The 412,739-nt window shown below is 35.5% G+C and overlaps 7 protein-coding genes across 9 annotated transcripts; 4 read left to right on the top strand and 3 right to left on the bottom strand.

Moving 5' to 3' along the window:
* The first annotated feature begins 24,762 nt into the window (after nucleotides 1–24,762).
* Nucleotides 24,763–75,114, top strand: LOC111046964 (U3 small nucleolar RNA-associated protein 4 homolog). 2 transcript variants are annotated; one of them, XM_039429310.1, is made up of 18 exons: nucleotides 24,763–25,165; nucleotides 28,103–28,274; nucleotides 33,559–33,627; nucleotides 37,294–37,375; nucleotides 41,238–41,436; nucleotides 42,160–42,278; nucleotides 44,082–44,228; nucleotides 44,722–44,792; nucleotides 54,536–54,775; nucleotides 57,793–57,979; nucleotides 59,333–59,433; nucleotides 60,358–60,459; nucleotides 61,616–61,795; nucleotides 62,675–62,734; nucleotides 66,089–66,175; nucleotides 69,683–69,808; nucleotides 72,745–72,866; nucleotides 74,600–75,114. In XM_039429310.1, the coding sequence occupies exons 1-17, from the start codon at nucleotides 25,062–25,064 to the stop codon at nucleotides 72,862–72,864; spliced, it is 2,166 nt and encodes a 721-aa protein (XP_039285244.1). In that variant the 5' UTR covers nucleotides 24,763–25,061; the 3' UTR covers nucleotides 72,865–72,866; nucleotides 74,600–75,114. The 2 variants fall into 2 exon arrangements, with proteins under 2 accessions (XP_039285244.1, XP_039285245.1); XM_039429311.1 differs by having other exon boundaries at nucleotides 24,775–24,898.
* A 2,150-nt stretch (nucleotides 75,115–77,264) lies between these two features.
* LOC111046965 (flap endonuclease 1) lies at nucleotides 77,265–126,725 on the top strand. 2 transcript variants are annotated; one of them, XM_039429309.1, is made up of 8 exons: nucleotides 77,265–77,513; nucleotides 91,262–91,364; nucleotides 93,478–93,644; nucleotides 99,272–99,381; nucleotides 100,429–100,632; nucleotides 117,094–117,312; nucleotides 121,372–121,554; nucleotides 126,166–126,725. In XM_039429309.1, the coding sequence occupies exons 1-8, from the start codon at nucleotides 77,432–77,434 to the stop codon at nucleotides 126,238–126,240; spliced, it is 1,143 nt and encodes a 380-aa protein (XP_039285243.1). In that variant the 5' UTR covers nucleotides 77,265–77,431; the 3' UTR covers nucleotides 126,241–126,725. The 2 variants fall into 2 exon arrangements, with proteins under 2 accessions (XP_039285243.1, XP_039285242.1); XM_039429308.1 differs by lacking the exon at nucleotides 126,166–126,725 and adding an exon at nucleotides 123,808–124,240.
* Nucleotides 126,726–130,461: 3,736 nt separating this feature from the next.
* Nucleotides 130,462–152,632, top strand: LOC111046966 (nuclear inhibitor of protein phosphatase 1). Its single transcript, XM_039429306.1, has 7 exons — nucleotides 130,462–130,713; nucleotides 131,813–131,873; nucleotides 135,171–135,324; nucleotides 138,661–138,881; nucleotides 140,673–140,888; nucleotides 145,044–145,149; nucleotides 150,484–152,632. The coding sequence occupies exons 1-7, from the start codon at nucleotides 130,685–130,687 to the stop codon at nucleotides 150,732–150,734; spliced, it is 1,038 nt and encodes a 345-aa protein (XP_039285240.1). The 5' UTR covers nucleotides 130,462–130,684; the 3' UTR covers nucleotides 150,735–152,632.
* Nucleotides 152,373–163,268, bottom strand: LOC111046968. The gene is made up of 5 exons (XM_039429307.1): nucleotides 162,824–163,268; nucleotides 158,876–159,020; nucleotides 156,956–157,088; nucleotides 154,749–154,863; nucleotides 152,373–152,632 (listed from the first exon to the last, which is right to left on the bottom strand). Exons 1-5 carry the CDS (start codon nucleotides 162,986–162,988, stop codon nucleotides 152,516–152,518), a joined length of 675 nt encoding a protein of 224 aa, XP_039285241.1. The 5' UTR covers nucleotides 162,989–163,268; the 3' UTR covers nucleotides 152,373–152,515.
* A 3,513-nt stretch (nucleotides 163,269–166,781) lies between these two features.
* Nucleotides 166,782–335,768, bottom strand: LOC111046960 (lysosomal-trafficking regulator). Its single transcript, XM_039429615.1, has 46 exons — nucleotides 335,407–335,768; nucleotides 325,170–325,255; nucleotides 321,760–321,919; nucleotides 316,628–319,229; nucleotides 312,607–312,723; nucleotides 306,449–306,615; nucleotides 302,788–302,996; nucleotides 293,671–293,867; nucleotides 292,348–292,457; nucleotides 291,543–291,711; nucleotides 288,153–288,329; nucleotides 285,878–286,006; nucleotides 281,981–282,132; nucleotides 276,417–276,797; nucleotides 274,089–274,167; nucleotides 272,712–272,908; nucleotides 269,389–269,562; nucleotides 261,818–262,123; nucleotides 259,234–259,504; nucleotides 257,099–257,235; nucleotides 250,511–250,648; nucleotides 248,314–248,508; nucleotides 245,542–245,775; nucleotides 243,908–244,231; nucleotides 242,579–242,782; nucleotides 238,204–238,277; nucleotides 233,577–233,710; nucleotides 230,068–230,498; nucleotides 228,950–229,030; nucleotides 228,381–228,619; nucleotides 226,288–226,509; nucleotides 222,125–222,237; nucleotides 218,452–218,603; nucleotides 215,635–215,775; nucleotides 214,510–214,662; nucleotides 209,585–209,896; nucleotides 206,324–206,467; nucleotides 198,431–198,672; nucleotides 196,214–196,500; nucleotides 194,701–195,000; nucleotides 192,713–192,882; nucleotides 186,853–187,085; nucleotides 182,452–182,653; nucleotides 179,092–179,300; nucleotides 169,059–169,130; nucleotides 166,782–168,195 (listed from the first exon to the last, which is right to left on the bottom strand). The coding sequence occupies exons 1-46, from the start codon at nucleotides 335,497–335,499 to the stop codon at nucleotides 167,931–167,933; spliced, it is 11,184 nt and encodes a 3,727-aa protein (XP_039285549.1). The 5' UTR covers nucleotides 335,500–335,768; the 3' UTR covers nucleotides 166,782–167,930.
* Nucleotides 335,769–337,902: 2,134 nt separating this feature from the next.
* LOC111059334 (adenosine 3'-phospho 5'-phosphosulfate transporter 2) lies at nucleotides 337,903–374,753 on the bottom strand. The gene is made up of 7 exons (XM_039429305.1): nucleotides 374,363–374,753; nucleotides 369,183–369,307; nucleotides 366,653–366,915; nucleotides 358,939–359,129; nucleotides 352,814–352,986; nucleotides 345,639–345,795; nucleotides 337,903–338,246 (listed from the first exon to the last, which is right to left on the bottom strand). The coding sequence occupies exons 1-7, from the start codon at nucleotides 374,528–374,530 to the stop codon at nucleotides 338,208–338,210; spliced, it is 1,116 nt and encodes a 371-aa protein (XP_039285239.1). The 5' UTR covers nucleotides 374,531–374,753; the 3' UTR covers nucleotides 337,903–338,207.
* An 8,705-nt stretch (nucleotides 374,754–383,458) lies between these two features.
* Nucleotides 383,459–404,368, top strand: LOC120351533 (tetratricopeptide repeat protein 8-like). The gene is made up of 7 exons (XM_039429304.1): nucleotides 383,459–383,728; nucleotides 385,296–385,391; nucleotides 388,495–388,769; nucleotides 391,408–391,557; nucleotides 395,513–395,684; nucleotides 399,878–400,093; nucleotides 404,137–404,368. The coding sequence occupies exons 1-7, from the start codon at nucleotides 383,564–383,566 to the stop codon at nucleotides 404,251–404,253; spliced, it is 1,191 nt and encodes a 396-aa protein (XP_039285238.1). The 5' UTR covers nucleotides 383,459–383,563; the 3' UTR covers nucleotides 404,254–404,368.
* The last annotated feature ends 8,371 nt before the right edge of the window (nucleotides 404,369–412,739 follow it).

Here is a 412,739-nt window from a genome sequence, read left to right as displayed (position 1 = left end):
CCATTTATTGTTAAAGACTGTGTTCTATCTCTCAAATAGCTTTTAATTAATTCTAGAAAAATTCCCCTGAAGCCATATTTCTCGAGTTTATTGTAAAGGGAGTAATGTGGAATAGTATCAAAAGCTTTTTTGATATACAAGAAAACCGCTGAAGATTTGTAATTGGAATTCCGGTTTTGTGAAACAGTATTAGCAAATTTAATTAATGCATCTTCCGTACTCTTCTCAGCCTGAAATTCAAATTGATTTTCATTTATTAAAAATGTAGGAAAAACGCCAATCTTGAGCGTATCTTGTACGCAAAACAGGAGAAATTACAACGCTACATTTCTAGAACTGTAATAACTGGGGATGCATATTCCAACTCTAACCACTCGAACTACTAGTTCTCGGAAAAAGCTGAGAAAACGGTGGAGAACCGCCGAATTTTAAATAAATCAATCATAAATATAGTGGAGATCTTACCTCAACTAATCTCCATTGGTGAAGATGGACGAAGTTGACCCTTAAAAGTTGTCACATCCCTACAGCTGTGTGGTAACCAGCTTTCAACATTTGAACAACAAGCTGAAAAAAGCAACATTTAATTACTACTTGAACAACACTACAAATAATTAGCGCATATTCAAGTGAAAAAATAAGGGCCTGAGCACACAGAGAGCGGTCATTGATTAAAGCGGCCTTAAGGTTCAATTCTTAACAGGCGAATCTACAATTCTAGTCGCGCTGCTATAGTCGCTCAGTCACTTGCGGCTGTAGCCGTCTCAGGTTTAGGGCCAAGCCACACGTAGCGTTTTTCAGACGAGTCGGCAGGGCAAATCCAAGAGCTTTCTGCTCTGCCGACACGTCTGAAAAACGCTTCGTGTGGCTTTGCCCCTATTATATTACTGACAGTTACAGCCGCTAGCAAGTGAGCGTCACTTGGAGGAATTTGCAGAGCAGAGAAATGGAGGGAGATCAGCCAATTACTGTGATGAATAGAGCCATAGACTCAGTGCTTTTAGAGAGGAAACTACATAACCGTATCATGAGCAGTTGAACGCACACTAAAGACTACAAAACACTGCACTGGCCGCTTTGGCACGGCAACATCGCCGCCGCTCTACTATACTCCTACCTTTCTCTGCTCCGCATATCCCTGCAAGTCCAAACTTGCTATTTTGTATGGACTATGGACCTTCAAGCTACAATTCCTTAGCGACGAGTCTGACCGCACATCTTTAGTGAGGCGGCTCGAGCCGCTTGATAGTCTGGTAGTGACTGGAGCACAAAGCCAATAAATTCATAGTTTTCAACTATTTCACAAGTTCAACAATAAGGGCGGAATATCAGTGACGGAATTTCGGTCGCGTTTTTGTATCGTAATAGAACGCATAGCCCCTTACGAGGAACACCTGCGAAATTCTGCATAAAAGACAATGCATCCTGTAAACCAACGCAAAAATTGCGTTGCGTCTATTCCGCCCGTATAGTTGGGGCATAGTACCACCATATAATTTTCATAAATTCAATTCTACCTCTACGAACTCACTATGCGCGCACCCTTATTCACCTTATTTTATTCCTAAATATTGATTAATTCCTGTTTCAGTTTTCACTTGTGAACATACCTGAGCGGTATGTCCATGCCATGAGTTTTATTTGTCAGGAAGTGGCTTGGCGACTAAATAAGAGAGGCTATTAGGAGTTCATTAACTCCGCCATAGACGGTCCTAAGCCCGTTTGAGAGAGGAGGAAGGTGAATGGCTGGTTATTGAGCTCTGGTGGGAGTACTAATGTCGAATAGGTACTACCATCAAATACCAGGTAATGCTCCAGTTGACAGTGCAACCAGCAAATCCAACCCCAATTGGGGAGGGTGAAGGGGAGTGTCCGGCCCCTCATAACGGGACCCCTTCGGCTAAAGGAAGGAAAGCCCCAACAGAAAACCTTGGTCCTCCAGATTGGGGGTTGGGCGCAGGGCCAACCCCCCTGCCCTGTAAAAAGCTTACTGTTACGAAACCTACAAATGCCTCGGAACCGGACTGGAATAAAAGGAAAAATGAACGGATACCCAATGACAGAAATAGGATGACGGAAAAACAGAAGAGACAGAGATTTATTCTTTGCCACCTGGAATGTTAGAACTCTGAATAGGGCGGGAAACGCTGCCGTGCTAAGGAATATGATGGAAAAGTATGGAGTGGGAATTGCTGCTCTGCAGGAAATTAGATGGAAAGGGAATGGAATGATGGACCTGGGAAATCATACCTTGTTTTACAGTGGTCATGCGCAAAATACCTTTGGGACAGGAGTCCTTGTAGATAGAAAATAAAAGGATAGAGTAATGGATTTCAATGCTGTCAATGAGAGAATTTGTGTGATACGAATAAGAGAAAAATTTTTCAATATAACTTTGATCAGTGTACATGCACCAACCAATGAAGCCGATGAAAACGATAAAGATGCATTCTATGAGAATTAAGAAGAAATATATAGAAAAGTACCTGATCATGATGCAAAAATCATAAAAAGAATAAGTCTAGAAAAGGTTATTAGAGGGATCACCATTAACCCAAGGGGAACGATTATGAATAGGATGATCCAATGCATGGCATACGCTGATGATATAGTTTTGATAGCACGAAATAGACAAAGTTTGGAGACTGCATTTACTCAGCTCAATGAAACATCAGAACAAATAGGACTTAGAATAAATGACGGCAAAACGAAATATATGGCCAGCAGCAGAACACAACAAGCAGGTGACACAGAAATAAATATAGAGAACTTTGTTTTTGGAAAGGTAGCAGAATTTAAATACCTTGGCTCTGTAATCACTGATGACAACAACGTCCAAGTCGATATAAAAGCAAAGATAGCTGCAGGTAATAAGTGCTATTTTGCCCTAAGCCAATTCCTTAGATCCAAAGTGTTAACGAAGAAGTTGAAAATTCAAATTTATGAAACAATAATAAAACCAGTTGTGTTGTATGGCGCAGAGTCCTGGGTTCTCACAAAGAAAGATGAAGATTTCTTGAGTACTTGGGAACGGAAAGTATTGAGAAAGATTTACGGACCAGTCTGTAACAATGGGGAGTGGAGAATAAGGACAAATCAAGAGTTACATAACCTATACCAAAAAACAGAAATTGTTAACGAAATAAAATACAGGCGACTGAGTTGGTTAGGTCACGTAGAAAGGATGAGTGACTCAAGAGCAGTAAAGAAGGTCTTCAGAGAAAATCCAGGAGGAAGGAGACTACGAGGACGCCCACGAAAACGCTGGCTAGAAGATGTGGAACAAGATTTGAGGAGGCTGGGTGTCCGAGGTTGGAGAAGAAGAACTGGCGACAGAGAGGAATGGAGAGGCATCATAGAGGAGGTCAAGCCCCTAAACGGGCTGTAGCACCACGGAGTAAGTAAGTAAGTATTAGGAGTTCATTTCGAGGGGCCGAACGACGTCACTTATCAACTCTCAAAATCTAGCTGCTGCGTCACCAAGGCTATCGTATCGCCCCCAACCTTCAACCCTTAACCTAGCGCCGCAGTGCAGGATGGTTTCTCACAGCTTGGCGTTGTTGTCATTTGAGATGGGTGTCTGGCTTGGAAGTGTTTCGGCCGCATTGCCGGATGACTGTTAACGGTTGCCGGAAGATCAACAGCTGGGTTTTTTTCGTTATTTTTCGTGATAAAGAAATTCTGATTGCAGATTCGTTCTCAGCGACCCCAAGTTTAGCCTGAAGGCTCAGAATGTCAACAATGTTTTTACTTTCCTTGCCCTATTACCATAGGTAAGGAAAGTATTGCTTTCCAAAAAAAATTAAGGTACCCCAATTTCAAGTTTTCTATACGTTTCAAGGTCCCCTGAGCCCAAAAACATGATTTTTGGGTATTGGTCTGTGTGTGTGTATGTGTGTGTGTGTGTGTGTGTGTGTGTGTGTGTGTGGTGTGTGTGTGTGTGTGTGTGTGTGTGTGTATGTGTGTGTGTGTGTGTGTATGTGTGTATGTCTGTGAACACGATAACTCCATTCCTAATTAACCGATTGACTTGAAATTTTAAACTCAAGGTCCTTATACCATGGGGACCCGACAATAAGAAATTCAATAAAATTCAATTCAAGATGGCGGAAAAAATGGCGGATAATTACTAAAAAACCATGTTTTTCACGTTTTTCTCGAAAATGGCTCTAACGATTTTCTTCAAATTTATACCATGAATAGCTATTTATAAGCCCTATCAACTGACATGAGTCTCATTTCTGGAAAAATTCCAGGAGCTCCGTAATATTATTGAGAAAAATGACGGATAATCACTAAAAAAAAACATGTTTTTCACGGTTTTCTCGAAAACGGCTCTAACGATTTTCTTCAAATTTATACCATGGATAGCTATTTATAAGCCCTATCAACTGACATGAGTCTCATTTCTGGAAAAATTCCAGGAGCTCCGTAATATTATTGAGAAAAATGGCGGATAATCACTAAAAAACCATGTTTTTCACGGTTTTCTCGAAAACGGCTCTAATGATTTTCTTCAAATTTATACCATGGATAGCTATTTATAAGCCCTATCAACTGACATGAGTCTCATTTCTGGAAAAATTCCAGGAGCTCCGTAATATTATTGAGAAAAATGGCGGATAATCACTAAAAAACCATGTTTTTCACGGTTTACTCGAAAACGGCTCTAATGATTTTCTTCAAATTTATACCATGGATAGCTATTTATAAGCCCTATCAACTGACATGAGCCTCATTTCTAGGAAAATTGCAGGAGCTGCGTAATATTCTCGAGAAAAATGGCGAATAATTACTGAAAAACCATGTTTTTCACGATTTTCTCAAAATTTACTCGACTGATTTATTTAAAATTCATACTCTGTATAGTTATTTATCAGCTCCATCAACTGGCATGAGTCTCCTTTCTGGGAAACTAATGGGGGGGTTCACCCTATCCTTCAGAAATGGACTTTGTAACCTCCTTCTCGTGCATGTGGTAGGTAGGTAGAGCAGTCTATAAAAATAACACATAGTCGAGATATTTCATCTGTAGAACAGCTGTTTTGACGATTTTTAAAAAATCATCGGATTTCACAATTTACACAAAGGAAAAAGTACTCTGAAAACTATTATATACACACATATACAGTAGTCTGATCGTAGTTTCAAATAATTATGTTGCCGCCAATCGTCATTATGTTATTTCTCTAAATTATTGTCGTTTAAGAATGAGGCTCCCAGTTTAATGAGCAAGGAAAGTTGTGTGAGTGTACCACACCAGATTTTTAAATAATTAAAAAGCATCATGAAAAGTCATTAATATGGTAGTACACCACGTTTCTGGAAACTTTTTACTGGTGACTGGGGTTATTATTGACACACAAAAATCAAAATAATCGTGAGAAAGAAAACTGCTGATGAACGCGAATAAGACCGTCACTCCATTGTTCTATTGTCTCGGCTGCTTGGCTGAGCCTGGCTGGAGGGATCAAATAACCGACTGGATTGATCTTACGTCTGTCCGCTAGGCGGAACTACGCCGACCATTGCTGGGTGGAAATGTTACTGCGGCCGCTCGCATTCCCACCAACGCTGCTATTATTTGCTGTCTCAGCGCCTAGTCCGATTCAGCCAAGCAACCAGCCTGCACTGCAGAGCTAGGTTCAGGGTGAGCCGGGCTAAAAAACTCAAAAGCAGCAGTCTAGATCGAGTGCAGTCGAGTTTCTAGTTCACCTAGTGCTATCCCACTACAAAATGATTCATGTCATCGATTCGACATCATCTGCTGCCAACGTGGACAGCACAAACAAGTGAGGCGAATACAGATATCACCGACCACTAGAAACCTGGTGGTTACTTGTAGCAGTCAGTAGAACGCGCTGACACGCAGTAATAAACCGGTGGAGCCGCCAAGGCAGTAATAAGGGTCCTTATTCCGCAGCCACATGTTGGCCCAATGATGACCACCGCCAGTGTGTAAAATATTTGTGATATAATGAATAATTCTGATTTATCAAGTGATTGGAAAAACTCTTATAAATTCTGATATAAGCTACATTTTGTTAAGGCGACAAAGCTGAACAGCTGATGTAATAGGACAGAAGAACTGGCTAAATCATTGCCACTCTAGGCGGCACTGGCTAGATTGGCTTTCTTTCAAGATGGCGGATTTTGACGTCACGATTCTAGCCGAGTTTCCATTGTGCATGTATTGTTTGACGCTGGCCTTGATTGGGCACTGGCCACATTGCATTGTAGATGGCAAGACCAACGCGGGCCAGCGACTGAGGACTAGGCATAACATAGTGATGTTTGCAATTCACTCACCATAGATATTGTTATGCTCGATCAAGCCGCGGCCTTCGCCCAAGATGAAGACGCCACCCTGATGGCCGTTGTAGATCTCGTTGCGGTGGGGTTGCTGTGGGAATGGATGCGGTTGTCGATGAACTGGCCGAGCCCGTACAAGCCACCCGTCTGTCCGTGGTGGATCTCGCAGTGCACCACTGTCACTGTCGGGTTGGCGCCCGAACCCCGCTATCCCATTGTTGTGGATGTCGTTCGCCTCCAACAAACCCTGCAAACAACAAATTACCACATTAACCACACGTCACGTTTATCTATATACTATATATGCAGGACGGAATTTAGGGTTTCAGTATATTCATATATGTTGTACAGTACGCATCCCATAGCTTTGAAACGGCATATAGGCAAGGAAATAATTACGGCGTTGCAAAAACATCAGGCTTTAGAGACCCTAGATCCCTAGATGGAGGAAGCTCCCTACACACAGAGATTCTTCATGAATGAGAGAGCTGCAACGTATCACCAACAATGGAAAGAGCTTGTTGAACGAATGTCAGCTGACAGGCTGTGTTGTGCTAAAAGGACGTAACTCCGAAATGCTCCTTGTATATCTTTTCGGATGCAACAAGTTGCTTTTGAAAAGATAAAAAAGAGCATCTGTTGCTTATGAAAAGATACATTTTCAAAAATGTTGGATGTTTTTGAAAGGGTAGTATTGAAGTCTAGTGGCCCTCCACCGATAAGCAAAAAGCTACAGGACCCGGACTGTACGAGTAGTCATATGAATAGTTGATACAAACACAGAAACCAGTAACACCAAATAATAGACATTATAGACTAACAAGTCAAGGTAATTATTTACATAGGGAGTATATGTTTTCTACACAGTCAGTATATGTGGTACCTACCGTCAATTTATCATGTCATGTTTTAACCGATGATTACTATAATGTCTGGCATTCAAACAATATTATACTGGAATTTCACCAGTTAACATCTCCTCAACCGAATAAAAAGCCTGACCGGTATCAACTTGGATACACTCTCTAGTAAAGTGCTCATGTAGATCGCATATTGGATCTAATATATACAAGATATCTTTGAAAAGTAAGAGCCTGCAGCATTAATAAACAGTGAAGAGTCAAATTGCGGTATATTTTTAAAAAATGGCTTGCAGGGATCCATTCTACCCAGATATTAAATTAAAAAAGAACATAGATAAATTAGATGAAAAAATAAGAAATTCACAGATGAATGAATGGAATCACAGTTCACCAATTATCAGACGCATCATATGAAAATAGAAATGAGATAATGAATAATGCATAATAGAAATTCATAGATCATCACAATGCATACTTGAAAAAATCATGCTTCTTCTCCTACAGAAAAGGATCGTTAGAATTATAAACAATGAAAACTACCTGGCACATTGCAAACGTTTGTTTATTGAGACTGGAATACTAACACTTCCTTGTCTTTGAATCAGCTCTGATGGTTGAAAGAAGACCGGATTATTTCCAACGGAACCAACATATACATGGATACAACACAAGACGACATAATGACACCCATATACTGACAGTGAGAACTGGACTGGCGCAAGAGGGGCCCAGATTTACAACCAGATGCAGCAGGATCTACAAACATCTCCCAGAAGAAGAAATAAAAAATATCAAAAGCATAGGCACCTTCAAGGACCTCCAGAAGAGACACTTACAACAAAAGCCTTACTATAGCCTGCACGAATTCTATGATGACGGTGTGTTCTGCAGGGACGACCACGGCGCTGTCGCGCTACTAGTGGGATATCTACAAGTATCAAGTAAGTATCAAGCATCACGCCTCAACTACTGGACTGATTAACTTGACAATTTGCATATAGATTATTAATTATTCACCGTGGATGGTTATGTTAATTCTTTTAATATAAAAGAATATTAGCCTATTAGGTTATTCTCCAAGATTAAGGTAGGTCAATTTTTGAGTCTGTTAAATTTTTAATAAGCCCATTGCGGTGCACGGGTTATCTGCTAGTATTGAATTGAATTGGTGGTGGAATACTGCCCTGAATTGAGCCACTGACAAACTTGATGGCCAGAAAAGAGTATTGTAGCAACTATTAAGTTGTAAGTAACTAAGTAAGTATAGGCCTACTTGAGTAAAAGTATACTTATGTTGTGTGACTCACCTGTCTGGTTGACTTGCTTTTCTGTGAGCATCAAGATTCAAGATCCAAAAACATCTAAATGCGTCTTCTTCTGTGTCTTACAATCCATACCAAGCAACTGCAAAAACAGACCCACATTATTATTATTGTGTACAATCTTACTGTAGAGTGGTCAAATAAAAAAACAAAATATTACCTACAGCAGGTAACCCGTGCTTTGCTAGGGACTAACTGAAAACTTCACAAACACGACCTACTGAGATACCTCCAATACCTTCTGTTTCATTCATTGTATTCAATACACATAATTACAGAACAACTATTCAAATGGCAAATAAAACAGTGACCACTTTCAATAAAAATTTAAATCATAAATTCATTCAAATTATAATATGCATTATCACAAAAGCAGCTGAACGGTGGAGACGTCTCCTGGGGATGATGCGTCATTGAAAAATATCCTATCCCCTACGTGTACAAGCCGATTCTTTCCATTATTACATTATAGATTTATCATTAGGTTTACCGGTACTTACCAAGTTGTCGTTCTAACAAGCCAAACTGTTATTATTTGCTAGGTTGGGATAAAACTAGGAAAACATGAGCGTTAATGAATAAATGGTTTAAATTAAAATACATAACCAACTTTCTTGACTAGTTTATGAATCAAAATTCGGAGAAGGAAAAGTTTCGGCCTGTGCCTTTAGCTCCTTTCCAATCATTTAAATGAATAAGTTTTATGTATCATCAAATAGCCTAAATAAAATAAACTTATTGACTATTTGAAAAGTGTTTACCACCGTACGTTGGTTTATGCAAATTGGTTTTATCTCACCAAACTGTTATTTATGAAGTAAAAATTGGGCTTGAAAGTGGAATTCTAACCTCATTCTTTAAAAAGAAAAACATAGGTAGCCTCAAAATTTTAGGCCTGTTGTTTTCTCCGAATCTAATTATTGTATAACATTATGATTAGCAATTGACAATAGATAAAATGAAAACAAAGAATGAATAAACTTGTCAACGACAGCCTTGGCTATGATAGGTACCATACAAAACCTGGAATAATATTGTAAACTAACCAATAACCTATTTGCAAATGTTCATGTTTGTTTATTAGTGAATAAACCATTAACAGCTAAGTTTTATATTAAAATACAGTATCAATAAATACATTGCTAGCTTACTAGCATTTAAACCAATAAATTTGGTACTCCCCTACTGAAGAGAAGAATTTTTTAAATATTCAAGTTTCAACCAAAACATTTTTTAGTTTTGAAGATACAATATATCAAGTGATAAATATTTTTATAATGTATTTATTGATACTCTTTTCAAATATAATGGTGTTTAAATGCCTACCTAACTATCTACTGAACTTTCGACTACCGTAGATACTAGTCTAACCTACAAATTCCTGTATCTGTTTACCAAATTAACCGTTTCATTCTTTAATTATTTCCACATATAATTTTAATTAAAATGATCGGAGAGATAAGATAAAAACTGTCCTATTCCTCTTTTAAATTTAGATTCAGACTAAAAATTCCAAAAATTGGTTATTGGTGGTTAATATTTTCATAACCTCAATTCATTTTGAGTTGAGTACAATTTTCAGTCAAAAAAAAAATAACCAAAAAATCTGTAAGCCAATTGAAACCAATATTAAAAACTATCTAAATATCATTAAACACTGATATAATAGAGAATTATTTAAATAATATTTATTTATGGATTTGATCCTATGTAGAGATGTTAAGTCAGTATCAAATCAAAGATGGACGCCATTCTGTATCTCTGTATCACCCTGACGTCATTCTGTATCACTTGAACCAAAAATTTAACATTGGAGAGATAGGAAAATCAAAAACCAATACCAGGGTATCAGAAGGACATAGGAGGTAAAAATGCAACGCGTGCTTGCAACGTAACTGACCTCGATGGAGACGGATTTTGGTAACCAGCTGTACCACCAGCTGTACACACCGCAAAATAATAATGAAAAAATAATTAAGTATATCTATCATCAAATTAGAATTATGATATTCAAATAATTATTTTAAAAGTTTCAAATATATTTTCTAGTTGATTTATACCATTATTCATTGAAAAGTTGGGAATATATATAAGTACTTTTGATTGAAACATTTGGAAAAAATATCGACATTCAATGGTTCTCAAATGATTTTTTATAGATAAGGAATTTTATAACTATAGATTAATGTCTTTATTACGTTTGAAAGAATTATTCATAAAAAGATTCACTCTTCATTCTATATTATTCAAAAGGTTTTGAAACATCATTATCATGTTGGCTCACCGGCAAATTCAAAAGCTGTATGCTATCTATGAACAGAACTAAAGTAAACTTTATGCTATACCTACTAACTACGGTATATAATGATTATATTGAAAATCGAATAAAATAGCTCTTCACTCTTGACTTTAGTTAGTAATTAGAACTTGTTACTCAACAGTCAATTTGATATTATACAAAAAAGGTCCTCATGCGTACAAAGCTACTATGAAGCTAACAAAAGTTAGAGATATAAAAACTAGGGAAAATTCTACTAGAGATGCGGTCCTGCTTTTTTTGAAGCATTAAATCTCTCAGTTTGAATTTATTAATTGCAGTGACAAAATTTTCAACTACGGTATATGATGATGAGAAAAATGTTATATTCTACAACAACGTTTGCTACAAAATAAGGCTCTGATGAACCGTTCAATAGTTATGGTTAAATTACTGGAACATCATCCCATTATCTCACATAGCCCATAGGCCATCATGAAAATGAAACAGATCAGATTCTTAAAGGGAAATCTATCAGGAAAGCGAGTTGTACAGCCCACAACAGCAACTTCTTCTGAAATACTTATAGAAACAAATCTATAGAGTCCTCAGTCACCGCTATAGTAGCATAACAGCTAATACAGAAAAATCTAATAATTTAATTAATTAATTTAATTTAAACAAATTTCGTGCAGCTAGATCTTATTTTGAGCAGAATTTACAGCTATTATATTTTTGATTATTGTAAATTTTCTTGTATAATTTACTACTGATCTTCAGTTTACTTGGACTGAGATTTGAAATCAGGTTAACTCTTTATTCTTTGCTCTTTGAAAAAAAATCTTTTATACTAAAAACTATAATAAATCTGATCAAGAAAGTAAGCATTTTTATTGATTTCTTTCTCATTCCATAGTTAATAATCCCTCTTGGTAACTTGGTGAAAAATTACTTTAGAGTTGTTTGTACGTCAGCTAGTTTAATCTGTTATTTTTGACTAAGTTCTTATTTTAGACTAGATTAGGAAGAGAATCGGAGACAGGACTGTTCCCTGTGCAAGACTATAATCAAGGCTGGTTTTATTATCAATTTTGAGGATTTGGTATCTATTGTTTAAATAGTTTTTAAATAATTAAAAATACAATCCGGCCTAAAGCCACTGCTATGGCTGCGTTGTGCTGGTTGTGGGTTCGAATACCGCCAATGGCATGGTTGTTTTAGCATCTTATCACCAATGGCTGAAAAGAAACAATCAAGTGTGGTAAAAATTATAATAGTGAATGAATGAATGATTTGCATCGCGACTGGAATTCCCAAGTTTTAGACATTCCTTCACACACTTTTGACATACGAAACACATACAAACGGTGGTAGTATATTCCAGCCCATATAATAATATTATAGTATATAGTATTAAATATACGAATGGCTTTTTATTAGTGTAGAGTTCCTGACGGAAGTTCTACTGTCGACTACTGTCAATTATTACTGTTTTGGACGGGTGAGATTGTAAGAACGGCACAGTATGAGAGACTACCAGCGTCACATAGACGCCCTCTACTATGGCACTTCTAATTATGCTATCTATATCTATGGTACCACTCACCGAGCGGTGAGGTCTAAAGAACGGACGTATTTAATAATAATTATAACCTTTATTTCTGCATAACTGAGTATGTCACCAATATTTACAATTGTCATATACAATAAAGTAGCATACATATAACGTTGTATTAATACATTTATTTCTGAACTCAGCAATCATGAGTTCAACTTGTCTTGATTCGAAAAGTTCTGTAGCACTGTAAAAGCACTATTCGAGTCTTTTAATTTCCTCCTCAACAAAGGTTTGCTCTCTATTTCAGTTGTGATAGGCTATTCATTTATACATTTACGGTACAAATGAATATTTGTCACTGAAATGAATACAAAATAGTAGGCTAGTTGGATAATTACCTGAAATGCTAGTGCAGTGCAGACGAAGATCTCGCAAGTATCTTGAGGTATGATTACAAAACCGACCGAGTAGAATTTTTCTAGTGTCTTGTCCAAATAATTTGTTCCATTTCATCAATTTCCAGAGCCTGTAACAGAACATAGATAAATTGGATGACAATATAATAAATTCACAGATGAATGAATGGAATCACAGTTCACGAATTATCAGACACATCATATGAAAATGGAAATGAGATAATGAATAATGTATAATAGAAATTAATTCATAGATCATCACAATGCATACTTGAAATAATCATGTTTAGTACAAGTTAGTGTTTCTATACTCTTATTAGCTGGGCTCAACCTTTGATGCAGACGGAGAACAGGCCAATGAAATAGCACATCTAGTAAATTAATTGATGAATTGGAGGAAAATGACTGCAATACTTTGTGATAGAAGGAATGAAAAACTTAAGGGCAAAATCTATAAAACAGTCGTGTCGTGCGGCCCGCGTTGACATACGGAGCGGAGGCCTGGGCAGTTGAGAAAGCCCATGAACACAGACTGGAGGTCACTGAAATGAAGATGCTGAGGTGGAGTTGCGGCCTAACTGGAAGGGATGGAATCCCAAATGAAATATAATTAATTATTTTTAACAAGAATGAACAGTTGATATCAGATCAGATATAGGCTTAACGGTATCAGCTATCCTCTATAGAAGGTACAGAATCGGCCCTACTGTTCTCCTATCTTTCTCCACTAGAAAAATAGAAGAACAACGTTGCCAATTCTCTGTCTTTTGAAGAGGATAGCTGATACCAGTACATCTGATATTTATGTATAATTATTGGCAATATTGTTCTTCTATTTTTCTCCACTACCTTTAGGAACTAACTATAGATATTGACCAAAGTTGGTGGTAAAATTGACCAAGCCATCCTCTTCAGAAGGCAGTGGCAAGGCAGATAATTGGCAACGTTGTTCTCCTACTTTCCTCCACTGCCATTATAACGTGGACCTCACTATAACGTCTCTGTTTTCAAAATTATCAAGGGACTTTATGCCTCCTATTGTGGTCTCAATCCTGCAAATAATATTTCAATGTTATATTTTTAACGTTGTATTAATACATTTATTTCTGAACACAGCAATCATGAGTTCAACTTGTCTTGATTCGAAAAGTTCTGTAGCACTGTAAAAGCACTATTCGAGTCTTTTAATTTCCTCCTAAACAAAGGTTTGCTCTCTATTTCAGTTGTGATAGGCTATTCATTTATTCATTTACGGTACAAATGAATATTTGTCACTGAAATGAATACAAAATAGTAGGCTAGTTGGATAATTACCTGAAATGCTAGTGCAGTGCAGACGAAGATCTCGCAAGTATCTTGAGGTATGATTTCAAAACCGACCGAGTAGAATTTTTCTAGTGTCTTGTCCAAATAATTTGTTCCATTTCATCAATTTCCAGAGCCTGTAACAGAACATAGATAAATTGGATGACAATATAATAAATTCACAGATGAATGAATGGAATCACAGTTCACGAATTATCAGACACATCATATGAAAATGGAAATGAGATAATGAATAATGTATAATAGAAATTAATTCATAGATCATCACAATGCATACTTGAAATAATCATGTTTAGTACAAGTTAGAGTTTCTATACTCTTATTAGCTGGGCTCAACCTTTGATGCAGACGGAGAACAGGCCAACGAAATAGCACATCTAGTAAATTAATTGATGAATTGGAGGAAAATGACTGCAATACTTTGTGATAGAAGGAATGAAAAACTTAAGGGCAAAATCTATAAAACAGTCGTGTCGTGCGGCCCGCGTTGACATACGGAGCGGAGGCCTGGGCAGTTAAGAAAGCCCATGAACACAGACTGGAGGTCACTGAAATGAAGATGCTGAGGTGGAGTTGCGGCCTAACTGGAAGGGATGGAATCCCAAATGAAATATAATTAATTATTTTTAACAAGAATGAACAGTTGATATCAGATCAGATATAGGCTTAACGGTATCAGCTATCCTCTATAGAAGGTACAGAATCGGCCCTACTGTTCTCCTATCTTTCTCCACTAGAAAAATAGAAGAACAACGTTGCCAATTCTCTGTCTTTTGAAGAGGATAGCTGATACCAGTACATCTGATATTTATGTATAATTATTGGCAATGTTGTTCTTCTATTTTTCTCCACTACCTTTAGGAACTAACAATAGATATTGACCAAAGTTGGTGGTAAAATTGACCAAGCTATCCTCTTCAGAAGGCAGTGGCAAGGCAGATAATTGGCAACGTTGTTCTCCTACTTTCCTCCACTGCCATTATAACGTGGACCTCACTATAACGTCTCTGTTTTCAAAATTATCAAGGGACTTTATGCCTCCTATTGTGGTCTCAATCCTGCAAATAATATTTCAATATTTCAATGTTATATTTTTAAAGTTGTGTTTCCCAATTTACGAATATCTGTGGGCCAAGATTCTATATTACTCTATAGACCTCACTATAGTACTCATCTATTTCACTATCCATGACCAACTGCTAGTTGATAATTCAATTTTGATCTACTCGTATTTTTGACGACACTACAGTCCAATTTTTGAATAATAGTTATTAATGTGTGTTAAAAATGGATTTGAAAATCGAAAGCGCTCTAAACGTGGGTAATAGTTTTTAATAACTATTATTCAAAATTTAGACTGTAGTTTCATCAAAATCGAACACTATAGTGCAATTTTTCAATTAGTAGTAGAAGTATTTCGATTCGGATACTACCAGATCATCAAAATAGATATATTACATAAAGTTGGTGATAAAATACTGCCCTGAATTGAGCCACTAACAAACTTGATAGCCAGAAAAGGGTACTGTAGCAACTATTAAGTTGTACGTAAGTAGCTATTAACTTGGTAAGAAGTAAGTATACTTAATTATAACTGAGAATAAGTAACTTAAGTTGTGTGTCCCACCTGTCTGGTTGACTTCCTTTTCTGTGAGCATCAAGATTCAACATTCATGATTCAAGATCCAAATGCGTCCCCTTCTGTGTCTTCACAATCCACATTGAGTCACTGCAAAAACAGACACATATAATTAAAGTTTACAATCTTACTGTAGAGCACTCATATTTGAAGAGCAAATAATTGTCCATTAGCAGGTGTAACCCGTGAACCCTGGCAACTGAAAACTTTACAAAATCTACCTACTGAGATCTTGAACGATTTAAAAAAGGCCTATAACCATCCTCAGTAGATAAAGAATCTATAAGCAACATTTCAAGTTAATCAGTTGAGTAGTTGAGACGTGATGATGCGTCGTTTGTGTATTTCCTATCCCCAACATGTATAAGCCGATTCCTTCCTTTATTATATTATAGATTTATCATTAGAAGTAGGCTATTTATCAAGTTGATGTGTCAACAAACTAAACTGTTATTATTTGCTAGGTTGGGATAAAACTAGGAAAACATGAGCATTAATGAATAAATGGTTTAAATTATAATACATAACCAACTTTCTGGACTTTCCAAATAAGAGAGGCTATTAGGAGTTTATTTCGAGGGGCCGAACGACGTCACTTATCAACTCCTAAAATCTAGCTACTGCATCCAAGGCTATCTTATCGTTGCCGGCCCCAACCTTCAACCCTCAGGGTGAGCCGGGTATAAAGACTCAAAGACAGCACTCTATATCCAGTGCAGTCGAGTCTCTAGTTCACCTAGAGCTATCCCACTACAAAATGATTCATGTCATCGATTCGACATCATCTGCTGCCAACGTGGACAGCACAAACAAGTGAGGCGAATACAGATATCACCGACCACTAGAAACCTGGTGGTGACTTGTAGCAGTCAGTAGAACGCGCTGACACGCGGTAATAAACCGGTGGAGCCGCCAAGGCAGTAATAAGGGTCCTTATGCCGCAGCCACATGTTGGCCCAATGATGACCACCGCCAGTGTGTCGATGGGTAGTTTGCCAGCGCTGGCCTTCATTGGCCATCGCTCCAATTTTTCTCGAGCGGAGGCCAGCCCCCACCGTAGGCCAATGAAGGCCAAACCACCCATCCACACTAGTCAACCAATGCCTGTTTTGTCGTTTGTTTTGCTGATTTTTCTGTGTAAATGAGTATCTAATAAATTATCGAATAAAATATTTGTGATATAATGAATAATTTTGATTTATCAAGTGATTGGAAAAACTCTTATAAATTCTGATACAAGCTACATTTTGTCAAGGCGACAAAGTTGAACAGCTGATGTAATAGGACAGAAGAACTGGCTAAATCATTGCCACTCTGGGCGGCACTGGCTAGATTGGCTTTCTTTCAAGATGGCGGATTTTGACGTCACGATTCTAGCCGAGTTTCCATTGTGCATGTATTGTTTGACGCTGGCCTTGATTGGGCACTGGCCACATTGCAGTGTAGATGGCAAGACCAACGCGGGCCAGCGACTGAGGACTAGGCATAACATAGTGATGTTTGCAATTCACTCACCATAGATATTGTTATGCTCGATCAAGCCGCGGCCTTCGCCCAAGATGAAGACGCCACCCTGATGGCCGTTGTAGATCTCGTTGCGGTGGGGTTGCTGTGGGAATGGATGCGGTTGTCGATGAACTGGCCGAGCCCGTACAAGCCACCCGTCTGTCCGTGGTGGATCTCGCAGTGCACCACTGTCACTGTCGGGTTGGCGCCCGAACCCCGCTATCCCATTGTTGTGGATGTCGTTCGCCTCCAACAAACCCTGCAAACAACAAATTACCACATTAACCACACGTCACGTTTATCTATATACTATATATGCAGGACATATATGCAAAAACATCAGGCTTTAGAGACCCTAGATCCCTAGATGGAGGAAGCTCCCTAAAATAAAAAGCCTGACCGGTATCAACTTGAATACACTCTCTAGTAAAGTGCTCATGTAGATCGCTTATTAGATCTAATATATTCAAGATATCTTTGAAAAGTAAGAGCCTGCAGCATTAATAAACAGTGAAGAGTCAAATTGCTGTATATTTTTAAAAAATGGCTTGCAGGGATCCATTCTACCCAGATATTAAATTGCCACATCATAACACTGTGTTATTAAAAATATGCTTAATTTCTGCATGTACATAACTGAGTAAGTCACCATAACAATCATATATTTACAATTGTTATATACAATAAAGTAGCATAGATATGATGTTGAATTAATACTTTTATTTCTGAACACAGCAATCATGAGTTCAACTTGTCTTGATTCGAAAAGTTCTGTAGCACTGTAAAAGCACTATTCGAGTCTTTTAATTTCCTCCTAAACAAAGGTTTGCTCTCTATTTCAGTTGTGATATTCATTTATTCATTTACGGTACAAATGAATATTTGTCACTGAAATGAATACAAAATAGTAGGCTATTCGGATAGTTACCTAAAATGCTAGTGCAGTGCAGACGAAGATCCCGCAAGTTTCTTGAGGTATGATTTCAAAACCGACCGAGTAGAATTTTTCTAGTGTCTTGTCCAAATAATTTGTTCCATTTCATCAATTTTCAGAGCCTGTAATAGAACATAGATAAATTAGATGAAAAAATAAGAAATTCACAGATGAATGAATGGAATCACAGTTCACCAATTATCAGACGCATCATATGAAAATAGAAATGAGATAATGAATAATGCATAATAGAAATTCATAGATCATCACAATGCATACTTGAAAAAATCATGCTTCTTCACCTACAGAAAAGGATCGTTAGAATTATAAACAATGAGAACTACCTGGCACATTGCAAAACTTTATTTTTTGAGACTGGAATACTAACACTCCCGTGTCTTTGAATCAGCTCTGATGGTTGAAAGAAGACCGGATTATTTCCAGCGGAACCAACATATACATGGATACAACACAAGACGACATAATGACACCCATATACTGACAGTGAGAACTGGACTGGCGCAAGAGGGGCCCAGATTTACAACCAGATGCAGCAGGATTTACAACCATCTCCCAGAAGAAGAAATAAAAAATATCAAAAGCATAGGCACCTTCAAGGACCTCCAGAAGAGACACTTACAACAAAAGCCTTACTATAGCCTGCACGAATTCTATGATGACGGTGTGTTCCGCAGGGACGACCACGGCGCTGTCGCGCTACTAGTGGGATATCTACAAGTATCAAGCATTACGCCTCAACTACTGGACTGATTAACTTGACAATTTGCATATAGATTATTAATTATTCACCGTGGATGGTTATATTAATTCTTTTAATATAAAAGAATATTAGCCTATTAGCTTATTCTCCAAGATTAAGGTAGGTCAAGTTTTAAGTCTGTTAAATTTTTAATTAGCCCATTGCGGTGCACGGGTTATCTGCTAGTATTGAATTGAATTGGTGGTGGAATACTGCCCTGAATTGAGCCACTGACAAACTTGATAGCCAGAAAAGAGTATTGTAGCAACTATTAAGTTGTAAGTAACTAAGTAAGTATAGGCCTACTTGAGTAAAAGTATACTAATGTTGTGTGACTCACCTGTCTGGTTGACTTGCTTTTCTGTGAGCATCAAGATTCAAGATCCAAAAACATCTAAATGCGTCTTCTTCTGTGTCTTACAATCCATACCAAGCAACTGCAAAAACAGACCCACGATATTATTATTGTGTACAATCTTACTGTAGAGTGGTCAAATAAAAAAACAAAATATTACCAACAGCAGGTAACCCGTGCTTTGCTAGGGACTAACTGAAAACTTCACAAACTCGACCTATTGGAGATACCTCCAATACCTTCTGTTTCATTCATTGTATTCAATACACATAATTACAGAACAACTATTCGAATGGCAAATAAAACAGTGACCACTTTCAATAAAAATTTAAATAATCAATCATAAATTCATTCAAATTATAATATGCATTATCACAAAAGCAGCTGAACGGTGGAGACGTCTCCTGGGGATGATGCGTCATTGAAAAATATCCTATCCCCTACGTGTACAAGCCGATTCTTTCCATTATTACATTATAGATTTATCATTAGGTTTACCGGTACTTACCAAGTTGTCGTTCTAACAAGCTAAACTGTTATTATTTGCTAGGTTGGGATAAAACTAGGAAAATATGCTAAATATAAATAGGCTAACCTCCAAATTCCTGTATCTGTTTACCAAATTAACAGTTTCATTCTTTAATTATTTCCACATATAATTTAAATCAAAATGATCGGAGAGATGAGATAAAAACTGTCCTATTCCTCTTTTAAATTTAGATTCAGACTAAAAATTCCAAAAATTGGTTATCGATGGTTAATATTTTCATAACCTCAATTCATTTTGAGTTGAGTACAATTTTCAGTCAAAAAAAAAAATAACCAAAAAATCTGTAGGTCAATTGAAACCAATATTAAAAACTATCTAAATATCATTAAACACTGATATAATAGAGAATTATTCAAATAATATTTATTTATGGATTTCATCCTCTGTAGAGATGATAATATCTGTATCAAATCAAAGATGGACGCCGTTCTGTATCTCTGTATCACCCTGACGTCATTCTGTATCACTTGAACCAAAAATTTAACATTGGAGAGATAGGAAAATCAAAAACCAATACCAGGGTTTCAGAAGAACACAGGAGGTAAAAATGCAACGCGTGCTTGCAACGTAACTGACCTCGATGGAGACGGATTTTGGTAACCAGCTGTACCACTACACACCGCAAAATAATAATGAAAAAATAATTATGTATTAACAATTGATACGTTCAAATAAAATATTTAAATTATTTCTCTGATGTATCAAATTATCCTGTTTATTGGAAGCACTATTAACGCAATTCATAGTTGAAAAAAATAATGAACATCAAACAGCTGATTAGCTTGAACAGCAGGTAGCCAGCCGTACCACTACACAACGCAAAAAAATAATAGAAAATAATTAAGTATATCTATCATCAAATTAGAATTATGATATTCAAATAATTATTTTAAAAGTTTCAAATATATTTTCTAGTTGATTTATACCATTATTCATTGAAAAGTTGGGAATATATATAAGTACTTTTGATTGAAACATTTGGAAAAAATATCGACATTCAATGGTTCTCAAATGATTTTTTATAGATAAGGAATTTTATAACTATAGATTAATGTCTTTATTACGTTTGAAAGAATTATTCATAAAAAGATTCACTCTTCATTCTATATTATTCAAAAGGTTTTGAAACATCATTATCATGTTGGCTCACCGGCAAATTCAAACTAGGTTATCAACCGGCAAATTCAAAAGCTGTATGCTATCTATGAACAGAACTAAAGTAAACTTTATGCTATACCTACTAACTACGGTATATAATGATTATATTGAAAATCGAATAAAATAGCTCTTTACTCTTGACTTTAGTTAGTAATTAGAACTTGTTACTCAACAGTCAATTTGATATTATACAAAAAAGGTCCTCATGCGTACAAAGCTACTATGAAGCTAACAAAAGTTAGAGATATAAAAACTAGGGAAAATTCTACTAGAGATGCGGTCCTGCTTTTTTTGAAGCATTAAATCTCTCAGTTTGAATTTATTAATTGCAGTGACAAAATTTTCAACTACGGTATATGATGATGAGAAAAATGTTATATTCTACAACAACGTTTGCTACAAAATAAGGCTCTGATGAACCGTTCAATAGTTATGGTTAAATTACTGGAACATCATCCCATTATCTCACATAGCCCATAGGCCATCATGAAAATGAAACAGATCAGATTCTTAAAGGAAAATCTATCAGGAAAGCGAGTTGTACAGCCCACAACAGCAACTTCTTCTGAATTACTTGAAGAAACAAATCTATAGAGTCCTCAGTCACCGCTATAGTAGCATAACAGCTAATACAGAAAAATCTAATAATTTAATCAGTTATTAAACAAATTTCGTGCAACTAGATCTTATTTTGAGCAGAATTTACAGCTATTATATTTTTGATTATTGTAAATTTTCTTGTATAATTTACTACTGATCTTCAGTTTACTTGGACTGAGATTTTGAAATCAGGTTAACTCTTTATTCTTTGCTCTTTGAAAAAAAATCTTTTATACTAAAAACTATAATAAATCTGATTAAGAAAGTAAGCATTTTTATTGATTTCTTTCTCATTCCATAGTTAATAATCCCTCTTGGTAACTTAGTGAAAAATTACTTTAGAGTTGTTTGTACGTCAGCTAGTTTAATCTGTTATTTTTGACTAAGTTCTTATTTTAGACTATATAATTGTCAAGTATTCTATCAAGTAAACTTGTCAATTGTTCAATGAATCTTTTCTTATCTTCTGCCATTTACACAAACAGACCCATACTTGTGGGTCAAGTGGAAGAGGGGGGCTCTTATTGCCTCAACTTCGCCCACATCATTTGTAATGTTATAAAATGAAAATAAAAGACATTTATCTATCACTTGTTGAGTCAACCTCTTTCCATAGTTCGAATATCAACCGAATCTGGCACATTCGCATTTTTCATAAAATCCATGGTTTATCTAATTTTTTTGTGAAAAATCAAAATCGCTCTAACTTCGTGACCTTATGCTCTTTGATGAGAGGAACATGAATCTGGAATCCGATTTGCAAAATTCCTCACCGTTTGAAAATTTGCAAATTTTACGTTTGAAGCTGCATAACTCACCCTGTATAGTAGCTGGGGGTGCCAAATTTGGCTCAGACATTTCTCAGATAAAGCTTCATCTATGGTGCAAATTTCAGCCAAACCTGAGATACTTTTTTCTTTACTGTTTTAAAACGCACGATGAAACATAAACAATCTATACCATAGGGTTATCTTCTTATGATATATTTTTTCTATGATAATAATCACCATACTAATTACTTGAATAATTCTAACGATTTAAAAGCCGTTTTCACAGTACCAGTTTGAACCAAATGTCGGCTTAATATGAATTAAATCCATGTTAAGTTTAATTGATATTAAAACACACCAGCTGATCCAATTCGGTTTAAGCTTTCACCGAGAAAACTGCACTTGGTGGGCAAGTAAATAATCGAAATAATATCATTTGAATCTTTCAAATTGAGAAATTTATTAAATAGTTGGATATCAATCATATTTCATAACACAAATTAAGGTACTTATCAGGTAACCGTTTATATTTTCAAAAGGCATAGTCTCTCTGTAACAGTAGACTATATTAATTCAAAACAATCAACTTGGAATTGAAACAATGTTGAAATTATTGGCCCGCTCGCCGAAGCGGCTCAGTTTGCCCCAACTGAAACAGATAATATAATTGATGAACAAAATATTTAATCTCAATTATTTCTTTGGAAAACATCAACTTTCTATCAAAATTTGGAAGAGAAATGGTACAGGCTCTGCCTAGTTCTTCCTCCATCATCATAATTATATTATGATTATAGTGTTTAGAAAAATAAATGAATAATCAAATTTTATTACCTATTGTTTAATCATTGGAATGTGTATTTCCTTGACGAATAAAACATAATTGATTTATCAAAATATAATCTTGTATGATTATAAACCTATTGTTCTCATTTGGCATTGACCTTTCCTAGTATTCATATATTTATTAATCTTCCCTAAGCTATCTAGCTACCAGTAACTTTAATGATCGTTTTGCATTCAATTTCTGATCAATCTTGAATGTACAACAATCATTTAAAACTTTATGTATGATTGGGTTGGATTCAGAAATAACACTCTTAATTGTTTCATTAATTTATCACCAAAGTCCACTGCTCTTTTCATCAAGCTCTCATGGGGCGAGCACATTGAGACAGTTTGCGCCAGGTTGAGCAGAGTGGTTTTCCTGCTGAGGGGTCTCAAACACAGTGTGCCACCTCATTATCTTAAAATGTGTTATTTTGGCTTTTTTCAGAGCGTGATTTTATATGGCCTCCCCCTCTGGGGTGGTGCCACAGATGTCGCCCGAGTCCTTCGTCTCCAGAAGAGGGCCCTGAGGATTATTTGTGGGGCTGGTAGATTAGCCCACTGTCGCCCACTCTTTATCAAAGAGAGGATCCTCACCGTCTTCTCCCTCTATGTTCTCCATACCCTTTGCAGAACACATGCAAACGTGGGGTTGCTCGTGACCCGTCAGAGCTTCCACCCATATGAGACTAGGGGTAGACTCAGGCTGGATTTACCCTACCAGAGGCTGAGCAGAACTTGGACTGGTCTGGCTCATATGTCTATCAGCCTCTATAATAGGCTGCCTCTGTTGGCCAGGGATCTGCCTGCGGTGCGGTTTCGAGGGGCTCTGAGGAGCCTGCTGACGGATCACCCTCTGTACTCACTCCGTGAGTTCTGTATGTTGGAGAGCAGTGTGGTGAGTGCCTATTTTCGTATTTGATTTCTGCCTCTGTGCAGTTGTTTTCTTTTTTACATATTTGACGTGTCCCAGTGGGTTTCACTTTAGTGATCCCTTTTATGGACTTATTTAAATAAATACTAAATACTAAATCCAGATCATACAGAGGTCTAAGATTCAAGTCGACGGTTTGGCATTTCTCTTAATGTTTATATGTTGGGCATTTACGGCGAAACGCGGTAATATATTTTCATGAAATTTGACAGGTATGTTCCTTTTTTAATTGCACGTCGATGTATATACACGGTTTTTGGAAATTTTGCATTCCAAGGATAATATAAAATGAAAAAGGAGCCTCCTTCATACACCAATATAAGAGTAAAAATCAGACTATAGAATAATTATTCATCATAAATCAGCTGACAATTGATTACACAGATGTGTGGAGAAGCCAGTTTATTGCTGTATTTCCATAAGGTTTATAATTTAAATCAGGTACTTGTGGATGAGAATATTGCGTGAGGTCTACTATTCAGTGAACTACTAGTTTAACTGATTTAACCAGGCTTGACTTGATACGCCATTTCCCATCCAAGTAGTATGAAAACCGATAATCTGTTCTACTTTGTCGTCATTGTATGCATAGTCATAGTATGCCGTTGTCCCATTTTTGGTAATTTAAAGTTGGTCACTCCATCATAGCTCTCTATAATATTTCTGCTCACTGATCAAAACAGTCTCCGTCCTTTTCTATTTTTGTAGCACGTGCTCTGCTCTCGTGTAGCCATAAATAGAAAATAGCCATCATTTCTAGGTTATATTTAATTTGGCGTTGACAAGTTGTTATCGTAACAATTTTCATAAGTATGTTATTTGTATAAACATATATACTAATTTGTCATTCCGAATTGCTTTTATAATTTGTAACCAGATCAGATTAGAATTATCAATATTCAGTTTGGTGATACATGAACAGTTAACCATTTTTTAAATTCAGTTTATTGTAAACATTAAAATTTGATCAACTATGGAAAAACGAAAGGTTCATAGACTTAAATGTTATAATTTAGATCCTGATCCTATATTAAGCTTATCCTACAGTAAGTTGAAATCTACAGTTGCAGCATTGCGGTAAGTATTTACACCTATGTCTATTATAGATGGAAAGTTAGTAAAAATTAATGATCAGGCTATAGAAATAATAGTAAATAATGTAAAATTAAATCTTTTGTTTAAATGATTATAAATTCACCACATTATAAGATATCTGTAGTGAGGTCCACGTTATCTTATATTAGCAGTGTTTGATTAGCAATTGTATTGCTACGTACCCTTGTCTATTCAACACCTAATACCTTCTGCTTCATCCACTACATAAATTTGTGGGATTGATGGCGTCATAGAGTTTGATTTTCACACAAAGTGGATAGCGCCATATCTTTCTCGCTTTGCTCTGTTGACAGAATGTTTTTTCAACAATGTTGAAATGTATAATTACCTAATTAACAATTTTAATTATAAAAATTTATTATAAAATCAGTGAAAAATATAATTTATTGATTGATATAATATAAATGATTATTTTCAACGAGAATGAGCAGTTAATATTGCATCAATAAACCGGCATCAGTAGAAGGCATCGACAAGATAGAGGATCGGCAACGTTGTTCTTCTATCTTTCTCTATTGCCATTATAACGTGAACCTCATTTATAGGTACCTACCGATTTGATTTTTATCTTATTATGAGTTAAATTGTTGATTATTAAGTTGTGATTGCTAGGTGCTAGCTTCAATCTCTACTACAACATTAATTTTGAATTCCTGAATAAATCTTGTAAAGTAGTCGAATAATAGTAGGCTAACATGAGTTGCAAGCAGCGTCACAAAGTTTTCTTCACCTGATTTATCTCAAAAAACAATGAGTTCTTGGAACACATTGACTGGGCGCATTTCAACTGAGTTTGACAGCCGTGGAACATTTGCACAGAAAAATGTTCACCAATCATGATATGCGATAGTGCGGTAAGTCCAAGTTAACCGTGACAACTTCGATTTTTCTTTCCTGAAATTGGCAAGACAAAGCGCCACCCGAGACACTGAAGAGGAGACCTAGACATCTGAATGGCCAGAAGGAGTGGTACACTGATGATCTGGCCAGACTTGGGGGAATCATGTTCGCTCACCCTTAGAAACACATGTGAAGATGGTGACGCTGACAGCTCTGCTAGGTATAGATATTTTAAATAATTCTTCGAGAAAAGGATCAAGCTGGCGAAGAGGTTGGAAACCGAGCGACTGATTGAGGATGCACCTAACCAATGCAAGCGCAAGGCTGCCTGGGATGTGATCAATACTCGTATTGACATAGAGAAACAATAGCGTAAGTAGATAATTATAATGGTATAGGGCGTTTATGTCGCAACTTTTACCGTTATCTCAAGCCGATTACTGTCGATTTTTACTGTTATGACCGGGTAAGAGTGTATGAACGGCACAATATGAGAGACTACCAGCGTCATAAAGCTTCACAGGAAAGAACTACGTGGACTATCAGCTTGAGATAACAGTAAAAGTTGCGGCATAAACGCCCTATACCATGGGATATCTATTTATGCTATTGTTTCTCTATGTCAATACTAATAGATGTCACGTAACAGAATTGACTGCAAGCCCAGATGGCAATGGCTTCTTTGTGAGTTCGGTTCAGAATATAGGCCCAGAGGATGCCCTGCCGGATGCTGTCATTGATCCAACTGTTTTGTTGGAGGGAAGAACCCAGTCGGCACAGGAGCATCTTTCCTTCTTTCGTACCACCAAACCAGGTTATTTAAGAGAATCACACGCTCCGTCAAACTCTCTAAAAACCCAAATGTGTTTGGCATGTCTTTGAGCATGCTTCGAGAGGTTGTGGATGCCATTGCATCCTCTCCCCACCTCTGTCAACGAGTGCTTGCCTCAGCTAGAGCCTAGAGGGTTGAGGGTTGAGTGTAAGAGAGGGCCGGCTGCGCCCTAACTCCGCCCTCCTAGGTAAAAATAAAGGCAGCTATTCTATTCTATTCTATTCTATTCTATTCTAGAGGCTTTCTTTGAAGAGAATAGCCTGTTGTCCAACATGAGGTTTGGCTTTCGAGCTGGGAGATCGACAGTGGGTGCAGTAGCTCAGCGGATTATTGCAGCCTTGGCTGTCATGTCTTCTATTGCTAGCTCCAGTTGTGTCACTCGGCAGGGCCGCTGATGTCCTGAGGTGAGAACCATAACTGCCAGCGCCATCTTTCCCACTGCAAGCCCATCTTTGCTCACCTTGGTGTGCTGACGGTCATTAGCTATTAATAACATCCTCCTGTGCTTGGATTATGTCAAGAGGATACAGCATACTATGTGACATTTACTACCACAACACCAGGCACCGTCAGCTGTTCGATGTCCCTAGGAGACGCCTCCACCGATCACAGGCCAGCTATAGGATTTATGCCCTGAAATTCTTCAACAAGCTGCCTCCTGGTGTGAAGCAATTGGATGAGGCGCCCTTCAAGAGTATATAATGTGAATGAATTTATGAGCGATGATTTAAATTTTTATTAAAAGTGTTCGTTGCTTCGATCTGCCATCTGAATAGGCTAGTTGTGTGTGTAATCATGTGTAATGACGTCATCGATCTCACAAGTGTGGGTAATGAATGAAGCATCGAACATTACAAATGTTATAAACAACCGTTATGTGAAACTAACATAATTATAATGTACCGTACCATAATACATTACATGTACAAACAATTAAATATATTAAAATACATATATAAAGACAATTATATTAAAGCTATTAACCTTCTCGAGTTCATGTAAATGCACTTCTTCTATCCTAGTAAGGCTCAACTCACACTTACGCGACTCAGGTCGAGAAGAGACACGACTCTAGTCGAGAGCATGTTTTTTCAAATGGTGACAGTCGCGGAGACTAGAATCGACTGGTCTGAGTGTCACCATTTGGAAGCACATGCTCTCGACTAGAGTCGAGTCTCTTCTCGACCAAATGTCAATTATTAATATGTCTGACTTTTAACTTTCAGAAACAATAGGATAGAACTGTGGAATATAGCTGCAGTTCCTTTTCTTCAAGGATCTTTATTTTTCGATAGCAGTCTTAAACTAAGAGTTATATCGTGGTGCGGCGAAAGGTTGATGAGTGCTGATTTGCAGGGCTTTGTCAGAGAATTCGACGTCGTTTCCCTCAGTGAAAAGGCAAGTCTCAATAATAATTAGACTATCACATTTATCATGTAGAAAAACTCAATTCCTGATCACAGAATTTACTTCGGCATTCAGACGGAGTCTAGTCTAAATAGCATTGAATTCACTTTGTTCTTTAAGAAATACCATATTTTATATTATTACTAGCTTACCCGGCGAACTTCATACCACCAAAAAGTCAATGTATCTCATGTCACACATGTCTCATCATGAAATTTATCTGACAATCAATATTTTCATTTACATCTGAAAACGGACTTGTTACTTGTATTTGTCCTCCTGACAGTCTGATGTCTGGGGAGTCGTCATTATTATTTTTTTAAACTTCCTATGTGCTTAGTCATGCAGCATTTATTATTCCGAAAACATATTATTCTCAATCGATAAATTGGTAGTAATATCTATCAGTAAAGTGTTGAATTAAAAAAATAGGTTAAATCAGTGTTTCAAAGTTGAATTTAATGTTTTCATAGTTGTTGATTGTCAATAGATTGTCCAGGAAATATGCGTTGTACGATGAATTACACAGAATTTCATATTCTTTCCATCTTCAATTTTAGGATGAATATAAGCTAAGCTAAATATAAAAAAAGTAAATTAGTCTATCATTATTCAGTAATTAATGAATGCAATATGAAGAACTCTCTTTCATGAGGTGAATAATTTTTTCTGAGATCTTCCAGTTTCTCAATGATAAGGGAATGATAATATTGATACACAATTTATCACAGGGTGACGTGTTTATTACAGCTGGAAACTTAAGATGCTAAATCATATTATCACAATATGATCTGGAATCATGATAATCTTTCCGTTCTTCGGTAGCCGCTCGGCCGAAAATTTCGAAAACATAGGTCTATAAAATGGATTAATAAGTAATTATTATTAGCCCCCCCTATTGAAATTTCTGGTCAGAAACCATCCCCAATATTCACACAACATATTCCCAAAGTTTCAAGCCGTTCTGTTGAGTAGTTTTCGAGTCTATAGGGAACAAACACACATTCATTTTTATATATAGATTACCGTAGTTTTGCAGAACTTAGATAATTTTGTGCAATATTTTTTTTAAATTATAGGAAAAACTAAGTCCCACTCTCAGTGTTAGGGAACAAAATTATATTTCAACTAGCCGTCAGGCTCGCTTCGCTCGCCATATCCGTCTAGCCAGGGGGCTCCGCCACCCTGGACCCCCGACTGGATTGTCCAAAAATGAGATCAGCGGGCTCGCTTCGCTCGCCTGCATGTAGACCTCAGCGGAACCTCTGTACCGAATTTGAACGTATTATGTCAATTTGATCTCGAAAAACACCTGATACTATATCGGCGTATCTTTGGCGAACAAAATTCTTCCACCTCAGCTAAACCTGTTTACTGAATTTTTTTAAATATATATTTCCATCAATTGAAAAAGGTGAGGAAACGCAGAAAAGCTGAGAAAACGCTAATTTTGGGCGTATCTTTGGCGTTATTTCAAATTCCTTCTAACACAACATTATCGGACCCCAGCTGAGCTTCTGTAGTAAATTTGAACATTTTCTGTTCATTTGTTCTCGATAATGCTGAGAAAGCGCAAAAAACGCTGGAAAACGCAGATTTTGGGCGTATCTTTGGCGTTATTTCAAATTCCTTCTAACACAACATTATTGCACCCCAGCTGAGCTTCTGTAGTAAATTTGAACATGTTCTGTTTATTTGTTCTCGAAGAAGCTGAGAAAACGCTAAAAAACGCAGATTTTGTGCGTATCTTTGGAAATTTCTCCAGATCCGTTCTTATTGCGCCTCTAAAGGGCCAACTGAACACACCTACCAAATTTGAAATGTTATGTCATATTTTTATCATATGTTAGGACGATCCAGTCGGGGGTCCAGACTAAACGTCTGGCTATACGGATATGGCGTGCGAAGCGAGCCTGACGGCTAGTAATATAATATTCCCAGGAATAGCTCTGATTGAAGTAGCAGTACCCAATAAATTTTTCCGCGATAAATCAGGATCCAGGTACTGGATAAATTGGTATTTAGGAGGTCCTGGATAAATGCATTTCAATCTTCAACTTGGTGCCAACCTAACAAAGTCATCTCAACTTGACAACCTGACAAAATTTTTACTTTCCTTGCCCTATTACCATAGGTAAGGAAAGTATTGCTTTCCGAAAAAAATTAAGGTACCCCAATTCTTAAATTTCTATACGTTTCAAGGTCCCCTGAGTCCGAAAAAGTGGTTTTTTGGTATTGGTCTGTGTGAGTGTGTGTGTATGAGTGTATGTGCGTCTGTGTACACGATATCTCATCTCCCAGTTAACGGAATGACTTGAAATTTGGAACTTAAGGTCCTTACACTATAAGGATCCGACACGAACAATTTCGATCAAATGCAATCCAAGATGGCGGCTAAAATGGCAAAAATGTCAAAAACAGGGCTTTTCTCGAAAACGGCTCCAACGATTTTGATCAAATTTAAACCTGGAATAGTCATTGATAAGCTCTATCAACTGCAACAAGTCCCATATCTGTAAAAATTTCAGGAGCTTTGCCCCATCTATGCAAAGTTTGATTTTAGATTCTCAATTATCAGCCTTCATATACAATTTAAACAAAAAATTTCAAGTGGAAAAATTGAGCATGAAAATCTCTGCAATTAATGTCCAGTAACATTTCCACCTAGAATTGAAAATAAGCTTGAAATCCGAGAAAATGTGATTATTAAATTGCAAACTGTTGGCAACTGTTGGTTCTATTAAATCATTCACTACGAAGAGATAGCAGGTATAGTGTGTTTCCAGCGTTATTAACCTATCACCAGCTGTCTCATATCTTTGAATAGTAGACTTGAGATGCGCGAGTACACTAGCGTCAGGTGATCAATTTTCTTAATGGCAAGGAAAGTTGTGTGAGTGTGCCACACCAGATTTTTAATTTACTTACCAGAACAACTGTATCGAAGAGGTACTCTCTCTAGATTATAGTTCTATATTAACATATGGTATGGACATTTCAATTATAATTATTTTAAGATATTGGAATAAGAAGAATATACATGCTAAAAGACGAACTTTAAACCCTTAAAAACCACCCTTAGAGTTAAAATATCGCTAAAAGATTTCTTATTGCGCCTCTAAAGGGCCAACTGAACACACCTACCAAATTTGAAATGTTATGTCATATTTTTATCATATGTTAGGACGATCCAGTCGGGGGTCCAGACTAAACGTCTGGCTATACGGATATGGCGTGCGAAGCGAGCCTGACGGCTAGTAATATAATATTCCCAGGAATAGCTCTGATTGAAGTAGCAGTACCCAATAAATTTTTCCGCGATAAATCAGGATCCAGGTACTGGATAAATTGGTATTTAGGAGGTCCTGGATAAATGCATTTCAATCTTCAACTTGGTGCCAACCTAACAAAGTCATCTCAACTTGACAACCTGACAAAATTTTTACTTTCCTTGCCCTATTACCATAGGTAAGGAAAGTATTGCTTTCCGAAAAAAATTAAGGTACCCCAATTCTTAAATTTCTATACGTTTCAAGGTCCCCTGAGTCCGAAAAAGTGGTTTTTTGGTATTGGTCTGTGTGAGTGTGTGTGTATGAGTGTATGTGCGTCTGTGTACACGATATCTCATCTCCCAGTTAACGGAATGACTTGAAATTTGGAACTTAAGGTCCTTACACTATAAGGATCCGACACGAACAATTTCGATCAAATGCAATCCAAGATGGCGGCTAAAATGGCAAAAATGTCAAAAACAGGGCTTTTCTCGAAAACGGCTCCAACGATTTTGATCAAATTTAAACCTGGAATAGTCATTGATAAGCTCTATCAACTGCAACAAGTCCCATATCTGTAAAAATTTCAGGAGCTTTGCCCCATCTATGCAAAGTTTGATTTTAGATTCTCAATTATCAGCCTTCATATACAATTTAAACAAAAAATTTCAAGTGGAAAAATTGAGCATGAAAATCTCTGCAATTAATGTCCAGTAACATTTCCACCTAGAATTGAAAATAAGCTTGAAATCCGAGAAAATGTGATTATTAAATTGCAAACTGTTGGCAACTGTTGGTTCTATTAAATCATTCACTACGAAGAGATAGCAGGTATAGTGTGTTTCCAGCGTTATTAACCTATCACCAGCTGTCTCATATCTTTGAATAGTAGACTTGAGATGCGCGAGTACACTAGCGTCAGGTGATCAATTTTCTTAATGGCAAGGAAAGTTGTGTGAGTGTGCCACACCAGATTTTTAATTTACTTACCAGAACAACTGTATCGAAGAGGTACTCTCTCTCTAGATTATAGTTCTATATTAACATATGGTATGGACATTTCAATTATAATTATTTTAAGATATTGGAATAAGAAGAATATACATGCTAAAAGACGAACTTTAAACCCTTAAAAACCACCCTTAGAGTTAAAATATCGCTAAAAGATTTCTTAGTGCGCCTCTAAAGAGCCAACTGATCATACCTACCAAATTTGAACGTTTTTGGTCTGGTAGATTTTTAGTTCTGTGAGTGAGTGAGTTAGTCAGTCAGTCAGTGAGTGAGTGCCATTTCGCTTTTATATATATATATATATATATATATATATATATATATATATATATATATTATATATATATATAGATTATGTAGTTATAATAATCACTGCAGTTAATATAGTTAATTATCGTTATACTTTTATTATTATATCTTGGTAACTTATATTCATGTAAAATTTAAAAACAATCAATTTGATTATGTGGGTTGTTCTGAATGAAATCCTGTTGAAATTTGATCCAAATGAATTTCCCTATTTATTTATCTAGAAAAGTATCGGCACTGCACTCTACCCTCATAATTGGGGGTTCATATAATGTTTAAATTATAATTCCAATACTCTATTTGGATAGTTCTATTTCCAAAAATATTGAGTCTCAATTAAACTGACGACAATAGGTACCATGAGAATTGAGACTCGATGTTTTTAGAAATGAAATTAATAAATAATTGAACTGCCGCCAATACCATGAGACCACATGTCTCCCACGCGCTGTGCCATCTCATCCCACCATCGATCCCCTTCCTTGGGCGACATGTGGCTTACCATAGCCACAGATGCAAGACGATAATCGACAAGTTATAACAGCTAGTTAAACAAAATTTGTATTTTTTGCCAACTATCATCTACCTCGTATGAGAGGCTTTTGTTCTGTAAAGAATGGCTATAAATCTTATTTAATACAATGAAAATTATATTATCATAAAATTTTTGCAATAATTTTCAGGCCAGCTACCCTGTTTCATCTGGAGCTTGCCATTGTATTGCAATCTCACCAGACAACACTCAATTGGCGGTAAGCAGAATATATCTCCACAACTGCACATTTTGTATCCCTGAAAATTGAATAATACTGTGATTTTACTTATTATAATTCGAAATTATGTTTCTTGTGTATTGGCGGGGCGTGACGAAGAGAGATATTGGAGAGAGATAATAAAAAGGCAATACTAGAGTAACTTGAAATTATCAATTGAAGGGGTAATACAAGGGGTCCATGTGACATATTGTTAGCTTCGAGAAAATTGGGCCTAAAGTTTACTTACATTAATTTTTCTTTAGGTATCTTTTGCTTGGTGACATGGCTTAATCAAGGTTAAATTTAATTTGATGGATACGAGCAACCGTTGTCCTGTAAACAAGGGATCCAAGTCACTTGGACCCCTTGTTTAATCGAATAAACAGCTGTTTGAAAATGGAGTTTAAAAATTTTACACCGAATGTCAGCACTGATTAGACTTACGCTTCAAGGTCTATAAAATACAGGTCTTGACACTATTGTTGTGAGCAGCCATTTTATGGGGTCCTAGTTCACCAATTTTCAAATTTATCAGCTGTTATCATTATGGATTGAACAACATGATGTGTTATTTTGTAATATTGTTCAAGGGATATTGCTTGGCTTTGAATTGTAAAATAAATTGTTCCGACATTGTAATAATAAATTAGATTCCAACTAGGAACTGAATTGTTGATTTTTAGATTCAATTGATCGGGAACTTAAAACTCTTAAAACACATATTTCTGTCTTGTCCCAATGCCTTTTGAATCATAATCATTGATTTACAAGAATAAGAACAGTTTTTAATAATAAATAATTGAATAATTAAAGCATTTATTTTTGAAATTTCATAATTAAAAAAATGAAAACCTGAATTCACATATTATCTGAACTACAATATTGTTTTTAAAATGCATAATTTTTTTACGAGCAAATTGAATTGGATTGGATTTTCATTAAAGACTCCATAAAATGGCTGCTCACAACAATAGTATCATGACCTGTATTTGTTCAATATTCTAATGTTGCATTCAATCTTCATTGTAATTAATAAGTTTTCATAATATGTGAAATTTGTTGCATAATTGGCTGTTGTACTGTAATTTATTGTAGATTCGTGTATGAACCAGAATGTATTGTAACTTACTTGAATAAAAAATATTATCTATCTATTATCTATTTTATAGACCTTGTTACGCTTATACCTCTTGTATACTAGATTTTTGCCACTTTCAGCTATCGATTACTGTAACTCAAAAAAATGAAAAATGTCACTTGGACCCCTTGTATTCTGACCCCCTCAATTAGGATATGAGTATCGTCAATCCGATATGCCATTACATAATCGAGAATTCTGAAATAATTTTCAACGTGATGGTATTGAAACTCTAGAAAATTAAATATGAGTATATAGTCCAGTCAAATGGTCGTTTTTCAGGAAACAGCCCCGAAATAATTTTTCTCGACGGTTCTAAATCCGTCGATCCCAATCGCAAGTTTCTATCATGTATCTTACTCGTTTTAGAGACTCTTGAATAACAGTAGAATCGCAGAAAAAATTATCATTTTTTCAATCAGCTGTAACTTTTGAACGGTACTAAAATCAGGAAAACGATTCATGGGAGCGGGAAGAGGAGAAAATTCTCTACAACATTGACTACTTTTTCGATTTTTTATCGGAAGTGTTTCACAAGATACGCAACTTTGAATATACGAGACTGTGGAAATGATTAACGTATCAAAATTTTTTCGCATATTCAAAGTTGCGTATCTTGTGAAACACTTCCGATAAAAAATCGAAAAAGTAGTCAAGGTTGTAGAGAATTTTCTCTTCTTTCCGCTTCCATGAATCGTTTTCCTGATTTCCGTACCGTTCAAAAGTTACAGCTAATTGAAAAAATGATAATATTCATTTTTTCTGCGATTTTACTGTTATTCAAGAGTCTCTAAAACGAGTAATACATGATAGAGACTTGCGATTGGTTTCAAATGAAAGAGAATTACATGTTCTGTAAGCTACGTTGCCTTAAACCCATCTTGCATGACTGTTTATTATCGAAAAACTGTCGAGACTGTGAAAATGAGGGGAATATCGCAAATTTCTTAATTTTTTGAATCAAACGTATCTTACCTCACGATTATATTTTTACAAAATTCATGTACCTCACATGAAAGAGGAGATTCTGTTCTTTAAATAAAGACCAAGTACTATTTTTTATCATTCCGGGTTACCGAGATACACAGTTTTGAATATAGAAATTGACCATTTTTCTGTGTATTTAAATAGGGGCTGAAATACACTAAAAGTGGATTTTTTTATTTTTTCATCAAATTTTAATTATGATACATGATTTTGAACCGCCTTGACGAGCTGAGAAGAATGAGCTGTAGTACGAGAAGATCTGATCATTCTGTCAAAAGTTATAAGTGTTTAAAGTTTTGATCCTTGACATATCCTTATGACGTACCCCCCACTAGGAAATACTGAAATTAAATGTTTCTAACGGGTGATTCTCATAGAAAATAGCCCGCGTGAGATGATTTCAGCCGAAATATGTATTTTTTTGTTAGGAAGGCCTTGAAAAGGTATTATAATGAAAAATTTGTATTTTGGCTGTAGGACATGATTTTCTATTTTTGGGTATATCCCCCCTCCCCCCACTACTAAATTTGAAAATTCCTAAGGAATCCTGTTCATAATGAATTGTTCTTTCACGTGATGTGTGGTTTTTTATCTATACTAGAAAAATATCCATGTTGTATAGGGTAGAAGTGGTAGGTTTGCATAATTTTGAAACCCCTTTAAAAATACCCATTTTTTGAAAATTCGTAGCTCTGGAACCAAAAATGGTAGAATCCTGCGCAACCACTCAATTTATTGGAAATCTTATTCTCTTCAATTTTGTCGAGAATGATTTTTCTTGAGAAACTCAAGGTTCACGAGATAAAATGGGAAAATTGAAAAAAGTCCGAAATTTTGGGGGTGAAGTTGCCCTCTGGCGTGTCAGCAAATTTCAGATTAGAATTCAGCGCCCCAAAATACATATAGAACCGTCGAGTAAAATTCTTTCGGGGCTGTTTCCTGAAAAACGACCATTTGACTGGAGTAATACCACGATTACTAGAGAGGTGAATGGTTCTCGAGAATCACGTATTTTATTGTTGATAAAAAGACTTGCAAAGCTGGCCATTGACGAGCGAGGCCAGTACCAGTACAAGCCAGTGCGCACCCACAGTGCGAATCCAGTGATTCTCACAAACAGAGCTGGCCATTGACGAGCGAGGCCAGTACCAGTACAAGCCAGTGCGCACCCACAGTGCGAATCCAGTGATTCTCACAAACAGCTGATTCTCAGCTAATCGTTGGACATTCTGGGTTGCATGTTGCCTTATTGGGACAATCGTTAGTGGCTAGTTTCAAGTTGCTTAATTCGACATTGAAAAGTTTAGTAAGAATTTATTTTTTGAGCTTCAATTACTTCATACGATCAACTGACCCTGATCATGGAATAAATTGAGTTGTGCGTGAATTTACATTGTATTCTAATTACCTTGAGGCCCGGTTTCTAGGATACTTATTGAATCTGTAGGTTTAATGATCCATTATATTTGGTAATTTTTCTAGAAACCGAGTCTGAATGTATTGGTGAAATAATCGGTATGACTATTTTTATTTTGCAGGCTGGGACGGAAGGCGGCTTCATTAATATTTTCCAAGTTGGAAATGGTTTGTTTCAAGTTGACAAACTTCTCCAATGGCGCAGTGAGTACAATATTGCACTTAACATAAAATGATAGATTCAATTATTTTGCTATCGGACCATACAGTCTTCAGCAACGTCAATAAAATATTAATAACACTTAACACTCAATTTATTGTAAAGAATGTGTGAAAACTCCCCCAAAGAATAGAAGGGGTTTGCACGCAGAAGATCAAATAGCGATTTGCCGAACAAAGAGACTTGATATTTTCTATTGACTCTGGCAACCTATTGTAGACCTTTGTTCCCAAGACGTGATGGGACTTCTGTACTTTAGTTAATCTTGTACGTTGGGTATCAAGCTGTTGCCTTTGGCGGGTGTTGTATGAATGAACCATACCTCTTGTGTTCATTTTACTCTTATGTTTATGTATATATTGGGCAACAACATGAATATATTGGTATGTAAAATGACCTCTAAAATGACCTCTTACGGGTTGCCTCAGGGAACTGTACTTTCACCAATCCTTTTTATTATTTATGTGAATGATTTACTGAGCCTGAAACTAAAAAACTCAACAACTATATCATTCGCAGATGACACTGCAGCTGTTTTCTATGGAAAATCGTGGATCGAGGCTCATGAAATTGCAGAACAGAATTGTTTTCTCATTAAAAAATGGTTAGACAAAAACACTTTGAGCTTGAACATTGATAAAACCAATTACATCACCTTTGCACTCAATACAACTGGTAAACCCGACGAAAATATGAATCTGAGTCTACATTCAAACTGCAACATGAACTTCAATAACTGCACTTGTCCCATAATAAAAAGAGTAACAAGCACAAAATATCTAGGCGTCATAATAGATGAATATTTGAAGTGGGACATCCATATCAAATTTTTATGCAAAAGAATCAGATATCTTTCTTATAAATTCTACGAAGCAAAAAAATTCTAAACTCAAGTCATCTTAAAATGGTATACTTTGCATTGGTACAGTCCATAATTCAGTATAGGGGGGCTGTTATAATTCCCACTTGGAAGAGCTTTTCATAATTCAAAAATCAATCATTAAAACAATCTTAAAAGCCTAGACTTTTCCCAACCAACCTGACTTTTGAAGAGTTTAACGTGTTGACAGTTAGACAGTTGTATGTAATGAATGTAGTGAAGTATATATTTAAATATAAAAATAATTTCATTTTCACTAATAATACTATCAATAATCAATACAATTTAAGACCCACCACAAATAAGTACCTAATCTATCATACTAAAATTGAAAATATTAGAAGACAACTCATATATTTAAGCACTAAAATTATAAATAAAATTCCTGAACAAATTATTAGCTGTGCCAAGATAACAAAAAAAGTCAAAACAGATATCAATGCTTGGATCAAAATTAACTACTTCTTCTACCTTTGAGAACTATATTAAGTTAACAGAGAACTTTTCTGATTAGTGCGCTCACTTCCCCTACTTGTGCTCTATCACATCCCTTTCCCAATCCTTTCCAAAAATTCCAAGGATCAAAAGCCTTCCTATGACATGGATAGCCATAGTTGGAAGAACTTTTGATCCTCTACCCTTCTTCACCACATAACATGTATAATTTGCCTTCTAATATTATAATGTGTTCTCATATTTATGTTATTTATTTTATACTGTAATGTTTTTTATTGATGTAATTAATTTTTATTTCATATTGATGTATCTTATGTATGTGTGTGTGCGTGTGCGCGTGTGTGTGTGTGTGTGTGAATAAATAAATTGAATTGGTTGTAAACTGTTAATATACAAAGAGAAACAAATAACGGTTCACAATGTTGCCTGAAAATGGCCGCCACTATTATCCTCACAGCTTTTTTCTGGTGAAGAACAACACCAGAAACATGACCACTTCCACCTCAGTGTATCCTACACATATGCAATTTTATTTATGGTTCTAGTAGAGGGACTCTACCGCGGATGCAGCAAGAAGATTTGAGTTGATAGTTAGCAATGAAATGGTTAATGGATTCATTACACAGATATTTGTTCTATTACTATTATTGTCGACCGGTTTCGGTTATTACACCGAATTCTGCTGTTCTTGTATTTAGTTTTAGTTTATCAGAGATTGACAATGGTGTAATAACCGAAACCGGTCTTTCTAATTATCAATAAATCAGTGGTTTTTTGACAATTTCTTAGTCTTTTTCATTCAATATGAATAATTAACTCATAATTTCCCCAACACATTAAAATAACTGTTAAATATTGAATGAAAAAGACTAAGAAATTGTCAAAAAACCACTGATTTATTGATAATTAGAAAGACCGGTTTCGGTTATTACACCGAATTCTGCTGTTCTTGTATTTAGTTTTAGTTTATCAGAGATTGACAATGGTGTAATAACCGAAACCGGTCTTTCTAATTATCAATAAATCAGTGGTTTTCTGACAATTTCTTAGTCTTTTTCATTCAATATGAATAATTACCACAATATCAACTTCTCAACTACACAAAAAAAAACTTAAAATTCACAGGTATTTATTCATCATCATACAAGATTGATGATTAAATATTTATTCATGAACTAAATATCAACAAAAGTAGAAGTATTTTATCTTAAAAACTTGAAATGATATTGTTTGATGACTTTGGAGGGTTATTTGAGGATGAACGCTATGACGCAATTATAGAGTATGGTATGATGATGTGTTGAATTTTCAGTCGTCATTGAAATAGAACAATGCTTGTGAACTCTTGTAAAACATCTTCATGACACAGAAAAACTTCAAAAAACAAAAACAAACAAGACTGTGGAACAATTTTAGGTTAGGAACACTAGTTGTTGTCTCAGCTCGACTAGTTTTTCGGCCGGATAGAGCCGGAAAATCCCATTCAATTCGGATAGAAAAATTGACCGGCCGGAGACGGCCGTATGAACCTGTTGCAATGGAATAGATGCTTATCTATTCCTTTCTTTGTTGGGGTATCGTTTGGACGAGTTCGGTAGTTTTCGGCCGATGCTAGTTCGAACGAAATCGGCTCCAGTGGACGGCCCACCTTAGTCATATTCAACGTCAATGCATTATGACCAAACCAATAATTGTTGAGTTGATGCATAGCTGTTTCAGCCCTAATCATAACATCGCTATCATCCTTACCAGTAACCAGAACCGTTGTATCGTCGCCATATTAAATGATCTGAATCATTTCAGTAAAACGACAAATAATAAATATTTGACTAACAGATCTTTGATCAACTTTCATTATAGATATAGAATAAGAGATAGTCTATTGATAGATCATAGACTAAACAATTGATTAAATAAGTAAATTCGTATGGCTTTTGTTGGTGGGGAGTCCCTTTCGGGACGGGTCCCACCGCCTGAATATATAATTTAAGCCGTCAATGGGCCTTACGACTGTCATACTTCAGCCGGGACCGACAGTTTAACGTGCCCATCCGATAACACGGGAGTGAACAATTGATAGAAGACCTTTGACCAAATATTTGATGAGATTGCTATTAACGATCAAATATAGATGACCAGATTAGAATCGTGCCTGACTGTGTAAATGAAATTGTGTAATAGGGCTCAAATAGCTGTGGCTGATGTCATTTCAAGCCAAATGTGCTAGTAACTGATTCTTAGCGGTTTATGCTGTGGATAATTCTGATTTCTAACTGAGTTTGCGTAAACTTGTGTGGCATTTTGATAGTTATGGCCTTTAACATTTTTATGATTGCAAATCGAAAGGTTATTCCACTGTCTTCAAAACGGTTTAATTTTTTCAAGTATCCAGGCAAATTACTCTCAAAATCATTATATTTCAATTTCATTACTAATTTATTATGTTTTGAAAATTATTATCATTATTATTTAAAAAGTAACTGTTCAATGATACTTTTTTTAATTTTCAGATAGGACGCTTTGTCTTAGTTGGAACAAGAATGGAGAGTTTCTAGCTGCAGGCTCAGTAAACGAAATTGTTATCTGGAAAATGGAAACCGGTACCATACTGCACACTCTGAAATTGCCAAGAAGATTAAAGTCTGTTCCAGTGATAGTTTGGTGTTTGGTTTTCACCGAAGATGATGATGTAGCCTCTGGAGACTCAAGGTAGATTAATTTGCTAGCAGCTTCCAAGTAGCCAATATGACAGTAAGGCTCAACTCACACTCACGCGACTCAAGTCGAGAAGAGGCTGCGACTCTAGTCTCTTCTCGACGCAGCATGTGTTTTCAAATGGCGACACTCCGCGACCTCACGACTGTGAGACTTGAGTCGAGCATCGACTCGACATGTTGGTCGAGCCTCGACTTGAGTTGCATAGTACCATGCATTTTTATAATAAAAGTGAGGATATGTTTGATGAAAGTCATTTTTAAATAAGACAATAATCCTATTATATTAAGCGAGCAATTTCTGTATTTATCAGGGTGTCCCACCAAGGTTGTAACAGCCGTTAACCGTAGATTCTACTCGACATTTCTGACAAAAACTGTTCAGTAAACTTTTTTCCTATCGACCTTAGTTTTCGAGATATATAGATTTTTCGACATTTTCAGAATATGCCTACTTCTGGTCATTAAATACTCAATAACTCGGAAACTACTGGTCGATTTTTAATTTCAAGGGTAATAATGTATTTTTCTTTGCCGGTAGTGCCATTTTGTAAGTTAAAATATTTATTTTATCAATCTGTATTATTTTATGGCAAATAAATGAATTTGAATTTCTATTTACAAGTATAATGTTAGTGTAGTATTTTGGTCCCAAATCCATCCTAAACAAATTTCTACTTTTGTTTTTATACAATATGTAAACTGTTTTTATTTCTAGTGGAAAATTGAGTATTTGGAATATTCATAATGGAACATGTGTACAAAGCTTCACTGATCATCATGCCGATATTTTGGCACTCGCTCTCAGTGAAGATAAACAAGGAATCTACACAACAGGTACTTGGACATTTTTCTATTCATTGGTTCATCTCATGCCTTTTAAAATAAAAACCAATTATTTTATAGATTTTGAGAAAAAAAATATTTTTCTCAAATCGAATTACATTTTTTTGTAAACTCAATGTTATAATATGTGATAGCTTAGTGACAATTTTATCAATAAAATTATGTTTTATTATATTCTTTGCCATAATTATACAGGGTGATACAGAATAACGGGAACTTTTAATAACACCATAAAGCATTAGTGGGAAGGGCAAAAATGATTTCATTCAAACTAATGTAAAGTTCAAGACTTACCATTTCAGAATTATTAATAACATCTATCACTTTTTTGACAATTACTTCTTTAAGATGGCTTCCTCCTGAACGAATACACTTTTCAAATCTGTGTTGACGATTCCTCATTGATCGCTGCAACATCTGCGTTTCCTGGTCCCATGATCTGTCCACCTGCGATTTCCTGTTTGTGGAGCTATCTCAAATCAAACGTTTTCACAACTTGACCAATAACTGTGGTTGAATCATAACAGACAATTAACAATATCCCAGCTGAAATGTTGCAGCAATCGTTGAAATGGTAAGTCTTGAACTTTACATTAGTTTGAATAAAATCATTTTTACCCTTCCCACTAATGTTTTATGGTGTTTTTAAAAGTTCCCGTTATTCTGTGTAACCCTATATATACCGGATGTTTCAAAAAGAATGACCCAATTTTAAACAGTTATATTTCTTTCAAAAAAATGGTGCACACAAACCGATTTTACATCAAATTACTCACCAAAGTATCAAGTTTATGATGATTTATTTGTGTTCTATGTGCCCTCCTTTTGATGGCACAAGGATGTACGACGCTATTTCTTCAACACCAACTTGCCTCAACGTTGGATAGGGCGCAGGCGCACAGGACCGCAAGACTTGGCTATGCATTCCTGGTCTCCACGGTCCCCTCACATAACACCGTATGATTTTCTTCCTATGGGATACGTTAAAGATCGTGTTTATGTTCCGCTCTTAGCACTTGATATTGAGGAGCTAAGAACCAGGGTAAATGATGCAGTAGCTACAGTCCGAGAAGACATCTTGCAAACAGTCTGGGATGAATTTGGCTACCGTCTAGATGTCGTCCGAGACTCAAAAGGAGGGCACATAGAACACTTATAATACATCCTCATAAACTTGATATTTCTGTGAGTAATTTGATGTAAAATTGTTTTTTGAGCACCATTTTTTAAAATAAATATAACTGTTTAAAATCGGGTCATTCTTTTTGAAACACTCGGTATATTATTATATCTGATCCCATCCTTATTATATCTGTATTTGTACAGAAACAGAAATATACAGATATGATAGGCTATGCATAAGATGATGAAAAGTGAAATGCACGTGTTTGTGGCGCATTAAGTCTGTACGTACCTTACTAATAAACTATGAACCGGTGGAAAATATTTTTATTATTTATTTACCAATAAATTGGTTTGTGTGCACAATTTTTTTAAAAATAAATCTAACTGTTTAAAATTGAGTCATTCTTTTTGAAACACTCGGTATATATATTATTTTTTATTTCAATGTTTGAAGACTTTCTACTTTGTTTTTGTGTGGTGATTGAGAATAAATCTTATCTAGGAGAGCTAAATGAAACTCATATCACATTTGCACCCATGTTTTCACAAATGGTTTGTTTTGGAATGATTTTTGATTTCGTTGATCAAAAGAATGTGGAACTGGTCATGACTTTCAAAATCAAAGTGTACTAGTAATTTTATTAACAAAAGTTTATTCTATTCCCACAGGTGTAGATACAAAAATTCAGCTTTACAAAAGAGTCTATTTCACGAGAAAGGAAAAAGTTGAGTGGATAAGATCCGGAAATTTCAAATTTCATTCCCATGATGTGAATGCTATTGCTGTTTGTGAGGATGACAAAATTTTCACTGGAGGTAAATGTTTTGACATTTTTGCTACTTTTACTACTTTGTTCTGTTCAAACTATATTTGCATTGTGATTCGGCATATTTCATAATTTCTCATGTTGAGTGGCAAAAAAGTTATTCAATAAAATGAAAAAAGTATTAAAGAAAGACGTGCGTTATTACTACAGTTTTAGAACTGTCTCCAAAGAGATATTGTAAATATATAAATAAAACTTGAGTTTTCTTATTTATTTCATACATAATAATTGTTTCAACATTTTTTTGAAGACTTGAAGGCTTTAATTGGATCAAAATATAAGTAATATTTCTCACTGACTGAGGCATGCTTTCTAATCACTCGAAATCCATTGCATTTTCAACAGTTTGTAAAGTTTAAGGCCGTGATGGATGGGAACATAATAATAGAGTAAGTTATACTATAGAAGAGAGTACCAAGTATTAATGAGAAAAAAATAATTGAAATTATGAACATTCATTAAAAAGTATAAATTATTTTCAGGGGTTGATTCTTACCTCGTCGCTTCAAAGCTGTATCCACTGATTTTCCAGCGGTATCTTCCATTGCCAGAGGTATTCATTCATTTTTTAACGTTCATCTCTTGACTTGTTTTGATTATTTTTCACCTGTTTTCAATTGCCTACCTTTATTTTATTTTACTCCAACATTTTTATAAATATAATACATTGTGTAGATGATGTACGGTACTTTCTTGAAATGCAAATCTACTATATCTTGAGAAAAAATAGAAAGCTAACTATTATCTTAATAGTGAGAACTACTTTTTTCCTAACATTTATTATCTGTTCAATAATTAGAAAAAACCAGATTATTCATTTTTCTTGAATACACGGTGGAAGTGAATGTCAGTTATAATCAGTGAAAATATTTGAGGACTGAAAATTTTGTGAATCGAAGAACTACAAGACGACCATATGACTATATCGGACTATGTGTTGAGTTATCTAAATTTGGGAGAGGAAGAGCACAAGGTTACCTTATTTTTTCTCTCCCTATCATGTCGATAATGTACTTAATTGTATAAATGAATTAAGAATAAAGAATCATGTACCATTTGTTAAGCTTTGCTCTGATAAATCAATTATTGTACAATATCGTACCTACCTACAATATAGTTTACTCCGGTTTGTGGCTTGTTATAAGTAGGTACTGAAAATGAAAAAATTGCATGGTTGCCTGTAAAGTCGGTATACGGGCGAAAGTTTTACGTGACAACGACTTTGAGTGGTAAAATAATTTTAATGTGAATATTCATTCGTATAGTAGGAAGAAGGATGAAATAATAACTCACAATGAGAGTGAGTGAGAGGCACGCGTCCCTTCCACTCGGGCATGGTTAGCCCGCGCCCACCTAAGAGCGAGAGAGACAACCATTGACTTGACATTTTGAATTAGTGGCGCAGTCGCAGGAGATTGCTTGCGGCGCCTGCGCAGGTTGACTGCTCCGTTTCACTCTCTCTCCAGGTGAATGCTTCGGGTTGCTGGGCTTGCTGCTGCGAGCGTTGCTCGCCACTGCTCCTATTCGTGCTCTTTCCAGACGACCGTGAACCGAAACGAACGCTCTCACTCGCTCTCATTGTGAGCGCATAACGTGGGAACGTAACGCAGTTTCTTGAAGTGTCTCCCGGCAAACCAATTTATAAGACGTTGTCACGTCAAAAATCTAATGAAGATTTGTTTTTCATTTTCAGTACTATACCATAGAGAAACAATGGCGTAAGTAGATATCCCATGGTATAGGGCGTTTATGTCGCAACTTTTACTGTTATCTCAAGTCGATTACTGTCGATTTTTACTGTTTTGACCGGGTAAGAGTGTGTGAACGGCACAAAATGAGAGACTACCAGCGTCATAAAGCTTCACGGGAAAGAAATACGTGGACTATAGGCGACGTAAAAGCCCTAGACCTTGGGATATCTACTTATGCTATTGGTTCTCTATGACTATACCTACTTGTAAGGGTACAAGCGGAGCTTGGCGTTGAGGAGCGTCGTGAACAATAATCATGTTAAGTAATGAGCTGAAACACACTGGAAGCGTCTACTCGCAGAGCGGAGCGTGGTGTCAAAATTTGGAACAAGCTGGTTTGTTTTTTGGAGCGTCACAGTGCGAGTGCCAGTCTGGTCTACTCTTGTACTCTTCTAGGCCCTTGACGCTTGACGCTCAGACGCTTCCAGTCTGTATCATGAACGCTCCGCTCTAGAAGGCCACGCTACGCTCCGCTCTAGAAGGCCACGCTACGCTCCGCTCCGCATTCAGTGTGTTTGTACCCTAACAAGCCAGCAAACCGGAGTAAACAGCTGTCATCGTGTTTAGTTAAAGTTATGTGGCCTATTGTGATCATAAGTAGGTACTATATTGTACAATAATATTGCAGGTCTATGAGTAGCTTTATGTGCCTAAATCATTGATTAATTCTATCAATCAATTCAATCATTCAAAATTACACAACTTACAGAAAAGTACCACAGGCTTATAAGCCGAAAACGGTTCCAATTCTAATTTATACAATAGTTCAAAAATGTAGCTAGGTTATGTGTCACTTGACATTCATTAATTACACACTCAATTCACAATTCAAAACACACAAAAATCATTTTAAATTAAATTGAATCAATCACAATTCATTACTAGAAAATTTCAAACTTTTCATTAAACGGATATTATGCCTATAATGAGGTGCACGTTATAATGGCAGTGTAGTAAGATGGGAGAAAAACGTTACCAATCCTCTGTCTTGTCAATGCCATCTTCTATTGCCTCAATTTCGCCCACATCACTTTTATTGTAAAGTGTAAATAATAGTTATTTGTATATCTAGAGTGAAAAGTACGACTTTTTCTCCCTGAGGAAAAAAGTTTGAAGCCCGAGGCGAAGCCGAGGGCAACAATTTTCCTGAGGGAGAAAAAGTATTTTTCGCTCGTGATGTACACAATATTTTTCCTCCATCTACATTTTTTTATAGAAACTGCAAATTAAATCATTCTAATAACTTACGTATTGGTGACAATGTTTCCTAACAACATAACCTAAAAACTAAAACCTAAAAACCGGTCGTCTGATAGGCACTGCTGATTGCGCTATCTATCGGCCAAAGTTGTAACAATCATATCAACTGAGCTACCAAAAATGGCTGACTCAGATGGCTGACGCGGTTCAGATTTGAATTGCAGATCAAAAATATTTGTTGGCTGGTATTTTGAATAGAATAAAATATTTTAAAAATTTTTATCGTCTACCAATATTAAGAATATAATATCATACAAACATATATTTCATGAGTTGATCAAATTTCTGGTTGTGGTATTGAATTCAGTTGACTCAATGACAGACACCTCTATTACGCTTTCTCATCTGAGCTTAGACCTTCTAACCTATTACCATGTAAGTTTTTTAAATAGAGATGCTTCCCATGTTATTTAAATGGAGACACTTTTACTCCCTAGGGAGTTTTTCTGTTTTTTACTACCTAGAGCGAAAAAGTGACACTTTAGTATTATGTTTCAGGGAGTAAAGTAAGTACTTTAGACAGTAGGTGGAGGAAAAAGTCATTTATCTATCTATCTAACCTTCTATAGACGGTAGCTGATACAGGTTTATTGATGCAATATTAACTGTTCATTCTCGTTTAAAATAATCAATTATATTTTATTAACCTTTATCCGCTCGCGCGGGCAGCAAATTGGCTGCCTTTTTAGATTTTTTTTATATTTCCTAACCTGGCAATTAGTGAGTGGTGAGAGTGCCATGTAATCCGCCCCCACTATCTTCCCTAACTTCTTCAGCCCTTATCCAGCTCAGTTGGTGACTTGCTTGAGCATAGGAGTGATTTTTAGCGTGTGGCTACCGCCCGCGCGAGCACTTGTGTTGGGATCTCCACCAAGAATTTTTCTGCAAATATCTCTTCAAATTTATCATTTTTATTCACATTACAATGCATCATTTTCATCCCAAACCAATTGGTAATCTATTTATTTTTTCAAGTTATCTCCTAAGGCTTGTAAAATTGCAATAGCCTAACTGCAAGAAAGCATAGAAGTGGATTAGATACTTCTAAGTTCTAGTGGATTGTAAACTTTTATTCATTATCAAATAGATATTTATCAAAATTTGTGAGAAGTAACTAAACTTTTTTCATTTCAACCAATCCCTGATATTACAAATGAACAACTTTTTATACGACTAGTACGGCCGGTATTACACTGATTCTATGACATAAATGAATTATCAAATGCCCTTGATGAAAAATATTACACTGTAAAAATATTACAGTCATATATTACAATATAAAAATGCACTTATACCATAATAGATTAACTATGGTCATATGTCAATAATTATATAAATGACATATAAAATGATTATATCAATCAATCATTTATTTATTTCCAAAACATACATGAAAATGTACATGAAAAAGTCAAAAACTAAAAACTAACTTAAACATAGATATTTAATAACTCATCATCATAGTCTAATACCAGCCTTAAAACTTAACAAAGGCTACATAAATATTATAGGTCATTATAAGCTATATAATTTATCAAAATCGTATTATATCTCTGTAATAACTTATATTATAGGGTAGTACTTGTAATCAGTGACATTGGAAATATCTTGTACACTTTTGGAATGAATAAACCTAAAAAAATCAAGGGCGGCCAAATTGCCGCCGCGCGAGCGGAATTGTTACTCCACAAGGCGCGAGCGGATGAAGGTTAAGCAAGAAATTATAATTTTCAATAATTTCATAATTAAGATGAAATATTTTGTTGATTAATTGTTAATTTAACAGAGCACAGCGAGAAAGAGATAGCGCTATCCGCTTTGTTGATTGATAGACAAGGATAGCAATACCATTGCTAATCAAACACTGCTATTATAACGTGGACCTAACGTCGTCCATTCTATCGCCAAGTAGCTGTTGGTCTTGCCATTGACCATTTGTGGATGCTCGGCCGGTCACTCGCCTTCGCTTGGCTGGCCTTTGCTTGACAGAAATCGGAGCGAAGGCGAGCGCTGGCAAACCAGGCATCCACACTCTCACGCTCGTCGTCATTTGTACGCATTGGGCGACAGTGTGGATGCGGCATAATAGTGAACCAACTTTGAAGAAAGCGACCATTAAGCCTGGTTTTCTCTAGTAGAGTTAGTGGTCGAGTAACTGGCTTACTAACTCTACTCTACTTACTTGGTCGAGTAACTGTTTTCACTACAATTGAGAATAGTAGGTAAAGTGTGCTGTCTAGTGAACAGAACTAACCTTGAAATGTCAATACAGTACTTTTTAATAAATTAACACTTAAACACTTATTAACACTTTCTAATAAGTTTTAATAAATAACAATACTTCTTAAACTTGATAGCTTACGGCATGACTCTACTAGTGATCAGATGAGAGAATAATCTCTTCAACCTTCATATCAGTTACTGTTTCAGTGAAAATACTGTTGACCCATATCATATCAATCGTACTCTTTCCTTGCATACTAACAAAAATGTGAATTCACCACATGAGTCACTCCTACTTCTGCCATTAATAGTATTAAATAAATTACTTTCCATCATTTTCACTAACAATTTCCCTTGTCGATTTGTAACTTTATCCTTAGCCTGTCTAGTTGATAAGATATTATGTGTTTCAAATACGGTATTATCTATTGAATTATTTAGTTCAAAATTCTACAGTTGAAGTCGCCTCCTATGTACACAGTTAATGATTGAATAACGTGTATGTTACTCGAAAAAAATGTTTCAAGAGATTCAATGCCATTTTGAACTTCATTAGGACTGAAATATACTAGTCCAATTATTAAAGTAATTTTATCAAAAGCAGTTAATTTCACAAAAACAAAAGAAATTCCTTACCAACAAGAGAAATCCTCCACTAGCTCTACCGGATGAATTGTTTCGTGTTGCTTTTCTCTGTATAATATTAAATGATTCATATCCTGTAATTTTACCAACATCATTGCTTGACCAAGTTTCGCAAAATCCCAGTACACTAAACTTATTGAAAAAGTTCAATTGTGCTTCATCCATGCTATATATATTAGAAATTCCATGACAGTTCCAAAAACTTATACAAAGATTACTATTACCTTCTGTGGTGGATCCTCCACTACCCTCGGCCCCTGCACAATCCTTATGCTACGCCATATCACTTTGTGCTCGTTTTTCGTTCGCCTTGCTTCCGCGCGCTATCCAGCTGCGTATGTCGCCGCTCTTCTTTGGGTGCTTCCCTCTTGCTCTTCTGCTTGGTGTTGCTACCGTCTGCTGGGAGGTGTTATCGTTGTCGTTGCTGTCGCTCGTCCTCTCTCGGAGCCGCCACATGTTCACCAACCGTTCGATGCTCCGCAGTCGCTTGGATTGCTGCTGCTGCTGTTGTGGCTGCGCAGCTGGACTCTCCAGTTGTTGAACAGGGCTCTCAAGTTGCGGCTCTCTATTGTCCAGTTGTTGTATTGGACTCTCCAATTGCATCAAAGCTCTCTCATCTCTGATAGATGTGGGGTATCCACAATTCAGTGTCTGAATATAAGAGACACCGTGCTGTTCTGCTTGCATGCCAGAATATCCAGTTTTATTGTGATCACTGTCATGATTTTCTAGAATGTGATTTTTTAATAGTTTTATTAGTTTTGGTTTACCTTGATGTCTATTAAAATGTAAGCCGTGTCGAGTATAGTCTGTAATGTCAAAGTTGCTCAAGTCAAGAAGTTGCGTATTGGACATTTTTACAATTTCTTCATACATCCATGAGTTGAGTTTATCCACATTCATTAACGGTTTGTCGTATCTGAATGGGATTGATGATATGACTACTTTAGTGCGTCTAGCAGTTCCACTTACTTTACTCAAATCAAGGTTCGTGGGCTGAACTGTTTTATTAACGACGTCATTTGTACCAGCTAAAATCACTACCATGTCATTCAGGTTAAAATCCTTTGCGAGAACGTCAATGTCGCGTGTCACTTCGTTAAAATTGCATCCTGGCTTGGAGATTGCGGTTGCTTCAAACCCACTTCTCTTCACCTGCTCATTCAAGTCCCATCCAATGTCTCTCCCATGACTATCAGACACAATCAGTACTCGTTTTACATTCTTTTTCAGATTTTTTACCGTTGATTTCTTCTTATAATCGTTTACCAACTTTTTATCTCGTTTTTCTTCAACTTTATTGGCTGTGTGTTGTGATTTACTTTTAAGGCCCGACAAAATATCAAAATAGTTATTAATTGAAACGGTATTACTATCTAATGGTGTCCTATTGTGTTGAGTGTCGCCTGGAGAGTAAAAGTTTCTGAAATCGGCAATATCAGCCTCTAACCTGCCATTTTTACCCCTTCTGCGTCAAGAACCGCTATTGATGTTTTCAAGCTGTCAATAGTAGAAATCAGCTCTATTCTTTCATGCTCCCAGCACTCTCGTCCCCCCGTAGTTCCCTCTCAAGTTCATCAACTCTAGATTTAAGCACAATTATCTCTGTGTCTCTGTCCCTTGAATCCTCAAAGCCCAAGAAATCACTGCCAAGAGAAGATCGGGTGGTAGACAGAAACATATTATTATCCTTATCGATATCAGAATCCGCACTCATTATATCATTCGTGATGATGATCAATTAGTTGCAAATATAGATGTTGTAGAGTGATAAGACAGGAAAAAAGCCACAGGAAAGCTGTTGAACGATAACAGTCGTGAACGAAGCACAGAGTTTAATCAGATATCACCTCAAAAAGATAAGAAAGACGCTGTCACAACTGCAACAGGTGTATCGATAGTACATAGTCTATTGCCGCACAGATATCACCTCAAAAAGATAAGAAAGACGCTGTCACCACTGCAACAGGTGTATCGATAGTACATAGTCTATTGCCGCACTTTGTTCAAATTTTAGCGTCGGTAGTTGTCATAGAATTGCAACACGTGACCAGTCTATATAAACAGCTGTAGGTACCGGCTTTTTGACTGCCACCCACCCCACTCACTGTTATCTCACTATCACTGCCGTGTCCTACTGTCTAAAGGTGCGTACAGACTTTCGCTCTGCTCCGCAACCGAACGTCACTCCAGCAGAGCGATTGATGATCGACCGGGGAGCAACAGTGGTTCGACCGGGGAACGCGAGAAGATCTAACATCTTCCGTAACGTTCATGATGGGTGCGTGGGTGGAGCGACTGTGGTTCGATGGTGGTACGAGGGCGGAACGAGGGAGGAGCGTGCTCGGTGAGGGTTGGAAGCGCGAATATGTGTACGCAGCTTTAGATAAACAGATACATTATAGTCTTAAAGTACGGTAGATCCCTTAACGAAAACAATACAACAAGCGGAAACTGGCAAAAAGAAAGATGGCTCGCATCTACGAAAGAACAGCGTCTGTGCTTCACCTTCAGCAAGTCAAACCACTCACCAGCTCACGCAGTCCGAATACAAACAAAAGGTACCTCACAACTCAACTAAACCATAGACCAATAACTCGTTGTACGAATTTGCAATTAACCACTAGAAATTACTAAAAAACACGGAGCAAGTCACTCATGCAACCAGCAGGGCAGCTCAGTGCTACCAACCCCGGTGCAGGACTCTACCAGCTCGAGACTGTTTTCATTAGCATAGTAGAGTGAGAAGCGGTGGTATTTGATATTTTATATTACATTTTATATTTGATATTGAATAAATTTTATTCAATTCGTCTTACATTGCTAGGTCTGACAAGACCTATTGCAAACACTTATAAAGTTGAACAAAACAAAAAAATAACACCTCTAAATCTAAATACAATACATAGTGAAAAATATTTGTGGAAATACAATTGATGGAAATAATCTAGGCTAATTTATTGGATGGGCAGAATTCCCAGGGAAGTGAAAATTTGAAAGGTACAAGTGGGAGGATATTAACAAGTGGTAGTAATATTATAAGGTGGTGGGTGAAGGCGAGTGGTAGAGTACTATCCCACGGTGCTATCACACTCTACTGTACTAAAAACTAGTACTCTACCATGAATGTTTTTATTGGGAGAGTTCACAAGATAGTTAGTACTTGCCTACCACTAACTCTACTAATGAAAACCAGATTTTATAGTAATACTAACTGTCAGGCTCGCCATATCCGTCTAGCCAGAGGGCTCCGCTCCCTGGGACCCCCGACTGAAACGTCCAAAAATGAGATCAGCGGGCTCGCTTCGCTCGCCTACATTTTTCATTTGAGCATGCTTCATTCCATCAGAAAGTCAAAGTACTGAGAAAACGCAGAAAAGCTGAGAAAAAGCTGATTTTGGGCGTATCGTTGATGAAATATTAAAGTCACCTCATCACGAAATTTTTAGACCCTAGCTAAACCTCTGTACCAAATTTGAACATTTTCTGTCTATTACTTGATGAAAGAACTGCTAATTTTGGGCGTATCTTTGGCGTTATTTCAAATTCCTCCTAACACAACATTATTACACCCTATAGTTGACCAAGCGAAAATGGGTCTCTCAAGGCCACTGGTGGCCACCCCTCACTCGACCAGTCTATATACATTGACTATATTTCTACACCCTGAACATCACTCTTTCCTTCTCATACCTTCCCTCTTCCTCTTTTCCGTCACTACCTGTCACAAATTCTTTTGAGCACGTCAGGTTCAAAAGTTCTATTGTGTCATTCTTTGAAGTTAGAACAATAACATCACCCGTTACCTCCTCCCATCATTCACTATATTCTTCAACATCATGAAATGAAGGGAAGAATAATGTATAACTCTTTCTTGAGTCATGACATCAAGAAATCCAATTTGAATTGATACAAAATGAATTCTCATTTGATTCCAATCACACTTCATCCAGGCTTTGGACAGAGAAGACAAACAATACTCCCCACAATAACAATACTTCACTATCACACCCTCTCTCACACACACACATTCACTTTCTCTCTTACTAGCCACCCTTATTACAAAGTGGCAACAGTGTTGGTAGAGACGGGTGGTGGTGTCAAGAGCAAGCTTTGACCTTGAGGGACCCATTTTCGTTTGGACAAATATAGCTGAGTTTCTGTATTAAATTTGAACATTTTCTGTTCATTTGTTCTCGATAAATCTGAGAAAAAGCAAAAAAACGCTGGAAAAACGCTTATTTTGGGCGTATTTTTGACGTTATTGCAAATTAGTCGCCTCTAAAGGGCCAACTGAACATACCTTCCAAATTTGAACGTTTTTGGTCCGGTAGATTTTTAGTTCTGCGAGTGAGTGAGTGAGTCAGTCAGTGAGTTCCATTTCGCCTTTATATTTATAGATAGTAATTTGTTGCAGAACAAGTGTGTGTCAGTGTGCGAGAACGCACGCTGCGTGCTGCTGCGATACCAGAAGCATTTGGAGGTGTGGCGACTGCCCGCAAGCACAGCCACCGACCTGTTCGACTCGGCGCCCACCAAACTCATCGAGATGCACTCCATCGATGGCCAAACCATTCTGTCTGCAAGTGCACCCAGTCACGCACAAATGGCCGCATACTCTACAAACACCACTGTTCGCCTGTTGAAGCTCGATCTGGTAACTGAACAACATTAAGACTGTATTATTGATACCTCAGACCCACCTCAAATTAATACAGAGTGGGGCAGAGCCGATTGACAAGTTTGGAAGAGTAAGGCTCAACTCACACTTACGCGACTCAGGTCGAGAAGAGACTCAACTCTAGTCGAGAGCATGTGTTTCCAAATGGTGACGACGCAGAGACTAGAGTCGACTGGTCTGAGTGTCACCATTTGGAAACACATGCTGTCGACTAGAGTCGAGTCTCTTCTAGACCTGAGTCGTCGCGTAAGTGTGAGTTGAGCCTTATAAGTAATGAGCCGTTCAACTTGAAAAACAAATTCTTCAATGGGTTCAATTCAGTTTGAAATGTAGTTTTTATTGATAATTTTTGAAAATTATATCAGCTGAATGGCGGCCATCAGCAGCAATACACTGATGTAGCGTCGTATTTTTGAAGTTTTAAAACGCATTTTGGCACACTGCGATTGGTAAGGCCTGGATCTCTTCTCTGATTCGCTCCTTTAGTTCTTCCAAGGTGTGTGGGCGATCTTTAAAAACTATATTTCTACACCCTGAACATCACTCTTTCCTTCTCATACCTTCCCTCTTCCTCTTTTCCGTCACTACCTGTCACAAATTCTTTTGAGCACGTCAGGTTCAAAAGTCTATTGTGTCATTCTTTGAAGTTAGAACAATAATATCACCGTTACCTCCTCCCATCATTCACTATATTCTCCAACATCATGAAATGAAGGGAAGAATATTGTTATGTATAATGTATAACTCTTTCTTGAGTCATGACATCAAGAAATCCAATTTGAATTGATACAAAATGAATTCTCATTTGATTCCAATCACACTTCATCCAGGCTTTGGACAGAGAAGACAAACAATACTCCCCACAATAACAATACTTCACTATCACACCCTCTCTCACACACACACATTCACTTTCTCTCTTACTAGCCACCCTTATTACAAAGTGGCAACAGTGTTGGTAGAGACGGGTGGTGGTGTCAAGAGCAAGCTTTGACCTTGAGGGACCCATTTTCGTTTGGACAAATATAGCTGAGTTTCTGTATTAAATTTGAACATTTTCTGTTCATTTGTTCTCGATAAATCTGAGAAAAAGCAAAAAAACGCTGGAAAAACGCTTATTTTGGGCGTATTTTTGACGTTATTGCAAATTAGTCGCCTCTAAAGGGCCAACTGAACATACCTTCCAAATTTGAACGTTTTTGGTCCGGTAGATTTTTAGTTCTGCGAGTGAGTGAGTGAGTGAGTGAGTCAGTCAGTGAGTTCCATTTCGCCTTTATATTTATAGATAGTAATTTGTTGCAGAACAAGTGTGTGTCAGTGTGCGAGAACGCACGCTGCGTGCTGCTGCGATACCAGAAGCATTTGGAGGTGTGGCGACTGCCCGCAAGCACAGCCACCGACCTGTTCGACTCGGCGCCCACCAAACTCATCGAGATGCACTCCATCGATGGCCAAACCATTCTGTCTGCAAGTGCACCCAGTCACGCACAAATGGCCGCATACTCTACAAACACCACTGTTCGCCTGTTGAAGCTCGATCTGGTAACTGAACAACATTAAGACTGTATTATTGATACCTCAGACCCACCTCAAATTAATACAGAGTGGGGCAGAGCCGATTGACAAGTTTGGAAGAGTAAGGCTCAACTCACACTTACGCGACTCAGGTCGAGAAGAGACTCAACTCTAGTCGAGAGCATGTGTTTCCAAATGGTGACGACGCAGAGACTAGAGTCGACTGGTCTGAGTGTCACCATTTGGAAACACATGCTCTCGACTAGAGTCGAGTCTCTTCTAGACCTGAGTCGCGTAAGTGTGAGTTGAGCCTTATAAGTAATGAGCCGTTCAACTTGAAAAACAAATTCTTCAATGGGTTCAATTCAGTTTGAAATTTAGTTTTTATTGATAATTTTTGAAAATTATATCAGCTGAATGGCGGCCATCAGCAATACACTGATTTAGCGTCGTATTTTTGAAGTTTTAAAACGCATTTTGGCACACTGCGATTGGTAAGGCCTGGATCTCTTCTCTGATTCGCTCCTTTAGTTCTTCCAAGGTGTGTGGGCGATCTTTAAAAACTTTATTTTTTTAGTAACCCCATATGATCGCATATGCTTGAATCGTGTGAGCGTGTCGGCCACCTCAAGTTCACCCTTAGGGCCGTTTGCACAGTGTAAGTTTGAGCTAAAGCTTAAACCAAATCTGGATTTTCTTGGTTTAAACTAAAATTCCGTTTGCTACATCAGTGTATTGCTGCTTATTGCCGCCATTCAACTGTTATAATTTTCAAAAATTACCAATAAAATATACATTTCAAACTGACTTTGAAATGAGGAGCTCCGCCCCATCTATGCAAAGTTTGATTTTAGATTCTCAATTATCAGCCTCCATATACAATTTAAACAAAAAATGTCAAGTGGAAAAGATTGAGCATAAAAATCTCTACAATTAATGTTCAGTAACATTTTCACCTAAAATTGAAAATAAGCTTGAAATTCGAGAAAATGTGATTATTAAATTGCAAACTGTTGGCAACTGTTGTTTCTATTAAATCATTCACTGCGATGAGATAGCAGACCTCGTGTGTCTCCAGCGTTATTGTCCTGTCACCAGCTGGCTCAGATCTTTGAATAGTAGACTTGAGATGGGCGAGAACACTAGCGTCAGGTGATCAATTTTCATAACGGCAAGGAAAGTTGTGTGAGTGCGCCACACCAGATGTTTTGAATCAGTAGCACATCCTTGCAATATGGAGTGTGTCCCCACATTAGGAGGCCATATTATGTGACATGTGTATGAAACAGGGCATGATATACTACTGTAAGCAGAGGCAATGCTCCTCAATTTGAGTAGCTAGTGAGTAACCCTGGACAGCTTAATGCAGACATGTGATCACTGCAAAACTCCTGCGTAGTGGTAGTTTGAATATTTAAAGTAATATTTTATTGATAAATTTGTGAATAGAGTTGTTTATATTATTTATATGATTGCAGTCGGTTGACCAACTACAAGTGAGATCGTTACAATTGAACGGACTCGAGTTGAAGAAGGCTCAGCACGTTGTTTTCTCGAAAGATGGTAAAACTCTTGTGGTTGCCGATAGCAATAACTTGATACAAGTCTTCTCCATGAGTAATTTAAGCAGCAACTACTCAATTGAATTCGGCAAAACTAAGGAATGTGAGTATCACAGTAGAAATTGGTATTCTACACTTATTTATTTTTGAAAGTATTGTATTAATAATGATGTATTGTGATTATTAATTATTAACGAAAATCAAATGTTAAGGCCCGCCGCAAAGTAGACCCACGTTAATCCACGAAAAGCAACCAACGCCGTGGGATGTTTTGTAAACCATTGCTATAGAATTATTCATAATCAATCAGCTGACAAGTGGATTATTCATTGCATGTATCACACAGATGTCTAGAGAAGCCTAGCAATGGTTTACAAAACATCCCACGGCGTGGGTTTCTTTTCGTGGATTAGCGTTGGTCTACTTTGCGGCGGGTCTAAATGCTGTAAACCACCCCGAAGACTTCTTCTACTGAAAATATTAACCACAGGTAGATGAAAATTCGATGAGAGATAAATTCATAAATTAATCATTTGTCAGCCCGGGAATCGAACCCGATACCTCCTATAGTGAGGTCCACGTTATAATAGTAGTGGAGAAAGATAGGAGAAAAACGTTGCGAACCTCTTTCTTGTCAATGCCTTCTATAGACGGTAGGAGATACAGGTTTATTAATGCAATATTAACTGTTCATTCTCGTTTAAAATAATCAATTATATTTTATTAAGCAAGAAATTATATTTTTTAATAATTTCATAATAAATTTTCATAGTTAAGATGAAATATTTTGTTTATTAATTATTAATTCTACATTGTTAAAAGACAATCTGGCAACAGAGCAAAGCGAGAAAGAGATAGCGCTATGCGCTTTGTTGAATGAAAGACAAGGATAGCAATACCGTTGTTAATCGAACACTGCCATTATAACGTGGACCTCACTATAGTAATTCACACATTTAGTAAATACCATAGAGAAACAATAGCATAAGTAGATATTCCATGGTATAGGGCGTTTATGTCGCAGCTTTTACTGTTATCTCAAGCCGATTTCTGTCGATTTTTATTGTTTTGACCGGGTAAGAGTGTATGAACGGCACAATATGAGAGACTACCTGTATAGAGACTATATGAGTCAGTCATGCTTTAATCATTTACACCAAATTAACAATCTTTGGATAGCAGCGCTCATTTTATAATATAAAATTATAATATAAATTATGCCTTATATTATAAGACATAGCAGCCAGAGGCCGCTTATGTATTGCATTATATTTCGAATGTATCAAATTGTTTTTGTATCAATATGTGCCTCAGCTTGAATAGGTCTTGAAACTTCTCTTATTTGATTGTGATTCTATTTCCTATCTCTAACGATATTCTTGTCTTGTTTTGGTTTTTACTCGTAATTTGCGTTTGACGCAAATTAATATTCCTATATTTTTATTCTATTTCTCAGTTTTGAACGACAGAATAACGTTTCTGTCAGTGAGTTTCGATGGGAGATACATAGCTGCCACTGGAACTCGAGGCCAGATTACTATATGGAAGGACGGAGAGGTAAATCGTACTATAAAATATTCATTACTCTAATGCCTTTCAGATTAAGTACTGTTTTTACTATTAGTTATATAAGTTACTACGGTATTGATAATTCTTGTGCACACTGTAAATCCTACCCGTAAGTCGTCTTGACCGTGTTCAAATGTATTGACCGGGCTTCTGTTCATACTTCATCTTACTAATATGTTATATTTCTTGGTTTTTATATCAAATATCTACTTATTGTCACTTGTTACGTCCGAAAATCATCCTCAGCAAAAAAATCACTCTTGACAGCTCATCGGGAACAATCGATTGAACCAATCAGAATAGCAAAACGTCATCAATTAATCGCGGTTCAAAAACGGAGTCTTATCATTGCTGATCACTAATTGAAACGTTTGGATTAAATGACATGTAGTAACAAATCTGAATCTTAATTTTAATATCGGATCACATTCATTGTCATAAATTTTAAAATACGTCAACCAGGGACAAGCCCCGCCCAGGGACAAGCCCCGCCCACTAAAGTCTTCGATGATTTTGATGAATACCAGTTACCAAGTTTCCAATCAACTCTATTTGGACTTGAATATACAATTGCTGATTTGAAAACAGTGAACGGAAACCGCCGATTACGAACGAATGAAGCTCAAATTCGACTCTAGGCCTATGCCTCGGCCTAAATGGGCAAAATTCGCTGAAATTTCTCTTCTACAGGTAATTCCATAGTTTCTCTGTTTCAATTTTTGTAACTGTGTATTTGTGTTGTCTGTTTCCCAATGACATTTTTCTGTAATTTATTTTGTGGAATCCAGTGTCATATTGAACTTGCATGTTTGTTATTGGTAAATCTACCCATAACTAGATGAGATCAGATAACATAGATGAGATCAGAGGCTTCTCTGCGATAATCATTAATAGACAATTGTGTATTTTCAGAACATGAAAAAACCTCCGGTATATAAGTATCCAGTCACTGCATTGGTATTTAATTCATGTGCAGAAAAGCCTCTCTTGTTTGCTGCTTATTCTGATTTCTTTGTAAGTAGCGTTATCAATTTACTCTAATTATCTATTTATATTCTATTCTATATTGATTGATGCAATAAGTACATCATCAAAATGATAGGGAGAGAAAAGATAAGGTTACACATAGTCCGAAAAATTATCAATTGTTATCTCAGCTAGTCTATTTTTATGTTCTTCAAACTAATAAAAATCTATTATGAACGTTAATTAGCGCAATTCAGGAGTTCTATCCATACCGGAATGTAAAAAAAAAAACTAATGTTGAATCTTACATTTTTTATTTATTCTTACAGAATTTGAAAATTGGATATTCGATGTGTCATTTCTTTACGAATTTCGCTGATGTTTCAATAATTAAAATATTGATTATAAACATTTTTTTGTTTTGGAAATAATATTGTAATTTTTTCAGATTTTTGCATAGCATCGTACCATTTTTTTCTTCTTAAAAGATTTATCGTGTTTTGTGAAGTGAGATGGACATATCTTGCTTGCAATTTACTGCCTCGAATTATTTTATTTCTTCAGTCCGTTCAAACTTTAGTTTTGGGCTTCATGGCCAATGTTATTTCTTGCGAAAATAGAGCGCACTGTTGCCGAATTTCTGTTAAAACAAACCACGCTCTCTTTTACGCTCTTTCTCTCACACAATTAGCTCACAGGCTTTCTGGTTTCTGCGAAATCTGGCAGCACTGTTTTGTACTCCATAATATTGCAATGCTGTAATCTAAGGTCTACACAGACTGTATACATTTTATCTGTTCAAATTATAAAAAGTTGATATTGATTGAAAATTTCATTTTTGAATGCTTAATTTCCTTCGGGAGGAAATTATTGGAGGGATAGTGAAGGACTAAAAGTAGAGGGAAGCTTGAGTTTCAATCCCATCTTCAACACTTCACTATGTTTTGACTCGTTTTAAATCGAGGAAGAATATCCGTGACTCACTCAACTACATGCATTATTTTGAACCCTACCTAGGCCAATCGACCATGTTTTCGGCGAGGGTCAAGTGTAAGAGAGGGCCGACTGCGCCCTCCTAGATCAAAAATAAAGGCAGTCATTCTATTCTATTCTTTTTTACCCCTTTCTTTGAATACTTTCATGTATCAATAAACTTATTCATACTAAAAACCAAATCTTAAAAAATGTTTTTCCTAATTTTCAGTTCATAGAGTACAGTATTGATGGATTTGGCTACACAAAATTCACTAAGAACGCACGCATGGATTTAGTGACTCAACACCTGGCCCAAGATAATTTTCCAGTTTTGAATATATCTTTTGATGATAAGGATGAAAATATCTTTACTTTACAAAAGGTGTCTGCTATTTGCGCTGTTAATAAGGTGAGCTTTCACTCTTCCGAATATTTCCAAGCAAATTTGATTTCCAGGAAACAAAAATCTTGATTCAAAAAACTATTGAAAGAGGATTGAACTATACTTAAAGTTACAAAATTGTCGAAATTGTACAATAGGAGTAAAAACACTTCACTCACATGGGCTACTATTAATAAATTGATAAAAACAATATAAAAATCTTTCAATTTAATTAAAACTAATAACCATATCAATATAAATTCTAATATGAAAATATTAAGCATTTGTAATGAAAGTGATAAAAATTGAATGTAAAAGAAGAATTTTATATCTATAAAACTGCAAAATTAAATAGGAATAATTTAATAAATATAATTCAATTTGACTTGAATAATCCCAATTTTTGATAAAATTAAAAGTAAATAAAATTAAAAAAATTAAAATTAAACTTTAACCAAAAAAATGAATAGAAAAAATTAATCATATTATTAAGCATATATGGTATGAGCATATAAGCTCATATTATATGGTATCAACTTGTTTATGTATTTATTTTCTACATTTCAACCTAAAAATTACCTAAGATAGGGTCGAAACTAGTTGTTGTACTATTTTAAAGTTTTTAAAAATAAAGGATACTTCAAGATTTTTATATTGTTTTTTATTAATAGGAGTAAAGTATAGTATCCATCAGCAAATTAATTTAAAAAAAATTGTTTTGTTTTTTTTTTATTATATATTATTTATTTATTACATTCTACAATCACAATATCAAATTAATGATTGGGAGAGAATCATTACATTAACAAGTATTTTGAAATTGACTGAACATTTTCAATTGTTTAATTAAGTTTTTTTCATATTTCAATCAATCTTTATTCTTCAATATTTCCTTATTTATTCCAGCAACTACTGACTTACCACTCCAATGACAACAAACGAGATGACGGATCTCCGAACAAGAAGGTAATCATTGCTCTTCTTTAAAATTTGATGTAAATATTGTTATAGTTATTTGTGCAACTAGTGCGCAAAGTGACAGTTTGCTGCACCGAAAGAAACGTTTCTTGAGTGCAGCAGAGGAACTTTGCGCACGTATTTCACATTAAGTTTTTCCTACAGTTACCATTGAATATGAAAAGTGGGTAATTATGGGTAAAATTGCCTGAAATCCATCAATAACTTAGTAGTGTTTGAATGGCGAGGCGGCTGTGTGGTGTGTGCTGTGGTGGCACTGTGCTGTTGCTGTCCTCGTTATAATATATAATGTAATAATTAGCGCGTTGTGCTTGGTTGCACCTCTGCTCACTATAGCAGCCACAGCAGTCACTGTTACCAACTTCATTTTGATTTTGCTGCACTGTTGCTCCATATAACCTACTAAGTATTTTGCGTTGCCATGTTGCAAATCTGGAGTGCAGAAAAATTTTTCCCGCACTAGAGCGGAAAAGTGATTCTTTGCGTTCTGTAATCAGTGCAGCAATGGCCACTTTTCAACGTAACTGTAGGAAAAATAAATTAAATGCCTCTCCATTAATAGAACACATTAGAATAGTATATACCGGGTGCGGCAGCGAAACTTCCTTTGAACGCCATTCAGTCAGCTGATGTCGTAGTAGAGCAAATTTGGTCTCGTTAGAAAGATCAAACTATAAAGTTTTCTTCCCGACGACTTTCAGCAATACCTACTATTACTTCAGGCCCCACAACTAATTAATGACATCTTAACATGTAGATTGATTCTTCCTAGATTTATAGTAGTTTCTACTAGCTTATCAATGTATGCTCTCTAACTTTTGTTACTGTATCGATTTTTTATTGGGTGAAATACTATCTAAATTCCAGAATGAAGACATTTTTATTTTATTAAATAAAAATTTTATTAAAATTAAAACACTTTATTTTATATAAACACTTGATAGACATATTCGATTCAGTGATAGAGCTATTGATAAATTCAACTCAACCAAAAATACTTAATAATAGCCTGTATCAGAATCAAAGGAGAAGTAAATCAAAGGTAAACCAAATTTGATCACAATAAATCTGTGGTACAGAGAAGAGAGAAACCCATCAGAATGTTTTTCAGTTAGGTAAAACCTTTAATCTTATAATTTTATGGACAGTTCCAACACTTGCACTTACTTTTTGATTCATTTAGTTCAATAGTTCTTCCACACATTTCATTTGCATTCTTCTTTCACACTCTAATTATACTGTTATTTCACATTTTATTTACACTGTTCTTTCACACTTTAATTAAATGTTCCTCTCACACTAAGTTTATTAACACTGTTCTTTTCCCCTTCATGTGAACTGTTGTTTTGTAGGATTGAAGTTCTTTCTTCTTATCGCTTGTATACATTTTCGTTTCAAAGTTTAATCTCTCGGAAAAGAGAATACATAAACTCTGGAGTCTTGTTATAATTCCCGCGACAATATTGGGTACACAACAACAGAATCCTATGATTTAAAACCCCAAATTTACTATTACTTTTCACAAACGAATATTAGAAGAATGATAAACAAACCATATTCATTGAAATGGAAGACTGTGGAAATAGAATTCGTAATTGGAATTTTGTTGGTTACCATATCAGATGTGATAACAAGCATCAGCGCTCTTATTTCGTTTGCCTAGCGCCAGTAGATCATCGATCTACATGTGATGACGTCATAGTTTATCATAGCTTCAGTTGTGGGGTCTGAAGTAATAGTAGGTATCGCTTTCAGTCGCCATCATGCATTGGAACGATGTGAAGCGTGCATTTGCCGTTGAGACTTATTTTTCGAGCGGATGTTCTGTGATCATAACCCAGCGCGCATTACGAAATCGCTTTAATTTAGCCCCTTTGGCTCCTGTCCCGGACCGGAAATCGATTGTTCAGACAAACTGCAAGTGGACAAGACGAAAGAACTGATGTCCCTCGGCCCATTAGGTCACATGAGAACATTGAGGCAGTGAGAGTTTCAATGTTGCGATCACCACAGCTTTCTGCCCGCAAACATTCGTCTGCTCTTTCCGATCGTTCTATGAGACGAATTCTTTATGATGATCATCATTTCCATCCATACAAAGAAGGCAACTGTGCAGGAACATTCTGAACGTGACTTCAATTGAGGGAACACTTTCCAGAAAGCCTCATCTTAATTAGGAGCGATGTGGAGTAGCCAGCCCGATCTCCCTATTTGAACCCTTGCGATTTTTTCTATGGTTTTTTTCTAAAATCTCTTGTTTATGTGAACCGTCCAAGGACCCTACAAGATTTGAAGACCCTATCAGGGGAGAAATTGCTAACATAACGCCTGCAATGCTGGCAGGAGTCATGACAAACGTCAGAAATCGGTTTACTCAGTGTATGGAGAATGGGTGACGTCACCTACCTGTTTTGATATTCAAAACTAATTGAAACAAAATCCATTTACTTTTAAAAAAGGAAGTTTCGCTGCCGCACCCTGTACATGTATCTTAATCATATTCATCAACTCAAAAGTTACCAATCGTTATATCTTGATGAAATTTTGTACAATAAATTATAGACTTATAGACTATAAAATGGTTTCTCTAGAATCTTGAAACAATCTTCGAAGTAGTGATTTTATAAGGAATTTCTAGTGAGAGACCTTTGCAATCCATTGAATATATGCTCTTTGATAAGCTCTGATGTGTTAAGTCTGACAAGGATCATCTAAATAATTTCCTTGTCCAATTAAGTGATCTACTATCTCTTTTCTTATTCGTTATATATCCAATATTTTCACCCACGTAAGACCCTAGCCCAACTGAATACCAGCTACTTTATCAATGAAAAATAGGTTCCAATGAAGTATTTCAATAGCTTTCTATCCACAACAAGAGATGCAACTACTAGTAATAAAGTCAAGTATTTCATTTTGATATGTTAATCATATTAAAAGTAAAACAAGTAAGTGATAACGCGCCGGTCTAATAAATAATCAAGAGAACCCGAGTTCGAATCTCGATCGGGGCAAAAGTTTTTGACCACAGCACAATCACATAGATACGGCCACCCTGTCTTTCGGAGGAGACGATAAGCCGTCGGTCCCGACTATCTAAAAAGTAGTCGTCATCTCTCATCATCATCCCTCTCACTCATTACCCACGCACATGCCTAAGAGCTTATGTGGGCATCACCCTCAGTATTATTATTATGATTTTTAATTGTTGATTTGATGCCTGTTGCACTTGGATTCGTATTCCTAAAATAGAACTACAAATTTGAAATCTATTAGCTTAATCGTTCATTTTCAAGTATGTTTTATTTATTAGTTCTCACAGTTGTATTTTGTTATTTGAAGCGAGCTAAACTGGATGTTTCATTGGAAATGGGCAATCAGAACGAAAACAGCCATACACCGAATCAAGGAAAATCGAAGGAAATGAAGGTATAGTTGTTTGAAAATACAAAATAATTTTAGGGCCGGTTTCCGAGCTCGGAATTTAGGCAAGTTCTAGACTTTAAACAGCTGGAGTCAGAAAATTGGCTTTCAAAAACGGGGCGTAGTTGCAGCAAAATATATCTTAATTTTTTCATTTCTATAATTGGAAACGTTTTTCCTTTACGAAATGAAACATTCCTAAATAATTCAAAATAGCTGAAACTTTACACTATTTTCTCTTTATTTTATTTTGTGTTCAATTTTCTAGTTTTTCGAAATTTAATTTAAACGTGGACTGCGACTACGCCCCGTTTCGGAAAGCCAATTTTCTGACTCCAGCTGTTCAAAGTCTAAACTTTGCCTAAATCCCGAGCTCGGAAACCGGCCCTTAGTCTATTTTCAATATTCAAGTTGAATTTGTATGAGTTTTGGATAGCTTGTATTCTTTTCTTTTACTTTCATAAAAACACATTGTACGAAAACAATCTAGCTTCTTGCTGTACAATAGTTTTTGCTTTAACTACTGCAGGAGAATGTCCCTGGTCTACACTTGAAGAAATGTCATCCAGTGCTAATGGGTCCACGTTATAATGGCAGTGTTTGATTAGCAATGGGTTATTGCTATCCTTGTCTATCATTCAACAAAGCGGATATCGCTATCTCTTTCTCGTTTTGCTCTGTTGTCAGATCGTCTTTTAACAATGTAGAATTGATAATTAATTAACACAATATTTTATCTTGATTATGAAAATTCATTATTGAAAAATATAATTTCTTGCCTAATAAAATATAATTGATTATTTTAAACGAGAATGACCAGTTAATATTACAGCTATAGTCTATAGAATGCATTGACAAGACAGAGGATCGGCAACGTTTTTCTCCTATCTTTCTTCACTGTCATTATAACGTGGACCTCTCTATAGCAGAATTGCTGTTACAGTCAAAGCGTTGAAGACGAACATCTTTGTTCAAAACGCGCCCACAAACCATATCATGTGAGTACTGTACAGAAGTTTGACAGTTTTTGTAGTATTGAACCTAAAGCTGCGTACACATATTCGCGCATCCAACCCGCACCGAGCACGCTCCTCCCTCGTACCGCCCTCGTTCCTCCATCGTACTGCAGTAGCTCCGCCTCCGCTCGGCAGTCGCACCCATCATGAACGTTACGGAAGATGTTAGATCTTCTCGCGTTCCCCGGTCGAACCACTGTTGTTCCCCGGTCGATCATCAAACGCTCTGCTGGAGTGACGTTCGGTTGCGGAGCAGAGCGAAAGTCTGTACGCACCTTTAAGTGGTGCACAAATTATGGTATCATCGTAAATATTACAAAATATTATTAAATATAAGTTCATTTTTTTGCTGCTCCGAATGTTAAATTATTTTTTATTTTTTTAGTTTGCTGACTCAGACTGTATTTATGTATTTAAAAACTATTCAACTCACCCTCATTTTTTGTGAATCAGTCTTATACAGAGTTGAAACTGTTGTTTTTCAAAAAAGGTGAACAAATTTAATTTTTTTTTAACATTTTTATTGCCCATAAAAACAAAATACAAAATAAAAAAACTTACAAAAGAAATATTCTAGATTATAATATTATGCTATTTTACAAATAAATTAAAATTACATGGCACCACCCAGCAAGGGCAAAACCTGACCGCTGAGTGAGAGTATCAGCTGTTTAGACAATATAAAATTTATTTACTAATAATCAAAGCTACAAAAATCGAAGTTAACAATAAATTACTATTAATTATAATATTTGACTGATGTCGAAGAAAAATTTTTGTATCACCCACTTATTTATCTGTTCCATCCTCTGTCTGCCCCTATTAGAAAGATATTCTGACAATGCATTTGGCATGATATTTATTATTTTTGAGCTAAGATACCCCAATTGTCTTCGCACTATTGTCAAATCTGAATAGTTGATATTATAAATGTTATGAGATGTAACTCTCAGGTTATACATAGAAACGTTATTATTCACTGTAAATTCATCCTTCCTCATCCATGCATAATAGATTACATTATGAATAAATTACATTACATATAGATTACATATTTACATTATAGCATGGTTTTGACAAAGTAAGATTATTTCATATTATTTTTTGAAATTTAAAATAAAAAGCCCTGATAAAATGCTCACAGAATCACGACTGATATTCAAATGACATGACATTGTTGTGTGCGGATCAAGGGTCAAACTCCTTCCTTCAAATTGCCGCAGTCACACAATGATGCTTTCGGTTTTTGCTAGCGTTTTCTTTGATATTGTCTTCCTTGATATGAATCTTGAATGCCACTCCTTGATTGTGAAACATGCCTTTCTTGTTAATTTATGTTGTAGGCTATTGGTTATTTGAAAAAATCAGTTTCCCGTTAGTCACCCTGTATTTTTATTTTCCCTGCCCTATTACCATAGGTAAAGAAAGTATTGCTTTCCGAAAAAAATTGAGGTACCCCAATTTCTAAATTTCTATACGTTTCAAGGTCCCCTGAGTCCAAAAAAGTGGTTTTTGGGTATTGGTCTGTGTGTGTGTGTATGAGTTTATGTGATTCTGTGTACACGATATCTCATCTCCCAATTAACGGAATGACTTGAAATTTGGAAATTAAGGTCCTTACAATATAAGGATCCGACACGAACATTTCGATCAAATGCAATTCAAGATGGCGGCTAAAATGGCGAAAATGTTGTCAAAAACAGGGTTTTTCGCAATTTTCTCGAAAACGGCTCCAACGATTTTGATCAAATTTATACCTTAAATAGTCATTGATAAGCTCAATCAACTGCCACAAGTCCCATATTTCTAAAAATTTGAGGAGCGCCGCCCCATCTATGCAAAGTTTGATTTTAGATTCCCAATTATCAGGCTTCAGATACAATTTAAACAAAAAATTTTAAGTGGAAAAGATTGAGCATGAAAATCTCTACAATAAATGTTCAGTAACATTTTCACCTAAAATTGAAAATAAGTTCGAAATTCGAGAAAAAAAGATTATTCAATTGCAAACTGTTGGCAACTGTTGATTCTATTAAATCATTCACTATGAAGAGATAGCAGACTTCGTGTGTCTCCAGCGTTATTGTCCTGTCACTAGCTGGCTCATATCTTTGAATAGTAGACTTGAGATGCGCGTGAACACTAGCGTCAGGTGATCAATTTTCTTAACGGCAAGGAAAGTTGTGTGAGTGCGCCACACCAGATTTTTTAGTTTGTACAAGGCTTTTCAACAGGTACTAAATTCAATGACATGTACTATCACAAGAAAAGCAATTTCGGATGAATACTCTCTTCTCTCAGCTTTTATCATTAAATTTTTCTCTGCGTGAACTGGACTGGATGTGTTGATGGGTCATAAATAACTAATATTACAGTTTTCCCTCATGGGAGATAGTAGTTATGTCGTTGGAAAAGTAGAACTTCCTAAGGGACTCTTCACAATCCAAGCCATATGCTAACGGCTCATAAAAATAAAATTGTCTTTATTTATTTTCAGAAACGTCTTAACGGGCCCAACTATCGTTTTGAGAATGCAAGAGAATTTATTTTGACAAAGAAGCAAATGGATCTTACCAAGAATTTGTCTAAAACAAGGGGACTGAATGTTTTCAGGAAATATGAGGTTGGTTTAAGTCCTAATTTCTATTCAATTCATTGTGTTACAGAATAATAATAAATATATGTGAAATGTTATTACAATTTATTCTCTTCAATGACTGTAATGCAATGGCCGTAGCATTTCAAAGCACCTTATTCTTGATCCTATTTCCAAGTATAAATTATTGTCAGAGATAACTTTCACTTGGTTTTCAAAAACATAGAGTTAGCAAAAAACAAGAGTTAGATTTGACAAAGGGGAATTTCAAAATGTAAGGCTAATTAATTCATAGTTGATTCTATTAAATCATTCACTATGAAGAGATAGCAGACTTCGTGTGTCTCCAGCGTTATTGTCCTGTCACTAGCTGGCTCATATCTTTGAATAGTAGACTTGAGATGCGCGTGAACACTAGCGTCAGGTGATCAATTTTCTTAACGGCAAGGAAAGTTGTGTGAGTGCGCCACACCAGATTTTTTAGTTTGTACAAGGCTTTTCAACAGGTACTAAATTCAATGACATGTACTATCACAAGAAAAGCAATTTCGGATGAATACTCTCTTCTCTCAGCTTTTATCATTAAATTTTTCTGTGCGTGAACTGGACTGGATGTGTTGATGGGTCATAAATAACTACTATTACAGTTTTCCCTCATGGGAGATAGTAGTTATGTCGTTGGAAAAGTAGAACTTCCTAAGGGACTTTTCACAATCCAAGCCATATGCTAACGGCTCATAAAAATAAAATTGTCTTTATTTATTTTCAGAAACGTCTTAACGGGCCCAACTATCGTTTTGAGAATGCAAGAGAATTTATTTTGACAAAGAAGCAAATGGATCTTACCAAGAATTTGTCTAAAACAAGGGGACTGAATGTTTTCAGGAAATATGAGGTTGGTTCAAGTCCTAATTTCTATTCAATTCATTGTGTTACAGAATAATAATAAATATTTGTAAAATGTTATTACAATTTATTCTCTTCAATGACTGTAATGCAATGGCCGTAGCATTTCAAAGCACCTTATTCTTGATCCTATTTCCAAGTATAAATTATTGTCAGAGATAACTTTCACTTGGTTTTCAAAAACATAGAGTTAGCAATAAATATTTGACAAAGGGGAATTTCAAAATGTAAGGCTAATTAATTCATAGTTCATTGTAGTAAACTCACTTTACTCTAAAAAGCTATAGTGAGGTCCACGTTATAATGGCAGTGTTTGATTAGTAATGGTATTGCTATCATTGTCTTTCATTCAACAAAGCGGATAGCGCTATCTCTTTCTCGCTTTGCTCTGCTGCCAGATCGTCTTTTAACAATGTAGGATTAATAATGAACAAAATATTTCATCTTAATTATGCAAATTCATTGTGAAATTATTAAGAAAATTATTAAATTATATAATATATATTTATTGCTTAATAAAATATAATTGATTGTTTTAAACGAGAATGACCAGTTAATAAATATTACATCAATAAACATGTATCCGCTATCTTCTATAGAAGGCATTGATAAGACAGAGGTTCGCAACGTTTTTCTCCTATCTTTCTCCACTGCCATTATAACGTGGACCTCACTAAAGAAGGTTTAGAGCATGTTACTCTTTTATACTGTACCTTCCATTTAGGGACTTACTTTTAAATTCGATGAATTGAAATAGAAGAAAATTCAAATCATGATGAATCAAGCGGAAACTTTTCAATATTTTTTTGTTCTTATCCCATTTGAGAGAAATGAGGGTTTTTAATCAACTTTCTAACGACTTTCTTGCTCATTGTCACTACTTCAGTTCCATGCTACTCCATTTTCTAACCTTACTTTATTAAAAATATAAGATCAAATTTGTCACTACTTAGCATGTAACACATTTTATAATAATTATAATGAATATACTATCTTATCTAATTCCTATTATTGTATCATCTAAAATGATGAAACATCACAGGGGTAAACGCGTCGCCACACCAAAGAATGTGAGTGTTTTTCACTTTAAAGTTTTATAAGAATACACTAGTGATAAAACATCACTTTCATCAAACATAACCTCAATTACATTAAAAATGCACGGTACGATATAACTCAAGTCGAGGCTCGACCAACATGTCTCACAGTCGTGAGGTCGCGGAGACTTGAGTCGACTGGTCTGAGTGTCGCCATTTGAAAACACATGCTGCGTCGAGAAGAGACAGCCTCGACTCAGTCTCTTATTGACTTGAGTCACATAAGGCTCAATTCACATTTACGCGACTCCGGACGAGAAGAGACTCGACTCTAGTCGAGAGCATGTGTTTCCAAATGGTGACACTAAGACCAGTCGATTAAACCATAGAAACAATAGCATAAGTAGATATCCCATGGTATAGGGCGTTCATGTCGCAACTTTTACTGTTATCTCAAGCTGATAGTCCACGTAGTTCTTTCCTGTAAAGCTTTATGACGCTGGTAATCTCTCATATTGTGCCGTTCATACACTCTTACCCCAACAAAACAGTAAACGCCCATGGTATAGGGCGTTCAATTCGCAACTTTTACTGTTATCTCAAGCTGATAGTCCACGTAGTTCTTTCCTGTAAAGCTTTATGACGCTGGTAGTCTCTCATATTGTGCCGTTCATACACTCTTACCCCAACAAAACAGTAAAAATCGACAATAATCGACAGTAATCGGATTGAGATAACAGTATAAGTTGCGACATAAACGCCCTATACCATGGGATATCTACTTACGCTATTGATCATCTATGATTCTAGTCTCCACGACGTCACCATTTGAAAACACATGCTCTCGACCAGAGTCGAGTCTCTTCTCAACTTGAGTCGCGTAAGTGTGAGTTGAGCCTAAGTGAATCTTACATTAGGACAAAAACCACTCAATCATTCCCGTTTTATTGTGAGAGAAAAAGCTCGCCAAATTTGGGAGATTTACACTTGTATTTGACATGATCCATTTGTGTATTACAGAATGTACTATACTTCGGGGGCTTTGACGAGGAGGAGATGTTGTCAGTGGAGATAGCATCGACTTCAGCTCTCAACAAGCTGCCACCTGTTCTCAAAACCAAACAGTTCGGTAGAGGCTAATGGTAAGTTCCAAGGGTATTTACTATAGACAGGTCCACGTTATAATGGCAGTGTTTGTTTAGGCCGGTTACAGAGCTTGACCGACCGTCAGTGCGTATGTACCATCCTGACCATAGGCATCCATTAATCAGTTTTACACATTCAGATCTCGACCGACCGTCTGTGCGTATGCACCATCCTGACCATACGCATCCATACTTCAGTTTTTCAGACTCACAAAATGGACCCCTTTACAGATTGTTTAATTGCAGCTTATTATTTTCGTAAACGAAAGATTAAAAGACGTAGATATCAAGGTCACCCGATGGTCGCCCAAAGAGCATTTCAAAGGGAATTACCATTATATAGATCATTGCTTGGGGATGAAGATACATTTTTCAACTACTACAGAATGCCCATAAGAAATTTTGATGAGTTATTTCGAGCTTGTATCACCATTGGGAATACTTGCAGTCACTGTAAGCTACGGATCAAATAAATGTAGATAATATTAATAATATATTATTTTTCCAATAAAAAAATTAGAAATGATTGAAGAAATGCATAGAAAAACTCCGAATTCAAATATGACACTATTAATTGAATTCATTCATTATGCTATTCAATTCAATATCAGCTGATTGTCGGGCAGAGGTGTCAGCACATTGGTTATGTTGTGATCGGGCTACTGATCAGTACAGCTCTGAAAGCTTCTATTTGTTTCAATAGCGCGTCAGTCGGCCGATGGAACGGATGCGCACGAGCTCGACCGATGGTCTTCGTACGCAGTGTAAAACGCATGGTCCTCACCGTGCGCATGCGTGCCGTCAGTCCTGCTCTGTACGGATACATGGAATACAATCAATGGAAAAGACAAACGTGACTGATGTACGCACTGACGGTCGGTCGAGCTCTGTAACCGGCAATGGTATTGCTATCCTTGTCTATCATCCAACAAAGCGAATAGCGCTATCTCTTTCTCGCATTGCTCTGTTGCCAGATCGTCTTTTAACAATGTAGAATTAATAATTAACAAAATATTTCATCTTAATTATGAAAATTCATTATAAAATTATTGAAAAATATAATTTCTTGCTTAATAAAATATAAATGATTATTTTAAACGAGAATGAACAGTTTATATTACATCAATTAACCTGTATCAGCTACCGTCTATAGAAGGCAATGACAAGACAGAGGATCGGCAACGTTGTTCTCCTATCTTCCTTCACTGCCATTATAACGTGGACTCCACTATAGAACAATGCAGCTTTCGAGAATCAGAACCTTTTTTTAATTGAATCTTAGATAAACTTTTTTGAATTATAGGTTTTTTTTAATTTATATTACTTGAAGGCTACTGTTTTTGGTTTAATGATACATTATTGTTATATTTGAAACTCAGCTAGACTGTCTGAAATAGGGTTTGTTAATTTATATTACATGAAGGCTACAATGTTTTTGGCTTGATTATAATTATTTTGAATTATTATTGAATGAAAATCCAAATTAAATTCTGCACATCACCCCGAAGACCTCTGCTACTGCAAATATTGACAACAGGGTAAACAGGTAGATGGAACTTCGATTATTTAGATTACATTTTTCTGGAAATAGCTTAAACCAACTGTGTTTTCTTCTTATTAAATTGTGGATTATTTTTTTGAATAAGATGATTTTGAGCAATTTTGGAAAATTAAGATAACTATTATGTTTATAAAATTATAACCACGTTTTTCCAACTTTTTTGTTTCAGTTGAGAAGAAGATATATATTTGCAGAAATATTCCATTCAAGTTACTTCAGGATCTACCGTTTGGACCCCACCAACATTATTTTTAGTGACCAAGTTGGACAAATAAATATTGGATTGAAATCACGACTCGCTATTGACTGAGTATTATTGTACTTGCATATATTTTTTCTAGTCAGCGAAAACCTGATTCGAAATTCAACCTGTTTTCAAGCGTTTCACTGATGAACCTTTGCAACAACCCTAATATATGAAAAACATTGCAAGATAATACAGTGGATAAAAATTGAAAATCATCATTTTTCTTCTACTATTTAACCTAAATAACTTCAAATAACCACACAAAGTCAAATTAACAAACACTTGACTTGAAAACTAGGTAGCGAGTCGAGAACTCGATCCAATAATTTATTTGTCACTATAATGTAGGTGTGATGAAGCCTCAGACATTTTAACAAAGTAGACCGCATTGTATTTTGTACAATTTATGTTTCATATATGCAAAATATATAACTATATTTGTTGTAATTATTATCAAACAAAAATCCAAATATCTTATAAATACTGTATAGACTTTGTAGAATTCTTTAGGAAATAATTCTCTCGAAATAGTTACTCAATGAGAGTTGATAACAAAGTACTGAAGTGACAGGTTGTCGGTTATTACACCTGTAATAACTAAAAGTGAAACCTTTATTATTACATAATTATATTACAACACTAGACGGCTTGTTTGAGTTATATACTTCAATCTCTATTGATGTATATAAGTATATAAATATAGAGTGTCCCAAAAAAGTGTAACAGCTGAATTTGTAGATTTGTAGATACAAATCTACATGGAATTTGTAATAAAAAAAATGTATACAAATTTTCTTATATCGACCTTAGTTTTCAAGATATAACGATTTTTCGATATTTTTAAAAACCTCAATAACTGGGAAACTATCAGTCAAAATCCAATTTTAAAGATATGTCTGGAAAGAGGAAAAAAGTTCTAACAATATTCATTTAATTTCTTCCTTTGTTTAACGTTTTTGAATTTTTCAAATTCAAAGGTTAATTTCAAACAGTTTGAACGCTCATAAAAAGTTCAAAAACTTCAAACTAAGGACAAATTGTATGAATCTTATTGTAAATTTCTTCCTCTTTCTAACCATACCCTTAAGGCCATTCCACACAGCACGTGGCGTGCGTGGCTGGACGCACGCTAGCTACTTTTCAAAACATCGCTTCCCAGCTAATCAAATGAAGCAATTCACATAGCAGCACGGCCACGCAGCAACGCTTGCTATACTAGCCACGCGTGGCTACCGTTCGCTCTCTGAGCGATCTTTTCTAACGTGTCCAGCCACGTTTCTGTCCGAGCATGCGCAGAACGTATACTATCGTATAGAACGTATACTATCATTGTCAGCCTCAAGGTCGCGCATTAAATGATGGAATTCGCCATAGGTCTTCCTTTTTTTATTGATTGGATGTACCCACTGGTCCCGTGCTGTCACCGAATACAATAAAACCAGCTCATTATCATTACTACTGCTGCTGTTGGAGTCATTAAACCAAGGTAAGCCACAAGAAAATCCAGATTCACACCACGGGACCGTCGGAGTTGACATCTTCCTGCATACTGACGGGAAACGTGGCCGGTATAGCATCGCAACAGTTGTGGCGGTGTGAATTGGCATGTGGCGTGCGTGGCTGGACGCACGCTAGCTACTTTTCAAAACATCGCTTCCCAGCTAATCAAATAAAGCAATTCACATAGCAGCCACGGCAACGCTTGCTATACTAGCCACGCGTGGCTACCGTTCGCTCTCTGAGCGATCTTTTCAAACGTGTCCGGCCACGTTTTGGTCCGAGCATGTGCAGAACGTATACTAGACATATACTATCATTGTCAGCCTCAGGGTCGCGCATTAAATGATGGAATTCGCCATAGGTCTTCCTTTTTTTATTGATTGGATGTACCTACTGGTCCCGTGCTGTCACCGAATACAATAAAACCAGCTCATTATCATTACTACTGCTGCTGTTGGAGTCATCAAACCAAGGTAAGCCATAAGAAAATCCAGATTCACACCACGGGACCGTCGGAGTTGACATCTTCCTGCATACTGACGGGAAACGTGGCGGTGTGAATTGGCATATGGCTGGCGTGGCGTGCGTCCAGCCACGCACGCCACGTGCTGTGTGGAATGGCCTTTAGAATTCGATTTTGACTGATAGTATTCTAGTTATTGACGTTTTTAAAAAATATCGAAAAATCTACATATTTTGAAAACTAAGGTCGATGTAAGAAAATTTTACTGTACATTTTTGTTGCAAATATCATGTTGAATCTAAGGTCTTCGGCTGTTACACTATTTGTGGGACATTTTATATATATCGATACATATCGATTCTCTTACCTATGATATTTCCATTCGACACTCGATATGTGGGCTATGATATGTAGCGATATGTAGCTCAGATAAAAAAAATGTAACTAATTCCAGACTGTTTTATCAATAACGTTCAAGATGTGTTTGTATAATTATTATTAATGTTTTGAAATATTCAAAATACAATACAGAACTTCAATATAATTTTCGTTATCCAATTAAATTGTTATCGATTGCGTTAACTATCGATCGATAGTCGACTTGACTAAATCACCATGTTGTCGACCCACTTTGGCGGCATCCCGAATTACCGCCAAATTGTACGGTAGTTTAGTCAGTCGTAATTTTTAAGGTTATCTGATTGAAATTTTATTTTTGCATTGATTTGAGATATTTTATTCCCTGAAACATCAATTTAAATTTTTAAACTGTCACTTCTTACCAAATTATCATGGGAATTCTTGGACTTTCAAAACTAATAGCTGATGAAGCACCCAGCGCTGTTGTAAACAACGAAATCAAAAACTATTTTGGTAAGTCATTTATAATCTCTTTAATAATCATAAAAATTGAAGGTTAGTCTCGATGTATCTATTAAAGAATAGAAAATCTTATTAAATATTGAATTGTATAAATTAAGGGTAGCCCAAATTTATTCAAGGTTCTGTTGACAGTAAGAAACTAGAGCTTTTTGGAGTTACTGTACCGAGAACTCAACATTCAATTACCCTACTCATTTAGAAATTTTCATTTCAACTTTTTACACATTATACAGTAAGCCAGAATGAAATTTACCTACTCATTTATTCTTTACTCATACGTCCACTATTCATAATTCAACTCATGCAATACATATACTTAGGATTCAAAAGTGGGCAGTTAGAGTGATGGTGGGTGAATCTATTAGAGTAAGTTGTAGAGATTATTTCAAAGAGTTAAAGATTCTTCCACTACCAGGTGTATATATTTTAGAGGCTCTTTGTTTTATGATAGGAATAAAGATAGGTTCAATACAGGAGAGTTGTTCCACTCATACAATACCAGATTGTAATGAAAAACCTCTGCATTCTAGGCTTTATTGATCAGTAATGAATTCATAACTGATTCAAAATTAGAATAAATAGTTCAACATCTGATAACAGAAACATAAGAAGAAAACACTAGTCATATGATGATTCAATATCATCACATTCTTCCCGTCTTTAGGAATTCAATGAATAGTCTTTCAAATAAGAAGGCATTTTGCGCTCTCTATAAGATCTTCGCAGGGTGCCATCAGGAGGCTCTTCTCATCACTGAGGGGGAATCCTGTATTGTTTCATCTTGATTTTCATGATAATTTTCTTGATTGTTCTCAGGCTCTGCGTGATCACTAAGGCTTGATCCTGCATTTGTATCATCTTGATTTTTATCGTTATCTTTGTAAAGGTATCAAATTTGGGTAGATAAAAAGCCCTAACAGAAATAATAATAGGTCTAAAAATAAAGTAATTGGCTAATATCGCCAAGCAGATAATAATCAAGATAAGATAGCATCAGCTTGTTCTGGCTAAATGGTACAAGAACTTAAAAGGATTTGAAGAAAGTTTACTACTCATAAATATATTATTTATAAAATATTTGAAGATTGAGGTTAGATAGATGTATTCACAGATCGGTGACCTAGAGATCGATCAAACCGAAGAACGTAGAATCTGACCAAAACCCCTTGGCAGAGCTTTATTGCAATCAGACGGTGTGCAATGTGAGAAAACACCCGTCCACGTGGCTAATTATTAGTTAGCATGGAATTAATATTAATGTATATAATATTAACTAGCATGCAAAGAGCATAAATAAAAAACCAAATAAAAATAATTTAATGTATTCAGGAAATAAGAGTTACCAGGCGCATGAATACCTAATAAAATTTGCATGCACCAATAGTAAAACGGCAGTTAATAGGCGGCAACTGTAGGCCGATTCAAAAATATTTATATATATTTATATAATTGTAGTAGATTTCGTGTAAAAATTTGTGTAATCTATGTTATCAATATGGCTCGAATGCAAAGAAATTATTAATCATATAATCTAAGCAATATTTTGGCATTCTTTGTAAGATCTATTTGAATTAATGGCGGAGGATTGAGATATTTAAATTTTATGCTAATTGAAAGTCGGAAAGAGGATCTGTAAAACTTGAGAAGGAAGAACCAGCACTCGCCAGGAGACTCGCCAGCCAGATGCCACCATAAGAGGACCCCAAATATTTTAGAGCGAAGTACCTTATTAATAATTTTGTAAAAGTAAAGTTAAAGTAAATTATTAAATTTCTTAAAAGATTTCGTGATGCTATTGTGAAGCAGAAGTCATTTTTCATTTTTATTAAATTTATAAACCCCTGGAGGAGACGATTCCGGCTACCATATTCCCGGACCGCATGGAGTTGGATCGACATCGGCGGCTTACAAGAAGATTTTCGACACGTGAGTGATTAAATTTGAATTTAGTGATGGGCGCCCTAGTGCTTCGAAATAATCTGATGATCAAAGCTAGCTCGCCGAAAGGGTTATTATAAATTGAGAATTAATAAGAGTAATACTTGCGCAAGTAAAAATTAGTATTAAAGGTATCTAATTGAAAGAAAAATATATAGATCAATATTTTAGAAATTTCTGTTAATCAAAGAAGTACGAAATCTAGGCTATCAAACGTATGCATCAATATTTAATTTTTTGCAATACAATTTGCGATAATTTATCATAGTTCTAATTCACTAGATGAATGGCTCTACCTATTCCGTCAGGTGCCGAATCTTGCACCCTGAGATAAAAATATATATTCGATACAAATAAATCTACTAAATACTAGAGATTTTAATATATAGATATTTGGATTATTAGTGGCTAATTTATCAAGCTGATCTTAGAGCACATATTTATGATTGAATTATCCAAGCCGACAAGTATTAGCAAGTACATGTCACAGCTACATGCCAAAGATTGCATATGATTTCAAGATAAAGGCACATGGTAATGATTCGTGCCATAAATCTAGAATATAAAGTTAGCCTGTGATATTTTTATTGATTTCAAATATTGTTCTATTTTTATATTATATTTTTTATCGCTCTATATATATTTTTTGCCTCGACTGATCTTTGCATTATTTGTACAATATATGTGTAAAATTTTCATGGTGTGCAATTTATTTTATATTCCTCATCTCTCTAGTATAAGTATCATTTATATATATATATATTTATTATTATTGAATTACAAGAGTTATTGGAGAAGCCCATATCTAGGCCTATCAAGATTTTTTAAGACTGAATACTATTAGAAAAACCACGCCCTAATTATATTAAATCTCATGCTTTACCGACTGATGCCAAGCAGGAGGCTAATCGTTATTTTATATAAAGAATAACGTGACACAAATACATGTCGTGCCAACGTGGGACTGATGATGAGAGCCAAGCTCATTGAATAATTACTTGAAATTAGGTCAATAACCATAGTGAAAATTATAGATAACTTATACGAGTTGTGAGGAAAACTGGCGAAGGAATATTTGTATTACTTTTTGGGGAACAAGAGCTTTAAATAGAGAGTAATTATATGTTTTAAAGAAAATTTTATACTATTAGTACTGTGAAAAATTACATGTTTATAGAGAGAGATTATATTTTATAAGCCTAAACTGCTATTACTTTCTAGTCAAAAATATATTAGGTGTTTAAGCCGGTTGGAAAATAAGTCGCAGCCTGTAAACTAGCCAAGAATAAATCAACAAAACATTGAGGGCGCTAGAGCATTGTAAAAAACTTAAGTATAAATACCTGGTTGTAAGAGTATCCAAACACTTTACACATCACTGTTCACTGTAAGTCCCGGTTGTGTCTCTTTTTTAAGCATTTTCGCTTATCATTCTTATCACTGTTTAATTAGCATTTATCACATTTGACATAATGAATCACACTCCCGCAAACTCTGAAGTTTCATATATGTACGGCGGTTGCACAGATCCCACTTTGTCGACTCCGAGCACATCAAACCCCACCACGGTAGATGCCAATACGCCACGAGAAAGGGAACCAGGAAGCGTCGGGTCGATAGTCTTCGATCCACCAGGTCTGCAACCTCTATCCTCCACTCGAATCGACGCCGCTGACACACCTTGAATCAACGGATAGTAGAGATCAACTTTGAAGGGGGCGAGGAGCAGTCTGCAGAACCCGCATCGCCGGAGGCCGAGTCACACTGGGCAAACAAAGTATATTTTCAACCACAGAACTAGATCCGCTTCAAAAGGTAATAATGGAACAAACGAGTAGCACTTTCAACTTATGTTACAAAAAACAATGGATAGTATGATGCAGGAGATTAAAAAAGAGATTGCTACAGTAAAGGAGGAAAATAAACAAACAGTGGAACAGGGTATGAAAGAGACCACAGGCGCTATAAAATCAGTAGAACAACGGTTGGATAATATTGAAACTAAAGTAGAGAGTCATAGGGAAGAGTTAAAAGCAATGATAACCCTACAAAAAGAAAGTCAGGATAAAGTTACGGCAGGATTATCGGAAAGGTTAGATACGGTTACATGTGAACTCAATGAAAGGATAGACAACTTAAATACACAAATCACTACACCTATTCAGGATATAACAATAACATTAAGGCCGATTGCCCAAGAAATCCACAAACAAATTACCGTTGCCAATCAAAACTTAACAACTACAGTTGACAAAAATATTAACAATATTAAAGAAATACAAAACAAACAGATTAATATGTCCACAAAAATGAACCAACTGCAAGGTAGCATCAATCAAAACACTGAAACCTGTAAAGCTTTAAATGGAACTCTACTAATTCAGAAATCCACTCTGACTCAACTAAATCAAGAAATAAACGCAAATAAAATTACACATGATAGTCAATGGCAGATAACACAGGAAAAAATAATAGCATTGGAAAATCATATTCAACAACAACCTCAAGGAATTCAAACAGACAACCTCAACGTACATAGTATATTACAAGGACTAGGAAAATTTGATAACACTGATCGCCATTTGCAACCTCAACCATTCATTGATCAGATAAAATTAGTACAAACTCTTGCACCTACCTCTTGGAATTTTTGGCGTCTCCGTTTGACTAATTTATTGATTGGCGAACCCCTGATGTTTTTTCGGAGTAGAGCCCATGAGTTTACATCATTGGATGAGTTTGTCGCTGTCTTCTGGAACAGTATTGGAGCAGAAGTAAACAGTTGGACGTGCTAGCGGACATCATATCATGCGATTTCAACCCTAACTTAGACGGTGCATGTACCACTTTCGTCACTGCCCTACAGTTTAAAAATTCTCAATTGAGCGAGCCCATTAATGAATCGGCATTAGCAAGCATTATTTTAAAGAAGCTACCGTATCAAGTTAGAATGGCACTCGCCACACAACCCATTACTGATTGTAAGCAGCTGATTAATCATTATATGGCATACAGTCTGCAATGGCAATATCAACCCACCGCTCAGACCAGAGATACGCATCAAATCAGCATAATTCAAAATTTAATCCGCATAACAGCCAAAAATATGAACCGGTATCATATGATCGCTACCGATCTGCCCCTCAATTTGAACGCCGCTATGAGCACAAACGAAATAGTAACTGGAACAATAAAAGTTTTCAAAATCGCCCAACAAATCATTATTCACAACAAGCAAATCGGAAGAATTATTATGATGGCCATGATCAATTTAATACAAATAATGATTACACTCAGAATAATCATAATAGAAATTATAAACCACCACCTCATCAAATTAGTACAACTTATACAATAGCGCATGCAACAGGATTAAAACAACAAAAAACACAGAACCTAACACCCAACGACCCGCCACCAGATACACAGAAAACTACAGCTAATAAATCAGGACTATATGATAACCCCAATATCCAACCACAAAAAACCGCCGCCAAAAATGCAATTAAAACCAGCCGCAGGCATCAACCTCTATTAAGTTTCTTGTTCTCCACTGAAGAGCAACCCGCCGACGATCCATCACCGCAGGTAGAGCAGCCCGCACATCAAGAGACCGCCACCGCACCCGCGCATCATTCGACACCACCAAGGCATCCCAAGGAACCCAGGATGGAGGAACAAGAGGATGACACCAGGCAGGACGGCATCCAGGACAAGAGGAGCGACCACCGTAAGGCCCGGAGACGGAGGTGCCCGAGGACACCGGACGGCCGACATCAGGACGGAGAGGACGGCATTCGGGAGAGGAGCATGCATTGTAAGGCCCGGAGGCGGAAGAAGCGACGAAGGAGGAACCGCGCGCGCCGATGGAAGCCGCATGCACGCTTCAAGGGGCCAGAGAACACCGGACCGACACCGAGGAGGACAGGAGCGGACCGACGGCGTGCATCCGCGGCACATACGCTTCAAGAGAGATATTGAGCGATGTGGCCGGAAGAATGGCTAAGGAAACGGGATAAAAACGGAGCTACTACTATGACTACTACTGATTCATGCCTGGATAAAAATAAAGTGGACTACTTGTGGAGATTAATTATGGATAAACGGTGTTTGAGAAGAGTGGAAGAAATAAAAAGTAATATAAAGAAAGTAGAAGTACCTGGATATGATATGATGAGATATAATACTATTAAAGAGATGATAAATGTTTTGTTATGGTGTTTAATGTTGGTAATGGCTGTGATATTAATAAAATACTGTGTTGTAGATATGAGGGAAAATATTGTATTGTTGGTATTGAAAGAATCTATTATTGATAATTGGAATTTAATATTATAAGAATGTTTATTGTCTTGAGCCTACTAATTATAATGAACCGAGATCAAGAATATTAAATGATAATGAAAGGAAGGATGAGTTAAGAGTACAGATGATTGGAAAGGAATGGATTAAAGGAATTATCATAAATGAAGTAAGGAATTGTTTGAAAGAATACACGAGATACAAGGGCTTTAAATTTATGATGAAAAAATTATCAATAGGACAGCCTCACAAATCAACAGCAGATAACCTAGCCAGCCTACAACATCTACAAACAGAATGCAAGAAGATGCAAGTAAACCACGGGATTTTTACATGCAATATCGTCGAATTTCAAATAAATATGATAAGAAGTCAAAGGAAAACAACACTATCAAGCCAATTACTAACCTTCCTTAATAAATTTAATATTGGTATAGGACCTCGTGGCAACAATCCAATGTTTTAATTCCTTCCAGCCGTTAGAAGCCTGCAATAAGGAAAAGAACAATTTTTAAATGTGTAATTAAATTATATACATCAGATAAAAAAGGACACAAGCGGGGATAATAAAATTAAAATTTGTTAATTACCTTTTAAGAGAAAAAATTGAGCAGTTAGGTTAGTTATGAAAGTCGATAGCAAATTCTGCTGTAACATGTAACACTATGAATTGTAGAACAGCGAACAGCTGACCAAAGCCCCAAATCAAATGAATGTAATATCTGTTGAACATATGTTTATAAAAAGAATTACTGTACCCAAAGAGTTATTTATTATTGTTATTTATTATATTTATTAATGTCGATATTTATTTATATGTTTTTATATTTATTACTTTTAATTATGCCACGTTTGTTACCTGAAAAGATTTAAAGTGAATACCAGTTACCAAAACCAAAGAGCCATTAGCAAAAGAAAGTATTGTACCTGATGTATAGAAAATTATTTATATTAAGACCTAAGAAATACTATAAGATATAAGCCCAGAAGTTTATGAATCGAAATTATTGTCTAAAAGGAATCATTTATGAGAATTATGAAATGTGTGTAGTTAAGTTGGCAGCCCTGCAAGCGGCGAATTCAAAAATTACTGTGTTGTAAATGGTGTCAGGAGGAGTACGTTTAGAAGTTTATATTTATGATATTTTTATGTGTGTTGAGGAGGAGAATTTGTTATTGTTTTTGATAAAGGTATAAAGGAGATGCAGCAAATATGACTGCGAAATGTGATAGAAGTAGGAGAGTATAATTTATAAATAAAGTATAGTGTATATCAGTGTATTTGAAGGGTGGGTTTTCATTAAAAACATTGTGATTCTCAAATATTTTGAATTCAAACCCAGGGGCGTGTGTAAAGGTATCAATTTGGGTAGATAAAAAGCCCTAACAGAAATAATAATAGGTCTAAAAATAAAGTAATTGGCTAATATCGCCAAGCAGATAATAATCAAGATAAGATAGCATCAGCTTGTTCTGGCTAAATGGTACAAGAACTTAGAAAGGATTTGAAGAAAGTTTACTACTCATAAATATATTATTTATAAAATATTTGAAGATTGAGTTAGATAGATGTATTCACAGATCGGTGACCTAGAGATCGATCAAACCGAAGAACGTAGAATCTGACCAAAACCCCTTGGCAGAGCTTTATTGCAATCAGACGGTGTGCAATGTGAGAAAACACCCGTCCACGTGGCTAATTATTAGTTAGCATGGAATTAATATTAATGTATATAATATTAACTAGCATGCAAAGAGCATAAATAAAAAACCAAATAAAAATAATTTAATGTATTCAGGAAATAAGAGTTACCAGGCGCATGAATACCTAATAAAATTTGCATGCACCAATAGTAAAACGGCAGTTAATAGGCGGCAACTGTAGGCCGATTCAAAAATATTATATATATTTATATAATTGTAGTAGATTTCGTGTAAAAATTTGTGTAATCTATGTTATCAATATGGCTCGAATGCAAAGAAATTATAATCATATAATCTAAGCAATATTTTGGCATTCTTTGTAAGATCTATTTGAATTTAATGGCGGAGGATTGAGATATTTAAATTTTATGCTAATTTGAAAGTCGGAAAGAGGATCTGTAAAACTTGAGAAGGAAGAACCAGCACTCGCCAGGAGACTCGCCAGCCAGATGCCACCATAAGAGGACCCCAAATATTTTAGAGCGAAGTACCTTATTAATAATTTTGTAAAAGTTAAAGTTAAAGTAAATTATTAAATTTCTTAAAAGACTTCGTGATGCTATTGTGAAGCAGAAGTCATTTTTCATTTTTATTAAATTTATAAACCCCTGGAGGAGACGATTCCGGCTACCATATTCCCGGACCGCATGGAGTTGGATCGACATCGGCGGCTTACAAGAAGATTTTCGACACGTGAGTGATTTAAATTTGAATTTAGTGATGGGCGCCCTAGTGCTTCGAAATAATCTGATGATCAAAGCTAGCTCGCCGAAAGGGTTATTATAAATTGAGAAATTAATAAGAGTAATACTTGCGCAAGTAAAAATTAGTATTAAAGGTATCTAATTGAAAGAAAAATATATAGATCAATATTTTAGAAATTTCTGTTTAATCAAAGAAGTACGAAATCTAGGCTATCAAACGTATGCATCAATATTTAATTTTTTGCAATACAATTTGCGATAATTTATCATAGTTCTAATTCACTAGATGAATGGCTCTACCTATTCCGTCAGGTGCCGAATCTTGCACCCTGAGATAAAAATATATATTCGATACAAATAAATCTACTAAATACTAGAGATTTTAATATATAGATATTTTGGATTATTAGTGGCTAATTTTCAAGCTGATCTTAGAGCACATATTTATGATTGAATTATCCAAGCCGACAAGTATTAGCAAGTACATGTCACAGCTACATGCCAAAGATTGCATATGATTTCAAGATAAAGGCACATGGTAATGATTCGTGCCATAAATCTAGAATATAAAGTTAGCCTGTGATATTTTTATTGATTTCAAATATTGTTCTATTTTTATATTATATTTTTTATCGCTCTATATATTTTTTGCCTCGACTGATCTTTGCATTATTTGTACAATATGTGTAAAATTTTCATGGTGTGCAATTTATTTTATATTCCTCATCTCTCTAGTATAAGTATCATTTATATATATATATATTATTATTATTGAATTACAAGAGTTATTGGAGAAGCCCATATCTAGGCCTATCAAGATTTTTTAAGACTGAATACTATTAGAAAAACCACGCCCTAATTATATTAAATCTCATGCTTTACCGACTGATGCCAAGCAGGAGGCTAATCGTTATTTTATATAAAGAATAACGTGACATCTTCTTGAATGCTCTCTTCTCCTCGAGGGGCAAGGTTTTTCAATGATACAGTTGTCTCTCTTCCATCACTAAGCCGTACCTTGGCATATTGTGGGTTCATTTGAAGAATATCCACCTCCTCGACCATGGATCGAATTTACTTCTTCGTATAGGTACTTTCATTAGGACTTTGTTTGAAGGGGCAATTAGATGATTGTCTATAGTGTCGGAACATCCTATCATGTGGCGTCTCATTAGTAGCCGTGCACAATAGGGATCGAATAGAATGTAGAGAATCGGGAGCACAGATTCCCAATCAGATACATCCAAATTTCTATGCTTCAATGTAAGAGGACACTGTGCGCCAATTGTACCATTTTCTCGTTCGATTTGGCCATTTCCTGGTGCGTTATAAGGTGATGACATGGAAGTGGCTACTCGATTATGAGGAATTCCTGCAGCTCTCTGGATTTGAAAGAGGTTCCATTGTCAGTATGTACATAAGAAGGTAAACCAAATGTGGTAAACAAGTTCACAAGGCACTGAATTACAGTTGATGAATTCATATTCGGACAAGGGTATGCAAACGGAAACCTAGAGTACTCATCAATTATTGTCAACAAATATTTGTTTTTAGTTTTTGATGGAAGAGGACCTTGAAGTCCACGCTTATCTTTCAAATGTATGTGTCGCCTTTATGAGAGTAGATTTCAATTTCTTGAAAAATTGAGGTTTTATGGCATTACATGTTTGACATGAAGAAGTCATTTTTCTGACATCCTCAACTGAATAGGGTAAATTATGAGTTCTTACCCATGAATCATTCTGGTCACTCCAGGGTGACACAAGTCACAGTGTAGGGAGTGTAATTTATCGGTTTGAGTTGCATTACACACTCTGGAAAGTGCATGTGCTACTTGGTTGTCATTTCCTGGTCTGTAAATTATTTCGTAATTGTAGCATGACATCTTCAATCGCCATCGTTGTATTTTTTCATTTTTTATTTTATTTTGATGAGTCATATCAAACATGAATGATACAGAGCGCTGGTCAGTGATAATTTTGAAGAATCTTCCAAGTAAGAAATGTCTCCACTTTTTAAGAGCACACACAATAGCAAAAGCCTCTTTTTCAATGGATGAATGTTTACGCTCACTATCATTCAGCTTCTAAGAAAAGAATGCTACTGGACGTCCACACTGTGATAGGACAGCTGAAATTGAAAAATCAGATGCATCTGTTTCAACCACAAAAGGTTCAAAGTCGTCAATTGTACTAACTACTGCCTTAGAAATCTCAGTTTTGAGTTGTTTGAAGTCAGCTATAGCTTCAGAAGTCAAAGGAAAGGTCTTTGCTGTAAGAAGCCGTTTAGCTTTATCTGAATAATTGGATATCCATTTGGAATAGTGTGCAAACATTCCAATTGTTCGCTCAAGAGCCTTTCTATTATCTGGGGGTGGAAGATTGAGCAATGGTTTCAGACGTTCAGGGTCAGGAGAATTGTCCCATTTTCATTTTATAGCCAAGCAAGCTTATTGAAGTAAGTGAATATTTGTTTTTTTTTCTGTATTGATTGTAAAATTATATTTTTGTACTGCATCTAAGAATTTTTTGAGATTCAAATCATGTTCCTTCTGATTCTTACCACATATTGTCACATCATCCAGGTATGCATACGTTTTTTCAAGTTTTTCATTATTAATAACATTATCAATGACTCGCTGAAAAGTGGGTACACCATCTGTCAGACCAAAAGCAAGCCTTCGAAATTGATACAAACGGCCACATGCCTCAAATGCAGTGAAAGGTCGATCTTTTTCTCGTAGGGGTACCTGGTGGTAAGCGCTTTTCAAGTCAATAGTGGTGAATACAGAGTTTTTTGAGACCTTAGAAACAATATCTTCAAGACTAGGGAGGGGATATGCGTCAAGATGTGTGTATCGGTTAATAGTTTGAGAATAGTCTATTACCATTCGCTTTTTGTGATTTTCGTTCTTCACTACAAATGCTTGAGCTCTCCGGGAGACTTGCTTTCTTCAATATTCCATCAGCTAGCAGTTTCTCAATTTCTTTCTCCATGAAACTAGTGTCTTCAAGAGAATGCTTTCGGGATTTAGTAATTATAGGTTTAATGTCTTTAGTTAAAAACTCAAAAAGTGGTGGAGGTTCTATCTTTGCTGGAGCCAGATAATTGATAGTCAATGGGGGTTTAGTTCCTCCAAATGAAACTCTAAGTTCAGAGTGTTGATTAAGTAAGTCATGTCCTACAATAACATTAGCACACAAATCAGGCAATACACTGAATTTTGTTTTGGGGTAATGTTGACCTGAAAATTCTAAATGAGCTACACAATAAAAGGAAATGTTCTTTCTTAGTGATGTTGAAGCCATGGACACTGCACCAGTTGTAGGGTACATTTCAAGTCCACATTTTTTAGCAAAACAGTGTGAAATAAATGTCTCAGAGCTTCCTGTATCTATCAAAGCAGAAGTAGGAATGTTGTTTACCTGAGCTTGTACTGTAGCATTTTCAAGAACAGTAGAGGCTGCAATAAGCGCCGAAGATGAAGAAGTTTTAGTAGATTTGCAGACATTTTTCCAATGACCTATTTTCTGGCATTTTTCGCATGAGTCATTTAGTGCAGGGCACTGCTGACGTGTTTTATGTCGCTGACGACCACAAAAATAACATTTTTGAAAACTTGAGCTTCCAGTTTTTACAGCTGACAAATTTGTTTCTTTACATGAATTTTCTGAAGAATTATTTGAAGTGGCATTAAGAGTTATTTCAGAAGAGTAAGAAGCTGATTGATTTCTGGCAGATTCCAAGGCACGTGCTTTTTCAATAGCTTCATCAAGAGTTAGCTTGTCAAACTCCAAAAGTCTCAGTCTTATCTGATGAGAGCTGAGGCCCCGGATAAATGAATCACGAATGTATGTTTTCCTATGAGTTTCAGAATCAACATCTGCAAACCCACAATTCTTACTCAGTTGTTGTAAAGCTTGGTTATATTGGTCAATTGTCTCATCTGAAGACTGTTTTCTAGTTGCCAATTTATGTCTAGCGAATATTTCATTTATTGGTTTTACATATGCAGATTTTAGTGCGTCAATAGCCGAAGTATATGAATTTTTGTCGGCAATTGTTTGATAAACAGAATGAGATAGAAAGCTGGTAAGCAACCGCAACTTACTTTCATCATCGATGTCTTCTTCGTCAAAAGATGCGATGAAATTCTCAAAAGTCTTTAGCCAGAAGTTCCATTCTTGTAGAGCTGTTGGAGAATTCTGATCACCATCAAACTTGTCTGGTTTCAAAAATTTGTCCATCGTAACGCGAATTTTCAGTTTTCGTTTCCAGAAAAGATTTGAAGATTATACATTTGTTGTTGAATAGAAATTGTGAAATAGAGAATAGAAATTGATTGACTCGTATTTGATAAGATGAATTGATTTGATGATTTACGATTACTGATCAATAAATTGTAATGAAAAACCTCTGCATTCTAGGCTTTATTGATCAGTAATGAATTCATAACAGATTCAAAATTAGAATAAATAGTTCAACATCTGATAACAGAAACATAAGAAGAAAACACTAGTCATATGATGATTCAATATCATCACACAGATATAGACAAAACCTCAGAGACGACATTCATCGACTGGTATGTAGGAGGGGGGTAAAGAGTGCAGGAATTCGGCTTTATAATTCATTGCCAACACGCATAAAAGCTCTTACAGGTGAAAAGTTCAGAATTAGGGAGGGAGGAGTTGTTGCAGGTTGGTCCTTATTCCAGTGAGGAATCTTTTTGCATTATAGAATGCAAAGATTGACGACTTAGATATAATTGACAAATCCTTATACCCTTTCATAGGTGGTCAGTGGGATGAAAAAAAATGAAATGAAATTCTTATAACATTAAAATCATGAAAGTTGTGAACGGTTTAGAAAAGTGAATAAAATTGTCATGAGCAAATTCAAATTAAGTTAGCTATGGTAATCAGAAAAAGCAAGGCAGCAACTAAACTTTATTTCCTCCAATAAGAATTTCAAGTGAGTTTGCAAAGAACTAGCCTACCTATTATAACAGGCATGATTTTTATTTTCAAGTGTTTTAATTTATTTATTTTCGATGTTATAACTTGGGCCTACTGTGTGATTCTGTTTTAGGACGTAAGGTGGCAATTGATGCATCAATGAGTTTGTATCAATTTTTGATAGCAGTGCGTAGTGAGGGTGCTCAGCTAACTGACGCTGAAGGCGAACCAACTAGGTAATATATTATTTACCAATTTTTTTTAATACTAGTAGTTCTGTGAACAGTAGACCTCGCGCAGTTATAACGACGTCCCAAACCATAAGCACATCCACACTGATACACTAACTATTTATTTGATCAGATCATGCTTACACAAGATTTAATTATCATATAACGCTTTCCGGAATTTAGCGCGAGAAAACCATAAGACATCTAGGCGCCCAGACGAGCTGTTATAAGTTCTTTGCATCCTATTTAATAGTGCATAAAAATTGCATTCAATGAGGCATGCAATTTATAGTCTACACAGCTGCTAATTTTTTACCAAGTTACATTGAGATATTGAATTGCATGCGTCATGGCATGCAATTTATAGTCAACTCGACAGCTGATTTATGATGAATAATTCTATAGTCTGATTTTCACTCTAATATTGACGTTTGAAGGAGGCTCCTTTTTCCTTTTATATTATCCTTGAAATGCAAAATTTCCAAAAACCTTGTATATACGTCCTCGACGCGCAATTTTAAAAGGAACATACCTGTCAAATTCCATGAAAATCTATTACCGCGTTTCGCTGTAAATGCGCAACATATAAACATTTAAACATTAAGAGAAATGCCAAACCTTCGACTTGAATCTTAGACCTCACTTCGCTCGGTCAATTAATGCAGTATATGGTTGTATATTTTTCGTTTTGGATAAATTGAAACTTCAAAACATAACTTACCGGTACGAATTATGTATTTTTTGAAGCCTGGTAGAGTCGACGTCATCACAAATGCAATAAGCTTAGACCAAGTTTGTATTCAAAGGGTTTCACATTTTTTTATTAATAACCAACCTATTTTCTTATGGTATGTATAAAAACAACAGGTAAATTTTGTTCTAAGATATTTTTATTCCAAGTGGTGTCTTTCTAACTCCGCTTGACTGCATGTTGTGTGAAATACATAGAAAAAGTGTGTTAATACATCGCAGCTCGGAATGGATCAAGAATCCATAACCTATAATTGATTATTTTAAACGAGAATGAACCGTTGATATTACATCAATAAAACCTGTATCAGCTATAGAAGGCATTGACAAGACAGAGGGTCGGCTCACTGTATGTGCAAATGGACGCGTTGACATGCATGACCAAGCGCGCAGATGAGAAACAAAATCTGCAAAGCCAAAGGAACGCTCAGTGCACAAGCGTGCACTTGCAAGCGTGCTAATATTTGTTGCATTGTAAAAACATGTCAGTGTTGTGAATAAATTTCAATTTCACTTGCTGGTGGTGGTCAGTGTGAACAGCTACATGCAAGTCACAAACTGTTTCTATGGCTCTGTCCATGGTTTATTTCTCATCTGCGCACTTTGTCATGTCCACTTGTACATATGTGCGTCCAATGTGATAATAATATTATATTTTATTTGTTCAATACAGTAGTTATGAATCACAACTATACAATTGAACATTGTCATGTACAAAAAAATCTCTTTAATATTTAACATAATAAAAATATAGATATAGCCTATATGATATCACACATAAAAATTCATTTACACTATAAAAACTTCTTTCAACAAGGAACTTATTAAGATCTTTTACGAAAGTCATGCTCTTAAAATCTATATTACTAGGCAACTTGTTTAGAAATTTGTCCCTATGTAGCTAGTTTTTTTTCTCAAAAAGAGTTAGCCTGTGAGGCTGAACGATGACGTTTTTCTCCTATGTTTTCCTCTGCCATTATAACGTAGACCTCACTGTATGTGCAAATGGACGCGTTGCCATGCATGACTAAGCGCGCAGATGAGAAACAAATGTCCATGTTAAAAAAAACCTAACTCTATCAACAAGACATAGCCATCAGCATGAACATGGAACTAGAAATAGGAATAACCTAATCACCCCATACATCAGACTGCAAAAAACATTCAAAAGCTATATGTATCAACAATACTTATTATTCAATAAATTACCGACAAGAATAAAAAATGTGATATCCACCCCTACTGGGACAGACGATTGCAAATCATTTGTATAACAAATAAAAGCCATGTTCATTACCTAAATTAGACATGTATGATCTGTGATTTCATGTGTACCCATCAGTCCCTAAAACATAGCACTGTTTTACAGCCACCTGATGGGCACTTTCTACAGAACGATAAGACTTGTTGAGAACGGCATCAAACCGGTGTATGTGTTTGATGGAAAGCCTCCCGAGCTGAAGTCGGGTGAGCTGGCCAAGCGAACTGAACGACGTGAAGAGGCACAGAAGGAGTTGGCAAAGGCCACTGAGGCAGGTCAGCAACTCTTTTATTCATTTTTTCATACAATCGAGGTAAATTCACCACAAACACCAATTCACCTATCTTTGCAATACATTTTCAAACAAAATTCCGATAAAATTTAAAGTTGACCTTGAACTTCTTACAGAACAAACATAACCTATTTTTTGGACATGTAATCAAAATTTGGGAATGGAATAGTTTTGGGCCAAGCCTGTTGTTCCTTCCCAATCATATTTATATGATTTGTTATTGTATCCACGTATAAATAAATAAATAAATACTAAAGCACTTATCAGGGAAATAAATGTATGTGTTGAGCAGAATATATATGCTTCAATACATAAATTTTAATAGATGAATTGGTGTTTCGTTTGAGTTTTAAGGGCCGGTTTCCGAGCTCGGGATTTGGCTAAGTTCTAGACTTTGAACAGCTGGAGTCAGGAAATTGGCTTTCCAAAACGGTGCGTAGTCGCTGTCATTGTCATAGTCACGTTTGAATTAGATATCAAAAAACTAGAAAATTAGACACAAAATAAAATAAAGAGAAATAGTGTAAAGTTTCAGCTATTTTTAATTATTTAGAAATGTTTAATTTCTTCAAGGGAAAATGTTTCCAATAATACCGGGTGAGCATAAATTATTGAACACATTTCATAGGTGAATAAAAAAATATCAAATAATAGTAGCGCGCCTATTTTTGTGGCAAACGTTGGTGTACCTGCTATAATTTGTGATGACCTTCATCGAAACACAGTCGGCTCAATGGTGGGGGTGACAGAGCCTCAGTTGAGCAATGGCTACCGTGCAGGAGAAAGCTATGTGCGTTCTGTGGTTTCACGAAAGCAAATCGGTTATTACTGTTCAAAGACGTTTTCGTTTAGAGTATGGCCGTGATCCTCCTTCTAACAACTCCATTAAACGTTGGTATCAACATTTAAAGACACAGGAAATGCTTTGCACATGAAGGTGCTGGCAGGCCTACTGTATCCGAGGAATTAGTCGATCGAGTAAGGGAAGCATTTCTGAGAAGCCCAAGTAAATCGACTCGTCGTGCGAGTTTAGAACTTGGCATACCGCAGTCGACAATTGTGAAAGTGCTACACAAACGCCTAAAATTGCATGCGTACAAAATTCAATTGTTGCATAACATTAAAGAAGACGATAAACCACGCCGGTACAATTTCGCTGTCGAAATTCTGAACAAAGTTGAAGAAGATAATGATTTTTAAGAAAGGTTATCTTCTCTGACGAAGCTACCTTCCATGTCAACAGTGTTGTTAACCGTCATAATTGTCGGATTTGGGGTAGCGAAAACCCTCATGTTGTTCAAGAGGTTGAACGTGATAGCCCCAAGGTTAATGTTTGGTGTGCGTTGGCTGCATATGGCGTTATCGGCCCGTTCTTTTTCGCCGAGCCTACGGTGACTAGTGCTTCGTATCTTGACATGCTACAAGAGTATGCAGTACCTACCACAAATCGAATATCGACAGCCAAATGTTTACTACCAACAAGATGGGGCACCTCCACATTGGGGTCTACATGTTCGAAATTACCTGGATGAACAATTTCCTGAACGTTGGATTGGCCGCGATGGACCGATGGACCGATTAACGAAGCTACGTAATATTGACGAACTAAAACGAAGAATTGTAGCCGTAATTCAGGACATCACTCCAGAAATAATCGACAATGTATGGCGTGAAATTGAATATCGTCTAGATATTTTACGTGCAACAAAAGGTGCTCATGTAGAAATTTGTTGAACTTTTCATGTGTTCTAAATAAAACTATTTGAAATTGGCTTTTCAATAAATCAATATTCATCTAAGTACACTCATTTGTTATTTTTTTATTCACCTATGAAATGTGTTCAATAATTTATGCTCACCCGGTATTATAGAAATGAGAAAATAAAAAATACGACTACTGTTATAAAAACTGTGACTACGCCCCGTTTTGGAAAGCTAATTTTCTGACTAGCTGTTTAAAGTCTAGAACTTAGCTAAATCCCGAGCTCGGAAACCGGCCCTTAGGACCTTTGAAATGTCTTTCAATCTTTTATATTATTTTTGAAAATTGATTACAAGCACTTGGATGTTAGTAAACACTAAATTGTATAAAATTGTTATGTCATTCGTTTTATTAACCGGAAGATGTATTATGCTATTCTATATATTTTTCTTTATTCATTTTCATTTAGAAAAGCAACTGTATTTGATTTGTTTTTGGTTATCACCTAGTGGATATAATGTTAACACGAAATTACTTCATATATTTTCTTCATGGAATCAAATATAAGAAGCTGTATTGGCTGATCGGAAGAAACTCCATCCTTTCAATCCGAAACAAAGTACTTCTGTACAAACAGATATTAAAGCCAGTATGCTATACAACTTTGGGATGTACCAAAGACAGCAACATCAATGTCATACAACGATTTCAAAACAAAGAAAAAAAATTTTCTTCATCATTGTATTATTTATTAGAATTGCTATTAGTAGGCTACTTTTTTATTTCATTTATCTTGTCTTCCTGTTGTTTTTTCATTCTTTTGCTTTCTACTGTTCTACGAATTAACAGCTAGCGCACAAGTCTGACTGTACCAAAGATTTTTTATAATTTACATTTTGTCTTTATGAATCTCGTATTTTTGCGAAATAAAAATATTCTAAATACAACAGGCATTCGCCTAAAACTGCTCTAAACCTATATTAATAAAATAATTGAAATTCCGTATTGATCAGTAACGAATCATGCAACAAATTTCACTCTCTATTCACTCTTGACTCGGTGAGACAGGCTGCTTGATTTAACAAATTCAGTTCGATTAGAAATTTCAAAGAATTCAGAATGTGTGGCTTCATTCTCACAATATTATATTAGTATAGTGAGGTTCACGTTATAATGACAGTGTTTGATTAGCAATGGTATTGCTATCCTTGTCTATCATTCAACAAAGCGGATAGCGCTATCTCTTTCTCGCTTTGCTCTGTTGCCAGATCGTCTTTTATAAATGTAGAATTAATTATAAAATTAATTAACAAAATATTTCATCTTAATTATGAAAATTCATTATGAAATTGTTGAAAAATATAATTTGTTGCTTAATAGAATATAATTGATTATTATAAACGAGAATGAACAGTTAATATTACATCAATAAACCTATATCAGATACCGTCTATAGAAGTCATTGACAAGACAGGTGATCGGCAACGTTGTTCTGCTATTTTTTCCACTGCCATTATCACGTGGACCTCACTAAAGCAATGCTTTTTTAACATGGACTATCACAAAAATGAAACACTAACTTAACATATTACTATATTTATTTATTTATTCATATGCAAATACAATTCAGGTAAAAACAACAGGCATTTGCCCAAAACTGCTTCAAACCTTAATTTGGAATACACAGTCTAAAGGTTATGCTACTTACGTAACTTAAATGATAATTCGTACACAATTTGAGTCCAAAAAATGTATCTACTACAATTTTGAATTTATTAGATTGATCAATTTCCAAATACGAATCCAAACAAAACTCTTCCTTCACAATTGCAAAAAAATGTTGAAAATTTCACTCAAATCCAACGTTTTATTGTACGTTTTCATTTTCTAAAAGCGTTTCTCATAATATTTATCTAGTGGAGAGTGGGGGAATAAGAGAGGGGTAACAAGATACATTTAAAAAAAAATATTAATGTGTTTAAAATTGTGAATTAATTCACATAGTTCCCTTGAACCTTCCTACATATTATCATATAAAAATTTCAAAGGATTCCAAAACTTTTTTGACCTGAAATTTGTTGGGCCATTAAGATACACCTCGAAAATGTCGAGGAGCATACGTGGTCTACGGTTGAATCAGCGAGTCAGAAACACCCAGGTTCTGCAGCAGGTGAGAGTCAAATATTTTCAAAAGGAAGCGCATCTCGTCAAATGGAAATGGGCAGGACACGTGGTGAGGGTGAGGATGGTACCGCAACGCTGGGCAAAGATATGCACCGAATGGATTCCGCGCGACAGAAGAAGAACGAGAGGGCGCCCAGCCATTAGATGGAGGGACGAGATGGCTCAGCGTGTAGGAGATATGTGGCCGACAACCGCCACGGATCGGAGAAGGTGGCAAACAATCGTGGACAATTTAAAAATAAAATAAAATAAATAAAATGTTTATTTCCCAAAAAAACTAAAACTACAACATCAATTACACAAAATATTAGATAAATTACAATATTATATACAATGGTTAGTTACAAAAAATTTTCTAATGTGTCCTCTACTTGTTTAGTTTTCTGTGTGGAAATTGACCTACTCCACTATGGCGTACCATGTTCTAGAGTAGGTTTTGTTAGTTTTTTTTGTGCGTATTATTAATTAGTGTTTGGTAAGTCATTAGGCGGTTAGTTGTTATTTGAAATAATGTTTTCTATGTTCTGTCTTCCTTTGCTCATCAACCAATTGTGTACTATTGTTTTGAACTTTCTAGGATGATTAATCTGTTTAAAGTTTGCAGGAAGTAGATTATATAATTTTGGTGCTAAATGATTGAAATGTCTCTGGTATAGTGCCTTCCTTGCAACACTGGTGATGAGAAGATTCCTGTATCTGGTGTTGTGGTTGTGGTTTCTGGTTTGAAATGTTGTTGGGTTCTTGTGTAATCTGCATAGTATCTCCTTGGAGTAAAGCTGTCTTGGATCCATCACGTCAAACTCATTGAATAGCTGGTCTGATGAATAGCGTGGAGGCTTCTGGTTGATGACCCTCATGATCAGCTTCTGTACCCTGAGGAGCGGTTCGATGTGCAAGAAGCTTGCACCTCCCCATACCACAATCCCATACAGCATGAGGGACTGTGCTAGAGAGAAGTAGATAACTCTTAGACATCTCTTGTCGACCAGTGTCCTCAGAATCCTGAATCTGCAGATAGTCTTCCTCAGTCTCCCGCATAATTCATTGAGATGATGATCCCAGCGCAGAAAAGAGTCCATTGTAACTCCCAGGTATTTCTGTGACTGTTTCCTGCGAACTGTGTATGAAGTGTTATTCCGTTGATTCTTGATTACTATCTCATCTTCTGTTGGCTGTCCATGTTGAGTCGCCGAAAAGGCCAGAAAGAAGGTTTTCTCATGGTTCATGGTTAATTTGTAAATATATTGTAAATTTTGTTATTTCAAGATGTTTTTTTGTAACTGCCAACCAAAAATTACCTCAATTGAGAGGCTTTTGTTCATTTCGTGAATGCCAATAAAGCTATTATTATTATTAAGATACACCAAGGAGATGTCCCTAACAGTCTCCTATGATTTTTAATGCTATTACTTAGCACTACTACTTACTATAATGCTTACTATATTACTTATTACTTGGGGTTCCTTGTTACCCAAAGTGGGGCAATAAGATATACACTTGAATGGGGTAATAAGAAACCAATTTTTATCTCTTTTCATTTTCTAGTTAGAGACATGACAATTTTTTCTTGAACAGCTACTGATTGTAAAAGTATGGCATATAAAAATCAACATCATTAATATACTGGTGTATGCTGTGTATGCTGTCATTCTCATTCTCCCCTAGCACTTTATTTTATTCAATGTCTATTAATTTTGTGCCTTTATGTTTTTGTCTGTTGATAGGAGATCAAGATATGATTGATAAGTACAATAGGAGGTTAGTGAAGGTCACCAAAAAGCACTCAGATGAATGCAAACAACTTCTGAAATTAATGGGAATCCCGTATGTTGAGGTGAGTGTCCAGCAAGCGTTTGCTATTTATTGATCTTCCATTACTAGTAGTCCTGTGAACAGTAGACCTCACGCAGTTTCCTCATCCACAAGTATCTGGTGTCACCTGTTCACCGGCTTCTCCAGACATCTGTGTAAGGTTCGCCGCAAAGTAGAACCACGCTAATCCATGCCACTCCAACCCACCACGCCGTGGGATGTTTTGTAAACCATTGCTATAGTAAACACAAATTGGACTGTTTGAGCTTTTTTTACTGCTTGAAATTTACCGATTTCACTGATAGATGGAGCCACCATCACCCACCTCACCAATTTGCGTTTACTATAGCAATGGTTTACAAAAAAATCTCACGGCGTGGATTAGTGTGGGTCTACTTTTCGGCGGGTTTAATCACCATCTCCGTAAACAAAGTCATAGTGCATTCTGGTGACGTCAGCACATGTAGGGCTCCTACACCAATAGAAATTTGTTGATTTCAGCTGATCTATATCAGCTAGTGTTTTTATTGGTGTAGGAGCCCTACCTGTGCTGACGTCACCAGAATGCACTACGGCTTTGTTTACGGAGGTAGTGGTTAAATACGTCATGCAATGAATAATCCACTTGTCAGCTGATTGATTATGAATAATTCTATAGTCTGATTAATCCTATCTTCAGAGTAGATGAGATATATAGTGATATCGGAGTATGGAGAAATTCCTTTTCCTTTCATATTATCCTTAAAATGCAAAGTTTCAGAAAACCTTATGTATACATCGACGCGCAGTTGAAAAAGAAATATTCCTGCCAAATCTCATAGAATTCTATGAACGCGTTTGGCCGTAAATGCGTTACATACATACAGACAGACAGATGAAAGAAAATCCGAGTTAAAACATAGACCTCACTGCGTTCGGTCAATAATTTTGGCAATATCTATTCGGAAACCTGTATGTTTGTTATAAGTATTCTCTAAAATCAGCTTTTTTCATGTCACTATAATCTACTCTCCATATTTTCTCTGCGATATTATTTGATAATGAATGAATTAATTGTGGCTGTGTAAAGGCTCCTTGCGAGGCGGAGGCACAGTGCGCCGCCCTGGTGAAGGCGGGCAAAGTGTATGCGGCGGCGACAGAGGACATGGATGCGCTCACGTTCGGCTCCAATGTGCTTCTGCGGCACATGACATTCAGCGAGGCTCGCAAGATGCCCATTCAAGAGTTCCACCTCGATCGGGTGCTGGCCGGCTTGGAACTCACCAAGGACCAGGTAAACATAAACAAATCGATTTCTTAAAAATTTGATTAATCGAAAAAATTGATTTTTTACTTTCCTTGCCCTATTACCATAGGTAAGGTATATTTAATAATGTATATTTATGTTGATACTTCAACCACATATTTGTATAAAACTGGAAAAAAATGAAGCATATAATAACATCTTGGAAAGTATATTCATGGGGGAAAACCCAGGACCCTCTATCCTTTGAGGATATTTCACACACTCCCGGTTTTTGCCCTCCCACCCACTAGCAGTTTGATGAAATGGCGCCAATGTATCTGTGGTTGGACAGTATCTAGTATTTTGACTTTCCTTGCCCTATTACCATAGGTAAGGAAAGTATTGCTTTCCGAAAAAAATTAAGGTACGCCAATTTCTAAATTTCTATACGTTTCAAGGTCCCCTGAGTCCAAAAAAAGTGGTTTTGGGTATTGGTCTGTATGTGTGTGTGTGTGTATATGAGCGTACAGACTTTCGCTCTGCTCCGCAACCGAACGTCACTCCAGCAGAGCGATTGATGATCGACCCGGGAGCAAAAGTGGTTCGACCGGGGAACGAGAGAAGATCTAACATCTTCCGTAACGTTCATGATGGGTGCGTGGGCGGTGCGACTGTGGTTCGATGGTGGTACGAGGGAGGAGCGTGCTCGGTGCGGGTTGGAAGCGCGAATATGTGTACGCAGCTTATGAGTGTATGTGCGTCTGTGTACACGATATCTCATCTCCCAATGAACGGTATGACTTGAAATTTGGAACTTAAGGTCCTTACAATTTAAGGATCCGTCACGAACAATTTCTATCTAATGCAATTCAAGATGGCGGATTAAATGTTGTCAAAAACCAAGGATAGTGTATAGCAGGTTGCCTCGATCGCGTTTACATACGCACATGAGATGGCATGAGCCAACGTCAAACTCCGACCTCTCGGCCGGCAAACGCCGGCCTCCCATAAGAATTACATACACAACACCGCGTCAATTCAATCCCTCACATAAAAACCGCTGTATTGATAAAAAATATGAACATGCGATTCAATTCAGAAAGAAACAAGCTTCACATCAATGTGTATTTTGAAAACATTAATTTATTTCAAAAAGTGTAGAAAGTTGATATGGCGGAAGGTGTGGCTCGTTCATCAATTGGGCTAGTCAGTCGGGTCGAGCGAGGGGTTTGTTACCACTGTCTGAAAAAATGGCTTTTGGTGGCCCTGAAAAAGGGCCAAGTTTGTTGCTGGTGGCCCTGAAAAAGGACCAAGATTGTTGCTGGTGGCCCTAAAAGGGACCAAGGCAGGCTAGATGTTTAGTAGTCGTCGACTGGCGCGATACCACGCCGCGCGAGGGTCCCGGGCAGGTCCGTCTGGTGCGAGAGCAGGCCGGCAGGGGCTCAAGTCAATGGTTCGCAGTCTCCACTCTGCTTTACCGGGCTACGGAGAGGGCTGACCGGGTGATCTACTAGCCAGAGGTCGTGCCGAATCTCCGCCGGGAGGACCTCCTCGACCACTTCCTCGTTTAGAAGGGGCCTTCGGTCAAACCCCGGCAGGCAGGGTCGTAGGCTTCCGCTGCACACACTCCGATGTCGGTTCGGCACCCAACCCGCGCATCCAGAACCGCGCGCCAGTTGTTGGGCTGGGGCGCTAAGTCTTGGGGCGCAGCTGGCGCGGCGGTGTACAGCCTCAGCCTCTCCTCCACCTGGCGAAGCCGACGTAGGGCCCTCCTCTTCTGGATTCGGCGGCCGGCTCGGTTCCTCCTAGGCATCGGCTGGGTAGTAGACAAGGAAGACACCTCAGGTTGCGGTTAGTCTCGCCGTGGTTCCCTCATTGGCCTGCTCGCTGCTCTGCTCCTGGTCTCGGTAGTGGTCTCGGCTGGTGGTCTCTTCTGGCTCTTCAGTGGAAGGCTGCTAGTGAGCAAGTGCTATCGAGGGTAGCTGAGTAGCCCCCTTTTATTCACAGTCCCCGAGTTCACCTGCGCTGCTATTGGCCGGCGGTGCTCGGACAATAGAAACGCAGGAACGGGTGGCGGCGACTGAGGCGCACCCTGGTGGCGGGTGGGTCAACCACTCATTTGGTTGATGCGTGGCGTGGGGAGCAGAGCAGAGCGGCAGGCTGAAAGGTAGCGAACGCGAGGGAGGTATCAAAGTCCTTGAATCTATCACTATATTCAATCGGTAAAACCGATTTATATTTGTGAAAAGGCTGGTAACTTATTTGTTTTGGACTTATTTTGAACAATAATGAAGCGAACATATTTAATTTTATGCTGGTCGTCCAATTATATTTAAATGATTGTTTCTGATTTGACAATCGTTTGTGAAAATTGATAGTATTGTCGCCCGGAATGCTAGTTGCAAGTATTTATATTTATGACTATTTGTTTAAGACCTGTATTAATTGTCAAATACCTAGAACCAATTTAGCGAATTCATGGAACTGTTTACCATGGTTACAAGTTATTTTTCGAACGTCGAACTGTCTGGTTACTAATAATTATTTCAGTTGTCAACTGGAATGCGTAGTGCCAACACATTGCTCTTGTATTGTGTTTTTTTCTGCTCAGTGCATTATTATTATTATTATTGACGATTATGAGCATATTTTATTGATTATTTTCATAGGAACAAATTTACAAAGGAAATATCATATATTATTCACGGTAGTATGTTATTTTTTATTTCAATGTGTCCATGGGATACTTATGAATGCAAAGAACACTTGTGTAAAGCAAGAATAGATCTTAATTATAATTTAAGTACTTCAACTAATTATAACTTCAAATAATATAACAAAATTTTATTCATGAAATGTTTCAACTACCTTATAGTAGGCTAGGCTACAGTAGTGTAATGCGCTTTATTTCTTGATAAAATAACAGCATTAAAGTCATTAAATGTCGTGATTATATATTTTTTTATAATAATTAGGAAAAATAAAATTCTTTATATTGTTTAAATGATGTTCATACATTCTTAGGGCTTATCTAGACTGTTTATTCTTGTGATAAAGCTAGGCAACCGTTGATGGGTTCGCATTGTTTCAGGAGTTGTTGATAAAAAATAACGTTAATATCCTGAAATTCCTAAAGAAGCTGTTAGTTCTTTCCACAGACCTTCATAAGGATAAAATTTCTAAATGAGAATAGAATCTGTTTAAGAGAAAGAACTAAAACGATGCAGAAAAAACTAAGAGAAAGTACAAAAACGTATTTGAAATGGTATTATCAAATCAAATCGTGTGTTCAAACAATTTGTTTTAGACTCGCCAGTAGCATTTATAGGATTTTTACTGAAAATTGGTTTTGATATTGGTTTAAAGGGGATAAAATGCTGAAAATTTTGATGTCAATCACTTCTATGTAGTGTTGATGGTTAATTTGCTATGAGGGCTCAAAGTTTAGCATTTTTACATTTGAATGCATGTTAAGCCGGGCCGAGAGGTCGCAGCATGACGTCACACCATAGCCGGCTGCGTTCTCCACGCGTCTTATGTGATCAAGGCAACCTACTATATACTATTCTTAGTCAAAAACAGGGTTTTTCGCGATTTTCTCAAAAACGGCACCAACGATTTTGATCAAATTTATACCTAATATAGTCATTGATAAGTTCTATCAACTGCCACAAGTCCCATATCGGTAAAAATTTAAGGAGTTCCGCCCCATCTATGCAGTTTGATTTTAGATTCACAATTATCAAGCTTCAGATACAATTTAAACAAAACATTCCACGTGGAAAAGATTGAGCATGAAAATCTCTACAATTAATGTTCAGTAACATTTTCACCTAAAATTGAAAATAAGCTCGAAATTCGAGAAAATTTTATTATTTCAATTGCAAACTGTTGATTCTATTAAACCATTCACTTTGAAGAAATAGCAGACTTCGTGTGTCTCCAGCGTTATTGTCCTGTCACCAGCTGGCTTGAATCTTTGAATAGTAGACTTGAGATGCGCGTGAACACTAGCGTCAGGTGATAAATTTTCATAACGGAAAGGAAAGTTGTGTGAGTGCGCCACACCAGATTTTTTTTTAAATCAATGACAATTGAGAGAAAAATATGTTTATGGCATTATTCAAATAACTATAATGGATTCAACTCTTTGTATGTACCAACGTTAGTAGACAGACTACTACTATTAGTATTATTATCATTATTATTATTTTTGAAGGGACGGATTCAAGGATCCAAAGGTTCAAAGAACCCCACACGTCAGCTTATTGTGTTCCCAAGTAGTATGTTAGTTAGGCAAACCAATACCTGTGTCCTTCACAAGAACCAGGAGTTTTCCCTATGCTAAGATTCCATTCATCACCTGATTGCTTGTCGCAATCCAGTGTGATATGCTTGGCAGTCTCTTCAGACTGATTGGTCCTCGTGACCTATTTAGTTTCACTCCTGGTCTTCTTTGAAGGTCCTTCCGCTGAGGAAGTGGTCGCCGAGTTGCCTCTAGAGCGCCTGGCTACCCTTGACTCAGCCTCTTGACCCACATTTGTCCCTGGAGTTTCACCCATCTCTGGTCTCTTGGGTTTTTTCTTTTTGCCCCTCCGAAACTTTGCAGAGTCAAAAGCTTCACCTCTCCCAAGAAGTTTAACCTGAATGGCCGCCCTTCTTTGAGCAGTAGTGAGTTTTGGCCTTTCCACCCACAAACTCGTGACCTACGTGAGTTCCACTCCTCGCCTTTTTGTTGGTCCTTCCGCTAAAGGAGGGGTCGCCAAATTGTCTCTAGGGCACCTGCTCACCCTCGACTCAGCCTCTTGACCTACATTTGTGCTGGAGTTTCATCCATCTCTGGTCTTTTGGGTTTTTCTTTTTTCCCCTCCGAAACTTTTCAGGGTCAAAAGCCTCACCTCTCCCAAGAAGTTTTGCGTGAATGGCTGTCCTTCTTTGAGCAGTGGTCTGAGAAGCTCATCCTTCCTCTCCAGTTGGGATGATGTGACTGAGCTTACATCATACATGTCGCGATCAGTAGAAGCCTTCTCAATGTTGATAGCCTCTACATAAGAGTGCAACGGAACCTCTTGTGTTCCTGAAGCACCCATTCCAGATTAAGAAACCTGCCCTGATGGGGCAGATCCGGTGGGTTTGAAGGCAAGGCAACTTCTGGAGTTGCCTTGGGGTTTGGTTTGTTCACGTGGCTCCCAAGAACAGCTAGGGAAGTGGAGTCAATCCAGACAGAGCCCCGCATGTCCAGGCACAAGGCTAAACACTACAGGAGGGCGCCTGGTATCCTGCAGGCACCGTTAGAGACACCATTTAAAAGTACCACCCATCAGCACGGTCCACATAATACATTGGGTTGGCCTAAGAAGAAGTAAGGATATGGTCAAGGAAGGCCGACAGATAAAAAAAGAAATAAAGAATGGCACAAAGCTAAGTCAATGGAAAAAGTGCCAATCTAAAAATGAAAAGTTCCAAAATGAAAGAAGAAGGGCTTTGGAAAGGGGGTCCATTTTAGACGCCTCCTACGACAAGCAGGGATACTGTGGGTGTATCCTGGTTTTCAACAAATTCTTGAGTACGATGTTCGACTCAAAGCTCCCCCAACCCACAGGGGACAGACAGAAACTTTGAGTTTGTATTACTCAGTCACATAGAAATGCATCTACTTATGTAAATAAGAGCGTACTGTCGCCGTTTATAAGCTGTGATTGCTCAGTAATCACATTAAATAAGTTCTCTCTCTCACTCTCTCTCTCTCGCATACATCTGGCAGTATTGTAATACGTAAGACTAATAGTGAGAACAGAGGTTTGAATATCATAGTAGGTAACCTGTGCTTCACAAGGGTTTTATTAAAAACTTGACCTACTGAAATCTTGAAGAATTGAAAATAGGCCTATAACCATCCTCGGTAAACTAAGAATCTATATGCAACATTTCAAGTTAATCAGTTGATTAGTTGAGACGTGATGATGCGTCGTCATTCGTGAATTTCCTACGTGTATAAGCCAATTCTTTCCTTTATCGTACTATAGATTATAACTAAAGTGCGAGATAAATTACTTTTAACACGGCTCTTACTCAAAGACGGAGAGGTCCGATGCTCCATCCTCCACTAATCACTCCCACTACCTAGCAGCATTCTCCTTCTTTTGTGTCTGAGTGAGAGAGCTTTGTAACGCGACGCGGCAACACTCCCCTCCATCTATTGCTGGCAATGTTCCAAGAAGTGAACTGGTCAGCAGGTATATTGGTTTGTGTATGTTACGGAGATGTGTTCATCACAAGAACATGAAGCAAAATGACACGGCGCATCCAATTGTGCGCAGGATGTCCGTCTGTGTCTACGCTACAAACTGTGGAGGGAGAAATGGGTTTCTCCTCTTCATGTTAAAAGTAATTTATCTCGCACTTTAACACTCTTCAAGACCTCAAGGGTACTGACTTTTATAATACATGTTTTTAGTTCAATCAAAATTGATTTATAAATACTGTAGACTGTAAGTCTAGGTCTATTATATTATATATAAAGACAAACAGAAAGGCCCGGTTGCACAAAAGCCGGTTAAATTTTAACCGTGATTAATTTAAAAACCGTCTTTTCAAAAACGCCTTCTCTAATTGGTTCTCGTGGATTTAATCACGGTTAACACTTTGGCTACCAGAGCGCTGAGCTAGTAATTCGCCTCCCTACCAGGCCTGTTTATTGAGAGCTTCTTACCGCCCCAGACTAATTTTATTGTTTTTCATGTTCAATTTGATACTTTTTTATGATAATTCATGGTAATTTTATAAAAATTTATATTTGTTCACAAATTTCAGCATGTGTCCATATTTTGTACATATGGGCCCGGCGTACAAAAATTTTGATAAATACTTTCCACAAGCCCATGTGCACCACTTATGGACACAGCTAATTTTGGAAAGTGGTGACTGTATATACATAATCATTAGAGAAATCAGTATTTTGAATAAATTTTAATTGGAGGTTATAACATAATGCAAGTACATAAAATATTAGAATACAAAAATATACTAAATAAAATAATGATTGTTCCATTTCATTTCAAGATGTATCACTTTTTTGTAACACTGTGAACTCTGAAAAAACAATATTGCTGTGCACATATATTTCTGGTTAGCACATCCAGGACAATGTGTCTTTACTCGTTTGTTGTTTTTAGCAGCTTGGCTCCGTCCAAAAGTTTTTGTAAGAGTCTCATAACACATTGAACAGCGCCCACGTTGTTCTATGCTTTCCAAACTATGAGAATTTGTTTTCTCAGCATTTTTTGATCAGTTTTATCGATAAGGCCAAATATGATTTTCTCTCTGAATGATGATATGTCCATTGTTTTTCCAGTTGCATGTTTATGTGCTATACTTCAAATTCAAATTCAAATGATCTTTATTCACAAAAAAAAGTAATACAGCAGCAGAAACATTAGATAAATAGTGAATATTCCCCACAAAGACAACAAGTCTGGGTGTGGGGAATGAGCACCGTGAACTGCATTATAACAACCTGACAGTTGAAGATTTATAATAAAAAAAAACAACAAAAACAATAGAATAAGTAAAGTAGAGTAAATCAAAAAATATCTTTAGAGGATGTGGAGAGCACTTAATGTTGTTGAACCCAATCTTCTGTAGTTAAAATATATATATATATATATATATATATATATATATATATATAATATATATATATATATACAGGGTGATTCACGAGGATATGCGGTAACTTTGAGAGCTCATTCAATATGTAAAAATAATGAAAAAAACTTATATAAACATAGGTCCGGAAATGTTTCGTTAGCGAGTTATACAGGGTTAAAGATTTCGCCTGGATTTCAGTTCCGCTGAGTAAATGAAGACTCCCTGAAATTCTGGGAAGTTAAATTTAGGGGCAAATGTCATTGTTTCTTATGGTTTTTTACCTGAAAAATTGATTAGAACAGGTCCCAGAACTGTAAGATGAGTAGTTTTTGAGTAATCCAGTGTAAAATGCAAAAACATTGAGTAAAAAAACACAATTTTTACATTTGGCCAGCAATCGCTTTGTTATTTTACCAATAAACTGATCAAATTTCAGAACAAAACTTGTAGAAAATTTAATTCTAAACAAAACGGTATGATTAAAGTATACAGAAAGTGAACAGATAATCGATTAAAGGAAGTTTTATTGAAAACTGTAATGTAAAGTTATGCAATAAAATTACAGTAAATGCTCAAAAATGTTGCCATTAACTTCAATGCATCTTTCTGCTCGTTTAAGAATTGCTCTTGTTGCTTTTCGTAGTTCTACGGGGCTCCCCTTTAACTGCACAAAGGCTTCATTAATTCGATCAAGTAACGCCTCACGGGAATTTACTTTGACCTCGTAAACATGATCTTTCATCCATCCCCATATGCAGAAGTCCAATGGCGTATGATCTGGTGACCTTGGTGGCCAGTGTATAGGACCACCACGACCGATCCATTTATTTGGGAACTGATGATTTAGATAGGTGGAAACATCATTTGAAAAATGTGGCGGTGCGCCATCATGCTGGAAGTACATCTTGCGTCGCGTTGCAAGAGGAACATCTTCCAGCAATGTCGGTAATTCTTCTTGAAGAAACTGTAAGTACGCCTGACCTGTTAAGCGCTCTAGAAAAATAAACGGTCCAATTAGCTTATCATCAATAACACCACACCATACATTAATGTTAAAACTGTATTGAAAGTTACGTTCAATTGTTGCATGAGGGTTCTCTTCTGCCCATGAATGTTGGTTTCGTAAATTGTTGATACCATCACGAGTGAACTGTGACTCATCGGTAAATAAAATGTACTTGAAGAGTTGACGATGATTGACTAACCAATTGCAGTACTCCAAGCGATGTTCATTGTCTCCTGGTTGTAAATGCTGTACTTTTTGTTTATGGTAGGGATAAAGGTTGTTCTTATTAAGTGTTCTCCAAACTTTACTTTGCGAAACCCTAAACCGCTTTGAAATACGTCTTGTACTAATACCTGGACTACGTTCAACAGCAGCAATAATGTTTTCTTCTACATTAACATCATGTTGGCGAGGGCGGTCAGACTGGATCTTTACGCTTGGAAGTGATCCTGTTTCCCGTAACGTACGAAATGTAGAAATAATGGTTCTAGCATTTGGAATTCTACGATAAGGATTAAGGGTAACGTTGTCTGTATTCTTCCACAGCGATTGTAGCATTGCCTTCACATACACCGTAAATAAACACCATATCGGCGTATTCTTCAGTTGAAAATAAGTATGGCATTACTACTCCAACAATTTAATAATTACTATGGACAAAACAATGCTAACACGGACTAAAATTCAATACGACGAACAGAACAATACACACGTGGACTAAAACTCAGTTGTTACCTCTCAAGGAATTAAAATTCTACATTTCAAATCACATCATTGTTGATCAGCTGTTATTGTAGTGCCAACTTATGAAAAACAAATTATCCGCTCAACATGTGTATTTTTTTTTATTATTTATGTTTGTTGTTTATGTTTATTTATTTATTTTAAAACTGTGTTTTAATATTATTTTATTTTGAAATTCTAGTAAAAAAATTAAGGTGTTAAATTTAAGTAAAAATCATTAACTTTTTACAGATCTTTAATAAGAAATCAACAGAGTTATTGTCGGCCAAATGAAAAACGTGTGTTGTTCTGTTTTCAATAAAACTTCCTTTAATCGATTATCTGTTCACTTTCTGTATACTTTAATCATACCGTTTTGTTTAGAATTAAATTTTCTACAAGTTTTGTTCCGAAATTTGATCAGTTTATTGGTAAAATAACAAAGCGATTGCTGGCCAAATGTAAAAATTGTGTTTTTTTACTCAATGTTTTTGCATTTTACACTGGATTACTCAAAAACTACTCATCTTACAGTTCTGGGACCTGTTCTAATCAATTTTTCAGGTAAAAAACCATAAGAAACAATGGCATTTGCCCCTAAATTTAACTTCCCAGAATTTCAGAGAGTCTTCATTTACTCAGCGGAACTGAAATCCAGGCGAAATCTTTAACCCTGTATAACTCGCTAACGAAACATTTCCGGACCTATGTTTATATAAGTTTTTTTCATTATTTTTACAAATAGAATGAGCTCTCAAAGTTACCGCATATCCTCGTGAATCACCCTGTATATACTGAAAAAAAGAAAAAAAATGTAGTACGAACTGAATAATTTTAAGAGACATACATATGTCTGAGTCCTGCATATCCAGACGAACACTCACAACCAGGGGTGATGTTCAATGGATATAGGCGGATTGGATGAGCCGCGATGCGGCGTCCCTACCAATTTCAAACAGCCACCTTTTAAGGTAGCATTTAAAGGTGCTAATGCTGACAACATTTTCCATTTGCTTCAGATGGTTTGGGATATTCCTGTACAGAATGTGACATAGATAGTGGTTGTTAGTCCTGGTGCAATTATTTAGCAGGCGTGGCTGCACAATGCCAATGTTATTTTGGTGTCTGGTATTGTAAATGTGGTTTGATAAAATGAAAATTGTATTTTTATGATGCCAGATGAAAATTACTAAAACTTTAATATAAATCTGTCTGATATCCATTACATGGAATTCCTGATAAACTAACTCCGTTGGGTAGCGACTGTTCCTGTTCAGGCAGTTTTTAATAATTGCACGCTGTGCTACTGCCAGGGGCTCCAAGGTAGCCGATGAGGCCCCTCCCCAGGCCAGGATGCCATATGAAATTATTGATTGAATGTATGAGAAGTAAACTACTCTGAGTTGGGAAAGAGGAAGAACTGCATTGATAACACAAGTGTTGAAGAGGAGCTCAAAGGCAACTTTCCGGTACCACTTGACACTTCTTCGAAGGGGTGTGTTGTATGAGGAAAGTTGGTCAGAGAGGTCAATGAAAGCCTTAGACTGATTATATTCCAATATAGTCAATGGTTTTTTGGTAACTTTTCCATACTTGTTCATTTTGTCAACCATCTCAGGAATGTGACAAGTTGAGAGGAATAGCACATCTCTCTTGTCTTTCCATTTAGCAACAATAACATCTGTACTACTCTGTAATGCTATGATTTCATCCTTCTTCAGTTTGGCATTCACTACAGATTTTGTTAAGTGTCTTCTAGTCTTCCTCAGAGTCCCAGTGAGATGTGTCTTGTGTTTTAGTAATTCATGGGCGAGTTCAACTGAAGTGTAGAAATTATCCGTATAGAGTTCACGACCACAATGGAGAAAAGGAGATACAAGATTCATAACCACCTCTTGAGTAAAATGACGACCCGTCTGTTTAGAGCTACTTTTTCCACCACAGAGAGAAATGCGATGAGTGAAACCACCTTTAGCACACATCTTGAAAAGTTTCATGCCGTATTTATGTCTTTTTCCCTTGATATACTGGCGAAAAAATATTTTTCCACAAAAAGGCACACTAGATTCGTCAATACATAGCTGTTTGTATGGTATAAATGCATCATGAAATATTTCATTCAATATGTCAATCAATGGCTGGATTTTGAACAATCGATCCCCAGTAACACATTCTTCATTATTGGAAAAATGAATCATGCTCAGTATTGCTTTAAATCTATTTCTAGACATACCAGCATTCTTTACTAATTCATTGGAATAGAGCATGCTTGTCGACCAATATTTCTTTATAGATGGTTTTTTTATCAAGCCCCATCCACAAAAGAAGACCAAAAAAGATTTTCATTTCTTTCATATCTACATCAGACCATTTTGATAGAATAGAATGCTCGGTTATGGAAGAATTCACTATACCATCAACTATTTTCTGCGTTGCATATTCATTTGTCTCTTTTACAATAATATTCAAAAGTTCATCAGGCACAAATAATGAGAAAAAATCAACTGGTTCATCACCTGAACGTTTTGACAAGAATGAAGGCTGGAAGCCGATCACTTCTGGTAAATGAGCAGAGAAGTCGTTCAAATTACCTTTCCCTCCACCTACTGTCTAAAGTACTTTACTCCCTGATACTAAAGTGTCACTTTTTCGCTCTCGGTAGTAAAAAACAGAAAAACTTCCTAGGGAGTAAAAGTAACTCCATTTAAATAACATGGGGAGCATCTCTATTTTGAAACTTACATTGTAATAGGTTAGAAGGTCTAAGCTCAGATGAGAAAGCATAATAGAGGTGTCTGTCATTGAGTCAACTGAATTCAATACCACAACCAGAAATTTGATTAACTCATGAAATATATGTTTGTATGATAATTATTATATTCTTAATATTAGTAGACGATAAAAATTTATACAATTTTTAAAATATTTTATTCTATTCAAAATACCAGCCAACAAATATTTTTGATCTGCAATTCAAATCTGAACCGCGTGATCTGGAGTCAGCCATTTTTGGTAGCTGCTCAGCTGATATAATTGTTACAACTTTTGCCGATAGATAGCGCAATCGGCAGTGCCAATCAGACGGCCGGTTTTAAAGTTTTAGATTTTAGGTTATGTTGTGAGGAAACATTGTCACCAATACGTAAGTTATTAAAATGATTTTATTTGCAGTTTCTATAAAAAAATGTAGATGGAGGAAAAATGTTGTGTACATCACGAGCGAAAAATACTTTTTCTCCCTCAGGAAAATTGTTGCCCTCGGCTTCGCCTCGGGCTTCAAACTTTTCCCTCAGGGAGAAAAAGTCGTACTTTTCACTCTAGATATACAAATAACTATTTATATCCTCCCATAAAATGTTCTGGTACTGGATTGATTGATGATGTGGTTCTTTGTCGCTGTTGTCTGTAGTTGCAGCAATGATATTTTCATGCGAGTCAGTTCTGGATGTGGATGGTATAACATCAATTTCCGTGTCACGTTCTAGTCTTTCAATACTGCTAAATTTCGTTCTCTTTCTGCTTGGCTCTTCAGTAGAATCAGAAGAATCACTCGTGTAATTATCCCAATCTGGATCATTATTTATTTATTTATTTATTTATTAGAACAGTCACAAACACGATATTTGGAAAGAGAAACAGGCAATTGCCCAAAACTTCTTCAATTCCTTGATTTTGGCACATAAATAGTCCAAAGTGAGGTTAAGTTTAAAATTTCTGTTTTCACCAAAGATTAACACTCAGTGATTATCTGTATCATCACTGAATAATTAGAACTAAATTTTAAGTTTAAAATTTCTGTTTTCACCAAAGATTAACACTCAGTGATTATCTGTATCATCACTGAATAATTCATCACTAGATGATTCTAAACATCGCCTAACCTCTTCATTACTAAGTCTATCCATTATTCATAAAACTGTGATAAAATAAAAACAAAAAAGTCAATAGAACAAATAAATTACCAAGTTAGGAATATATTATACACGATTTTATATGTGATAAACCCGGTAACTCAATGCAAACAACAATAAACAATCAAAACTTCCGTCAATTTCCAATCCCTCATCTCCTATGGAATTCGTCTCTGGGGCGACTCTTGTCATGCAACAAAGGTTTTTATTTGGCAAAAAAGGCAGTGAGAGTATTGAATAACTTGAAGAACAGAGAGTCTTGTAAAGAGAGTTTTCGAAGTCGTTCCCTTCTCTCTTTATTCTTCATACCTTGCTATATGTTAAAATGAATATAGAATCTTTTCCGCGTCTGGGAGCCAATCATTCTTACTCCACCCGACGTGGCAATGATCTATCACTGCCTCAAATTAGACTCTCCAAGACAAGAAATAGCCATATTTTTCAACAAGCCAAAATTTATAACAATCTTTCTTTAGAAATTAGAGAGCTGCCAATCTATGAATTCAAACAAATTTTAAAAAATAAATTGACAGAGAGTGCATACTATTCGGTAGATGAGTATTTTCAGTCTACAATATTATGAATGCTCATGATACAACATTTACCTTTTAATTTTTGGTAAAACTGAATAACTTATTAATATGAATTGTAGTTTGTTCCTAAGACTAAGACAAATTGTTATTGTAATATCTTCATATATTATACGATTTCTTTTATCATATGCTTAATTTTATATCATAATTTATCTTTTATTTCACAAGTGTTATATTATTGTTATTATTTTTTGACGTGCTCATACAATGTAAAGTTGTTCTGGCAATAAAGAATCTTGAATCTTGAATTCATGGCTTGTTTACCAGTAGAAAACACACACTTGAAACCAACGAGCTAGAATATAGTAAACCAGTTTACTATATTCAAGCTCCTTGCTTGGAACACTACTTGTGACATGAAAACAGGTGATTTCAAATTGAGGTTAGAATCACACCCAGTGATACCAACTGCACGAGACCAGTAGCATATTTCTATTGCCCAGGGGCCGATCTATGAAACGAGACATTGAAATAGCGTTGAGCTGTGTGCAGAATATGGACACAGACGAATGTTCCGTATCTTACAATGTGTCCAAGTTTTGCACACATGGGCTGTCATGAAACTTAGTTGTGACCATATATTGTACACATGGTAGCCAAATTTAACCGGCTTTTGTGTAACCGGGTCAAAGAGGACAAAAACCAACCAACCTAACTGTTGAGGCCATTTGAAATTGTATTCATTCGCTCATTGACTGCCAGATGGCAGGAGAGGTTCTATAATTTTATAATATCCATTACTCATCAATTTATCGTTCGAGACACTGGAAAGTTTGCCAGTCAGTGTGGATTTAGCTTTCGTACAGCTATGTACTCGCTCTCGAGGCTTTAAGATTCAGGAAATTCGTCCTGAATCTGCCTAAATATTCGTGTCGTTTAATATTATAGGAAATTCAGCCTTTACATTTATTCGTGTACATAAATATTGTATTTTTGTTCTACGTGAAATGTTATTCACGTTTCGTATCAGTGAAAAGTGAATGCCAGAACTCAAATTTTAGTTTTGTTTTTATCAATACAATAGTCAAGTCATAGTGTTATAAATATCCAGACAGTAAACTTCATTTCAGAACGGGAAAACGGCAAGGAACCAACTTTAATAGTCGCACTTTCGGTTTGCATAATTTCACCTATCTTTTCCTCTCATCTATCCTATCCAACTGTCCACCTTTTACCTCAAATAGAAGTAGGCAAGCAATTCGATTCGCGACATGTTGGATTTGGGATTTGGTGAGTACCTTTTCTGATTTTCTATGTGTTCTATGTATGTGGTTTTTTCTGAATGGATATATTATTCAGCACAAAGATTTGATTCGTTTTATACAGTCCACTTCAGAGCATTTGCAACTTGTAGTTTGAAATATTTAAATTTAAAGAACCCGTATTTGAAACTTGTAGTTTGAAATATTTAAATTTAAAGAACCAGTATTTACGTACCACTAACCAAACCAAACACTTTTCTGAAAAGCAAAGAAAAAGGAAGAGTTGGCTGTTATTATTTCTTAAGAGTTGGCTATTATTATTATTATTATTATTATTATTATTATTATTATTATTATTAAATATTATTATTATTATGTTAAATAATTTGAGTGAATTTGAATGATCTTCATAAATTCTTTCTTTTTTTATATATTTTTTCTTGTGTATTATTGTTTGTGTTAAGCAACAACTGAAATCCCATTGTTTTATTATTTTATTGCTACACAATACAATTAAATGAATTGTTATCAATGTATCAATTTTTTTTCTACCCAAGATTGACAACTATTTCTCTTTTGATATGATTTAAATTGAAAACTATTATTTTGGGATCACTGATTGATTATATCAATGTACTATTTCTATGGTTTTTTTAATATAATGTAAAGCTTGACTCCTGTCAAACCTTCTTTAGAAGGTTTTGGAGAATTTATAATTCGTCTGGTTTATAATATTTGAAATGTTCTACTGAAAGGGAATCTTCTTATCTTTTGTCATTCTTGCTTTTTTTTATTATTCTCCATTTGTTTTGTTTGTAAGATTTCAAGTGTATTTTTTCATTTTGTTTGTTATATTTTCTATAATAAACTCCCTTCTTCTAGGGGTACCAGGACGAAGGAAAAAGGAAAAATTATTATTATTATTATTATTATTATAACTAACTGAATAATAATTTCAATATGAAATTCATGTCAAAATAAATTTAACCACATTGAATTTAATCACTTAGTTGTTGCAGTTAATTGATAATAGTTAGTGTGTCGCTTACTTGTTGCAGTTCATTGATCTGTGCATACTTCTTGGCTGTGATGTCAAAATAAATTTAACCACATTGAATTTAATCACTAGTTGTTGCAAATAGTTAATTGATAATAGTTAGTGTGTCGCTTACTTGTTGCAGTTCATTGATCTGTGCATACTTCTTGGCTGTGATGTCAAAATAAATTTAACCACATTGAATTTAATCACTTAGTTGTTGCAAATAGTTAATTGATAATAGTTAGTGTGTCGCTTACTTGTTGCAGTTCATGATCTGTGCATACTTCTTGGCTGTGATGTCAAAATAAATTTAACCACATTGAATTTAATCACTTAGTTGTTGCAGTTAATTGATAATAGTTAGTGTGTCGCTTACTTGTTGCAGTTCATTGATCTGTGCATACTTCTTGGCTGTGATTACTGCGAGTCAATACGTGGGATTGGCCCGAAACGAGCCGTTGAACTGATCCGGAAGCATCACAGCATCGAAGCCATCTTGAAGAACATCGACACAAAGAAGTACACTACACCCGACGATTGGAATTACGCCGGCGCCAGGAGACTCTTTCTTGAGCCCGAAGTGGCCAATGCCGAACAAGTTGAGGTTGGATTCATTGGATTTCATTATTTATCTATTGGATAGAGCAAACAATACAATAGTCGGAAAAGGAAAAATCAGGCTATTGCCCAATTTCTTCTATTTCCTAATTTTGTCTCAAATCGTCCAAATATTATGTAGGTTATGCCCATTTCAATTTCAACACCAAATCATTAGTTTAGTTTCATAGAGAGCACATCGATTAGAAGGAATGTTATTATAAATAACTTTTTGTGTAGTAGAGAAGTTGATATTGTAGTAATTATTCATATTAAATTAAAAAAATACTAAGAAATTGCCAAAAACCACAGATTTATTGATAGTTAGAAAAACCGGTTTCGGTTGTTACACCATTGTCAATCTCTGATAAACTAAAACTAAATACAAGAGCAGCAGAATTTATATTAGTAGTACTCGCCAACTAGTATAAACTCTGCTGCTCTTGTATTTAGTTTTAGTTTATCAGAGATTGACAATGGTGTAGCAACCGGAACCGGTCTTTCTGTGGTTTTTTGACAATTTCTTAGTATTTTTATTTAATAATAATTATAAATACGTTGATTATAAGGCTCAACTCACACTTATGCGACTCAGGTCGAGAAGAGACTCGCTAGACTCACACTCACACTTACGCGACTCATGTCGAGAAGAGACTCGACTCTAGTCGAGAGCATGTGTTTCCAAATGGTGACACTCAGACCAGTCGATTCTAGTCTCACCATTTGAGAACACATGCTCTCTCGACCTCTCTTGAGTCTATTCTCGACCTGAGTCGCGTAAGTGTGAGTTGAGCCTTAATCAGCTGTTTTGTTTGGAAACTATTATAGTGAGGTCCACGTTATAATGGCAATGTTTGATTAGCAATGGTATTGCTATCCTTGTCTATCATTCAACAAAGCGGATAGCGCTATCTCTTTCTTGCTTAGCTCTGTTGCCAGATCGTCTTCCAACAATATAGAATTGATAATTAATTAACAAAATATATAATTTCTTGCTTAATAAAATCTAATTGATTATCTTAAACGAGGATGAACAATGAAGTTACTTACAGAATATGAGAAAGGTGTCATTTTGTTACAAAACACTTCAAGTTGTGATGAGAAATTAATTCAAATCAAATCAAATCGTTTATTGCACAAAAATATATACAGAATATAACTGAAAGGAAATTGACAACTTTGTGCTACACGTCGGCAAAAGAAAACTTGTACGCCGACGTGGAGTCTTAATATAACTTATTCACTTATACATTAATATTAATATATAAAATGATCCTACAATATTATAATATAGGCTAACAGTAATTAACATTCAACCAACTAAATATTCCATTCTAAGAAATAACAATAAATTAAAGATATACATAAAGCTGAATTTAAGATTCATACAACATCAATCAATATTAAACCAAATCATTAATTGAATAAAAATAATTTTCTTTCACCCAGGTATGGAAATCTTTTATTTTAGGCTTCTTTAACAACCATCCTCTTGGAACTTTATTATAGAGTTTATTTCTCAAATATGAAATACTTCTACGGGATAGGGTGCTATCAACTCTTTCAATTGTGATTAAGTTTTGAGCGACTTGTCTAGTTACTCTTTGAAAATTTTGAATATTTTTTAATTTGAGCACATGTTTCTTAATAGTCTTTAAAATGAACAATTGCCTTATAGTGAACAGATTGGAATTTTGAAACAATGTGACACTTGGGAAATCTCTCGGATACCTCATTATTGTTTTGATAACTAACTTTTGTAAAACAAATAGAGGTTTTAAAGTTGAATCAAAAGTTCCTCCCCATATAGAATTACCATACTGAACTAAGGATTGGAATAGAGCAAAATAAACAGATTTTAGTAATTTTAGACTCAAAATACTTCTAAGCATGTACATTTTTAAATTGACCACCCTTAATTTTCTACAAAGGTAGCTAATCTGAGGTGACCAGCGTAGATGCTTATCAACAAAAATACCAAGATACTTGTAATTGTTTACACTCTCAATAACCTCATTGCAAGAATCACATGGATACCTGTTACAAGCATTATTCAAACAAAGCCTGTTCATATCTAGATCTCCTCTTGTTGTTGGACTGAAGGTCATACATTTTGTTTTACCAAGATTTAGTCTCAAATAATTACATTTTAGCCACTGAGAAACCTTATAGTAACCCACTTTTGTTTGCTTGATAACATCTTCCCAGGAACCTTCTTGGAAGATAAGTGCTGTGTCATCAGCAAAACAAATTGTCTTAGACCCAACTGAGTCCAGTACACTAGGCAGGTTATTAACATAGATCAAAAATAAAACTGGTCCCAATACAGTCCCTTGAGGTAGACCCCATGTCACATCTCTAATCTCACTATTACTACCACCACAGCTAACGATTTGGCTTCTACCCCTTAGATAACTTTCAAAGAAATCTAACTCTATTCCTTGAATACCAATATTAGATAGTTTCTGGATCATTTTATCATGTGGTACTGTGTCAAAAGCCTTGGCCAGGTCCAGAAACATTACCAAGGTTTTTTTATTTGTTTTGAAACCATTGTATATTGTCTCAGTTAAGGACTCCAATGCATCCTCTGTGCTTCTACCCTGTTGGAAACCAAACTGCCTCTTATCAAGGATTTTATTAACATCTAGATATTCAACTAATCTTTTCTTTACCAATTTTTCGAAAATTTTAGAAATAGAACTTAGCAAGCTAATTGGTCTATAATTTTGAGGTATTTCTTTACTCCCCCCTTGTGTAAAGGAATAACTTTTGCATGCTTGAAATGCAAGGGAAAGTATCCAGATGAAAAACAACAATTGAAAATTTCTGAAAGAGGTTTAGAGATTGTGTCAGTTAATAGTTTTAGCACGCTGTTGGATATGTTATCCCATCCAGGTGCCTTATTATCATTCAAACTTTTGATTACTTCCTTGATTTCTGTTTCAGTAACAAAATTGAAATTAAATGCATTTTCAATATCTATTGTTTGTTCCAAATATTGATCTTCATTCTGTCCATGTATATCAATTTCCTGCGCTTGATTTATACCTACATTCACAAAATAGTCATTCAAAGCATTAAGATCTTGATTTACATGTAATTGTGAATTCTTATTTACCCCAATAATTGCTTGATTTATCACAGACCATATCTTCTTAGGGTCACCTTGAGCTTTATTTATTTCTGATTGATAATATAAATCTTTTGCTTTTCTAATTAGATCTACTATTCTATTTCTGTAAGACAGGAATTTCCTTCTCAGCTCTACATTAAATGGTTCATTTTTCAATCTTTTATATAATCTATCTCTTATAGTTATGGACTTTAGAATTCCATTGGACATCCAAGGTTTCAAATGTTTTTTAGTTAAATTAACCTTTTTAATAACTGTTGCTCTACTGATGCACGTTTTTACATTATTTACAAATTCATTTACTAATGTTTCAATACTTCTATTCGCGTCAATCTCCCAATTCATTAAAGCACTCTCCTCTAACAACTTTTCTTTATTAACATTCCTCACTTCAATAAACTTACATGGCTTACTAGATCGAGAACAAACATCTTTTTTAATTGATGCGTGAAGAGCAGTCGCATAATGATCAGTAATTGACATTTCTAATACAGCAGTTTTTAATGAGTCATTATGTTTGGATTTAGAAAAAATATGGTCTAAACAAGTATTTGAAGCAGGACGAGTTTTTCTATTGACAAAGGACTCAAACCCATGCGAACTCATAATAGACAAATAATCATGCGTTTTTTAGAGTTACATAACAAATCAATATTTACATCACCTATCACTAATGAATAATCAAAATTAAAGCATGAACCATTCATATAATTATCAAGTTGTTCTATAAATAAAGGTATACTTGTACTAGGAGATCTATAAACGGATGTTACTAAATATTTATTATTTTTAGTTTGCAGCTCATTAGCTAAGAAAGGATATTCGTTTGGACTATCAATTTTTTTCGAGGAAATACCTTCCGTAATAATTATCCGAGGTATCCGAGGATACCTTCCAATAATTATTGACAAAATATATTTTCTGTTGTAGCTGAAATGGACGGAGCCAGATGAAGAAGCCTTAGTGAAATTCTTGTGCGGCGACAAAAACTTTGCTGAAGACAGAGTTCGTAATGGGGCCAAAAAATTGCAGAAGGCTCGTGGAACAACTACGCAAGGACGTCTTGACTCCTTCTTCAAAATCTCCACCACACCCAATGCAGCAAAGAGGAAGGTAAAACGTTTTATTTATTCTACTGATGAAAAGTGAATATACTATCTCATGAAGTCTACCACCTATAATTTTGTATTGTGAAGTAAGGAAAATTATAGTACTTGAATTACTTATAAACTTATTACAATTTCACTCGTTAATATTCACTTATCAAACAATTAAATTACGACATAGCAATCTGATTTTTATAAATAAAAGCTATTAGCTTCTACTCACATTATTTGTGGAGCGCTTTCAGAGCTCTAGGCCCTTCCTCAACGCTGGTTGACACTTCCGTTGTGGAATTCATAGTTAGCAGCGTGGGTTGTATGAGTGGCGGGATTATTTGAATGTTTGCGGGCTGGGATGGTGGGAATGTTTAAATTTGGTTGAAGAGGCTATGGGATTTGAAATTTGTTTGTTCATTAAGGATGTTTTGGGGGTCTCTTTTGATATGTTTATATATTTCAAATAATTGTTCCAAGGTGTTTAGTTCAGGTCCTTTGTTTTGATGTGTAAAATATTTGAATGTTGGTTAATACCACAAATCTGGGTTTCATTAGCCTTGATAAGGATTTCCTGGATGATCCTTCCAGCCGGCTAGCTTCAGAAGGCGGGTGGTTGGGGCCAGGAGGTGAGGGTTGAACAGCCTGGGGTTCTCTCCGTGGTTGAAAAATAAGCGGACGGGCGCCCTTATTTCTCCCCTGAGAAGATGTCGTAACCGGTGATGGGGTAAGCGGCTGAAAGCGCCACTGCTTAAGGCTGTTCGGTACACTTTTTTTTTAATTTCAATTGGATAATATTTTTCAATATAATTGTTAAGATCATTTTAAGAGTGAGAAAAAGTGGTAACTGGAATTTTTAAGTGGTCTAATAAGCGAGTTATGGGTTGTTGAAGTGCTAAACTCAGTTTTATTTCCAGATCATAAACGGTTTCGAATTTTCCATTGCAGTTTTTTTTTTTAATACATTCAGTATATCATTGGCTTTGTTCTAATATGCGTTTTTCGCGATTTATGCCAAAATAAACAAGTTATCAAATTTACAAAAAATGTTAGTTTTTTCCTTACAGTTGTGTTGCGAGTGATGTTGTGGTACTTTTCCATAATGAAAACACCAAATTTGAAATTGAATTTGATTTGAATTTGAAATTGTCAACCACTTTAAAAAATGTGTGTTTTCATTGTTACTTTTTTATTTATGAACGATATGGAGAATAAAATGTTTTAGTTTGGAAAGATACATTTTTTGAATTTTCAAGAGAAGTTTTGTTAATATAGTCGAAACCGTTTATGATCTGGAAAGAAAGCTGAGTTTGCACTTCAACGATCCATAACTCGCTTATTAGACTTGAAAATTTTAGTTGCCACTTTCTCTTACTCTTATAATGATCTTAACAATTATATTGAAAAAGATTATCCAATTTGAATTATAAAAAAAGTGTACCAAACAGCCTTAACAGCCGAGGTCGTTCCCCTGCCAAGGGGTGTAGGGTATTTCTTTTATGGGTAGGGAAAGGCCGGAAAACTCCACTGCTACACAGCCGAGGTCGTTCCCCTGCCTAGGGGTATATGGTATTCTGGTATGGGGTGTGAGGTTAAAGTCCCGCTTTAACCACTTTACAGCAACTGACCACCCTTCGCGCACTAGAGTCGAGAAGGGGTTCTCGACCGTCCGCCACGAACACTACCGACTCAAAGTCCGCAAGCTATCCTTTTCGAGGAAAAGGATCAGCCCTAACTGATTTTTAAATGATTTCTAAGCTGCTCCTCTTCAGCTATTATCTTGAGAAAGGAGAAATAGTGGGGATGCTTATCATAAAAACTCCTTCGTTTTAGATCAAACTCCGAGATCGCCGGGCGTTTTGACTCTCTCTCTCTCTCTCTCTCCTTCGTCACAAACCATTAATATTGATATTGACGTCTGTTCATTTATAGGCCTATACTTTTCTATTTAACAGGAAGTTTGTCATTCTATTCGATCTATAACTTGCATGTTATAATTATTTGATTTCAGGATGTCTGATAATTTCACTTCTTCATAATATTGTGATGAAACAATATTATTTTTATCAAGTAATTTGCTTGGATGAATACATTGAATAATACCCGTACCATGGTTGAGAATTCTATCTGATAACATTTTTAAATAGGATACATCTCCATAATCTAATTTGAGTTCCTAAAAATGTCAGAACACTTCAAAATTATTTTTATTGTCTTGCTCTAGTTATTTGAATGACTTTGAAATTAGGTTTCCCTATGTTTGTTACAGAGTGAAGACAGCAAAACGCCCAACAATAAGAAGACAAAGACTGGAAGCAAAGGTTTCAAAGGAAAGCCAAAATAATTTTTGAAAATCTTTTGGGTATGGTGATACCCTCACCTTATTTTCAACTGCACCAGTTCGATGCTTCTGATACTACTACGGGTCAAGCTCAGGAGATCATAATAATACTTTGTTCTAAAAAACTATTTTTGTTTTATGTTTTAAAATAAGTATTGGTTTACCATAAATTTTCTATCTCTATCAAATGAATATTGTTCCAAAGATTTTTAGGTGCCATACCTCAATCTTCCGGAAATTCAAATCAATATTTCTTGCTTGCTGTTCCTAAATATTATTTACGCGATTTATGCCAAAATAAACAAGTTATCAAATTTACAAAAAATGTTAGTTTTTCCTTACAGTTGTGTTGCGAGTGATGTTGTGGTACTTTTCCATAATGAAAACACAAATTTGAAATTGTCAACCACTTTAAAAAATGTGTGTTTTCATTGTTACTTTTTTATTTATGAACGATATGGAGAATAAAATGTTTTAGTTTGGAAAGATACATTTTTTGAATTTTCAAAAGAAGTTTTGTTAATATAGTCGAAACCGTTTATGATCTGGAAAGAAAACTGAGTTTGCACTTCAACGATCCATAACTCGCTTATTAGACTTGAAAATTTTAGTTGCCACTTTCTCTTACTCTTATAATGATCTTAACAATTATATTGAAGAAGATTATCCAATTTGAATAATAAAAAAAGTGTACCAAACAGCCTTAACAGCCGAGGTCGTTCCCCTGCCAAGGGGTGTAGGGTATTTCTTTTATGGGTAGGGAAAGGCCGGAAAACTCCACTGCTACACAGCCGAGGTCGTTCCCCTGCCTAGGGGTATATGGTATTCTGGTATGGGGTGTGAGGTTAAAGTCCCGCTTTAACCACTTTACAGCAACTGACCACCCTTCGCGCACTAGAGTCGAGAAGGGGTTCTCGACCGTCTGCTGTACCGTCCGCCACGAACACTACCGACTCAAAGTCCGCAAGCTATCCGTTTCGAGGAAAAGGATCAGCTCTAACTAACTGATTTTTCAATGATTTTCTAAGCTGCTCCTCTTCAGCTATTATATTATATCTTAAGAAAGGAGAAATAGTGGGGATGCTTATCATAAAAACTCCTTCGTTTTAGATCAAACTCCGAGATCGTCGGGCGTTTTGACTCTCTCTCTCTCCTTCGTCATAAACCATTAATATTGATATTGACGTCTGTTCATTTATAGGCCTATACTTTTCTATTTAACAGGAAGTTTGTCATTCTATTCTATCTATAACTTGCATGTTATAATTATTTGATTTCAGGATGTCTGATAATTTCACTTCTTCATAATATTGTGATGAAACAATATTATTTTTTCTTCCACCTACTGTCAAAAGTACTTACTTTACTCCCTGAAACATGATACTAAAGTGTCACTTTTTCGCTCTCGGTACTAAAAAACAGAAAACTCCCTAGGGAGTAAAAGTGACTCCATTTAAATAACATGGGAAGCATCTCTATTTTAAACACATACATTTGGAATAGGTCAGAAGGTCTAAGCTCAGATGAGGAAGCATATAGAGTAGTCATTAAACCAACTAAATTCAATACCTCAACCAGACATTTGATCGATATATAAATTTTATTTTTGTATGCTGAAATTATTATTACAAACTTCATATCACTATACTAAAAAAAATGTATATATTTTTTTCTTTTATTCCATGTTATCCAAAATATCAGCCAACGAATATTACTTATTAACTTATCAATTTTGAAACGGGAACTTCATCATAGCTGTAGTTTTGGCTGTCATTGTTGTTACAACTTTAGCCGACAGATAGTGCTGTCGGAGGAGAACTGTGATTACAAGCCAGCTGTTTCTGTTTACTTTTTAGATTATGTTGTAACACATTGTTTGGTCACATACGTTTTTAAAAATTATTTTATTAGCAGTTTTTATAAAAATGTAGGTGGAGGAAAAATGTTGTGTATATCACGAGTGAAAAATGTTTTTTCTCCCTCAGGAAAATTGTTGCCCTCGGCTTCGCCTCGGGCTTCAAACTTTTCCCTCAGGGAGAAAAAACAGCACTTTTCACTCTAGATATACAAATAACTATTTTATCAAGTAATTTGCTTGGATGAATACATTGAATAATACCCGTACCATGGTTAAGAATTCTATCTGATAACATTTTTAAATAGGATACATCTCCATAATCTAATTTGAGTTCCTAAAAATGTCAGAACACTTCAAAATTATTTTTATTGTCTTGCTCTAGTTATTTGAATGACTTTTGAAATTAGGTTTCCCTATGTTTGTTACAGAGTGAAGACAGCAAAACGCCCAACAATAAGAAGACAAAGACTGGAAGCAAAGGTTTCAAAGGAAAGCCAAAATAATTTTTTGAAAATCTTTTGGGTATGGTGATAACTCACCATATTTTCAACTGCACCAGATCGATGCTTCTGATAATACGACGGGTCAAGCTCAGGAGATCGTGATAATACTTTGTTCTAAAAAACTATTTTTGTTTTATGTTTTAAAATAAGTATTGGTTTACCATAAATTTTCTATCTCTATCAAATGAATATTGTTCCAAAGATTTTTAGGTGCCATACCTCAATCTTCCGGAAATTCAAATCAATATTTCTTGCTTGCTTGCTCCAAATATTATTTATATGAGTGTTAGGAGAAAAACGTTTTTATTGCTAAGATTATAATATCTGTAAAGTTGTATGTAGGGATCAGTGAATTCTGTAACTATGATGAATAAATGTCAAATTTGTTATCGTGTTACAAAAAAATAACTTGATAGTACAAATAGTTGAATTATTCTAAGATATGAAAAAGTGTATTCATTGGAATTAAATCATTTGAAAAATGACTAGTTGCTGAAGTAAATGTGATTTTTTCTAGAAAAATAGTGTCACATTTTCATGATATCCTTTGTATCTTTCCTTAAAAATGCATCTATTTTTTTAAATTCAATTTCCTAAGCTGTACAAGAAGTTTTCAAGGCACATCTGTTTTTATGAATTATTTTAGCTCATTGGGATCAGGTTAGGAAGTTTAGGGTTGTTTTAGCAGCAGCATACATTTGAAGTTTAAAAGTGAATTTGACTCAAACCATCTTGTATGGGAACCCTTCAGTAATTTGGAGACTGTTGTAGATATAATAATACTGTAAATTTTAGGATAAGTTATTGGTCGAATACTCTACCTTTTGACGTACAACTGAATTTCAACCCCTCCTAAGGGATCGACTTAGGGGTTGTAACTCGAATATTTTAAATGTAAACACCCATTGTGTGGTACATCATTTTAATGGCCTTTATAAAACAAGAAAGATGGGATCAATAAAAATGTTTTACGATTCTTGTATCGAAAATGAAGGCTAATTGAAGTTTAAGTTTTTAAAGAAATGAGGGGTTGTAACTCAAATATTTCAAATGTAAACACCCATTGTGTGAAACATCATTTCAAAGGTCTTCTCAAAACAAGAAAGATGGCACCAATAGAAATGATCTATAATGCTTGTATCATAAATGGAGGCCAATTGAAGTTTTAGTTTTTAAAGAAATGATTGGTGAAATAATGAAACTTAAAACAACACTTTTTTGAATTAATAACCAAATACATAGAAAAAACTGGTAATTTATTTAGTAATCTGTTTACTACTATTGCGTCCAAATAGGTACACCAAGGCTCGGTTGCACAAAAGCCGGTTGAATTTTAATCGTGATTAATTTCACTAGAAGCAATCTGAGAAGGCTTTTTTGTAAAGATGGCTTCTCTGATTGGTTATCGTGGAATTAATCAAGATTAAAATTTAACCGACGTATGTGCAACTATGGTGAGGTCCACGTTATTGACCGAAGCGAAGCTGAGGTCTTAGTTTCGATTCGATCGGCTTTTGTCTGTTTGTTTGTACCGCAGTTACAGTCGCAGTTATTGTCCGATTTGGATGAAATTTGGTATGCAAGTTCTTTGAAACAAGGCGCAGAAACGTATGTGTAACGATTTTTGGTAAGACCTCCGGTTTTTTTGTAATATTCAAAGACCTTAAAGATGCATAGACTCATATACAGCGCTAGTGTTGTACTTGGAATTGAAATCCGCCATTGAGGGGGCAACCCCATAAGATTATTACATACCAATGCCTTTTGTGATCTATTGTATTACAAATATATATAGATATAATACTCGTGCTAAAATACCCCAATGGCGGCCTCAATGGCATTGGAAAGGCATAGGCATTGTGGGTCTATATATCTTTAAGGTCTTTGGTAATATTTAAAAAAACATAAACTAACCTCAAAAGCTACTTTGAAGATACAGTAATTCATTCTCCTACTTTTTCGCCTACCGATTTGTGAGCATTGGCATAACAAGCCATAACATTGAACCACTTTTCATGAAAAATATCATTAGCAACCTAATTTCATTGTCACCAACAAACTCATAGTATTTAGAATCATTTTCCATCTCACCATTGTCTGTGAGACGATTCATCATCTAAATTGCCTACTGCATATTCCATTTTTCCGTCAGTTGACCGATGTCTTACAATTAATTATTAGAAAAGTTGTAATAATATTACATATTAATATTATATGTTTATATTGTAAATATGGAGACGATATAAAAGTACCTCCTTGATAAGTCCGGTGTCCCTGCAAACAGTGTCTCTAGCACTTTCAATGGAGAAAATAATAGATGACGGCTAAATCTTCACAATATACTTTACTGGCCCTTCTCATTAGATTGAAAGTTGTATTCATGAGCGAGGTCTACTGTTCGCAGAACTACTAGTAATAGCAGTGGAAAAGATAGGAGAGCAAAGTTGCAGATAGATAGATATATATTACGTCTGGTTGGCCTCAACGGCGTCAGACAAGTCAAAGTGCTAGCAAAAGCGAGACACCATTAATTATTAATTAAATTTATATCTAGTATATAATTACTATTTGTCTTTGACTCTATTACAGTAATCAAAATAGTCCTTCAGACTATAAAAGCATTCCTCCTTTAGAAATAATTTCAAACTTCGTTTAAACTTTTTTATCGTTAATATTTCCCGCAACCGAATTGGTAGTACTTGGTAAATCTTTCTACCAATATAACTGGGTTTTTCTTCATACAAAGTCAATTTATGATATTCCGAGAAGGTACTCTTATGTCGTGTATTATATTCATGCGTCTTATTAATAGTCTGTAGTGAACACCTTCTAATATATACACACATTTCCAAAATATAGAGACAGGGAACACTGAGAATCTCCATTTTAATAAAATAGTCCCTACAATGTGTTTGTGGATGCAACCTCAACATAGTGCGCAATGCTTTCTTTTGACAAATGAAAATTTTCTGAAGGTAACTCTCTCTAGCTCCCCATAGGGCCACTGAATATGTAATATGTGACTCCACCAAGCAATGATAGACCGACTTCAATAGAGGCTTATTATTTAATTTACTTAAATTCCTTAAGACAAAAATTCACTCGCTATTTTACTTTCAATCTTATCCAATTGTTCCCCCCAACCCAGCCCTTCCTCCAGTTTCGCCCCTAAGAAGTCCGTTGAGCTCTTGATTACCAATTCCGACTCTCCAATGAATAATTTAGGTGTTTCATTGTGTCTTAACCTCCTACTCTGATGGGTTTGTAGACACATATAATTTGTTTTCGAGGCATTCAACATCAATTTATTATTTGCAAAATATTGGCACAGACTATTCATCTTAACATAGGACTCAATTTCCAATTTTCTCAAGTCTTGGCTTCTTGTCACCAGAGTCGTATCATCTGCAAAAACATACAGATTCTCAATGGGAACCGACCCTGCAACATCATTCACATAGATCAAGAACAACAAGGGGCCCAGAATAGAATCCTGAGGGACCCCAGAAACAATTAATTTAGGCTTTGATCGTGTGAATTTTATTTTGTTTTTAGTTTCATGTTGAATCTCTGTGACTTGATACCTGTTTGTCATATACGAATCCATCCATTTCAATGCAGAGCCCCAAAAACCATGAAGTCTGAGCAGATCCTCTGTCTTGTCGATGCCTTCTATAGACGGTACCCAATACACGTTTTTCGATGTAATATTATCTGTTCATTCTCGTTTGAAATAATCAATTATTATATTATCTTGGGCCACTCCCGTGGTTTGGATGGACACGTTAAATCGTCGATCCCGGCTACCTAAAAATCAGTCGTTAGGTAATGCCAGAGGCCCTGAAATTGATCAGTTGTGACCTAAAAACTCTTACACCAGATATTATTATAATTATATTTTATTAAGCAAGAAATTATATTTTTCAATAATTTCATAATGAATTTTCACAATTAAGATGAAATATTTTGTTAATTAGTTATTAATTCTACATTCTTAAAAGGCAACAGAGCAAAGCGAGAAAAAGATAGCGCTATCCGCTTTGTAAAATGATAGACAATGTAGCAATATCATTGCTAATCAAACACTACCATTATAACGTGGACCTCACTATAGAACAGAAAAGAACTTGTGAACGACCGACTTTGGCGTTGTCCCACTTTTACACTTTTATTCTGTTGTCACAGCTGTTGTGTTCTTTGCATCTTTCTTGATCTTGATTCTTGCTGCAGTCTGCATCTGCAGCGCTGCAATACTCTAGGTAGCAGTATATCAACAATTTATTCAGTTCATGTTTTGACTTTTGACTGAAGAAAATATAACTCACAAAACAGCTTATGAAATCAAATTTTTCAAAAAAGTTCTTTGAAAATATTTATGATAGAATCAATTCAATATTTATTCGATAGTAGAGGTTTTGTTTATTTAATAGTATTGTCATAAGGTATGGCGAATCATTACGACGTTCCAAAATGGTAAGACCTCTTGCATTATTATACTTGGCTTAAATTAAATGTTTGCACAATATTTTAATCTCCTATATTAAACTAGCAAACTTCAAGCAATAAAATAAATTACAGTTACTAGTTTATTATCTTAAAAATACCTTTATCATACAAATTGAATAGGTCTGTAGATAGGTTATAATATACGATTGATGTTTTTACAACATGTAGAACTGAATTAAAATGTTTGGAAAGGACGTCTTTAACCTCCGCTCTAGGTTTCAGTTCAAACATAAAAGTTGTTGATAGTTATTTGTAGTAGGTTTGTAGATAACTTTTGTTAGATAAACAGAACTAAAATGAACGGTTTTCATACTTAGCCTAAATTACGATTGTAACTTACTAGTCTTGGCATTTCAATTACCCTAATAAGCTAAATATTAAAGACCTCCTTGTCTTGAACATGTTGCAAGATAGTAAACCTCCTACAGATACAGTTAACAACAAGTATTTGGCTCCATAAGATAAAATATTTTACAAAGAATAATATAAGTCTAAATTGAATCCAGTCAATTAGAAGAGAAGAAAAGTTGCCTGCAATAATTGAAAGATTATTAATTCAAGTCAGATTTATAACATTAAAAATACTTTTTAAATGTCCAATGTAATACGGTGATACCGTCCTCAAAACGGAAAATGTGTATTTTTTGGTCCGTATTATTTTTTGTATAACATTAGGTCACCAGTGAACAGTGGGACATAGAGTGCTCTTAATGCGTTTATTAGTCATAACACTAGGTTCACCAGCCGGGAAAGCTGATTTGGGCAGCCGATCACCAGATTTTGTCTGCCGGCTGGTGTCTCACTCAGGTCACTAGCTTTTTGACCATTGGCGTTCCATCAGCTTGCTTTTGTACACACATACACCACTGATGGCTCTCTGGTGCTCCTGTAGCAAACCAACCTGGTGTCCCAATGTAATACGGTACGGGCTTAATAACTTTAATATTATTGTCTGAATGAGTGTTGAATTGGATACAAAGGCTTCAAATTCCATTTTATTTTTGCATGCTAAAATTATTAGTTTCTTAGCAACACATATTCAACTTGGTGTTACTTTTTATTGCAGGGCAGGCAAGCCTCCTGTTGGATTTCACTTGGATGTAATGAAAGGAGACAAATTAATCCAAGTAGGTTTATCAATTTCTCGCTTTTTAGTCTAATCAATCTCATGTTCTGTGAAATGTAGTCCATCATGATAAAGTTACATTTGTGGACTCTGATACCATTCTGATAAACCCCATTTTAGTTTTGAATATTTAACATAATCTGCTCATTGAAAGTACAAAAGTAAAGACTTAAATCAGTTATTGACATAAATGTAAAGAAAAATAAAAATCTCAATACCCTTTTTGAAATATTTTTCTTTATATTTATATTACAAGTAGCCCTATACAGAAAAGAGATAAATACACTATTGTTTCATAGTTTCTAATATGTGTTTCCTATAGCACAGATTAAATAAGTATATTTAAATTACTGTATATAAATATACTTTTCATATCTTCAATCTTCAATCTTCATTTGTAGGACCATTAACCAGCCAGATGAGCTGGGTTGGTCATCACGTCAAAAATACAATATCACACAGAAAGTTTTTGACAACACTGTCACGTCAAAAAATAAAACATAATGGCATAGATGGCTAAACACGGTGATGGCCACTAAATGTCAACTGTAGACTCCTGAAAAAATTCACTCAAGGAGTAGTATGGTCTGGCACGCAGCCAGGACTTGAGTCTCCTCTTAAACTCACAGTCGCTCAAATGACGCACTGATGGAGGTAGCATATTAAACATTTTAATAGCGATATTGGGATAACAGTTCTGAGCCTTACTTAGCCTACATCGAGGAACATTGACTTCGAGAGCATTTCGAAGTGAGTAGGCACTCTGCAACCCCCTCAAATTCACTGTCAGATTGGTATTCCTAATACCAACCAGGGAAGCAAAGATGAACTGGCTAAAAACTGTGAGAATCCCAAGTCTGGCGAAGAGTGGCCTACAGTGCTCCAGATGACCACTGGATGACAATATCCGAACTGCCTTCTTCTGCAGCATAAGAATACTCTCACAGTGTGAAGAGTGTCCCCACAGCAGTATTCCATAGATAATGTGACTATGGAACAGTGAATAATAGGCCATAATCAAATGTTCCTCAGTCAGCAAGCACCTCAGTCTTCTCAACAGGTAGATCACACGAGACAGTCTTCTGCATACAGCATCCACATGAGCACTCCATGTTAACTTTGGATCGATGTTAAATCCCAGAAGCTTCACCGGTTCATTCAATGAATGATTGAAGTGGTTTCTCAGAGTGCACATGATATTCTGTGTCTTGCCGACGTTGAGCAACAGCTTGTTCTCCTGAAACCAGCGTTCTGCACCAGCAAAGGACTCCTCCAACTCAAGGGTGGCAGCTGCAGGCGAGGATCCTCTCCCAACAAGGGTTGTGTCATCCGCAAACAGCAGCTCACTTCCGCCGACTCTCAAATCAAATATGCAGGATGAACAGGACTGGCCCCAGGACAGAGCCCTGCGGTACCCCATGCCGTACATGCAGTTCGCCAGATGATGCACCCCGAACATTCACTATCTGCCTTCTGTCAGAAAGATAGGACTTTAAAGTGTCAGCAACAATGTCCGTTATACCATACTGACTCAACTTTCTCCAAGGAGAAGCTCATGAGACACACAGTCAAAAGCACGTGATAGGTCACACAGCCTCACTGCCACAGAATCTCCACTCTCGAATGCATCAATGACTTCGTTGATCAGGGCCAGCAGGGCGGTTTGTGTGGACTTGGACTTTTTGGACAGGGCGGTTTCTGTGGACATAGCACGTCCATCAAGATAGAGTAGGACATATTATATAAAGCGCATGCGCTGGTAAACTTCATAGCTTTAAGTTGGTGTTTTAAGATAATATTTATGGTTATTGATACATTGCTTACGATCTCGTCACAAAATATAATTTAATAATACAACAAGAAAAATCAAGTAATGGTCAACTGGGCACTGCAACCCAATAGTTATCTGAATCAAGTCTGATCACCTTTATGAAGACTGAAAAACCCCGGAAGATCTTGAAAAAATCTGGAAATACTCCACTCAAGGATCAATGCATGGATGCATATAGATAGTGGTGACTAAGCAATCCGCTCACCAATGTTGCATTTATCAGTCATCTATCATTGGAAGCTCAAAAGTTTTTTCTCCAATTATGTGTTGTACTTTATTATTTCAAAAAATTGAAGATCAAAGCACCCTTTCAGTAATAATATCGAGGGACCGAGCTTCGCTCTGGAGTACAAAAGCAAGAAAGAAAAAATTATAATATATTCATAGTTTACACAGAAAGGTTCTATCTAATCACAGTGCATTGAGATTAATTCCCAGAGTAACGCAAAAATTTCTCTCACAAAGGCCCGGTTGCACAAAAGCCGGTTAAATGTCAATCTTGATTAATTTCACGTGAACCAAATCAGAGAAGACCATTTCAAAAAGACGGCTTCTCTGAATGGTTCTCCTGGAATTAATCAGGATTAAAATTTAATCGGCTTTTGTGCAACCGGCACTAAGTACCTGATTGAATGATTGCAATTTATAGTTCAACAGCTGAGTCATAATTTTGTCTTAGTCCCACTTACAAATGCACTCGCTCACTCACTTCCATCATCAACAGACGACGAAATTATCAGCTGTTTTTCCAAGGATGAATAATAATAATACTTTAATGTCCTTTGGCGAGTTTTCCCAGGGATGAGACCTAGTGCAATCGAATTTTTTTATAATTATTATAAGCCTACTATGGTATGAATTTGGTGAGAATCGTTAGAGCCGTTTTCGAGATGCGGTGACATACAAACAGAAATTGCTCGTTTAATACGATTTACTTCTCGTTGTACACATGTTTTGAACTCTCAATTCATTTTCAAGTTTGAGGCCCGCCGCAAAGTAGACCCACGCTAATCCACGAAAAGCAACCCACACCGTTGGATGTTTTGTAAACCATTGCTATAGAATTATTCATAATCATCAGCTGACAAGTGGATTATTCATTGCATGTATTACACAGATGTCTGGAGAAGCCTAGCAATGGTTTACAAAACCCCATGGCGTGGGTTGCTTTTCATGGATTAGCGTGGGTCTACTTTGCGGTGAGCCTAACACACTTGAAATGATTTGAGAGTTTGAAACATGTTTTGTAAAAAATATATTAAAAAGGTGCCTTGATCTCTAATTTTTAGTACATACATCATCCCCAAACAAGAAAGTGAGCATTTATCATCCAGTATTTCAAAGCAATGTTTCGTTTTTTCAAATTTGTTACCCCGTAAACAAATTAATTTTTTTTTCAATTTTTCCATTAGCTCATACAATAGATCCTTTTCAGACATGGCATTCACAATATTATTATGTTTTCAGAAATTGATGTTGGATGAGAAGAAATGCTATCTATTTGGTCGAAATCCTCAAATGTGTGATTTTTGCGTTGACCATCAGTCCTGTTCGAGAGTCCATGCTGCATTGGTCTATCACAAAGTCTTGAACCGCACATTCCTTGTTGATCTTGGAAGCAGTGAGTAGATGAATTATTTCAATAGATACATAAGTTAATTTGATTAATCTTTCAGCTTTCAAAATGGATAATTGCACAGAATTGAACCTTCAATGAGTCCCGCAGAACATAATTATTGGCTGTTGAGATTTAATTTGTAATTAGACTTGACTGAGACTGAATTTACATAATCACTCTACTGAGATACGTTCCGTATTTATTTTTTAAATAGGCTCCAACGTGATTTAGGGTAACCGTCCACTGAAACCGTATTCAACCGATGTGTTCGGCCGTTGGATCGGACGAATCTGCCGGCCGTTAAGTCGGTCGAATATGGTCGTCCATTGGAACCAATTACGTCAGTCTAGTTCAGTAGTTGGCTGAACTATTGAATATTGATTTAATTACTATCATAGCCACTAAATATATTGAATTAACTACTATTATAGCCACTAAATATATTGAATAGCCACCAAAATTTTTCATAAACAATGATTATATTGAGATTTCGAAAATTGAATAAACAAATATCTACTAATATTCATTACAATAATCTTACCTTCAGATCCTATTTTTCAGTAATCTTTGTCTACAGATTCCTTTGAACATCTCGACGATGATATCTTTTGTCTCGCATATCCCACAATGGAACATGCTCGTGAACCAAACTTATCAACTTTTCATTGACCATAGTTAAAACTTGATAAAATAGAACAAGTTCAAAAAACAAAAACAGACAAGACTATGAAACAATTTTGAGGTTAGGATGATGTCGTCTCAGCTCGACTTTGGCCGGATAGAGCCGGAAAATCCCATTCAATTCGGATCGAAAACTTGATCGGCCGGAGACGGCCGTATGAACCTGTTGCAATGGACGAGCATCTATAGCTTTCGTTGTTGAGGGATCGTTCGGACGAGTTCGGTAGTTTTCGGCCGATGCTAGTTCGGACGAAATCGGTTCCAGTGGACGGCCCACCTAAGAGGTTTATAATAATAGCGTTGAAACACCAGTGCGTTGAAACACAAGTTTTATTGTGGTTTGTTTATAGTTGCCAGTTTATACTATAAATATTTTGCTTTCTTTATTATAGCATTAAATTCATTAAAGAAGGTTTCCTTTAAACTTCATATTTTTTTGCTGAAGATGATGCCCACTTTACATAAGTAGAAAAAATCTAAAAGTACACAAGTTTATTTGATCCTAAAGAACCTGAGTTTATTTTAGTTTACTACCAGCATATTACATGGAAACCATAGTTTTCTATAGTAAGGTCACGTTATAAAGGCAGTGTTTGATTACCTCTGGTATTGCTATCGTTGTCTTTCATTCAACAAAGCGGATAGCGCTATCTCTCTATCGCTTTGCTCTGTTGCCAGATCGGCTTTTAACAATGTAGAATTAATAATTAATTCATAGAATATTTCATCTTAATTCATCATGAAATTATTGAAAAATATAATTTCTTGTTTAATAAAATATAATTGATTATTTTAAACGAAGATGAAAAATATTAATATTACATTAATGAACCTGTATCAGCTACCGTCTATAGAAGGCATTGATGAGACAGAGGATCGGCAACGTTTTTTCCCATGGAAGTAAGAAAACCTAGAACTGAAGTGGCAGCCTGCAGCTAGGGATGTCAATCCCGGAATCCCGAATCCCGGGATCCCGGTCCATTTTGATACCTAACAATCCCGGGATTTTTCAGCGTCAATCCCGGGATTTTCGGGATTAGAAAACCTGAAATTTTTAATATTTTTGTAAAAGCAATTCAATATAGAATTCATTTACGCGAATTTACGATGATGTATATGAGTTTACAAAAAGTATTCTATTTTATTATTAATACTATTAGTTCAAGTGATTCACTCGACAATGTGATCTCAAAGTGATAAAAGTGTGAACTCTATCCCATCCTGATGTAGGATAGAAATGCTGTTGTTCTACATAAAAAAGACTAATGAGTCATCTTGCTTTCCTCAGTCCTCACTATCATGTAGGATACAGCAAATTTAAGGTAGGACATCAATGAAAAAGTTACTCCTAATCTTGAGAACATTTATATTTAATAGAATGTTTAATTTTAATATTATTCCTGAGTATTTTTTCATTTTAATAATATCCTCTCCCTCTATAATGAGCCCTTTTTCATCTCCACACACTGTTACTGAACAAGTAATTGAGGAGGAACTATTGCAAAAATGCATGAATATGATTTTTGCCAATCCCAAGATCCCGGGATTGATATTGGATAATCCCGAAATACCGGGATTGGAAATCAATCCGGGGATTGACATCCCTACCTGCAGCAGCTTGGCAAAAGTAGACGATAGGCCCCGCCCACCAGTGGTATGATATCACTAGGGATAGGATCAACCTCATTGATCGAAACAACCGATTGTTAACAAACTTAGCCGATGTTAGAGTAGTAGCCACGCCTACCGGTCCGTTTCTGCAGCAATCTCTATTCTAGACTTCAGTTCCATGGTTTTCCTACTTCCATGTTTTTCCCCATCTTTCTCCACTGCCCATTCTCCGTGGACCTCACACTATGTGCAAATGGACTCGTTGACATGCATGACCAAGCGCGTAGATGAGAAACAAAATGTGGAAAGCGGAAGCTTGCTGGTGACGTTCAGTGTGAACAGCTACATGCGAGTCACAAACTGTCTCTGGTTTGTTTCTCATCAGCTACCGTCAAGAAGGCATTGACTAGACAGTGAGGATCGGCAACGTTGTTCTCCTATCTTTCTCCACTGCCATTATAACATGGACCTTACTGTAGGTATTATCTTTTCCTACAGTTACGTTGAAAAGTGGCCATTGCTGCACTGATTACAGAACGCAAAGAATCACTTTTCCGCTCTAGTGCGGGAAAAATTTTTCTGCACTCCAGATTTGCAACATGGCAACGCAAAATACTTAGTAGGTTATATGGAGCAACAGTGCAGCAAAATCAAAATGAAGTTGGTAACAGTGACTGGGCTGCTATAGTGAGCAGAGGTGCAACGAAGCACAACGCGCTAATTATTAGTCATATATTATAACCAAGGACAGCGACAGCACAGTGCCACCACAGCACACACCACACAGCCGCCTCGCCATTCAAACACACATACATTATTCAGGCAATTTTACCCATAATTACCCACTTTTCATATTCAATGGTAACTGTAGGAAAAACTTAATGTGAAATACGTGCGCAAAGTTCCTCTGCTGCACTCAAGAAACCATTCCGCCCTCGCCTACGGCTCGGGCGTAAACGTTTCTTTCGGTGCAGCAAACTGTCACTTTGCGCACTAGTTGCACAAATAACTATTCTTTCATCATATTGTTTTTTTATTGGTTCACAGCGCACGGTACATTCATAAGCACACTGCGCATTGAGCCCCACAAACCAACACAATTGCCTCTCGACAGCGTATTCAGTTTTGGCGCTTCAACGCGAAGCTACATAATCAGGGAGCGACCTCAGACAGCTGCCAGGCCGATAATCGAGGAAATCGAAAAGAATTCCAAAGATACGTCTGAGGGAATTCTTCTGGGATTACCGGAGACTGAAACTGAGCTGGATGTGAGTAGCAAATTATTACTATGAACATCTTTATATTTAATGCACAGTTCAACCCTGAGATCTCAGTAACCACTGAACTAATCTTCAAGTTCAATACTCCAAATCAACCTTCCGGTAGTCGCGCCCTACTCAATCACACGAGCAGTCGCGTGTTGTATTTTGTACAACATCCAATTTATTTTGTATAATTACTTTTTCCATCTTCTGGATTATTTTACGCCTATGAACATTTGGATGATTACCATTTCATAGCCCAATAAGGTCTGCTGGCTTTTTTGTAATTTTTGCTGGCTGAAGTTTTAAAATTTTCCTTTTATTGTCACTGTCGCCTGCCTCGACGATAAAAATGTATTATTACTTGTGTAAAACAATTTTTCCCTTTTCCTTTTTATTTCATTCCTTTCTAATAAATTTTCGTTATTTTCCCTTTTTTTATTAATTCTCTATCAAAATCTGATGTATATTTCTTATTTTATTTTTGCAATTTGTATTTTTTTCTTTCATCTTATACTTAAAATCTTTGAAGTGTAATATTTATTTTGTTCTAAGTTTATTTATTTTTTGTAACTAGTTTTTTCTGTAACTGGGCACCCGCCGAAAAACCTTCGGGTTTGGGGATCCTCATTATTGTTTGTATTGTGAATAAAAATTTGACTTGATTTGATTTGATCACCAATTCGTTGATTCAGTTTCGAATGTAACAGTCAAATCTCTAACAGAGTGTTATTAATAGCACTTTACACATAATTAGCAATGCATATTTACTTCTTAAGCTGCGTACAGATATACGCGCCTCCAACCCGCACCACGCACGCTCCGCCCTCGTTCCGCCATCGCTCCGCCCCCGATCTGCAGTCGCACCGATCATGAACGTTGCGGGAGATGTTAGCTCTTCTCGCGTTCCACTCTTGCTCCCCGGTCGATCATCAATCGCTCTGCTCGAGTGACGTTCGGTTGCGGAGCAGAGCGAAAGTCTGTACGCACCTTTATAACTTCGTCCTTTTCAACTATAGTGAGGTCCACGTAATAATGGCAGTGGAGAGAGATAAGAGACAGACGATGCCGATCCTCTGTCTTGTCAATGCCTTCTATAGACGGTAGCTGATATTGATGTAATATTAACTGTTCATTCTCGTTTAAAATAATCAATTATATTTTATTAAGCAAAAAATTATATTTCCAATAATTTCATAATGAATTTACATAATTAAGATGGAATATTTTATTAATTAATTCTACATTGTTAAAAGACGATCTGGCAACAGAGCAATGCGAGAAAGAGATAGCACTATCCGCTTTGTTGAATGATGGACAAGGATAGCAATTAATACGTGGACCTCACTATAATATACACAAAATTATAGCAGTGAATGTTTACTTCTTATAACTTTGTCCTTTTCAACTAATAAAACTGAACTTCATTTAGCTTTAAACTAATTTTAGAGCAAAGAACTGAAAACTGAACTTCATTGAGCTTTAGACTCATTTTAGAGCAATTAACTGAAAACTGAACTTCATTGAGCTTTAGACTCATTTTAGAGCAAAGAACTGAAAACTGAACTTCATTGAGCTTTAAAATCATTTTAGAGCAATGAACTGAAAACTGAATTTCATTGTGCTTTAAACTAATTTTAGAGCAATGAACTGAAAACTGAACTTCATTGAGCTTTAGACTCATTTTAGAGCAATTAACTGAAAACTGAATTTCATGGAGCTTTAAGTTCATTTTAGAGCAATCTATGAAAAATGCTGATTTTGATATTAATTTTCAACTTTGTGCATCTTTTTCAGAATCTAACAGAGTTCAACACGGCACACAACCGGCGCATATCAATGCTTGGCATCGACGATAACAATGAGACCAACAAAATTGGAAGACAGTCGGGAAAAAGGAAAAACCGCTACGTGACAATCAACGAGGAAGAGGAAATTATTAATCCTGAGGACACGGACCCATCGATTGGCCGATTCAGAAACCTCGTGCACACCACTGTTGTTCCCACCAAGGTCAGACACATCCCCCTGACAATGTCTGTTTTATTTTACAGGGTGATTATAAAAGGACTTAATAATGCATTAGATTTTTTGATTCAGACAGTGTGTTCAGGCGGGACTTGAATAAGATTTATGTTTGTTGAGTTTTGTCTTTTTTATTCATTTTTCTTTTTTCTTTCCTATGTATTACATAATAATTATATTAATGTTTTTATCTATAAGCTTCATATTTCCAAAGTTTCCATAATTCTCTTTTCTTTGTTTCTTTTCTTCTTGGATTCTTCAGTATTAGTTACATACTTAGTTCTTCTTCTTTTATCTGCTATACTATAAGTTTCATATTTGCAAGGTTTTCTATTTTTTTGTATTTTGTTTTTTCTAAAACTCAATAGTATATTAGTTGAGTTATTTTATTTTCATTTTAATGTATTGTTTTTTCAAATTGTATGCTCAATGTGTGTTATGAGGGCAATAATGGGATTCAGTTCCTGGTGCCCTCAAATATGTAAATTTCCAAATAATAAATAATAATAATACTGAGGGTGATGCCCACATAAGCTATTAGGCTTGTGCGTAGATAATGAGTGAGAAGAATGATGATGGGAGATGATGACTACTTTTTAGGTAGTCGGGACCGAAGGCTTTTCGTCTCCTCCGAAAGACTTACAAAAATGTTTTTAGATCACATTTTAAATAATATTGAGATCACACATATCATCAATAGCCATTCTGTAAGAATCATCAGTAAGTTGATGATGTAATATTGAATTATTCTACTTGAGCATATAAGATACCACAGAGTGATTATAAAAGGATTTTACAACTTTGAAAGCACATAAATATTTTTATTGAAATTTCTTCCTGTGGGGTTTAATTAAGGGTAAGGTTTATGTTCCGCCTCTACCAGACAATCTCAATGACCTCCGAAATCGGATCTCATTCGGATCGCTGCGGTTGCACAAGTTACGCCTGATATGCTGGTACGAGTGTGGCAAGAAATCGATTATCGGTGGGATGTATGTCGCATTACCAACGGCTGTAACATCGAATCGAAATAACACCCACACCTTAAACTTAGAGTGTTTTGTAACAAAATTACACCTTTCTCAATTCTGTAAGTAATTTCTATAAATATTTATGTGCTTTCAATGTTGTAAAGTCCTTTTATAATCACTCTGTGGTATCTTATATGCTCAAGTAGAATAATTCAATATTACATCATCAACTTACTGATGATTCTTACAGAATGGCTATTGATGATATGTGTGATCTCAATATTATTAAAAATGTTATCTAAAAACATTTTTGTAAGTCTTTCGGAGGAGACGAAAAGCCTTCGGTCCCGACTACCTAAAAAGTAGTCATCATCTCCCATCATCATCCCTCTCACTCATTACCTACGCACAAGCCTAATAGCTTATGTGGGCATCACCCTCAGTATTATTATTATTTATTATTTGGAAATTTACATATTTGAGGGCACCAGGAACTGAATCCCATTATTGCCCTCATAACACACATTGAGCATACAATTTGAAAAAACAATACATTAAAATGAAAATAAAATAACTTAACTAATATACTATTGAGTTTTAGAAAAAACAAAATACAAAAAAATGGAAAACCTTGCAAATATGAAACTTATTAGTATAGCAGATAAAAGAAGAAGAACTAAGTATGTAACTAATACTGAAGAATCCAAGAAGAAAAGAAAAAAAGAAACAAAGAAAAGAGAATTATGGAAACTTTGGAAATATGAAGCTTATAGATAAAAACACTAATATAATTATTATGTAATACATAGGAAAGAAAAAAGAAAAATGAATAAAAAAGACAAAACTCAACAAACATAAATCTTATTCAAGTACCGCCTGAACACACTGTTTGAATCAAAAAAATCTAATGCATTATTAAGCCTATTGTATAATCGAAGAGACCTAAACAGGGGAGCATTGTAACCACTGATCTGATAATATCAAAGGTGGGATGATCTCTGGAATTGAACGCAGGAACATGGAACCTGATCAATGAGAGCAGCGAAGGAGAAGAAAATCGATCCCTTAACAGACCATGCACGAAAATCAATGAGTCTCTCTCCCGTCGTAATCTCAATGATACAAAGTGAAAGTGATTATTGTACCGTTGTTGCAGATCACATTAGAGAAAGACCCAATTTGACAACTTTGTTCTATGAAATAACTTTTCAACGTTTTTCAAACATTAGATGGAACGAATAGAATTCTTTCTTAAAAGATGAGCGGTTAGATAAAATGTAAGGTATCCTGTTTGATGGCTATTAGTTTATAATCGACTTTATAATTAATTACTATAGTGAGGTCCACGTTATAATGGCCGCGGAGAAAGATGGGAGAACGACGTTGCCGATCATCTGTCTTGTCAATGCCTTCTATAGACGGTAGCTGATACAGTTTTATTGATGTCATAAATCAACTGTTCATTCTCGTTAAAAATAATCAATTATATTTTATCAAGCGAGAAATTATATTTTTCAATGATTTCGTAATCAAGATAAAATATTTTGTTAATTAATCATTATTTCTACATTTTTAAAAGACGATCTGGTAACAGAGCAAAGCGAGAAAGAGATAGCGTTATCAGCTTTGTTGAATGATAGACAAGAATAGCAATACCATTGCTAATCAAACACTGTCATTATATCGTGGACCTCTCTAAAGCACTAATGATCATTGCATTTTAAGGGTAACTAGACGATAAAAATTCAAATGTAATAATTCTCCTATGCTAAAGATATATGCCTTTCGCCATACTACTATAGACCCCTACATTTTGAGTATGGGGGGGGGGGTAAGAACCACCAGCCTTTGCGCTCAGGTTCGTTAATGACAGGGATCTTCCTATGTATCTATATATTTTTAATCTAAAAATATTTTATATTTTATTTCATTATCAGATTCTTCTCCATTATGATTTGTTCATAGGATTTTATCTTTGTCAGTGCTTTATTTATGCATTTATACAATTAGTACATTACCAAAATGATAGGGAGAGGAAAAATAAGGTAACCTTGTGCTATTCCTCTCCCAAATTTAGATATCACATAGTCCAAAGGAGGTTAAGTCTTGTAGTTCTTCAATTCACAAAATTTTCAGTCCTCAAGTATTTTTAAATTTAGATGCTTCAAAACTAAACATAGAAGAAATATTTCACATTATTATAACTAAAATAAAAAATAGAGCCTCAAATTTTGACATTCAATAACTTTTTTATGTGTGCACAGAATTTGATGATTTTTTTAGTTGTGTTCAGGACCAGGTTTATGGCCTATCAAATTTATAATTCGACTTCAGGACTCTTTCCTACGGTCCTTCAAAGTTTACATGTAATCCTTATGGGAGAAGATTCGTAAGCTTATAATAATTGCGTCTTACAACAGCCGTCGGTAGATAGTAGCATAGAGAAACAATAGCATAAATATATATCCCATGGTATAGGGCGTTTATGTCGCAAATTTTACTGTTATCTCAAGCCGATAGTCCACGTAGTTCTTTCCCGTGAAGCTCTATGACGCTAGTAGTCTCTCATTGTGCCGTTAATACACTCTTACCCGGTCAAAACAGTAAAAATCGACAGTAATCGGCTTGAGATAACAGTAAAAGTTATGACATAAACTCCCTATACCATGGAATATCTACTTACGCTATTGTTTCTCTATGATAGTAGACAAGAGTGAGTGCTGCTCCATAACCGCCCATGTATTTTATTCTAAACGCCCCGACTAAAAACAAAATGACTGTTCTGTGTGTAACCATCCAGCAGTACGGCCTCAGGTTAAAGACTTATATGCTTTTAAAGACATTACTTATTTTGGAATAATTGTGCTGTCTTCGGTTTTCAGAATTAATTGATTTTTAGTAAATTATTTATTTTGCAGTTGGAAAATTATCTATATAAATAAAATGCCGCATCACGCCTTCTCAGGTGTGCATCCAGCCGAAGTTTGTCATGAGAGGCATTAAACTATTTGGCGGTACGAAGTTTGCCGGGCCAGTTAGTATTTAATAATTATAGAACAAATAATTTATATTTGTTAGACTTTCTTGTATTCAATATAGAATCATCCCTTGAAAATTATTATTTTACACTGCATTAACAGATAATGAAAAATGCAATTATTAATAATTTCAGAGGGTGAAGATGGAAAGTGTAAGCAGTGAAGTGAAACAGATAAAGTCGCCACTCGGCAAAAGTTTGGCCCACTCTTCAGCCAACAGTCTATATTCGGACCTACCAGGTAACAACCAATCTTTATCAAAATGTATATTATCTAGAAATTTATAAACATATTCGGTATTGATCAAATAAAAGAACGGAAGAGCAAGAGCTTGAAATTCAGTGCAATGAGAGGAGAATGGACCAAGTTATAGCATAGAGAAACAATAGAGTAAGTAGATATCCCATGGTATAGGGAATTTATGTCGCAACTTTTACTGTTATCTCAAGCCGATTACTGTCGATTATTGTCAATTTTTACTATTTTGTTGGGGTGAGAGTGTATGAACGGCACAATTTGAGAGACTACCAGCGTCACACAGCTGCATAGGAAAGAACTACGTGAACTATCGGCTTGGGATAACAGTAAAAGTTGCGACATAAACGCCCTATACCATGGGATATCTACTTATGCTATCGTTTCTCTATGGTTATAGTGAGGTCCACATTATAATGAGGTCATTTCTCACAGCCGTTGCGTGAATAAAAATTTACTTGGCTACGCCAAGTCGGCGTAGCTTGAAATTCAAATTTTAAAAGATGTAGTCGACGTATCTCCTCATGTTTATGATCCATTGCAAATCGGCTACGCTACGCCGGTAGATTGATTAACATTAGGAGATACGTCGGCTACGTCTACGTCTTTCAAAATATTTCAAGCTACGCTATGGCGGTATGGAATGGCCTTTTAAATGACAGCTATGCTCTTTTGAAGGCTGTGGAAATGTAAACGTGACAACTATGCCTTCCTATCTTTTGCACTGAGTTTCAAACGAGAATCTCACTGTGGATCGTTCTTAAAGAAAGAAAGAAAGAAATATTTATTGCCAAAATCATTAAACAAACTTTACAAATGTGAAAAATATAAAAATTTCATATACAATACATTACAAAAACTTAAAATTAAAATATTTTCCATTTAAAAATCGATTATAATATTATCAAAGCACGTGCTTCCATACATAATAGAGCGGGGAAGGTGGTGGTTAGCGGAGAAGGTAGCTGAGAATAATGCATTCATTCAATTGTGTCAGAAAATAGTGGAGCGACAGTAGAAGGTTCATCATTTCCATCCACTTAGTGCCGGTTGCACAAAAGCCGGTTAAATTTTAATCGTGATTAAATGCCTCAAGAACCAATCTGAGAAGCCATTTTATCAAAAATGGCCTTCTCTGATTGGTACTCGTGAAATTAATCACGGTTAAAATATAAACGGGTTTTTTGCAACCGGGCCTTAAATGTTCATTCTACTTAGCTTGAGTTCTACCACTACCTCCGTAAACAAAGTCATAGTGCATTCTGGTGACGTCAGCACAGGTAGGGCTCCTCCACCAATAAAAACACTAGCTGATAAAGATCAGCTGAAATCAACGAATTTAGCTCGGGACACATATAACCGCAACGAGCCCGTGCCGAGGTACGGCCGAGCTACGTCCGTGACACGGTGATGGTGGTGGGAGAACACACGTACTCCGTGCGACAGCCGAGCGGCAGCAGTGTCTCAGTTCTGTAGTGCTACTGTGGTCTGATTTATGAATGTGTTAAACTATTGTTAATAATATAAAAACACTATTAAAGCTTGTTACATCCGATTTAAATTTATATTTTTCAATTTTAAACTAATTACCTGTAGACTAGACACAGAAGATGAGAATAATAGTGCTGGTATATATTTCGGTGCATATCAATACCACAATCAGTCATGTATCATAAATATACAGGGTGATTCATAATTATGGTAAAATAATTTAATACGTGATAGTAGAGGTAAAAATAAGAAAAAAGTTCATATAAACATATATCTCATAAAACAGCAAATTTTTGTGGTGTAATGTACTACATAAGAATACATTTTATTCAACTTTTATTTAAATTCAGTTTACACAGCTTACATAATTCTTTTCAGAATTAAATTCTCTACAATTTTTATTGCGAAAAATTATTTGTTTACTGGTCATTAAAGAAAGTTATTGGGCATCAAACGTAGAAGTCTGTGTTTTTCTACTTAGATTTTTTGCATATTTCAACTTTTTTCTCAAAAACTACTCACACTACAGCTTCCAGACAAGTTTTATTCAATTTTTAAGATATTTTTCCATATGAATATAGCATAAGTTTTTAAAAAACTAGTCCCCAAACAATTCAGCATCGGTGTATTTCATCAGAGGAACTGAATTCCGGGCGAAATCTTTCACTCTGTATAGCTCGCTAATGAAGCGTTTATGGATATATTTTTATATAAACTTTTTTCTTATTTTTACCTCTACTATCACGTATTAAAATATTTTACCATAAATATGAATCACCCTGTATATCAGCAATAAAATTGTTATCTTCTGCCTTATGTATCTAAACGTAATTGGTTTCAAATTTAAAATTTAAGACACAGTCACGGGTTCCTTCTTTTCTACTTTTTGTTGTTTATTTCATTATTTATTATATTATGTCTATCATACCTTTGGCTTTACTTATTATTTGGTTATACTTTTACTTTTGGTTCAACTTATTTTCCGTTCAACCAATACTGAAACCGTATCTCTTCAATTAGTTTTTCATTCTCTGTTCAACCATTTTTATCATCAATTTGATCGTACAAAACTGAAACCGTATCTCTTCAATTAGTTTTTCATTCTCCATGTTGAACGAGGCCGCACCGTCTCCGTCAAAAAGTAAACTGAACTAGACGGTGACGGCGCGGGCAACAAACACGGCGACGGTGCTGACGCGGTGCAGTAGTATGTGTCCCTACACGTTTGAAAGCATTTGTTTTCTCACTCGCCGTAGTACGTCCGTCACACGGCCGTGCCGTGGTGCGGGCTCGGTGCGGATATGTGTGTCCCGACCATTTGACGTGCACACGTCTGCGACCTGTGCTGACGTCACACGAATGCACTACGGCTTTGTTTACGGAGGTAGTGGTTCCACCCAAGGCCTATTGTATGTTAAATTCAAGCTAATGAGTTAATGCCAGTAATCTGCTGGTTATTAGAATATGAAAGCCTTCGCCCGGTTCCATTTTAAATTTTAACCATGATTAAATGCAACGAAAACCAATCAGAGAAGACTTTTGAAAAAAAGGGTTTTCTGATTGGTTCTTGAGGCATTTAATCACTGTTTGAATCTAACAGTCTCTTGTGCAATCGAGCTTGTATTTTATCATACCTAGGAAAAAATAACGTTTTCCTCCACCTACTGTCTAAAGTACTTACTTTACTCTCTGAAACCTAATACTGAAGTGTCACTTTTTCGCTCTCGGTAGTAAAAAACAGAAAAACTCCCTAGGGAGTAAAAGTGACTCCATTTAAATAACATGGGGAGCATCTCTATTTTGAAACTTACATTGTAATAGGTTAGAAGGTCTAAGCTCAGATGAGAAAGCATAATAGAGGTGTCTGTCATTGAGTCAACTGAATTCAATACCACAACCAGAAATTTGATTAAATCATGAAATATATGTTTGTATGATAATTATTATATTCTTAATATTAGTAGACGATAAAAATTTATACAATTTTAAAAATATTTTATTCTATTCAAAATACCAGCCAACAAATATTTTGATCTGCAATTCAAATCTGAACCGCGTGATCTGGAGTCAGCCATTTTTGGTAGCTGCTCAGCTGATATAATTGTTACAACTTTTGCCGATAGATATCGCAATCGGCAGTGCCAATCAGACGACCGGTTTTTAGGTTTTAGATTTAGGTTATGTTGTTAGGAATCATTGTCACCAATACGTAAGTTATTAGAATGATTTTATTTGCAGTTTCTATAAAAAAATGTAGATGGAGGAAAAATGTTGTGTACATCACGAGCGAAAAATACTTTTTCTCCCTCAGGAAAATTGCTGCCCTCGGCTTCGCCTCGGGCTTCAAACTTTTTCCCACAGGGAGAAAAGAAAAAGTCGTACTTTTCACTCTAGATTTACAAATAACTATTTCCTTCCATGTTCTATTGTTTGGTGGTTTACAATAATTGCTTGTAAGGCTCAACTCACACTACCTCGACTCAAATCGTACGACTCCAGTCGAGGATAATTCAGTCTCTTGACCTTACGACTTTTTCGCTCATTGTCACTACTTCAGTTCCATGCTACTCTATTAATTTTCTAACCATACTTTCTTGAAAATATAAGATCTAATTCGTCACTAATTTGCATGTAACAAATTTTTGTAATAATTATTATAAAATTTAGTGTCCTTTCTAATTCGTATTATTGTTGAATGAAAAAGACTAAGATATTGTCAAAAAACCACTGATTTATTGAAAATAGAAAGACCGGTTTCGGTTATTACACCATTGTCAATCTCTGATAAACTGAGTTTATTGATCTTTCTAAGTAGGTATCAATAAATCTGTGGTTTTTTGACAATTTCTTAGTCTTTTTCTAAACTAAAACTAAATACAAGAGCAGCAGAATTTATACTAGTAGGCGAGTACTGCTATTGGTCGAGGGCATGAACGCCTGCCATTGGCCTAGCTAGACAGTCTCCTCCCCCTCAACGGTGTGACAAAATGGCGGCTTAAGCAACAGAATCGCCATGATAATAAAATTTACTATTTAGTACAAAATAAGAACCAAGAAAACAATAATGTGAAAGGTAATAAAACAAATATGTAAATGGAAAAACTATTGACTTGTTGGTTGCTATTGCCACATACTTTGGTATAACCTTCAGTTTCAAGCATTGTCTATTGAAGAAAATGTTCCTTTCTGCTACTCCATACTTGAGTTTCAATTTAAAATATAACTTCACTTGTTCAGCTTGACTTGCTAGTTTCACTTTTTGTGTAGTTGATATTGTGGTGGTAGTGTGTGGTGTGATAGTGTGGTGGTTAAATCAGTGGTTTTTTGACAATATCTTAGTCTTTTTCATTCAATATGAATAATTACCACAATATCAACTTCTCAACTACACAAAAAGTCGTATTATTGTCTTATCTAAGATGATAAAACATCACTTTGATTAAAAATGCACGGTACTACACAACTCAAGTCGAGGCTCGACTCAGTCTCACAGTCGTGAGGTCGCGGAGACTAGAATCGACTGTTCTGAGTCTGAGCCACATCTCACACTTACGCGACTCAGATCGAGAAGTGACTGCGACTCAAGAGACTAGAGTCGACGCAGCATGTATTTTCAAATGGTGACAGTCGTGGAGACTACAGACTGCTACCGTGTCACCACTCAGACCAGTCGACTCTAGTCTCCGCGACTGTCACCATTTGAAAACACATGCTCTCGACTAGAGTCGAGTCTCTTCTCGACCTGAGTCGCGTAAGTGTGAGTTGAGCCAAAATGTAAATCTTGCAAGATTGTATAGAAATACAATTTGGAATTTATTTTTATTGCAGGTTCGGACATGCATCCAACGAACGGGTCTCTTCTGTTCTCATCCAAGTTGGCTTCTTCTCTAGGACTAGTTCTGCCCAATCCGGCGCCAGACATTGAAATGACGCCAACCTCAGTCGCTCCTTCGCAGGATATGATCGTTGATTCCAATGTGTCAAGTGAAAAAGAAATTGGAACCTCAGAACCCAAAAAGAAGAAATACGCCAAGGAAGCATGGCCCAGGAAAAAACCAGTGCCGGCTCTGCTTGTTTGAAGTATTTCAAAGTATCTAATCAATTTGAAATATTTAATCCCAGGGACTGTTTAAACTTGTACAGACTTTCGCTCTGCTCTCTCCATAGTCTCTCAATCGAATGTCACTCGAGCAGATCGATTAATTATCGACCGGGGAGCAAGAGTGGAACGCGAGAGTGTAACAGTTCATGATCGGAGCGATTGCGGAGCGTGTTGGAGGCGCATATATCTGTATGCACCTTTATAGAAACTAAGTACTGTGTAATATAGGGAAAAGTCCACCACACACACTAGACATGGGAATCTGTCACTTGATTCAACTGTACTAGTGAGGTCCACGTTATAATGGCAGTAGAGAAAAATAGGCGAAAGACATTGCCGATCCTCTGTCTTGTCAATGCCTTCTGTAGACGGTACCTGATACAGGTTTATTGATGTAATATTAACGGTTCGTTCTCGTTTAAAATAATCAATTATAATTTATTGAGCAAGAAATAATATTTTTCAATAATTTTCATAATTGAGATGAAATATTTTGTTAATTATTTATTAATTCTTCATTTTTAAAAGACGATCTGGCAACAGAGCAATGCGAGAAAGAGATAACACTATCCGGTTTGTTGAATGATAGACAAGGATAGCAATTAATACCATTGCTAATCAAACACTGCCATTATAACGTGGACCTCACTATATCCATTTAGTGTGTGGAGACTTTTCATTTATTTCTATTAGACAGGCCCCTTGTATAATAATTTGCCAGACCTCCGTAAAAATGTACAAGATCTAAATATTGAAACTAGTCCAAGTTTTCCCCCCACTCAAGACTTATTAAGTCTGAGAAATGAGGAATCAATATTCACTTTTTGTGTAGTTGAGAAGTTAATATTGTGGTAATTGAAGTTGATATTGTGGTAATTATTCATATTGACTGAAAAAGACTAAGAAATTGTCAAAAACCACAGATTTATTGATACTTAGAAAGACCGGTTTCGGTTATTACACCATTGTCAATCTCTGATAAAACTGAGTTTATTGATCTTTCTAAGTAGGTATCAATAAATCTGTGGTTTTTGACAATTTCTTAGTCTTTTTCATTCAATCAATATTCATGCAAAACTTACGCTGGTTGTCAAGATAACGTATAGTCTGTGCAAACCTTAGTTTGCAGCATTGCTCTTATGGAGTACAGCGCTGCCAGATTTCACAGAATCCAGAGAGCCTATAACCTAATTATTGTGTGAGAGAAAGAACAAAAAAGAGACTGTAGGCCTTTCTGATATAATCAGCATAAAAACGGCAACAGTGTGCTCCTATTGTTAAATTGAAATGACATTGACCACGTGATGCAAATTAAGGTGTGTACAGACCATACTACATTTTTTATTTTATTGAAAACTCTTTTTGCGTTAATTACTCTACTGGACTTGGAGTAACGTGGCCTACTGTAGATGAAACTTGAAAAATAAATTTTATATGTAGGATCCTAAAATAACTATTATCTTACAAGCATTTGTTATTTTCAAGTATTACAGTTTTGGCGCTTTTCTCTATTAAGAGGCTCAGGGTTTACTTCAGACCTAAAAATCTCACCTCATAGTTTTCAACTTAGAAAATAGATTATGTAACTTATGTAAAGATATTGAACAAGAATGAATGATTGCAATAAATAGTATAAACTCTTTAATAAATAATAACATGATTTTAGTGTTTATTTTTATAGAAAGAGTAAAAATGAAACAAATACATGCATATTTTCTAATTCATACAAAAATAATTCTTTACTTGAAATTGAAAATTTCATACATCATCGTCAACCTTTGTAAGATTTTTCATTCTAATGTTTTCGTTTCTCAAAAGAGCGTGAGTTTCACTCAGGACACACATGGCTTGTTTCATTTCCAATAGCTTTTTCTCCTGCAAAACACGAAAGAAGTTCAATATTTAGAAAGCACTTGAAACCTTTTGTCAAGTATGGTTTACAATCTGAGAATAGGGCAGCACGGTAGGTCCTATCGTTTTGACAGTTTATCATGACTTCAGTTATGTAATAAATCAACTTTTTAAACAAAAAGTTGATAAGTATAAAGTTTCTGATATTTCCAGTAATAATTCCTAATTACAACACTTGTTAGGTCAACCTCTATCCATAGCCCAAATATCAAGCAAATCTGGGAGATTTGCATTTTTCATGAAATCCATGAATAAAACACCTTGAATTTTTGCAAAAATGGTCAGAAATAAAAATAGCTTAAACTCTGAGGAATGATAGTACTTGACGAGAGGAACAAGATAATGTCATCAAATTGGTGAAATTCACTTCTATTCTTGAGTTATAAGCATTTGAAGATGAGTGATTTCTGTGATCTGTGAGTAGAGGAAACATTTTATGTTACAGTGAATAACTCGCCCTGTATTGTAGCGAAACATCTCATATTATAGCACGACACTTGTTAGGTCAACCTCTATTCATAGCCCGAATATCAACCAAATCTGGAGATTTGATTAATTACTGAAAACTTAATATTTAACTATTAATAGTCAATAGTTATTTGTACCTAACTATCAATAATTAAAATGCAATGGAAAATTTCCATAGGAATTTGTGTGCATATGAATGACTAGCCGTCAGGCTCGCTTCGCTCGCCATATCCGTCTAGCCAGGGGGCTCCGCCCCCTGGACCCCCGACAGGATCGTCCAAGAATGAGATCAGCAGGCTCGCTTCGCTCGCCTGCATTTTCATTTGGGCATTTTTATCATATGTTAGGACAATCCAGTCGGGGTTCAGACTAAACGGCTGGCTAAACGGATATGGCGAGCGAAGCGAGACTGACTGCTAGTAACATAATATTCCCAGGATTGAAGTAGCAGTGCCCAATCAATTTTTCCGCGATAAATGCATTTAAATCTTCAACTTGGTTCCAACCTAACAAAGTCAACTCAACTTAATGCCAACCTGACAAAATTATTAATTTAGTTGCCAGTTAACAACTGTTTCGTAGAGGTACTCTATCTAGATTATAGTTCTATAGTAACATATGATATGGAAATTTCAATTATAATTAAGAGATTGGGAGAAGAAGAATATACATGCTAAAAGACGAACTTTAAACCCTTAAAAACAACCCTTAGAGTTAAAATATTGCCAAAAGATTTCTTAGTGCGCCTCTAAAGGGCCAACTGAACATACCTACCAAATTTGAACGTTTTTGGTCCGGTAGATTTTTAGTTATGCGAGTGAGTGAGTGAGTGAGTGCCATTTCGCTTTTATATATATAGACTAGTAACTTACATCCATCTCGGACACAATAAATGATTGAAAAACGAATTATGTTTATTATACAGGGTGATTCATAATTATGGTAAAATATTTTAATACGTGATAGTAGAGGTAAAAATAAGAAAAAAAGTTCTTATAAACATATATCCATAAACGCTTCATTAGCGATCTATACAGGGTGAAAGATTTCGCCCGGAATTCAGTTCCTCTGGTGAAATACACCGATGCTGAATTGTTTGGGGACTAGTTTTTGAAAAACTTATGCTGGAATCATATGGAAAAATATCTGAAAAATTGAATAAAACTAGTCTGGAAGCTGTAGTGTGAGTAGTTTTTGAGAAAAAAGTTGAAATATGCAAAAAATCTAAGTAGAAAAACACAGACTTCTACGTTTGATGCCCAATAACTTTCTTTAATGACCAGTAAACAAATAATTTTTCGCAATAAAAATTGTAGAGAATTTAATTCTGAAAAGAATTATGTAAGCTGTGTAAACTAAATTTGAATAAAAGTTGAATAAAATGTATTCTTATGTAGTACATTACACCACAAAAATTTGCTGTTTTGTGAGCGTTTATGGATATATGTTTATAAGAACTTTTTTTCTTATTTTTACCTCTACTATCACGTATTAAAATATTTTACCCATAATTATGAATAACCCTGTATAAAGTACTTTCACGACTAGGCTATTATCTTCACCACATAATCAAATATTTTCCAACAAAAGTTTAATATATTACTGTACTCACAAAAACTCCAACAAATTTCTGCAAATTCCCTCCAGCACTTCCACTCTCGTTTTCAAGTGTTTTTTCCAAGTTACTGTTGAAATCTGAAAGTATGTCAATACTTTTCAAGAAATCCCTGGAAAATAGAAATGATTGTTAGGTTTTTCAGAAAAGCATAGATGAACAACTTTCAGAACTGATTTATTTCAACTATCAATTTAATCATGAGTTACAAATATTAAGCTTAAACTCAGTAACAATCCATAGTCAACGGCTCAGACTAAAATTACCAACGGTTGCAAAGAAATTAACTTTTCCTACAGTTACGTTGAAAAGTGGCCATTGCTGCACTGATTACAGAACGCAAAGAATCACTTTTCCGCTCTAGTGCGGGAAAAATTTTTCTGCACTCCAGATTTGCAACATGGCAACGCGAAATACTTAGTAGGTTATATGGAGCAACAGTGCAGCAAAATCAAAATGAAGTTGGTAACAGTGACTGCTGTGGCTGCTATAGTGAGCAGAGGTGCAATGAAGCACAACGCGCTAATTATTATTAATTATATATTATAACCAAGGACAACGAGGACTTTAGGATTTTAGGATTAAGGTTTTTATCAATAATAAAATTACACAGAAAAACATTTGATGCATTTCAGGCAATTTTACCCATAATTACCCACTTTTCATATTAATGGTAACTGTAGGAAAAACTTAATGTGAAATACGTGCGCAAAGTTCCTCTGCTGCACTCAAGAAACCATTCCGCCCTCGCCTACGGCTCGGGCGTAAACGTTTCTTTCGGTGCAGCAAACTGACACTTTGCGCACTAGTTGCACAAATAACTATTTCAGAAGACTTTTTTTAATAAGAAAATCATATTCTACTTTCTTGAGACTCTGTTAAAATTATAATTTTCATATAATGCAAGGAATAAGAGGCAAACTTGATGCCAAGAAAACATTTCTCAACTAATTTTTTTACAAGTTGATCTTTACAAGCAGACAGCAACGAGTCTTTTTTAAATCGAAAATCTTTGATATTATACATAGCGTGAGACTAAAATTTGTGGTTCCGTTTTTGAGAGGTGAAAGACAAAAAAGTTGCTCCACTTTGAAAAATGTCAATGCAATTGAAATTAGAAGAGACTGGTAGAAACTCAACTTAATGAAATAATTAACACGGATTTATGATTGAGCAATCTAAAAAATCTGGTGTGGCGCACTCACACAACTTTCCTTGCCGTTATGAAAATTGATCACCTGACGCTAGTGTTCACGCGCATCTCAAGTCTACTTATAAACAAAGATCTGAGCCAGCTGGTGACAGGACAATAACTCTGGAGACATACGAGGTCTGCTATCTCTTCATAGTGAATCATTTAATAGAATCAACAGTTGCCAACAGTTTGCAATTGGATAATCACATTTTCTCGAATTTCGAGTTTATTTTCAATTTTAGGTGGAAATGTTACTGAACATTAATTGTAGAAATTTTCATGCTCAATATTTTCCACTTGAATTTTTTTGTTTAAATTGAATCTGAAGCCTGATAATTGGGAATCTAAAATCAAATTTGCATAGATGGGGCGGAGCTCCTGAAATTTTTACAGATATGGGACTCGTGGCAGTTGATAGAGCTTATCAATGACTATTGTAGGTGTAAATTTGATCAAAATCGTTGGAGCCGTTTTCGAGAAAATCGCGAAAAACCCTGTTTTTGACAACATTTTAGCCGCCATCTTGAATTGCATTTGATCGAAATTGTTCGTGTCGGATCCTTATAGTGTAAGGATCTTACGTTCCAAATTTCATCTCATTCCGTTAATTGGGAGATGAGATATCGTGTACACAGACGCACATAGACTCATACACACACACACACACACACACACACACAGATACAGACCAATACCCAAAAACCACTTTTTTGACTCAGGGGACCTTGAAACGTATAGAAATTTAGAAATTGGGGTACCTTAATTTTTTCCGGAAAGCAATACTTTCCTTACCTATTGTAATAGGGCAAGGAAAGTAAAAATTGAATTGTAGTCTAATATGATTAAGAACCACTGAATTTTCTATTTTTATGACTATCTCTGCATTTTTTTCAAGTGTATTTTTGCTGAATTTTTATCTTATTATTTTTTATCTATTAATTTTTATTATTTTTATGTATTTTTATGTAATAGGGCAAGGAAAGTAAAAAAGTTTTGAGAGTATTCTTACCTTTGTGCTTCTTCAGGTACCAGGAGTGCCTTTTTATTTTTGAATGACATCAGAGCTAATTTTATCTGCTGCACTTCATCATTTAGGAACACAAGTTTTTCATTTAATGACGTCAAAATGTTTGCTTCTTTTTCTGAAATATGAGCAGACGAGAATAAACTAGAAACATGTAAATGGTATTTATTGAGCCCTATAGTGAGGTTCACGTTATAATGACAGTGGAGAAAGATAGGAGAAAAACGTAACCGATCCTCTGTCTTGTCAATGCCTTCCATAGACGGTAGCTGATACACGTTTATAGATGAAATATGAACTATTATTATTAAACGAAAATCCAAATTAAATGCTGTAATTCACCCCGAAGACTTCTGTTACTGCAAATATTGACAACAGGGTAAACAGCTAGGTGGAAATTCGATGAGCGCCGCTACTATTCAAAAATTTGTCCCCGGGCTGACAAATAATTTTTGAATAGTAGACCTCATCGAATTTCCATCTAGCTGTTTACCCTGTTGTACACAATATTTGCAGTAGCAGAAGTCTTCGGGGTGAATTGCAGCATTCAATTTGGATTTTCGTTTAACAATTAATTCATTAGCATTTGAATAATTGCAATATCTCAGTGATTTCCATCTGTAGAAACATTAACTGTTCATTCTCGTTTAAAATAATCAATTATATTTTATTTAGCGAGAAATTATATTTTTCAATAATATCATGAAGAACTTTCATAATTAAGATGAAATATTTTGAAAATGAATTATTAATTCTACATTGTTGAAAGACGATCTGGCAACAGAGCAAAGCGAGAAAGAGATAGCGCTATGCGCTTTGCTGAATGATAGATAAGGATAGAAATACCATTGCCAATCAAACACTGCCATTATAACGTGGACCTCACTATAGATAAGCTGTAAAGGTGTTTATAGACAGGGAAAGTAGAGTTGTCAAGTTGCTGAGGGCTATGAAATGTGATGTGATGAAATGTGACGTAATGAAAATCACTGGCCGCCAGTGAATTGCTGTCTCTACTTTCCCCGTGTCGGGCGGGCCTCGATGACATCAAGGGCACATTCCCTCCTCACCTAGCGCCACACAAGGCAGTTCGGTACACCTTTTTATTTTTATTTAAATTGGATAATCTTTTTCAATATAATTGTTGAGATCATTATAAGAGTGAGAAAAAGTGGCAACTGAAGTTTTCAAGTGGTCTAATAAGCGAGTTATGGGTTATTGGAGTGCTAAACTCCGTTTTCTTCCCAGATCATAAACGGTTTCAAAATTTTCCATTGCAGTTTTTTTAATTCATTCAGAATATCATTGGCTTTGTTCTAATATGCGTTTTTCCGCGATTAATGCCAAAATAAGTTATCGAATTTACAAAAAATGTTACTTTTTTATTAATGAACGATATGGGGAATAAAATGTTTCAGTTTGGAAAGATACATTTTTTTGAATTTTCAAGAGAAGTTCTAATAATATATGAAACCGTTTATGATCTGGAAAGAAAACGGAATCTGGAAAGTTAGCACTTCAACAACCCATAACTCGCTTATTTTCGGTTGCCACTTTTTCTCACTCTTATAATGATCTTAACAATTATATTTATTTATTTATTTCATTGACAATATTACAAATCATAAATATAATATGAAAAAGATTATTCAATTTAAATAATGAAAAAAGTGTACCTTAATGGCTTCATCCAAGTTTATATGTACTGATGCTGGATTGATATGGTCACACTAAACAATGTTTCAATTGATGTGTGTAAAGTGACAAAAATCGGAGTCATACGGTTCTTCATGAGTCGCTTTCAATTTGACTTATAATTTTATGGTATATCTTCAAGTTTAATGTAAAAAAATATTATTAAGAGTTAGAACCCCGTCGAACTTTATGAACACTCTGTATTATTACCTTTGAGAAGGCGACATCTTTTCAGCCTGTTTGTATTATCTTGATCCGCAATATCTTGTTCCACATTTATTAACTCGTTTCGCAAAAGGTTCAATTCAATAACCTTATTAGCTATGCTGCTGAGATGTTCTGATGATGCAGATGTCTGAAATTTTGATAATTCAGAAAACAATCATTCATAAACAACTTATTAAAATTGAAATATTCAAATCAAAATTAATGTTGATTAATGAAAGTTCACTTTTTGAAAAAATATTAAATTTATAACAAGGCAGCTCCTGAAATTATCGAGGCTGTGCAAAGGCTAAAAATAAACTTTCTACTCGTGATATTTTTCAAAGTTTTTCAATTTGTATATCATCAAGCTATCAAAATGGAAAAGTTTTCTCAGGGAAACATTTTTTTCTGGTCATTTTAGAGATATGAGCGCCTAAAGTTTGAAGTTTTGGGACAGAACATTTCAAATTCGGTAAGAGATAAATCCATGAGATTTAGAGGATAGATTCTTCATGGTATTGTTGATCTAGTAAAACAATTTTTTTTTGAAAATATCAATTTTTAAGATAGTTATTCAATTTACTAAAAATAACCAAAAATAACTTTTAGTTGAGTTATTTTTGGTAAATTGAATAACTTTTTCAAAAATTGATATTTTCAGAAAATTTTTGTTCTACTAGATCAACAATACCCATGAAAAATTTTTCCTCCAAATCTCATGGATTTATATCTTACCGTACCGAATTTGAAATGTTCTGTTCCAAAAATTCAAACTTCAGGCGCTCATATCTCAAAAAGTAATGATCGGAAAAAAATATTTTCCTGAGAAAACTTTTTCATTTTGATAGCTTGATGATATACAAATCGAAAAACTTTGAAAAATATCACGAGTAGAAAGTTTATTTTTAGCCTTTGCACAGCCTTAAGAGCCGTGGGGCCTGTTTACGACCACCCAGTTTTGGTTCAGAAAACTAAGTTATATCATAGAGAAACAATAGCATAAGTAGATATCCCATGGTATAGGGAAATTATGTCGCAACTTTTACTGTTATCCCAAGCCGATAGTTCACGTAGTTCTTTCCTATGAAGCTGTGTGACGCTGGTAGTCTCTCAAATTGTGCCGTTCATACACTCTCACCCCAACAAAACAGTAATAATTGACAATAATCGACAGTGATCGGCTTGAGATAACAGTAAAAGCTGCGACATAAATTCCCTATACCATGGGATATCTACTTACGCTATTGTTTCTCTATGGTTATATATACGGCAGATGCAGCCGACTTCCTTCTTCAGAAAACTTATGAGACCTTGAAATAGGCAGACTTGCTGGGCTCACACTCTTGTGATCAGCAGAGCCTTTGATACTCCTGATGTGATTCATGCTTGTAGAGGTGGTGAATGCTATTGCGGACCCCCTTGCTGCAGCAGTGACATCTTCCATCTTCTAGTAAATTTCGCAATCATTTTGCATTCGAACAGTTGCGCAAAAACTGGATGCACAACGATAGCAACAAATTTAATGTGTGAATTTGTGTGTGTTATGCAAGATATTTTTCATCCAACTTGGGATCCACTTTCTGAAACCTCAAGAACCGTTCCTGTGTACAAGAAGGGTGATCACAGGTGAGCTTCAGGCCAATATCCATGACTTGGAAAGGTAGTACTTGGAAATAGCGTCATCAAACCCCAACTTGAGGAGTTCTTTGAGAGTTAAAACCTTGTGATGTATGCAGTTTTGGTTTTCGTAGAGGGAGGTCACTTTTGATGCAGTGAATCGAGTGGCTGAGAAAATTGATTTAGTGATTTGAGTAGAGCGTTTGATTGTGTTGACCATCACATACTGACCTGGAAGCTTCGTTGACCGAGCGAAGTGAGGTCTAAGATTCAAGTCGACGGTTTGGCATTTCTCTTGATGTTTAAATGTTTAAACATATGTACATATGTGTATTATTACATAAGGTAAACATTCAATGTTTACATTCCAACATTCATGTTTATATGTTGCGCATTTACGGCGAAACGCAGAAATAGATTTTCATGAAATTTGACAGGTATGTTCCTTTTTAAATTGCGCGACGACGTATATACAAGGTTTTTGGAAATTTTGCATTTCAAGAATAATATAAAAGGAATAAGGAGCCTCCTTCATACGCCAATATTATAGTAAAAATCAGACTTTAGAATTATTCATCATAAATCAGCAGTCTAGTGGACTATATTACTACCCGTTCAAAAACATCGAACATCTTGAAAATGTATTTTTCCATCAACGTTGTAGACAGTTGCAGCCAGACCTGATAACAGCGCTCACACTCACATTCCGGGACGACACGCCACGGTACGATAGGACAGAAAGCTCTATGTTTTTTTAGGATTTTTTCTAGACATTTTAAATTGATAAATAATTTTTGAGAAAACAACAACAGGTCAATGTAACTTACTGAGCGCGAGGTCTTCTGTTCACAGAACTACTAAAGTGGGAGAGAAATTACTTTTAACACGGCTCTTTCTCGAAGACGGAGAGGTCCGATGCTCTATCCTCCACTAATCACTCCCACTACCTAGCAGCATTCTCCTTCTTTTGTGTCTGTGTGAGAGAGCTTTCCAACGCGACGCACTAACACTCCCCTTCCAGCTATTGCTGGCAATGTTCCAAGTCATATACTGGTCAGCAGGTATAATATTGTTTTCATCACAAGAGCATGAAGCAAAATGACACGGCGCATCCAATTGTGCGCAGGATGTCTGTCTGTGTTTACGCTACAAACTGTGGAGGGAGAAATGAGTTTCTCCTCTTCATGTTAAAAGTAATATATCGCAGACTTTAGCTATTATGGGGTCGGCCCTGATCTTGGAGTTATACCTAACTTGGAGGACACAGGTGGTGTAATTGGGTGGACCTGCTTCCTGATTTACCTCAGGGTTCAATTCTGGGGCCAGTCTTGTTTATCGTGATGATCAACAATCTTGATGACAATGGTACAACTCTCCTGTTTGCTGATGGTACATCATTGCTGTCATCTGGCATTGACCTCCAGCAGGTGTTAGAGAGGTCGGCGAAGCATCTGCAGTCTTAATTTCATGGTTCTTGGTAAATCGTTTCCAGCTAAATGAGAGCAAGACACAAAAAATTATCGGCAGTTTGTTGCGAAGTCTGCCTCATGATCAGGAACCTGTGAAGCTGCTGGTCTTTATTGACCAAGCGAAGTGAAGTATAAGATTCAAGTCGACGGTTTTGATTTTATGTTTATATTTATGTTCCGCATTTACGGCGAAACGCGGCAATAGATTTCCATAAAATTTGACAGGTATGTTTCTCTTTGAATTTCGCGTCGACGTATATATTATTTAAGGTTTTTGAAATTTTGCATTTTAAAGATAATACAAAAAGAAAAGGAGTCTCCTCCAAACGCCAATATTACCGTGAAAAATCAGACTACGTATAGAATTTACTTTAATGGACAATATAAGAAGAGACTGTGGATTATAACTGCGCGAGGTCTACTGTTCACAGAACTACTAGTACTTGATTAAAAGCTCAACTAGGCCCGTCACATCCAGCAAGAGACTATCCCGAACCTGTTTTGTTTCGCTCGAGCTGAAGGGACATGTGACGGAGGCATATCTGGTCATGGTGTATTATGTATCACTTTTCCACTGTCAAAGGGTCCTAATTGGTGCCAGTAAACTGGCGCACCGTTTTACCAGAGAGAGGATCCTCCAGGTCTTTTCCCTTCATATTATGCATATGCATGCACTCTGAAGGCTACACGCAAGCCTGGTAGCCAGGCATAGCTTCTACACAAATATGTGTGGTAAGCAAACTGGTCCCAGTTCAATAAACTGTAATGACTAGTATTGTGATAGAGTGCTGAAAAATAAAGTATAGGCCTATTCCACAATAGAAATAAATACAAAATACGGTTTAGAAAGTAATTTAAATTTTACCTTAGAACAATCATCATTCGCGGTTTCTGATGCACCTTCATTGTTGAGATTATTGACAAAAGAGTTTGAACAATCATCATTCGCGGTTTCTGATGCACCTTCATTGTTGAGATTATTGACAAAAGAGTTTATCAAATTAGCATAATCTTCTAAGCTGAATGCCATTTCAATAGTTTAAAAAGTTTGCACTTCTCTTCAACAAAATAGTAAACACAACTGTATTAACTTAGTAGATTAGTATTGTACTTTTCAAATATATTTTATACGAATTTCTTGAAGAAAATTAACTTTAAAAATAAGAATATAGAAATAATTTTGAATTATTAATGACCGTGCTTCAAAAAAGAATTGGCAATCTGACTCGATGTGCTTTCACTCACGTTCATAGCAACTGTGCATGTCTTTACTGGCTAACAGATTGTTCTGATATTTATTATAGGTTATGAAACTAACAGCTGTTTAGTGTGATACCAATACAACAAAGCCTACTACAGACTAATAGAGCAAGGCAGAACAGCCTCTTTAACAAGTACTCAATTTCTTAGAAATTGCTCGATTAAAGAAATGCCATTTTTTAATTTCGCCGATAATCAATTCAATATAATTATCAAACATAATAAAATTATTGCTCCTTGAATAGTCTTATTTAATTTCAAATCTGATATTTTTTGAAGGCTGCATTCAACCTAAAACCTCAACTTTTTTTAACCTAGACCTCCTAGTATGACCAGTTCCAATAATTATTATAGTTATTAGGATTGATCAAAATCAAAACTAAAAAATATGTATGGTATGAATAATTCATATTAGAATTATTCTAAATCCAATCGTTTTATTCTGCCACTGTTACAGAATTGATTTCAGTTCTTTTGAAATAAAAAGGGTTTAAATTCCCATTCTTATATTTATAGAACAGCTGGGTACAATTTGACCAAGTTTTCCAGCTAACTAGTTATTTTCAATAATGATTTCAAAAACAGGAATGCATGGATAATATCAAGTAGGTAGCAATGATTGATGTATAACACAGATCACAATAATAAGAGCTCAATTTATTGAAGAAAATATTGTAATTGACAAAAATAAACAGTTGCAATATCTATATTTGAACATGATTGTACCAATTATGTCATAACATTGGCAAAATTCACTCTTATTTTGAGTTGAGTTAAGATGAGTGATTTCTCTGATCTGTGAGTGGAGAGGATTATTTTATGTATCAGTGAAATACCACTCAGGAGATATGACCTTTTGAAAATAAGCAAATTTTTCTTTAACTGCTGCATAATTCACATCTTATTATAGTTGGGAGTGCCAAATTTGGCTCCAACATTTCTCAGGTAAAGCTTTATTGTAAAGTGCATATTTCCAAAATTACCTTTTTTACTGTTCCAAAACGCACAATGGTTAGTCCATGGTTTTTTCATTATTTTGTGAAAAATAAAAATCGCTCAAACTTTGTGATCTTAAGGTCTTTGATGCAAGAAACATGAATCTGGAATAGGATTTGCGAAATTCCTTCGTCCAGGAGATATGAACATTTGAAAATTATATGTTTGCAGCTTCATAACTCACCCTGTATAGTAGCTGGGGGTGCCAGATTTGGCACTGACATTTCTCAGGTCAAGCTTTATTAAAAAAAAAAAAAATTATTGGGCACTGCTACTTCAATCCTGGGAATATTATATAACTAGCCGTCAGGCTCGCTTCGCTCGCCATATCCGTCTAGCCAGAGGGCTCCGCCCCCTGGATCGTCCAAGAATGGGATCAGCAGGCTCGCTTCGCTCGCCTGCATTTTTCATTTGAGCATTTTTATCATATGTTAGGACAATCCAGTCGGGGGTCCAGACTAATCGTCTGGCTAAACGGATATGGCGAGCGAAGCGAGCCTGACGGCTAGTTATATAATATTCCCAGGATTGAAGTAGCAGTGCCCAATAAATTTTTTCGCAATAAATGCATTTAAATCTTCAACTTGGTGCCAACCTAACAAAGTCAACTCAACTTAATGCCAATCTGACAAAATTATTAATTTAGTTGCCAGTTAACAACTGTTTCGAAGAGGTGCTCTATCTAGATTATAGTTCTATAGTAACATATGATATGGAAATTTCAATTATAATTAAGAGATTGGGAGAAGAAGAATATACATGCTAAAAGACGAACTTTAAACCCTTAAAAACAACCCTTAGAGTTAAAATATTGCCAAAAGATTTCTTAGTGCGCCTCTAAAGGGCCAACTGAACATACCTACCAAATTTGAACGTTTTTGGTCCGGTAGATTTTTAGTTATGCGAGTGAGTGAGTGCCATTTCGCTTTTATATATATTATAGAAGATGCAAGTTTCAGCCAAAACTGAGATACTTTTTGTTTAAGTGTGTTTCACGATGGTTAGTCCATGGATTTCATCATTTTTTGTGAAAAATAAAAATCGCTCAAACTTTGTGATCTTATGGTGTTTGATGAGAGAAACACGAATCTGGAATCATATTTGCAAAATTGCTTACCGTTGAGGAGATATGACCATTAGATGGCAAATTGCATGTTTGCAGCTTCATAACAGCTCGTCCTGTATGAGTTGAGCTCAATGTGAATCTCAGTACCGGTACCGAATTCACCAAAACGAAAACTTGGTTTGAGCGCTAGTTTATTCTAAATAAACAAAACATCGTATAACAAAACCTATTCAAATTGAAGATGAGTGATTTCTGTTATCTGTGAGTAGAGGTCGCTAATCTGATGGAAATAAATTATGTATCATCCGAAATTATTCTTTTCCTACAGTTACGTTGAAAAGCGGCCATTGCTGCACTGATTACAGAACGCAAAGAATCACTTTTCCGCTCTGGTGCGGGAAAAATTTTTCTGCACTCCAGATTTGCAACATGGCAACGCAAAATACTTAGTAGGTTATATGGAGCAACAGTGCAGCAAAATCAAAATGAAGTTGGTAACAGTGACTGCTGTGGCTGCTATAGTGAGCAGAGGTGCAACCAAGCACAACGCGCTAATTATTATTCATTATATATTATAATCAAGGACAACGAGGACTTTAGGATTTTAGGATTAAGGTTTTTATCAATAATAAAATTACACAGAAAAACATTTGATGCATTTCAGGCAATTTTACCCATAATTACCCACTTTTCATATTCAATGGTAACTGTAGGAAAAACTTAATGTGAAATACGTGCGCAAAGTTCCTCTGCTGCACTCAAGAAACCATTCCGCCCTCGCCTACGGCTCGGGCGTAAACGTTTCTTTCGATGCAGCAAACTGTCACTTTGCGCACTAGTTGCACAAATAACTAATGTATCATCCGAAATTATTCTTTCCTCCTATTTGAATAATCTGCTCACCATCTTCAGCATTCTCCTTGGAATAAAAACAACAGAATAGAGATGCTTCGAATCTGGGACAACGTCCCCAGGAGTTTAGTACGGTAAGTGATTAAGTAACTTCTAGAGTTATTAAGAAGAGTCCATTCTAGAATAAATAAAAATGAAACAACAAGGAATCAATAAACATATAATTTATTAAAACGTATAATTTTTAACAAATATAGAATTTTACAAATAATACTTGTTTAACTTGGTATAAAAATATAGATTATTGAATTTCTACACTTCAATTTTACTGTTAAAAAGATTCACTTTATGGTACAATAAAATTCATATAATACAGAAATATAACGTTCGTTTTGATTTTAAAATAGTTAATCCATGGAATGTACTTCATAGAATGATCATAAGGAAATACAAATGAATTTAACTACTGTATCAATATTTAAATCTATTCAAATGACAAGAGTTCAAACTGAATAGTCAACTTGCATCTTTGAAAGAAGTAACACGGTAACATAGATTGCAAAATTGAATTATTCATATCGGATAATACATTGAACAGAGAATGTTTTCGTTTAGCATAAATTATCACCTTAATATTCTACAAGTGTTGGTACTTTCAAGCCTCTCTCTAGGCTCCAAAATGTAACTGAAAACCTTTCTTTGACTAATACTGTCCGCAATGGAAAATTACCTATAACGGTTATTCAGAAGTGGAACTAATAACAATATTTCTCAATATGGAGAAATATTCGAACGCTTTATGAAATATGGCAGGATTAACGATCAATACCTAATTAATTGTGGCACAGTCATCTCATTCTAATATAAAACTTAAAAGAATATTATAATTTCTAATTTAATAGAACCCTATCAATGCTGTAGAATAAAACAAATAGAAAGTTAGTGGGTTGGTAGACCCTAGTAGAAAGTTATGCACACTAAAATTGAGGTTCTAAGAAAACATAAAGAAATTATCTGTAGAGTGACTGATAGGTGGAATTTTATGCATGAAAATACAAATTAATAACATGAAAAATTCCCATCTTCTTAACTAGTTTTTGGAAACTCTATTCTGCGATAAAGCACGTTGTAAATCAATATCCAACAAAATCCTTTTTTCAAATACATCACATTAAATGGAGAACATAAAATAGTAAACTAGGAATAAAACATCAATTAATAATTAGATTCACTCATAAACAGAACAGTAATGAAGTCTTATAATTTCTTTTTTCCCTCTTTGATCAGGGTTTGTCAAAATTGTTCAAATAAAAAAATAAAACATTGTAAGCTCCTATAATATTCGTGACCTTAAGCCTCTAGTAGTAGGTATTTGACATAAAATAACTAAATCCACATTCACCAAATTAATACATAAGAATTACTATCTGATCTGATCCGGTTAACATACTACTTTCAGTCTTTCTTTCGTTCTATCTTGCAACTTATTTAAGTTTCTTATTCGCCTTTCTATCTTGTAGTTTATCACACCTCACAAAAAATCACAACATTAATAATTATTTTACGATATTAATATCACTGTATAGTAGTGGATATTTGGCACTTTCAGATATTTATATCACACCGAAATTGATGGGATTAAGAGGTAGACACTTCAATAAGCACTTATACATTTATAATGCTCCACACTCTCGTCAAATGTCGACGAGCGCGAGAGTGTGGATGGCTAATACGCCTCGCTCGCCAGTGAGCCGTTTGGAAAGTGACTTGGAAAGAGTGTGACGCTGGCATTAGACATTTAAAACGTTATAAGAAGACACTTTGATGAAATTATTATTATTGAAAGATGTTGGTTGGGTTTCCATTGATGCATCAAGTGCCGACAACATTGGCCAACCAGCATGAGACATTTGTGACGAGAATCAATGAGGTTGGTCAAGTTGAGATACTTGGGCAGCTTGGAGCCCATCGCCTTGGAGTTGCCGCTTTGCCAGACAACCACGTAGCCAGCTCCACCACCCGCCGACGCGTACAGATGCTGCGAGTCATGCGAGTATGTCAGGCTGCAACACAATGCAATTACATGGCAACTTCAACGCAATTACATGGCAACTTCAACGCAATTACATAGCAACTTCACTCACTGCAAGATGGTACACAACACTATTGCGAGGTCCACGTTATAAAGGCAGTGTTTGATTAGAAATGGTATTGCTATCCTTGTCTATCATTCAACAAAGCAGATAGCGTTATCTCTTTCTCGCTTTGCTCTGTTGCCAGATCGTCTTTTAACAATGTAGAAATAGTAATTAATTAACAAAGTATTTCATCTTAATTATGAAATTATTGTAAAATATAAGTTCTCGCTTGATAGAATATAATTGATTATTTTAAACGAGAATGAACCGTTAAATAAACCTGTATCAGCTACCGTCTATAAAAGGCATTGATTGACAAGACAGAGGGATCGGCAACGTTTTTCTCCTATATTTCTCCACTGCCATTATAAAAAGGACCTCAATAAACCTAACTGACATCTACACGCGCTTGGGTCCAGTGGAGAAACTAATTTTCAAACGATTCTAATAAAAACTTGAAGTATTTTCCTTTGAAACAACACCAAAACCAGCTCTGTACCTTGTTTCATTAGATTTACATTCATTTTCAAAGTTGTAAAGTAACTTTTAAAACACCCTTACATACCAAAACTAAAATACTTGTTTACATTACAGGAACAGTTTTCACTAAGATATTGTTTATACCATTTATTTATATTCCTTCCCAGTTAAATATCGAATACTTAATGGTAAGTAGTTGGAAAATATCTACAAAATATTGACTGAATCATCCATGTGAATTGAAAAAAGTGAGGGCCCTGATATCCATAATATGATAGGCTACTCAGAATGCATTAATGATAACTTACCTGACAATTGGTTGAGTTAAACTTGGAGAGGTGATTTCACAAACTGGAGACAGATCCCATGTGCTCCACAGTCTGAAATAGTAACAGACAATGATATTGTCAGAGAATTTACATAATACATTAGCTACATTTTTATGATAATACTAGCCATCAGGCTCGCTTCGCTCGCCATATCCGTCTAGCCAGGGGGCTCCGCCCCCTGGACCCCCTGTCATTGAAATAATGGCAGAATGTAACCGTCAATGCTTATTAACATTTGAATAGGCCATGCAAATTATGATAATAATTGTGTATATTACGTACCACGTCAACATTGATTCTGTTTCTCTTATTAACTTTATTTGGTTGTAAGTCAAGTAGATTTGTTTTCTATAGTGAGGTCCACGTTATGGCAGTGTGAGATTAACAATGGTATTGCTATCCTGGGGGTTGGCAGCCGTGGTCTGCAGAGTGAATTGTGAAAGTTTATGTGTCCAGGAAAAATCCAATTAAAAGTGTTTCAAGTGCAGTAAATCAGTATAAGTTGAACTATTCTCATATCTTGAGTTCTTTCTGAGCACAATGGAAGTATAAAAATAGTGTGGAATTCTGGTAGGACTTTGTTGTTAACGTAAATGAGTTCGATATCTTGTTTTGAGGTTAAAAGCAAGTAGTTGCACGTAATCCCGGATATCAGTCGGGGAAGGAGCTGATTGGACTTTGAACTCCCTGCCACAACATTTGAACGAAAAATTCACCGGTAGGCCGTTTATTATGTATTCTGTATTTACTTAGAAAAAATTAAACAAGTAGAGAACACATTATAAGAATCTTTTGCAACTAACTATTGTATGTAATATTGTAATTTATCTAATATTTTTGTAATTGATGTTGTAGTTTTAGTTTTTTTTGGGAAATAAACATTTATTTATTTATTTATTTATTTACCCAGCGTCTTAGTCTAGTTCAAGAATAAAAAAGTTTCTAACTTTTCTATTTTATTATTTTCATGAGCTTTTGAGTACATATGGGTACTTGAATATTATTAAAAATGTATTCTGTAATAAATTGATGCAATGTTATCAAAGTTCCTATGTTTAAATTTGCTTATCTTACCTTCCCAAACAGTTGAAATATGTTACAATACATTGCAAATTCGAATGATTGGAAAAAGGGAATGAGTCCAAGGAATTAAAACTTAAATAACTGATAAATTTATGTATTTTAGGGTAATTTTCTTATAGCAAAACATGCAGCTTAGTTAGGACAAAAAATCACTAATAGATACCCAAAATGTAAGATGTCGGATAAGAATAATATAATGTTTTTTCATTTCCTGAGAAACTGGGTGTGGTGGACTTATTTCCTTTTTTCCAATAAGTCATTCATATATCCAATAAAAGTTTTGTCCAATAAAATTTTTTTTATACAGAAAATTTTTTTTGTTTCTTTGATATTTTTTTTCCAATGAAATATAATTTGATATTGTTCGATTTTTTTCTAACCCCCCCCCCAAAAAAAAAAATGAAATTCAACACATACGAGGTTTCCCTAAAAAAAAAACAGTGACAACAAAATTACTATAGAATTATTTACAGATAGTAACTATTCAGCAGGTTGTAGGGCTTGTCACATAGGAGATTTCCAAGACCAACGACACAATGTTAGTTAAGTAAAAAAAAAAAACAAAATAATAATAATAATAAAAAAATAACAATAATAATAAAAAAATAAACAATCCACACACACACACACACTCCACATCTCATCTATACACATCAACTCCTAAACAAACTGATGACACACACAACAACAACAACCACACCAGAAGTTTTTTTTATTTATTCTTTTATTTTTTTAAACATTGAGAACTCAACTACTACTACCATCACACACACACACACACACCACACACACACACACACACACACACACACGCACGCACACACACACACACCACACACACACACCACACACACACCACACACCACACACACACACACACACACACACACACACACACACACACACTGGACCAGAACACCCATTCTCCTCCCTACTGTCCGAAGTCAACAGCTCTCTCCCGTGCATGTACAAGCATCAGGTGTTCTGCGCAATAACCAGCTGTTATCTGCGGAGCCCCACAAAATAGTTTTTGTTCGCTTATCAGCAATATTGTGCACCTCTCAAGCATCTATAGATATCACCTTTAAACGACTTTATAACTTTATGTTGTGTACGAATTTAATCTTGAATTGGATCCGATTAAATTTTACTTTGGACTATCATGCAAAACAATAATCCTAATTATATACTAATCCAATTCATACTAATTCTTCTGGACTATCATATAAAACAATAATTCTAGTTGATAAATACTCATCATTAATATTTAAAGTCGTTTCAGCCTATTTCTCATACTGTCAGATATATTGTAATAGTTATTTGTATATCTAGAGTGAAAAGTACGACTTTTTCTCCCTGTGGGAAAAAGTTTGATGCCCGAGGCGAAGCGGAGGGCAGAAATTTTCCTGAGGAGAAAAAGTATTTTTCGCTCGTGATGTACACAACATTTTCCTCCATCTACATTTTTCATAGAAACTGCAAATAAAATCATTCTAATAACTTACGTATTGGTGACAATGATTCCTAACAACATAACCTAAATCTAAAACCTAAAAACCGGTCGTCTGATTGGCACTACCGATTGCGCTATCTATCGGCAAAAGTTGTAACAATTATATCAGCTGAGCAGCTACCAAAATGGCTGACTCCAGATCACGCGGTTCAGATTTGAATTGCAGATCAAAAATATTTGTTGGCTGGTATTTTGAATAAAATAAAATATTTTTAAAATTGCATAAATTTTTATCATCTACTAATATTGAGAATATAATAATTATCATACAAACATATATTTCATGAGTTAATCAAATTTCTGGTTGTGGTATTGAATTCAGTTGACTCAATGACAGACACCTCTATTATGCTTTCTCATCTGAGCTTAGACCTTCTAACCTATTACAATGTAAGTTCCAAAATGGAGATGCTTCCCATGTTATTTAAATGGAGTCACTTTTACTCCCTAGGGAGTTTTTCTGTTTTTTACTACCGAGAGCAAAAAAGTGACACTTTAGTATTAGGTTTCAGGTAGTAATGTAGGTACTTTAGACAGTAGGTGGAGGAAAAAGTATTGTTTTCACATTAGAGCAGAAGATAAGTATTACCCCTACAATGGAAGACAAATTGGACAGAATATTGGAAAAATTAGATACACTGGAGGAGAAGGTAGGAGAAGTAATGGAACAGTACAAGAAAGAGATGGAACAAATGAAGGAGGGAATTGGCCAAATAAAACATAACTTTATTAGCTTGGTAGAAGAAAATTTGGGAAAAGAAAGAAAATTTAATATATTAATTTATGGAATCAAGGATAGCAGTTTCCAATCAATGTGTGAAGAAGTGATGGATGTTCTGCAGTTTTTGATCCCAGATGTGGACATTGGAAGTATAAGGGACATCTGGAAGACCAACAGGAAGAAGGAACAAAAGTTGTCAAACTAAATTTAATTATTGTCAAAAATAACATATTAAGAAACAAAATAAAACTCTCACAGTCAGAAAATTTGAAAATGGTGAAAATCAAAGAAGATCTATCTCTGGTCATCAGAGAAAAAAGGAAAAAGTTATTTGCACATATGACTCGTCTTAAAAAGGAAGGAAACCAAGTTAGGATGCTGAGAGATAAATTGAATGTGGACGGAAAATTTTTATCTTTGGTAGAATTGGACAAACAAGGCAAAACTCCATCTGAAGGAAAAAGAGCGAGAAGTGAAGAGGCTTCACCACCTGGAAATAATGAAGTAAACAAAGAACCAACTGGGAATCGGAATGGTAGAAACGGAAATAAAGTACAGGAGAAAGGGGGTTTAGAGAGATACTTCAAGAACAGTACTGATGAAAATCCAACATGGAAACAGGCAAAAAAGAGAATAAATAAAGAGGAGGACAAGAATGAGACACAGAACAAAGATGGAACTAATAAAGATTAGCAATATTATATGAAAACAAAAATAGGACTACAAGAGATGGAAATATTTGTAAAAGCAAGATTAATGAAGATAGGAAATATTTTATTTTGGGAACACTCAATGTAAGAACGATGTTTGGAGGAGAGAGAGAGATTGATTGAATTTGAAGAGGCGTTGGACGGGCAGGAATGGCAAGCAGCTTCTCTTTGTCTCAGAAACAGAGTAACGGCCAGCAACGGTCACAGTTATAACATAGTTATTCAAAAGTATTCTTTGAGTATCTATAGTGAGGTCCACGTTATAATGGTAGTGTACGATTTGCAATGGTGTTGCTATCCTTGTCTATCGTTCAACAAATGTGAAAGAGTTAGGGGTTAGGTTTTATTTAGGTTATATTTAATAATGTTTCATTAGGATAGGTTAGGTTTTTGCTTTAAAATTGCAATATGCTAGAAGGGGCTAGGGTCTAGGTAGAGTTATGTTTTTTGATGTTTCAAATGTAAAAGGATTGGTTAGGGGGTTAGGATTTTGCTTTGAACCACATGCTTGTGAACATGTTCATGAAATGAACCACATGTTTATGTTTTGTTCTAAAGATGACGAATAAATCTAAAGTATTAAATGTGAAAGGGTTAGAGGTTAGGTTAAATTTAGGTTATATTTAATAATGTGTTATTAGGATAGGTTAGGTTTTTGCTTTGAAATTGCAATATGCTAGAAGGGGCTAGGGTGCAGTTAGAGTTATATTTTTGATGTTTCAAATGTGAAAGGATAGGTTAGGGGGTTAGGATTTTGCTTTGAAATCTAAATTATTAAATGTGAAGGGGTTAGGGGTTAGTGGTTAGGTTTTTTTTTTATTATATTCAATAATGTTTCATAAGGTTAGGCTAGGTTTTTGCTTTGAAATTGCAATATGCTAGAAAGGGCTAGGGTCCAGGTAGAATTATGCTTTTTGATATTTTAAAGGTGGAAAGATAGGTTAGGATTTTGCTTTGAAATTGCAATATGCTGGAAGGGATTAGAGGTTTTTCAAATAGTTATGTTTATTGATTTTTTAAATGTAGAAGGGGAGGTTGAGGGTTTGGTTTTTGTTTTGAAATGACAATATGCTGACTTAGTTATAGTGTTTTTTAACATCAGTTAAATAACAACTGTTATATTTTATTAATTATATTTTCCAAAAGTACTCTTTCTTTTATTAAATAAAATGATAATATATTGATTATTATATTGGATTTAATGATAAATCATCATTGGATAATAATATCTTCATCAAATAGAATGACGATTGGCTCCAGTTACAGTGCTCGGTAACCATCATCACAAAGAACGTTACATTCAAAGAACTGACTGAATGGAACGGGAAAACCCCGTTGCTAACGCATGCGCGATACGGTGCTGTCTGAGACAGAGAGTGGTTTGTGAATGGCACATTATAGGACTTGCAGAAATTCGAAGAAGTTATGAAAGCATGGAAGAACGGAATAGCGGCCACTTATTCTGTCATTCTGCAGCCACCCGGGGACATAGAGGAACGGGATTCTTTGTTAACAAGAAGATGAAAAATAATATAACACAGTTTATAGGGATACCCGACAGAATGGCGATCCTGAGGCTAACGATAGGTAACATCAAATTATTTGTGATTCAAGTTCATGCTCCAACTTCGGACAGCGCAGAAGAGGAAGTCGATCTGTTTGTACGACATGTTGGATAATCTATTGAGCTCAAAAACAACAGGAGTAATTATATTTGGAGACTTTAATGCAAGAATAGGAAAAAGCAGGCTTGGAGAGAACAGAACAAACGGAATCTACGGAGTTGGAGTTAGAAATGAGAGGGGAGAAAAACTGTTACATTTCGCACTCTGCAATAATCTAAAGATAATGAACACGTTCTTTGAAGGTCAGTTAGCGGACAAATGGACATGGAAGTCTCCACTAGATACTGTACATGAAATAGATTTCTTTATAGTAGAAAAATCTAACAATTCGATAAAAAAGCTAGAGGTGCAAAAAAGGCTTGATTTCGATACTGACCATAGATTATTGATGGGAAAATCAATATTGCCAAAGAGGAGATACTTTATTAAGAAAAAGCAAATCAGAACAACCGATTTGAATGAGCAAGAGTTTGTCAGGAATCTGAAGAGAGAGATGAGTAACAGTGACCTCTCAGAGGACTGTTCAGTTGAGGAAATATATGAAGGAATAGTAAATTCGATTTCGGAAGCAGCAAGAAGTCTAAACAGAGTTCGTCAGCATGCTGCAAGAAGAAGTAATAAATTATCTGAAGAGACAAAGCAGCTGATCGAAGAGCGAGAAAGATTGAATAGAATTTTGAACAAATCAGAAGAAGAAAAGAGGAAACATCAAGATCTCAGAAAAGTAGCTCGGAAAAGAATAAGGAAGGAAATGAAGAATTACAAGGAGAATGTAATTAGAACAATAATGGCCACTTCAGAGTCTACAAAAAGCATCCATAAACTAATAAGCAGTGTTAAGAAGAGATGGATACCAAAGTTGGACACAGAAGATGGAACATCAACAACGGAAAGAGGAAGGATATTAGAACAAGTTACATTGTTCTATGAGAAGCTCTATGAAGAAGGAAATGGAATGGATCATCAGACAGAAAGAAGGAACACTAGAGAAGAGGAGCCAGAACTTCGAGTGCCAGATATATTGGAGCAGGAAATAAAACAAGCCATCAAGCAACTGAAAAAGAACAAGGCGCCTGGGGATAATGACATTACAAACGAAGTGATAATCTCCGGGTTGGATGTGTTAATGAGCACTATAAAATTACTTTTCAATAAAATACTGAAAGAGAAACGAGTGCCCTCAGCCTGGAAAAGAAGCAAAGTAATAATTCTATTTAAAAAAGAATCTCGCTCGGATATTAAAAATTATACGCCAATCACTCTAACCTCGGCTCTGTACAAGATATTCGCCAGCATAATCAAGAACAGAATAATCAACAAGATCTACGAAAATCACCCCTCAGAACAGGCCGGATTTAGATCAGGTTACTCTACAGCGGATCAATTACAAGCTGCGTACCAAATAATTGAGAAGAGCAATGAGTATAAGATGCCTTTGTACATAGGATTTGTAGATTTCCACAAAGCATTCGATAGCCTTAAGCACTGCGAAATTTGGAATGCACTGGAGGAGTCGGGTGTTGAAGTGGAAAACATTGAAGTATTGAAAAGCTTGTATGAGGATAATATTTAAATAATGAAATGTACATCGAGTTGGAGCGAAGAGGAAGGAGTATTAGAGTGAGGAAAGGACTCAAGCAAGGATGTCCATTGTCACCAATCATCTTCAATTGCTGCTTGGATTATGCTTTTCGCCGTTTAAGTTGGGAGAGCAAAGGCTTGCGCATAAATGGCTATCAACTAACCAACTTAAGATTTGCAGATGATGTGATGTTAGTGGCAAAAAGTGCGGAAGAGATGAGAGAAATGTTTGATGAACTTATAGAAGCCAGCAAGAAAATTGGTCTGTGAATGCTGGCAAAACAAGAGTAATGACGAACTCAGACACGGAAAGAATTGATGTTACAGGTGGTAGAATAGAATATGTGAATGATTATGAGTACTTGGGCCAACTGCTTTCTTTTGAGAACCGAACGGGAAAGGACGTGAGTTTGAGGATGAACAAGGGTTGGAAAAAATATTGGGCACTGAAGAAGATATTCAAGGGCGACTTTTCGAATGAATTGAAAGCCAAATTGCTTCTGAAATTGCTCCAGCTATATTATATGGTGCTCAGACTTGGTCCCTGACGGCTCAATCAGACAAGAGACTGGAGACAACGCAGACGAAGATGATAAGGAGTATTTTGGGACTGCGACTGCATCATAGAAGACGAAACACAGACTTACTGAAGCAGGTGAAGGTGAAATACCATCAAAAAGAAGCTCACCTGATAAAATGGAGATGGGCCGGCCATGTGGCAAGGATGACAGCAGAGCGATGGGCGAAAATATGCACGGAGTGGATACCACGAGATCGGGCCAGAGGGAGAGGACGTCCAGCGTGCCGATGGAGAGACGAGCTCACCCAAAGAGTTTATTTATTTATTTATTAGAACAGTCACAAACACGGTATTTGGAAAGAGAAACAGGCAATTGCCCAAAACTTCTTCAATTCCTTGATTTTGGCACATAATCCAAAGTGAGGTTGGGTTTAAAATTTCTGTTTTCACCAAAGATTAACACTCAGAGAATACGTATTCGAGATATGACTGATGAATTTTGAATTTCGAAGGGTTGATAAGAGCCGGAAATAACACTAAACAATCCGAAAGTTTCAATAATATTGAAATAAACTTGAAAATTTTGAGCAGAAAAATAATAATAGAGTTGGAGATATGTGGCCGACAATAGCCAGGGACAGAAAGAGATGGGAGAAAATCATCAAGAAATTGTAAATTTGTAAAAAGTTATTGAAGTTACTGTCAAGCTGCCAGCACAAAATATCATTACCTCATATGAGAGGCTATTGTTCTATTTAGAATGTCAATAAAGCTTTATTATTATTATTGCTATCCTTGTCTATCATTCAACAAAGCGGATAGCACTATCTCTCTCTCTCTCGCTTTGATCTATTGCCAGATCGTCGTTTAACAATGTAGAATTAATAAGTTATCAACAAAATATTTCATCTTAATTATGAAAATTCACTATGAGAAATATAATGTCTTGCTTAATAAAATGTAATTGATTATTTTAAACGAGAATGAACAGTTGATATTGTATCAATCAATAGACCTGTATCAGCTTCTATAGAAGGCATTGACAAGACAGAGGATCGGCAACGTTTTCTCCTATATTTCTCCACTGCCATTATAACGTGAGCCTCACTATAGATAGATAAATGACTTTTATTCACACTTTACAATAAAAGTGATGTGGGTGACAGGGTAGTGAGTGACAAGGCAGAGAATCGGCACCACTGTACGTTAGATTGAGTTGAATGACTGCCTTTATTTTCCTAGAGAGCGAAGTTAGGGCGCAGTCACCCCTCTCTTACACTTAACTCTCTAAAAATACAAATAATATGATAAAGAAAAAAATATTCCAAACAATATATACTTATCTATATATATAAAAGCGAAATGGCACTCACTCACTGACTGACTGACTGACTGACTGACTGACTCACTCACTCACTCGCATAACTAAAAATCTACCGGACCAAAAACGTTCAAATTTGGTAGGTATGTTCAGTTGGCACTTTAGAGGCGCACTAAGAAATCTTTTGGCAATATTTTAACTCTAAGGGTTGTTTTTAAGGGTTTAAAGTTCATCTTTTAGCATGTATATTCTTCTTCTCCCAATCTCTTAATTATAATTGAAATTTCCATATCATATGTTACTATAGAACTATAATTTACATAGAGTACCTCTTCGAAACAGTTGTTAACTGGCAACTAAATTAATAACTTTGTCAGGTTGGCATTAAGTTGAGTTGACTTTGTTAGGTTGGCACCAAGTTGAAGATTTAAATGCATTTATCGCGAAAAAATTGATTGGGCACTGCTACTTCAATCCTGGGAATATTATATTACTAGCAGTCAGGCTCGCTTCGCTTGCCATATCCGTTTAGCCAGACGTTTAGTCTGGATCCCCGATTGGATCGTTCTAACATATTATAAAAATGCTCAAATAATGAAAAATGCAGGCGAGCGAAGCGAGCCTGCTGATCTCATTCTTGGACGATCCAGTCGGGAGTCCAGGGGGCGGAGCCCCCTGGCTAGACGGATACGGCGAGCGAAGCGAGCCTGACGGCTAGTTTAAAATAATAACAAATTTTGAATAATTGAAAAGAGAAGAGAATAAATGAACTTGAAAAAAATGTATATAACAATATTGAATTATAGTAGTGATACTTCATCACTGTAGTGAACAAAAAAAGAACCTAATGTATACAAAAGATAGATAATAGTTAAGACTAAAGTTAAGATAATAGATAATACAAAAGAATTAGATAATAATTGATTAGGTAGACTGACCTGACAGATCCGTCTTGCATGCCGGTTGCAATAACGTTGATTGACACGCCCTCGTGGGCGTTGGAGAAGCAGACAGCCGTGATGCGGTTGGGCGTGGTCACGCTACCCAGGAACGCAGCGTTTATGCTGTGAAGTCGCAGAGTCGACTCCTGGCTGTGACCCACGGTCGCTATATCTCCCAGGGTACTGCTCACACAGGCCAGAGCGATCTGAAACAATACATCCATTTCCACGTTAAAACCAACAAACAATTAATTATTATTATTACTAGCCGTCAGGCTCGCTTCGCTCGCCATATCCGTCTAGCCAGGGGGCTCCGCCCCCTGGACCCCCGACTGGACCGTCCAAGAATGAGATCAGCAGGCTCGCTTCGCTCGCCTGCATTTTTCGTTTGAGCATTTTAATCATATGTTAGGACAATTCAGTCGGGGGTCCAGACTAAACGTCTGGCTAAACGGATATGGCGAGCGAAGCGAGCCTGACGGCTAGTAATATAATATTCCCAGGATTGAAGTAGCAGTGCCCAATCATTTTTTCCGCGATAAATGCATTTAAATCTTCAACTTGGTGCCAACCTAACAAAGTCAACTCAACTTAATGCCAACCGGACAAAATTATTAATTTAGTTGCCAGTTAACAACTGTTTCGAAGAGGTACTCTATCTAGATTATAGTTCTATAGTAACATATGATATGGAAATTTCAATTATAATTAAGAGATTGGGAGAAGAAGAATATACATGCTAAAAGACGAACTTTAAACCCTTTAAAACAACCCTTAGAGTTAAAATATTGCCAAAAGATTTCTTAGTGCGCCAACTGAACATACCTACAAAATTTGAACGTTTTTGGTCTGGTAGATTTTTAGTTATGCGAGTGAGTGAGTGAGTGAGTGAGTGCCATTTCGCTTTTATATATATAGATAAAAACACTTTATAACCACCACACAACCTAATATCCTCTGGAATACAATTATAAAACTTCAATCCTGAATAATACGGTCCTTTTTCAAGCAGAGAGAGTCTATGAATTGGGAGCTGGAACAAACATGCATTTCTACCTCGAGTTCTGTATGCATGATTAATTCGGTCGACAGTGAAAATTTCTGAATTTTTGAACACAAAAGAAACCACTTCCAAGAAATAGATAGCTGGAACAGAAAGAAGCTGGAGTCTCCTGAGTATAGGTTTACAGGAAGAAGAAAGACTCACTCCCTCAACAACCCGAAGTGCTTTTTTCTGCATTTTGAAGCATGTGTTCAAATAGTTCCTTCCTGACCCCCAAAATAAAATACTAAATCTAATCAATGATAGAAAATATCCATGATAGACCCTTAGAGCTGTCGTAATATTTGAATTTGCCTTTACAGTTCTCAGAGCAAAGAGAGCATGATACAGTCTTTTTTGGAGCTTTTCCACGTGGCTATCCCACTTCAAGTTCCCCTGCTTAAAAATCAAATCAGATTAAAAATTAATCAGAATCAGCTGTGCTTTTAGAATAATTAAGTTTCTTGTTTGGTCCTGTAAAATCATTTCTTTCATATGTGAATATTTCCTATTTTAGTGATAATAATGTAAAATTAATAGTATATTTCGCACCTAGAGCAGAAAATGAGATTTTTCCGGCTCGAAATCGGTTTTCAAGTTCGAGGCCGTAGGCCGAGGACTAGAAAAGATTGAGAGGCTTAGCCTGTTGTTCTTTTCCCAATCATTCATAATGAGTCAAGAATTTGTAAATGAATAAAAGTACACAGGTCATGCTATTTGAAACAATACATTCATTTCCAAGTTAAGGGGCCTTTACTCTTTATGAGACTTTGGCGTTTGACTCTGCCGTCCGTCTATGGATGAGCCTGCTTCTCTAAAGGGGAGTTGGCTACTAACACTGAAGTCTATAATCAAAACACGAGGCACAGAAATGACATAAGAACTGAATACCTCAATTATTCACTATCTCAAAAAAGCTGAATGTTTACAGGATTAAAATTGTACAATTTCTTGCCATTATCTATTAGAAGCCTTTCTTGCATGAGTTAAAAAAACTGTTAAATTTATCCTGCAGCAAGAATTAGAATTTATTTATACAGTGGCTGATTTTTATGAAATTGATTTTTGTATTTTGAATTGTGATAATGGTTTTGTAAATGACGTTATATTGTAGAATTATTGTTGTATTTATGCTTGAAATTTTTAAATGGTTTTGTAAATGACTTTATATTGTAGAATTGTTGTTTTTAAGCTTAACATTTTGTATATAGGATATTTATGACGTTGACCATAAATTTGTTAAAGTGTCCTATGTCAATAAAGGAATTTATATTTATCTTTTTATTACTTATTTGGTCATGTTTACTAGACTTCGAGAAAACTTGAAACTAGCATTTTTGAACGACTATGGAGAACTCGAAGTCGAGAAGTTTTCATAATCTCAAAAATCTGGTGTGGTACACTCACACAACTTTCCTTGCTCATATTTGAAACTACGATCAGACTTCTGTATATGTGTATAATATAATTGTGTTTTCAGAGAAATTTTTCTTTGTGTGAATTGTGAAATTCGATGATTTTTTTTTCGAATTTGTAAAAACAGCTGAAATTCGTAAGAGCATCATTCTGTTCTACACATGAAATATCTCGACTATGTGTTCTTTTTATGAACTGCGCTACCTACCTACCTCATGCACGAGAAGGAGGTTACTAAGTCCATTTCTCAAGGATGGGGTGGACCCCCATTGGTTTCCCAGAAAGGAGACTCATGCCAGTTTATAGAGCTGATAAATAACTATACAGGGTATGAATTTGAAAAAAATCGGTCAAGTTATTTTTGAGAAAATTGTGAAAACATGGTGTTTTAGTAATTATCCGCCATTTTTCTCAAGAATTTTACGGAGCTCCTGCAATTTTCCCAGAAATGAGACTCATGTCAGTTGATAGGGCATATAATTAGCTATCCATGATATAAATTTGAAGAAAATCGATAGAGCCGTTTTCGAGAAAACAGTGAAAAACATGGTTTTTTAGTAATTATCCGCCATTTTTTCCGCCATCTTGAATTGAATTTCTTGTTGTCGGATCCTCATGGTATAAGGACATTAAGTTCAAAATTTCAAGTCAATCGGTTAATTAGGAATGGAGTTATGGTGTTCACAGACATACACACACACACACACACACACACACACACACACCAATACCCAAAAATCATGTTTTTGGACTCAGGGGACCTTGAAACGTATAGAAAACTTGAAATTGGGGTACCTTAATTTTTTTGGAAAGCAATACTTTCCTTACCTATGGTAGTAGGGCAAGGAAAGTAAAAATAGGTTCATACAAAGTGAAAAATAGTCAATCTCAAAACTCACAGGCATGCTGATATCGGGCAGCGACTGAACGTAGGAGGTTCGATTCATGTCCCAGATGATGGCTGATCCGTCCTGTCCGCCTGATACAGCAACACTGAACTCATGAGACAGCGCCAGACTGAGAATTGCCTTCGAGTGGCCAACGAGCACCTCCGGCTGTTGAGCGAACTCTACTGTGTTCTTGCCGACAATGAATCTATACCTAAAACAAGAAAGGAAAATTCATAAATCGAATCAAATCCTATTATATTAAGCGAACAATTTCTGTATATATTTGGTTACATATTTATGTCCAACGGATCTCGAAAACGGCTCTAATGATTTTCACGAAATTTGGAACATAGTAGGTTTACGATATAGAAATTCGATTGCACTAGGTCTCATCCCTGGGAAAACTCGCTGAAGGACATGAAAAGAATAATAATTATTCATTTGTAAAACACATGATAATTTCGTATGTATAATTTCGTGCCTGTATGGGAGAGAGACAGAATTATGTTCAGCTGTTGAACTTTTGCAATCAATCAGCGGATTTCATGAGACGTATTATCTGGCAATTATTATAGATAAACCAACTTGATCAACCTTATCAGATTTGTTGACATGACCAACGACATTATTTTATTCAAGATCATTTATTATTTTATTTAAATTAGAGTAAATACGAACATTTTTAAAGCTAATCATTATTTTACAGTTTTAAGTGATTAGTGAGTGTTATTTTGTTATTAAATATGATTTGTGAAAAATCTAAATTCGAACTCTTCTGTTTTCAAATGTTTGGACTGAAAATTGGACCTGAATTCAAAAGTGTATGGAACATAACCTATTTTGTGGACTATTTATAGTGTATAAATCAAAATTCGGTGAAGAAACAGTTTTGGGATGTGCCTGTTAGTCCTTCCACAATCATTTTGAAGAATTGTGTTCTGTTTATCAATAAATAAATAACGAGCGAAGCTATGTGCCCCGATATTTAAGGTGAAATGCAAAAATTTAACAGTTCCACATAATTTATTTGAGTCGGTAATTTTTTTGAGCACATGTCGTGGTCAACGTCAGCAGTTTACGCACAAACCACATCCCCAGCTTTAAGCCTGGATTTCATTAGTAGAGTTAGTGGTAGAGTTCCCTGGGCAAGTACTAACTATCTTGTGAACTCTCCCAATGAAAACGTTCATGGTAGAGTAGAGTCATTGTAGAGTAGAGTGGTGAGATAGTACCAATACCTACTACTACTTAGTAGCCTAAGACTCAACTCACACTTACGAGACTCAAGTCGAGAAGAGACTGCGACTCTAGTCTCTTCTCGACGCAGCATGTGTTTCCAAATGGTGACACTCAGATCAGTCGACTCTAGTCTCCGCGACCTCACCATTTGAAAACACATACTGCGTCGAGAAGTGACTAGAGTCGCAGTCTCTTCTCGACCTGAGTCGCGTAAATGTGAGTTGAGCCTAATAGTAATAGTAGGTATTCATAGTACTCTACCACTTGCCTTCCCCCACCACCGCTTCTCACTCTACTCTACCACTACTATAGTCTTGAGCTAGTAGAGAAGATTCATGCCGTAGGCTATCAAGTTTAAGAAGTATTGTTGGTTATTCAAAATTGAAATTTATTTGCCAAACAATTTTACAGACATATCTTCAATCACAAAATAACAGTAATAAAGTTAACAAAAGTACAAAATTCTAGAAGTAAACAGTACAATAAAATAACAAGATTATGTGATAATATTAAGCAAAGAAATAATACATTTTTTAATAGTAAAAAAGTGTTAATAAGTGTTTAAGTGTTGCGTCACTTCATTGATATTTTAAGCTTGGTTTTCATTAGTAGAGTTAGTGGTCGTGTAACTGGAATACTAACTCTACCGAGCTAACTCTACTCTACTCTAGTGTTAAAGTGTTAATTTATTAAAAAGTTTGACATTTTAAGGTTAGTTCTGTTCACTAGACAACACACTTTACCTACTATTCTCAATTGTAGTGAAAACAGTTACTCGACCAAGTAAGTAGAGTAGAGTTAGGCTAGCTTCACACGCTTTCGGTTTCATTCGATTCGGTACGTTTTCGGTTCGGTTCGTTACCGAAAACGAATGAGGCTTTCATACAATCATGTCAGGTTTTAATTCGTACGGTTCCAATTAGGTATTTTCTTCTCAAACACAGCTGTGTCTGGATTTTCACAGTTCATGCTTGTATATTTTAAATATAACAGCTTCTGTTAAATTGTGATATGTTATTTCTTGAACAACAAAATTTTAAAATTAATAAAAATTGTGAATAGTTCTTTTTAATTTTGTTAATTTTTGATGTTCAGAGAGATGATTTTTTTGAATTGAAAATTTGTTCTTGTATTGACACATGGTATATAAACTTCATCTCTTCTCTCCATTGATGAAATCATGTAATATTCGTGGAAAAATAAAAAAATAATAATAAAAGAATAAAAATTCTCCCTGAGTTTTAATTTATATCTTTCATATTTTTTTAGCAAACTATTCATTGAGAAAGAAATGTTCCTGTAAACTAACAGAAATGAATTGTCCATATGATTTTGACTTGGAAAATTTAGAAACAGATAATCACGATATCAGTTTAAAATAAAAACAAAAAATCTGGTGTGGCGCACTCACACAACTTTCCTTGCTCATTGAACTATAAGCCTCATTATCAAACGAGAATAATTTAGGGGAATAACATAATGACGATTGACGGCAACATATTTGCAACTACGATCAGACTACTGTATATGTGTTTATACAATTGTTTTCAGAGTACTTTTTCCTTTATGTAAATTGTGAAATTCGATGATTTTTTTGAAATTCGTCAAAACAGCTGTTCTACAGATGAAATATCTTGACTATGACTGTGTTCTTTTTATAAACTGCTCTACCTACCGTACCCACGGAATATGGAAGAAGAAAAAGTAAAAACCGTGTACCTACCTATCTCATGCACGAGAAGGAGGTTACAAAGTCCATTTCTCAAGGATTGGGTGGACCCCCATTAGTACCCCAGGAATTAGACTCATGTCAGTTGATAGAGCTAATAAATAACTATACAGGGTATAGATTTGAAAAAAATCGTTAGAGCCGTTTTTGAGAAAATCGTGAAAAACATGGTTTTTTAGTAACTGTCATTTTTCTCAAGAATATTACGGAGCTCCTGCAATTTTCTCAGAAATGAGACTCATGTCAGTTGTTAGGGCTTATAAATAGCTATCCATGGTATAAATTTGAAGGAAATCGTTGGAGCCGTTTTCGAGAAAACCGTGAAAAACATGGTTTTCTAGTCATTATCCGCCATTTTTCTCAAGAATATTACGGAGCTCCTGAAATTTTCCCTGAAATGAGACTTATGCCAGTTGATAGGGCTTATAAATAGCTATCCATGGTATAAATTTGAAGGAAATCGTTGAAGCCGTTTTCGAGAAAACCGTGAAAAACATGGTATTTTAGTCATTATCCGCCATTTTTCTCAAGAATATTACGGAGCTCCTGAAATTTTCCCTGAAATGAGACTTATGCCAGTTGATAGGGCTTATAAATAGCTATACATGGTATAAATTTGAAGAAAATCGTTAGAGCCATTTTCGAGAAAAACGTGAAAAACATGGGTTTTTAGTAATTATCCGCCATTTTTTCCGCCATCTTGAATTGAATTTTATTGAATTTCTTATTGTCGGGTCCTCATGGTATAAGGACCTTAAGTTTAAAATTTCAAGTCAATCGGTTAATTAGGAATGGAGTTATCGTGTTCACAGACATACACACACACACACATACACACATACACACATACACACATACACACACACAGACCAACACCCAAAAATCATGTTTTTGGACTCAGGGGACTTTGAAACGTATAGAAAACTTGAAATTTGGGTACCTTAATTTTTTTTGGAAAGCAATACTTTCCTTACCTATGGTAGTAGGGCAAGGAAAGTAAAAGGCAAGCGTGTGTAAAAGACTTTGTTTTTTCCCGTTTCCCTAGCAACGAATTCGAATATGATGAAACCTATTCGTGTCGAGGGGGCGTTCGGTGCTATGCGGTTGCTATTCGGTACCGAATTCAAACCGAATCATCGTTTCACACTTATCGGAATTTGCCGAAAACGAAACGAACCGAAAGTGTGTGAAAGTAGCGTCTCACCAGCAACGAATTGAAACCTGATGGAATTTATTAGTGTCAAGTGGGCAAGTTCGGTTCTATGCGGTTTCTATTCGGTACCGAATTCAAACCGAATTACCGTTTCACACTTATCGGAATTTGCCGAAAACGAAACGAACCGAATGAATGTGAAACTAGCCTTAGTATGCCAGTTACACGACCACTAACTCTACTAATGAAAACCAGGCTTGAAATATGAATGAAGTGACGAAAAACTCACCTGTAGACTAGAATTCGTCCCGACGAGTAGCCGATCCAAAGCTGCGCGCAGTCAGGCACAGACACACACTGCGTGATGGCGTCCCACTGGGTGGCGGGGGGGCGGATGGCCGGCTGCGGGGCCTGCTCCTTCTTTCCCTTGAGACGCAGCACCCCCTCAGGGTGACCCCACGACATCAGCGCCGCACCGTGGATGCACATCCCACCACTCGACACCAGGCTCAACGTTTTCTCCTAAAGAATCCAAAAGAACATAACGGCAAATTAAATTATAAACCATTCCAGATTCACTTATTTATTCTGGTTAGTCAATTACCTACATCAAAAGTGTAGCGAAAATAAAAACTCAGGAAACTACAAAAATGTAGTGAAAATCAAAACTACATCAAAACTCAGTGCAAATTTTTAGTGAGAAATCATGAAGAACCCAATACATAACCTATAAACTTGAGTGTTGATAGGAAATGACATTGGGTAATACGGCAAGGCAGAACATCCAAAAGGATCGCTCTGCCGATAAAAGCCATAAGAATAAATAAATAAAAAATAAAAATCAAAAGTGTAAAAATACAAACTATAAATTCTGTGTCAGCTTTTTCACCATAATTTGGAATATGTCGCTATGTTGAGAGTACATTCAAAATCACTTCAAAATTTAAACAACTTAGTAGGCTTACTCTGAAGTAAGCCTATGTAAGTATGGTGTAGATAGAAATTTTAAAACTTTACATGAATAGGTAACTATTTCGTCAAGAAAAATTCTAAGTAGAGAAATAATTGAACACTTTAGACCAGTGGTCGCCAAACTGATGAGCCTGTGAGCTAGAATGGCATTTATAAATCTTCTAGTGAGCTACCAACGAATATTAGAATAAAGAAAGTATCTTTTATCGCCTATAAAGATACATTTCTAGTGTTGAAATCTACTTATCTCATAGCAAAAAGTACAACAAAAGTTGAAATTTACATTTCAATGAGAGCAGTGGAACTCTTTTTGGCGATCAAGTATTTTCTTGACGTTGTAGCCGCCATTCTGATGCAGTTGTCCAAAACATGTCCCTACATCGATTTTTTTATGAATTTCATACTTGAAAAAGATGATTTACACAAGTAGGTAGAGCTTTCAACCTCAATGCAACTTGAATAATAATTGGATATTTTTCTTTGGGGACTTGAGGCCAAATATTTCCAGTTGTAGAAAGTGATCTGAGAGACAAGATCATTTTAAAAATCCACAAATTCCATTTCAACTAAAGCCTGATCTCAACCAAAATGTTTTACAACACAAGCTGCAAAATCTTCTGCATCGATCTCTACAAAAGGAGAGTTGACGAACTGTACCATATTCGAAATGCTTTTAAAATCTTGAAATCGTTGATCAAACTGTTGTCTCAAGTCTGAATTGTAACGTATTCTTGGTAATTGCTGGGGTGCTGTGAAGGATTTTTCTCGTCATTGATTTTATTCAGACTGGAAAAGTGTTTATATTCAAACTGTACGACATTCTTTTTCCACATCTCAAGCTCCTTGGAAAACGATTTTACAGTTCAAATCAATCCACCGATGTCCCTATCTTTCCTTGAAACTGCAAATTTAAATCATTCAACTTCTCAGTTATATCTGTGAGAAATGCAAAATTTTGTAGCCATGTTTCTCAATGCATGGTTGACAACCCAAGCATCTCTGTGAGCTACCAAAAACCACCCCACGAGCTACCGGTAGCTCGCGATCGACTGTTTGGCGACCACTGCTTTAGACAATATTGCCAGCTACCTTTCATGCTGAAGTAGAAACATCAAGACTCTGTCAAGATCATTCAATTTGGAGGGATAATACTGTACTTCGCCCTTTGAAGAACATTGTGTACAAGCTCAACTGATAAACAGTTAGAGGTTAAGATGTGTCAACTTGACAGAAAATTAATATATTCAGGTGGGGAACAGAGGCAAAATAAAACTAAAAATTAACAAACATACATTCAAAATGAGAGTGTAGAAAACTTTGAACCATCACACTCCACAAAACAATTATTACATTTAAAAGATAAAATTTTAATTGAAATACAATAAAAATATGATCCAGTACAGTCACTACCTCCGTAAACAAAGCCGTAGTGCATTCGTGTAGCTCACGGTATTTAGATGAGAACGGTAAGGGTCATGAAATATGTGCGCAGTGGCCAGCCAGCTAGATTGCGTCATCGCCACCAACCGAGGTTTTTAACACCTATTAGAAATTTATGAAACGTATTTTTGTTAAAAACAGATGATTGGATATAAAATGACGTCAGCTACACCGGAAATTTAGCACAAACATGCGCGTGACACCTACCGTCTTCTTCTATATACCGTGGTGTAACTCAGCACAGGTAGCCTACACTAATACAGAATTTTATTATGTTGATAAGTTTATCCAGTAATAAATTGATATAATTGAGTTTACATTGAAAATGCACACAAAAACACAATGCTCTGGCAGTGAGTCTTAAAAAATGTATCAAATTAGGCACGTTCCTGACAAACAACTACCAATAAATCAATAAATTAAAACCTAACCTAACCTAACCTAACTATCAAACAACAAAAGTAACAAGTTACTTCAAGGGGGACGGTCTCAGTTCCTCACGATCTCAAATCATCAAGTGCCCATTTTCACCATTTCTTGATAAAGTAAAACAATTGGGAAGTAGGCCTACACTCTTTTTAATCTTTCTCTCGCACAATTATTTCACAGACTATTTGGATTCTATGAAATCTGGCAGCGCCGCAGTATTACATAAGAGGAATGCTGAAATAGTTATTTTCCTACAGATACCCTGAAAAGTGACAATTTGTGCACTGATTGCAGGCTGCAAAGAATCACTTTTCCACACTAGTGCGCAAAGTGAGTACTTTGCGTACTCCAGATTTGCAGCATGACAACGCAAAATAGTTAGTAGGTTATATGGAGCACCAGTGCAGGAAAATCGAAATTAAGTTGGTAACAGTGAGTGGGCTGCTATAGTGAGCAGAGGTGCAACGAAGCACAACGCGCTAATTATTACTATTATATATTATAACGAGGACAGCAACAGCACAGTGCCACCACAGCACACACCACACAGCCGCCTCGCCATTCAAACACTACTAAGTTATTGATGGATTTCAGGCAATTTTACCCATAATTACCCACTTTTCATATTCAATGGTAACTGTAGGAAAAATTTAATGTGAAATACGTGCACAAAGTTCGTTTGCTGCACTCAAGAAACCATTCCGCCCTCGCCTACGGCTCGGGCGTAAACGTTTCTTTCGTTTAAGTGACAGTTTGCTGCACCGAAAGAAACGTTTACGCCCGAGCCGTAGGCGAGGGCGAAATGGCTTCTTGAGTGCAGCAGAGGAACTTTGCGCACGTATTTCACATTTAATTTTTCCTACAGTTATCATTGAATATGAGAAGTGGTTGATTGAATGATTATGGGTAAAATGATGGCTGGAATCCATCAAATGTTTGTGTGTGTGTGTGATGCTGTTATTAATAGCAACTTAAAAGTCATTTAAAAATTAATAATCCAATTGAAGTTGAAATATCTCAGCCAAAGTTCTCATTTTTATTCATTCAAGAATCAGAAAAAATACAGATGGAACAAAAACTTCACATTCAAAATACACGCCAACAGCTTGTTGGCTGAACCGAGATGCAAGATGGCTGAACACAACAAGATGGCTGAACCGCACGACCTAGCGGGAAGAATCGTACCTAAGTTTGTTTCATCCAGCTAAAAATTACTGAAACACGATTCAGAAATTTAGACTTTTGCTCAAATTAACGAGAAAAATGCTCAAAGTAAACTGAAAAATATTTATAAAAATAACATAGACAACAGAGAATATTTATTGTAGTATTGTTATGATTTTTATTACTTTTCTTTATATGAATATCGAACGGTAATCATTTAACTTCAAATTCGAATTTTATAATGTATATTTGCTACTTTTCTCATTTCTTGGAGTTGAAATAATAATTATCAATAGAAAAGAACTATTATTTATTATTTAATGATGAGAATTCATAAATGATGATTATTTAATTATGATTTAGATGAACATTATTCTTGTTTTGGATTTCTAGATTGGGATTTTATCATAAATGTAGGGTAGCCATTGAAATGATTCTTATCTAAATCTAACCACAGTCATTTTTACCAACTTAATTTTTGTTTTCGTGCACTAATCCTCCATATAACCCACCAACTATTTTGTGTTGCCATGTTGCAAATCTGGAGTGCAGAAAAAATTTTTCCCGCACTAGAGCGGAAAAGTGAATCTTTGCGTTCTGTAATCAGTGCAGGAGTCGTCACTTTTCAAGGTAACTGTAGGAAAAATAAGGTTTGCACAGACTATACTATAGAAGACAGTGGTAACAGAAAAACGGCAACAATTTCTATCTAAATTTGGGAAAGGACCAGTTTTGGGCTTTAAGCCTGTTGTTACTTTCCCAATCATTCATAGTTGAGAATTATATTGTATCTATCAATGCCTTCCTATTAATCTTATTATCATAGAGGAAAGTTAGCATTACAAGATATCTCATGGTTTACGGCGTTCATGTTCAAAATGTCAATGTTTGCTCAAGCCGATAGTTCACTTAGTTCGTTTTGGTGAAGCTATGTAACGCTGGTAGTCTCTCATACTGTGCCGTTCATGCACTCTCACCCAGCCAAAACAGTAATAATCGACAAGAAGGGGGCATTTATATTAGTCAAGTTTACTTCAATTCAAGTTTTTTAACATTTTTGAAAACTTAAAGTCAAGTTTGATACATCATCATTTATTTTATACAAAAATCTGGTGTGGCGCACTCACACAACTTTCCTTGCCGTTATGAAAATTGATCACCTGACGCTAGTGTTCCCGCGCATCTCAAGTCTACTATTCAAAGATTTGAGCCAGCTGGTGACAGGGCAATTATAACGCTGGAGACACACATGAGGTCTGCTATCTCTTCATAGTGAATGATTTAATAGAATCAACATTAATTTGCAATTGAATAATCACATTTTCTCGAATTTAAAGCTTATTTTCAAATTTAGGTGAAAATGTTACTGAACATTAATTGTAGAGATTTTCATGCTTTAATCTACTCCACTTGATTTTTTTTGTTTCAGTTGTATCTGAAGCCTGATAATTGGGAATCTATCTGCATTGATGGGGCGGAGCTCCTGAAATTTTTACAGATATGGGACTTGTGGCAGTTGATAGAGCTTATCGATGACTATTTTAGGTATGAATTTGATCAAAATCGTTGGAGCCGTTTCCGAGAAAATCACGAAAAACCCTGTTTTTGACAACATTTTCGCCATTTTAGCCGCCATCTTGAATTGCATTTGATCAAAATTGTTCGTGTCGGATCCTTATAGTGAAAGGACCTCAAGTTCCAAATTTCAAGTCATTCCGTTAATTGGGAGACGAGATATCGTGTACACATACGCACATACACTCATACACACACACACACACACACACACACACACACACACACATACAGACCAATACCCAAAAACCAGTTTTTTGGACTCAGGTGACCTTGAAACGTATAGAAATTCAGAAATCGGGGTACCTTAATTTTTTTCGGAAAGCAATACTTTCCTTACCTATGGTAATAGGGCAAGGAAAGTAAAAATTGAAGTCAAGTGACCAATGTGGCCCCTCAGACGACATGAAATTTGAAACACCCAATAGCATGGGATATATTCTTATAATATTGAGTGATAAGTTACCTTTGAGTAGGCTAGGAGTAGGCTTAAGCAAACAAAAGTCGCTTGAAATTTGAAACACCCAATAGCATGGGATATATTCTTATAATATTGAGTGATAAGTTACCTTTGAGTAGGCTAGGAGAAGCGTGGTTTGGGGCGCCAGCCCAAAGACATCGTTGGTGAGGAGAGGCACGAGACGGGCCACTGGCGTACGATGGTGCTGATGTAACACCGCCGTGGGCGCCGCCTCTGTGGGGCTACCCACGTAGCTGCCCCACTGCAGTCCTGCTACACCTGCAAAACACATACATTAGAATCGACCTGTCACATCGCTATTGCTATCCTTGTTCATCACACTCGACAAAAAATTAATTATCACATTTAAAAGATAAAATTTTAATTTGAATGCAATAAAAATATGATCCAGTACAATCACTACCTCCGTAAGCAAAGCTACAAAGGGCACGGGTACCCGTTCTGGGTAGGCCTACATAGAATGTGGTAAATTATTGTCCGATTCACAATTTACCAAGTAAAAAGATCCGTGACCCATGGGGAGAATTTTGACAGATTCTGTACCAGAAACCAGTTCCAAGTTCCTGCCCCACAGTCAAAGCTTGGTAAATTGTTACAAATTCAAATTCAAATTGTTTTTTTATTCTGATTCAAAAATCAAATACATACAAAATTTCAAATACATCAAACATCAAAAATGGAAATAAAATACAAAAAGCACTGAAGAAATTGTATAAAATATAATTTATGTAATAAGGCTTTCTACGTGTATGATGTATTATGAAAAAAAAACAAAGCTTTTTTGAAACAGAATATTTCTAGCTTGCTGTAAGCCTATAATGCTTAACGCGTGCAAGCAGGAGTGCTTATACTATAATTAAATAAAATCAGAAAGAAGAAAAAAAATGTTTTTTGGGCAAGAAAAAATGAAAACACACACTCACACATTCACTCACCTCTCATACATTTCCAGTTTGGGTTTAATTACTTTTTGATATGATTTTCAACAACTATAATAATTATTATGTCGAAAACTAAGAAATAATAAAAAACATGTGTTCTAAACAATCAGGCAAGATATTTCTAAGCCATTTAAGAATGTAATATTTGGACATTCTCCTATTATCAATTCTCTTTGCCTCAAAAGGTAAATTATTGAAAAATTTCGGACCTAGAAATACAAACGATTTCTGGAAACAAGTGGTATATGACCTGGGAAGCCTTAGCAGATCAGAAGTGACTCTCCTAGTTTCATAATTTGTTCTCTCCCTGAAAAGTGCCTGACCACTGTTTCCAGACATTACAAAGAATAGGTATCAGTACAACTATCAGAGCTCTCATTGATCGATTGAAGTGTAGTCTGCTTGCTTCTCTGCGCATGCGTTGATAGCTTGTTTGTTTACCATAGCATAGCCATAGAATACATAACCAACAAAATGATGTTTGACAACCATTCGTTAAATGAACTTTTCTCAAAATTTAATTTGAGAGTAATGGAATAAATATTGAATGAAAAAGACTAAGAAATTGTCAAAAAACCACTGATTTATTGATAATTAGAAAGACCGGTTTCGGTTATTACACCATTGTTAATCTCTGATAAACGTTTATTATGCGTTATTTATAAACGTTTATCAGGCGGAAAGTTTATCAGAGATTGACAATGGTGTAATAACCGAAACCGGTCTTTCTAATTATCAATAAATCAGTGGTTTTTTGACAATTTCTTAGTCTTTTTTATTCAATAAGAATAATTACCACAATATCAACTTCTCAACTACACAAAAAAAAATAATAATGGAATAAAAGAAATGCACACTTTTCTAGACGGTAAGTTTGTAAAACAGCCTTTCTTCATTCACGCAGCTAGTAAACGACACATTTTAGTGTAAATCAACTTCATAAGTGCGCACCAAAAGTTTGAACCAACGTTTGAAATGGCGTCCCATTTTGCACTAGTCACGTGATGGAACAATTTACGATTGGAACTGGAACAATCTACTGTACACAGAACATACACAATGTGTTTTGAGTGCATACCGGCCTAAGAATAAAGTTGAGAAGGAGACAGAAAGAAGGCAGTTTGAAGGTAGTCACCTTGTATGGCCGGCGACGTCTGCGTTTTGGGCGCAAGCGACTGCACGCACATGGGATGCGCGAGCTTGAACAGCTGACGGGGCGTCTGCCCATAGGTGCGGACCATTGTCTGCCAGGCGGTGCGCACCAGCGGGTCGTCGACGGCCTCCACCTGGAAGCCCTGGTAGGTGGCCGGATGGAACACGTTCACCGCCTCCACGGCCGCGCGGCCCGTCTGCTTGTAGCCGAACACCAGGTCGATCCAGTGCGGCAGATTCTCGCGAACAAACTCCGACTCCAGTGCTTGTCTGAAAACGTTTCACAAAAATCAAATCGAATGAAAAATTTCATTTGCCATAAAACTTTACAAAAAAAACAATAAGCATAGTCAAACAATGGAACTGGTAATTCTATGAGAGCTAGGAGGACCGCGAAATTAAGAACTGGTTAAAGTATGATATAATTATGAGCTGTGTGAAATAACAAAAAAGAGAGCTTTTCAGCTGTACTTACGAGAGATGTTTATGGGTCAGCCGAGTGCTGAAGACTGAGGTTGTGGAGGGAGAAGCCTTCTTCTCCAACAGCAATGAGGGTGAAGCGGGGGAAGGGGAACTGCATGAACAATTCTGTCTTTCTTATCTCTCGAGTATTCTTAACAGGAACAATTTATAATACAACCTCTGTCGTAAGTTTTGACTATGTTTTATCTAAATTTGGGAGAGGAATAGCACAAGGTTACCTTATTTTTCCTCTCCCTATCATTTTGATAATGTACTTATTGTATAAATGAATAAAGTTACATTGTTGAAACAGTTTACATTTAGGGCCGGTTTCCGAGCTCGGGATTTAGCTAAGTTCTGGACTTTAAACAGCTGGAGTCAGAAAATTGGCTTTCCAAAACGGGGCGAAGTCGCAGTCCACGTTCAAATTAAATTTCGACGTATGGATGGTTAGAAATGTTTGATTGATTGATTGAGTACTTTATTTATGTAGATTACAATATACTGGCTTATACACTTATATACAATAGCTTACAATACAGCAAAATTATAGATGAATTTACATAATATAGACTAAGAAAATAATTATTGAACTGTATATGATATGAAAAAGTAAATTGTAATATAATAACTATAGATATTATATTGTTATGCATCTACATAAATTGGCGGAGCTTTGGACATATCAATGTCCATTCTTCGGAAAGAATATTAAAAATATCCTCCCCACTAACTCTCTACCAAAATGTTGTTAGATAGGGTACATGTTGAGCTAGCATTGTTCAAAGGCACCATTCACATAAAAATATCATTATTTAATTAATTCCACTAAGGCATCTACATAAATTGGCGGAGCTTTGAACCAACGTTTGAAATGGCGTCCCATTTTGCACTAGTCACGTGATGGAACAATTTACGATTGGAACTGGAACAATCTACTGTACACAGAACATACACAATGTGTTTTGAGTGCATACCGGCCTAAGAATAAAGTTGAGAAGGAGACAGAAAGATGGCAGTTTGAAGGTAGTCACCTTGTATGGCCGGCGACGTCTGCGTTTTGGGCGCAAGCGACTGCACGCACATAGGATGCGCGAGCTTGAACAGCTGACGGGGCGTCTGCCCATAGGTGCGGACCATTGTCTGCCAGGCGGTGCGCACCAGCGGGTCGTCGACGGTCTCCACCTGGAAGCCCTGGTAGGTGGCCGGATGGAACACGTTCACCGCCTCCACGGCCGCGCGGCCCGTCTGCTTGTAGCCGAACACCAGGTCGATCCAGTGCGGCAGATTCTCGCGAACAAACTCCGACTCCAGTGCTTGTCTGAAAACGTTCACAAAAATCAAATCGAATGAAAAATTTCATTTGCCATAAACTTTACAAAAAAAACAATAAGCATAGTCAAACAATGGAACTGGTAATTCTATGAGAGCTAGGAGGACCGCGAAATTAAGAACTGGTTAAAGTATGATATAATTATGAGCTGTGTGAAATAACAAAAAAGAGAGCTTTTCAGCTGTACTTACGAGAGATGTTTATGGGTCAGCCGAGTGCTGAAGACTGAGGTTGTGGAGGGAGAAGCCTTCTTCTCCAACAGCAATGAGGGTGAAGCGGGGGAAGGGGAGCTGCATGAACAATTCTGTCTTTCTTATCTCTCGAGTATTCTTAACAGGAACAATTTATAATACAACCTCTGTCGTAAGTTTTGACTATGTTTTATCTAAATTTGGGAGAGGAATAGCACAAGGCTCCCTATCATTTTGATAATGTACTTATTGTATAAATGAATAAAGTTACATTGTTGAAACAGTTTACATTTAGGGCCGGTTTCCGAGCTCGGGATTTAGCTAAGTTCTGGACTTTAAACAGCTGGAGTCAGAAAATGGCTTTCCAAAACGGGGCGAAGTCGCAGTCCACGTTCAAATTAAATTTCGACGTATGGATGGTTAGAAATGTTTGATTGATTGATTGAGTACTTTATTTATGTAGATTACAATATACTGGCTTATACACTTATATACAATAGCTTACAATACAGCAAAATTATAGATGAATTTACATAATATAGACTAAGAAAATAATTATTGAACTGTATATGATATGAAAAAGTAAATTGTAATATAATAACTATAGATATTATATTGTTATGCATCTACATAAATTGGCGGAGCTTTGGACATATCAATGTCCATTCTTCGGAAAGAATATTAAAAATATCCTCCCCACTAACTCTCTACCAAAATGTTGTTAGATAGGGTACATGTTGAGCTAGCATTGTTCAAAGGCACCATTCACATAAAAATATCATTATTTAATTAAATTCCACTAAGGCATCTACATAAATTGGCGGAGCTTTGGACATATCAATGTCCATTCTTCGGAAAGAATATTAAAAATATCCTCCCCACTAACTCTCTACCAAAATGTTGTTAGATAGGGTACATGTTGAGCTAGCATTGTTCAAAGGCACCATTCACATAAAAATATCATTATTTAATTAAATTCCACTAAGGCATCTACATAAATTGGCGGAGCTTTGGACATATCAATGTCCATTCTTCGGAAAGAATATAAAAATATCCTCCCCACTAACTCTCTACCAAAATGTTGTTAGATAGGGTAAATGTTGAGCTAGCATTGTTCAAAGGCACCATTCACATAAAAATATTATTTAATTAAATTCCGCTAAGGTATTTACGGTATTATATTAATCACATTAACTATTACACTTTTATGCATTTCCTTTATCCCAGTTTTTGGTTTTCTGGGCTTCCAATTCCAATTTTTTTTGTTTTTTATCTCATGCGCTACAGGCAGTAGTTTAGTAATCTTAATTACCTAGACTAGACTCACAGCTTTTTATTTTTCACTTTTTTTTATACTAGTTTATTTTTATTTATTATTTAATTTGATCATGTTTTTACATTGTTAATTATACTGCGATTATCTGATCACACTACTGGATACGTGATCAGTATAATTTTCAAGATACTATTTAATTTCTACTGTTAATTTAATACTATTTAATTTGTAATTTGAGGAGGAAATAAATAAATTTATTCATTATTTAGAACAGCGGGGAGGAAAAAAGAATAGAGCTCTCTGGTTTGTCTAATGACAGACAAGAACGTTACAAGTTAGGCCTTAGCTAAATCCTGAGCGCCGAAACCGGCCATTAATGCAATCAAAAATAAGGATTGAATGATAACAACATAAACATTACGATGGATTGAGTATTGGATAAACTACTAACCTATGAATAAGAATGAATCTCCTGGGATCTTGGAACGCCCATTTGGGCAGAGTGACGTTGTCAACGCGTTCGCCATTTTGACGTACGCCAAAGTCGAAGCCTTCAATGTTGGTGAGAAATTCCGGCAGGAAAAAGAACTCCGGCAGAAGCTCCTTGACGTCGGTTGTGCTTTCTCTGCTGCTCAGTCGCCATGTTGTTTCCAAACAGTGAAACGTTCGGTCCGGCAGGTCAAAGTTTTTATCCTTCAAAGCAAACGAGTCAAAAATAGAATAGAATTGGTATATTAGAAAAAAGTTAAAAATATTCAGATTAAACAATCTTACAAAACTTGACAGCTTAAATAAATAAATATGATTTTATTGCCGTTAAATTCCTAGAACAATAGACAAAGTCAAATATTGAATACAGTAAGACAAAAGATAAAATCAAATTTTACAGCAACTGTACATACAAAATTACATTACTGAGTCTTGAAAATAATACAGTACCTAAGTAAACTGTAAGTCAATTGGATTTTTAAATACATTAATAATATTCATTTGAATGCAAAAAACATATTCTTACAGCACAACTTGAGCCTTTAGAACAATATATAAATACAAATAGAAACCTCTTAACTCTAAGCAACAATTATTTCACTCTCAAAGAACTCTTCAACACTATAAAAAGGATTTATCACAAGCCAATTCAATAATCTCGTCTTAAATTTCTTTTCTGTCTCTAATATTAAATCTGTAGGTAATTTATTGCAAATTTTTATACCAAATGTATCATAACTTTGGCTGTTTTGGATAACCTATGATAGGGAATATCAATCCTATGACAATTTCTTGTGTTATAGCTATGAGTTTGATGCCTTAATTTTAAATTGGATGAGTTTTTTTTAACATGCAACGATACAGTATATATGTAAAAAATCACTATTGTCATTATTCTAAGCTGGACGAAAAGAGGCTTACAGTGTGCTAGTCTATGAGAATCAGTTAAAACCCTGACCACCTTCTTTTGCAATAATAAAATATTTTCTGCATGACTACTATTTCCCCACAGTAGTATGCCATATGTTGCAATACTCTGAAAAAAGCAAAATATATCGATCTCAAACAATTATCTGGAACATGATTTTTCAGTTGTCTGATCAGATAAATCACTCTTGAAAGTTTACTTGATATATAATTAATATGAGCTTCCCAAGTCAAATATCTGTCAATGAATATCCCCAGAAATTTTACATCGCTTATTGCATCCACACAATCTAAGCCACCTCTAAGGGTGAAGTGCATAGTCTGTGTTTTATTCTCGTTGAGCATGAAGCCGTTAGCCCTAAACCATGTCGCTGCTTGCATCAGAGTGGTCTCAGTTAGATTTTTAAGATTTTGAAGGTCAGTACATTTATTGATAAATGTTGTGTCATCAGCATACAGTATTGAACGGCAATTTAGAACAGCAGGAAGGGCTTGTTCACATGACAGCGATTTACGCTCGGTTGTCGCTCGATTGGCAAATCGCACGGTTTGCCAGCCTTGTACACATGACAGCGATCCATGAGCGGTTTGCGCTCGGTTATGATAAATAATTTATCACTACAACATCTATGTACTCAATCTTTATCACTATATTACTGCTTTTTACATTATTCATATTACTGTGTGTAGAATATTATCATGCTGGTGTTATTTGAAAAAAAATCAAATACATAATGAAATTATGTACTAGCCCTAGTTATAAAGATTCTAGCCCTATCCTATATACTAGCCTTAGTATACCTAAGGCTGTTTTTTGCTCCAACACGCATAAAAGCTCTTACAGGTGAAAAGTTCAGAATTAAGGTGAGGGAGGAGTTGTTGCAGGTTTGTCCTTATTCCAGTGAGGAATTCTTTTTGCATTATAGAATGCAAAGATTGACGACTTAGATTATAATTAACAAATCCTTATACCCCTTTCATAGGTGGTCAGTGGGATGAAAAAAATGAAATGAAATGAAAAAAAATATGAACTGCTGCTCTCTGAAAAAATGTCTGTTATCTCCTGTCAAGCAGACCTTTTCAGAACTCTATTCCTGTAATCCGAGCACTCCATGTCCCAAACGCACTTTCTTTTCGCTACTTCATCGATAAACAATTCAGTGTCAAAGGATTCTAGGCCTACTTCCATATTTCTACTATGAACTACTTGAAACTAAACTGAACTAGATACTACTATAAACTATGATCCTCTACAAACTAACTTGAACTAAACTTACTAACTAACTGAAGTGAAAGTTGTAATAGAATATATTTTAATTGAACTGAAATTGTAATAGAATGTGCACTATGTGAACTGCTCTGCTCGAAACCGCTCGGTTGACTGAAGACATGTGTACTCTCTCATGCCTGCTCTAGTATATCGAACCGCCCGGCAACCGAGCGACAACCGAGCGGTTGTAGTCTGAGACTACAACCGCCGCGATTCGCCGGCGTCTGCTCAAACCGAGCGTTGCATGTGTACGGCACCATGTGTTTCCCTATACCTGGCAACCGCTCGGTTGGTCAACCGCGCGACAACCGAGCGTAAATCGCTGTCATGTGAACAGGCTCTTAGTAGTCCTTGTATACTTGAAACGATGAGATATCCCTACAGATGTGGTTCCCTGGCAACATTATATTGATGTTGATTCAATATTCAGTTACTTCTGAATCTACCATTCACAGTGTAAGCATAAAAAGTATTTTCTATTCAATTATGGCTAATTCAATAAGTATAATATTATTAGTATTCAATTACAATAAACGAAGAAATATCAACAAAACTGAGTTTACTAGAAATTGTGTATTACCATACAAAAACAATAGCATAAGTAGATATCCCATGGTATAGGGCGTTTATGTCGCAACTGTTACTGTTATCTCAAGCCGATAGTCCACGTAGTTTTTCCTGTGAAGCTTTATGATGCTGGTAGTCTTTCATATTGTGCCGTTCATACACTCTTACCCGGTCAAAACAATAAAAATCGACAGAAATCGGCTTGAGATAACAGTAAAAGCTGCGACATAAACGCCCTATACCATGGAATACTTATGCTAATGTTTCTCTATGGTATTTACTAAATGTGTGAATTACTATAGTGAGGTCCACGTTATAAAGGCAGTGTTTGATTACCAAAGGTATTGCTATCCTTGTCTATCATTCAACAAAGCGGATAGCGCTATCTCTTTCTCGCTTTTCTCTGTTGCCAGATCAACAATGTAGAATTAAAAATTAACAAAATATTCCATCTTAATTATGAAAATTTATAATGAAATTATTCTACAAATCAATATCCTGTTACAAATCAATAACTTTTATTAATTTCATACATTCATAGGATGTGTCCTCAACTGTCGCCTGCTGCAAGCGAGTCTCTAATTTTTGTACAGGCCCGACAGTCGAGACCAGCGACATTCGAGGCCAGCGACGGTAGAGGACTCCTGAAAAAGTGGCCTCAAATGTCGCCTGCGTTAGGCGACAGTTGAGGCCACTCTAATTTTTGTACAGCCCCGACAGTCGAGACCTGCGACGGCAGAGGACTCCTGAAAAAGTGGCCTCAAATGTCGCCTGCGTTAGGCGACAGTTGAGGCCACTCTAATTTTCGTACACTCCCGACAGTCGAGGCCTACGACCGTACAGAACTGTAAAACAGTCCTCTACGGTCGTAGGCCTCGAATGTCGTCGGTCTCGACTGTCGCGCCCCCTCTTTATCACTATATTACTCTAATATTACTGCTTTTTACATTATTCATATTACTGTGTGTAGAATATTATCATGCTGGTGTTATTTGAAAAAAAATCAAATACATAATGAAATTATGTACTAGCCCTAGCTATATAGATACTAGCCCTATCCTATATACTAGCCTTAGTATACCTAAGGCTGTTTTTTGCTCCTGTGAACTGCTGCTCTCTGAAAAAATGTCTGTTATCTCCTGCCAAGCAGACCTTTTCAGAACTCTATTCCTGTAATCCGAGCACTCCATGTCCCAAACGCACTTTCTTTTCGCTACTTCATCGATAAACAATTCAGTGTCAAAGGATTCTAGGCCTACTTCCATATTTCTACTATGAACTACTTGAAACTAAACTGAACTAGATACTACTATGAACTATGATCCTCTACAAACTAACTTGAACTAAACTTACTAACTAACTGAACTGAAAGTTGTAATAGAATAAATTTTAATTGAACTGAAATTGTAATAGAATGTGCACTATGTGAACTGCTCTGCTCGAAACCGCTCGGTTGACTGAAGACATGTGTACGCTCTCATGCCTGCTCTAGTATATCGAACCGCCCGGCAACCGAGCGACAACCGAGCGGTTAGACTGAAAACTACAACCGCCGCGATTCGCCGGCGACTACTAAAACCGAGCGTTGCATGTGTACGGCACCATGTGTTTCCCTATACCTGGCAACCGCTCGGTTGGTCAACCGCGCGACAACCGAGCGTAAATCGCTGTCATGTGAACAGGCTCTTAGTAGTCCTTGTATACTTGAAACGATGAGATATCCCTACAGATGTGGTTCCCTGGCAACATTATATTGATGTTGATTCAATATTCAGTTACTTCTGAATCTACCATTCACAGTGTAAGCATAAAAAGTATTTTCTATTCAATTATGGCTAATTCAATAAGTATAATATTATTAGTATTCAATTACATAAACGAAGAAATATCAACAAAACTGAGTTTACTAGAAATTGTGTATTACCATACAAAAACAATAGCATAAGTAGATATCCCATGGTATAGGGCGTTTATGTCGCAACTGTTACTGTTATCTCAAGCCGATAGTCCACGTAGTTTTTTCCTGTGAAGCTTTATGATGCTGGTAGTCTTTCATATTGTGCCGTTCATACACTCTTACCCGGTCAAAACAATAAAAATCGACAGAAATCGGCTTGAGATAACAGTAAAAGCTGCGACATAAACGCCCTATACCATGGAATACTTATGCTAATGTTTCTCTATGGTATTTACTAAATGTGTGAATTACTATAGTGAGGTCCACGTTATAAAGGCAGTGTTTGATTACCAAAGGTATTGCTATCCTTGTCTATCATTCAACAAAGCGGATAGCGCTATCTCTTTCTCGCTTTTCTCTGTTGCCAGATCGTCTTTCAACAATGTAGAATTAAAAATTAACAAAATATTCCATCTTAATTATGAAAATTTATAATGAAATTATTGAAAAATATAATATCTTGCTTAATAAAATGAAATTGATAATTTTAAACGAGAATGAACAGTTAATATTACACCAATAAACCTGTATCAGCTACCGTCTATAGAAGGCATTGACAAGACAGAGGATCGGCAACGTTTTTCTCATATCTTTCTTAACTGCCATTATAACGTGGACCTCACTATAGTATGCAAGGTTCAGTCATGAAATATTATTCCTTAAATCGCCAAGAACGGGGTACAGAAGAAGTCCTGTATAATATGATATTCTATAATATAATTGTAAATAATTATCAACATCATCTATACTCTGTCGATTTGCCATTTATTAACCATCCATAATATTACCACCAATACTTGGGTGATTATAATAGTATATTTCGCACCTAGGGCCGAAAAACATTTTTACCCGTGGTGCGAACGCTATTTTTTGCCACACAGAAAAATAAACAATATATATATATATTTTATTCTCTTATTAAAGTGATAAGTAACTATATATATATATATATATATATATATATGAGAATAATTATTGTTTATTAAGCACTTCCAAAAGCAAAAGTGGAAGGTCATAGCTCTAGCAAATCTGAGGTAATCTGAATATCGGAAAATTGTCCAAGTATTTTTATTTTTTATTCTGATTTGTCTAAATAACCTGAAAGATTATGTTCAATTATGTAAGAGGTTGAGTTTATACTTTTTTATTCTTTTAAATTACAATAAGATGATATTATTATAAATGTTTTAATTATTATTGAATAATGAAAAGTTTTTTGATCAGCTGTTTTAGCACACTTGAAATTTGGCCAATCTGAATGTCAACGTCAACAATGCTTGTTGTCATCGACTTAGGAAGTTTAGGTTAGAAGTTCTATCCTACTCTGAAAATCGAGTTTGAATAGTTTATAATAATTTATATATCTTATCTGTATTTCGTTCATCAAAATAAAATGGCAGTATATTATTGCAGAATACTTTATTCAATTCGTGAAGCATAAACTGATTCCGTTTCATAAATTATTTGTAAAAACGTTCAGCACCATGGATATTGCCCAAGTGGTTCCAAAATTATCCACCAGGTTTTGTGATAAACGCAGTACTATGAGGTTTGAGGTTAGATTCTATTCTACTCTGAAAATTGAATTTGAATAGTTTATAATATCTTATTTGTATTTCATTCATCCAAATAAAATGATAGTATCTTATTGCAAAATACTTTATTCAATTCTAGAAGCATAAACTGATTCCGTTTCATAAACTATTTTGTAAACACGTTCACATCAAATCAGAATCAGCTGACTTCAAGGTCATTTTACAGCCCTAGGGCCGTAAAGTTTTTATTGTAAAGTGTATTATTATTTTATGATGTAGGCTACCACTTTGATTGCTTGTAAGACTTGTGAAATAAATAACTTTTTGAAATTGAATTGAATTGTTTTACCGGCCTGGTCAGAAAACAATCACTTTCGGCCTCCATATGACGCACGAAAAACAACTCATTACATCCAAGTGTGGCGAAAAAGGACTTTACAACTTTGAAAGCACATAAATATTTATTGAAATTACTCACAGAATTGAGAAAGGTGTTATTTTGTTACAAAGCACTTCAAGTTTAAGGTGTGGGTGTTATTCTGGTTGGATGTGACAGCCGTTGGTAATGCAACATACATCCCACCGATAATCGATTTCTTGTCACACTCATACCAGCATATCAGGCGTAACTTCGATCCGATTTCTGTCATTAAGATTGTCTGGTCGAGGCGGAACATGAACCTTATCCTTAATGAAACACCACAGGAAGAAATCCATCGGTGTTTCTAGACAATTGCTTTCAACTTCGCTGGATTCACCATGCAGGGCCAATTGCACGGCCACCTCGCTCACCGGATTTAACACCGATGGATTCCTTCCTGTGAGGTTTCATCAAGTATAAGGTTTATATTACTCCTCTACCAGACAATCAGAAATCGGATCACATTCAGATCGCTGCGGTTGCACAAGTTACGCCTGATATGCTGGTACGAGTGTGGCAAGAAATCGATTATCGGGGAGATGTATGTCGCATTACCACCGGTTATCAAATCGAACCAAAATAACACCTACACCTTAAACTTGAAGTGTTTTGTAACAAAATAACACCTTTCTCAATTCTGTGAGTGATTTCAATAAATATCAAATAAATCAAAATAGTTTATTGTCATTACAAAACAAAATTTGATAAACAAGGTCATATACATTTACAATTTGTCACATTCATCAATAAATTAATAAGTATGGTAACTTTTCTAAGACAGCAACAATACTACAAACAGGACAACAACAATAATATTCTATAAATCTATAGATGCGTTATTAAGTGTCAAACATTCTAGGAACTCCTTAACAATTTACACACAAAGCTCACACAACATATCTTTCATGAATCTTTTAAAACTGGTCATATTCAATGCTCTGACTTCCGTCGGAAATAAGTTGTAAATTTTCTTACCGAATTCAACATGAAAACTATTCAGAGTTAATTGTGAATTGCATTGGCTTCTATGTAACAATGTGTTCTGACGTTATTTATGTGCTTTCAAAGTTGTAAAGTCCTTTTATAATCATCCTATATTATTATCATTAACCTAACCTAACCTAACCATTATCAACTGGCAAGGCATGACTATATATTTCAGCAGATATTTTTATTACCTGATATTGAAGGAACATGCTGGTGAATGGAGGCAGTCTTACAAGGAAATGTAAAACTGACCCGGAATTGGAATAATGAGAGCCATAGTGGTATGGTCCAGAAAATGTGGAGCCGGATCCTACAGGCATCTCTTGTTTGAAGTACTGCAATCAGATAGAAATCCATTCAGACATCGTTGAAGAAAATAAATAAACGTGGAAACGTAAAATCAAATCAAAACCAACAGAAATCGAATTATTATTATTTATTAATTTTATTTTCACAAGAAAGCAACGAATGGGAGAGAAAAACTAAGAATACGCCTTAAGCTGCGTACACATATTCGCGCTTCCAACCCGCACCGAGCACGCTCCTCCCTCGTACTGCCCTCGTACCACCATCGAACCACAGTCGCTCCGCCCACGCACCCATCATGAACGTTACGGAAGATGTTAGATCTTCTCGCGTTCCCCGGTCGAACCACTCTTGTTCGCCGGTCGATCATCAATCGCTCTGCTGGAGTGACGTTCGGTTGCGGAGCAGAGCGAAAGTCTGTACGCACCTTAATACTATTTCTCTCCCAAATTTAGATATTATTGTAAAAGTACGAAATAAGGTTATGATTCCATTTCTCTGAAATTTAGTCCTTTTACAATCAAAAACAACAGAAACCAAGAATTTTGAATTTTGATGGTTGAGAAACTGGATAGAAATCAGAAATATTGCATTTGAATTGAATTGGCCTGAGGAGAAAGGGAGGGAACATGTCAAAATGTTTCATTTTTTATGGTTGAAATGAGTTGTTTACTGTGGGATACATCGATTGGAGTTGAAAGGGAACATGTCAGCATTCTCTCTATACGAGAAACAGATATCGTATTTTTGCTGTACTGGAGTGAAAGGGAACTAGCCATGACACACATGTTCCCTTTCAACGCCGAACATTCGAAAATTGTTTGTCAGTTGTGATTTTTATGCTATTCTTAGGTGACCTTTGATTCACGCGTTGCTTTGAGGTTAGATTGCTTTCGGTTGCGGTGTTTATTGTTAAAATTGAAGAGTGATAATTTATAATATCGTCATGAGTAATAGGAAGTTAACAAAAAACTCAATTTTAAGGGGTGAATTTTATATGAGTGCTTAAACTGGATTAAAATTGTTGTCTTAAAAGAGTTTGCACCCTAATGACAAAAAACAATCTTGAAATTATCAATACTTTTATCTGTATTCAGTTTTTTCTCTCCCCTGGAAAATTCTGATTATTGACATGTTCCCTTTCTCTTCAGACTGATTCAATGACTATCAATGTTGAAAAATTTTCACGTAATTCTACAAAATTTAGAGCCAGGATTGAAACTATGTACAGTAGTGAGGTCCACGTTATAATGGTAGAATTTGATTAACATAACTGTTGCTATCCTTGTCTATCATTAGACAAAGAAGATAGTGCTATCCTTTCTCCGCAACGTCGCCAGATCGTTTTTAACAATGTAGAAATATAATTAATCAACAAAATATTCAATCTTAGTTAAGAAAATCTATTACTAAGACTCAACTCACACTTACGCGACTCAGGTCGAGAAGCGACTCGACTCTAGTCGAGAGCATGTGTTTCCAAATGGTGACACTCAGACCAGTCGATTCTAGTCTCCGCGACGTCACCATTTGGAAACACATACTCTCGACTAGATTCGAGTCTCTTCTAGACCTGAGTCGCGTAAATGTGAGGCTTTAAGCCTAGTTTATACGATGTCAATTGGCGAGACAATATTGTCATAACTCATAAGGCAACTGACTGGCATGAAATTATTGCCTTCGTATACTTCAGGCCAATTGTCTTGCCAACTGTCCCGAAATTCAACTGCCTCCGGGAGTAGACTGTGGACAGTCAATTGGGCCCAGCGAGCCCCCCACCACTCGGAATCTCCGTTGTCGCGACAATTGGCGCCGTGTGAACAGTAGCGCTGTCTTGGTTTTGCCAGTTCAGCTGTTTAGTCACAACAGATGACGAGAACTTGGACATGTTTAGCTGTCAACTGACGTGCCAATAGTTGGCCGCGTATAAACATCTTCGTTTAACTGGCCTAGCCTCCGACAATCCGCAACCACGTGATGACAACTGTCCAAAAACAACTGTCTTGCCAATTGGCATCGTATAAACTAGGCTATAATCTATAAAAATGAAACCACATTTTCTTCCATGAGAAGCTTGTTTGTTTTTTGGTCAAATTCAAGTTTGGTTTTTGGTCCTTCAAAATTATTTCTTTATAATGTGAATATTTACTATTTTAGTGATAATAAGTGAACTATTTTTCCTATGTTTGGTTTTGAAACATTTAAATTCAAAAATCTACATTGTCAAAATAATTAAGGACTGAAAATTTTGTGAAGTGAACAACTACAAGACTTAACCAATTTTGGACTATGTGCAACCTTATCTAAATTTGGGAGAGGAATAGCACTAGGTTACATTATTTTTTCTCTCCCTATCATACTTATTGTATGAATCAATAAAGAATGGCATTTCTAAACAGGAATAATAGGATATGTACAGTTATAATTCATCATAAATGTAATGTATGCCCCATAATAGCATAAATGGGCGGGATAGATAGCGCAGACGGGACTTGAATAAGACTTTTGTTGAGTTTTGTCCTTTTTTCTATGTATTTGGTATGGTTCTGTTTTCTATACCTTCTGGTTTCTTGGTTTTATGTCCTGCTGTCATTGTAGGTGATTGTTGTGTCTTTGATCTGGATGGCCACAGTGGAATTATTTTTGGGAACTCTTTTGGTAATAGTATTGCTTCATAACCCATATCATTTTAGTTTATACTGATGATGTTTCCAGTTTAATTCCTCTTATTCTAACAATATACTCATGCCAATAGTTGTCCTACTAATATATTAGTTTATTTAACTATAAGTTTCATATTTGCAAATTTTCCATTATTCTCTTTTCTTTTCTTCTTGAATTCTTCAGTATTAGTTACATACGTCTTTCTTTTTCTTTATCTGCTACTATACGTTTCATATTTGCAAGGTTTTCTACTATTTTGTTTGTATCTTGTTTTCAGTTTTTTTCTAAAACTCAATAGTATATTAGTTAAGTTATTTCATTTTCATCTTAATGTATTGTTTTTCAAATTGTATGCTCAATGTGTGTTATGAGGGCAATAATGGGATTCAGTTCCTGGTGCCCTCAAATATGTAAATTTTCAAATAAATGATTTGAATATTTTGCCAGGTACTCGCGACTGGAGTCTGGCTTGAAGCACTTACATTGTAGTGCTTGATGTAATGCGCTTCGTTGGCCTTGTTCTGGACAGCCATGGGCTTCTGCAGGTTGCGATAGACGGCGGGGTCGGCCAGGTCGAGCGAGGCCGTGTGATAGGCGGCCAGCACAAACGGCAACACGGGATACTGCATGAGGTCGTTGTAGGTGCGGCCGGCCATCTTGTTCAGTGTCATCAGGTACTCCCAGTTGGTGAGGTGCCCGTCGCGCCACAGCTGCACGGCGTCCAGCAGGTTGTCGCTCGGAACGCGGTTCGGCAGCGGGCATTGCTCTAGTTGCTTCTGGAACTCGTCTCGCTCCTGAGATCAACATCAACTCAATTAAAGAATAAATAAATTTTCATCTTAAAAGAAATAATAGCAGAGTATTGGGTGTACAACAAAGAATTCTATGCAGTTTTCATAGACTTCCAAAAAGCATATGATAGCATTAAAAGAGATAAACTGTGGATACAACTGGAGAAATTTGGTATCCCAAAGAAATTAATTAATTTGTCAAAAATGAGTGTGACAGGATCAAGATGCTCTGTTAAAATGGATGGCAACTACAGTGAATCGTTCTTGGTTAATTAAGGAGTCAAACAGGGTGATGGGCTCTCACCAATTCTATTCAACTTGGCCATAGAAGAAGCGCTTCAAAATGTAGCACAGAAAGATGACGGTGTAGAGGTTGGATTGAAGTTTAATGTGTTGGCTTTTGCAGATGATGTGGCAATTATTTTCAGAAAGTATAGAGGACATGAAAACTCTCACCAAATTGCTAATAGAAGAAGCCGAGAAAATGGGCCTAGTAATAAATGACTCTAAAAATAAATTTATACATTTTACAAGAAACCAGGGCGAAAGGATGGGCAGCCTGAAAATAGATGAACATGAATTCAAACAACAAGTGCAGGAATTCAAATATCTCGGAGTAACAATCTCAAGTAAAAATCTGGATAGTGTAGAGATACAAAATAGGGTAAACTAAGCAAACAGGTGTATGTATGCCTGCAAAAAACTACTTTCTTCAAAGTCCCTATCTCACAGAACAAAGCTCAGACTATACAAGACAATTATAAGTCCAGTGTTACTCTATGGGTCTGAAACTTGGAAAATGACCAAGAAAAAATAACAAAAGCTCATAGTGTTTGAAAATAAAGTGCTGCGAAAGATATATGGGCCCACGTACAAGCAAGGAGAATGGAGGAGGAAACATAATAAGGAAACCAGAGACCTCTACAATAAACCAGACATTGTAAGTGAAATAAAATGTAGGCGATTACAATGAACTGGGCACATACTCAGAAGAGGAAAAGAGTCCAAGCTGAAAAAAGTTTCAACACCCAACCCTCTAGGAAGAAGACCCCATGGGAGACCCAGACAGAGATGGTGGCAACAGGTTAAGACTGACATGGAGAGACTTGGAGCGACAGAAAGAGATGCTGAGGAGCGATCTACGTGAGACAGTTTGTTGGTGCGGCCAAATGTCAACTTGGATATAGATGGCCCTGGGAGTAAGTAAGTAAGTAAGTAAATAAATGTTTATTTCCCGAAAAAAAACTAAGGCTCAACTCACACTTACGCGACTCAGGTCGAGAATAGACTCGACTCTAGTCGAGAGAATGTGTTTTCAAATGATGACGTCGGGGAGACTAGAATCGACTGGTCTGAGTGTCACCATTTGGAAACACATGCTCTCAACTAGAGTCGAGTCTCTTCTCGACCTGAGTCGCGTAAGTGTGAGGATCACATTATAATGGCAGTGGAGAAAGATAGGAGAATAACGATTCCTCTGTCAAGTCAATAATGCCTTCTTGACGGTTGCTTATACAGATTTATTTATGTAATATTAATGATCATTCTCTTTCAAAATAATCAAGTATATTTATTTATTTATTTATTTATTTATCACATTGTGTACAAATACTTGACATGAGGAAAGGCACAACAGGCTCAGGCCCAAAACTATTCCATTAAACAATAAATTATATTTTTCAATAGTTTCTTAATGAATTTTAATGATTAAGATGAGATATTTTGTTAATTGATTATTAATTCTACAATGTTGAAAGACGATCTGGCGACAGAGTAAAGCGAGAAAGAGATAGCGCTATTTGCTTTGTTGAATGATAGACAAGGATAGCAATACCATTGCTAATCGAACACTGACATGTAATTTGTTATATTCATTCAGAGCTCAGTTAATTTTATCGATTCATTTACAACGCTGAAGTTCAATAAAAATATACATCTAACACTCAGTTTCTAATATTTATTTATTTATTTATTTATTTATTTATTAGAACAGTCACAAACACGATATTTGGAAAGAGAAACAGGCAATTGCCCAAAACTTCTTCAATTCCTTGATTTTGGCACATAAATAGTCCAAAGTGAGGTTAAGTTTAAAATTTCTGTTTTCACCAAAGATTAACACTCAGAGAATACGTATTCGAGATATGACTGATGAATTTTGAATTTCGAAGGGTTGATAAGAGCCGGAAATAACACTAAACAATCCGAAAGTTTCAATAATATTGAAATAAACTTGAAAATTTTGAGCAGAAAATTGAAACTACTATCACTGCAACTATCAGCTGTTTAAAAAATCAGCTGTATTAATGGATTACAGATGAAAATTACTGAGATATTGCATTTATTCAAATGCTAATGAATTAATAATCCTATACTATTAAACGAGCGATTTCTGTTCAAATGTTTAGATGTTTATATGTTTGTTTTTCACCGGTTCTCGAAAACGGCTCTAACGGTTCTCACGAAATTCAGAACATAGTAGGTTTATAATATAAAAATTCGATTGCACTAGGTCTCATCCCTGGGAAAACTCGCTGAAGGACATTAAAAGGATTTATTCTTCCTTGGAAAAACAGCTGATAATTTCGTCGTCTGTTTATGATGGAAGTGAGTGAGCGAGTGCATGTGTGTGGGACTGAAAGAGAATTATGACTCAGCTGTTGAACTTTTGTTATCATTCGATCAGGTACTTAGTGCCGGTTGTTCAAAAGTCGGTTAAATTTTAATCCTGATTAATTCCAGTGGAGCCAATCAGATAAGCTATCTTTTTGAAATGGTCTGATTTGGTTCACGTGTAATTAATCACGATTAAAATTTAACATGCTCTTGTGAGAGAAATTTTTACATTCCTCTGGGAATCAATCTTAATCCAATGTGATTAGATAGAACCTTTCTGTATGAACTATAAATATATTATAATTTCTTATGATTGTATATGCTTTTGTACTCCAGAGCGGAGCTCGGTCCCCCGATATTAATTATTAAACGAAAATCTAAATTAAATGCTGTAAATTTCCACGAAGACTTCTGCTACTGCAAATATTGACAACAGGGTAAACAGCTAGATGGAAATTCGATAAGCGCTACTATTAAAAAAATCCCGTTTGGTGTAAGGGTAAGCATTCCTAACCGGCAATTGGGAGGTACCGGGTTCGATTCCATTTAGCTGTTTACCTTGTTGTCAATATTTGCAGTTGCAGACGTCTTCAAGGTGATTCACAGTAATTAATTTGGATTTTCGTTAAATAATAATTATTAATGGATTACTTTGTTCAACAGCTGTGCGTTTTATAAACAATATGAACGTTTTATGTATATCACAGACCAGTGAATACGGATAATGACCGAATTTTTGTCACATTTTTGACCGAGCGAAGTGAGGTCTAAGATTCAAGTCGACGGTTTTGCATTTCTTTTTATGTTTATATTTATGTTCCGCATTTACAGCGAAACGCAGCAATAAATTTTCATGAAATTTGACAGGTATGTTCCTTTTTGAATTTCGCGTCGACGTATACATACGGTTTTTTTTAAATTTTGCATTTAAGGATAATACAAAAGGGAAAGGAGTCTCCTTTGAACGCCAATATTACTGTAAAAATCAGACTTCAGAATTATTCATCATAAATCAGCTGTCTAGTGGACTATAATACTACCCGTTCAAAAACATCGAACATCTTGAAAATATATCCTTCCATCAACGTTAGTAGACAGTTGTCTACTAACTTTGTCTTTCCGTAAGCAGAGGCCATGATTCTAGTTTGGAGTTTGGAGTTATTGATAGAAAACATTTTTTTTAATCTGATTATTGAAATTGCAACAAATATTATTGAAAAGAAATTGATTTCTAAAATAATGAAAAGTGAGAAATGAAGTTTGTAGAAGATCAGCATTATGGTAATTTTGTTAATTTCAACACACCGATTTTTCGCCAACACGACAACACAGAATGTTCTCTGATGGGTTGATTGGATTGGCGTATCGACGTCAGCCAGACCTGATAACAGCGCTCACACTCACATTCCGGGACGACACGTCACGGTACGATAGTCAGAAAGCTCTATGTTTATTTAGGATTTTTCCTAGACATTTTAAATTGATAAATTATTTATTAATTTTTGAGAAAACATAACAACAGGTCAATATAACCTATTACTGAGCGCTAGGTCTACTGTTCAATTTTTTACAGCTATATAGGACTTGCGGCAGTTGATAGAGCTTATCAATGACTATTTCAGGTATGAATTTAATCAAAGCCGTTTTCGAGAAAATCAGGAAAAACACTGTTTTTGATATTTTCGCCATTTTAGCCGCCATCTTGAATTTAATTTGATGGAAATTGTTCGTGTCGGATCCTTATATTGTAAGGACCTTAAGTTCCAAATTTCAAGTCATTCCGTTAATTGGGAAAGGAGATATCGTGTACACAGACGCACATACACTCACACACACACACACACACACATACAGACCAATACCAAAAAACACTTTTTTGGACTCAGGGGACCTTGAAACGTATAGAAATTTAGAAATTGGGGTACCTTAATTTTTTTCGGAAAGCAATACTTTCCTTACCTATGGTAATAGGGCAAGGAAAGTAAAAATTGGTAACTTACAGTTGGTGACTGGAAAGCAAGAAGGAATGTTCTGCCATTCAAGAGGAAAATCTCTAGAGCTTGTTCTTTCAACTGGAAACGTCTGGTATGGATCTCCTTGATCTCCTCAAACTGCCACGCTTGCGCCGACATGTCCAACGCACCACAATGTAACTGCACAAAAATAAACAAATACAAAATATTATACAACTATGAATCAAGTATTATAACAGACTGAAAATGGAATAATTGTCCGAACGTAGTGAGGTCTATGTTTCAACTCGATTTGCTTTCTTCTGTCTGTATGTAACGCGATTACGGCCAAACGAGTTGATAGAATTCGATGAAATTTGGCAGGAGTATTCCTTTTTCAACTGCGCATCGATTGACCGAACGTAGTGAGGTCTATGTTTCAACTCGATTTGCTTTTGCCTGTCTGCATGTAACGCGATTACGGCCAAACGCGTTGATAGAATTCGATGAGATTTGGCGGGAATATTCTTTTTTAAACTGCGCGTCGATGTTTACACAAGGTTTTTGAAATTTTGCATTTTAAGGATAATATGAAATAAAAGGACTTTCTCCATATTCTAATATATATATATATGATTTACTTTGAAGATAGGATTAATCAGACTATAGAATTATTCATAATCAATCAGCTGACAAGTGAATGCATTTCATTACATTATACAGATGTCTGGCCGTGTCTATTTCAGAGCGCCACCCCATCTATGCAAAGTTTGATTTTAGATTTCCAATTATCAGGTCTCCGATATAATTTAAACAAAAAATTTCGAGTGGAAAAGATTGAGCATGAAAATCTCTACAATTAATGTCTTGTAAAATTTTCACCTAAAATTGAAAATAAGCTCGAAATTTGAGAAAATGTGATTATTCAATTGCAAACTGTTTGCAACTGTTGATTCTATTATTCACTATGAAGAGATAGCAGACCTCGTGTGTCTCCAGCGTATTGTCCTGTCAACAACTGGCTCAGATCTTTAAATAGTAGACTTGAGATGCGCGTAAACACTAGCGTCAGGGGATCAATATTCATAACGGCAAGGAAAGTTGTGTGAGTGCATCACACCAGATTTTTTGTTTTTGGTGTAATGTTTACATGGAATGAAAATTGGAGCTGACCTCGTTGGAAGGCGTCTTGTCGTCTTCTGCTTGTGGATGTAGATCGTAGTTTTCATCATCACTGTTGTTCTCGCTACGCTCGCCCTTGCAGCTCGGAATGAAGTAGACACACGACTCACCGATGAGCAGCTCTCCGGGCACCTACACAAATACAAGCCAACATAAATCTATATCCATAATACACGAAAGAATCAGCTTATACACGTACGGGATAGGAAATTCACGAATGAGTCATCGTCACGTCTGAACTACTCAACTGATTACCTTGAAGTTTTGCATATAGATTCTCAATTTACCGTTTACCGTTAACATTTAATCACGATAAAATGCTATACTTTAATCGAGATTAGCGCTTACCGATGCATTTTGGTTGTACAAAACTGAAATTTCAAGCGATAACGTTGGTTGAACTAACCGGCGTAAACATTTTTTAATTCTGATTAGTTGGCACCATTTTAACGGCGATTAGCAGAAATGAAGAAAATTTGGTTGCACAAAGATAAAAAACGAAAAATAACGCCGGTTAAACTAATCGACGTAAAAGATTTTCAACTGGCCATTCACGGGGAATTAAATTCAACTAACGCCGATTAGGTAGCGTAGCTACTGATAGCTGTATTCTATACCACAGAAGAGTTTGTGTGTAGAGAGGGTTCCTTTGGGTGATTTTTTTCTTCTTTTTTTTGTAATACTGTATGTATTATAAATTTTTGACAATTCCTATACTCTGATTAAGAGTCTCTGGGAAGCTTTAAAAACAAACAAACAAACAAACTGTCTTACAAATAGTTTTTGGTAGAAAAAAACTACAAAATTCAAAGTATGAGCTAAACATATGCATGAATTTCATCCGTTAATTAAATAGAGAAGTGTATTTAGCTGTTATTAGCATTCAAAATTAGATTCTGATTTTTGAGGTTAGTTTTCGATCTGTTTCGTCTGCAGATAGCACTTGACACTGGCGACAGACAGCACATTTTTATGGCGCATACCTAATGAATGATCATAGCTTCAATAACATAACCTCAATTTTGTGCCATTTGTTCAGAATAAAAACATATGTCGGTTAGATTACAGTGTTTCCGGATTGTGAAACCGTTAAAATCTTGGTTAGTTGACCGGAAAACTTAATCGGGATTAAAAACTAACCGATCTATGTGGAACAGAAATGAATCCGTAAAACTAACGCTGATTTGTTAATCAGCGTTAATGTCCATATTTAACGTGCAACTGGCCCTCAGTTCTTGAACTGACATGTTGCCTGCCACTTGAGCACTGCTCAACATTTGTGGCTTCACGCAACAGAAATAATAATAATGATAATAATGATAATAATAAGAAATAATGAGAGTGCTTTTGCAGCGATGGGGCCAAGTGATGTCTACAAGTACTTGGGCTTTTGCCAGGCTAGACAAATAGACCAGAAGAATGTCAAGCAGAAAATGAAAGATACATACCTGACCAGACTGAAGAGACTTTTGAAGACTCAGCTAAATGGCAATAATATGTTCAAGGCCATCAACACTTATGCAATACCTGTGCTGACTTACTCATTCGGTGTTGTTTGTTGGACTGCAACTGATTTGGAAGATCTTATGAGATCAACAAGAGTGCTCCTCACTAAGTTCAGAGCTCATCACCCCAAGGCCTGTATGGAGAGGCTCATATTGCCAAGAAAGAAAGGCGGGCGCGGGCTCATTGATATAAAATGGGCTTGTGAGAGACAAATCGGAAGCATGAAGACATACTTCATGGAGAAGGAGGGTGGCTTGTATGCAGTGGTGAGAAAAGCTGATAAAGGGTACACTCCACTTAATCTTTCTGAGCTGCCTACTGCGGACTTTAAAACCAACAGACAGCATGAGAGTGAGATTCTGGAGCAATGGAAGTCGAAGCAGCTTCATGGAAGACATGCATTTGCCTTATCTCAGCCTGGAGTTGATGAGGAGGCTTCCAATGCATGGCTTTGGCACAGGGACCTGTTTATTGAAACGGAAGGATTCTTGGTGGCAATACAGGATCAAGTAATCGCAACAAAAAATTATCAAAGGCATATAATGAAGCTGCCTATAAATGATGATTCATGCAGACGTTGTGGCTTGGCATCTGAGACTATTCAGCACATCATGTCTGCATGTCAATCACTGGCAGCTACTGACTATTTAAAGCGCCACAATGCAGTAGCTGGGATCTTGCATCAGGACCTTGCTCTGAAGTACCAAATCATCAATCAGAAGCTGCCCTACTACTTGTACAAGCCATCCCCAGTCTTGGAGAATGAGACACATAAGTTATATTGGGATCGGTCGGTGCTGACAGACAGAACAGTTGCTCATAATAGGCCAGATATCATCCTCATGGATAAGGTAGCCAAGGAAACAACACTAATAGATGTTGGCATACCATGCTGCCACAACTTGGACCAGTATTATAATGAAAAGGTCTCCAAGTACCTTCCCTTGGTTGCTGAGATCAAGGATGTCTGGATGCAAGAAAAGGTCACAATTGTTCCTGTCATTATCTCCACGGTTGGAGTTGTAACTAGAAAAGTGTCAGCAAATCTTTGTCAGATGGGAATATCGAAAAGTGCAAAATATGCCATGGAAAAAGCAGTTGTTCTCAGCACAGCATCCATTGTGAGATCATTTTTTAACATTTCAGTTTAGTAATGCACCAAAGTCTTGCCAAAGGCCGACTTTGACTGCAATAAACACTCACTTGTCATTTGTGATGAATGAAATGATAATAATAATAATAATTGTTTCACTTTTTGACGATTCCCGATACTCTCCAGAAAGAAAGTTGAAGCAAACGTACCTCCAAGGCAGGCGTGATGACACGCGCAGTAGCCATGTGGCGGATCTTCTGATCGGTGTGCAGCTTCTCAATCAGAAACGCAGACATTGAGCTGATGGCGCGACCCTCGCTGTCAAACAGGTACGACAGTGGCTGTGGCACTTCTAGCGACTCTGCAATGCAAACATACTCAAAACTATAGTGAGGTCCACGTTATAATGGAAGTGTTTGATTAGCAATGGTATTGCTATCCTTGTCTATCATTCAACAAAGCGATATCTCTTTCTCGCTTTGCTCTGTTGCCAGATCGTCTTTTAACAATGTAGAATTATTTTAGAAGCATGTAAGCACATACGCCTGGTTTTCACTAGTAGATTTAGACTCAGGTCGAGAAGAGACTCGACTCTAGTCGAGAGCATGTGTTTCCAAATGGTGACACTCAGACCAGTCGATTCTAGTCTCCGCGACTGTCACCATTTGGAATACATGCTCTCGACTAGAGTCGAGTCTCTTCTCGACCTGAGTCGCGTAAGTGTTAGTTGAGCCTTAGTGGTCGAGTAACTGGCATACTAACTCTACTGAGCTAACTCTACTCTACTTACTTGGTCGAGTAAATGTTTTCACTACAATTGAGAATAGAAGGTAAAGTGTGTTGTCTAGTGAACAGAACTAACCTTCAAATGTCAATACTTTTTATGAATTAACACTTGAGCACTTATTATAATTTTTTGATACCGGGTGATTACAAATGAAATAGACAACTTCAATAGCCTGTACAAAATTAAACTGGTGTATTTCAACATAGTAAGTGATATAGGTTTGTAGGGAATTTCTTAAAGTTTATGTTGGTAGAACTGTTGCTGGCTATTGTTGGCTGCTCCGTGTTACAACAGCCAGTTTAGTTTAGCAATATGGCCGCTACTCAAGTGGAGAAAGCTTATTGTGTTCTTGAATTAGCCAAAACAAACTCTGTTACTGTTGTGCAGCGTCATTTCAGAACAAAATACGGTAAACCACCACCAACAAGGCAATCAATTTATGACTGGTATGAACGTTTTGAAAGCAGTGGATATGTGTGTAAGAAGAAGAGTACTGGAAGACCTTCTGTTACAGAAGAAAAAATTGATAGTGTTCGTGATGTTTTTGTACGAAGTCCAGGAAAATCGACTAGATCAGCGAGTTTAGAATTGCAAATTCCTCAACCTACTGTGTGGAAAATTTTACGGAAACGTTTGAAAATGATACCTTATAAATTGCAGTTAGTACAAAGTTTAAATGACAATGATAAAGTTGTACGTGAAATTTTTTGTCAATAGATGCAACATTGTCTTGAAAATGACGACACATTGTTTAATCGCCTAATTTTCAGTGATGAATGCACTTTTCACATTAGTGGAAAAGTTAACAGACATAATGTACGAGTATGGGGAACAGAAAACCCAAGAGAGACTGTACAGCATATACGCGATTCTCCTAAAGTGAACGTGTTTTGCGCTTTATCTTGTGAAAAGGTTTACGGGCCTTTCTTCTTCCAAGAACCATCAGTAACCGGAAGAATTTATCTGGACATGTTAACCGAATGGTTAATGCCTCAACTCCATGAAGATAGTTGTAACTTCATTTTTGTACAAGATGGAGCTCCGCCTCACTGGTACTCAGACGTCAGAGGGTATCTGGATGAACATCTTCCTAGACGATGGATCGGCCGTGCAAATGAGGAAAACGTTGTGTTTCAGCCGTGGCCACCTCGTAGTCCGGACCTAACGCCCTGCGACTTTTTCTTGTGGGGCTATGTAAAAGACAGAGTTTTCGTACCACCGCTTCCTGTTGATATAGATGATCTTAAACAACGAATCACAAATGCTCTTGCTACAGTTAACCGTGAGATGCTTAGTCGTGTGTGGTCAGAATTTGACTACCGTGTTGATATCTGTCGTGTTGCAAATGGTGCACACATTGAACATCTGTAAATTTTCAATAAAAACTTCAAGAATTCTTCTATGTAATCATGTAAGTAATGATCTAAACTTTTAAATAATAAATTCTCTACAAGCTATTCAAACTGTCTATTTCATTTGTAATCACCCGGTACATTAATACTTTTCAATAAATAACAACTTCTTAAATTTGATAGCCTACGACACGACTCTACTCTACTAGCTCGAGACTGGTTTTATTATCATAGTAGTGGTAGAGTAGAGTGAGGAACGGTGGTGGGGGAAGGCAAGAGGTTGAGTACCATCCCACGGTGCTATCCCACTCTACTCTACTAAAAACTAGTACTCCACCATGACTCTACTCTACCATGAACGTTTTCATTGAGAGAATTCACTAGATGGTTAGTACTTGCCCAAGGAACTCTACCACTAACTCTACTAATAAAAACCAGGCTATATTGTGAACACACTCAAGACTCTTCACTACTCATCATGTTCTAGTTTGATGTAATTAGTTTCAGATCTTCAATAACAATTTCGGCTCCCAATCGCCTCCATGTGTAGAAACTTCACAATTCATACAAGGAGGATCCCTCCCACCAACAAGAGCCGTTCTAATTCACCTACAATGAGCATCTGTCTCAATCAATAGTAAAGATGCACTGTATAAATTGCAATTCTTAAATATAAATTCTTAATTGATTGATACAATAAGTACATCATAAAACTGAAGGGAGAGAGAAAATAAGGTTACCTTGTGCTATTCCTCTCCCAGATTTAGATAAGGTTACACATAGTCCGAAATAGGTTAAGTCTTGTTAACTTCACAAGTTTTTCGGTCCTTAATTATTTTAACAAAATAGATTTTTAAATTAGTATTGTCACCTGGTCATATGGGACATATATATGAATCATATATTTATCTCATATTGATCAGGATTTTAGAGTTTTAATTTAGAAAAGTTTAATGAACAGTGTTTTTGTCTTTGAACAATTTTTGTCATCGACAGAAAGATTGTTTATTTCATTTGTTGTCAAAATTAATGTAGCTTCTCTTTTGTTTTTAATAACAAACGTGCCGCTTGTGCGACAGATAAAAATATGTACTTGAGATGGCTTTCATGTTTGGCATTGACTGAGTTATATTTAATACCCAAAAATTTGTCTTTTGCTGTGTCAGTGTGGTCGTGTGTGAGCTCGTTCGTTAGGACTGTGAGTAAAGTCCGGCTGTTCTGGTGAAGGGGATAGATTTGGCTCTTGTTTTATAATACAGTTTTCCTGTCGCAGTTCGGGCAGTTTAAAGATAATTGTATTATTGAATAGGACGGGATCTGAACCCATTTCATTAGATCAGTTATTTTGATTTTTAATTAATAATTAACGCCGCGAAATACCAGTGGATGCCAAAGTGGGAAGCTATTTCAAAAAGGTAGGTGACTACTGAGTCATGGTTGAATTGAAACAATTGAATCCTCACTAGCAGCAAAGCGAGTAGCCCCTGAAATATTCATCTGATTATTATTATTTCGTAATTTCTAATTATAATTCTAATTTTGTAATAAATAATTTATTGTTTTGTTTTAAATATCAAAAACCTGTACGATCTTTTCTTGTGTTTTTTTTTCATTTTCCCACCCTTACATATTTGGTGGAGGTGGATTCGTTCCATATCGTCCTTACGGTATCTCTTGATAACCAACGTTATGAATTATACATGACTAGAAAATATACATAGCTAAAGCATTCAGAAGTTTTACCTGTCTTATACACGAATTGAGGTTTCATGAATTTCTTCTTAATCGATAGATGACACCTCTGCAGACGAATCCTCACTCTAGCCGGTCCTTCAGTGGGATCAAGCTGCCAAGATCTACACAGCAATAAATAAATTGAATTAAAAGAAAAAATTGCTTCAAACATGAGACACATTGTATTAATCAAATAAAATACTAGTACCAGTTTTACAATTACAAATTAAAAAATTATTCCAAAACAAAAACACACAAAGAAGATTAATTCAATTCAGTTAAAGCTTTCACTGAACCAACGGCCTTCGAGCTAGGGATTCAGCTAAGTTCTAGACTTTAAACAGCTGGAATCAGAAAATTGGCTTTCCAAAACGGGGCGTAGTCGCAGTTTTTATGATAATCTTTATTTTCTCATTTCTATAATTAAAAACGTTTTTCCTTGACGAAATGAAATATTCCTAAATAATTAAAAATAGCTGAAACTTTACACTATTTTCTATGATGTGTTCAATTTTCTAGTCTTTCGAAATTAAATTTAAACGTAGACTGCGACTAGGCCCCGTTTCGGAAAGCCAATTTTCTGACTCCAGCTGTTTTAAGTCTAGAATTTAGCTAAATCCCGAGCTCGGAAGCCGGCCCTAGGTGATAGAATATATAAAATTTTATGATGAGATACCTTGCGAAGCAAACACACTTTGGAATTTGTCTTTGAATTGATTATCCTATTATATTAAGCGAGCAATTTCTGTATTTATATATCTGGCTATTTTAATATCCGGCTATTTTTATATCTGGTTATTTATGTTTAACGGATCTCGAAAACGGCTCTAACGATTTTCACGAAATTTAGAACATAGTAGGTTTATGATATAAAGATTCGATTGCACTAGGTCTCATCCTTGGAAAAACTCGCTGAACGACATTAAAAGGATAATTCATCCTTGGCTGGAACAGCTGTGGATAGTAAAAAAGTGAGTGAGCGAATGAGTAGGTGAAAAATAAAAATATCGCATCCCCGAAATACATAAGATGACGTATAGCCAGCTGTGAAACACGACCATTTTAGAGAATTTGTGTTCTGTTTATCAAGAAATAAAAATAACGAGCGAAGTTTGGTTCCCTGATATTTATGATGAACTGAAGTAACTGAAACACTGGATTACCTGGATATTGGATATTCACTTCTTTATAGGGCCACTACAATAAATATTATTTAAATAATCTAAAAATATTCAAGTACACTTTTATAAAATAATAAATTTATTTTTTAAATGACTAATGCGTTGAAACATTTAGAATAATCTATAATACAACCAGGAAGATGGCGGACATGCCGAAAGATCTCGTTGTTACAGTGAGTGATTAATTCATTTATTGGAGAAAATCTGACTGCTGGTCGTTATTTCTAATAGTGCTTTAGTTCGTGATGGAAAACAAAATTGAACAAAGTCTTTCTAACAACTCTTTTTTGGTTTTTGAAAATGTTTAATGCGCCAGTAGAGGAGCCTAAAAAAATTAAGCCATACCTTATAATAAGTAAATAAATAATCGCAAGGAAGTATCCATGGCATAATAGAAGCCCTGTATTTAACGTGCGTCAAGTATTCAGTGCGTCAAGTTTTCAATTCTTCAGAGTACGGGTTAGTCTATAGTGAGGTCCACGTTATAATGACAGTGTTTTATTAGTAATGGTATTGCTATCCTTGTCTATTGTAACAATCATATCAGGCCTTGGTTTTCTACAGCTACAAGCCAGGTCAAGATAGTTTTCGACTTGCAACCTTCTGCCTCAAAATGTACAAAAGGAACCAGCTTATGGCAAAGGGGAGTAGAGGTTGAACAATGATGGTCAAAAGTCTAACGGTGAAATAACCGATGCTGACCAGTGACGTGTTTCGGATGGACACGTTAAGCCGTCGGTCCCGGCTGCCTAAAAAGCAGTCGTTAGGTCATGTCAGAGGCCCTGAAATTGATCAGTTGCGACCTGAAAACTCTCGAGGTCACTCGATATTATTATTATTATTACCAGTGACCCAGACGCCAGGCATGAGTGGAGTGCCATCAGATAGGGGGCAGCACCAACTGGGGCAGTGATCCAAGGAGGAACAATGGTTCGAGGGTGGGCGAGCACGTGGAGTTGGGAACACGAGGACACTTTTCGGTGAACCACGGCTAGAGTAACATGTCTGAGGAGTGAGCAGCGTACAGCCCGCAGCCCTAGGGGCTGAAATGGAGTCCTGTTTCCGGAAAACCACCACCACATCAACACCATCACATCAAAACCACCATTGAAGAAAAATAATTAAAATTCATAATTTGTAATGTAAAGTGAGCAGTTTAAAAGTGCGCGAAAAGGCCATGGTCCGCGGGGTATACAACATAAAAGGTTAGTGTATTTTTAAGTTGTTGTTTGTTTGCCACACTGGTTATTTTCTTGTATTATTGTTGTTTAAATAGGGTTTAGGTTTTGTGATTCTTAGTATTATTGTGCATTATTCTATTTGAATATAGAGACTCTCAATAAACATTATTATTATAGTTCATAAACGGTAAAATCATATTTCATATTTCGGTGTTCTGCTTAACAGACTTATTACTAAAATTCCAAAGGACATTTGATATATTTAATCAACATTGAAAATCTCATTTGTTTCTTTGTAAAGTGTCAATTTCATTTGCCTTTTGCTTATTTTCATTATATTTATCTAATGATTCAAAATTGCCTTGTGTTGTTATTTCACAAGTATCATTAGATCCCCTCCCTTCTTTATTGTTTTAATCATGGAGTGAAGCAATATAGTTGGGAAAGATGTGTAGTTCTACATTCATTGATTGCTGGACTGCGTCTTTATTAAAGTAATGTACATTGTTTTTTATATAGTTCAAATAAATTCATGTCTCTGCTAAAGAGTTATGCTGTGGTAGTTGTTTATTCAAATTTCGAGGGTCGTTCCCTAATAATTAACGTGGCGCCTGGGTTATAAATTTCAAATTTTATATTATCAAATTTTCATATTACTATTTAAATTTCAAATTCACCATATATTAAGCAATCAGTAAGTGTAGATCTAGACACTATCATTCAAGAAATCGGATAGCGCTATCTCTCTCTAGCTTTGCTCTGTTTCCAGATCGTCTTTTAACAATGTAGAATTAATCATTAATTAACAAAGATCGGATAGCGCTATCTCTCTCCAGCTTTGCTCTGTTTCCAGATCGTCTTTTAACAATGTAGAATTAATAATTAATTAACAAAATATTTAATCCCAATTATAAAAATTCATTATGAAATCATTGAAAAATATAATTGATTATTTTATAGGAGAATGAACAGTTAATTACATCAATAAAACTGTATCAGCTACCGTCTATAGAAGGCATTGACAAGACAGATGATCGGCAACGTTGTTCTCCCATCTTTCTCCACTGCAATTATAACGTGGACCTCACTATAGTAAAACATCAAAATGGTAATCGATGATTTTGATGAAATTTGAATTATTATTATTATACGGAGGGTGATGCCCACATAAGCTCTTAGGCTTGTGCGTGGGTAATGAATGAGATAGATGATGATTAGATTAGATATCTTTATTCATGTATGTTACAATATTTATTTGCTTAAAAAACTAATTTACACTAGTAGTTCCGTGAACAGTAGACCTCACGCAGTTTTTTCATCCACAAGTACCTGATTGAAACTATAGACCTTATGGAAATACAGCAATAGACTGGCTTCTCCACACATCTGTGTAATCACTTGTCAGCTGATTTATGATGAATAATTCTATAGTCTGATTTTTACTCTAATATTGGCGTATGAAGGGGGTTCCTTTTTCCTTTTATATTATCCTTGAAATGCAAAATTTCCAAAAACCTTGTATATACGTCAACGCGCAATTAAAAAAGGAACATACCTGTCAAATTTCATAAAAATCTATTACCGCGTTTCGCCGTAAATGCGCAACAAATAAACATTCAAACATTTAAACATTAAGAGAAATGCCAAACCGTCGACTTGAATCTTAGACCTCACTTCGCTCGGACAATTAAATGACGATAATGCTAGTTCTTCAACGAATTTTACAAAGTATAAATAATTAAACAATGAATTAATCAATAATGATGAGAGATGACGACTACTTTTCAGGTAGTCGGGACCGTCGGCTTACCTGGGATACGATTTGGGGAAGTACCAGACGGCGCGCTCGTGCGTGAGCTGACGTACGACCGTCTTCCAGACCATCTGTGTGTGGACGCGTTCGCTGAGCTCCGTTCTGATTCGGTCCATCAGCTGTTTGCGTTCGCAGTTCTGGTCGTCCGTGACCGTCTTCATCACGCTCAACGCACACTCGCTCACGCTCTTCACAATGCCTTCCATTTTCAACAGACACCTTCCAACAACACAAACATAAATACTATTTATTCAATAAATCATTCAGAATTACACAACTTTCAGAATACTACCACAATATTGTATTGCTATTGTATTGAGGAACTCAAATTCACTTTTTGTGTAGTTGAGTAGTTGATATTGTGGTAATTATTCATATTGAATGAAAAAGACTAAGAAATTGTCAAAAAAAACCACTGATTTATTGATAATTAGAAAGACCGGTTTCGGTTATTACACCATGTCAATCTCTGATAAACTAAAACTAAATACAAATCAACTAAATGAACGCCTGCCATTGGCCTAGCTAGACACTCTCCTCCCCCTCAACGGTGTGACAAAATGGCGGCTTAAGCAACAGAATCGCCATGATAATAAAATTTACTTTTAGTACAAAAATCATGCGATTTAAATTTAATTTTAGCTATCATGGCGATTCTGTTGCTTAAGCCGCCATTTTGTCACACCGTTGAGGGGGAGGAGACTGTCTAGCTAGGCCAATGGCAGGCGTTCATGCCCTCGACCAATAGCAGTACTCGCCTACTAATTTAAATTCTGCTGCTCTTGTATTTAGTTTTAGTTTATCAGAGATTGACAATGGTGTAATAACCGAAACCGGTCTTTCTAATTATCAATAAATCAGTGGTTTTTTGACAATTTCTTAGTCTTTTTCATTCAACTCAAATTCAAATTATTTATTTGCAATTTCATTCGTTTACAAAATATTACAAATGAATGTTATTAATGAATAACACGTTTATTAATGAATGTTCTCACCATAAGACAGCAATATATAAAAAACTTAATCCTTTCTATTAATAAAACTAAACATTTACCAACAATCCGTGCTCTCAATTACAACACTCGTCCATCGATTACAATGAAATTCATGGTCAGATTCTCCAGACTTTCAGTAAGTAGAAGACAGTATGAACACAACTGCAATATGCTGATTAATATGATTCCCCTAAACTTATTCACCCATAAAATAAACAAAAAACTTACAAAAGATATTGATGAATGGGTAAAAACTAGAATATTTTTCAAAATAGACTTTTAATCATAAAATTACACATAATAGATTGATTTGGTGAATACCTAAAATAAAATTTGATTTTGTGAATTTCAACAAAGTTCTTTTTTGTGTTTCAGTCAAGAAGAAAAAATAAGAAAAAATCTTTCAATGATTTGAACTGAACTCATTGCTAGCGATCAGACACGTGTCTCTGCTAGCAATTACTGCCGGTAAAATGAGTACAACTGGGATTTCAGTTATGTTATATCTAATTTATTTTTATTATTTCTAGAATAGAGTATATTCTGAATTTTTGTATGATGTACCCAATTATTATGTGAATTTGTATAAATCTTGTATATATGGCAAATAAATTAAATTGAATTGAATTGAATTACAACATGTAAAGAATTTCTGCACTGTCAGCATACACAATTCAACAAATATTCAATTATATAAATCACAAACTCATAAAATACACAATAAGACATGAAATAAGTTTAGTAACCAATCTATTATTCAGCGTATGATAAACTTATCTCCTACTCCCACTGGCGAACAAGAGTCATCTTATCCCAGTGGTTTTTTCACTTACCGTTTATTATTATTACATTTTGGTTGGATTGTGTTGTCATGTTGAACTTTGTTTGATTTATGTATATGTATTTATGAGTGTGGAATTTAAATTATAACTTTTAAATCCAATCAAGCCTTGTGTCTAGATAGGTTGGAGTTGGATCCTAGGGAGAAAAGCGGCCTGAGTCGCGTAGGTGTGAGTTAAGACCTCACAATAGAGTACGGTAAACTTTTCGTTAAACTCGTAATCGTCTACTCTCAATTCGAGCAATTTGTATTACCTATAAGCATTGGCCTCCTGCGCCTTCCACCACATCTTCTGTTCGAGCATGTCGCGTTCCCAGGCGAGTGCGACATCTTCCTCGCAGCGAGGTGCGGACACACACATATCGCAGCGCACTCCCCACGCCTGCATGCGGTCACACAGCTCCACACAGTCGCTGCGCTGTTCGTCGCTCAGTGTGTCCGCGCCCTGGCCGTTCACCAGATCCCACAAGAACAGCATCACGTTTTCTTCTGCCTAAAACACATGTGCAAAATTGCATAATCACTCAATTGACATAATTGTTGAACTATGGATTACTTAATGATTGCATGTTGGCCATCACACTATAATAGAATATGATTATTATTATTATTTTATTATTTCGTCATGTGAAACTGTATATGTGAGCATAGCTCTAACAGTGTATGACACGTCAATTAAATAATATTGAACTACGTCTAGTTTTCCCAGCCCTGAGGTGGCAAAATGGAGAGACTTGGCAACGTTTTTCTCCTATCTTTCTTCACTGCCATTATAACGTGGACCTCACTATAGTGTTGAGAGAGAGAGAGAGAGAGGAATTACCTGATTGGAATCGAGGACGAAGAGCACAATATCTTGCGCCTTGGGCTCGTTTCGGATGGCGTTGACAGCAGACATGCGCACCTTAAAGAAGAAAGGATAAGAATATTTTTATTTCCATTAAACAAACAAGTTGAAATAGGCTTCGTCATAAGGTTACAAACATTATCAACATTGATACAGTAATACAATATCAATTGAAATAATAATAAATACAATATCAATTGAAATAATAATAAATACAATAATAATATATTATACAAATGATACAATATGTTTTACTATAACATAACTTGCAATTGCACTCGAAGAATAGCATGTCAAAAACAATGTTACAAAATGTAAAACAAGTAGCTCAGCAAGATTTGGTCATTTTTCAATGGTATCTGGGTTGGATGCCATATATTCACTGAGATATATAAGTGAATATTAGTCTGACTTTGCTGGCTGTGCCAAAGATTTATTATAATTTACATTTTGTCTTATGTATTTTGTAGAAATAAATAATTTACATTTACATTAGATTATAGAAAGGCTGGTTCTTCAGTCATCTACTAATAAATAATTTTTTCCTACAGTTACGTTGAAAAGTGGCCATTGCTGCACTGATTACAGAACGCAAAGAATCACTTTTCCGCTCTAGTGCGGGAAACATCTTTTCTGCACTCCAGATTTGCAACATGGCAACGCAAAATACTTAGTAGGTTATATGGAGCAACAGTGCAGCAAAATCAAAATGAAGTTGGTAACAGTGACTGCTGTGGCTGCTATAGTGAGCAGAGGTGCAACGAAGCACAACGCGCACCTTATTAAGTAGATATTATAACCAAGGACAACGAGGACTTTAGGATTTTAGGATTAAGGTTTTTATCAATAATAAAATTACACAGAAAAACATTTGATGGATTTCAGGCAATTTTACCCATAATTACCCACTTTTCATATTCAATGGTAACTGTAGGAAAAACTTAATGTGAAATACGTGCGCAAAGTTCCTCTGCTGCACTCAAGAAACCATTCCGCCCTCGCCTACGGCTCGGGCGTAAACGTTTCTTTCGGTGCAGCAAACTGTCACTTTGCTCACTAGTTGCACAAATAACTAAAAACGATTACGAACCCACCTTGGTGTGGTGCGCGGGCGAGAGCATCCAAGCCAGCAGTTTGGCCGTCTGGTTGCGAATGGTCTCGCGCGCCGTCCACATCGTGTTGTTCCAGGCAGTTTTCGGCACCGATTTGCGGTCGACCACCGGCACAATGTATCCCATCATACAGGAGAACAGGCGCCGGATGAAGTGCAGCTCCAGAGTGCTGAGGTTGCAGTACTTGCCGTCGATGGGCACGTTGTTGGTGACAAACTCGACGCATTTGGTGATGACGGTGCGGAACCGGTCGACTAGGTCGTTGTGCGTCAGGCGGGTCTTGTCGGGTGCGCCGCTGGGGGCCAACGGAGACAGCAGACTGTTCGCGCCCGGCGAACTGCTCAAGCTTGATGTCGAGCCGCGCCGGTACCGGCCCGAGTCCACCACGTACTCTTCGAAGTTCGCTTGGAATACTGCAAACAATAAAATTCTTTCAGCATGACAACTATTACACCACATTAGTATGCCATATGTAGCAATACTTTGGAAGAAGGCAAAGTATAAGATGACCTCAGATAATTGTCTGGAACATGAGATTTGAGTTGTTTGATTAAAAAAATAATTGACCGAGCGAAGTGAGGTCTAAGATTCAAGTCGACGGTTTGGCATTTCTCTTAATGTTTAAATGTTTATATGTTGCGCATTTACGGCGAAAAGCGGTAATAGATTCTCATGAAATTAGTATAATATGCAAAGTATAAGATGACCTCAGATAATTGTCTGGAACATGAGATTTGAGTTGTTTGATTAAAAAAATAATTGACCGAGCGAAGTGAGGTCTAAGATTCAAGTCGACGGTTTGGCATTTCTCTTAATGTTCAAATGTTTATATGTTGCGCATTTACGGCGAAAAGCGGTAATAGATTCTCATGAAATTTGACAGGTATGTTCCTTTTTTAATTGCGCGTCGACGTAAATACAAGGTTTTTGGAAATTTTGCATTTCAAGGATAATATAAAAGGAAAAAGGAGCCTTCTTCATACGCCAATATTAGAGTAAAAATCAGACTATAGAATTATTCATCATAAATCAGCTGTTTAGTGGACTATAATACTACCCGTTCAAAAGCATCGAACATCTTGAAAATGTATCTTTCCATCAACAATAGTAGACAGTTGACTATAATACTACCCGTTCAAAAACATCGAACATCTTGAAAATGTATTTTTCCATCAACGTTGTAGACAGTTGCAACCAGACCTGATAGCAGCGCTCACACTCACATTCCGGGACGACACGTTACGTTACGATAGGACAGAAAGCTCTATGTTTATTTCGGATTTTTTCTAGACATTTTAAATTGATAAATTATTTATTTATTTTTGAGTAAACATAACAACAGGTCAATGTAACTTACTGAGCGCAAGGTCTACTGTTCACTGAACTACTAGTTATTCTTGACAGCTTACTTGAGATGTAATGTAAAGTCAGTTTTCGGTCAATATACCCAAAAATTTTACATATTTTGTCACATTTGAATTCTCTAGACCATCTAGAAATAAATTGTTTGAGTCTTCATTTTTGTTTAGCACAAAACCATTAGCTTTAAACCATGCTTAAAGAGCATGTAATAGAGTAGCTTGTAATAGAGTAGCTTGTAATAGAGTAGAATCAGTGAGAGCTTTGAGCTCTTGCAAGTCATTACAATTATTGGAAAACGTTGTACAAAATCGAGAGGTATTTAAGAAAAGCAGGGAAAAGCTGCAAACAATACAACATACTACTACAATTTCATCCATTAATATACTTCAAATCAAATCAAATTCCTCATTTGCCATAATACCGTACAGTTTTACAAACAAAAAACTATAGAATTACTTAGGGCCGGTTTCCGAGCTCGGGATTTAGCTAAGTTCTAGACTTTAAACAGCTGGAGTCAGAAAATTAGCTTTCCAAAACGGGGCGTATTCGCAGTTTTTATAACAGTAGTTGCAGTTTTTATTTTCTAATTTTAAAAATTGGTAACGTTTTTCCTTGACGAAATTAAACATTTCTAGATAATTCAAAATAGCTGAAGCTTTACACTATTTTCTCATTATTTTATTTTGTGTACAATTTTCTAGTTTTTTTGAAATTTAATTCAAACGTGACTATGACAATGACTGCGACTACGCCCCGTTTTGGAAAGCTAATTTTCTGACTCCAGCTGTTTAAAGTCTAGAGCTTGGCCAAATCGCGAGCTCGGAAACCGGCCCTTAGCCTAATTTAAACATAAACATGAAATATATTTTTCTCAACTAAACCTTATAGGCGTGGCCAGTAAAACCAGAGGTTTTTGTGTTGCAAAGACCATCAATCTTCAAAAAAATTAATAAACCATTCCATCGATAGGTCAATAATATTACAAACAAAAAAGAATTACTACTAAATTTAAAAAAAATAGAACAACATTAGTACTTCTTTTTTTTAGATACTTTGATTAATTTCAGCCAATCACGCTATTTCCAAGTGTCAAAATAAATCTGTCTAAAAGAAAACAGAATAGAAAGGGTACTAGTAATTTCTAGCTATAACGGGCGTTAGCCAGTTCCTACTTTTGACTCAAGGCCAAAATCTTTGACCGTTTGTTTGTTTGTTAGTGTGTACGTTCTACAATATAACTTTCTCTTTGAACAAAAGCTTCTAGGGAAAGCAAAATATAATATTTTTTTAGTATTTCATACTACTGTGGGACAATTTTTTCCAGATAAACTCAAAACACTATAATGTTATTTTTTATTAAACTTGAAACTATTATAAATTCAAATCATTAAACGTCTAAATTATACAATGCGGTATCCTAAGGCTTAACTCACACTTATGCGACTCAAGTCGAGAAGAGACTGTGACTCTAGTCTCTTCTCGACGCAGCATGTGTTTTCAAATGGCGACACTCAGACCAGTCGATTCTAGTCTCCGCGACCTCACGACTGTGAGACTGAGTCGAGCGTCGACTCGACATGTTGGTCGAGCCTCGACTTGAGTTGCGTAGTACCGTTGATTTTTTAATGAAAATGCGGTTATGTTTTATGAAAGTGATGTTTTATCATTTTAGATAAGACAATAATAAGAATTAGATAGGACAATATATTCATAATAATTATTACAAAATGTGTTACATGCGAAGTAGTGACGAATTGGATCTTATATTTTTAATAAAGTGAGGTTAGAAATGGAGTAGCATGGAACTGAAGTAGTGACAATGATCAAGAAAGTCGTAAGGTCGAGAGACTGGAATATCCTGGATTTGAGTCGAGGTAGTGTGAGTTGAGCCTTACACTTACGCGACACAGGTCGAGAAGAGACTCGACTCTGGTCGAGAGAATGTGTTTTCAAATGGTGACGTCGCGGAGACTAGAATCGACTGGTCTGAGTGTCACCAATTGGAAACACATGCTCTCGACTAAAGACGAGTCTCTTCTCGACCTGAGTCACGTAAGTGTGAGTTGAGCCTGAGAGTATTCAAAAAATCCTTTTATTAATTTATGTAGTAATTGAAAAAGATTGACTACCATTGTTGAAGAATGCAGTTGCTGAAGACCTGATTCGAGCCACCAATGGCTGTTGAAAGCTAATTTTATTCTGAATGACAGCGAGGGCTGTTTCCAGCAAAGTGCAATGGGCGGCGCGAAGCACATAAACGCATCTGAAAAATAATTTATTCCATTATTTATTTAATACATCTTGTACAAATACTCAACTTGAAAAAGACAACAGGTTCATACCCAAAACTGTCCTATTTCCAGTTCGAATCAAAATGTGTATAATTTATTTATTTGCATAAATACATACATGGAGACAAGTTAATGTCTCCCTTTTATGTCTCCTTGAAATACTACTACAACATTCTTCATTCAAAAATTAGATTAAAAATCTGGTGTGGCGCACTCACACAACTTTCCTTGCCGTTATGTAAATTGATCACCTGACGCTAGTGTTCCCGCGCATCTCAAGTCTACTATTGAAAGATTTGAGCCAGCTGGTGACAGGGAAATAACGCTGGAGACACACATGAGGTTTGCTATCTCTTCATAGTGAATGATTTAATAGAATCAACAATAATTGCAATTGAATAATCACATTTTCTCGAATTTAAAGCTTATTTTCAATTTTAGGTGAAAATGTTACTGAACATTAATTGTAGAGATTTTCATGCTCAATCTACTCCACTTGATTTTTTTTGTTTCAATTGTATCTGAAGCCTGATAATTGGGAATCTATCTGCATTGATGGAGCGGAGCTCCTGAAATTTTTACAGATATGGGACTTGTGGCAGTTGATAGAGCTTATCGATGACTATTTTAGGTATGATTTTGATCAAAATCGTTGGAGCCGTTTCCGAGAAAATCACGAAAAACCCTGTTTTTGACAACATTTTCGCCATTTTAGCCGCCATCTTGAATTGCATTTGATCGAAATTGTTCGTGTCGGATCCTTATAGTGAAAGGACCTCAAGTTCCAAATTTCAAGTCATTCCGTTAATTGGGAGATGAGATATCGTGTACACAGACGCAAATACACTCACACACACACACACACACACACACACACACACACACACACACACACACACACACATACAGACCAATACCCAAAAAAACACTTTTTTGGACTCAGGGGACCTTGAAACGTATAGAAATTTAGAAATTGGGGTGTACCTTAATTTTTTTCGGAAAGCAATACTTTCCTTACCTATGGTAATAGGGCAAGGAAAGTAAAAATAAATAAAAGCTAAGAATAAAATAAGAACTAAATAAATTAAAAACAAAAAAGCTGCTTAACAATAGAAATATGGTTTTTTTTATAGAAATCCTATCTTAAATTTATTGCTGAATCTACTTTCCAGGAGAAAAGATGAGAGGTGGAAAAATATGCACTTAAAATATCTTACATGGGCACAAACCATGTAATAAAGAACAACGAATCATGTGGGCACTCAGAAAAAAATGTCATGAGAAAAAGAAGAAAAATGTCATGAAGAAAATGAATATTGAGGGTACTTACTTGATTAACTTCAAAATCATATAGTCTAACGATATTATTATTATTATTAGCGTATGGCTTTGAATGGTGGGGAGACCCAAGGGTAGTTCCACCTCGCCGTATATAGTCCAAAGTTCCCTAATGGGAAACCGGACACTAAGGTTATAGTAAACACAATACTTTAAATTCACACTTTTCACTTCCAAATAAAGTTCATTTTGATGTTAAAAAGTCCAAATATATACAAAACCGAAACAAAACACAAAACCAAATTTGGAAAATATTGAATTTAGACAATAAATTTAGAGCCGAAAATTTATAGCAGAAATTATAGTCTAACGATGACAGTATCTTGTCACGTTTTTTATAGTAAATGTCAGTAGCTTCAGTGTATGTATCTACATCGACAAACATTTTTTCTAACAATTCAACTAGATTGAACTCAGCGAGCAGAGCTATATCCTGAAATAATATCGGGACTAGAATTTTGAGTTTGTAATGACTTGAGGATTTTTTATCAACCATTCAGCTTGTATTGATGGAAAGACAATAACCTTATACCTCTGTCTCTTCACCGTAAATCCATGCTTGAAGGTTTGAATTCGTACTGAAAAAATCTGGTGTGGCGCACTCACACAACTTCCCTTGCCGTTATGAAAATTGATCACTGACGCTAGTGTTCCCGCGCATCTCAAGTCTACTATTCAAAGATTTGAGCCAGCTGGTGACAGGGAAATAACGCTGGAGACACACATGAGGTTTGCTATCTCTTCATAGTGAATGATTTAATAGAATCAACAATAATTTGCAATTGAATAATCACATTTTCTCGAATTTAAAGCTTATTTTCAATTTTAGGTGAAAATGTTACTGAACATTAATTGTAGAGATTTTCATGCTCAATCTACCCCACTTGATTTTTTTTTGTTTCAATTGTATCTGAAGCCTGATAATTGGGAATCTATCTGCATTGATGGAGCGGAGCTCCTGAAATTTTTACAGATATGGGACTTGTGGCAGTTGATAGAGCTTATCGATGACTATTTTAGGTATGATTTTGATCAAAATCGTTGGAGCCGTTTCCGAGAAAATCACGAAAAACCCTGTTTTTGACAACATTTTCGCCATTTTAGCCTCAATCTTGAATTGCATTTGATCGAAATTGTTCGTGTCGGATCCTTATAGTGAAAGGACCTCAAGTTCCAAATTTCAAGTCATTCCGTTAATTGGGGAGATTAGATATCGTGTACACAGACGCACATACACTCATGCACACACACACACACACACACAGACCAATACCCAAAAACCAGTTTTTTGGACTCAGGGGACCTTGAAACGTATAAAAATTTAGAAATTTGGGTACCTTAATTTTTTTCGGAGAGCAATACTTTCCTTAGGGTAATAGGGCAAGGAAAGTAAAAATATACCTCTTCAATCAGGTTAAGATGCTATGTTACATAAGAGTAGGGAAATTAGTAGGCTGTAAATACCTTGATATTACTCATTACACTTTTTTAAAATTTCTACATACAATATCATTCTCAACTAAGAAGGAAACTATGAGTTTTAAAATTTTCAATTATTAATACAGTATTTTTCAGTTATCAGTGATGATTTAGTAAATAATTCTTATTTAATTTGGTTTTCAACTTTTCTAAATTCTAAATTCCTAGTTTATAAATATTTTGAACTCAAAATTGGACAAAAATCATGAACTGTTCCTTTCCCAAATTTAGATAGAAATTGTCCAAAAATAGGTTATGCTCACACTAAATCATCACTTTTCGTTCGTGCGTGTCAGGTGATAGATAATTAAATCTATATATATATAAAAGCGAAATGGCACTCACTCACTGATTGACTGACTGACTGATTGATTCACTCACTCACTCGCAGAACTAAAAATCTACCGGACCAAAAAAGTTCAAATTTGGTAGGTATGTTCAGTTGGCCCTTTAGAGGCGCACTAAGAAATCTTTTGGCGATATTTCAACTCTAAGGGTGGTTTTTAAGGGTTTAAAGTTCGTCTTTTAGCATGTATATTCTTCTTATTCCAATATCTTAAAATTATAATTGAAATGTGCATACCATATGTTAATATAGAACTATAATCTAGAGAGAGTACCTCTTCGAAACAGTTGTTCTGGTAACTAAATTAAAAATTTTGTCAGGTTGGCATTAAGTTGAGGTCTACATGCAGGCGAGCGAAGCGAGCCCGCTGATCTCATTTTTGGACGATCCAGTCGGGGGTCCAGGGGGCGGAGCCCCCTGGCTAGACGGATATGGCGAGCGAAGCGAGCCTGACGGCTAGGGCCTAAATTAAAATAAAAATCCACTGTTTCAACAGCTTCGTCATTGAATACAAAGAGGTCTTGTCGAGTGCAGGAGGTGGATTTTAGGAGGTGGTCATCTGACTGGATATCGCCACAGTACGGATCCTCAATCTGCCTCCAAGTTGTGCGATTTTCTTTCGTGCAGGCACACTCTGCTCTAAGGCGGTTCAGAGTTTTCCATTTACCATATGACAGCTCTGCTCCTGTTGGAAGTTGCTCCCTCAACACCAAGTCAGTGGCGTAAGTACTCTCATGCCATAATCTCATTCTTTCCTGTAGTGCTGAGGAGTCCAGCTCCTGTGTCTCTGTAAAGGTGCGTACAGACTGTCGCTCTGCTCCGCAACCGAACGTCACTCCAGCAGAGCGATTGATGATCGACCGGCGAGCAACAGTGGTTCGACCGGGGAACGCGAGAAGATCTAACATCTTCCGTAACGTTCATGATGGGTGCGTGGGAGGAGCGACTGTAGTTCGATGGTGGTACTAGGGCGGTACGAGGGCGGTACGAGGGAGGAGCGTGCTCGGTGCGGGTTGGAAGCGCGAATATGTGTACGCAGCTTTAGAAAGCAGCGTCGCGACTTGAGCCGGTGATTTGCAGGTGTGTGGCCAAACATTGGGTGTCTGTTCTCGTTAACCTGTCAAGTTCGCTCAGTCCTACAGCTATCTCTCTTCGGAAAGATAGAGAGCTATCTCTCTTCTAAAGAGAACTCATCACTGATAGCTGAAAAATACTGCATTAATAATTGAAAATTATAAAACTTGAAATGTTAATCAAATTAAGATACAATGTTATAATTATAATGGTAAAAATTGGTAATACCTTGATTTATCATCGCAATCATGGCGCTCCTGCTTCTCAAGACAGTTGAACAATGCTATTAAATCATTCATTACCTGCAACAGAATTTATTACTACATTAAGAACATTCTTGATATAATATGTGTTATCTAAATTTGAGACAGGAATAGCACAAGGTTACCTTATTCTTCCTCTCCCTATCATTTTTATAAAGACTTATTGTATAAATGAATGAATATAAATTTTCAGAGTACCAATATAATAATTCTTAATTATTATAATTATTCATTTATTCATCAGTACTGTGACAAATTATAAAAGCATCTGAATTTGAAAATACTTGAGGACTGAACATTTTGTAAATTGAAGAACTACAAGACTTAACCTCCTTTGGACTATGTGATATCTAAATTTGGGAGAGGAATAGCACAAGGTTACCTTATTTTTCCTCTCCCTATCATTTTGGTAATGTACTAATTGTATAAATGAATAAATAAAGCACTGACAAAGATAAAATCCTATGGACAAATCATAATGGAGAAGAATCTGATAATGAAATAAAATATAAAATATTTTTAGGTTAAAAATATATAGATACATAGGAAGATCCCTGTCATTAACGAACCTGAGTGCAAAGGCTGGTGGTTCTTATCCCCCCCCCCATACTCAAAATGTAGGGGTCTATAGTAGTATGGCGAAAGGCATATATCTTTAGCATAGGAGAATTATTACATTTGCATTTTTATCGTCTAGTTACCCTTAAAATTCAATGATCATTAGTGCTTTAGAGAGGTCCACGATATAATGACAGTGTTTGATTAGCAATGGTATTGCTATTCTTGTCTATCATTCAACAAAGTTGATAATGCTATCTCTTTCTCGCTTTGCTCTGTTGCCAGATAGTCTTTTAAAAATGTAGAAATAATGATTAATTAACAAAATATTTTATCTTGATTACGAAATCATTGAAAAATATAATTTCTTGCTTGATAAAATATAATTGATCATTTTAAATGAGAATGAACAGTTAATATTACATCAATAAACCTGTATCAGCTACCGTCTATAGAAGGCATTGACTAGACAGAGGATTGACAAGGTTGTTCTGCTATCTTTCTCTACTGCCATTATAACGTGGACCTCACTATAGCCCAAAACTGTTTCACTCTAAAATTTTATAAATGGCAAAATGTCCAAAAGATGGGTTATATTTTCATTTCCATGGATTTGAGTCAAATTTATGAAAATAAAGTTCAATTTCATTCTGCTTGAAAGCGTAAACTGCTCGAACTGAAAAGAGTTTAGTATCGAGTTTTTAAAAAACTTCTTAATAACTAATCAACAAAACACTAAGGGCCGTTTCCGAGCTCGGGATTTAGCTAAGTTGTAGACTTTAAACAGCTGGAGTCAGAAAATGGCTTTCCGAAACGGGGCGTAGTCGCAGTCTTAGACCAGTTATAGAATAGACACGGCCCATTGTATATTCATACTGAAAGTCGATGAAGCCAACATCTACTGCCATATCACCATATCGTGACGTCAGCATCGGATAGAAAACAATAATAATAATAATTTCTCTGGATGTTGGACGACACATCCAGAGGAGTTAATTCATAGATGTACATTGTAAATTTACAATGTAAACAAACTCTGCAGAGAAGTTTTCTATCCGATGCTGACGTCACGATATGGTGATATGGAAGTAGATGTTGGCTTCAGAGGCTAGACTTCCCAGCGTGTCTATTCTATAACTGGTCTAAGGTCGCAGTCAATGCTCAATATGGACGACACCTTGGCGACAATAGCAGGAAAGTTTCATGAGCTGCAGGAGCAGCAGGTGATATCAAGTCAACGATATACTTTCAGGAGTCAGCTAAGCCATTGGAATGAGTACATCTTCAAGTACCATGACTTCAGAGTTATCTAGTGATACTTCACGGCCAGGAACGAGCTTGTGCAATAGAACAAGTACTCTTTCACACAAAGCACCAAGACGTGCTCATTGTGCAGCCTGAAGAAAGAAGATGTTGCCCACTTGTTGTCCTGCGAAAATTCCATTTCTTGAATAAATTTCTCCCTTTAAATGTTCTTAGGCAGTTATATTTTGCATTTGTTGATCCAAAAATAAGTTATGGTATTAATTGTTGGGGCTCCACCTATATTTGTCACTTGAAGCCATTGATAACGGTGCAGAAATCGATAGTCCGTGTTATAAATAGAAAGGGTAGATAATTATGAACATTCTTTTCCTCTATTTCAGTGCCTTGGATGTTTGCCTCTTAGATATATGTATGTGTTAAGGTCCTGTATATGTTCTTTGTAATGTCTGGAAACGGTGGTCATACGTTGCTCAGGGATGTTCCCAGCTATCAAACTAGGAGAGTGACAGCTGATTTACTGAGACTTCCCAAATCGTATACCACTTGTTTCCAGAAATCGTTTGTATTTCTTGGGCCTAAGTTTTTTAATAACATCCCAATTGAAATCAATAGGGTTCAGAATTAACTTGTTTTTAAAAAAGAATTCTTAGATGGCTCAGAGATCTTATGCCTGACCATTTAGAATCAGCTTGTGCAATAGAACAAGTACTCTTTCACACAAAGCAACAAGACGTGCTCATTGTGCAGCCTGAAGAAAGAAGATGTTGCCCACTTGATTGGCAGGTGCCCGGTTCTCGGCGAGTACAGGCGACGCTACTTTGGCAGGACGCTTCTCTCATGGCCACAAATGAGAACTCTTCTGAATGGCGAGAGCTGGCAGTGTGTTGGTGCATATTGCTCTGATGCATGGAGATATAGACATTTTCTTTTAGCTGAATTAAATCACTAATATATTTGTTCCTTGAATGCTACTGAACTGTCTCTTGATGATCAAATATTTTTGATCTATATGAATACTTTTATATAGTGCGAACAGCTTATTTCAGAAAGGGACCTGAGTCAATTTTTATCAATTTTCAGTTTATGCTGGATTCAGTTACTATGGAGGTAGACACATAGTTTAGTGCACAAAAGAACCCGATTCAATGTCTATATCACAGAGAAATCATATGACACATACTATGTTTATTGCAGAAAGGGACCCAAGTCAGTGACTCAAGTACTTTTCTGCACTAAAGTAGCTAGTTGGTAAACCTGCATCTTGTCCGCTACAGCTGGTATTATTATTATTAAGCTTAGAGGTTAGGTATTCTGCATTTTGCAATTAATTCAACAACACTTATTATAAGTGTTAACACTGCTTATTACTATTGTAATTTCAATGTCTCTAAAGTTGATCCGAATACAATACAACTTCCTCAAGCACTAGCTTATACTAATTCAGAAATGATACCTTTGAAAAAAGAAAAAATTGAAGACCTCACGAAAGCTTTGAAGTATGTCACTCATGAACATGAGCCTTTTTATCAAAAAATAATAAATTTTTCAGAGCAGAATCAATAGAATATAAAAAAATGTGAAGTTATCTGCTCTTATATTGCTGTATTTGTGTCAAAGTTATGAATAATAAAATGAAATTGAATTTCTTATAGTGAGAGTTGATAATTTTATTGCAGAAAGGTACCCAAGTCCATGAAATACAGGGACAAAAATAATTTTTATACTTGAACTATATCATAAAATAGGATATTATGGGTACTAACAGACTTGTACAGATGTAGTTGGCATCAAAAAAAAATCATCAGGTCGAAAAAAATTGGATTGTTCTATCCAGACAGTTTTTTGCAGTTCCTGAAAAATCACTAAAAGTGACTCAGGTCCCTTTCTGAAATAAGCTGTTCATTGATGATCAAAAATATCAAAATATTTTTATGGAATATTATAAATAATAATAAAAATGTTCAACTCATCCTGATGGTCATTGACCAAGGGTTAAATGCTTTGGAACTTATAATTTGTAATGTGTGTTTCTTGATTAATAAATAAAAGTTTTTCTATTCTATTCTAGTCGCAGTCCACGTTTAAATTAAATTTCGAAAAACTAGAAAATTGAACACAAAATACGAGGAAATAGTTTAAATTGAATGAAAAAGACTAAGAAGTTGTCAAAAAACCACTGAAATCAGTGGTTATCAGTGGTTTTTTGACAACTTCTTAGTCTTTTTCATTCAATATGAATAATTACCACAATATCAACTTCTCAACTACACAAAAAGTGAAATAGTTTAAAGTTTCAGCTATTCTGAATTATTAGGAATGTTTCATTTCGTCAAGGTAGAACGTTTCCAATTATAGAAATGATAAAATAAAGATTATCATAAAAACTGCGACTACGCCCCGTTCCGGGAAGCCAATTTTCTGACCTGGGCTGTTTAAAGTCTAGAACTTAGCTATATCCCGAGCTAGGAAATCGGCCCTTAAATTATACATTACAAAATTATAAATTAATTTATTACCTGAATATAATAATTTCCAACTCCTTGAACAGTTTGGCTGACGATTGCAATGAGGAAAGAATGTATGGCATTCAAAACCTTCCCTTGATTGGAATCAGTCACGTGATTGGCTTCATTGGACGTGGAATGTGCAACGGCCAGTAATGTTTTCAATAGCACTTCCAAAATACCCGCATCTGTTAATGCTCTAAAGGCTTGAGGTACCTGCAAACAAAAACAAATAATCTTATTATACGCTATTCAGTGTATAGCATATAGCAGTGTATATTCAGTGTTTAGCATAATTCATCAATATTATTCAACTTACAAATTTATTTTATAAACTAAACTACTAGTAGTTCTGTGAACAGTAGACCTCGCGCAGTTATAAACCGCAGCCTGCTCTTATACTGTCCATCAGAGTAAATCCTGTCTGTCTGTCAAACGGTTAATGGCTGTTGGGGTTGGTGTATCAAAAATGCTAACATCAAAAGCTAATCTCCTTCAAGACATACTGGCAACAGGACAGCCCGAGTTTAAAGCAGAGAAAGTTCGAGAGACAATACAATGTTATTTTAGTTATTAATTGCATGCGTTATTGCACGCAATCAAGTTCGAGAGACAATACAATGTTATTTTAGTTATTAATTGCATGCGTTATTGCACGCAATCAATAGTTCATTATTTGTTATTGCATAAAAATTGCATTCAATGAGGCATGCAATTTATAGTCTACACAGCAGCTGATTTTTTACCAAGTTACATTGAGATATTGAATTGCATGCGTCATGGCATGCAATTTTTAATCAACTCGATAGCTGATTTATGATGAATATATTCTATAGTCTGATTTTTACTCTAATATTGGCGTATGAAGGAGGCTCCTTTTTCCTTTTATATTATCCTTGAAATGCAAAATTTCCAAAAACCTTGTATATACGTCAACGCGCAATTTGAAAAGGAACATACCTGTCAAATTACATGGGAATCTATTACCGCGTTTCGTCGTAAATGCCCAACATATAAACATTAAGAGAAATGTCAAACCGTCGACTTGAATCTTAGACCTCACTTCGCTCGGTCAGTTAATATGTGAATATTTCTTATTTTATTTATAATGTGAAATATTTCTTCTATGTAGTTTTGAAGCATCTAAATTTGAAAATCTACTTTGTGAAAATACTCGAGGATTGAACATATTGTGAATTGAAGAACTACAAGACTTAACCTATTTCGGACTATGTGTTATCTAAATTTGGGAGAGGAATAGCACAAGGTTACCTTATTTTCCCTCTCCCTATCATTTTGATAATGTACTTATTGTATGAATGAATAAAGGTTGATGCCGACCTTGTTGAAGAAGCGTTCGACAAAGGCGACCAGCTGCGCTGCAAGGCCGAGATCAGAGTCGGCTGCCGCCCGGGGCAGAAGTGCAAGCAAGGCGGGCAGCGCGGCCATCTGTAGCGGCGACACCAGCACCGGTTCAGTGTCGGCCAACAGCTGATCGGCCAGCGGCAGCCAGTGCCGGCCTGTCACCAAGGTCACGACGGCCGCGGCCAGCGGTCGTGTCACCTCGTGTGCAAACAGCTGATTGGCCAGCAGCTGGAAGCCCTTCAGTCGTAGAAAGCGGCTCAGCTCCGTGTCGGTCGCGCGTTGCAGGTAGGCCGTCACTATCTGCCAATTCAATCACAAGCACGCTCAATACTCAACACCAGTTTATTTATTTATTATCAATTTCTGATACAATACTGGTATAATATACCAGTAGTTCTGTGAACAGTAGACCTCACACAGTTTTCTCATCCACAAGTATCTGGTGTCACCTGTTCACCGGCTTCTCCAGATATCTGTGTAATTCATGCAATGAATAATCCACTTGCGAGCTGATTAATCATAAAAATTCTATAGTCTGATTATCATCGAAAAATGGATTTAATTGTCACAAGGTAAAAGCTAAAGTAAGTTTTTGCTTTCAAATGGCAATATGTTGATATTATTCGGAATGTCCAATCACAGTGCTTAGTAACCGTTATCACGAAGAACGTACATTCAAATAACTATAGTAAGGTCCACGTTGTAATGGCAGTGGAGAAAGATAGGAGAACAACGTTGCCGATCCTCTGTCTTGTCAATGCCTATAGACGACAGCTCATACAGGTTTATTGATGTGGTATTAACTGTTCATTCTCGTTTAAAATAATCAATTATATTTTATGAAGCAAGAAATTATATTTTTTAATGATTTCATGAAGAATTTTCATAATTAAGATGAAATACTTTGATAATTTATTACTAATTCAAGATTGTTAAAAACAATCTGGCAACAAAGCAAAGCGAGAAAGAGAAAGCGCGCTGTCCGCTTTGTTGAATGATAGACAAGGATAGCAATACCATTGCTAATCAAACACTGCCATTATAACGTGGACCTAACTACAGAGGTTTTCATTACAACACTTTCCATAAATTTTCATCCAGACCAATAGATTTTGTCATAAAATTTGAAATTATTGTACTTTCATGTGAAAACTTCAAGAATTCTAATTGCTAGACAGTGAAATGACATATTCCCCCTCCAAATTCCGTAAGATCTCATATAATGTGGTTGGGTAGCATGTGATCTGGTTTTTTGTGATTGATGTTCTCATTTTATACTATTTAATTGATCCTTTTCTTTATTTCTTGGTTTTACATAGACATTCTTTCTTGTTAGAAGTAGAATCTTTCTTGAACATTAATGCCATAGCCAGTACCTCTCTTAACTCAAATTAGGAATTAATGAATCAAAATCCCATTGTTTACGATTACTTCAGTGATTATTTTTGTATTCTTTTATATAAATTGTATTATAAATTTCTTTCATTTTTTTATCTTCTTGTATTTCAAATTGTATAATGTGTTGAGAATATTGTATTGTGTGAAGTAGGCAAAATGGGTTTCAGCCTGTCGTCCCCATTAATGAAAATTATTATTATTATTATATTCACCTTAATAACAGCAATTCTGATCCTGGCATTTGGATGATTGGCCATAACGAGCAGAGCTTCTATCTTGACAATCCGTTCGAGGACGATTTGGGCGTTGGAATCGGGCAAGACAAGGATGATGTCATGCAGACGCTGCAGAAGACCTTCGGTCACCAGATCGCTTGCTCTCTCACTCTCGCCCTCGACTTCGCACACAGCTCTACTTTCATCCTTGTTGTCTGGTGTGACAGGTGTCTATACAAACAACCAATATTATAAATCAACCTTCAAAATTTTCAAATCATTATTCCTGGACCGAAAATCAAGCGACGAAGCAGTGTGTGATTACATAACCTTAACTTTTGGACAATATTAACATTTTATCAAAAATTTTCGAGAGAAATAGTACAGCCTCAGCCTAGTTTTTCCTCCAATGTCATAATTGTATTATGATTATAGTGTTTTATACAATAAATGAAATAGAATAGAATAAAATTACATATAATAAATAATAAGAATAATAATAAGAATGTTGCCTATTCAAACTCACAATAAGAAACAATAAGAAAAACAAAACCACACAGCTCAGTGGAACAATAAAATAAATACTGGTATGTTTTATTGGGAATAAATTTGTGAATTGGAATAAAAAATACTACTTTCTGGGAGAATACGATACTCCACGTTTGCAAATAGGAATGAATATCACTTGAATTAATTCTGAATTCATGGATAAATGAAGAAAGAAAAATAAGAAGGGAAGAAAAGACTAGCAACCATTCACTCATCTTGCACACTTTCCAATTACAGCTAATCTTCCTAATACTAATTAAAGCCACCAAAATTACATGTAAACTACAAAATTACATTGAATAAGGATTCTAAATGGTCAGGCATAAGACCTCTGATACATCTATAAATTCTTTTTTTAAAACAAGTTGATTGTGAATCCTCTTGATTTCAATATTGGGATGTTATTACTAGTAGTTCTGTGAACAGTAGGCCTCACGCAGTATTCTCATCCACAAGTACCTGATTGAAACTATAGACCTTACAGCAATAGACTGGCTTCTCCAGACATCTGTGTAATCACTTGTCAGCTGATTCATGATGAATTTCTATAGTCTGATTTACACTCTAATATTGGCGTAAGAAAGAAGGAGGCTCCTTTTTCCTTTTATATTATCCTTGAAATGAAAAATTTCCAAAAACCTTGTATATACGTCGACGCGCATTAAAAAAAGGAACATACCTGTCAAATTTCATGAAAATCTATTACCGCGTTTCGCCGTAAATGCGCAACATATAAACATATAAGCATTTAAACATTCAAACATTTAAACATTAAGAGAAATGCCAAACCGTCGACTTGAATCTTAGACCTCACTTCGCTCGGTCAAAAAAACTTGGGGCCAAGAAATACAAACCATTTCTGGAAACAAGTGGTATACGATTTGGAAAGTCTCAGTAAATCAGCTGTCACTCTCCTAGTTTGATAACTAGAACATTTTTAAACAGGACCTTTAACACATAAATACAGAGTGAGTCATATGTATGGGAACCCTTCAATAAGTTTAAGACTGTTGTAGATATAATACTGTAACTTTCAAGATAAGTTATTGGTCAAATACTCCACCTTTTGACGTACAACTGAATTTCAACCTTTCATAATGGGGTGACTTAGGGGTTGTAACTAGAATATTTTAAATGTGTGGTACATAATTTTAAATGCCATTTTGAAACAAGGAAGATGACATCGACAAAAATGTTCTATGATACTTGTATCCCAAATGGCGGCTGATTAAAGTTTTGGTTTTTACTTGAAGATTAAAGAAATCTGAGAGCAGTAAAAACAGTATTATTCCTTCTGATAGCAGTGAGAAATAAAAAAATAACTTGATAATGGCATTATTGACCGAGCGAAGTGAGGTCTAAGATTCAAGTCGACGGTTTTGGTCTTTAAAGTTTTGGTTTTTACTTGAAGATTAAAGAAATCTGAGAGCAGTAAAAACAGTATTATTCCTTCTCATAACAGTGAGAAATAAAAAAATAACTTGATAATGGCATTATTGACCGAGCGAAGTGAGGTCTAAGATTCAAGTCGACGGTTTTGCATTTCTCTTCATGTTTATATGTTCCGCATCTACAGCGAAACGCAGCAATAGATTTTCATGAAATTTGACAGGTATGTTCTTTTTTAAATTTCGTGTCGACGTATACATACGGTTTTTTGAAATTTTGCATTTCAAGGATAATACAAAAGTCTCCATTGAACGCCAATATTACCGTAAAAATCAGACTTTCGAATTATTCATCATAAATCAGCTGTCTAGTGGACTATAATACTACCCGTTCAAAAACATCGAACATCTTGAAAATGTATCTTTCCATCAACGTTGTAGACAGTTGCAGCCAGACCTGATAACAGCGCTCACACTCACATTCCGGGACGACACGTCACGGTACGATAGGACAGAAAGCTCTATGTTTATTTAGGATTTTTTCTAGACATTTTAAATTGATGAATTATTTATTAATTTTTGAGAAAACATAACAACAGGTCAATGTAACTTACTGAGCGAGAGGTCTACTGTTCATAGAACTACTAGTATAGCCGAAACATGTCCTGACTAAATCATTTTTAAAAGGGTATTCAGATTTATATCTTTATTTATATTCAAAAGTAGTTCTAAAGGAAAAAGACAGTGAGAAACAGTATTCTCACGTCTAGAGTATCATCAGAAATCTTGCAAGTATTCACTACACAATTTTTAGTGAAAAGCATTATCTCACCTCTGGAGTATCAGAAACCTTGAAGATCTTTACATTTTCAGTTTGATCTGGCAGAGAATTCTCATCAATTTTCGGCAATTTGTGGCTGAGGATGTCTCCTTCAACTATCTCAGAAGCGGGAGAGCACGAACCATCAGCTTCCATGGATTTTGCAACAGTTGAGCGATTCTCTTTCGATGCGGTCCGGACCTTATCCTAAAAAAAAAATTGAAATTTAGAAAAGTTGTTATAAATGTATTAAATATTTAGTATGTTCAAATAACAACTAACCGCCTAATGACTTACCAAACACTAACTAATTAATAATACGCACAAAAAAAACTTACAAAACCTACTCTAGAACATGGTACGCCATAGTGGAGTAGGTCAATTTCCACACAGAAAACTAAAAAAGTAGACACATTATAAAAATTTTTTTGTAACTAACTATTGTATGTAATATTGTAATTTATCTAATATTTTGTGTAATTGATGTTGTAGTTTTAGTTTTTTTGGGAAATAAACATTTTATTTATTTATTTATTTCTACATTGTTGGAAAACGATCTGCCAACGTTGCGAAGCTAGAGAAGGATGGCGCAATGTGCTTTGTAGGACGATAGACAAGGATAGCAGCACCAATGTTAATCAAATACAGCCATTATAACGAGGACCTTATACAGATTATTTTTTGTTGGCAGGTGTTTGTTAAAAATGAAAGGCATCGTGGGTGAGTGTATTTTTGAGAATTTTCAAGTTAATAGATAGATAGATAAATGAATAGATCATTTTATTGCAACAATTTATTAGTTCTCCAGTACAAATTTATAATGGCAGTATATAAATACAGTCATTGCTTGTTTCTTGTATTACTCGTGGAAAAGAAACTAAGCTTTATTCATTTATTTATCCACGAATGATAAAAACACACTCATAGAGAGATTGGGTATGCAAGAAACAACATGCTAATAGCCCTGACCATTTCATTATTTTACTAAATTTAGCGGAGCACAAGAAAGATGTATAATTTATCTAATGTTTTTCAATTTATTAATGCATTTTCAAGTGTAATAATCATTTGTTTCATCTTTCTGATCAACCCAGATACAACATTTTTAGTATAATGTGTATTTAGACTGTAAATTTTTGTGATCTTTATAAAAAAGTTTTCATAACTTCATTTGGACTATTTTTATCTCAAAATTAGGAAGAGAAACAATTTTTGGTTCATCTTGTTGATTCTCTCCCAATCATTAATTTTAGATTATGATTGTGTAATGTAATATAAAGGTGCGCCAGAAAAACTTACTAATTTGAAAGGTCAATAAAAACAAAAGTACTTTGGATATTGTTTCAATCATTTTTATATATGTGAATACAATATCTCAATTTTTTTTCCATGCAGTCTTGAAAATTACATCAGACCAATGGCAACCCCCATTGCGCATACACTGATAAAGTAGATTTTTGAAATTTCGTTGCAGTATATCAATCGGTATGTTGGCAACGGCGTCGCGAATGTTGTTCTTGAGGTGTGCAATGGTCCGTGGTCGATCGATATAAACCAGGGATTTCAAATAACCCCATAAAAAATCGCATTGAGGAACCGCATGTGGAAATGAGCCTTGTCAAATGACCGCGTCTTCAGGCAGGTTGTCAATCAGCATATCACATGCATTTTGACGGGCAACAAAATTGCGTTCAGTCAATTCTTGAACAACAGCCAATTTATAGGGATGAAGTTGAAGGTCTTCAAAGAACATTCGTCGAACAGTGGAGTCAGAAATGCCATAGAAGCAGCGTGTTTGCGAGCCGAACGCCGGGGAAGACGCACAACTGACTGCCTCACTCTTTCGATATTTTCTGGAGTTCTGATGGCTCGTTGAAGTCCATTTCTGGGTTCAGCGACACTCCCACACTCCTGGAATGAGTTAACCCACGACAGAATCGAAATATGGCCAGGAACGAGTCTTTGGGGAGGAATTTCGAATCGAGCGCGGAAGGTGACCGACCATTAGAAAAGAAGCTCTCAACTTCGAAGGCCCGCTGCTCTCTAGACCGGAGCATGATGGCTATTTACTTGAGGGAGGATAGATTTGAAAACTTCTCCCTCCAGATGCGCCCCCTCTGCCCATCTACATGACCAATTCCACGCAAGGGAATTTTTCCAAATAAGAAAGTTTTTCTGGCGCACTCTGTAAAATGATGAAACATCTTACCGGCTGAGATAAAGGTGTTTCAAGATCGGAATAGTCTCTGAAACTGCCAGCGATACCAGAATCACAGTAATTATTGGCCTCTTGCACCCACACCTCCTCCTCCTCCTCTTCCTCTCTGTTACTGGTCTCTTCTTTGATCTGAGAAAAATTGAAACCTGTTACCTTCCGAAGGACAATAAACGAACAGATGAAAAGGAAAATATTATACACGTCTAAATAAATACAAGTCGAAAGAGCTAAAAAATTGTACAGCACCTGTCAAAAAACTGAAATTCTCAAATTATTTATATAGAGTTTCAGAAAAAATCCATGAAAAATTATTTTTCCTACAGATACCTTGAAAAGTGACCATTTCTTTTTTTTATTTATTTATTTACATCAATAGAAAAAATACAACAACATAAGAGGCTTACAGCTTTATGCCAAAACAAGCCTCATTGAAAATCAATTGTTTACACAAACTGAAACTAAATTAGTAAGAAAGAAAAAAAACGAAAAATAGCAATAAAAATAGTTTGGAAGAAAGATTATTATAAATAGGAAATAACACAAGACACAATAGAAAATAGAAAAAAGACTAAAGAAAAAAAAGGCTAATTGAAAAAAGAGAATAGGTAGCAAGGCTATTTCAAGTAGAAGAATTTGAAATTTAAATTTTTATGGTCTGGAAATTGATTAAGCATTTATAATTTAAGAGCTTGATAACATTGTTCACTAAAATTGCGCAAATTATCAGCGAATATTATCTAGAATCATATTCAAAGAATTGTAAAATCTAAGAGTTTTTTGTAAGAAGCAATTTGCATGATGTACAGTGTATATTCTATCCAAAGCAAAAAACATATTTAATCTAGGTCTATTTAACGGAACAAAGATACTAAAGAGTTCGATAATATTCGGAATGTCTAAATGATTATTCAATATTTTAAATAGAACAATTAATGATACGAAATCCCGCCTGTTCTTCAACGACATAATTTGAAAACTGACTCTCAGACACCTCATAGAATAGTTATACGGGCATGAATGTCCATACTTCTTGTAATACATGAATCTGAGGAATTTATTTTGTATGCGTTCGATACTACTAATATATATATCTCTTGATGAGGACTCCAAACAACTGCACAATACTCAAGTCTACTTCTCACCAGGGCCAGATACAGCATCTTGATTAAATCAATGTCTGTGAAGTGTCTGACATTTCTCATGATAAATCCTAGCATCTTATTTGAAATATTAAGGATGTAATTAATGTGATCTCTGAAGGTGAGAGTGGAGTCTATGTAGACACCCAAATCCTTAATCACATAAACTCTTTCAAGATGTTCATCTAATAATTTGTGGTCAGCAAAAATCTGTTGCTGTCTAGTGAAGACAATAAATTTACATTTCTTCACATTTAATGCCACAGCACTTCTGCACTGATTGCAGGCCGCAAAGAATCACTTTTCCGCACTAGTGCGCAAAGTGAGTACTTTGCGTACTCCAGATTTGCAGCATGACAACGCAAAATAGTTAGTAGGAGCACCAGTGCAGGAAAATCAAAATGAAGTTGGTAACACTCATAGTGAGGCCCACGTTATAATGGCAGTGGAGAACAGCGATGCCTTGCCATTATGTGCCTTGATTATAGTCATTTCAATGCTTACATAAGATAAACCCCTTCAAGCAGTCAGATAAATTTTCAATTGAATTGCTAATCATTATAATTCAATTATTATTATTTAATTTTAAATAAATTAGGGTTTTTATTAATAATAAAATAACACAGAAAAACATTGATCGATTTCAGGGAATTTTACCCATAATTACCCACTTTTCATATTCAATGGTAACTGTAGGAAAAATTTAATGTGAAATACGTGCGCAAAGTTCGTTTGCTGATAGAAAACGATGTTACTAATCCTCCAACAATCCAAGAGATAATGCAGGTGGCAAAACAAATGAAAAATGGTAAGGCACCAGGAGAGGATGCTATCATGGCAGAATGATCAAAGAAGGAGGACAAACTCTTTTCGAAAGTTTGCATTACCTGATAGGTCTAATATGGAGAGAGGAAGTGATGCCTGAAGAATGGAGAGGGGGTATTATTCATCCGATTTTCAAGGGAGGAGACAAAATGGAGTGCCAGAATTATAGAGGGATTACCCTATTGAATGTTGTATATAAGATTTTCTCTGCAATCATAAGAAATACACTGGAGCCATATTCAGAAAATATACTTGGTGAATACCAGTGTGGCTTTCGCAGAGATAGGGGTACAACTGACCAGATTTTTGTAATAAAACAAATAATAGAAAAATTCTATGAGCACGGAATAGATGTGCACTGCCTTTTCATTGATTTTAAGCAAGCCTTTGATAGTCTCATCAGGCCTAAGCTGTGTCAGATACTCAAGAGTTTTGGTATTCCGAGTAAGCTTGTTAACCTCATCACAATGATAATGGCTGCTACTACAGCCAAAGTGAAGATGGGAAATAGGCTGAGCAGAAGCTTTCATTTTAATGCTGGTGTAAAGCAGGGTGATGGGCTCTCAGCAGTACTGTTCGACATTGCTCTCCAGAAAGCTATTGAAAGGGTGGATCGGAGAGGTACCATATTCAACAAGATGCATCAAGTATGTGCATATGCGGATGACGTGGTAATAATGGCTAGAAGTGTGGCATGCTTGAAAGAAGTTTATAAAATCCTGGAAATTGAAGCACGAAAAGTCGGACTGGTTGTAAATGAGAACAAGAGTAAATATCTGTGTGTGTCAGCAATCAAGTCCAGAGTACCAAGAAATATCTACGTGAATAACAAAAAGTTTGCAGGTGTAGAGAACTTCAAGTATCTAGGATGCCCAATAAATGCCACAGGTAATAATGCTTTTATAAAAGAAAGGATTCAAGCAGCTAATAGGGCCTACTATGCCAATGTTAGATTATTTAAAAGTAAGTTGGTCGGCAGGAGCACCAAGATAACAATATATAGAACATTGGTGCGTCCAGTGGCAACATATGCGGCAGAAACTTGGGTGATGAATATGGCTGACGAAAATGCATTAAAAATCTTTGAAAGATCCATACTAAGAAGAATTTACGGTCCCGTTCAGATTAATGAGCAGCAATGGCGAATAAGAAAAAATGAGGAAATAGAAGCATTAATAAAAGGAGAAAATATAGTACGCTTCATTAAAGCCCAAAGAATAAGGTGGTTGGGCATGTGATGAGGATGAGTGAGGCTAGAATGCCGAAAATAGTTTTTAATAGCAAGTTGCACAGCAGAAGAAAGAAAGGTAGGCCAAGGAACAGGTGGGTGGACCAAGTGATGGATGACCTGAGAAAGATGGGGGTAAGAGGATGGAAGGAAAGAGCCATGAACAGGGAAGAATGGAGGTGTGTTGTGAAGGAGGCCAGAGCTCACCTAGGGCTGTAGCGCCGGATAAAGAAAAAAAAAAGAAAGAAAGAATTTTAAATAATTAGGGTTTTATTAATATAAAATAACACAGAAAAACATTGATCGATTTCAGGGAATTTTACCCATAATTACCCACTTTTCATATTCAATGGTAACTGTAGGAAAAATTTATGTGAAATACGTGCGCAAAGTTCGTTTGCTGATAGAAAACGATGTTACTAATCCTCCAACAATCCAAGAGATAATGCAGGTGGCAAAACAAATGAAAAATGGTAAGGCACCAGGAGAGGATGCTATCATGGCAGAATGATCAAAGAAGGAGGACAAACTCTTTTCGAAAGTTTGCATTACCTGATAGGTCTAATATGGAGAGAGGAAGTGATGCCTGAAGAATGGAGAGGGGGTATTATTCATCCGATTTTCAAGGGAGGAGACAAAATGGAGTGCCAGAATTATAGAGGGATTACCCTATTGAATGTTGTATATAAGATTTTCTCTGCAATCATAAGAAATACACTGGAGCCATATTCAGAAAATATACTTGGTGAATACCAGTGTGGCTTTCGCAGAGATAGGGGTACAACTGACCAGATTTTTGTAATAAAACAAATAATAGAAAAATTCTATGAGCACGGAATAGATGTGCACTGCCTTTTCATTGATTTTAAGCAAGCCTTTGATAGTCTCATCAGGCCTAAGCTGTGTCAGATACTCAAGAGTTTTGGTATTCCGAGTAAGCTTGTTAACCTCATCACAATGATAATGGCTGCTACTACAGCCAAAGTGAAGATGGGAAATAGGCTGAGCAGAAGCTTTCATTTTAATGCTGGTGTAAAGCAGGGTGATGGGCTCTCAGCAGTACTGTTCGACATTGCTCTCCAGAAAGCTATTGAAAGGGTGGATCGGAGAGGTACCATATTCAACAAGATGCATCAAGTATGTGCATATGCGGATGACGTGGTAATAATGGCTAGAAGTGTGGCATGCTTGAAAGAAGTTTATAAAATCCTGGAAATTGAAGCACGAAAAGTCGGACTGGTTGTAAATGAGAACAAGAGTAAATATCTGTGTGTGTCAGCAATCAAGTCCAGAGTACCAAGAAATATCTACGTGAATAACAAAAAGTTTGCAGGTGTAGAGAACTTCAAGTATCTAGGATGCCCAATAAATGCCACAGGTAATAATGCTTTTATAAAAGAAAGGATTCAAGCAGCTAATAGGGCCTACTATGCCAATGTTAGATTATTTAAAAGTAAGTTGGTCGGCAGGAGCACCAAGATAACAATATATAGAACATTGGTGCGTCCAGTGGCAACATATGCGGCAGAAACTTGGGTGATGAATATGGCTGACGAAAATGCATTAAAAATCTTTGAAAGATCCATACTAAGAAGAATTTACGGTCCCGTTCAGATTAATGAGCAGCAATGGCGAATAAGAAAAAATGAGGAAATAGAAGCATTAATAAAAGGAGAAAATATAGTACGCTTCATTAAAGCCCAAAGAATAAGGTGGTTGGGCATGTGATGAGGATGAGTGAGGCTAGAATGCCGAAAATAGTTTTTAATAGCAAGTTGCACAGCAGAAGAAAGAAAGGTAGGCCAAGGAACAGGTGGGTGGACCAAGTGATGGATGACCTGAGAAAGATGGGGGTAAGAGGATGGAAGGAAAGAGCCATGAACAGGGAAGAATGGAGGTGTGTTGTGAAGGAGGCCAGAGCTCACCTAGGGCTGTAGCGCCGGATAAAGAAAAAAAAAAGAAAGAAAGAATTTTAAATAAATTAGGGTTTTTATTAATAATAAAATAACACAGAAAAACATTTGATCGATTTCAGGGAATTTTACCCATAATTACCCACTTTTCATATTCAATGGTAACTGTAGGAAAAATTTAATGTGAAATACGTGCGCAAAGTTCGTTTGCTGCACTCAAAAAACCATCATTCCGCACTCGCCTACGGCTCGTGCGTAAACGTTTCTTTCGGTGCAGCAAACTGTCACTTTGCACACTAGTTGCACAAATAACTATTTCAAGTATAAAGCTGTATTTTGTGTTGTTACAAAGGCAAACACGTTTTTATTGGAGTAGTCTGAAAGTGAAAATACCCGCCACAACAAGCGCTATAGTGAGGTCCACGTTATAATGGCAGTGGAGAAAAATAGGAGAACAACGTTGCCGATCCTCTGTCTTGCCAATGCCTTCTATATACCGGTTTATTGATGTAATATTAACTGTTCATTCTCGTTTAAAATAATTTATTATATTTTATCAAGCAAGAAATTATATTTTTCAAAATGAATTTTCATAACCAAGATTAAATATTTTGTTAATTAATTATATTTATACATTTTTAAAAACCGATCTGACAACAGAGCAGAGTGAGAAAGAGATAGCACTATCCGCTTTGTTGAATGATAGACAAGGATAACAATACAAACACTGACATAACGTGGACCTCACTATAAATGAAGCTACGTTAAAAATACGCTATATTTCGAAGTTTTTGAAAAAAGATTGCGGAGGTAGAAAAGGAGAGCGCTATCTGCTTTGTCGAATAATAGACAAGGATAGCAATTATACCAATGCTAATCAAATACTGCTATTATAGCGTGGAGCTCACTATAGAGCTTGTTATGGTGCCATTTCTCACCATAAAACTGTCAAAATAAAAACTGGAGGTGTTCATTGCATCACAGATGCTTCAACATGAAGCTCCGCCCACAGAAAATTAAAACTATTTATCTCACACCAACCGTTGGACCAACCGGTTGCTACAACGCCAACCTGCCCACAGACGTACAACATCTAGTCCTAACACAGCAAGTTGTTCGTCTATGAGCCGCTTAAAAGAGCTGAAACTATTTTCAAATTGTTATTGTTATTTGTTATTTCATCGTATAAAACCGCATTTGATGAGCACAGCTCAAACGGTGTACGACATGTCAAATATATGGTTTGGTTAGGTTAGGTTAGGTTAGGTTAGGTTAGGTTAGGTTAGGTGAGGAAATGGAGGGAAAGTTTTTCATTTTACAAAATCTCTAGGATTTCAATGAGAATTTCTCAATCAGAAGATCTTATAACATTCTCTTAATGAATACGGGCAGCAGTATCTTTCAAATAATACAGTATATGGATATTACTATGCCCAAGAAAACTGAGTGTATTTTATTGTTTGAAAGAAAATACCTGTAGATTTGCAAGCGCTTTGTTCAATTTTTGTGGATCAACAGCAAGATTGGCAGTTTTTTTATTAGTTTCTAGAGCTGACGTGTATTTACCAGCCAAGAAAGATCTATTCTTTTTCATTTTTTCTGCTTTGTCACCTGAAACATAACAATAAATGTAATGTAAATGAACACGCAATATTAATACATTATGATAAACATTATAGAATGTGTAATATTCTATACCATTATAATTGAAAATGAACTGTATTCTGTCTTTGAATAATACAACAATTACAATATGAATAAAAATAGATATCCAAGTACCCTTTTCAAGATTGTTTACTCACAAAGTGTTTTCTATTTTTATTTATATTCAAGAGTTATATTCTATTTGCTGAAGAAAAAAATACAATTACATACAGTCATGGTTTCAGAATTATTATTTACACAATAGCAGCAATTTTATACAGACGCTACAAGTTTAAATGTATTTCAAGTATACATTTTAAATACAGAGGTGATCATAATAATAATAATAATATTGAGTGACCTGGCTGGCTGAGGTCTGGTGTCAGAGTTTTCAGGTCGCAACTGATCGATTTCAGGGCCTCAATACTGAGGTAAGAGTTGCAATAGTATATTTCGCACCTAGAGCAGAAAATGAGATTTTTCAGACCCGAAATCTGTTTTCAAGTCCGAGGCCGTAGGCCTAGAAAAGATTGAGCTGGAAAAACATTTTTGCCCATGGTGAGAACGTTATTTTTAGCCACACAGAGAAATAAACAATATAAATATGAGAATAATTGTTTATTAGGCACCGAAAGAAAAACAGGAAGGTGATAGCTCTAGCAAATCTGAGGTAATCTGAATATCAGGAAATATTGTCCAAGTATTTTTATTTTTTATTCTGATCATAACCTAAAAGATTATGTTCAATTATGTAAGAGGTTGAGTTTATACTTTTTATTCTTCCAAATGACAATAAGATGATATTATTATAAATGTTTTTGATTCTTGATTCTTGAATAATAAACACAAATAATGGAAAGTTTTTTGATCAGCTGTTAGAAGGTGTTAGAACTTTTGATCAGCTAGGTTAGAAGTTCTATCCTAGTGTTTTAGCACACTTGAAATTTGGCCAATCAATTTATTCAATAAAGCATAAACTGATTCCGTTTCATAAACTATTTTGTAAACACGTTCAAATCAAATCAGAATCAGCTGACTTCAAGGTTATTTTACAGCCCTAGGGCCGTGAAAAGTATACCGGCCTGGTCAGAAAACAATCATTTTCGGCCTCCATATGACGCACGAAAACCAGCTCATTACATCCAAGTGGGGTTTTTTGATCACGTTTCTTAGTTCCATGTTAGCGGCTGGAAAGAAACCTGTTCTGACGTCAGACGAGAGTCGTCTGCAAACAATGTCTTTCAGATCTACGTAGGGACTGGAAAACAGCTGCTTTCTGTGCAGTGTGGCGAAAAATAGAATAACTACTATCAGCGGCCATTTTGGTACACTGAATGAATTCTATTGAAATTCGAATGAATTTTTATTCTTTGAAAGAAGAAGAGGTATGAAGTTGGAATAAAAGTATTTTTGTAAATGAATTGTAATTGTCAAAACCACTGGTTTAATGGAACTATTTGAGATACTATAGTGAGGTCCACGTTATAATGGCAGTGGAGAAAGATAGCAGAACAACGTTGCCGATCCTCTGTCTTGGCAATGCCTTCTATAGACGGTAGCTGATACAGGTTTATTGATGTAATATTAACTATCAATTCTCGTTTAGAATAATCAATTATATTTTATTTTATTCCTCTTTGTATGAGAACTTGTTCAAGAACAAATAATAAAACTATTTTATTAAGCAAGCAATTATATTTTTCAATAATTTCATAATGAATTTTCAAAATTTAGATGAAATATTCAGTTAATTAATATTATCAATTTATTCTACATTGTTAAAAGACGATCTGACAACAGAGCGAAGCGAGAGAGAGACAACGCTATCCGCTTTGTTGAATGATAGGCAAGGACGTTGCAAATACATTGCTAATCAAACACTGCCATTATAACGCGGACCCCACTATAGTTTTGGTTGTTACACCATGATCAATCTCTAGTATTGTTCTAATTGGAAGCACCTACTCGAGCTCTGCGCGAGAATATTGAGTCGCGCCGATGTGACAAAGTTGGGACGCTGCAGGATGTGGGGCCGTTTGGCAGCCAGCACAAAGTAGAAGCTGCTCCAGAGGTGCGTGATGTAGGTGAGGTGGGCCGGGTGACCCAACACGAGGAGTCGCATCACCGACTCTATCTGATCGTGGCGTGGCGGCGCACTCATCAGCGACTGCACCAGGTCCACTATGTGCAAGCAGACCTCGCGGTCCTGCAGGCTGCCAGACTCTTCCAGACTCTCCTAAAATCAAATCAAACCAATGATTATAAAATTAAAATACTATATAAAATCAAATAGGCTACCATTTAATAGGATGAAAAAATTTTGTATAGCCTGGTTTTCAATAGTGGTAGAGTTTCCTGGGCAAGTAGCAGCTATCTTGTGAACTCTCCAGGCGCATGCAATTAATATCTCAATGTACCTTAGTGGACTATTAATTGCAAGCGATTAGGCATGCAATTAATATCTCAATGTACCTTAGTGGACTATTAATTGCAAGCGATTAGGCATGCAATTAATATCTCAATGTACCTTAGTGGACTATTAATTGCAAGCGATTAGGCATGCAATTAATATCTCAATGTACCTTAGTGGACTATTAATTGCAAGCGATTAGGCATGCAATTAATATCTCAATGTACCTTAGTGGACTATTAATTGCAAGCGATTAGGCATGCAATTAATATCTCAATGTACCTTAGTGGACTATTAATTGCAAGCGATTAGGCATGCCTAACTCGAAGTAGCATATTATTTTCTTCCGACTTTTCTCTGCTTTCAACTCAGTAAGCTTTTGATGATAGTAGCATAGTTGTTTACAACAAATTTTGTTATTAATAATAATAATTATTGTCGATACAACAACTCAAACAGCCATTAGTTGTTTACACACCGATATCTCGCCGACACGTCAGGACAGGACATAATTCACTCTGATGTACAGTATTAGAGGAGGCTGTGGTTTTTATCTGCGCGAGATCTACTGTTCACAGAACTACTAGTTAATAACATCTATAACTTTTTGACAATTACTTCTTTAAGATGGCTTCCTCCTGAACGAATACACTCTTGAAATCTGTGTTGACGATTCTTCATTGATCGCTGCAACATCTCATCTGGGATATTGCGGATTTGATTTTGAATTCTGTTTCAATTTTTAATAGATTCAACATTATTGATGAAATTGTGAGCGAAATCCACTCTGCACGGCATTCAATGGCAACTGTGCGTGTGTGTATTGTTTAGTAACCGTATAATCTCACGATTAGGTTGCGTTTCCTGGTCCCATGATCTTTCCACCTGCGATTTTCTGTTTGTGGAGTTATCTCAAATCAAACATTTTCACAACTTGACCAATAACTGTGGTTGAATCATAACAGACAATTCAAAAAGAAATCAACAATATCCCAGCTGATATGTTGCAGGAATCTCAACACAGATTTCAAGAGTGTATTCGTACAGGAGGAAGCCATCTTGAAGAAGTAATTGTCAAAAAGTGATAGATGTTATTAATAATTCTCAAATGGCAAATCTTCCCGTGTTATCGGATGGGCACGTTAAACTGTCGGTCCCGGCTGGAGTATGACAGTCGAAAGGCCCATTTACGGCTCAAATTATATATTGCATTTTTGCATAATTATATATTATTATTAAATTGCATTATTTGCATTATTATATTTTTCAAAATTATATATAGCATAATTATAATTATTGCATTTAAAGAACTACAATTACTCACTTTCCATGTATTTATATTTACAGAGTAGTATTATTCATTGTTAATAAGATTAAATCATTGAAAAAGAATTGTGATGTTCATGGTTATTTCTACTCGTGGCAATGGGGACCCATTTATTAATCACCACAGATTGAGATTCTCTGACAAAGTCCTAGTGTAATTGGTTTGAGACTGTTTAAAAAGTTACCAAAATGTTTATATGCCCCATCAATAAATTTTAAAAGAGAACTCTATGCATACTTAGTGAATAGGGCTTACTATAGTGTAGATGAATTTCTGAATGATGACACTTGAACTCTGCTGTTGTATTATAAATGTATTCTTACCATTGTTATATGCTTAAATTTTTAATTTTACATTGTTATTCTGTCTATTTTTATGTTTTTACTTGGCCTGCATGTTCTTTTTGGCTCAATAAAATGAATTTGAATTTGAATTATATTCAGGTGAGGTGGAACTTCCGTCAGGAACTCCCCACCAATAAAAGCCATACGAATATTATTTATTTTAAATGGCAAGTCTTGAACTTTACATTAGTTTGAATAAACTAAGTGTAAACATAACCTATTTTTGGACAAGTTCTATGTAAATTTGGGAAAGGAACAGTTCTGGGCTTTAAGCCAGTTGTTCCTTTCGCAATCATTCATAGTAGAGAATTATATTGTAAGTATCAATGTATAAATCATTTTTGCCCTTCCCACTAATGTTTTATGGCGTTTTCAAATTTTCCCGTTATTCTGGGTCACCCGGTATGTGATTTTGTACTCCAGAGCGAAGCCCCGATATAGTAGTTTAAGCAATTCCACACCGCTTACCTTGCAGAAGGTGAGCAGCGAATCAAGCGCGCCGATACGGTTCAACTGCGCCAGGTTGAACTCGCGGCGCGGGTGATCGTCTCTCAGCAGCACGAGAAGCAGCTGGAGGAGTGTGGCGAGGCAGTGCGACTGCTGCCAGCCGCTCCAGCAGGCCAACACACTGCACGACAACAGCGCACCGTCCACTAGCAGGGCGCGGCTCTGACCGGACACCTGGAACTGGCATCCAGTGACACCACCGCTGCCAGCGCCACCCTGTTGGTGCACCAGTAGCCCGGGTCGGTCGCAGACAACGTCCAGGATCGCCTGAAAATCAACAAACGACGAAAATATTCATTTTTCTAGTTCTAAGAATATTAGATTATTGTATTTAATCTAATTTTTGGAAAACAAATTAATTAAATTTTTCAAAAAAGATAAAATAAAATAACTAATTTCCTTAGAAAATACAACGCCATTGAGGTATCATAATATGATATACTATATTATAGTATAATATATCATATTCAATTCAATTCAATTTATTTGCCATATATACAAGATTTTTACAATTACAAATTCACATAATAATTGGGTACATCATACAGAAATTCAGAATATACTCTATTCTAGAAATAATAAAAATAAATTACATACAGGGTGGGGCAGAGCCGACTGACGAGTTTGAAAGGGTTATAAATAATGAACGGAGAAACTTAGAAAAAAATGGTTTGGTTTATTGAATTCAGCTCGAAAAATAGTTTTAGTGTTAGTTTTTGAAAATTATATCGGTTAAATGGCGGCCATCAGCAGCTATACACTGATGTAGCCTATTTTTGAAATTTTCAAACGCATTTTGGCATATTGCCACTGGTAAGGCCTGAATCTCCTCCCTGATTTTCTCCTTAAGCTCTTCCAAAGTGTGTGGGCGATGTTTGAAAACCTTTTCTTTGAGGTAGCCCCACAGGAAAAAGTCACAGACACTCAAATCGGGTGAGCGTACCGGCCACTTCACGTCCCCCCTCAGAGAGATAAGTCGCCCTGGGAACATTCTCTCAACAAATCCATTGAAATGCGCGCTGTGTGGGCTGTAGCCCCATCCTGCTGAAACCATATTTCCCCCAAGTCTTGTTCCTCAGCAAGTTCTTCCAATTTGGGTTGCAGAAACGTTTGCAACATTGTGACATAACGCTCGGAGGTGACAGTGACAGTGATGTTGTCATCTTCGAAGAAGTATGGCCCTATCACTCCAAATTAAGAAACGGCACACCAAACTGTCACTTTTGGTGAATTAAGTGGTCTTTCATGAAGTTGTCGAGGGTTATTTGCTGCCCAGTACCGGAAGTTTTGTTTGTTGACAGCTCCACACAGATGAAAATGAGCCTCGTCACTGCAGAAAAGAGTCGCCATTGCCGGGATGCGTTGAAGCATTTCCTTGCAACAATTTTTACGGTTCAAAAAATCGGCGGCATTTAATTTTTGCATAATCATGATTTTATATGGATGAAAAAACAAATGTTCATGAAGAATCCTCCTAACGGCTGGACATCCCCAAAGCTATTGCATGCCTGCGTGCAGAACGCCTCGGTGATTGCTCGACTGCTGCTCTCACAATTTCAATATTTTCGGGAGTTCTCACTGTTCTTGGAGCGCCATGTCTTCTTTCTTGTCGTGTACTACCAGTTTTCTCGAGTTGACGAACCCACGCTCTGATAGAGTTCACAGATGGGACGGGTTTGTGGACAGGAATGTTAAAATGTCGTCGAAACGCCCGTTGAACTGCGATAATCGAATGTTGATTTTCGTAAAAAGCGCGAACAACATAACCGCGATGCTCTCCCGTCCAATTCATGATGCACACTAAAAACTATTCTCCCGGGACTGTACAATGACGCCCACCGAGCCTGCCTACTCCCACCACAGGCTGAGCAGTGCCCCCTCCAAACTCGTCAGTCGGCTCTGCCCCACCTTGTATAACATCACTGAAATCCCAGTTGTACTCATTTTACCGGCAGTAATTGCTAGCAGAGACATGTGTCTGATATATATATATATCATAATATGATTCACTATATTATAGTGAGGTCCACGTTATAATGGCAGTGATTGATTAGCTACAGTGCAGCAGTATTGCTATAGTGCGGTCCACGTTATAATGTCAGTAGTTGATCAGCATTGGTGTTGCTATCCTTGTCTATCATTCGACAAAGCAGATAGCGCTATCCTTTTCTAGCTCCGCAACGCTACCAGATCGTTATTTAGCAATATAGAAATATAATCTGACAAGACAGAGAATCAGGAACGCTGTTCTCCTATCCTTTTCCACTGCCATTATAACGTGGACCTCACTGTATCCTTGTCTTTCATTCAACAAAGCTGATAGCGCTATCTCTTTCTCGCTTTGCTCTGTTGCCAGATCGTCTTTCAACAATGTAGAATTGATAATCAATCAATATATTATTTCATCTTAATCAAGTAAATTCATTATGAAATTATTAAAAAATATAATTTATTGCTTAAGAAAAGATAATTGATTATTTTAACGAGAATGAACAGTTAATATTACATCAATAAACCTGTCTCTTCTCTGTATAGGGCTACTTGTAATATAAATATAAATAAAAATAAAAATCTCAGTACCCTTTTTTGAACTATTTTATCACAACATGTTTCAACATTAATTTATTTATTCATTTATTTATTCATTTATACATTAATAGATACAATCATTCTCAACTATGAATGATTGGAGAAGGAACAACAGGCTTAAAGCCCAAAACTGTTCCTTTCCCAAATTTAGATAGAAATTGTCCAAAAATAGGTTATGTTTACACTACACGTTTTTTGTCCAATTTTGAGTCCAAAATATTTATAAACTAGGAATTTAGAATTTAGGAAAGTTGAAAACCAAATTGAATAATAATACTTCACTAAATCATCACTAATAACTGAAAATACTGTATTAATAATTGAAAAATTTAAAACGCGAAAAGAAACTCAAAAGTACTCCTAACATTCATGCCATTTTAAATGTACAGTATTTCTAGTCTTGAAAATGGCATCAATGTTGAAACATGTTGTGATAAAATAATTTAAAAAAGGCTACTGAGATTTTTATTTCTATTTCTATTTAAATCAATAAACCTGTATCTGCTACCGTCTATAGAAGGCATTGACAAAACAGAGGATCGGCAACGTTTTTCTCCTATCTTTCTCCACTGCCATTATAACGTGGAACTTGTACTGAAACCACTATCTGTGATTGCCCCCAACTTGAACAAGTCGAAGAAATCAAATACTTGGGACTAGTACTAGATAATAAAGTCACATGGAAAAAGCATCTTAACTATTTGAAGCAGAAACCTATGTACTGGGTTAGCCAGTGAAACGGGAAGATTTGAGATGGTCTTTACAGTTGGAGTGTGAGTGGTGGGGGTAATAATGGCCGGCTCCGGTCTATCTGCGTGTCCACTGTCCAGCCATTTAGTTGAGATGGATCGTTGGACGGGTGAACATCGCGGCTACGCGGTTAAAGCGTATTATACGAATGGTGAGAGTTTGGTGAAAACGCGACGTGATTTCCGACGCCATTTCAACATACCGCGCAACAGGCCTGTTCCTTCGGATAACGCAATTCGTTCGTGGATAAACAACCTTGAACAAACTGGATCAACGTCTAAAAAACGAGGTGGGAGTGCAAAAACCGTTCGAACCCCTCAAAACATCGCTGCTGTTCAGCATGCAGTGTTCAAAAGTCCACGCCGATCTGCCAAACAACATGCTCTACGCCTTGGAATAAGTAACACATCAGTGAGAAGGATCCTTCATAATGATTTACATTTTCACCCATTCAAAATACAGATTGTGCAATCTCTCAAACCAACTAACAATGAGAAACGATTACAATTTTGTGAGGAAATGGTCAGAAGACTAGAAGAAAATGTCAACCAAGTAAATAACTTGTGGATGAGCGATGAGGCGCATTTCCACCTCTCTGGTTTTGTTAATAAACAAAACTTCAGATACTGGTCGGAGGAAAACCCTGGCGCACTTCATCAAACGCATCTTCATGCTGAAAAGGTGACGGTTTGGTGCGCAATGTCGGCAAGAGGAATCATAGGCCCATTTTTCTTTGAGGATATCAATGGAAGCGCTGTGACTGTTAACTCTGTGCGTTATGTTGCAATGATCCAGAACTTTCTTACGCCACAACTCGCCCGTTTTCCAGTGAATGAACACACAATGTTCCAACAAGATGGGGCAACAAGCCACACTGCAAGAGTTGCCATGAATGCTGTGAATGCTTTGTTTCCAGGCCGCGTCATTTCCCAAAACGGGGATATCCCTTGGCTCCCTCGCTCTCCAGATTTGACAGCCTGCGACTTTTTTCTATGGGGTTACTTAAAAACAAGAGTTTTTCAGAACGATCCACCTAGAACTATCCCAGCCCTAAAACAACGAATTCGGGACGAAATCGAAGGAATAACAGTCAATATGCTGCAAAATGTCATGAGAAACTTCCAGGCCCGGCTGCAGCAGTGCATAGATTCCAATGGAGGAGATTTGACAAATGTTATTTTCAAAAAATATTTTTATTTATTGTACAGTAAATGCCTACCTTTTTCCTTATTATTTATAAGAAGTAATAATAAAATTAATTTTCTTAAAGAATTAGTTACTTATTAAAATCTTCCCGTTTCACTGGCTAACCCTGTACTACATAAGAGTATTCTATTTTTCAAGATCAGTGTGTAACTCCGTTCTATTAAAGTCTGAATACTATGCTTTGATAAATTCTAAACTCGAATATGGTCTGGCGTTGTGGGGAAGAGCATACACTGTAACCCTGAGGCCGATAGTTGTTTCACAGAAATCCTTCTTTCGCATTATCTCCTCCAAGGCAAAGTTAGAGCACACATCTGTGCTTCATTGTGAAAAAGAAAATATAAAAAAGAATAGAAGAAGAAGAAGAAGAAGAAGAAGAAGAACATCACCTCTCTTTAGAAAATTAGCTATACTTCGATTGAAAAATTTATATGTCTACAAAGTACTCAGGAACTTCTTTGATAGAAGCATAAATGGAAATGAGTATTTTAATTTGAAAAACAGTAATTTGAAAAATAAATACGAAGCTTGTATACCTAAACCAAACAAAAGTCACTTCATGAAGTATTTTTTTATTTAGCTCCAAAGTTCTAAAACCTGCTGCCCTTGGAGATAAGGCAATGCAAGATACGATCAAGGTTTTTGATAGATGTCAAGGGATTTTTAATGGAATGTGAAAATATAGATTCCATAATTGAATAAAAACACAAATATGTTGTCAAATTCTACACAGTTTTATTCGGTACACGACCATCGTTTCCTGACCACACCGGTCACATTTTCAAGTTGACTAAAGCTAAAAGGTTAAGGTAAACATTAGCTTTAGTCAACTTGAAAATTTCGACTGTGTGGTCACGAAACGATGGTCGTGTACCGAATAAAAAAGTGTAGAATTTGACAACATATTGCGTTTCTATTCAATTATGGAACGGTTCTACAATATTGACAATGACTCAGTCGAATTTTTAATATAGATTCCTTTTTTAGAATTCTCATGTAGCCTAATAAACTTGTATATTATCATAATATTGTACAATATACTTCAAAGCTATAATTTTGATAAATCATCGATACCGTAATGTAATATGTGTCACTTGATAGGCGACTGTCGACCTTAAGGACTCGCCACACCAAGCTCGCCAGTACCGCCGAGGTAGTACCGCTGGTGGTAGTTTTCTCGGCTGAGCACGCCACACCGAAAAACGTCCGCTAGCGGTAGTCTCCGAGTAGTGAGTCTAGTAGTGGGGGGAGGGCGTGACTACAGCACTCAGCACTGCGCTACCTCTTCGAATCGCCTGCCATGTATTCAGGTTGAGCGCGCCACACTGAGCTCGCTTTGTCCGCCGTACTACCTCTCAGCGAACTTTTGTTGAATCGCCTAGCAGGCGGTCGTAGGTGGTAGTGCGCCGTACTACCGCCGCGGTAGCGAGCTCGGTGTGGCGCAAGCAACCTGAATACATGGCTAGCGATTTTTAAAACTTCGCTACCGCCGCGGTAGCGAGCTTGGTGTGGCGTGCCCTTTAGTAACTACTATTTAGCGCTAGTTTTGTAATCAATTTTGATATTAGCATCTCAAACAGGTCTAGTCGCTACCTCCGTAAACAAAGCCATAGTGCATTCGTGTGACGTCAGCACAGGTAGGGCTCCTGCACCAATAAAAACACTGGCTGATATAGATAAGAATTTAATGAATTTTTATTGGTGTAGGATTCCTACCTGTGCTGACGTCACACGAATGCGCTACGGCTTTGTTTACGGAGGTAGTGGTCTAGTACCTCGAGATGCAAACACTCAATTGGCATTTCATTTTATATAGAAGTTGATTACAAAACAAGCGTTGGAAAGTTGTTACTGAGGCCGACAGTCGCCTATCAAGTATCTACTTTTTACTGGTTGATTGATTGATTGAAAATTTCTTTATTCATCAAAATGCACAAAATACATCTGAACAGTGTCAAAATCATCCTTTACACATACAGAAGTCAAAAATTCTGATAAAAAACAAGATTCTAAAATCTTACAGTCAAATTGACATACTCCTGCAAAGAGTATAGAGATAGTCCCACCAAATATTCCTTTAATTTTTTTTGTAGGTATTCAACCTCCTTTATTTCTTTCAACTCTCTAGGAAGTATATTGAAAAATTTTCTCCCCATAAAAAGTGTTTTTTCTTAAAGAAATCCAATCTATGCCTCTCCTCGATCCTTCCAAATCTGGTGTTGTAGCCATGTGTTTCGTTTCTTGATCCTGTTGACGAGCATTTTTTAAAGTACATGACTACGTCAAAAATATATTGCCCATAGATTGTTAAGATTCCAAACTGTGGAAAAACGAGTTTTACTGAGTCTAATCTTTTTAACTTCATTATTATTCTGAGAGCTCTTTTTTGTTGTAATAGTATCTTATCAAGGTTACTCTTGGTTGTACTTCCATAGATAGCAAGTCCGTATGCCAGATGAGAATGTATTAAGAGTGGTACAGGGATTTCATTGTCTGATACTGCAGATATCTGTCAATTGCCGCAAAGCAAAAAGGCCGGGGGATATCTTTTTTACAACCTGAGAAACATGTTTATCCCATGATAAGCTGCTATCAATATCAAGGCCTAAGAATTTTGTGCCATCCACTAATTCTAAGGTTTCGCCATTTATTTCAACATTTGGGGACCAATGATTAATTCTTTGCCTTGTAGAAAAAGGAACTACAATAGACTTGCTGGCGTTTAAAAGAAGATTCCTATTATTTAGAAATTTATTAATAGAATACAAGCCAACAGCGGATGCTGCTTCAATCTCTTCAATGGATTCACCCGAGAAGATGATGTTTGCATCATCAGCATAGAGACAAACAGCAGCTTTCCCCTGGACCACCCTAGGCAACCCTTTGATGTAGCAACAAACACATGTACGGGTCTCAACTCATCTCTTTTATCATAAACTTTTATATCATGTTAAATATGTTTTTAAATTGACATGAAAAAGTCAAACCTTGAGAATATGGAGGCCCAATTTGCATCGTGATGACGTGAGCACAAGAGTGAGCAGACGGTCTTGTTCTTGCGAGAAAAACTGAGAATAGAACTCGGCATTACTGTTGACAACTCTGAGCAGAAGGAGCAGAGCCCTCGCTTGGGTCTCCTCACTTGCTTCCAGCTCCACTACCTGCAATCATTCCATTCATTTCAATTTCAACTTATTCACAACACACCAAAAAACAGGATCCTCAACCAGTCTTTTACTGTTGGCGAGTTCCCTCATAAAATGAAGTATGCACTGGTAAGACCTATTTTCAAGAAAGATGACAAAGAGGACTTGAACAATTACAGACCCATTGCCATCCTCACAGCCTTTTCCAAACTTTTTGAGAAGGCAGCTAATGAACAAATTCTTCATTTTATGAGAGTGAATAATATAGTCTCAAAAACACAATTTGGCTTCTTAAGGGGACTTGATACAGAAGCAGCTCTAATAAAATTTTTCAATACTGTGTCGGCAAGTTTAGACGCCTCCCAGCAGGTGTGTGGAGTGCTATGCGATCTGTCAAAAGCATTCGATTGCGTAAATCATGATATTCTTGTTGAAAAGTTGAGAAAATACGGCATTCGGGGAAGGGAACTGTGGTGGTTCAATTCGTTTTTGAAAGAGAGGATGCAGGCCACCCTAATAACCATGACAATAAAATTATCAATCAAAATGGGCTGTAATCAATGCTGGTGTACCACAGGGCTCCATCCTTGGTCCCACATTATTTATTATATACATAAATGATCTGTCATCTTGCTCTACTAAGCCACTTATTCAGTATGCCGATGACACATCATCTATTATCACTAATTCAAGTTTGAGAGCTGTAGTAACCCAAACACAGGAAGAGCTACTGAATATCAAGAAATGGTTTGCTGCAAATGGTCTGTCTATGAACTCAAGTAAGACCAAGTTCATTACCTTCCAACCCCCCCATTTTGCATCCAGAAACTTTAATGAGTTGGCCGATTTGAGTGTACCCCAGCAGAGCGTTGCTGTTGATCTTCTAGGAGTAACACTAGATAGTAGATTGGACTGGTCAGTACACACTCAAAAAATATGCTCCAGGGTTAACTCGGCTATTTTCTCTCTGCGAGTGCTCAAAAACACATTGAGCTTCAAAGCCCTAATGGTGGTATATTACGGTTATCTTTTTCCTTTCCTCAAGTATGGCATAACCCTTTGGGGAAGATCAAAATTCTTCATCCAAGTATTTAGATCTCAGAAAAAAGCATTAAGAGTTATTAAGCCCCCCCAATATCCCTGTCGAGAACTATTCCTGAGTAGCAGGATACTTACACTGCCGTCACTGTATATCTTGGAGATCTGTTCATACGTTCACAAAAACCTACCAAACTTCACCCGCAATAATGAAATCCACAGTTACAATACAAGGCACTCAGCCTCCCTATCAGTGGCTGCTCATAGAACCGCCATGTTTGAAAAATCTCCGCAATATATGGGCCCAAAAATATATAATAGATTACCTCAGGATATTAGAGACATGGCGGACTTACGAAGATTCAGAGGAATGTAAAGAGGTTGTTACTTGAAAGGCCATACTATTCTGTGGATGAGTTTCTGCAGGAGTGATATATTATTGTTCCTTGTCTTTGATTCTTCCCAGGTCCTTGTACATAGGTAATCTTGACTAACTGCGTTTTTATATATACTGTATATATATATATATATATATATATATATATATATATTATATATATTTATTAATATTTCATGTGACTATTGTATAATTACAGTATTTTAATGTATCATGATATGTGTTGAGAACCTCCTTTAGGTTGCTCTTTTTGACTTATCCCCAGTCTGATTATTCAGATGTTTGGGATGAAATAAAAATAATAATAATAAAAAACAATATACAATAAATATAACACAATAATTGAAAGAATGAGAAATTTATATTGTCAATACCACTTTTATTTATTCGAAAATTAATTCATAATACAGAACCAGGTTTCATGGTAATACCTACCACATCTTCAGCTGAACTAATATGTTTGTTGTTGTTGAAGGAACAGCTGAAGATGTGGTAGGTATTACCATAGAGAAACAATAGCGTAAGTAGATATCCCATGGCATAGGGCGTTTATGTCGCAACATTTACTGTTATCTCAAGCCGATTACTGTCGATTATTGTCGAATTTTACTGTTTTGTTGGGTGAGAGTGTATGAACGGCACAATATGAGAAACTACCAGTGTCACACGGCTTCACGGGAAAGAATTACATGAACTATCGGCTTGAGATAACAATAAAAGTTGCGACATAAACGCCCTATACCATGGGATATCTACTTATGCTATTGTTTCTCTATGGTATTACCATGAAACCTGGTTCTGTATTATGAATTAATTTTCGAATAAATTAAAGTGGTATTGACAATATCAAAGTCTTATCATGGAGAAACAATAGCCTAAGTAGATATCCCATGGTATAGGGCGTTTATGTCGCAACTTTTACTGTTATCTCAAGCTGATAGTCCACGTAATTCTTTCCTGTGAAGCTTTATGACGCTGGTAGTCTCTCATATTGTGCCGTTCATACACTCTTACCCGGTCAAAACAGTAAAAATCGACAGTAATCGGCTTGAGATAACAGTAAACGTTGCGACATAAACGCCCTATACCATGGGATATCTACTTACGCTATTGTTTCTCTATGGTCTTATCCTTCCAATTATCCGAGTTAAAACATAGATATTTAATGAATATTTAAAAATGGGTCCATCATTTAGAATAATCCTGTATAATAAACGAATGAATAATAATAATAGAACGCTTATTAATATCATGAAGAGACGATACTCATAATTTATTGGTTTATCTACTAGTATATTATACATTACACCAATAATTAACACCAATAACATTTGTTACAGCTGTTATATAGCTAAGGTGAATGTGATATTTTCGAGCTCAAAATTTAAGTGTTTTTATTCTTTATTTTGTGAATTTATAGTTTGTTTCATGTTTTTAAGAAACTTTCATTATTAATCCATCCAAATTTAAAATTGTTTGTTTTATTCTAATTTATATTTTAGATTGTGATTTGGTGTAGAAATTTGAATGGACATAACCTATAATATTTGGACAATTTAAAACTAAATAAGGAAATTGAAGAAGTTTTAGGCAATAGCCTGTTTTTTCTTTTCCGATTCTTGTATTTTTTTGCTAACCTAATAAATAAATAAATAAATAATGAATGCTACATTATAATAAAGTTCTTTCTTTCTCTCTCAGTAATAAAATGAATGATATGACTACTTACCCTGGCAAAGAGAAAGAGAAAGAGCGAGACACCGCCGATGGAGTTGGAAGCGAGATGGAAGGAGTGCAGCAGGGTGGGGCGGAGCGCGGGGGCGACCACAGCCGGACTGAGGCACATGGGCAGCTGTTGGGCGGCGCGACCGTCCACAGCCACCACGCGAAACCCAACCTGACTTGCTAGCAGCGATCCTACCACTCCTACGCGCATGCGCACAAATCAATTCATTGCCAACTGTCACAACACACTACTTTTTTATTCTTTATTGATTCATACAGGGTTGTGCAGAGGAAACGCATGTTTTTCGAACAGCCAGTACTCGTCAACGTGAGTTCATATTGCTCTGGAATGAATGTTGGCAGACGACCCATACTATGCCATTTCAGTTGCTATGAGCGTTGGAACGTACAACATCGTGTGTTCGCTGTTAAGCAGTTTTTTTTTAGAAACAATGAATCTGTAGTCACAGTGCAACGATTTTTCGTCAATATTTTAGAATTGAGGGTCGAGGTGCAATGCCCGATCGAAATACTGTACTCCGATGGGTTGCGTTTAGCAGTACTAGTTCTCTGATGAAAAAGGAGCTGACCTGATGGACCATCCCAAAAAGGTGGACCTTTTTCTGAGGAAAAAGGAGACCACCTGGTCTTCCCCGTTCCCCGGAAAGTGTAGACCGAGTCAGAACGGCAGTTGTTACTAGTCCTAGACGATCGACTCGACCGCACTGACTCGGTCTACATTTTCAGAAGTACGAACTGAACGGGAAAGACCAGGTGGTTTCTTTCTCATCACAGAACTAGTACTCCTAAACGCTGCAGCCCATCGGAGTACAGTATTTCGATCGGGCATTGCACCTCGACCCTCAACTCTAAAATATTGACGAAAAAGCGTTGCACTGTGACTACAGATTCATTGTTTCTAAAAAAAAAACTGCTTAACAGCGAACACACGATGTTGTACGTTCCAACGCTCATAGCAACTGAAATGGCATAGTATGGGTCGTCTGTAAACATTCGTTCCAGGGCAATACCCTCTAACGTTGACGAGTACTGGCTGTTCGAAAAACATGCGTTTCCTCTGCACAACCCTGTACAATAAGTACATCATCAAAAATGATAGGGAGAGAAAAAATAAGATAACCTTGTGATATTCCTCTCCCAAATTTAGATAAGGTTACACATAGTCCGAAATAGGTTGAGTTTTGTAGCTGTTCACTTTTTTCAGTCTTCTATTATTTTCAAAAAGTAGATTTTTTCATTTAAATGATTCAAAACCAAACATATAAGAAATATTTCACATTATTATCACTAAAATAGGAAATATTCACATTTTAAATAAATAATTTTGGAGGACCAAAAAACAACGTATTTGAAAACATACCTGTATTATTTGGCACAACTTGTGGATATACACAAACAGATTGAGGTGTTCTTGCAGAATACACCAATAACAGACTCTCCTGTAAAGAAATAGAATTGCAAATTGTACAATCATATCTGAAAATAGAATTTTTTCACAATCATCTCTGAATATAAAGTGAGGTCCAAGTTATAATGGCAGTGGAGAAAAATAGAACAACGTTGCCGATCCTCTGTCTTGTTAATGCCTTCTATAGACGGTAGCTACAGGTCTATTGATGTAATATTAACTCTTCATTCTCGTTTAAAATATTCAATTATATTTTATGAAGCATGGAATTATATTTTTTAATAATTTCATGATGAATTTTCATAATTAAGGTCCACTTTATAATGGCAGTGTTTGGTTAGCAATGTTATTGCTATCATTCAACAAAGCAGATAGCGCTATCTCTTTCTCGCTTTGCTCTGTCGACAGATCGTCTTTTAACAATGTGGAATTAATAATTAATTAACAAAATAATTCATCTTAATCATTAAAATCCATTATGAAATTGTTGACAAATATAATTTCTTGCTCAATAAGATATAATTGATTATTTTGAACGAGAATGAACAGTTAATATTACATCAATAAACCTGTATCAGCTACCGTCTATAGAGGCATTGACAAGAGGGAGGATCGGCAACGTTATGAAAAATCTTCCTTTAATTCCAGAAATGAGTTCAGTACCAGCCTACAATAGTGCATGTCTCAAATTTGGTGCGATTTTGAGATCAATACAATTGTCATTGAATAATCTTGACATGATTATCATGTAGAGGCTAAAGGGCCTCTAAATAATATTAGAATATATTAATTCCTCGAAACACCCGTGAAACTATGCAAGGTATTAATACCCTGCCTTATCAGCTTAATACCGACATGCAGTAGTTTACATCTATTTTTTCAATTTTATTAAGCCAAAACACTTTACAACCCTTTACAATAAATAGAATAACAGAAGCTTAAAAAAAACATAGCATGTCACATAAATTATAACATTCTTCTACACTTAACATGCAAATAACTGTAATTTTACAGTTGAAAAATTATAACACCCTATCATTTAAAAACTCTTCAACACTATAATATGCCTTGTCAACCAGAAATGCATACAAATCTCTCTTATAATGAGGCCTAAGTTATTTGAATTTGACACATTTTTAGGCAGCTTGCTGAAAATTTGCAAGCCTTATACAATCAGACTCTTATATGAAAATTTTAACCTATGATGTTCAATGAATGGATTTCTACTACCACGTGTAAAATAGTTATGAACTTCTGAATTCTTTTTTAAGGTACCAATTCTATCTGCAGTGAAAAGTAGGACTTAATAGATATATAGATGGTAAAGTGGGCAGCCTAAGATCTCTAAAAGTGCTTCTGCATGGATTTCATTTTCTAAATTTGCTAAAAATCTTACTGTACGCTTTTGCAGAACAAATAATCTCTGAATGTTGTTGTACATGCGTTGTACAGGACTCTCGATTTTGAGCTGAGTGACAAGAAATACATTGGAAAGGACACCCAAATGTGGGTTATGAGGTGGATTTTCAAGGCAAGGGGTGAGCTAATCCATTTGAACTATAAACCTTGGGTAGCTGATGGGAACTATATTTGCTCGATGTGCAATCTGAAGGAGGCTGAGGATGTATTCCATTTCATTGCTCGGTGCCCTTGTTTGAAGGAATGGAGGAAGAAATGGTTTGATATTGTTGAACAATCAAGGGAAGAGGTTACCATGTACATGAACGGCAAAGATTGGAAGAAACTAGCCTCTTACTGTAGAGAAGCCTGGAATTACAGACATGTTCTCACCCAGGAATTTAATTGGTAGAGCTATCATTGGCTACTTTGTCGAGGCACTCACTACTTGATTTTTGGTATCACTTGTAATTGTTGTTTTCTGCTCTCTTCAACATTCTGTTTATTTTAGTTCAAGCCTTGTTTTTTATTTTGAGTTGGTTTCAATTTGAGGATTCAACCTTTCTCATTGTATATTCACTCACGTTACTGACTAGATCATTACACTATACATTATATTGCTTACTGTGTGACTACTTGATTCATCATTATTTCGTATATTTTCTGTATTTTACTATACACTTGGATCATATTTATGTATTTTCCACAATCGCATGTTTTCCGACTTTCCGGCTGGCGATCGTGTGATCAAGCCGTAAATGTGTGTTTAATTATTGTGTATTTATAGTTTAATGGAGAATAAAAGCATTTTTCTATTCTATTCTATTCTAATCTCTGAATGTTTTTTAAACTTGTTAAGGTGGACTATAGCATTTTCCTCACCTGCAACTCCCTCATCATGTCAGTTTGATTGTTCAAAATGGCGTCCCAGTCGATGTTGGCCGACAACGGGCCTTTGCTGAAGACACTGGCCATGCTTGGCCTAGTGTTGCCGACTTCCGTCTCAATTAGGTAGCAGTGGTCAGGCCCGTAGGCCATCAGGCAAGTCGCCTTCTCCTTGCTGAACACCGGGCAACGGAACATCAACAGGTTGCCCAACTGCCATCCACCCTGTATACTGCTGCTGCTGCTGCTGTTGTTGCTTCTACTGTTGTTGTTGTTGTGGCCAACTAGTAGACAGGTGCAGCGCGACTTGCGTATCAGCAGTCCGACAAACGACAACTCCACCGGCACTTCATGGCAGCCGTTGAATATCAATGTAACCTGTTAAATCAATAGATAAAGATAATTCTCTGCAAGTAAATGTAGTAAAATTCACTTTTAAAACTAAGAGCCAGTTGCACGTACGTCTGTTAAAAACGGACATTCACGCCGATTAACAAATCGGCGTTAGTTTCAATTCAATTCAAATATTTTTATTCAACAAATGTACAGATACATAACGTTATCTATATAAATAAAAATCGAGTCTCAAATTTTGACATTCAATAACTTTTTCATGTGTGCACCGAATTTGATGTTTTTTTTTAGTTGTGTTCGTTTTGTTCAAGACCAGGTTTATGGCCTACCAAATCTATAATCCGACTTCAGGGCTCTTTCCTACAAAGTTTACATGTAATCCTCATGGGAGAAGATTTGTGAGCTGGCCACACACATAAATAAAAATCAGCTGTTATAATCACTGCGTCATACAACAGCCGTCGGTAGATAGTAGACAAGAGTGTATGCTGCTCCATAACCGCCCATGTATTTTATTTTAAACGCTCCGACTAAAAACAAAATGATTGTGTGTAGTTATCCAGCAGTGCGACTTCAGATTAAAGACTTGTTCACATGACAGCGATTTACGCTCGGTTGTCGCTCGATTGGCAAATCGCTCGGTTAGCCAGCCTCGTACACATGACAGCAATTCATGAGCGGTTTGCGCTCGGTTATGATAAATAATTACTAGGTACAAAATCTATGTACTCAATCTTTATCACTAAATTACTCTTTAACATATATTACTGCTCTGATCGAAACCGCTCGGTTGACTGAAGACATGTGTACGCTCTCATGCCTGCTCTAGTACATCGAGCCGACCGGCAACCGAGCGACAACCGAGCGGTTGGACTGGAAACTACAACCGCCGCGATTCGCCGGCGACTACTAAAACCGAGCGATGCATGTGTACGGCACCATGTGTTTCCCTATACCTGGCAACCGCTCGGTTGGTCAACCGCGCGACAACCGAGCGTGAATCGCTGTCATGTGAACAGGCTCTTACATGCTCTAAAGAGATTGCTTTGTTTCGAATAATTGTGCTGTTTTCGGTGTTCAGAATTAATTGATTTTTAGTAAATTATTAATTTTAGTAATTACATATTTTAGTTATTAGTCACATATATTCAGTTACTTATTCAGATTTACTATTAATCGATCTGTTTTTCAATTTTCTTTCTACTGATTCACAAAATTTTAATTCTTAATAATGCCGCGGTACTAACGACGTCCAAACTGATTTGAAGGATATAGCTTGAAATGCTGTAAATTTAGAATATGCATGTGAAAATCAGCAGCAAGGAGATATACCATTCAATTCCCAGCGAGCTGCATTAAACTATAACTCGGCAATCGAGTACAGTTCACTGCCAATTGTTGCTATTGGCACAATGGATATTGTGTGTCAGTACTGTGGGGCATATAAGTATATAAATGAACACCCGGATTGTGTTGCCAAATTGATAGTGAAGTCAAATTGTATCAATTGACTCCACCACCAGAACCACTTCATTCATTGGTTTCCGGAAATAGAGCAGACTCCAAACATTTTTTTAAAAATATCTAGCAATACAACAATTGCTTTCCTTTCAAATGACAGCATTTGGGGAAACAAGAATTGTTCAGGATAGATTTGAGCCTATTTTCAACATTCAGGGACAAATTTATCACCGAACTGGTTCCCTATTGCCAATAACAGATAGTGACTACAAATTTTTGCAAATTTATTTTATGGGCGATTCAGTAAAACAAGTAAATCAGCGTTGTGCACACAACACTTCAGTAAAAAGGCCAACTGTTCAACAACTCCAAATATTTTTCCATCAACACAATGCATTGATTGCATCATTCAAGACTGCACTAGACCGCATGCCATCTGATTACCACAAAATTGTCATCAGAGCCGATAATACACCTGCCGGACAACACCCAAGACGTGTCAATGCCCCTACAATTGACGAAGTGTTCGTCAGTGCTTGTGAGTGCTTCCATTTAAACCAATAAGCAAGAAGCACCTCTCATGCAAAATGCCGCATCGCGCCTCCTCAGTCATTAACTATTTGGCGGTACGAAGTTCGCCGGGCCAGGTAGTATATAATAAAATAACAAAACACACAATAAGAAATTCTTCACATACAAATCTGTAAAAATTCTTCAAAGGACAATTCTATCAGATATTTCTTCTGCTTAGCTCTAAAAATCGTCAAATCCTCTATGGACTTTATAAATTTCAGGGCAGCATGTTAAAATATTCATCTCCCATGAAAGTTGTCTTCATTTTGAAAAATTCTAAATTATGTCTCTGTACGATTCTTCCTGATCTAGTATTATATGCGTGTGAAATACTACTTCTCTTTTCTAAATCAGTGATTTTTTAAAAGTACATTATGACGACAAAAATGTATTGCCCATAGACTGTCAATATGCCTAGCTGATAGAAAATTTGTTTCACAGAGTCCCTCCATGATAATTTTACATGGTAGTCTTTACAGATTCATTTCTGTTCCACAAAGATCGGTTAGTTTTTAATCCCGATCAAGTTTACCGGTTAACTAACCAAGATTTTAACCGTTTCACAATCCGGCAACACTCTTATTTAACCAACAGATGTTATTATTCTGAACAAATAGCACAAAATTGAGGTTATGTTATTGAAGCGGTGGCCATTCATTAGACATGCGCCATAAGAATGCTCTGTCTGTCACCAGTGTAAAGTGCTATCTGTAGACGACAACACATCGAGAACTAAACTCAAAAATCAGAATCTAATTTTAAATACTAATATCAGCTAAATACACTTCTCTATTTTATTAACGGATGAAATTCATTTATATATTTACTCATACTTTATTTTTTTAGTTTTTTTACCAAAAACTAATAATTGTAAGACAGCTATCAGTAGGTATCTAACCGGCGTTAGTTGGATTAATTCCCCGTGAACGGTTTGTTAAAAATATTTTACGTAGATTAGTTTAACCGGCGTTATTTTTCGATTTTTACCTTTGTGCAACCAAATTTTCTTTGTTTTAGCTAATCGCGGTTAAAATGGTGCCAACTAATCAGAATTAACAGTTTTTACGCCGATTAGATTAATCGGCGTTATCGCTTGAAATTTCTGATTTTTGCAACCAAAGCCCATCGGTTAGCGCTAATCACGATTAAAATATAGCACTAAATCGTGATTAAAAGTTAACCGACTGTTATGCAACTATGGGTTATATTCCAAAGTAGTTTGTGAGAAGGCGATTTGAATCAATAAAAAATGAAGATAATTCTCTACAAGTAAAAAAAATCTGGTGTGGCGCACTCACACAACTTTCCTTGCCGTTATGAAAATTGATCACCTGACGCTAGTGTACTCGCGCATATCAAGTCTACTTATAAACAAGATCTGAGCCAGCTGGTGACAGGACAACAACGTTAGAGACATACGAGGTCTGCTATCTCTTCATAGTGATTCATTTAATAGAATCAACAGTTGCCAACAGTCTGCGATTGGATAATCACATTTTCTCGAATTTCGTGCTTATTTTCAATTTTAGGTGAAAATTTTACTAAACATTAGTTGTAGAGATTCTCATACTGAATCTTTTCCACTCGATTTTTTTTTGTTTAAATTGTATCTGAAGCATGATAATTGAGAATCTAAAATTAAACTTTGCATAGATGGGGCGGAGCTCCTGAAATTTTTACAGATATAGGACTTGTTGCAGTTGATGGAGCTTATCGATGACTATTTCAGGTATAACTTTAATCGAAATCGATGGAGCCGTTTTCGAGAAAATCGCGAAAAACCCTGTTTTTGACAACATTTTCGCCATTTTAGCCGCCATCTTGAATCGCATTTGATCGAAATTGTTTGTGTCGGATCCTTATATTGAAAGGACCTTACGTTCCAAATTTCAAGTCATTCCGTTAATTAGGAGATGAGATATCGTGTACACAGACGCACATACACTCATACACACACACACACACACACACACACACCACACACACACACTTTTTTGGATTCAGGGGACCTTAAAATTGGGGTACCTTAATTTTTTTCGGAAAGAAATACTTTCCTTACCTATGGTAATAGGGCAAGGAAAGTAAAAAAGTAGTGAAATTTTCTTCCAAAGCATTTATTCTAAATTAGTTTGTGGGAAGGCAATTTGTATCAATAAATGAAGATAGTTTTCTCCAAGATAATTTTCTTGTATGAAATTCTCATCAAATTGTATTTTTTCGTTAGGGCGCATAGAAATAAAAATAAAAATCTAAGTACCCTTTTGTAAAAAAAACTTGATGACTTGATAATGGCATCATAGCCAAAACATCTTGTAAGTAAACAATTTTACAAATGGCTACTTAGGTTTTTACTTATATTTCTATGAAATTCTCGTTTAAAGCGTACAATCTATAAGTCGATTATAAGAAAAAATTTCACAACAAGCCCAAAACTCACTTTTCTTCAACTGAGCGATCACGAAAATACGCTCTCGTTGGAAATGACATTATGAAAACTTATTAGAAAAGGGGGAAAATTGGGGCACGACTTTCAGATGCGTTTCATAATGAATCGCATTAGAACAGAGGAAACTTAACATTAATTTAATCCAGTTTATGAGTCGGTAGCACAAAATAATGCTAAAGTTTAACCATAATTAAATTTCACGAGAACCGAAGAAGCTTTCTCTCCAGAAATGTCTTCCGTGATTAGTTCTCGAGGGATTTAATCATGTTTAAATTTTAACAGGCACTTAGTACCGGTTGCACAAAAGCCGGTTAAATATTTCTTCTATGTTTGATTTGAAGCATCTAGATTTAAAATCTACTTTATGAAAATAATTAAGGACTGAAAATTTTGTGGAGTGAACAACTATAATACTTAACATATTTCGAACTATGGGTAAACTTATCTAAATTTGGGAGAGGAATAGCAAAAGGTTACCTTATTTTTTCTCTCCCCTATTATATCGATGATGTACTTATCGTATAAATCGATAAAGAATAAAAAAACATTGATTGTGATTAATTCCACCAGAACCAATCAGAGAAGCCTTTTTTAAAAAAAAATCTTCCGTGATTGATTCTCGTAGAATTTAATCATGTTTGAATTTTAACAGGCTTTTCTGCAACCGGGACTAAGTCAAATATAACTACTCGCTAATATGTGATTGAAAACTGACTAGAAATCTGACCTGTAGGTTAACTTTTCGCTTCTGGAAGTTGTCTTTGACATTGATGGCCAGGTGCTGCCAAACCCCACTCGTCAAATGCAAATCGATTTTCTTCTCCACTAGAATTTCCTGCACGTTCTCATCCAAACGGTTCAGGCGAACGATTAAAATGTCTGAAAAGCATAAAATTGCATTACTCACAAAAAAATATCTGAAAAAGCATAACCTTTGTAGAAATTTTCTATAAGTTACACAATATTTGTCCCAACATTAAGTGTTTATTTAGAGTTAGAAGTGATTCAAATATCGGGGCACCGAGCATCGCTAGTTATTTATTTATTGATAAACAAAACACAATTCTCTAAAATGATCGTGTTTATATTTCACAGCTGGCTATACGTCATCTTATGAATTTTGGGGATGCGATATTTTTATTTTTCACATACTCACTCGCTCACTCACTGTTTTACTATCCACAGCTGTTTCAGCCAAGGATGAGTTATCCTTTTAATGGAGTTCAGCGAGTTTTCCCAAGGATGAGACCTAGTGCAATCGAATCTTTATATCATAAACCTACTATGTTCCAAATTTCGTGAAAATCGTTAGAGCCGTTTTCGAGATCCATTAAACATAAATAACCAGATATATGAATACAGAAATTGCTCGCTTATATAATAGGATTAAGGGTAAGTTCCCGAGCTCGGGATTTAGCTGAATTCTAGACTTTAAACAGCTGGAGTCAGAAAATTGGCTTTCCGAAACGGGGCGTAGTCGTAGTCCACTTTTAAATTCAATTTCGAAAAAACTAGAAATTTTAACACAAAATAAAACAAAGAGAAAATAGTGTACAAGCGTCTACATGTCGCTCATCACTGTCTCTGCAAGTAATTGTTTATTTATATTGTTTTATGTTATGCCCGCGGTCCTCCGAAGTAAAATACCTCTTTACAGAGAAACCCTCTTCCACAATCAATGAAAATTCGGGAGAGAAGAAGCTCTAATCTAGCCTTATTTCTTCTATCTCTATCAATTCTGATAATTATCATCAATGGTGAATATTATTCCACTGTACAATACTTGAGTTACGACTAAGGCTTAACTCACACTACCTCGACTCAAATCGTACGACTCCAGTCTCTCGACCTTACGACTTTCTTGCTCATTGTCACTACTTCAGTTCCATGCTACTCCATTCCTAACCTCACTTTATTAAAAATATAAGATCCAATTCGTTACTACTTCGCATGTAACAAATTTTGTAATAATTATTATGAATATATTGTCCTATCTAGTTCTTATTATTGTTTTATCTAAAATGATAAAACATCACTTTCATAAAACATAATCGCATTTTCATTAAAAAATCAACGGTACTACGCAACTCAAGTCGAGGCTCGACCAACATGTCGAGTCGACGCTCGACTCAGTCTCACAGTCGTGAGGTGGCGGAGACTAGAGTCAACTGGTCTGAGTGTCGCCATTTGAAAACACATGCTGCGTCGAGAAGAGACTAGAGTCACAGTCTCTTCTCGACTTGAGTCGCATAAGTGTGAGTTGAGCCTTAGGATACCTCATTGTATAATTTAGACGTTTAGTGATTTGAATTTATAATAGTTTCAAGTTTAATAAAAAATAACATTATGGTGTTTTGAGTTTATCTGGAAAAAATTGTCCCACATTAGTATGAAATACTAATAATATTATATTTTGCTCTCCCTAGAAGCTTTTGTTCAAAGAGAAAGTTATATTGTAGAACGTACACACTAACAAACAAACAAACGGTCAAAGATTTTGGCCTTGAGTCAAAAGTAGGAACTAGCTAACGCCCGTTATAGCTAGAAATTACTAGTACCCTTTCTATTCTGTTTTCTTTTAGACAGACTTATTTTGACACTTGGAAATAGCGTGATTGGCTGAAATTAATCAAAGTATCTAAAAAAAAGAAGTACTAATGTTTTCAATTTTTTTTTAAATTTAGTAATAATTCTTTTTTGTTTGTAATATTATTGACCTATCGATGGAATGGTTTATTAATTTTTCGAAGATTGATGGTCTTTGCAACACAAAAACCTCTGGTTTTACTGGCCACGCCTAAAAGGTTTAGTTGAGAAAAATATATAAGCTGTCAAGAATAACTAGTAGTTCAGTGAACAGTAGACCTTGCGCTTAGTAAGTTACATTGACCTGTTGTTATGTTTTCTCAAAAATAAATAAATAATTTATCAATTTAAAATGTCTAGAAAAAATCCGAAATAAACATAGAGCTTTCTATCCTATCGTAACGTAACGTGTCGTCCCGGAATGTGAGTGTGAGCGCTGTTATCAGGTCTGGCTGCAACTGTCTACAATGTTGATGGAAAGATACATTTTCAAGATGTTCGATGTTTTTGAACGGGTAGTATTATAGTCAACTGTCTACTAACGTTGATGGAAAGATACAGTTTCAAGATGTTCGATGTTTTTGAACGGGTAGTATTATAGTCCACTAGACAGCTGATTTATGATGAATAACTCTATAGTCTGATTTTTAATCTAATATTGGCCTACTTCAAGTTATCAATTGCATGCCTCACTGCATGCAATTAATAGTCCACTCAACAGCTGTTTTTTCACTAAGTTATATTGAGATATTGAATTGCGTCATTGCATGCAATTTATAATCCACTCGACAGCTGATTTATGATGAATAATTCTAGTCTGATTTTTACTCTAATATTGGCGTATGAAGGAGGCTCCTTTTTCCTTTTATATTATCCTTGAAATGCAAAATTTCCAAAAACCTTGTATATACGTCGACGCGCAATTTAAAAAGGAACATATCTGTCAAATTTCATGAAAATTTATTACCGCGTTTCGCCGCAAATGCGTAACATATAAACATTTAAACATTAAGAGAATTACCAAACCGGCGACTTGAATCTTAGACCTCACTTCTCTCGGTCAATTATTATAAATATAGTGTGTTATCTAATTCCTATTATTGTATCATCTAAAATCACTTTCATAAAACATAACCTCACTTTCATTAAAAATGCACAGTACTACGCAACTGTAGGTGGGCCGTCCACTGGAACCGATTTCGTCCGAACTAGCATCGGCCGAAAACTACCGAACTCGTCCGAACGATCCCCCAACAAAGAAAGCTATAGATGCTCGTCCATTCCAGGTTCATATGTCCGTGCACGGCCATCTCCGGCCGATCAAGTTTTTGATCCGAATTGAATGGGATTTTCCGACTCTATCCGGCCGAAGTCGAGCTGAGACAACACCATTTTAACCTCAAAATTTTTCACAGTCTTGTCTCTTTTTGTTTTTTGAACTTGTTATGTTTTATAGTCAATGGAAAGTTGATAAGTATGGTTCAAGAGCATGTTCCATTGTGGGATGTATGAGAGACAAAAGATATCATCGTCTTGATGTTCAAAAGGAATCTGTAGACAAATATTACTGAACAAATAGGATCTGAAGGTAAGATTATTGTAATGAATAACTAATTTAGTGGATATTTGTTTATTCAATTTTCAAAATCTCAATATAATCATTGTTTATGAAAAATTTTGGTGGCTATGATAGTAGCTAATTCAATATTCAATAGTTCAGCCAACTACTGAACTAAACTGACGTAAACGGTTCCAATGGACGACCATATTCGGCCGAATTAACGGCCGGCAGATTCGTCTGATCCAACGGCCGAACGGATCGGTTGAATACGGTTCCAGTGGACGGTTACCCGTGCTCGAGGCTCGACCAACATGTCGAGTCGACGCTCGACTCAGTTTCACAGTCGTGAGGTCGCGGGGACTAGAATCGACTGGTCTGAGTGTTACCATTAACCAGTTCGTAATGGAAGGTGTAGTTGAAGAGAGATATTATTTGTTAAAATAGAAGACTAAAGAATAAAGAATGTGACGAATTCACCTGAATGAGGATGTATCCAGAATTCCAGAGTAAGGGTTTCATAGCCAATGGAGACAAGATGGAGAAGTCCAGCTGTTAATAAAGCAGCGTTTGATCTGGAAGTTCTCGAGTAGCTACTTGCTCCAGCACCTCATTCATAAACAGAAAGCAACATTTTCAATTAAACGATTATACAATACACTAATTACAGAATTATGCAATTTACAGTCATGTTAGTCTAATAATATATACAGGGTGATTCTTGATAATGATAAAATAATTTAATACATGATAAAAGAGGTAAAAATAATAAAAAAAGTTCTCATAAACATATATCCATAAACGCTTCATTAGCGAGCTATACAGGATGAAAGATTTCGCCCAGAATTTATTCAGTTCATCTGGTGAAATACACCGATGCTGAATTGTTGGGGACTAGTTTTTGAAAAACTTATGGTGGATTCATATGGAAAAATATCTGAAAAATTGAATAAAACTAGTCTGGAAGCTGTAGTGTGTGTAGTTTTTGAGAAAAAAGTTGAAATATGCAAAAAATCCAAGTAGAAAAACACAGACTTCTACGTTTTATGCCAATAACTTTCTTTAATGACCAGTAACAAATAATTTTTCGCAATAAAAATTTTACAGAATTTAATTCTGAAAAGAATTATGTAAGCTCTGTAAATAAAAGTTAAATAAAATGTATTCTTATGTAGTACATTACACCACAAAATTTGCTGTTTTATGAGGAGAGAACTAATAATTCATAGGTTGTAGCTGATTGCAAATAAAATTATGTTTTTTATGGAAAGTTTTATTTTTATATGAAAGTAAAATATCTAAATGACATTAACCTTATACCAAAATCCACCATAAGTTTTTCAAAAACTAGTCCCCAAACAATTCAGCATCGGTGTATTTCACCAGAGGAACTGAATTCCGGGCAAAATCTTTCCCCTGTATAGCTCGCTAATGAAGCGTTTTTGGATATATGTTTATAAGAGCTTTTTTCTTATTTTTACCTCTACTAACACGTATTAAATTATTTTACCATAATTAAGAATCACCCTGTATATACAATTCTTTATTGATTCATACAATAAGTACATCATGAAAATGATAGGGAGAGAAAAAATAAGGTAACCTTGTGCTATTCCTCTCCCAATTTAGATAAGGTTACACATAGTCCGAAATAGGTCGTCTTGTAGTTGTTCATTTCACAAAAATTTTCAGTCTTAATTTTTTCACAAAGTAGATTTTTAAATTTAGATGCTTCAAAATCAAACATAGGAGAAATATTTCACATTATTATCACTAAATGGGAAATACTCACATATTAAGGAAATAATTTAGCAGGACCAAAAAAACAAACTTAATATTCTAAAAGCGTTTATAATTAAACGATAGGCTACAATTAGAGCATTATGTAATATACAGTCCTGTCAGTCTAATAATAGATTTACTCATGTAATATTAACTGTTCATTTTCGTTTAAAATAATCAATTATATTTTATCAAGCACAAAATTATATTTCTCAATAATTTCATAATGAATTTTCATAATCATGATGAAATATTTTATTAATAATCAATTCTACATTGTTAAAAGACTATCTGGCAACAGAGTAAAGAATTGAAATATTAATTACTGAATAGTTCATCTCAATTATGAAAATTCATTACTAATTATTGAAAAATATAATTTTGTGCTTGATAAAATATAATTGATTATTCTGAACGAGAATGAACAGTTAATATTACATGAGTAAAGCTGTATCAGCTACCATCTATAGAAGGCATTGATAAGACAGAGGATCGTCAACGTTTTTCTCCTATCTTTCTCCACTGCCATAATAACATGGACCTAACTATACATTTTTTAAAATTGAAATTCATCTACAAAACCAAATTATAGTGAGGTCCACGTTATGATGGCAGTGGAGAAAAATAGCAGAACAACGTTTCCGTGTCTCTTAAATTGACTGCATTTTGCCACTGAGTGTACACATATTTCTTATTTTAAACGAGAACGAACAGTTAATATTACATTAATAAAGCTGTATCAGCTACCGTCTATAGAAGACATTGACAAGACAGAGGATCGGCAACATTGTTCTGCTATCTTTCTCCACTGCCATTATAACGTGAACCTCACTATAATTTTGTTTTGCAAAGAAATTTCAATTTAAAAAAATGTAGGAAGAGTATCAACTATTAAAAAAATGTAGGAAGTGCAGGAAGAGTATCTATCAACTATCATATTATTTATGGATAATTTATTTATTTATCGACATACCTGGACTGTAATTGTTGAGATCGGCGTCGCAGATAAGAGCGGAAGAGCGGTGGTGTGTCGTTGGCTTACTGACGGAGAACCACATTGACAGCGACAGGCCAGAGGCCCACATCGACCAGCCCAGCTCCTGATTCAGCGGAAGAATCGCCGCACTCTTCGACCAGGATGATTCGATTCCTAGATGATTTGAAAAGCAAATTTCACTCATACAACATTCTATCACAATGAATTCCCAACTTCACTTATTCTATCAATATGAATTCGACCAAGATGATTCGATTCCTAGATGATTTGAGAAGCAAATTTCACTCATACAACATTCTATCACAATCAATTCCCAACTTCACTTATTCTATCAATATGAATTCGACCAAGATGATTCGATTCCTAGATGATTTGAACAGCAAAATTCAATCGTAAACAACATTCTATCACAATCAATTCCCAACTTCACTTATCCTATCAATATGAATTCGACCAAGATGATTCGATTCCTAGATGATTTGAAAAGCAAATTTCACTCATACAACATTCTATCACGATGAATTCTCAACTTCACTTATTCTATCAATATGAATTCGACCAAGATGTTTCGATTCCTAGATGATTTGAACAGCAAATTTCACTCATACAACATTCTATCACAATGAATTCCCAACTTCACTTATTCTATCAATATGAATTCGACCAAGATGATTCGATTCCTAGATGATTTGAGAAGCAAATTTCACTCATACAACATTCTATCACAATCAATCCCAACTTCACTTATTCTATCAATATGAATTCGACCAGGATGATTCGATTCCTAGATGATTTGAAAAGCAAATTTCACTCATACACATTCTATCACAATCAATTCCAACTTCACTTATTCTATCAATATGAATTCGACCAAGATGTTTCGATTCCTAGATGATTGAGAAGCAAATTTCACTCATACAACATTCTATCACAATGAATTCCCAACTTCACTTATTCTATCATATGAATTCGACCAAGATGATTCGATTCCTAGATGATTGAGAAGCAAATTTCACTCATACACATTCTATCACAATGAATTCCCAACTTCACTTATTCTATCAATATGAATTCGACCAAGATGATTCGATTCCTAGATGATTTGAAAAGCAAATTTCACTCATACAACATTCTATCACAATCAATTCCCAACTTCACTTATTCTATCAATATGAATTCGACCAAGATGATTCGATTCCTAGATGATTTGAGAAGCAAATTTCACTCATACAACATTCTATCACAATGAATTCCCAACTTCACTTATTCTATCAATATGAATTCGACCAAGATGATTCGATTCCTAGATGATTTGAACAGAAAATTTCACTCATACAACATTCTATCACAATGAATTCCCAACTTCACTTATTCTATCAATATGAATTCGACCAAGATGATTCGATTCCTAGATGATTTGAACAGCAAAATTCAATCGTAAACAACATTCTATCAATTCCCAATATACAGTTCAATGGTTGTCCAGTTTGTTGACCGAGCGAAGTGAGGTCTAAGATTCAAGTCGACGGTTTGGCATTTCTCTTAATGTTTGAATGTTTAAATGCTTATATGTTGCGCATTTACGGCGAAACGCGGTAATAGATTTTCATGAAATTTGACAAGTATGTTCCTTTTTTAATTGCGCGTCGACGTATATACAAGGTTTTTGGAAATTTTGCATTTCAAGGATAATATAAAAGGAAAAAGGAACCTCCTTCATACCCCAATATTACCGTGAAAATCAGACTATAGAATTATTCATCATAAATCAGCTGTTTAGTGGACTATAATACTACCCGTTCAAAAACATCGAACATCTTGAAAATGTATTTTCCATCAACGTTGTAGACAGTTGCGGAACATAAAAAACATAAATATAAACATATAAATATGAAGAGAAATGCAGAACCGTCGACTTGAATCTTAGACCTCACTTCGCTCGGTCAATAATGCCATTATCAATTTTTTTCACTGCTATCAGAAGGAATAATACTGTTTTTACAGCTCACAGATTTCTTTAATCTTCAAGTAAAAACCAAAACTTTAATCAGCCGTCATTTGGGATACAAGTATCATAGAACATTTTTGTCAATGTCATCTTCCTTGTTTCAAAATGGCATTTAAAATTATGTACCCACACATTTAAAATATTCTAGTTACAACCCCTAAGTCACCCCATTATGAGAGATTGAAATTCAGTTGTACGTCAAAAGGTGGAGTATTCGACCAATAACTTATCTTGAGAGTTGCAGTATTATATCTACATGTTGCGCATTTACGGCGAAACGCGGTAATAGATTTTCATGAAATTTGACAGGTATGTTCCTTTTTTAATTGCGCGTCGACGTATATACAAGGGTTTTGGAAATTTTGCATTTCAAGGATAATATAAAAGGAAAAACGAGCCTCCTCCATACGCCAATATTAGAGTAAAAATCAGACTATAGAATTATTCATCATAAATTAGCTGACAAGTGATTACACAGATGTGTGGAGAAGCCAGTCTATTGTTGTATTTCCATAAGGTCTGTAGTTTCAATCAGGTACTTGTGGATGAGAATACTGCGTGAGGTCTACTGTTCACAGAACTACTAGTATCCTGTAGGAAAAACCACCAATATTTTTGAACATTCTTCTCATTGACATTTTGCTAATATTCAGTTCAATAGGCTTCAGTGACTGTAGCACTTGCTGAAACACTCTTGCGTGGTTTTCATTTGTACAGACAGTAGTTGGGCGAACTGAAAAGCCCTTTCACTGTGTCAAAACACTACCTGTTCTTCGACATTTTTCAACAACACTATGGGCCGGGATTTAGCTAAGTCCTAGACTTTAAACAGCTGGAGTCAGAAAATTGGCTTTCCAAAACGGGGCGTAGTCGCAGCTTTTATAACAGTAGTCGTAGTTTTTATTTTCTCATTTCTATAATTGGAAACGTTTTTTCTTGACGAAATTAGACATTCCTAAATAATTCAAAATAGGGTTTTCTACAGATGTTAGCACCATGTTAACAAAAACTAACCTCCAATACGAAAGAATAATGGACGCGAAGCCGTGGCAACAATCACCAATTGAATCAGTTGGTCGAGAAGGCAACTACAGCTGATTCAGTTTCATTACTGTTTATTTTGGCTGATACTGTATTTCTCAGCGCAACTACTATCGAGCACTTAGGTCATTTTCAAGATGTCAATACGTAAATATTTGATGTTTTGTTCTTTCAATTTTCTCTGTTTAATGTGACAATATTCAATGTACTTGTAAATTTGATGAATAAATATGATTGATTGATATCTAATATATGAATTAAAATATATTTATAAAATAAATAATATATTGTATATTCAATTTGTAATTTGGTCTCACCAGATGCTGAATGCGATGTTCTCAGACTGATGGCCATTTTTTCAGCAGGGTCCGAGGTGGCAGATGGTAGCATCTCGTCTTCTCTGCAGTTGGTGGGAAAGTTCACGAAGCTCTGAGGTTGGGACCGAACGTTACTAACTATTCTGTTGAGGCATACAAGGAGAGGATCCTGGAAAGAGGAAAATTAAATTAATCAAATTATATTGTAAAATAAAGGACATGGAAGAATAAGAAAGGACATTTCGGTTACAGCAGTGACTTTCAGGTTTTGAAAATTGTTAAATAATAAAATAATATTAATTATAATAAAATAATAAAAAAAAATTCGAAGAATGAAAATAATTTATTGCAACAGGACTACATGAAAGTTTGATTAGATAGAATTACTATAGTGAGGTCCACGTTATAATGGCAGTGTTTGATTAGCAACGGTATTGCTATCCTTGTCTATCATTCAACAAAGCGGATAGCGCTATCTCTTTCTTGCTTTGCTCTGTTGCCAGATCGTCTCTCAACAATGAAGAGTTAATAACTAATTAACAATATATTTCATCCTTATTTATTATGAACATTCATTAAGAAATTATTGAAAAATATAATTTCCTGCTTAATAAAATATGATTGATTATTTTAAACGAAAATGAACAGTTAATATTACATCAATAAGCCAGCTACCGTCTTTAGAAGGCATTGACAAGACAGAGGATCGGCAACGGTCACTGCCATTATAACGTGGACCTCACTATACATAAATTTTGTTATAACAACGAATGAGTTGAGATTCAGATATAGAAAAGCTACTCACCATTGATGGATTGTCGGCAGTGAAAAGCTGTAGCAATTGTGATAGTTCTGGTGCTTCAATATTTCTCTGCGCTATATGCGAAATAACAGCCAGTACTGCTTGTTGAATTCCTGCAACAATTCATATAATATAGACTCATTCAAAAGAATTAAAATCTTTATTGTTGAAGCATTACTTTGTGAAAATACTCAAGGTCTGAAAGTTTTGTGAAGTGAACAACTACAAGACTTTTTTGTGAAGTGAACAACTACAAGACTTAACACAGTTTCCAAACTACATAAGTGCCGGTTGCACAACAGCCGGTTAAATTTTAACCGTGATTAATCCCACGAGAACCAATCAGAGAAGCCGTCCTTTCAATAAAGCCTTCTCTGATTGCTTCTCCTGAAATTAATTCCGGTTAAAATTTAACCGGCTTTTGTGCAACCGGGAAAAATTAGACAAAACTTATGAAGTGATAAACATAACCTATTTTTGTACAATTTCTATCCAAATTTGGGAAAGAAACAGTTTTGGGATTTAAGCTTATTGTTCCTTTCCCAATAATCCATATTTGAGAATGATATTTTATGTATCAATGTATAAATAAATAAATGAATAAATAAATATATTTTTCAATGATAAGAAAACAAAGATAATATTGTCAAATTTCACTAAAAATTTATTGAAAACTTTAAAACAGCTCAGTACAGCTGATGATGCGTTGGTTAACTACGTGAAACCATGGTTCTGTTTTAAAGTTTTTAATAAATTTTTAGTGAAATTTGACAATATCTTTGTTTTCTTATTATGGAGAGATTTCACAACATCACCATCAATTCTACTAATTTTATTTTTCAATGATTTAATAATAACTTTTTATAATTGAAATTGAATATTTTGTTAATTAATTATAATTCTACATTCTTAAAAGACGATTTGGCAACAGAGCAAAGTGAGAAACAGTTAGCGCTATGCGCTTTGTTGAATGATAGACAAGGATAACAATACCATTGCAAAATAAACTCTGCCATTATAACGTAAAAAAACACTACAATGATAATTAAATAATATTGTTTTGTTTAGTATGTTACAATTACAACAGCATTTTTTTTTAATGAGGGTGATGCCCACATACGCTCTTAGTCTTGTGCGTGGGTAATGAGTGAGAGGGATGATGATGAGAGATGACGGCTACTTCTTAGGTAGTCGGGACCAACGACTTATCGTCTCCTCCGAAATACGGGGTGGCCGTATCTATGTGATTGTCAAAAAGTGGTCTGTCTAAGTGGTCAAAAATTAATCCAGCTATTGATTAGGAATCTGATTATGGTCTCCACTTACCTAGATATTGAGGATTGGCTGATGTAATGAAACGCTGGAAGTGTCTCATCAGTTGCGCGATGAAGTTCTGTCCTGATAGAGTGAGACAGTTCTCATCAGAATCTTGACACAACGAACCAAGTCTTTGTATGCAATAAACAGAGTCAGATAATTTCGCTGAGAATAGTGCTGGGTCACAATTTTCCTCATCAGGAGACCTGTAAACGACAAATAATAAATAAGAAAGATAATTAAGTTTTCCTCCAGCTACTGTCTAAAGTACTTACTTTACTCCCTGAAACATAATACTAAAGCGTCACTTTTTCGCTCTCGGTAGTAAAAAACTGAAAAACTCCCTAGGGAGTAAAAGTGACTCCATTTAAATAACATAGGAAGCATCTCTAATTCAAAAACTCACATTGTAATAGGTTAGAAGGTCTAAGCTCAGATGAGAAAGCGTAATAGAGGTGTCTGTCATTGAGTCAACTGAATTCAATACCACAACAAGAAATTTGAACAACTCATGAAATATATGTTTGTATGATATTATATTCTTATTTTGTAGACGATAAAAATTTTAACAATTTTAAAAATATTTTATTCTATTCAAAATACCAGCCAACAAATATTTTTGATCTGCAATTCAAATCTGAAACGCGTGATCTGGAGTCAGCCATTTTTGGTAGCCGCTCAGCTGATATAATTGTTACAACTTTTGCCGATAGATAGCGCAATCGGCAGTGCCAATCAGCCCACCGGTTTTTAGGTTTTAGATTTTAGGTTATATTGTTAGGAAACATTGTCACCAATACGTAAGTTTTAAAAAAGATTTTATTTGCAGTTTCTATGAAAAAATGCAGATGGAGGAAAAATGTTGTGTACATCACGAGCGAAAAATACTTTTTCTCCCTCAGAAAAATTGTTGCCCTCGGCTTCGCCTCGGGCTTCAATCTTTTTCCCACAGGGAGAAAAAGTCGTACTTTTCACTCTAGATATACAAATAACTATTATTTCCAACATGATACAACATTTGATACCTTGAAATCTTGAGAAACCAACAGAATCTTGAGAAAGTCTCTACAAATTTTAGAATATAAAGCAACAAAACATTAATTTCTAATACAATGTTGAAAGACGAAGGTTTAAAAATTGAGTAGGTACAGTAAAAATAATGCTTGGGTCTATAATAATCGTCTTTCGGAGGAGACGATTTCCCGTCGGTCCCGACTACCTAAAAAGTAGTTGTCATCTCTCATCATCACCCCTCTCACTCATTACCCACGCACAAGCCTATGTGGGCATCACCATCAGTATTATTATTATAGTTTACTTACTTTGAGACATATTTATGCTCGCTTCATCATATAATTATATGGGAATATTCAAATATAAAGCCTTATCAATTGAACGAGCGTTAGCGAGTTCTTACATTTGATTTACTGGAGGCCAAAGTCATTGTTCTAACTTTCATAACTTTAGAAAGAATTGATCAATCAGCTTCAAATTTTGAACACATATTCTTTGAACCTTTCTACAGGTCAAGTTCGTTGGACAAGAAGATTTGGTTTTGAAGCATCTAAATTTTAAAATCTACTTTGTGAAAGTAATTTAGGACTGAAAATTTTGTGAATTTAACAACTACAAAACTTGACCTATTTCGGACTATGTGTAACCTTATCTGAATAGGACTGAAAATTTTGTGAATTTAACAACTACAAAACTTGACCTATTTCGGACTATGTGTAACCTTATCTGAATTTGGGAGAGGAATAGCACAAGGTTACCTTATTTTTTTCTCTCCGTATCATTTTTATGATGTACTTATTGTATAAATCAATAAAGAATAAAGGAGACTAAAAAATAACGTGGGATTAAAATTAAATCAATTTATGTAAAGGAATAAGATTAATTATTCTAGAAATGCTAGTAACCTTTTAAAATTTTCTACATAGAACACCACTAGTTTCAGCACACTCTTGTCTGAGAGAAATATTGAAAAAATCTGGTGTGGCGCACTCACACAACTTTCCTTGCCATAATGAGAATTGATCACCTGACGCTAGTGTTCACGCACATCTCAAGTCTACTTATAAACAAAGATCTGAGCCAGCTGGTGACAGGACAATAACACTGGAGACATACGAGGTCTGCTATCTCTTCATAGTGGATGATTTATTAGAATCAACAGTTGTCAACAGTTTGCAATTGAATAATCACATTTTCTCGAATTCCGAGCTTATTTTTAATTTTAGGTGAAAATGTTGCTGAACATTAATTGTAGAGATTTTCATGCTCAATCTTTTCCACTAAAAATGTTTTGTTTAAATTGTATCTGAAGCCTGATAATTGAGAATCTAAAATCAAACTTTGCATAGATGGGGCGGAGCTCCTGAAATTTTTACAGATATGGGACTTGTGGCAGTTGATAGAGCTTATCAATAACTATTCTAGGTATGAATTTATTCAAAATCGTTGGAGCCGTTTTCGAGAAAATCGCGAAAAACCCTGTTTTTGACAACATTTTCTCCATTTTAGACCATCTTTAAAATTGCATTTGATCGAAATTGTTCGTGTCGGATCCTTATATTGTAAGGACCTTAAGTTCCAAATTGCAAGTCATTCCGTTGAAGGGGAGATGAGATATCGTGTAAGCAGACGCACATACACTCATACACACACACACACACACACCACACACACACACACACACACCACACACACACACACACACAACACACACACACACAAAAACACACACACACACACATACAGACCAATACCCAAAAACCACTTTTTTGGACTCAGGGGACCTTGAAACGTATAGAAATTTAGAAATTGGGGTATCTTAATTTTTTTCGGAAAGCAATACTTTCCTTACCTATGGTAATAGGGCAAGGAAAGTAAAAAGGACAATTTGTTCTTTGTCCTTGAGTGCTGAAGCTAGTAGTATTTATGTAAAAAATGAAAAAGGTACTAGTCATAATACTATTTCTATAATAAGATAAAAATTCAGCAAAAATACACTTGTCTGAAGAAAATGCAGAGATAGTCATAACAATAGAAAATTCAGTGGTTCTTAATCATATTAGACTACAATTCAATTTTTGTCATAGTCATTCATTGGTTGAGTTCAAAGCCACTGATCGGTGAGTGAACGATGAGATTGATGAGTGAACGTGGCTCTGAACGAAGTACTGTTTTGTCGTTGAACGATGCATAGACTCACATGCAGCGCTAAATTATTTGGAATTGAAATCGGCCATTGAGGGGACAGCCGGAAAGATTATTACATACTAAAGATCTTGAAGATTTCTGTGATCTATAATATTACAAAAAAAAAAAATATTATATAATATCTTGCGCTAAAATACCTCAATGGAACCTTTAATTTAAAGTAAGAGCTAGCATTGGGAAGGTATAGGTATTGTGCGTTTATACCTCTTCAAGGTCTTTGGTCTACCTCTATCAGTCTCTAACTGATAAAAAAAAACTACGTCATATCCGGTTCGTTCACTGATCAGTTAATCGTACTTTTCCACCAATGGAAAAGAACGTAAATAGAGTAGCTGAACGTAAACAGACATGGCTGAATATGAGGTTGTTTACAAATAATGGACTCCATTATAATGTATTTGGGATCAGAGAAATGCATGATTACATAAATTCAATAACATTTAAAATATTTCACAAAGCATTAAAACTACTCCAATCACTGATGGTTTTCCATTTTAATTGATTGTTTACAAAATATGATCAACAGGGAAACATCTGTCAGTCATGACTCATGAGCACCGTTCAGCCACAGAATACACACAAAATGGAAGGTATCAATCTTACCAAGATTTGAGTGCACCAAGACCACGACACATGACTGCATCATCTTGTTAGAAATTACAACTACTGCTGTATTACAATGCTACACTTTCATTCAAGATGGCGGATTATGGCGTCAAGATACTAGCCGACTTTTCATTCTGTGGTTCATCTGTGATCACTAATCTGCGATCAGGTGTTTTACTGAACGTAAAAAAAACCCGATGGAATTGATCAGTGGCTTTGAACTCAACCATTCTCAGCTATTTTCCATGCATGAAATCAAACCGGTAAACAGCTGTTTGCAGAACAAATAAACATATGATTCTCATTACAGCATACTCTACTGTATCACAGTATACATACAGTATGGAAACTCGACAAGAACCCTGGCGCAAAAATCCGCCATCTTGTTAGGAAGTTCCGCATTGTAATAGTATTGATGGGAGGTTCGGATCACTTTACTAATCCGGATCAATTGATCTCGTTCACTGCCGCGAGCGAATCAGAAGATCAGGATTGAAACGTCCTAAGGTCACGTGACGTGTCTAGTATTTGCGCCATGCAAAAAGCATTGGTCAGATAGGCGTTTGATTGACAGTTTCCGTTCTGTATATCTATTCTGTGACTGTATTATGACAAAAAATAGTGTACGTTACTTGGACGTGAATGTCTTTTGGAGTGCTCGAATGAAATTCGACTAGAAACATCATTCTCGCCTGCAAAAGGACCCTTCTCGTCCATGTGACGTAACATGCTATTTTACATAAGTTTTGATTATTTCAGAACCTTCAAAACCATAAATTATTCAGTCAATGGTTATTAAGATATTACAATAATTTCTTATATATTTCATGGACTGTACTGCAAATTTTTCGAAATAATTCAATAACATTGTTGATATGAGCTTGAGACCGATGGATTGCACTCAAAATTCAATTTTACATAAGAGTGGGTCGGCGAGATATCGATGTGAAAACTACTAATGGCTGTTGGGGTTGGTGTATCAAAGATGCTAACATCAAAAGCTGATCTCCTTCAAGACGTACTGGCAACAGGTCAGCCCGAGTTGAAAGCAGAAAAATCTGGTGTGGCGCACTCACACAACTTTCCTTGCCGTTATAAAAATTTTATTCACCTGACGCAAGTGTACACGCGCATTCCAAGTCTACTATTCAAAGATCTGCCAGCTGGTGACAGGACAATAACGCTGGAGACACACGTTGTCTGCTATCTCTTCATAGTGAATGATTTAATAGAATCAACAGTTGCCAACAGTTTGCTTTATTGGATAAACACATTTTCTCAAATTTCGAGCTTATTTCCAATTTTAGGTGAAAATGTCACTGAACATTAATTGTAGAAATTTTTATGCTCAATCTTTTCTACTTGAAATTTTTTGTTTAAATTGTATCTGAAGCCTGATAATCGGGAATCTAAAATCACATTTTGCATTGATGTGGCGGAGCTCCTGAAATTTTTACAGATATGAGACTTGTGGCAGTTGATAGAGCTTATCAATGACTATTTTAGGTATAAATTTGATCAAAATCGTTGGAGCCGTTTTCGAGAAAATCGCGAAAAACCCTGTTTTTGACAACATTTTCACCATTCTAGCCGCCATCTTGAATTGGATTTGTTCGAAATTGTTCGTGTCGGATCCTTATAGGGGAAGGACCTTAAGTTTCAAATTTCAAGTCATTCCGTTAATTGGAAGATGAGATATCGTGTACACAGACGCACATACACTCATACACACACACACACACACACACACACACACAACACACACACACACACCACACACACACACACACACACCACACACACACACACATACAGACCAATACCCAAAAACCACTTTTTTGGACTCAGGGGACCTTGAAGCGTATAGAAATTTAGAAATTGGGTTACCTTAATTTTTTCCGGAAAGCAATACTTTCCTTACCTATGGTAATAGGGCAAGGAAAGTAAAAAGCTGATCTCCTTCAAGACGTACTGGCAACAGGTCAGCCCGAGTTGAAAGCAGAGAAAGGTCGAGAGACAATACTATGTTACATTCAGTTAAATTGCAATTATAGTCCACACGACAGCTGATTTTTTGTGGCCAGCCGAGCATTCACAAAAAGATCACATTGAAGTGTGGATGGTGAGACCAGCTGTGACAATATCATTCAACATTTTTTCGCACCATTTCAAGTAAGATTAAATATTGATTTGAGTGAAATTTTCAATATTTTTTTGCAATTGTGAAGGAAGAGTTTTGTTTGGATTCGTATTTGGAAATTGATCAATCTAATAAATTCAAAATTGTAGTAGATACATTTTTTGGACTCAAAAATGTGTACGAATTATCATTTAAGTTACGTAAGTAGCATAACCTTTAGACTGTGTATTCCAAATTAAGGTTTGAAGCAGTTATGGGCAAATGTCTGTTGTTTTTACCTGAATTGTATTTGCATATGAATAAATAAATAAATAAATGCTATAGTTTAATCGAGATTAACGCAAACCGATGCATTTTGGTCGCACAAAGCAGAAATTTCAAGCGATAACGCCGATTAAACTAGTAGTTCTGTGAACAATAGACCTCACGCAGTATTCTCATCCACAAGTACCTGATTGAAACTATCGACCTTATGGAAATACAGCAATAGACTGGCTTCTCACACATCTGTGTAATCACTTGTCAGCTGATTTATGATGAATAATTCTGATATGATGATTTTTACTCTTATATTGGCGTATGAAGGAGGCTCCTTTTTCCTTTTATATTATCCTTGAAATGCAAAATTCCCAAAAACCTTGTATATACATCGACGCGCAATTAAAAAAGGAACATACCTGTCAAATTTCATGAAAATCTATTCCCGCGTTTCGCCGTAAATGCGCAACATATAAACATTTAAACATTAAGAGAAATGCCAAACCATCGACTTGAATCTGAGACCTCACTTCGCTCGGTCAATAAATAAATAAATTTTCTGATTAATCTAAAAGGCATAATTTTTTTTAAATTCTGATTAGTTCGCACCATTTTAACAGCGATTAGCTGAAACAAAGAAAATTTTGTTGCACAAAGGTAAAAATCGAAAAATAAAGCCGGTTAAACTAATCGACGTAAAAGATTTTCAACTGGCCATTCACGGGGAATTAAATCCAACTAACGCCAATAGGTACCTACTGATAGCTGTCTTCAAATTAGTTTCTGTTAAGAAAATACTACAAAATTCAAAGTAAGAGCTAAATATATGAATAAATTTCATCCGTTAATAAAATAGAGAAGTGTATTTAGCCGATATTACCATTCAAAAGTAGATTCTTATTTTTGAGGTTAGTTTTCGATCTGTTGTCGTCTGCAGATAGCACTTGACACTGGCGACAGAGCATTTTTGTGGCGCATGCCAAACGAATGGTCACCGCTTCAATAACATAACCTCAATTTTGTGCCATTTGTTCAGAATGATAACACCTGTCGGTTAAATGACAGTGTTGCCGGATTGTGAAACTATTAAAATCTTGGTTAGTTGACCGGAAAACTTAATCGGGATTAAAAACCAACCGATCTTTGTGGAACAGAGATGAATCCAATATATGAAGAAAGCAATCAGGGTTATTGAGGGAGCCGAATCTAGGGTTTCATGTAGGCCAATTTTCAAAAAAAAACTCAAATTATTAACAATTCCAGCCCTTTATTTTTGGATATTGCATCTTTTGTTTAGAGTAATAAGCATAAACAGTTGAAGATGATCATATGTTTTGATGTTTACATGAGTTTGTGGATTTGAGTAAAATTTTCAATATTTTTTTGTAATTGTGAAGGAAGAGTTTTGTTTGGATTCGTATTTGGAAATTGATCAATCTAATAAATTCAAAATTGTGTACGAATTATCATTTAAGTTACGTAAGTAGCATAACCTTTATACTGTGTATTCCAAATAAGGTTTGAAGCAGTTTTGGGCAAATGCCTGTTGTTTTTACCTGAATTGTATTTGCATATGAATAAATAAATAAATAAATTTATGGAAGATAACATTACACACATACCCCACAAGACATAAGATGTTACCCTCCAGTACACCACTCATAGACTTTCGCTCTTGGAGGGGGAACCACATTATGCTGGGCTAAAAATGTTCAACTGTTTGACGGACGAACTTAAGAGTGTTGACAGTCTAGGTAAATTTTATACAGCGCTCAAAGATACTCTGACTGAATGCTGCCCATATTCATCAAGAGAATGCTATGAGATCTTCTCATTGAAATCCTAGAAATCAAAAATTATCCAGACGATTTTGTAAAATGAAAAATCTGGTGTGGCGCACTCACACAACTTTCCTTGCCGTTATGAAAATTGATCACCTGACGCTAGTGTTCCCGCGCATCTCAAGTCTACTATTTAAAGATTTGAGCCAGCTGGTGACAGTGCAATAACGCTGGAGACACACATGAGGTCTGCTATCTCTTCATAGTGAATGATTTAATAGAATCAACAATAATTTGCAATTGAATAATCACATTTTCTCAAATTTAAAGCTTATTTTCAATTTTAGGTGAAAATGTTACTAAACATTAATTGTAGAGATTTTCATGCTCAATCTACTCCAATTGATTTTTTTTGTCTCAATTGTATCTGAAGCCTGATAATTGGGAATCTATCTGCATTGATGGGGCGGAGCTCCTGAAATTTTTACAGATATGGGACTTGTGGCAGTTGATAGAGCTTATCGATGACTATTTTAGGTATGAATTTGATCAAAATCGTTGGAGCCGTTTCCGAGAAAATCACGAAAAACCTGTTTTTGACAACATTTTCGCCATTTTAGCCGCCATCTTGAATTGCATTTGATCGAAATTGTTCGTGTCGGATCCTTATAGTGAAAGGACCTTAAGTTCCAAATTTCAAGTCATTCCGTTAATTGGGAGATGAGATATCGTGTACACAGACGCACATACACTCATACACACACACACATACAGACCAATACCCAAAACCAGTTTTTTGGACTCAGGGGACCTTGAAACGTATAGAAATTAGAAATGGGGTACCTTAATTTTTTTCGGAAAGCAATACTTTCCTTACCTATGGTAATAGGGCATGGAAAGTAAAAACTTTCCCTCAATGGAGGGAAACCATATACTTGATATATTTGACATGTCATACACCGTTTGAGCTGTGCTCATCAAGTGCGGTTTTATACAATGAAATAACAATAATAATAATAATAATAATAATAATAATAATAATAATAATAATAATCCGTAAAACTAACGCCGATTTGTTAATCAGCGTTAATGTCCATATTTAACAGACGTACATGCAACTGGCCCATACATTGGAGTATTTGAGAAATGGGGTAACTTACCTCTACAATGCCATTCTCAGGCACATCGACATCAGCCTCATATCCCTCGTCAGCACTCAGCTCAGGTGTGGAGTTGGGACTGGACATAGCTTCATCAAAGTCGGTCACAACGAAATTCGAAGTCGGTTCCGAATTGAGCCCGTCTGATAAAGACATGCCATCTCCTAGCTACCGAGATATAATAATAATAATAATAATAATAATAATAATAATAATAATAATAATAATAATTTATTTGCCAAAAACAAAATTACATAATAAAACTTACTATAATTTAAATTATACAATACAATTCGAATAATTTAAGTTTTTTACAATAGAACAAAATAAATATTACTTGTTGGCACAGCCGGCAAGGAAAACCTGAGCGCCTGCTGCGAGTTCAAAAGCTGAAAATTAACTATTACATTCGTGGAGACAAATAAAGAATAAAAAATATAATAAGAATTTCGGTTTTAAGACAGTGTACAATTGGTGAATATTCTGTGATTTTACATAATTGTGTTTGTCATACATATATATTTGGTTATTAGAATTTATATTTTAGGTAATGAGAAGTAAATGTGCTGTTTAGTCCAGTGATTTATTTCGTTTAAAAGAGTTTTTGTGATTTTATTACTGATGAATTTGAAAGGAATTTTATTAGAAAGTAGATTATAGTAGTATGTGAACTGGTGTCTACATACAGATAGTTTTATTAGATTGGCATTAAATGAATTTGTAGTTGCTGGACGGGTAAGGTAAGGCGTTCTTCTGGACTCAAGATGTTGAAAATTTTTATTAAGGTACAAGATAGTTCTAACAACATACGTTTGTCTAAGTGTCGGTACATCAAGGTCAACAAATAATTGATAAAATAAAATTCATGAATAAGCATTGAAGATTTCATAGGCTAAGGAAGGATTTGAAAGAATCATTAAAAGTATAGTAAAAGAGCCACAATAGTTTTCATATTATATTGTTCAATACTATGATTGATAGGATAGGGCCTCTCTCTATAATAGTCTTCACTCATTCTATTTACATCTCCAACCAGTCAATCTTGTTCCCATTTATTCTATCTCTTAACCTAGCACCGCAGTGCAGGATGGTTTCTCACAGCTTGGCGTTGTTGTCATTTGAGATGGGTGTCTGGCTTGGAAGTGTTTCGACCGCATTGCAGGATGACTATTAACGGTTGCCGGAAGATCAACAGCTGGGTTTTTTTCGTTATTTTTCGTGATAGAGAAATTCTGATTGCAGATTCGTTCTCAGCGACCCCAAGTTTAGCCTGAAGGCTCAGAATGTCAACAATGTTTTTAAATAATTAAAAATCATCATGAAAAGTCATTAATATGGTAGTACACCACGTTTCTGGAAACTTTTTACTGGTGACTGGAGTTATTATTGATTATAGGTAGCACAAAAATCAAAATAGCTGTGAGAAAGAAAACTGCTGATGAACGCGAATAAGACCGCCACTCCATTGTTCTATTGTCTCGGCTGCTTGGTTGAGCCTGGCTGGAGGGATCAAATAACCGACTGGATTGATCTTTCGTCTGTCCACCAGGCGGAACTACGCCGACCATTGCTGGGTGGAAGACGTTACTGCGGCCGCTCGCATTCCCACCAACGCTGCTATTATTTGCTGTCTCAGCGCCTAGTCCGATTCAGCCAAGCATCCAGCCTGCACTGCGGAGCTAGGTTTAAGCCTGGTTTTCATTAGTAGAGTTAGTGGTAGAGTTCCCTGGGCAAGTACCAACTATCTTGTGAACTCTCCCAATGATAACGTTCACGGTAGAGTACTAGTTTTTAGTAGAGTAGAGTGGGATAGCACCGTGGGATAGTACTCTACCACTTACTTTACCCCAACACCGCTTCTCACTCTACTCTACCACTACTATGCTAATGAAAACAGTTTCGAGCTAGTAGAGTAGAGTCGGGCCGTAGGATATCAAATTGAAAAAGTATTGTTCCTTATTAAAAAGTACAGTATTAATTTATTTAAAAAAATTAATAAGTATTTAAGTGTTAATTGATTAAAAAGTATTGACTTTTTAAGGTTGGTTCTGTTCACTAGAAAACACACTTCACCTACTATTCTCAATTATTGTAGAAAAACAGTAACTCGACCATTTTATTAAAGAAGAGATAGTATGCCAGTTACTCGACCACTAACTCTACTAGTGTAAACCAGGCTCTAGTACTATAAGTAAATAATAGCATAGAGAAACAATAGCGTAAGTAGATATCCCATGGTATAGGGCGTTTATGTCGCAACTTTTACTGTTATCTCAAGTCGATTACTGTCGATTATTGTCAATTTTTACTGTTTTGTTGGGGTAAGAGTATATGAACAGCACAATATGAGAGACTACCAGCGTCATAAAGCTTCACAGGAAAGAACTAAGTGGACTATAGGCTTGAGATAACAGTAAAAGTTGCGACATAAACTCCCTATACCATGGGATATCTACTTACGCTATTGTTTCTCTATGATAATAGTAATAATATTAACATGTTGGCTGCCGGAGTTTAGAAAACATTGCCCAGAGGCTTACACTGGATTATATTTTTCAATAATTTCATAATTAAGATGAAAAAATATTTTGTTAATAAATTCTACATTGTTAAAGGACGATCTGGCAACAGAGCAAAGCGAGAAAGAGATATCGCTATCGGCTTTGTTGAATGATAGACAAGGATAACAATACCATTGCTAATCAAACACTGCCATTATAACGTGGACCTCACTAGTCCAAGTTGAACCCTGCATACTTTATGATTCTAAAATTGTCTCATTCGGTGGACAGAAACACCCTCATAACAGTCTATTATGCCTATGTCTATTCCCATCTATGCTATGGAAATATATTCTGGGGTAATTCAACAGACAGTTCTAAGGTATTTTTAATGCAAAAAAAAGATTATTAGAGTGATTTTCGGGTTGAGACAAAGAGACTCATGCAAGTCTGTTTTTCAAAATTCTCAAATTCTCACCTTGCCTGCAATCTACATTTATCAGTTATTAATTTTCATCAAGAGTAATATCAATAAATTTCAATTTTGCACAGAGAGACATAATTACTCCACACGCAATCAGCATTTGCTGTTGTATCCAGTCCATAGACATGCGACATATGAGAAGAATCCCTCTTATTCAGGATTAAGATTATATAATAAATTACCTGAGACCATTCGAAAAATCGAATCTCTAAAGCTAATCAAGAAATCTGTGAAAAGAATCTTAGTTGATAAAGCGTACTACTCGGTGGCAGAATTCAATTAACCATAAACTCTGCACTCAATGACACAAATTAAAATGATCACATTTGCTCTATTTTTAGGACTAAGAATAATGATAGACCTAATATAGGATACACTTTGTTATATAATTTTTTATATACTGTTACTGTTTATTTTACCTGTTAGAAATCTTACTTAGTTCTAAGGATGCAATTATTTGACAAATCACCTATCAAGTGGGAGTATTCCCAATATTATGATGTAATGTGATGAAATAATAAATAAATACTATAGTTTTTCCTCCATGGTCATGATTATATTATGATAAAAAAGTGTGTAGTAATGGAAACCTAACCTAACCTAACCTAACCTAACCTAAGACTGTTTGCAGTTACCTTCGGCATCTTATGCTGAGGTATGACTATCTTCTCGCTGGGCAGCAGAGTGCTGGCACGCAATAGCACATCGCAAAGATGGCGGGCACTAACATTGCCATTGTTCAGAGCAGTCAACAGCTTCTCTCTCAGCGCCGACATCACGCATTCTATAGTCATCAATGTGCCTGCAATCCAAACATTATTATAAATGAAGGAAATCGCTTTAAATAAATAAATGTTTATTTCCCAAAAAAACTAGATTCAAGATTCAAGATTCAAGATTCAAGATTTCTTTATTGCAGAAAACATTTATACAAATGCATAGCATCGTCATAGATTAAACATGGTAAATAAAAGTATTTAGGCTACATTCAAAGAAATAAAAATACAAACACAAGCATACAAACATCAAACAAAATACCCTCAAATTAGAAACTCCTCTTTTCTATATGGACATATTTCTATTAACATCTTTTTCATGGCTCTTTTAAAATTACCAACTTCTAGCTCTTTTAAATGTGCAGGAAGCTTATTATAAGCTCTTATACCGAACTCCTTAAAACAGTTCAATGTATTTGCGTAATTGCACTGGTTCACTCTAAGCGATTCAGAATTTCTAGTGTAATGATTGTGAACGTTGCTATTTACAGAAATACTTGCTAAATTAATTTTTACATACATAAGACATTCAAGAATGTAAATAGCTGGTACTGTCAAAATCTTGATTTTTTTAAATAAATCTACACAGTGAAAACGGCTATTCACATTAGCAATGACCCTTACTGCTCGTTTCTGTAACACAAATAGTTTATTTACATTCGTATCATTACCCCAGGCAACAACACCATAATACAAATGGGAATGAAGATAAGCAAAATACACTGAAATTAAAACACTCTTATCAACAATGAACTTAATGAACTTAATCAACAATGAACTAAAACTACTACATCAATTACAGAAAATATTAGATAAATTACAATCACATACAATAGTTAGTCACAATAAAAATTTCTTATAATGTGTCCTCTACATGTTTAGTGTTTTCTATGTGGAAATTGACCTACTTCACTATGGCGTACCATGTTCCAGAGCAAATACATTGAGTTAGTTGGACCAAGAGCGAGGTCAACTATATCGTAGGGGAGAGATACCGTTGATAAATATACAGAGTGATTATAAAAAGATTTTACAACTTTGAAAGTACATGAATATCAATTGAAATTACTTACAGAATTGAGAAAGGTGTCATTTTGTTACAAAACACTTCAAGTTTAAGGTGTGGGTGTTATTTTGGTTGGATGTGACAGCCGTTGGTAATGCGACATACATCCCACCGATAATCGATTTCTTGCCACACACAGCCGTGCAATTGGCCCTGCACAGCCAATCCAGCGAAATTGAAAGCGATTATCTAGAAAATATCGAACTTGTGGGGTGGTTCATTTCCACGGAAGAGTTCGGGGTTTTCTAGACAATCGCTTTCAACTTCACTGGATTGGACCAGGGCCAATCGCACAGCCACCTCGCTCACCGGATTCACCGATGGATTTCTTCCTGTGGGGTTTCATTAAGGATAAGGTTTATGTTCCGCCTCCACCAGACAATCTTAATTACCTCGGAAATCGGAATTTATGGTGTGATTCTCACTAGTGAGGTCCACGTTATAATGGCAGTGGAGAAAGATAGCAGAACAACGTTGCCGATCCTCTGTCTAGTCAATGCCTTCTATAGACGGTAGATGATACAGGTTTTATTGATGTAATATTAACTGTTCATTCTCGTTTAAAATAATCAATAATATTTTATTAAACTAGAGATTATATTTTTCATAATTTCATAATGAATTTTCATAATTAAGATTTAATATTTTGTTATTAATTCTACATGGTTGAAAGATGATCTGGCGACAGAGCAAAGCGAGAAAGAGATGTCGCTATCCGCTTTGTTGAATGATAGACAAGAATTGCAATACCATTGCTAATCAAACACTGCCATTATAACGTGGACCTCACTATAGGCCTATAGTTATTAATGTTTGCTTTTGGATTGAAAAATGAATACATGAACATAATGAACATGAAAATAAATGATAAAACAGAAACAAAACATGAAAATAATAAGCATAGATTTAAGAAGAATTATGACTGTCATTAGAAGACAGTAAGATAATCTTTTTATTTGTAAATAACAATTAAAATCTAAGTACCCTTTTTAAATTGTTTAGTCACGAAATATTTCGGCTTTATAATGCCATTATCAAGTCAAAAGTAGTCCTAAAGAAAAAAAAACAATTTGATGGCGAATCAACCTAACATAATTCTTTCCGTTTAGTTCATTAATAATTATAATAATAAATTTATTAGCCAAAAAACAGGATGTCACAATTTGACATATAGACCAGTCAATATAACAGTAAAACACTAACTTAGTCAATACAAATACTGTCAATAAAAAACAATACAAAGTCACATTTACAATAAAAACATGTATGGTATATTAATCCTATTCATACAACAGTAATATCAATAAATTCTAAATATTGAAATCTTCTACATTCATCTTCATGTCGATAAACTCTTCAACTGAGTAAAAGGGGTTTTTCAAGAGAAATATTTCTAAAATCTTTTTGAACCTCCTGTGATTAAGTTGCCTCACCTCAATAGGAAGCCTATTCATCAATTTAATTGCAACATTCGAGGGACTTTGATCAGTTTTATGCAGTCTGCTTCGTGTTACATTGAGCGTCTGATTGGATCTTGTATTATAAGAATGAATTGAATTTCTCAACTCCATTTTCTCTGGATTTGCTTTCAGGAATAGTAAGCATTGCAATATATATAATGAATATAGAGTTAGAATTCGAAGACCTTTATAAATATCTCTACAATGTTCCCGATTCCGCGCCCTGGCGATGACTCTGACAGCCCTTTTCTGCATTATGAAAATGTCTTGTGCTTGTGAAGAACAGCCCCAGACTATAAGGCCATATGAAATGTGTGGATGAAAAATACCAAAATAAGCCTGACGTAGTCCATGTTGGTCCAGCTCCCCACATAATCGTTTAAGGGCAAACACACCACTGCTAAACCTACTTTTCAGAACAGCAATGTGTTGCTTTTTAACTAGTTCAATGTGTTATTTGAAACTAGCATTCAACATTCATTAAGGAACCGAGTCCATTCATTGGTCTAAGTTATAATTATTTCAACTGAAATATTTTCAACTGATTAAGTATTTAAATTTCTAAGAATAACAATAAATATTGATCAAATATTTACAAGATGATCTAAATCAAACTGTAGTACGTGCTGTGTAACGGCAGGGTGGACTTGTTGTATCAATAACATAGTTAACCAGTTTCCTTTGTTTCCTTTATGAGTAAATATTATATTCGATATGATAGATGTCTATGTTTGATCAAATGTGGACTTTGTCACCGGTTTTTCGAGAAGGGATTTTATCATTTATTCGTGGACATAATCACAAATCATATAATAAATATTGTATTATTACATGATATTTATTCGGTTAATCGAAACAAGTAACTGATATGACTAATTTCTTATTCAATCGACGGATATTAAACATTCAAAAACTTAGGGCCGGTTTCAGAGCTCGGGATTTAGGTGAGTTCTAGACTTTGAACAGCTGGAGTCAGAAAATTGGCTCTCTGAAACGGGGCGTAGTCGCAGTTTTTAGGATAATCTTTATTTTATCATGTCTATAATTGGAAACGTTTTTCCTCGACGAAAAGAAACATTCCTAAATAATTCAAAATAGCTGAAACTTCACACTATTTTCTTTTTATTCTATGTTCTAGTTTTTCGAAATTTCATTTGAACGTGGACTGCGACTACGCCCCGTTTCGGAAAGCCCAATTTTCTGACTCCAGGTGTTTAAAGTCTAGAACTTAGATAAATCCCGAGCTCGGAAACCGGCCCTAAAGGTGCATTTTCGTTTGTGCGTAAACTTCCGCAGTCGACGACGACAAGCATTGTTGACATTCATATTGTCCAAATTTCGTCGACGACGACAAGCATTGTTGACATTCATATTGTCCAAATTTCGTGGTCGACGACGGCATTTAGGCACAAACGAAAACCCAGCTTAAGACGTGATTGGAAAAAGTTCATAAACAAATGAACAATTTAATTTCAATAATAATTGACCATAAATTGAGTGAAAAAGACTAAGAAATTGTCAAAAACCACAGATTTATTGATTCTTAGAAAGACCGGTTTCGGTTATTACACCATTGTCAATAACAGTGTCAAAAACCACAGATTTATTGATACTTAGAAAGACCGGTTTCGGTTATTACACCATTGTCAATAACAGTATCAAAAACCACAGATTTATTGAGACTTAGAAAGACCGGTTCGGTTATTACACCATTGTCAATAACAGTGGTGTTATAACCGAAACCGGTCTTTCTAAGTATCAATAAACTGTGGTTTTTGACAATTTCTTAGTCTTTTTCATTCAATATAAATAATTACAATATCAACTTCTCAACTACACAAAAAAAAATTGACCAAGCGAAGTGAGGTCTAAGATTTTTTTTATAAAATTTGATAATTTTTTTCTATTGGTCAATACTATAGCTATCTAGTCTAAAGACTAATGAGCTAATTTTTTCTATCCTAAATTACTACTTGAAAAATTGAACAGTGAATTCGCATTAGGAACTCTTACTGCTATTGTTTAATTAATATGTACACTTATTGACTGCACTATAGAAGCTAGATTCACTCAATCACTGCTCTGCTCTTTCACTGGACACTACTTGAACAAGCACTACACTAGTTCAAACGGTTTCCTTCTTTTGAGCCTCCGCACCAACCCTCCATTGTCTAGCAGCTGGATCGCCTCGACGTTGTCATGTTGGTGCAGTCGCCCCTCGTGCCTCTCCGCATGCCTCTGAATCTCGGTGGACACCAGGTCGACGTGCAGGTCTCTATGAAGATCCTGACATACCAAGGAGCATCCACAATGTTCCTTAGCACTTTGAAGAAATTTGATGGATATGTTCCTTTTTGAATTTCGCGTCGACGTATACATACGGTTTTTTGAAATTTTGCATTTTCAAGATAATACAAAAGGAAAAGGAGTCTCCTTCGAACGCCAATATTACCGTAAAAATCATACTTTAGAATTATTCATCATAAATCAGCTGTCGAGTGGATTATAAATTGCATGCAATTCAATATCTCAATGTAACTTGGTGAAAAAACAGCTGTTGTGTGGACTATTAATTGCATGCAGTGAGGCATGCAATTGATAACTTGAAGTAGCATAGTATTTTCTCCCGGCTTTTCTCTGCTTTCAACTCGGTAAGCTTTTGAAGATAGTAGCATAGCTGTTCACATCAAATTATTAGCATTGTCGAAACAACAGCCTAAACAGTCGTTTATACACCGATATCTCGCCGACAGGACAGGACAGATTTTACTCTGATGGACAGTATTAAGCCGCGTCCACACTATGTCGATCGACTCTGTCGACCCGGTCGATCGATAAAGTCGCTCGACACCTTCGACTGTGTCAACTCGACAAAATTGCCTCAGTACATGTGGACGAGTCGACCGACAACCATCATAAATTTTCATACATAATCGAGTGTTTTATATTTAATCAAGTGTTTTATTTTAAATATAAATCGAGTTTTTCTCTTCCTTTTTCTCCCTTGCAAATTTCTAATTTTCTTTTCCACCTCCACTTTTTCAATGCCAAATGACACCGCAATTTCCACCAAACCATCATGCCGTTTGTTTCTGTTTTTATAGTCAACATCACTTGTATCACTTAAGTAAGAACGACCACGGTACATTTCAATAAAATTCGACGTTTGGGTATCACTCCAATTCATTTTCAATAAAAATGTAAGCACTTGAACAACAGTATAGCACTATTCTATTTTTTAAAACGGCAGTGACAAGATCGACACGTCCACACTGTCTTTGACTGTCTTTGATCCGGACCGACCTGATTCGGGTTGCGTTCGACTCGACTCGACAGCGCTCAACAATGTCTAGCGACACGTCCAGACTTGTTCGACATTGTCGATCGGTGTCGATCCACATAGTGTGGACGCGGCTTTAGAGGAGACTGTGGTTTATAAGACGCGAGGTCTACTGTTCACAGAACTATTAGTTAGCTGATAAATAGCATACCTGAGTTAGCATCAAGAGTCGGAGCGATGATGTTGAGGATCAATAGCGATTCAAACAGTTTGATGGTATCTTGATTGGCGGAGAAAAGTTTCTCTGAGATTTCACTACACTTTGTACCTGGAAAGTAAAATTTATTATGATCAAAATCAAAAAAATCTTGTGTGGCGCACTCACACAACTTTCCTTGCCGTTATGAAAATTGATCACCTGACGCTAGTTTTTCCGCGCATCTCAAGTCTACTATTCAAAGATCTAAGCCAGCTGGTGACAAGACTATAACGCTGGAGACACACGAGGTCTGCTATCTCTTCATAGTGAATGATTTAATAGAATCAACAGTTGCCAACAGTTTGCAATTGAAATAATAACATTTTCTCGAATTTCGAGCTTATTTTTAATTTTAGGTGAAAATGTTACTGAACATTAATTGTAGAGATTCTCATGATCGATCTTTCACACTCAATTTTTTTTGTTTAAATGGTATCTGAAGCCTGATAATTGAGAATCTAAAATCAAACTTTGCATAGATGGGGCGGAGCTCCTGAAATTTTTACAGATATGGGACTTGTGGCAGTTGATAGAGCTTAACAATGACTATTTTAGGTATGAATTTGATCAAAATCGTTGGAGCCGTTTTCGAGAAAATCGCGAAAAACCCTGTTTTTGACAACATTTTCGCCATTTTAGCCGCCATCTTGAATTGGATTTGCTCGAAATTGTTCGTGTCGGATCCTTATAGGGGAAGGACCTTAAGTTCCAAATTTCAAGTCATTTGGTTTACTGGGAGATGAGATATCGTGTACACAGACGCACATACACTCATACACACACACACACACACACACACACACACACACACACACACACACATACAGACCAATACCCAAAAACCAGTTTTTTGGACTCAGGGGACCTTGAAACGTATAGAAATTTAGAAATTGGGGTACCTTAATTTTTTTCGGAAAGCAATACTTTCCTTACCTATAGTAATAGGGCAAGGAAAATAAAAATACATCTGCATAGTACAAATCCAAGTAATATGTAATGTCTACAGATATCGAAATTACTGATACATTTCAATTATTCAAATGCTAATGAATTAATAATTCTTATTAAACGAAAATCCAAATTAAATGCTGTAAATCACCCCGAAGACTTCTGCTACTGCAAATATTGACAACAGGGTAAACAGCTAGATGGAAATTCGATGAGCGCTACTATACAAAAATTATTTGTCAGCCCGCGAATCGAAGCCATTACCTCCTAATTGCCAGTCAGGAATGTTTACCCTTACACTAAACTAACAATCTCTGGATAGCAGCGCTCATTTTGGGTTCAATTCCCGGGCTGACAAATAATTTTTGAATAGTAGCGATCAACGAATTTCCATCCAGCTGTTTACCCTGTTGTCAATATTTGCAGTAGCAGAAGTCTTCGGGGTGATTTACAGCATTTAATTTGGATTCTCGTTCGATAAGAGTTAATATGTAATGAGTTTCAAGTGGCAAAATAATCAAAATTGCCCTCAATTCAATCGACGCGATAATTACAGACAAGAACTGTACGTTTGTACGCAAACCCCATGATCATCGAGAAAATTCTAGACACTAGTAGAACTATAAGTATCAGAACAAAATGGAACAGAATGGACATTGATATGTCCAAAGCTCCGCCAATTTATGTAGATGCATAAAAATATAATTATTATCTATAGTTATTATATTACAAATTGCTTTTCATATCATATACAGTTCAATAATTATTTTCTTAGTCTATATCATGTAAATTCATCTATAATTTTGCTGTATTGTTAAGCAATAATTTTGCTGTATTGTTAAGGTATATAAGTGTATAAGACAGTATATATTGTAATCTACATAAAGTACTCAATCAATCAATCAATCAATCAACAAAAAATGAACACTATTGTATATTATGATATATGATTTGTAATGATTGATTGAATCCACAAATAAATAAATAATTAAACTTTATACAATTATATACATATTTATTTGCTGCACAAGGCATATAACTCTTGAGAAAACAAGAGTTGCTTGACAAATATAAATAAAAATAGAAATCTAAGTACCCTTTTTAATTTTTTTAGTCGATTGTTTTTGGCCTCCCCGTTCACGGCTGTTATCCTCTGAAATGTACTGTATTGTGTACATTTTTTTTAGATATCTCAAAAATATTACAGAGGATAACGGCCGTGAACAGGATGCCAAAACCAATATTGTGAGTAAACAATTTTAAAAAAGGGGACTGTACTTAGATTTTTATTTATTTTCAAGATTAGCCCTGACGGAAAAAGACAATTTGATTGACAAAATATTTTTACAAGACATTTCAGTCCAATCAAAAACTATAATTTTGCTGTATTGTTAAGCAATAATTTTGCTGTATTGTTAAGGTATATAAGTGTATAAGACAGTATATATTGTAATCTACATAAAGTACTCAATCAATCAATCAATCAATCAACAAAAAATGAACACTATTGTATATTATGATATATGATTTGTAATGATTGATTGAATCCACAAATAAATAAATAATTAAACTTTATACAATTATATACATATTTATTTGCTGCACAAGGCATATAACTCTTGAGAAAACAAGAGTTGCTTCACAAATATAAATAAAAATAGAAATCTAAGTACCCTTTTTAATTTTTTTTAGTCAATTGTTTTTGGCCTCCCCGTTCACGGCTGTTATCCTCTGAAATGTACTGTATTGTGTACATTTTTTTTAGATATCTCAAAAATATTACAGAGGATAACGGCCGTGAACAGGATGCCAAAACCAATATTGTGAGTAAACAATTTTAAAAAAGGGGACTGTACTTAGATTTTTATTTATTTTCAAGATTAGCCCTGACGGGAAAAGACAATTTGATTGACAAAATATTTTTACAAGACATTTCAGTCCAATCAAAAACTATACTTTTATAACTAACTATTTGATAATAACTGGGACTTTATAATAATTGTAGAGTCAACAAGGGCGGCCTTCTCTACATAACAACAACCCGATTCCAGCCAGATTCCGAAAAGGGTGAAGTCTTATTTGAAATTCAATTTGGAGCCTAATGAAACCGGTTCCAAGTTTCAATGGTTATTGAGACATCTCAAAAAATGTGCACAATACAGTACATTTTGGAGGATAACGGGAGGCCAAAAACAAAGTTAAATGGTTGTTTAAGATATTTCAAAAAATGTGCTCAATTCAGAACATTTCACATGATAAATAATAAATAATGTCGAGTGGCCTGGCTGGCTCAGGTCTGGTGTCAGAGTTTCAGGTCGCAACATGATAAATTGGGTGGTTCGTTGGAGTCAGTGATAGCGCGCCGGTCTAATAATCAAGAGAACCCGAGTTCGAATCTCAACCGGGGCAAAAGTTTTTGACCACAGCACAATCACATAGATACGGCCATCCCGTTTTTACGGGACGAAAGCCGTCGGTCCCGTCTAACTAAAAAGTAGTCATCATCATCCCTCTCACTCATTACCCACGCACAAGCCTAAGAGCTTATGTGGGCATCACCTTCAGTATTATAATTATTATAACGGCCGTGAAAGGGGAGGCAAAAATAAAAGTTGAAAGAAAGGATAAAATATTATTTTGGCGATGCAGATGAGAAGAGGTTTAGACAAAGAAGAAGAATAAAATTGAGGTTTTTATAAAAAAATATGTTTGTTTTTAGGTCCTTCAAAATTATTTCTTTAATATGTGAATATTTCCTATTTTAGTGATAATGATGTGAAATATTTCTCCTATGTTTAGTTTTGAAGCATCTAAATTTAAAAATCCACTTTGTGAAAATAATCACAGACTGAAAATTTTGTGAAGTGAACAACTACAAGACTTTAGCTATTTCGGACTATGTGTAACCTTATCTAAATTTGGGAGAGGAATAGCACAAGGTTACCTTATTTTTCTCTACCTATCATTTTGATTACTTACTTATTGTATGAATCAATAAAGAATATGATGAAGAATGTCAACTCACCTCCAACATTCGTATGCATGCCGATTTGGTCGAGCGTCATACAAAGCAGGTCGAAGCTTTGCTGACTGATCGGATGTCTTGAGAAGTATTTGCGCATCTGCGGACTGTAGATGCAAATGTTAGTACAGGTGCGCCACAAAACCATGCACTGTTCCAGCAGACACCTGAATCTGCCCCAACTATCCGTCGTTGCAGTCTCAAGAGTATGGTTGGTCATTGAGAACCAATTCATATTCGCTGTACATGAAGAATCCGGGAAGAATTTGTCTAAAAACCGGCGAATAGCTATGCTAGCACCAGAATCGGATTTTGGAGATTTCTTGCCAGATGACTGACTATCCGATGAATCTGATTTTGGAGGAGATTCCTTATCTGATGACTGACTATTCGATTCCTTATCAGATGAATCCGATTTTGAAGACGATTCCTTATCAGTTGACTCATATTCAAGTTTCAATACATTCTGTAGCAGCAATTGTGTTGAATTGTTGACGTATTTGAGGAGTATATCAAGGTTGGACATGCTGATCTCATTGTCTCTCAGCACTTCACTTTCGAGGCCAGACACATCCCAGCTAACCACCTGAACGAGGATGGCTATTTCGATGACGGCACAGCATGGCTTGATGAAATCCGGCTCGTACAGCAGATCCTCAATGTGGTTCAGTCCCGACATGCTGAGGAACTGCTCCATGAACTTGACGGTGACAAGAAGGTTTGTGAAGGCGGAAAGGCATGTCAAAAGCAGAAACTTGCTAGATTCGCTCCTCTCACTGGTGTAGGTAGTTTTGGCACTGAGGAAGACAGGGTAAAAGATATCGAAGAGCATTTCCTTCTGTATTTCGGGTCTACACCGAGGTACAACTCTGAGAAGATGGGAGCTGACAGCATGTGATAGATGTGTATCAGTTGACAGGAGCAGATCACAGAACGTATCGAGGCAAGATTTTCTACCCGAGATACTGTCCGCCGCCGCTTCATGACTGTCGACAAGTGATATGAGTTTTTCAGGGCACACTTGGCAGCACTCGGCACCTTCACGCGAAAGAAACTGTTCGACAGGTCGTAGAGCACCCATCTGTCTGTACAGTGTCTTCTCGAGAAACATGAAAGCCACACATCTGACTTTAGCATCACAGTTGCGGAACAGCTGCAACAGTTTTGTGACGATTATGGAGGAGGGGAAGCAGCAGCAGCCACCACACGACATCATCGCTTGCAACGTGTAAACAACTAGATTGTCGACATTCAAGCACTTGCTCATCGACATGAACAGCGAGGAAACACAGCAATTGTAGCTGAATGTGGACGAGATAAGCGACTGACTGTAAACCTCGCCAAACACATGATCGTGATGGTAAGATATACTCCACAGGCTGCAGTGTTTATGACGATTTCGCTTGCACAGTCGAGAATGCACCAACTTGGACCGAGTTCGCTTCAATGCAGTCACTAGACGACTCACCGAAATCAGAATCTGTTTGACTCGCTCGACACTAGTTTCGTTGTTGCAAGGGCTGGGCCCCAGTATCACATCAATAGTCCTGTCGACCAATTTTCCTGATCGACTATCACTGAATCGTCCCAGTATCGACAAAAACTGGCCCAATTTCTCCAGTGAACTGTTATTCTGCAAAAGTAAACGATGGAAAACTATAATCAATCCGTACAGAACGCTGAAAATAATGTCTACGTCTTCACTCAAAGCTCTGGAGGTACTGGGCACCTGACTGGATTCGCATTTCGAGATAGCATCTTCCAGAAGTTTTTTCATCATGTGCACGATGCCGTTCTGCATGACAGCCAGTGTTATGTCGGAGATTGTCAAGAAGCGCGTCAACGATGTTAACAAGAGACGCACCAGTGCAGCTTTCAGTGTGGCACTCTTCTGACTGTCTCCAGCCGGAGAGCCAAACTGCAGATCGCACAATTTCTCCACGGCAAACATCAGTGTTCGAAACGAAATGCTCTGGGTGACATCCGAACAGTCGTTCTGATTCAAATTCTCAGACATGGTCAGTTGTTTCAGAATGTCAACCACCAGTATTTTGAACTCGGAAAAGTTTATCTTTTGTTGGAACACGTCGTTTATGCGATCGTCGAAGACGGCCTCCGGCGTGAGTTTGCAAGCTCTCGTGTGCGATACTTCACTCGGGCAATAGCTGGCGCTGTCCTTTCTAACATCATCCTCACTTCTGACATAGGACTGGAAGTAGTCGAAATCCATGGGATCGATGCGCATGCGCAGGTTGGACGACTTGTTTGTGGCCAGACTGGCTGCCTCCGACTCAGTGCTCATAGTGTCCAGTTTGTCCTGGGTGTCGGTGGATTCTCTCGCTAGTTTCGCCTGTCGCCGCGATGCGCTGCTGATCTTCCGGTTCTTCGGTGACGAGATCACATTTTCGGTGGAGCTTGGAACATTCGCTATGACATGCTTTCTTCTTGATGGAAGCTTCAAGCCGTCCACATAGTCGGACAGATCCGAAATGATGGAGTCTTGCACGTACGGATTCCTGGCTCTATTTTCCACTTTGCTCTCCTCAACGTTGACTGAGAAGAGTGAGATGAGCAGAGTGGCCAACTCCTTACTGCAAGATACATCCTGCAACAAATCCAACACATTTTTTAAAAACATTTTGAACACAATAAATCTGGATTATTTTTCTATTATTTGCAATAATACCATAACATTTTCCAAACAAAGATTCCCACATACATCTGTTTAAAATGATCAATTCTACTTCACCTAATAAGGCTGGAATCGCACTCAACAGTGACAGTGTACGTGCCCCGTATGAAAATATATAATCCCCATGAGTTAATTATACCGGGTGATTCAAAAATGACTTTACAACTTTGAAAATTCATATAATCTTATTAAACAAGGTAAAAAGCTGGTTTTGTTGTTGTTTTAAAGGAAAACACTCCAAGTTTTGACTTGCGTAGTCCGCTAGTGCCTGGTCGCGCCATACAAACGCTGGCTGTCTTCAAAGATGACTGCCTTCACTGGACCCGAGCATGCTAGCTGTGTGTTTTGGTTTGAAGAATCGAAGTCTGCGACAACAGTTTAGCGTAAATTTCGTACCGAGTTCACTAATGATCCTCCTAGTAGGCCTACAATTTATGAGTGACATAAATGTTTTGTGGCATAAATACCACCACACTATCTGACTGACGTCCGGGATTTTCTAAATGACCGCTTTCCAAATCAGTGGATTGGTCGTAATGCATCAATTGCATGTCCCCCTCGTTCCCCACACCTAACACAGTTGGATTTTTTCTTGTGGGGTTTCATAAAAGATATGATGTACGAACCTCCTTTGCAAGTCACTCACTCTACCTAAACTTAGAGCAAGGATTTGCGATGCTGTTGAGCAAGTTACACCTGAAATGCTGGTGCGAGTCTGGAAAGAAATCGACTATCGATGGGATGTCTGCAGGATAACCAACGGAAGTCATATAGAACACCTTTAGTTTAAGGTAAAACAAATTTAAGTGTTTTCATTTAACCTTCCGGTGGTCGCGCCCTACTCAATCACACGAGCAGTCGCGTGTTGTAATTTTTACAACATCCAATTTTTCAAGTGTTATGTACTCTGTTTACTGTCAAAACATATTATAAATTAATTGTATAATTACTATTCCCATCTCATTGGATTATTTTACGCCCATAAACATTTGGACGATTACCATTTCATAGCCCAATAAGGTACATCAAGCAAAGCTGTGTTATTGATTCGTTTACAGTCCCCGTATACAGTCTTTCCCTATCTTATGCACTGTGGCGACTAAATGGCACCTAAAGACTGAACCATTGCTCGGTTGATACTGCAACTCAGTGGAGTGATGGGAGGAAAATTTTGGAATGCATAGGTGACTCATTCACTGACACCACCCCATTCAATAGTTTTGTGCAGCAAAAAACTGACACTGTTGTACTTTTTACAACAGCGCGACTGCCGGAAGGTTAAAACAACACCAAAACCAGCTCTGTATCTTGTTTAATAAGATTTATATGAATTTTCAAAGTTGTCATTTTAGAATCACCTGGTATAATAAGACTATTCCCACTTAGCCAGGCCAAGCTACTATGGACAGTTCCATTACAAATTATGTATATGATATGGTCACTATTCCACCGTTCACTTGCATATGGCCTAAACAGTATTCAAGAAATGGTATTTGTAATGAATATTTACTTTCCTTGCCCTATTACCATAGGTAAGGAAAGTATTGCTTTCCGAAAAAAATTAAGGTACCCCAATTTCTAAATTTCTATACGTTTCAAGGTCCCCTGAGTCCAAAAAACTGGTTTTTGGGTATTGGTCTGTATGTGTGTGTGTGTGTGTGTGTGTTGTGTGTGTGTGGTGTGTGTGTGTGTGTGTGTTGTGTGTGTGTGTGTGTGTGTGTGTGTGTGTGTATGAGTGTATGTGCGTCTGTGTACACGATATCTCATCTCCCAATTAACGGAATGACTTGAAATTTGGAACTTAAGGTCCTTTCACTATAAGGATCCGACACGAACAATTTCGATCAAATGCAATTCAAGATGGCGGCTAAAATGGCGAAAATGTTGTCAAAAACAGGGTTTTTCGTGATTTTCTCGGAAACGGCTCCAACGATTTTGATCAAATTCATACCTAGAATAGTCATCGATAAGCTCTATCAACTGCCACAAGTCCCATATCTGTAAAAATTTCAGGAGCTCCGCCCCATCAATGCAGATAGATTCCCAATTATCAGGCTTCAGATACAATTGAAACAAAAAAAATCAAGTGGAGTAGATTGAGCATGAAAATCTCTACAATTAATGTTCAGTAACATTTCACCTAAAATTGAAAATAAGCTTTAAATTCGAGAAAATGTGATTATTCAATTGCAAATTATTGTTGATTCTATTAAATCATTCACTATGAAAAGATAGCAGACCTCATGTGTGTCTCCAGCGTTATTGCCCTGTCACCAGCTGGCTCAAATCTTTGAATAGACTTGAGATGCGCGGGAACACTAGCGTCAGGTGATCAATTTTCATAACGGCAAGGAAAGTTGTGTGAGTGCGCCACACCAGATTTTTAACAATTAATACCCAACTGTTGCAATCACGAAGTACCAAATCAATTTTTTAGTCTCACCTGCAAATTGAGTGATCTAAGAACAGCAAGAAATCTCCAGCCTCTACCGGTGAGCAGATACTTTTTGAGTGCTGCTAGATTGTCTTCATTTCCCAGCTGCGAGCAAGTCTCATGTACGTCAGACAACAGTTCGCAGGCCACCAGAGCAGCAACGTTCAAGCTGAACAAATGAAACATGGGTGATTTGAATCACTATTTATGCCAATACTAATATAAATTATTTAAAGATGATGAGGCAATAAATATAGATATTGTAGTTATTCTTGTAATTGAGTAATCATTACCTTGGTAAACATAATAAAAATAACCTAACCTCATTCTTTTTTAAAACTTTTTTTTGTAAAAATTTGGGAGAAGACAGTTTTGGGCTATGCCTGTTGTCTTCTCCCAATCATATTGTAATTATGATTTGTGATTGTCAATGAAATAAATAGATAAATAATTTTTACTAGTTGACAATATATTTATGTACCATAATTTGGGAAAGATAAAGTTTTGAGGTAACCCTGTTGATTCTCTCTCGATCATTGAGTTGATAATGGACATAATCTATAATATTTGGACAATTTAAAACTTAATTAGGAAATTGAAGAAGTTTTAGGCAATAGCCTGTTTTTTCGTTTCCGATTCTTGTATTTTTTGCTAACCCTTATAAATAAATAATATATTTTTGTGAATAAATAAAAAATGGTAGATTTATCATTTAATCCACTACTCATTTATTTAAAAGGAAATTTCAAAATTGAAAGAGAAAACATAGGATCAGCACTTAGTGTCTTCATTTCCTTACTTTATTAAATAAACCGTCCAAAACAAGATTTACAAAAACAAAATGTCAACCCCAAAATTATCACTTCCAAAACAATGAGCCTTGAAATAATAGGTTACTGTAATTTAATGAGCAAGTCAAGTCAAAATGTTTATTCTGTATGTAAGCAATGATAGTTCTCTACAATTGAAGATTAGTTAAAATTTGTTATTTTGTGAGAATTCGTCTTGAAATTGAAAGAATAAGACTTTGATGTTGTCAAATAAATAAATAAATATTTAATTGGTCATAAATATTACAATAATACATGGACCATTGTCAGACAACATAAAACAATGAAAGGTTCACAACAAAACTTAAAGCTAATAGTAAAAAATATACTAAATGTTAGGATGTAGGCTACAGTATTGTAACACCTAACTCCAGTCAACCTCAAAATACCACTATATTTGTTAAAAATTGATATACATTACAGAACCAGGTTTCGTTGTATCTTATTATATTAAGCGAGCAAATTCTGTATTTATAAAACTGGTTATTTTTATATCTGGTTATTTTTATATCTGGCTATTTTTATATCTGGTTATTTATGTTTAACGGATCTCGAAAACGGCTCTAACGATTTTCACAAAATTTGGAACATAGTAGATTTAGGATATAAAGATTTGATTGCACTAGGTCTTATCCTTGAGAAAACTCGCTGAACGACATTAAAAGGATAAACAGCTGTGTATAGCAAAAAAGTGAGTATGTGAAAAATCAAAATATCGCATCCCCGAAATTCATAATCTGACGTTTAGCCAGCTGTAAAATATAAACACGATCATTTTATAGAATTGTGTTCTGTATATCAATGAATAAAAATAACGAGCGAAGCTCGGTGCCCCGATATTTGATTACAGGTTTTGTTGAATTTGTATTTAACTAATGCATTAGTTCAGCTGAAGATGTGGTACGGTAGGTGTTACCATGAAACCTGGTTCTGTAATGTAAATAAATTGAAAAAAAATATAGTGGTATTCAATTTTCAATTCAATTTATTGAAAACACACAAAACAAGACAAAACAAAATTACAAAGAATTACGAAACAAATAGTTTTGTTTTAGTTTTGATATTGTATTATTCAATACTATTAAATATTGGTAGCTATCTATAATAGTAATATTACTTCTCTGTATCATAGATAAGTTATCTGTGTAAATTGAATATCAATATACTTATGCGAACTCTAACTCACGAACAGACCGACAGGTCCATGTGAGTACAGTTTCAATTATTTTGTGAAATAGTTTAACATAGATATAATTTTCTTTAAATTTAGTACATTACTTATGTTTTATAAGTCTTTTTTTTGTGAAACAATAAATCAATTCAATTCAATAAAACACAATAAAATGTTACAAATAATATAAAAAACCATGGGCTTTGTGTTTGGGTGTGTTGGAGAAGAGAAAAAAAGAGAGGAAGATACCTAACCAACTATGGTTTCCCATGCAAAGGCAGGCAAAGAAGAGAAGAGAAGTAATGAGGAAAAAAGGGAAGGGAGAAATGGGGGGAAGGAAGAAAACAGAGGAATAGGTACTCAAAATAAAGGTAAGCGAGTCCACTGAAAAATGGAAAAAACTAATGAAAAAACAATGCTGGAGCAGAAATCTCGAGTCATATATCTAAATGGCAGAAGAAATTACTGTATGTATAGTTTTTTATATCCAGTTTAATTTTTCCGCTGATCTTATTGTCCATGAGAAAGTGATTTGGAATGAGGTTTATTATTTTAGTACCTATGTAAATTAACTGCCTCCTTATACATTCAATATTAGTGTTATAGGTTACATATTTGTTAGCAGTGGCCCTTAGATTATAATAATTGAGAGTAGAGTTTATTGTGAGAGGAAAATCGGATCTATATTTTATTAAGTACTCAATTACGGTTTTTATGTATAATTGACGAATAGTCATGACCTCAAAATCACTAAAAACCATATCCGTTGGATAGAGCCTGGGTTTGCTTAATATAGTTTTAATTATCAGTTTTTGTGCTACAAATAATTCAGCAATATGACAGCTGAAACAGCCTCCCCAAACAACTATGCCATACTGCAGAATTGACTTGACTAGAACATGATACATCATTTTCAGGTGGTTCTTATTAAGAATTCTGTTAACTTGGTATAATTTAAAAGATAAATATCTAATTTTTCTACATATGTATTTAATATGAACATCCCATTTAAGGTTTTCATCAATTATGATTCCCAAATACTTAGTATTATTGACTTTTTTAATGGTGGGACAATCACAATTATTACCCAAGTTTAAATTGCACTGAGAATGGAGTCTCAAATCTTGATTCTCGTTAGGCTGTCCTACTCTATTTGCAGAAAAAGTTATGTAATTAGTTTTTTCAAAACTTGGCAGCATCATCGTCTTACTCTTTCAATTATGGAGAAATGCCACAATACCCTCATACCATACAATCAAATTATTAAAATTCATCTTCTTTCTTGATTGATAAGATGTTGTTATCGCAGCCTAACATAATTAATGAATAAATACTACATATAAGCAGATGAATACTACATAAATACTTACATAAGTAGATAAATAAATACTACTTCCATAGATTGTTATTGGACATACCTTGCCGGTAGAATTTCCTTCACATTTTGACCTTCCTTCAATAAAATCAGATATTCTGCCAAAAATCCATCTAGCCACACACCTCTCTAGAAAAAACAAACAAAACAGAAAACCTATTAAAGCGTCGCATGACATAGCGGCGATAAAATATTCTAAATGTAAACATTAGCTGTAGCTGTGAAGTTCAAAAAGCATCAATACAAGATAAAAGGAACGAGTTTATCTCTTGCATAATATTCAAGTCGACGTCGTCTATATATAGTCACTTATCAGACAGTTAGTTATATATGTTATACTAATATAATATCAGTTTTGGACTAATATAAGACTGTCGCTTCTTTCCAAATCATTCATAATAAGTTTTGGGTAACGCTAAACGGACTAGCAAATAACGGCGGTCAGACAAACTTATATGTTCTCCTGACCGAAAACTACACATCTCAAAAAAATTGGAAATATACAGTGTATATCTAGACATTTGAAACTAATGAGCTATATAATTGTTGTGTATCTGCCATATGATAAATAATAAGTTCTGAATAATATTGTGTATCAAATAAACTAGTAGTTCTGTGAACAGTAGACCTCGCGCTCAGTAAGTTACTACATTGACCTGTTGTTATGTTTTCTCAAAAATTATTAAATAATTTATCAATCTAAAATGTCTAGAAAAAATCCTAAATAAACATAGAGCTTTCTGTCCTATCGTACCGTGACGGGTCGTCCCGGAATGTGAGTGTGAGCGCTGTTATCAGGTCTGGCTGCAACTGTCTACAACGTTGATAGAAAGATACATTTTCAAGATGTTCGATGTTTTTGAACGGGTAGTATTATAGTCCACTAGACAGCTGATTTATGATGAATAACTCTATAGTCTGATTTTTACTCTAATAATGGCGTATGAAGGAGGCTCCTTTTTCCTTTTATATTATCCTTGAAATGCAAAATTTCCCAAAACCTTGTATATACGTCTATGCGCAATTAAAAAAGGAACATACCTATCAAATTTCATGAAAATCTATTACCGCGTTCCGCTGTAAATGCGGAACATATAAACATTTAAACATATAAACATAAAGAGAAATTTAATGCAAAACCCTCGACTTGAATCTTAGACCTCACTTCGCTCGGTCAATTATTGATTATTTCAAACAAGAGTGAACTGTTTCTACATCAGATATAATAATATGAATCTTTCTAATATTTTAGTGATAATAATGTAAAATTTTTCTTTTATGTTTGGTTTTGAAGCATCATTTGAACATTAAGAGAAATGCCAAACCGTCGACTTGAATCTTAGACCTCACTTCGCTCGGTTAATTATTCAGATTGATACTACTGTACTCCAAGCTTTATTTTGAATAAATACTTTTAGAAGTGGTAGAGAATAGAATTTATACTTCTTGTTTTCTTGTTTAAAGACAACGCTGATGTTTTGCAAAATATATTATTATTTTTCAATTTAGTTGACGTTCATTTTCAAGCTCCACTACAGTCAAGGTCAAATAATACCGTAATATGTTTTGACACGTCCATGATGATTCAATACATGAAGTCTGATTAGTTGGCTGAATATTATCAAGATCAATATTATTTTAAAGCGTTAAAAACAAATATAAGTTCTGAAGCACATACATAAATAATTGGGTTCCACTAAGGAGTCATGACAATAATTAATGGTGATACTAATAATTGCACTATATTAAAAAACAAGATTATATAATTAATTTCAATCATGATATACATTTAATCCTAATACCTCTTTGGTAGGCTACACATTTGTCCTTTGGCTCAATAGCCTACCATTAAGGCCGTGCAAAGGCTAAAAATTAACTTTCTACTGGTGATATTTTCAAAGTTTTTCTATTTGTATTTCATCAAGCTATCAAAATGAAAAAGTTTTCTCAGGAAAACATTTTTTTCCAATCATTACTTTTAGAGATAAGAGCGCCTAAAGTTTAAATTTTTGGGACAGAACATTTCAAATTCGGTAAGAGATAACTCCATGAAATTTAGAGGATAGATTCTTCATGGTATTGTTGAATGAATAAAACAAAAATTTTCTGAAAATATCATTTTTTGGGGAAGTTATTCAATTTACCAAAATTAACTCAACAAAAAGTTTCACTAAACCATCACTGATTACTGGAAAACACTGAATTAAATTATTGAAAATTTTAAAACTTGAAAAGAAACTCAGACTAATATCAACCTGATGTTAGAAGATAACAACAATTATGAATAAGGAGGTATTTAAATTTTTACAAGACTCCACACCTCTACAGCAAAGATTATAATCTAAGATGATTTTAAGCCTTGAATTATATAAAACTGATGTTAGAAGACAATTTATTGAGAACAAGCAAAGATTAAAATTTCTACAAGAATAGAAGAATTTCAATAATACAGATGGAATTACTGAGATATTGCAATTATTCAAATTCTAATGAATTAATTACTATTATTAAACGAAAATCCAAATTAAATGCTGTAATTCACCCCGAAGACTTCTGCTACTGCAAATATTGACAACAGGGTAAACAGCTAGATGGAAATTCGGGGTGAATTACAGGATTTAATTTGGATTTTCCTTCAATAATAATAATTTCAATAATAGATTACATACAGGTTTCGTATTTTAATAATTGAATTTAGCCATTGAATAGCAATAAATGTCATTAATTTATCAATAGTAATTAAAGTGACATTACCTTAAGGTATTAATCTTCTAAATTTGGGAGAGGAATATTAAAGGGTTGGCCTGTGTTTTTCCTCTTCCAATATAATTTAAATGTAAGTGCCGGTTGTACAAAAGCCGGTTAAATTTTAACCATGATTAATTCCACGAGAACCAATCAGAGAAGCCGTCTTTTAAAAAAACCGGGTCTCTGATTGGTTCTCGTGAAATTAATCATGGTTAAAATTTTACCGGTTTTTGTGCAACCGGACCTGAGTGATTTAGTATAGAGAAATAAATAAACATCAAAGAACTACCGGTTCTCATTTGATATAAGCTGTGGTTTTTCGTAAAGTGTGAAGTTTTTAGCTTAAAAATTTCTAGTTTCATTCAAGATTTAGACTTTTTGAATAATAATTATTAAGTTACTGTTTTAGATTTTTCGATTCTAGACTCTAATAGTATCTATTTGATTCAAAATTTGCTCGTTTATCTGAGTATTGAAGAGCGTAAATTGTATTTTGAAAAGTGAGAGTGACATAACCAACTTTTTGATTTGGACTATATAGTATAAATTGGAAATGGGACAGTTTTGGGCATGAGCCTATTGTGCCTTTCCTCATGTTAAGTATGTGTACACAATGTGATAAATAGATAAATAAATAAATAAATAAAACCCCAGCACACAGTATTCAACTTGGCTTTAAAATTATCAATAACTGAGACATCTACCAATAATGAGTCACGGTCTTTTATTAAGAGAGTTGTATGTCATCTGCTAGTTTCTCATAGAGAATGTTATCAGTTGCGGTACCTACTGATGCATTTATTGAATTCCTACTCTTAAAGTATCACGTAGTGCTACTAACTTGTCCAAGTCCAACAATAACTGAGAATATCAAAAACTGTTATCTTCCAAATTAGGTTTAACATGTGTCGATTGACTAATCATAATTTAATAATAATAATAATAATAATAATAATAATAATAATAATATCGAGGCTCAGGTCTGGTGTCAGTTTTCAGGTCGCAATTGATCAATTTCAGGGCCTCTGACATGACCTAACTATTGCTTTTTATGACTAATCATAAGCCACTGACTAATCATAGAACTGGAAGATTTAATTTTTAAAAATCGTATTAGGCCTTTATGAGAGAATGAGAGAACACAACTATTTGTAGTTCAATTGATGAGTGAATAATAATTAAACAAACAATCATCATAATAGCAACGAAGTGGAAAACATTTGGTTCTAATCAAATCTCAAAAAAAAAAATGGAAAACAAAATATAAAAATCTGGTGTGGTACACTCACAAAACTTTCCTTGCTCATATTTGAAACTACGATCAGACTTCTGTATAATATTTGTTTATAATTGTTTTCAGAGTACTTTTTCCTTTGTGTAAACTGTGAAATTCGATGATTTTTTTAGTCGTCATTTTTTTTAAAGTCGTCGAAACAGCTGTTCTACAGATGAAATAACTCGACTATGTGTTCTTTTTATGAACTGCGCTACCTACCTAACTCATGCAGGAGAAGGAGGTTACTAAGTATATTTCTCAAGGATGGGGTGGACCCCCCATTAGTTTCCCAGAAAGAAGACTCATGCCAGTTGATAGAGCTGATAAATAACTATACAGGGGATGAATTTGAAAAAAATCGGTCAAGTTATTTTTGAGAAAATCGTGAAAAACATGATTTTTTAGTAATTATCCGCCATTTTTCTCAAGAATATTACGGAGCTCCTGAAATTTTCCCAGAAATGAGACTCGTGTCAGTTGATAGGGCTTATAAATAGCTATCTATGGTATAAATTTGAAGAAAATCGTTAGAGCCATTTTCGAGAAAACCGTGAAAAACGTGGTTTTTTAGTAATTATCCGCCATTTTTCTCAAGAATTTTACGGAGCTCCTGAAATTTTCCCAGAAATGAGACTCATTTCAGTTGATAGGGCTTATAAATAGCTAACCATGGTATAAATTTGAAGAGAATCGTTAGAGCCGTTTTCGAGAAAACCGTGAAAAACATGGTTTTTTAGTAATTATCCGCCATTTTGAATTCAATTTTATTGAATTTCTTATAGTCAGATCCTCATGGTATAAGGACCTTAAGTTTATAATTTCAAGTCAATCGGTTAATTAGGAATGGAGTTATCGTGTTCACAGACATACACACACACACACACATACACACACAGACCAACACCCAAAAATCATGTTTTTGGGACTCAGGGGACCTTGAAACGTATAGAAAACTTGAAATTAGGGTACCTTAATTTTTTTTGGAAAGCAATACTTTCCTTACCTATGGTGATAGGGCAAGGAAAGTAAAAAATAAATGGAAAACAAAATATAATAATAACAGAAGGGTTGTAAATTGCCAAGAACTATTCAGCATCCCACAGTAGTAATTGACGTACGCATAATTTAGACAATTAAGAAATAAAATCATACTATCAAGGAGTTGATATTAAAGCTGCGTTTACACCAAAGTTATCAACAAAATTTTAATAACTCAGTCCTTATAGATTCTATTAGATTGAACATAACTTATCATACACTTGATGAGCATGTGCTTGTCAAGTTCCGGTCAATCTAAAAGAATCTATAAGGATCAAGTTATTAACATTTTGTTAATAACATTGGTGTAAACGCAGCTTAATATCTAGCCACCTTAATTATTATAATCATCACATGTACTTTGGCCACACAGTCCAACCCCTTAAAAAAACTTGCGCCCTTCGTGTCAGACTGATGAAGTTCTTCCTTAGGAGTGAAATGCGTTCCTCAACAAAAAGTGTGTGTTTTTTAAATATCTACTTAACACAGTTTCCAAACTACATAAGTGCCGGTTGCACAACAGCCGGTTAAATTTTAACCGTGATTAATTCCACGAGAACCAATCAGAGAAGCCGTCTTTTCAAAAACGCCCTCTCTGATTGGTTCTCGTGAAATTAATCACGGTTAAAATTTAACCAGGGTATTTTAATAGGGTGTATTTCGCCCTGCAGAATATCCTGAAGTCCAAAAATGTGTCAAAAAAAGGCAAAATAAAAATTTACACAACAGTTTTAAGACCAATAGTGACATATGGGGCCGAAGCTTGGACATTGACTACACGAGAAGGTCTGCTTCAGAGATGGGAAAGAAAGATTTAAGAAGAATTTTGGAGCAATCAAGGAAAATGAAATATGGAGGATAAGAACAAACGAGGAACTAGGAAGATTGTTCGAAGAGACCAGTATTTTATCTGTTGTGAAAAGTATGAGGCTGAGATGGGCTGGTCATGTGTGCAGAATGCCGGAAGGGAGGGTGCCAAGAATGGTGCTGGAAGGCAAACCCGGAGGAAGAAGATTACAAGGAAGACCAAGAAAGCGGTGGGTTGACGATGTGGAGGAGGATTTGCGAAGACTGGGTGTAAGAAGATGGAGAAGAACAGCAGAATGTCGAGAGGGGTGGAAGGATGTGGTTGTGAAGGCTAAGGCTCTGCATGGGCTGTAGTGCCAATAATAATAATAATAATAATAATAATAATAATAATAATAATAATAATAATAATAATAATGATAAAATTTAACCAGCTGTTGTGCAATCGGGCCTGAGGCTCAACTCACACCACTTACGAGAAGAGACTCGACTCTAGTCGAAAGCATGTGTTTCCAAATGGTGACACTCAGACCAGTCGACTCTAGTCTCCGCGACGTCGCCATTTGAAAAAACATGCTCTCGACTAGAGTCCAGTCTCTTCTCGACCTGAGTCCCGTAAGTGTGAGTTGAGCCTTAGAGTTATAACTTCTTCAACTCGAGTCTACACTTAGTTGTGAAAGAAAAATCTCCAAGGATTCTGAACCATGGAACACTACACAAAATGTTCTTAAGATTATTGTTTAACTTTGAGCAACCAAAAGTGTGTTATTATTTTCATTATCATCTAATATCGAGTTGAAAGAACTGCATCCTATCATAGTATTATTAGAGAAATGGATATGTGAAGCATAACACAGTTCAAATCAAAAATAGATTTTTATCAATGCGTGAAAGGCTTTTAGAATACAGGAGCAATCCAATTATAACTGGCACTTTGTACACCACAAATAAAATTGTCTTTTTCTGGCTCAAATCTATAAAAAAATTCTACTCGCAATAAATCATGTACGCAAATAAACGGAAAGTAGTAGATCATGGTAATTGCTCCAATTAATGGACTGTGAATATCAAAGCAGCGTCAGTTCTGGTTCACCAGTTATGAATGAAAAACACTCGTGGCGACAGCCTTCACTAGCAATTCTACTACAACTTGGTCGATGGCCTATCCGGTGCAGCTTTATCAATGAATGACAGACTCTTTGTTATGCAATGGAACAGTTGATTCAATTGAGGAGTGTAGTGTAGTTGTAGAGTACGGCAATAATTATCTAGGGCAAAACGAAATAATTGAAAGCGATGTTTCATTCTTATCAGCAGGAATCAATTAGGCTAATATGGTTTGACATAGATATTTTGGATTTCAAAGGGTAGTCCGCGCACAGTTTCATTTAGTGATTGGGAAAGAGAACCTAAGGCCGATTGGTCAAGACAAGACTAGTCACGTTTAGTCACAATACTTATGAAGACATGTCTAATTGCAATGACTAATCAGTGTGAGTTGCGTCACAAACAGCTATGTGAAGTATTGTGACTAAGCGTAGCCAGCCTTGTCTTGACTAACCAGTGTACGCCCAGCCTAAAGCTGCGTTTACATCAAAGTTATAAACAAAATGTTAATAACTTAGTCCTTATAGATTCTACTAGATTGAACGTAGCTTGAGAAACACATATGTTCATCATGTGTTTGATAAGTTATGTTCAATCTTATAGAATCTATTCTGTTAAAAATTTTGATGTAAACACAGCTTTAGCCTGTAAAACCACTTTGGATGCATTTCATGCGCCGAATCACGTTTGAAATGATTCGATTTTTTAACTAATGTCCTCTGAACGTTTACAAAGATAGAAAATCAGTTAGAAAATCCTCTTTCTTATTATGAACAGCAATTGAGATTGTATTTCCAGAATTTCCATCGTTTCAAGAGAGGATATTGAACAGTCAATATTGTAAATTCAAGATTTAGAACCCACAAATTCTACAAAGACCTATACCATCCTACGTCTCTAGAAGGTAACGGTGAGTTAGAACGTTTACAGAGATAACAAATCAGCTAGAAAATCCTGTTTCTTATTGGTCTTTTTATGGACAGCAATTGAGATTGAATTTCCATCGTTTCAATAGAGGATATTGGACAGTCAATATTGTAAATTCAATATTTAGAACCCACAAATTCTACAAAGACCTATACCATCCTACGTCTCTAGAAGGTACCCGTATATGTCGACCACATGACATGGACCAAATCAGGTCCACTTTCTGACACAGTCAATCCACATATCTGGTCATGACTAAGGAGAGAATTAAGTAAGTTGGATTGCTGGATTCATCTCATCGTCTCCTTGAAATCTTCTTTCTCTTCCAATATGCTTTCCCTTTCATTGTCACGCCTCAGCCATCATACACTCTCACTCTCTCTCTTTCAAACACATTTAGTTAATAAAATGAGGAAATCTTTCACCAAACTTGCCAAGGAATTTTATTATAAGAGCCACTTAGTATGTAGTGTAGCATTTAGAGTAGAGAAGCCTCCAGGTCTAGGTCCTCAGCAATGAGACTGTCGTGAATGAATCGCCGGAAATTGGTTGAGTGGAAATTACCGTCCAAACTTCTCATCATCATATAAAAAGTCATTATATTATATAATCATATTCTAGGCCTACAAATTTGATAATTATAATGAATGGATAATGTCGATAAGATGAATGGACCTATACTACGGGTTTTAGGTATAATTGTGGCACATTATGTGAGAGCACATAGCCAAAAGTTATGGATCAATAAGAAGAGATGAGATTAGCTAACGACGAATAAAACAGCCTGAATAATTTAAGGAAAAAACTACCGTACTGTAACTTAGCTATAATATTTCATCATAAAATTGAAGATCCTCGAAAAAATTGCCTGTTGCGAGCAAAAATGAGACGATTGTTCTTCACAGAATCAAATGCTGTGATGAATTGACTCTGCAGAATTCCTGATAACAAAGGGCAAGTCTGATGATGAACAGACAGTAAATGAGGTCACAGACAAGGGAGACATCTTAATAAAATGAAACCTGGTAGCCTATTTCCAGTCAATATCTCCATCCAGACCTGAGCTTTGATTTTACCGTACAAACTCATGAAGAATCATCCATACAAATTTAGGGATACCCATATGAAATTAAGTAAAGCAACTAGGTTGAAATAAGTACGGCACCGTTACCCGTAGAAACTTTGAACTACTTATTCCAAACTTTAGAGAATTAACTAAAGCAACAAGGTTGAAATAAGTACGGTATCGTTACCCGTAGTTGAAAAGCTGAGAATGAAAATACACATTAAATTCAGCGTCATATACGGCATGTAGGCCTGGCCTACTAAGGCTTTATAGGGCTTCTGACTGTTAATGCTAAGGTTTCTCAATGAAGAGACTAGAGCACTTGAAAATATCATTCAAGCCTTTTGGGTTTCGAGTAAAGGTTATACCTCAACATGATTTGATCATATATTCGACATGTAATTTATACTTATCATGAGATGTACGCCTCGTTATGACTTAAAGTGTGAAACATTAATAATTTTGTTGAAAAAATATGGGTCTATCTCATAATAATTTTGATTGTGAATTAATATAAAACTTATTTGTAGGATTCAGAATAAATTAATTTTTAGCACCATATTTTTTTTCAAACTTCTCCAAAATTCAATTTTAATTTATATAACTTTTGGATTACCTGCATTTAGCCTATTTGGATTTAATATGAACAATGTTGTAACTGACCTGCCTGCCAATAGTTTCTAGATAATATCTAAAGCTTATCTCTTAGTATGCAATATCATAGAAAAAAGATAGCATAAGAAGATATTCCATGGTATAAGTCTTTTATGTTATAAATTTCAAGACGATTTTTTGTTGAGTCAATGTACCTAAAATAAATACTATACACGCAGTAAAAATACTGCTAATTCAAAACGTTGATCTCCAGCCCAATCATCAAATCCATATAACGTAGTAATTTTTTGTATTTATTCTAGACAAATATGTATCAATATGGTATTTAATTCAAGGCTAATTTTTCAATAGATACGGTACCTAGTAGCTGTAATATTATCAAATTACAAAGCGTCTAAGAAATAAGAACTTAATTTACGTTGACCTGATTTTTTTGGCCTTCAAATAATGCCAAAAGAAGGCCAACAACTTTGCAGGTAGAAAAACAAACTTTTTTGTAAACAACCATTAACTCAAATACGCCCTAATACATTTAAGATGAAATTATTGGAAGAATGGGACTTTTAATAGAATTGAGTAATGCACTTTAGATTTGAAATATAAGTTTTACCTGGTTTTGCTTTAAAATATAACAAGTTGAGATGTTGCAATGGCTTGATGATAGGAAGTAGGGTTATGTAAATTTAAATTTCTTACCACATAGGATTTGCTCTCTGCATTTATAAACGAGTCCCAAAATAAGCTCAGTTTATTTGGTGAAGAAGATGGTGATGGTGAATTTTCCCCCATGAGAAATCAACTTTGATCAAGCATTAATATTGGTTTCACAGAAGACAGTTGAGAGGTTATTGTCAAACTCAATTATTTTAGTACAAACTGTTTACGCTACCAAAAGCTAATAATTTACACTAGGGACTGACAAGATTTTAAGAGAAAAACTAAATATAAACAGTTTTAAAAGGCGATATAAGATTATGATCAGTCTTGGAGTTGTATTATATAACCTACTACTAAATTCATAAAATGGAAACAAGATACGGCAGACGAGTGACATGAAATGACAAACAAGTAACTTGTTTTTGGTGGGAGGTAGGTGAGAGGCTTCGAATCATATGTTTGCATCATGCGCATATTTACTGCGCTTGGCGCTATATTTAAAACGATATATTTCTGTTATGGTACCCTTACTTCTTATTTCAAGTGCATTGTCATTCAATTCTTGTATGAAAAACTAATAATTAACATTGATTCATTAAATAATAAACTCTAAAATCCAATAGACATACGTACACAATCTATTTATTTTTTATCTCACTGTTAAAACAGTTTGTTGACTTCCCAGGAATTGAGATCCCTACCGGTGATTCTGATTTTCTTAAAACTATTTAGTTTTTAGTGTGCACTTTAATATAAAACACAGTAGAATAAGGATTTAAAATTAATCAGTGTTTCTACTTTGAGCTTCAATCAATCAAGGCTGGATTAGAGAAACTGGTAGAATAGACAGCGGCTTGTATTGCAACTTGAAAATAGGAAAAAAACTGGAGACTTTTTCAAGAATTTATCTTTAAAATATGCCTACATAAGAACTCTAGTTTTACACTAGATTATACAAGATTTTATAATAATTCTAAATATCAAAAAACTATATGAGAAAAACAGCCTTTATCTGTAGACGAATGACACACTTTTTAAACTACCGTATAAGATAAATGAATACAAGAAAATACAAAAAAATGGATGAAATTATCATTTTTCTAAAACGGTAACTTCTGGGACATCCCACTAGATTGATAAAGTTGCCAAGCAACAGGCGATATCTCTAAAATCAATTTTTCAAATCTATATAAATAATAAAAACATGGTTTTTTAGTGATTATCCATAATTTTTCTCAATAATATTACCGAGCTCCCGGAATTTTCCCAGAAATGAGACTCATGGCAGTTGATAGGGCTTATTAATAGCTATCCATGGTATAAATTTGAAGAGAGTCGTTAGAGCCGTTTTCGAGAAAACCGTGAAAACATGGTTTTTTAGTAATTATCCGCCATTTTTTCCGCTATCTTGAATTGAATTTCTTATTGTCGGATACTCATGGTATAAGGACCTTATTAAGTTTAAAATTTCAAGTCAATCGGTTAATTAGGAATGGAGTTATCGTGTTCACAGACATACACACACACAGACCAACACCCAAAAATCATGTTTTTGGACTCAGGGGCCCTTGAAACGTATAGAAAACTTGAAATTAGGGTACCTTAATTTTTTTTTGGAAAGCAATAATTTCCTTACCTATGGTAATAGGGCAAGGAAAGTAAAAATCGAGCCTCAAATTTTGACATTCAATAAATTTTTATGTGCGCACAGAGTTTGATGACTTTTTTTTAGTTTTTTTATGTTCAGGAGTAGGTTTATAGCCTATCAAATTTATGATCCGACTTTAGGGCAGTGTTGGTCCTTCTAAGTTTACATTGTTATCTTTATGGGAGAAGATTTGTGAGCTGGCCACACAGAAATAGAAATCAGCTGTTATAGTCATTGCGTCATCCAACAGCCGTCGATAGATCACTTTTTCTAATTTCTTCCTACTGATTCATAAAATTTTAATTCTAATAATAATGCCACGGTACGAAAGACATCCAAACTTGGGTCGTAGAACACGAAATGCTGTAAATTTAGAATATGCACGGGAAAATCAGCAGCAAGGAGATATACCATTCAATTTCCCAGTAAGCTGCATTCAACTATATCTAAAAATACAAACTGCTGCACAACTAACTAAGCGCATAGAAAGTCCATATTGAGACATAAATGTAAATTTTCATAAAAATATTGAGCATCAGATTAAGCTAATGCTAAGCACACCTGAGGAGGCGCGGCTTGGTGATACAAAGTGTTGATCTTATGGAGATTGCCTTATCACACCGTTCCACGCCATGCCAAAATCAGTGTGTGTGAGTTCTTACATTCAAACCAATAAGCAAGAAGCACTTGGATGCAAAATGCCGCATCACGCCTCCTCAGGTGTGCATCCAGCTAAAGTTTGTCATGAGATGCATCAACTATTTGGCGGTACGTAGTTCGCCGGGCCAGCTAGTTTCCTAATAGATTACTAGTTACGGTAGCCTACTTGTATTATTAAAGAAATAACCAATTGAATTAATATTACAAAAAGTAACAGTAGAAGGAAACAAAATATATATTTACGGAAATGCAAATTGAAAGAAAAACTAATTATTTATAATGAAATAACACAATACAATCCTTCATATTTTTCAACATCATGGACATTCCTGGCTGGATTCATGAAAAGTTTAAAGAATGCGCAATCAAGGTGCCGGAACTATTCCCTCAATTCGGCGATACAAGAATTTCTCTCCAAAATCCATCTTGAATTAATTTATATTGTGAAATGAAACTCAGTGTACTCCAGTTAACTTCCAACAAATATGTGACGTTTCCAAGGATTTCGACGAGTGATAATTATTATTTAGTTTTAAACAACTTCTTGTGCCTCACAATTTGACAGAGGAACCTGAAATTAATTACAAGGAAAATTGGAAGGCCTATCATCATAATTGTAATATTTGAGGAAGGAATATGGGGTTTCCCAACCATATTTTTGAGTGTAGTGTAAGAGGGGTATTAATTGAAGGTGAGTTTAAGTATTACCATAGAGAAACAATAGCATAAATAGATATCCCATGGTATAGGGCATTTATGTCGCAGCTTTTACTGTTATCTCAAGCCGATAATCCCCGTAGTTCTTCCCCGTGAAGCTGTGTGACGTTGGTTGTCTCTCATATTGTGCCGTTCATGCACTCTCACTCCAACAAAACAGTAAAAATCGACAATAATAGGCTTGAGGTAACAGTAAAAGTTGCGACATAAACGCTCTATACCATGGGATATCTACTTAAGCTATTGTTTCTCTATGGAAATACTTAAATACCATTAATCTTTTGTGTCTCAGTGTTTAGGCCTACACCCAAAACTGGATAGGAAACAACACACCATATTCCTTATTCTTCTAAGGGCCGTTTGCACAGTGTAAGTTTAAGCTAAAGCTTAAACCAAATCTGATTTTTTTTTGGTTTAAACTAAAATTCCGTTTGCGCAGTATCAGTTTAAACTCTGTACCGTATTGAGTTTAAACTCTGAGAAAGTTTAAACCTCCAAAACAGGAGGTTTGAACCAAATAATTTGGATTAACTAGACATCTGTAAAATTTGATGGGGAAACAGCTAATAGTAAATTATTTTTCGACGTTTGTTTTTAATGCTTCTGTAGACGATAATAATTATTTAGGTTATAGTGAATCATTATTGATAGAAGTTTTTAATGCGATTGATAGAGATGACTGCGTAGAAATTTTGGAACTGAGAAAAATTGGGCAAGAAACGAATCATTTAAATTTCTGGGATGAGAATTTTTTTAACGGTTTTGCTTGAGTAAAGCAAGTGCCAATTTAGTATTTGATTAAATAAGCCACTTGATAGAAAATAAGACAATTTTTATCAGTGATTTTTGATTAGAAAACATGTTTTTAATAACACATAGCCTGGGATATTTTTTGCATTCGAGAGATTTCTAATAAACGAGGAAGACCGTAGTAGATTTTCTTAACAAAATAAGGTTTTTATCTTACATTCTAGATTATATTTTTTGGTGCCAACTAAATATAAGTTTGTTTCTAATAGTAATATAGCATTTCATAATTTTTTGAAGAATTTCTTGATCGCTTTTCACTTTTATTACCGTACAGCTTACAGCTCTGTGGATTTTGAACCAGGAAATGATAGCTACATAGCCTCAATTTACTGATGGTTTGTAAACAAATGACAAATTTCCTGTAAAAATTACCCTTCCTGATATTATAAACGATGACATTCTATTACCAACTTAATGCTAAACTAGTTTAACATAAACTGGATTAGTAAATGCAGTGAGAAAATCGATTCAAGTTTAAACTTTCAGATTAAGTTAAACTCGATTAACTTAATCGAGTTTAGCAATAATCTATACTGTGCAAACGGCCCTAAGGGTTTCATCCCAACTTGGATCGTTTGTGAATAACTAAACTTCGACTGAATCATTGTCAATATTGTAGAACCGTTCCATAATTGAATAAAAACGCAAATATGTTGTCAAATTCTACACAGTTTTATTCGGTACACGACCATGGTTTCGTGACCACACCGGTCACATTTTCAAGTTTAGAATTTGACAACATATGAGTGTTTTTATTCAATTCGAATAACTAAACCTTATGATTCACTATTACAATAGTGATTTTAACTCACATGTTAAGTCTGGACACGTTTCAGGGCACTACAGTGAGGTCCACGTTATAATGGCAGTGGAGAAAGATAGGAGAACAACGTTGCCGAACTCTGTCTTGTCAATGCCTTCTATAGACGGTAGCTGATACCGGTTTATTGATGTAATATTAACTGTTCATTCTCGTTTAAAATTATCAATTAAAATTTATTGAGCAAGAAATGATATTTTTCAATAATTTCATAATGCATTCTGGCAACAGAGCAAAGCGAGAATGAGTTAGCGCTATCCTTGTCTATCATCCAACAAAGCGGATAGCGCTATCTCATTCTCGCTTTGCTCTGTTGCCAGAATGCATTATGAAATTATTGAAAAATATCATTTCTTGCTCAATAAATTTTAATTGATCATTTTAAACGAGAATGAACAGTTAATATTACATCAATAAACCGGTATCAGCTACCGTCTATAGAAGGCATTGACAAGACAGAGATTCGACAACGTTGTTCTCCTATCTTTCTCCACTGACATTATAACGTGGACCTCACTGTAGATTACATCTTCAGCAGGCAAGGAGTACCTTAATATATTATTTAGTAAACTACTTGAGTATTAAGGTGCGTACAGACTTTCGCTCTGCTCCGCAACCGAACGTCACTCCAGCAGAGCGATTGATGATCGACCGGGGAGCGACAGTCGTTCGACCGGGGAACGCGAGAAGATCTAACATCTTCCGTAACGTTCTGATGGGTGCGTGGGCGGCGCGACTGTGGTTCGATGGAGGAACGAGGGCGGTACGAGGGAGGAGCGTGCTCGGTGCGGGTTGGAAGAGCGTATATGTGTACGCAGCTTTAAGGTGCTCCTTGCCTGCGCTGAAGATATGGCGGAGAGCCCTGAAACGCGTCGACTAAGAAGTAAGTTAAAAGACGCGTTTCACAGCACTGGGCCCCATCTTCAGCAGTCGGGGATTACCGCTTGATATCAAGTATAGATATACTCTTTGCCTGTTGAAGATAGTGTCCAGTTTCCTGAAACGCGTCCAGCGTCAATATGTAGGTATGTTAAAAGCACTATTATAAAGCTGTGTTTACACCAAAGTTATTGACAAAATGTTTATTTTTCCGTCCTTATAGATTCTATTACGATTCTCGTAGATTGAACATAACTTATCATGTGTATGATGTGCATATGTGGGGTTGAGTGGTAGAGAGGACTTAAAAGTCCTAACTCCGCCTAATAAAGAATTTTTTCATTTCATTTCATATGTGTGTGTCAAGTTCCTTTTAACTTTTTGTGTAGTTGAGAAGTTGATATTGTGGTAATTATTCATATTGAATGAAAAAGCCTAAGAAATTGTCAAAAAACCACTGATTTATTGATAATTAGAAAGACCGGTTTCGGTTATTACACCATTGTCAATCTCTGATAAACTAAAACTAAATACAAGAGCAGCAGAATTTATACTATTAGGCGAGTACTGCTATTGGTCGAGGGCATGAACGCCTGCCATTGGCCTAGCTAGACAGTCTCCTCCCCCTCAAAGGTGTGTCAAAATGGCGGCTTAAGGAACAGAATCGCCATGATAATAAAATTTACTTTTAGTACAAAATAAGAACCAAGAAAACAAGTGTGAAAGATAATAAAACAAATATGTAAATGGAAAAACTATTGACTAATGAATGCTTACAATTTTATGATAAAACTAAATTTGTAGTGTAACGACAAATTGTAACGTCAGACTGGTAGAAGTTTCAAAAGTAGAATTAAAGAACACATTAGAGATTGGAATAAACAAAATGGGGAATCTAACTTTGCAGAACATTTGATAACAAATAATCACAAGTTCAAAGTTAAGGAGAATGTTGAGTTTCTGCATGTTAATAACAAAGGCAGATCTTTGAATATTCTAGAGGCTTTAGAAATAACAAGAGTAATTAAGGAAAATTTCCAGTATAGTTTAAATGACCAGATTCATTTCAACCAATACAACACTACAAATTTAGTTTTATCATAAAAATGTAAGCATTCATTAGTCAATAGTTTTTCCATTTACATATTTGTTTTATTATCTTTCACACTTGTCTTCTTGGTTCTTATTTTGTACTAAAAGTAAATTTTATTATCATGGCGATTCTGTTGCTTAAGCCGCCATTTTGTCACACAGTTGAGGGGGAGGAGACTGTCTAGCTAGGCCAATGGCAGGCGTTCATGCCCTCGACCAATAGCAGTACTCGCCTAATAGTATAAATTCTGCTGCTCTTGTATTTAGTTTTAGTTTATCAGAGATTGACAATGGTGTAATAACCGAAACCGGTCTTTCTAATTATCATTAAATCAGTGGTTTTTTGACAATTTCTTAGTCTTTTTCATTCAATATTCCTTTTAACTAATAAAATATACGGAAAAATATAGGACGGAAAAATAAACATTTTGTTAATAACTTTGGTGTAAACGCAGCTTGAAAGTAAAACAAGTGAATAATACAGTTTAATCTTATTTTTCCCTATAATTCACAAAAGTGATAGTGATCAAAATCAGATTAATATGATTATATAGGTTTCAATTTCAAAGTGCAACACAAGCATGAGAGGGTTCCAGTTCTTCTGGATTTCAGATCATCCAGAACCTGAAAGGTTCTGTTCATAATTATGTTTTAAATTTGAAAGGGTAGGTTCGGGAGTTTTTGCTTTTAAATGGCAATATGTTGGTATTAAGGCCGGGACACATACAATGCTGGTATATATTTCGGTGCATAACAATTCCATCATTAGTCATGTATCGGAGATATATATCAGCAATAAAATTGTTATCTTCTGCCTTCTGCATCTACACGTAATTAGTTTTGAATCTAAAATTTAAGACACTGTCACGGGTTCCTTCTTTTATACTTTTTGTTGTTTATTTTAATATTTATTATATTATGCCTATTGAATGAAAAAGACTAAGAAATTGTCAAAAAACCACTGATTTATTGATAATTAGACATTTCTAATTAGACATTTCTAATTATCAATAAATCAGTGGTTTTTTGACAATTTCTTAGTCTTTATCATTCAATATGAATAATTACCACAATATCAACTTCTCAACTACACAAAAAGTTATAATATTATGCCTATTTTACCTTAGGCTTAACTTATTTAGTTCTACTTTTACTCTTGGTTCAACTTATTTTTCCGTTCAACTATATAACTATATCATTTCTCATCACTTTGATCGTACAAAACTGGAAAATTCCGTAACTCTTCAATAAGTTTTTCACTCTGTTAAACGAGGCCGCACCGTCACCGTCAGAAAGTAAACTGAACTAGTCGGTGACGGCGCGGGCAACAAACACGGCGACGGTGCTGACGCTGTGCGGTAGTATGTGTCCCTACACGTTTGAAAGCCTTCGTTTTCTCACTCGCCGTTGTACGTCCGACACACGGCCGAACGTCGGCGCGGGCTCGGTGCGGTTATGTGTGTCCCGGTCATTATTTGGAATGTTTTGATAACTTTAGATACCTAGAGCTGCGTACACATATTCGTGCTTCCAACCCGCACCGAGCACGCTCCTCCCTCGTACCGCCCTCGTACCACCATCGAACCACAGTCGCACCGCCCACGCACCCATCATGAACGTTACGGAAGATGTTAGATCTTCTCGCGTTCCCCGGTCGAACCACTGTTGCTCGCCGGTCGATCATCAATCGCTCTGCTGGAGTGACGTTCGGTTGCGGAGCAGAGCGACAGTCTGTACGCACCTTAGTAATTTCAAAGAACACAAACTTTGACCAAACAGCTGATCAGGATGTACTGAAATACAGGATGAACTGAATGTCACCCACAAGCATGACTTCTCTCTTGCGAATCCCAATCCTCTTGAAATGCGGTGACTGTCGTCTTCCAGGAGGTGTTTCCAGACTGGGCGCACATCAGATGTTCGAAATGGGATCAGAAAACTTTAGACAAGCCAATAATTACTAATAAATGTGTGCTGCACTGAAAACATAAATTGGATGAGCTGTAATTGAACGTATATAGTGAGGTCCACGTTATAATGGCAGTGGAGAAAGATAGGAATAAAACGTTGCCGATCCTCTGTCTTGTCAATGCCTTCTATAGACGGTAGCTGATACAGGTTTATTGATGTAATATTAACTGTTCATTCTCGTTCAAAATAATCTATTATATTTTATTAAGCAAGAAATTATATTTTTCAATATGAATTTTAATAATTAAGATGAAGTATTTTGTTAATTGATAATTAATTATACATTGTTAAAAGACGATCTGGCGACAGAGCAAAGCGAAAAAGAGATAGCGCTATCCGCTTTGTTGAATGATAGACAAGGATAGCAATACCATTGCTAATTAAACACTGCCATTATAATGTGGACAGCATTATAGGACTATAGGCTTCAGTGAAATTTGGAACATAAACGCCCTATACCACGTTATATCTTCTTATGCTATCTTTTCTCTATGCTTAGACATAGGTCTGCATGCGAAAGCCGTTGTACAAATTTGAGGTTACGTTTTCATCTACAATTCTTCGTTGTTATTTATTCGCTGCTCTGTTTGAGGTCAACTTATCTTTGTATTTTATTGTATGGTCTAGTGTTCTGGGGCAATGCTACCAGAATTGAAGAGGTATTAATTATGCAGAAGAAAGCAATCAGGATAATGAGTAGAGCTGATAGAATAGCTCACTGTAATCCACTTTTTGTTGAGCTTGGAATTCTCACGGTGGTGAATCTCTATATATTCAGTTGACTTGTTCACACTCATAAGTGTAGGGAAACGCTCCAATGTAGATCGAACGTTCATGGGATCAATACTCGACATAGGCATGATATCAAAATTCCTTTTATCCGCATGAAGAGACTGAGGTGGTACAGTCATCTGATAATGGGTAGACGTTTATTTAATAAAATTGTCTCTCAAGTTTGGAGTTCAAAAAAACTCTACATACGTGGATCTGCTCAAACCCTTATTATGATGTTGAAGAGTTTTTTCAGCTGCCTAAATCCAGCATAGACCTGCAATGCTTTTATTGACTTGTACCATAGCCACCTCTAATACAAGGCCCTGGCCTAGGATATTGCAACGTCGCCTAGAATCTAATACATGATTGGTGAAAAAGTTCAGCTGGTCTTTTTTTAATATTTTTCACCAATCATGTTTAGATTCTATGCCTACACTGCGACGTTGCAATGTCCTAGGCCAGGGCCTTGTATTAGAGGTGGCTATGCTTGTACTCTATTATGTATGTGTTCTAATAGTTTGGCGTGATCTTATGCATCTATAGATGTTTCATGGATCGAGAGATATATATATATATATATATATAATATATATATATATATATATATATATATATATATCTATTCATCCATCATTATTATTAGTAATTTTTCACTGGTTCAGTTGTTGTTATTGGTGAATTATTTTCAGTTAGAGACTGTTTCGACTGATGAAAACATAGTAAAGTTATTGTGCTCTTTCAGGTCATGTCTACTCGAAGAGTGTTCGTCTGACAGACGTAACGTTAGTGGCCAGCCTAAGGAATAATGAGAAACAGAACCACACTTGACAATTGGGAAAATAAATTTTTCAATAAAAATATCTAGAACTAATTAAAAAATATCACAGATAGTATTCATACAGTTGCTAGAATGTTTTTTCTCTCTCTTGAAAGCGGCCTCATGTGACTTAGAATTTGTTGTGGCATATGTTGAAGATAGCGTATTAACTCCTTATTACTTTTGCTCAAAACATTCAGGTATATAGCGATAACTATGAGAGATCCTCCCCAAAGGTATCTGGAAAAAAGAAAAACTTTTAGAATAATTGTTCAGAAAGCAACTTCTGTACATTTTAGTGTACTGCTCGGTTGCACAAAAGCCTGATGAATTTTAACAGTGATACGAGAACCAATCAGAGAAGCAAAAAGTGTCCTCTGATTGGTTTTCATGGGATTTGATCATGATTGAAATTTAACAGTCTTTTCTGCAACTGGGACAATTAAATTAAAAATACATACAATAGAAATACGCCTCGCATAGTTTTAATAAAGAATATCGGGGCACCGAGCTTCGCTCGTTATTTTTATTTATTGATAAACAGAACACAGTTCTCTAAAATGATCGTGTTTATATTTCACAGCTGGCTATACGTCATCTTATGAATTTCGGGGATGCGATATTTTGATTTTTCACATACTCACTTTTTTACTATCCGCAGCTGTTTCAGCAAAGGATAAATTATTCTTTTAATGTCGTTCAGCGAGTTTTCTCAAGGATGAGACCTAGTGCAATCAAATCTTTATATCATAAACCTACTATGTTCCAAATTTCGTGAAAATCGTTAGAGCCGTTTTTGAGATCCGTTAAACATAAATAACCAGATATAAAAATAGCCAGATATAAAAGTAACCAGATATAAAAATAACCAGATATATAAATAATACAGAAATTGCTCGCTTAATATAATAGGATAGCGGATATAATTTACATGCTATCTGAGAGAAAAGATAGTTAGCCTACCCCGGTCATTAACTGTATAGAACATGAAAAGCCCTAGAATTTCAACTTGAAATTAAAAATAAATATATGTAGACATTTTTTGAACATTAAGGGCCTGTTACCGAGCTAGAGATTTAGCAAGTTCAAGACTTCAAACAGCTAGAGCCAGAAATTTGGCTTTCCGAAATGGGACGAAGTCGCAGTTTTTATGATAATTTTTATTTTCTCATTTCTATAATTGGAAACGTTTTTCCTTGGCGAAATAAAACATTCCTAAATAACTCAAAATATCTGAAACTTTACACTATTTTCTCTTCATTTTATTTTGTGTTCAATTTTCTAGTTATTCGAAATTTGATTTAAACGTGGACTGCGACTGCGCCCCATTACGAAAAGCCGATTTTCTGACTCCAGGTGTTTAAAGTCTAGTTTTTTACTAAATCCCGAGCTCGGAAACCGGTCCTTAGAGAATTCAGGTTGTAATTCAGTAACCTGGACGGGACTGGTTATTATCTAGTTTTCATCGAGATTTGAATTTATCAAATTAGCTTCTTTATTAAAAGTGATTGATATTAAAAACTTAACGATCATGTAAAGACTGTAATAGAATAAAAATCTTATCTACAAATCAACTTAACCTCAATGTAGATCCAAATCCAAAAATCTGGTGTGGTACACTCACACAACTTTCCTTGCTCATATTTGAAACTACGATAAGACTTTTGTATATGTGTATAAATAATTGTTTTCAGAGTACTTTTTCCTTTGTGTAAATTATGAAATTCGATGATTTTTTTTAGCCGTCATTTTTTTAAAGTCGTCAAAACAGCTGTTCTACAGATGAAATATCTCGACTATGTGTTCTACTGCTCTACCTACCTACCCCATGCACGAGAAGGAGGTTACAAAGTCCATTTCTCAAGGATGGGGGTGGACCCCCCATTAGTTTCCCAGAAAGGAGACTCATGCCAGTTAATAGAGCTGATAAATAACTATACAGAGTATGAATTTGAAAAAAATCAGTCAAGTTATTTTGAGAAAATCTTGAAAAACATGTTTTTTTTTTAGTAATTATACGCCATTTTTCTCAAGTATATTACGGAGCTCCTGCAATTTTCTCAGAAATGAGACTCATGTCAGTTGATAGGGCTTATAAATAGCTATCAATGGTATGAATTTAAAGAAAATCGTTAGAGCCGTTTTCGAGAAAACCGTGAAAAACATGGTTTTTTAGTAATTATCTGCCATTTTTTCCGCCATTTTGAATTCAATTTTATTGAATTTCTTATTGTCAGATCCTCATGGTATAAGGACCTTAAGTTTAAAATTTCAAGTCAATCGGTTGATTAGGAATGGAGTTATCGTGTTCACAGACATACACACATACACACACACACACATACACACACACACATACACACACACACACACACAGACCAACACCCAAAATCATGTTTTTGGACTCAGGGGACCTTGAAACGTATAGAAAACTTGAAATTAGGGTTCCTTAATTTTTTTTGGAAAGCAATACTTTCCTTACCTATGGTAGTAGGGCAAGGAAAGTAAAAACATACTAGAAAAATAATACAATCACCAAGCCGAATGTGTGGACGAGGGAAAGTTCGCCTTTTGCCGAACATTCGTCCACTTTGTGTAAAAGACCCACACTGACCGGGAACACAACAAGCACGAATGTTCGCTGCTTGCCGAATACCAAACATCCATTCACACTAATCGTGATTCGGCACGAAGTATGTTCGGTGTTCGCCTAATGCCGCATGTCTGAAGCCGGCTTTAAGTTATTAATATCAATCACTTTTAATATTATAGAGAAGCTCATTTAGTAAATTGAGAAATATTCTTCCATTGTACCAGTTGAGGATGGTATTCCTTGCCCTAATCTCTTCTGTAATTGAATATGGCATTGTTGGATGGGGAGGTTGTGGATCTTCCATCTTACAACCCCTTATTTTGCAGTATAAGAAAATTGTAAAAATATGTCTGAATAGACCAATTAGATATCCCACTAACCTAGAATTCAAAGTTCTAAGCCCTGAGGATTTATATAAATTGAACTTATTAAAATATGTATTTGAACGACCATTAGATTTTCCAGTCACTCCTGAACATGGATATACAACTCGTGGTCAAGCCAGAGAGAAACTGTATGAGCCGAGATGTGTAACTGCATCTGCGGCTGGTCATGCAGCCTTTCAGGGTCCTCGTTTATTTAATGTTTTACCTTTCGATATTTCTAGAGAGTCCTCCTTATCGATTTTCTGTAGAAGGTTAAGACTGTATTTATCGGCTTCATAAATTGTTTCGTTTCGTTTTGTTTCATTGAAATATGTTTAACTTTATTCTGTAAACTAGGCTATATAAACTAAGCATTGTAATCAATTTGTTTCTTTTTGTGGAAGATGTGTATTTTTGTTTAGATTGCTTAATGGCATAAGATAATACTATTTGTAAGTAGCTCTATATAGTACTTGAAGCAGCTGAATCGTTTTTCTTATATATTTTCTGTAATTCATAAGACGAACCACTCCTCGACGCAGGCCTAGCCTAATGAGGAGTGCACTTGATATTTCTTATGTTATTATGCTTTGTAAAATTGTACAATGAAGTGAATAAAAGTTATTATTATTATTAAATTCAATCTTGATTAAAACTAGATAATAACCAGTCCCGTCCAGGTTACTGAATTATAACCTGAATTCTTTAAATGTTTAACAAATTTCTACAAATATTTATTTATAATAAATTCAAGTTGAAATTCTAGGGCTTTTCATGTCCTATACAGTTATTGACCGTGGGAGGCGATAGGGTTAGTTAGGTTTATTTATAAAGGGTCGCCGGAGTTCCGCCTGCCCTGAAAACCACCACTCATCAAAAAAAAAAAAAAAAAAAAAAAAAAAAAAAATGGTCAGTTTTTACGGACGCTCCAAAGTGGAATAGTGAAAGACAAACAGGGTCTATTCCTATTTTACATCTATCATTTTTTGGCAATACTGAACCTGTATTCCTCTTAGTTTGTAGTAACATTAAAAAGGCTGACAAGTGAAAAGGTCTATTAAAAGTGTTCATTATAGGAATTATTATTAGTAAAGCCGATAGAATAGCCCACTGTAAGCCACTTTTTGTTGAGCTTGGCATTCTTACGGTAGTGAATCTGTATATATTCAGTAGCCTTGTTCACACTCATAAGTGTAGAGAAACGCTCCAATGTAGATCGAACGTTCATGGGATTAATACTCGACATAGTCATGACATCAACATTCCTTTTGTCCGTCTGGAAAGGCTAAGGCCCAGCCATCTGATAATGGGTAGACGTTTATTTAATAAATTACCCCTCAAGTTTAGAGACATGAGAACCATAGAGTTCAAAAAAACTCTACATACGTGGCTCTGCGCTAACCCCTTCTATCATGTTGACGAGTTTTTTGAGCTGCCTGAATCCAGCTTAGACCTGTAATGCTATAAAAACATTGAAACCATAAAGGCATAATAATTTGACTAGTACTCTATTATGTATGTGTTCTAATATTTTGACGTGATCTCATGCATCTATAGATATGGATCGAGAAATATATCTATCTATCTATCTATCTATCTATCTTAGTAATACCTATTCTTATATTGGGGAATTCCATCATATCCGGGGAATCAAATTTATGAGAACGTAAGTTAATATCATTTTTCTTGAATCTCCTTCTAGTATCTAACTGTATTGAAAACAAAACTAAGATACTTATAGGCTCAGATATAATATGCTCAGATCAGACAAGGTGGTCAATTTGCATTATCTATTTTATAGGTTAGTTCTAATATCATTTTTCTTGAATTTCCTTTAAATGATCATCATCCTGGCTCTATTATTTATTTATTTATTTATTAGAACAGTCACAAACACGATATTCGGAAAGAGAAACAGGCAATTGCCCAAAACTTCTTCATTCCTTGATTTTGGCAAATAAATAGTCCAAAGTGAGGTTAAGTTTGAAATTTCGGTTTTCACCAAAGATTAACACTCAGAATACGTATTCGAGATATGACTGATGAATTTTGAATTTCGAAGGGTTGATAAGAGCCGGAAATAACACTAAACAATCCGAAAGTTTCAATAATATTGAAATAAACTTGAAAATTTTGAGCAGAAAAATTATTTATTTAATATTACTGGTGTTCTGCCCTAGGGCAGGTCTAAACATGATTCCTCCTTCTCCATTCCTCTCTGTCCTGTGCAATTCTCTTCATCTTGGAGTACTTTCCCTCGTCCCTGATATCATCCACCAACTTCACTCTTTTTCGTCCCAGCACCCTCCCTCCTTGCACAGTCCCTTCCATTGTCTCCACAAGTAGTCCGCCATGCCTCAGCAAGTGTCCCAGCCAGTTCCGCTTTCGTCTCCTTATCACTGCCATAATATTCCTCTCCTCTCCTACTCTACGCAGTACCTCCTCATTCCTCACTTTATCCATCCAGCTGATCCTCTCCATCCTCCTCCACACCCACATTTCAAAGGCCTCCAATCTCTTCTCTTCCTGCTTTCTGAGAGTCCAGGTTTCCGCTCCATAGAGAGCCACGCTCCACACAAAACACTTGGCCATCTTCTTCCGCAGTTCTATTTGCATTTTGCTACTCACCAATCTACTTATATTGCTGAATGCCTCCTTTGCTCTTGCAATTCTCACTTTTACTTCTAAATCACATCGCATATTTTGGCTCTACTCAACTGAAAAATTCTATTGACCGAACTGTTGACTGCTTGACCAAATTGATAGTTGAATTTGATTAATAAAATGGAATACTATTTATTACTTATACAAATATTAATATTATATTGGAATAAAATTCATATTCATATTTTGAAAGAGTATGAATACTTTCATAAATTTAGCATTCATATACCGGCAAGTTTTAAATCAGTTTCCGCTAACGGTACCACTTTATAGTTAACCACGTTTTGAAAGATCTCTCTTCATGTGCGTGAAGCGACAAGCTGGATCAATAAAAGACCTAGTTTGTCGTCGTCCCAGTTTAACGAAATAGCCCAATTTGTCTCATTTTTACTTTCCTTGCCCTATTACCATAGGTAAGGAAAGTATTGCTTTCCGAAAAAAATTAAGGTACCCCAATTCCTAAATTTCCTATACGTTTCAAGGTCCCCTGAGTCCAAAAAACTGGTTTTTGGGTATTGGTCTGTATGTGTGTGTGTGTGTGTGTGTGTGTTGTGTGTGTGGTGTGTGTGTGGTGTGTGTGTGTGTGTGTGGTGTGTGTGTGGTGTGTGTGTGTGTGTGGTGTGTGTGTGTGTGTATGAGTGTATGTGCGTCTGTGTACACGATATCTCATCTCCCAATTAACGGAATGACTTGAAATTTGGAACTTAAGGTCCTTTCACTATAAGGATCCGACACGAACAATTTCGATCAAATGCAATTCAAGATGGCGGCTAAAATGGCGAAAATGTTGTCAAAAACAGGGTTTTTCGTGATTTTCTCGGAAACGGCTCCAACGATTTTGATCAAATTCATACCTAAATAGTCATCGATAAGCTCTATCAACTGCCACAAGTCCCATATCTGTAAAAATTTCAGGAGCTTCGCCCCATCAATGCAGATAGATTCCCAATTATCAGGCTTCAGATACAATTGAAACGAAAAAAATCAAGTGGAGTAGATTGAGCATGAAATCTCTACAATTAATGTTCAGTAACATTTTCACCTAAAATTGAAAATAAGCTTTAAATTCGAGAAAATGTGATTATTCAATTGCAAATTATTGTTGATTCTATTAAATCATTCACTATGAAGAGATAGATATCAGACCTCATGTGTGTCTCCAGCGTTATTGCCCTGTCACCAGCTGGCTCAAATCTTTGAATAGTGGACTTAAGATGCGAGGGAACACTAGCGTCAGGTGATCAATTTTCATAACGGCAAGGAAAGTTGTGTGAGTGCGCCACACCAGATTTTTTTTGGGTGGTTTAAGGGCTGGTGGTTTTCTGCGACCCCTTTATAAAAACAGGATAAGCAAGAAGAGCATCATCATCATCATCATCATCATCATCGAGATCCATGTTGACCGTAGATGACGACATTCAGTTGACGAATATTTGCTAGTATCAAAACGAGCAAGTGCTTGGCGAACCGCGCATGTATGTAGATGTCTGCTCGTTAATCGGCAAATAGCAAGACGAATAGTTCGCCGAACGCTGAAAATTCGGTGCTTGCCGGATGCCGAATGTTTGCCGAATGCTTAAAGTGCGATAATACCGTTGATATTTGAAAAAGCTTGAGTGATTTGTTAGCTACTTACTGGAATGTGAAAGGCTTAGCGAAGAAGATGAATGAAAGAAGTATGGAGACAGCCTTGCGACAAGTCGTTATAGTGACCGCACTAAGCGCGCCTGAAGTTTTGACTAGGGTCAGCACAATTTGCAATCCAAGGTATCCTGACAGTGAGAATAAACTGGCATACAAGTAAAACACCTGCGAACATTGGAAAGAATACGTTGCAATATTAATTATTCTTTACACTAGTAGTTCTGTGAACAGTAGACCTCGCGCTCAGTAAGTTACATTGACCTGTTGTTATATTTCTCAAAAATTAATAAATAATAATTAATAAATAGACTTTTTATAGTGAGATTCTCAGGTACAAGATGACAAATGGCAATACAAAGATATAAGGGAATACATCCAACAACTCTAACAATAAATATTATATACTAATTAAGGTTTGGTGCAAAATTTAAGAAGCGGTTTGACTCAGTGGTTGCGCTATTAAGCCATCGCTTAGATACGTTGAGAATCATGCGTCTGCTACTCCCAATGGAAGAGTGACCACTTGAGCCAACTCCTCTGAATATGATTCATGAGTAGGAAAATCGCTTCCTGGTGGTTCGGAAGCCTCCTAAAACTGTAGTTCCACTCATCTCTTATTAGCATCCGCCTCATTACCCACGCACAAGCTAACAGCTCATGTAGGCTTCGCCCTCAGCAAAAAATAAATAATAATAAGGATTGAGATTGTAAGATTTTTCTGATAAAGGTTAAATGTATACTAGTAGTTCTGTAAACAGTAGACCTCGCGCTCAAAGTTACATTGACCTGTTGTTATATTTCTCAAAATTATAAATAATTTATCATTTAAAATGTCTAGAAAATCCTAAATAACATAGAGCTTTCTGTCCTATCGTACCGTGACGTGTCGTCCCGAAATGTGATGTGAGCGCTGTTATCAGGTCTGGCTGCAACTGTCTACAACGTTGATGGAAAGATACAATTTTCAAGCTGTTCGATGTTTTTGAACAGGTAGTATTATAGTCAACTGTCTACTACTAACGTTAATGGAAAGATACATTTTCAAGATGTTCGATGTTTTTGAACGGGTAGTATTATAGTCCACTAGACAGCTGATTTATGATGAATAATTCTATAGTCTGATTTTTACTCTAATATTGGCGTATGAAGGAGGCTCCTTTTCCTTTTGTATTATCCTTGAAATTCAAAATTTCCAAAAACCTTGTATATACGTCGACGCGAAATTTAAAAAGGAACCAGTCAAATTTCATGAAAATCTATTACCGCGTTTCGCCGTAAATACGCAACATATAAACATTTAAACATTAAGAGAAATGCCAAACCGTCGACTTGAATCTTAGACCTCACTTCGCTCGGTCAAATATGCATAATTTTTGTGTTGAAAATATATTCGTCGTATCGCTTCTTGTTGGTGGGGAGTCCCTTACGGGAAGGTAATAATAAATATCATAGAGAAAAGCTAGCACAGGAGGATATCCCATGGTATAGGGCGTTTATGTTCCAATTTCCAATAGTAGTTGTTTTTGGTGAAGCTATGTGACGCTGGTAGTCTCTCATACTGTGCCCTTCTTGCACTCCCATCCTGCCAAAACAGTAATAATAGACAATAGTCAACCGTTATCGGCTTGAGTTAACAAAAACTCGGCTTGAAATTTGGAACATAAACTACCTATACCAAGGGATAACTACTTATGCAATTTTTTCTCTGTATTATATAATTGAATATACAGAGTGTCTGATAAGTCACTCCCTATTTTTATACAGCTATAATTTATTTATTTATGAACCAATTTGGTTAGAACTACATTTGTTAGATAGAGCACTCCTTGAGGTTTCGCTTAACACAAATTTTCATTTGTTCCAGTTTAGAAATGCACCTTCTCTTGACTGTGGGAGAACGAGCCAAAATAGCAGCTCGTTATGAGGTCTGGGGATCTGTGGTGCGAGTACAAAGGTGGTGGAGGGATGAATGAGGGATCTATGCAAAACTGGATGCAAAAACTGTTGAAAATTGCCATTCCAAATTACTAACAACAGGGACATTACTAACACAAATACATAAGAAAGTTGATAAGTATGAGGAAAGCATAAGTAATTGAAAGTAATCTAAGCATAAGTAATAAATACAGAATAAAAACTAATCTAACTTATTTAAAACTTATCTAATAAGTTATAAAGAGAATAGGCCTATAATTGAGCATAGAAACAGGTTAAGGGAAAACATGTGCCACTGTGGGAAGAAAATTGATGAAAGCAGAGAAGGAAAAAGAAAACGTTTTAACAACCACAAATATTCAAGTATAAAAGTTAAGGGATTTAAACTGTAGGTTTGATCAACTCTATAAAACAAAAAGAATCACGGACATCATATTAATTGAATCAATTCTGAAACTGAATTCAAATTCAATGATGAATAGCCTCAATAATGCGCCTTCTAACCTCACTAACAGGGCCATGCACATCAACACCTTCACAAACGCTATTGAATAGCCTCAGAACTCTATTAAGTGGAGAGCAGAAGTTATGAAGGGTCCTTGATCTTGGCACATGAAAGGTCCTAACTCTTCTGACATTGAACGTGGGTACCTGGGAACCAATCCTAGAGAGGAGAGCCAATTTTGTTTTTATTTTTTTATTGTCAATTTTTACTGTTTTGTTGGGGTGAGAGTGTATGAACGGCACAATTTGAGAGAATACCAGCGTCACACAGCTGCATAGGAAAGAACTATGTGAACTATCGGCTTGGGATAACAGTAAAAGTTGCGACATAAACGCCCTATACCATGGGATATCTACTTATGCCATCGTTTCTCTATGATACTATCTAGCTATCGAAATGAAAAAGTTCTCTCAGGAAATTTTTATCGGATCATTACTTTTTGAGATATGAGCGCATAAAGATTAAATTTTTGGGACAGATAATTTAAAATTCGGTAAGAGATAAATTCATGAAACTCTAAGGATAAATTCTTCATGGTATTGTTGACTGAATAAAGCAAACATTTTCTGAAAATATCAATTTTTGAGAAAGTTCTCCAATTTACCAAAAATAATCAACAAATTTATTTTCTTAGAAATTTCTTAGATAATAGCAATGCTTAGGCATTAGTTAGAAGCCTATAGTGAGGTCCACGTTATAATGGCAGTGGAGAAAGATAGGAGTACAACGTTGCCGATCCTCTGTCTTGTCAATACCTTCTATAGAAGGTAGCTGATACAGGTTTATTGATGTAATATTAACTGTTTATTCTTGTTTAAAATAATTGATTATATTTTATTAAGCAATAAATTATATTTTTCAATAATCTCATAATGAATTTTCCTAATTAAGATGAAATATTTTGTTAATTAATCATTCTACATTGTTAAGAGACCATCTGGCAACAGAGCAAAGCGAGAAAGAGATAGCGCTATCCGCTTTGTTGAATGATAGACAAGGACAGCATTACTATTGCTAATAAAACACCGCAATTATAACGTGGACCTCACTATAGAAAACAAATCTACTTGACTTACAACAACCAAATGAAGTTAATAAGAGAAACAGAATTAATGCTGACGAGGTACGAGGTACGTGACATACATAATAATTATATTATAATAATTTGCATGACCTATTTAAAATGTTAATAAGCATTGACAGTTACATTCTGTCATTATTACAATGACAACTGTTTGATAAAATTTAAATTTGGAACCAATATTCGAATTCATTGTGTTCATAATATTAACCAAGAACGCATAGATTACTAGAGAAGAGAAAAATTACCACACTGTAATAGTATATTTCGCACCTAGGGACGAAAATGAGTCTTTTCTGGCTCGAAATCGATTGGCTAGAAAAGATTGAGAGCCGGAAAAACATTTTTGCCCATGGTGAGAACGTTATTTTCGCCACACAGAAAAATAAACAATAGCTCATTATGAAGCACGCGTTCGCAGCACAGGAAGGAAAACATCCAGACAAAACACATTATATAGAAACATACCTAAAACACAACTGACAATGATGACAGGGATACAGGATGGGAGAGGATAATGTGTGTATATGAGAATAATTGTCTATTATAAGCACTTCCGAAAGCAAAGTGGAAGGTCATAGCTCTAGCAAATCTGAGGTAATCTGAATATCAAGAATTGTCCAAGTATTTTTATTTTTTATTCTGATTTGTCTAAATAACCAAAAAGATAATGTTAATTATGTAAGAGGTTGAGAATACTTTTTATTCTTCCAAATGACAATAAGATGATATTATTATAAATGTTTTAATTATTGAATGATAAACACAAATAATGAAAAGTTTTTGATCAGCTGTTTTAGCACACTTGAGATTTGGCCATTTGAATGTCAACGGAAGTTTAGGTTAGAAGTTCTATCCTACTCTGAAAATCGAATTATTTGAATAGTTTATAATATATATCTTATCCGTATTTTATTCATCCAAATTGAATTCTAGAAGCATAAAATGATTCCGTTTATCCACCATGTTCCGTGATAAACGCAGTACTAGGAGGTTTGAGGTTGGATTCTATTATCCTCTGAAAATTGAATTTGAATAGTTTATAATATCTCATTTGTATTTCATTCATCCAAATAAAATGATAGTATCTTATTGCAAAAACTTTATTCAATTCTAGAAGCATAAACTGATTCCGTTTCATAAACTATTTTGTAAACACGTTCACATCAAATCAGAATCAGCTGACTTCAAGGTTATTTTACAGCCCTAGGGCCGTAAAAATTTTACCGGCCTGGTCAGAAAACAATCACTTTCGGCCTCCATATGACGCACGTAAACCAGCTCATTACATCCAAGTGGGGCGAAAAAAAAGTTTCAAGAAAGAACAGAACAGTTGTCTAGTGAACAGAACTAACCTTAAAATGTCAATACTTTTTAATAAATTAACACTTTTTATAAATTTTAATAAATAACAATACTTCTCAAACTTGATAGCCTACGGTACGACTCCACTCTACCATAGATAAACAATAGCGTAAGTAGATATCCCATGGTATAGGACGTTTATGTCGCAACTTTTACTGTTATCTTAAGCCGATTATTATCGATTACTGTCAGTTTTTACTGTTTTGTTGGGGTGAGTGTATAAACGGCACAGTATGAGTGCCGTGGGGTGAGTGTATAAACGGCACAGTATGAGAGACTACCAGCGTCACGGGAAAGAACTACGTGGACTATCAGCTTGGGATAACACTAAAAGTTGCGACATAAACGCCCTATACCATGGGATATCTACTCATGCTATTGTTTATCTATGGCTCTACTAGCTCGAGACTGTTTTCATTAGCATAGTAGTGGTAGAGTAGAGTGAGAAGCGGTGGTGGGGGAAGGCAAGTGGTAGAGTACAGTCCCACGGTGCTATCCCACTCTACTCTACTAAAAACTAGTACTCTACCATGAACGTTTTCATTAGGAGAGTTCACAAGATAGTTAGTACTTGCCCAGGGAAGTCTACCACTAACTCTACTAATGAAAACCAGGCTTTTAGGTATCCTTGCCAATTAACGAAGAGGCTGTCAAGGTGGCTGATTGAAAGAAGCTATTACAGTGTCAATGATTTCCTTGGGGATAGCTTTGAGGGACTGTCATGCCACGCCATCTTAATTATAATTGAAATTTCCCATATCATATGTTACTATAGAACATAATCTAGATAGAGTACCTCTTCAAACAGTGTTAACTGGCAACTAAATTAATAATTTGTCAGGTTGGCATTAAGTTGAGTTGACTTTGTTAGGTTGGCACCAAGTTGAAGATTTAAATGCATTTATCGCGGAAAAATTGATTGAGCACTGCTTTTCAATCCTGGGAATATTATATTACTAGCCGTCAGGCTCGCTTCGCTCGCCATATCCTTTAGCCAGCCGTTTAGTCTGGACCCCGACTGGATTGTCCTAACATATGATAAAAATGCCTAAATGAAAAATGCAGGCGAGCGAAGCGAGCCTGTTGATCTCATCCTGGACAATCAGTCAGGGGGTCCAGGGGGCGGAGCCCCCTGGCTAGACGGATATGGCGAGCGAAGCGAGCCTGACGGCTAGTATTGGATATATTGGATATAAGGTGATACGTGAAGAAGGAATAAATTCCTACTTACATTTGGAACAACCAATATGCCGCGCACTAGACTGCCAGATACAGTCATAACTGTCAATAGAATAAAAAATCCAATCGAATAGGAGTATAAGACAACTTCTGACATCGGAGGCGATTGTGCCTTGAACACCTTCTCTTGGACATTTCCTATCACTGCGTCGCAGAGTAGAGCACAAGAAATCATCACCACACCTGTGCCAACAAAAATATACTTTAGGAAAAAATCAATTTACAAAGACAATACGATATTATTACTAATGCCCGGTTGCAGAGTTGTTACATAAAATCAAACATAGCTATGTGAGACAGTTTAAAATCACTGACATACGGTAAATGGTTGGTCGTTGCACAGTCGTTTGCCGAAGTCCATTTAGCTATATCTCGAATTAGCATCACACATAAGTCACACTGCAGCTCTATTCACTTTTTTCCGTACATGCTTCTATCCAACCGATGTCTTGGCATCAGGGAAAGTTTAATCATCGACATCACTGTGAACAGACCTAAAAGACCTCACATAAAATTTATAAACAATATGGCGATTTCTCACCATATTTAGCGATTTGGAGGCTATAAACAACTTCAAAAATCTGGTGTGGCGCACTCACACAACTTTCCTTGCCGTTATGAAAATTAATCACCTGACGCTAGTGTTCCCGCGCATCTTAAGTCCACTATTCAAAGATTTGAGCCAGCTGGTGACAGGGCAATAACGCTGGAGACACACATGAGGTCTGCTATCTCTTCATAGTGAATGATTTAATAGAATCAACAATAATTTGCAATTGAATAATCACATTTTCTCGAATTTAAAGCTTATTTTCAATTTTAGGTGAAAATGTTACTGAACATTAATTGTAGAGGATTTCATGCTCAATCTACTCCCTTGATTTTTTTCGTTTCAATTGTATCTGAAGCCTGATAATTGGGAATCTATCTGCATTGATGGGGCGAAGCTCCTGAAATTTTTACAGATATGGGACTTGTGGCAGTGATAGAGCTTATCGATGACTATTTAGGTATGAATTTGATCAAAATCGTTGGAGCCATTTCCGAGGAAAACCACGAAAAACCTGTTTTTGACAACATTCTCGCCATTTAGCCGCCATCTTGAATTGCATTGATCGTAATTGTTCGTGTCGGATCCTTATAGTGAAAGGACCTTAAGTTCCAAATTTCAAGTCATTCCGTTAATTGGGAGATGAGATATCGTGTACACAGACGCACATACACTCATACACACACACACTCACACACACACACACACACACACACACACATACAGACCAATACCCAAAAAACACTTTTTTGGACTCAGGGGACCTTGAAACGTATAGAAATTTAGAAATTGGTGTACCTTAATTTTTTTTGGAAAGCAATACTTTCCTTACCTATGGTAATAGGGCAAGGAAAGTAAAAATGAGACAAATTGGGCTATTTCGTCAAACTGGGACGACGACAAACTAGGTCTTTTATTGATCCAGCTTGTCGCTTCACGCACATGAAGAGAGATCTTTCAAAACGTGGTTAACTATAAAGTGGTACCGTTGGCGGAAACTGATTTAAAACTCGCCGGTATATGAATGCTAAATTTATGAAAGTATCCATACTCTTTCAAAATATGAATATGAATTTTATTCCAATATAATATTAATATTTGTTTAAGTAATAAATAGTATTCCATTTTATTAATCAAATTCAACTATCAATTTGGTCAGATATGAGACTTGTGGCCGGTGGTAGAGCTTATCGATGACTGTTTTAGGTATGAATTTGATGAAAATCGTTGGAGCCGTTTTCGAGAAAATCGCGAAAAACCCTGTTTTTGACAACATTTCTGCCATTTTAGCCGCCATCTTGTACCGTATTGCATTTGATCGAAATTGTTCGTGTCGGATCCTTATAGTGTAAGGTCCTTACGTTCCAAATTTCAAGTCATTCTGTTAACTGGGAGATGAGATATCATGTACACAGACGCACATACACACAAACACACACACACCAATACCCAAAAACCAGTTTTTTGGACTCAGGGGACCTTGAAACGTATAGAAATTTAGAAATTGGGGTACCTTAATTTTTTTCGGAAAGCAATACTTTCCTTACCTATGGTGATAGGGCAAGGAAAGTAATAATTTACTTATATACAGATGATTTTTCTTGAACATCTTTCAAAAAAGCTATTACAACCTCCAAAATGCATTTGGCGGGAGTAGATATTGGATTTAACAGCACGACTTTGGGCCCATAACTCAACTGACCGTTTTTAGCTATTGGAGACATAAATAAGCTCTTTCTGACGACTGTGCAACGAAATCATGTGTTTAATTGGGCGTTTTTAGTTTTATGGGAGCTATAGTTTACTTTGACATCTGTGCAACTGAAACTGAATTTATGGCTTCATAAATAAGTTAAATGCTTGTTTTTAACTTTATGTGACGACTCTGCAACCGGACATGAGACTTCACGATATTTCATTGATCATTTTGAAAAACTAATATGCTTTTCAAAAGTAATCTTCCACACTACAAAGATGTGTGTACCGGGTGTTTCAAAAAGAATGACCCAATTTTGAACAGTTACATTTATTTTTAAAAATGGTGTACACAAACCAATTTTACATCAAATCACTCACAGAAGTATCAAGTTTATGATGGTGTATTATAAGTGTTCTAAGTGCCCTTCTTTCGAGGCTCCGACGACATCTAGACGGTAGCCAAATTCATCCCAGACTGTTCGCAAGATGTCTGTCTTCTCGGACTGTTGCTACTGCATCAGTTATCCTGGTTTTTAGCTCCTCAATATCAAGTGCTAAGGGAGGAACATAAACACGATATTTAAGCACTTGGTATTTCACGATATTTCATTGATCATTTTGAAAAACTAATATGCCATTTTTCAAAAGTAATCTTCCACACTACAAAGATGTGTGTACCGGGTATTTCAAAAAGAATGACCCAATTATTGAGAAGCTAAAATAATTATTGAGTATTGAGAAGCTAAAAACCAGGATAACTGACACAGTAGCTACAGTCCGAGAAGACATCTTGCGAACAGTCTGGGATGAATTTGGCTACCGTCTAGATGTCGTCCGAGCCTCAAAAGGAGGGCACATAGAACACTTATAATACATCATCATAAACTTGATACTTCTGTGAGTAATTTGATGTAAAATTGGTTTGTGTACACCATTTTTTAAAACAAATATAACTGTTTAAAATTGGGTCATTCTTTTTGAAACACCCGGTATTTTGGCAAGCGTTGATAACGTATCATAATTAGGGCACGGCCACAAAAGGAGCGATCATCAATCCAATCAATTTCTATATCTATATCGCATTGCTAAGATATAGAAACCCATACAGTAAAATTCACGCTATAATGGCAGTATATTATTAACATTGAAGTTAAGGGACAGTTTCCGAGCTCGGAATCTAGATAAGCTCTAGACTTTAAACAGCTGGAGTCCGAAAATTGGCTTTCCGAAACGGGGCGTAGTCCCAGTCCACGTTTAATTGAATTTCGAAGAACTAGAGAATTGAACACAAAATAAAATAAAGAGAAAATAGTGAAAAATTTCAGCTATTTTTAATCATTCACGAATTTTTCATTTCTTCAAGGAGAAACGTTTCCAATTATAGAAAAGAGAAAATAAAGATTATCATAAAAACTGCGACTACGCCCCGTTTTGGAAAGCCAATTTTCGGACTCCAGCTGTTTAAAGTCTAGAACTTAACTAAATCCCGAGCTCGGAAACCGGCCCTAAATGTCCTTCAAACCTATCCTTGTCTATCATTCGACAAAGCAGATAGCGCTAACCTTTTATACCTCCGAAAGGTTGCCAGATCGTTTATCAACATATATATATAAAAGAGAAATGGCACTCACTCACTGACTGACTGACTGACTGACTGACTCACTCACTCATTCACTCGCATAACTAAAAATCTACCGGCCAAAACGTTCAAATTTGGTAGGTATGTTCAGTTGGCCCTTTAGAGGCGCACTAAGAAATCTTTTGGCAATATTTTAACTCTAAGGGTGAAGGTTGTTTTAAGGGTGTTTTTAAGGGTTTAAAGTTCGTCTTTTAGCATGTATATTCTTCTTCTCCAAATCTTTCAATTATAATTGAAATTTCCATATCATATGTTACTATAGAACATAATCTAGATAGAGTAACTAATTAATAATTTTGTCAGGTTGGCATTAAGTTGAGTTGACTTTGTTAGGTTGGCACCAAGTTGAAGATTTAAATGCATTTATCGCGGAAAAATTGATTGGGCACTGCTACTTCAATCCTGGGAATATTATATTACTAGCCGTCAGGCTCGCTTCGCTCGCCATATCCGTTTAGCCAGACGTTTAGTCTGGACCCCCGACTGGATTGTCCTAACATATGATAAAAATGCTCAAATGGAAAATGCAGGCAAGCGAAGCGAGCCTGCTGATCTCATTCTTGGACGATCCAGTGGGGGGTCCAGGGGGCGGAGCCCCCTGGCTAGACGGATATGGCGAGCGAAGCGAGCCTGACGGCTAGTGTAGGAATATAATTGACAGAATATTCAATCTCAAATTACGAAAATGTATTATTAAATCATGAAAATATGATTCTTGACAAATAAAATATAATTTATCACTTTGAACCATTAATATTCTATCAGATATACCGGTATCAGCTATTATATTCTATAGAAGGAAGTGGCAAGGCGGAGGATCGGCCACGCTGTTTTCCTATCTTTGTCTACTGCCATTATAACGTGGACCTCACTATAAGATATGGAAAGCCATAAGATCACAGCTTATTCTCTGTGAGACTGGGCCCTTAGGTGCGGCCAAGACCAGATTGGGCATTTTTTCAGGCGCTAACCCAATCAGCGATTCTGAGTGCGTTCCAATCATTTCATTTACATTTATTACATTCCTTAATCACAACATCAAATTAATGATTGGGAGAGAATCAACAGGATAAACCCAAAACTGTTACTCTCCCTAATTTTGATAAAAATAGTCCAAATGAGGTTATGAAAACACTTTTATAAAGATCACAAGAATTTACATTACAAATAAACATTATACTAAAATTTGTATCTCGGTTGATCAGAAAGATGAAACAAATTATTATTACACTTGAAAATGCATTAATAAATTAAAAAATATTAAAAAACTTGATAAATTTGAAGCCAGAAAAGTCACAAAAACATTCGTAGAACAGCTGTTATAAAAAATAAGAATTTCAACTGGCTTTATAACGTAAAGAGTATATGAACATTATATAGTGAGGTCCATTTTATAATAACAGTTTTTGATTAGCAATGGTATTGCTATCCTTGTCTATCATTCAACAAAGCAGATAGCGCTATCTCTTTCTCGCTTTGCTCGGTTGCCAGATCGTCTTTTAACAATGTAGAATTAATAATTAATTAACACAATATTTCATCTTAATTATGGCTTTTCATGATAGAATTATTGAAAAATATAATTTATTGCTTGATAAAATATAATTGATTATTTTAAACGAGAATGAACAGTTAATACTATACGGTTCTTGAATTCAAGGTTCCGACAATAAGACAGAATTATATGAAAAACGTTATACTCCATATCAATAAAAATAAAACTAATTTTGCTACACACATTTCACCCCATAATACACGTCCTAACAACAGATTTAACACAGAACTCATCAAGCTAACCATATGCAGGCATCAATTTCAATATTATTGTAACTACATTATAAACAAAATTCCAAATGATTTGTAGAGGAAAAAATCACACGCGATTCAATTAAAAGTATAGAATATTGGATTGACAAAATGTATTCTTTAAACTAGTGGTATAATATAATGTGTATACAAATAATTGTTACTAGAAACAGTAAGCGATGGGCATGTATACTCTTGAACCAGGCTTGTAATTGTCCCAAGTCACATTACAGGAACTTCTTTTTATTATATCAGTTCATATGTTTTTCTTTGAAAAAGTTTCACTGTCATGATGGCCTCAAGATGTCACAGTGATTGATTAGATTAAAATTTTCATCATAGTATAGTATGTATAGTATTCTCTAGTATTTTTTTTTTTTGCTGTGAGCCTGTGCGTTTTTTTGTATAATAGGTATAGCTTCATTAGCATTATTATTTTTTTTTGTAATTTCTTCGTTAGCATTATCAATGTATATTAATTTTCATATACTGACCTGAATTGATACAGAATAAATAATCTGCAACTCACTGCCAACACACAGGAATCTTATGTTGGCAGTGCCAAGTATTACAGTGATGTTATTGATGCACTTAAGTTACAATCAATGTTATTATATTGTATTGTAGAAATATGTATTTGTAATTTTTGGCAATAAATTCAAAAACAAAAAAAAAATACTACATCAATAAACCTGTATCAGCTACCGTCTATAGAAGGCATTGACAAGACAGGATCAGCAACGTAGTTCCCTCTCTTTCTCCACTACCATTATAACGTGTCACTATAGAAAAATGAACACTGTTTAAAATAGTGTTGCGTTTGCAATATGGTGGGAATGAGAGGACTATAGTGGGTTTTCAGGTCGTTTAGGTTTTTAATAATAAATTAAATTATTTATTTTATACGAATATTCAAATATGAAACAGTGCGAAACGGAAAGTATGTAATTGAGATAAAGGAAAGATTACAACTATAACCAACAATCAAGATTTGTGATGATAAAAATCAGATAATAATTAAAGGGCTACTCGCTTGCTGATCTGTGGTCGTTCAGGGTTTTTAATAATAACAAAAAATTATTTAGAATTATTGGTCTGGGAAAAAAGAATGTACAATGAACTATTATCTTACTTTACCTTGAAAATTGTCCCTTGGCCTGATCCTCAAAGGTCCGGTTGAACCACTCCCGACTTTAAATAAATATATAGAAAAAACTTCTGCCAGCTGATTGAATCAAAGCACCAGCTTTCCCTACAAGATTCAAATCCTGAAAACACAATTATGCAGGTTTAAACGGCCCGAACTGAGACAGCCTATAATTGTATTTTCAAGACAGAATCCTTCAGGTAACCAATGCCTTAACTCAACAACTATACTTCACAAACGGTTCAAAGAATATGGGCCTCGAAATCCAAAATCTATTTATGTGAAAAAAACATGCAGCCTTGATTCACAGACCAAAAGTCGACTCACTCTTGTTTGTATAGCATGGAGCTAAAAGTCATAATATTGCCTTCACGAAAAGTGATAAAACACACGTTTCATCTTTGCACATTGGAGATCTTCTCGCTTTATCAATTACATTTAATAATAATTAAATCCGCGACCAGATTTCCAATTCACAAAATAATATTTCGATAAAATTGAATGGGTTTTGATGTCATGTAAAGCTGCGTACACATATACGCACTTCCAACGCGCACCGAGCACGCTCCGCCTTCGTACCGCCCTCGTTCCGCCCTCGTACCGCCCTCGTTCCTCCATCGTACCACAGTCGCTCCGCCCGCGCACCCATCATGAACGTTACGGAAGATGTTAGATCTTCTCGCGTTCCCCGGTCGAACCACTGTTGCTCCCCGGTCGATCATCAATCGCTCTGCTGGAGTGACGTTCGGTTGCGGAGCAGAGCGAAAGTCTGTACGCACCTTATGGCAGTTCGACTAAATACTGTAATTCACATTTGGTTGAAGAATTTAAGATATTAGGCTATTAAAGATACTGATTATGCTCACCTACTACACTGAATCTAGGCGATAGCCTGCTATCAGCTAGCGTGAACAGCGTCAACCCCAAACACATCAATAAGACGGCTGAATAATCAATCACCGTATATTTCTTCTTCAGTATTATGATAGAGCCAATCATAACCGGAATCAGTTTACAGCTCTTGAACATAACTTGGGTGGGATAGTTGAGATGTTCCAGGGAAGTATTCGAGAATCCCATTGTCCCAAGAGAAAGGAAGGCCCATAGACTGTAAACCTTCAGGGAGACTCTGAAAAACGTCGAGGTTCAAAATTCATTTTATTGAGCCAAAAAAAAAACATACAGGCCAAGTCAAAACATAAAAAATAAAATAACAGAATGACAATTTACACACAGATTATTTATTTGATAAAATGACAATAGTATCAAATTATAAGGCATAAAAACAAATTATAAGGTACAAGGTACAATAGCATATTATTCTTTATTGATTCATACCATAAGTACATCATCAAAATGATAGGGAGTGAAAAAATAAGGTAACCTTGTGCTATTCCTCTCCCAAATTAAGGTTACACATAGTCCGAAATAGGTTGAGTCTTGTAGTTATTCACTATATCTCCCAAGATAAGGTTACACATAGTCCGAAATAGGTTGAGTCTTGTAGTTATTCACTTCACAAAATTTTCAGTCCTTAATTATTTTCACAAAGTAGATTTTTAAATTTGGATGCTCCAAACCCAAAAATAGAAGAAATATTTCACAATAGCTTTATACTAGCTTCATATACAATAGCTCTATTGCAAGCTTATATTATTATAAATAGTATAACTATTATATTATTGTTATAAATAATATATGTATTCATATTTTTAAGTGTTAGTGTCTCCTTTCACTCATCCTAGTATAATTTGGAAAACAAAGTGTCCTATAGTGAGTGAGGCCCACGTTTCAATGGCAGTGGAGAGTGATCGGAGAAAAGCGTTGCCGATTCTCTGCCTTGCCACTGCCTTCTATCGACGATAGCTGATACCAGTGCATCTGATGTAAAATTGACTGTTCATTCTTGTTTTAAAATAATAATTTATTTCATGATTTTGTCTCTGTTGAATAAATAAAATTACATTTCATTTGCCAAGAAAATACAGAATGATTAAATGAAGAATTTACATAATAAATTGAGTTTGATTAACTTTCTGGTAGTCGCGCCTACTCAATCACACGAGCAGTCGCGTGTTGTAATTTTAACAACATCCTATTGTTTATGTGTTATGTACTCTGTTTACTGTCAAAACATATTAATTAATTATATAATTAATATTTCCATCTCATTGGATTATTTTACGCCTATGAAAATTTGCTTGATTACCTTTTCGTAGCCCAATAAGGAACACCAAGCAAAGCCATCAATTCTGTGTTATTGGATCGTTGGCAGTCTCTTTCCCTATCATATGCACTGTCTATCATATGTACTACTTATGCACTGTCGCGACTAAATGGCACCTAAAGACTGAACCATTGCTCGGTTGTTACTGCAACTCAGTGGAGTGATGGGGAGAAAGTTTTAGAATGCATAGGTGACTCATTCACTGACACCACCCGTTTGTTGCTTGCGTAGTTTTTTGCAGCAAAAAAACTAACACTTGTACTTTTTACAACAGCGCGACTGCCGGAAGGTTAATTATATTTCTACATTGTTGAAAACGATCTGGCATCGTTGTGGAGCTGGGAAAGGATAAAACTAAATATAAAGAAAATAAAAATCTCAGTACCCTTTTTTTTGAAATATTTTATCACAAAAATATTGTGATAAAATATTTCAAAAAAAGGGTACTATTTTTGTGATAAAATATTTCAAAAAAAAGGGTACTTAGATTTTTATTTTCTTTATATTTATATTACAAGTAGCCCTATACAGAAAAGAGATAAGGATAAAACTATCTGCTATGTCGAATGATAGAAAAGGATAGCAGCACCAACGTTAGACAAATACTGTTATTATATCGTGGACCTTAATATGAGAAGTACTTTTATTTATTTCAAATAAGAAAAAATGTATTAATAATTATTGATCATTATAACCGGGTAGTTCCATTGTCAGGTTCTGATTCAAAATTAGATCGAAAGAGTTCATATAAAATTAATTTAGTCACCATTTTCTGTATTCTGAAATACATTATTCAAGACTGAATTCATTTGTGGGTGTTACCATATAGAAACAATAGCGTAAGTGAATATCCCATGGTATAGGGCGTTTATGTCGCAACTTTTATTGTTAACTCAAGCCTATTATTGTCGATTACTGTTGATTATTGTCGATCTTGACTGTTTTGTTGGAGTGAGAGTGTATGAACGGCAACATATGAGAGACTACCAGCGACACACAGCTTCACAGGAAAGAACTACGTGGACTGTTGGCTTGAGTTATCATTGAAAATTGCGACATGAACGCCCTATACCATGGGATATCTACTAATAAGTTATGCTATGGTTTCTCTATGGTGTTGCCATAGAGAAAGGATAAAAGTAAATTTGTTTGTCTCTACTGATACTTACTGCCTCTCACCCGTTTTCCCTTGGAGAGCAAGTTCTATAAATCCAAATATGGAGTAAAAGGCAAATTGTACAAGTGTGAGGTACCATCCAAAAGCATGGGATCCATGAAGTGTGAATATCAACTCCTGAAATTGAAAATACAGTAATCAGATAATAACCAACTTAGTAAGAGAAAGAATAACTAACTGAGAAGTATCACTTTATTAGTAAAGTTTAGATTATTGTTGTTAGATTATTTAGGGCCGGTTTCCGAGCTCGGGATTTAGCTAAGTTCTAGACTTTAAACAGCTGGAGTCAGAAAATTGGCTTTCCAAAACAGGGTGTAGTCGCCGTCCACGTTTAAATTGAATTTCGAAAATCTAGAAAATGTTAACAAAAAATAAAATGAAGAGAAAATAGTGTAAAGTTTCAGCTATTTTGAATTATTTAGGAATGTTTCGTTTCGTAAAGGAATCCGTTCCCAATTATAGAAATGAGAAAATAAAGATTTATTTTGTTGCAACTATTTACTGCGACTACGCCCCGTTTCAGAGAGCCAATTTTCTGACTCCAGCTGTTTAAAGTCTAGAGCTTAGCTAAATCCTGAGCTCGGAAACCGGCCCTTAGTGCCGGTTGCACAACAGCCGGTTAAATTTTAACCGTGATTAATTCCACGAGAACCAATCAGAGAAGCTGTCTTTTCAAAAACGCCTTTTCTGATTGGCTCTCGTGGAATTAATCACGGTTAAAATTTAACCGGCTGTTGTGCAGCCGGGCCTTAGTGCTATATTATGTTACATTGAAAAGCTCTAGAATCCGTATTTATAAACGTTTTAAACCTATAGACATTCTATAGAATGCCTTAGTTGCCTAGGAACCACCTTTAATAACTTCTACTTCACCGATTACTCTCACTTGTGGGATCGATAGCGTCTTAAAATTTAACTTCAATACACATAAATACACACACACACGTTCAGGTGGCAGATCCAAAGTGACCATTTTCATAAGATTCAAATCTTCACCCATAATTGATTCACACTATAATATGCCTTGTCACACACGGCAGCTTCTTGATGGTTCTCTTGAAGAGACCACCTTCACACCAGGAGGCAGCTTGTTGAAATATTTCAGGGCAGAAATCCTATAAATTGATGGAGGCGTCTCCTGGGGACATTAACTCAGCTCACGGTGCCTGGTGTTGTGATAGTATATGTATGTAAATTACGGTTTAGTGTTCACGAGTTTGTGTTTCTTGAATAGTTCCAAATTTTCTCAAATAACTCAATATTATTCGTTAAAAGTGGTAATTGAGTGTAGTATTTCTAATAATTTATTAATTCAAGCCATCACAATTAAAAATTTATAGTTTCAATGTTTATTTTGGACTAAAATTTTATAAAAATTGTACACGTGAAATTCTAACCTTATCTTGTACTTTGTCACCTATAAATTTGGAAGAAAAATAGCACAAGGACTACCTTATTATTTTATCTTTCAATGTTATTACATTAGTTTCATTTGCATTGTAAATAATAAATGTGCTCCTGGCATACAACAAGCACAGGAGGATGTATAGTGAGGTCCACTTTATAATGGCAGTGAAGAAAGATAGCAGAACAACGTTGCCGAACCTCTGTCTTGTCAATGCCTTCTATAGACGGTAGCTGATACAGGTTTATTGATGTAATATTAACTGTTTATTCTCGTTTAAAATAATCAATTATATTTTATTAAGCAAGAAATTATATTTTTCAATGATTTCATAATTAAGATGAAATATTTTGTTGATTAATTATTAATTCTACATTGTTAAAAGACTATCTGACAACAGAGCAAAGCGAGAAAGAGATAGCGCTATCAGCTTTGTTGAATGATAGACAAGGATAGCAATACCATTGCTAATCAAACACTGCCATTATAACGTGGACCTCACTATAAGATAATGGCTGATGACCGAGCAAAGATGAGCTTGCAGTGAGCAAGATGGTCACTGTTGTTATGATTATCACAGCACTCTTTTGCAGCCTCAGGACATCAGTCCTGTGATCCCACAGGAGAAATCCATAGGTGATGTAGCAACGGAAGAGAGCGTCATACATTATCACAAGATAGCTCTCAATCACCAGGCACCTGACACCTCATATTGAGGAGCAGGAAGCAAACGCGGGAGAGTCGGCAGGTGACCTGTTATATATGACTGCTCCAAGACAAAACCCAGCAGTCCAAGACAAAACCCAGCAGTCCAAGACAAAACCCAGCAGTCCAAGACAAAACCCAGCAGTCCAAGACAAAACCCAGCAGTCCAAGACAAAACCCAGCAGCTTCACTGGATCCTGAGGGTCGAGCAGTTCTCGTGTCGAGCTGCAGATGTTCCTTAGGATCTTGTCCTCATTCATCTGAATCAATCAGCCAGGAACCACAAAGTAGCAGATCAAAGATGCTCCACCAAAACCCGCTCAAGCTTAGCACCCGACGACAGTAGAGATGTATCATCCGTAAACATCAGAGAGGACCCGTGGTCGTCAAGGTAATTAATTATAACTATAGTGAGGTCCACGTTATAATGGTAGTGTTTGATTGGCGATGGTTTTGGCAGCTGAAAAAACACTTCAACATCATAATAAGGGTTTGAGCAGATCCACGTATGTAGAGTTTTTTTGAACTCCAAACTTGAGAGACAATTTTATTAAATAAACGTCTACCCATTATCAGATGACTGTACCTCAGTCTCTTCATGCGGACAAAAGGAATTTTGATATCAACCCTACGTCGAGTATTGATCTCATGAACGTTCGATCTACATTGGAGCGGCTCCCTACACTTATCAGTGTGAACAAGTCAACTGAATATATAGAGATTCACCACCGTGAGAATTCCAAGCTCAACAAAAAGTGGATTACAGTGAGCTATTCTATCAGCTCTACTCATTATCCTGATTGCTTTCTTCTGCATAATTAATACCTCTTCAATTCTGGTAGCATTGCCCCAGAACACTAGACCATACAATAAAATAGAAAGATAAGTTGACCTCAAACAGAGCAGCGAATAAATAACAACGAAGAATTGTAGATGAAAACGTAACCTCAAATTTGTACAACAGTTTTCGCATGCAGACCTATGTCTAAGCATAGAGAAAAGATAGCATAAGAAGATATAAAGTGGTATAGGGCGTTTATGTTCCAAATCTCACTGAAGCCGATAGTCCTATAGTGATGTCCACGTTATAATGGCAGTGTTTAATTAGCAATGGTATTGCTATCCTTGTCTATCATTCAACAAAGCGGATAGCACTATCTCTTTCTCGCTTTGCTCTGTTGCCAGATCATCTTTTAACAAGGTAGAATTAATAATTAATTAACAAAATATTTCATCTCAATTATGAAAATCCATTATGAAATTATTGAAAAATATCATTTCTTGATTATTTTAAACGAGAATGAACAGTTGATATTACATCAATAAACCTGTATCAGCTACCGTCTGTAGAAGGCATTGACAAGACAGAGGATCGGCTACGTTGTTCTCCTATCTTTCTCCACTGCCATTATAACGTGGACCTCACTATAGGAACAGTGTTGACCCCAGCACCGATCTCTGAGGCACACCAAAAGTCACCGGACTGAGTCTGGGAGTTTGCACCATCGAGGGAGTTCACCTGAGTCCTTCCAGAAAGGTGTGACTGACCAATAACAGGAACATAGCAAAACGATTCTAGTAAATGACTAAACAGTTCTGATTCGTTCCTATAAATTGTACTATAGACTAAGAATTTTCTTACAGACACACGGTCCTTAAAGAATTTACATTTTGTACACATTTAGTGCCGGTTGCACAAGAGCCGGTTAAATTTTATCCGTGATTAATTCCACGAGAACCAATCAGAGAAGCCGTCTTTTCAAAAACGCCTTCTCTGATTGGTTCTTGTGAAATTAATTACGGTTGAGATTTAACCGGCTGTTGTGCAACCGGGCCTGAATCTTTCAATTAACAAATGCATCATATAATGAGAGGCGGGGGCAAATTTCAAATTTTTTAAAAATCTAGGCACAGTACGGTATTTTATTTATAGTAGATAAGTTAGTCAGAATTTTCACTTCCTGCATAGATTTAATTATTCCAGCTATTCTTTTTTTTAAATGTTAGATAAATTTGAACTTATTCGCCTATCTATAGATAAAATAAAGAAGCTATAAATAAGTAGTTACATGACATTTTATAAATCTTGCAGGACTTCATAGAATCCTCTGCCAGTTAACCGGTAGGGTCCTAAAAGGCCATCTATATGTACTACAGAACACTTTTACATTAAACATACAATTGAAAGCTCAAAGTGATGATTAATAGGTTCAAAAATATTAGGATTAAATATATTTGATAGGTGTAGTTTTTTTAATTGCAATGAAGGTGCAGCACAATGCATCTAGACCAGGGGTCTCCAACCTTTTTTAAACAAGGGCCACATTGTTAATTCTTGGGAGGCTTAGAGGGCCAATAACAAGGATGTACGTGAATTTGACTTGGGACACATACGACGAGGGATTTGAGGGGTGTAAAATTATTATATTTCCATTAAAATAATATGAGGAGTTTTAAGTAGGTTTGATTAAAACACAGGAAACAAATTCATATCATTCTAATACAAAGTCCAATTTATTGAGTTTAAAAAGGTCATAAGAAAACTTGACAATGCATGAATTTAGTAAGTTCAAGGTCAAAAATGTGTATACATGTATTTTTTTTAAATCTGTTGCAATATAACGGTCGGTGGACCGGATAAAATCTATCCGCGGGCCGAATGTGGCCCGCGGGCCGTAGGTTGGAGAGCCCTGATCTAGACCTATAACATCATCCTAGCTAGAAAAAATATTTTTCAAGTATGCAATTGCAATGAAACTTTTTCAGTAATCAGAGAAGGCTGATGTTCTATTGACTAAATTACATTATATTTAGCCAATAGGTACCGTAAATTTAGGCTACTTTTAGTTAAACCTCCTCTAGGCCACGTCAATGGATAATAGGACGTACACTAACAAACACATCACAGATAAACGTCTCAGAGAATCACAAAAAAACGTGGACAATAAATAGTCACAAATTAAGAAAAAATAAGGACTTATCACTCAGCTCACCAAAATGAAGAAAGTTAATATAGCAGTCTACTTAAAAATGTAAACATGATTTTGGAACCGGTAGCTCACCTGCAAGTATCCATAGATGATGTAAAACAAAAAAACTCCAATTGAGCAAATGACAACTTGTTTATAAGAGCTATAACCACTGATATCATAAAATAATATCTTTACTTCTGTATTAGTACGTGAATCTATCAGTCTACTTTTGTCATCTACATGTATTTTAACTTCCATAGCTAAAATTATATTAAAATGTGCATTGATAATTCAAACCAATATTTATTAAAGTTCATCCCTTTAATACAAACAATTATAATTGTATATTATTTACGAGTTTATTGTAGATATACGGTATCCAAGTTTATAATAAATGAACTTGAATAAATTCTAACCTAACAAAATCTCCTATCCGCGTCAACGCAAACACCGGACTCGTCAAAACAAAACGTCAAAATTCAAGACTCTCGTCTGTCCTTTGATTATCAGCTGATTTTCATATTCAGACAGCTTCAATTTGTGTTTGTTTGAACACAACAAAGATTGCTTGAATTAAAAGTTAACGACTGAATGGATTCATCGAAGATTATATTGAGGTCCACGTTGTAATGGTAGAGTATTAATTAGCAATGGCATTGCTATCCTTGTCTATCATTCAACAGGGAGGATAGCGGTATCTATTTCTTGCTTAGCTCTGTTGCCATAATTATTGTCTTTTCACAAAGTAGAATTCATAATTAATTAACAAAGACGTTAGAAGTTAGAAAGATTTGCATCTTTAAGGTCTTTTTGGTAGAGTATTAATATATTAGCAATGGCATTGCTATCCTTGTCTATCATTCAACAGGGAGGATAGCGGTATCTCTTTCTTGCTTAGCTCTGTTGCCAGATCGTCTTTTCACAATGTAGAATTCATAATTAATTAACAAATATTTAGTTTTGATTATGAAATCATTGAAAAATATAATTTATTGCTTGATAAAATATAATTTATTATTTTAAACAAGAATGACCAGTTAATATTACATCAATAAACCGGTATCAGTTACCCTCCTTAGAAGACATTGACATGACTTTTCGAGGTTCAGTGGTGGAGAGGACTTGAAAGTCCTAACTCCGCCTAATAAATAATTTTTCAATGTTTACAAGACAGAGGATCGGTAGCATTGTTCTCCTATCTTTCTCTTCTTCCATTATAACGTGGATGTCTGTAGTGTTGTTTTGTTGCCATGGTAACAGAACAAAGAAACATTGTATTGTAACCTAAAATGCAATTGCGCAGTCCTGCCTGCTGTCCTACTGTTTGATTTATTTCATTTTTTCTTGCAATAATGGTAAGCAAATAGAATTATTAATATTACACCAGAAATCTATATTGTAAAACCAATTTCTTATATTTCAAGTCGTAATTAATACATTGAAATTATATAGTCCAGTCAAGGAAAGATTATAGAGGGAAAAGTTGGGTAGACAATTTTCAACCCTACAGTTCTGTTAAGGGTAGTAAGGAGATAAACATATCAAAAGTCCCCACCCCTACCCCCTGTACTAATGGTATGGGGGTGGTTTAAAGGTACTATTTTTTGGTTTATCGCATAAAACTCAAAAACACATATAACAAATTAAAGCTTACATAATTTTTTCCTACAATATTAATTGCATACCTTTTTTATATCTCCTCTAGTTTTCGAGATATCCTCTCTTGAAGGTGTGACATTTTTGAAAAAAAAACACGTTTGCCACCAATTTTTCTATTTTTGCTCTTATAGCTTTTTAAAAGTTGATGGAAAAAATCCATGTTGATTATGAGCTTATAGAGCATTACATTCTCACTAATTTGATGTATAATTTCACATGTTTACGAATATCTCCCTACACATTTGCGGCAGCTTTAGTGTTGAGTGTGAAATCTCCATTTTTGCAACAATAGACCAATTGACAATGCAATTTGGAGGGAATGTTTTAAACAAATTTTTGACCTTGCAGCTTTGTTGAGACTAGTTGGGAGGAGAACATATCAAAAGTCCCCATTCCTAACTCATGTGCTAAGGGGATAAGGGTGGTTTAAAAGTTGCATTTTCAGCGTTTTGCTTCCACATTCAAATCTCGAGAACAATGCATTAAACAGACATAACTAACTATTCAAAAATAAAGCTTGATAAATTCTCAACATTTTTTGTTCAGTGGAATTTTGTGATATTCCCAACAGTTACCGAGATATTCGCTCTTAAAAGTGTGTAATTGTTAAGATAACAGGTTTTTATCCAATGGTTTGCTCTTTATTCAGGGCTTATAACTCTCCAACAATGCAACATAAAAACTGATGTTTATCGTACGTTTGTAGAGAATTAAATTCTCTTTAAAATGATTTATTATTTCACTATTCCAAGTTTTCCTTTCATTGTTAAAGCAGCATCAATGTAAGGGGTGAAATTTTCATTGCTGCAACAATTGATCGTTCGACAATGACATTTGAAAGTGGGTGTATGTGACAAAAATTTTGACTTTGCAGCTTGATTTGGACTAGTAAGTAGGTAAACATAGGTGAACAAAATTACGCATCTTTATCCCCTCTGTTGGAGGTGCGGCACCGCTCAGTTGACACTTGTTGCAGCAATGAAAATTTCACCCCTTTCATTAAAGCTGCAATACACACCTTCAATACCTTCAGTGTTTTTCTTAGGGATAGATACCACAACATATCACCAGCAACAGTATCTGATATAAATAAATAATGGTGTAATAACCGAAACCGGCCTTTCTAATTATCAATAAATCAGTGGTATTTTGACAATTTCTTAGTCTTTTTCATTCAATATGATATAAATAACTCATACAGAGTGTATGCCCACAAGTGGTGATCCAACATAGGAGACATCCCAACTGCTTCATAGACAGTTGATGGAGGCTTATTTACTATACAGCTTGGCAGAAAGATGGGTCCTAATCAGTCTTTGATGTGTCACATTTAATCTACCTCAAGGTATAAGGCTACCTCCCTGCCCTGGTCTCATGATAGGTAGAAACCAGTGTGTTGAGCTTACCAAGGTGGATGGGAATAAAATAATAAAAATTAAAACTCAAAAACTGGAGGTCCAGGCTGGAGTACCTCAAGGCTCAATTCTGGGTCCCTTACTGTTTCTGTTGTATGTGAACCAATTACCAAAAGAGTTAAAAGATCACAGAGCTCTGTTGTTTGCTGATGACACATCGCTTATCTTTAACAATTATTTATTAGATAGTCTAGAAATAAATGCTTCTACTGGAGTACAGTCAATTGTCCAATTCTTGAAGCAAAGGCAATTAACAATAAATAGTAAGAAATGTCAATTCCTACAATTCAAAAGTAAATATAATTCAGTAGAGGATAGAGAAATAAATGTGTTTGTAGAGGAAAATGAATTAGACCAAGAAGAGAAAGTAGCATTCTTGGGAATTTATTGGACAGGAAATTAACATGGCATCCTTACATTGAGAGGATATGTAATAAGATATCATCTGGGGTATTTGTCCTGCGGCAGCTTGCTAGGCTGAATGATAAAAAACTACTGTTAACTGCTTACCATGGACTTATACTATCTCATATTAGGTATGCTATTTTAGTATGGGGTAATTCATCTCAACAAAATATGGACAGAGTGTTTAAGATTCAAAAGAAGGCACTCAGATGTATAGAGAAAGTGAATAGGTTAGACTCTTGTAGGCCTTTATTTAAAAAGCTTGGTCTATTAACTGTGCCATCTTTGTATGTATATGAAGTTGTAATGCATGTGAAAACGAGTGGTGTGATCCAGAATTCAGATGTTCATGAGTATAATACGCGAAACAGAGCAGATTATCATATAATGGGTCACAATAGTAGGTTATTTGAACAAAAAACCAGATTATATTGGTAGGAATTTTATAACAAGCTACCTCAAATCTTGAAAAGTAATGATGATTTGAAGATTTTCAAAAAACAAATGAAAAAATATTTAGTTGATAGAGTTTTTTATAGTGTACAAGAATTCCTTTCAAACCTAAACTAGGTTGAACTACTTAGTGTTAGAATTATTATGTAATAACATGACTTGTCTTATACTCCATGACTGGAGTCTTTAGGACGTAATCTAAAAAAAAAATGATATTTTTGTAAAGAAGCTCTGTCTGGATGCCAGCACAGTCAGGCTTAGGTGCGTTCCACAGAGTGCAAGCAAAAAGGGAGATCCTCTCTGATCGAAAGAACACAAAGTGTGCCAGTCGCCAATGTTACTACACAGTACACAGAAACGCTCTTCTAGATCCGCACTACATCTACAAGCTCCACCCCACAGAGTGAGGCTATACAAAATCACACTCTGGAGATAAATTTGTTCTAAAAATAGTACAAAACTTCCTAATTAAATTTATTTATTTTTTTTTCAAAATTGTGATTTATTGAAAGAAAACAATTAACTAAGTTATTAGACGTTTCAAGTGTAATGGTGATGATATAGAAATAAATTGATTAATTATGGGTTTGTGTTTTCATAGAGATAAATTTAGTATGGGTTCATTCGAAAAGTGTAGAATTAGGACTTCAACAATAAGACTTTAGTGATCTTGTAGCTGAATTTTGTGTGAAAATTTTTATCGTGAGAATTTTTTTTTTTCTGTTAAAAATAATTTTCTCACATTAAGATTTTGCTAACTTGCGTCCGGGAAGATTCCAATTTCATGCAGGGTTGAGGTATTCTCACGGAACTGTATTTCCGTTAGCGATGGAAAATACACGAGTATTTGGGAATATTTCAAATTTGCATTATTTTCCTTTCCCACGGAATTATGCTCGTCTCCACGTGGACCGTTGTCTCGTTGGTGGAAGGGGAACATAATTTGCGTGGAAAAAGAGCACTACCAATCAAGCCACGGCCGGAATAAGATGAAAAACTAGAGGTAGTCTCGGGCCTCGAAGGCCCTATTTGAACGTGTTACATGAGGTGAAATACAAGTAGTGTATAAATTTTCAAGATGTTTGATTCGTCCTATTTCGTGAACTTATTAAAAGTAGTTTGAATTGTGTATGTATTTTATTGTTTATCAACAACGTAGTGTAGTGAAAAGTTTCAGTCGTGATGAGATTAATAGTTCTAAAGATAGCGAGTGCCATTATAATGTCTTGCTCATGTTTTAGAAACCCAAATTAACCGAGTCCCTAATTATATCATTCATTAGTAGAAAATTGAGTAAAGTCCGCCCTACCTTCGTAAACAAACTTCCAGAGATCAGAGTTAGCAAAATCTTATACCTAGGCGGTTTTTTTGTCTTAGAATGTGAAATAAATTGTTGCAGTTTTTTTGTTGTTGTCCAAATTCAAATTAGATTGACTCAATAAAATTTAGAAATTGATTAGAATGCAAAAAGTTTGTTATTAATAAAGTCCCATGACTCGTCCTTTAGAATTTAGATATCTCTTAATTCTAACCCCATCTGGGGTCGGTTACACAAACAAACTTTGTTTTTAATAATATTAATAATGCATATTATCGTATTTTCAGGTTCAAGAATCATTAACTACTAACCTGGATCCTTTGTATAGTGCGCTGAGCCATTATAGAAGAAGAAATTTTGAAAAATGTAGAACCATTTGCTCTGAACTACTAGAGAAAAATCCTTATGACCAGGTAAATTTTGAACCAGGATTAGCCGAAATCTATTTCATGATTTTGTTGGCATGAAGGTAGTGGGCAAAGTATTTATTACAAAATAAATAAATAAAAAACATAGACATATATATAAGAAAAATTACTTTGCATATGCTCAATTACTATTTCAATACATTATTGAGGTATGGGGAGGTGCATATGACACGCATTTAAAAAAGTTATTTATCCTACAAAAACATATTATAAGAGCAGCATTAGCAAGGCCACGACTCTATCCTAGTAGGGAAATATTTCTTGAATTCAAGGTTCCGACAATAAGACAGAATTATATGAAAAACGTTATAGGCTACTCCATATCAATAAAAATAAAACTAATTTTGCTACCCACATTTCACCCCATAATACACGTCCTAACAACAGATTTAAGACAGAACTCATCAAGCTAACCATATGCAGGCATCAATTTCAATATTATTGTAACTACATTATAAACAAAATTACAAATGACTTTATAGATGAAAAAATCACACGCGATTCAATTAAAAGTATAGAATATTGGATTGACCAAAATGTATTCTTTAAACTAGTGGTATAAAGTATAATGTTGTATACAAATAATTGTTACTAAAAACAGTGAGCTATGGGAATGTATACTCTTGAACCAGGCTTGTAATTGTCCCAAGTCACATTACAGGAACTTCTTTTTATTGTATCAGTTCATTTGTTTTTCTTTGAGAAAGTTTCACTGTTTTTTTTTGTATAATAGGTATAGCTTCATTAGCATTATTAATTTTATTTTGTATTTTCTTCGTTAGCATTATCAATAAATTGTTTATTAATTCATATACTGACCTGAATTGATAGAGAATAAATAATCTGCAACTCACTGCCAACACACAAGGAATCTTACGTTGGCAGTGCCAATGCAAGTATTACAGTGATGTTATTGATGCACTTAAGTTACAATCAATGTTATTTATATTGTACGGTATTGTAAAAATATGTATTTGTAATTTTTGGCAATAAATAAATTCAATTCAATTCAATTTGGACCTAATTTTGACCTATATATCAAGAGCCAATCTTTTAATCTATTCTAATTATGTTTATAACATATTAATCATATTGTAGTGAACAAAACTGTGACCAAAAAAGGTTGAGTTGAAGATGAGGGTCCCTGCACTTCAGTTTTGCTTTGTGCCTGGAATGAACCACAACTATACCGGTATATGAATAATATTTTTGAATGGATAAAATGTGAAATAAGGAATCAGGTATCTTTTTTTTGTGTAGTTGAGAAGTTGATATTGTGGTAATTATTCATATTTGAAACACATACTGAAAATCAGTGGTTTTTTGACAATTTCTTAGTCTTTTTCATTCAATAAGAATCAGGTATCCATGTAGAGTTAAAATTGAGCTATGTCTTTCAACATAATTATTGTTTTAAGGTGAAATAAAACCGATATTGTCAGTTCCACATAATTTATTTGAGTTTAAACTTAGTTTCAATGCACTAAGGCATCATCGTCAGTGGTTATTTTAGGTTGGACTGAGGAAATTCTATATTTTTTTATTTCACCTTAATATAGAGAAATTTCACAATATCTCTGGTAATAGTGTACTTGATTTACTTATTACTGAGCCTCCCCGATAAGAACTAGCTCAAGATTCTTTATTTTTATACAATAAGTACATCATCAAAATGATAGGTGAGAGGAAAAAAAGGTAACCTTGTGCTATTCCTCTCCCAATTAGATAACACATAGTCCGAAATAGGTTGAGTCTTGTAGTTGTTCACTTCACAAAATTTTTAGTCCTCAAGTATTTTCACAAAGTAGATTTTCAAATTTAGAAGCTTCAAAACTAAACATAGAAGAAATATTCCAAATTATTATAATCAAAATAGGAAATATTCACATATAGAAATATAATTTTGAAGAATTACCGAAAAACAAACTTAATTCTAAAATGCCGCAGATATTCTGTCAGCTCTTCTTTTGTAGGCAGTTGCATTGAGTTATCAATAATAGAATTTAATAATCCAGCTGACATTTGTCATTTGTAATGATGAATTACTAAAAAAATTATCCTATGAACTTTCAATGTTATTCTGTTATATTTAAAACGACAAAGAGGTGAGTCAATTTCGTTGGCTAACAAACTCGATCAAATTTTTTAGTATGGTATGAGATGTTGTGGTATTTCTCCATAATTGAACGGATAGGACGTTGATGTTGTCAATACCACTTTAATTTATTTAAAAATAAATTCATCCTACAGAATCAGGTTTCTGGTTTCTGGAACAAGGATATTCCTTCAACAATAACAAACACATCAGTTCAGCTGAAGATGTGGTAGATGTTACCACGAAACCTGGTTCTGTATAAGATGAATTAATTTTTGAATAGTAGCGCTCATCGAATTTCCATCTAGCTGTTTACCCTTTTGTCAATATTTGCAGTAGCAGAAGTATTCGGGGTTATTTACAGCATTTAACCGCGATTTTCGTTTAATAATAATTATTTATTATTTAGCATTTGAACAAATGCAACTTCTAATTTTTTTCCATTTGTAGGCTGGCAGGACGCTATGGCTTTGTATAAGAATGAGCGTTGCTATCCAGAGATTGTCAGTTTAGTGTAAGGGTAAGCATTCCTGACCGGCAATCAGAAGGTACTGGGTTCAATTCCCGGGCTGACAAATAATTTTTGTATGTTAGTGCTCATCGAATTTCCATCTAGCTGTTTACCCTGTTGTCAATATTTGCAGTACAGTAGCAGAAGTCTTCAGGGTTAATTACAGCATTCAATTGAAATTTTCGTTTAATAATAATTATTATTTATTAATTAGCATTTGAACAAAAGATGCAACTTCCAATTGTTTCCATTTGTAGACATTCCACAATCACAATATAAAATAAATAATTGGGAGATAATCAACAGGATAAACCCAAAATTCTTCCTCTCCATAATTTTGATAAAAATAGTCCAAATGAGGTTATGAAAACACTTTTATGAAGATCACAAAAATTTACAGATTAAATTTTAGATTTAAAACGCTTGATGCTAAATTATTTTTGATGAAAACTGGCAGATTGCATTCACGCGCATATATATATGAGCCTACAGTGAGGTCCACGTTATAATGGCAGTAGAGAATTAATATAGGAGAACAACGTTGCCGATCCTCTGTCTTGTCAGTGCCTTCTTTACACGGTAGCTGGTACAGTTTTATTGATGTAATATTAACAGTTCATTCTCGTTTAAAATAATCATTCATATTTTATTCAACATTGAATAATTTCCTAATAAATTTTAGAAAACTAAAATGAAATATTTTGTTAATTAATTAATAATTAATAATTCTAAAGTGTTAAAAGATGATCTGGCAACAAAGCAAAGCGAGAAAGAGATAGCGCTATCCGATTTGTTGAATGATAGTCTCAATGCCATTGTAACGTGGACCTCACTATACACTCTCAACTCTGGATGAATATACTCACAAAATTGTCTAGTGAGACTGGAATTATTTAGAGATACGACAATATATCTTCTCCCATACCATTAAAATGCAGTTACATTGAACCGTGAATGTGCACCTGTGTGCCAGACCGAGGGGTCAAAGCGGTCGACCGATCAGCGGCATGAGCCGACCGGGCCAGTTGTCGGAGGCTAGCACCTCCCTGGAGCAGGCTCTGAAGACCCCGCGCACAGCTCGCTCCGCTCGCCCAGTCACCTCGCAGGCGGCGCGCACCATACGGCTCGGAACCGCATCCATGCTCTCTCAGCCCGATGGACCTTTCATACAGGTAGGCCGAAACCAACTCAATACCAACAAAGCCATAGTGCATTCTGGTGACGTCAGCACAGGTAGGGCTCCTACACCAATAAAAATTTGTTGATTTCAAATGATCAGCTAGTGTTTTAATTCGTGTAGGAGCCCTACCTGTGCTGACGTCACCAGAATGCACTATGGCTTTGTTTACGGAGGTAGTGACTAGGACCGGTTTCCGAGCTCGGGATTTAGCTAAAGACTTTAAACAGCTGGAGTCAGAAAATTGGCTTTCCAAAACGGGGCGTAGTCGTAGTTTTATGATAAATATTGGGGCACCGAGCTTCGCCACTACCTCCGTAAACAAAGCCATAGTGCATTCTGGTGACGTCAGCACAGGTAGGTATCCTACACAAATAAAAATTTGTTGATTTCAAATGATCAGCTAGTGTTTTAATTCGTGTAGGAGCCCTACCTGTGCTGACGTCACCATAATGCTCTATGGCTTTGTTTACGGAGGTAGTGACTAGGACCGGTTTCCGAGCTCGGGATTTAGCTAAAGACTTTAAACAGCTGGAGTCAGAAAATTGGCTTTCCAAAACGGGGCGTAGTCGTAGTTTTATGATAAATATTGGGGCACCGAGCTTCGCCACTACCTCCGTAAACAAAGCCATAGTGCATTCTGGTGACGTCAGCACAGGTAGGTATCCTACACAAATAAAAATTTGTTGATTTCAAATGATCTATATCAGCTAGTGTTTTTATTGGTGTAGGAGCCCTACCTATGCTGACGTCACCAGAATGCACTATGGCTTTGTTTACGGAGGTAGTGACTAGGACCGGTTTCCGAGCTCGGGATAGTTTAGCTAAAGACTTTAAACAGCTGGAGTCAGAAAATTGGCTTTCCGAAACGGGGCGAAGTCGCAGTCCACGTTCAAATTAAATTTTGAAAGACTAGAAAATTGAACACAAATTGTAATGAAGATAAAATAGTGTAAAGTTACAGCAGTTTTGAATTATCTAGGAATGTTTCATTTTGTCAGGGAAAAACGTTTCCAATTATAGAAATAAGAGAACAAAGATCATCATAAAAACTGCGACTACGCCCCGTTTCGGAAAGCCAAATTTCTTCCTCCAGCCAGCTGTTTAAAGTCTAGAACTTAGCCAAATCCCGAGCTCGGAAACCGGCCCTAAATGATCTAACAACGATAATCTGAACTTTACTAATAAAGTGTTTTCAAAAAAGGTGGAGAAGAAAGTGAGTGAAAAAGGAGATTGGTGATTATAGAGAAGAAGAAGAAGAAGAATAAGAATAAGAAGAAGAGGAAGAAGAAGAAGGAGAAGAAAAAAGTATAAGTTCATAATTCTTCTCCCTTTTTTTCTTCTTCTTCTTCTTCTTCTTCTTCTTCTTCTTCTTCTTCTTTTTCTTCTCTTGGTGAGACTGAGTCTCAATTAGAGTCTCACCAAGAAAGACCACTGAAGATGATGCCTTACTGCATTGAAACTTGAGTATGACTCAAATAAATTATGTGGAACTGACAATATCGTTTTCATTTCACCTTAAACTAAAATACTAATAGAATATATATCTGCTCCTTTTCCAGGTTGCTCGATTAAACCTTGCTAATTATGCTACCAAAGATAACATCTCAAAACCTTTGTTCCAATACATCTATTATCATGAGAATGATATAAGCAATGTAAGTAAATATAGCTGCTATTTCTATTCTTTTTGAGAGTTGATAATAATTCGCATACCGTAGTCATAAGTTCCCAGTTGTGTTTGAGATTAACAACAGGATCATGGCGGGAAACAGGGCATACTATTATTTATTTATTTCATTTTACAAACAAAATACTTTTCAAATAAAAAATAATAAACATTTAATAGTTATCTGTATATCTAGAGTGAAAAGTACGACTTTTCCTCCCTGTGGGAAAAAGTTTAAAGCCCGAGGCAAAGCTGAGGGCAGCAATTTTCCTGAGGGAGAAAAAGTATTTTTCGCTTGTGATGTACACAACATTTTTCGTCCATCTACATTTTTTTATAGAAACTGCAAATAAAATCATTCTAATAACTTACGTATTGGTGACAATGATTCCTAACAACATAACCTAAATCTAAAACCTAAAAACCGGTCGTCTGATTGGCACTGCCGAGCGCTATCTATCGGCAAAAGTTGTAACAATTATATCAGCTGAGCAGCTACCAAAAATGGCTGACTCCAGATAACGCGTTTCAGATTTGAATTGCAGATCAAAAATATTTGTTGGCTGGTATTTTGAATGGAATAAAATATTTTAAAAATTGTATAAATTTTTATCGTCTACTAATATTAAGAATATAATATCATACAAACATATATTTCATGAGTTGATCAAATTTCTTGTTGTGGTATTGAATTCAGTTGACTCAATGACATACACCTCTATTACGCTTTCTCATCTGAGCTTAGACCTTCTAACCTATTACAATGTAAGTTTTAAAATAGAGATGCTCCCTATGTTATTTAAATGGAGTCACTTTTACTCCCTAGGGAGTTTTTCTGTTTTTTACTACCGAGAGCGAAAAAGTGACACTTTAGTATTGGGTTTCAGGGAGTAAAGTAAGTACTTTGGACAGTAGGTGGAGGAAAAATACATTTCAAATCAAAAATAATAAACATTTAAAAACATTTGATACTATGCTAGTATCAAGTTATTCAAATCCCGAATGCTGTAAAGAGCTACAAGATTACAAGTATACAAAGCATTGGTGAAGCCTGTGGTGTTACGGATCAGAAACATGGGTGCTTACTGCTGGAGATATGCAAAGACTGAGAGTTTTTGAAAGAAAGGTGGTGAGAAGAATCTTGGGCCCTGTTTTTGAGAATGGTCTCTGGAGAGGAAGAAAAAATTTTGAAATAGAGGAGTTCTTAAACAATGAAGACATTGTGCGGTTTATAAAAGCTGGCAGAATAAGATGGATGGGGCATATGTTGATTGATTGATTGATTGAGTACTTTATTTATGTAGATTACATAATCTACATAAAGTAGAAAGTAACTACATAAAGTTGAAAGTATGTAAATACTTTTCAAATACAGCAAAATTATAGATGAATTTACATAATATAGACTAAGAAAATAATTATTGAACTGTATATGATATGAAAAGTAATCTGTAATATAATAACTATAGATAATTATATTGTTATGCATGTACATAAATTGGCGGAGCTTTGGACATATCAATGTCCATTCTTCGGAAAGAATATTAAAAATATCCTCCCATGTTGGGAGATGGAAGAGTGGTGAAATGTACAGTATATGGAAGGAGAAAATATCAATCAATCAATCAATTCATTTATTTCACAAACAAACATAATACAGAATAAAAAAGAAAGATATAAAAAAATGTGAAATAAAAGTGGACACCCCTAGGCATAAGCCCGATTGGGGTGTACTACTCCTAATAAAACAACTAAAAATACTCAGAGGAGTAGGCAGCTCCGCTCTATAAATAAACTTGGCATAATAAATTATAACTTGAAAGAAAATACATTTTTTTCTGCTACGGTAGCTCATCACATGAAAACAAGGATGAAGTAATTACATTATGAAAAATAAAAGGCATACAGAGATAAAACCAAAAAATAGAAAATTTACAATGCAAAATGCATACTCTAAGAAAGGATAAGTTAATTAGATTATATTAGGATTTAATAATAATAAATAATGGAATTTTTTATTTAAGAATATCATCTTACAATTTTCAGAAATGATTCACAGTCATCAACACTGAGCAGGTAGTTTTTCAAACATTTCAGAAATTAATGTGAAATTTCCTGGCAATTTAGATATTGTGACACTAGATTGAACAATCTAGGACCATTAAAATAATATGAATGTTTTAAAATAGAGATGCTCCCTATGTTATTTAAATGGAGTCACTTTTACTCCCTAGGGAGTTTTTCTGTTTTTTACTACCGAGAGCGAAAAAGTGACACTTTAGTATTGGGTTTCAGGGAGTAAAGTAAGTACTTTGGACAGTAGGTGGAGGAAAAATACATTTCAAATCAAAAATAATAAACATTTAAAAACATTTGATACTATGCTAGTATCAAGTTATTCAAATCCCGAATGCTGTAAAGAGCTACAAGATTACAAGTATACAAAGCATTGGTGAAGCCTGTGGTGTTACGGATCAGAAACATGGTGCTTACTGCTGGAGATATGCAAAGACTGAGAGTTTTTGAAAGAAAGGTGGTGAGAAGAATCTTGGGCCCTGTTTTTGAGAATGGTCTCTGGAGAGGAAGAAAAAATTTTGAAATAGAGGAGCTCTTAAACAATGAAGACATTGTGCGGTTTATAAAAGCTGGCAGAATAAGATGGATGGGGCATATGTTGGGAGATTGATTGATTGATTGAGTACTTTATTTATGTAGATTACAATATATACTGGCTTATACACTTATATACAATAGCTTACAATACAGCAAAATTATAGATGAATTTACATAATATAGACTAAGAAAATAATTATTGAACTGTATATGATATGAAAAGTAATTTGTAATATATAACTATAGATAATTATATTGTTATGCATCTACATAAATTGGCGGAGCTTTGGACATATCAATTTCCATTCTTCGGAAAGAATATTAAAAATATCCTCCCCACTAACTCTCTACCAAAAGGGAAAGCTATGTGAGGGAAGCCAAGGGTTGTAAAGTATCTTGTGACTAAATAATTTTAAAAAGGATACTTTATATATATTTTTATTTATATTTGATTTGATGTATGATAATGTATGAAAAAGGCGATGGATCTGGCAGTAGAGGCGACCAAGGCATGTCAATTCAAAGACTGGTGGTGGAAGGTGCAGCTGGGCAAATGCTACTTTTCGCTGGGTCTGACCAGAGACGCCGAACAACAGTTCCGGTCGGCGCTCAAACAGAATCCGACGGTGGAGGCACTTTTGCGTCTGACACGTGTCTACGTGCGACTCGATCAGCCGCTGTCTGCGTTGGACGTGTGTCGTGCGGGACTCGACACGTTTCCCGGCGAGGTCACGCTCATGACCGAGATGGCACGGTGAGAGAGAGAGATTGATTGATTATATGCCTTTATTTTTTATACATTCTTCAGAGAGAGTGAGTGAGATTGATTGATTGAGTACTTTATTTATGTAGATTACAATATATACTGGCTTTTTACACTTATATACAATAGCTTACAATACAGCAAAATTATAGATGAATTTACATAATATAGACTAAGAAAATGATTTTTGAAATGCATATGATATGAAAAAAAGCAATTGGTTATAGCTATAGATAATATTGTTATGGATCTACATAAATTGGCGGAGCTTTGGACATATCAATGTCCATTGAGAGAGATTGATTGATTGATTGAGTACTTTATTTATGTAGATTACAATATATACTGTCTTATACACTTATATACAATAGCTTACAATACAGCAAAATTATAGATGAATTTACATAATATAGACTAAGAAAATTATTATTGGACTGTATATGATATGAAAAAAGCAATTTGTGATAACTATAGATAATATTGTTATGCATCTACATAAATTGGCGGAGCTTTGGACTTATCAATGTCCATTCTTCGGAAAGAATATTCAAAATATCCTTCCCACTAACTCTCTACCAGAGAGAGAGATTGATTGATTGATTGATTGATTATATGCCTTTATTTTTTATGTATTCTTCAGAGAGAGTGAGTGAGAGAGAGAGAGGGAGAGAGAGAGAGAGTGATTCTGGCACCAGTTATCATGAACTGATTCACAGCCCCCGGGCTTAAGGCTGTGCAAAGGCTAAAAATAAACTTTCTACTGGTGATATTTTTCAAAGTTTTTCGATTTGTATATCATCAAGCTATCAAAATGAATAAGTTTTCTCAGGAAAACATTTTTTTCCGATTATTTCGAGATATGAGCGCCTAAAGTTCAAATTTTTGGGACAGAACATTTCAAATTCGGTAAGAGATAAATCAATGAGACTTGGAGTATAGAGTTGTTCTTGTAAAACAAAAATTCTCTGAAAATATCAATTTTGATAAAGTTTATTTATTTATTTATTAGAACAGTCACAAACACGATATTTGGAAAGAGAAACAGGCAATTGCCCAAAACTTCTTCAATTCCTTGATCTTGGCACATAAATAGTCCAAAGTGAGGTTAATTTAAAAATTTCTGTTTTCACCAAAGATTAACACTCAGAGAATACGTATTCGAGATATGACTGATGAATTTTGAATTTCGAAGGGTTGATAAGAGCCGGAAATAGGCTATCAATAGTTATTCTATTTACCAAAAATAACTTTTACTTGAGTTATTTTTGGTAAATTGAATAACTTTATCAAAAATTGATATTTTCATAAAATGCTTGTTTACTAGATCAACAATATCATGAAGAATTCATCCTCTAAATCTCATGGATTTATCTCTCACCAAAATTGAAATGTTCTGTCCCAAAAATTTAAAATTTAGGCGCTCATATCTCAGAAAGTACCTAATGATCGGGAAAAAACTGTTTTCCTGAGAAAACTGTTTCATTTTGATAGCTTGATGATATACAAATCGAAAAACTTTGAAAAATATCACCAGTAGAAAGTTTGTTTTTAGCCTTTGCACAGCCTTAAGTGAATGGATGGCGCCCTGGGCAAATGTTCTACTGGCGCCCCCCTTATTACTATTATGTAAAAGCAAATAATCGATGTCACTCATATCTTATAAAGTGAATAACAAGAGATAACAAGATCAAGTCTTTCAAACACAAAACTGTAGATATCTTAACATTCTGCAGCCGATTCAAAGCGGAAAATCGTCTCTCTTGAGAGAGCAAGCAGTTGGTGACTGCTCTGCTTAGAGAAATATTCTAACAGCTACTTCAAGATTTGAGAAAGTAAACTTGAATTCATGCTCTATAATTTATCCATGGATTCCTCCTGTTCTCCATACATTTTGAAGTGCAGACATTCATTTTCAAATTCGCTTCTAATGTCATTAGGGTAGGAGCTGGCATAAAGTTTGTTCGCAGCTTGTGGTATGGCCTCTTTCTGCGATCCTTTTTGAACATGAGCAGAGAGTATGGTTTTTGAATCTTATCAGTTAAATTTTCAAAAGCTTTTAATTCTCAAGATACCAGCTTATTGAATAAAAACACACATATGACGGTTCTACAATATTGACAATGACTCAGTCGAATTTTTATACCAGCTTATAACTCTCATGTTTTTTACGATTTACATTTTACAATTTTGGTAGCCTGTATTACATTTACATGTTCTGTTCTATGCATTGTTGAAAATCTTTTGTCAGATATTTTCAATGGGTATTTTGATTCTTATCTTCATTATCTTTTATTTGCGCCCTCAAAAATTTGCCCCACTTATAGCCCGGGGCCTGCTGATACAAATTTATAGTGAAGTCCACGTTATAATGGCAGTGTTTGATTAGCAATGGTATTGCTATCCTTGTCTATCATTCAACAAAGCGGATAGCACTATCTCTTTTTCGCTTTGCTCTGTTGCTAGATCGTTTTCTAACAATGCAGAATTGATAATTGATTAACAAAATATTCTATCTTAATTATGAAAATATTGAAAAATATCATCTCTTGCTTAATAAAAAATAATTGATTTTTTTAAACAAGAATGAACTTGTGCAATTGATGCAATACCATTTTGATAATCTTTTCAGAATTTTGGAAGGCTTGAACAACATACCAGCGTCTGTTAAATATTACAAGGAGATTCTGCAGAAAGATGCTACAAACATAGAAGCGATTGCTTGCATTGGAGTCAACCATTTCTATTCAGATCAACCCGAAGTGGCTCTCAGATTCTACAGGTAACGAAATTTACAACTAAAAATAGATAAATACAATCATTTCGTGAAAAAAGTATTCGATTCTGTAATATAGGTAACAAAATTTGTCTATAAAAACAAGACGAATAAAATTCCGTCAAAAAACTTACATTTCTCTGGAGTACAAAAGCATAAAATATAACTTATTACGAAAGAAGAAATTATAGAAACATTCATAACATTCATAAAGAAATGTTCTATCTAATCACAGTAAATTGAGATTAATATTCCCAGTGGAATGCAAAAATTTCCCTCACAAAGACCCAGTTGCACAAAAGCCGGTTAAATTTTAATCCTGATTAACTTCACATGAACCAAATCAGAGAAAACCATTTCAAAAAGATAGATCTACTGGAATTAATCAGGATTGAAAATAACCCGGCTTTTTGCAACCGGCACCAAGTACCTGATTGAATGATTACAAAAGTTCAACAGCTGAGTCATAACTTTGACATAGTCCCACACACATGAACTCGCTATCACTCACTTCCATCACCAACAGACAAAGAAATAATTATTATCAGCTGTTTTTTGAAGGATGAATAATAATTATCCTTTTAATGTCCTTCAGCGAGTTTTCTCAGGGATGAGAACTAGTGCAGTCGAATCTTTATATTATAAACCTACTATGTTCTGAATTCCGTGAGAATCATTGGAGCCATTTTCGAGATCCGGTGAAATACAAACATATAAACAGAAGTTGCTCGTTCAATAGTATAGGATATATTGTCGAAACCACAAAAATGGAATTGACAATATTTGTATAATCATTTTTCCACCTAATCTGTCAAAAAATCGTATAGTGATGAGGTTCACGACGTTATAATATGGCAGCTGCATTTGATTAAAATTGATGTTGCTATCCTTGTCAATCATTCGACAAAACATTATAGCGTTTTCCTTTCCTAGCTCCGCAACGTTTTTTCAACAAATCAAATCGAATAGCTTTTTATTTACAAAAACATATACAAATTTATGAAACTTATTTAAACATTTAACAGTGAATACTCTCTACAAAGATTTGAGTCGAGTCTGTGGTAGTAACAATGTAGAAGTATAATTAATTAATTATATTAGTATTATTTGAATATTTTATCTCAATATTACAGAAATGTATTATCAAATCATTGAAAAACATATTTTTTGACGAATAGATTATAATTTATTAATGAAATAACACACACATATACTGTCAAATTCTACAGTTTTATTTGGCCAGCTTGAAAATGTGACCTGTGCGGTCACAAAACCATGGTCGTGTACCAAATAAAACTGTAGAATTTGACAACATATGTGTGTTTTTATTTCATTATGGAACGGTTCTACAATATTGACAGTGACTCAGTCGAATTTTCATAATTTGCTGTTTTAAACAGTTAATATTAGGTACTTCAGATTTACCAGGATCAGCAGCTATCCTCTAATAGAAGGCAGTGGCAAGGGAGAGAATTGGAAACGGTGTTCTCCTATCATTCTCCACTGCCATTATAACGTGGACCTCACTATAGGTTATTTATTTAGTGTATGGCTTTCAAGACATCAATCAGTATTCCTTTCCATCTTCAGACAAATCATGTGGTTCACAATATACATTCTATAGGTAGGTTAGGTTAGGTTAGGTTAGGATAGGTTAGGTTAGGTTAGGTTAGGTGACACACAATTTGTCTCTAAAAACAGAAGAATACAATCTTTATGTCATAAAACTCCTTGAGTGCTGTTCAAATATTTATTTGAGTGCTATTTGCGATCGATTGTTTTGGGCTAAAGCTGCGTTTACACCAAAGTTATTAACGAAATGTTAATAACTTTATTCTTATAGATTCTATTAGTTTGTACATAACTTATCATACATGATGAAAATATGTGTTTGTCAAGTTCCATTCAATCTAATAGATTCTATAAGTATTAAGAATCTATAAGGCTTGGGAGTATGACAGCCGTAAGGCCCATTGACGGCTGAAATGATATATTGAGGCGAGGTGGAACTTCCGTCAGGAACTCCCCACCAATAAAGCCATGCGAACATTGTTATCTATTATAAGGATTAAGTTATTAACATTTTGGTGTAATCTGTTGCTCTCGTTCAGTCATATCTATACTAGTAGTTCTGTGAACAGTAGACCTCGCGCTCAGTAAGTTACATTGACCGTTGTTATGTTTTCTCAAAAATTAATAAATAATTTATCAATTTAAAATGTCTAGAAAAAATCCTAAATAAACATAGAGCTTTCTGTCCTATCGTACCGTGACGTGTCGTCCCGGAATGTGAGTGTGAGCGCTGTTATCAGGTCTGGCTGCCGTCGATACGCCAATCCAATCAACCCATCAGAGAGCATTCTGTGTTGTCGTGTTGGCGAAAAATCGGTGTGTCGAAATTAACAAAATAAACTACCATAATGCTGATTTCCTACAAACTTCATTTCTCACTTTTCATGATTTTAGAAATCAATTTCTTTTCAATAATATTTGTTTTAATTTTAATCATCAGATTAAAAAAGAAAAATGTAAAAGTAATGTTTTCTATCAATAACTCCAAACTCCAAACTAGAATCATGGCCTCATCTCAGCTTATGGAAAGACGAAGTTAGTAGACAACTGTCTACTAACGTTGATGGAAAGATACATTTTCAAGATGTTCGATGTTTTTGAACAGGTAGTATTATAGTCCACTAGACAGCTGATTTATGATGAATGATTCTATAGTCTGATATTTACTCCAATATTGGCGTATGAAGGAGGCTCCTTTTCCTTTTATATTATCCTTGAAATGCAACATTTTTAAAAACCTTGTATATACGTCGACGCGCAATCTAAAAAGGAACATACCTGTCAAATTTCATGAAAATCTATTACCGCGTATCGCCGTAAATGCGCAAATATAAACATAAAAACATAAAGAGAAATGCAAAACCGTCGACTTAAATCTTAGACCTCACATCGCTCCGTCAATGATTTGTAATTGTATTGATAAATAAATATTGACTCTGTTTCATATCCATACTTTTTCACTATTAAAATATTAAACATGAATATTTTAATTATATATATTTTGCATTTTTTCAGAGTATTGCAACATATGACATACTACTGTGGGGAAATAGTAGTCATGCAGAAAATATTTTATTATTGCAAAAGAAGGTGGTCAGGGTTTTAACTGATTCTCATAGACTAGCAAACTGTAAGCCTCTTTTCGTCCAGCTTAGAATAATGACAATAGTGAATTTTTACATATATACTGTATCGTTGCATGTTAAAAAATACTCATCCAATTTAAAATTAAGGCATCAAACTCATAGCTATAACACAAGAAATTGTCATAGGATTGATATTCCCTATCATAGGTTATCCAAAACAGCCAAAAGTTATGATACATTTGGTATAAAAATTTGCAATAAATTACCTACAGATTTAATATCAGAGACAGAAAAGAAATTTAAGACGAGATTATTGAATTGGCTTGTGATAAATCCTTTTTATAGTGCTGAAGAGTTCTTTGAGAATGAAATAATTGTTGCTTAGAGTTAAGAGGTTTCTATTTGTATTTATATATTGTTCTAAAGGCTCAAGTTGTGCTGTAGGGAATATGTTTTGTACATTCAAATGAATATTATTAATGTATTTGAAAAATCCAATTGACTTACAGTTTACTTAGGTACTGTATTATTTTAAGACTCAGTAATGTAATTTTGTATGTACAGTTGCTGTAAAATTTGATTTTATCTTTTGTCTTACTATAACCAATATTTGACTTTGCCTATTGTTCTAAGAATTCAACGGCAATAAAATCATATTTATTTATTTATTTATATAAATTTAAACTTGAATGTCTGATGATCAACAACAGGTCGAAACGATCGTCACTACCAACGTGCATTTCCACTCCATAAGTGTTTTTAAAATTCAAGTTCAAATATTGACTTGTTAATACTTTTTGCAGACGGCTACTTCAGATGGGACTATACAGTGGTGAGCTGTTCAACAACCTTGGACTGTGCTGTTTCTTCGCCCAACAGTACGACATGACACTCAGCTGCTTTGAGCGCGCTCTCAGCTTGGCTGTTGACGAAAATGCAGCTGATGTGTGGTACAATATATCCCACATAGCGATCGTGAGTAGGCCTACACAATTCTAATTCAAATACAAATTTAATTTATTCGCTGAAGTAGTAGTACCTACTTCTTAAACAATTAAAAATAACTGAAAAAATACTAGATATTGTCTCTTTATCCGGCATGAATAAATAACAGAATAGGTACCACCTTCAAAACTACTCAGATAGTGAATTGAAAATAGATTGAATATAAATAAGAATTCGAATGAACAGTTTCAAATATTGATTTAATGAACAGGTAAATATTTATTGTTATTACATAATCAATTCACAATCTTTTCAGAAACATTTAATCACATCAGCAAATAGGCCTATATGCTTGTTTTTAAAAATAGTTTGATATCCATAAAATATTATTCACATACAATATTGATACAGAATTTCTATTTCTAGATAATTTTAAATCTTTCCCAATATTATTGAATTACAAACATATTTGAACTTGTTCCAAGAATAATAATTTCAAATTTTGTCCTGCAAATATTGGATCATGTAGAAATAATAATATAATTTATTGTTTTCCTTGAATAGCTCAAGCATGTTATTTATAGTCACGTTGTGAATTTTCTTCTTCAAAGTATTAAACTATTGAGAGTAATGTTTCATATTTTAGTGATAATAATGTAAAATATTTCAATATTTTGTTTGGTTTTGAAGCATCTTAATTTGAAAATCTGTGAAAATAATTAAGGACTGAAAATTTTATAATAAAATTTGATGAAATAAACAAGTACAATACTTGACCTATTTGGGACTATGTGTAACCTTATCTAAATTTGGGAGAGGAATAGCACAAGGTTACCTTATTTTATCTCTCCCTATCATTTTGTTGATGTATTATTGTATGAATCAATTTTTCAATTTATTAAAAACACACAAAACAAGACAAAACAAAATTTCAAAGATTTACGAAACAAATAAAACACAATAAAATGTTACAAATAAAAAAAATTATATTTGTAACATTTTATTGTGTTTTATTTGTTTCGTAAATCTTGAAATTTTGTTTTGTCTTGTTTTGTGTGTTTTTAATAAATTGAAAAATTGAAAAAAATTGAAAATCAATAAAGAATATCTCAGTTTCTCATAATCTTTTTTCATAGAATAGACCAGTTATTTCCTAATATATTTTTTCTCTCAATCAGTTCAATTCTTTGTATTGTAATTCTCTTGGTTGAGGGATTTTTGGGATTTTCTCGTGTGCTCCCATATTGTTTTAAATAAATAAATACCGAGTGACCCAAAAAGAATGACCCAATTTGAAACAGTTATATTTTTATTTTTAAAAATTGGTACACACAAACCAATTTTACATCAAATTACTCACAGAAGTATCAAGTTTTTGATGATGTATTATAAGTGCTCTATGTGCCCTCCTTTTGAGGCTCGGACGACATCAAGACAGTAGCCAAATTCACCCCAGACTGTTCGAAAGATGTCTTCTCGGACTGTAGCTACTGCATCAGTCATCCTGGTTTTTAGCTCCTCAATATCAAGTGCTAAGGGAGGAACATAAACACGATATTTAAACACTTGGTATTGAGAAGCTAAAAACCAGGATAACTGACACAGTAGCTACAGTCCGAGAAGACATCTTGCGAACAGTCTGGGATGAATTTGGCTACCGTCTAGATGTCGTCCGAGCCTCAAAAGGAGGGCACATAGAACACTTATAATACATCATAATAAACTGAAAAGTTCATCATAAAAAGTGCTAAGGGAGGAACATAATCACGATCTGTAACGTATCCCACAGGGAGAAATCACACAGTGTTATGTTAGGGGACCGTGGAGGCCAGGAGTGTATGTACAGCCAAGTCTTGTGGTCCTGTGCGCACTATCCAACGTTGAGGCAATTTGATGTTGAGGAAATGGCGTGCATCCTAGTGGAGACAACTAGTGACGATTTTTCGAAACACTAGACCTTTCCAGTTGTCGGTAATGCAGTTTCGGTCGTGGTAATGCGCTCTGACCAATATTTTTTAAGAAAGATAACAGGGGTCACGCGTAACCCCAGACCATTATATTTTTTGTTGTTACCTTAGCTGCAGTAAACTTGTAGATCTGGGATTTTTTGTATTCTCCAACTAGTCCATCAACTTCCTGCACACGTGAATTAGAAGCTGTAAGTCGATCAGAAGTGAGTGCAGAAAATCCCTTGGGGTTACGCGTAACCCATGTTGTATTTAGTGTATAGTTGATTCATTTGAGGTTTGCTCGAAAATTTTGCTTATTTTCGAATATTATTGATGTAGACGATTCAAATTATAAATTTGTTCAAACTCGATGATAACATCAGTAAAGAGTGTTTAAAAGTATCATAAGAGCACATTATCGAACTACATATATATATATTGTATATTTCATATTCATAATAAGATCCTTCAGCAAGCTCTACAGATTTTAAACCTATGTTTGCCTTATTATCTTCATTCATATTATTATTATCATTTTCTATTCTAGTTATATTTTTGAAGATACTCTATCATTTCACCTATTTTACTTTAGTTTCTTCAGGTTTTCTAGCAATTATTTATTTATTAGAACAGTCACAAACACGATATTTGGAAAGAGAAACAGGCAATTGCCCAAAACTTCTTCAATTCATTGATTTTGGTACATAAATAGTCCAAAGTGAGGTTAAGTTTAAAATTTCTGATTTCACCAAAGATTAACACTCAGAGAATACATATTCGAGATATGACTGATGAATTTTGAATTTCGAAGGGTTGATAAGAGCCGGAAATAACACTAAACAATCCGAAAGTTTCAATAATATTGAAATAAACTTGGAAATTTTGAGCAGAAAAATTAAAACTACTATCACTGCAACTATCAGCTGATTATCAATGCATATAACGCACTTTTTTATTTCTTGGTTGACTCATTTTTGTCTAATTGAAACCTTTCTAATACTGATATTTATAGTTCATTGACAATTTATAAACATTTTTTTTCCACAGATTGGATACAAATCATCACAATCAAATTAAGAAAATTATGGGTATTTTTGAGCTACTGGCCCATCAGGTTTTTTGATATCATTTATATCCATCAGGTTGATGAAATTTGAAAAATCACATAAGAGACATCAAAAGTTGATACTTGGAAGGTTGATGATAAAAACCAGTTTAAAAAATCTGGTGTGGCGCACTCACACAACTTTCCTTGCCGTTATGAAAATTAATCACCTGACGCTAGTGTACACGCGCATCTCAAGTCTACTATTCAAAGATTTGAGCCAGCTGGTGACAGGACAATAACGCTGGAGACATACAAAATCTGCTATCTCTTCATAGTGAATGATCTAATAGAATCAATAGTTGCCAACAGTTTGCAATTAAATAATCACATTTTATAGAATTTTGAGCTTATTTTCAATTTTAGGTGAAAATGTTACTGAACATTAATTGAAGAGATTTCTATGCTCAATCTTTTCCACCTGACATTTTTTGTTCAAATTGTATCTGAAGCCTGATAATTGGGAATCCTATCAAACTTCGCATAGATGGGGCGAAACTCCTGAAATTTCTACAGATATGAGACTTGTGGCCGGTGGTAGAGCTTATCAATGACTTTTTGGTATGAATTTGATGAAAATCGTTGGAGCCGTTTTCGAGAAAATCGCGAAAAACCCTGTTTTCGACAACATTTGTGCCATTTTAGCCACCATCTTGTATTGCATTTGATCGAAATTATAGTGTAAGGATCCTTATAGTGTAAGGACCTTACGTTCCAAATTTCAAGTCATTCCGTTAACTGGGAGATGAGATATCGTGTACACATACACACACACACACACACACACACACACACACACACCACACACACACACACACACACACACACACACACCAATACCCAAAAACCACTTTTTTGAACTCAGGGGACCTTGAAACGTATAGAAATTTAGAAATTTGGGTACCTTAATTTTTTTCGGAAAGCAATACTTTTCTCACCTATGTGGGCAAGGAAAGTAAAAATGGATCTAGATGTTATAGATATTTTCAAGTTTGGGTTATTCGTAGCCCCATGTTGTCTTTAAGCGTTTCTTCTTTTGTGTTGTCCTTCTAGGGTTAATGTTGAAATTGGGTCATTCTTTTTGAAACGCCAGGTTTATTAACCACGATAATAGATGAAAATTGTGTTAGATAGGGTGGAGATAATAGATGAATAATGTGTTTTAACAGGGTGTAGGCGACGTGCGCCTAGCGACTCAATGCCTGCAGCTGGCGATATCTGTGGACCGAAACCATGCGCCTGCTTACAACAACCTAGGCGTGCTGCAGTACGCGGCAGGCGGCGCACCAGGCGCCAATCAGGCGCAAGGCTACTTCCAGGCGGCCGCCTCATTGGCACCCTATCTCTACGAGCCGCACTACAACCATGCCATTCTCTCTAAAACTGTGAGTTTTATCAGAATTATCTATTGCTTTGTTTTCTAACAATCATTCCCTAGCCTAATGTGATTTTTATTATATGAGTCGTACAATAAGACTATTCATGTATGAAAATCTTGTGCATATACAGAATTATCGATTGCCTTGTTTCCAAGCAAATGATTGAGAAGCCCGTCGAGCTCTCAGGAGAGCTCATCGTTAAATGCAAATTGAGTTTCAAGAGCGAGGTGATAGCAATGACAGAGATAGTTCTATAGTGAGGTCCACGTTATAATGGCAGTGGAGAAAGATAGGAGAAAAACGTTGCTGTCTTGTCAATGCCTTCTATAGTTGGTAGCTGATACAGGTTTATTGATGTAATATTAACTGTTCATTCTCTCGTTAATAATAATCAATTATATTTTTATTAAGCAAGAAATTATATTTTTCAATAATTTCATAATTATTGAATGAATAAGACTAAGAAATTGTCAACAAACCATTGATACTTAGAAAGACCGGTTTCGGTTATTACACCATTGTCAATCTGTGATAAACTCAGAAATTGTCAAAAAAACCATTGATACTTAGAAAGACCGGTTTCGGTTATCACACCATTGTCAATCTCTGATAAACTCAGATTGATTTCAGGTTTTTTGACAATTTCTTAGTTATTTTCATTCAATATGAATAATTACCACAATATCAACTTCTCAACTACGGTACACAAAAAGTGAAATTTCATAATTAAGATCAAATATTTTGTTAATGAATTATAAATTCTACATTGTTAAAAGACGATCTGGCAACAGAGCAAACGAGAAAGAGATAGCGCTATCAGTTTTGTTGAATGGTAGACAAGGATAACGATACCATTGCTAATCAAACACTGCCATTATAACGTGGACCTCACTATAGTGTTCATTCCTATGTTTAATGTTGTTCATTCTTGATTTAAGTGTTCTAGTAGAAACATTTTCATTAAATAAATCCAATCAAATCAGTTTTATTCTGACAAAACAATAATAAATCTACCGGTACTATAAATCCTGAACCAAATAAGATATAATACAATTTCACTCAAATTAATAAGAATACTGGATTTAATAAAATCATTAGTCTTGACCAGTAATCCTATCTGCTATGTAACCTAGGAGTACAGTATAGTAAGTTAGTTTATCCATAGGGAAACAATATCATAAGTAGATATATCATGGTATAGGGCGTTTATGTCGCAACTTTTACTGTTATCTCAAGCCGATAGTCCATGTAATTCTTTCCCGTGAAGCTGTGTGACACTGGTAGTCTCTCATATTGTGCCGTTCATACACTCTCACTCCAACAAAACAGTAAAAATACTAAAAATCGACTATAATCAACAGTAATCGGCTTGAGATAACAGTAAAAGTTGCGACATAAACGCCCTATACCATGGGATATCTACTTACGCTATGGTTTCTTTATGGCTTATCCTTCCGGCAGTCGCGCTGTTGTAAAAAGTACAACAGTGTCAGTTTTTTGCTGCACAAAACTATTGAATGGGGTGGTGACAGTGAATGAGTCACCTTTGCATTCCAAAATCACTCCACTGAGTTTCAATATCAACCGAGCAATGGTTCAGTATTTAGGTGCCATTTAGTCGCGACAGTGCATAAGATAGGGAAAGACTGTATACGGGGACTGTAAACGAACCAATAACACAGAATTGATGGCTTTGCTTTATGTACCTTATTGGGCTATGAAATGGTAATCATCCAAATGTTCATAGGTGTAAAATAATCCAAGAAGATGGAAAAAGTAATAATACAACAAATTAATATGTTTTGACAGTAAACAGAGTACATAACACTTGGAAAATTGGATGTTGTACAAAATACAACACGTGACTGCTCGTGTGATTGAGTAGGGCGCGACTACCGGAAGGTTGTTCTTGGTTTCTGTAGACGTTTATGAAAGTTATTACATTATTTGAAAAGTACCATATAAAATTTATTGAATAGTCAAGCTCACTATAGTTGGATATAGTTTTATAAAATCACTTCACGTGTATAGGCTACGGTACTTTATTATACCATTAATAAAAACAATATAAAGCATGAAGTACCATCTTATTAAAAACATTCTAATTCTTAATGCCGATTGCACAACAGCCGGTTAAATTTTAACCGTGATTAATTCCACGAGAACCAATCAGAGAAGCCGTCTTTTCAAAAACGCTGTAACCGGCTGTTGTGCAACCGGGCCTTAAAGTTTTAAAATGTTTTAAATAAAAGGGTACTTCATGTTTTTATTAATATAATTTTATATATTCATCCATGTGTTTATATATTGAGTCATAAATTACAGTAATAAATTTTTAATCTCAAGAGAAAACACGGTATTTTTGAATAGTTTCTGGGTTTTTCTAATGATCTCTATCAATCAACCATCCATTTGATAGTTATTTACATTTACATTTACATTTATTACATTCCTTAATCACAACATCAAATTAATGATTGGGAGAGAATCAACAGGATAAACCCAAAACTGTTCCTCTCCCTAATTTTGATAAAAATAGTTCAAATGAGGTTATAAAAACACTTTTATAAAGATCACAAAAATTTACAGTCCAAATATAAACTTACATTATACTAAAAAATTTGTATCTCGGTTGATCAGAAAGATGAAACAAATTATTATTACACTTGAAAATGCATTAATAAATTGAAAAATATTAAAAAACTTGATAAATTTGAAGCCAGAAAATCACAAAAACACAATTCACTATCAACATATGATCGTACTAAAAAAATACAAATATTATAAAGAGTTATAGAAGATAGTGAACTCTATGTCCAAAATGAGTTATCATTATGAACAGTGAGTTTTGATACCTTTAACCTTGAATATAAATAAAAATATAAATCTAAGTACCATTTAAAAAATTGAATAGACTTAAAATTTAAGCCCTAAGATTAATTTAAGACTTAAATTTATTTAATTAAAATGTATTTTTGACAACATTTCAAGTCTATTCAATTATGAAAAAGTTAAGAAGATTCTTTATTTCGCATCCAATTTACAACAACAGAACAGCGCACAAAACTAAAAAAAAGATAGCAAATAAGAATAATAAAACAATACTTAAGACAACTTTTTAACCGAATAAATATGAAATTTGCTGATAATACTAATTGTATCGATTCTCATTATAGGATGATGAAATGTAATCTAGCACAGCTACTCTGTTTTACAAAAATACACCATAATTAATGCACAAAATAAAATACTGCATGCAAAGACCTTGCTGACAAGGTCACGTTCGCATTGCAGGAGCATCACTGAACAGAACTAAAGGACAGTTCAAAACAAGCAAAACTCAACTTAATAAATAATAATGAAAATAGATCAAATATATTAAAGTTGAGAAAAGAAATACAATAAAAAATAATAAGAACTAAAAAATACAAAAAAATAATCTATCCTGAATATAATTCAAAGAACAAAAGTACTGATAAAAATCGAGGTAGTCAGGCCAAGTTAACCAATAGTTTAATATAACAATAATATAAACAGATTAAAGCAAAGGCAAATGAATTAGGCTTACATCATTTAGCCATTTGATTAAATTTAGCAAAACGATCTTCAATGAATGAATGATTTTCTAAGTGTATATTTGCTTTTAGAGATATATCAATGATTTTATAAGGTATACTCATAGACCTTAATGATTTTCATTGATGTATTTAACAAATTTAATAATTAACAATGCTTATATCTGTGGTGATAGTTTATAATCAATTCTTCTATAAGGTAAATACTTCAATTGTTTTTGTCAAAATGGATTAAAACAACAAAAAGTTCCACAACATCAAAATTCACGCTACAAACTTCTTTAAAACATTGTTTAGTCACAAAAACAATAGGGTACTTGGATTTCTATTTTAATTTTCATATTCTACAGTAGCCCTAAAGAAAAAACAGCACACTTTAGCACCCTATATATTAGTTTTTTTTAGCAGAACCTTATGCAGTAGCCTATCTGTTTGCACATTGAATTTATGCTGCCTTGCTCTGCCATGTTGCAGGCTGGAGACATGCAGACAAGCTATGTTGTCGTGCAAAAAGGCTTGAAAGCATATCCGGCGCATTCGGGATCTCAGGCACTACTCAAGGAATTGGAGAAGCATTTTTCAAATCTCTAGCTACTGTATCAAGTGCATTTAATCGTGTGCAATTCAATAGAAATATTCACACTTCTATGTTAAGATTATTGTAGAGATGAACTGCTGAAAAATGAATATAATGGTTAACACACTGTGTCAAAAACGTGCAGTCAATTTTTCATATCCCTACTAATAACTTGTCATACAAAATAGCCTATAATGAGGTTCACGTTATAATGGCAGTGTTTCTCATATATCTCTATCTTTCTCATAGGAGATCAACGTAAACATATAACAGTTCAAAAAACTTTTAAGCAAAGCTCATGCAATCATCCAATACAGTTTGTCATGATAAAGATGTTGGAAGCTATAGTGAGGTCCACGTTATTATGGCAGTGTTTGATTAGCAATGGTATTGCTATCCTTGTTTATCATACAACAAAGCGCTATCTCTTTCTCGCTTCACTCTGTTGCCAGATCGTCTTTTAACAATATAGAATCCTATACTATTAAACGAGCAATTTCTGTTTATATGTTTAGATGGCTCTAACGATTCTCAAGAAATTTGGAACAAAGTAGGTTTATGATATGAAGATTCGATTGCACTAGGTCTCAACCCTGGGATAACTCGCTGAATGACATTGAAATGATGAATACGTCCTTGAAAAACAGCTGGAAATTTTGTCGTCTGTCGATACCGTAATGGAAGAGAGTGAACGAGTGCATGTGTGGGATCATCTAGCTGATCTCACGAGAGAAAAATTCAGCAAGACAAACTTATTTTCGTTTATTTATATATTTTTTATAGAAAACTTGTTTACTTCAGAAAGTCCAAAATAGTAACTAGATGCTGTTAGTGTAGAATAGTACATTAACAAATTATTGTAGCATACATAGTAGGTATATCATTCTAAATCGAATTGTAATTGATGATGACTGTGTTTGTTTTTCGAAGTGTGAATGAATTGTTACCGGTATTTTGATGAGTGAAGTAGCTTAACCTAGATTTTGATTTGGACTGTGGTATAAATTTGAAAAGGGACAGTTTTGGGCATAAGCCTGTTGTGCCTCCTCATATAACTATAAAAATAATTATACGACTGAGAAAATGAATAAATAAATATAAACTATAAATTCAATCTCTCGTTACAAATTTTCTATGCTTTTACACTCCAGAGCAAAGCTAGGTCCCCCGATATTTAATAATTAATTAACAAAATATTCCATCTTAATCATTAAAAAATATAATCTCTTGCTAAATCAAATATGATTGATTATTCTAAACGAGAATGAACAGTTACTATTACATGAATAAACCACTATCAGCTACCGTCTATAGAAGGCATTGACAAGACAGAGGATCGGCAACGTTGTTCCCGTATCTTTCTCTACTGCTATTATAACGTGGACCTCACTATAGCATAATGTGTCGCCCATTATAATAGATGATGTACAATAGGCCTAGAATTCTTGTGCACAGAATTATGTATTGCTTTGTTTTCTAAAAATCATTCCCTAGCCTAATGTGATATTTATTATATGAGTCGTACAATAAGACTATTCATGTATGAAAATCTTGTGCATATGCAGAATTATCGATTGCCTTGTTTCCAAGCAAATGAATTGAGAAGCGCGTTAACCTCTTAGGAGAGCTCGTTTAAATGCAAATTGAGTCACAAGAGCGAGGTGATAGCAATGACAGAGCCAGTTCTATAGTGAGGTCCACGTTATAATGGCAGTGGAGAAAGATAGGAGAACAACGTTGCTGATCCTCTGTCTTGTCAATGCCTTCTATAGACGGTAGCGTATACGGGTTTATTGATGTAATATTAACTGTTCATTCTAGTTTTAAATAATCAGTTATATTTTATCAAGCAAAAAATAATATTTTTCATAATTTAGATGAAATATTTTGTCAATTAATTATTCATTCTACATTGTTAAAAGACGATCTGGCAACAGAGCAAAGCGAGAAAGAGATAGCACTATCCACTCAATTGAATGATAGACAAGGATAGCAATACCATTGCTAATCAAACACTGTCATTATAACGTGGACCTAACTACAGAGGTTTTCATTACAACACTTTCCATAAATTTTCATCCAGACCAATAGATTTTGTCATAAAATTTGAAATTATTGTACTTTCATGTGAAAACTTCAAGAATTCTAATTGCTAGACAGTGAAATGACATATTCCCCCTCCAAATTCCGTAAGATCTCATATAATGTGGTTGGGTAGCATGTGATCTAGAGTGCAATGGAAAGTGAAGTGTGTATGTTCACGACCCGTCGATTCGGCATTTGTCATCTCATTCTATCTGACTCACATGCTATTTTCGCTCATGCCGAAATTGATTTAGTGTAAATCTTCATATTCGAAGGGTGATAAAACCATTCATGTGTAGTGTTCACTGATTCCCAAATTAAAGCGGCGAACATTTACAGTAGGATTTGAAAATCGTTGCGGTAGGCTACCGTACCTTGCTATATTGATGATAATAAAAAAGTTTGCCCTAAGCAATAAAAATAAACCTATCTAAACTTGGAATATTGATTGAGTACTTTATTTATGTAGATTACAATATACTGGCTTATACACTTATATACAATAGCTTACAATACAGCTAAATTATAGATGAATTTACATAATATAGACTAAGAAAATAATTATTGAACTGTATATGATATGAAAAAGTAATTTGTAATATAATAACTATAGATATTATATTGTTATGCATCTACATAAATTGGCGGAGCTTTGGACATATCAATGTCCATTCTTCGGAAAGAATATTAAAAATATCCTCCCCACTAATTCTCTACCAAAGGAATAGAGGAATAGAAGAATAGAACAAAGTTACCTTATTTTTCCCTCCCTATCATTTTAATGATGTACTTATTGTTTGAATCAATTAATTCGTGTAGAATAAAATAAAAAAGTGTATTTAATCAAAACAGCCAAAAATTTATGAATGCTGTACGCATCTAATTATATACATATTTGTTTTTAAACAATAATTTAAATGCTTTGAAAGTTCATTTTTTAAGGATTAGGCTACCGTACCTAATTTCGCAGTCAATCATGGTCTGTCGACCGTCTGACCTATGTAGCTTAGTGCTCTAAAAAAATAAAAATTTTGTTTTTTCACCAACAAAAATTTGTTGATTTCAGCTGATCTATATCAGCTAGTGTTTCTATTGGTGTAGGAGCCCTACCAGTGCTGATGTCACACTAATGCACTACGGCTTTGTTTACGGAGGTAGTGGCTTCGCTCGTTATTTTTATTTATTGATAAACAGAACACAATTCTCCAAAATTATCGTGTTCATATATTACAGCTGGCTATACGTCAGCTTATGAATTTCGGGAATGCGATATTTTGATTTTCCACAGAATCACTCGCTCACTTTTTACTATCCACAGATGACAAAAGTCTCAGCTGTTTCAGCCAAGGATGAATTATCCTTCTAATGTCGTTCAGCGAGTTTTCCCAAGGATGAGACCTAGTGCAATCGAATTTTTATATAATAAACCTACTATTTTCTGAATTTCGTGAAAATCGTTAGAGCCGTTTTCGAGATCCGTTGGACATAAATAACCAGATAACCAGATATAAAAATATAAACAGATATACAAAAAATGCTCAGATATACAAAATATAATATGATAATAATCATCTCCAAATGAGTTGTTATAAGTAGTTCAACTAATTAAGTAGAAATAGTTATTACTAGTTTCATTATATCCTCGGATTTTTATCATAACATTCAGGGCAGATGGATCATTGAAGTAAAGCATTTATTCATTTATTCAACTTCCAACGGTACAACACCAATTTTACATAAAAATAACATAGAAAAACAGATACCAGCAAAAATAATTGATTAAATGTAGCCTATATCTCCATAATAGATGAAAGTTTTCTCATCAAAAAAACATATTCAAGTATTCATGAATCAAATGATATATTTATAAAATAGAATTATAGTACCATTTGAAATAAATAAAATAATAGATTAAGAATACAAATTATAACAACTAGTTTCAGTGTTCTCACAATCGTCAGGTTATGAAAATAAATTTCAAATGATCGTTACTAATAGTTTTGTTATTTTGAATTTATCATCTTTTGTAAATTATTTTGTATTCTTAATCTAATATTTTACTAGTAGTTCTGTGAACAGTAGACCTCGCGCAGTTATAAACTACAGCCTCCATCAGAGTGAATTATGTCCTGTTCTGACGTGTCGGCGAGATATCGGTGTGTAAACAACTGTGTTTGTATCGACATAATTATGTTGTATCGACAATAATTATTAATATTAATTATAATTATCATCATTTGAATACTAATAATTTGTTGTAAACAACTATGCTACTACAGAATCATCAAAAGCTAAGTTGAAAGCAGAGAAAAGTTGGGGGAAATTACCATGCTATTTCAAGTTATCAATTGCATGCGTCACTGCTTACAATTAATAGTCCACACAACAGCTGTCTTTTCACTAAGTTACATTGAGATATTGAATTGCATGCGTGATCGCATGCAATTTATAATCCACTCGACAGCTGATTTATGATGAACAATTCTAAAGTCTGATTTTTACTCTATAATATTGCCGTGTGAAGGAGGCTCCTTTTTCCTTTCATATTATCGTTGAGATGCAAAATTTCCAAAAACCTTGTATATAAGTCGACGCGCAATTTAAAAAGGAACATACCTGTCAAATTTCATGAAAATCTATTACCGCGTTTCGCTGTAAATGCGGAACATATAAACATTTAAACATATAAACGTAAAGAGAAATGCAAAAACCGTCGACTTAAATCTTAGACCTCACTTCGCTCGGTCAATTAAATTCAGAGGGTACAATAATTCTATTCTATAAATAAAGAAAAAAGCCCTGAATTCATACATTTTAAGACAAATAATACCATATATTTCTCTCTCAATAATAGCTGAATTTTTCTCATCGAAAAACATCTTTATTTGTCTCACATCGTTGCAATGATGTTCACCTTTTTCGTTTCGTTTCCTCGCATCGTTGAGGGTTAAGTGTAAGAGAGGGCCGACTGCGCCCCAACTTCGCCCTCCTAGGTATAAAATAAAGGCAGTCATTCATTCATTCATCACGAAAATAACAGAAAGTGAAGTTATGGAGCAGAGAGCGCATCGGATGCATCATGTTGGTCAGTCCATTTGATTGGGGTCAACCACAGATAGAGCCACAGATAGAGGGTCAACCATCATAAGTACACATAGAGCTGAATATATTGGAGGGTCACCGGTGGTCAATAAGATTGCCCTGTTCTTATCAGATCAAACAATCAGATGCGAGAAAGAACACGTCTCCATAGATTTTTGACTGAGCAAACAATCATAGAGAAAGATGGGAATAGATAGATAAAGATATAGATAGAGACAGATATATCTTTTAGCTATGATGCAACTAAGTAACAGGAGGCCTCGTGCGTTATTAGATGATTAATAGCTGATTTTCTTCGTCTTACTGTCAATGGAAAATACGTCTCTGCATGGGGAAAACTTTACTATAGTGTGAAGCCCAGTGTTTGATTAGCAATGATATTGCTATATCCTTGTCTATCATTCAACAAAGCTGATAGCGCTATCTCTTTCCCGCTTTGCTCTGTTGCCAGATCGTCTTTCAACAATGTAGAATTAATAATCTATTTACAAAATATTTCATCTTAATTATGAAAATTCATTAGGAAATTATTAAAAAATATAATCTCTTGCTTGATAAAATATAATTGATTATTTTAAACGAGAATGAACAAAGCTAATAGCGCTATCTCTTTCCCGCTTTGCTCTGTTGCCAGATCGTCTTTCAACAATGTAGAATTAATAATTATTCAACAAAATATTTCATCTTAATTATGAAAATTCATTAGGAAATTATTAAAAAATATAATCTCTTGCTTGATAAAATATATAATTAATTATCTTAAACGAGAATGAACAGTTAATATTACATCAATAAACCTGTATCAGCTACCGTCTATAGAAGGCATTGACAAGACTGAGGATCGGCAACGTTGTTCTCATATCTTTCTCCACTACCATTATAACGTGGACCTACTATAGTTCAATTTAATTTTTATCGAGATGTATCTCATTTTTGAACTTTGTGAATCTTTGAACTCTGAATCAGAAATTTTAGAGAATAATATATTTACCAATTTTCCTTTTATAATACTGTTGATTTTTCCTCATAATTCATACTAGTAATTCATACTAGTAATAAATATTGTATCAAACCAAATATAACAAAAAATATCGCAAGTGAATTTTCTCTCGGAATATTTTAAATATTGTATATATTGTGAATATTATTTTGTAAATAAACTGAGGCTAATAAATTCCTTTCAAACCAAATATAACAAAAAATATCGCAAGTGAATTTTCTCTCGGAATATTTTAAATATTGTATATATTGTGAATATTATTTTGTAAATAAACTGAGACCAATAAATTCCTTTTATATGAATCTATTCTCATGATATCCTTAAAATTGTAATATTTAGTGAAAAGTAGAAAGTAACTCAACCTTTTATTTCGAACTTATATTAATCCGAATTTGGGAAAGGGATATTAGAAGGTTCGCCTTGTTTTCCTCTTTCAATATTTATTTATTCAATGATCACAAAACGCAATTCATCAAACTGATTGTGGAATGTGCAATAGGCACAGCCCAATAAAAAACTGTTCCTTCGACCGAAAATCAATTGACGAAGCAGTGTGTGATTTCATAAACTCAACCTTTGGAAAACATAAACATTCTATCAAAATTTTTGGAGAGAAATAGTACAGGCTCAGCCTAGTTTTTTCCTCCAATGGCATTACTATATTATGATTATAGTGTTGTACAATGAATAAATGAATAAATTTTGATTGATACACTAAAATCATTTTAATAAAGATCAATTTGTACTAATGGATAAATAAATAAATGAATATCAACCCAAATAATTCTTAGAAATAGAAAGAAAAATGAAAATCTCAGTACCTACCTTTAAAACTACCTTTTTGAATAAAAAAGTGCCTTTTGTTGTGTCTTTTGAGACAAATAATTCTTATATGATTATTTTCCATTCATAATAAGTTGTTTACTCACATGAATCATCCTACATTGATTGATTCTTTATTGATTGATATAATAAGTATACATCATCGAAATGATAGGGAGAGGAAAAATAAGTTAACCTTGTGCTATTCCTCTCCCCAATTTAGATATGGTTACACATAGTCCGAAATAGGTTAAGTATTGTAGCTCTTCACTTCGCAAAATTTTCAGACCACTAATATGTTCACAAAGTAAATTTCCAAATTTAGATGCTTCAAAATAAAAAATAGAACATATATTTCACATTATTATCACTTGAATAGAGAAGATTCATATATTAAAGGAATAATTTTGAAAAAGAACCGAAAAAACAAACTTAATTCTTAAAACTTTTGTCTTTTAAACTTTCTTAAAACTTAATTCATTTGGACTGTTGTATAAATTAGAATTGGAACCGTTTTGGGCGTAAGTTAGCCTGTGGTACTTTTCTGTAAGTAATATAATTCTGAATGATTTAATAAAATAAATACATGAATAAAATAAATAATTATCATCCTAATTTGCATTTCATCCCGATTTGATTTTAATTTTCCTCAAGCCACGTGTAACCCATATAGCTGAATCACACGTGTATAACAGCATCTAGCTATTGTGTAATTAGACAATCGATATATCTCTTTTTCACACACTCACTCCTTCTCTCTGACTCTCTCTCTCTCGCTAAGGGTAGATACCCATCTTTCTCTCTCCCTCTCTTTCTCGCCAAGGGTGGATACCTATCTCTTTCTCTCTCGCTAAAGGTGAGATGGATATATGGCCCAGTAGCCACCTCCGAATGCGATTTAAATCGTGTGGGGCTTCAGTTTGTAATGGGTTACGCCGTCTATTCTGTAATATTTGTTAGCATTTCATCATATATATGACTGCACCAGTTTCGCCGAAAATCAGCTGTGGCTCATTGCAATGCTGTGCTTGCGTGTCTACTAATTCCAGCCGGCGACTTTGCCTGAATCTTCCCACTATCATATTAGATTATCTATTTAGGCCTACTAATAGTCCTACACTTGGTTACATTTGGACAAAATAGCGTGATCTACAATCCTGGCCACAATTGAAACCCACTAAGAAGTGACTTACTATATTCAGGTCCACATGATGATAGCTGAAATGGTGTTGCAATCTATCCTTGTCTATCATTTGACAAAAAAGATAAGGGTATCCTTTTCTAGCTCTGAAACGTTACCAGATAGGTTTTCAACAATGTGAAAATATAATTGATTAACAAAATATTTAATCTAAATTATTAAATCATTGGAAAATATTTTTTGCCTATGAATAAAATACTAGTAGCTCTGTGAACAGTAGACCTCGCGATCAGTAAGTTACATTGACCTGTTGTTATGTTTTCTCAAAAATTAATAAATTATTCATCGAT

The sequence above is a fragment of the Nilaparvata lugens genome, chromosome 5 (assembly GCF_014356525.2).
Source record: "Nilaparvata lugens isolate BPH chromosome 5, ASM1435652v1, whole genome shotgun sequence".
Lineage (NCBI taxonomy): Eukaryota > Metazoa > Arthropoda > Insecta > Hemiptera > Delphacidae > Nilaparvata > Nilaparvata lugens.
This window is presented reverse-complemented; position numbering and strand designations above follow the sequence as displayed.

Bases quoted from the DNA above. Each gene is read 5' to 3' on its own strand.
- LOC111046960 (XM_039429615.1), bottom strand. From the start codon at position 335,499: ATGGGGGAAAATTCACCATCACCATCTTCTTCACCAAATAAACTGAGC. The intron at 248,509-250,510 runs GTAAGATGTTTC...TTTTTTTTTTAG, and splicing joins AAACACCTTTATCTCAGCCG to GATAAGGTCCGGACCGCATC. The intron at 218,604-222,124 runs GTAAAACTTCTG...TTTGCATTGCAG, and splicing joins TCAATTCGTGTATAAGACAG to AGTCGCTAGAAGTGCCACAG.
- LOC111046968 (XM_039429307.1), bottom strand. From the start codon at position 162,988: ATGGCATTCAGCTTAGAAGATTATGCTAATTTGATAAACTCTTTTGTC. The intron at 159,021-162,823 runs GTAAAATTTAAA...TCAAAATTTCAG, and splicing joins CGAATGATGATTGTTCTAAG to ACATCTGCATCATCAGAACA. The intron at 157,089-158,875 runs GTAATAATACAG...CTCATATTTCAG, and splicing joins AAGATGTCGCCTTCTCAAAG to AAAAAGAAGCAAACATTTTG.
- LOC111046966 (XM_039429306.1), top strand. From the start codon at position 130,685: ATGGCGAATCATTACGACGTTCCAAAATG. The intron at 138,882-140,672 runs GTGAGTAGCAAA...CATCTTTTTCAG, and splicing joins AGACTGAAACTGAGCTGGAT to AATCTAACAGAGTTCAACAC. The intron at 145,150-150,483 runs GTAACAACCAAT...TTTTTATTGCAG, and splicing joins TCTATATTCGGACCTACCAG to GTTCGGACATGCATCCAACG.
- LOC111046965 (XM_039429309.1), top strand. From the start codon at position 77,432: ATGGGAATTCTTGGACTTTCAAAACTAATAGCTGATGAAGCACCCAGC. The intron at 77,514-91,261 runs GTAAGTCATTTA...ATTCTGTTTTAG, and splicing joins CGAAATCAAAAACTATTTTG to GACGTAAGGTGGCAATTGAT. The intron at 117,313-121,371 runs GTTGGATTCATT...TTTCTGTTGTAG, and splicing joins CCAATGCCGAACAAGTTGAG to CTGAAATGGACGGAGCCAGA.
- LOC120351533 (XM_039429304.1), top strand. From the start codon at position 383,564: ATGAGCCGACCGGGCCAGTTGTCGGAGGCTAGCACCTCCCTGGAGCAG. The intron at 388,770-391,407 runs GTGAGAGAGAGA...TAATCTTTTCAG, and splicing joins CTCATGACCGAGATGGCACG to AATTTTGGAAGGCTTGAACA. The intron at 391,558-395,512 runs GTAACGAAATTT...TACTTTTTGCAG, and splicing joins GTGGCTCTCAGATTCTACAG to ACGGCTACTTCAGATGGGAC.
- LOC111059334 (XM_039429305.1), bottom strand. From the start codon at position 374,530: ATGGAAGTTAAAATACATGTAGATGACAAAAGTAGACTGATAGATTCA. The intron at 345,796-352,813 runs GTAAGTAGCTAA...TCTTTTTTCCAG, and splicing joins GCTAAGCCTTTCACATTCCA to ATACCTTTGGGGAGGATCTC. The intron at 338,247-345,638 runs GTATGAATACTA...AATTAATTTCAG, and splicing joins GAAAAAACATTCTAGCAACT to GTTCCTCTGTCAAATTGTGA.
- LOC111046964 (XM_039429310.1), top strand. From the start codon at position 25,062: ATGGAAAAACGAAAGGTTCATAGACTTAAATGTTATAATTTAGATCCT. The intron at 41,437-42,159 runs GTAGATTAATTT...TTTTATTTCTAG, and splicing joins GTAGCCTCTGGAGACTCAAG to TGGAAAATTGAGTATTTGGA. The intron at 69,809-72,744 runs GTTGGTTTAAGT...TGTGTATTACAG, and splicing joins ATGTTTTCAGGAAATATGAG to AATGTACTATACTTCGGGGG.